The sequence below is a fragment of the Colletes latitarsis genome, chromosome 6 (genome assembly GCF_051014445.1).
Source record: "Colletes latitarsis isolate SP2378_abdomen chromosome 6, iyColLati1, whole genome shotgun sequence".
NCBI classification, from domain to species: domain Eukaryota; kingdom Metazoa; phylum Arthropoda; class Insecta; order Hymenoptera; family Colletidae; genus Colletes; species Colletes latitarsis.
In genome coordinates this window covers 16,195,293-16,772,008 of record NC_135139.1, presented here as the reverse complement: position 1 = coordinate 16,772,008, position 576,716 = coordinate 16,195,293, and the positions used below count along the sequence as shown (strand labels likewise).

At 42.0% G+C, this 576,716-nt stretch overlaps 6 protein-coding genes across 10 annotated transcripts in view; 4 read left to right on the top strand and 2 right to left on the bottom strand.

Moving 5' to 3' along the window:
- Positions 1–607, top strand: part of LOC143342636 (uncharacterized) — a 9,425-nt gene extending 8,818 nt beyond the window's left edge. For all 3 annotated transcript variants that reach the window (XM_076766743.1, XM_076766740.1, XM_076766742.1), the window contains exon 3: positions 1–607. This exon is cut by the window's left edge and continues 389 nt beyond it. The gene's annotated coding sequence lies outside the window, so the exon portion shown is untranslated.
- A 33,383-nt stretch (positions 608–33,990) lies between these two features.
- LOC143342517 (protein G12-like) lies at positions 33,991–35,065 on the top strand. The gene is made up of 2 exons (XM_076766485.1): positions 33,991–34,055; positions 34,310–35,065. The coding sequence occupies exon 2, from the start codon at positions 34,310–34,312 to the stop codon at positions 34,955–34,957; it is 648 nt and encodes a 215-aa protein (XP_076622600.1). The 5' UTR covers positions 33,991–34,055; the 3' UTR covers positions 34,958–35,065.
- A 1,143-nt stretch (positions 35,066–36,208) lies between these two features.
- On the top strand, positions 36,209–37,380 carry LOC143342523 (protein G12-like). Its single transcript, XM_076766494.1, has 2 exons — positions 36,209–36,325; positions 36,624–37,380. The coding sequence occupies exon 2, from the start codon at positions 36,624–36,626 to the stop codon at positions 37,275–37,277; it is 654 nt and encodes a 217-aa protein (XP_076622609.1). The 5' UTR covers positions 36,209–36,325; the 3' UTR covers positions 37,278–37,380.
- Positions 37,381–39,060: 1,680 nt separating this feature from the next.
- Positions 39,061–39,983, top strand: LOC143343092 (protein G12). The gene is made up of 2 exons (XM_076767644.1): positions 39,061–39,266; positions 39,488–39,983. Exons 1-2 carry the CDS (start codon positions 39,061–39,063, stop codon positions 39,981–39,983), a joined length of 702 nt encoding a protein of 233 aa, XP_076623759.1.
- Positions 39,984–42,925: 2,942 nt separating this feature from the next.
- On the bottom strand, positions 42,926–51,344 carry LOC143342843 (uncharacterized). The gene is made up of 5 exons (XM_076767129.1): positions 50,700–51,344; positions 49,105–49,149; positions 47,606–48,257; positions 44,871–44,942; positions 42,926–44,365 (listed from the first exon to the last, which is right to left on the bottom strand). Exons 1-5 carry the CDS (start codon positions 51,342–51,344, stop codon positions 43,083–43,085), a joined length of 2,697 nt encoding a protein of 898 aa, XP_076623244.1. The 3' UTR covers positions 42,926–43,082.
- Positions 51,345–119,987: 68,643 nt separating this feature from the next.
- On the bottom strand, positions 119,988–573,125 carry LOC143342599 (Krueppel-like factor 6). 3 transcript variants are annotated; one of them, XM_076766656.1, is made up of 6 exons: positions 571,836–573,125; positions 152,836–153,009; positions 152,425–152,670; positions 151,337–151,548; positions 149,270–149,496; positions 119,988–122,696 (listed from the first exon to the last, which is right to left on the bottom strand). In XM_076766656.1, exons 1-6 carry the CDS (start codon positions 571,935–571,937, stop codon positions 122,521–122,523), a joined length of 1,137 nt encoding a protein of 378 aa, XP_076622771.1. In that variant the 5' UTR covers positions 571,938–573,125; the 3' UTR covers positions 119,988–122,520. The 3 variants fall into 3 exon arrangements, with proteins under 3 accessions (XP_076622771.1, XP_076622772.1, XP_076622773.1); XM_076766657.1 differs by lacking the exon at positions 571,836–573,125 and adding an exon at positions 261,641–261,727; XM_076766658.1 differs by lacking the exon at positions 152,425–152,670.
- Between the last annotated feature and the right edge of the window lie 3,591 nt (positions 573,126–576,716).

Below are 576,716 nucleotides of genomic sequence, written 5' to 3'. Positions count from 1 at the left end.
TATAGATTTTTCTACCCTCCGAACAGAGTATTTTTATAACGTAAACACAAGTTGTCAATTTTCTGGACTATCGATGTACTTATTGCGATTAAGCACCAGAAACGTAGAAAAGATCTGAGAAATATTGGGTTGAAATCTTGATATACTAATCGAGCCCCTTATTGAAATAATTTTTCTTTTATTCAAAAGATTGGTTTTCAATTTTATACTCTTCTCTTAGTTTTTGTAAAAAATAGACTTTCTCGCGATACTTCATTAAAAATGAAAGACATAAGTTTATTCTAAGAAAATAACGTGACAGAATAGTAATTGTGATATTATGTTTCAGAAGGAGAAATATATTTCTTTCGATAGTTAACTAATAGTAATGTAACAAACAATCGAGTGCCACTGTCGTACTGTATTGTGATATTATTTTCTTGTAGAGAGTGACTTGCGCCATATAACAATCGATGTATAAATAATTGTGATTTATACGAATATTGAATGCACTGCAAGGAAATAATTATTACAACGAGCACAGTATATTATTGCCTACATATATGAAAAGTAAAGTGCGAGAATAAAGAACAATATCTCGTTTACTATAATAAAGAAGCTTATTGTATGTTGCTAGATTTGTCATCGTCTTCCTGACGCGTTAAAAAATATACGGTAAGTCGAAGGAATAATTATATAGCATAAGTAAAGTAGAGAACATCTTCCTAAATAAAATTTCTAAATATTTTATTTTATAAATTACCTGTTACAAATTAACCAAGACGATGTTCTCCACAATAAATTTCTTCCTCTACCAATTAAAGAAATTTAAATATTCTATGCAACTGCAAAAACAGGACACATAGGTGGGTATAAATTTTTATTTTTAAATTGCAATCTATTACGAGTTAAATATGTCAAGACCCTGGGAGTTGGTGAAAATAAAATGAGATATACAGGGTATTCGGGCAACTCAGCTCTTAATTCGGAAGCAGACTGTGTAAATCGAAGTGGTAACATAGTTTCTGAGAAAAAAATGTTATCATTTTACCTGAAGATTCTTTAGTATAAACACGAAACGTCGAAACTCCGGAGCCTCGAAATACTAATTCTTACAACGAGGCGCTAAAAAGACGGAGAATCTTCGTCCTGTCGCTGTCGCGGCAACATCAATACGACAAATCACCTTTGTATCGTTGGACGACAACGCGAAAGTTAAATACTTCTGTTGATTCAATATTACGTTCGCGGAAAGAGCCGATAGTGGACTTAGCCGAGCAAACGTTTGCGTGTTGACTTTTGGACGAAGTTGGCCTTCCAGCTGCCTCAAACGACTGCTTTATTTCGCTTTAAAAATCTGCTTCCGAACGCGTCGCGACGCAAAGAACGGGAGCGAATCAATTTTCAGAGAACCGATCGAACGGCTTCCTTCTGCTCCGTTGTTTTTCGCGCGTTTCTATTTCGCGGGAATGGAACACTTTCCTGTTCATAAAACGGCACGAAAATGGGATTCGTTCGACGTTTCTTTTTTTTAAATTCGCCTTCGGGCATTTTTCCATTTTCCTTTTTACCTTTTCGCGTGTTAAGGCGAATAACAGGGGATTGCCGGGTCGAGAATTGAAGCGACATTCCCAATTTATTTCTAATCTCGGTAATTATTCTTTTGCTCTGACTTATCAACTTATCTTTTGTACCAATTTATTTTCTACTTTTAGAAGAAAATTTAAAAGGATGTGATCATTAGTACAGGAGTATTCTTTTCGTGTAAATTATATTTTTAAGCGTTTCGAAGTATTTAATAAATTATTGAAAATTGAAACAATTGATTTCTTGTTGGATCGAGAGAAATTGATATAAATCAACAAAGTAAGGTTGGGAGATTTTTAAATAATTTTTCAGGAGTGTGTATTTACATAATTAAACTACTCAAGAGTATAAATAAACATTTGTCCATTATATCGATCTTGCGCTGTGGTTACTCCGGTTTAATTTAGAACGTTTCCTTTCGCAGTGACACGTTAACGATTATTGTACGTGCACTGCTTACATTATCGTGGTTACTCTTGACACAAACAGGCAAGGATTAATCGTGCCACAATCGGTCTTTGTCTACGTTGAAGGTGACTATTTAGTAATTGCTTTATAATGCCACATTCTGTCATAGTATTTGATTCAGCCACGACGCAAGCGTGCTCCTAATATTCTATGTGATATCACAGCCATTATATTTCCCAGTATATTTTCCAATATCCAGAATATTGATTGTAGTTAAGAATAATTAAACTCAAAACTGAACAAAAATCTCGATGTTTCAAAGTATCAAATAATTAATCTTGTTAAACTAATAAGGTATTTAATTATTCCTAACCATGCATAAAATGTCACTGATATGTAAATTTATTTACAGGCCAGGCAATTACTTTTAATTGGTACGCGATACAAAGTCACATACCAGTAAGATTAAAGTTAAAGAATAATTCTAGCATTTTAAAATCCCCAAATATCACGCTTAATCAGAGAGTTAATTGCGAGTACCGTCGAAACGTATTCGGAGCACACGTTTTCGATTCAACGTGCCCACGCTGTACGCGTTCCGGTTGTATTTTTGGTCCGTAACGGTGTTTCAGCAGCTGTTTCTGGCTCGTTTCAGCGCGGTGTTATAACTTTAATCATGATTAACAGTTTTATATAGCCATTGTCAAGCCTAACTCTGATAAAGTCAGCTTGATGCGGGTGTCCAAACAGTCGGCGCGCGTCCCTCAGGCCAGCGTCCAAGCAATGCGCCACCGGGGAAATTAGCTGGCAAAATAATTCATGGACCGAGCTTTTATTTGACGTCCACGCAGTGCCTGATATTACCAGAGAGAGGGAAAGAGAGAGATGGAGCCGCGTTCGTGTAAACAAATGCGCTGCAAAATTGTTGATTCGTGCTAAGTACCCTCTGGAGTCTTTATCGTTTCGCGAATACTGAAAACCGTGTCGCGAACGGGACGAGGGGGGAAACGGAAAATATTATCGGTGTAACTGCATTGTTAACGCGTTCACTGCGGTGGCATTTACGTGAACTTTCATATTTGACGGCATGAGTCGGTTACATTTCATACTGGACGATTCTATCTGGCGGTGTGAGCGAAAACAGCCTTTCCAACATACTCTGTAAATTTTGATAAAAATGGTAGAATTGCAGGAATATCCTTTTGGTACATAACGAAAACGCAAATGGGAAACTTGAATTTTACAATAAGTTTTAACAAATCAAAACGACACTATAAATGGAAGAATTAGTTTTCGATTTATGGAAGACCAACAAATTTCGATTCAGAGACAAAGTTTTATCGAAGAACAAGCAAATAATAACACACATATATGTAAAAGTTTGTTTTACTCGGATTCGTGATTATTTTTCCCAACATTCGTCAATCTATTTTGACGTTCTGTTATTTCTTGTTCCTCTTTACGTCATGTGTTTATTTATTTTACGAAATCTATTTTGAATTTATTTGCACCAGAAATTCAGTCGAAAATATTATACGGTAGGTAAATATTTTGTTCAGCTCGTAAAAGCTGAGTGATGTTTCCCTTTTGTAACCCTTTATTATTCTACTTGGTATTTTTCAATGGTTTGGTGTACGTCGTGTTTACACAAGAAACAATTGTCTCCATATTACTTTTCAAATACGAATACTATTATTTAATCTACAAAAGAATCGACGATCTCTGAGCCACTTTATTTAAAGGTTCGTATTAGAGTTTATTTAATGGTAATATTCTTAAGATACACTGTAAATTCGAAAACAGACGTGTAAATTCAATTGATCGAGAGAATGTACGAATGTAATCGCGAATTACGGTTCAGCAGCAGTTTCGATCAGCACGAAATACGTTGGAAAGTCGGTACGTTTCTCTTCGATCGAAGAAAAATACAGAATCCTTTTAAATACTAGGATTCGATGGCATAAATAAAAGCGTACCGCGGGTACTCCCCAAGAGTAAGAAAACCCTGGCAACAAATTGAAAGAAAATTGTACGAGCAAGATTCTCTTTTCAGCCATTACCCCAGCCGTGGAGGTAACTTTCTTCTTTTTCAATTTCTTACGTTATAGTACATTCGAGTACAGCCGTTTCAAATTAAAGTTTAAATTGCGTAAACTCCGGAGGAACAAGCGTCTGCTTGAAAAATAAATACCAGGGCGAAATGGGGTGGACGGTTTAAGAAAACGAGACGAGCACAGAGCAAAGGGTGGTTTGGTGCACGTGAGAGGGTTAGGTGGCTGTCAGCGGTTCCCGGTAGTTAATTACTTTGTATGAAAGGGAACTTCGGCCCTTTCGGTGCTCGACCTGATCACTTCGACTTCATCTTCGTCACCTGCAAGGGTTCACGACGCTCCGTCACGAATTTAAGTAACGGATAAATATTAGATTCTCCATTATTCAAAATTTTCATCCAGATAATAATTTTTCCCCTCTCTGGTTGTATTTTCCGCTTTTCTTCTCGTACTATTTTACACGACTGTCCGATATTTTATTTTGCAAGCATTTTCCAGCGCGTAGGTGGCAGTCCTTGTTAGCCGATGACATTTCGAATTTTGTTAATTTTTTTTACACCGCGTCGCGTTGCGACGAATAAATTGATTCGCGCTCGCGGAATATGTCAATTAAAATACCGGTTTGATCAAATTCCACGGCGGAGAGCACGTATCGGATTTTTTCTTCCGGGCTCGCTGGGGTAGTTTCCGGCTCGTGTAAAAAACCAAAGAACGAGCGTCATACGTCCTGGAAATGGCACGAAAAACAGCGGCCCGTTCTTCGGATGATTTATCGTCGAAGTTGTTCGAAGCGAAACATGAATTCTCGATTGTGCAACAATGATTCATGGCGATATAAAGCGCGCGCAATAAAATCGCGCAGAAGTTCTGGGGAAAAAAGGGAAATCGGGCCGAAAGGCAGTTCGCTGAAACTGCCGTGTCGTTACGCGGTGCTGGCGGGACTCGAGTGCAGTCGACGGCATCTCCTTTTTTATTTGCTCGAAATTTACGTAACCGCGTCGAGACTGCCATCGATTAAAACAGAAATCCGTCATCGTCGCGTTTCGACTTCGTTCGACGGACGTCACCGGCAAAAGTAAAGAAAAGGAGGGGGATGAAATAATTACACAATTTAATATTCAGCACAGAAAGTCCTTGACACATCTATATAAATAAAATCTTAATTTTATGCTTGTTACATTTTTCAATAAGTTTTAATAAATTGAAAGTATTCGATTTAGTTACTTTTTGTATCTTAATCATTATTTTGTAGAAATATAATCTATAATTATTATTATTAACATAAAAATAAGAATCTGTGGATTTGTGATTTCCCTATAATTCCTACTATTTTTGTTCAATTACAGAATAAAAGAAATGCATGAAATGTCTCATTAATAAATGTTCTTTCTGTTTAGCTTACATGGTCAATAAGTTGTTGCCACTTTCCTAATACAGGGTGGTTAAAGCAATTACACAAATGCAACAAGCAGGCCTTCCTCCGCTCAGGTTGAATCCTTTCTCGCGCTCGGTTTCTTTCCCTCCGTGGACGATTATCTCTCCAGAAATGCGAAATAAAACGGAACTGTTGCGGAAGAGAGGTGGAAAGAAGAACCAGACCACGTGAAAATGGAAAAGCTTAAAGGAGCTCGAATCCTTGTCTAAGCATTACCGTGATTACGCGTGCAACAGCCTCTCTCGTGAACTATCGCCACGTTTGCCTCTGACGTCTGCTTTGTTTCGCTCGCAAAGTTGCCCTCTCGTCGTCGCGCACACTTTTGCTAACCCTTGCTTAAACGCGCTACTAATCGTAGCTCGTCTCTCGCTCGAATTGCACCCTGCAATGGAAGGTAATGCAACGACCTTCGTCGCAATTTTTCCTACCAAGAACAAAATTGTGTTTGTCCTCAGACTTCGTATTTTGTACAAGGGTTGTTGAATAATGAAATATTAGATTATCTACAATGTTCGAGGGTAGGTATGGTGTGCCTTAATAATGATTACGAACTTATTAAGTCTATAACACACTGTTAATGGGAGGTTCTAGAGACCAAAATAAGACGAAAATTAAGAATATCAATTTCTTGACTGAGGCTTCGTTATTAAAAAATTAAATTAAAAAATTTCAAATTGTTCTGGAAAAATTATTTTCACTTGCGGGGATTAATTACAACCATTTTTGGTGAATAGACATACTGCCGAAATCTTGCGCATTTTCGAGAAAAAAATTCGATACAGACGGAACTTTAAACGTTAATAACTTTCTAACGAAGCCTCCATCAACAAATTGGTATTTTTGATTTTCGTCCTATTTTGGCCTCTAGATCTCTCATTACAATTTTTTCCAGGATTGGCGGAACACCCTGTATATTTATAGAGCGTGTCGATTGAGTTTCGAGCACCCTTTTCAAAACGGCGTTTAACTACCCTTACGGATAAATTAAAGTCACTAAACAAACGGAAAATCACCCTAACGTCGGTTTCTCTTGAGCGGAAATAATTGGGCGCAAAATTTCCCGGAATAAAAATATCTTCTGATGCCCCACTCCTCCCCTATTAAAAGCAATTACGTCCGTGTGTACACGCGAGGGTTACGAATGCAAAACGTTTCCATCCCGACCGCCTTTCCCGAGTGAAACTGGGATATACGTATATGCAATATAGCGGTACATATCCGTGGACAAACACAGAACACATTCCCGCCTCTCTGTCCTGCCCCCTCTCGCCCTTTCACCCCCGGCCTGTCGAAGCGAGAGGGTGGCAGAGATTGCAAGTAGCACCGGTCGCGGGATACATCATTCATACATAGCCAAATCTCATATCGGTTTCTGATCCTCCGGCTATGGACGGCCTTTGAAGCGTCTCTCCTTGCCGCCATCCCCCGACCAACCCCCGCACAGGCCTCTCTCTGTTTATTGTTACGTCGCATTTATGCATGAACCGGCCGCGATGCCATTGTCACGGGCACATGACGAGCCATAGAGGGACGGACAGAGGCAGAGAGCCGCCTGTCCTTTTTGGTCGGAAGTTGGTAACGGTGAAAATGGAGGCAGAGTTATTGGGCCAAAACGGAAATCGATGCTCGACTGGGCTCTCTGTCGCGTTTCGCTGTGCCGATTCTGTCTTTTACGCGTGCCATTTGACCCAGGAAACGATGTTTTCTTTTTTCGACCGTGTCTTTAACCCTTTAGTGGAGGGTTCAGACACAGGAACGCGCTACAGATAGTCTTCAAACGCTACTGTCGTCTCTGCACACTTTAGTCTCTTTTTCTAGCATGAGAAAATAGAACAATGCGACGGGAGTGGAACATTTTTAATTGCTCGGAACACAACTAAGTGTATTGATATCGCGTTTCATTATGGACTCACTCCATTCACTTTGTCTTCATAGATAATTTCGAGGATATCGCTGTGATATATTATTTAGTAGCGCGTCGATATTATCGAGAAGGTTGATCAATCGAGTTCTCGATGTTCTCGAAGGAAATTGTGCGCCGCAGACTTCGAACAGAGACTTCACACGATGGCTCCAGTTTACAACTTTGCGATGTCCGGTCCGCGTTAAGCGGTCGTAACGGGTCCAAGTTCAATTTCCAGCAGCTGCGCGAAAAGAGCAACGCGTTATTGCCGCGAAACGTCGTCGCCAATATTGCCCCGGCGAAGACTTCACGTGTAATAAGGATACTTCGCTGCGCGAATGGTCTCTGGTTACGGCTGCGAAAGGCGTTGGAGGCTTTTGTGTCACGAAATCGATCGATCAAAGAAATCGATCGTTGCATAAAAAAAACTAGACTTCAAACTTGAAAAATTTATTTTAATTCCATCACTTTCTACATTTGATTTAACGATTCTGCATTTACTAGATAATACGGTGAAAGAGAAAATTTGTCTTAGCGATCTATCGAATTTATATTTTTCAAGCTTGTTCTGAAAGACTATTTACATATGGGAGTTCAATTTGTTGAGGTAGTCATTAACAATGAATATTTATTTCCAAAGAGGTAAGACGAACCAGAGTTAGGAAGGAATGTAGAAGGAGGGAAGAGGCTTGATTCGAGGATACTGGTACCAGTAATCGCGCGGGAAACCATTGGGGGCTGTTTCTGAAGCTTATCGTGGTCGCGCAGCAAGAGCGGGAAAGCATGGAGGTCTCGAGCCATTCAATTGTCGTGATAACGTCGGGATCCGAGTCAAGACGCATCAGACTCGGCCGGAAACGACATCGTCGAAGAGCTTCCTGCCCGTTTAGTCCTCCCTCCCACTGTTGTCCACTTCGACTTCCAACTTCTTGCTCCCGACGAACTCACTGTCAAAAATAACCAGTTCGTCTCATGTATGTAACGATTCCTAAAAGAGATTACTAAAAATTGTGATGCAATTTGATTTTTCTAAATTAAAATTCTTTTCTTGATATTTTTGTTAGGAAATAATTAAAATTAGGGGACGTAACTGTTTTGGAAAATAAAATTATAAGAGTCCTCCTTTCTAGTTATTATATGAGAGCTGCTTATAGACATTCTATGGCTTATCATGATAGAACATCATTAAATAGAACATCTAAAATTCTATGAAAGAATTTCATTTTTTAAAGCTCTGGAGCACTAACTAGTGTTTAAGTCGTGAACACGATGTAGGAGTCGAGGTATTATAATTCCAATACGTGGATTACCATAAAACTTTTCAAAATCGCTATTTATTCGTTTTAGTATTCGTTCAATCGTTCGAACGAAAACCTTATCAATCCCAGACGCATCGAGCGGCGCGAATAGGTGCGTCATCGTCCCTGTTCTCTTATCGGGAGCAAACACAAGTGTCGCGGGGTCGTTGAACTTTGGCAATTGAATTTGTAAGTCGCAACCCCCGAAACACAGCCCCGTTCACGGTAACGGTCGAGATAAGTGCACGATCTTGCAATGGAGGAAACGTTATCGCCACGCCGCGTCAGTTTCATCCTCGTCCCAAAATATCACGAGAAATGTAAAGTTCCATCGTTCCGATCTTAATCAGTTATTCCACAGGGTAGACTGCAATCGTGGCCCGCGCAATTCCCATCCTGATTGTTCGTCCTTCCATATTGTTCGGGGCTTAATACAATCGGTCCGTGGTACTACGAATTCTCTACGAACCTTCGTTCCATTCTCGTCGCGCAAAATCATGGGAATATCGAAAGAGACATGCATGGCGGATAACTCTGTAAAAGCATTATTCGATAAAGGCCACGAATCATTGTGGAACGCAATTGTACCTCAAATGAATACTAACAGAAACAAGTTTTGAACGCAATAATTTCACGAAACTCTGAGGAAATTGCTTCGTCTGGGAATTAAGTCGTACTTCGTAACGTTTAAAATAGTAGAAACGAGAAAGCATGATAAGAAGAAGTATTTGTTCCTACTCTCGCGTAAACTAATTATTTGAATAAATACATTGATAGTGAGAGATTATTTACTCCCCGGAAAGTTTCATAAATAATTTTTCCCTAACAAATATATTCGTACTTTCATTCCGTCAATTATCGTTCCGATCAATGGTGGGGGAATTTGCAGATTTTGGGCCACATACGACATTTTAGATTGTAATTTAATTAATGTCCCTTCAAAATCGGAAAGGGAAGTTAAGATTAAAGAGAAGAAATCCGTTCCGTTTTCCTGTAGGAATTCTAACGGAAGATCGAGTGAAATAATAATTTTGCGCAAATCTCGTTACATCGCGTACAGTAATTATTTTCTATTTATTTGCGTCGGTGACGGGAAAATACGAATCAGTATTGACGGCAGAGACGATTCATTCGATTAACGTGGATAATTGAAGGGTGGGGGCGAGAGTTAGTTTCACTTATGAAAGAGCCCGCTGATTGATTCACGAAGGTACACAAATATGTTGCGTCGAACTAATGTCGGTGTATCGTATTGGGTACAATCTGCAAAATCGGATTACAGTTTGGTGCTACACAGCACCCGATCGACAAACTAAACTGAGTTAAGCCCGGTATTAGAAGCAAAGCCTCGTTTATTAATTCAAACTGAAGTTAACCCTCTGTGTTTCTCTTCGCGAACTCGAGGAAAACCACTGGGGTGTGACATTACAGTAGCGGGGCCACTACACGGTTAGATCAAAGTTAATCCGTGCAAACACAGCGTTCTCCATGATATCGGAAACGCGTGTACACGGAATAATTTAGCAGCATTCGATGCAATCGATTCTTTCTTATCCGCGGCAATGCCGTATCGCTCGGTCGCAGTCATGCTCCGTTACGATCGATTTTATGATTATTTTTTATTGGGTAAACATGCCCATGTATGCAACAATGTTACACCTATGTTTGTTCTGCCTATACACTTGTAATAATAGCTCCTTTAACGGATTACTTTGATGTGGCAAATGACGTCTATTTTATAGAATAAGATATAACGCTTCCTGTGTTTAAATATTTATTTTATGCATTTGTGTATCATAACTATGATTTTTAATATATGACTTATTATTTAGAAATCAGCAAAAAGTGAATTCCATTTGAAATGTAATTTTTTTAATTTTGAAACTTCTTCATAGTCAACTTAGAACCGCTATATTTATTGGGATTCTGCTTCGTATTCTGAACCGATTCTTTGTTCGTCGATCTATTGTCAGTCTATCGTTTTATCTTCATTTTTCTCGCACTCCCAGCGTACCAAAATTTTATTCAAATGATGGATGACGAATAAAAACAGCGTACTGTGATTTATACTCAACGTTTACTCGATCGAACCCATACACAGATCAGTTTTTCTGCGTTCCACGTGAAATATAGTTTCAGTTTCTAATTAAAATCGCAGCTCTTACTCAACGAATAACGAATAAAAGGTTATTCAACTTACAGTTGCCGTTTTGTTCGAAATTTTATTCGAATAAAAATTTTCCCTAAGCACGTACACGGAGAAACTTGTTTTCTTTCTCAGACTTATTGTGCATTGTAATATATTTTTTACTACAAACTGTGAACGTCGTCGTGTAAGAATAGGACCAGTGAATTTTGGAACAACCGAGCACAGTAGATTAGAATTAATTTAAACAAACGACGAGGTCGAAGAGGTCGAGTTGAGGGGTGATATCTTGTCGGCACACGGAAGTGAACAATAGAACGTAAATTGCGAAAGCTAATAGCAAGGCGAGAATTTCGACTCGGTCGTCCACTGCTTCTCACGTTCGTCCTTCCATGTCCGTGATTCCCGATCAAAACGTCCCAAACCACTGCTCGCTGGACGATTCGCGACCAATTCGTCGATCCCGACGTCCAACCTCTTCGCTGGTAGCTGCACGCTTCCGTCGCGACGCGCGCCGGGGGAATAGCTGGTAGCAATTTGAGAGGAACCTCGTTATCGAAAGTTCGTCGTCCAGGGGACCGCGAACGCCTCTGCTCGCTTCGCCAGCAGAGCAAGACGCCGGTCGCAAGGGTGCAGCCTTAACTACGTTGATTCGTTGCCATGTTTAAGGGTTGTGGTGCACGAGCGCTTCAGTTTACATTTTCCTATTAACGAGAGAACGAGACGAGAGACTTTTCAATGTAACCGTTATGTCGTGTAATAACTTTGTACAATTATGTTTGAACAGTGCACTTGAAATGAATGCATACACAAACCGACAGACAGAAAAATATTGTTAAACGGTAATTTGTAATTTGGTTTGTCTTCAAGCCAGAATCGCCTAAAAGGTATACAATTTCAAAGTTGCAATTTCGCTTGTACGGATAACGATGCGTTTCCTTAGCGTCGGTCATTTTTTCATGCCGGAGGAACGCGCGGAGGTCGTCGGAGGGGCGGCGTGCAGCGGACGAAGCGGTCCCCGGTGGAAAGAGAGTTTGCATAGCGGAAGTACCCTCGAATCGATTCATCGAAAACATCTAACCCTCCCGGAGCCCCGCTCGACGTGTCTCGTGGGAGGACCGACGAGAGGGTGGGTCGCCAGAGGGATGGGTTGCCGGGGATCCCGGACGCATCGCGAATAGAAAATACCCCGGTCTTACCAACTACCCCCACCCTTGTTCGTCCCTGTAGCCGTGACTCTCCCCCCTTGATTCGGTAGGCTGCATCGACTGCGTTCGCATCAGCCGCGGCACGCGGAAGAAAATAGGAAAAATGAAATTGCTCCGAGTACCCGCAACACTCCTCCGCCCCCTCGTCGCCCAGGCAAGCGTTGCGCTCGTGCCGCGGCGAGTATTGAATATTCAAAACTTTCCTCGCGGAAGAAACTTTCGCATCTTGCGCAACCTGGCGACGAGGAGGTTTAAGAAGGGGGTGGGTTTCGGCCCCCCCCCCGTTCTTGTGGACTTTCACGTGGTTCTGGCGCTCGACTGTGGCAGACAGATTTGATTTTATGAACGGTCCCCGGAGGAGGGGGAACGGTACGAGGAGGGATCGTCTGGAAAACGTGAATAATTGTTAGCTTCTGAATTCTTCTCGGTCGCGACTGGATACGCCGCGACGCTACGAAGAGATTCGGTTTGGGATGGGGCGAGCCTGCCGTCTGGTCCTCGCCGAGGCATTTCCCGCGAATTAACGTACCCCTTTCTGCTCTGAATCGCTCGTTTCGATGGTTAGCGAATAAATTACCGCCTCTAGTAAATGAAAAATGCCATCTCGAGCGCAGTCGACGCTCGGTAGGGAATAATTGAAACGTAGAATTTCAAATGGAAACTATACGAGGTTACATAATCCTTTAAATCCCAATCATTCCCAAATCTGTGTCCATCTCGAGCACCTTGGGGGAAGAATAATAAATGGGTGGTTCTGATATAAGCAGAGATTTCTCATTTAAAGTTAGAGAGTACTTAGTTCTTAGTTTGGACCAATGAACGACCAACGTCTGACGGTTCGCGATTTTTTCTTGCGAATAAAATATTTCATCCATGGACAGGGTCTGATTTAATATCGTTAATGCGTCCCTTTGAAATTGGAATAAATTTGCCCCCACAGTCTTACGCACGCAAACAGGTAGCGCGGGCTGGCAGAAAATTTGTCGGCGGTCACTCAGACATCAATTTCAGATTAAGACTTGGACCCTCGAGAGATCGTCCCCCCGTGGCTTCAGAAAATTTTCAATACTAATTCAATTGTCACACGCTACCCTTAGCCCCTCTCTATGCAGGCTTATTAATTAATGGAGAAAACTAGAGAGAGGAAGGCAGATCTCTGGCGCACGGAAATACGATTAAGTCTTTTTCACGCGGTCTGCAAGGGAAAGGTGTCCTCTCCTCCCTGTCCAACCCCTGCGGTATCGTCATCTAGCTTTTGATGCAATGTCGCCACCATCTTCGCCACTCGTCCGAGGTCTGAAGAGATTGATCTAATTACGGCGGCTGAAATGGAGTCAGAATACTGAAAGGAAGTGACTAGGTGGAACGTAGGTTGAAGCATAATGGCTGACCAAAGGGATGACAATGTTAATACCAGCGGTGACTTGAAACTAGGGCTAGTGGTCCTCATACTTTTCAGGTCATAGCTCAGAAGTTCCTTAAATGCACGTGTTGAATGTACAATTTTAAATACCTACTTTATTCTTTGTTGAAGTTTAATCACTGTTTTAAAGGCATGAAACATATAAAATTGTTAAAAATCCAATACACTGTATCGTTTGTTCTTTCTGAATTTAGACATTTATTTAAAACATTATAAAATAGAGAAACGAAATTGTTTGATTATTCAAAATGACAACTTTTTGTATTTTTACTATTTTTATGAAATAATATTTTTAACCCGCTTTGAAAGGTTCTCGTGCTTTACGAGAACGAGTACACGCGAACCAGAGTCCGAGTAAATCCAGAAATTGTTACATTTTAATCACGAAAGATGGCATGGGTACGTTCTCGCAGGACGGGTGATTCGATTAACACCGTGCACTTTGATCGCGAGCCTTCTCCATGGCGCATCTGCGATGCTGTTTAATGCGCAATCGACGCTCAGCTTTGAGGACGTTTCATGTGTCTCGAGTTTCAAAGTAAATCATGAATAAGATCCGTACTCTGCACCTTGCAGACGCGCCTCGACGCGCGAGCACAGTTCTCCGGTTACGATTCGCAGGCGAAAGGTCGTAAAGATTTATACGATGCGGAATTAAACTCGGATGAGTGGACAGAATTAAATTCCATGGAATCGGGGTCAATATAATGCCGGCTGTTTCCGTGGCGACATCCTGGCCCGTTATATTCAAAATATCAACTTTGGCTGCGATTCCATACCAAAGAATTAGGTCAATCCATAAGTTTGTATTTGGATTGCGTGTATCCAGTTTAATTTTAAATGTTTTACCACTGCAATTTCGATTATCACGCTTTGATCAAGTCGCTTAATTTTAATATTTCATCGAGTTCCGACCATATCGGATTTTACACGTTGACTGCCAGATCAAACCCCTCAAATCGTCCACGAAAGCGATACTTTGTATCCACAATTTATCTATCGTAGAACTTATATTTTATAGTTTCGTTAAAATTCAAGAGTCTCGTCTAGATTTATTTTCATCAGCAGAGACGTGTACCGTTTGGCTTTCATTCGACTGGGTTAATTTAAACGTGACATTCTGTGTAGTAAATAATTCCAAATCATGGAAAAAAGATGTCGAGGTGAAGTAGTGACGAAAACTTCGTAGGAAACGATACGAGGGCACCGGGCGTCGAAACAAAGTGCATCGATTCGCGGGGACGGGTTCAATAAAATCCAGCGGAACGAGTGCGCGCAGTTAATCAACTTCCGCTTCGACGAGATCGCTGGATACCGAAATACTCGTTTCGCGCGTATTTATAACAGGAGGCGGTGGCACAAAAGCCCATCGAGCGACGGAGACGCGTAGGGATTAGTTTACGCACGAACGGTCCCTTCGTCGCAGCTCCAAGGTTCCCACGGCGTTTCAACGCCCGGCGTCGCGACGCATCCGCAGGAATCCACGCGTTACGGCGCTGGAACCGTTTCCTGGTACCAAGCCGCGACCCTCCGAGGATGTTTGCTCGCATCCGTGGCTGCTTGTACCTACGGAATTCATACTTGACATCAAAGCAACGTCTGCTCGATGCATTATGTTAACGCTCACAAGCTCACGCAGCCGGGGCTTGTACACGCACGAGCCGCCTTCCTCTTCGTTCGCGTTTACCTAGGCGTACTCCAATCGGCGCGAACGGACCGACGCCGTTTCGTCTGTTGTCGCTTCGGGTATGAGCCGTAATTACTCAGCGTCGCAACGCCAACCTGAGCTTCTCTTCGTCGTCGCGCGTCTGAGCGGATCAGCAGCGAACGGATCTCCGACACCGACGGGGAACAATTCCACTGTCATCCAAAATGATTTTTAACGCGTTTCGTGTCCATCCTTTCGAGGTTGCTTCGATTCTCACGCTTCTGTTCTTGAAAAACCTTCGTTGAAAACTGTAAGGTTTCACAAACGCTGGTCTTGGTACCTGACACTAAACTTGCTTATTTAATCTCTTGACATACGATTTACTTATTTCTTAAAACGACTGGGTTTATGATCACTTCGTTGCAATTTTTTAAATTGGGAAATTAATTTAAAAATTAGCCACTCGTCGTCAGGAAAACTCAAAATTCTAATTGAAGCAGAGGAACATTGCTAAATATTTTATAAGCAGCGCAGTTATGATTTTCGAATTTAAATATGTAGAAACGTGATCCCGTTCGGGTTACTTTTAATCGTATGTAAAACGAAATAATTCCGAATTCCGAAAATACGTGCAGCACTAAATAAAGTTTGGACACATTTTCATTGGGAAAATCTGTACAGTCCATTGATAATACTTTGAAAAATTCATAAATTGTAATCGTCGTTGATCCCAGCAACGGTTTCTTTCCCGGTTTTCGTATTAACCGGGACAGCGGGAATGATAACGAAAACAACAACCGGTCCGTTGATGACGATTTAATAAAACGGCGCTGGCTCGAACGCGAGCTCTATATAGGAAACGAATTATCACGAGTAACATTTAAAGCATTACTAATACACGAAACGTTTAATCGAGCTCGCGAATTAAAATGAATCGGTCGAGAGGAAACTTTTCATCGTTTTGTGCTGCGAGAATTTTCCGAAAATCTCGATCGTTTCAAATGATTTGTAACAATCCGGATATTTCACGTAACACCGAGCGAATATTTGCGTCGCACGTGTAATAAATCAGACGGCTCACAAAACCTAAATCTAGATATTAAACTAAGTAATAATAAAACTTTGCATTTGTATAGAACTAAAAACCCCGTGAAATCTTCCTCTCACCCTACGCATCGCGTACAGAACAGTTTTGATTACATGCATAACATCAAACTAAGCTGAATTCTTCAAATGTTTTCTGATAACCAGAAATAGCTTTCAATTGTATAATGGTTTAAAACATTGGGAATTATGTTTTGAAAATAAATATTTATAATTTCTATTACCGTACCCTAATCGTTGCTTCTTGTCACATAAGGGTGGAATGTGTAGAGAATATTTTTGAAATTATGTAATCGAAGATTACACGCGTCGAGATTATTTAAAGTTCCGGAAGCGTCGATTAGAGCGCGAAGGGTGGGAGGTATTGCGCGCATAGTCAACTCGCAAATTGACTAACTCCTGACCCGACTGGTGAAATACGGTTGTCCGGATGAGCATGTAGCGGGGTTGCAACCTCCTTTCAACTCTCGAGCTCTTCGACCGTCACCCTCTCGCACCAGGTCTTCTCTGCTTTTCCGACGCGTTTCGTCTCGGCGGCAACCTTCTTGCCTGATTCACGGCAGTCGAGGCAGCTGGGCGCGAAATACGATAAACTCTCGCGAATCCCTCGCGAGTGACGACGTCGAAAAATATTTACTCCTCGAATGCCCGTCGGGCGTTCCTCTTACCTAAGCCTTTACCGAACCCCGACCCGCCCCCGCGCTCTTCTACGACGCGCCTCGGCAACGAACTCGTTTATCCGCGGGCCAAAGGTATTTACATAAATCAGCCATGCAATCTCTTTTTATATTTTGCGAAAGTATGGGCCGAATATACGAGACGGGCTGTACACGCGCCCCGTGTAACCCCTCCGAAACGCCTCGACTCTATGTGCACGCGTCCGTGGGGGTGTTTTCGGGACGGGCAGCTTTTTTGTCGGCAGTCTTGCGAGATAAGCGGGTCACTGGGAGAATGCTTTCGTTCTTTTTTTCTCCGTCTCGTCTCCTCTTCTTCCTTTTTTTTTTTTATATCGCTGGAAACTCTTGGCCCGCACAGGGGTGAATACGAGATACAAGGCCCGCGACCCACCCGTCGGCTTTATACCCTCGCGGCGTATTACGCTTTTCTACCCGAAGCTTTATCTCCCGCGTAAAATAGCCGAATGAATTCGCCGTTCAATGAATTCGGCGTTACGACGACCTGTAATAAATAGCCGTTTCCGCCCTTCGGGATTCCTGGTTCCTCCGTGGCCCTTCGCGACGTCAGCCGCCCGTGTACGCGAAATTTTTTATACCCGACCCGCGGCGAGCAGGTCTCCGTACTTCTGGCTGGTGAATTTTTCAAAGGGCGAAAGAGGCTCTGCGGTTCGGTTACGTTCACCCTCGAGGATGCCTCCTTCGTGGATGTTGATGGCTTTTATGCTTTTGTAGCGCGCGGAATGCGATTCTGCCAGGAGTTACTTTACGACTGACGCGCCGCTTTGAAAAGCAACGCTCCGCGGGCGAGGGCGGGTCAGTTACGACCCGTCCTCCATCTTCAAACAGCCCCCAAAGTTTACAAAATTTTCTACCTTCTTTACAACGGTCTCTTCAACGGTTGACGTGTAATTTATTTTCGCTATTATATTCCTCTCGAAAGTAGCTTGTGTTACCAGCATTGCAATACACAAAAATATATTTCATTACTTGAACCAAATAAATAAAGTAAATTGATTTAAACACAAAGATATACAATCGTATGTATTGGAACCCGCCTATTATATTCGTACAAAGTGAAACTAAAGGAAGTATCGTAGGCTATTAGAAATCCTCTTCTTCCAGTGTTGCGTTCATAAAAATTCAAAAAATTGTTAATTAATTCTGGTAAATGGATCGACAGCGAAGAGCAAGTGAATGGAAGGACCCGAGACGGAGCAACAAATTATATAATTAAATAAGTAAGCGATTCGACTGTCGACAGGTAAACGTAACCTGGACGCGCTATTTCCCAACGATGCCGCGTCAAAGTCGAAACTGTTCCGCGATCAGGACCAGCCACGAGGGTTTTCACGTCGAATACGTTTGCGTATCGACGCAAGGGAGCGTTGGAAGAGGGCGGAGGGCCGCGGTACTTTCGGTTAATGAAATCGAGATCGAGCGTAATAGGGTGAATTTCGAGCCGGCTTTGATGTCGGGTCTAACCAAACGTAGCGTCGCGCGACTCGACCGCCCCCCGTCCCTCCGAATCGACGCCCGATGAAATATTAATTAATCGAGCAAAGACAAACGTAGGCGCGGACAGCGTCCGATTATTTTCGGTCTGGTTGCCGTCGAACCGGGTGCTAATTAATTAAACGTAGCCCGTGAGAACGCGAATTGTTTCCTTCCACGCTTTCCTCGACGCTCGAGGAAATCGAGCGTGCGACGCCCCGCCAGCGATTAATCGCGCCCTTCGCGCGAGCTTGTATCGTTACTGCGATCCTTCCCAGGGAAACCCTTGCCTCGCCGTGTCGATAAATTCCCTTCGTCTCGAGAAACGATGATCGCGCGCCGCCTGTCCGCCTAACCCCCGACGAAGCGCTGGTCGAGGATGTTCTTAGTTCCCTTCCGTCGAATTACTTTTTATTTCGGGCGAAAGGAGACGGGACTCGAAGGCAGCAGGTGCGAATGCTGGAGGGAAACGTGTATCGCGAGGATTGAATCCGTCGCGGCGCTGGGAATTATTAATATCGTTGAAGTTTTTCGTTGCAACCCCGGAGCGAAGCTGCGGTTTTGGCCATTCAACGTAACGCGAAGCCTTTGTAAATTCTATTCCAATAACAGAACATTTGAATACAGGGAGGTTCTACGGTAATGATTCGTAAAATGAACTCAGACGTGATTCGTAAGTTGAACGTTTCTATTTCTTCCGACAGACGAGTCCTGGATCGAGAGTACATCAATGACGTCAAAATTAAAGTAAATATATTTCATTGTGGTTTCAATAACTTTTACATTTTCCCATGAGAACGCTGATTTTTCCGCCAGAGCGTTTTGTTCCAGCGCCTTGCGTTCCCCGTCGTTTCGATACATTTTCTTTTCTCCTGTTCTCCGCGCGAGAGGCAAAGGAGGTTCGAAACTAGTCGTTGGAGAAAAAGCAGCGCGAAAAGCCAGTTTTCCGGGAAGATGGCGGCAAAGCGGCCATTGACAGGGCGATTTATATCTACCGACGAGCCAGGGTGGCGTGTGCCTGCACTTTCCAGCCCCTGACCGCAATTTACATTTCAAATTGTTTCGCGAGCGCGTTTAAAATTTTTAACAATACCTCCACCCCCTCCCCACACAGCAGACTCCTGTCAACGAATTTTGCGTTAAAGTTAAAACTCCGTCCGTTCCGTTAATTACGCATGTCAACGACTGTTAATTCGTTGGATAAAATGCAACGGGTTGATTGTAAATGGATAAACAATCGCGGCCGAAACTTTGCAATGCCCGTAGAAAATTATTTCAATGAAAATTCGTGTATTAAGCAATTGTTTTGCACCTGCAACGCGTAACGACTTGATATAATTACTTTATTTGAAACGCAAGGATTTACTGTTAATAATTTGTGCACGCTGTTTTTCATAAATACCTCGACATCGTCTCTATTGTTTTTCGTTCAATGATTCGTCGGGAAAATACGATTCATGCAGAGAAACCCGTCGAATGGGTGCAATCAGATTTCGTGAGCATTGTACGCTTTTCTGATTGTTAAGTTAATTCATATTTGACACTATTTCGTATTCTTTGATTGTTGGGGCACACTGAAATTTGTCAATTTATGATCGCGTACTTTTAATGACTCCCGCTACGCTTGCTGCGGCTTTGTATGAATTTCGTTTAATACCGTTTGTTATAATCGAACTCTTATTTTTCCTATTCTTTTATTTCCTTAGTTTAGTAATCTAAGAATATGAAAGGGAGATGGAACAACAAAAAAGGCAAAACATCAGCCATAATTGCGTTAATTTATCAGCAAATCAGTATCAAATAAAATATACTGGATTTTAGAAATTCTCTATTTCTAATAGAGACGATATTAATCCTTTTCTTAGTGTTGCGTTTAAGATAACGTATTATTAACGAAACAAGAATGGTTCCATAGTATCCTTGACGCGGAAATAAGATGGAGCATTGGGCATTAACAAACGTCTCGATCGAATTCGGGAACTCGGGACGGCGGGCACCGGATCATTTCCGATTTCTGCAGCCGTTTCAGAGACGTGGCGTTTCGGAATCGTCTTAAGTGTCCGATAAGCAGCTAGTTATTATCCGAGCCGGTTTGCACATCCGGTTGCCGAACCGTTGCAGACGAGGGCCGATTGCACAAATCCGGATTATCCTCCGCCTGTGCGGATAATGTTGAAGATCGTTCTCGAGCTGATGCCGTTCAGACGAAATTTATGCATACTGCTTTGCTCGTCGTATCTTGACCGAGCCGCGGAACAATTGGTAAGACCGGAAGTCCGCCAGCAAAATACAAGAAAATGTACGAAAATGCCATTCATCGTGCTCGTCACAGAAATAATATATGTCTACATCACAATTATCGTGTAATTGTAAAAGTGATTAAATTACGACAAAAGTGATGATAACTTGTACAACTCATGACTATCAAAAACGCGTCAAATTCGTCGAAATTGGGATCACCGTTCTGAATCAGGTTTTGTTCGTTAAATTATCGAATCACAAGGCATTATGGAACGAGTGTCAGGTTGTTTTAATTCCAGCTTATTGAATATTTGGTTTAATCGGAAGATCATTTCAGCGTGAAAATAATATTGCCCATGCATCGATGACATCACGACAAACAGCTATTTAATTCAATTTATTGGGAACATTTCTGTTTTACGTTGATGCACTTTATGCGTGAGATTTTTACGCAAAAGGGATTATCGACTAACCGCTGGAGCAGCGGAATATTTATTACTGGGATCGAGGATAAAGGTCTTAAAAAGTATGTCAATCTATCGAGTAAATCATTACCGTGCTCTCCTGAATAATTGGCTAGCCAATTGGCATCAGTCTTCATTTTATTTAAATTCCTACGAAGTTTATCTAATAATAATTCATCAGAAGTGTTTAGAAAATTCAAGAATATGCTTTCCTATTGAAGAAATCTATTCTTCTTATCCGAGGAGAATCTTTCGGAGAATTATTGAAGATCTTTTGGAGAATCATGTAATCTGTTTCCTTTTCTATTACAACCTTATTATTTCCAACCTTCTACTTCTTGTGTTTCCTACGAAGATTAATATTTAAGGCGTATTTAAAAAGTAGAGCGGTTCTTGGTTTGAGAGACACTGTCACGGAGTAATCAAATGCAATTCGGACTCCGTTCCACTTATTAACTGCGGAACGTGGAATGGTTGCGACGAGGGCGGGGGGAGGTTAAAAAATGAAAAGACACGAGTCGCGAGGAACGTAACTTAGCAGAGCATTATGAGATACTAAATTCCCGGTTACTTTATCTCGGAGGTAGCTGGTCTCTTTAAAGAATGTTTACGATAACGGGACGAGGCTTTGTTTCCGCATTTCCGACATTACCTCGGAATTACTCCGCCGCCGTGGCCAGATTCTCATCTTGCCTTTGTCCTCGTTTCGCTATCTTAAAGTGTATTTAAAACAATACCGAGCAATCGGCGGATGTTTCGCTGCGAAGGCAGAACCGACGGGGAACGCTTCTGAAAGTATATCGTCCGAAATTGAATCGTAAAAACGACGACGGGGCCGGGGGAGGAGAGACGTTTTAGACCCGCGCGACAAAACCGCAGCGTGAAATGACGAGAACAATGAAAGAATGAAATCCCTCTGCGGGGTAATTAGCGTGAGAAGCATTAAGGAGACACGAGGCAATTTCGACCGGCCATTTTTCACGGTAATCTGCAGCATTTGCGCCCGAGCCGCTGGGACCGGTGTCTTCATTTCGCTTCGGTGCAACCGTGGAAACGGTGGAACGACGGGCAGCCCTTCGACGAGGAGAAAAAAGTCGTCTGGGAAATATTCGTAGGAGCTGGCTGACGAATTTCATTTCGTTAATTGGATAAAGAGACGTTGACCGAGTAATGAAAAAGGAGCAGACGTTCGAGAGTTTTGATACGTATAGCATCCAACGAGATTATTGAAATATATTGGGTGTCCTGGCAGAAACAGGCCACCTTAATCTCTAAGCTATTTCAAATAATGAAGGATCCTGAAAGGAATAATCAAGTCGTTTTCTTTAAAGATATAGTTTATTTAAAATGTACAGCTACTTCCACTCGTATTCGTACACTATAATGGTGATTCACTTAATTGATAATTTCTTCGTGCAAAATATAATAGTCTCTTAATATTCTGGAAGATGTAACACCGTGGCTCACAAACAGAAACACGATAATGTTAACCTCAACAAACGAATGTTCTCATTATTTACATATTTGATAATTCATGTTCCCGGTGAAATAGTATTTCGGTATTGATGGGTTCAGAGGTAATTGAATTTGAAAATTTGTCAGGCACGCGTACGATTGGATACGATTTATCCAACGCGTCTGATCATTATTCGTTGTTTCTACTTGCATCGTTTCCATCGCGTACAAAATACACGTTTGAAGCCTCGAACGAAAAAGTTTTATTTCATCTTTTCGATTTGTTTTTTCATGCAAAACCGCCCCCTTCTCGATGATGTCGTCGATAACTACCCCGCACATTAGAGAATTTCTTTTAAAAATCAAAACGAATTGAATGTTAGTTTACCCTGGAGATTACAGTTTAATTATACGAGTCATACAATATTTCTCCGTCGAATTCCTCGGATGTTTTTCGTCGAGTTATTTATCCCGTTCGCGCGGAACCGAACGCATCGATAAGCAAAGCGCTCATCCGACAACTACCCCGGCCCTCTGACAATTCGACAACACCCGGGCGGAACGAGCGTCGACGATTCGTCGCCGTTAGGAAAAACTTTTCGCGGATTTGTCCCCATCCCGTAAAGGCAGAGTGGCCGTCCCGTCCATGTTTCGGTACGATGATTATGTACCACGGACGTTTGGCTCTTGAAGCTCTCCGAGCAGCAGGATCCATTCCACTTTCGCGTGCACGCACAGTGGGTCTGCATTATTGCGGCTTATCCGGTATTACGCTTATGTGACGCCGGTAACATCGCAGCCTTAAGCGCGCACGGTGTATCGAACACGGAATTACCCCATGAATCCTCCTACCCCCGTGGAAACTCTGCTCACAATGCTCGAGGGTTTCCTGTGAGCCAGTCGCAGTTGCCCCGTATCCAAAGCAACCCGGCTGATAAACATTTTTTCGTCGTATACTTCGAGACTCTTCCTTGCTCGGTTAATACCCTTCGTGTATAGGGTAGCCCGCGGAACTGGGGTCGTTCGTATCCTCGAAACCGTTCGAGATATGAGAAAAAGATACCAGGCAGAGTCGAATGGTTTTAGACGTATTAAACATCCCTGCCGCCGGTAACCGTAACTCCTGAATATAAATTATATCGTGCTACTAAAGAATCAACCCCAATACTATTTACTTTTTTCCCGAAACTAAAAACTATTCTATGACTCGTGAGATTCGTAGGACAGAAAAGGAAAGGAATGAGGACTCATCAGTAAAGCTTTCTAGCAGGCCTTGCCTTAGACGTCTGAGATATTGGGAAGTCGTTCGAGGAGTGTACATACAGGGTGTTCGGCCACCCCTGGGAAAAATTTTAATGGGGGATTCTAGAGGCCAAAATAAGACGAAAATCAAGAATACCAATTTGTTGATGAAGGCTTCGTTAAACAGTTATTAACGTTTAAAGTTCCGACCGTACTGAATTTTTTTTCTCGAAAATGCGCAAGATTTCGGGGGCATGTCTATTCACCAAAAATTATTGTAATTGACCCCCGCAACCGAAAATAATTTTTTTACAACGATTTGAAATTTTTTAATTTTGTCGAAAAATTTAAGCACCCCCCTGTCGATTTTTCTTGAAAATTCGTTTTCCATTTTTAGTATTTTTGTTTGACGTCCTACAGAAAAGTTGTCTTATACTTTTCTGTAAGTACCCATGAGCTCTAATTCAGAAAAAAGTTTCATTGAAATATATTCACAATTGTAGGAGTTATGGCTATTTGAAAATTGGGCCATTTTTATGGGGTTTTACTCATTTTGCGGGATCAAGGACCAACTTTTCGAATATTTTTGCGATTTGTACATATTCTCCACCAAAATACGCGTAATTTGCTTTTTTAAACATTAAAATCGTCCAATCCATTCAGAAGTTATGACGTTTTAAAGATTCGCATGAAATTTCAGTGAAACATATCAATGGTATGGTCAGACATTATATTTTCAGTAAGGTATTTTTTTCTCGAAAATGCGTAGGATTTCGGGGGTGTGTGTAATGACCAAACATGATTGTAATTGACCCCCGCAACCGAAAATAATTTTTCCAAAACGATTTGAAATTTTTGAATTTAATTGTTAATAACTTTTTAACGAAGCCTCCATCAACAAATTGATTTTCTTGATTTTCGTCCTATTTTGGCCTCTAGAATCTCCTATTAAAATTTTTCCCAGGGGTGGCCGAACATCCTGTATAGCAACCGAGGAATCGGTCAAGCGCTTGTGAGAACGCGACCCCCTCTGGTGGCGAGCATGGGAGGCAACACCACGAGAATAATAACACTTTTATTTTATTATCCATTAATGAAACGAAAAATTTGCAACACCATTTTGAAAAGAAAATCAAGACGTGGAAGCGTGAACGTTTAACGTGTAAACAATGTTTTTCATTCATTATCAAGCTTCCCCAGATAATTTCATCGATCGTTTCGTGAGAATCACCCACCGCGCGTTCTCTCCATTGTTATTCCTATGGTTCGTCGCGATAAATTCACGTTTTAATCGCTCGCCGCCTCGCAGGGCGTACGAGAGGTCTGGTTTGCGCGCAAATTTACGCCAAGCCGAGGGTAAATAAGAAACGGAGCCGTTTAAATGGAACCGTCTATCGCGTTTTTGCATTTCGTGGGTCGGTCCCGCGTCTTTCTATTCCATTACGTAAATTACATCTCGTCGATTTGCCCGTGATTCTAACATTTGTCCCCCCTCCAGAGGACGCATCTAATTTCTTTGTTTCTCACCCCCTGCAACGCGATTATCCGTCGCGTCGGTAAATACCTTTATTTTGGTATTCAAAAGAACAGCGTTCAACGTGAAATATAATTTCATTCTATAATTTAAATTGCAATTTTTATTCAACGAAGCATGGATAAACGTTTATTTATCTTTCATTATCTATTTGACATTTTTATCTGAACGTTCCCTGTCTCTGAGTGCCATAGTACAACGCACCTAATTAATGTGTTTCATCCTCGTCTTCTTCGTACGACGATTAATTTCCGAGAGAATTATTCAGGAAATTATTCAGATAGTCGGTGGAAGCAAAAACGAATAAATCATAGAGCTGCGGCTATATTTGTGGGTGGGAGGCATCAATTACTACACGCTCTCTGCAATTACGTCCACATAAAATGGTGGAAAACGACGTGCTTTCGTCGAAGATATGCATTTTTCAGTAATAATTTAGGGAGAAGGAAGTGGGACTGCATAATCTTTTAGTACGAAAAAGAACCATTTTTCGAAAGAGCATTGTCCTTAACTCCTGTCGCGTTTCGAAGGATGTCGAACAGGATCGTCGACGGACAGGTCTGACGACGATATTCTGATATTCTGCAGATAGCCGCCATTAAGGAATTCCGATGTTCGTGGTAAGAGGCACGCACGAAATTCGTTCATTCGGTCTACGGTGTCAGGCGGGGTCAGTCGAAGACGCGCTGTCGATGAGTTCATTAGAACCGATCGCTTTGAAGGGTGATCCTGGGAAACCCCTTGGAATCTTGGAAATGTTTCACGCCTCCTATTACGTACTATTCAGCAAGCTGTGGGTAGAATTCGAAAGGGAGAGGCGGGACCAAGAAATTGAACGCGTTAATCGTTTGTGAATAATCGATCAGTGCCGGATGCTGAATCTATTCTAACGTATAGACAAATAAAGGCAATCCAAGTTTAGTGTCTGGAATTGTCATTTATAATAAGATGTTATTCCAACGTGTTTTGTACTCGAGACACAAGTGATTTACGATTTGAAAACGAACAAGTGTTCATTATTTTTGATAGTATGAATAAATATTGTACCGCAGGTTCGAATTATCTGTTTTGTTTTTGGTATAATCCGCTACCGAGTATGGTGAGTTCATTATATCGCTTTCGTCGACTGCACTCTTGTTTTCCGTGGGCGAAACGAAATTAATAACTAGCAGCTCCGACGCAACATCATTACGGTTATCGTAACTGCAGTCGTTGTAAGAAAGCTCGTCGAAATACGCGAAACAGGTGTACCTCTATATTCTCCAGTCGACACGGAATTAATAACTACAAGCTTCGATCCGATCCCATTACGGTTGTCGTAATTGAAGTTCCTGTAAGGGAGCTGAGACAATACCACCGGTTGAGTTTCGAACGACAGTGGAAGATTCGAGGATGGTTTTATGAATTAATATCAACTTCTGCGGCTCAAAATTGTGCGCCGCGTTGTTTTCTGACGTGAAAATGCGCCTGTGATCCTCGAAGATAATTTTAATGCGCTCTCACACAATAGACAGCAATGGATAAACCCTGACGTCATAGACGACCAAATCAAGGGAACAGGCAGGATGGGAAATAGCAACGATATTGTTTTAGACCAAAAACTGCTGTACATTGATGGACATGTGGTCTGCGGCATTGTCATGGCGTATCATTCGGTTCTCAGTGGTCCACAATTCGGAACGCCTGTGCCTCGTATCGGCCCGTAAGCGCTTCAGCGCGTCAATACAATAGTATTATAATGATAATAATGCCCCTGTATTGTAGCAAGCTTGAGTATATCAAGGAATTAGTACACGAGTGAAAAGAAGGGACCGATACTATGCTTATTCTAACGAAATAATTATATAAACAAAACAATATTTGATACAAAGATCGCGGTAGAATCGACTATCAGATAAAATTTATTTTCCATTCCTTGAAACAAAATCGCGACACCTACGCGTAGCAATCCTCATAGTCAAAACATAAACTGGTTGGAAGTCTAGGATGCCAAACAACAACGTTAACATCGATCGATCGAGTCGAGCAAACAACGCGTCGAAGTTCCTGGATCGACGAGCGTGCAAAGCGTAAACGCAATCACGCACCCGACGCTCGTTAATCAGGAAAAATGTACGAGTTTAATTTCATATCGCGATCGGCCTCTACCGAGCCTGCATCCTGCCGGTTAACGACATAATCTCGTTAAATAACGACGTGATCCGGCTGCGAATTCGACTCGGATCGGAGAGTCGGAGAGTACTGCTGATTACGAACTTACTACCAGCATTCTAACAACATCCGCGCCTCCACCCCGTAGATGTAATTCACCCTACCGAACGCCGCCATTTTCCCTCGTCTCCCCGTACCTTCTATGCTCCTTGAATAGCTCACAATAGCTGCGCCGCTATCAATGCAAATATGGGCGACTCGAATTCGGAGCCACGAAGTTGTAACTTTGTTATTGTAAAATTTTTAGACAAGTTTTAGAGTTCAGAGAGTACGCAAATGAAATTTTTAAAATAATATTTGCTTTATATTATTAATTGAAATCAACATATAATTGCTCGTGATCGAATAACTAACGTTTTCAGAATAAATGTTTTGACTCGATCAGTCTTTTTTGATGTTGAATTATCTTGTTTCAAGTCTCTTTGTTTTTCTTCTTAATGTTTGGGAGAGATGTTTGACGTATTAAACAATGAATGCACGAATACATAAACGTAGAAGAAATTGAGTCCCAGGCCACAAGTAACAAATGTAATTAAATAGTGAAAATTACAGCCACAAGTGTAGCTTCAAATGTAAAGCCATTTGTACGAAAATGTTGACACAGCTTATCATTGCAATCGGTGTGTCATTTCCAAGTAGACTTAAGTAATAACGGATTAGGAAATTTTTCAAGTATCTTTAGAAGTAAATAATCTGTCATTGCGATTTTAAAGAATCATCGAGTAATATATTTTCGCAGAAATGATGAAACATATTCATAGCAGCTACGTCGTGTCACAGTGCTTATCGCGCGCCTCTTTACGATTCGTGCGAATATGAACCGCCCAAATCGCGAAAGTATACTTGCCATCTTATCTCTGCGATCTTTAATTAGCTTAGTGCGTATCAACAATCGAAACGAGACGTTATCGACTAGTCGAATATTAGGCTAGAAAGAGACGAGCGACTTTTGCCGTTGCGATATCGCAGCGATTCTATGCTTTTCCTTATTTTGCAGTGAAAACAACGAAGACAGACAATAACTTTTATCGTTGCAGAGTCGCAAAGTTGTCTTCGTTGTTTTAATTGCAAAACGAGGAAAAACATAAAATCGATGCAATATCGCGAGAGCCTTAATCGACACGCCAGAAAGTCGTGATACTGCAAAGGTCGGAAACAATTAAGAGGAGGAGTTTGCCTTTCGAGAAATAACCTATCCGCGCTCAACTCCACGCATACACAGACAGGCACACGTACAATTTCGCCATGTTGTTCTCGATGCATGATGTCATTTGAATCTTAGTATACTTTGAAAGCATGAAATAACTCGAAAGAAATTCCTGTAAATCGAAGGAATTTTAAGGTGTGCAAGGTATTTAAAGTCGATATGTTCAAGAAATGAATAAAATTTGTTTTGATGTATTCAGTTACCCAAATCAAGCAAACTTGTTTTATTAAATCAAACGAAATTATTGATTCTTAAAATTGTTTGAAAAAATGCAAGAAACTCTGCTTAATTAACATTCAGGTCAAACTTAAACTTGTAGTTCGTTTAATTCAAGAGGATTTTGTATAATTTTTCTATCAACACGAATAATAATTTCAAAAGTAATATTCCGTACGAAACGATGTAAATACGGTGCGACTCCGTTTCGAGAAATAAAAAATTAGATCTTCAGAAGGAAAACGTAAAAGTCGAGAATCGCAGTGGCGATAATAAAAAGTTGCAGGGTAAAAAGGAAAGCAAAGAATTCGGAACAAAGTATCGACACTGCAAGCAGAATATGGATATCACTTTATACGGTTCCGTTTATGTTGCTAAGTACAGCACGCACGCAAGATTTATGGAACGAGAGACGATTTTGCGTGCAGCTTATCGCAACGACAGTAGTTTTTCACAATAATATCTACGAAACGTACCTTCTCTGTACCTAACCCCGTAAACGGTGCCACTCGACCGACGCACAAAAAAAAAAAGAAGGAAGCACACAGTCGCCCCTTGTTTCCACTTCGTCGACCCTTCAATCTTGGAAGAGGCAGAAAATGAAAACACGGAAACCAGGAACGAGAACGACGAGCACGAAAAGAAGGGGGCACAGAGGGAGGAGTTTCATACGAGACAAACGATACTTTTCACGGCGCGGAATAAAATGAGCCGTTGAGCGAAGCAGTCGGGACGACGATCAGGGACGCAAGAAAAAGAGACCTCTCTATCTTTTTACTATCGTTTGCGTAAAAACTATCTACGACCGATTTCCTCCAACGACCACCTTCTCCCTCCCATCCCGCTAGGTGGAATAAATCGAGCACTTAGCACTGGACTCTTAAAATCCTCGAATGACCGAATCACGAGCCATCGTGTTAAAGGCTGGGGAGGGCGAAGGCTCTTACGTTTTCCATAATTATCTTCGGATCGCGATTTTGAAAAACAATTTGCAGAATGATAGTTTCGTGTGAACAAGAAAGAACATAATAACTTGTTTGATTAGTAACTCACATTTACACAGAATCAGTTTTGTAAAATGATACTGTGCAAAATTTATTCTTATCATATATATATTTTAGCTTACTTGGAATTCGATGTAATCTTAATCTTAATCTGTCGATAAAATATATTTTATTCTTCTACACCGTGCTTCTGTTAAACACTTACAGTACCGTTCTTCCGGTTAGAGACACAATTTTCTCGCAGATATGAAATTAAGCCTTTAAGTTCTTTTGACTTCGTGTCTACAGATATCTTCCTCGTAATTTTTCGTTTTCATCGGTACAAATATTCCAGAATAAACCACAATCTTTCAGATCCATTCACAAAATTGTCAAGCAATAGTTTTACACGGACCCATCGTTTATCGATCGCCTCTAATTAGTCCACAATTCCTTTGTTTACTTTCCTGTCCATCCAAGCCACACCAAAAACTCATAACCCATCGATACAATCTTACTCTGATATTTGAATGCATTTATAGCGAAATAAGCATAATATTTTAAAAACATTTTACGTGGGAGAAACAGCATATTTTACAGATTTTCTGACTGTTGGGCTTAAATAGCCCTCCCCCTTTAGTCTTTCTCGGGTTAAACCCGGTAAGCGGATCAGCCCCGGCCGTAGCTACTTTTAAGTGTCGCCTTGTGCCCGACGATTTCACCCGCCGTCGACGACAACTTGCGACGACGACGGAACCCGGCCCGTCGGCTGCAGGCGTCGCGGGAAACGCCACGACGTCTCACGGATTAACTCATTCGAGGGTTACGAGGCCGCGATTATGTGCCACCTGCCACGATTGCGGACGCTCGAGAGCATTAGTCTGTAATTATACGCGGCTTCGCGTGAAACAGGTAGCATTATGCCGTCGTAAATGGGAGACGGAGTATGTTGTTCCCGCAGCTAATTGGAGTCCTTATTGCAGCTTAAGACGAGCGTCGGCTAACGGCCGGGCGGCGGTGAATTATTTTTACTGTGTTCCCGGCATCGAGATTCCGTTAATTAACGTCGCGAATCGCTCGTGTACGGAGGACAACATTTCTGAAAGATTAATCCTTGGTCGAGACTCGAAATAAAATTAATTTTATACGCCCTTGGTAATTTATTATACGCTCGGGCGTAAATTTAGCGCGTAATGGTACCTCGAGCTCCAGTGTCCGCAACATCGTTAAAAACGCACGAAAATTTACTATACATCTGATTTGAGCTCATTATTTAGATGTATAATGACGAAGAAGATCAAAATCGTTTGGTAGATATTTTTTATTATAACATGCTTCTATAAATTCGTATACACTTTGGTCTTTTAAGTCGCAAACATTTACTTGATTTTGTGCATCAAAGAACAGACGAGTTAAATTGAATTTGGAATGTATTGTTGTAACGTGTTACCTAAATAATTGAAATGATTTAGCATTATTATAACTTGAAGATTCGCAAGGAAACAGTATACCAAAGTAATCCACGTGTCTGTTACGACCAAAATTTAATTCGAATTTCCCAATACTAACATCAAAAGTGTTTACTTTCGCTAAGCAATTGAGTTTCATATATTACAAACTCTTTAAAAATAATAATCAAGATCTTACTGTTTTATCAAACGTATAAACAAGATACTTTACTCCATGACACGTCAATAAACATTTTTCGCAGACACGAATGTAACTAATACATCAATAATGTTGCGGAATGCTGTAGAAAAATTTAGCCTTGAGAATAAGTGCACAATATCGGATGATTACTGTATCTGTACGTACTATGTCCACTTACGTATGTAGATGATCTTATGAAACGCGAGTGGGAATGGTGGTGGAATCGAGCGTTTCGAAACCTTTTTCAAAACTTTCAATTACCAGAGATTATCAAATTTAACTATTTACATTGTGGAAGGTTTAAAATGTTCACATCAAAGTGTACTTCTAAAAATAAATAAAATTTGTGTTTCAACGAGATACATTTAATAATAATAAATAATATAGTAATAAAATATTCCTGGCCATTATTTCCGGTCCAATTAATAACGAAACTCGGGCTGTAGTATAGAATATTTTTTATATCTTTCAGTTTCAAAACTAGCCTACAATTCCTCGATTATCAAGAAACGTTTGAAAAGCCCACCAAAATACAGGGATGGTATTTCATTAGAAATTTCTTCGTAGAACGTTCTCACTCATCACACCTGTTGAGACTCGAAAGAATCGCAAAAATGTTTCAAACACTAGAGAAACAAAGTTCAATAGGATGCTCTCGAGACGTTTCGTATGCTCGTACTCCATTTTGTCACGTATCTGGGACTTATCAATAACGATACCACTTGGTTGACGCGGTACCCTTAGAAATTTTTCCGTTCGTCGCGACGGCGGTATTGTTATCTGGGGACGTGACTTCGCGGGCAGACGATAACGCGAAAAGAGTCCACTTACGGCCTTCCCGCGTTTTTCTCCTGCGGAAAACGCGCGCCAAGAAAAAAACGCTCGAGGAACGTGATCGCGTCGCGTGGTTAGTCCACCGGGCGAGCAGCGACATTTAATAATGTAGAGTAGCGGGCTAGACGCTGGGTACACACCGGGATTGGTACACACCGCTTTCGGGCGTCTTCAATATCTGAGCAGCTCAAGGACCGCATTGTCTAGGGCGGCGGCCCAACCTCGAGCTTTATGACTCTGTCCCGGTCGCTCTGCCTCTGTCTATCTTTCTCTCCAACCAGCCCCGACAACGACTACGATGACGAGCATTATGCCGCGGATAATGGTCCAACGGGTCGCCATTCACTTCGTCGGTACACGTGCAAAGAAACCGTACTTGACAAACACCCCCGGTGGATCCTGATTGAATTATGTCTCCCCTCGGCACGGGGAGAACTTCCGTCTTTCAGCGGGACGAGGAGACACGGACGCGTGGTCAGAGGGAGTTTTTCGAAAATTGCGTCGCCGAGAACGTGAGGGCCTTCGATTGAAATGTAAATACCCAGCCGACGGCGGAGAAAGATCGGCTAACTTTTTTGGTCCTTCCGGCCGGCGACTCCATTGTCCTCTGTCCCGTGCCCGCGAAGTTCCTTCGGGCCGCGAGACGGACAGCTAATTTCGCCGCGAGTCTGCCCGGCTAATTTGTTCGCGAAGAACCGCGAAAAGACCGAAGGAACGCCGGGGCGCGCGGCGTGTTCCCCTCGGCGTCGTCAACGCGCTCGGGGCACGCAGGAGGCGCCAGTCGAGAGACCGTCGACGCGAAGTCCTATTCCAATTCCAGCAAGTTAATTGGAATTGTTTGCCGCAGACACGGCGAACCCTAGCGCCGCTCCCGAGCCCTGTTTCTCCATCAGCAGCTTCCTCTTACTACGACCTGTCGCTGTCGCATGGCTCGCGAATTAATTCCGTACGCGCGTACTCTGCGGTATTTGACAAAAATTATTTCTCCTCTCGGCAGCCTTTGGTTTTTTTTATCCGTTCGCTCTGTGATCCACCAAAATATTTCCACCAATTGTAGGGATACAAAAAAATGTTGTATATGCTATTTGAATGGTTTGAAAAAATCATTGCATTGCAAAAAATATTGTTTTTCTAATCGATGTTTTTTTGCGTATAATTGTATAATTTTTTTTTATTGCATCGTATAGCTGGTGTAAAAATATGTTCAGATATGTACATTACATGACGTTGAAATGATTTTTGAGTTGAAAAAGACCTTGGACCGTAAATGTCTGGTGCGGTATCTCGAGTGATCGAATAATTGATCCTTGTTTTATAAAAATTATATATTTTAGAAATTTTCTTTTCGTATCTTGAGGTTCGATGACAAACCACAAACTGCGCAGAGTTAAATGACGAATCGATAAAATTTTCCTTTTCTACGTAATTCAATCACGATCACAGTTCAAATTCAGTAATGAATATCAATTTTCCATTCTGTGCAGTCATACGATACATAATACAAAAGTGTTGCAGGGATGATAAAATTTTATATCGATACATCTTAATAATCTTATCGTATCGATCAAATTGAAAACCGCACTATAAATGTGGAACGGAACAGTATGTCGGTATCAGTTGTCATTCAAATAACGCTGCAGAAGCCTCCGTAATTTGCAAGGTGAGTATCGCACCAACTTAAGAAGTATTCACACAGATACGTTTCGAACAGAACTTTGTTCTAACATAAATTCATTGTTTAAACCATTCTATTCCAGAATAATAACTTGAAATATAAACTGCTTGTTTAGCAAAGAATACATACAAATACTTTCAGTCAGTGAATTTATAAAGGCCAACAATTGTTTCTGTTTGATTATTATGTTCTTATTTCTATTCGTTCGCCTTATTCATTGACATTCAATTTATTTCCAGATGAAATTCGCTTTGTCGTTGTTGGTCGTTCTGGCCGTGGCCAGTCCTCTCTACGCCTTTAAATTACCGAGCTCAGGATCGGGTGCTCTCGCGAAAGAATTTCAGGACATTTTGGACCTGATACCAGACAAGAAGGTTTTACACCTCATAAGAGTATACTACACCTGGGACAAGGAATTCCAGGCGGCCATGAAGATCGTGAAGGGCGAGGAATCGAAAGAGTACATCAGAGAAGTGGAACTAAATTCCAAATTTAGCGAACTGATACTCTACATCCAGAATGCTGGCGTTGATATCTATTATTTAATGAACATTATAAACGAATCCCTCGACCTCGAGCCTGTGGTTCCTTTTTCACTATTCCGTAAGAAAACTGGTGGAATTAAAGGATTCATTAAGGATTTGGCCGATCTATTGCCACTCAAAGAGATAGAGGAATTGGTGGAAGACAAAAGAAAGAATTCCCCAGTATTTATCGATTACGTGAACGAAGTAATCTCCTCGAAATATCACAAACTCTACGACTACATGCTATCGAACGAACACAAGACAAATATGATGCAGCAAGCTGAAGAAGCTGGTATCGATGGTACCATTTTCAACGCATATTACTTCTACTTCCTTATGGGCGTTCCTTTTCTTAAGTAAAGTTCAACTGTGTGGATTTTTTGTTAAATGATAGTTATTGATATTCTCAAGTTTAATGTGCTTGTTGTATTAGTACTAAATGCAATAAACACGTAATTGAGCAGTAAATATTTTCTTCCTCTGCTTTCTCCTCAATACATCCACCCTTAACAATCAACATTCTGACAAATTTTAACGAAGATAAAATGAATTCACGTCAAAATAAAGGAATTCAGTAAATTGAAAAGTGTTATTACAATTATGAAAAATTACAAAATATGTATTACAAAAGAAATACTTATATTGTTTAGAAGTTGATATTAAATTATTAATAATAACGTATCAAATTTAAAATTATAATAGTTCCTTCGTATAATAACACTGTAGAATTGTAAATTGTACCCTATATAAAAATATTGGTTCCTCAAATGCAGATTTAACCGTTTCATTAAATTTTGTGGCGCTTCGTCGAAAAGTGTATATATGTATAGCAATCGAGGGGTCGGTCGAGCGCTTGTGAGAGCGCGGCCCCTCTAGTGGCGAGCACGGGAGGCGACGCCACAAATATGTGTCCAAAAGTTTTATAAAGACTACAAAAGTAGTTTATTAATTGACATGATTATTTCACTACATTTTAAATATATTTCCAATTTTAAATTCACATAAATCGATTGATAAAAACGAAATAGTTACGTGGAATTTTACTGATAATATATTACTCACCTGCTCACGCATGTCACAACATCTAGTTTATCAGTAAGTGAAAAAATACTTCTTTTTTTTAAGAAAGTGTACTTATTTCCGTAATATTATATTTTATATTGAACCATATTAATTTTTTGCTTCCATATTTGAGTTCAACATAAATTGCCAATCAATAATACTTATGAGTTCTGTAATGTTAAGTGTGGAATTTGCAACTAAGGGGCTCTGTAAGTCTAAAATTAAATAAAGAGTCAAAGAATATTATGACGATCGAAAGCATTTCTTTCGCCAATATATCATACTATAATGCGATATAAAAAATTAATGGGCTATGCATGGATCATATAATTCAACATTCCATACCAGCGTTAAAATTCAAACGGATGTGACACAATCGCATTTCCTGTCTTGTTAATTGCTGGAAGCGGCGATAATGGTATTTGTATTATACATATATGTTATACGCTTTATCTAGTCCTTATTACTTTATCGTTTTATTACTTCAATGTAATTATTGTGCAAAAAGGGAGTTCTTCAACAATTTACAAAAGTGTTAATTGATGCCGTGTTGTAATGTTGTATTAGCGAATTCTGATAATTTTCTGTATATAACGCGCGGTGAAATCGGAACTAGGCATCAGTATTCGTCTAGTAACGGTTCTGGAAGCTCTCAGAACTTGTAAGGTAAGGCTAACAATTTATTTACATTAGTTCGAAACTATTTCGACTAGACTATAACTAATCGATCATAAATTGTTCCATAAATGTATCGTTAACGCGTTTCATTCTCTTCGTACGTCATTAATATGTACATAAATGAATTCGCGAAACAAGTAACTCGAATTTACCTTCACAAAATGTGTTGTTGCTCTTGTCAGTCAAATAGTTGACGTAAACTATCGTTACCGAATAGTGTCAGTACTGCTAAGTGTTACACTTCCCTCGACATTCTTCTTCATTGTTTGTCATTTTCTGATTGCAGATGATGAAATTCGCTTTGCTAGTGTTGGCCGCCCTGGCTTTGGCCAGTCCCCTGTATGCTCTCAAAGTACCTAGCACAGGCTCAGGTGCTCTTGCCAGGGACTTCCAGGCTTTCGTGAACTTGGTGCCACAGCAGAAGGTCCTAAAGATCCTCAAGGCGTACGCAGCGCAAGACAAGGAATTCCAGGAATTGATGAAACTCGTGGACTCTGAGGAAACAAAACTGTTTCTCAAAGACATCGCGGCTGCTTCCGAATTCAAGGAATTGGTAGAGTACGTGCAGAACGCTGGTCTTGACATCAAGCTGATCATGAAGAAAATCCAATTGGCCCTCAACATCCAGTCTGTCGCTCCTCAAGCTGCCCACGTCAAAATTACCGGTGGAATTAGGGGTGTAGTTAAAGATATTGTGGATGTACTACCCGTGTTAAAGTTGCGGCACTTGTACGCATCTAAAAGAAAGAGCTCCCAGGTGTTTGCCAGCTTCATCAAGGAAGTAAGATCTGAGAAGTACTGGAAATACTACTCTAGCGTTCAGTCGAACGAGCACTTGTTAAACTTCATAGCAGAAGCTGTCAAGGTTGGTTTGAAGAGGGAGACTGTAGAAGTATATTATCCTTTTTACATCGGTGCCAGACTTTTCCTTAAAAAATAAATAATCATTCCACCGTTTCACTTGTAACTTTGTAATTTTTTTTCGAAACTCTATATTATATTGTAATTGTAAAAACATGTTCTAATAAATACTATCCTGAGTAGTATGCACCTGAAACGATTGTCTTCACCTATTTAATGTTGCCTCTTCTTTTTCCAAATGTGAGCACGAATTAAGACACTATCAAAATATGCAACAGCAACTTTTAAAACTGGAAGTAAACATTTAGTTTCCTTTTTTTAAATCCCAGCAATTTAATCACTATCGACACGTCTGTTTGTTGTCTTTTTCTTGTCACAGTTTGCAAATATGTATATTTGAGTACTCAGGAAGATATCTGATACGAATAGCAGAATCTTATCTAATAGCAGAATGTAATAGCTTGTGCTTCGAAATGGATCTTATCACGTAAGGGTAATTGATAAATGTAGAAATTTTCATGCAGAAGTTACATTTTACATTTTCTACCTTTGGATTGAATTTAGATAGAAGATGTAAGATATAACAGAAATGAAAATACGTCCATTTGATAAACCCCCACAAATGCAACAAATTTTTTAATAAAGTGAATAAATAATGAGTTACTTTAACGAGTTTACTTTAATTCCTGTTGAGAAACTCTGAGCACATACTATGTGTTCGCACAACAAAAAGACAAGAGAAGCGTTTTCAAAGAATATTTAATGGACAATAATACATTTTGCCAATATTTCTATATTTTTCTTATTTCAGGACTATTCGTTGCGAAATTAAATATGTTAACCATTTGTCGACAGTATCACAGTAATGAAAGCTTCGCAAACATATAGTTAATCGATTTTCGATAGTTGCAATGTATACAAACAATTTTCTTATCTATAGTGAAGTAGTGTTGCAATCAGATCGAAGAAAATCACGTCTCTCGTAATGAGTAATCGCAATCTTCCAAATGACGTCGCGTATCGCCAAGTACGTAAGTAATGTTTTTCACGCGAATGACACAATAGTATTTCTAATCTGTAACGTATGTGGTAACAAATGAAGAGTAAACCAAGGTAATAGTTTATTGATGAGTCATCAAAGTCGTACGCTACGAAAAAGTATTTCAAATGCTTAGTAACAAAAATCGAGATCTTCATTGGTCTCCGATAAAATAGCTTGTAACGCTTTATTTTCACCCACGAGACAAATTACCAAAGCGTTTTTTACAATTGTATTTGTTAAACCATGTTTTTACGCAAATTATATTTATATTAACTCTTCTGTTTTTGTTTCATGACAATTATGAACGTAGCAGAGCTTCCCCGAACACCTATCATGCAACGTTGACTTCGCGTCCGTTGTAAAACTAGAAATGTAACATGACGCCTGCGTAGTAAATTTCACATTAGCCCAGACCATCAAGCCCTCCAGATACGAGTAAATTTAAATTTCTGACGGTGACAAGTCCGCGAGCCCGTTGTGTCGCGTCGCAGAGGTTGAACCTTCACGAAGAAAAGTTCCCTCGACCGCTGTAACCTGCTCCAGGGGGCTTCGTTAAAGATGACGTAAAAGCTCACAAAGGAAATGTTTATCAACGTACGATGGCCCAGCGAATCTACTTTGCTACTTTAAGCGACATCCTTCACTCTCCTGCAACTTAAGTACGCAAACTTTCGCCGTGGTAAGTCCCTTGCCCGTTTATTACAAGTCCCTTCGCCGGCAATTCAAACTCATTATCCATTTTCCAATTAACAATTAACAGAGCACGTTGGACAAGTCGGCACGATGTTGCACTGATACCAAGGAAGGGAAAACCGAAACAATGAATTCGCAAATTATGCTCATGAGCGCGATGGCCACAGCCTCCGTGGCGTTCGTCGGGTTTCTGGTCTATCGAGTCGGATTTCGGTCCGGCGATTCCGATTTCATGGATCAACCGCCACTGAAAGACAACAGCTCCCTGGAGGAAGATCTCAGAGACATACTAGCGTTCGTCCCTTACGAAGAGGTGAAGGAGATCATCGACAGGTACAACAGTTCGTTTTGAGGCTTCTCGACTTACACACCTAAGTTCGTCGATCGCAGATTCTTGATTTGAGAAGAAGATTTGACAATTTATATTTTTTTATTTGTGTGCGTATCAAAACGAACAACATGGCTACAGTTGTACCAGTACTCCGTAATATTTAAATTAAAATGCCTCCTAAAGTAAAGGTTTTTTGGTACAACCTCACCTTGCATATTTACAGGTACATGAAGTACGACAATCAGATCGGAGACACCGTGAGTTTCATCAACGATCAGAAGAGATTCATCGTTCGAGAGCTACAGAACATGCCGCAGATGTCCCGTACGATTAATTTCTTCCGAAGAAATGGCCTAGACGTCGATCACTGGCGCGAAAACGTTCGAAGCTTCTGGAAGACGTCCCCCAGATTCATCAGGAACAACCCGAGCCTGGCCACCGGCGGTCTGGCCGTGATGATCGACAAGATCTTACGAACCATCCCGCTGGACGAGCTGCACGAGCTTCTGCGACAGAAATACAAGTATTCCGGAAGCTTTCGCAGATTCTTGCAGTTTCTCAGATCCAAGGATTTCGTTGAATTGTGTAACGAGTTCGAGGGGAATAGCGTGCTCCATCATCATTTCTTTTGGGCCGCAGAGGTTGGCCTCGAGGTCACGTTCGCGATCGATATATTTAAGGAATTCCACGAATATCTCACGCGATCCTTGGTCACGTAGGAACCCCGCTTCGTTTCCACGCCTAACGTTATAATAACTCGTAAGGAACAAATTGCAACGGATGGAAATTTTTATTCTTTTACTATTATCGAATACCCCTAGAATTATACATTACTATTTGCTACGACGGTGAAATAAAAAATTATTAAACTGTACTATACGACATTGTTTACGGTTGTTATTATCAATTAGTTTCGCGAAACTCAGCGTGTAACAATGATATCTATTCATACTTCGCGTGGCCGCTGGTTTGAGAGTGCTACGATAGACATCTGAGTGGCGCCTCCTATGTGGAAGATCTGAAATCACTGAATGTGATATTATTATATCACAAAGTATTTACGAATATTTTTACTCTACGTATCGAATTAAAATTGCTCGTAAAACTTTTAAAACTACAAATCGAACGAAATCGTGAAATTTATTTATTTCGCAGACTTATGCTTCAAGTCAAGTGTTTTCGAGTAAAGGAAAAGATACCTCTTATTAAAGTATCGATTGATAATGCGAAAACTGCGCATTTACTCGAATATCTAGACGCTACGTAGGTACAGTAGAACGTGGATTATCGCAACAAGTGGAGAGACATTTATCGAACTCAACTCGATAAATCGGTAACAGCGTTCCCTTTCGATTGTTCGAGCGGAACATTCCTATCTAAAATACAAGGATTTCTGATTACATCTTCGTGTAATTAGTATACGGATAATCGGTGTACTATGAACGTCGCTTCTATGGAAAATTCGATGGATTGATTGTGCTTTGAATACCGACCAATGAATCTCGCCCAAACGAATACCGGGTCTCTTTTGACCCATCTTTTATCCGTTACCCATTGGTATTCTAAACTGATATGTTTTGCAATAATGTTTTGCAATAATGAAGAATACAAAAGTTTTGGTGCATCGTTACTCGAAAAATCGTGATGTGTTATTGGATAGTGAATATTTGTTACGAAGAAAAATCTCCACATAGAAAACAGCATTGTTGATCTATAGCCATCTAGTGAGGAACAGGGAAGATACGGCCATAAATCATACTATGATCGACTGCTATCTGTAAGAAATTTAATTGACTTCGTTGTACGAATTTGATTGGTCAGAAAGCGTATGTTTTCTGAACTAATAGCTTTCATTGAGCCTCAGTATTTAATTGGATACAGTTATCGAAGACAATAATTGAATGTAGATAGTACGTACATGAGAAATTGGAAGGACTTCCCGGCAGAAGTAGTCTTTATGATAACGTTATCGTTTGGTTGAATGACATTTGAAGCACTAATACAAACAATGTACTAATCAAGAACTTTTTTTATTTTCAGAAAATATAATACAGAGAAGAAGAAGAACAACGACAAAAATTGCGATTAATCTAAAGTATCGGTAAAACTTGGAGTAAGAAACTCAAAAATGATACAATTCGTTACTTCCTATCCGAAGAATTCATTACGTACGTATCATATTTTACTTCACATATTCTTACTTTAATCATTAATATCATGAGCATATTAAACATACATATTTATTTATTGATAAGGTATACGAGTAGACTTTACACCTTATGAACTTTCGTGGTCCAAATTTACTGTCATACCGATCTAAAAATTGAGAGGTGATTTTAGCGCCCTCTCGAGATAGATGGAATCAAAGTTCCATCGATATATCACGAAATAATTTTATTCGTAGTACATATAAGATATTGAAGTATTAAATTCTTCTAACAGTCTCGAACTTATTATCAACGCGCCATTCTTCGAATTCCTTTCGCTTCGCGAAGGCTGATCAATTTCAACCCCTATCGACAACGGCGCTTCGTTAACGCGCCGAAAGTTTCGCCGGTGAAACGAGAAAGCAAAAGGGCACCGCGTGCACCGAATGGCCCGAAGTACTCGTAGCTGTTCGATAAATAAAAGAGGACGGCGTTCGAGCACGTGGCGCTAACTTTTAAAAGGAAAGTAAGGGGTTGTCTTAACCGACGCGTCTTCGTAGCTGCGGGGGTGAGTCTGGCCGTGCCGGCGAACCGAGGGAGAAAAAGGAAGAAGACGAGTCAGGGCGCTGTTCTAATTAAAATTGTTACAATTTAATAAGCCTCTGAACTATTGGCGCGTCGTAATGGAAAGTCATAAGAAACGCGTGGTACAAAGACGTGGGGTGGCGGAGGTGGAGACAAGACGCGGAACAAGGATCCAAGAACATCGATAAACGTAAGGCGAATGATCGAGCGAAACGGAAAATCCCAGTGAGAAATGTTCGAGAGGAGGACAAGAAAAATCGTCGAGGGTGAGTAACGAGGGATAAGGGTGACGACGATGGAAAGGTGGAGGGGGGTTGCCGGGAAGAGTAAAGGAAAGATCGTGGAAGCGAGAGACTGGAACAGGTAACGGTGCAAGTAGAGTGAGAAAACAGAAAAAAAGGAATGAAGAGTGAAGAGGAGACGAGAATCGAGAACAAAGTGGGGCAGCTTTGAGAAGCGACTGAGAAATCGTCGTTGCAATCTTTAAACTTTTCCACTCAATATGGAACGCACCCTTACTCTTGTCAGTCCACCAATCTCTACATTGTTTACTACGCTGAATTTACAGTCGAGTTTGTTTTTCCAAGGAACTTGGCAAATAATGCGAATTCTCCAGAGAAGAAACGGGACTATTGGTAAATCAGAGATAATAAATAATAGTAATCGTAAAATAAGACGTAGCCAAAATTGGGCAATAATCGACTACACTTTGATGGAAGTAATTATAACTATTAGTCAAGTAATCACCTAGTAAGTAGAAAGACTCCAAATCATTTATACATTACCAAAGGATAGATTTTGTATTTTCGTTTTAAAAAAATTTACAGCTCGTCTTGGTCTCTAAAATGACTCTGTATCGATTGAAACTAATCGAACAATTTTCATGTTCAGGGCACACCGAGATAAAGTAATCGTCAAAAGTATCGTCAACAAATGTTTATTGCGAATGTTTAATTTTACATATCACAAAAAGGACAAAATTGCTTTCATAATAAGTAAAATAAATCGCTAACAAATATTTCGAATCAGTCTAATACAGTGTTATTCGTACGAATGTCGCAGGAAAATCTTAACGGAGCCTCGTGCTTAAGGCACTTTGGGGAACTCGAAGTTGAACACTTTCTTGAAGAACACTCTGACCGGTTCGAGGTCCAAGCCAGCATCGATCGCCTTCTGTCTCATCTCCAGAAAGATCGGCGATTTGTAAATCGTAGCAACGATCTCCTTGAGATCCTCGGACCTGAGCTTCATGATCAAGTTTCTGAAAGCTGGCGAATTCTTCATCTTCACTTCGTACAGTTGCTTGAATTTGTTCAACGGCAATGCATCGATGACGTCGTCGACCATTTTCTTCACTCCACCACGGTTCACGAAAACGTTTTCGAAGAAGGCGAAGTTACCTACCTTGGGTGGCACGTAGTTCTCCATACCGAACAGCTTGTGTATCTTCTGCAGGAAGCCGAAGATGTCCAGGCCAGCGTTATGCAGGTACAATACTAGGTCCTGGTACTCCTTGAGGCCTTCGACAGTGCGCACCAACACATGGAAGTCCTCGCTGTACATGTACGTCATCGCCTTCTGTACTTCGTCGTCGTCCAGGTAGCTGAGAACTATCTTCAGAATCTTCTTTTTGTCGACGAGGGACACGAAATCGTTGATATCCTTGGACAGATCCGAGTCGTACATCGTCACGACGTTCTCAAGATGCGGGAATTCAATGCCCAGAACGGTGAAGATGATGTCCTCGACCAGGGCCACGTCGAGTCCCTTGCTGCTGATCGCTTGACGGAAGTTCAGGTAACGTTGGTTCTGGTACAACGTGTCAATGAATTTCTGATGATTGGGGGATTTCAAGTGCGCCACGAAACCACGGAAGGCCTCGGAGTTTCTCATCTTGTACACGTAGCCATGAATGAAGAGATCGTAGTTTATGTACGATTTGACGTCTTCGAAGTAACCCTTCAATCCACCGGTGATCTTATTGGTCGCCAACAGAATTGGTTGGAACGGAGGAATGCCCACTCGCTTGTTCAGTTTGTTCAGGACGTTGTTTATGTACACACCGTTGTTTTGCAGATAAGTCGTGAACACACGGAACTCAGGAATGTTTTCAACCTCTTGCAGCAGCTGGTGGAAGTCGTCCGACTCGAAATACGCCAGAAGGTCCTGGAACTCGGAGTCCAGGGCTGCGTATTCAACAGTGACGGTCATCACTTTCTTCATGGGGATCATGTCCAGGAAGTACTGGATGTCCTCGTAGAGGGGTCCCTCGCCGAAGGTTGGGAGATAGTGACAGTTGACGGTTGCGAACGCAACCAGCGCTGTCAGCGTCACCAGGCAGAATTTCATCTGAAAGGAATCTTCGTGAACTAAGATTGCAAACGAATCGACAGCCTTGGAGCTATACTTTGAGAAAACTGAGATTCAAACGTAGGACGCTGTGAATTTAAGTAAGTTTTAGAATATTGGCAGTTTTGATAAAAAATAATGTGTGTAGGTCGAAGAAAGGGAGGAAAGGTACCTTTATTAGAAAATTTACGTTTTCATCTTCAATAGCAAAAATCAATACTTAAAAAAATCTCTGACTATAAAGGTGTTGCATATTAGATCTTGAGACATCATATCAGCCAGTAAAAAAAATAAGATTTTGAGAAAAACACGTTTAAAGTAAACTGCTTTGCATATATATTTTTGATGATTTTTAATCAAGGAAAATTAAATGAACAAGTCCCTCAACGAGTTTTCAATATTTGATACCAAAACTCAAACCGGTTTCGAGAGAAATTCTTGAGGCAATGTTAAGCATGAATCAGTCAGTAAGTAATAATTAGAAGTACGAATAAAATAATTTCAAATGTTTATTTAGGAACTTACTGTGGTAGCTTGTACAAATGGTACTGCTGTCGCGCAGAATTGCTCTCGCCGGTTTTATGGACACGATATCGCCTGGAAGACGAAACAGGTGATGTTATTTATTCACCCAATACGAAGATAAGATTTGGCAAGTACACCTGTGCATAGACACTTGAACAGATTGATCAGTAGTTCATCAATGGCTATTATCAATGACCAACAACGTTTTTGAAATTTTAAGAATAAATATCGCAATATTTTTATCTTGAAAACCTTGTCATTCAAATTCTTTGATTACATGTCATTGCCAACAGATAGAATATTAGTAATTTCCAGTTTTGTCCGACTTTTTATCACGTAGGAAACGCAGTTTTGTTCATGATTAAGTTTCTCTGAGTTCGATCAATTACGATGTTGAAGTACCAAATGTTAGGAAGATGCAGTAAACGTAGGCAATAATATATCGACAATATTACAATGCATTTAGAATAATATTCAAATACAAAGCATCGACCGTCGGACTTTAATCTACTTGATACGAGCCACAGTGTCTGGTAAACATTTTCGAATCAGTTTATCAAGCATTTCAATTTTGTTGTTTCCCTCTCTATCGTTGATCGGAGAGCAATTTATTTACTCTTACGTTTGAATGTATAGAAACATCTGTACATCGTAACGTCGTGTATTTCTTACATAATCCCTATTACTATTTTAGCAAGATGAAAATATGAGAAATGCAGAGTTAAATGGAAATATAAAGTGATAAATACAATTGAACCTAACATTGGATAAAGAACTCATAATAATACATATTTACAGTTCAACACTTTTACTACAAACTTTAGGGGGCATTCAAGCATATTAGGTTTGATTTGATAAAGTACACAAATCATTCTTCAACACTGAAAATTTAATGTCAAACAGATTGGTACGATCGGAAAAATGTTGACCATCGGTTTAAAAATCATGATTTTGCGATAAACGCGTTCAAAGGTACCAATTTGTGTGATTCGGCTATCTGTTAGGATATCGAAAATATTTTATCACTTTGTTATTTTGTCGAATTTCAGAGTCACGCATTAGGTATATTTTTTTTTAATTTCATTTTAATTTCATAGCGTTATAGCTGGTAAAAGAACAAGTTCAACATACAGGGTGTTCGACTACGCCTGGAAAAAATTGTAGTGGAAGATTCTAGAGGCCAAAATAGGACGAAAATCAAGAATACCAATTTGTTGATGGAGGTTTCGTTAAAAAGTTATTAACGTTTAAAGTTTCGCCCGTACTGAATTTTTTTCTCGACCCCCTCAACCGAAAATAATTTTTTCGTAAATGATTTAAAACTTTCGAATTTAATGTTTTAATAACTTTTTAACGAAGCCTTAATCAACAAATTGATGTTCTTGATTTTCGTCTTATTTTGGACTCTAGAATCTTCCATTAAAATGTTTCCCAGAGGTGGGAAATAACATTATTTATTTATTTATTATACGGATAAAAACTCGTTAGTGTACAAGAGAAAATATAATATTTTTACAGTCGAGTTAGAGAACAGTGCTTTCAGATAAACAATATATAGTATATACTACAAAAAGAATGCGTAGAACAAAATTAATTTGATATTGAGTCTTATAATTTAATTATAAATTGTAAACCTAATTTTTGAATGTGGAAATTTTAATGTCAAAAAATGATATGACACTCTGAAGATGATTGAAGTACGAGCTTAATTTTATATTTCTCAATTTATAATTCGAATCTTATCAAATATAAGTCAATCGTTATGGAAGTAATGTAAGCCGTTTTGTAATACCTTCATAATATAAAAAATGTTTAATTTTAATCGATTGAAAAATTTTGATAAGTGCTACTTGACATGGTTTTTACTTTTGATGATCGTCGCATTACCTAATTTTTTTCAAGTGAAGTACAATCATGTTCACGTTGTTGATAGTAACAATCCAATTACGACCACTCTATGCATATATTTCATTATTTTATAATTGTCTATTATTTAATTCAATTCTACATACGATATCTTTTTTCTAAAAAGAAGGAAAAATGTAGGTTTATCTACTCGGAAAGTATAACATATTCTTTCTTACACCGTGTGTTTTTTTATTTTTGATGGTATCACCTCTTTATTAAATTTGTAACGTAATCATGGCAAACCAAAAAAACAATATTTTTTAATTCCTATATATCCGAAAAAGGCTCAGTACAAAGAATGTATAATTTTATTTTCACGAATCTACCTAATATTCTTGAATATTTCGAGTAGCCTAGCAGTACAGTGAAACAGATCGAATCATGTTGGATTTAAATCAACGCAATAGGAAAGCCGATGTATTCTCATGTCTGTGAAATGAACGATATTGATTGACGGATTTCAAAAATGCTAAAAAGAATCTATTTATTCAATTTCCATCATAAGAGTTTGAACAAGCATCAGCTGCAAAAGTATCAAGACACAAGTGAGTTTTATTCGATATCGGAGTATCAAAAGTATAACATTTGGTTCCAAATCCCTTAGAAAACTAAGGCTTCTCTATCAGATCTTGTTGTAAACGAAACCCCTCTCTCTATAAAAGATCATTCTCTATTTAAAAAACGCCACAACGTCGATCCTCCGATAACCAATAAAAATTCACTTTCATTTCTCTGATATACAGACTGCAAAATTGCACGCTTATCGCGCAGAGATTTCAATGTTACACTTTTCACAGCAATTAGTCTTCTTCGATAGTCCGTTTAAAAAGCGGCAGGGATCTTGATGCGGAAGAATCTCTCGAGGAATTCCTTGGCGTCTTCAATCCTAATGCCAGCTTTCGTAATTTTGGCCAGGAAACCGTTCCAGTTCGGATCGGCGAGGATGTCGTTGGCGATGTTCTGCATCGAGGGGTCCTGCAGGCGAGCTGCAAATTCGGCGAACAGCTTGGAATGGGCCACCTTGTACGCGAACAGATCCTTCACCTTCTGTTTGGGGTAGATAGCCTCGATTTCGTTGAGGAGGCCGCGGATTCCACCGGTGGTCCTGTAAATCATGAACACGTGGGGTGGTTCGAGGTACGGAAGGCCCAGGAATTTGTTTCCCTTGTTCACTAGCAGGTAGATGTCGAAGCCAGCCCTCTGCATGTAGTTCAGCAAGTCGATGACCTCGGGGATGCGCTCGATGTCCAGAACCAAGGTTCTGAATTCGGTGGAGTGCATGTACTCGATGAACGTCTGGAATTCGGCGTCTTCGGCGAAATACTCAAAAACGATCGACACAATATTGTTCAAGGGCAATATATCCACGAAATCCTGGAGCTCGTCGGCGAGGGCACCCGTCCCTACTCGGGGGACCTTGTACGCCTCCAGCGGGCTGGACATGGCCAGGACGGCCAAAACTGCCAAAGCGAACTTCATCTGCGAACGTGAGTGGTGCTTAGGTCGGGGAACGTGCGTTAGGGGATGACGAAACGCGACTCAAACGTAATTTTCTTGCTTTGATCTGTCTCGCGGTGAATCGAGCCAGTAATAAATATTTAATACTGGAGGAACTGTTTGGAATGCGCGTATCGGTAGTTGAATTATTTAGTCTGAGACGAATGCGTATCTTGCTAGGAAATAATTAGAAAATCGATGTATTTGGAGTGTCAGGCGATCGATATAAATTCTGTTATTTGATTATTTGAAGCGATAAGTATTTTTAATTGACTTTAGAATGCCAGTGATCGTTTCCAAAACGAATTATATTTCCACGTATTTAAAGTTTCATTCCTGGTTTGAGAATAGAAAATTAATTATTTATTCGTGAAATATATATTTCATATTATTTTCAGCTATAGAATCAGCGTTGGGCGAAATCTAATTTGCTTGCATTTGCCACGAGAACTTTTAGAAAATAATTGCGTTATAATTACGTTATTGTTACTTTCTAATTATAACATACTACCTTTGCAGAAGTAATCGTGACAAACGTAATCAGATTATACTATAATTACGTACGATGCACAAGAAATATGCAATATACAAGCAAAATATGTTCATTATAATTTCATAATTTGAATAGCATATAGAGACTCGACTACGAAAAAATGTATTGTTTTCAGAGTTATTTGATTAAATGAGATACTGTGATTATGATTGAAACAAATGGAATGGCCGTGAAATAAGATAACGTGTAATTTGAAATTTAAAATACCGATGTTTCACAAGTGCCTAGACTTGATACGTATACATATACAGGTGTATATTAGCTTTTTTGACTTACCGTGCTGTCCCTGCGATCAAACTCGACTGAATGCTTATCACTGGCCTGTCAGCTGCTTATATACAGTAGATTCTGTTTATGAGGTGTGAAAATCTCCCTCTTAGAGTTGCCTAATTACCCCACCTCATCTTGAAATTGCTCCTCTTATACGATTATCTTCGATAAGTGAAGTTGGATTACAGATTTACCTAAGTAGGAAAAGTTAACAGTTTTTGTATCATATTTTTATTTAGTCGCCAAGATTCTTTGTTAAGAAAATGTAAAGTCCACGATTATATAATTTACTGATAAACGTAATCCCCCAACGCACTTCATATGTCAATCATTTTTCATAATTTCGTTGCTAATGAACTATGGACAGTTCTTGTTTTGAGTGCTTTGAACAATTTCTGCGTTTGACCTTTTGACACAATCCTATAGCTGGATCCCATAGGTCCAGATGGTTATTATTACAGTTTTACTTACCATCAACTTGTCACTTTTTTTATCCTGGTGCGCTTCAAAGTATTTAGTCTCATTTGTTATTAGTGTATTTTTGTTATTAACTACGGCAGATGTGTCTGAGAATCGTTATTTGCATTTAATATCATTTTCCATTTACGAAACATATGTAAATAACTTTAAGTTTGTCGAGGAATGTGTAATGAGCAAAGGATTAGGAACGAATATAAAATAGATACAAAATCTATATAACTCAGAAGATTTTTATAACTGTATTACTTAACCACACGTTGTATTGATTTAATTTTAGAATGGTTGTTCCATTTATAAACGATAAATTGATCGTATCAATATAAGAAATCAACGTTTATAAAATGATATAATAAACTGATTAGATTAAATACGTGAACTTCGGTAGAACAATTCGAATTTGAATGTGTATAGCTCCCGTTTAGGTTGTCAAGAGCTTGAAATTAAGTCGAGACAACCTACGAGGCAGATGTATTGTTCAAAAGTAAGAAGTAGATCTCGGATGATTAATGTCTGGCTTTATCAGTGCCCAAAGAATTACTTGACGCTGTTCATACGAATGTCTAAAATATTTATAGCGTTATTATAATTGACATAATTGTATTTATTGATATATTGCTGTGACAGTTGCAGAGGAAGACATGAGAAAATGACCTCGTGTCATACAGAGATATTAATGAAACTACTTATTGAATATTCTCTGACGCGTAGTTCTCACTGAAATCAGTCAATTATTTTTGTCGCGTTACAAATTAATTCTGGTCTACTGTACGACGGAGCGAAATGGCGGATTCCCGAGATTAGTACATGAAACTTTCAACAACTGGATAGATCTGCCAATGAAATGTCTCCTGAAAACGATTTCGACGTCGACGATACACACCTAAAGTAGATAATTGAATTTCAAAGTAGACAACATTTAAATCTATCAGAATAAGACAATATATGAGAATCCATTCTCTTTTCAAATTAATTATTAGTGAAACTATTACAAACTATTGCAACGATGGGATCGGGGAACATCGATAAACAGATTTCAATAATTTGTGCTTTTATTAGAGAAAATAATCAATGTCACATTATGTTCAGTCATTGGTATCTTTCCGACAGTGTGTTTAAACAACGGAGAGCTTGATGCCAAGGAACTTCTCTAAGAACTCTTTGACGTCTTCCACATTAATCCCAGCCTGATGGGCCTTGGTCAGGAGATCAGTGAAGTTCGGATTGTTGACGATGTAATCGGCGATCCTCTGGGTAGCAGGTGATCTTAGGTGAGCCATGAAGTCGATAAACACCTTAGAATTGGCCATTTTGTACGTGTACAGATCCTTCACTTTCTGCTCGGGGAAGATGGCCTCGATGTCGTCTAAGAAGCCACGAATTCCACCGGTAATCTTGTAGATCCCGAACGTTTGAGGAGCCTGGAGTTTTGGAACACCGATGAACGCGTTTACTTGGTTTACCAAGTAGTAGATGTCCAAACCAGCATTTTGCATATAATTCAGCAAGTTGATTAATTCAGGAAGGCCTTCGACGCCTTTGATCAGGTTCCTGAATTCGTTCGATTGCAAGTAGCCAACCAACTCTTGGAATTCAGCGTCGTCAGAAAGATATTGCAAAACGATCGTCACCATTTTGTTCAAGGGCAATATGTCCGCGAAGTCCTGGATTTCGTCGGCCAGAGCACCCGACCCTACTCGGGGGATCCTGTACGCCTCCAACGGACTGGACACAGCCAGGACGACCAAAACTGCTAAAACGAACTTCATCTGCGAACGTGAGTGGTACTTAAGGTCGTGGAACCGGCGTTAGGGGACGGTGGACGCTATACTCGAACGTAATTTTCTCGCTTTGATCCGTCGCGACGAATCGAAACCAGTAATGAATATTTGATACTCGAGGAAAAGTTCGGGGCGCGTGTTTCGATAGTTGATTTATTCAGGACGAAGGTGAAGCTTGCAGATATCGAAGAGTTTCGGGAATCTGTTTGATTCTTTTTTGGCTACTTGGATTTTACGAGATATTTTCACGTATTTTTATATTCAAAGTAAAAGGATAGTTCCTTTGCGACGTTTCGACTTTCGTTGAAGATCGCCATCGAGAAATATACAGGGTGTTCGGCCATCCCTGGGAAAAGTTTTAATGGGAGATTCTAGAGGCCAAAATAAGACGAAAATCAAGAATATCAATTTCTTGACTAAGACTCCGTTAAAAAGTTATTAAAATATAAAATTAAAAAATTTCTAACCATTCTGGAAAAATTATTCTTGGTTGTGGGGGGCAATTACAATCATTTTTGGTGAATACACATACCCCCGAAATCCTACCTAGTTTCGAGAAAAAAATTCGTTACCGAAAATATAATGTCTGATCATGAATGAACGATTCCCCTGAAATTTCATGTGTTTCAAATCGTTCTCAAAAAATTATTTTTAGTTTTAGGGGTAAATTACAATCACTTTTGGTGAACAGACATACACCGGAAATCCTGCGCATTTTCGAGAAAAAAATTCAGAACGGGCGGAACTTTAAACGTTAATAACTTTTTAACGAAGCCTCCATCAACAAATTGGTATTCTGGATTTTCATCTTATTTTGGCCTCTAGAATCTACCATTTAAATTTTTCGTAGATTCGATTATAGTTTAGCGTGTTTAATTCAATTTTGGTAAGCTGCTCAAGCCAATACGAGGAGTAATTTTCTTAATGAGTTGTTATTAATCTATTATGGCTACTTTCTTGATATTGAAAGGGAAATATCGATTATCGTGTTACCGTATTACAGCGTACATAGTCTTATACCTTTAGAAAGATCGAAGGTTTTCACAATCACCAAGTAATATAGTTAATTTGTGTTACTTACCATCTTGCTTCTGCGAACAAACTGGATCGAATGCTGACCGCTGGTCTGCAAGTGGTTTATATACCCCTTCTTTACAGTTTATTACACGATAAGATTAATCCGGTAATTTAAATAGACAGGCATCGAATGTGACATATTTGGGTACGATATTATAAGATACTACGTACCAGATAACACAAGGAAAACATATTTGGGTACGATATTATAAGATTTTACATACCAGATAACACAAGGAAAACATTACTCTTAATATGTTTACGCAATCTGTTGTACTGAACTTGTATCATGTCCGACGAGTACACGATTCAAATATCCTGATAACATTGAGACTTGAGTCATAATTAGAAGTGATGAACTATCTATGCCCAAATGCAGTAGAATTATCATCGTAAATTCCGTACCTGGAATTTATTCTACTATTTTTTTCTTGGTATATCAGAATGATAGAAACATATTTGTGTTACGTGCTAAATAACAAAGTTTCAAAGACATGGACAGCTTCAAGTCCAATGTTACCATTAATCCCTCATTTATACAAAGTAGTATGTTTACTGCAGTTCTTCTGCTCTTCTGACAAATGGCAAAATGGAGTTACACTAGCTTTGAGAGACGGAATTGTACTGAATTGAAAACATTTGCACGTATACGAAAAGGGTTTTATTTATTTTGAATATCGAAGGGTGCTCCAAACTTTCAATCAGTAGTTACTAGCAAACAGTGTGTTTGTAAACATAGTACATGAAAAGAAAGAACCTTTGCAGAATCATTTTATATCGATTTTGAAGTACGCGTCGAGTTCCACCAATTTTTCACCGCGCAGGGCGGAATTCGCTAAGAAACCAGGAATTTTTATTTTAATATTTCCTACCAGACGAGAAGGAAGTTCCATATTTTCAGTTTCCGCGTAATGGAGTACGCTCTCTCGCGAAGGTTTAACGTAATTTCGCGCCCGTTCCACCCTTGCTTTCTCTGACATCAGCTCGCAAGGCACAGAGGGTGCAGGTGGACGACGCGGGAAACGACGGAAGCACTGAAGAGGCCAAAGGATGAACTCCATAATATAAATTCTAAATGATATTACGTCACTCGTGCCGGTCTTGTCGACGGGCGAACAAAAAGATTTATCCACTTCTGCGCCCTTTCACGTCGGCTGCATCCTCCGCGTCGTCGGGAACTGTGTTACGAGCAGACCTTTCGCTCCTTTTATTTCTGGAGACTGAAAATGCTGAACTTAAATGTTTAAAGTTGACTATACGATGATTAATGTTTCCTTCGCTCGCGCAAAAGTGGTTTTGGAACAGTAATTTTACCGGGCTCTTTTATTACACGCGCGAGGAATTCTGTTACTTTTTGTAAAAACGGTGCTTAAATTTTAATAAGCTCAGAAGTTAGAGTCTTAGAGATTTTCTTAGCATCCAGAAAAGTATTGCGAAGGAGCGTGCATCACTTAGTGAGTGATTTACTGCTTCGTTCTTGAGCCTGCAAACTCTGACTGGGCTTGTCTAGAAATTAAGACAGTTATGTTACAAAAATTTAAGTAGAATTTACATTTTCAATGGTTCCGTTTCGAATTATCGATGGATGGGTCGTGACCTATAGGTTGAGCAAGACTGTTCTAAAGGGTAATTGGTAGGAACCACGTTATCGTAATTGTTTTCCGTAGAGTCAGGAATTGCTCGATCGTTCCAGCCTCGTTCAAGTTCCAACGGCGAGACGTATCAAATTATTTTCTCCCGCTGGCCAGGCAAACTTTTGCCTGATATTATGGCAGCACGTGGTGGTAACAGCCCGTCGTACTGGGCTCATCGTTACCGGCGTAACGGCCTCGAGGATTTTCACGAGGAAACAAGGAGCAACTAGGAAAACGTGTTCCCAGTTGCGTCGCCGACCGGCCTTATGTTTTAGGATTCCAATATCTAAAGCGAACTTCTCTCATCGGAAAGGCGACGATACGACACTGTGAATCGTCGTGACGCAACGTTCGTTTGCACTGAAGATAATGATAAGAGTTTTGTTCGAGCCCCCTGTTTACCTCGATGACAATAAATTAATTGGGCCCGGTGAAGTTTATCTGTTCGTGCATCTTTCCGATAATCAAACTTGAAAGAAGTTTAATTCCAATAATAGATAACCAATAAAATCGGTTTACACCAGTTTACCCTCTGCTCCAGGTGTGATCTTTGCTCCATCGAAGTTAAATTTGTTCGTTGGAAAATATTTAATATTAATTGCGTAGTTCTTTAGGCAAAAGTAAATCGAAAACTATGAGTATGCAACAGGCTATACAAAATGTAGTAGAGAATTTGTCAATCTCTGTTATATTTTTGTTATTATACGAATACGGTTATTGAATGGTCAACGATGGTTAGCTTATGGTCATCATTGGTCCAGTATGAATCCAGAACTGGCCAAGGAATAGAACCAACCAAAATAAGTTCTCATTCATGTTATGTACACGAAATTTACCAGTTTATTTTATTTGATTATTTGGCCTTAATCAAATACACTCGGATAGACTACTACATAAAGTTAAATTATTAGGAATGTTTTCGTTTTCTACTTTTACTTTCGCATTATTTTTTGAGTTAGCTTGATATCTGCAACATTGGATGAAAGTAGCGTATAATGAAATATTGCGATGACTCGTGTACCATTTCTGTTCCCATAATATTTCATAAATTCTTCAATTTTTTTCTAGAAAATGCGCAAGATTTCGGGGGTATGTCTGTTCACCAAAAATGATTGTAATTGACCCCCGCAACCGAAAATAATTTTTTCAGAACGATTTGAAATTTTTTTTTTTCGTTGAAAAATTTAGGCACATACTCGAATTTTTTTCTCGAAAATGGATAGAATTTCGAAGGTATATGTATTCACCCAAAATGATTGTAATTGACCCCCGCAACCGAAAATAATTTTTCCAGAACGATTTGAAATTTTTCAATTTAACTTTTAACAAAGCTTCCATCAACAAATTGGTATTCTTGATTTTCGTCTTATTTTGGCCTCTAGAATCTCCCATTAAAATTTTTCCCAGGGTTGGCCGAACACCCTGTATAGTGTCGAGTGCTTGTGAGAGAACATAGCCCTCTGCCGACGTGTGCGATAAGTGTCGCCACAAATCCATCGTTGCACGTAACACCGAGCTAATAACTTCGAATTTAAAAACACATGGAACTTCGAATGCATCAAGTACATTAAAAACAATGTTAACGCGGCAGCGTTCGAAACAGAACGTCGACGAATTGCCCAATAACGAAGCTGGTAGAAAAAGTCTGTTCTACGGGGCGTAATCTGATAACAAGAATCGGTGGCTGGACTAACGCGATGGCCAATTGGAAATCCCTTCCCGTTCGATGGGCTAAAAAAGGGGGGGTTGAAAAAACGGAACGACCGAAAGAGACAAAGACTATCCCGTCCCTCGGTGTACGGCTCGGTCGGCGCAGGCGGTTGGCTTTCAGGAGAATCGAAAACGAAGAAAGGCTTCCTGGACGGTTTCGACGCGCGGGGGGAACGTCGACGGGAAAGGTGGCCGTAACAAATCCTCCGCGAGTAATCGAGGTCGTGCCTTGGCTAGGTTTTACTCTCGAACACTTAACTCTATTGCGATTGGATTCCCTGTAGGGGTCTCTCTTACGCGGGTTTCTTCGTCCTTTTTCTCCGTCCGCGACTTCGTCTCGATCGTCCGTCCCTCTCCTGCGGGCGTTCGATCCCGTTTTCGTCCTTCCATGGCCGTTTGCACGCCCACCCATATCGCGCGACGTCTCAGACTCTCGCGCATGGAAAACCTTATTGCAAGCGACGCGATAAAACACCCTGGAGACCAACGAGATCGCCTAACGCCCGATGAACTTTGACACGGCATGAATAGGTGCGCTGAAGGTGGGACTCGACGCCCACGAGCGTTTGATGGCCTGCTGATGAACGGAATAGCGTTCTAAAACAGGTCTGGCGAATCCATAGATACGTGCTCCAGGTTAATTTTATTTTTCAAAAAGCTTATCGGTGTGAAAAAGCTATGATTCGTGTGTCGTCTCATTGCTTGTTTGTTCTTTGGACAGAACGCGGATTAAGAAATCGTTCGATCATCACGGGTCCTTAAAAAATAATATCGAAATGTTTTTTGTCAATCTTTAGGTCCCTCGGGCAAGCGTATGATATAATCATCAGAGAAACGATCGTTATCTGAGGTTCTCCGTGATCGACAATAACTAATCTAGTATTGATTTATTTTCCACGTCTGAGATAAGATTCACAACAATTCCTGGAATACTACACCTCTCTCCTGCAATCATTAACCAGGGATCACTGTACTTTGCGATCTACCGTCGCGAAAGCCAGTTTCTTCGTCTTTAAAACAGTTGTTTTCGGAAAATCGCCCCAAAGGGTTAGGTTTAGGATCATCGAAGACGACGATGGAGGAGTAAGAAGCAAGATTTCCTGTTTCCTGCGAAATAGAGACCGACGCATCGGTCCGCGCGAACACGAAAGGGACGAGCAGGGGTAAACGCATCGGGGTTAGCAACCCCCGGTTGCACCGGCTCGCTTGTATTTCAATGTCGGAACATCCGGTTGGGCCGACGAGTGATGTGGTCTGCTACCCTCGTGCATCCGGCCGTCGCCCAACAGCGCGGCGTGTGCACTTGAGCCCGTTGTGTGTTTGCGCGGCTTCAACTTTCCACGACTCCTCGTTGCCCGGCTCCGACTGTCGTCGCGCGACCGTCTGACGCACAAATCCCCCATGAACCATGTCCTTTTAGCTTTGAACCGTCAGAGAAGTGGTTCAAAGAAGACACCGCAGAACGACGCTCGCCACACGCGAGTACAAGCGACGAAACGATGGTGGCTCTTCGTCGTTCTCCGTTTCGTCACCCGCTTCAATCGGGGACACAAAAATGACATAGATCGCGCAAATATGTACTCTGATCTTAATCTTAAACAAGGGCTCCCATCGTAACATAAAATACCAGTATTTATTTATTTTTAAGATTTTTCGTAACCAGGTACTAGAAACCAGTACTATTTTCTTATCTCTATTTCGGTCCTCTATCTGCATACATAAAGTGTCGCCACAACAATATTTATTTCGATATTATAAAGATACAGGTATCTCAGTATTATATCGATTTCAAGATATAGCAATTTTTGTACTTACGTAATTTTTGCAAGAAGAGCTACAGGTGTGGTTCTTATCGATTTTTACGCAATTTTTCTTTATTTAATTTTTATTTTCTGCGAAGATAAGCAGCTGCACATTACTGGAGTGGAGAAATAATTACGATTTGCGAACTAGGTCGACCAGGGCACGTGTTTATGTGAATGTTTGCGTTGTTTTCGCGTCACCGATTCCGTCGACAAAATGGGTCTCAAATGTTACGGATACGCTCTGTGCTGACGGTCGATAGGATTCTTCAAAACCCGTGTCGGATCAAAATATATTTTCTGTATATTATGTAAATATACTCTGCTGGATATTTTCTGGAAAATTCATCTCCATTTTGCAGTTGTCGAGCGAGGCTAGAATTTCAACTGGTCTGCGACGAACATTATATGATTGAATTTTGTTGAATGTTGTTCCAACCGGTGTTTGAATGTAATTCTGATTAATATAATCCATCGACTCGGTTTATAAGTAACGGAAAATATCAGTTAGAACTCCATATGGGAAACGAGGCTCAACGGTGACCGTGAAAATCGCTTTGACGTTCTGACCTGATAACGTGCGACCATGCGATACTGTAGAGTCATAATCCATGGTGTTAAGGTTAGATTATCGATGTGCCTTTGCGTCGTGTGCGTACATCCAGCCGCGGCCTCGATAACGAGCGAACTTTCGGCCCCCGGCCACTCCAGCGAAGTAATTATGCTCGTATTCCTCGTCGAGTTACATTAATTAATGTCGGCTGCGAGGCCGAGGCTGTAACTCGCGAGCCACGAGGACGCTCGAGAGGACTCTTTGCTAGCATAGTGTTTATAGCGATTACGAGGAACACAGGATACGCAGACCAAGTGAACATCGATACGTTGCGTCGTACGGTGGCTTGAAATCGCGAAAAGCTGGCAATAAATGAAAAATTAGAATACGAGAACAGCCAAGTTTCTAACAGTAAACCCCCACGAACGTTTTCCATATTTTTGATTCGCTGTTATATTTGCAGTTGGGACAGTATTGCTTTTCTGGCGACGCTTCCCTCGCTCGCCAGCAGAGGGCCACGCTCAGCCTGTGCCTTTCTCACAAGCACTCGATCGATCATCAAATATTCTTCCTGTTGCACATTCCTCATAGAGACATTTATTGTTGACCTTAGAACACTTAAAATAGTTCGTAACAAATTTCGTTTCAAAGGTAGAACACTGTTATTACGGGATAATTTAAAAATCGTTAGGTCCGTGCGAGGTCCCTGTAAAGGCACGGATTTTTGCGAATTTAACGACGACGTCTGGCGTATCTCGATGTACAGTGGTTGCAACGCTCTTTCGACAAGGCGTCCAACGCGATGGTTCCGGGGAACGGAATCCCCTGGGTCACCTACGAAATCACATTTTACCTCGATACAGCCGGTTCTACGGGAGCAATTTTCTCGAGAGCAAACAAGCCGACCTTCTAGCATGCATTAAAGTTTGAACGGGCTCGCAAGAAGCCAGCGACGCCGGGCGTCGCTTCCCCCGCGCAAGGCCGAAAAGTCCTACCGACGTCTTTGGCGACGAAATGAAATTTCAATCGATACGCGCTTTCTCTCGCCGCCACAATCGGATATGCATGCCACTGCGCGCTCCTTTTTGCGTATACTTCGCCTCCCAGCCGGCCAGTTCTCTCGCGGAGCCGAAAAGACATCGTTCGTTTGCTCCGCCGTGCCTTCGACCGTGGTTTCTTTCGCTTTTCCCTCGCTGAAAATTTTATTCGACCTCGAGCTCCCCTTTGGTCCGCGACTTTCTACGTTTCGGTTGTCGATCAGCTCTCCCGCGGAGTCGATAACGTACACGCAAAAGGGGCAAAACAGAAATGATACGACTCTTTCTCTTGCATAAACAAAAATGTTCAACGTCGAACGTTTCGACTCTATGAACTCCGAAAGTTCTTTCTTATCGAAATGATGTAAGAGGACTATACTTATAACTTAAGTACTTTTGCAAAGTAAAGCCTATTTGACCACTCCAAACGATACCTTTACGGACACAGTATTTTAGTACGACTTTAGTGGATCGAACGTTTAAGCATAATAAAGTCGACAGTCTCGACGAACTTTTAAATTACCAGCACTTACAATCCACTTCAACTTTTACAAAATTGTGAACGACGTTTCGAAGTATCGCAATTTCTGCAGAAGAAAAGAAAAAACTTCTTCGAGCTTGGGAGACCACGGAAATCGGTGATCTAGTTACTAACCGGATGAAATTATTTCTTGATTGGAATCGTTGAATAGAAATGTTAATACATTATTTTACGAGTCAAAAATAAGAAAACAAATGATTGCTTTGGAAGTTCATCGCGAACTTACTTTGCAAATATAGGAGCATCGACTTAAGAGTTAACAAGTTTTTTACGTCGAGATTGTTATTCTTTTCGATTAATCGCGTCAGGAGCGGGTCGATCCGGGTCCCGTGAAATCTTTTCGAACGCGGCTGATTAGAAATGCAGGCGACGCAGCCCGTGGCTGGCGATGAATCTGTAGGAAGCTCGGTCACGTGTTCTTCGTGAATTCGCTAAGGGTAATACGGAAGCGTCGCGTCGCTGTCTTTATAAATTACTTTTCTCCCGTGCTGTCGGCCGGTAACGACAGGTATGATGTTCTAATATATCGTGGCGCCCCTGAAACTCGTGAGAAACGAAGAGATTAGCGTTCCGGTGAGCGTACCTTCTAGCGAGAATATACGACGGAACAGGCGGAGGAAAATGGATGGTTAGACGAAGGGCTAATGCAACGTAGGAACATGATGTGAACGAAGAATGAGAAACATAAGACCGGTAAATTGGAGAAGAAAGTAAAAGGAATGTCAAAAAAGAAAGAAGAATGGAAGGAGTTTGGAAAAAGTGCAACAGCAATAATAAAGGTACCAGGAAGAATAAAGACTATGAGGGTAGTGATCAATTTGAAGAAATATAAAGAGAAAAGTAGACCTTCGATCGAGAATATACGTGTGCGATGAAACGGAGCGAGGAAAATGGATGGCGAGACGATGCCTAATGCGACATGGGTAAACGAAAATTATGGGAACGAAGAATGAGAAACAGAAGACCGATATATCGGAGAAGAAAGTAGAAGGAAAGGAAAAACGGACCTTCGATGGAGAATATACTACGTAACTGGCAGGAGAAAATGTATGGTGGGACGAAGGTCTAATGTGTCATAACAAGAAAGAAGAAAGAGTAACAGGAATAGAGACTGAGAACGAATGGACCTTTAATCGAGAATATGTGATATACCAGGCAGAAGAAAAAGGATGGTAGGACGAAGGGTTACTGTTGCATAGGAACATAAAAATAATGGGAAAGAAAATCGAAGTAGAATGGTCATTTGTTTCTAAATATAAAAATGACCCCATACTTTTTAATCAAAGAAGAAAAGCTAGTTTCCCGAGGAAATAAATGATACAGTTTTCGTGACTCCATTTCTCTAAATTCTGCGAAACTTTTGACTCGTAAGGCAGAGTAAAAGGAATTAAGACGGAAGGCTAACACAGCATAGGAACACGAGGGGATGGAAATGACAGAAAAGAAGCAGGAAGAACGCTAGGAAGGAAAGTAATAAATTGGGAGAGGAATTATGGTAAGGGATGGAGAAGGGTAGAGGGCGAACAGAGAAGTAAGGTAAATTGAGAGAGAAGGGCAAGCCTCGAGGGGAGATTCAGGATGCGAGAACAAGGGGGTAGCTTCCTAATCAGCTTACTTCCGTAGCTCACACCTTTTGTGCCCCTGGACCGGTCCCTGGATTAAAGCATTGTCGCTGCTGGTTATTATATCACGAGATACGAGTGAGCAGTGTACGAACCCGGGCAAAGTACACAACAATAACATGTGGTTCCATGCAGATAAATTGCACCGTCCGAAACAATGGTCGCGCAAAAGGACTGGCCGGAGCCTCGAGGGGTTGGCGTAAAGATACACGCGACCAGGCCGAACAAGAATTACGGTCCCGCGCTGGTGACTTCTAATCGGAGAATGGATAGCGTTGCTCGCGAGAGGAATGTTCAAATACTCTAGCGTGTAAATATAAATCATGTACTGTACGTTCGCGAGAAGTTGGCTAGCGAAGTACTGTCCCCTGTGCCACCCCCGCCAGCAAACTTCTTATGTGCTTCACTCTGATGTCGTAAATGTCTTTACATCGACACTTTTCACTTTTACAAAATATCTTTAGTAATGCTTATTATCGCTATAATATTCTTACTTTCTAAGAGACACAATTACTTTTAAAAAGAATCGTCAGTACTATGCCACTCTTGCATTATTTTTATTCTCACGTGTTTATACTAACATTAAAATCTAGTTACGCTTTATCAGAAATTCTTTTGTGAAATGTTGGCGCGCAGAAACGCTCATCGATCTCCACGCGTTCGAAAAAAGAAACAAGAAGATCGATGAATCCCTGAACCTTAGTGACATGCCCTTATGGACAGCAATTAGTGGCCTTAGCCCCTTTCGAGGATCGATTGAATTACCAATGCAGGCGAACAGATTCTAATTCCTTATCCTGTTGGAAGCAGATAATCTCTTATTTCTGTTATAATTTAGAACTCTGTATTCGCATCGAGGTCGAACATACTCTCTGACCAGAAGAAAATGTTAAGTTGTTCTGCCTGACCTTTTCATGGGCGTCGAATTCTTTAGTTTAGCTTGAACCATTTTTCTTTACTAAATACATATCGAGAAAATTTCTCCTCTTAATCCGATAAAATATTTTCTGATTGTCGCCACGTCTAATCGTCATGGTACGTATCGATTCTGTTCGTTTCACGTTTGAGTCAAATATGAATCACGGGGTGAACTGTTTACTATTCCCCGCGTACCAAGGCATAGATTTTCGAGGACGAAGTAAATTTTTCTCGCGGGGCAGTTATGCTCGGCAACCGCGAGTCCCGTCTTTCTCGATGAGAGGCAGCATGCTCGCGTATCCGAGGCTGTAAGATTTTAATCTCTCGTTTCACGCGCGAAAAGGCAGGGTAATCTTCCAGGGAAATTTACGCGGCGCGCGCGAGACGCCTTTTAAATTTGTCGGCCGCCGGTGCCGGAAGTGCCGGCACGTGATAAGTATAGACGATGACCGCGATCATCCCCCGGCGTCTTCCGGCGCGAATACGTGCCCGTTGTGCACAAAAAATCCGCAGAAAGGCGCAGCTGATCCTCGACGGGATGCACGCTGACTCGAGCAAAGTCTTTGTCATCGTGAATTCCGAGACGAACGTTAATCGGAAAACGAGGATGCATCGAACGTTTATTTTTGCTCGTTGCATCTAGCTCGTAGCAAGTTAGAATAATCGACGATGCAAAAAAACCGATAGGTTGGCTTTTCGTACGCGATTATTTATCGTACGCGAGTTCATTCTAGATAGGCGTATGATAACTGAAACATTGTACACGCTTTGAAGTGCTGTATTAATTGATAAAATTAGCTTAGTTAATCTTGAGAAGTGCAGGCTACGATCTATTGTGAAATTACGATAGAGCTAAAAGTACTCATGTCTTTTGTTAAACAGTGTCACACTCTTAAATCGGTGTTTCTTAAAGCGAAGAACACGACTTGCACCATTTTTGAAAAAGAAATTTGGAAAACTGTAGACTCTTCGATCGATATCTAAATCAATTTACGACAACGTGAATAATTTTAACAACACATCCGCCGATTAGAACGGCACTTTCCTGACAGTTTCACAGTTTGATCCGAGCCGCTGAATCCTAATGAATTTCTCGTGCAAAAGTTTCCGTTGAAATCTCGGTATGCGTGAGAATTTGCATACGTACACACTTCGGGATACGAATCTGCATAGTAATCGCATAATTACCGATAGATTATGAACAGTATTCGTTTAATCGTTCCCTATTATACCGTTCCACGACACGCGAGCCGGGAACGCGAGAAAGAAATCGATGGGACGCGTTAAGCTCGGAGCTCGAAGGCTTTTGGAGCGATCGCTGAATCGTTACGCAGACTTCGCCTACACCGCGAGAAACGTGCAAACGAGGTACTTACTTCGGATTCAAATCCGTCGGGATCGTCCAATTTAAAACTTTTCAGACACTCGAAACGTTACACAACCACGGCTCCCCCTACGACGAACGCGTCGCGAACGTTTCAAACGACATTTCAAGTCGTTCTGGCCAGCATAAATATTCGATGAAAGTCTTCTATTATTCGACACGATGAATTTTCCACCAGCTGGAATTACCATGCGAATTCCTGAACTCGCGCCGGGCGTAATTGTTCTGTTTATTCCGTTCGCCAAGTTTTTTTCGATGGCTGAATAGGCATCAATGGCGACAATGAACCATTATCGTTGACCGAAGTGGCTCGTAAGCGAACGTATCGAGCCATTCACGAAGAATCGAACTTTTAACAGTGGAGACTTCGAGAAATATACGGGATGTCATGATGCGAAATTTTTATCTAAAATAATCTGAGGAAAATTAAGTTTAATTCTTGTACTTTCGAAAATATTGAGAGCGAATTCAGGCTTGATTATTAGGCCACATCGTGTCGAGTTTTGTAGTTAAAATAAACATTGTTTTATTGAGCTAGGGGGTCAAAGTCTGAGTACAAATATGGTGATAGCTAACAAATCAACGAGATATTTTGCATCGTTTCCAGACAGTTTGTGTTTTGCGATATCGAGTTGGAGATTCGATATCATTGAAAATTTCGGTAAATAGCGGTGTTTATCGATGCATATAATTTCACCTTATCTATCATACTTCAGGTGAAAATCGAAGATATCGAAGCTACCTTATCAAAATCATCTATGATATGGATATTTAAAGAAGTTTTTGTGAAACAAAATTGTTTCATTAACTATTATGTTCGAGATGAGTAAAGGATCACACGTTTTTCTTCAGAATTTTACACCGTTTAAAAATTTAACATCAAAAGTATGACATTAGATTTACGAAAATGAACATTCATAAAAGTATTTATGTTAAGTAATACCTCCCTCGAAACTGTTCTAGTGCTTTTCTGTACTCTTACAATTACTGGAAAACCGAATTTATTAATATAGAGCGACGTGTAACTTTCACGTGAACTTTAGTCTTCAGTATAGAAGAAGAATCGATCAAAACAGATGTCCTTATCTGCTGTAAATTTCTCGATTAGACTTTGAGATACTCTGAAGTACATAATCCCGTCTGAAATCAGACAGTATCTTAAGATTCAAGAGGGGTATTCCAATTTGGAGTCGTCAATATTACGTAATTATAGACCAAGAGTTTAAAAATATTTTTCTTACATATTTAATCACTTTTCAAGGCAACACGGTTCAACTTTCATGCAACTATATGCGTTATTACCAAAGTGTACACAGACCGAATGTATAAATGGAGAGACTGCTTCTGTATAAAAAGAACTCAGGTTACGTTCAAAGTTGGTGATTTAGGAATGAAGATTACTTGGAAAGGAAACAGACTGCTAACGACTCCCGACATTCAGGCAGAAGTAAATAATAGTAGATTCAACCATGTGTTCGGCACGATAAAAATGTGATTGAAGGCCGGTGGTTTAAATGGTCGTTTAGCCGTCAGAAAACCATTACTATCGTCGAAAAATCGTAAGAAACGGTTGGAATGGGCCAAGACTCGCCAGAATTGGACTTCTGACGAATGGAGGAAAGTTCTTTCGCTGGATCGAAATTCGAGGCATTCGGGCCGAGACACTGAATGTTCGTTAATCGGTGGAAAGACGTTATTGCAGTGTCTAACGATCACGATCATACCTAAGATAATTACAACGTTACGATTTATTTGACAAATCACGGTAGACAATCGTTCTTAATTTAAAACAAAACAAAAAATGAAAATTGTGAAAATACCATCAGGATAGCAAGATCATTTAACAAGACATTAAACATCTCGGAATTATATTCTATCGTTCTTAAAAATAGCACGGAGCAATATGAAACTGCAAAAAAATAATTATTAGAATAGGAAGAATCTATCAGGAAATTATCGAACCCTCGACGAGAAGACTGTTTACATGACAGAAGTAATTTGATTACATTTTGCTCGATTTAGAATGCACCAAACGCTCAGTATTATTTCTCAGGTTGTAAGGACCACGATATCACGACACTGGGAACAATTTCGTGGGTCGAAATGGACCCAGATTCCGCTGGGCGAACGTTTTCGCGCATCGTGGCTCGAAACTTTTGACCGGCATTGTACGTGGAATCTTTTTCAGATACGAGGGAGAACGAAATGAGAAAGGAACATACATATTTCAACCGCCGACGAAGGGGAATCGGCCTCGCGAAGGTAACGTCGACCCGAGCCGTCGAGCTAGAAGTTCTCCCGATCTTTGATACGCGGCCGCGCAACTAAATCCAGCGGCTCTCGCGAGGAAACATAAATCATTGTCCTTACCGCTTCGACGGGCGCAACAGCTATTTTGTAAGCCCGACGAAGAGCAATGAGTTCGTAAATCAGTCGAAACTTTTCCCGACCGACGACTGGAGAGGGGGGAGGGGGCGTAACTTACGATCTTAACAGGACTAATTGAGACCGAGTTCAATTTTTTCTGTCCTTTTCTGTCGGACGCGAGCACGAGAAATTGGTCGCGTCGCGAGGCTTCCTCGATTAGAAATCGAAAATACAGTGTACCTCTATAATTAAACTTTTGTTTCTAGAAAATTATAAACTAATCAATTTGAAACACATTTTTAAAGTTACTTGGTTTCAAAAGGGAAATATGACTTTTTTATTTATTTTTTATCTGTTGAAAGCTTTGGTAACTATTAAAAATTACTCAGGATTTCGATTTCAGTTTATTCGTTCAGGACATCTTGTTATTCGCAAATCCAGTATAACATTCAACGCATAAGAGCAATTTCGATACATATTTTTCGCGTACCATTTTCTCGGCAGTTTTTATCTGGCGGATAAAATCGTCAAATAAAAATTATATAGAGATAGGTGATATTCCTCGAAAACGAAGCGCTGCTCTTCGTCCTTTATTTACTTCCTCGCGTATAATTCGCCTCGGAGATATTTCAGATTCGATTCCCACGAGTTTCGAAACCCATCTCGTATCATATTAAAGAATTCTCTCTTCAACGCACGTGAGCTCGCCGACTGCGCGAACGTAGCCTTAATCCGCCGCGAAACGGCCGTGATACGTTATTAATAATTATGTAATCCGTTTGGCCGTGTCGTGTCCTCGAGCGTGCAGTACCGTCGCCCGTACTCGCCGGAGATGATAACGAAAGAGATTCAGCCGGGCTCCGGGTACGCGAATCTGTAAATACCCGCGTGTCATGCAAATCAGGAGCATTCGTACACGTAGAGACAATCCCAGCGCAGGATGTACACACGTGTACGGACGCGACGCCGGTCGCCGTTATAAGCCGAAACCGGAATAAGCATGTAAAGTAGACGCCGCGAGCAGGTGACACGGCTGCGCCATCACGATGACACGCGCGGATGTTCCGGCTGGAAGGTGAAACACGCGATACGATGCCTCCCTTGATGAACCATTCCCCCTTTACTGCTCTCTCATTTTCGACCACTGACTAATTAGGTCTCCCAATAATTCCACGTAATAACTCAACTTTTATAGTCGACATTTTCTCTCGTATCACTTTTATTTTGTTTCTTCCTGACGCATTACTTATTTTTGTAGATTAGGTATAATTCCTTCCATTGTACATTAAACGTTTCGTTAACTTTTACAAGCGACAGTATTTCCTCTTGCATTACTTTCATTTTATCTTTATTTATTTTTGCACTAAAGGGTTTCCCCCGTGGGATTATGCTCGACTTCCTCGTTGAAAGTGTTTCGCTTGTCGAACGTGTTCCAACAAAATATATTACGCTTAATAGGGGTATGTAAGTTGGGTATGATATTTGCATGTGTCTACAAGGCTGTATAATCATAATCAAATTAAATAATCAAAAGCTGTCGAGTCGATTCGTTTATAACAAAATGTGATTTAGTGCTTGCATAGAGTAGTTAATACTAGTAATAGATGAAAAAATATTGATTGTGTATTTTTATATTCTATAATAATTTTGTAAACCAGTCTTAAAAGACTAAGTTTGTAGCTGAAGGCATACAGAATGTCAATGGAAATTTAGGTGAAAATATATAGGGTATAACGTGTCTGACTATTACTGTTCATTTCCACTTAATTTGATGGGTTCAAGCATTGATGTTGGTATAGTATTATTTTGACAATTTTTAGCACACTGTTCACTTTTGTTGCTTCTAAGGCAAATTTGAAGCTTCATTCGTGCTTAGAAATTAAATTACTAATTCTCATTACATTATTATTGTACAAGTTCCTAACTTATCAAAGAGGAAATACGAAGTAGACATACTATAGCGCTGTGAGCCATCAATTAGTAATTAACCTTCTCTGGTTAAATAGTAGTGAGGTTCACGAGGAAGATATAACGTTTAAAACCAACGTAAGTAGAAACAGGTAGTAATGGTCAGACGCGTGAGCCAAGCAATGGTAAACCATCGTGGGACTCAATCCTCGTTTGAAAGATATTCATGTCCATTATTTAATCATTGTGGAACGCAATTTTAATCAGAATCAGTCTTGGAAAGAGGCAACGAAACGTTTTGTTCGATTGTCCCGGGCATAGAAAATGTATCGTCGAGAGTTCCCTTATTCGTTCTAAAGTGAATCGGAAAGTTCTCGCCGAACGTCGAAACCCATCAGACAGACCTCGTGGAAAATACAACACGCTGCTACTTTCTGTCTCCAGGTGGCACAGGCAAACTTTTGAACTCGGATCATCCAATTAGGATGCAAAAGTCTCAAGTTAGACGTCTCGTAGGTTGCCTGGCCCGTGGGACAAATCTCGCCCGAGAGTCTTTTCCTCTGCTTCGCGGAGTGGCTGAGGCGAAAAGAAGTTAAGTCTTCCTATAGAGCCACGGCTGAATCGTAAATAAGACTTTTTTTCCAATACCTTTTACCTCTTCTATTTACTTTTAATTCCAAACGTTTCGAGGTACCTACGGTTATTTGCGTAATTCCCTGTTCGATCGTATTATTCGAAAAAACTTTTCGTTCCCTATCCGGACGTGCAACGGAGGCAATTCGGTTCGATCTTGTTTAACGTATACGAGACAACGCCATTGCAATACCTCTTCGCATAAACGCCAGAAGATTTGGTTATCCAAAACTTTGAGTTGCGATCAAAGCTTTTTAATAAGCATTAAAATTCTTTTTATCTTTTGTTTGTTAATCGAAATTTTTATTTCCATAATAATTTTGCCCACATGTGTCTATAACTATTTGGAGACAGAGAAAGCTCAGAGGCTCGCAGGTAGTCGAATAGACGAACAAAATTGCAAATACGTAAATGGCGGTGTGAATTCTTCGGTTACAAAAGGTTCTTATTTCCAGACTGAAATTAAAACTGAACAGAGTTTACAAGATTACAAAGTTACAAAGGTTATCAGGTATACAAGGCTACAAAGGACTATCGCCTTCGTCGTTACACTCTTTCGAAGACTGAAGGGAAACTCTCTCGTGACTTTCCACAAGAAAGTCGTTATCGTTTTCACAGGAAGATCGCGTGGAAACTCTCGCGTCTAAAGTATCCTCGAGTCTGTTCGATGTAACTTATACCAAAGCAAAATAATTTGCGAGCTTCTTCGCGAGGAACGCTTTGATTTTTGCGTAACATTACTTTGTTTTAAATACCATCGACGCCACTTTAAATAAAATGCAACTGAAGATATTTCGATATAAAAAATTCTTGAAAAAGCACGCTGAATGGAACACGTGATGTACATTTTACATGTAATATATCTGACTAAATATAAAATAAGAGGGAACAATAATACACGATTAATGCACACGAACCACGTCGTACTACTTAAAAAACTAAATAAATATTAATTTAAATAAAATTTCTGGAAGATGCACTTTGAATATAACCGTACCGTAAGTTGTGAAAAATGGGTACTCGGTCGTCCAAACAATAATTTTATATTCCGTGGTGAATTACGAGTCCGGAACGGAGTTCTGTAAAGTGGCTGTTTATTCTGAAGCCAGAATTCGCTGATTAAGCGGGCCGCGTAGCGCGAGAAACTTTGAATTTAACGCTCGCAGAAGCGACCAGAGGAGAGAAAAAGGGAAAATCCGTCTCGACCCAAATTTTCATCAATTATGAAACGACGGTCTCTACGTTCGGCCGCATCAAATCCCGTCCGAGACGCAGCTTCGACGCGGTCCAGGAACCAAGGGACCGGGCGTATTTAAAGGGCGCTGGCGGGCTCGGGCACTTTGTGTAATGTTCTTTCACGCGGAAACCCACCGTAATGAGACGCTGAAGAATTCACACCAAGGCGCTACGAAAAGCGCGCCGGTCCATGAAATGCTCTTTTCATTTTGCGCCTTGTACTCTGCGGAATTGCCACTCTGTTTTTCAATGAAGCATCCCCTTCCCCCCTCCTTGCCTTCGCACGTTTCCCTGGGATCCCTACAGCACGAGTGCACACATTTTCAAGCGCATCCGTTGCGCGTTGCGAGCCAACCAAGTAAGTAACTTCGAAGATAAACGAAGTCGAAAGAAATCTGCGCGTGACTTCCTCGCCTCGCGACTGTCTCTTGTCCCGTTGAATGATTTCCCCCACGGAATGTGGGATCTAGCCTTCGATTCTGACAATTTTTGTATTCGCGTTATGATAAAACCTTTTGCGTAACTTTAATTGCAAACTTATAATCAACGTTGAGAATTTGGAAAAGTTTAGGATTCCCTGTGCAAAACAAATATCAAATGAGAAGAATTTAATACAAATTTTTGTACGAGATAATATCAGTTGTATTAGGATGTAATTATTTAAGCAGAATTATCGTGAAAACGTCGACGTACGGAGCTAGGAGAAGGTTTGCTGAAAGAATCGAGGTACGCTCGAAACTTTTGAACGACAGTGTAACCGTCTGTTTGATTTCTCGTTGGAGTCACGAAGACGACGAGCAACGAGTTTTACGCGATGTAAAATCTCGACCGGGCTCCTTTTCTCCGTTTTTTTCGACGTTAAAGCAATAAACGGAAGTCGTCAGAGCATAATTAATGCCGAAGAGCGGGGGAGAAGTTTCGAAGGCGAGGAGGGCAAGTGGCAGAAGCGACTCCCGGTTGCATTATTAATCGGCGCGTCTCAACGAGGACGAGTGGCGGCAGCGCGAGGCTCAGACGGGACCGGGGATTAAAGAGTTGCTAATATCGCGCTAATTGTCCGCTGAAGGAGTCCTACCCGGCTCCCGGATATCGTTCGCGAAGAGCCTCCACCGATGGCAGCGCCTGGAGATAAGAAATTCATGGGAGCCCCTATCAAAAGGCATTTAGAGACGTTCTGCCTCGACGCGGACACCCCAAACACTTTACGCGTAACTCGGACAAGCATTAAAGCACGGTTAATATACTGAGAAAATGTACAAATTTAAGATATTATCGTAGAAAGAATTTCTGTTTGAGAAATTCTCTGAAAGAAATTTAAGCAAAGACCGATCGCGAATACGTGATATTTATTTAAAAAAATTAGAGTAGACAGTAGAATGGGTGAACTTATACCGGATCAGAGCATAATTTGCGAACGAAAGTGGTTCATTTCGATGACATTTTGACAGCTGGATATTATCAGGATTTTCCCCGAGCGAGACAGCAGAGTTCAGCAAAGCTGGCTTATCGAGCCTCTTTTTTTCTTCCATAGTGAAAGAAAACGTCGCTCGATACCATCGGCTTCCATTGTCCGCGCGTTTTGCAAGAAAAAAGACCAGGAAACCGAATGGTCCTTTGTTTTTGCAATTGCACCAAAACAAAAACAAGAATCGATGTCAACGTCGATCCCGCGTTCGAGGGCTGGTTTCCGCTGATTTCTTTTTCAAATAATTCAATATTATACTCGCAAAGATGCAACCTTTAATCATGACTAAATTACAACGGTTTAATAACCATTAAATTTTTACTCACCTCGGTGATCTTTTCATTAGACTTTTTCCCAAATTCACGAACAAACCAAATTATTTCCAATTCTTATTGATTTATTTTTCCGTGCTGTATTATAGTCCAATGATTGCCCGCACGATAAATTATTATTACTATTAAATTGAAAAGCGTTAACAGTTTGTTCTTTTCTAAAATCAACCAAACGCGGGAAGAACGTCTGACAAATCGTATAAGAAAATTCGAATTTACGATTCGTCATTCGCGAGAGGTTCGATGGCGCGAGAAAAAAATGCGTCGCGTACCGTTGCATGTTCCCAGCGACAACGGGGCAAAAAAAAAATATCGCCGAGATTTCACGGAGATCCCCGGCGATCGTATTCTTCAATCTCTCCTCTCGGTCGCTTTTCCCGACGATCCATCGTGAAACCCGAACGCCCGGAGAAACTGATACGACGAGAGAAAGAGAATAAGGGCTGGGGCTGGCGAGGGTTGGGGGCAAACACTGAAATAGATGTAATACTTCTGGAGCCGACAAGGTAACCGTCCGAGGACAATGTATTTTGTTCGACGTTCGACGAAATCGAATTACCGTCAGATCGAGAGAGCTCTGGCCCGCCTTCCACCTTTCTGGTTTCAATTCCTGCACGGCCCCGGCGCGCGATTGGACGAGCCACGGAGAAATTAAATTTCGGCCGTGCAAACAGAGAACGTAGGAAAGTTCGTTAAAGGGAAACGCGGCCGGCCGGGAAGAAAGACGGATCCAAACAAGCCTCGTTCTTTTTATTTCGCCCTCGGATACGATCGAGTATCCGTTTTTCCTCGATCCCCGTCTTCCCTGCGAACGCCGCGATTCCTATATCTCTTTACGTCCAACGAAGGGTGGATCGACGCACGCCCACCCCTAATTTTTCACGGTCCGATCTTATCGTATCCTCGTTAAAGGGTAGACACACTCGATGGTAGAAAGTGCTGCCTCGGGAGAAGTTAGACGTAGACGTCTGCGTTTACGTGACGTTGCTGCTACCGTTTCTGTTCCGGGGGAAATGTGAGAAAATTTGTGGCCCCCCCCTCGGGCGAAAACGTTGGTCGTAGACGAAGAAATTGTTAAATGGGTTTAATAACGAGTCTAGTAACGTTGCTTTTATCGTGCATGTCGAAAGTTTAGAGAATGAAGGAAAAGTCTTACTCGGTTTACGTGTACTGTGGTTCTACGTTTTACCGATTCTTCCGAATTTTTTCCTTGATCGGATAATTTTTAATCGAAATTTACCATCCGTCTTCAGGGAACTTAATTTCATTTTAATGATAGAATTATTTAATTTGTTTCTACTTCGAATATGTTGATACGGCCTGGAAGTGGGCAATGAAATAGATAGAAAACGTAGAACAGATATTTTTTTGTAATGCTTCAGTCCCAAGATAGTAACGCGAACGATTTAATACGATTTCTTTGACCCGTTTGACTATGCCTCGATATTACTACTTGCGTCGATATTAAAGTCGTATTTTATTGCACGTATTCCCAATGAATTGTGAAAATTTAATTTTTTATTAAACAAAACCTAGTATTAAACACATTTTCTTGCATAGAATCACCATCTTGATTTTCTGTTGTGTATTTTAAAAGTGTTGTTACTTTGTAGAATGCAAAGTTTGCAATGGTCAAGGCTGGTAAATAATTAAATCTAATTTTGTGTTCCTTACCGTTTTATTCTTGAGATCAGTAAGACGTTTCATTATATCTAATCATATTGATATATGATGATGAGAATTGCAATTGTAAATTGAATACGATTTTTCTGATCCGTCTGACTCTATCCCGATATTTCTACTTGCGTCCCAATGAATTGTGAAAATTCAATTTTTTATTAAACAAAACCTAGTATTAAACACACTTTCTTGCATAGAATCACCACCTTGATTTTCCGTTGTATATTTTATAAGTTTTGTTGCTTTGTAGAATACAAAGTTTGCAATGGTCAAGGCTGGTAAATAATTAAATCTAATTTCGTGTATGTAATCATATTGATATATATTATAAATAATGCAAATTAATAAATCTTGTAGGTGCTAACGAAACTTCGAATGGATCGACTGAAAATTAAAAACCTTGAATCGTTTCAACAAGTATCATTCTTTGTATTGGTTGCACGGGTAGGGATATTCGTTTGTTCGTTTCCTACCAAAAATTGGGGACAATATAAAATTGTGCTGACGAATCGTTTCACCGATACTCCAGCGTTCTGTTATTGGCATATGCTTTAATAGTCGATGACACAGCGAGCAAGTGCGATCGAAACTTTTTGTAAATGCAACCGGAATTTTCTTTATTCGTTTGAACCACGAAATTCTACCGTTATTTTCCCCCTCCGCGATAATACAATAGTAGAAGGGCTTTCGGGATACCGTATCGATTGCACTTAACCGTTTGTCACTGTTTGAAATTATGGTATATCGTGTGTTGCAACAATAAATTCGTGAAACGAACGTCACATTGTTCACAAATTCGAAATTTAGATTCAGTCTTTAGATTTATTTTTTATATACAAATCATAGTTCATAAACAACTAGCAATATCAAGTGCAATTTTGTGATGTGAGCTCTGAAAATAAAAAAATATTCTTTTTCCTAGAAAAATGAAAGTACCTATAATTTAAAATTTGTTCACATATTTTCTAAATTCTTGAACGTACTATCTGTGTATTGTACTTGTATTCTAATGTATTTAACACATAGACTGCGGATCAAAGCTGTACAGTTTTCCAGCAACACTAAAATATTCATTCCAGACAATTGCAAACTGCACAACTTAAAATTTCTCACAGTATTTATGTTTGTAAACTCAGTAAAATTCACGAAACCTTCCCAGATTTACTTCTTTCAACGTCTCAGCCGGAGAATTAATTTTCTAAATTTCACAGTGAACAGTCCAACCATCCACATAGCAGTCAAAACGTTAGAGGGTTTACAATAAACAGTAATAATAATATTTTAGTAAAATCTACCAGTTGCAGAAAGTTTTAAATCAGTGAGATCTCGAATTCTCTTTCTTAGTTACAGAAGAATAGGAAGACACAGCAAGGTTTCCGACGCTCGCAGCTTCCTTTCCAGGATCTCGAGGACTCGGTGTAGGACGCGCGGGCTATTTGTCATCGTCAGCGTCGCGACGCCGACGCCCCGGCAGCCGACAGTGAACACTGCTAAACCAATTAAAACTATGTTACCCCGGAGAAGCTACCGGCCCTTCGCTGTCGAAGGGTGAGAGATTGGGGGAAAGTTAGGCTCGCGCGTCTCCGTAACGTCGGCCCCGTGTAACGGAAGCGGAAACATAAACTAGACTGGCCCGCGTCGCAGTGCAGCGCGCCCGTCCGTTCGTCGTTGCCCTCGAAATTATGCCCCGCGACTCCTATAATCTATGCCTCGTAGGAAACCAACGAAACGGTGAATATGCGATCGCGTGCATTCGCATTTACAGCCGCTAATGCGCGATACTTCGATCACCATTAGCTGGCGTATGCTCGCTATAATTTCGCCCTGCGAACAGATAATTAATTTGTTAATGGCCACCTGGCCAATGACTGGTACTCTGATCCTCTTAACGATTCGACTCGAGGTTCCGTCGGTGCCTTTCATTAACCATTGCATCATTGTATTTAGTAAAACGTTCTTTAAAGCTGTGTTTCGACGGACGCTGGAATTACTATACTGATGCAATTTTTGATTTAGACTCTCTAGTTTGTGACAGGAGTTAAATAATAGATAAACGAAACTTGAATCTTAAATTTGAAGTAGTAAGTACTAAAGAAGATAATATTATGTTGGGTAATGTATTTGCACAAATTCTAATTCGACGATCAAGGGCAGTATTATAAGGATAATAAATTTATTCAGTAAATGGGAGAAAAGAGACTTTGGTGCACAAATAGTATTTTCAGTCATTGGTAGACAAGACACGAGTCAATTGATGCTTACATTGATATTAGCACTCATAATTACACGATTTATACAATTATATTGACCATATTAGATGCAGTGAAATTGATGCTTCCACGTAAATTTGTAAATGATAAAACAATAATAAGTAAATAATTATAAATTAAATAGTTAGAAATACACAAGGGCCCCAGATGAGATCCTTAGGGACCACTAGAGCGTGCTTTAAAATCATCAGAGAAAGAATTTTTGAACTCAACAACCTGGAACCTATTGACAAAGTATTATTCGTTAGATGCACCGTTAAAGTCACTGATTAATGCAACTCGCGACTCGAGTAAATACTGTCTGTCTCTCGCGTACAGAACGGCGCCAACAGTTGAGGAGTTAATCGTGGAAATTTGTCGCGAATTTAGTGGCACAATATCCTGTCACGCGGTTCTCCTACGACCACCGAGTATCGACGATGGATCGTAAAACGATGTTCGTGAGTTTATGGACTAATTTGTTTTACGATTCCGCGACTCTCCCGTAGTAAATAATTGCACGTCGCGCGCGTAACTCTCGACAACGCCGCGGCGGAATATTCCAGTAGATAACAACGCACACTGATCAGACGAGGGTTGTTAAAACTTTGTATTCCGAATTTTACAGTTTCTCTTGATACTCGGTCGCTTTTATTGCACGCCGGATCCAGTAATGGCGATAAAAATCGACGAACGTCGCACGAACCGGAAACCGCCATTTCTGTCTTCGCGTAAACTACGAGCGAACCGCTGCCCGTGGTCTGCGCGGATGTTGTACAATAGGCTCTTCGATACCGTTCTATCGCTTCTTGTCTTTCTCACTCGTCCATCACCACTAGTTGCACCTCGTGCACAGTGCTCGATGTAAACGACCAAAGTTCCTGGCACAGGCGCTGCACTTGCGTAAACTCGAAGACGCGTCCTGCGAACAACTGGTAACTCGGTTACTCGCACAAGGTAAAAGCACAGACGAGGTATCCACTGGTAAGTATAACCCTAAATCATGCGTATGTATGTCTTATTGTCCGATTAACATTTATTCTTTTATTTCCTAGTCTTGAGATACACTCCTTCAAAGTGGAACAAAATGTTAAAAAGATCGTGCATTAGATTTTAAGGGGATCCTTGTAAGAAGGCTTTAATCGTCGATTTCGTGGTGGCTTTAATGGGTCGTTGGTTATTCGCTTGTCAACAATGGTTAGGTAATGGTCATCGATGGTCAACAGTGAGGCTGACATCGCGGTCGAAGGTTCAGGAATGACCAAGTGGTAAGACCAACCGAAATAGTTCTTCTGTAGACCAGACTGTCCTTCACTGTCAACTTAGTCGTTGCGTCTCCCCACTCTTCCACCTTAGGTAGAGGAGAGTCACTGGTGACATACTCTTTCAGTATCTTCGCGACTTCCAAGCGGTTCGGGTCGAACAAATTCGGGCTCGTATCACTGGCCATTAGTGAACCGGGCTGATCACTGGTGACCAGAACTGACCACTACTGACCACTACTGACCAGTGCCGGACCGTGATGACCAACGGTAAGAATTGTTTAAAATTCCTTTCCTCACGTTTATCATTTGATTCCAATTTCGTTTTAACGAACTGCCTATCTACTATTGGCATAATAGGAATATTTTCTTACTTTACAGCTGACCATTGGTAACTACCCATTACTAGTCTGACAACAAGTAGTAAGTCCACGTTACTTATTTATATCATTTGTTAAAAGTACATAATGTGTCACGGTTAGGATTGAAGAAGAAATCATTTTATGTAATTTTACTTTTCAGATTTTTATTTTACTCTAATTCGATAATACGTATACGGCATTTGTATTGTAGGTTTACTGTTAACGTTGAAATGTCTTTTTTCAGGTGTCAAATTTTTGTTTGTTCTTTTACTAATCTATTAAATAAATTTCTGTTACAGAGCATATTCCTATGGATGTGGTAGGTTTACAGAAGTAAGAATTAAGAATTGTTACAACCTTGTTTCATATTGCTCTGTTTGTGTTTCAGGGAATCATCGTGATATCATCAGAAACATCAAAGAAGTACATATTTTAACGTATTTTGTTAGATAATTATATAGGTAGGATGTAAATTAATTTGGATTTATAGTCAGGTAGGTGTTTGGTTAGCCATTATGTTAGGCAGGTTATTTTTATTTGAAGTCAAATTCTTTTGAAAACTCTTTCAACTCTCTTCGTTGGTTGTGCATCTTTCATTAGTTGCACTTTCGTTTGTTTCTTCACAGAAGGTCTTTAGTAATGGAGGGTGGTTGGGAATCGGTTAGGGCGGGTCTCGATTCGCAGCAACCTCCACGTGGTGAGACCTGGGTAATATTATTTAGCGTTTAATTAATAATCGTATCACTCTTAGCTGGGTAATGCAATTATTAATTAAAAACTAAATAATATTAGCAAATTGGCTGCGATCCGCCTTGCATAGGTCATCATAAATATAAAGTTTCTTCACTAAATTAGTTTTGACTCTCATTGATTTATCAAAGATTCTAGAGTATTGTCACAGACGAAGTATACGAGTAGATCTTTACTCTCACAAATATATTTTAGAAACTTTAAAAAGTAAACGAGTAAAAACCCTTTAGTGTACAAGAGAAAATATAATGATCTCATTACAGATGAGGTGGAGAACAAAATGGAATTAATATTGAGACTTACAAGTTTAATTATAAATAGTACAATTTTTGAAAGAGAAAATTTTGTGGTAGATTCGTTATAAACTTTTTTATATCGTGAATAATCTTTTAGAGATTTTAATTTTTTAATTTTCGAGGCTGACGGACGTTTTAAAAAATAATAAAAATTCGATGGGATGGGGTAAAGTTGATTTTCACCAGGGTGTCGCTAAATTCTGCGATATGGACCGGCGGCGAAATGTTCGGAAATTCTAATCGTGTTTCAATTTTCCACGAAGCGCGGCAACGTGGAACGAAAGCGCTTGGTCAGTTTCATAGGCGATCAGTGAACGATTTAGAGAGGCGAGCGAACTTTACCATTCCGGGAACCGGGAAGTTCTAAGAGCACCGGGACGCCCTAGTATCGTTCGACGACCAATTTCTGCGAGAACGGTGTTCCGAGGTGTGTTTGGATATTTTGGTGGAAGCCCGCCCGGAAATTCGAATGGGAAGCATCTAAACCCGCGGTGCACGTAAATAGACATAAATTGGAGTGAAACTAATACGCTGTTCCTTGGTAATCGAATCAGAACAATTACTACTAGAATTTGTTCGCCTAACTGCTCTGAATATATATAATTTTACGACGAATATTATTTTATAGAAAAGTTTACAATATTTTGGAGCCTGTAAAATTAACACTTTGATCAAATCCCTTCAAACATCTTCTTTAAACATTTGGAAACTAGCATACCCACAATTTGTCAACTAATTTTTAATCTCGCTAAAATTCAAGAGCCTTAGATCTATTTTCCTTAACATCCAATCTTGAGAATTAATTTTTTTAGTGAAAAGTTACATCACCCATCAATGTGTTAATAGAATCTATTATTTATCAAATTCTCCCATTACACCCTTAATCGAAACGAGCGTATTTGGTATAAAAGACGAGAAACGTAATGTTTCGTGCCAAACCTCGCGCCATTCGATCTTCTTTTCGCGAATTATACGTCTTGCTCGCTCCGCGTCTTTGTCTGTCACCACCAGTTGCATCCCCGTGTACTAAAACTCGAACCCGAGGAATAGGAATTCCTCGCGTAGTTCGTCTAACATGCAAACTTATTACGACACGAGCCACGTCGACCGGATGATAAGCTTGTATTACGTAGAAGTTGTGAACGCCAGGCCATCGGGGGAAACCGAAACCGGTATATGTTTCATGGAGCAATAACCGTTTGCAGCCCATAATTACCAGATTTATTCCATTAGGCTCGTTGTCTGAAACATTAAGTTCGCCGCTCGATATTCGTAACCTCGACTAAACGGTGTCGAAGCGATTAAACCTTCGACAGTGACATTTCGTTTTAGAATATTTGAAAAGAGTATTTCCATTAATATTCGTTTTGATATCGCCGCAAACAGAGCTGCATCGATCGATGTGTATTATTCAAATAATTTGTGATTTCTTTATCTTGAATTAGTAATAAATCCGGTATTATACGATATTATCTATAGCATATTGATACAGGACTATATCGGTATAAATGCGTCCGATAACATCATTCTGGTATAACAAACATCATTCAATTTTCGTGTGGGTGACTTCATAATACTGTGAAAATACCTGTATTTATAATATTTATAACATCGATTTTGATATTAATACTATTAATCATTAATCAATTCATCGAGCTATTGCAAGTTTTACTTCTCCAAAACAAAATAAAAAGTTTCTAACTTATATTCCGCTCTGTAAAAATATAATAAGTTCCTGATTTATTTACAGTTTGTGACAAATTATTTAATGTAACTTTGTGAAACAATTAAATGGGAAATGACGGGTTAAAATAAGGTCGAAGTGCTTTCGATTTAAAAAAGCTTTCATTAAAGGTTGTTAGTGCTTCTCGATCTGCATGCTTTCCAAGAAGAGTAATCAACGTTTCTGTTTTATTAGTTGTAAGTTCGATGTGCTTTTGTATTACGCATTCGGAGGATCGCGAGCTGCGAAATTGTCTTGTTGTTTGTGGCCAGTCGTTCCGCTGTATTATAGACCACGCGATTTGATGCTCGCGGGAACCAAGAAGTGGGTTAACAACATCCGAGTGAGCGATCATAGCAGCCACATTACCCCCTGGAAATGGTTCTAGTCCAATTACACATTTTAGAGTAACGCGACTGTTCAACGCCTTTGGAATGGATTATCCGAGTCTACTTTGTGCACGTGGAGGAACGGCTCCAAACTGCTTCGGCGAGTTTTAATTTAATACGATTTTAAAGTGTTTCAAACCTCGCCCATTTGATAAGGAACATTCTAACTAAGTTCTTGGCGAAGTTCAGGCAACGATCGTCTCAAAATAAACCCTTCCTTCGTACCTTGCGTTTAAAAATATCCGCGTTAAATCTGTGACAAAACAATGTTTTTAATATTGATACAGCTTGAGTAACCCTACATATATTAAAGAATATTGTATATACACAGAATAAATCATGGACTAATTTCATCCAAAATTGTTATCGCTGATGTACACAATATTGTACTTTTGAGACCACGTTTTCGTCAGTTCGTGATTCTGAAATTCACGGTTGGTCATTAATACCGAGAAGGGGGAGACAAAATCTTCGGTTAGAATACTATTCATACGACAGTTTGTTTTAAGAAATTTATTTCTTCGAACTCGTAAATCGAACCGTTTTCGCGCCAGACAGCCCACGATAGGCATCGAGCGGCGGGAAATCGTTCTATCGCGGTTCGTTTCGAGGGCTCGTTTAGAATTAGCAGGATTTTCCCCCGTGTTCTGTGGGTCTGCATTAATATCTGCTCGCGTTCTCTGTTTACTCTCCTGTAATATCACCGCGGCCGGTCAATAAAGAACGCGCGCGCCGAAGAACGTATTTGCACACGTTTTACATTAAACGTTGCCGGTGGATTAATACGGAAATTCAAACACAATGCGTCCGGTCATGCGGTATGTCGAGAAAACAAAGATCAAATGATCGTCCGTATGGCTTTGTCGTCGTATCGATAATCGAACGGAGCGAAATTCCCCTCGCTTTCCGCGTTCGACGGAACCGGAAACCGAAGAAAAAAGATGCAGAGGACGCACGGCCAGTTTACCGTTGCCATTTTTAACGTTACGATTTCCTCCCTCAACATTATGAAATAAACTATCGTTTATTCATTACTATAGTAATGAATTTTAATGGGAGATTCTAGAGGCCAAAATAGGACGAAAATCAAGAATACCAATATGTTGATGGAGGCTTTGTTAAACACTTATTCACGTTTAAAGTTCCGTCCATACTGAATTCTTTTCTCGAAAGTGAGGAGGATTTCGGGAGTATGTCTATTGCCCAAAAATGATTGTAATCGACCCCTGCAGCTAAAAATAATTTTTACAGAACGATTTTAAATTTTTTAATTTTTTCGAAAAATTTCACATCTTCTCGAATTTTTTTTTAGAAAATGGATAGGATTTTGAGGGTATGTCTATTCACTAAAAATGATTGTAATCGACCCTTGCAGCTAAAAATAATTTTTTCAGAACGATTTGAAACACATGAAATTTCAGGGGAATCGTTCATTCATGATCAGACATTATATTTTCGGTAACGAATTTTTTTCTCGAAACTAGGTAGGATTTCGGAGGTATGTGTATTCACCAAAATTGATTGTAATTGTCCCCCACAACCAAAAATAATTTTTCCAGAATGGTTTGAAATTTTTTAATTTAATATTTTAATAACTTTTAAACGGAGTCTTAATCAAGAAATAGATAGTTTTGATTTTCGTCTTATTTCAACCTCTACAATTTCGATCTTGATTTTTTTTTATTTTGACTCGTATTAATTTTTTGTTACACTCTATTATTTGTTTATCAACGATTCAGACACGATTCTTAAAGCAGAAAAACATATTCGATGCGCGTAATCGCTTTCTAGCAGCTGTTGGTGCAGCGATATCGGGGTGTGGATGACATTAGCTTAGATCTAATAATATTCAATGGATCGGATCGTGGCTGATCCCGCTATCTCATGCTATTTGGCGAATACTGACCTCTGATTGTGCAGTTACTGCAACCAATACATTAATCGCATTATCATCATTTGTTACGATCCTCCCAGTGTTTAGTGTTCGGTGGTATCATACACTGCATTACAGCACATTGGTACATCGAGAAAGTCGTTTCCAGTCTTTACACATAAAAAAAAACCCTCAAAAGAATACTCGAAGCCTTTCCATATTTTGCTCTCGTTCAAAGCTTCCGTTGTTTCAATATTTCTCCTTTAATTGCCACATTCTAAAGAAAATTAAATTGTCACGAGACACGTAAAAATATTTAACGCGGAACAATTAGAAAGTTGCTATCGTATTTATACGGATAATTTTCGCGAGAAAAGATCGTTCTGCTCGTTCGTTACGCGCGAGTTTTTTTTACAAGAATTCCAGGAGGGACAACGTTATCCCGGCAACTTGGAACAGAAAGGAGCCGGGTAACAAATATGACACTTTTAACGTATTAATAACAGCGTAACGCCCGGAGGAAATTCCGTGTGCTCGCTCTCTATTCCCGACTACCGCGTTCCCGTCTCGCGGGAGGGAAAGAGAGGTTCGGTCTCTCGCGTATTCTTCCGCTTTTTCGTTTGCTTTTTCCCCGGGTTTCCGCTCGGGGAAACGTAGTGCGCCGCGGCGCCGGATGAAAGCAGGAGGCACGCGTCATGTGGCGGTAGAAATTCAATTTCCCGTCCGCGCCGGACGTCGATGCTTTTGGGAAAACAACTGTCAGCCACCGCGAACGAAACGAAAAGGTCCAGTGCTATTTATCGAGCTTTCACGACGGCTTTGATTCCCGCGGAACGCGGCCCCCGCGACGGATCGACGCCTGTGCCCTTCGACCTCTCGAATCTAAAGATCTCGCGCGAGAAAATACGATCTAGATAAAATATCAAGCCTCTTCGGTGAACACGTTTGATTCTTCAAAAATCTCGCAAACTTGAGATTGGAGAAATCTGTCAAACTTAATTAATACTTTATCGAAAGCAGAGATAATATATCCTCTACGGTCCAAGAATGTCTGCTTGCGTGTAGATTATTATGGTGGAATAAATAGTCACTTTCGAGAAAAAAATTCAAGTAAGTGCTGAAAGTTTTGGGTGAAAAAAAAGACTTTCGAATCGTCTTGGAAAAATTATTTTTAGTTGCAGGGGTCAATTGCAAGCATTTTTGGTCAACAGACATACCCCCGAAATCTTGCGTATTTTCGAGAAAAAAATTCAGTACGATCGGAACTTTAAACGTTAATAACTGTTTAACGAAGCCATCATCAACAAATTGGTATTCTTGATTTTCGTCTTATTTTGGTCTCTAGAATCCCCCATTAAAATTTTTCCCAGGGGTGGCCGAACACCCTGTATAGCAACCGAGGGGTTGGTCGAGCGCTTGTGAGAGCGTAATCCCTCTGGTGGCGAGCATGGGAGGCGACACCACAGCACCAATGAAATTAAAGCGACAGATGCTTGAAGAAACATGTGATGCAATGGAAATAAATGTTTATTTATTTTCTTATAAAAAGCTACGGTAAATTTTCAAAAATCCAGTCGAGTAAATTCTTCACAACTTTTATTACAAATTACAAATGGGTCATTTTGACCGCTTTGGTAGTTCTGGTGTTAACTAAAAATGTATGTTACTTCTTTTTCTTTTCCCGGGGTCTATTGGCCGATTTTGCGCGATCGTGTGACGTCGGGGAGTTAAAAATTACGGTCGTCGGGGATTATCGTCTCCTAAAGAAGGCGATACGTGCACAGCCACGACGCTGGAACGGGAAGAGGGCGAGCGTCGAATCCCCCTATCAGCCATAAAAAATTCACGGCATATTGTCGCGGGCGAAGAAGAATGCTCGATCGGTCCCCCGATGTACAAAGATTTTTGGACCGCCGTAGTCGATGATCGATCGACCCCGGCCGGTGTAGACTTAGCAGACGAAACGACACGGATGAACGAGCGTCCCGCGCGATAGAGGGTTGATGGGAATTGTGGCACGCCGTTTATTCGGTGCCGAACGAGGCGAATCGAAGTGAGGGATAACGTCGATACGTTTACGCGCTTCCGTGTTTCCGCCGCAATATCCTGAAGCCCATTGGTTCCTGATAATCCGTGAGTGCGAATTCGCCGATTTGCACGTTCCGCGTTGATTGGGTGCGTGTGTATTTTAACGGTATTATACGCACCGTTCGTGATCGAGCTGTACGGAGCCGATAATAAGTTCGCCGTCACTTTCGTCCGGGGCCCTGCCATCCCTCGTCAACGCGGCACGCCACGCTTCTTCGATACGGTTGACATTTTTCGCGATATCTCCCCCTGAACAGCCATTTACCGAATTACGCTGCAAATAGAACGATTGTAAATAGATAATTATCCGCGCAGAGATCCGGGCGAATTTTATTTCCAGATTCACCCTTCAATGGAGGGTGTTACAATCTTTCAGAGATGATAAAGTGATTAAAAATGAGTTGAAAGTGTAAATATAATTGTGGTCGAAATTACCTATACGTTATGTATTAGGTGGTTTAATAATTGCAAGAATTTCGTCGACAGATAAAGTGACACGTGCTTTCCTCTCGACGTGTGCAACAAACACGTGCGTTGCATGGGACATAAATATATCTCTGATTTTAAATAGTAGTCGCAGTGTCATTTGCAGTAAGTGCATTTTTGGGTGTCAATCGGATCGTACTTTGAGAAAATTAAGTAAAGAATAGTGTTTCAATACATATATGTATATATGATTGACACCCAAAAATGCACTTACTACAGGTGACACTGTGACCAATATTTAAAATCACAGATGAATTCTCTAATTCTTGAATTCTTCAATCAATCCTAAATGAATATTCCATTTCCAAACGACGCTAAGAATGGGCATTTTGCGACATCCTCCGTTGTTGCTAACTTCAATCAATGCTTCATTCGTATTTGGAATTCCATAGTACGTTATATAATCTATTAACGTCGCCAAGTCACATTTGCTTCGAAGAAAAGAAACTTCGAAGCGCTGTTAATCCTCGGATGGAACAGCAAACGAATCCCCAAAGACATTTCATGGAATTTGGGCGAGCATGGAGTGAAAAGATAGTCCGCTAGGGTTCTCGAAAGCCTCGTGTCTCCCGAACGATCGCGTTCCTCGTTATATATCTGCATTATTCAGGCAGAATTACAGGGAGCAGTTAAAACTTGAAAGATATCTGCACGCACGAAGTTCCCCGGGTAATCTGTTTGAACGACTCGAAGAACGCTCCCGCTCTGGCCGCGATGGTTATAACTGCCAAAACTATACCTCGTAAGTTTTAACTTCGGTAAGTGGTCGGGCATAAATTACCACTTAACCGACCGTGATTTACACGCCAAAATGAAGGCAGATTGCGTGGCTAGCGATGCAATAACGCGTCAAGCAAAATCTGTAAATAATTTTTAGTTCGCACCTTCGTGCGTTTCTACATCGGTCTTGTAACAATTCATTTCAAATTTTAAAACCGAAAACTCGTTACAGTAGTGATTCTTAAAATGAATACGTGGATTCGTAAGTTGAACATCTCTGTTCCTTTCAACTAATAAATCCTGGATCGAAAGTGTAGTGATGATTCTTGATATGAATTTATTTCGAATTTCCAAACCAGGAACTTGTTACAGTATTGATTCTTAAAATGAACCCCACACGTGATTCGTAAGTTGAATATTTCTGATCTTTCCAACTAATAAGTTCTGGATCGAAGGTGCAGTAATGATTCTTGATATGAATTTATTTCGAATTTCCAAACCAGGAACTTGTTACAGTATTGCTTCTTAAAATGAACCCCATACGTGATTCGTAAGTTGAATATTTCTGATCCTTCCAACTATTAAGTCCTGAATCGAGATTGTAGTAATGATTCTTAACATGAACCTCAGACCGTGATTCGAAAGTTGAACATTTTTATCCCTCCCAACTGAAAAATTTTAGGGTACAGTCGTGTTTTCTATAATCTGTAGATCCTACTAACCGTCGCATTTCGTTTTTGATAAATTCCTTAAAGAAGCATGTATTTCTGACGAACTCTTCTTCACAAATAGAGTGTAACGTCCATGAAACTTTTTGGTTATTACCGAAACATCCGAATTGAAACCGTATCGTTTCTGTCTCGATCGTTTCGAACCCAGTAGCAATTACAATGTCCGTCGCCCAGCGTCGTTCCAATATTCCGCGATCAATGCCCGGTGCCGACTATCGCGGAAATACACCGAACAAGATGGATCGAAGTTACGATCTGGTACAGAGAGTTAATTGCGGAATTAAGACGAGTCGATTCACCGGTTCGATCGCGTTGATGAAATTCGCAAGTTCCGCGAGTCCCGGCGAGATGAAGTGCTCTCCTACGGAATATCGATTAACGATAATTTCTGTCCGCTGGAAACTCCGCGTCGCGGTACGTGATTACCTATTGTCGGCTGGAATGGCCGGAACTCAATTTTCTAATAGAGTGTTATAAACAAATTCCGCGCGCAGAGCGGGAACAGAACGCACGGCGAACGCTCGAACTGCGCAATCTTTTATCGCGACGAGACGAATCGAGCCGATCGGTAAATACGTTTACCGGGTGGAATGATTGCAGAAACAACAAAAAACTAGAAAACAAAATACACACACAGATAGGCATAGAGAAAATACAACGAAGGGCCCCCGTTTGGCGTTGTGCACGCTCTTCAGCGTACTTCCGCTTTGTGTTTGTTTTCTTCTCGAGCCCATACTCGATCCTCTTGTCCTTTCTTTCTCGCTCGTGCCCATTTTTCGCGACGCGTTAATGAATCACGGGGGCTCGCGTGGCCCCGTAATTAATTCTTAACACGATAGTTTCGCGATTCAGTGGCTCGCGCCCTCTGTTGCGTTTTCAAGGGCAATAAAGTTCATGTACGGCGATTCGAGATAACTCGAGCGACCACGATGCGCGGGGGCGGTCGTACATAAATTCGCGACTCTCGAGATTTTACGAGCGCGGGTTCCCAAGGTCGATTGTAATCTCTCGACAGTTTACTGTCTCCTCCGACGTGCTATCCATCCCTTACGCCACCGCACCCCCGCTACACGCAGACCAGAAACGATTTCCAGACGCTTAATGGGTCCGATTGCAATCGGCTTTTACTACTTTCCCGCTACGAGTTGCTTCGACGACGACCCCCTTTTTTTCTGCTCCTGTCAAACGCTTCCCCGGGGGACGTGTCGCTAATTCTTAATTCGCGTTTATTTAATTTTTCTCGAAACTAAAAACTTTGTATAAAATCTGACACCAATTAATATGTAATTTTTGGAATTGCAGAAACCAAAACTGAGCAACAGTTCTTAATGTCAAGTTTAACTATTATGAGGCAATTATTTGTCATCAAGTCTTATATATTAAAATCAACACATTTTTACATTTACGAGGTACTCGTAAAATAAATGTATTCTTTTTCGTGGTCGTTCTTTGTCTAATTTAAACAAAATTAAATAGTATACGCACGTCAAGGGGTAAATATATCTGACATATGAAGAATGAGGAATAGGAAGCCCAGTTTTGAATTAGAAATGCGTATTTTAAATTTTCTTAAAGTTGCCCTGACACTGATGGTCGCGAGCCATCGATTTATTATTTGAATGAGATATAGGAAGCACGTTTCTGGAAAGCTGCTTATCGTTATCAGTCGCCAGTCAATGAAGTTTAACGTCCACGATCCAACGTTGTGTGCCCCCGAAGGAACCGACAGCCGGATGCGTGTCACACGACGCGGCGCTTAACGATATCAGGAAGTTTCTTCGCCAAATAATCTTGACTTGGAAGGACTTACATCGACGTCGGGGGACCGCCATCTTGCGGCCAGTAATCCGGTCTTTGCAATTCAAATGGCGCGAATGGATTTTCGACAATGTCAGGGACCGCGGTGAATCGACGAAGCTGCCGGCGCTTGGAAATTCAAGAACGCCTTCCAGTTAAACTCCTTAAACGAGTGGCACCGCGAAATATGGCGGCACGGGGATCGCTTAATGTATTCCGCGAGCGCGGTCTCGTTGAGCGGAAATTCCTCGACTGTGCCATCGAAACGCGTCACACGTGCATACGGCGAAACTCGGATCGGGGTATGCAAATAAACGACGGGCCATGTTCTACTAGAAATAGATCGCCTGGATCTATTTTTGCGCGAAGTGAACACTTTTGAACATCGATCGGAATTCGGGTTAATTAAAATCAAAGAACGCGGAATATCATGTATATTCTCGCTATTTTAATTCTCGATTGTCACTGCTAAATACAATTTTTTTTTAACGAAATGTCGATTTTACAGAGATTTATTTTTGCTAGTTTACTGTTTCATTTCGTACGTTATTATTTAATAACATAGGTATACGATTGAATCAAATTTAACAATATTTTGCAGCCTTCTTCAATATATGAATTGAATAATCCAGTTATTTAAAGCAGCGACGTTGCTCTGCTTTTAACAAGATAACACATACAGCAGCATCCGCAGAGAAATCGTGGCCATGAGTAATCTCTGAAACGTCAGATTGAGCGAAACAGGTTTCGTTAAACGGAAACAAGACAGCTCTCCCCTCGTTTTCGCTTCGAAGTTTTTCGCAACTCCCCCGTTACGCGCAATTAACGATAAGCAGTCGACAGTGTAATATTAATGATATTTCGCTAATGTCTGGCGATATCGACGCCGCACGAGGAAGAAGTCATCAGTATTCCGCGGTTGAAAATAATTAGTCTTCGTAGCGGGTTCAACGAGACGCCTCTTATCGACTCTGTTCCTTCGCGAAGCAGGAAAAATTCGGAAAACGTTAAGCGGACCGCTAAATAAACAAGATTATTGGCAGGATCGCGATACTCCCCTCTCTGGCCGTCGCTAATTATGAATTCCGCTCATTACCATCGCGGCGTATCGCGCTCTACCGTTCGAAAAAGGATGAGTCTTCGGGAAATCGTGTTTTGCTTCCAGGATGGAGCGCGACGGGGATTTCCTGGACATAATAACACGTATATAACACGATGAGTTTAAAGAAACGAGAAAGGAAACTTCACTCGAGTCGATTTTGTGAAAGTTCAAAAATGCAATTACAGTAAAATTGTTTATGTCTACGTAAAGCCATATATACAGTTCGACGAATTTTACCAGCAAACCAAAATTTTAGAAACTATACCATACTCTTGCAATTCGTCAAACTGTACCAAGTTCGTCAGAAAAATTAAAGCTAGGAAATGTACGTTAATACTTATCGTTATAACGATCGTTCCATGCATATTTCCCCTTTCCAACCTTTCCTGCTCAACAAGCAGATCCCCACGTATCAATTTTCCGTGATTGTCGCCGTTCAACTCTATCCGTTTTCAAATATCTCTGCCAGTCCTCTCTCTGCTCCACTGTTTCCACTGTCTGTCGAACGTGTTTCGCAAGCAACACATGCATCGAGCGTGTACGCGAGGTATTCAACGGCAGAGGAAGACTAGCAGGTGCAGTGTCCTGGAAAGTGGAGAGCGTAGCTGGAAGAACGGTTTTCACTGTTCGCAAGGCTGTCTGCTTGCATGGAATCGTTGTATGATGTTGCACATGTGATCTGTAGCGATGAATTTTTCCCCCTTTTTCCCCCTATCGACTAGACTTGAAAATCCGCGAACACTAATTGCAATAAGTATATCGACTGTATCTTGGAAAAAAAGTTATTCATCGATGCAGCGCTATTTTTGTGCTACAGTAGATTCACGTATATCTTTTTGATGTCGAGTAATTGTTTGCACGAATTTATCGTGATCAGGTTGGAAAGTCGACGGAGATTAACATTACAGACCGAAAAATCTTTGGACTTTCCTGCTAATATATCACATATTAAGATCTTTTGAGATTGTAGGAATGCTGATTGCGATATTTGCTGATATAGTATCGCGTATTTAAAGTGGTACTCGATGCGAAACGTTTCTGTTGAATTTCTGTTGAGTGAGTTATCGCGTCTGCTACTTTCTTTCTTTCTTAATTGTTAGATATTCAGTGGAAGAAGGCTGTGGTAAATGATCTTTATTTTGCACAACGCGTGATAGGTACATTCGCTTTTTTACGCGTTTCCAGAGAGTCACGTGTCCCATGAAATCACGTGAACAGCGGTCCTCGGTTGCCCCGCCATAATCATCCTTATTACCTTAGAGATTGATAGATGACGACATTGTCAAAAATAGCAAACTCTCAGCATTAATAATTTTACGTTTAGACATAGCTAGCCTATTATTGAAAATATGAACTATATTATTTCGTTTCTTTTTGACAGAAACCTGCGTGCCACAAAGGGTTCTATCATCGTGTCGAAATCGGTTGATGCGTCAAACGTGTGTATTAAAAATAATTAGGGCCTGCGGCGAAAGATAGCCACGAGTTAGCTAGCGTTTCGTGCTTCCGCGCGTTGCCTCGGTATTAAATATTCCAGGATAAAAATTCTCCACCAGCACGATAATCTCGAATAGTTTCGTTTCGCAGATAGCTCGGGAAATTTAACTGTTACTAGAAAGTTGAAATTTGGAGTTCGTTGACCGTGGTGTAACGAACACAGTCATCGAGTATAATGGAGGGATAATCGTCGAAAGTGAAACATTATCGTCGTTCTCCTTTTTTCGTTTTTAATGTTTCACAGTCGCGAAAGTACGTCTCGGTAGCGGCAGTTGATTATCACGGCGGCGTTGTGTCATGCAGTCGATAAAATTGTAATTACAGCGCGCTGTGTTCATTCTGCGGACGAAGTTTAATGCGATTAGAAGTTGCCCCGGATAAATGGAACGTTCGCGCGATGATTGTCTCTGCGAAAATGTTTATGTTGGACCGATAAGCCCGGCGAAACGTTAAGCACACTTTTATTGACAATACACGGCCCGGCGGGGGTTGCTGCTTTCGTTTGTTCCGTTGGCAGACAAAGTAAATTTACCGATTTATCGTTCTCCGGCATCAGCCGTTTTACTTAACCATCGTACTAAATGGTCATCGCGTACAAAGAGTTACAGTGATTTTCGTTATGTGCTCGACCAAAGTAGGAGATTTGATCGATAATAATCTACTACCGTGAAATTGGGTGGCTCGAAACATAGATTTAAGGGTCAGCGGTTCGAGGGGGAGAACGCAGAGTGACCGGGCGGAAAAATAAGAGATATTCTTTACAATTTATTTTTCAGCGGGGTAATAACTTTTTTAATCCGATTTATTAACGTGCTAAAAGTCGATTCTTCGACGGGCAACACCGAAAGAAAAATTGTTAAATGGCAGTAAATTTATTTGAAGTTAATTGTCGTCGAAATTGATCTATCGTTGTCCAATTTTTAAACTCTTACATCTAGTGTTATAATAAATAGTAATTAAAATATTTCTTTTTTTATATGGAATTGATCAGGTTTCTCTAAATATAATACAACATTTTAAACGATATAAGAGCGTTCAAGTGCACCATAGTCTTTCCCCCTGGAATTCCATAAACTCATAAATTGCAGAGTTTAAAGAAATGTCAAAAGATCGACGTTATCAAAGTACAACGAGCAACTTCTGAAACTAAATTTTGCTGAAAGTCTCGAGCTTGCGTATTTTTCTTTGAACCGCTTTCCACGCATTCTCGGCTTCACGAAGACAATCTCTGTTTCGTAAGAACCGCCGTTCAGAATATTGCGTTACCGCGGAGACATTTTAATAACCGCCGGGACATATCGCAACGAAAACGCACGAAACGAGATTAACGCAACGAACGTCATCGCAAAGACGCGATTAATATTAGCGTCGGGGGCTCGACTCGTTCAAGGAAATTGCTATACGTGGATGGAGACACGCGTGCAAAGGCATGATCCGTAGCGTCATAGTGCCTCCGCCATATTGGTATTCACCGTACGAGAAGTCGAGGACACTCTACGGCTAAACTTTTCAGGGAAAACGAACTCCCCCGGTATCGAAAGGAACGGGGGGGGGAGACTCTGGAGGCTGGGTCGTAAGAAGTGGCCCGGATACTTGCGGCGCAATGAAGTTCACTCGACGTTGCTTGTCGCTCGCATTCCTGAATGCGGGGTTAAAAACGGCGACCCATTACCGCGAAACTCGCGCGTCCCATTTAGAGGCGAACGTACGACACCGTTCGTTTATTATGTTGCGCCCAGCCGTTGGCGGAATGCTTGAAATTATCCGAAACGCTGCGTCTGAACCAACCGGGGCGAGTATATCTGCGGAAAATGCCGCGGACGACGTCGCCTCGTGATCTCTTTAACACTTTAACTTCCACGTTATTCATACATAGGTGACAGAATTTTCCACCATGGGGCTGTAAAAATTAATCTTCAAGTTGGGATGTTGAGGCAAACAAAGGATAAGAATTTTAGCGAGGTCACAAAAATAAGTAAACAAATTTTAGGTCGTGTGGTTTGAAATCAAAATTTTAATTGCGGTGATAATTTTGTTGGCCTTCCTTCAACTTTTAATAATATACTTTTGCAATGTTTGTTTCTTATTTTTTGCGCTGTCAATTGACTAATGCTACAGTTTTTCGGTAATGATTTTTTGAGAAATTGGATTCATGTTTATTCTTACTTCTATATTTTTCTGTTCGACTAATCGTGAGCAACCGAGTGCTAAGATGTAGAATAGCGTATTGTAATCATTAGAAACTGTTAGATGTATACATATTGCTAAGGCATGTCATGTAAACATTGTTTTTACGAACTGGTACAAAACTGAGTGAATCTATTCTTTTTTTACTGAAAACATTTCTGATGTTACTTTTAACTGTGATAAAGATAACTATAATGTTTCTCTTTTAATATTCTCCTATATTCTTAGCAATAAATCTATACAAAACTTATGATTATCGGTTCAGTTAAAGAACAAGATATTTAAAAATAAGGATCGTCCTCTAAAACAGAGAACAGATGGTGACCATAGTTATACCTTCAATAAAATAATAATAATTCCGGCGGTTCTCAAATTTGTTAGATCGTATTAAACAATGTCGAAGATCCAAGATGGCGTGTCGCAACCCCTTGATCGTCCTCCTAACGACTCGACTACGATCGTCCTCGGTCCAAACGGGACGTGGGGTGAAAAAAATTAGGATTTTCGTCACGTTCTCGAGCAGCCTCCCCTATCGCCTTTCGTAGCACGGCGGATCGTCCGGCATGCAGATCGCGAGGCGGGGGTGGACGCGGTACCGCGCGCAGAGGAGGCAGAATTTACGAGGGGCGAATCTGTCGGGGACACGCATAAATGCGAGAAGGATGACGGTGACGTTCAGGGGCATTAACTTTCGGCCGAAGGACGGATCGCGGCGTCGAATAACAAATTAGATAACGCCGCTGGTTAAAGGGAGCGGAAATCTTTCGCTAACGACTGCGTGTGGACCCTTCCGACGCGCAGCGATTTGCATTTACATCGATGTAGTCGCTCATAAACATAATAATGCCCGGGTCGAGGGGATACGCGGCCGCGATGGCTGCACCCACGGTACACGCCGCGAACGTTTAGATTCGCTTTTGAGAGTTCCGAGCGCGTCGGGAAGCCGGCTTGCAAATGCGCGTATAATTTATACCCGGGCCGCGTTCCTCCACATATCGCATGTATTTATACGCTCCCACGGGCGCATTTGCATAGGAGCTTAGGGCTGTCGGCCTTTTGCATATCGGAGAGTTCTAAATGCGACGCGAGCCGCGGGATACAGGTGTACCTGCTCGCCCCACTCGCATTTAGAAGCGACGCGACGCCCTGGCGTTAACGCCGCGTCCGCTCCAAAACGCCCAACGAGAACGCCCCCGGAATTTTCTCCTTTCGATTTAACCCGCCCGGCGTCAGGTGGATTTCCGGCCCGACTCCTCCGGAAAATTCCCGTCAGTGTCTTTGACTGTAATACGTATATATTTGTTTACAATTTTCTAAAATCAGAGCTTTGGTCTTGTAAAGGACAAGTCAACGATTTAAGTAGACTTGTATCTCGATCCTGGATGAGTAGTTTATTAGAAAATAGTCTCTTTAGTTTTAAAAATTTCCTTTAGAATTTCTTGCACACAATATTATTTTAGCGCCATTTAACTTCACGACAATAGATACATAAATACATTTTTGCAAAAGGCTGGAGAGATAGCATGCTCATGATCTGTGCCCCGAAAGGGATGGTTTGAATCTATACAGATTTGTCGGAGACATTAATGGAAGCCTATTATCTGTCGCAATTCGTTTGTTCCGAATGGAAACGACCGAAATTCCTGAAACATTAAACGAAAAATAAATCCAGGATACTCTTAATAAATTGAAGCGTTTCACGCTTTGAATGCAAATGTATTTCATCAAATTCTACAGCGCGTTCCGCGAATAGAATTACTGAATTGCGTTTAAATGAATACATTTTGTTCGACGGTACCATATCGCGTCGAGCTTCGTCTCCCTTCCGTTTCCCCGTCCCATCGTCGACTCTCTAATACGCAAACACAGTTACGAGGAATGTTTTGTGTCCACGTGCTCGAAAAAAGTGGGACGCTACACGACGATTCTAATTAAGAGCTCTTAAGTACTTCGCGATACAAGAAGAGCTTGAAAGGGACCCGTTGAAACGGTGTGTGCACTTGAATGATTCAGGGGTCAAACAGACGGGGAATAATGAGGACTGCCGTGTCACGGCGGGCTCGTCTTCGAACCCGACGTTCCTTGAGACACTGCGAGTCATTAATTATACCTTCAACGTTTTTTTCTTTTGGCCCGAGGAAACGTTTGCCTCGAGAAATCCTAAAATACGAGAAACAAACCGAGGGATCTCTTCGACCCACATATGTCGATAGACGACGTGTGAAATTTTAATTCTCAAAAAAAGAGAAAGTACGAGAAGTTAAAACTAAGATACGAATTATTATATTTAGGGATTGAGACAGCCCTCTACAAAGCTCCCGTTTCATTAATTCTATTAATAAAAATATGAATTTGCATAAAGATCCGCAGTCTAGTCATTACATTGAGTACTGACGAAATATATACACAGACCATAAAAATAATAAACACGGAACACGAATGGTTTGAATGAAATTACTACCAATTAACTACCAAATAACACAGTTTTCCTGTAAATTGAATTCCATCGTTCCTCGCACAAACGCGGGGTGAAATCTTTGCACATAGCCGGGGACTACAGTAATTGGGTGTAACTGCGAACGATGACTGACAACTATGTCCCTGGTTTCTATCGAACACGTTATCGTCGACAATCGTTCCAGGGCAGCCCTGGAACGTAAACACGAGACTCCCGGGTCTCGCCCGAACAGGCGAACGTAACGTTACGCGTTCTCGTCCCACGCAATTTCGCACGCCCACGCGCTCCGTGTCAATTAGGCGGCGTGGAAGTAAACAGAGACGACATCCAAGAAGGGAGGATGAAAATTGTGCGGGCTCTGACGCGCCGATGCGATTGCACTTTCGCAGGATCATCGTTCACAGCGACACGCTCCTAGGCGGAGTAGGTAGTTAGGCTCGTATTACATTTACGCGACGTGCCGCATTAATTTATTATCCTGTAGTCGCGTTAGCCATCGCTATACCGGCGCTCCTGTTACAGGCGCTAAGGTAATTATAACTCAACTCCCGACACGCGAAACTATGCAAAGCCAATCTAAGCCCCGATCCGCGTCACCCATTCCCCCCCCCCCCCCACCACCACCGCCACCTCCTCACTCCCCCGCCCCGCGCCGCCGTTACCAATTCCCTCATCCTTTCCGTAAGCATACCTTCCGCCGTGGCCTAACGTCTTGGATAACGAAGATAGGTGTCGTGATGGATCGACGCCGTCTTTCCATTAATGGGTTACAGCATACTGGAAGTTTCAAAGAATCGGAAAACATTTGTTTCCATCGATCGGGGAAAGATAAGAATTTATGGACCGAAGTCCGGGGAAAATAGTTGGTAACTGGTCCTGCGTCGATATGTGCATTTTGCCCAGGGGGAGGATTTATCCAGAAAGCTAATGGAGCTTTAAGTTTTGTTGAAATTACTCCCAAGAATTTCTGATTCATCGATCTCCTTAATTTAATTGTTTAGCATGGGGGAAGAATTGTTGTTGGAAAGTGGAGTGGGTCTATCAATTTCTTAATCTTTTCCTAGTTCTATTTAAATCTTAATATCTGCGTACTTATTATTGATGATGTACATCATTATTGTAGGAAAAGGTAAGCAAAACATTCGATGGTCGGTTAAGTACTTGCAAGAGAGCAAGACCAGCAAGATGCCTAATTTTTTCGGCGAAAAAAAAAATTTTATATCGTCCTAGAAAAATTATTTTCGGTTGCAGGGGTAAATTATAATCATTTTTGGTTAATAAACATACCCCCGAAATCCTACGCAGTTTCGAGAAAAAAAATTCCTAAATGCAGAAATTTTTGGACGAAATTAAAAAATTTCAAATCCATCTGGAAAAATTATTTTTGGTTGCGAGGGTCAATTACAATCATTTTTTATGAATAGACATACCCCAGAAATCCTACGCATATTTCAGGAAAAAATTCATTTCCGAAAATATAATGTGTGGCCAGAAATGTTTCCCGGAATTTCATACGTGTGTTTAATACATTATAATTTACAAACGGATTGAGGGACAGTTTTACCAATAATTTATATTTAAATACCTCCACTGTTTAATAAAAATCTAAATCAGATTAAATCTCCATTTATTTTCCGGATCCTAGCCTATTCCATCGTTTCTAACAATAGTTGGAGAACTTTGATCATCGCGTAGGAGTGGTACTGCGAGAGTGAATTAAACGGGAGATCAAATATTCGATTTGCTATGACAACGTATGCATATTTAAAGCGACTTGGAGGAACTCGAAGCTGGACTAGGCTCTGAAGAGCGATTCTGGTCGAGATCGTGTAAACGAGGTCTGTCCGCTGTTTATTCCGGAGCAGAGTGGCCTTCCCTATTCTGTCTTCGCCCATAGTGGTACACGAAACGTTCGGTTTGACGTCGCTTTGCGTGCACGAGCGATGTCCTGAATCAACGGTCCATAATCTTTCATGGTTCTATATCAGATTTAACAAATAACATTTATTCGCGTGTTAAAGGTTTTCTTTCGAATCGTTTTTGGATCGCGAGGCGTTCTCTGCTTTGAAAAACAGTGCTTTAAAGAACGGGGGTGGTGTGACACGGTCGGAAGACAAAGTTCGAGGGAAAAGTTGCCGCGACAGTCGCGTTAACGCGCTGGCGAACGCTTTGGATCTATCTAGAAGCGACGGTAACGACCCTCTTAAAGCACGACGTGAAAGTTCGTTTGTCTGATACTTCCGATACATTAAACTGCGGATTTGTGACTCCGTCGCGGAATTCGGATTAGCAGAATTGCATTTTACGGCTCGCCACCGGCGTGCCGGGATCCATGAATACGCGGTCGTCATCCCCCTGTGCTTCCTCTCTGATCGATCCTGCTTCCTCGCTGGAACGACGCGATCGTTTCACTCTCGAAATAAAAAATAACACCAGTTATCTGGTAAAACTATTCACGCGTTCTGTTTAGGATTATTCTTTCACGTTTCCACTGACTTCCCGTCGATGGGGTTCCGAAAGAACCATAATCCACGTCTGTTCTGGCCCTGGAATGACGTGCCTGTCAGTATGTCCACGATTACGTCTGTCCTTGTAATAATTAGCTGCGGTAGATGTGTTTCCGTCACATGCACCTAATGCACGGGTCATATCCATATATTCGCGATTGCTGCACGTAGGCATGTCGATAGAGTGATCGATACTGAGTGTTCGTGGCATTAGGAGTGTTTACAAACACGAAACGTGAAATTTATAAAAGGATACGTTAATAAATAATTTAATAGAAATTTTTGGCCACAACGATCCCAGACAATACTCATATTCTCCACACTTATTCTAATATAAATACTTTTCCCCCGGGTAATAAAAGTTTCTTTCCGTTTGCACCACGATTTTTGCGACATTCGGTGGAACTGGAAGTAAATAGACATTGCGGTTTGTTTGTCTGAGGCCTTATTCGACGAAGTTGTCGGCCAACACGACGTCGCGCGACCACCATATTGTACTAGGGCGAAATTTAATATTGCTTCTCGCATCCGTTGCGCTTTTCGTGCGGTCACGTGCTCCGCGTGTTTGTAACGCCATTGTTTCTCGTAGAGGATCCTCCCTAACGGAACGCGATTTTTCATTCGAAAATTAAAATTTATGGAAGATGATTTTTAACAATTCAAGAATTCCGCCGTAAGATTAGAAGTTGTGTGGAACCTGTCTACATTAATTTATAAATCTACTGGTGTGAAATGTGTTGAGAAAGATCCATTACGTAGTTCGATAAATATACGTGTAAGTATGCATCCCGTGTAGCGGCATGATTGGTTCGAATATATTATGCACGCGTACGTTATCGTAAACTCCGAAAGAGCTAGGAAGTACCGACATTGTAAGGGAGAAAACGATGAAACGACGCGGCCCGTGACATGCGTTTCGTTCTTCCGCAATAGCGGAGTGTTCAACGTGCCGTGGGAGCAGTTCTTTGGATTCTTTATGCGGCCCAACCGCCGAGTCTGCATTATGGACAGGCCAGGGGCGCTTCTCTGGGAATTATATTAAGGGAAAGACGGCAGATGCTACCCTTAGGGAGGTTTCGTAACGCAGCGAGACGGGAGACTTCCTGAAACGTGGAACTTTTCTCGTCTGACCACGAGGATACCGGCGAAAATTACAACAGACCATAATAATCACCTATAGTCTTCGATATTTCACAGTTTGCAATTTCAATCACTTATTATTATTATTATTAAATCAACAAAGTATACCTGTTCTTCACATTACAAGGAAAACAATGTGTCAACATAGTATACAATAATGACAAAAGAGTAAATAAAATACAGGAAAATAGTTCGTTGAATAAACAAAATTGTTAGGATTCTTCGTTTCAGTCAAAATCTAAATGGATATTTTACCAAAGCTACAGCATAACATTAATAATTTTAAGGTCCAATTTCAAGTGATTCTGCGTTACACATTTTTACATAGCCAGCTCAACGTCTATCATAGAAAATTGGCTATATTAACATTCTATATTATTACTATTTTATTTAATTAATAATACTTCATTGTAACAGACTTCTATATTACACGAAATGGAGTACTAAGCAAAGAAGTCACGTAGAAAAGTGTGTGCTCCGTGCAGCATAAAAGTTGAAACTACAGCCCTCGAACAGTTTAATATCGCTCTCAAGGATAATCTTTCTGATCCTTTCGAGGTTACCTCCGATTCTCCCAGAATCCGTTCGGTTTCTCGCAATTTCTAAATTCTGGCGCATTAAAAATCGAAGCAATCCCAAGTCTCTTCAATCCGTGAATCAACTGCGTATATCATCACGGTTTCTCGCAGCCGGGACGATCTAGCGAGATCTCGTCGGATCAGAACGGGAAGTGACGCAAGGGAAACCGGTCCCGGAGACACACACGTTGCACCGTGAGCAGGAAGCACGAACGAAACTAGCAGGAAAGAGGCAGCACTCAGCGAACGTCGGATTTCGTATCCTGGAAAGGATGGCGACAATATTTTCCAAGGCAACCAAGTATCACAATATAGTACGTGTCCCTCAGAATGTAGTACCAGCGACTGGGGGACGATTCTTCATGAAACAGATCAAAAATTGTGAAGCAAAATATTTACCAGTATCCATTTTAGTCAGAAACTACAATATAATTCCGAAATTAATTTATAAATCACGCACGAGTGGTATTGACCACGACTGGGCTGACGCGTCTGACCAATATCTGTTATTTCCACTTGCAGACATCAACGACGCACAGGGGACCGAATCCAGAAATTTAGTGACATTTGGGCAAAAAATCGACTTTCTCTTATCGCTATTTGATTAATATTGTTTGTTAAGTGTCCATCCACCTCAAAACTGAAAAAACTAATGCAATTTGACATAAACTTTAGTTAAAGCAAACAGGTAAAGTTGGACACTTTAAAGATAGCACGTGGTGGGATGTTATCTTAGCTTGATCTCAGTGATGATAATTGTTTTTAATATTACAGTGTTCATTGTTTATTGCTTTATTTTTCTTTTAAATGAAGAGTCCTATCACTGGACTCGAGAGCACAATGGGTCATAAAACATTAAAATTCTTTTCCAGACACGTAAATAATTTCCAAGATAATTTCACGAACTAAGATAATTGCAAAAATATTGCAATTACATAAATAACGGAATTAAATAAGACAGTATTCAGAAATTTAAGTAATCGTGTTTCAAACTTGGGTAATCGAGAATTGCTTTTCGTCGCGAATAGCGATGCTTGGGCCATCGGTATTTTGCGCGACACCTTGTATACGTGCAGTGTGTGTTCCAGCGAAGGGATTCGAAGCAAAAGGATGGGCGGAAGGGCAAGGGAAAGGAAACGGAGTCGATCACGTAGAGTCGTGGGGAAAAGCTCGGTTCGAGGGTGCTCGAATGGAAGGGGGGGTTTGAAGGGGTCAGGGTGGACTGAGGAGCGCGGTTTTCGGCGGACCGAGGATACCGAGGCGGGGTCACGTTCCATGGAAGTAACTTGGCCGCCAAAGCCTTCGGGGCTATCAAACTTTCGGCTTGATACATCGAGCCCCGGAAACTTCTCGCACCATATTCTCCCCCACCCCGCGGTCCCGCTATCTTCCACTCTTCCCGTGTCGGGGACTGATCAGCCCCTATTGTGATTCGTGGCCGGCACAGACACCGCAACCTCTTCCAGCGCCGAATCTATTTGCGACGGACGTTAATACGGATGATGGAACCAGCGGGTCAATCGTCTTGTCTCGTCCCTCGAAATGATCAGAGAGTGCACGACCGTGGAGAGTTTTACGCCTTTGTACAGGGTGTCACACTGTGACTCCACGTCTCTGAATCGGCGCGGTTCTACCAAAAATTCTACCCATAAAATTGTCAAATTTTTTTACGATTGCATCGTATTATTCATTAACGGGAGAAACTTTTTTAGTACACAAAGCAGTAATATAGAAGGAGAAACAAAATAAAAATTATAGGGCAATTTTAACCCTTTGCCGTACAATGACAAGTTAGACTCGACGCAAGTTCTTACTCACTTGTTATTAGATCTTATACAATATTAAAATCAACAAATTTATTCTTTTTCGTGGTCGTTCCTTGTACGAACAAATTTAATTGTATGCGTTTGTAAAATTATTTGGAATTATATCGCACGTAAAGAGGTTAAACGCATCTCAAAACCGTTAAGTTTGTAATTGTAACTATTTCTGGAAGCATAGCAAAATTTTTAGGATTATATACTGGTTGAAATTGCATGTAAAAAGAAGAACTATTTTAAAGTACATACTTATCAGGAAGAAGTGTGTTTATAACTTAACGATTCGAGTATTTAATCAAATTATACTTAATCGGTTTAGTGATTGCATTCGACATAACGTCAACGCCCCCCTTAATGTGCCCTAACGCCCCTCTAAAGTTTGTTGTCGTTTTAACACCACCCTATAAAACTCTAGTATCCCACAGGGGGAGGTGCGTCACCGCCCACGTGGGGAAACGCTCATATCATTTAAAATATCATACAAGATGGCGGAATAAATAGAAATTTTTTCATCTTCGTATAATATTGTCAATTCAGGCTTAAATTCATATGTATTAAAAGAAGCATATAAGATAGAATTAGCGAAATACGAGTACCTAACGATGTCCCGTCAGACTCCGCCGAACGAAAGTATAATTCAAGCGCCGTGCGCGTCTGACCATACACGGTGCATATTCTACTTACCAGTCTCATTGAGCTGGGGCACCTAACAGACCATTTCAGACCAAGAAACAGGTTGCTTTGCATTTTCATAAAGCACGCAATTCCGTTAAATTGTAAGATATAATTAATTCCAAGTATTGAAAAAACAAATCATAAGGTTTAAGCTTGGCAATTAATTTGTCAATAACGTGCAAACGAGTAACTGTCTACGTAAATGTACGCAAAAGTAGGAGTTTCCTAGCCTGACGTGAATTTTCCCTCGCAGGAAAATGGTCGGACCGATCCGACGTATTACTCCGGGCGATACATATCAAATGATTGGACTTTGGAATAGGACCAGGTGGAGTTCCGGCGCGTCGAAGACGAATGGACGAGTAGACGGGATCACGAAAATCTGAATGGGATGGGTGTCGGATGCCGCAAACTCGCAGACGACCGAACCCCGTCGAGCGTTCTCCGTCCCTCGGTTCTGCCAGAATGAAATCGCAGACCCTACCCTTTCGAGCGACCCCTCCAACGGGAAGTCAGTGCGCTCTCAAGTGTCTCGACGGAATTTAATTCTACCCGTGCACGGGCTCACCTAGTATGCAGTTATTTGATACCCGATATTTTCTTTTCCCGCTGCCTAGCGAGCTTCGCTGCCGTTCCTTGAATTACGAGCCGGATTTCTTTGCCGTCCCGTTGCTCGCTGGGCTCCTATTCGATCGACGAGCCGAGAAATTTGAATTCGACGCAGTAAACGGCCTTTCACTCCGACGATGCAGCTAATATTATAGGAATGTTCGTGCTTTTCATCCCTCGTATAATTCTGGAGACACCGAGACCGGGAGAACCCTCGATTTAACGGTTAAATTAGGAATTTTTTTCCCGAGTCACGAAATTATATTATTTTGTTATTTGTCCCTCTGTTCGAAGGTGAATTTTTTAGAAAGTTCCACCGTAGAGTTTTCCTCCGTCAGGACAAAATATTTCCGGTCCACCCTGCACGTCGCAATAAGGGTTACAGCCCTCGAGGGAGTCGATCCACGGACTCTATCGGCGGGAATAACCCGGGAGCAAATTCCTTATTGTCATTGAACAACTTGAAATCAACAGGGTATGTCCCAACCCGTTACTTTTATGACTTCGATGAAAACGAAGAGAAAGCTGTTAATTCCGAGCCCTGCCCTCTTGGCGCGCTGGACTGTTCGCAAGTTCAATTGAGTTCTGACTTTCGGGAGGGGGGGGGGGGGAGGCTGACGAAAAGTAGAATAATTCTTTTATATATTGTCCTTTATTATAACAATTCGCTTTGGCGACCAACTCTCACTCGAGTCCCAAACAAACACTTGATTCCACAAAGTCACGTATGTGGATGAGGCTATACTTTATAAAATTCAACAAAAGTCACATTTTAGCTTGGCTAAGTATACTGTCCTGTTAACACTAGAAATACCCACAATTATGGGGTATTTATTTGCACCAAAAAAATTAAAAGAATATAGTTTATTCTTCAGAAATCTAGTCAAGTAAATTTTTCACAATTTTCATTAGAAATTCTGAATGGGTCATTTTGGCCACTTGGGTAGTTCTAGTGTTTAAGCAATATAGAGACTCCTTTGACACAAACCCGAGCTGACTGAAGTCTCCGGAGAAGTCTACTCTGAAACGAAAGCTTGTCCAACTGTTTGTAATCGGTACGGTATAATGCATCCTTTAGAGCATCGCGTTTAAGTGGCGCAACACGGAACATCTTCCAATCGTGTTTTCCCCTTTCTTGGTCGGTCCGCGAGAAGGATGGGACGGGGAACGGAGAACGAGAGCGCTAAATTGTTAACCCAGTTACACGGCGCAAGATACGGCTGGCGAAACTAATGGACCTCTTCCCCTTCGTCCGCAATCTTGTTGTTCGACCACCCATAATCTAATAGCGCGCCCTCGTGTTTCCGCCCCTCGTTGCCAGCTTCGAGGCTCGTATTTTATCTCGAACGCCGTGTCCACTTATTCCTAACAATTGTCTGCGCTCGGACTCGTTCCTCTTCGTTCTGCGGTCGCTCCGGCGGGATGCAACGCGTGTGCTTTTTCATCCCCGGGTTCACGGTCCGAAGGGATGCGAGTTTCGGAGAGTTTAATTGCACTGTATTGTTCACAGTATCAACATGCGAGGGACAGCCATCCCCGCGCGGAATTAGTTTTGATTGAAACGCGCGTTATCTCTCAAGATTTAATGAATTTCAGTTCGCTGAAGGCGACTGTCTGACGGAGGAACCGATCGAATTTATGGAATAGGTACTTTTCGAACAAAATATTTCACCACGTATTGTTTGTAAATTGAAAGCCTTTATTATTTGTACTTATGTATAACCGTGCACTTTTAACGATTTTTAAAATTATCTTTTGGTGAGTATTAAATTGCTAGTTTGGGGGATATGATCTTTAAAACAATTTTAAATGTATCCTTTGGTCCTTCCTGTTCACGTTACTGCATTATATTATGATTTTTAACCACGATAACCAAGATCAAAAAATGATTATATCTCGGTTACAGTGTACGTTTCTAGAAATTTAACTAAATTTTCTTCGATCCACAGGGATTGGAGGAGCTCATGAAATATTAGAATGTAAGTATAGGGCTAGGGCAGCGAAATGCTGCAAGTAACTGTAAATTATTCTGTCTTAGCTGAGAACTAACCCAAAGAGACTGCATTGAAATCACCAGGTTATCCTCACATCCCGCGATAAAAGGCATCCCTGGTTTATCCCTTTACCAAGTCCACGGTCATTCGTCGTATCCTCTCGAGCGGTAGTTCTTTAGTTTCAGAGTATCCGAATTGGTCGGAGTGGCTCGGATTAAGCGAATCCGGTTCGCTAGACGCAAGCCACTCTTCCTTCCTCGAGAAAAGGAAGACGTTTAAAGGTTTTACCTCTTCGCCAAGCCGGGGCTATATTTTTCTTACGGCTCGGTGCTCCGTCCGGTTTCCACGATCCTCGAAGAGGATACTCCGCCCGAAAATTTTCGGACGTCGCCGCATTAGCCGCGATCTACCAGCCCTGTCTCGATCGTGACAGATTAATTGACCGTCGTTGTTACACGATCCACCTTCGAGAACCTCGACTCTCAACCGTAATCGTGAAAATTTCTCTTCGACGTTCTCCCAAAACTATTTCATTCTTTATTGTTATAGAGCCCATTAGGGTTAAAAAAGAAACAAAAATTAAACAGGTCAGAGTATTAACACAGAACGTTAGAATTCTACAACGATTTTTAATTGCACCAACCAAGTTTTTAGTGGTCTCAAGTTGACGAGGGATTTTAGTTAAGAATCAATAAGATCCAGAATTCTAAAATGGTTTCCTCTCTTCCAATGAAAACAAACAATTCCTTTGATCATAGTGGACCAAAATGGCGCCTTAAAAAACTGTAAAGGAGCACCTGTCCATATGTGCATGCTTAACGTATTTCATATCAAATGATTCCCTCCTCCTAAAGAGAATTTATACAATTAATTTCAAGGTATATTCAAAAATAAATGCTTCTAGGGGAAATGCAATTTTACGCCATAATGCTTGTTACTTTCTAAAGCAATTGTTTTGACTGTCAATAAGAGTGGGTGCACGTTGTCGATAGTTTTAGCGTTAATTAACGTTATGTATTTCCGTGGAAACAACTTAAATTACAATTTCACGACGCACGCGTGTTCCAAAGTAGCGTGACTCGCCTCTCGGAACTCCCCATTGCTCTTTGTCTTCTCAAACTGCCGTGTATCGTTGTCCCGGAAACACCTTTCGCCTCGAGCGAGGGGTAAACCGACTCCCCGATCCGTGGAAATTCTAGAAGCGTACCAAGACCAGCGGCTACGAATGAGAAACTTGCTCCGGAGGTCCGCGGCGCTTCCCGTTCGATAGTAGGTGTTAGGAATACTTTTCTGCGTCCCACGTAAATAAGAGGTTATTAGGACGGAAATAACCAAGTGGAGCACAATTGGTTAATTCGCGTGCGAACACGTCGACAGTGTGCAGGACCACCGCGAATCGCAGCGTCGAAGACTCGTTTCCTGTCTGCTGTCTTCTCGAAATTATTGCTTTTATTTTAACTTTGTATAGAAACGACGATATACTGACTGGAAAAGTACCTTTCGAACGATAGGGGAAATTAGACTTTAAATAAATGAATCTGAGACAATCAAATAAATATTGAACATTTGGTTACTATCGTAGTAGAATACGATCGTGTAAAGAAGAGAGAAATTATTCAAGTATCAGGTAATAATTGTTATCGTAGTATATTATTATCGTGGTTTGTTTTGAACTGGCGAGCGCCGAAACATTAGATAACCGTCGCGTGACTGTGATAAGCGGTTGCCTTATCATAGGCGCTGTAGCTCGATGCATATCGTATTTAAATACGTGTTCTTACCGCGTAAAGTGTAATAGACTGCTAAATGGATACATCCTCTTCTACCTATAGTTTGGAGCAAGAACAGCCGAGGAATCTAGAATGGAAATTGTACGAGCTGATGATCATGGAGTGGAAATGTTAATTTACGACTGTTCCGGTCATATTGTTGCGTCTGCGCACGATAATCGCGTTCTCGCACGCGATAGGTAAAGGAATTTGTACGATTACGCGAAACGAACTGTCAGGAATTTTTGCCAATTCGAAACGATAGATAGAACACTCGACTGTTGTTTCCAATGAAAACAAACAATTCTTTCGATCGTAGTAGATAAAAATGACGCTTAAGAAAGTGTAAAGATGTGCACGTTTAACGTATTTGATATCGAGAAAGTATTTTATTAAAAAAGCGAGACGAATCTTGGGTAGAATTTTCATTTCGATAACGTGAGATCGCTCAGCAGCTTCCTCGAGGCACAGGATCGCACGGAGATATAAAATTAATATTCCAGAAGCAACTTCCCGGCGAACTAATTAATTCGACTGTAATTAAATCAACGAAGGAAAGAAACGTAGCCGCGTCGGGCATACAAAGTGACGTCGTCCCTTCGTATTGATCGACGGGACCGACCGTCTCGATCGTCGAGCCCGATCGTTTGGAGCGCCATTGCCATGGAACAGGGCCAACAGGGGAGGAAGCAACGCGAAACGGAGGGGGGGAAAAAATAGAGAATAAGGAAGCGCAGGGACAGTAAAATGTCGTTTATGGGCCGATCGGATGAAAAGCGCGGGCGAACGCCCTCTTTATATTTCGCCGGGAATGGCTATGTATCTGGACACCGGGGCTGGAGAATCCCCCGTAGGGAAAAGGGCGCATTATAATTTCCCATAAAACGCTTTATGATGACAAAACGCCGTGAACGTCTTCCTGGGACGACCATCGGGGCGATGTTATAGTTTTAGAGACGATCTCGCAGTAAAACTGCGCAACCTGCACGACGTATGTACAACGCACGAAACGACTGATCATTGTCCTTTCCAACCCCCCTGTATCGAGAGTCGATACACTTATTCCTCGACTATGAATATCTCGACGACGATGTATCGAATACGAGTGCTTACTGTCGGTAACACGATTGTATTGTCTTTTATGGCCGGGGGATAAAATCATTGTTTCGAACGCGTAATTTCCCAGTGATACGACATTCGATGCAAACGTTGCTTAATATTGGATACCGAACGCCGTTTAGTAGGCTGTTGTCGCAATCGTATAAAAAGAATCACACTTTCTCGATAGTATAGATAAATAATTCAAGTTACATATAGTCAGAAATTATTAATGAAACGCAATAAAATAGAATACTATTATTGTATCATCGAGATATGGTATTGAGTTCGTGTATATTGGATCTACCATTCCTCTGTGTTTTTTATTTTTCTGTGTACACCATCTCGTTACAAGATTCAATATTTCCCTGTAATTCAATCCAGTATATACGACTCTTGCACCCAGAAAACTGAACAAATGTATTTACAATAATTCTGAGTGAAACATTAACAGTATTCTTCCTTCCTCCCGAATTATAGTTAATATATTGATTTGAAGAAAACAATAAAATTACACCTACCTGCTCCACCACGAAGATTCGTTGCTACGTATTTCCTTTAAAAACAACACGCGCAGACAATGGGAAATCGTCCAATAACGCTATTCGATTACGACCACTGGTGCTCTTTTTTCCGGAAACAACAATTACTGGTAGCGTTATCGGATCTCGTCGACCTTGGATTCGTACGATATCACGAAACCGAGATCGAAAAGCTATCGTGTGTCGTTTGACGAGCATTCGTTCGCGGCTACTCACCTGGTCGCGTAACTCCAACCGAACCGGAAGGCTGCTCGAGACGAGGGGTGTCGAAGGAAGAAGAAGACGAGACAAGTGATCGTGTCTGGATCGTTTTTTTTTTTTTTTCATTTTTTTCAACAGGAACGTACGTTTATTTTGCACTGAGCAGAAATACAAGCTATTCATGAAAGATGAGGTTACAGCGGCCGCAAGCCCCCCGCCCCTTTTTTTTCTCTCCGCACCCCGCCCATAGTCTACTCGAAGAGTCACTCTCATCCTCGATCGTCGCGCACGAGCAACCTGTTCCACGCACACTCACTGTCTCTCTTTTTCTCTCGTACCTCCACTCGCTCTCTATCTCTCTATCTCTGTCCCTCTCTTACTCTCACGTCACCTCTTTCCCCTTCTCCTCCCTCCCAAACCGTTCTCGTCGCTTTTGTTTTTTACTCTGCTCACCACCGCCCGAATGTAGAGCAAGATTATTAATCATACATGTACATATAATTACATTTTGTGCATTATCATAATTTAATATACATATAGATGATATATATATTATATCTTAGAAAATAAATATATATATTTATATATATATATATATATATGTGTATTTCAATATCGTTTACTCCGTCTTCGTGTAATTCTCCTTAAAAAATAACGATATTTAGAGTACGCTACGGTGTTAATAAGAGCCACCGGGAGAGGAAAGAAAAGAATGAAGAGGAATAAAGTGCTGCGAGGCGGTTATTCGAGCCGCTCGATTTCGCCTTCTATCTCTCTCTCTCTCTCTTTCTCACGCTCACTATCGTGCTCATTTACGCAGACACCCACGCATATACAGACAGATATTCCGCGTCCACGGAATAATACGAGGGACACGGTACACACACGCGAATCCTTTGAAAACTTTCTTTCTCTCTTTTGCATACTTCCGACTCATTCAGTTTACCTCCGTTCACTCTTACTATCCGCCCTTGCTACACTTTCTCGCTCACTTTCGCTCGTTCCTCTGTCTTTCTTGCGTTCTACTAATCATTTTCACGCGATTTTCCGAGGTGGCCAACGATCTTCGACCATCGAATGCTGGCGACGTCTTCGAATAGCCTCGTTACCGCGAGCGGGTAGGGTGTGTGTAATACTTTCGTGCTCTCGTTTGAAGATCGACAGTAAAGCCTTCGTTTCATAGGGTATTTCGATTACTTTTTTTTTTCGTTTATTTTTCTGGTAATTTTTGGAGACAGTCGGAATTCGTCAGAATCGTTTTTTTTTCTTTTTTTTTTGCGGTGTGCCAATGTTAACCCATTGACTTTTATGCAAAGCGTCCCCGCGACTCGCGGCGACAACGAAGATCGAACGGATTCCTCGTCCAGGAGTTCCGAGACTCGGTGAAAATTCGACATTAAATATTCTTCGTAGTTTTCGTCTAATTTTTTTTTGCGCCAGGAGTCACCCATCCACGTTCCACGTTCGTGCCGCGAGTCACCGGGGACACCGTTGTATGTTTCCTTCCGACCTCACCTTCAATGCAATAATAATGATAATATACATTAATTTCAATTTAATTTAATCTTAAAGTTAAAGTAAAAATTAAAATATATATTACACATATGTTCTACAATATATTACAGGAAAACTTAAAGCGACATTCTCTGTACCGTCATACTACACCTAACTTTTTTTTTTTTTTTATCACTCAGACCGTCGAGAGTTTTTAGTCATCCCTCGAGCGAATTTTGATTATATCGAATAAAGATACGCTGCGCGATAACGCTGACACTTAACACTCTCTCGTAACAAATATTACCATCATAATAAGGTAGTCACGATGCAGAATAAAGCCAATCCTTTCTACGCGTTCGCAGGATCTACGCGAAACGACGATAGTAACATTCTTATGAGAGGCAATCTCGAGACTCTCATGAAACTGCTCGATTTACCTCGACCTCCCTTCGCGACTATTCCCCGGATATCGCGGACCCGGGGAAGTCGAAAAGTTCAGCGTCCACGCCAACCATCGGTACCGCGACGAACATTCTGCAATGAAAACGAAGCGAATCGTACCCATCGAGAAGTGACTACGTTCCGCGTCTGTCACGAAAGAAGCGCCACTCGGAACGGTTGGGCCGGCTCAGACGCTAATTCGTACCTAATTAAGATCCTACTAAACGACCAATCGACACGTGTCGACATTAACAAATTGAACTACACCAGTCACGATCATGGAGACTCTCTCAATCATCGACGTTTTTCTTCGCGCGACGATGACAGAGCTGGGTGCGAAATAAAATTAATTTATAGCAATTTTACAATCGATACTAGTTGCTGCTTTTGCAGCTGGCTTTTTCGAGTTCAACCCTTTGAACAAGCTCCATGCAAAATTGGCGAAATGTCGAAACGTAGGATACGAATTATATTCGGAAGCATCATAGTGTGTTAAATCGAATAAATTCTTATCCGTTCGTCGTGAAGCATTTCAATTTATAATTTATATATGAGTTTATGTTTGATTTTCATTCGAAAATGCTATCTATTGTGGACAAGAATTTTACCCAGCTCTGCTACCAAGTGTAGAATTAAGCGACCGCTCGAAGCTACTGTGAAAATGGTCCAAGTAAAAAATTTGAATTTATCGTTTATTTTATATTGCATCGATTTACGTTATACTGATATGGACTGGAAACGAGTCTTGTATAATTACTGGCATGTATTATTCTTTGATCCATTAAATACCAGAGAATTCTGACATTTGAAACTTTCTTTGCTGGTATTAAAATTTATTTGAAAGCAGCACTCGTATCGAGCAGTCAGTTAATTTCTTTCCGTTCTCTGATCGATCGACCTGATCGTGACAAGATCGTTCAGAAAGTCGCAGCGAAGAATCGTCGGCCACGCGTCGAGGAAAGACTTCTGTGTTAAAAGTAGAGCCTACGATTCTGGACGTGTATCGAAATACATACGTAGCTATGAAAATCATCACAAAGAACACGGGAACGTGGTAGTGCCTCTCGTTTCGCGTGTATTTAAGATTCAGCATATTTCAACACATACTATTATTTTTAAACATTGACCATTTGTTGTTTGTCTGTCACTGTCATTTTCATTCGTTACATCTGTTTCTTGTCTATTTAACCATTCAAGAAATTTAATTTGATGCAACAGTCGGGATTACACAAAGTTGAATGCTCAAGATAGAAATAAAATGCAGAATTTTTTTTGGAGAACGTGTAGAAATTCTTGTAAACTAGTTTTTTTATTTAATTGATCTTTGACAAATAAATTTCGATTCAAGATATGCGCGAGTATGTCATTTTTCAACATTATATTATTAAATTAAAACATTTATGGTGTTGAAATTTAATAAGTTTAACTAAGCAATGAATAAAATTGTATTTTTTTTTATCAGAGAAGGTAGAGTAAAGAATTATTTAATTTTGTACGTGGAATTTAATTCTCTTTAAGATTTATTTAAAACAATTTTAAAAATTTTCACAAATAACAAATATATATCGGGAAAATCAAGAAACTACAACAAATAACCATCGTTGAAATGAGAATATAAAACTTAAATACGAAGTTTAAGTGAAATCCGGTCAGCCGTTTAAACGCAATCGTGTTAACCCTCTATGAACCCACGTCCACTATCTACATTTTTTAAACTTGACTTAACCTTACTATCGATGTAAAGAAATTTTACTCTTAAAGCAATAGCAGTAACTATTCTAGAATTTCTCACCTCTGGGTGAATACAGTTGAAGGTTTCGCATTTATTAAAATCTATCGATTCTCTTGGAAGCCAAATATAAGTTCGGTTATAGAGGGTTAAAAACCATACACACGTGCATACATACGTAAATACGATCGTCCAAAGAAATCATTTATCTTAATAATTGCAACGAAATCGTACCTTAATACGTGTTTCTCCGTTAAAGAAGATCCTTTGAAATTTTTAACAATCACGAAGATTGAAGGTTGAAAGTGTAACGAAAAATTACAATTGTATCATTTTGAGAACAATGAAAATAAAAGACCAACGTTGTAATGGACGCGTGAAAATAATACTGCGCGTCGAATTACGCTGAACCTTAAATTACACGCGTAACAAGGAGCAATGTAAAAACACGTGTATCCTTATATTAATATCACGTGAAATAACAACACGCGTCGAAATGCGTACAACCTTAGTGTCACGTGTACGCGCGGGTCCGTGTACACGTAAAAAGGGGGCTCTAGTTGAAAGCAAGCTCACTCAAGCACGATGAGAAATTTGTTTATTAATGAATTATTTACAAAGCGCGGCCGGCCCGGTCGCTCCGTTAGCCGAATAAGAAGCGTGCGCCGTTCGTGAACGCAAAAAATCTCTAGGCAGACAACAATTAGGATCGATGGGAATCGCGACGGGGTGCCTCGATCCGACGACGACGATCGATCGATCGGAACGATGCGGACGCGCGCGAAAATAATCCGAATAAAGAAACTCGACAGTTTTCCAATCGATTCGATCCCTTAAACGTTAAACGTTCGAAACGATTCGTTAATCTTTGCTCGACATCATTTTTAATAATTATGTTACGTATCGTTAAAGGTTATCGAAACGTTTCGAACGAACGTCAATGAAAAGATTCTTCGAAAAAGCTTTCGAGTTTCTTTATCGTACAAGCGATATTCGATTCTAACGTTAATAAAAATAAAGTGTGGAAAATATATCCTCGTCCCCGGGGGGAGCAGCGTCGCGACGACGTCCCCCGGGTCGTTCGGCGCGTTTCCCATCGATCGATCAGCGATTTCGTGCACACATATCGAATTAAAAACGTTTTCAATCGCAAAGGTACGCAGGAAGAACGTTCTCTCTCTCTTTCTCTCTCTCTCTCACGTTAACGTCGAGCTATCCTCCTACAGCATCCACATACGGTTGCTTAAATTCATCGTCGATCGATTAATTCAAATATTAATTAGCGTCCTTACAAATAATCAGCTCGGACTCCTCCTCGTTCGCGAGCCTAAAATCCTTTAGTTTAATCTTGGCTTTCATGTTTTTTTTTTTTTTATTATTCCTTTGTACAACGAACAGATACGATAAAGTAACGTTAAAAGTAAAGAACAATGCGGTAAAGTAGTTCTTACAATATTAATCATAGTATGCGTTATTCAATAATATATAAAGGTAATAATCAAGGCTCCGCGCGGAGTAAATAATTTACGTAAGAAATTCTGCGTGAATCAGCTATGTCCTGAACAAACGCCCATCGCCCGTTACAACACGCTCGTTTCCTCGTTTATCCCCGTGTTACACGCCCGTAGAAGTCTTTCTCGTTTTCGTTTTCGTTTTCGACGCCTTCGTTCCCTCCCCATAAATCCCTCGGCGTTCTTTCGCGCGAACCGTACCGATTTGACACGTCGCTTCCGCGAGATCGTGACACCTCGTTACTCACGCACCCATCCAGCACATCACACATCTCGCGGGTCTTTTAGCTTCTTTGTACATCTTTGTCCTTCGTGCGCGTGCACGCTGTCGCGGTCTTTCTCTCGCGCTGTTCGTTCGACGTTACCACGTCCACCTATCGAAAACGAACCAAAGAACCGAGAAACAGAAGAAGAGGAAGAAGAAGAAAGAAAGGAAAGGCGAGACGCTGATTGGCTCGCGAGCGTCCGTGGATGTTCGACGCAATCCTTCGATATCGATTCGAACGGTTCACGGAGGGCGTTCGAAATTTCTGGACTTGGACGAGAATATCCGGAATCAAAGACTTCTCCTACGGAAAAATAATACCTCAGCACCACGGGGGTGGAATCCTTCGAGTCGACCCTTCGTCAAACATCGAGGTCTCGAACTGAATCTTAAAGACACGGGTCACCGAAATGGACGCTTTCGCGCAGCAAGATGGATAGTAACCCTCTGAAATAAATCTAGAGCTGGCGTTCGATTATTTCTCCGAGGGTAGAATCGATCGAATCATCGGATTCTTGCAACAGAACATTTATAGGAATTTATAATCTCGTGCCAACCCCATTTTCCGATCGAATCTCGCGTGTTCACTCGCGATGATCGGTCGAGTAGGCCTGCGTACGCGCAAAGGGGCAATTAGGCGATTGATTCCGCAGCGAGAACGCGCGTTTCGTCCGCGGGAGACCATTTTCCGTTTCGTTTCCAAACGTCTCGACCTTTCGCGACCCGTTCGTCCACCGTTGGGTCTCTTTCCGCCTAACTACTAGCAGTAATCCTAACGGAGTACTCTAATATACATTTATATTTATTTATATATATTTATATATATATATATTTATATGTATAATAATAGCCGATACAAATATCACATGTGATCACCTACTAGACTCGTTACACGAGCTCGCTACTCCCGTTGTACAAAATGTCGAGTCTTCGGAGAATTTGAAATCAGCGCAAAGTGTCTCGACCATCGAAAGTCGCATTTAGTAAATTAGTCCCGATATTATTGGAAGGATGTCGTTTTACTTTTCCACCGTTCGTACGAAATGATGCTGTTTCGCTCTTTCATTTTTACAAAACGAGTCGTCGAGGGACTGGTTTTCTCTAGTAATCGTATACAGTACGGTTCTCTTCGTCTCTTAAATCCGCGAATGACCGTACGAAACTGTTACACGATCAGTTATCCGGGTCGTGCTGTTCGCCGATCCTCGCCCTAAATTTAGAAAGAAATTCTCGCTTCCGAAATGCATTCTCCCGACGGACTACCGGTTCTCGCCGATTTATACACACCGATCTACTGGATACAGGGACGTCCTCGCGAAGGGGTAGGGGATAATGGCCCGTTTTCCAAAAATTGGGCGTCGATAAATTTCGACGATCGACGAATATCGTGGAGGAACGTCACGATGGTTTGAAAGCTTGAACCACCACGAAGAAAGTGTAAATTTTGTTGATTGTTTAGGAAATAACCGTATTAATATAGCAACAGTTTTAAATCGTTTTTAAGCAGCGATATATAGTCAAGTATATACAGAGGAAGCAGAAATATTATTAAAATTTGAATACGAGGTATGAATAGGGACAGTTTGAACCATGAAAATTATTTATTATTGTTTAATCAAAAATAAGTGAGCGAACTACGGTCGAATAGTCTTGCGACTAAAAGCATTTATCAAGGTTGGTTACTGAAGCCTCCGAAGCACAAGAAATATTATAGAGTAACGATATTTGAATAAAAAACGTGGTTCGTTATATTTTTCGAGTCCTGAAGAAACACTGCTAGGAGTTACAAAAGCTCGAACCGAGCTTCCATGTTTCTGCTCGCCCTCGCATATCACAGATCATTACGCGAACATTAAACAAACTGAATGAGGTTCTTCTACATCCCTAACAATTTAAAAAAAAATTTAAACTTTCCTTCGAAAGTCGTGTATATGTGGAAGCTTCTGAAGAATCTGTCTACTCTAATACGCCATAATTGTTTTAGGGGGACCCGAATAAATATTGGCAGAAATGATTGCATTGGAAGTTATTTTTTGATCGACACGCCGATCGGTCATTTATTTCCCGCCAATCTAATACGATTTTTTTTAATTACAATTTCACACCGCCTCGTCGAGAAACCGAGAGAAACAGGCACGCAGCGTCGACAGAAGAAGAACAAGAAGCGACGTCGAGAGAAAGCAGCGACGGCTGCGCAAGCGCATTCTTCGTTTATTATAATAATATTCCACGGCGGCAGAAAAACAAGCTGCGATTACAAGACTCTCCCTCACGCTCGATCTCGTTCTCTCCGCCTTTCAAAGCACGCGCACCAGTGTTTTGTTCGTTCCGCATTGTCGTAATACAAAATACTCGGTTGAAGTTTCTCCGCTACCTTTCAGCGCGCGGGATCACACGTAATAAATCACATTATCATAATACGTTAATATTCACAATTATACAAATAGAGATGTATACACAACGAGGTACAGAATTCCAGAAAAATTATCACACGCTCGCTTTCATCCACGCGTCACCGTCCACGCTCGCGAACTCACCGCATTCGTACCGAGTCACGCGTCGTTCTGCCACACGCAAATTCGTTCGTTCACAGTCGCGCGTATTCCGTTCGTATAATGTAATTATTATATACCTAAAACACACCGTTCGTATTTTTTTTTTTTTTTTTTACGTACAAGAAGAAACGTCAATAATCGATAGTTTAATCGTGGCTAAAACATAGAGCGCTGTCGCATGCCTGTATAAAATCCCTAAAAATACTATATACCCTACCAATGAATTGTGTTGGATGACAATAGTGACTATGCGGTGACTGTTGGCTGGTTTTTTTTTTTCTCCATTTTCGAGATCGATTTCGGGCTCGCGCCGCGAGACTCCGCTCGTTTCAGCGTCGTGCGTTTCCTTTCTCGTTCGATCCTTCCCGAGTCGCGGTCCATCGTTCTCGCGGCGACCGCCACGAAGATCGAGTCACGTGCCGAAAAATCGTTCGGTTTCCATTTTGTTAGGCCTCGAGGTAGTCCGACGACGTTGACGATTCGTCGATCATCGAATCGTCGGCGTCGGTTCTCGGTGCACCTCGTGAAAAGCGAGTTTCTAACGGAATGCATTGGTTTGCCTTTCTTTTCTCTTCGATTACTCTCTCTCTCTCTCCCCAAAGTCCTGCACTCTCGGTTGGTCGCGATCGAACATTCGTTTCGTCGTTTTCCTCCATCGAGTTCCCATTCGCCGTTGTCCCCGCTTCTCATTTTCACCCGTTCTTCGTCGTTCGGTGCTCGCCTAAACGCGAGCACGCTAGTCGCGCGCGAACGGCGATCCTCGAATTTTTGCTCGAGCGTGTGGCCACGCTTTTCTCGTGTGTCCGTGTGAACGGTGCGCGCCGTGTGGTCACGGCTACGTCGAAAGACTCGCGTCGGTGTGTTATATACTGTGTGTCGCGTGTTTCGTCCCCTCCCCCACCCCCGTCGCGGTGGACGAACAAACGAATATCGATATATAATATATTCGGTTCGCGATTTACTTTTTTTATTTTGGCTCCTTTTTCTTCCGAGTGGGTTATCCGTTGTTTTCGTGTGTGTTTCTGTTCCGCGTGTTCGTGTGGTGTGTGCGTGTGTGTGTGTGTGTGCATCGTGTGAGATGAAATAGAGACACGGAGAAGGACGGACGCCTCTTAATACACTGCGCCCTCGTGGTTCTGTTTGTTCTTTGTTTTACTTAACTCGTTGCACGATTTTTATAAGTCTTTAAATGCCAAAGGTCACTTTTTAAAAATATAGGTGTCTCTCGACTTTGTTTTACTTTGTTTCTCTCTCTCTCTCTCGTTCGCTCGATCTCTTTCTTCCCACCTCTCGCCCCTCTCAATCAACTCTACTATCTCTCGCTTGCACTCTCACTCAAACTTTGCCACTTCGTCGACCGGTAGCCTATCAATTGTAACGGAAATAGAAAACGTTAGATTCAATTGCCCTATGATAACGGATAGCGAACAATATAGTAAGCACTTTCACGAAGTTTGATTTAACGGATTCTATAGGTATGAGAGAAAGCGCGATAGGGTCAACCGCTACCAGTCAAACAAAGTGTCCCACAAAATCCCTTTCGTTATTTACTTAAATCTTTTCTAACGGCGTAATTCCCGAATAAATGACGTCTCGTACTGCGTCCAATTTTCTACCCCTATTTTCGTCGCGACGCGAGGCGTCTCGTCGACGAAATCAATTTTAAGAACGGTCATATTTCTTCCAAATAATTTTTTAAATCCTTCAACGAGCATCGATTCCATCGCAAATGTAAAATAAAAAATATTTGTAATCTCTAAATCCATAAACGAAAGAATCTAGTGTATGTAGACGCTTTAAAATTAATATGAACTGTCTGAAATTGATGCAGAAAGCCTTGCAGGATCCTCGAGAGCGCCCTGAAACCGAGGACGGTCGCCTTGCGTCGCTCCAATCGTTAATTAAATTAACGTTCCCGTCTCTTGTAACCCCCGGCAATGCATTAGCAACGAATTTTCTCTTCCGTTTGCGAAGTCAGACGCTCCGGAACTCGCGCGAGCGTGGCCTAACCGGCTACTAAGCGCCGTGAGATTTTCTCCCTTAAAGCTTACCCCTTCCACCCCTGTTCCAACGACTTCCGCGTAACTAGCTCGCCCGTTTCCTCGTCAGAATGCTGTACAATTTCGCAAAATTCGACGGAGATAGTATTTAGTTCCATTATCTCTGCCCCCTCCCCCCACGTTGCCTACCATTCCGTTATTACTATTACTATTACTATTACGTTATCTCTTCGTCCCCCGTTTTGCGCGCGAAGTTATGCTGATTGCGTTTCGTTTCTTCTTTCCTGTCGTTCCTCTATTCTTCCTGGTCCTTACTCTCTCTCTCACGCATTCACACGTTCTCTCATTCTCTCTGTCTATTACATCACGCACGCATCGTCTTCCTCGCTACCACTTAAAGTCCTGTAATTTACAGTTACTATACAACATGACTGAAAATAGCTTAAACCACAATAATACAATTACAATCGTGCTGCGTCCGTGTTTTTATCCACTTCTTACGCGTCTGTCATTCGTTCGTTTACCACTTAGTTCGTTTGTTTTTCTTTTCTCTCTTCTGTATGTATACGTTTAACGTTCCTTCCGAATATTCGTAGTATCTTCCTCCTCGCCGTTCACCTCTGACCTTATTGTACGCGAGTATCATAAAACACTTATGTCCACTTATCGTACCTCGTACAACGATACAGCTTCTTCTAAAAGGTTTCCTTAGAGTTTCTCTTAGGTACTTACACTTCTATCTATGTATATCCACCTATCTATATTTATAGACTTTTTTTTCTTTTATATATAATAACTCTTTTTTTAACACCACCCCGTCCCCCTACCCCTTTTCGTTCTCCTTTTCCTCACTCTCTCTCCGTCGATCTATTTTGTCTGCCTATCTAAGGTGTCTATCTAACGGTCTAGCTATCCATCTATCTATCTAAACTTCTAACTACCATTTATTAGTTCTTAAGGTGTCCGCACTCTCGCCTTTTATTACCTGGTTGTTTAATTACACGTGCATCCTATCGCTCCTGTTTCTCCGTTTTCGTTCGCCTCCCATCGTGTTTAAAACAAATGCACTCGCGTCCCTTTCGTACGAACGTTCGTTAAATATACATATATATATAGTTTTATATATGTATATTATATATCTACAGGGTTTCGTTGGTCGCCGGGATGAAAACGCGCGAAACGCCCGTCCCGCGATCGCGTCGGACCGCTCGTTAACTCGACCCGTCTCGACCCTTTGTACCTCCTTGTTCGCGCCCTTCGATCGACTTCGTTTCACGATCGGTCGTCGCGCATTTTCCGCGAAGGTTTCGCCAACCAAGGGGATCCCTCGATCCTTTCGAGGATCGAGAGGACGACGACGGCGATTCTGTAACGAGAGAGACGATCGCGATCGAGCGACGAGCACCGTTTTCGTATCCTCGTTTCACCTCGCCTACCAGAGACAAAGAAACGAAAAAAAAAATAGAGAATAAAGTGTGGTCGGGGCGCCCTCGCGGAAACGCCGCACGACGCCTCGCAATATATGGCTATCAAAAAGACATCTGACTCTCTCTCTCTCTCACGCTCTCTTCCTCTCACTCTCACTCTTTCTCTCTCTCTCTCGTAATCCTCGTTTATCCTAAATCTTGTAAATGCTGCGTATATATATTTACTTTATTTATAATTATCCGTGAACATGGTAACAAATAATGAAACACTGACAAAAATTGCACAATATACAAACTTAGTGTTCTGCTTTCCAACCGTTTTATCTCTTCCCCGTGGATTCGTATGTGTTCGTTGAACCCCTGCACCCCAACCCCCCCCAAATCCCCTAACCCCCCCAGTTTAATCGTTTTTTGGAACACATTCTCGCGAGAAAAACAGAACACTCGCATGCACGCGCCATCCCCCCCTTCGTAATACGCACCCTCTTCGCGTGCAGACACATTGAATTTACGCGCTCGCGCGCGCGTACACATATACACACGCAGCCACACGCTCGCGCCAACGACGCGTCGACACTCTTCGTCAGTCAGGCTTACTTAGTAGGTACGGTATCGTTTTACGTTCTACGTGCGTTATCAGTTAATTTATTTGGCCACTCAACATTTAAAATTTAGTTTTTTTTTTTTTTGTTATTTATTTCCCTTATCTTCGTTTTGCTCGCCGACCTCGTAACCCTCTCAGGTAAAGATTAGTCTTCTTAAGCGGTAGAACTCGTCCGCCTCTCGATCGTCCGCTCGATTCTCGGTATTATCGTTATCATTATTACTATATTACTACTCTATTTTGTTCTCCTCTCGTTCGATGAGCGACCCCCATCGGTTCTTCGTTACTCCCGGATACGCTTTTCGCGTCGCCCCTTCTCGTCCCTCCCAATCATTCTCTCTCGTCTGACGCGTGATTCTCGAAGATCGACGATCAGCGAACAACGACGCGTCCCCGCGGTTCCGAGTCGTTCGAGATCGTCGGATCGATCGGTAATCGGAAACCAGGTTCGTAATCTGCAATCGTAAATCAGCAAAATTGTTAATCTTTCGGAGCTAATGGCGTTCGATTACCGATTCACTTCTCGATCTCCTGTACCTGTGATCGTCAATTACACTTTACCAGTCCGCTGTTTTGGGGCACGGTGCCGCGCGACGCCCGCCGTCTGGCCTCCGTTCGGCGCTCGCGATCGCGAGAGGAGGGGGGGAAATGACGCGCCCGGGAAGGGGGGGCCGAGCCTGACGCGTGGAAACGGTTCTAGAGCTTTGTGCGGAATGTTGCCCGTTTTATTTTGTCCCTTATGTATAATATATATATTGTTTCGGTGAGTAAGACGAGAATATTAAAAAATATATATATATTTCATTTATTTCTGTTGAGCCTCCGACGTGAATCTTCTCCCCCGATCCCGAGCGCGACGAACGTCGCCTAGAAAAGCAATCGTACAAAAGTACAAAGTCTGATTCCGTGTTTTCGTGTTTTTCATTCGTTTGTTTAAAAACCCATTGGACGCGCGCCGCTAACGAAAGAACCCCCCGGCAATTCCCGTCGAATTCTTCGAGCAAGAACCGGAGGATCCTTCCCGTGAAAAATATCGCTCGCGACGGGCGTCGATGGCGAAACGATCGAATCCGCGACTCGACGGGAACAAAGGGTAACTCGGCGGTGAGGGGGGCGAGGGAAGGAGGCGTGGTAGGCGCGGAGAAGCGGAGCCTCGCGATGTAATTCGCACTGTAAATTCGGGATTAGCGCGCGACACGGTAAACTTTGCTTCCGTCGAAACTGGCCGAAATCACGTATTCAATTACGGTTCGTCCTGCTTCTCCCCCCTCCTCCCCCACGTCCTTCTCCGCCTCTCCCGCGGTACCGCGTTGTTCCGGCGCCCCGCGAACAGAATTTCGATTATTACAGCAGCCCCGGGTCGAAGGATCGGAGCACGATAAGCGCCGCGAGCGCGTTTTCGAACCGCGAACGCCTTTCCTCGAAGCCTCTGTTCGTCGGGAAGAGAGAGAGAGATAGTACGTGTACACGTGTGCGTGTGTGTGTCAGAGAAGAGTGGCGGGAGAAATGAGATAGGAAATAACGTTTTTTTTTCTTTTTTGGCACCGACAGACAGCATTATTGTCCTCGCGAACCGGGACTCCTCGACTTTCGTTCGAACCGGTCGCGACGCCTTCGATCGCTCTCGATCCTCTCGATTCGCGTCGACCGGGGATTCGATCGTATCGCGAGGAGGCAGACGGCTTGCAGGACACGCGGGCACCGTATCGTTACGTCGACGACGGTTGCTCTCTTCCTATCCTCGGTGGGCGGTCGCTCGACCGCGTAGCGACGATCTTAGAATTTAATGAATTGGCAGTGATTTCGGTCCCGATCGAGACTCCATCGCGCTGGTTTCCAGCTACTCGCGTCCCGGTGGCTCCGACCGATCGATTGCTACGCCTCTGCGTCCCGGTCGTTTCGTTGACGCGCAGAGTATAGCGTCTAGCGTGCTTCCTACGCCGTTGCGTCGCGTGAAACCCGCCACGAGGGGAACGGAAAAGAGCACGCGCCAATCGACAGCGATTTACACGCGATTCTCGATGGAACGCGATCACCACCGGAAGTGGACGTTCCCCGGCGGCACCGTCGCGCTGATCGTCGATGTTTCGTTGAAATTCTCGACGCGTCGGACGTCGAACGATCGTCAGACCGACGAATCCGTGGGACCGTGCGCCCCGTCGACGTGTTCGAGTCGCGATTCGATGGATCGTCGGAGGGCGTCCGTGGAAGAAACGCGATCACGAGGACTTCGCGTCGTTGGGCGTCCTCGGGGATCGTCGGGGCAGGAAGGAGCCTCGCGCGCCGGTCCTGGACAGCTACGCGCGTGGAGGACCGCTCGCGGGAACGATCGATTACACGTGTCTCTTCATGTGGAGGGCTAGGTGATCGCTGCGAGAGAAGCATCGATCGCAGTGCCGACACTTGAACGGTTTCGCGCCGGTGTGCTTGCGATAATGGCGCGTCAGCTCGTCGGAGCGCGCGAATCGCCACTCGCAGCCCTCCCAGCTGCACTTGTACGGCTTCTCTCCTGGAACAGAACGGAAGTGGGACGTTAGAACGACGGATTCTGGTTTCTAACACTCTCGTATACTATTGGGAGGCGAGATGGTGACACCTAGGTCAAAAGGTTCTTGGTTATTATTGGGTAAATCGAGGTCGAGAACCTTAGGTGGAGCGTATGGACGATTCCTTGTGGTGTTTAGCTTGTGGGTGCCAACATCTTGTCTTTTAATAGTACTGTGCGTTCGCGAGAAATTGGCCAGATGGCACAGGAGACAGGGGAGTACCTCGCTGGCTCCACCTGTCGTCGTTGACTCGCCAAACTTTAAAATAGAGTGGGGAACCAATCAGATCCACATTCCTTTCGGCAACTTCTCGCGGAGGCACAGTACATTCAGGTTAACCTACTACGGACCCGTGTAACTTTTAGGTCACGTGCTAATGTATTGACATTTTCAAAAATTGAATAACGAAGAAGCCATTGTAAATAAATATTGCTGTGCTCGACTAAAAAAATTAACGGAGAGAGAAGAAAAGACAGTAATTCGAGAAGTTAAAAAAGATCCCTTTGCTTGTGCGTCAAAATTGGCAGCAATAGTGGCGACACAGTTTAAAAAAGCTGTTCATCCAGAATTATAGCGAAGATTATTAAGGAAACACGGTTTTAATACACGGGATCCGAGAAGAAAACCGTATATCAAAAAAAATAAAATATTAATAAGGATTAATCTTTTTGGAGTACAGTATTATCTTCTGACGAAAGCAAATATAGTGAGCCTGTATAGGTCTTTCCTTGCAGACGATCTCGCGAACGTTCACTTAGATATGCAAATGCACTGTATCAAATAATAACGAAAGGAGTAACGCGCGTATGAAAATTTCTCGACGGCGACGCGGGATCGGTAATTAACATAATAGAAGGCAGCAGGGGTAGTGCTTAACATTATCACCGTCGGCAGTCTAATAAAGTTTATGAACGCCGGGCGTCGTAACCGGCCGATATTTCGCGACACAATGCACAGGCGGTCGGTGCGCGCAGTGAAAAGGGGTTTTATTGTTCGGAACACGCGCGTCTACCCTTAAAATTACTAAAACCAAGGGGTGCATATAAAATTCTACCGCCTCCGGGACGGCGGATCGACGATAAATCGTCGCGGTTTAAAGGCGACGCAGATTCCTCGAACGACACGCGCGGCAGCGACACGTAGATGACCAGCCACGGGGGATGATCGGGGATGAAAAAGAGGACGATGGCGCGTTATTAACTCGTAAATAATCTATTCGCTAATGCGCAAAGTGACTGACGTTGATGAGACCCCGGCGGGAAAAATGCGGAGAACGGTATTGCGCGAAATGTAATTTCGTTAATGATTAACAATTATAATTGCCGTGTAATTAAACTAGTAATTAATGATTCCGTACGCGCATTACGTCTGGAGTAGAATATACTCGATATAATTAAAACGAATATTTGTAAAATAACCTTGCCCCCTGAAATTAACTATTTATTTTATTGAGCTTTTGCAAAGCATGTCTTTGAACGAAGAATTCTCTTATAATGTAAGGAATTTGATATTTTGGAAATAAATTAAGCTATGATACTTTCTATTTCTAAATAGTAGCCCCTCGTTGTTTGCCACGAGGCATTAATATTAAAATGTTTGTTAACCTAGATAACACTCTGGACTCTTAAAGACGCCAAATAAAACATATGACAGGCAAACAAAAGAAAATACAATCCAATTGTTTGGAAACATAATGAAAATGTTACAAGTTGATATATTAATGAAACACTTGAAATTTAGTATTTTAGGTTTTTACATAACCATTTCTACTGTATACACTAAAGTATTATAATTCTTTTTTTTTAGATTATTCTAAAGTGTCGCATCGTCATAATCTTTTCTTAATCGATCAAAATATTTAAATATGGACAAGTTGGTATATTTATTACGATTTTACAATTAATTACAAAAATAATCGCGATGTAATCGATTTACGGTTCAACCCTACGCGTGATTACCACCTGTGGCGCTTTGCCATCGAGTTCCACAGACCGGTAGACTTTGTGCCGCGGCAAGAGACGACGGGTAAGGGGATCGGGAATGTCGAAAGGCAGACGGTGAGTCGATACGAGGAACCTTCTATTTTTGAGGAACGACGATCCTCCGGAACACGGAGTACGGCCTGAATTGCGCCGAGGGAAACGTCAGGCTGAAGCGTCCCGAGTCCGCGATCCGATTTTCGTGTAAATAAAACGTCGCTCAAAACGAAAGTCGGAGTTTGAGGAGGTCTCGACGAGACCTCAGAATTTCCCATTAAGGCTCGAAAAAGTTCGCGGATGTAGCGACAACCGGTAACTTCGGAGAGCACGTCGAAGGAACCGAGAAACCTCGACGACGTCGAAAATCGTAGTTAAAAGGTTCGGTGACGCTTCCTCGAAGGGTTTCGTGGACGAAGAACCCGGGAAACATTTTCCTGGAAAACGAGGAACGTTCGAGCGACCGGATCGGGGTAATTGAGGGGTGGATACGCGTGTTCTTTCATAAAAACCAGACATAAAAGGAAGCCTAATGACAGCCACGAAGATACGGCGATATAAACGCGGGTATAAAACCGCGGTATAAAACGTTCGACATCTACATCGCCTAGTTCTAAAGTTGATGAATTAAAAAGAAGAAAGGGAGGACAGAGAGGATACCACGGAGCTTTCGCGCGACTTGCATTCGCGCAAAGTGGCGTTTTTATTGTCGCGCGGTTGTTTGCGGGAGGCAGGGAACGCGTCGCGAGTAATTCAGACGCGGTAATATCTCAGTTGTGTAACGTGCCGCGAACACGTCGGGCTGATTCTAAAAAAATTTGCACAACCAAACTGTTATTTTCTTCTGTTATGATCATTATTGCCATTTATATTATCGCGGGTGCGCAGTCTACTCTTTTGTACGCGCTTGTAAACGACTCTGGGGAAATGGAACGAAGAAGACCATCGTAAAACTCGTAAATTAGGAACATTACTATTCCGCAACTTTTGTTTCGACTTCTTGTTTGCAGAAAGTTCCCTTTACCCGCGATAATGATACGTTTTACTTGTAAATGTGGAAGGATATTAAAAGAACGATATCTATGATTATGTAAAACATGAGTTGTAGCACTGTTTGGTAACGTATACGATTTTTATTATTACCGATTGCAAGTGCTTGTATTAACTCTGGAATAGACGAATTCAAATATCAGTGTAGAGAAAATTCAGGATTAAAAGTAGAAAAATGAAGAAGTTATCTTGTCACCCATGCATTAACTTTTAAACATCCATGCAATCAATTTTCGATTGAAGCGTCGTCCCTCGCCAAAAGACATTCCAGAGCAACGACTGATGATCACCCAGGGTGGGTTGGGGGGAAAAATTTATTATATCCCCAGCGTCGTGCCCCCGAAGTTGTTCCGAGAAAGCTCGTCTTTTTCAGCGGGTTCCGTCCTCCATCGCGGGAGGTGACGACGACAAATCCAGCCCGGACGTGGCGACGCATAACCAAATCCAATCCCTCGTGCCATCCATCCCCTGACACCACCCACCCTCTCGTGTCACGCAGTGGCTCCTTCGACAGAGACACCCGACCTAGCGGAAGCCGCGACTTTTCCGGAAAATACGGTGCACACGTACTCGACACCTCAGCGCGTCCGCGATCAGCCCTCTCCGGGGGCGAAACACACTCGCCCCTCTCGTGTACGGACATCAGCCAGAGAAATGGCGTCACCTTCGCCCCACCAAGCTCGGGAATTGCCACCTCTCGCGGTGAAGAAGAGGAATTCTTCGAACGATAAGGATAAATCGTTGCTAGACGTGTCGAAAGAAGGTCTGAGGACTGGAATATACAAGGTATATTCTAAAACGGTGGACCCACATCCGTGGCTGATTAAGGGTACAAAAGTAATTAACAAATTTCGAATACACGTGTACCCTGATTGACTAGTTGGGTTGTAATTATTTTTTTAGTTCATCGATGTACGATTGCTTACGTTTACAGGAAGTGTTTTAATAATTTAGAATCAAGTATAAGGTTGTACATGATCTATTATAGAGTCCTATCTGTTAAACCTATCACGATTTTTGGTTCAGTTTCCACTATCTCTCTGTCCGTCTTGGAATAGTCCAGCAACACGTATTAAAAGTACATAAAATTTACTCGTGAACAATTCTCAAGCCATTCGTGTTTTATCTATAATTGAGCAACCGTTAGAAGCGGCAAGGCTTCCTCTTTAAAATGGCTTTTGGTTTCTGCCGATCCGACTTTCCGTTTTCGAGATATCGTAATTTATGTAAAGGGTAATTTTTCAATTTCTACTGTGATCTCTCGCACCGCCTTAGAAAAGACTATTAACGCGTATTAAAAATACTAAAAGTTTAGACGCGTGCAGTTTCGAAACTACTAGTGTTCTATTAATTATTGAGCCATTGTTAGAAGCGGCAAGGCCTCCCCTTTAAAATGGTTTTTGGTTTTTGTCGATCCGACTTTCCGTTTTCGAGATATCGTAATTTATGTAGAAGGTAATTTTTAAAATTTCGCTGTCTGTCGCTTCCCCGGGTTAGAAAAGGCTATTTACGCGCATTAAAAATTCTATAACTTTAATTACGTGCAGTTTCGAAATTATTAACATTTTCCTCATTATTGAACCATTGTTAGCGGCGGTAAAGCTTCCCCTTTAAAGTGGTTTTTGGTTTTTGTCGATCCGACTTTCCGTTTTCGAAATATCGTAAGTTATGTAAAAGGGTATTTTTCTTAATTTGACTATCTCTGTCTTCGTCTGACGCGTCGCGTCGTGCTTCCTTGTCGCGCGTGAGTCGAGACAGTCGCGTGACGCGGAAGCGTAGTATTTCCAAGAATTTACTACGCACTGTTTACTATCTACGCGCGCGGGGGATGAATGAACTCGCGCGAGCGCAATAAAAACGTAAACAAACTTCGGACGCTCATATCTTCGAAACTAGCCACCGCATCGACTTGAAACTAAAATCGCTATATCTCCGGAACTAATAAAGCTATCGACTCTCACAAACGCTCATTTTAAAGGGCATTTCATCCCCTATCAGATGACTATACCAGCTACTACAATTTTTGCTATCTTCTATTTTTATTTTCACATTTACTTTGACGCTACATACCCAAAGTAGTTTCAGCACTTCCTATTAATCATACGACTGATGTGCGATAAAACTGGATCATAAATTGTTTATTCAATTAAACATAAAATTAAATTTGTACACAGGGTGTTTGCATAATTACTAGCTAGCATTGTTTCGTAAATAACGACTATTCCGGAACCAACTACGGTATCGACTTTAAACAAATTCGTTCTTAAGAGCGTTTTATCCTCTTTTCGATGAAAAATAAAAAATATCAATCAGTCATATTACTATGTTTAACGAGACCTATACCTAGGATCTAGGATTTCGTAGAATAGTTTTCTTAAAATTGATACCAACGAAGATCGAAAATAAATATTTATTCCAAGCAATTTTTCGAAGTCACTTTGACGGCTGACTGAAATTTATCCGTCCTTTGCGTTTCAATTTTGATTTCTGACCGAATCGGGTCTCACGTGCTGGAAATACACCCGTTCCACCCTCTTCCAGAGCGAAGCGAACCCTCCTTTCCCGTGTAGGGACATCAACTAGAGAAATGGCGGCACGGATGAGCATCACCATCACCCTCCCCCGTCCCACCGCGCGGCCGGGAATTCCCGCCACTCGCAGCGAAGAAGAAGAATTTCTTGAACGATAAGGATAAACCGTCTTCAGCCACGCTGAAGGGAGGTCGAAGGAGGCGAATATATTACAGGAGGTTGCACGGCGGAAGGAAAAATTGTTGTTGAGTGCACGGAGTATCGAAGAAGCGCGCGCTTCCGTCGTAGAGAGAAATCGAGTTTCCACGGGACGGCGATGTGCAATGCGTTCGAAGCATGCTCATTGTCATTCCAGAAACGCGTCCCTCTTTAGGGGCGGGTTTATGCGCCGTTTTTGGACAGACACAATGGTACTTTCGACGGTTATGCGCGCATTAACGGAACTGCGCTCGTGACTCGGAGAAGCGTGCAGTTTTTGTTAAACGCTGATGTGCTCTTTCGCTCGATTCCGCGAAAGCCACGCTATATACCCCTGTTTTGTTACCTTCTGACGAAGATTCATGTTTTATTTGGAACGGAACAACGGTCGCGCTACTGGAAATTATAGACTAGAGTAATGGATAAAATGACTGTAGTAACTGGGACAAGAGCTCTTTTTCGCAGCACGAGGATAGCAGTAAAGTTAAATAGCTTCGTCAGTCTATCCCCTTGAATTAAACTACTTTCGTTGCGTTCATCTGAAAACACATGCAAATTTGCAATTAATTTAAAGAAGAATTGCCACGCACTAGCTCAGCAGCTGACTCAAATTAGTCTGTTCAACGTGTACTAAAAGAATGCTCTCAGCTTAATGAAAAATACGAAGAAAATTCGTCACAATTAATGATGTAATGCTTGCGGTCCCATAATTGGTTCACCTCGCTTAATTCGACCCACTCGTATATTTATACCCTCGGTTTCAAATATAACAAAAGACCACCCAGCGTTACGAGAAACGTACGAGAAGGAATTATACATGAAAGAATCCTCGGTGGTTCTCCGTCATCACAACTTGGTTATTCTTACTCCACAATTCCGTCGTGGGAAAAGGTACAATAGCAAATTCTGCTCAAGTAAACGTTCTACCTTCTCCTTCGACCAAAATTCTACCACTCGCTTTTTACTCGAGCAACAATCTCCACCGCGCTTCGACGGAGAAAGATCCGTAGCCAGGCTTCCAGAATCCCTACGGTTCCGCGAGAAAGCTGCGCCGAAATGCCCCTCCGCTTGAAAAATTCAGCGGCTCGTGCAGAATCGCAAAATAAATCTGCGGAGCCATTACACGTGCAATTAAATAAAGTAAAACAAAAAAGATGAAAAAAGAGAGAGGAATTCTCCGGGTCGGCGTGGCCTTTTGCCCCTCGCGATTGTACGAGGACCTGTTCAAAAACCGAATTCAATTTCGTGTAACCATGGCTACTGCGTAACGCGACGAAACGACTGCAACGAACGTGTGCACACGTTAAACGAGCTGGCCAACTTCGATGAGTGTCGAAATGACGTGGGACATTCCTCCCCCTCAACCCAGGAACGCTGGAAAATATTTTATAAGAATTATGTGCCAATTTGGGGCAGAACTTTGAGACTGATACGTACTTAAATTATGTAAAGCTACATTTTTATATCGTTCACACTCGTGTGAATAAGTCCTGTCGTGTGTGTGTGTGTGTCGTGCAGTGCTCATTTTATGGCCGCTTAATGGTCTCGCGGCGGTTCGTTACCACCTACGTAATAAAGCCATATTAAACAGAACGGCTTAAAGTGTTAACCTGCCCCTCCCCCGTCTTCCAACCCTAGCTACCCTTTTGTTGCTAAACGACGCCACCCAGGCAACCCCCTTCGCCTTTGTTTCGTAGGAATATCGGCCGCCTGTTTATCTCCTTCGTTGCCGCGATCGCGTGGGAAAGGCACGCGTGCGTGCACAGTTCGAAGAATCTAATTTAATGGATGGCACGGAAAGTTTCTGCATTTTCTATGGAACAACTCTCGCAACTTTACGCGGGTATTTACTCTGGCGTACGTGAAATAATAGACTCTGTAGAAATTATACGGTAATCACAAACACACGGATTCGAAGTGGGCGTTTACTGCGTAGGCGTATAGAATTTGGTGGCACTATCTAGCGCCAAGAATGGAGACTATTTCGCTGGAAACTTGAGCGTTCTACCGTCCAGAGCGCTGATCGTAGATTCAAGATTATTATATTATTTAATATAATAACGTAAACAGGACCGGGATAAAAATAGTAGAAATTATGATCGGGAATTAACAATCGTTAACGATAACGATCGATTATCATATTTACATTAATTTGACGCAGTGTCACGAAGCATCGAACGGGGGAAAATGGCGCGGAGTAGCTAGAAGCGGCTGGTTTCACGTAGTCCTCGAGGACGATCGTCCCTTCGGCGGAAGGAACGATTTTTCTACGTCCTTCGTTCCATCTGACGTTCCTCGAGAGGTCTGAGTGGGTTGGTATTGCGTCGATATGTCAGTCCGTCCCCGGCAATGTGTGTTCGTCGTCTTTGCATTTTATTAAGTCCGCCGGCGGCGACGATGTACAGGGTACCTTCCGTCATGTCGCCGAGGAATAGGACAACCGGAATTTATGGCCGTGGATTCCGTGCCCCGCTCACGCCTTTTACATCCGAAGACGTTCCGCGCGTGAAACGTTTCCAGGAGAAACGCGTCTAATACCAAAGGGTGTTCCGCAGATCCGCGTGACGGATCGTTTCGGGACTGAGAGATCTCGCGTGGCGGAAGATTTTCGACAACGACCCGTCGTGACCTAACGAATATTTTTTTATGCGATCCAGAAGACCAGGAGACCCTGGCTGATCGATAAAAATATTCGTTCATTTCATTTATTAACGGGATTAAATCCTTTAGTACAAAGATGTAATATGTGAGGAACTACAGATGTGGATTTTACATAGCCAAACATTATCGCTTAGTGAATTTAACAAAAATAAATTAATTTACAATATGTTGCAACGATAATTTTAGACTTTCTAATGATTAAATCTGTTTTAGCGTGTACAGAATTTGCGTTACTAATCATTCTATTTACAGAATTCTGAGATCCAAACGTTATACGGTAACTTTCAGAGTGAAATATTGCAAATATTGCGAAGTTCGGAAACCTTGGAAAAATTCTATACGCGATACCTCATAATCAAGATACGAATAACTAAGTCATCGTTGTCGAATAAAATTTGTTCAACGCTTCGTTTTCGAGAAAATCGAGTGTGCAATACAGTAGGACTTTGAGATAAGTAAATTCATTTAAACTTTAAACTTTAAACTTTAAATAGACCTTCTAAACTAATAATTGCACAAAGCTGATATAAAACTGAAGGAATATTTACACGAGATACAATTTTTAGAATTTGAGAATATTTAAATAGAAGAAATTACTTCGCGTTAGATTTCGTCATCGACAGAAAGTGTCGAAATTATTACAAATGGCTAGGAAAATTTCCACCTGGACGAAGCCATGGAGAAATCAATACGTCGTCAAAAGTAAAATTCTTGAACTACCCTAAAAATTTGTTTCCGTCGAACGTGTTCCACAGTCGCGTCGAAAAGGGAATATTTTCTCGTCGATATTTGGAAGAGGCAATATCGAATACGTCACTGACAATTTTTGTGGCGTAATTCCTCCCTATCGCGCGAACGTCAGAAACATTTGTGAAAAAATTCAATTTGGTTTTCACAAAGCGACGATTTTTTGACGTTCGACGCAAAAATCGAGAACCCGCGTTCGGGAGGGGGGAGAAAAAATTTAGGACAATCCGTTTCCGCGTTTGGAAGACATAAGTCGGCGAAAGGAACGCCGGGGGACTAGATTTTCTCGATTTTCTTTGAAGAAAACATCGCCCGGGTATAAAGCTGTAATGGTTTTTGCTTGCAAAGGAATTGCAGATTCTACAAAGCGGGAGTGGATTTTCTACAGCTCCGCACACCTTCTACACTGAGAACACTTTATTCCACACTCAAATTAACGCCGGAGAAAGATCGTTGAAATTACTCTGACACGAGACTTTAGCGTTAGATTTAACTTCTCTGCAGATCTTTCTCGAGAGAAATTTAAAGGAGGATGACTGGGGATGCACGTTAAAGGTAGAAAAGAAATTGCGTAAATGTTACATAACGCGCGAGACTGCACGGTAAACGTAACAATGAAAGAATATTTGCAAATCGTGAAAGGAAACTCTATGCTGCGTTTCAAAGCAAAGAAGCTGGGAACGTTATTGTAGAACTTTTCCGCTACTAGTATTTCCAATGAAATTACATTTCCTTTTTGTTCTGTAAGTGTAAGTAATAATATTATTCAAAGAAAATACCTATTCTGGGTTTTCGGGGCAGAGCATTTTAATATTTCAATGGTTCGTATTATATTTCTAATCGTCTGGACGTTTCAAGCTTGTTCCAAGTCCTCTGCAGAGAACAAATTGGTTCGAGATCAAGGCGACCGTGTGTATATTAATACATGAATTATTTCAACGAAACATAATCATCAAAAACAAATATCTTAGAAAAATGAAAGAAATTTTATTGGGAATGTTTGATAAAATTAGTTTGGAAAAAGAAAAATTTGGAAACATTCAAAACATCTTGAGCCACTTTTAGAACCAAGTGCAGAAACTAAGTGATTTCGTTTTCGTCCAATAACTTAGCCTGTTTTAGCAAACGTTGGCGAATAACCTAAAGGAAAATTGAAATCGAATAATAGTACCAAGGCTCGCGAACCGTGTAAATAAAACGCAGAGCTCCGTGTTTGTGCTCGTATCCGAAATTGCGAAGGGCCATCTTGTAAGTTTACGTGATAGATCGTTCGGGGCCAGTAGCGAATTTACGTTTCCCGTGAAACGAAGGGTTCTCAGGAATACGACTACGTTACCCTCGTCCAGATACGAACAGCGTTTTATATTTTTTTTTTCACCGGTCCGCTTGAGAAACGACGTTGTCAAACCCCGCCCCTAATAGCGACGGATCGGGAGAAATTTCACTGGGGAGGACGTTGCTTCGCAGCCACTTCCTAGGGGACAAATTTTCTACGGGATCGAACGCGCGACGGGTACAGTTTTCGTGCGCTAAAACGGGACAGCGCGCTATCGGAATGAAAAATGAGAAGGGATTTCCCGTAAAGAAGTATCGTCCACCCGGAAGAGGAGCGCAGCAAGTATTTGTTTCGAAAAAGGTCGCGGCACTTACCTCGGAAACGGGAATGTTTCCTGAGAAATAAAACGTCCCCGCCTTAGTAACGGGGGCGCAGTATTCGTGCCCTCCTGCCCGGAAGAAAACAACGAGGAAATATGTACGAAATTTCCGTTCGCAAATATCCAGTAAATCTTCGATACCTTGGAACGAACTATAATTTCAACGTTTTACGATCCTTTTACTTCTTCCTCACACACGTGACAGGTTGCTCTGATTTATCTTAGTTTTATCTAAATCTATGTCATAATTTAGCAGAAGGTCACATTACACTGAATTGTAGTTTAGATTTTTTAATTTCAATTATCTTTTAGTTTTTATTATATATTTTTCGAAGGTTCAGTTTCGTATATCCTATAGAGATATATAATTTACAAAATTGCATAGTATATTCCAAATTCCAACGCAATGTCTTGAATATGAAACTGAGTAAAAGAAAATTTTTGTAACCTTTACCCCTATCAAAATTCGAAAATATAATTTTGGTAGGCATGCTTTCAAGCAATATTTTAATCCATTGGAAAGAGATTTAAATTCTACGTAGAAAATGTATGGTGTGAAGAAATATATGGAGAGGATTAAATCTTCTTCAAACCCAGCGTGTCTGAGCGTACCTGGTACATTCTACTGTGAACGTCTTACGGGCAACGTGTATGCAAGGATACACGAGCAATAAAAATGGAGCAATTGTACTCAAAGCAATAAAATTGAAGGTTTAGCTGTATTATTTTCTAAGCTAATAAAATGAAGGAAACGGGTCAATTAAAAAGTCGTTTAAATAGTAGCCTCGAAAAGCGAACGTAACCTTCTTCCTGTGAGGCGTGTCTAATCGTGGCTGATAAATTCTATGGTTTGCATAATTGAACTTCATATACAGCAGTGTGCAAATAGGACTAAATAAGAGGATTCTATGTCAACAAAAAGAATTTAATTTCTTCTGAGCCTGACGAGTCTGATCACAACTGGTATAATCTACTGTTCGTAATATTGCCTGTCTTCATTTAATTTTCGTAACAGTCCTTTTCATAACAAACACCATTGATATTGCTCGAAGCATTAATCTTTAAATAATATATTAGTAATATTTTTCAAATAAATAAAACAATTTTTTCTAAGCTATTCTTCCGATCTGACGAAGAGATAGATTTCTTAATAATCGAAGCTTATATTAACGTTCGAATAAATCCAGAATATTTATATTTTGAACAGCGGGGTTGGGAACGGTCGAGTAACTGTTTTCTTTATCGACAGAAAAAGAATAGTTTCTTACGGCTCGACGAGCGGTCGAAGAAACAAAATTGAAACCGGGGGATAGAAGATCGATCGGCGCGGTTTTCTTACTTGTGTGGAATGGTAACGCGTACAGCCGGTTCTTGGCTGCTTGTTTCCGTGCTGGCGGTATCGACTACGGTTAGAGATAGCACGTACCTCGTGTTGTGAACTGCGGTTCCGCTGTCAACTGTAGCGAGAACTTTGACGACGTTTCCAATTGTTTGCGGTGGGGAAGCCCCGACACTCGGCGCGGAGCTTCTAACTTCGCCGCGATCACGTGTTTCGAACAGTGCCCCGAGGTGCGAATCAATATATATATACGTACGCTGTGCGTGTACGTAGACGCGAATCTACCTATGGTTTCTGCACACGTGTGCGCGTGTAGCGAACGGGGAGCCATTCTCTGCCGAGAGCAGCTATAATCTAAAGCCGAACAAACTTCCGTGTAAATAATACACGTCCCGGGCAAGATTATTTCGAGAATAATACACGACCCTTTGATAACAACTTTAACTATTTACTGGTAGACCGCGGTGGGAATACCGAGCGGGCGCGCCGAATAATCGAACAGTGAATTAATCAGAAGGGAAGTTATCAGGAATTGATGTGCTGCAAAAGTTCGAGTTCGAAATTTTCGCGCGCAAATTCGGTACCTTTGCGCGGGAAAGAAGTTTCTATCGCCTATTCTTAAAACACTTTTCACCTTTTGAGTGCTGAATACTCTTGGCTAAAATACTGTAGAAAATCTGCTTACTGACGCGTATCGACAGCTCTACGGTCTTGGGAGGCGGAGCTTTAAACGTTAATAACTTTTTAACGAAGCCCCAATCAACAAATTGGTATTCTTGATTTTCGTCTTATTTTGGCCTTTAAAATCTTTCATTAAAATTTTATATGCCGGATAATTGGACTATATCTACATATAAAGTGATAAAAACGAGGAATATAACCACAGATTTCTGGCCATGCGTTATATTTGCGATAAAAATTTTTTTTCTCGAAAGTGCTTAGGAATTCGGGGGTATGTCTAATGACCAAAAATGATTGTAATTGACCCCCGCAAACGAAAATAATTTTTTCAGAACGAATTGAAATTTTTTAATTTCGCCGAAAAATTTGTTCACCTTCTATTTTAATTATTCGAATAACCTTGATTTTCGTTTTATTTTGCCTTCTAGAATCTCTCACTAAAATTTTTCCCAGAGGTAGTCGAACACCCTGTATATGAGCCCATAGCACTCAAAGAGTTAATTTTCAGAATCTTCGTAAAAAAAGTATCTCGAAATCACTTGTATTAAAAAGTCGTCTTTTAAAGGCGTTTAGTACGATAGTTTGTTTTTATGTTCCAAGCTTCCGCTTTGGTATCGATAAAAATTGTTTCTCGATAGGAAGATCGCTTTAAAGCTTCGCGAAATATTCCATGGAAAAGATCGTCGACACAAGGCTCCTCGCATAATCGTCCCAGCGAAGAGTTTGCACCTTTCCGGGCATCCTTGGTCGATCTCTCAAGCATCCGTTCGTCTATTGTACCAAGTTAGGTGGTTGCAGCGGTAGCCACCGAGATTTAAGACCGAAACGCGAGGGGAGCGAAAGAAGAGGAGAAAACAGAGATCAGCCCCTGCCACGGTCGAGTGCTCTGTATCGAGGAGAACGTACGAGAGGCACAGTTCTAGTTTGTGGTCTGAACGAAAGAGTGGACGCGTTCAATCGCGCAGATGCACTCGTTTCGAATCAGGACAACGCGCAGGGGTAGCCAACGTCAGTTTCTCGCGCCATTATTTACGAATGCACCGTGGTCAGGGACTTCCAATAATAGGACATCGAGAACGCACCGACGCTACGGGGAACCTTTAATTTTATTTATTCCCCACTGGATCCGGACCAACTTTTAATTCCATCGGCGACTCTCGACGCTGATAAATTTCGAAGCGACCCGAAAAATTCGTTTCCATGTCCAGCGTGACGCAACGACTTGGCGCGATATTTGTTTCGGGTAAACACGGATCCACCGATAAATTATCAGCGTTCTCGTCTTATTTTTCGCGCGGGAACAATGCGGGTCGACTCGACGCGAAATTTGAAAGGTTTCGAATACATCTCCCGCGGTGAATGCCGGGGAGGAAACGGTTCTGTAATGTACACAACGCTCTCTTCCGAATGATGCAAACATATCGCGAACAGACACGTTGCGATAAATAATTCCACATCTACGTGTAACGCGAGCACATGTTTTATCCCCCTTGAAAAGAATTTATTCTTTTTCCCCCCTTCATTCCTTAAACCACAGTGTATTTTGTATGCCATTTAATTACCAGCGTTCGAAAGAAAAAAAGAAATGGATCATCTAATCAAAAATAAAAATTCAATGATTTGACGAATATTTTTTTTATATATATAAGAAAAGCTTTATTTATATTAACTTTACTTAGATATAAGACCATAAGGCTGAGTATACAGGGTGTTCGGCCACCCCTGGCAAAAATTTTAATGGAGGATTCTAGAGGCCAAAATAAGACGAAAATCAAGAATACCAATTTGTTGATGAAGGCTTCGTCAAACAGTTATTAACGTTCAAAGTTCCGACCGTACAGAATTTTTTTTCTCGAAAATGCGCAAGATTTCGGGGGTATGTCTATTCACCAAAAATGATTATAATTGACCCCTGCAACCGAAAATAATTTTTCCAGAACGATTTGAAATTTTTTTTTGTCGCTGAAAATTTAAACACCTACCCCCTGTCGATTTTTCTTAAAAATTCGTTTTTCATTTTTAGTAATTTTGTTTGACGCCCTACAGAAGAGTTGTCTAATACTTTTTTGTAGGAACCCATGAGCTCTACTTCAGAAAAAAGTTTCAGTGAAATATATTCACTATTGTAGGAGTTATAGCTGTTTGAATATTGGTCCATTTTTATGGGGTTTTTCTCATTTTACAGGGTCAAGGACCAACTTTTCGAATATTTTTGCGATTTGTACATATTCTCCATCAAAATACGCGTAGTTTGCTTTTTTAAACATTAAAATCGTCCAATCCGTTCAGGAGTTATGACGTTTTAAAGATTCGCATGAAATTTCAGTGAAACATATCAATGGTATGGTCAGACATTTTATATTTTCGGTAAAGAATTTTTTTCTCGAAACTGCGTAGGAATTCGGGGGTATGTCTATTGACCAAAAATGATTGTAATTGACCCCCGCAATGGAATATAATTTTTCCGGAACAATTTGAAAAAATTTTTTTCGCCGAAAAAGGTTAGCACCTACTCGAATTTTTTTCTCGAAAGTGGATAGGATTTCGAAGTTATGTCTATTGACCAAAAATGATTGTAATTGACCCCCGCAACCGAAAATAATTTTTCCAAAACGAATTGAAATGTTTGAATTTAATTGTTAATAACTTTTTAACGAAGCCTCCATCAACAAATTGGTATTCTTGATTTTCGTCTTATTTTGGCCTCTAGAATCCTCCAGAGGTGGCTGAACACCCTGTATAACGTTGAACAAGTTGTGTGGTCAAAGATAACCGTCTTATTTCACACAATTTATACTATTATAATATTATTATACTCAAAGAAAATTTCAAAGTAGATCATAACAATAAAAATATACTCAAATACATTTTTCGGACCAATGTATTATTTACTTGATCACAAAAAAATTAGAAATGCTCAAAAACCAATGCACCAGCCATTCTCTAATCTCCATTATATCGATTTGCTTGATTCGTGGAGTTTTTTTAAACCGAACGATGAAAGAATTCTTCTGTTTTGTTGTTTTAGATTATTTTGTTTAGAAAATATCGAGCCGTTTCGCGGAAGATCGCATTAATTCGCGAAGGTCTGCGATTCCAGCGGTTCGGTTGATCCAGTTCCAGGCAGCGCGTACGATACGTAATCCCATTCGCGCGCTCGATACGCGTCTGTCGGCTTTGAACGAGGCCCTCTTCCCCTTCGTTGCGCGAAGAAAAGCCGCGTCCTCGATCGCTAAGCTGTTCCGCGAAGTTGCAATTAAAACGGTTGGCAATCGACGCAACGATCGGGGACGACGGATCATTGCTTTCAACCGGATGAAAGCGAACACTCTGGCCCCCGAGTGATCTCGCGATGATTCGATTCGAGCGAACGGGGACGAGTGTTTCAGCGTGGAAATCCTCGAACGTGCTCGTCGACGCGGGTTATTTGTCCGTTCGCGCGGAGAGCCTGCACTGGAACATTATTAAAAGCTCGATACCGCCCAGAAAACGACACGGAACGTGGACGCGTTCTGCAGGAATTGTTTACGAATTTTTACGAGCAAATCAATTTTTCAGAAGTCTCTGCGTCAGAATCCGTGTCCCAAGTTATTGAAGAAAAACATCGGTTCAGCAATTATTAATCACACGGGAACAAATATAAAATACTTAATGAAAGTGTACGACTTTTAAACGGATATTTGAAAGTTTATAATAGATTTTTTTCTTTCTTTAAATTAATTTAAGGAAACACGACTTGGCAAGAAATTTAAATTAACAAAATCCACAGAAGAGTCTCTCACAGAAAATAATTTGTTTATGGAGCTCGTCGAGGATCGATGATGCGTTTGAAAGTTTATAGTAGATTTTGAAGTACATATTTACAAAGTTGTTCCTGTATCGAGGAGTATGGCGCGATCGATGGGGGGCCAATTCTCGGGATAACGAACCTGTCATTGCTTAATTTTCCAAATATATTGACATTCCATCAGCGCTGCACTAAGGGCGGACGATTGCGAAAAGTTTCCAGCGAAACGATTGGACTCCGTCGAAGGATCAAAGTCCCGTCCGCAGCCCTAGACGCGAGAACAATGGTGTTTGGAATGGAATTCCGGAACAGAAAGTCCCTGTAATTGGAAATCTCTCTCTTTTCCCCTTCTTCCGCTTCGCCTTCTTCTTCTACCTTCCTTCCTTCCTTTCAGCGTTCTCTGTGCGCGTATAGTTGCCGCGAGACTGTTGGACCAGCGGATCGATAGTTCCTCGATTCCCGCGAGGAAATCGCATAGAAGGGCTTTGCCGGGGCAAAAACGAAAAAATCACTGAAACGCGATATTGACGGCCAAAGTGGATAAACAAGGAACAAATCCTGTTTCCTCGAAAATGTTTAACACTCCCGGGACAATATTTTCGTTTCGACGATGGGGGAATATCTCGTGAGAATTTTTATATTCAACATTTACGCGACTAGTAGTTAATGCTTCGTGTATCGTGTTCCTTATTTTTACTCCTGCTTCCTGTAACCAACTTCCGCCTATTTTATATTTATTATTAATCCTGTTCTTCTCCTGTTTCACGGCAGAAAATTATAATATTTTACATAATACGAGAGCTATCAGGAAATTGAACAAGCTGAGCTCCTGATAAAAAATGGTGGAATATATGCATGGCTCATTCGTTTGATCGCGCGTGCAATCGCGTGAACGTAATCCGTGGCTCTCGTATTTAGTAATTATTCGTTCATTTATTATTTATTCGCGGCAATCTCGTCGTTTAAACAGATTTAAATTTAACTTCGGCAACGGTCGAGGAGAATTTAAACCTGACTTCAACAGGTTAATAGAAAGGACTTCTCTGCACGGGAATTTGGAATTAATTTATACGCAGCCGCGAACGTAACTCGACGCGAAAGCTTGTAATTGCTGAACAGAACGGTGTGATTCTAACAAGAACATGAAAGGAAATTAATAATGAACTGCTCAACGTGGCTGACAGACACCGGAACGAACCGAAACTGAGGGATTAACTTTCCGTTCCCGAATCCCAATTTAAAATATACTTCGAAACAACGTTTACCAACTTGTTCGATGCGCGATCTTGGTCACGTTAAATTTTCAATCGAATCCTACGAGATTGATCTCTCGAACATCGATTGTTTTTAATTTTTAACTATACCACGCAAGCTAGACGCGTCACAGTCGATCTAAAAGCTCTGTAATCTCTCCAGGCAAGATTTATTTGTAGAAAATTCAGAAATCAAATTCCGGCCCGAACTTCTCGTTCCTGTCTTCGACTCGGACAACCGTAACGCGATCAAAACCCGTGAAATCCGATTCGCCGGGTTGACAAACGCGGGAAACAGATTATGCGACGAGAAAATCGACGAGATCCACGTTCTTTCACGAGAGAGATCGGATCGATCGCGTCTCGGAATCCCTGATCGCGTCCCAAGACCCGTGGCATCGCGGTTGATCTCGTCAACAGCGAACGGGGGCCGGCGCTATTTAGAGTTAACATCTTATCGGCTCGTTAGAAGGGAATTAGCGGGGCCCAGACGATGGCTTTGACTGTTAAATCGTCTAATCGGATCACATCGATTCGCAGTTAAGACGCGCGACTCTCGTAGTCGCGAACGAACAAGGATTCGAGAGGAGCGAGCCCGGGTCAGGGTGGAACGACCTCCAACCTACGCCCCCTCGGGTTTCGTCCGTTCTACATGCCGAAAGATCCTCGAAAGGAAACTTCACCGATGGAATTCGTAACGAGCCCCCCGCGCGTTGACTCGGCCACACCGATCGCCGGAGCTGCACCGATCCGACGATTCGCCTCGTTTCGTGTCCCGCTCCGCGAAGACTCCACTTCCTTGGAAACTGCCAGTAATTAGATTCGCCGACCGAGATCAAAGTATACCGGCATTTCCATCTCTCTGGGAAAGTTCCGCCTCGAGTTTCCTCGAACGCCACCCTCCCCGTCGGGTTTCGTCCAAGTTTTTCGTCCGTGTCTCCGGAGATCCGTCGAATTTGAACAGGGTAACGAGGCAAGGAAAGAGAGAGGGGACGTCGATCGGTACCGCCATCTTTAAAACGATGTTTCCCTTCTATTCTATTTTGATATCGTGTATTGTATGCTCTCGAACAGAATATGGCGATAGGAACAGCTACGAGTGAGGAAACGTGGTCTTGGAAGACCTCGAATTCTAAGTAAAGTAGATATGCAAGTTCAAGTTCAATTTCAAGTACAATATGATTTACTAACCTGATACACTCTTTTTTACATTAATATTAATTCTTCCCCTTCCCCAGTGGATGCCTTAGCGTTGATTATTCTGTTTCTTTTTAATTTGTAGAATGGTTTTCTATCGTAAAAATGAGTGAGTAAGCGAGAAGGAATGGAAAGGTTAGGAGAGTGGGCCTCCAGTCTGTAGAGGTCGAGCACTTGTGAGAGAACATAGCCCTCTACTGGCAAAAGCAAAAAAACAGAACTATCGCCACAAACTCTGCAAACTTGCACTGTTTCATTATAATTGGAAGCAAGTGCATAACGAGTAGATAACGTGGATTAGTTAATTAATCTACTACAGAGTTCGAAACATCAATTTTATTCTCTGAATTTCAAAATCCAATTTAAGGCTGCCTTAAATTATTGAATTACACATATTACTGAAGTTGTAATTTTATTAACTCGAATTGAACTAACTATCGTGACTTAATATCCGTTTAAATCGAGTAGATCATCCTACAATATCGTTCTATCAATTACCGACAAAGGCCTTCAACGTAGATCGAACTGTCGATGAATAAATCTACGTTTCCAGGGAGTTTCTAGTTATTTTACTCTTCCTCATTGTGCTTTTAAGAAGATCGAGTATTTCGCCCGTTGTCTTTCATTTCTCTACGGGAATTAAATAAATTTCTCAAAGGATTCTAGCTACATCCAATTTTTCCTACTTTTACTGTCGATTTGCACTTGGCGCAGCCATCGATGGAAATAAATTTAGTTCGATAACGTTACGATATTTAATCTACTCGCTCGAAAGGAACACTTATAATCGAAATTACTTGAACAGATTATTTATGATCAACCGATTTCATTCCTAAATTAAACAACCTCTTCGATTCGTGTCAAGCTGGATACAAAACGGTTTATAATAGAAAATTCACAATCTCCGGTAATTGTCGATTTCTCAAAAGCGTTTGACAGCACTCGCCCATCATTTCTGATTAATTTGAAATGCTCAGTCAGAGCTATCTATTTAGTTTCCTGCATATCTAGGTGATTGTTATCGAGCTGATAGAGATGTGAGCTCTATGTCAGATTCTAAGTACTTTGAGAATGTATTCTCGGCCCTCTATTACTTTCTATCTATATTAATGACTCGTCTTCCCTTGTGTCATACTGCAAGCATTATATACCAATGGTCTACAAATCTATTTAAATTCCATATCTATTTAAAAATTTAAACGAATCTCCCTGAGCAATTAAATAAATTACAGAAATCGTATTTCAGAACTACACGAGACTTTTTGCTACTAAATTCTTCTGAAATATATAAAATAGAATTTAAACAAAATTCTAAAATAATTTCATAAGCCACTCTCGGATATATCGACAGAAAATCTATTAAATTTTCTTCTCTATGACCAATTTGTCCACCATGAACGAACGAAAAAAAGATCGAAACAGGTTCGTGGAGAGATTCCAAAGATCAACAAGGCGTCAATAACCGGTATGAGCGAAAAAAGGCGCGCGACAGACAGGTGCAAATAGTAAAGAGACGTAGAAGAGCGAAGAATTCATCGAGAATGTTGATTGCATCCGGTGAAAGTAACGAAACTCGACTGCAGGGAGGAATCTATCGGTTCGTGGACCCTGGGCATCCTATTTATGTTTAGTAGTTCCTGAAACAACGTCGTTCCCGAAGGTCGAGCGTTCGTCGCGTAATAAACGAGGCACGCGACGTAATATCGAGCCGGTTATGCAGAGAGAACGAGACTGGATTAAACCTGGTGGCCGTCGAAACGTTACACGGGCCGCGGACGAACGATTAACTAGAAAATCCCGGAAATCCGTTACACGGGAAACCAATTACGAGGAAAGTAATAGCTTTGCGGAGGCACACACACGAGACGCGTCCTTTCGGGGGCGTTTTCAGCGAAATAAACGTTCGGCGAGCCGCGATACGTGACGCAGACGTCGTCTGGCGCGGAGCCTTTCCGGCGCGGAGGGGATCCTTGTGTCAGGACGAATTCATAACAGAGTCATAATTGCGGGACGGGGCCCGCAGTATGCATAATCCCGTAGTTAGCAGTTCTGCTTAACGATCCGCGAGAAGCAATCCCGACGTACCTGCCACGCTGCAGGATGGAGGCGTCCCAGCCAACCTCTCTCTTATTGCCTACCCTCCCACCCTCCCTTCTCCATCCCTCTTCCGCTACAGCCGTATTTCTCTCATCACCCCTGCCTTTTCTTCTACACGTTCTTCTCACTTCTCTGTATTCTTTCTATCACTCTCTTTCCTTTTTTTTTGTGTTTTGGGGGGTGTGTAATTCGCGGTACAACCGAGAAACAGATCTCCGGTCGAACGAAAACAACTCGAAAATGCAAAATACGACTTTTTTCGATGATGGTACTGCTTTCGAGAACATCCAGCTTCGACGATCGGTATTTAATTTTCTACGTATTTTTCCATATACTGAAGTACTCTATTTCTTGTCTTGTTATGATAATGTGTACGTGAGGTAATGTTTCATCCCTACTTGACTATTTGCTTAGATATTCGGTAGTTAGTGAGATATTAAACAATGGAGATCATAAATTGCTGGTTCGTCAAATATTTATGGTATGTAAGTAAAACAGTGGCCAAGATAAAACTAGTTTATGTACATTATATTTAATAACATTATGATTCTAAATATACTATCCTGTATGTATAGCAAAATTGAAGAAACTGTTTATTATTTTGCTATTTATTGTTTAACTCCTTTGCATTAAAATATTTTTCGATTATTTAGCTATCAATCCCGAATAAATTCGATGTCCAACGCGCCACGTAGTTGCTTTATTACTATCATTTCACATTTTCAAGGAACGTCGTCTCCTTTTCGATTGATCCACACTTCTCTCACCCTCTTTTCTTTACAGTTCTCTATAATTCCCTCCCACCCTTCTCTGGCATTCTCCCGTTGCCTCATCCACCGTAATACCGAGACTGAAATTACACATCTGTGTGTTTTCCTATAGGCACACACGGATGCAGATGAGCACACGCGGATAGGTAAATAAACACATATATGAAGGCCTGCGCGCACGTGTACCTATTCACGTGAACAAATATATGTGAACACGTATACACGCTTAATCACCTGTATGTACAATATTACAGGAACGTGTTCGCGTGGAATCGCGTGGGTGTGCGTGCACGCAGTGACACGCGCCCGGGGTTCGACGTAATGATAGAACGGATTTCGAGATAAATTTATGAAAGACACGATGCACGGAAACGCATCGTGTAGTTAAATATTTGACAGCTCCCGTCGAGCGCGGCTCGCTCGTGTATTTTATCGTTCCGATAGATCTGCGCGGAATCGAATTCGACGCGGGGTAAACGCGATAACAATCTCCCCGTTAGAGATAACAATTTCTGCCAAGTTTTGTAAAATTTCAAACCCACCGCGCAGCTCTGGGCTCATTGAATCGACTATGACAAACTGTACCGAAGTGCCCAAATCTTTTTCATTGGCTCGAGGTATCGGTACGTGAAAGTGTCATTTTGTGTTTTTCAATTGGGGGAAAAATGATTAATGTAATAATCAAATTAAAATCGAAACATCAGAATTTAATCTCCTATGAGTATTAACAAATTTAAAATAAAAATATATATATTCGTCGAATATACAAATGGATAGTGATTCAAAATATGATTATTAAAGTTGAAAAAAAATATTCTAATGAAAATAACATTCCTTTATTGCCATGGCCAATTAAGAGATCTGAAGTCCATGAAGCATGTGTTTGGAGAAACAATAATTATCTCAAAGAGCGTTGTTAAAAACGTGGTTTGAAACAGACTAAAATAGAATTGATAAATTAACAGAAAGTATGGCAAAAGGACTTCGAGAGATCATAAACAATCGAGGTTACCAATTTATTTACCAATAAGTGACGAACAGTTTGAAATTTTGTTAAAACTTTCGACTTAGTTGCGAAAAACTACATTTCTGGCGCTTGTCAACACTTAACAAGGTGACTATACATGCCTGCCTTTCAATACAATGAATTTCAAGGAAACTTTATAGTTAAATTTTGTATTCCTATCATAAGATCTATATCGAAAGCGCATGGGGTCAGTCAGACCTGCATTTTTCGAACTCGCCAACTTGCCAGCTGGTATCAGTATAATGCTGCGCCGCCACGGAGGAGCGTTCAGCGGAATCGTTCGAACCGTGACGCGAAGAAATCCGTGGACAAAGAGATGGGCAGAACCGGAGGGGCCGGTCGAAGGGAGACGGAAAGAGGAAGAGAATCCTCGTTAATTATAGTCCCCTTGCATCGCCACGAGGAGCAGCAGGACGAAGGAGGAGCACGCTGACCGCATGGTAATAACGTGCTCGGTCAGTTCTCCGCTCAAAGTGACGCAGCTTACGGAAGTGACGACGGAGGAGCCACGGTTTCTTGCATGTAATTACCCGGGTCGCTTTCTTTCGGTGATCGGTGGCGCGTAACAAACCGGCGCAGGAAGTTTTCAGCTTTGCTTTTTGAACGTTTACCGCCTCCCGGTCGGACTGGATCCGTTTTAATTGAGTTCTCCTTTGAGACCCCGTTCGCGAAACGTTGCTACGTTCGTGACTTTCGAGAGAGTTTCCGCCACCGTGACGAAATTCCCTGTTTCTTCGAGTTCCTGGTCTAGCAATCGAAGTGCTACGAGCAGACGGTGTTTGCATCCCGGCTGTCTAGATCTATTAACTCCGAAGAAAATACGACCTCCGCGGTCTATCCCATTTCCTTCTGATGCAATTATTACAGGTGATTTTACGAGTAACGAACGATGCACCTGACGTATTATATTATTCCTCTCTCGATTCTAGCCACCATTCGTTCCTAGCTTCAAGAGTAATTTTCTTTTCGAGAAAAAGAGAAACCTTGACTTCTTAAAGGGGTAGTTTCACTCTGCAAAATATTTCTCAGCAACGACACAAAAGTCTAGCTAAGATTACATGGTCTAACGATACACCTGAGACAAGATATTCTTTTTATGATTCTAGCTACCATTCTAGCGTCCGTTCCTTGTAAAAGTAATTTTCTTTCCGTGGAAAAGAGGAACCTTGACTTCTTAAAGGGGTAGTTTCATTCTCTTGGAGTATTTCTCAGCAATAACAAAAAAATGTATCTAAGATTACGTACTCTAACGATGTACCTGACGCATCATATTATTCCTCTCTTCATTTTACCTACTATTTTAGCGTTCATAGAGTAATTTTCATTTCGCGAAAAAGAGAAACAACTTCTTGATTCTAGCTGCCATTCTAACGTTCGTTCCTTGCAAAAGCAATTTTCTTTCCGTGAAAAAGAGAAACCTTGACTTCTTAAACGGATGGTTTCACCCTCTCAAAATATTTTCCAGCACCAGAAAAACAGTGTATCTAAGATTACATGGTCTAACACGATACATCTGACGTATCATATTAATCCTATCATTCTAGCGTTCGTTCCTCCACGAGTAATTTTCTTTTCGAGAAAAAGAGAAACCTTGACTTCTCAAAGGGTTCACCTTCACAAAATATTTTTCAGCGCCAAAAAAAAAAAAGAAATTGTACTCTCGTAATTTTAACAGACCTATAATTGAGTCACAACTTGCGAACAAATTTACGCGTTCGGTTGAATCTTCGAAACTCTCCGTCTACCAACGAAGTATGCGAAACTTAACGTAAGCCAAAGCACACAGATACCAAAGAGCGATTATCCCGCGACCGATCGAAGAAAGCACACCAGGAGAGTAGTTTCGTCGCCGTTGAACATGCATCTTCCGGTTCCTGCACAGGTGGGCTCCTCGTTCGTCTGGTTCCACGCGCGGTTCGCGGTACAAGCCGAACAGACTCCCTTAATTCAGCCCCGTAATTAATTATGCATTGTTGTTTCCCGCGATAAGGGAGGCAGGGAACACGTCGGGGAATTTGTCCCGACCGCCTTCCAAGATATGCCTCCGTCGTTCCAACCGACAGACGGGCTGGTATAATCGCGTGACTAACGGTTAAGTAAATCGAGAAGAAAGGACGCTCGGTGCGAAAACGCGACGCTCGACGACAGACGCGCCCCGTTCCCGTTTATTAATGGCGACGTCGGTATTGATAATTCGCACGTGCGTTACCTTAATTGCGGAAAGAGTGATAAATGTTGATCGCGTTTGAACGGGAAGGGAGGCCGCGGCAGCGAACGTCGCGGCCATTACGCGAACCATTACGCGATCTCATGATTCATGACACGCGCGACTGGAACGCGGACCCAGCGTTCAGTTTTGGAACCGTTTAAGAGCAGCGCAAAGTTCGAATGGTTACGATTTTACTAGTTTTTTTGGAGCCGAAGAAATACATTTTTCTATCGATTATTTTGTCCCCTGCTTGTTCTAACTATTTTTTACAAGGTTGATTAGCTTTGATAGATAGGTAATATTCTGGACAACACTGTAAAATATCTCAATTAAAATTTGATTTGAAGTCAGACATAGGTTTTAGCTAGATTTTTCAAAAAATTAATTTCAGATTCATTTTTCGAATAGAATAGGTAGATTATTCGTGATATTTAAACAGGCATCTCGACTTAGTTTTGATTTTCTATTAAAATAAAATTCTTCACATTATTTGGTAACATTTTCGCGTACTATATTTCCGTGACTGATCTAGTCGAACCAAAGACGCAAGCAAAGACATCGCCAAATTTATGTCACTCAGTTTTATTTATCGATCCTTCCAATTCTAATATTACGTACGACATAAATTTTAACGAAACAGATTAAGTGACGTTTCCTTGTCGCGAAACGTTATCGGCTAAACGGGAACTGCAATTATAGGATACCTGTTAAAAGTCGCGAAGAGCCATTTGTATCGTTCGCGAACTTTGCGAGATCCGTGTAAAAAGCAGCGTTCGATAAAAACTGCGACAGATGTTTCGCTGATACGTTCGACCCTTCACTCTCGTAATATTAAATTGTTCAAGAACCTTCGTCGAATATTTAACCTTTGGTTTCACTGTCCTCGAGATATAATTATTCAATCGTCCGTATGACAATTAATTATGATCTGCCCGTAGAGTGACTAACGTCGTTTCGAAACTTCAATTTTAGTAACTTTCAAATTTAATAAACGATTTGGTCAAGAACTCCATCGAGCGTGTAGCTGATTTATTCTGAATAATGTCATGTAAGTATAATCCCATTTCGAAAGCTAATGTTGTATGAACTTTCAACGTCAAGAGTGCTTGGAAACAATGACCATGTATGAAATTAATGATATCGTATTATCTCAGGAAGCTCATTGATATCGCAATCAATCAATCGCATCAAAACGCTCTCAGAATCCTTTTAGACGGATATAAATCGAAACGTAAGGACACGATTGATCTTATATTTCCATTAAAGCTTTCCTGTGATATTGTTCGATCAAAACGAACTCCACCGTCGATTTGATCGGTAACTAAGTGAGATAGAGGGAACCATGACTGGTCACTTACCCGTGTGCGTCCTCTGATGGGCCTTCAGATGCGAGCTCTTGGTGTACACCTTCTTGCATCCCGGAAATTGGCATTTGTGTATCCTGCGCTTCGTGTCAGGCGGACTGTGCTCGTGGCTCCTCGCGTGGTGCCTGTTAGCTACGGTGCTTGCAGCTGCAGTGGCCCCTGCATGTGCGTGTTGCGTGCCTGCAACCGCGGGGTAGCCGTTCGCTGTGACGGAGATCAGTCTGCAAAAACACGGAGCTACATCGTTCGGTGTTCTCCTAGCAGTTCTCCTAATTAACCGGGGAATGCTCCGTTAGGATAAACCGGACGTCTAATTTGTTTGCGGTTTGACCGCGTAATGGGCCACCACTCTGAACGTCAATTTTCTCTTCATCGGTCAATTACGGTGCCTTAAAGATGCTCGTGAGATAGCAAAATTGTTTTCGAGCCCAACGGTGACTACACACACGACCACGGTATTCGAAATTATTATCGCCTAGATTTTTAAATCTGTCAATAGCTATTTGTTCCTTTCAGTTTTTTTATGAATCACTGCTTTTGAAATGTTTTTGGGAGGTTTTCTTGAATAATAAAACGACGAAAACAAAGTAGAAAGAGATGTTTAAGTTATTTATAAGTCGGGGCTATAGTTGGGACCCCATTTTAACTCACAGTAAAATAGAATACACTACCATGGATATTTAGACGCCAATATGTAAATACAAGTTTGGAAATCTGTCAATTCACTGTCTAAAGACTAAAAAAAATATTTGCAATAGCAACGATAGGAATTAAACATTTTCAAAATGTCCAACCGTTTCCCTAAATCGAAACATTCTTTTCCTGTGGCTTTTTAATAATTTGGGGATGAAAGGGTTAACTGAAACTCGTTCGCGTGCAGCTTAAGATGAAATGGTTGCAGCGACCTCTCAGGTATAATTGCATCGCAGTTTAAAAGACGCTATCTGAATGCTATTGACGCTATAAATATTCCGAGCATCTAAAGAAACTGAAAGAAAAAATTTTTATTCAGGTCTATTCACTCTCGTGACTTCTTTAAGAATAGAACTTTTCGTGAGAGGGACCGTATAATAAAAATTCTGGGCTTTGCAGGTCAAGAGGCAATATCTAGACAATTATATACATACGCGCTTATACAGGGTGAACCGCGAAAATTATTCACCCTATTTATTTTTGGATCAAAATTTTGTTAACATAGATAATCGTTCAAAGTGGCGACATTAGTTTTTGTAAATTTCTTTGTAGATTCCTAGGGTAACTTCCAATTCCTTTACTCTTTATTTCGATTTATTATCGATCTCATCTCACTCCACTGTGTTCCTTTTTCACATCAATTGTTTTATAGATCGATATTTTAAAACATATATACATGTTACTTTAAATAAAGAATTTCTAGAAATTCAATTGCAGTGTTTATAGTGGTAGGACGATTTAAAAAATATATCAAATATTAACTCATAATTAATTATAATATTAATTATATAGAATGTGGTCTTTATAACGTGTCCACATTATGTTGCCCCCTTTCAATTGGTCGTTTTGTTCATTATACACAATTTGCTTATATAGTGACATTATTATTCATTTCAGTTACGGGATGAATATTCTATGTACAATGACGATATATAATAAACAAATGTTTGCATCAGGTGTGCTGCTTTGATTACGTTTGGACAATAAACACTTTCGCTCCTTGTCCACTTAATTTTCTCCTAATTTTCTCATTTAATTTTATTAAATCAGGAAAATTGAAGACTTTTAATTTGCATTTAGAAACAGAGCAAAAATGGCAACATCTTTAAAACAAATTAACTTCTGTATAAAATTTTGTGACATTAAGAGATAAAAGAATCGGAAGTTTAGATTTCCTAGTACCATTTTGATTCCACGATTTACAGGCAGTGAATGTACTCGGTGTCCACTTTGACCCACACAAATTACATTAATCTTATATAAGAATTGAAATAATGAAGTGCAGATTGGGGTAAAAATGGACACCAGGCGTCCGTCGTTCGGTCGATAAGGCGAGGGTTAAAACGTCGAAATACAAAGGTTGCTTACCTTGCGACACCCTGCGCGTTGCTGGTGGTAACCCTGACGATGGCGCTCCTGCCACCCGTTCCATGAAGGTTGAGGTTGTGCACGTCGAGCATCGAACTCCCGCTCGACGAGTGACTGGAGTTGGAATGACCTTGACCCGAGCCGGGGCTCGACGGTGGCGTCAGGATCTGACCTTCGCTCTCGCAGCCGCTGTCCTCCTCCTCCTCGATTTCCTGCGCCGCAAACGTAATTCATTACGCAACGGGATTACGATAACGGGTCTCTGATTAAAGTGCAAGCAACTGGTTAAAACGATATCGGACATCGATACAACGGTGCCCGCGACCGTGCGAATCGATCAATGGCAAATGACCCCGTAAACGGATTACACGGCCTACGGTGTGTGCGCGCGGGCGCGCATGCGTTAAATTACACCATGGCCCGCGCGCAAACCAGGGAAAATTGGGAAGAATCGTTATTTGTATAACTGGCGTCCGACGGTAATTGAAATCTGACGGGTATTGTTCCCGCGATACGTCGAAACAGAACGAAAGTGAGTCGCAGCTCTGCGCAAATAGAGTCATTCTTCTCGGGTTTGCTACCTATCGCTGATTGCTATACTTCGTCCAAGTGACAATTATTAGATACTTCGACGAGCTTCCAATTTTAACAAACGAGGAGGAAGCACCGTTCGTTAACAAGCCCCAATAAAGAAAACAAACTGTTCTATGCATGCACCTAAAAAAAAAAAAAAAATAGGAAAGATCTTTAGCGACAAAAGCCGAAGAGAACCAAGCGTTCGCCCGAAACTGATACGAAAATGAATGTTTCAAGCGTTTGTTTTAAATATCCGCTCATATAAAACGAACGCCCACGATGATCTCGCTCGTCAGATTTACGTAAATTAATCGTTCGCATGCAAAAGCAACACCATGCGTCGGGGGGTGATATTGGAAAGGAGGCTGAAGCTCGACGGCGAAAATAAAAAAAACGAAACGACCGAGAGGAACAAAAAAAGACGCGGAAAAAGGTGGAGAGCGTCCGTGGCGCTGTCGCGGAGGAAGTATTGGACGATAAGTGTCAGAGATGTAAATCCGGCTTGAACGCACCTCGTGCTCCTCATCCTCTTCGAGATCCTCGCTGGGCTCTTTCTTGAGAATGAGTGCCGTGCACGAGAGGGAGGGCGAGCTGTCCCAAGACAACGCCGAACACGCCGAACTCGCCGACGACATCGACAAGGAATCGAGGTGTCGGTCCAGGAGATCCCTATCGCGGCCGTTGTGGTTGTGATCGCCGGGACTGAATTTTATGTCGTCGATACAGAGCGCTTCCCTGTCTTCCGACGTTGTCGTCATCTACGCCGGCATCAGGGACAGAGAATAAAAAGAGGGCCTTCGACACCTTTGGTCAAGACACGCGCGCTCGAGGGCGGTCGGACGTCGAAAAAGTGTTCCCGTGGGAGCACCGATCGAATCCGTCCCCTCCCCCTCCACACGGTTAGTCGAGTGACGGTTACTCACCTCCACTTTGATCGGCGACTCGAATTGTGCGTTTGCGGTGCCCGTGGAGGCCGTCCACGAGATCGGCGGCGCCCTGAAGAGGTTCCAGGGTGCCGTGTCCAACTCCGTGGGCAACTTTTTGTACGACTGCAGCTTCGGCTCGTCCTTCAGGTACCTCTCCATCTCGTAGCATGTCTGAAACAATCAAACGCGTTGCGTTAGATAGATCTTTCGTGTTGGTGTTTCTGTCTGTAGGGTATTATGGGGGTCTTCTACTGTAAACCACCAACAAATTCGCGTTTTTCTTTTTTTACATTTTCTTAAAGGATATAATCTTAGAAGTATGTGTACAAAAGTATATTATCGGATTCCTAAAATTAATGAAGGCATTGCTCGGTTGAGCTATACCTGTTTGAACGGTCTGATTCTTCTGTTTAGATGCATTTTTCTCAATATTATCGTTTCTCAATTGACTTCTATGATATTTCAAGATCTACTCGATACATTTCGTTCAAATTTGGCACGTACCTTCAGTACGTGTGTCGCTATAGACAGTACTATAATGAAGTTTAAGTCTATAGCTCTCATAATGTTGGAAAATAGAGTGATGATTCAACATTGAATGAGTTATTTGTTTAAATCCATCATTAGTGTCACTGCCTGCATAGTTAGCCGACAGCTTAAACTCCATTGCTTGTATCGAAACTTATATCGTAGCATGTATCAACGTCAATACGCCGCTTTACGCGTTTAAAAAGTTCGTAAGTAGTGTCCTGGAAGACACTGTTCGTGAAAATAGTTCAATAATAATTAAATAATATATTTCTATGGAAAGTAACACTCGTAACATTATGTGGTACTTTCGAAGCTTTGGGCAACGCATGCGCGAGCGTGAGAGCTACAGCTGCGCCTGCGCAGCGTCACGTGGTGTTGTTTTAATGGCGACGCGCGTTGCTCGTGTTATTCGTTTTCGTAACGAAATAAACGTTTGATTATCAGTGGTTAAACAAACTGTAACGTTTTTCTACGGTTCTAATCCCGATCCAGACTCGTTTAAAGGTAAGTTCCGACAATTCTAAAGCCCGAACGGTCGAAGTTCCGTTTCGAGCCAAATCGCGGACGACGCGCGACGCAAAGTCTGGCGAGGAGCGTCTCGATCTACTCGCGGAATATCGGCGGACACCTGCGGCGACGGGAACTTCTCGAGACAGCGGGGAAAATTATCTGCAGCATCCGGGAGGCCGCGTACACGCGAAAACACATCGACGCGGTCGACACAGCCACTCGCGCGAGTTACCGAACTTCCCGCCTCGGTCCCGTAGGCTGTGCCAGTTCGGTACAGTTCCTCAGAGACGCGGAGTGCAAAGTTATGCTGCCTAGCGTGCGCAAGGAATTGTGCACGAACCGTGCCACGAAATCAGATTACGTGGCCGTTTGCTGGGGTCCCCTACGAGTCCTGTCTCGGATCGTCCTTGCACCACGGTTCACCTGCGACGAATTGTAAGAAATGAATCGAACTTTTTTTTATTGATTTTGAAAGTCCAAAAAAGCAGTTCCCTTTTGGTAATTAATCTTGTTAACCATAACATCAATCTTTAAAAATTAAAAAGAATAAAAAAGTAGCAAGAATACAAGAATTTTTAAATAATAGATAATGGAAATAAAACTATAATTGATACATTATATAATTCAAACTTCACTTTACGTAGATATTTTTGCACCTAAACCCCACTACGCTATTGCAGAAGAATTGCTTGAAAAATAGACAGCGAATCTTTATGCAAATTTCTATTTTTATTAACAGAATTAATGAAATAGGAGCTTTGTTGAGGTCTCAACCCCTAAATATAATAATTCGTACGTTACTTTAAGCATTTCTCATATATTTGCTTATTAAGTGCATTACGTAGTTTTCTTAAAACTAAAATTTCCTACAATTGCATAAATATCTGCAGTCCGTTTAAAAACGATGGCGGAAGACCATCGTGCTTGAAATTATATACTTCGTTGCGAGTATGATTTAATAAATGACGGGTTTGAAATGCGGGACATTTTCTTGAACGCCGCAATACAAACGATGTCGTTTGTCTTGAACCGGGGATCTAAGCGATCGGGAAAAGAAAAAGAAAGAGAAGCAACGGCGCTCAAGATAAATGTGCTTTGTATATTAAAACGCGGTGGTTTTAATAAAAGTTCCGCTGACGCAAGCATGGCCGCCGCGTTCCCCCGCGAGACGATCCCCAAGACGAGTTCTCATTACGCTTCTGTCGCCGTCGTTATTCTCTTCGGTGCGGGATAATTTACGGTCGGTCGTTTCTTCTGGCCTTCGACAAGCTCGAGGGAAGAGGAAGAGGATCCTGAAAACGCGCTGTCGCGAGCTTTCGCACCGGTCTGTTACCTGGAGACTGGTATTAATTGCTAACGCGATCTTCTACGGTCAGTTATGGCACACAGAGTTGAAACACGAAGTTTTATTCTTCTTCGAAGCCACGAAACGACCGTAAAATCGCCCCAATCGGGCATATACTTCGACATTTTGTTCTGAGCATTCTCTACCGAGTGATTATCGTTGTTAACGAATTAATTTACGATGCAATAACTTTTCTAAATATTCAAGAAAGACATCTGCTGGTGTTGTACGAGTAGAACTATCCAGTTCTCGTAGTGAAGTGTAATGATATATTATAAATTAAGTACGAATGGGAGCCAGCATCTATAACGTTAATTTTTATAGAAAGGACGATCTATTAAAAACGTATATAAATTGATATAATGTGTAACAAAAATAAACCAATAACTATGACTGAAGTATTTGTATTCCTCGATTCATCGCCTTGGCATTTCAAGCAAAAGAAAGATGAAACGTTAAAAAAGAATTACTGAAAGCAATCAATTACCTTTGTCGCTTTGAAAATAAATTCTGGCCCGCCGTGCGCCGGTTTCGCGGATAAAACCACTCGTCCCCGGCACTGCCGTGCAATAATTTATCTTTTCTGCAAGGCCACTTTAAGGGTTGCCGATGGTGGTAACAAAGACGCGAGGAACAGCGGCGAAAGAGTATTTTATTACAGCTGCATCGACGGGCCTCAAAGATCTCCCCTTTCGCGCGATTCACTTTGACGCGGCGGAATTTTATGAACTTGTAATAACTCTGTTGCAACGAGACTCATTTAAATAGAAAAGTTGCTCGAGAGTTTGAAATATCCGATTTCCCTCAGCTTTCGATCAATGGAGGAAACACCTTGAACTTCCCGTCTGCTCCGTATAATCATTTACTCGAAATAAAACAAGTGTGCACGATCCTGATACAATAATAACGTACTGTAATTGCTATTACTACTTTCTGAAACCTGTCATTATGATTTTAAAAATAGAAAAATCCGAGTGCCACAAAATGTGATACAATTATTAACTCTGTGCTAGGATCCTCCTCGTTTAAACGTCATCAAAATTAAAATAAACGCATTGTGGTATACTGGAAGAGAAAAGAAAGATTCTCAACACTTGGTAAATAGCTAGTGATTCCAAACTATCGAGCATCAGTTGTGGGTGACGCTAAAATTATTTTTATATTTGACAACTTCTTCGTTGCATCGTCGAGGAGGATTTATAAATTCACGTCGCGACGGACAACAAACAGAAGGCCGGGTGTACAGCAATTATCCGCGCGCGACACCGTCGGTGACTATGATACCGGGGATTTCCCGATCATTGTAACGCTAATTAAACCGGAGGGACAGCACGCAGTCGCGGCGGAGCATCGTCGTTGCATTTTGATGGCCGACAGTAACAATCGTTCGATGAATCTGCATAGCCAGCCCGACGCTATAAATTGTTTCCAGCGAGCATTGACAGGTAAGCAGCGCCGGCCGCGTCGCTGTAAATATAATGAGGCCGGGCATTGTAAAATTTGACACGCGGGACCGATGAATTACAAACAGCGCGAGCCCGTAACAATTACGATCCGCGCGACGCTTGATCTCGTCGTTCGATGAAACCGCCATCGATACGAGATTCAACGTGTTCATTTCTCGAAACGATATTCGCGGTGGCCACCTGTCAGTATCATTTGCAGTCAGCCCGAATTGGACGAATTTTCTTGAGAAAGAACCGGCACAAATTTTAGATCGTAAAGCTACTTTTAAATTAGAACCAATATATTAGCGATTTTAATCACCGAGCATGGTTTTGCAATTAGCTTATAGAGAAACATCAGTATGTACAAAATTTCACTATATCACGGTTTTCAATACGAGACAAATAATTTGAATTTATTAAGTAGAATAGAAAAATAGAGCATACGTGATAAATTCGCTTTTTAGATAGCGAACCTTTCGAGGATAAACCAGAAAGGAGTTCGTCTCCCAGGCGGATAAGAATTTTTCGAGGAGCACAAAAAAAAATGGCATCCGACCGAAATTACAGGGCTCCGTCTAATATCGTCCCCTCGCTAAGAAAAATAATCGTCCTCGGACTCCTTCATTATTCACGATTAAAGTTCGTCCATGGAGCCCGCGGGAACGAGTAACGGCGTTAATATAACTTGGAAAGGAATTTTATCGCCAACTCCGGAACCATCCCACCTCCTTCGTCGACTTAACTTCTACTAATCGTCATCGACGACTTTGATCGAGGAGGCGATTAAAAATCAGTGAACCAATTTAAACAGCTCGCCATGCTCCCGGCTCTGAACGCAGGACTGAAAGGCTCGTAATCGCGAAGGAGACCAAAAATATTCGAAGAATTCGGAATTCACCGAGTAATTTCACTTTACTTAACGCAATCACTCGATTCATTTATGGAACGGACCTGAATTTTAATTGATATAGCAAGCTGCATCGTTCGTACGTTCATGCGTTCGCCAGTAGAGGGCTACGCTCACCTTTTCTCTCTCGCAAGTACTCGATGGACCTTTGCAAAGGAGGCAGTGATGCGATTACATACGCGATCACTGTTACGTAGACTCGAAGACAAGAGATTTGAGCATGTTGGATTATACAGAAAGTCGCAATAATCAAAGAGGGAGATTTTAAGAGAGACAAGAGAAGTTTCTATGAAACTTTGTGACTCTCTCCGCGGTATTTCAATTTCCTTTGTTTGTGGCGTGGTTTCTCTCCCCCGGAAACCACGCGAAGAAGGGAGAAACGGGTGGAAAAATAGGCGGGAGAGCCAGCCCGAGATTAAGCTTTACGACTTCGCGTGGTCGTCCCTTTGCCATTGGTTCCATTAAATCCGGAACCGTGTAATAATTTAGAAGTTCACGGCGAGGTCCGCTCGTCCATGGTCGGTCACAATGGTCCCGCTATCGTTTTCCATCGAAGCGAGCCCGCGAGCGTCGAGTCACGGGATCCTCCATTACGCTTTTACCGATGACCCCATAAGCCGTTGCCACCGGATTTACGAGTCGCGCGAAACCATAGTGTGCCGTGTGTATTTGTCGGACGAAAACACGCTCGTTTGATGATTCAACACCGATCGTTCCGACGTGGAAACACAGGCGATGTTATCGCCATGCATAAGGCAAACGATATTCGTTTCACGACGATAGACCCGTAGTTGTGCCATAATTTACGATGGACTCTGCGCACTAAAGGCTCTTCCACTGTGGCATATTTAAAACGACATTTCTTCGCGAATTGTATGTCCTCCGACACCCTCGTTAAATAAACGTACCAATAAAATAAAATTGTCCAATATCAGCCCCATTTTTTAAGAAAAACAACTTTAAAACTTCGAGTACTTGGCTAACGTGTCTGTCTATCGCTGACTGCTTCTACTTAAATTAATATTCGTAACCACCGATATAAGCGACGGTATGGCCTGCTCTCCATCAATTTTACTAACGTCTAACTAGTTGGAACAAGTTGAAACAGATAATACCGTACCACCATCAATGTTTGCAAACACCAAAGCAAGTAGAAGTAGTGAGTAATGGTCAGGCACATTAACCAAGGCGCATTACCTCGCACGCACACCTGACGATTATTTAACAATTTTCTCGAAAACGAAAACATAGTATCGATTAATTTTTACATTAAGAATCAGCATATTTCCTGTTGAACCATTGTTCCTCGGTTACGCTGCATAAGTCAATTGAGTTCCTTGGCCTAGATCACACCACTTAATTATTCACGTTTACACACAAGTTTAACATTTGCGCTACTCTCCACGTATAGTTTCACGTGAACTTCTCTGTTGCCTTTCAATTCCAACTTTGTTAAGTCCATATCGAATGTTCATACTGTGACTGTGATATAATTATAACAACGTTAGGAGTATTTATCGTCTGTTCGTGTAACATTTTTTCACTCAGATACTTTAAACTGATTTGATATTTATTAAGCGTCACTCTATTATCGCCATTCTGCTCTTAGATAAAAATAGATAGCTAGTGTGAACTTCATAAAGTAAAACAACCCTAGCTAGCAAGCTCTGCCTTAAATACCGGAACCGTGGTTAGATTAAGTGGTCGGTTGAGCACTTGTAAGAAAGGTACAAGCTGAGCGTGTCCCTCTAGCGGCAAACACAAGAAGTATCGCCGCAGTAGTGACCCCAGGGTCTTCAAAACAGTGCAACTCGTATTCCTGCCGCCATTTTTTCAACTTGTGCTCGTTTACAACGTTCCAACATTGTCAATCGATCATCTCGATAGAACCAATCGTACGTTTACCACGGATCGTCATTCAGAATCACGCGAAATTTGCGTCGCGTCAATATCCTGATGCGTTGTTCCGCCACGAAGTCTTAGGTCGGACGTGGCTGATCGCGGGGGAGGTAAGACAAAGACGACGTGAAAGCAGAGAGAGAAAACGGAGTAAAGATCCGTGTGTCGTTTCTCTCGCGCTCAACCCTGAAGGGGCATGTAAACAAGAGAGTGTATGTGACGCGATCCTCTCCACAGACCGGGTTGCTGCGATGTAACGAGGTGGGAGATGACACAAAGACATCCCCCGTTCATTCATAACGAGAGGAAAACTTGGCCGCGTATAGGTAAGCTCCGGAATCCGTTGCACAACGGTTCCTTCGCGCCGATCCTCCATCCGCCTCCACCGTCTCCGCCCCGGGCTCGTTTCCCGGTTATTCCGCCACTGTGCTCCCGGCTGTACGGATTCAACCCGCTCTTTGTCATCGTTTCTCTCTCGCGCCACGATTCTACCCGCGGTTCCTCGCACAATAACCATCCCCCCGGTGTGAAAGATCGGACGCGTTAATATTCGTTACCGTTTCCGCGCGGCGAACGTGCGGTGCATCTTCCCGAAAGAAAAGTGATCGATTTGCCGCTCAATGTATCGGCCCTGGAATTACTCCTATCGCGCGGAAGACTCCACAGAAGCACGACGCCAGACGCTGTAGTTGCGTTAGAGACTCTCTAGGTTATCGAATTTCTTCGCAATAGAGTCTTTTTTAAGAATTAATTCCAAGGAAATGGGTGCTAGACTTTTTCTTGTTCTTGTACTATAGAAGCATACAACATCTAGTGTATGAAGATTGGTATAGTAGTATAGCCTTTCCGTACAGCGCCAAACAAATTTATTAAAAATTAAAAACGAATTTTTAAGGAAAATTAACAGGGGGTAGGTGCCTAAATTTTTCGGCGAAATTGAAAAGCTTCAAATCATTCTGAAAAAATTATTTTCGGTTGTAGGGGTCAATTACAATCATTTTTGGTGAATACGCATACCTCCGAAATCCTACTCATTTTCGAGAAAAAAATTCATTACTGAAAATATAATGTCTGACCAGAAATGTTTACCCTGACATGTGAATGTTTAAAACATCATAACTCCTGAACGAATTGGAGGATTTTAATGTTTCAAAATGCAAACGACGCGTATTTTGGTGAAGAATATATAGAAATTCCAGAAAGATTACAATATTTTAACTCAAAATGTAACTTCGAAAATGTTTTTCCAGTGGTTGTAGACGTTTCTATCGCGATAGTTAGGTGTCCGACGACGTTTCCAACATAGACGGCATCTATGAAATCGCCGGAAAGAAAGGGGAGAGAACCACCCAGGATCAGCGATCCCAAACGACGTTCAATTTGCGAGAGATAATGGCCGGCCGATAGAATCGACCTTGCCGATAACCGTATCAGCGTAGAATCCACGTAACAAAGCGGCCAATTCGCGTCGGGATACACGCCGCCAGGCCAAACAGGAAAAAGATAAAGGAAACATAGTTAGATTAGAACGGGCAAAGAGCACCGGTAACGGCGAGCGAGACGAAGACGGGATCGCAAACGATTCGCGTTTCCCGGACTCTCTTATCGAGGGCCTCGTAGATCCAGTCGGACTTTCCTTCCAGCGCAATTCCCCTCCTCCCGATCCCCCTCGAACCAGCTCGTTTCCCGTCGGTGGTGCGCTTTCCAGAAACCGGAATCCCGCGTTACTCACCGCGCGGAGACGCTTTGACGGTAACGATTTCGGAACCCGGAGGGAACTGGGTACTAACAGTAAAATAAACCATTCTCGAGGACGCGTCCCCGATGCTCGAAACGCGGAGGGAACGTTAGAAACCGGGATGGCTGAGGGGACGAATAAAATCGGCCGCCGATGAGGGCGGAAGAGAATCTAGAGCACTGTGGGAACGCATTGTGTCGCGAAACGCGTCGAGGACGCCGGTTAGAGTTGATTTTACCGGGGCCATGTGCCGCGAAGATCTCGCGAGACGCGATACCGAGTATAGCATAACAAGTTTAATAAGAGCACTGAGTGGTGGAGCGTTGATAAGCGAGTGGCGGAGATGAGAACGGCCGATTAGACTGTTGGTGTGGTCTGAGGAATTTAGCTGGACGAGTGTCATCTTATACTGCTTCGAACAAATACGACTATGGATAGGCGACGAGGATCGGGTATCTTATTCGACTCGTCGAGGCGTAATTCTTGGCTCGAGGAGGCAGAGATTCTGAATTTGGATTATTTAGTTACTGGAAACCTCTACTGATTCTGGTTGAGTGAAATTGAGTACAGCATGGCATAAGACTGTTCAAATCGATCGAAAGGTCTATGACGACGCTTCCCACGCTTGCCGCCAGAGGGCTACACTCTTGCGTCTCTCGCAAGCGCTCCAGATATCGGTTCAACTCATATGGAGTTCATTAGAATTTGTACCTAAACCATAACTAAACCAGGACTTCTGCATCAGATCCTGCAAATTCAATGTCCTCTCTATCGAGGGGGATTCGTGGATTATCCACATCAAATTCCACACTTCAGATATACAGCAAGTCTCACTGGTCTCCTATAGTCGTCTATATCGAATCTTACAAGACATCTTCAGTGAGTTCCCCTAGTCCCTGGACATCCTTTTCGTACCTCACGGTCCACGTTGTATCATATTCCAGAATCACCAAGAAATTTCGCATCTCACAAGTTCTGGCTCGGACCTTTCTTTCCCGGCCTGTTCGCGCGATGGACGCGAAGTTCCGCAGTAATTCCGCGGTCCTGTCATTAACAGAATCCACCGGCCCGTTGGAGAGAAAATGAATGATAACCCGGGCCGGGTCTCAAGCGCAGAACCGTCAATGGTTTTCAACCCCCCCCGTGGAGGTCCAGCACAGTGGCAGGCTGCCAAGTCGTTAAAGAGATTCCCGCAACTTTAAAGGTGCCGTAAACCCGCGAATTTATCTCGTCCTTTCCTCCTACTTTCTCGACTTCGTACCAACGAGGAACTCTCCCCCTACGGTTGCATCTTCGACCGACAAAATTTCGAAGGAAGCGTCGTCGGCCTTTTTCTCCTCTTGGCACCAGTCCTCCCTCGACCCTGCCTGTGTGTCCTCTCTTCGTTCATTACACCGTCGAAGGGACGAAGGCGGGGGAGAAGTCAGGTGCATTCCACGGATATCAGGATTTCGGTCGGTGGAACTGATTAAATGGAATATATCGTGTCCCGGTTCCGTGCCGCGTATACGTACGCTACAATCGGAGGAGATACGAAACCACACGGCGACACTTTGTCGCACGGCAGACAGGATTTACGAGCTCGGTCCTTTAGGCGTTTGAATTACTATCTCGATTTCGTAAAATCGAGAGGAGCGTCGAACCACGAGACACCCCGTGCCAAGTTTCCTCTTTTACACATACATATATATCGCGCGCTCGACCGTTCCGGATTTATTGTATGGAAACTGTTGGAATCGAAGGCTTTAACGATTAACGATCGCCGGGAACCTTCTACTATTTCCAAGGAAGACCATATTTTCAACGATTTCCAGAATTCTACCGGGAGAATCGACGAGCGTTGAATTTCGATCTCCCAGCACGGGGCTCGTAATTCAACCCTAATTCTACCAGGATATGTAAGGTCTGACTGTAGGGTCTATGAGAAAATTTATGTACCAACTTTGACGCCTCGTATCTCTGAAAATTTTTCCAGTTCGATACAAACGTTTCTTGTAATTAATGATGCACTGATAGCACGTGAGTCTCTTGAAATACGTCATCGAGAGAATTATGTTCCTAGCGTATATAGGACCGTTAATAAAATGTTTAGCTGTTACGTAGAACCAGTTAACATGGTGTGCTCGTTGACATTGAATTTTTTTTACGAAATACCGACTCACCGGCGCAAATAGAGCAGCCTCGGAAGGCCAAAACAGACGTCAGCAGAGTAAACTCAGTCAATTTGCTCTCTAATCTCCTGAATCATGGCGTGCACACGGTCGACATCATAATAACTCGACGCACCGAATAAAATCCGATAAAAGCGATATACGGAGAAGCCAAAAAATTCTCACCGTAACAGGTTATTCAATTCTAAAGTTCCCATGAACATTTGCACGATCAAATTATTGTTATCGTTCTAAATAGAAAGTAATAAAACAGCTTCTCATTCGTTACTCCGACACGAATTCGATCTTCCCGCGCTCGCCACTAGAGGGCCACGTTCTTGTCTTTCTCACAAGTGCTCGCCTGATTCTTATATATTCCTAAAACAGCAAGTTCCGCCACGTATCGACTGTCAGGTAAACACGTGCATATATTTAATAATAGTAATCAGGAGACAGCTGATACACACAGTGTCGCGATTAAAAAAGTAAAATTCTTGCATGAGGTCCCAATTCGATGGCCAGGGTCCGCAGTACGATATTTCACCGGACGTCGAACCGAACCCGAAGAGCACATCAGCGTTCGATTCAGAGCCTCGGGTCCCCCTAATTCGATTATGAATACTCGACCGAACGTCGAAACCCCCATTCTCGGCGCAATCGAACAACCTTCAGAGGCGTATACGCGCGAGTAGCGTCCCGATTAGTCCTCGAACCCGAAACAACCCATCCGGAGACGCTCACCGAGGTGGTGTCCAGCGACGTCGGAGCCGACTGTCGACGCTTTTCACGCGGTCGAAAATAGAGCAGAAAGCCATCGTCCGAACGCTCGTGGCCCGAGGTCAGGGTTAACGACGCTAACAAGCCGTGGCTGAGTGACTTACGACTAATTCACCGTTCCTCCGCGCCCCACGTTCCACGCTCGACCCTCCGTCGTCCGCGAAGAGACACCCTGGAGCGGGCTCCCAGTGACGCGACGCGTCGGGACGCGGACCATCTGGTCTCGTTAGGACCAGACGTTGCAATTGTTTGTTATTGTTGTGACGTCACCTAGTTAAGAGTGCCTCGTTAGGCGGTCATTCGTAGCCCCACGATCGGAAAACGCGGGAAACCGGCCTAGGAATGCGGCAGGATCGTACCAAAGCACCACGCCGCCCCGACGAATTCCTCCGCCGATGCTTGATAGGGATAAATTGATCCGGGAAGGGCGATGATGAACGCAGCGATGCAGAAGGAGGATGAACGGTTGCGTTATGTTACGCCCGGCAGCTTTCGTTGATGTCGATCTAGGCCACTGAGTTGCGGATCTATGATTGAGACAATGAGTCCCCCAGGAAGTCAGTTTATCGTAGAATGGACTAATTTATGTTTGGGTTTTGGAGAATCAGAAAATTCCAAGGAGTACGAAGAACGATTCGGTAATTATTGAGATACGCTTTGAAGTTGCTTAATCAATTTCTTTGAATTTTAGGGAAGTTAAAAATGAAGGAAACTTATTATAATATAAGGAAATTATTCAAGTGTCCCTTTCTTAATCCTTCCACATCAATTGTATTTTCTTTTCTTCGATGGCGATACTTCCAGCACTCGCCAACAGAGGGATCAACGTTTACTTCTCTCACAAGTACTCGATCTACTCCTATATACAAAGCGAGCATTTAAATTATAATATGAAGTACATTTTATGCATGTATTATTGAAGTTGCTTTTATAAAAGAAATGATGATCAATGATATTAACGAGTAACGGAAGATCAGAGTTTTGTATTAAATTTAAAAATACGCAAAGATACGCGAAGACTTGTGAAATGATAGTGTAACAGAACCTTTAGAATTTCCAAATACAACATTTCAAATGACTATGAATTTTCTATATTTGTCGAGTACACTTACCATATCTTGGCACCTTTAGTTCGACATTATGTGCATAGCTTATCTATTTTATTGTACTTCTTTTATTGTGTTCGTTCTAGTATATGTAGGTTAGGCTTAGTGGCAGCCAAGTTGAACCTAACCTTCACCCTACTCTATACATTCTATAATTTTATATGGCATAATAACGATGATTTTACGATTATCGTATCTGTTATTATTACTGTGTCAATTAAACAATTTCATATTTTTGCGGTGGTCTCATCTGTCAAGATGTAATGTTATAAACTTCATATTTCACTGTTACAATTACTGGGGCAAGTTCATATTTTTTAAACTAAATCGATTCAAATGACATCACATTAATTCTCCACATATTAAACGATCGAATATCGAAATAAGATTCGTTCAATTCATTTCTGGGGAACAGAACATTACAGCCTCTCCTATCTGACCGATTAAAAATCGACATTATTTTCTTACCAGCCTGACGAGAGGAAAAGGGCAACGATCCATATTGAGATCATTCAATTGAAAGGCAAATTTTTTCAAAAATTTCCCAAGGACATCGTCAAGGACACTCGAGCCGAACAAACCGAATCCATCCACGGATCAAACCAATTAACTTCGACGCACGTTCGTCTTGGAGCGCGCCGGCGGAAACGTCGATCGTACAAGCGGCATCAATTCCGTCGACAGGCCGTTTTATCGTCGTATCGTCGCAAGGGGAGGGGGGTAATAGCGTTGGCTAAGCAAACAGCCGATTTTTATTAGCCTCCGTCGTCCCTTTGTGAACCGAGGGGCTTATCGTCAAGAAGGAATCCTCTTGCGTCCGTCCTTCAGCGTTCTCCGCCGATCTCCTTCTCATTGTCTCGTCTTCCCTCGTTTCCAGGGACCTTCAAAGCCCCGGCATCAGCCCCCGCGTAGATTCGGGACACGAGAGGGATCAGTGCCAAGGATCGTAGGCTTCAAATTCTCAGAAGAACCGCAAACTAACTGGCTTTCGTTGTACAGTCGAGATCAAACAGATTTTTCGTCGCCACGAGGACCCCGCGCGTATTCGTATCATGGCGGGCACGCCTCTGTGTACGTGATCACCGATTCGAACGAGGAGCCTCCTCTTCTTCCCCGATGCTCGTTCTCGAAGACGCTCTCACCGCCGTAGGTCGCAATCTTCTACGCTGCCGAGCAAATCGAGCAAAAAGCTCGTCGTCGACGTCGAAACCGTCGTACTCGCTTCTCGAGATCGCTCCCGCATTCCTCCAGATTCTTCTGCGGTAGCCCCGGAGGTTTCCTTTTGCCCCTCCGTCTAGCGGTTCGCCTATTTTCCACGCTCTTTCCTCCGGACTACGTACATCCGGGGCAAGAAAAAACTTCCACGCTTTTTTCCATAGGAAAGCTCCAGGTTAAACGGATACGGGACTTTTGACTGAACCTTTTCTTTAAATTCGAGGTCACTCACCTCCTCGCGCGTGGAATAATTTTGACAAATTTCAAATCCTTCGATGGATTATGGAAGTTAATTATACGCTCAGCGTAAAATATGGCACGTAGCTAAGACTAAAAATATCTGCTTTCAGGCTCTCTATAATTCTTTGGGGAAAATGAAGGAATTAAGCCTACGGGAAACGAACGATGGAAACGAGCGAATCGCGAGGGACGGCGAATTCATCGGCCGCCGCGTTTCCACGCGTCCGTGCGTGCGCGAATCGCCGACGCGTTCATCGAATTCGACAGGAACGGCCGGAAGCTGGACAGAGAAACGGGGTAAAACGTATCGACGATTCATTCGTCGTGAAATATGTTTCCGCTGTGTCCGTTGCTCAGTCGCTGGAGTCTTCTGTTCGCGATAAATGGATGGGACGAGCGAGCGGAGGTGTCGATACGTCACGGTCCGCAGGCTGCGTGTAATATAGAGGTATTTCGCTGAGAAGATGTTAGATATTACTACGCAAATTAAGCATGGCGAGCGCTGTGACAGCCTCCGCGTCTCGGGGACTCGTTTATTGCCGGCAGCGTCGTAAAGCAAGATTCTGGGACAACCGTAAATCTCGTTTGACCGAGCATGACCAAGAATCCTCCGACTCGTTAGTCGTTGCAGATGATAGAACTTTGAGATGATACTGCGAACGTCAACCAATTTTCTGTCGACATACGAGGTAAAAACTGCAGCTCAAAACTGCAGCAATACGGTAGAAATTATAACAGGTATCCCAGAACTTCGAGAGCAGCTTTCACCCCTAGAGTGTACAAGTCAGTAGATGCTCAAAATACAGGTCTACAATATTTTAGTGCTTTATTTATTTATTTGAAAGCAAATGTAGAAACTCCAAATTGAAAAGAAGCTTTCACCCCTAGAGTATACAAGTCAGTAGATGCTCAAAATACAGGTCTACAATATTTTAGTGCTTTAATTATTTATTTGAGAGCAAATGTAGTACAAATTGAAAAGAAGCTTTTGACAGAGTGTTCGATAATGAAATTCCCACAATTTTCTTTGCTTGAGTAAATCTAAATGGAGACAGACACCACTCTGTTCTTCATTTGTTCGCATATATACCAAGTGTCTCAGAATTCTCGTATTACAGCACACCGTCGTTACATGACAGTGTCATACGTACATTAGCATGCTCTTGTGATATTAATTCGTCGTAAGAGCAGCGGTGCATCGGATTCTATCAACATCCATTCGCGATCCCGCGACGCGACGCTGAAAATGAGCCGCGCTCCCCCGGTGGTGCGGTATAAAATGAAGGAGATAACGATCTCTGGTCCGATAGCATAACGAGCAAAGAGGCAATAAAAGTTTCGGCAATAAAGATCCGTGGCAGTAAAAATCAAGCTCGGACCCCAAACGGGTAATGGGCCGTGAAAATTTTAAAAGCTCTGACTCGGCCCTATCATAATTCCGTCGATAGCAGAAATTCCTGGCGATCTTTGGAGTCCACACACGAAGTCCATCAGCCAACTACCATCGGTTATGTGAATCCATCCCTCTGCTTTGATTCTCATAATACTTTAGAGGCTTTCAGAGCACTGTGAAAATATACATATAATTCGTGAGGACTGATGCTCGAGGGGTGAAACTACCTTTCAAACTAATTATTACGATTCAAGGTTCACACAATCTCCTTAAGAATTTTGAAAAGATAATATAGTGAATTATTTTCGTTTTTATCTTGTAATTATAACGTATGTCTATTATAATACTTTCGAAGATAATTTCATCTCTCAACACTCGAACTATATAAATGGTCAAAATGACCCACTCGTAATTTCTAATAAAAATTCTAAAAAATTTACTCGACTGGATTCTTGAAAATTTACCGTAGTTTTCTATGAGAGGATGAGTAAACATTTATTTCTATGGCATTATCTACCGTTTTAATTTCTTTGGTACAAATAAATACACCATAACTGGTAGTTCTAAAATGAATCACCGCAGTCAATAAATTTTCTGTACTTAATAATTCAAATAAAATGTTTCTTTTTCCACACTATTTTTCAACCGAGAAGATTGAATTACAAATCTTCGATCAGCTCTCTTGACATTCCATTATCGCCAGTGTATTGTTTCGACGCCCACCGATACGATCAAACATTTATTTCTAATATAACGTTTCTAATAAATTTTCTGCCTATTAGCCTTATCTGCATGCACGACCGTGATATAAATTGCGCAATAAATCGCGTGACAACTGTCGCCGGGACGAGCCGTCTATTGTGAACCTAATTGGTTCACGTGCAACGCGCCCTGATACCGACGAAAGCGAACACGTCGTCCGAAGGTAGAACAAGGAAACCCAAGACGACGAGACGTCTGGGAAGCTGCCGCGATATGATATAGGAGGTGAAACAGGAGGGAAAGGTGGCTGTGTAAATTGCGACGGTTGGTTGGACGTGGCAGGAGCATCGGCGTAGGGAGCGGAACGAGGCGAGGGGGGAAGCCCCCGCGCCGGGGCCATCTTCTTCTTTTTCCGCCAGCCGGTCTCCCTTAGGGAGTACGCCATTGAAAACGCGATTTCTTCCCCCGTACTTTCCTCCTTTTTCTCTCATTATCCTCTTCCTCGCTTCATTCTTCGTCCGCGAGAATCGGAGCATCCGCGTACGGGACTGACTTTTCGCTGGCTACGCTGACTGGGGCTCGTTCGCTCGCCCGTCGTAAATCTGCATAATGAGGCGTGTCGAAAGGCGGCTTACCTGACGAACTATAATGCCACCGACTGACGATTGGTTCTGGCTCTTTCATGCCTTGTACATTCACCGAAGATTCTTTCAATATCCTTCCCTCCCACGTTTCTCTCGTTATTTGTACAATCAACCGAGAATCCTTCTTCTTGCCAGACCGCGTGGAATCTTCATTAGCCCGCGGTCGCGAGCCGCCCCCGCACACTGAATGAAAACTTTATTACGCGAGCGTTAGAACGGAGTCGGGCTAATTTAATGATGGCTACCCCGGCCGCTGGAGGCCACGGTCGAACCGCCATCGTGACTAACTCGCAATTTTTCATAGCAAGTTTCTAGACGCGGTCTGGAACGCGATACACCGACTGTCTTTCGAAAGAAAGCGATTCTTACGCGAAATAATTTGATGGTAGGAGGTAAATAGTGATGATGCGTTTTCTATTATACAATTCCTACGCGAGAAAATAATTTTTTCAATCCCTCAAAAATAATTTTATAGATTCTAAACTACCACTTTGCGCCAGGAAAAATGTTCCTACGATTTTTTAAAAATGGTACTACGAACAGGGTTGTTCGAAAAAATTTTCGTCCCTATTAGAAATTCCACGAATTTTCTTTCCTATCACAAATAAAGTAACGAGTTTTATAAATTATAAACTCACACGAGAAAATAATTTTTCAACCCGTCAAATATAATTTTATAGATTTTGAACTACTGCTATGTGCAAGGAAAAATGGTACCACGAAAAAAATCGTTCTCCGTTGTTCGAAAAAACTCTTCGTCCCCTTCGGTTGAATGGCAAGGATCCCCCAGACGGAGGACGTCGGCGTCGGGAGCGTCGGCACCGGTAGACATTATTAAATTACATTTAGAAGCGACGAGCCGGTAGGGGTGAAAGCAACGACGGTGGAGGAGGAAAAGTGGCGGAGTAGGGACAAAGAGGGCCGGGCGCTCGCTCGCGGCTGTATATATTAATTTGCTGCCGACAATACATATTCAAGTTGGAATTCATACGCTGTCAGAGACAGCGCTCGGTCGACTGAATAGATAGACATTATGGATGTCATACGGAAGCAGGAGTGCCGTGAGAGGGACGCGCGACGTATGGGAACGTACGTTTCGCGTACGGTTCACGCTGCCGCGACCGACGGGGTGCGCGACAGGGATGGATAAACACGGCGAAAGAAAGGGGAGCGCGGCGGGGGCGGACGGGAGGCAGGAACAGGGGAGCAGAGAGACTGCCACTGCACGTTCCAGCCGTGACGTGACATCCTATTCGAGAACACGCGCCGCATGTAACGAGCGGTTCCGAAACTTCTCCGGTAACCGTCGAACGGGTGCTACCTGAGTTTTACAATTCGTCGTTTATTGCTCTACCGCGCGAAAACGTGCCGCGAAAAATGCTACACCCTGGTTGCCTTGGATTTTCATCCGTCTACCCGCGGGACGGTTGTTAGGGGGATGGTCCCGCGGCGCCAGTCATGAGCGTGGTCCGAAATCACTGATGCTGGGGGCAGGGGAATGAGGATTCAAACGTTCTAACGAACTTGGCCCTGAGAATTTAATTTTTAGACGAGGACTCCTGTATAGAGGGTGGTAACGCTGGGTCTTCTTGGACCCAGGTAACACTTATCTTTCATTCGTTCTTTACGTTTACGTTTCTGGGTATTCGTTATGTTTATATTTACTTGGTATTTTAAGAGCTGGGGTCTAATAGAATATTCCTTTAATAAAACTCAGAATATTGAGGACAAAATTGGGATCATTCTAACAAGCGGCTGAAACAAATTTTTCTACATTATTGTACGTTAAAAGTGTAAATATATGAGTACTGCAAAATGTAAGATATGGGTCTAACAAGTCCCTGGGTCATTCTTGATAAATTGAAAGTGTGGTATACGATTTGTTCTTAGAAATGTCCTCGAGAAAATGTTTGGACGTTCATCGAACATGGGTCTCACAGAGAACGATTCTAATCAGTAGAAACGGACAGTCGCGTCAGACGAATCGTACTCGATCGCGCTCGAAAGATCCGTAAGTCTGTACCAAACAAAGAATATAGATTTTTTTTAATTTATTTCCCTTCTATCAAATAATCTGTTTTATTATCTGTTTATAATTGTAATAAAAAATATGGTACTACAGTCGCCTTTTCAGATTCTTTTAATTATAGTCACGAGTTAAATTACACTGAATTGCACAGAATACTTTTAAACTTATATTTTAGAACAGTCGGGGCACGGTAAATGCACATTAAACGTATTACTCGCATATTTTGTACGCCTTTCGTGCCCACGTGCATCTTTTACTCGCACATATGCAGATTTTACGTTCATAAATGTCGCATGTTCTTTGCATATTTCACGCGCATAAACATCCGCAGTCTACTTATTAGTATACTTATACAGAATTAAGGACTCTACTTTCCTCTCTCTAAATTGTGCCGTCAGCCCCGAAAGACCAATAAATTTCTGAAACTGTGCCGTTAGATTAAAAAGGTCAAGAACCAGTGATGTAAAATTGCCACGCGGATAAACCCTCGCTTTAAACTATAACTTCTCCTTCTAAATATTAAAAGTATAATCTGAACAATATTCAAAGCTCGAAACGATCCAAAAGATCAACAAAACCAATTTTTATATACTCGTTTCTGTTTTGCATTTCTAACCCTCTTTCTCTTTCCCATCACAAAATAATACAAGACTTATTATTAATCACGAAGAGTCCACTGGAGCGAAATTTTTCGTAAAAACGATATTTCCACGAATCGTCGATGGCACCCAAGGTAATTGCGAACTCGTTACCGATCAAGAAACGCGCAACACCGTTCCAGCGATCCGTCTAATTAAGTAAACCCTGACGATAAAAGACGCCTGGTTCCAGCTACCCTCGTGACGCGAGGATCTCGAGCAGCTAGCTGACGCGAGGATTACACGAGTTCGAGTGTGAATTTCAATTTCGATTTGAATTAAGATAAGGGAGCGCAGGTTCGACTCATATTTTTTCCTCCGTAGAGGGAGCAGCTTGCAGATGCTATCAAATAACAAGGAAAATCTAATTACGGCCAGAAACAATCGCGCGGATCGTTCCTGAAAGTCCTACGACGCCTCATCGACGCCCAGCCGTGACACGTTTCCCTAATTCTCAACCTTTTGAGACGCAGAAATTTGTATTTTTTATTTTTCAAGGCAAATGCAAGCGTTCGAACGCATCAAAACTTATCATCACACGATTCAAGTTTTCCTAGAGACAGTGTCCTTTAATTCTCAACCCTTTGAGACGCAGAAATTTGTATTTTTTATTTTTCAGGGCAAATGCAAGCGTTCGAACGTATCAAAATTTTACTTGTCATTACACGATTCAAGTTTCCCTCGAGACAGTGTCCTTTGACATCAATTTCAATTACATTCTTCTTGAGTTACCATGTTAGAGACGCGCTCTCGAAACTCTAAAGTTTGAGGAAAGGAAGAAAATTGATTTTTTGCGGGTTGAGACGCGAAGAAAACCCTTTTAAAAGCCGGGACCATCGGCGCGGAAGGAAAGAAGCCGCGATGGGCCCCGGGCCAACCCGTACGTATATAGAACGAGAAGCCATCCGCGGATGTACGAGCGCGTAAATCACCGCGCGGAACCAAGGGAAAACTTCGGGTCCGCTACTATGTTCGCCGACGAAGCCGGAGGCCATAACTTTAAGCCGCTCGACTTGCTCGACGACGACGACAACGACGACGGGGCTCTGCGCATCGAGACGCGCTGTCGACTTTTCGCGGTTCCGGCGTTCCATTTACGGGAAACGCGCGTGAAACGGACAACTACTGCTACGACTCGTGCCAGAAGAATTTCGTTTCGCGAAGGAACGCCACCTTGGCAGATTTACGGCCTCCGTCCCTTGGAATCATTTCTGTCTTCGGTAGGACCGTCGACCAAGGCTGATGAAAACGCTCCAGCGAACAATTAACTCCGTTTCGACGATTTATTTTAAAGAAACTCCGGGAGATCAAGGTTCAGAAATTGAAAACAGCTCACGATACTATTCTTTTAATAAAACTCAAAAATATTGAGAACGAAATTGGGATCGTTCTAACAAGCGGCTAAAACAAATTTTTTTACATTATTGTAGGTTAAAAGTGTAAATATATGAGTACTGCAAAATGTATGATATGGGTCTAACAAGACTCTGGGTCATTTTTGATGAATCGAAAGTGTGGAATACGATTTGTTCTTATAAATGTCCTCGAGAAAATTTTTGGACGTTCGTCGAACACACGTCTCACAGAGTACGACTCTAATCAGTAGAAACAGACAGTCGCGTCAGAAAGATCCGTAAGTCTGTACCTTCACAAAAATTAAGGGAAACAAAATTTAGTTTTGCACGCATAATGTTTTGTTAATAGAATTAATGAAATGGGAGCTTTGTAAAACCAATTTTATTTCTTTACAATTCGACCAACAACGTACCATCCTACGATTCGATCGTTCTGTCTTGAACGGAGACACACGCGAAATAAATCGAAAGCCAAACGATAAATTCAGCCTCGTGGTTCCTTTCATCTTCCTGAATAATGTTACAACGTAAACATACGCAGTCTATTTATTATCTTTCTTACAAAATGAATTTAGGAATTTCGAAGTAAACATTTTGTTTTTTAATATATGAGTTCAAAGCTTCTATTCTTTGTTATATTTATCCAGATTATTTTTTACTTTCAAGTTAAAGTAAAGGGTTTTCCAATAAGAGCGGGTCGATGTTGAAATGGAATAAAATAAGCTGTGTGTGGGGTATTAACGAAATTTTGTTTTTATTTGAAAGGCCACTACAGACTGTCAACATCGACCCGCCCCTATTGGAAAACCCTTTATATTGTAAATTAATGATTAAATAATGAGGATTGACTAGTTGTATTATAGGCCTACGAGATAGTCTAATCGGCTGGTTTCAGGCCTGGCGCTCGGTTATCCACGCTCGAGCCCCTACCTCCGGGGGCTCTTGTTAAACTTGTTGAGCTATACTTGTTGGTGTAGTGACTGCACGACACCACGTGGAGAGAGACGCCTCGTGACGCAGCCGGTTCACTTTCGACCCGAGCTCGCCATTTACGGTGAAACGGGCGTGAAAGTTCCCCGCACGAGATGCCGGCGTCTATCGAGGACGATGGCACCGATTATATCGATCCCCGGCGATTATTCCACGACGGCCGTGTAACCGTAGACTTTCATCCTCGATGCACGCTCGTTCATTGTTCCGCTCGGGCCTTTTGAATCGGCGAGCGGCCACGCACGTGCGCGAACCCCGTCAGACCGTGCTACTTTCGACGATGATATAATAGCCAGCGAACATATTTTTACGCGATAAACAACAAGATCATCATTTCTTTTACGTTGTGTCGACAGCGACGATTAATAAAATGGCAATATGACAGCGCGCTTTTGCAGAACATGGCACATCCTCGAACGTGTCGAAACACTTGTCATTAAGTGTTTAATAAAAATAACAGAAAAAATATCCAAAAATTATTATTTTACAGATTCAGGCAACATTAATATTTCACTATTATAGCAAGGTGGTTTTGTTCTTTTACGTATTTTAGTGAATCAAGTGGAAAATATTCCAGCTTTGTTATTGTGAACAAAATAGGTGCATTCTTTTTTTCACTGTCAGATATAAACCGTATAATATTCTGCAAGATTAAAATTTGTTTCTGCACTTATTTTTGTAACCTTGATAAAATTCCCAAATTATATCCAAGTTTATTTCCCTCAACGTCTCAGTTTAAGAATTTATTTTTCTAGTTCCATCCTGTCACCCATCAACTCTGTTATTGTGAAAAAAGTAGGTGCATTCTTTTTTTCACTGTCAGATATAAACCGTATAATATTCTGCAAGATTAAAATTTGTTTCTGCACTTATTTTTGTAACCTCACTAAAATTCACGAATTATATCCAACTTTCAATTTGAGAATGAATTTTTCTAGTTTTATCCTATCGCCCATATGTGAATGACGTGGGATTCAAAATATTCCAAAACTGTGCTGTCGGATCGCGATTTTGTTATATGAAAAATCATAAATAAAGCTTGCTAAAATGACGTAGGAAGAATTGTTCATTGCCTTCCGGAGTATAATGGGCCCAGGTAGAATTCTACACGACGGGCACAGCCGCCGGGACACAATGGCCCAGGCTCGACTTCGCGACTCCGTCCCTTCCTGTAACAATGGATTCCTCGGCTCCACTTGAAAAGGAAAGCTACGTTTTCTTATGTTGGTCCAAGATCATATTTCTGCGGATAATAGCCGAAATCGGCCGAGACTTTGCTTTCTTTCTCGCTGAACAATCCAGACCACGAATGGAAACCTCGTCTCCGAGTTCTAAAGATCTTCGATTCCGGCAAAAAAATCGATTCTGAATTCGTTTCCTTCAAAATGGTACGCTTCACCAAAATATTTATATTTCTAACATATTCTTTTCCACTATGTACATTATTAAATAATATTCCGGTTGGGAAGCGTACATATAACTTTTCTGTGAATCAAAAGTAACAACATTGGCTCCGTTTCAATCGACTCACTAAGGGTTAAACACCCTACTGCAATTTTTTTAATTTGAAAAATTCCGTGACACGATAGAGGATAATATAATAGAGTAAAATTTTTATTTTCAAGTACTACTGGTCCAACGTAGAGGTAAAAAATATATGTTCCAAGCTTATCGTTGACGGAATTAAAATTGATTCTATTGAGGGTACATCGTTACAAAAAATTCATGAAAATACCCTGTGTTTCGAGTAACCCCTCGACCGAAACTCCATCGAGCGTGCTATAATTTGATATTACGCAAGAAACCGGTCGAGAGCGTGGGACCGGATCAACCTTGGCTCTTCCAGAAGAAATCGATCTTTGCCAGCGGTTCCGAAAACGGTCAAAGAAACGAGTGACCGTTTCCAAAGCGAGATGAAAGGCGCCCGTCGTGCACCGAAAACAGAGCGATTAATGAGAACTCGCGGACCGAGTCGGTGGCTTTTCACGAATCGCGACACTTGTTGAAACCCAACGGGGTAATTTCAATTGAAACATGGCCTGTGCAAATCTCTGACTCAGGACCGTTCGTTGCTTACGAAAAACAGGGTTAATTATGTTTCGAACGTCTGAACCAAACTCGCCAATTTGCAGTAGCGAGTATTCTTTCTAAAATTTGTTTTATTTTATCAATGAGAAAACGTTATAATCAGTATTACAAAAGCGAACAATATCGAGGTACTACTATATACGAAAACGATTGCGCAAGAACAGGCGTGAATCGAATCACTCTTACATTATTCAGAGTGTACACTGTACTAATTTATTGTAAACAGGAGCATGTACAACGCGAAACAAGATTCCAAATATCGCGTTCGCGGTTCTCAGCGAAAAAAGAAACGAGCCAGCTAACCGAGTTTAATGAATCGCCGCTGCCGCGGAGACGCACGTGATCTCCCTCCCCCTCCCATCCCTTATTTATAGTAGTATCAGCGTTACTTTTTATTTGAAACCGACCACAATGCTCGCTTCGTCCCCCTTTCTGTTCTCGCGACGCTTGGCCGCGATCCGGACACGGTCGCTCTATTTTTCCCGCGCAATTTATTCCCGTGAAAAAGTTCAACGATAAATTCAACTTTCAGCGTTTCAGTATCGCCACCCTTGTCTTCCCTCGGACGTTGCCTCGTTAACGACTCGATTAGCTCACGCGCTCGTCTATTCCCCCCTTCCTTCGTTTTGCCACCGTCCCTCCTCTTCGCCGATGCATAATTCAAGCGTTATACTGGCCGCCGTGAGGCAAAGACTGGCCGATCAATTCCTACATAGGGCAGCCACATGGTCGCCGTACTAAGGTAAACTATTTCTAACACTCAGCATTGCCTGTTAATGGTTATTTACGAGCGAATCGCGCGCGCTTATACCGTTCGAAAGTCCGACAATCGACGGAGATAGGAATCGAATCGGTTAGCTGCTATCAACTTCGATTTGTAGGGTTACCCCAGAAACATACGAACAGAGATGGTTTCACGAATTTTTTGTGACGATATTATAATCCTAATTAAAATATCTTGTCCATGAATAAAATATACAGCAGCTCATTTTCAGGAATAATGTTAAAAGTTACTCAGTTTCGAGGGTGAGACACAATTATTTTATTTAGTTTTTATTCGTCGAACGATTTCAAAGTTACTTAAATGGTGATATGGTTTTTTAAAATAGAAACCTATATTATTATTTATTTTTGTATCAAATTTTATCTCGCAAGGATATTTAATAAAATTGCGACATCCATTTGTCCAACTTTTTCACCTAACCTATCGTAGGTATTGAGAAACTGTCACAGTGACAACTCCCAAGTTCGCCGCGAGACTTTGAGTTGTTGTTTATGGGTCAGATTCTACCGTGGCTCCTAATTTATCTTCGTTCAGAACGAATTTAGGTGCCCCTCGAGACTCATTATTCAGATGCAGATCCCCGGAACGAAATTTTTCGAACCACCTAACTCCACCGCAAAGACCATATTGATATTTCTACCTCCTATAACTGCATTATTTCCCAATATAAAATCTTTCTCTGACATTTTATTGATTTATTCTATGGTAAAAAAAAACGACTTAACAATCGAGTAAAATCGAAGAGCACAATATCGTTGTAAATACCATAGAGCAGAATATATATTATTTTATTAACCGCGATTAATCTTCGAGTATCGACAATTTTACGCGTTGTAATCTAATAAAAAACGAAGTCGCGTGGCATTTGTTTGGACGCGAGCGCGGAAACTTCGGACCGTTCTGATTTATGCAGCCGGCGAAAATTAATATTACGGCGGTTTTAATGCCCCGCGATCGCGCAGCGGTCGGCGAATGAAAAATGTCGGCGATCGTTAACGAGATACCTTCGCCTTTAGCAGCGATCGCTCGTTAATTTGGATTTCTTATCGGATCGCGACTTGCTCGAATGATAATTAAAACGAATACGCGCGCAACGAACGGTCCCGCTAATGTTAGGTTTCGTCGGTGGTCGAGGTTGCTGACTTTAATTAAGAGATTTACGACACGTAAACGCAACTGTGAACTGCGACTATGACGAAGAAACGAGGCATAAAAGGACAACAAAAGACACAGGGCCAGAGCAAAAGAATGTATCGTATAACTCGGCCGTGCCACGAACATAACTTTAAAGCTGTCCTTTCGCGGAGTATATTTCTGGCGAGTTGATCGCTAATTTATACTGTATCCAGGAACATTATTCGTTTCGAAATACATTTCTTTCGATGTACTAGTTGCGTTTGGTCGAGGAATGCATTAGGCAAAGCGATACTGCTAGCCATTGGGTTCTTTGGCGTTACAAAAACCCAGAATGTTTACGTTCCTTATGTAGAAGTTGTTTATTGTGTTTACTACAAAAACACAAATAGAAATGTTATTTATATAATAGTTTCTGTACCAACTTGCTAACGAAGCCCCCAAATTTTGCACAAGTACTTCATATAAACACTTCAAAATTATATAATTGTAATTTCAGTACATGCTTCTCATTTAGGATTTTCCATCCCCTCTAAATATCCACTTTTCGCTGTTAAAATTCAAAATTTTTACTTCTGTTGTCCCAAATAGAATCTAATAATAATCAGCCCGGGTTTCCCGATTTCGGTTTCAAATATGGAAGTTTGATTAGCAACTAGTCACGGAGTCCCACTTTGGGACGAAATACCGTTCCAGTCAAAATCAGATTGGTAATTGGGGACACTTGGTACAATTTCCACGCGAGTTATCGGGGCTCGTAAACTCCCATCCGATAATCAGTTTCCGCTTCTGAAACTGTCGAACCTTGATCATAGTTTCTCACCCTAAATAAAAATGCATCGGACACACGCCGTAATTCTTCCTCGATTACCATCATCGAACGATCGAAGCAATTGGAAAAAAAGAAAACAACTAACGTCCTAACGTTACACGGCGAAGCAGCATTCCTTTTCGCTCGATGGACAAAAACTGCACGCGCTTTCTATCGTACGGGGCGAGGCACGTTCAATCTTCCGTGAAATTCTTCGATCGTTCAGAAAAAGTCGACGTCGAAAGAAGGGGAGGCTCTCAGAACGGGCTCTTTCAAAACACGATTTTTTTCTTTTTTGGCAACTCGCAAAGAGTTTCCCATGAAACCTTCGCGCGCGATCCGCGTTTTCCGGTTTTCATTCCGAACGGCTTTCAGACGCAGATGACGCGGAGGAGCGCGGAAAAGGTTCCGGCGGTCGCAAACAGGAGGAGGACGAGCGACAAGGCGGAGGAACAGAAGCAAAGGAGGGGTGGGGGGAAAAGGGAGGTGAATCGACTTTGTTGCTCGAAGGTTTACACGGCCAATCTCGCTTTGATGTCCCTCCTCCCGCAACCATCCACCCTTTCGACCCTCCGGAGCCGCGACAACCCCTTACGAGCGCCAACACACACACACACGCTGGATTACGTTTGCCGTGTGCTGCGGCGCACACGCTCGCCCACGCATATTCATACGCCGATACGAGTGTGCTGGCGCGTGTTTGCTCCAGTCTCCAACCTTCGGTTTCCGGCCCGTGGACGCGTAGTCGTGTGTAAACCGCCCTTTGTCGAACTGGCGGGGGTGATTCTTCACCGCGGTCGCGAGACGTCAGATTAAAGTGCAACGATGACGGTGATTTGGAAATTGTCGAAGTAACGTGAAAGTTTGTTGAGGATTTTATACTATTTATTCCTAGGAAAATATTTAGTTTCATTTAGGGGGTGGAAATTTTGCAGTTTCTTCTAGATTCTTCCCAGCGATCCATATATAGTAAACTCATGGTGAAATAAACGCAAATTTTCTCATAAATGATTACACGATACTTCGATCTTAAAAGTGTTAGAAATAAAATGACGGTCATCGAAGATTGCAGAACTATCTCTTTTCGTAGTTTTTCCTTGAAACACGCCATTTTGAACACGACTATGAACGCGATATATCGTAAACACATGTTGAAATAAACGTAAATTTTCTCATAAATGATTACACGATACTTTGATCTTAAGAGTGTCAGAAATAAAATGACGGCCATCGAGGATTGCAGATTCTTTTCGGTACTTCTTCCTTGAAACCCGCCATTTTGAACGGATAGAGGTCGAGGTGAGACGGTTTCGGACAAGTATTCGTTAGCTAGAGTCAAATAATACCTCCATGGAATCGCTCAAACAATAGTTGCCCAGGGAATTGTTCGAATCTGAAATTATTGCCCAGTCTCATCGGTCCGTAACTCACCCAGTGGCTCCTATCGCGGAACTACGGTCGTTCTACGGTGACTAGAGCAAAAGCGAACATGCACGGAGTATTCCAGCAGTAGGTCACCGTGGAATTTTTCGAGAAAATCTAAAATCGTGTGGTCTCGTCGGTCCGTTGGGTTCGATACGCGACCACGTCGAAAATAACTGACCTTTCGCATTTTGATCCAAGAATATACGAATAATATATTCGAGCAGCGAGAATAAGTCTTCCCAGAGATATTTTCGAAAATTCTCTTCTACCCAAACTCTTATATTAGAATTAACCAAATTTTACTAATTAAAATACGCTGATGAATCTTTCAAAGGCATCGTTTGATCGAACGTATCGACCCTCATCGTTTCGAGAAACAGCTGGCTGGCCAGAGCCCTTAATTCCGGCTTAACGCGATAGACCGACTAACAACGTACTTTCGTTGGAATAAGAAACACCTGTCCCACCGTGGCTCGAATTTTCGAAAACGTTTATATTCCCGGCGGAGACAATCGGATCCGTTCTTTCAATCGCGGTCACCGACGGAGTCCGCAAACTTCGTTAGGGGCGGACACATGGACGACGATAGACGCGACGTGTCGTCGACGAGATTTGCGACAGCCGGGATAAAGGTAATTTCTTCGGGACGGCCTTTAGTTTGCGTGCCTCGTACGGAACACCTGCGACCTATGTGCGATCTTCTCCCGGAGTCTAGACATAAAGCGGACCGCTCGTAACCTGTCTCCCTCTGCACCAGGCTTCTTTTCTTCAGAATTGGCAGCCTCGATCCTCCAGTTATTACGTGGCTTCGTGCACGACACCCTGTTCGTTCGTGCACACCCAATACAATGACAATACTATGAGACACTGGATAAAACCATACAAATCTCTGGCACAAGAAAAAATTTTACTCCAGGTGACATCCGTTGATCGTTGTTATTTATTAACAGTGTTTGAAAATTCAAAATTATATCTATTTCTATGGTTTATTAACACTGGAACTACCGTACTGGTCAAAATGATGCGTAATTTCTAATAACAATTAAATTTGCTCTATGGTTTTCTATAAGAGAATAAATACAAATTTATTTCTTCAAGTATTCACATTTCACATTTCTTCAAGTATCTATTATTGAACTTGAACTTCTCTAGCGAGTATTTCCATTATTCTTTGCATATATTTTAATTTTAAAAACGAGAAACGGTTCCTCCGGGCGACGCGTAACCAAATCGAATCGATCTCTCGATAAAGGAAAAGGGCTCGAAAAGAAGATCTCGCAAATTCGCGAAGTTTACGAGCGATCATCAAAAAGAGCGTAAAACAGCGATTCGCTATCTCCGAACTACTCAGTTCCCCGATTTTCTCCTCGTGCTCTTCTTTTCGGCCGAATTTACACGGAGAAGATCACGGAATCACCGGGATACGGTTCGAATTTACGTGACGACCATGTGGGACCGGTTCCAGCGATCGCTTCGAATAAAAAGGGACCCTTGATGACTCTCGCGGTAATTTCTTTGCAATCATATAACAATCATTTACCATACAACGACCTCGCCGATTTTAACGACCTTAATGCACGTTGAAGAAGAAACCCTGGATATCCTCGATCCGTGATTTAGGGTTGCTGACACCTAATTTCGAAATTACACGCACTTACATAAAGAAGTGATGGGCTTCCCTCACAGGCGGTGATTTTGTACGCTGTATATAATATTGATCATTACGGTACGATATTTATTTTATTTTTGGATAAATTATATTTATAATATTCGTTGAGCCCAAAATTTTGTTGGAAAACATTCATGAACTTCTCCCCTTTGAAATATTCTAAAGCTATTATATCGGTTTATACTAATATAAATAATTATCAGTAGCCTTAAACAATGTTTAGAAGTCTCAAGAAACGAAGAGTAACAGAAAGATTTCTAACCGCGGCTTGGTATTCCGGTAAATCCGACTCGAAAACTGAGAAACGATTGTTTCTTATTTTAGAAATCCCCGAACACGTTAAATGATTATTATTTTTCCACGGGAGTGCAACCAGTCGTACACGAGCAACGTGTCTCTGTTCGCCACCGTGGAATCTCCCCTTCACTTGTTGCGCCTTCCGCGACTACGAGGAAGTCGTTTCATCGAGCGGCGACGTTCCAGAAACGCGAAATAATTGCCAGCGTCAAATTGTATCGTTCTTGCTTCCCGGGATCCCCCGTCTAGATCCGCGAAACGGCACTTTAATTTTCCCGCGTCGCGATCGCCGCTATCCGGCCCCGTCATCTCGTTATTAATTTTTCCCGCGCGATCGCGTCCACGGAACGAACGACTCGCAAAAATTACGATGTCGTGACCCGAGCGCATAAAGCCCCGGAATTCACCGCCCAGATGATCAGGCAACTTTGTAATTTTTTATACGTAACGAGGCGATGTTTATGGCCGCGATGAAATTGTTTCGAGTGACCGTTAGCTGGACGTCGAGGTCAACGCGCACGTAACGCTCGGACAGTAGGTCAACGCGATGGCTTCCGAGAAAACGTGAAATCGCGGCCCAGACGCATCGGTCCGCAACTTGAAATTATCAAAATCATAAAACACACGATACATTTTGTAATCTAGCTTACTTTTGTTGTGTTATTTCGCTTTATAACTCGAAATGTAATTTTTCCCGAACGAATATCAAATAACAATTATCGTCTATTCGCTATTTACAGCTTTGACAAACGATACAAATTTCTTAAAATGGTGTAGATATTATCACAACATCAGTGATATGTTCTGTCAACAGATTTAAAAAGAGAACTCGAGTGACTCCAAGAAATTTCCAAAAAATTACGAAACCATGTCTTGATCTAATAAAAAAAAAATCACAATAGAGTCGCTCAGCCTGTTTCTACAAAATTTCTCGAGATATTTTGAGACTCTAGCCAAGTATTTACAGTTTCTAGATTTCTCTGGAAGCGAATCAAGATTGGAGAAAAATAACAACGGTTTCTGGCTCGCGATTTATACCCTTCGTCGCGAGCCTTAGATCCTTCGCCTAATGGCCGACTATCCGAGACGCGATCTCGTTGGTTTCGTTACGATTCATGTCGCGTAAGGTCCAACGCGACGCCTCCATGTACGTAGCTTCGCACACGTTCACCGCGAGCCGTGAACAGGGATCTCTTTGGCACATAAAGTTTTTTTTTATGGCCACCGTCCAGTCTTTCGTTGCGTATTTGCTGGACGGCCCTGACCGCAACTTCGCGTATCACACTGTAACGCGGCCGAAGATCGTGATCGCTCGTAAAGCCGGATAGACGTTACGTCGAGGAAAGACCAAGCAAACTGGGAAGAAAATGACGAACAAAGCGGTCGGTTTATAGGGTACGCGACAAATACCCTGCTGGAACGAAAAAAGAAATTAAACAACGTATAACATGTGTGGAACATATATTAGATTATAATCCTAACTACTTAGATGTCCTCTTTAAAATGTTTTTAGTATTCTGAATAACCCCTCCTTAGTCTCTAATTTTCACTGAATTTAATTTTTGTAAAATAATTTGAACAAATCTTGAGAGTAACTCAAAATTTCTTAAGTTTGTTCAACACAATAATTTTAATTTCTTCGTATACGAGTCTTAAAGCTGAAGAGGGCTAAAAATTGTAGCATTAAACGAATTTCAACTATCATCAAACCTCAAGTTCTTTAATCTTGATAAGTGACTAGCCAATTAATTTACGAAAAGAAATATTGTAAACCATTTTTGAACGTTCCAAACAAAGGTACGAGTTGTTATTAAAATTTCGGTGAACAACTGTGGAATTATTTGAATTCTGTTTCGAGCAGTTATTTTTTGGCACTTGACTTATTTCGAGGGACCCGCGCGGCGTTCTTCGCGTAAAAAAAAGGAGGAAATTTCCGTTCCCCGGAGAGTCGGAGGTTAAATTTGTTTGAAGTGAAATTTTCGCGATTCGTTCGCGTCCGTACGAACCAGCCCCCTTTGACTTCGACCAAAAGTGGGCAAATAAAAATCATGCCGCTGAAGTTGCACGAACGACGCGCCCGCGTTTGATGTACTTTTAATATCGACGTAATGTTCGTGGCGTGTCAAATGTTGCCGGGGAACGCAAACGGTGCATCATCGAGTTCCGTAGTGGCGCGCAGACATCAAAGGGTACGGAGAAAGAAAGATGCGAGTCGCGAGATCGTAAGTCGGTCGACGGGAAGTTAAATTCATTACCGGATGATTTCATTACCCGAGAAAATGTCTGTCTGTGTACGCAGCCGACGCGCGACGATGTAACCGGTTAATTGCGAACGTTTGTAAATCAACAATGGACGTCTTTGGGTCGTGGTACACGCTCGACCGAATCCCTAATTATCTCTGGGTCATTTCACGCAATAATCGATCATGGTTCGTGCTGAATATTGAGAATTTTGGGGGAAATGAAATGTAATTTAGTGCAAGTAAAATTAAGAAGGGTTTAAATCATTGTTTTGCTGATTTCGAATTTGTTTAAAATGTACGGGACACTAAATTTTGCAATTTTTTGGTATACTTGAGTAAAAGAGAGCTGCAATAATGAATTATTAACACAAAAACTACCACTACTGTGCTAAATATTAGGGATTTGGTGAAACTGAAATATAATCCAGTGCAAGTAGAATTAAGAATTTGATTAAAATGTACGAGACATAAAATTTTGCAATTTTTGCGTACATAAGTAAACGAGAGCAATAATGAAAATTTTTTTATCTTCAAGGTTACCAATAATACTGAATTGCTGCATTTTAATTCTCACTGAGAAAAAGCGTACGATTAAATAAGTATCGATGAGGATGACTGGCGATTATATGTTCAGTGTAATTTAACGTACGCATACAATTTGATGAGCAATTAATGATGTAGAATATTAGTAATATCAGTCCCTGCGCGAGCGATACCAAAGCCGTCGTTTAATCTACTTACTTAATTACAAAACTTCATTACCTACGCGCGGGAAATAGCGCTATCACGACTATGTAAATGGGGTTTACATGCGACTGCGTGTGTGGTCTGTATTATTAGCAGTAATTACCCTGTATGGATCAATTAACCGTGCCGATTTCTTTCCCTGGGGTACTTAAAATGTCACGAACTTTGCATTTTTCTTTTTCTCGAAGGAATGTGAAAGTCATTGAATCCTGCGCCCAACAGGAACTTCTAGGCGCGTCTCAGTCGAACGATTCCATATGCAGATTGCCTCGTAACTAACAAAGTTTTTCAGCCCGTTTAACGGGTTATTCTAAATGTAAAATGATATAGGTCTTTTCTTATACGTATACAATAGGTAATAAATTTAATGTCGTAAAATAAACCTTCGTTTACTCCAAGGGACAAGAAAATAAAGTCTGCGAGAGGACGAGGCCCAGTAAAGTACTGTTTCCAACGTAAGGGTCTATTTACAACCTTTATCAACTTACGCTAAGAATAAAACACAGCGCGCACTTAGAACGAAACGTCAAGTCTTTACAGTTTACAGTCCCTTCTTTTCCTGTTCCCTTTTGCTTTTACGTAACGTCTAAATAGATTGCTAAAATGAACGAGGGAACTTTCTACGCGCCTGTCAACATATTCCTATTCAATGTTGCAAAGAATCTTGTAAAACATCATAGTCATACCAGCTCTACATCGTTGGAAAACCATAGATGTTGAATATCTGCTTTTTCATCGATGATTAACACGTTTCAACGTGACATCAAGAGCAAGGAACATTTATCTTGCGGTGAAAATTTAAAAATATAGCTATTTCGATATTTGTTTTCACGCTGGAAAGATTGTAATTCGTTTCGTACAAAAATGTTAGAGAAATTTAGTGATCGTTTTCCGACATTAGCAATTTACTTTCGTTTCTCTGAATCGCTGATTTAGATCTCGGAGGCCAACCCAAACTCGGTCTAATCTGCGAAAGATTGCCCGAATCTGAAAATATCGCCAACGAAGCATTCGATGGTCCAAGATCTCCACGGTCAAGCAAATCTCGTTCGTCCCATAAAAGGCTTTACGATAACGCATCACGTGTCTCAGGTAGTTTGGCTGCTCGTTCGGCATCGAGCTTGACCGCAGACCGATGTTTCATGCGACGATAGGGTCGCGAATCGCAGCTGGTCGTAAAGCTCGACGTGCAGCGTGGACATACTCCGTACGACGACAAGGAAGAACGTCGCAAACGACGACAAGGAATCAGGATGGAGATGTCGTCCAATATCCATGGACGTTTACACGCGTTTACTCAATTTAATTAATCGTCGTCATTAATCTTCTACAGGATCACATCCAGTTTCAAACACAGTAATCAGGATTAGGATAGACAATATTGCAATTTTCATGGTGGAAACAACGTGGTTGTTTGAAGAATTCAAAAGATGTCTTGTAACTTCCAACTTCTTCAAACAAGTCTTTACATAGAATCAAATTTTTATATAATTTGCATTTCCTGTCCACCCATATTCCATATACAGAATACTTTGTATTTTCCACCGTGGATTGGATTCAAATTTTGCAACAAACTTTGTTTCAATTTTTTCCTGCAATAAATAACGACCAAAAAGCAAACTTTTGGGCCATCACGCGTGCTTCTTGCATTCGAATTTCTTGCACGAATAATTACATTTGAGCGAATCTTCTTCGAACATAAAAGTTTCTAAAACGAATAAAATTCTCGTGCCGCAAAGCGTTAAACGTCTCGTTGCGTAGCACGAACGACACGCGCCGAGCACGAACGTCTCTCAGGCCCGAGATTAGTCGTGATTCCAACTTCCGTGTTTATGGGGGAACTTAGGCGGACACAGAAGCCGCGAAGTGACGACGCCTCTCGTTACGTTATCTCGTTACGCAACGCGAGAGTTTCAACGTGTCTCGCGTTGGCCAGGATTATTATCAGCACGACCGCGGCGAGATTTATTAGCGTGTTTCGTCGTCGCCTCTATTTTTCCGTTCTTAGTCGCCGGGGCCGCGGGAAGACGGCGAGTTTAGTTAATGACAGTCGGCGAGCGTGTAATTACGTAATTGGATGATCAATCACTCGAAGCTTCCAATTTTTCACGCGGCCCCGAGCGCCCAACACCGGTGGAGAAATGTTAACTGCGCGGGGAACTCTCGACGAGCTTCGCGACTGCCTGAAAGGGGAAAATTCGCGGAAAGTTGCTACAAGCTTCGTTTAAAATTTTCAGGAATATCGCTACGGCACTCCGACTTCTAAGTTATGTAGGAAATTCCGAACCATGGGAGCACTAAAACGTGATCGTAGAACCGCTATTCGAAGTATTTATAAACTAACAGTTCGCCTCGAAAGTGTTGGAGACCATTTTTTGTGCAAATGGCACTAGCGGGGATCGTTCGTTGAAATAAATGACAGAAAAGTTAATCGAAAAGGTCAATCGTTCTTTATGGAAGGAAAAGTAATAATAGATCGGTGCAATTTATAGTTTTGGAGATAAACAATGGGAATAGGAAAAAAGATTGCAAAATTTAGTGTTCTATGATGACTTGAATCTACTCTAATTGTGTATGATCGATATTGTATTTTAATTTCAACTATACAGGGTGTTCGGCCACCCTTGGGAAAAATTTTAATAGAGGATTCTAGAGGCCAAAATAAGACGAAAATCAAGAATACCAATTTGTTGATGGAGGCTTCGTTAAAAAGTTATTAACAATTAAATTCAAAAATTTCAAATCGTTCTGGAAAAATTATTTTCGGTTGCAGAGGTCAATTACAGTCATTTTTGGTAAATGGACATACCCCCGAAATCTTGCGCATTTTCGAGAAAAAAATTCCGTACGGTCGGAACTTCAAACGTTAATAACTGTTTAACAAAGCCTTCATCGACAAATTGGTATTCTTGATTTTCGTCTTACTTTGACCTCTAGAATCCCCCATTAAAATTTTTCCCAGGGGTGGCCAAACACCCTGTATTTCTCGTATCGTCCAAACTAAGTAGAATGACCCTGTTCGTAATCAGACGAAAAGACAGTCCATGTGTTATATGCTGTTTTCTGAACCAGAGATGAGCGAACTTGTTTGCAATGAACACGAGAGTTTATTATAAATATTAATATTTAATTTGATCGAGCACAATTGCTATTAATTTAACAATATTACTCATTTTGTACGAGTGTAAGAATATTTTATTCTGCATATATTCCTTGAATTCTTATACGCCATAAATGCGTGAAATCTACAGTCTAGTTATAGCAGGCATAAAAGAATACTATAAAAACTCGACGTCTTATATAACAGAAAATAAATTATGACAAGTATGAAACTTTTAGTAACATTTTCGTTGCTGTGAAAAAGATATCAACTCTTTTATACCTTTCTTTCACAGAATTCCCTGAGCTTAGCTTGGAGCTGTTAAAACGCAATGCGAACACAATCTCGTAGTACAAAGGATTACGGTACAAAAAAGGGTTGCTAGATTTAGAACACTATAATAAAAATTCTTTTCTTAAATCAGTTTTTGTACTAATACAAATGAAGATTGGATTATACTTTCAATATTTCTAGAAATGGGGAATATATATAGATTGTTGACTCAATTTTTATTAGTTACTGTCGTCGATATGCAGTGTACATAATGAAAAATATAATTACTGACTAATTCCAAATTGTCAATTATTTAAATGTCATTTAAATGTGTAAACAAAACACATTTGATATTTTTTTATTAACATATGTGCCAATAATCGATCATTGTTTACTAACAAGAAAAGATAAGGCCATAGTAAGTAAGTTCGAATATTTTCTGAGATTTTGTTATGTTAAATGAACCAGTAATGGCGTCTATTAAGGTATCTCATTTTTGTAAGGGTGCAGTGTAGTAATACAAATTGAATATAAAATACCAATTGCAATTCTGTGATGTATAAACATCTATAATTTAAATTTTATTCATGCATGTATTACCTAAATGAAACTCGAATCGAGCTACGCTACGTATTATATTTGTCAATATCCACCACAAAGCCTAAAACGACATTTTTCACCTTTTTCATTTTCTCATAAAAATCACGCATTTTTCGTGACGATTCCGGGGTGAAACTACCCTTAAATCGTCTCGTGTATTACCTTGAACATACTCATGGAATCCTCCAGCGGACATTGTCTACCGTGTCGAGGATCGAATCGGAGTCGCCTAACCTGGGCTACAATCATTCGACGATAGGATGAAGTAAAAAGAGGGGGTGAGTTAGCGAAGAGGATTTCCCAGGAACAGCCGGTAGCACCGATATCGAAGAATCGGCAATCCGGGATCCCGTAACTCGCCGAAGGTGATTCGGGCAGGTCGAAACGAGGAGGAATGGAGTCGCGTATTAAAATCGGCATAAAACGTTATTATCCGCCGGCGTAATTTCGCGGTACCGATAGTAAGCCCCCGTGAGCCGGGGGCTGGCGTACTTGTCGGCGTGGAAACCAACCCCCCGGGAAGGGGTGCGGCTGGATTCCGTTCAACTTCCAGATAATGCACTTCTCCTCCGTCTCGCCCTCTGTCTTCGTCTCGGTCCCTCTCTCGCCCTGGCCTGGCATCTCTCGCCTCTCGTACCTCCGGCCATGGGGGGGAAGAATTCGATATCAAATTCTTTTAAGAACATCCCGCGGCTGAAACGCCGAGGGAAAGTAAGAAGTGAAGGAACGAATACTGGTCGGACCGATGGGGGTGGGACACAGGGTCCGAGAAGATATTGCTGCATTCCTATAGTACATAATGAGCTGTGAAATTCGGAGGAGGTCATTCTGCACGGGAATTCTCGGCGATAATGGCAGTTATCGTTCCCGGGGATTAGGATTTCTCGGTGGGTTCGTCGTCGACGGAGGAACCTCGAATTACGCCGCCTATTCTCCACGCAATATTCTTTGTCGGCGACGGGGCGATTCTTTCCAGGCAATTTTCGTCCACCCCCGCTTCCCGATACTCGCGACAATAGAGCGTTCTTCCGATCGCGGTGCCCGTTTAAAGAAGATTTAATTCCTATTGTTTCACCCTGCTTAATTCGTCGAGCCTGTTTCGAATATCCAAACTGTGCTTTGTTTACGTCTTAGAGTTGCTCGCATCTGAGTTCTTTTCTTCCTTTCTTTTTACATACCTTGGTAAGACTGTTTGAATCAGGACTTAAGTACAGTTAACCAGAAGTTTTGGACTTAGGTTCTCTCAAATTCTGTGAGAAATTAATGATGTATCACTTGTCAAACACAGTCTTATAGTCGTTTGCAACTATTTTTGTTGTGTAGTGGCTTGTTATATGGAGAAAGTAAATAAGCTTCGAACGTATATATAGGAATAGGAGGTCAGTTAAGCACTTGCGAGAGAGCGTAGCCCTCTGCTAGCGAGTGCACGAACTATCGCAACAACCGCATTTCCTAAGATCCAGAAATTGAAAGAATCGAGTTGGCTAGGAGATGTGATTTCAATACTTTCTAAAGGTTGGACCTACAGTCAATTTTGAATATTTTGTTTAAAAAATTGCATTCGTCATTTGAATCACCAATTCATAATCGCTATCAAAATCTTTGAGGCATTCAGGTGAGATTTGATTCAGAAAAAATTGTGAAACACTAGACTACATTGTTATAAAAATGAAGGTAAAATACGGAGATCATATCCCTGATTTCTTATCGTATTCAATCGGCCAAAATGATTGAAAACAACTATAATCACCTCAGACTTTTCGTCTGTTTCTTTCTTTCGAGCAATTCTGACATCGACAACCGAATGCTCAAGCAAAAAATAAATCGTTGCACTAAAAGAATCGTAATATTCTTATCTAAACGATATCGTAATTTAGTCTGTCTTTGATTCGACATGCGCCCTTCGTTCGGAACCGCGTCTTTGTGCCTCGGCTTGCCCCTTACGGAGAGAATGGTCCAGTAAAAATAGAAATATCGTCGTCCAGCGGCAATAAGAGATTTTTATAGGATCGGTAACGACGCCGCGCGACGTCTTAACGTTGATATTCCTCCACGTGTAGGAGAGACGACCTGACGGCCATTCCGGGAGAAATTCGCGTTCAATCCGCGCCGAGTTGTAAACAAACAAATAGCAGGACCGTTTACGGCCGAGTTATAAACAGCTCGATATTATGGCGACGACAGCAAAATGCTGGATCGATTGTCCGAGCGTTACGGAGGAAGTAAATTATCTAGATTGCCCTTCACAACTTGGTAATATGTTATAACCAGAATGAAGAAAAGCTATGAGGTAATAACTATTCCATTAAAACATACAAAAACAAAGTTTCGCTTCCGTGGGCAATCTGAGTGGACTTGCTTCGTAAACCAGACCCATCATGATCATTAGACTTCATAAAATCAATTTAGAGATTTTCTATCGTTCCAAACCTTTTCCAATAACTTGCAATTAAAATTTCACAATTCTACGACGCTAGAAGTAACGTTTTCTCAGGTAGATTGGCCATCCATCGCACTGTGAGCTTCGCAGAATCTCTCTCAAGAGGTTGAGTTCACCCCCCAGCGACCTTGAACCCCTCTGGCTGCTACCAACGAAATTAATCGAAGCCAAGGCCCCGGATCGTAAATCATACGCGTTTTACTCGGCCCTTCCTTAGCCGGGCGCGATCTAACACCTGGCACGTAAAGAGCTTCCCAGCTGGCGAGGCCGTAAACCGTCTTCCGGAACACAAACCGCTACCACCGGGATAGCTACTATCTCCCCGACGCTTACTGAAAATACCGTAAACCACTCCTCTGTTCCAGCGAGGCATCTTTAAGACTCCCCGTGCAGACCTCCTCTCCATTTCAAGCGAGTGCACGCGCGCGCAGACGAGGATTTGCGAGGTATCCGTGAAATGGCTGGAAAGTTTTCGCAGCTCCCAGAGACGCGACCAGAATTCACACGAGATATCGTGTTTTAATTAACCCCCTCGCCCGGTGAAACTGAAACTTGCCATCCCCATTTCTTTTCGTTCTAACGTCGAAACTTTGATTTTTCCTCGAAGCTAACCGTTTTAATAAGTCCCGTAGATCTCCGTTTGCCTGTATCAGACAGTTCGTATAACCGGATCGTTCGCGCGATAGGAGTTCACTGATTCATCCCGCTATCTATGATCGTTCGGCAGGAGTTCGGTTAACATGTTCAGCGAGGGAGTTCCAGAGTAAGCAAAATTGTCGCTGAAGTTTGGTCCAGTGTACCCTGGTGTGACATATGTACCATCGCGTCAATAGTTCTGCGAGTTCGTGGTTTTCTCCTTGATACATGTATATCGACCATGCACTGAGCGTGTTAATTGAGCAGTAACTAAAACTTTCGTGTAATGAATGGAGCACTGGTGCACGTTGACTCTCGATTACAGTTACAAGGCCGCGGTTGGTATTACACGGGACTTATAATAGGTACGAAACAGTAAAAAGAAGGTTCCTTCGGAAACTCTCGTATCTCAAATACCCTAATGGCGATAATTTCTCGAATGGGAATTATAACAAGGCCCAATACTTCAATGTTCTATTGATACAATTCATTAAATTCCATGCTCGACAACTTAATACTACAATATGAGATGGTGAGAGACCATTTCCCTCGGGACTCTGAAAGCCAGAATTAGTGGCGCAGCCATCTTGGTCTGTAAAAGACCCTTTCTACTCACATGGAATACATCAGCAAGGTGGATTCGGAAAACGTCTTCTTACCTGAAACAGAAAGAGACGCTCGAATAAACAAACAGTCGTTCCGAAATGGCAGACATGTAATAAAAATACGGTTGAAAATTGAATGGTAGCAATTTCAGGATGAAAGAACGAGTTTCCGCCCAGGACACAACACATTTCGCATTTATGCACCCCCGCTCGCCCTTCCCCCCGGTTCCACGCGTTTCACTGTTTACCAGGCTTTTCCCGTATTCGTGTTTCCATTTCGTTGCCACCCCCTCCGCTCGCAACACTTATTTTCTCCAACGGGTACCGCCTGCGTCCGTATCCACCCCTTGTCCGCCTTCGCTCCGCGCTTCGGTTTTTACGTTTATTTCACCCCGCCGCCGTCGACGTCAACAAACATCTTGATTATACCGTGAAAGCCGTTTCTACTTCGAGTCCTGACTGGGAGGTCGACTTTACTTTCCCTCCATCTCACCCCACGAAGCTTCACCCTTCGCGTTTCTTAACCCTGACCTTGTTCCCTCCCCCCTCACTTATCCGCGTATCTCTGTCCATCGTCTTCCCTTCTCTCTGTTTCTTCGCTTCCTTCTCCATCTTCTATTTTCACTCTTTGCTGCCTCTCTCTGTCACCCCCACCTTCGCTATATTTACTCCTATCGCTCCCTCTTGGCTTTCCTTCGCGCGTTCGCTTCCCTCCCCATCCCTGTAACCTCATCCTAGACTATTTCTCCTCTTTCTCGCTCCTGCTCGGCAACCACCGTCTCAACAGCCTGTTCTGATCCTCCCTTGGCAGCGTACCCGAACCTCCCACACCCCGCCACGCCGGTATTTGCATGCGAAATTAATGCCTTTCTATTTCGCCCCGAATTAAACGCAAGTTTGCATAAAGAAACGACGATTAATTCGTTTATTCGTCGGGTTAGAGAAGGAAAAAGGAGCCGTGGTGGGGGTGGGTGGACGCCTAGCGTCGACATCGGTCGCCATACCCCCGCAATCAAGACGGACGTCGCGTCCCTTTAAGTTTCTTTTCCCCTTTCTATCCTCGATCCGGCTTTCCTCGACCTTTTTCGTTCCTTATATTCCTCCGGTGGAACCAAGAGGGATGGAAAAAGGAGGATGAGGAAACTCCGGGGCACCTGGCAGTGGTTTTTGTCGCTCCTCTCCTGTCAGTCGACGACGATCAACCGACAACTTCGTAAACGACGTTACGATTCCCTTTCTTCCTCGAATCCCTCCACCCTCCCATCCCCATTTGCTTTTTTCCCCCGGAGCTTCAGTTTCTACGATTCGATTGAAGGTTCCTCGACGTTTCACGATTCGAAGATTTCAAAGCTTTTTTGTTATTTGTGTTTAATTTTTCGAGATTCTCGTAAAGTGGCAATTTCAGGCGAATAAGTATGGTTTTTAACACGCGAAAACATCCGTCGTTGCATTTAAAGAGCCGAAGACATCAGAGAACCTCGCGGATAATGGCGGCTGATTGCGGCATATTGAATTGAGGTCGAAGCGAAAGGGATTCTGAAAAGTCGCGAGGGCGAAAAATGGAGGCCAGTATAACGCGGCAGGCAGCTTCGATTGAATGAGTTCGTTAAAAAAGTACGTCGAACGGAACTGAATGACCAATCAGACCGCGCGTCGGGTCGAAGTCATCGTCCACCGACGGAATCCGTGTGCTTTCGAACGCTTGGAGAGTCCAAGTGCGATTTGCAAAGAAGCTCGTTCGATTGTTAACGATGAAAGAAAGGAAGAATAATGGTCCATAAAAATATGTCGATCTTTGTTCTCGATTTTTGACCAACCTATCCATTCGCGATTTTTCTAACTTACTTCGAATCAAAGACAATTTTATGGGTGTTCGACAGTCTTCCAAGATTTCAATTATTCTACAGAATATTATACTCAATTAATTACAACTGGTCTTCCTCCGCTTGAACGTTCAATTCTGACAATGTTCGTGAATTTTTAAACCCCATTGCCAGAATTTGAATTAAGTAAACATTGCCAATAAAATTTGGTAACCGATATATTTGAATCACTATTATTAATAAAATCGACTGTCGCTGCGAACGACATTTTAAGTGGCTGACTAATCTATTTTATGCGCTTTACAACAATAGGGAAATTATATCAAAGGTCATTTAAATGTTTCCCAATTTCGTGCTGTCCAGAGATCTCGTTATTTACAATGTTCATCGTAATTAACGGAAATCGTCGTTGAATTTGGTATCGTTAAACTATTACGGTTCGATGCAAAGCGAATGCCGCGAGGGGCAAAAGGTCGACGTTGACACCAAATTGCAGATGGCAGCGGCCCGTAGTTGACCCAAAAACGAGACGCGAGGGCGTCTAAGCGCCGCCAGCAACAATTTACCGCCACGTTTTGCCTCCTTTTGTCCCGTTCTTCGTCGTTAACACGTTCGCTGCGTCCCCATGTTTCGTGGAGTTTTACATTTCACGGCACACATCAAATACACTCTGCAGATCTTAACTCTTTTAGTCGTCTCAAAGCACGACTTACTTTCTTCATAGAGACTTATAATAATTTTATTCTCCTTTAAATATGCTTCCAGTACTTCTCCATCTAACATTTAAAATTTTTACAGTAAAGTACTATTTTCAATGCATCTGAAGATGGCAACGAATCGAATCATGTGGAAAATTAAATCTGGTTTTTTAATATTGGCAAAATCCGTAGAATTTGATAAAAAATTCGGGAGAGAAGTTTGACAATGGGTTAAATATTCACGCTGTGTGGCGTCGAAGTGTGCCACCCCCGACGTCGTGGCCAACCCTCGTCGCGACGACGGAAGGAAACGACCGCAACGAGACAAAGAATCTCGTTATGTGTTTCAATTAATCCGTATGCCTTTCGTAACCAGGAACCATTTATCTTCATTTCGTAGCGTCCGGGTCACGACGAATTTCCGGTGTAATGCCATCCCCATCCCTTCAAAGCGCGATGATAGTAATCGCGCGATTAATCCGACACTCGAATCTGAGGTAATTAAAAGCGACAAAAGATTAATTCGTGGAACCCTGTTGGGCCAAATCACTCGACGATAGACCCCAATATTAATAGAGGATGATAACTTACCGACGAACAAACAATGATTCGCGCGCGAAAAAATCCTCCGGTCATGTGCAAGTTACGCTCCAATTTAAATATTAATTTTAATGATCGCCATGGCATATATGCTCGTTATTTGCGTTCGACGTTAATTTAGGTATTTTAGATATTGATGCTATATAATCCACGAGAAAATGTTTTTGCCTTTATTATCGTTTCATAATTAAAATCCGTTCTTATTATTTAAATAATGGAGACTAATTTAAATAATGATTAATGCAATTATTACATAGATTCATCTTAAAAATCTCATCATTGATACTATCGATAGAGGAGTATTTTTTATCCGTTGCAAAACAGTTATTTTACTGGAACAAATTTGTTTTTTATTATATTTAGCTACATATTTAATCATTCAAATCTGAACGCTTTCAATCTTTTGCACTGGGTCATTCCCAGATTACACAATTATTTTTAAAATCTATAACTTAACATTTTGTTGAAGGAAGTTGTAGTTGTGAGAAAAGTTTCAAGTTTCGCAGAATATAGTGAGTTGCCGATGACCCACGGCGCTAAATCACACGAAGCGTATCTGCTGTGAAAAAGCCTCGCTCCTCGTTCTCCGCTCGTAACTCGAGTTCAAGAGACTCGAACGGCGGTGGGTTTTCAAAGCGGAGTGGCTTCGTTTTCCAGACAGAGACGGAGAAGGAAGAGGGAAGAACACAGCGAATAGGGGAGAGAAAACGGAAAATCGCGTCGTAATTCGTTGCAGCGTTTGGTTTCGCAGTCAGCGCGGGAGGTGAAAATCGCGAAGAACAAACTCCGATAAGACTCTCTCATCCCTTACGCCGGGTGGGAACGTTTTCCGATGGGACAGGCGGGAGCAACCGAGAGGGTGGGTTGCGAGTATACAACTACCATCGCCCGTAGTCCACCTTTCTCACGAACCGTTCGAAACAGTCGACGTGACCTATCTCTCCACGTAATATCGTTACTGTTACTCATCGTCCTTAGCGCACGGGTACTCGTGTGTGGAGCAGAGATGCCAGACGGAGCCCCGGGTGCACCGGGGACACCTCATTCCACTTTCTCACACTATGCCAGATCACGCGTACGTGAGCTCGTAGAGTTTCGGAGAGTCGACAAAGGCAAACTGACACATGCCCCCTCTTTCGATTTTACGAAACTGCCCGAAATAATTTCGGACCGTCTCGTGGAAATCGAGAGAGAAACGGTCACGTTTGCCTTCTCGTAACTTACATAGCAATCATATGAAAAAGTTAAATGAAACTAGCAATTTTTCGATCTATTATATTTGGCACCTCATCTACCGCTGTACGGAACGAACTATTTCTCGACAAACTTGGACATTCTGGTCATCGATAGCGGTGTAGTCCATCATTAAGTAGTATGTACTTATGAATTTTCCTACAGGCCTTCGCTGACCATTGCTGACCACTCCTCATACTTCTGACAATGTGTAACGATTACTACTGGCTACTGCTGGCCACTGGCAGCATCTCCTGTCGTCAGCTGCCCTCTACTGACCACTGCTGACCACTGTTGATACTTCTGACATGATATGATATACTTCTACATAACATAATATACATAACCACTGTTGATACTTCTGACATGATAAATCTACTGCAATAAATGATACATTCCAAATCATTTCCTTAGCTATAAGAAACCGTTTTTCCGGTTAAAACTGGATTCCCAAAGTGTCCAGAATTTCTCTAAAATTCGAACGAACTTGACCCATTTTTCTAAAATTCGAATGGCCTTGACCTTGGTCTTGACCCAATTTCGAAAGTGAGTCAAGGCCAAATCCGGATTTTTAAACTGCCCGAGAGTGAGACTCAACGTAAAGTTTACGTTGAGAATGCTTAAAAAACTCGTCAGTCCACACAACTGAATGTTGTACTCAAAAATCAGATCAGAAAACAAAAGCAACTACGCTTGACGTTCAAATTGAGAATCCCTGAGTGCAACTTGGAAATCTTCGAAGTCAATTCTTGCATTTGTCTCCCACGCGTTTGACTAATTTTTTGCTCGACGAGTCATCCAATTTTTCCGTGGCGTACCATGAATTACGTCACGCTCTGTACACTGACGCGCGCCCTTATGCAATTAATAATCACATGGCGAGCCTGTAAACCAGTCTCGTCGGCTCGCGTATCGGTCTACGGCTCGTAGCAGATTTTCCTCGACATGGACGGCACACTATTACGCAACGACGGCGCACGTGCGCTCGTAAAAATCCCTCGTTACGTTCCGGTATACAACGTAACTGCAACGATAATGGCGGTGCGTTACAAGCATGGACGCGTGCACGGTTGTCTTGAATTTTTCCTGCTCGTCATCGACACTGTTTGATCTCCTCAGGCCTCTATATCACAATCTACACGGATTCGAGAATTATTTTTTATTGTAAAATAATTTACAGGCTTGGGTCTATTTCTGTAAGGTGAGTGTATCATTTGCAAAAAAAATGTGCATTTTATGATTTCAAAAAGGATCAATGATTCTGTTGGCTTAGTTTTTGTTTGAATTTAAACCATAAGTCAAAGGGTTAAAACTGCTATATACTGAATCGAGAATCTTTTCTAATTAACATACTTATGAAGATTTTATAATAAATAAACGAGTTGCGACCTTTTCTATAATAACAACAGTTTTTTAAACATTGCACCCTACATTAAACATAATAAATTTTCGTTTACGAAGGAATAAGAATTTGTTATTGCAGACGTTCCAGTTCTACTGAAAGAGCTTTCGATAGCGAAGTATGTCTATAATTTTGTAATAACTTTTTGCAAAAATTGAGAAAAATCTAAACTTAACTGCCAACGAAGTAAATTTCCAAACTTGTACTCTTGAAAACGTATAAAGATATGTTTTCTTATTCGAGTGACTTTCTTAACTGACCGCGAGAAATAAAAATGGCTGCCTCGAGCGTTTCTATGTCTCCGTGATGCGTGGCTACGATAACCGAGAGAGTCGTTCGCTAACAGCCTGCTCGACGTTCACGCCGAACGCGTCCCTGATTCGGATTTATCCGCGGTCGACCAGGATTCATGGAACGTGTGTCAGTCCCCGTAAATTTGCCAGATAAAACTGGCGCGTCTCGAGTAAAAATCGCGCTCCTTCGACCGCAGTATTTCACCCCGTTGCTCGTTCGACTCTGTACAGAACGGAAACGCCGAATTTGTCGTTCTGTTGAAAATCGGTGTTCGCATACTTTCGACATTACATCGTACGCTTGTAACATTCCACCGATACCATAGACAGAAATGATTACAACTGTAGACTTTTGTAGGCAAGAAATTAATTATTTCGTATTCTAGAATAATCATAAATACTTATATTCTAACTGCATTCGATGAAATATTAAAAATAGAACACAAAACATTCAAAAATAAATGAGGGTCTACTATAAAGAAAGACCATTTGTGGTCTTGCTTCTATTTGCAACATAATACGAAAATTGTGCTTAAATATTAAAAATCCAGTAATGATTCTTAAAATGATCATTCCTCGAGGGTGGGCAAATTCATTATTCAAACAGTAGAGTAATTATTTTAATCTAGTCATAATTGACTGCATCTGGTGGTACACATTTATCTTATATGTACTATTATATTATTAAATTAATGAATAATTTAACGTCGTAAATAGCACATTTTTAAGAATATCTTTCCGGAGTAAAGAAGCTGTGGTCTTTTTAAGTGCCAGTTAACGAGAACTGCATTGTCCTTCACGTTTCACTGGCTCTCAGGATCCCCCAAATTGAAAAGAATAAAAACGTTCAACTTACGAATCACGTCTTGGGGTTCATTTTAAGAATCATCACTCTACACATAATTTTTCACGACTAGAAAGATGTGCTTGCTGTTTTTCTTTCCTGCAATTTACTTTCGTTCAACTTACGAGTCATGTCTGAGGCTCATTTTAAGAACCATCACTCTAAACGTAATTTTGTGCGACAAAAAAAATTTACTTGCTGTTTTTCTTTCCTGCAACTTACTTCCGTACTTCGTAATTTTGCTTGACAAAGAAGATTCCCTTTTTCCCCCCTTTCTTTAGGACCTTTGCCCCGATCATTGGCTGCATCGATTTAACAACGATTAACTCTTGCTATAAAATAGCGAAAAAGGAATGCTCGACAAATATTCGAGACTGGCCTTCCGCGTTGTCGATCATGCGGCGTTATTCGATTCAATTACATTGTCCCCGTGGAATCCGTGCATTCCTTATTACAGCCCCACAAAGAATTAGCGCGCGTGCATATTCGGTATCGACCCTCCGGCTCGTGTCCCTCGCTATAGCATCTTGGGCATCCCGTGAGCACGAAGCATGTGTGCAACGCGCGCGTTTCATGGTGCACCGTGATGCAGGTCGCGTAGGTGTGCGTTCTATACGGGCGCATAGCATGCATCGCGAGCGTTCTATAAGTAGCTCGAGCGTGCGCGCGGATTCCCCGCGACCGGAGCTTTGCATAGACGCGCGTGCAATGTTCCCGCGGCCAGACGCTCGTGCTGGCCCATAAAGTTCGAATGGAATTGGAATACAATGCCGACCGATGTCACCCGCGTCCCGTGGATCCGCGCGAACAACTTCATTAAAGTGTCCTACGAAATGCGGATAGATGCTCGTCAGGAGTTTCGAAACACTTTCGGTGGACGGACATTGGCGCAGAAACGGACAAAATTTTATCGCTCACCAGTTAATTCGCGACGTTCGTTCGATTCGAATAATTAAACTTGTCAATGCACGTTCAAATTCGTATTTCGTTTGACAAATAGATAGTATCATTTGTAAATATAAACGTGTTCTGTTAAATTAGTAATTTTTGGATACAAATGACGCGAAACTTGTTTAAATTGAAAGATAATATTGTTTCTTGTGACTCTTTGAATACGAATGAAAAAGACGTTTCAGAAAAATGATGCCAACGATCCGTGCACAAGTTTGCTGCGTTTCGTGGCAGTGTGCATGTCGAAACGCGGAACTGTCTTTAAGTTGTGCACTCTCGGGAGTTTCATTCGTATGTAAATTAGAATTAGCTCGCAAGAACCGTAGTAATCAACACGGCACGCGTTCAGCGGTACTTTAATCATCCGACTTTGACTCGCTGGTCGGGGATCTTCCTTTTATAACCACTCGATAACTGCGTTACTACATTTCCATGCCTCTCTCTGCAATTAATAGACAGAGTTTCATTTTCTGTTTGAACGACGTATCCAGGTTGAATTTCGAATACGTAATTCGTGATACTGTCAGTTTCGTCAAATAAATATGCGTGGAATAATTTTCTTTGATAGAAAACGTTGGAGGGAAAGTAGTCGAATACGAGGTGCTCTGGTATATCTGTCCATTACTCACTAATTCTACTTCTACTGAATTTTATTTTTAATTTTCTATTTGTTCCCTTCTCGATTCTATCATCAATATTCGGACTAAAAATTGTAATGTATATTTGTAAAAAATAGAATAATAACCACGAATGGCTCACAATTTTCAAATATAAATATTGCATTTGCCTCGAAGGTAACAGTTTCATATTATATTTTGAAATTTCTACTTTCTACGAGGCCTAAAATCTCCACTACTGTTTCATTGACAAATTAATTTGACGCAGTTACGAAACAGCAATATAATCGCGTTTGATTTTTCCAAATATTTGGACGTTTTGCATACTTGAATATTCCTGCAGTTCGAAATCGTCCCTCTTCCATTTCAATCATTGTTGGAAGCAATTCTAAGGTTGCTACGTCGTGCAGAATCGTCAAGCCGTTCGCCAAGTCAACAAAGCTATTAATCCGTGTCCCCGTTTCGCAACCAAAGGAATCGACCGGCGCAAAAAGTCTACCCGTAATACCCGATAGATCATCGACGAGTCACGTTAAACAGTCGATCCGCGATGGGGGGACGATCCTTCCCGGTAGTTGCGTTCCGATTCATGCAAATGTCCCCAAGAAAAATACCCACGGCCATGCACGAGACGAGATTCGCAATTTGTACGCGATCGAGCGGTCCCGAGAAGAAAAATAACCACGATGCGCCGGGTCAGGGCGATCCTGATGCCGCGATCGACCCACATTGATCATCCGCAGTATCCTTGAGCGCAAGAGTAACCGACCAGAGACGCGTGCCCCGATAGTCGTCGCCTCTACCAGCTCGATCGATGCTTTTGCAGCGCGATTTCTAGTCGCTACACGCTCTCGACGCTTTGTTACGTCTTACACGGAACAAGGAAAATTTGAGGAGGGAGGCTAAAGTAAAGAAAAGATTCGGTGTCTCAAACTTTCGAGTATTTGAGAATACTATCTGCAACTTGTAATCCTCCACTAGTCGCGTCAGGGGGAGGAAAAAACTTATCTGACTGTTTATAAGTACCTAAAATTTGAAACAAAAATTTTAAAAAGTAGTTGTTTATAGTTTCAGATATCAAATCTTCTGATATTTGTTTCTAGACTAATTTAACTTTTGGGTAATTTTCTTTTTTAGAGATATTTATGGTTTATATTTTCAGTCTTCTTCGAAAAATACCTACCTCTAAGAATTCTGCCATTTATATAATATAATAATATAGTTTCGTTTAAGGAACGCGGGCTGCAACAAAGCGTAGACACGCTAGCGTCTGGAGAATCGCGAGCAAACGAGCCTCGGATCCATTCTCACGAGCAGATCGCGGGCGATGATTCTTAATGGGTCGAGGATCAATGAAACGGGATCGAGATCGTTTAAATTCAAGAACAAAGAAATCGCTTACGCGATCTCGTCAGCTGTCTGTCGTAAAGCTTGTGCCAAGAATTCCACTCTGAACTACGCTTTTCCAAAACATGCTGATAAAAATTCACCTGTCGAAAACTACCCCTTCGAGCGAAACGCGTCGTTTAATCGGTGGCATCGAGCCGGGACGGTATTGAATTCTAAATTCACCGAGCCCATATCGTTTCGCGGGCTTAATCTCGAGGGGTGTCGCGGATACGTCTCCGCTACGTATACAGAACCGTGTACAGGGGAAGAGGGTGGATCGTCGGGGGTGGGGAAGGGATACTTGAATAAAAAGGATCTATTTTTGCATCGGCCGTCGCATTCGAGCGACGGACGCGTTTCTCTTCCTTTATGTAGCGGCGCGATACCAAATCCTTCTCTTTCTTCGTCCTTTCCCCACCCCCTCCCGGGCACCCTTTCACCAGCAACCCTCGATATTTTTTTATCCGCCGGCACTCGAGACCCGGCCCCATTCCGAAACAAATCCGACCAATTCGGACGCAACCACTCCGTATTCGGCGAAGGAGCTCGTTATCGAATCAACCATTATAGCACGATGCCCTTCTTTGGCTTTTTCTATCTACCTTCGTGCACGTGGACCCCGTGCATGTGGATATCTGTGCGTTTGTGTGCACGCTCGTCAACCCTTGCGCGGATCTGACCTGTCCAGAAGCCAGAATCGACGAAAGTCGATCCCAAAACGCTCTTATTAAATCTTATTTAAAATATATTAGGCGTACAATTCGCTTCCAAAAATAATTTAGCATTTATTTATAAAGAACCTGTGCGACTTTTGATATTGAAATATTCCCCATTGCTGTGGATGACTTTGTTCCATGCTTTGGACAATTGTTTTATGAAACCAAGTGTGGCGACGCTTCTCGTGCTCGCTAGCAGAGGGCTACGCTCAACTTGTCTCTCTCGCAAGTGCTCGATCAAGTTGCCACCTGTAGATAGGCAACCTGCGTTCAGTTACGTACGCGTGATGGTGGTTCTCACTCAGAAAACGTAAGTAGAGTTTCTCATGCTGAGTGAGAACCACTGTCACGCGCACGCAACTGTTCGCAGATTACCGTTCTACAGGCGGAACTTGAAACGTTAATAACTTTTTAACGAAGCCTCGATCAACAAACTGGTATTCTTCAGTTTCGTCTTATTTTGGTCCCTAGAATCCTCCATTAAAATTTTTCCCAGGAGTGACCGAACACCCTGTATAGATAAATTTGCAACTCGTCGTCCAACACGCAACGATCGTCCGGATAAATAATCCCGAGGCAACATCGTAACGCATGACGACGCTCGCGTGGACACTGTTGCGTGCGAGAGGCCCCTGTAGCCGCTGAAACTGTTGAAAGGCGAAGCTTAACGCGTTTCCAATCCCGCTGTTGAAATCGAACGCGTTCGCAGCGATGTCCTCGCCCATGAAGCAGCCACGCGGTAAGAATAACCGGCCTCAAAGCGAGACGGTCGGCGTCATCAACGAGCCATCGTTTAATCGACCCTTTCGAGCTGCGATTTCCGGTCGAACGACGCCACGGTCCGACAATCAGAGCGGGCAAACGTTAATTTAACGCCACGCTTTCGGGAAATCCGTTTTTGCGAATCCCGCACTTGGGTTAATTGCTAGACCAGAGGGTGTTCGGGGTAATAGTGGTGGCGGTTGGGGGTTTGAGGATGAATGGAATCGCCGTTCGAAAGTACAGGTAGGATCATGGCGTTGTTTGTGCTCGATCGTTTACCTCTTTACCTGCCCTGTTGCCCGCCTCTGCGAACAAGATCGTTTCTTCTATTCCCAAAGCCTCGCTGTTCGATGCTTTCGTTCGACGTTTGTATCGAAATGCCAAGAACCAGCATTGTTTATGGACGAGTATAAAATTATTTTATTGTTAGCCTCGTGTCATGATAATGAGTTAAAAATGAATGTTCAGTGGGAACAGAACGGGCGAGCAATTGATCGAGTCTCATTAAAACGACAATTTAAAGTTGGAAAAATATTGTGAATTTGTAAGAAGTGTCTTGAAATTTCAACGTCTATTTAAAAGTAAATTTTAAATATATTATGCATCTGTCCTATAAGAGTATTATAAATTCTCAATTTTTCTAGGAACGATATCTGTATTTTGTTTCACGATCGATGAAAGGTAAAATTGTACCCTCAGATTAAATCTGTCACTTCGATCGAATCGTTCTAGATAAAACAGAGCCAGACATTCTACAGGTATTGTTCAGTTGCAACGTTTTTCCACAATAGAACGTTTCGACATCTGCTGTATCCTTGTACGTTTAATTTGCATAACATCTAACCTTTTGATTCGTACTTTCGCTCGACACGACCTGATATGGTCCTACAATTATGGCAACGGAGAAAGTGCGTTATCTGGCGTCGCAGGGGAACGCTGGTGCACACCTGGCATAGTGAGATCCGTGCACGTAGATTAGGTGCTTCTATTGTTTCGCTATCTCGAGGCGCGACGGAAATTCTCGCGCGGAACACAGTGGACCAGAATTCATTTGCGACGAAAATAACTTACCGATGTCAGTGAAAATTATTCACATATTCTAAATACCTCCTTTAAAACCTTGCATAGGAATTATAAATATACTTGTCGTATACAGGGTGTTCGGCCACCCCTGGAAACAATTGTGGGAGATTCTAGAAGCCAAAGTTATCATTAATGTTTAAAGTTCCGCCAGTACCGAATTTTTTCCTCGAAAGTGGATAGGATTTCGGGGGTATGTGTATTCACCGAAAATGATTGTAATTGACCCCCACAACCGAAAATAATTTTTCCAGAACGATTTGAAATTTTTTTTTTCGTCGAAAAATTTAGGCACCTACCACCTGTCGATTTTTCTTAAAAATTCCTTTTTCATTTTTAGTAATTTTGTTTGACGCCCTACAGAAAAGTTGTCTAATACTTTTCTGTAGGTACCCATGAGCTCTACTTCAGAAAAAAGTTTCATTGAAATATATTCACAATTGTAGGAGTTATGGCTGTTTGAAAATTGGACCATTTTTATGGGGGTTTTCTCATTTTGCGGGGTCAAGGACCAACTTTTCGAATATTTTTACGATTTGTACATATTCTCTATCAAAATACGCGTAGTTTGCTTTTTCAAACATTAAAATCGTCCTATCCGTTCAGAAGTTATGACGTTTTAAAGATTCGCATGAAATTTCAGTGAAACATATCAATGGTATGGTCAGACATTATATTTTCGGTAAGGAATTTTTTTCTCGAAACTGAGTAGGATTTCGGGGGTATATCTATTCATCAAAAATGATTGCAATTGACCACTGCAACTAAAAATAATTTTTCCAAGACGATTCGAAAGTTTTTTTTTTCACCCAAAACTTTCAGCACTTACTCGAATTTTTTTCTGGAAAGTGGGTAAGATTTCGGGGGTGTATATAATGACCAAAAATGATTGTAATTGACCCCCGCAACCGAAAATAATTTTTCCAGAACGATTTGAAATTTTTGAATTTAATTGTTTATAACTTTTTAACGAAGCCTCCATCAACAAATTGGTATTCTTGATTTTCGTCTTATTTTGGCCTCTAGAATCCTCTATTGAAATTTTTGCCAGGGGTGGCCAAACACACTGTATATTATTCGAATAAAATTCAGCTCTTCTCTATCCAGAGATTTTTCAGCGACTAAAGACCGAGAGATCGATGCAAGGACGATCTATGGATTACACGGGCAACGACGAGATCCACGGTCTCGATATGCGCGGCGGTCTTTAACGAACTGTCGTTAAGCGTTATCGTACGATCCCAAGTACGACAAGCGATCTCTCTCTCTCTTTCTCTCCCAAGCTTTCTCTGTCACGATGAAAATTCATTTAAGCGACAGCTGCTCGATTAAATACTTGGCGATCCGTCGTCGCGTAGTATAGCTCGCTTACGCAACAGCGTCTTATCGGCCTTACTTCACGGTGTTACGCGATTAACGGTAACGACCTAAATTGCACCGGTCTGTTTATTGCTCACTGTACGCCTGGTAATCTGCGTAAGAAAGATTCTCTGATTACATCACGATGTGAAAACATGTTATCGTAGCAACTCGACGGAGTCGCTCTTGATAAGATTACACTAGCGTTGGTTACGATTGTGGAATTTAAAAAAGTCTTCCTTGACTGTTTATAAAGGGAGTAAATAACATAAAAGACGCGTTATCGTGGCTGGAATTAGACGTTACGAATGAAACCGTGCTCGTAGATTACTATCGTGTTTTCCAGAGATAGTTATTTTTATCACGACATAGATAACGAAGTAAATAACGAAACAACGTGTTAAATAGTTTTCATTGCACCTTTTTGAACATTCGATCGCTTTCAATTAATTTCGCAGAAAGATCTGTACAAATTATATACGTTGATAATGAGTTATAATTATAAGTATGTACATAGATTACTCTGAAAAAGCAATCGTCTTTTATCGCGATCTAGATAAATTCGATTCGTGGTATATACTCTTGTTTTGTGATAGAGGTGTCTGACGCAAATAGGAAAATTTTTCGATCGTAAAGTTATTTTCTCCCTCCTCGAAAAATATAAATTACAGCACATAAACTTATGTGTATGGTTTCAAATGCTCAATAAAAAGAAAACTACCCTCTGCGAAATTTCAACCGTGCTTTATGTTGAATTTCCTGTCTCGTGATGATACAAAAATCATCTCCAATAACGATGTACGTATATGCCTAAAGTTTCTTTCCTATTTTGTACAAAGAGTTCGTTGCCAAACCGATCTCTAAGATATATCTGCGCGCTTGTAATGAAGACTAAATATATTTGTGGCGTCGCCTCCCATGCTCGCCGCCAGAGGGATCGCTTTCTCACAAGCACTCGACCGATCCCTCAATTGCTATATATACAATCCTCGATCGACTTCCCAATATCCCATCCGTCTAAGGCCTGCTAGAAAGCCTTACTGATGGGTTCACTAGCAAGCCTAGACGAAAAGCTCCCCTCTCCTTTCCTTTTCTGCCCTCCTACGATTCTCACGAGTTCCTACCCGCCGCAAAGCAGCACCACATATTCATACGTTTAATTATCGAAGTTTGATTCAATTATACAACCCATAACCTTACGATTCCAGTAGTTTGCAAAGATTGAAAAGCACCAGAGTCGTGTGTTTTTTACTCCCCAATTTCGCCGAGCAATTTTCCATGCAGGATCGACCAAAAAACTTTGACGTTCCTCGAAACGCAATAAGTCGAGCCTGCAAGGAGGGTAGGCACTGCGGAACCCCGAGGTTAGCGAATCCTCGCAGAACGTTCCGGCACGTCCACGTTCCTTAAACGCGACCCCTCCGCATTCCTCCAGTACGGAAGCAGCCCCACGGACCCGAAGGCAGGAAAAACGCGGCGGCTGAATTTCCCGGGGCGCGATTCGACGGACCTTTTGTCGGGGCGGCGGAGTCAATCGGTCTCATTCAACGGATCCCCCGTTTTTGCCTCGAGGGGGTGGAAGAGACCGATGGAAGGGGGATAGACGATCGTCGAGGGAACCCAGGAGGATAGACGAAGAGCGGAAGGGTGTTGGAAGGTCGGACAGCTCTCGCAACCCCCGGCGTCAGCGTCGGCGGATGTCGAATTCGCCCTCCACCCCTTCGATTTCTCTTCCCTTCCGCGCGCGCCTCCGGCCAATTCGAAATCACATTAAATCCGTCTCAATGCGTCCAGTCAAAACTCCAATTTAAAAGTTCTCTCCTGCCCCGGGTCCCTGGCTTCTCCCCGATCGACTGGAATTAGAAATACCGAAAATAGTTCTTCGCTGATCGACCACCGACTAATTCCACCCTGCGAGCCATGCGTGTGGACGTCCGTGTAACCCGTGCACGGAGCTTACGTGCCCCGGTTCGCGGTTGTGTCCGACCGTTCGTCGGATTCTTGGGGGCTTCTGCGGTCCTAGGAAAACAGACGGGAGGAAAAAACTGCGTGACTTTCGGTTCTGAACGCGATCGATAATAAATTGTTTCTTCCTCGAGCGTAGGTGGCTGCTTTCGATGGACGCAGAGAGTGACTATGTTTTCGTAAATGCGCGAATTTTGTAAAATTGTTGGAACATCGTCTTTGATCAAATTCGTTGATCGCATACAATAATTTTCTTAAACTTGTGCCTTTATATCTAGGATAAGATGTCGCATTTAATGCATATAATCAGGTATCAACAAAAATAAGAACATTAGAAACCTGTATAAACATGTAAGGTTTCATCAAAATTGAGGGTAGATCTACGTGGATGTTTAATGTCAATATAAAAAATAAAATGCCCGATGGAAGAAGAATTTAAAGGAAGTATTTCTTCCACAGGAATAAGAGAATGGATTTTGGAATACGGACAGGAACAATCAATTGTCGCGAACGAGGAATTAATCACCGCAGAAAAAGCATCAGCTGTCGAAGAGAAATACTGTAGGAAACGAATCCCATTCTCGAGTACAAGGGAAAGAAATCTGTAGTCGCTTAATAGAACTTTGTCGGTCTGGACGGACACACAACCAGAGTTTATTGGACTATACAGACTTTAACAGAATATTATAGTTAAAAGTATTAATAAATAATCATCATTTTCATTAAAGTAGTTTTACAGCGATAAAATAATAAGTATGACAATTTTACTTTGGACACCATCGTGTCGGAGAAAATGTGGAACCCGCGGTTCTGAAAAATGCAGAGAATCGGTTTGTGACACTTTGTGAGAGGAAAATCGCGACACTTTGAAAGCGCTCGCAGTGCGTTCCCAGGCAATTCAATCAACGGGATTCCGTTTCCAACGTATTCCGACTCTTTGCATTCCTTTACAGTTTATCGCGGGTCTTTTCCGCGAGGAAGAAGAGTCTTCTCGGAAAATTGATTTCTGATTTACCAAGCACTGCGACGTATACCCGTTATTCCGACGACTGTTACGCGTCCCCGGGGCGTGTCGTTACACCGTCGTATCGACGAAGGTACAAAGACGACTGTAAAATAAAGTATGTAATCCAATGAAGCGCACAATGGCCGACGTAGCTGCGAACCGTTCCCGAGATCTGAAAGACGTAACGAATTTACTACCAAATTTACTGGCTCGCGTTCCCAGCCGTCGTCTCTCGTGGCACGAACCGAGACACCGTACCTCCCCGTCTCCGGAGACGAACAAAGGAGGACGAACGAACATGGAACACGAGCAAAGACGGTGAAAAAAGAAGGAGGAACCGGGAGGTGGAGACGGTAAAGCGGCGCAACGATAAATCAGAGAATTCTGATCCCCACGGCGAGACACTAATGCTCGGTTAATCCCAGAAAGACGGGAACCCGTGAGGAGAGTAACGGGACCGCGCATCGCCCTGGAATATAAAATATGTAAGAAGTTTTCCCTTCCAAGTAAGAAGAACCAGAGGGGGCGCGGGGAACGACTGAGATTCTTTTTTTTATCAACTAAGCCGGTCTTCACAATCTGCAGACCGTAATTGTAATAAGTAAATTGGATGACGGGCTATGCATTCAAGAGAGAAGTCAGTCGTCGATGAAACTCCTATTTATGTTGGAGGGAAAATTCTATAGGAATCAAAATTCTATATCAAAGGAGAGAATCTTTAGTTCCCGTTGCCTTAGAACAGTCTAACAACGCGCATTAAAAATAGTTAAACTTTAGACGCGTGTAATTCTGAAACCACTAGTGTTTTATTAATTATTGAGTCATTGTTAGAAGCGGCAAGGCTTCCTCTTTAAAATGGCTTTTGGTTTTTGCCGATCCGACTTTCCGTTTTCGAGATATCGTAAGTTATGTAAAAGGTAATTTTTAAAATTTCGCTGTCTCTCGCTTCCCCGGGTTAGAAAAGGCTATTTACGCGCATTAAAAATTCTATAACTTTAATTACGTGCAGTTTCGAAATTATTAGCATTATCCCCATTATTGAGCCATTGTTAGCGGCGGTAAAGCTTCCTCTTTGAAATGGTTTTTGGTTTTTGTTGATCCGACTTTCCGTTTTCGAGATATCGTAAGTTATGTAAAAGGTAATTTTTAAAATTTCGCTGTCTCTCGCTTCCCCGGGTTAGAAAAGGCTATTAACACGCATTAAAAATACTAAAACTTTAATTACGTGCAGTTTCGAAATCATTAGCAGTTTCTCCATTATTGAGCCACCGTTGGCGGCGGCAAAGCTTCCCCTTTAAAGTGGTTTTTGGTTTTTGTCGATCGGACTTTCCGTTTGCGAGATATCGTAAGTTATGTAAAAGGGTATTTTTCTTAATTTTACTATCTCTGTCTCCGTCTGACGCGTCGCGTCGTACCTCCTTGTCGCGCGTGAGTCGAGACAGTCACGTGACTAGGAAGTCGTAGTATTTCCAAGAATTTACTACGCACTGTTTACTATCTACGCGCGCGGGGGATGAATGAACTCGCGCGAGCGCATCAAAAACGTAAACAAACTTCCGACCCTTATATCTCCGAAACTAGCCACCGCATCGACTTGAAACTAAAATCGCTATATCTCCGGAACTAATAAAGCTACCGACTCTCACAAACGCTCATTTTAAAGGGCATTTCATCCTCTATCTAATGACCATATCAACTATTATTATTTATGTTGTCTTCTATGTTTATTTGAACATTTACTTTGACTCTACATATCTAAAAAGGTTTCAGCAATTCCTATTGATCATGCGACTGGTGTGCGATAAAACTGGACCATAAATTGTTTATTTAATTGAAAGTGAATTTATATTTGTATACAGAATATGTGCATAATTACTAGCTGACACTTTTTCGTAAGTAACGATTTCTTCCCGAACTAACTACGGTATCCACTTGAATAAATGCTCATTTTAAAGGATTTTTCATCATCTCTATCCCATGAATATAACTATTACAATTTATAAAAATGTTTCAGCAATTCCTATTGATTATACGACTGGTGTGCGATAAAACCGTCCACCTATTTCTACATATACTCGACTAAATATACCAGAAGCGACACGGACCAAAGAAAAAGCTGAAGAATAAAGAAACAATGCGAAATCTCACGGTAATTATTTTTCAAAATTGTATAGTCAATAAACGGTGAAATTTTTCCTGGAAAACGCAGTCGCGAGATGTTGGATGCATCGCCGCCGAACCCCCCATCGTCCTGAATATTTTTCCATCCACGGGTAAAGGAATCTCATTAATTCAGCAGGCGGGACAGCGGCCGTCAAAACTTTCCGCGACGTCAGGACGCGAGCGTAAAGTTCTCCGGATCGTCGTCCGCCTTGTCGCCTCGTCGGACGGGCCCGATAAAGGCACGCGAACGCATTCTTTCCTCTAATTTCCTTTCGTCGTAATTGAATCCTGGTTACAAGGTCCGGTAATGAGCGAGATTTCGCCGTCCTTTTATCTCCGGAGTACTCGTCGGTCGTTTCAGATCGATGTTATTGGTTCTATCGCGTCCTTCCCCGATATTTCAGTATAATTCGTTTACCCTTGTATCGGCCGGTGTAATTTGCGAGACTCTCCGCGGAAAGATGGTAGATTCGATTTCCCCGTTTAATTGGAATATTGGAGTTTTAATGGCGTTTTTAACGGCGCTGTTGCCTGCTAAGTCCTGCAAACGCTTTTTTTTCGCAAAACGGCAAAATTGGTTGTAATCCACGTTCCGCAGGTCTTTTAAAATGTTACGCATCGACACAGGGTTGTAAAATAACCTTTTCCTTCCACCCTGCTACGGCTCCTTTATGTACAATTTACTGTCCTGTTTTTGCTTAACAACTACAATCGTAAAAAGAAAAGTTAAGGCCACTGGTCCTAAATTATCTTCGAACGGTGCAACGACGCACGGCGATGTTTAATGCACGCAGAAAACTAATTCTAATGGAACATGGGAAATTAACTTCGTCGAACGAGCTTGCAAATTCCTCGGAGGATGCATAGCGTACCATCGTCGGTTGCATTAAATACAGTTACCTAAGCAGGAGATACAATCGTCGCTGGCCTGCTCGGAGATCAACGATCTCGCGGAACGACCGAGGCGTGGTTGATGGATAATGAAGACGAAGGTGCAAAGGTCTACCACGACCGGAGCCGTGCAATTAGATTATCGATGCTTCAAACGCCGATCGAGGAAAGGAATTGCCGTTTGATCCGTGAAACCCTCGCGTTCCTCGCTGACCGTTCCCTCGGAGAAATTAAGACGCAGAATCTACGAGGCGTGACCGGTGAAAGACAGCCCGACGAGACTCGCAAGAACCCCGTACGATAGCTTTACGCTTCGACGATCGTTAAAGGAATACATACTTCGAGAACGTTCTGTCAACAACTATTCCAACGCGAATTGTAAAAAGGAAATGTAATTACGGGGGACCGATTAAAATCACCGCGGATCGGATTTTAATCGTTTACGAGCTAACGGTAACGCATGCGTACAGTGACATTTTCGAGTCAATCATTCTGATATCCCACCAGTATCTATGGAAGATCAAATTGCTTCCTGGAAATCCTTGACACTTCTGTCAAGTTAATGTTAAATAACTTTAATTTAATGAATTATTATATATCTATCGAGGGAACCAATTTTTGATAATGTAGAGCTTCTAACACGTTGACTGACAGACTAAAATCCTAACATTGGTCATGAGACTGAAACTTTGATTTTAGACAATTCTAAACTACATAACTTAAAACTTGTCGTAGTAATTTATTTTCTTTAACATTTCAACTTGAGAATTAATTGTTCTAGTTCCACGGTTAAAATTTCTGTCACCCATATATGGATAGCGGGGCAGTCAATGTGTTAAAGAGTTTTTTTTTAATAGACTACGTACGTTTTATTTTATTTGTCGTCTGTTATTCTAAATAATAATGCAGTTTCTGATTCGTCTTTCGTCTCAATTTGCGATGAAACAGCAGCCCTTCGTTCAACGACCGCCAGAAGGCAGGAAGAAAATCTCAGCGTGACGAGTGGAAAAAAGAACAAACAGGAGACCGTACAGACGTAAGGTTCAAAGATCAACGATGACTCCGCTCGATACGAGATCGGCAACGCCTTATCTACCTCGGTTGCGTCCAGCTACCTGGCGAACAGGGTCTCCAGTGGACAACCGGTTATCTTTCCGAACGGTCGACTTAACTAGAAAATTTTATGGCTCATTGTAGCGAGCTACCTGACTTCCTATTCGACCGAAATAAAACGATAAAATCGATACGCGACGGCCTCGATCGTGCCTCACCTCTGTTCAGGGCGGTTATTTAAAGCCGTTATTGTCGTAACGATCGTTAATTGCGCGCGTATTTCGTACGGCGTCGCGTGCACGACCTATCGCGATCCCCGAACGAATAAATCTAACGGCGTCCCGTTGAATTATGCAGCACGAAGACGGGCCGATTTGTTGATTACGTACGGAAAAACAATGGCCGTTTGTGAGCTGCTCGCGTCGATCGCCGGACAACGAACAATGAACTCCCTGTTTTGCAAGATGACTCGACCGATTTGTAACAGGGGAGCCTTGGTCAGCCACGCTTCCGGAATTTTCGTAATTGACGGAGCGAAATTCACGCGAGAAATTATAGCGAAACGTCGATCGAGGCAGGGTGGGCTGGGGAAAAAACACATCACTTGGAATGTCTAATCATATTTAATATTTACTTAGTACGTTAGAGTATTAATCTACTAAATGAGCTAAAAGGAAATTATTTCAAGTCTACCACCAGAGAAATTTTATAATCTGTAATATAATGGAACGAATGCAGAAATATGAAAAAAATATTCGAAATTCAACTTTGAAGATGTGGAAAAAATTGAAAAATGGTTTAGTCATGTACATACATACATACATACATACATACGTCTTCACGTCAGCTCAAATAAAGTGCCTCCGCGAAATTCTCTATAACTTTTATAAGATTCAAATTTTTTTGATAAAATTTAATATATGCACCCTTGGCGATGAATACATATTTCGCGTATTTACATAACCGTCTTCGAACAGAATTTTTGAAAGTCACGATAAAGCAATGATCATTGAAATCAACTACCGGAATATAATCCTTATTAGCTTTAAAATGGTACGTCGTATATTATATAAGAACGGTTTCGAAAGGATGAAGCATTCGCATGCAGAAGTAAAGTCGGTGTATTTGCCGAGCAATGAAAATTGAATTCCCGCTCATCTCGGGAGAAATAAATCAGTTACGCTTCATTTCGTAAATAGTGTACTTCATAACCATTGATACTGTTTCGTTCTGATTCACGTGTTCGTTAAAATCGCTCGACAAGAAGTTCCATTCATTCCTCGCTTTAATCTAACTTGCTCTACGTTTCCAGAGCAACTTTATCAGATTAATTAGAGGTACGAACCCAGCATAATCGAAACTACGTCTGCGCTGGAAGGAACAAAGGTCGTAGATGGGCAGAATTTTATTCAATTATGTATAATAAATTCTCTATTCGAATGGACGTTATTCGTTCAATGTGAAACAAAGTTTGCCTATCTTTTATTCGTTATTCAAAATCTTTGTCCAGACAAAAGTGCACATCCCTGGTAAGGACATCGTCACTACTGACAGGTAAAGTATGCAGGAATCAAAGTCATTGCAAATCAGAAGCGAAAGACGGGAGAGTGAACGTTTTTGATGGAAAACAAGACAGAACAGCGTGCATTAGAGGAGGAAAGAGTACCTCGAACGAAGCATAAATGTGACAGATAATTGACGTTCTGTTTGTGTTCACGACAGTGCGTTTGATTGGCCGGACAGACCTACTTCCATATCTTCCGTACAATGATTTCTGATTACTCGTCCGGTTAATCGAATATGTTGCTGCGTCATCGTGATTTTCTAAAAGGGAAGAAAAAATAACACTCCGCGACGAAGAAAGTTCTCTGAAGCAATATCATCGAATATCCCGGAAAGAAAATTATTCACCCGGAGACTACAAACGATGTAATTTTCCGACCATCGTCCAAAAATATCAAACTCTGCGTGCTTTTCTTTGCTCCTTTTTTCTTTTGTGAAAGATCTTCTATTTTTCGAAATAAAAAATTACAACATTCTATAATTGAACCCTTTGTGGCTTCTAAAAATAAAAAAATGTACACCCATAATTTAACACTAGATTTACGGAAGCCGTCAATTTGACGGATGTCAGATTCCATATTTAAAATTGCAGAACACGTAAATATTATTTTTTAACAACTTACGTTGAATTTGATTGATGCAATAGCATGAATACATATTCTAATTAAAAGAAAAATCGTATTTTAAGGTAATCGTCAATATGAGAGGTATCAATAAATATACGTGCTATCAATGCCCGTAAATCTAGTGTTAAGTTTTATTCATATCATGTTTGTCGCCATAGGGCCCAATAGTGGACTCCGATTAAAATTTTAGAGTAAAGTGGCGGTGCATAGTAATTGTTTCTAAAATTAGTTCCAAGCATCAACCTCGAAACTTGTTTTTCGAACAACGTTTGAACAAAGTATCGCGGAGAGACACCGAACTCCGTTCTTCCCGGAGCCGGAGAAAAAAGAACGTCGGACGTTGAAGAGGGTCGAAGTTATAACCATATCCCGGAGAGAGGTCGATCTTGGTCCCTAGGAATCTTAATGGAGCTGGAGGATTACCAGCACCGCGAGGAGGGGAGTGAGGGTTCCTCTCGTCCGAGCAAACAAACGTAATTGCACGCGAACTTCCACGGACGGGGCGGACGTACAGGACACTCGGTCGGCCTCCATTACGGTGGCTATGATTTAATCGTGAAAGCGGTATAAAACTATTATCGGTGGCACAGCTGGCTAACGGGATCCAAGGATCGCGGGGTCGACTGGCTACGATCATCGTCGATGCGTGTTTTCGAGCGTGAGACCGAGACCCGCCTGTCCCAGGAATGCTGGTTCTTGTTGCACGATTTGCAGATAACGCTTCCGTCTTCTCGCGGATAACTCTGCGTTTCTGATAGTCGCGGCGATAACGGACGGCGGAAAGCATCTGCTTCTTAGGAAAATCTTCGACGCGGATTCTTTCGTCGAACGAAACAATTTATGGGATAAGCGAGATACGATGACGGGGCGAGATTAGGGAATCGGACGGTCGAGCGAAAAATAAGATTGGTCCCGAGAATGCACGACGGCAACGTCAGGCGTCGCTGCACCGTGAACTTAATATAATTATGTGGCAATAACATCGGCAAGAAATACGTCTAAATAACGGCGAACGCGCGAGATTGGACGTTAACTGATGCTATAAAACGTAACTCTAATCAACCGAGGAACGATTTATTAATACACTGACCGCGGTGGCGTTTTTCGTGGATTCGTATATTTTACGACACGGATCGGTCACGTTCCGTATTGGATATTTATATCTAGTGGTACGGGAGGGGGGGTAAAAAATAGAAGACAAACTTTACAGTTATGCCGTGCGAGTTTTGATAAAAATAGTGGAAAAATGACAGGCGATAGAGTTTTACGACGCGATAAAGGTTCGATGGAGTGTTTCGTTCCAACGAAATACGATACAGATCTTTTACGATGATTAACAATCGAGCAAACTATGCCGTGATTGCTTTTTATGATACAAATATGTAAGTATAAATGGATGTATTAGAAAGGGGTCGAAGACTTTAACTACTATCCGCGAAACTTGATTAAACGCGATAATATTTTTTCAATATTACTGAATTTCACCTCATAGAGAAGCCCTATTCAATGAAACTGCATGCATATTCATGTTTTATGGAAGATATGAATGTGCTTGCGACACTTCAATAAACGAATAGTAAATAAAACAGAAAAATCGATATTTTAATTTATTAGTGCTTCGTATGACCATCGTTTTTATTTGCTATTTGAAAAATACGATTTGGCATTGATTTATACAGAATATAATATCTAGTAAAAAATGTATGATGCCATTCAAAAAAAAAAGAAGGTGGCTTTTGGAATAAAAAAATATTTTGACAGTTTTTATATTACAATTTATAACTGTCCAGAAACAGATTAATTTTTGTTTGATACATTTTTTCTGTACACAAAATGGCTGTTTCCGTAGAATAGTAGATTAGCTTGAAAGAGATGAAGGTACAAAGGTGAAGCTCAGCATGGGATACGAGGAGTCTGAGAATTCCATGAAACTATTTCTGCATCCTTTCTCTAACGGTCAATCAAGGATAATGAACGATGATTATAAAGAGAGATTTTTGAAAATATCTACGTTCTTCCACAGTTGCAAAAACACCGATACATACTCAAGATATTGTATAATGTATAAGATAAACCTACTTTATATAAAGTAATCATCCCGACGATCTATAAAAATATGTAAATTCTAAGTTCTTTCCTGTTGGAACTATCAAGTAGAATACAGAGACTTTTTACGACTTATTAAGGAACGAACCCTATTTCTGCTCAAATCTCGTTGCTGTAAATTATAAAACATTCCGTATCATAATATTTGACAGAGCCTCGTCAACTGGCATCTGGAATCTAATATACCTCATAAAATTACCCTTGCTACCACCACAGTATAAACGAGAAGCAAAATATTACTCGATCAACAGATAACGCGACGTTTATTCGGCCCATAATTAAAATTGTAATTTTCCGTTTAAAAATGAGACAGTTATTTGAAATTGCTATCCAGAAATCTTCCCTATTCCCAAACGCGGAGCGAACCTCCGCCATTCTGCTACTCTTACTCACGAATTCCTCGGATCCGTATTTTCCAAACATTTCAATCACGCTCCTCCTATCTCTGGGAATACTCTCTCGTACGATATTAAAAGTCACGCACCGGGATCGGTTCCCCGGCGAGTAGCGAAATTCTCGAGTATCCCGATGAAAGAGATCGACCGGGATATTCAACGGAACGCCGCGGAACAAACGATATCCCCGGTTGGGATCGATAATGCCGGCGCACGAGTAATTTTTTACCGATGAAAATGAGTCGAAAGTGGTCGGTAATGCGGGGAAGGCGCGCGATGACTCGACGCAATTTCCCTCGATGGATACGCGCGATACAGCGGGCGTGCTTGTCGGAAGCACACACAGTCTGTCACGTCCGCGGCGTCGGCGTCGTCGTCGGGTCGATCGTGTGCGTACACGCGTCGGTTGGTTAGCCGCGGGTCGCTTTGTTTCGACCTCGCGTTTATGACGCTTCCAAGTAACACAGCCGATGTCTGCCGCGAGAATTACCGACACGAACGGCAGATTAATCACGCGATAGCGCCTTAACGACTCCCGAGTGACAGACTTCTGTCCCCCGGTTCTTTTTCTTCGGCGCCGTCAACCCCCTCCCGCCGATACGCCATCGACCAGCGTCGATACGCGCCCTCCGCGACTCACGACGCCTACGAACCGTTTCTCCGAACCGCCATTGCGTTGCAATTCTTCGCGCAAATTTAATACAAATATCCTGCTCTTTGCAAATGAGATTCTTTACAGTGGTGATTTGTTAAATAAACTCTACACGTGAACGTTTATATTCTCAATTTGGGAGGTCCTCCTTAGAGCCAGCGAAACGTGGAAGACACGAAAAATAAATATTCCAAAAGCGATGTTTATTTTACGAATCATTACTGGGTTTTCAATATACCGAATGGTCTTTATTAGTTTCTGATTATTACGAACAACATGTCACGGAGCGTCGTTCATTTTGAGAATCATTCCTAAGTAATCAGCTCTGCGATCTCTATGGAACCCATCATCGATTTTACCCGCTAGAAAATAGTGTTTTCTTCCGATCGGCGCCTAAAAAATGTCTAAACAGGATTTGGTTTCGTGATTATTTGCAATGGAAAATTATCGCTCGACACGTTCCCCCCCTGACCAGGATTAAAGCAGGAAACTCGCGGTGACAACCGCGCCAGAGGAACGCAGCTGCATCCTAAGGGCCGTTAATGATATTCGCAGGTGACACATCTAATTCAGTGACTGTGCACGCCGGAAGCTGGATGTGATGCCGACGCAACACGCTGTCATCGCGCACAATGAGGATAAACGAGAACAAACGGGACGCGAGGTGAGAGGGCATGTTTGCATTTTCATGTCGTTGCCAGCGGCAGGAAATACGCGAAATTACGGCGCGCTCGTGTTCCAACCATTTACTTACCGGACCGTCGGGGAATAATCAGTTTCGCGAAAGAAATCGATCCTGAGGCTGCTTCTCGATAATAAATAAACGAATTCGCGGAAGAAAACTCCCGAAGATCATTGCAGATCTTCGCAACGAACAGTTTCCAAAATTTTATTTCTTCTTTGTCTAATTTCTCGCCGCGTTCCATTTCGTTCGACGATGGCTGAAAATTCGTGCGAGACGAGCAAATGACCGTGGAGACGAAACGCGCTAGGCGAGAATTTCAGATTCGCGGGGACGAAAATAATTTAACCGCCTTAAATAGAACAGACGCGCGCGCGGCCTCTCCTCTGTCAAAATGAATACGCAGCTGAGCCACGAGCACCGTAACGATGAAGGACGCGCCACATTTCTCAAGGAAACGCTAGAGATACGCGGTCAGCGAACCGGCTTGCGGCTCCGAGCAACGGGGAAAAAAGGAAAATTGAAGGATACGAAGCATGAAAGGCGCCACGACCTCGTAGGCCCGCTGAATACGCGCGGCAACGTACGTTATGCGCGGGCTTATTTTAATTCGCTTGTTAGAGGGCCAAGAGGGATCACCGGGGGTCGCCGACGCCGCTATAAAGTCTACGTTTTAGGTGGAAAGAAGTCGCGTCCCGGTTTGCTTCCGAGCACACGGTCTGTCTTAAACAAGTGCAAACGGGAACAGTAATTAAACGATTCTTAACCCTAGAATTACTTCTGCCGAGAAGTATTCTAAGGTTAAGATTTCGACATCGTTTGGGACTGAGGACTTCAATTTTATTAGGATTCAATTTAATGAATTCCGTGTATGCAGAGTTGGGATAGAATTAAAGAAAAAACGTTTCGAGTAGGGATTGAATTTTCTTATTCAATGATAATAAAGTCTGAAATACTGAAGCTAATAGTACCTGGTTTTGCGATAAAGATAAATATCTAATTTGTCACTTAACATATTCCGGTGCAACGTTATTGTGGGATTGGAGTAAGGATGTAGAGTAAGGTTCTCGGAAGAAAAGCTCTGGAAGGAACATTAACGCCACCTACGCAACTCAGTTGAGCGTGGCCTAGAGAAAAATGGTGTCATCTTGTGTCACAGAGTTTTCACTATGAAATTAAAACAATTAATTCTAAAATTTAAATGTTAAAGGAAATAAATTTGCAGTTGACCGTTGTGTGAAATAAAAATTTTGCTCTTAAAAAGCATTTTGTGGATTTGGTTTGGCAGTCAACGCGTTAATACAATTTATAGTTCATTCTCTTTTATGATACGACCTAGTTTCTTTTGTTAATAACAAGTAATTATGACGAATACCTGGCTTAAAACATTTCTCTGGGAAGATGTGGATTCGACTTTCTTAAATTCTCGTATCTTACCTGAAACAAAAAGAAAAAATCGAGTTAGCAAAGAACAAGTTTCGTTTCGGTCAGATCAGGAGGTCATGGATTTCTCAGAAGACTGCGCCGTTTCTATATAATTAATTGTACCCACGTTAAAAATAAATACTCAGCCAAATATGAAGTAGTGTCTTTCACGAGTGCATTTATAAAGATATATTTTCCATCAGAGTTTACGAAGGAAATAAAATAATGTTACCGACAAATTCAATTTTTATTGGCACTTGCAATACAATGCACGCTGGTAATTACAATTAATTAAAGCAAACGTTAACGATGAAGGAATGCAAAATACGATCTAGAAATTCCTCCTCTTATGGTTAACGATGTGAACACGTTAAGAAGAATACATTAGAGTTTCAGTCCCGGTCGCTATAATTATTTCACGATCATGTACGATATTATTATCGAAGAACAATAAAATAATAGATAGTATTGTTAAGTGTAGCACGCCTGACGTTACGATTGGAATATCAACACCGAATAAAATAACGCTGCGCGGTATTCAGGACGATGTATCTGGATGTAGATTTTCGAGATCGCCGGAGTGGCGCGATAAGGATCGCCGATGGTCGTTCCTCGGGCCCGTTTCCATCTTGATTAGTCGTAGAAATCTTTTCCACCAGGCTTTCCTCCGCGACAGCTGGTCGAAATAATGACAGGCTGCCGCCAAGTTTCGAGGAGAGGCGTTTGCTCGCCTGTTACGCTCGGTTATCGAACAAACGCAGCTTGCCGCGTGCGTGTCGGTCATTACTATCATTACTGTCAGCGCGAGCACGGGCGAAAACGACGCGATTTAACACTTCATTTCGCCGGGCCACGAACACGAGAACCCTCGTACAAAACGTTCGCTCTTTTCTACCGACAGACCGGATAACGGAAAATACGCCAAGTAAATTAAATTACGGATTTTCGATTCGATCCGTGTCCGCGGATGGAATCGAGAAGGACATTCCTGAGGCACGATAATTAGTTCCGTATTACACGCTGTTCCCGATTCGTTTTGTCCGATAAAACTGACTGGGAACCGTTCGTGTCGTTCTTTTTTTTTCGAGACGAAAACGATGCACAGTAGCCCCTCGTTAATGGCCGCTCCTCTTTCTCTCGTTACAAGACTGGTCATTAAATGTTCATACACAGGAGAAACATATAAGAAATACACGAGGACCTGATATTGAAGCAAGTAAAATCTGATTAACCTTCGATATTATAAAGCTGAGCTATCGTACGAGAATCATGCAATTTCTGAAAGGAACTACATATGCACTTTGATTTCTGAACTCAAACTGAACTGAAGTAAAATTCCTGGTACCTCACTGTATATCACTCTGGTTAGAAACAATATTCAAATAATTTTTAAATTCACAGTTCCGAATGTCTTTACTACTGTTAGATCATCCAAATCAAAACACAGTGCTGCTTTACACTCTCGTTTCAACATGATATCGTTTCCATAAACACACATTTATTTTTCATAATCGACACGTGTCTCTTTGCTAGCTAACCTGCGCGAGAACTATCGACGATGTTTACAATTTTGCACGTTGTTAGAATTACTGATGTATCGAGGAGCAATTCTATCGAATACTGATTTTGATTTGTTTCGACCAGCGAGACACTCGCGTCGAGGGACCTTTCTATTTCAACTTTCGCATTGTTTCCTGGTAGACCACGATCAATTGACGGAGAAGACACTCGTCGAGCATAATGTATGAATTAAAATAAACTTTCCACCGCATTAACCCCGCCTCTTTTCACACCCCGCGTTTACATTTCGCCGCCCCGACTGAATAACTTCCCTCCGCAATTCTTTCCAGCGGTCTTCCGCGTCCCGTGATGCATTCACGGTTAATGCAAATGTGAAAAGGGAGCTGCTGGCTTCTCCTTTACAATACAATTTCATCTCGCGGTCGTTTCCCGTCGCGACCGAGGAATATCGATACGATATTTCCAATACGGAGTATACGGCGCTATTCGATCGTCCAAGGGCCAAAAATACTATTCCAGTTACTGTCTCGGGGTTATTAGAAACCGTTCGTGCCACAATCGGGGTAAAATTCTCAAGGGAACGCTGGGTCTCTATCGTCGACCACGATCGGTGCAAATTTCTCTCGCGACCGTTTCACTGATAGCAGAAACACAAGGAAAGTTCTACGAGACTTTATATTCCCGACACGGCCGTCAAACTGGAATTCGCGCTGGGAATCTAGTCGTTCTACCGTTTTACGGATATCGTTACTCCTTGTTCAGAAAATACTATCGTGTCCATTTTATCTTACCATCTCTCTTCTATTTCCCATGATTATTTTTAATACCGTCGCCCAGCGATAAGAAAACGTATCCAACTTTTCCTATTCCGATCGAACAATCATTTTATCACTTTATTAAGACGAGTATTTTGTAGTTTCTTGAATTGTTGAAAGAATGCTTCTAAAATTCTTAGGTTACAATTCGAGAAACTGGAATAATTATTTAACTGAACGAGACACTCATTAATAAATGAATAATCCTCTACAAAAATAAATATTTATTTTCTCGAAGTGTGCATAAATAATTACGGAAAATTTGAAAAAGCTACTGTCAATGATAGCCGAGTAAAAAATTTACAAATGTACGCCTTGTTTTAATATTCACGTGTGTTCAGAATCGAGACATTAAGATCTGGAGTAAGAGACTCGAGGCTTTCGTGGACGAGATTCGTACGGTTCGCTTTGAGGCTAGCAGGTGTAAACCGTGTTCTTTGATCCCTGGATCCCGGGTGAAACTAACCGGGACGATACCTAGAAACACCTTTCTAAAAGAACACGATTCACGTTCAGAAGTCTTGGCAGCACGTTATCAACATTGAAAGCTGGCTAGAATCGCTGGTATCGCGTTGCTCGATGTGTGTCACGGCTGTGCCTAACGCGTCTGAATGCGATGGAACGGAAACGTGAAATGAGGAAGAGAAGGTATGCGATCTGTGTTTATTGAAACTTTGCTAGAGGCTGGTGGGGGATCTTGAACGTGACTAAGTGAGGCTCGGTTCGCGATGTGTGCGAACTCGAAAGCGACTTGAAATACTTAAAAAAGATTTTTAAATGAACTGCACACCCCGAAAAGCCGTTCAAACAGACTAATACGATTCCATGTCCTACTAACACTGATTACTATCATTAATATCTGTTAAAAACGTTCAGTGTTTAATTAGAGAAGTCTTTTGTTCAGATTTTACATTTTCCTTTCTTTAATAATTTTTGTATTCGCGAATGGAAAATTGCTTTGTAATACTGGAAACAGTATGCATACATCGTCCCCTTTATGCCAGAACCATGAATGTGCAATTCGATCAATTCTGGAATTCTGGCATTGCTAAATTAGACAATAATTCACATTCATGAATCAAGCTTAGGGTATAATTGCCATCGTTATCTAACGTACATCGTGACGATTTTGGTATGAATTTAGAAATGAGAAAAGACTTTCGAAAGTTAGAAGTACGTGTGCAAAAGATGGTTTTCACATTCATTATATTGGAATAATGTGATCGACAATATATTATCGTGATTGAACACGGTATTGCTATTTGGTATTCCAAAAGATAATCTCGACCGTATCAATTTAACCCATTTCTTATGTAAATGAGACGGGAACGGCCCTGACCTATCAGAATAATTGCATAATTTTGTTAAGGAGAGCCACAGTAGACGGAGTATTTACTGTAACCCCCTTTAACAAAGCCAAAGCTTATATTCAAATCCAGTCAAAGATTTAAACTTAACCTCGAGCACTATAATCCAACTTCAAAGACTATGATTCCCCTTTGAAAATTTAGGATACTACGGATTTGTTGGTTGGCCGTCTACTTTGGCTCATTATTCTCGATTGCTACTCTACTTAGCAATGGTCTTAAAGGAGGATGCCTTAAAGATGATCGCATAGTTCATTTCAGTAGCGACTCGTTTAAAAGCTAACTATTATCCTTCACCTATGCAGTTATTGCTGAAGAGGACCTAAAACTGTGGTTGAAATCTAGAGAGTGACAGTTACAAAAGTGCAGAACAAATATAATTACAAAGCTTTCTAGTTATCAAACAAACTGGCCCACAATTTTATGATAGATAGAAAATCTGACTCGTAAAATGTATGATATATCTCATGAAATATTTCTAAAATATTGTACTCGACTACCAAATTCAAAATACAGTCCCACGCACATTATTTACCAATAAATTAAGAATATATAAAGTTGATGCACGATTAGTCTCGAGTCTAGGCTACTTAGGGATCTTTCTTTTCGTCCCATGGCGAGCTAACCGAGGCAAGGCTCGCTTATCAGTCTTCCCGTGGCGTAATCACGTCCGAACGCAGCTCGTCTAATTATTAATTAACGTTTCGCGCACAACGGCCGCCGGGGGTGGCGTCTATTAATCGCCAGGCTGCGAAGAGGGGCGATCGTTGGCGCGCTTAAAAAGCGAAAATAATTTTCCAGCGTGCTCTCCGCCCCCGGGGTCCGAGGCTTCTTTCTCCTCGCGGTGGCTCCTTTCACGAGAAATAACGAGTGGCCTGTGAAAAGCCGCGCCGTGAAAAGCAGCCTCGTCGGGCCAGGCCCGTGTACACGCACCTAACGCGATGGTAACGCGCGATCAAAGGCTTGAAAGGGGCCGCGTGTTTTCTCGAATTAGGCCGTGAATGCACGCCAGCCTACTCTGATTAGGAGCCCGTCGAAGAAAGAACGTCTTGTTGCGTCCCGCGCGCATCATCCTTGGCCCCGTAGACGTCTCTTCCTCCTCCTCCGCGTGGCAGCCTCGAAGAAAACGAATTACACCCGGAGCCTCTCGTCGGTTTATTCTTATTAACGAACTTATCCGTCCGTGTCCCCGTGCCGTCGGCTTTTCGTGAATTCTCCGAACACGACCGTGTATAAATAGCTCTCGTCCTGGTTCGTGATACGCGAAATTGCCGCGCCACGCTGATGAAGACGAAGAAGCAGAGCGTGAATCGTATCGAAAATGGAAATTCTCCCCGACGCCACCGTCGTACAATCTTGCCCGCGTGATGTACCCGACTCTGTGTGTGACTTGTCGGTCGCAAACATGGCGTCGATTGCTCTTGTAAACAACGTGTCACGGGATATCTTACGCGAATACTGCTTTTGTCCTTACTGTTGGTGTCGTCTATCAAACTTCTCGAAACTTGCTCCATCACACCCTGTTTGCCACTTCTAAAATCCTTCGTTATACAGTTACTCGTATTCGTACGCTATTAATGGCGATTTGTTTCTTTTATATGGTGATTGATTTTACCAAATGTGGTTTATTACACTGGTGTTACTTCCATTTAGGAAGTAGTATTTTTTTAATATTGTTTCTTATGAATTCTTTCGGACTTATTTTTACCAAATGTTGTTTATTATCAACTGTGTTACTTCCATTTACAGTAGTGTTTTTTAATATTGTTTTTCCTTATGAATTCATTCCGTTTATTATAATTGTTTAACATTTACAAAACCTATAGAGAGGTGTAATATAAACAGTATACAATACTGTCAACGCTAAACAAATCATCACAATACGTGTTTTTTTTCTCGAGCGGTCACAACCAGTGCAGCTGCACTTCGACGATCGGACGAGAACCAGTATTTCCAACGGGGCACGACAAACGACAAGTATTATTTTTACTTTAAACCCTTAAATATCTAAAATACGAATGGGGACTGAATATACAGACGATATAAAAATACGGAATGTTATATTAAAGTATGCCCTATATGATATTGTTATTTTTACTTATTTTCTTTGGCCCTTCCTTCTCGAAATTGATATATCAAGACGAGACATCGTGTGCATTTTAATTGATCCCTTACGAATGCTCTCGAAAACACATCGGTCCTGGAGCATCCGGCAAACGTACTTTTCGTCTTCCCTGTCCGTCGTGGCGGCAAAGGCTATCGACGGTGGATGTACAGAGAGACTGGAGAAGACACCCAGCATCTCTGAGCAATGAACAGAGGAGCCGAGGAAGAGACGAGAGAGCGCAGTAGGCCGTACACATCCTCAGACTCTGTAATCTGTCGTCATGGCGACCGGGCAAAGCCTCTCGGCGCCTTTCCTTCTGAATTATTTACGGGCACCGTCTCCACGAGGACGGTGTCACGGCTCGAGGACAGACCCCGGTTGACCTGGATTGCGATCAGAGACACCGAAAGTCACTTTTTGCTATCTTACGATTGCTACTATAACAGGGTCGCGGTGGGGGCGGAGACGGGGAGAGCGCGTTCCTTCGTCGCCTAACGGGGAGGACCCTTTTCAATTTCGCTGGCATTCGTAAGTACCCCGGGAGTTTATCGAGAATCAGCCGCGGCTGGAGTTGCGAACCAGAGCCGAGGCAGAGATCTCGCTAGCGAGAACGACGGTTGCTTTTATCCAACGCTAATGGGACCATGTCGAGCCGATGAACGATCGTCCCCGCCGATGGGGGAAATGGATTAACGTTATTTCGAAGGTAATGGATTAGAATTATCCGACGGGATCCGCGCGACACCGGATAATTTTCCGAAAAACACGGCTCTTAATTGGAAAATACCGAACCGTTCGAACGCGTGAAAAAAAATAAAAAGAATCGAAAATCTATTTCGACGGTGACTAGAAGTTACAGAATGACGGGATGGCGGGGCACGGTGGTACGCTGAGCTTCCTGGTCGGACGGCACAATAACCGGAAACGCTCGATTTCCAAGTAATGAAGAGTTACGAGCAGCGTGGTAATTTATAAGCAATATCGGTACTGATCGATGACACGGTCGTGTCGTTGTTCATCGTTACGCGGAACGATATTATTCGCCGGGGCTTATATTTGTCTCTTCGAGGCAATATTAATTTAACATCCTATTAATAATACGGACGTTAATTTACGTTATCCATTGTTGTCTCATGCCCCGAATCTATGGCGCGTGCGTGCGCGTACCCGCGCCGAACATCGCGATAAACGTTCGAAAAAGCATCTGAGATTAATGTCCTCGACGCCTCGTTCTCCCGAACGGAAAGGGGCGTATATTTTCTCCGGGGCCGTTCGTCGTGCGGCAAAACGAGCCACAGAACCGTCGCTAAACCCCGAAAGACTCGAGTGTAACATACTGCCACTTTGCACTTCGGTTACTTTTGTTTCTGTCTTTTTACCCCCCGACCGTCCTCGAGGCAACTTCCGTTCGAACGGATAGCGGCATGAAACTTCGCGATATGAATCACGATACTGCCTGGGGCTTCTTATGCCAATCCGTGATGGGGTCAAGGTAAAGTTAATTCAAAGATAATTTCTCTCAAAATGCAGGCTCTCCTCGTTAACGTTCACGTACTATTAAATTGTCGATCGTTACCTATGTTAGGCTTGCTCGTGATATGTAATTCCTTTTAATATAGCTCAACTTTAAAATAGCGAAGACTAACTTCTTAGTGACTCCCCGAGTTCTGTGTCACGCGACGAACTCTCGAAAGTATTTCCAAACTTCCGCTTAATTAACCCGAGGGCCGCGCCGCCCCTGAGGGCAACCCCGTCGTTGTCCATCAAACGAATACCATTTTTCAGCCACGGTGTTGACCCCCGGGGCTGACACGGGGAATCGCATTATCCCGGCTGACGTTTACTCGAACGGAAGAAGCTCCCGCTGTATTATTGTAATTGATTCCTCCAGGACTCGCTGGCGAAGGAGCAGGATCGAAGGTGCGGCGGAGGCGGCAGCAGGGGGGGAGGGGCGGAGTAAGTCGATTATCGAGCCTCGGTCGATAAGGCCGAGGAGAACGCCCGGCGTTCGGGCAGATTTACGTCAGCCTCGATAAACCTTCGAGATTAAAAGTGCCGAGTTCGTTCTCTCTTTTTCTCCTCCACGCCCTTTCGCGGCGCCCCTCAGCGTTCGTTGCTTCCGGTCGCGTCGTTCCTCTTCGTCGTCGCCGCGGATCCAGAGGGAAGGCTTTATTTCGAAGTCCACGGAGCACGCTCGGCCCGTGATGAAACCGTATATACCGCGGCAGATACGCATCAGCCGGCATTACGGAAACATTACGGAATGATCGATTTTTCGCGTCCTGCTCTTTCTTTTTTTTTTCTCTTTTTGCACGAGAAGCCACGCGGTCGGGAAAGAGTGTCACGCACGATCAGTCGACGGATAAGCAGCACCGCGCGATCCAGAACGAGGAAAAAGCGACTTCTTGCGGAAGAGGAGCGTCGAGTCGGCTACCCGTACGAGGGGGTAGATAAGACCGAACGTGACTCTTCCTGGAGGGGGGTGGGGACACCCTCGAAACGTACGAGATTACCTCCGCCCTGCGACCGGAGAAACGATCGAAAATGATAGGAGGTTTTCGTTGGGGGAGGACGCGTGGGCTTCTTTTATGGGCCGAGCTGACCTTTACAATCTGCAAACTATAATTGCGGTAAGTGAATTGGGTCGCTGGTTTTTGAAGAGAGAGGTCATTAATCGATGTCACTGTCTTTCGAGGGTGACGCGTGAGAAGACACCGGAAAGAATGCGGAGTCTATTGATCAGAATTTAATAAGGTTTCTTTGAAAAAAGTTGATTTTAGCAAAAGAATTCTTTAATATTCAACTTTCTTGCATTCTTCATACGTTGTTATGTAAAGTGCACTTCAATGCTGCTTGTGTTAGTTTATTTCCTCTGTTATTCAGGTATTCGTTATTTAAAAATAATAATAAAAATAATGTATTAGAATTTGATCGAATTGCAACTGTTATTACTGAAATTATCTCTAAAACTCGTCGCTAATGGCGATGTCGATGCGGTACAGAGACAATAAAATAAATAACTTCTGCTTTCTATCAAACACACGCCATTTTCCATACAAAATAAACGACACTCTACCGAAAAATGCAGAAACTTGTTATCTTTGCACCCGTCATCGAAAAAAGATTCGATAGTTTTCGACCAGTGCGGTGTTCGACTAAACGCACGCGCGTCGGGAAGTTAATTTTCCGCGGAAATTATTCGCTGGAAACGCTGTGAACACACTTTTTAATACCGTGTCTCGTTAAACGACCCGGGAAATGACGTTTCCTCGTCGGGCCACGGTCGGAAAAATAGAGACTGGGACGAAGGCACCAGGAAACCGAAGAGTAATAACGTCGAAACGTTACAACGTTGAAACGTATCGCCGGATTGCGAGGCCGTTTCTCGATATACAGAAATCGGCGTCGACGGATGGGAAGGGGGAGAGGGGGGTCTGTGTTTCCAGAGGCGCGCGGTAAACGAGAATGTTTTCAATATTTCCAGCGGCGATAAAACTCAATCGATGGAAATCAAGTACCCTCGACCGGGCCACGTCACGAGTCGCGGAAAGTATAGCGCACAGAGGATAAAAGCGTGCAATTAGAGAAATTGCAGCGCGCCGGCGGCGTGCGAGTTTATCGTGCATCAATCCGAATAATGGTATATCGATGCAATGCGTTTTTCAAGTGCTTCGATACTCGTTTCGAGCACGCGTTTCGCGTTCGAAATGTAAAAAATAACAAAATAACAAAACAAAAAAAAAAAACGGGGGAGGGAAAAAATATAGCGAAACCGGAGACGCAGGGGGAAGGGGGGAAAAATGAAAAACTTCGAAATCATATTCGGGGAAACACGTTTACCGGTTTGCCGCACGAATCGCCCCGATTGCGCGTCGATTTCGCGCGTATTTGTAAACCGCTCCAACGTTGGGAAGCGAAACTCGCGCCTTCCGGGCCGAGTCTTTGACAAATAAATGGATAAATTTACCAGTTTTCTCTCAGCGACTATTAATCTTCGAATAACTAGAAATACTACGACCGATGACAATTGTTATTATGTCCTTTCTTTATACGAGAAAATCATTGAATTGCCTGCTGGAATTATTACTTCGTTAGCATCGTTAATTTTTCTCAAATCAATTGTTTTAGTAAAAAACAATGGTTTACCTAAAAATATTAGAGCAATAGAATTATAAGATACATTTACAGGAGGTTTATTGAAAACTAATTAAAGGGCAATAATATTACACAACAGGAGAGGTTTTCTGGGGGTTTTCTCACTTTACGGGGTTAAAGAACAATTTTTCGAATACTCTTGGAATTTTTACATATTTCGGATTAAAATACGTATTGTTTGCCTTTTGAAACATTAAAATCCTTCAATCCGTTCAGGAGTTATAATATTTAAATATACGCATGAAATTTCAAGGGAACATCCCTGATCATTGTTCAGACATTAGACTTTCGGTAAGGAATTTTTTTCCCGAAAGTGCGTAGGATTTCGAGGATATGTGCAATGACCAAAAATGATTATAATTAACCTCCCTAGCTAAAAATAATTTTTTTTGAACGATTTGAAATGTTCCAATTTTTTCGAAAAATTTATTCACTTATTGAATTTTTTTCTCGAAACTGGTTAGGATTTCGAGGATATGTCTATTGACCACAAATGGTTGTAATTGATCTCTACAACCAAAAATAATTTTTTTAGAACGATTTGAAAATTTTTAATTTCCTCGAACTGCACCTACCCTCTGTAATAAAATTAAAATACCAATAAATCATGGAATAGATCTAAATGAATTGGACATTTCGTCCAATAAGTATATAAATATAAATAAAATATATCGATGCACCATTTCCTACAACAGCCGTTCAACAGATTCAATCAAGGAATCCCAGTCGAACATCGTCAATTTTACGCCACGCACGATGTAACAACACCAAGCACCAGAACAAGATTATCACCAAGTGCCGTGGATCGCCTTGTCGGGTCGAAATCGTAATTCCGCCAATAAACATCCATCATCGATACGCGGCGAAGCTCATTACGCGGCAGCGTCGATTCCATTGCCCGGGGGCCGGTTCCCCGGCGACCCGTCGAAAATCATCCGCAATGGCGGATCGCATTCCCGCGGCCAGACTTTTGCCGTTCGGTTGACCCGTGACGTTCCCCTGTGGCTATGACAGAGTCAAACGCACGCACGGTACAGGAGGGCGAGAGCCGCCCGGATAGATATTTTATTTCAGAGTCTGGCCGGCCATAAATCGCGTTAATGGGGCGATTCTTTAGGGTCGGTTCATAGCGTAGAACGGGCCGAAGCACGCGGGCCACGGGACTACGGCCGAACGAGAGAACCTAGCCGAGAGAAAGGGGAAAAAGGATCAAGAGAAAAAGGCGCTAGGTATGCACGGGCTCGACTTATGAAGTCGCAACCCCCGTTGTACCCTCGCGACGGTATGCCATAATCGCGTGGCTGTCCAATGGCGGGGGGCAAGGTGAACGCAGCCAGGACCAAGACGTCTGTATATCTCTATAACGACGTCGTTACGACGCCGTTCGTTAACGACGGCCACTGGCGCCGCGGCGCAAAAGACTATCATCATCGGCGATGACCTCGACCTCGGCCGTCGTCTATCCGTGAGCGGCGCGTGCTCGAAAAAAGAAACTTTCCACGGACTATGCAGACGTCTGGCTCTGCCTGGGACTGGAAACGGTCGTTTTTGCGGAAACGGGGAAACAGTTTTGCTTTTTACTCGATCAATCGTTATTGTAGTCGAGGAAGGTAGGGAATTACCCTTGATGGGTGAGATGCGTCGATATCTGACGAAGCAGGTGACTCGTTACGAATGTTAGAGACAATTATTGCGAATATTAGCTCGTATCAGAAAATATAATATTCGTTAGTCTGGTATTTGATAGGTAAAAGGAGTACATTCACGAAATTAATTAACGACGAAGAATTTGTGAGATCGAATTTCCTTTGTGAAGTTGGCTTCCTTTACGTTTACACGTTCCTCAGATGCTGAGGTAGTTCTCCTACCTTGTACATGTAACCTCATCTTGCTGTTATTATTACAATGTCAAAATTTAAATTTCTGAATTTACATTCTTTCCCAAACAAATTTCTGTTTAATATACTGTATGCTTTTCCTATAAAAGAATCGCAAATCACTTCGAAGGACCGAAAAATGACGTTGCGACGTCGGATGTATTAATTTCTTGACGCACCGTCTCCCCGGTCGCTGTTCGAAGCGGTCCTTCCGGGAATTGCGGACAGAAAAACAGCGGGAACTTCAAAATTACAAAGGCTCGCGAGAAATTAATGATCGCCCGGCTAAACGCGAGCCCAGCAAGAAGTCGCGCTACAGGAAAAATTTCCAACGGCCGAAACTTTTATCCGATCTTCCGCGGGCGTTCCGCACTGCGACGGGTCTTCCCAACGAGCACGTCGTCGCCCACCCTTGCGTAGACGCTGCTTCTATTTAAAGATACCATCTGAAGCGAATTACCATCGCATATCCCCGGGAGACGCGACGCTGATAGCGGAGGTGAAAGCCAGAAGACTTCATTAACCAGGCGCTCGGAACAGCGGCGTAACCGCGAGTGGAGAACGACCGCAGAAATTAGGGGGTTGTACGCTGATATCGATCGATCGAAATGCTACCGTTGATTTCTGAACCTTACTCCCCCTCTCTATCTGGTGATCTTAACATCCTCGCAGCCCCGATGTTCCGATAAACAGCTGTCTGGATTCCGCTCCTAGCGCGTGGATTTTAATTCCGCGTTGAAGCATTGAATGCTTAAAACTGGGATAAACGACGATCGAAAATGAGTAACAATATTAATGATTAAATTTGGTGGAAAGAACCTGCCCACAAATTTATTTATTTTTACTGCGTATGAACGACGTCGATAGATTAGGGAAAAGCAACAGTAAAGTACATAAACCTGTATGTATGGTTTCAAATACTTGAAACCATTCAGAATAATGAAACGAGTATTTTTCACGCTCTAATTACTGCCATATCTCTTACCTATTTCTACCAAATTAACGTCGATATTAGGTTATCATGACCGTTACCTAACATTAAAAGTTTATTTTGGTTTATCGTCTTCGAGGACACGTTCTTTCAAGGTTAATTTGAATTGCTAATATTAGTTAAAAACGATCCATATTCCTGAAAAATACGCAACATAGAGACGGAAACGTAAGACTAAAACTGTTTGTATTTCTTAAATAACAAAAATATAAAAAATCTTTTCATTTCCAATTACGAAACGAATCAATGATAATCAATATACTGGAAGCATGGTTGTTCTTCTGGAATACTTGGCCCAGACAGTAAAAGTAAATCTTAGTAACATAAAACGTCGACTTAGACAAATATCATTTTGCGAATCAATGAAGTAAGAAACTCAGGATATAATTACTTTCATCCTTTGATTATATAAAGCTTGATTGTCTATTATTTTAACTAAAATTATTCAAAGATAAAACTATACTTTATTTCTGTTTTTTTTCTTTTTTTATTATATGATACCTCTCACATCACGAAGCAATATGGCAGTTGTCGCGTCGTCGTAGAGCCACCTCCTCAGGCTTAGAAGCCCCGGTACACCGCATCCAGCGTATAGAGATCAGCGATACACTTACCGAAACAAATCTCTTACAAATAGGCGTGGACGGGATTCCCCGAGGTCCCTGGAACCACCGACAGAGAACCTCGCCTCTGGCAACAATGGCCAACGTAAGTGCGAGTCCTTCGTCGCGGCACGGTTGGCCCGCGGTCGCCAAAGCGAAACACGGCGACGCATACAAAAAGCCCGAGTACAGAGAAACCCCTTCGTTCCGCGGTGCAGCGTAGTTCCGCGGGCAAAACCACCAAATGCAATTTCATCGGGTGCATCGTCGGTCCACGGCGCGGGCTTTCAACGAGGCGTTCGACAATGCCTTTAATCAACAATAATTCTACACACGCGGAGGGTCCCGACGAGGGATTTCGTGGCCGAGGGGGCAGCGTGGGAGGACGATACTCCCACCCCCTCGGGTGAAACCCAGCAGGTAGGGTGCCTAAGGGTCGCGGGGAAAGGGGACGCCGCCGAGGCTCGCGTTACGTTTTCTCTCCGCTCCCAGCGGACCTGCATCCAGGAGCTTCCGCCAGGGGAAACCGTCCACTGGAAAATTAACACTGTCGGGATTTTCGTCCGATACGTCGCCCCCGATCCATTCGCGACGCCGAGCGTCCCCTCCGCCGCCGCCCCGGACCCGCACTTGTCCGCCATTGCAGGACGAATTTATTTCTTCCGTCAGTGATTCCTCTCCGTGGCGCGTTGCACAGGGTGCATTATACGCGCACGCGGGCGCCCCTGAAAACGGAAACAGCCGCGCCCAGTAAGCTGGAAATTATTTTCGACGGCCATATTACCATGAGAATGCGCCGTTGATTTTGACAGCACCCGGTGCAGCGACCAGGAGAAGGACCCCCGCTAAACGGGTTCGACTTTAATTGAGATTATAATTATAATCGCGATCGACGGACAAGGAGATCAACCCTTCGCGTTATTTCTTATGTACCACGTTAAATACCGTAGGAAGAAACTTAGACAAATTGTTCAAAGTTTCTCATAAAAGGTTCAAGAGAATGTAATAGAAATTGTGGTGGCTTGCTGCTGTGGGAAGAAGTGAACCAGATAGCAGAAAAGAAAGGGAAAAAAGAGAGGTCATTCGATAGTTGATCGAGCACTTGTGAGAGAGCGTAGTCCTCTAGTGGCGAGCGCAGGAACTATCGCCACAAAGTGTTTCCAATAGTAAAGAATGTTCCCCTGTTGCGTGTCGGGCTTGGTGAACTAATAAAACCTTATTCCTTGGTATCTACAGCTTTAAGAGCTAAAAAGCTAAGACTGGAATAGTAGTGTAGAACTATGAACGATAATTTGAAGACCAATCAACCCCGATTTCCCACGATAATCAAGTTTGTACATCGTACCGAGTCTGAGAATGCCCTCGGTGTGCCCAACGATTGGTCCCTCGTTGGAAGTCACACACGCAACGAAACAAATTTCCGACATTCGAATAATCGCGTATCTCTTTTATTCAGCTTCCTCCCCCTAGTCGCCTGTCCCCGTCGACTTCCATCGTTTATTTAACTTCCGGGCCGAGCCGACGCGCACCGGATGGGAAGCGACGGATCGTGAAAGATGGAGAGCGATGATTACGCCTCGTGGTCCCACGCACGCGTCGGGGTGGGCACAAAGTACGAACAACACCGACGATTTCGGCAGCTGGGGAAACAACGGGCACCCTATTGCCGCGTTTACACGCCGCTCGATCGCGAACAAAGACGCGCGCAGGAAACTGTTAGCGAAGACCTCTTCCTATTTTCAACGGGTCCTCGATGTTCGACCAACAGACATCGTGGCTCCAGGCTGAGGGCTTCCCTTTCACTTTCCTTCGCGATTCCCTGGCTTGTCCGAGTTAATTTACGGGGCGATTCGTCGGAGGATAGATCGATGGGAATTTTGTTTAAATCGATGAGTCATAAGGACGAAGATAGAACGCTGCGTTTTATCTTCTCCCACGGTATACGCGCTGTACTTACAGTAAATTAATACCGCAAGAGTTGCTTGAAGAATGTTTAGCCGGAGGGGTGACTGCACAAGTTTCCTACGCGTTTACCAGCAACGAGGCAAACAAGCGCATCGCTGCGATCGGCGTTGTTGATTTCTTGAAAGCTAAACATTTCTCTTTAATCGTTGATATTGAAAATACGACTATCGTTGGTGGCTGAAATTAAATTTCCTTTTACGTTTTTTACTCTTAGCTTTCATTTAAAATATTCTGTAAACTATATTATGCACGATATTTCTAGTTTAATAAAGAAATAGCAGCGTGTTGACATACTTTGGCTGCGAGCAGATTCCTTTTGCGGTCACATGTTTGCAAGCCCACGGGAGACTCTTCCAGCGGAAAAAGAAGCACCAGGAATATTTGCAAAGCTATTTCGCTGACTTTGACACGGAAGCCATTTTAAATTTCTTATTGTATACATTGGTACACTGTTGAATAGTAATTTTTCGAATAGTTCCAGTTCTAATTAATAATTTACCGTGTTGATTTCAAACGGAGAAAAATCTTACGCTATTCAAATTAATTACATTACACAGATTATTCTGGGAAATCAGTCTCTCGGTTGTTTCAAAGAGTACTCGAATCAAGGCAAGAATCCCAATTTGCAACGCTTGTTGTATAATGCAGCGACTTTCAACTATTGAGAACTTCGTGACCCAGTGCGGTTAATTCGCAGAGAAACACGGAGAATATCGAAGAGCTTCCAAGACGTTTTAATGCTCCGAGGTACGCGTCACATCGGATTACGCCAAGCACCGTGAAATTTTATCAAACTTCGCGCGAACGATTCCAGTTTATCAGACAACTGTCCAAAGTGCCATTGCCTTCCGGGCACGAGTGCTCTTCTACTCTAGCACGGTGTACATTAATCATAAAGACCGCCTCGACTGGTTGAAGACGCAGTGTCATGTTGTCTCGGGTGCCCCGCCGGCGATGTACCTCCTCGGAGGCAAACTCGATGAGCCAACAGACTGGCTCCGCTTAATAATTTCCGTAATCGGAACCCATTGGACCAGCTTGTGGCCCTGCAACTCGCGGACCCAGCCTCTAATAAGTTCTAAGCGACTCAACTTCTAATTCGATCAACGATCGATTCGCGTACGACGTTAAGGAGCAGTCAAAACAGTCTACGGTCACGACTCCTAAGCAAATACAAGACTCGGGACACGGTCTCATCGTGTTACTAATCCACCAAATTCGTAAACAAAACTCGAGGGTGGATTAAACTGACATCGACGTAGCCGTAGTCTTCATCTCATGGTGTGAAAGACAAAGACTGTATCTTGCTAGTCTGCAACGCAAAAGTTAGGATCCTTTTTGAATTGTTCTGCAAAGAACGTGTCAGAATCTCATCCCCGACGATGGTGTTATTGACGTATACTAATTTCCACGGCGACGTAAACCGCAGAGAGGCTAGACGACTGACCAGAACGCGGTCGAACGATTTATTCGCAAACAAATCCTCGCGGGCGTTAGGTTCTGACGAACGGATCGGTTCCCCGTGAAGGGGATGCCGTAAGTGCAGCCACTCCCGGCCGCGGAATTTAATCGGAAACGAATTCGGCACGGAGCCGCTTCCAACCACGAACAAACGGCGAAGGTAGACGCCTGGAACGCCGGGCCAGCAGCAGGGCTCGGTCGAAATCGAATGAGAGACGAGAAGAGCACGTCGAGGACGAGGTGGAGGAGCCAGACGTTGTACACAAGGGAAATAACATGCTTCGTCAACAGTGCTGCTGTAACTAATGGATATTCCGGCGGAATAGAGTGGAGAAATGGACGGTCCACCTCCGCACGAACAAACCCGCCGTCCGGAATGCACTGCTCCTCGTTATATCAACGACGTCACGGCCGCTGGAAATTTACGAATCTCGCGTCTGCGAAGACATCTCCGTCCCCCGGCCCTCCGTACCACCCGCTGCTACCGACCCCCAGGCAACACACGTCGCGAGATTGCTTCGGAGCACGTGCAAACCCTCGACAAGGAGCTGCTACTGGCGAAGACACGCCGATTGCGTTACCACGAATGCACTCGGGACCGTCGTCCCGCTCGAAATTGGCTCTCCCGTTGACAAACGGTAGGGAACATGGAGACTGGTTTATGTTGGGTGACGCCGGGGATCGTTTCGCGCTATAGGGAACCCTTGGAGGTCTTTTCTGAGGTAAGATGAAAGTGGGTGGCAAAGAAACGTCATGGACTAGATAACTGATAGTCTCTTCTTACGGGTATTCGTCATATAACATATTCCAGTTTTCTGCAACGTTATCGTAGGATAGGAGACTCGGTAGAGTAAGATTCACGAGAGGAAAGCCCTGGAAGGAATGTGAGACACAGCAGCGCCACCTACGCAACTCAGCTGAGCGTGGCATACAGATAATTTGGCGCCAATTCGGTTCATACGCCATCTTATTTCACAAACTTAATGTTAGAAAACTCATAAATATTATTTGTTAGTAATTTACGTTGAATTTAATCGATGTAATCATACAAATATATATCCTAAGTATTATACTATTTTTGTAATCTCCACATTTGATAATCTGCTTAATTGTGCTTACGAAATTCTTGGCGAGAGTTTCCCAGTACAAATGCATCAACTATTAACATCCATTTATATAGGTACTACGTTTCAATTTTTGGTTGATAACATTAATGAGCAAATGGTTTCCGACGATGCATTATTCATTTGAATAATGAACTACTAACATCCTACATATTTTAGTATGGTATAAATTTATGTTTCTCGTATGTACACTATGGACAGAAAGTTCTAAACCATGCGTACTTAATCATTTTTTAATAAATCTGTGATTATATCAATCTTGAAGTGAATTTTAATATAGTCAAATCTTTTCGTAACTTTAATTGTTTGTATCTTTACAACTATCTAGCAACTGCATCTAACATTTCATCCATGACATTAGGAATATGAATCATTTTACAAACGATTGATGAATTCGAAGTTGAATAGTTAGGGTCCTTCCCTCGTCACAATCTCATTATAAATTACAGAAACATTTTTAAACATTTAACAACGTTCGCTGCGCTAACGCGGAATCGTTTCATCGAAATGACCAAACTCAAACGCGACGCGCTTTAATCCCGCAGTATTTGGCCAAACGCAGCTCTTCGTTTGGAGTTCTGTTTGCGGAGTTCAGACCGTGGAAATTTTCGACGGTCTGCGATCCGACCAGCATCTGCATAGAACCTTCGAAGCGACACGGAGAGTCGGAGGCAACGAACGACGAGAAGAAATTCGCGAAGAAACTCGCGCACCGAGCGAGAATCGTCCAAAATCGGCCTGGAGCAAGGTACTCGTTTCTTTCTCCGTTCTCCGGCCACAGCCACGGAGTAACTAGCGCTCCATCGTTTAACTTTCCGCGAAGAAAAACACGTATCCGCTAGACCCAAGCTCGGGCCACCTCGCCTCCATCAATTATTCCCGCTGGAAACGCGGCTCTCGCGCTTCGACGGACGCGAAATTCGCTGGAGGGATATTTAAATCGTGCCTCTCATCGTCGAGCCTCTAGTTAACCGACCGTTTAATTCGTTTCTGACATCGAAGGGATTTCGTCGCGCTGGGATAACGACGCCGCGATACGCTCGCGTAATTACCGCTTCGAGGGAATATATTCAGGGATTAGTAAAGTATTTACCCCTCTATAGTTCGTCGTCTTCGACGTATAACGCGGTAAATCTTCTTATCCAATGAGCTTCTGCGCGATATTAAAGTTTGAAAGACCGAAGCTAATCTGGTATTGCGATAGACGGTTAATAAGAAGATATTTAATATTAAATATATAATTCGTCACTTGATATATTTCGGTTTCGTGCAACGTTATTGTAGGATAAGAGGTAGAGTAAGATTCTAGGGAGAAAAGCACTGGAAGGTATGTGGCGAGCAACACCAGCGCCACCTACGCAACTTAGCTGAGCGTGGCCTACAGAGAAATGGCGCCAATCGGTTGTGTCGCAGATTTTTCTTTTTAACACTCTGACTGCCACGTTATGCGGAACTAAACCAATTAATTCTCAAATTGAAATGTTAAAGTAATTTTAATGAGGTTATGAAAATAACTACTGAGCCAAATTTTTATAGAATGCCTTATTCAAACATTTCAAATTGCATAAAATTTGATCATTTTCTAGCACTTTTCTTTATCCAGGAATGGAACACAAAGGGGATCCGAAAAATTCCACGACAATGAATTCGAACGTGAGGAACGAGGCCGAATGGAATCCCGATCGCGCGACCATTTTCGTCGTTTCGAGGTAACGGCCACGGGGGCCAGACTCATTCACGCGTCGAGAGTCGTTCTCTCGAAAGCATCGTATACGAGACGGCAGAGCGCAGCCGTAGACTTTTACTTTCCAGCCCTTATGAGGTCGCTTGTTCTCATCAGCGCCGGTGAATGGCGCGCCGCCTCCTACACCGGCGTCGCCGCCGCCGCCATTGTGCGAATGCGGAATCGATGGAATCGCGTGTGTACGCGGCATTATCCACCTGCTGGCTGCAGAAGATCTGGCGCCGACCAAACCCCCTAGTCCTTATCGATATATCTTCGTAATTCGGCCGATCGATCGGCAACCCTCGAGTAGAAACCCTTTCGTTAGAGTCAAAAGCCCGACATTGGACGTCGATCTTACTATGGTACGCGAGCTACGAAAGATAACTCAACTACGTTTCTAAGAATATCGACCTTCGTACTACGGTAATGATTCTTAAAATGAACCCCAAAATAAAATTTGTAAATTGAACATTTCTATCCCAACATTTAAAAAACGATACGAGTTGGGTAGAAATATCTGTTGATGTTCATTGTAAAAATCATTAGTGTAAATACTACATCGTTTTTCCTTCTTCGTTAAAATGCAACGTTAACTTGGTAATTTATATTCAGTTAAAGATGGATGTTACAAGACTCGTGAGAATGTGAAAGTTATGGATTTTCTTATGGAAAGGTTTTTCGTTTGTGATGTTTGAGAGTAATAATTGACTCAAGGAAAAGATTGTATCGATGCATGAATTTCTGTAGGATTCAATCATCGATCGAATAATCTCGCTAGTTATTACCAAGACGATCGTAGAGCAAGAACTTACGCTATTATCGAGGGGCATCGAGAATATTTTTAGCGCCATGCTTCTTTGCCCTCAATAATGATTGACGTATGATAAACTAACAGAACCACGCACAGCCGGTGGTCTTAATGGATGTGCAACCTTTAAGATTAATTTTCTTTCAATGTTCCGCGCAGCATGCCTGCGGTTTGTATATTATAAAACGGTGAATATTTCGAAGATAATTCGTCAGAGGTGTCATCGCTTCCTCGGGATGACTTTGCATTTCAGGAGATATCAAAATAAGAAATCAAGAGAACGATAAGCAATCCATCGACTCGTGTTCAATATCGTATTTAATAACTTCAGAAATACCAATTCTTTCGCAATTAGCAGGATAGGCCAGTGGAAGGTGTCAGCTAATAAGCAGACGATCGGTATAAATTGGCCCGCGAGATGAAATTGTATCGAGGCCACCATCCCGTCGACGGGGATGGCATCGAGATGGTGTGCTTCGCGTAGAAAAAAAAAAATGTCGAATCTAGTGTGTAAACGTAAGGGACATTTGTACCTGTCAGTAATCGCATTTATCTTCGCCGGTGTCGCCGCACATGAAGGATTGCTCCCGTTCGTTCGAGAGAAAAATTTTCCGAAAACAAACACACCGGCCGCGCGAGCCAAGAATTTATCGCGAAATAATGCGTGTCTATTTGTCAAAATTAACGCGTCGATAAATCTCGACGATGGAAACTTTCATCCTTTGAATACGTTAGATTCGACAAACAACGAAAACGGGAAGAAACCTCCGAAAGGAGGAGATTTTCTCTCGATCATTCGCATACCAAGTCTGGATATGTTTCATAGTAACGTTCTGAATATGGCTGAAATGTATGCAGTAATATTTTAACGACTTTATGCAGCGAATAAACACAGGGAAAGAAAATGTACACGAAAGAAGTATATAAAGTAGGGTGAAAGGCCGAAGCTCAACGGATATGGCTGGTTTAAAATATAATCCTTTTCGTAAATTGCACGCAATAATATGGCTTAATTTAAACTTGTATAATTTCTGCATTATGGGGATGAATAACATGGAATGTTTTCGTGAAGCTCGTCCGTGCCTCTGTGAAAACATTCGAGGATAAAGTTTCTTGAAGTTTCACGTTATGATAACTTCTGAAGTAAAAATATTTATTTAGGAATACTTCATTGATTATAACTATATGAAATTTAGTAATTGTTCTCCATCAGTATCTATATGATTAACTCTCATGTCTGTTTTAAATTACATGCGTTAAAAAGAAATTCAAATTAATTTGCTCAATAATACACATACAACTTGAATTAATTTTTTAATAATTTTAAAAAACGAGCAGCTTTTCAGGCTCAGAAAAAGTGTCCGATTTGGCATGGAACGACCCACGCCGTTGCATTATAAGTCCGATATTTATTGCGTTAATCAACGAGCGACCGCGTTACGAGCTAAATGATCGCGCCACGAAAGCACCGCGGGTGTTTTTCCGGGAAGCACGGCCGTCCAGGTCCACTTCTAATCCAATTTCCAGGTTGGTTTAAGCGAACCCCTCGCTGTACACGCGATGGAATCGCGAAACTCCGGACGTTTTGAGCTTCCCCTAGCGCGTTACGCGACTCGTTCCCCCTTGTTTCTCGCGTGTAACGCGCCGCCGCTCGAAAAACTTTCTTCGCCACGGAGAACTTTTACGTGGACGCCGCGTCTCGGCTGTTCGATTCCTCTTTTTTCTTTCCGTCGATCGCCGGAGAGAGAACCAGAGGGGTGGAATCGTCGCCGAGAGCCAATTTGCCGGACAAGATTTCTTCGTTCCTGTTTCACTTCTTGCACCACGGTGGTTTTCGAACAGTGGGGTGGTTGGAGTTTAGCGCTGTTCCGTCGGGGCGAAACGTCGAGGAAAGAAGTACATTCGGTTAAATTTTTCTCCCCCCGTCTTTCCTTCGCTTCGATGGTCTCGTGCATTTTTCCTGGACGTTAATTCTTCGAACGAAATTCGACTGTTTCTGATTCCGATTCGAGTATAAATTGTGAAATAAATTAATCACACAAGCTGTTTCACTACTGGTTAATTTAATAACGAACATATTGGGGAGTAAATTTCTGCAGCTGGGAATATTGTTATTCTAAAAAGAAGAATATCGATGCTTGTATAAAACTGTCTATACGTTGATATTTTCAGGAAATAATGCAAATCTATTTTATTAATAAATACTGCAAAAATTTAATTATATTTCTTTTTGCATTATTATTGAATCGTGTTATAATGCTTTTAACCCTCCAATGGTCGTGTGAACAAGCTCGCCCGAGGGGCTTTTTGAATATTCAACCGTATGCAATGGGCTTTATAATCGTGTAATTATAACACTTATTGTGACATTGTAACAAACCTTTTAATAAAGGTACAGATGACCACAATTGCGTATTAATAATATTAATTTAATTATCAGCTGCTTGTAACATGTTGCATACATTTTTTTGGACGTCAAAAGAATATTTCATTTCCTTTGAATTAAAATATCACATATATACATCTGAAAGGACCAAACGACTGGAAAATATATAATATTATATAAAAAGGTGTTGTTTCATAAAACCTATACGAACGCCTATCATTTTTCCACGTCACTGACTACAATATCGGTTATCGAATTATCATTGTACGCGAGAAATTACCCATTTTCGAGTTTCAAACGTGTCAGGAAAAATTAATGAGAATCAAAAAATAGAAGTACAGCGAGGATTGTGCAGCGTCGTTCGCGTGCTGAACATTCGATCCGAAGCGGAAACATAAATAATTGGACCATAACGTCACTCGAAGAACGCTTTAAAAAGTTTTAAGTAGCTGCGTACACCGCAGCGCGCTACCTTCTGACTTCCGCCCCTATTAGGGGTGTTCCAACTTATGAGTGATATATAGCGTCCTAGCCGGCGGCGCGGCGCTTAAATTAAAAGTTTATCTTCCTCTGGAAATTTCACGATGTGAATTGACTTGTGACTAATCGGATGAGAAACTTGTTCGAACAATGCCCCGATGGAAGTTTCCCTAACTTCTCCGGAGGAAACAACCTTGAAATATGTTTTACACCGACGACCGAAACGGCGACAAATTTCCTCGGAATTCCGACGCGATTCGCGCGAGCGTCGTGCAACAAATTTTGACGAAAGAGAAAATATAAACATTAACGATCGCTGATAAATTGCAATTGAATCTTTCTAGCAAAGAAACTTTTAGAGTTAAAATTGTATATTTGAAGTTCATTGCCATTTATACATGGAGTGATAATTGAATTGTTTTTATATGGTATATTGTGAACCCTAAACATTACTCATTTTATGAAAGTTTGACATGAAATGATAGTGTGGATTTATAAGAATGATTGTTGAAATAGGACGATTTAAAATTCGGAATTTTTTCATAACGGTGAATCGAATTCTCAAGATTCTCAATTGGTCGAAATTAATTCCTGGGACGGAAGTATTATACCGGCAGTGTTACTATGCGAAGGTTAATCTGCCCCAGAATTAGTTCATCGTACACGGTCGCGTGGAACGTGCCATAACGATGCAAAGCGTTCGACCATCGTCGTAGTGGAACTATATGACCTATCGCAACGAGCCGTAGCTCGTCCCGTAATGGTCGTAACCCATAACCTACGATCCATACGTAAGACCTTGGTAGACCATCAACGAAAGCCTCGATAACTTCGCATGACTAAGATCCCGAGAATTCCATCGTCTTCCGACTCGACGCTAGATCCACCATTCGACGACGAAACCGTCTTATTCTGAACATCTAATTCCACTTGCGTTGCTCATTCTTACAGGGAACCGCAAACTCCAGGCATTCCGAGTAAATTCATAATAAACTTAAGTCTCTTAAGCCCACTCCAAGCAATCTCTTCATTACTGAATATTTTTTCCTAAAACATTTACGATCACACGTTTCGATCATCTTCGAGAATATATTTACAATCATAAAAAAATGAAAATACTTATTTCGGGGAAAAATATACGTTTAGTTACAGAATATTTATTTGACATGTATACGACGATATTTTAATACATTGCATCTATAATTATTGAAAATGAACATTGGGTCGAACACGCAGAAAGAGATTTCTAATTTAGCGTAACTAACGAATATTGAGAAAACGAGGACACGTATTAATCGTGAAAAACCAACAGTGTACAATTTTTTAATATTCTCAAGCTTGGTTTTCTCGTTTTAGAAAATATCGCAAACGAAACCCACGAAGTAATTTTAAGCTTTTGAAGACCCACTTAGTTATTATTAATTTACTCTGTAAGGAAGAGTATGTAAATGTTTGACTTTGTCACCCCCACAAACAATAATCAATTTCAATTTTTAAATTCATAACGGAGCACCTACGGGTTCGTGCATTCTCAAGAACGACCCTGAATACGGTTCGAATCGCGGAAAAGTTCGGCTCGCGCTCCCCTCGAGTGGCTTTGTTTTTCAAATCCCCCCACCGATATTAAACCCTCCGCGGTCGGGCACTTATTTAATTGAAAACGAAAAAAAAAAACTGCGGACGTAAACTTCTCCAATTCGACTTCGTCCCGTCGAAGCCTATTAATAAAACTCGCGACATGCATATGCATGGGCGAAGCGTGCTTCGGAAAGTTCGGTCCTCCGGTTTCCTGTTCCATATTCACGCGTCGCGGCCGCTTCGAATCTCGGCGCGCGGGAACGTCGAAAATCTCGCGAAATCGCGGCGATTCGACTTCCGGAATTCGAGGCTTCGACGACAGTTGAACGCCGCTGGAAACGGCCGCCATGATCGATCGCTCACGAATTTACATAGTCTGTTTGATAAATAATAATGGTTATTGTTTCATCGCCAATCCTCCTTTCACACGCCGCATTAACTTTGTGTGGAATTTTTGTTCCGATAGGTGAACCATGAAAAAAATTTCTTTAGCTTCTTTAAAGGCGAATGAATATTTAATAAAAAATTGAAAATTGCATGTTAAATAAAATATCGAAATGAATTATTAAATTAATTTGTCTATTTTACTCTCAAGACCAATAAGGAATGTCTTTACTTCTGATACTATTGATATATTTTAAACAAAAACACGATTAAAATGGCCAAAAGGAACAGAAACTTCTTCGACTCAATAGCGATTAACTTTATTTCCTATTTTAGAGATTGAAAATGTCGATAAATCAATCAAACTCGCCCTAAAAAAGACACTCTGAAACTAGAGTTTCAAAAATGCTTCCCTTCGTTACTTCCGGTTGCTTCCAAACGTAGTACGGTCATAGAAGGGGCATATTTCGAGCAAAGGAGAAAGATTTACACCGATACAATCATTGTTTCATTTTTTAAACGCCCAGTCAGGTTATTTATCAAGCAGACTGCGTATGATTTTCCATTTCTTACCCCCGATACGATTGGACGATCGAACCCGAATGTTTATCGACTGCCCGTTGACGTTGAAGAATCGTACGGGAGGGCGAGGAGGAGCCCGTCTCGCTGAATTCGATGGAAGAATTCTTTTCATGGCGGGCCTGACTTTTTAATCCTGCTTTCGACCGCTCGGAGATAACCGCTGGGAAAATACCTCTCTGCTCTATCTGCGCCCTCCCGGAAACGCGCGCGTCCACGGTATCGGTGAATTTATCGTCTTCGGAGGAAGAATGAGAATCCGAGAGTCGTGAGTAGCTTATCGCGACGAGACGCCCGCGAAACGCGTATACTATACGACAATCGTCATTAGTGATACCACTGCTTCAACCCTTAAAAGGGTTCACTCGCAATTCCTGGCGAAAAGTATACATTCTGGGGTTTCTTAAACTGCAAGATTAAAAAAATATTCCTTTAAAATGGTAGATCAAAAGAAAATTTCTCTTAAGAGGAGCTGTTAAAATTTGTAATTGGTTCTAAAATAACAGACAATTTTTCTGCTCTAAGGAAATATTTATAAAACCAGGCGTGTTCGCTGAGGATTTTTATTCCACTCGTTTTTGCGTTAACGCGTTAACGGAGAACTTTTATTTTTTTAATTATAGTTTAATTCGACTCTTGCTTGTGTTGAATTTCCAGAGTGGATTTTCTCGGCAATAAAATTTTATTCTTCATTTCGGACTTGTTTTTTCACGCAAAATCATCCTGTACCATTTATACTGAACCATCATGGAGTTTTCTCGTATTACTCTAAATTCTAAATAAATTTCCTGTTGGTCGTACGATTACTCTAAAAAATCACGTGTGTACACACTTAAATTTGATTCTATACGAAGCATATAATTTTCTAGTGTCGTTCTAAATAAACCATTTATTACAAAAGGTTCGAAAATCAGTGGAAGTGGCGCGTTGATAACGGAACTTCGAGGCACGAAACAGCGAAATGAAAGATTCTATCCACGCCGGTGTGGAGCGTCTTATTCCGACGCGGCGTAAACGAGGTCGATGACGTCGCATGCAGTTGCATCGACGCCTCGCGAAGAGGCTTTGTGCGGATACTGTGCATTCCCCATTAAAACTATTTACATAAGCTCTGGTAGCATAATGAGATCGAAGAGATTTCGCGTCGACTTAGCGTCTGAGTCTCTTACGGCAGTCACTCGCGATTTCGCAGTTTGGAAGTTATACCCCCGGAAGTTTAACCGCGTCGTTCAGGAATTTCGCGCGCGGCGGTATGCAACCTTACGTGACTCAATTTCTATTGTAATTGTGCAGCGATCCCGCGTACGTAACCCGTATCGAAACGAACGCGACGACGAAAGGCGACGTACAGAAACCGTAAAACGGAACGCGAGGACGCGGTGTAATCGTCGTTTAGCGAGCGTCTCCCGGTCGCGAAGGACACGGTCGAGGTCCGCCATGTTGGCAATCTCGGAATTCTGCGTCAGTGGCGTGTCTATCTTTGGACGTAACCCCCGTATAAAAAGCACGAGGTTCGGCTCGGATCTGTTAAATCTAATCCTGAATCCTCGAGAGCCCCTAAGATAGTTTCAGCTCTTCTGACCTGGAAATGAAATAAATCGCGAGTAACTTCTATATCTATCCGACAGGACCGTGGCCCGAGATCTAAAATAAAGAGACCGAGGGCCTCTAATTTATTTCCGCTGCACTAGATGAAAAACCATTCCCCTGCGAATCACCGTTGCCATTCTCTCTGCTGGCCTGATTTCGTGCTACGCGAAACCGTCTTCTCCTTCTGTCGTCACGGTCCTTCAATCGGAAACGATCACGTTTCCGTCGCGACTTCGAGCGCGGACAGTTACGGCGCGAGACATAATAATTGCGGGATTCTTTCGTCTGTTGGGCGAGAAAAAATCAATTTTTCAATATTTCGGGCTCCAAAAATATACCTTTTGAAATTTAAAGAATCGACAGAGACGTGGACGTTCGAATTTAAAAAACTAATCAACCCGAATCGAAACTTGTTTGTACAATTTTTCCTTTGAACTGGGATTTTCGAAAATGTAAAAATGTTTTAAAATAGAGGACGAAAATAGATGGAAATTGTATAAATATTAATACAGATATAATTGGACAGTCCTTAAGAGGTCTAAAACTAACCTTGTAGCATATTGTACATGAATCATTTCACTAAATTTTAGTAAGCAACAACATTTTCTCTTCTATAATTTTTATTTTGTTTTCCCCCGCGAATAAACGAATAATAACTTGCGTATGTCGCGTGGTTCTTCAAAAAAAAAAATTCTAGCCAATGTTTTTTGGACGAAGGACCCAGGAAGGGCCCTTAATTGAAGAGGAACGTCGATGGTTGAAAGACGTCGAAACGCCGGCAATAAATCAAACGTCGAATTACGCCATGCTATCGGAGTCTCTTGTCTTTAAAGTTTCAACTAAAGTAGACGATAGGGATTCAGTCGGATCCGTTGAACCTATAATCCCAGGCCCTCTCTGTCCTTAAGACGATAGCAATTCAGGATCCCTTGACCCGGAAATTTGCCAGCTCCCGCGGGACCTCCAGATCCTTCTCCACCAACGTCGACGACGACGGCGCACCACCCTTTCGGGTGATCCGGGGAACGGAGAGGCAGAAGGAACTCGCGTGGCACCGAGTACTTCGTCTTCAGAGCCGCCCCGGTTCGAGAAAAAGCGGAATCGGCCGGGAACAAAAGCGCAGGAACGGGATCGAAGGAGGTACTCTCGGCCATTTTCACGCGTGAATCGTTCTTTCTGTATGTATGGCCAGAAACACTTACATTTCGCCAGGAAATCGCAGGAATGGTGCTTTCCCGAGAATATCCCTTGGATATCCGCCCCCGTGCGGCCAACGCAGCGAGCGGAGAGGAACGTTTTTGAAAAATGAACACGGACACGGGTATCCTTTCTTCCTTCACACGTACCCGTCTCGTCCTTCTTTCAGCGATTCGCGGATTCGACGTTGAAAATTATCTCCGGAGCGAAATTGTAATTTAAGAGAACCGGAAACACACGGGGACCGTGTATGTTCTTCGAGTTGGTAGAAAACTTGTCCCTCGAGTCGCTACTAAATTATTCTCGTCGCTTTCTGGAACTTCTGACTGGCGGGAAACCGTGATCGACGATAAATAGACGAATTATTCGTCGTCTGACCGCAAAAGTTTTATATTTTATACTTTTTTTAAATAGTTTCACTGATTTTTGGATGCTTTTGTCGGGAGTATTTAATACAGAAGTTTCGTAATAATATTTCTTTTGAATGTAATTACAAAAATTCATCTTTTTGTACGGGCTACTCCAATTACTAAATTCTTCAAACGCTGTGTCTTTCAACGAGGCTAAGTCATTCCTATTTTTGTTACTGAAACAGTTGTGACAGTATCAAAATAAACACTGTTACATATACGGAGTACCACTCTAAATAATGGCAATTCTCGGCGAAACAATAAATCGAAAACGAAGAATAAATTCTTCTCCGTATCCTGCATACGGAACAAAGGAATTTCGAAACCTGCACGGATAAATACAAATGAACGTTCGTTCCCCTTCATCGAATAAAATACCAATAAATAAACATGCACATAATACCAATAAATAAATATGCACATAATACCGATAAATAAATATGCACATACGGAACAACCGAAGGTATCTCCAACAATATCGTGGCAAAGAAACTTCGATCGATGCTTTCGTCTCTCAGATCATCTCCCAGCGAAGAAGCTGCACAACATTGTCGCTAAACTCTCTATTTAATTTTATTATTGGCACAATTAAGAATGCTTGTATCTTGATATTAAATGATTTCGATTTCCGATCAAGTCCAATTAACTTTGATCCTATTTTCACAATTTATGAGTAAGAAAACTCCATGTTTCTATCCTTGTTTTTAAGATTTCTGTTGACTCTGCACTGAACCTAATAGTTACACCTGAACGATATTTCATATTTGCTTATTCTATTTTACGAGCAATTTCAAGTAAATTAGAAAGCGTATCAATATTATTTATACCTATTTTAATTTCCTCTGTTTACTTTCCTGTTTTCATCGGGTGCATGTTGTACGTTTCTATCGATCCATCATACTATTAACACGTAGACTACCAGTCTAAAATCCTAAAATTGTTTACGAAATCAAAACATTCATTTTAGGCAATTGTAAACTACACAACTTTAAAGTTGTAATAGTTACTTTTGAAACCCCATTAAAATTTATTTTCTTTAACATTTCAACTTGAGAATTCATTGTTATAGTTCTACTGTTAAAAGTTCTGTCACCCATACATGGGTAATGTGGCAGTCAAAGTGTTACTTTACGACCCATCATCGTTTTTCTACATTGAACTGCTGTTCTCATAATATAGAAAATTGTCTCGTTTATAAATGAATAAATGAAAAAGCTTTATCGTGAGAAAGGAGTCTCGGTTGGACGGTTCCACGTGGCTGGGCCGCATTTCCGCGCAAAATTCCGCGAATCGAGGGAATCCCGCCCTCGACGATGACCGAGGAGGCCCCGAACGGAAGTAGGCAGTCGGCTCGCGTGCAGTTTCAATCAGCTGTTCCCATACACGCGAGACTCAGAGCGTTCCTGCAACCCCCCCCCCCCCCCCCCCAATACATTTTTCATGACAACGAAAGCCTGTTAGCGGGAGTTTGGGTTGGGGTCGGAGGGTTTCGAGAGCGTTCCGAGCCCCGCGGAACTCTGTGGTCTCTGGATTATCCGCCACTGACAGATGAATGCCAGCGTCCGGTCGGCTTGATTGGCGTCGTCCGTGTTCCAGGCACGGGTTTTCGAAAAATATTTTATAAACGCACGGGTAATTGACGCGAGGCCAGCGATTCCGCGGATTTGCCCGGGATTCCAGTACCGGCTTATCGTCGCTTTCGCCACCTTTCGCGTTGAATTTTCACGCCCGTCGTGCCCGCCCCTCGACTACAACCCCCCATTCCGCGGGCACACGGATTCGCTAAACCGTTTCACTAATAACAGCTGCTGTTTGGACATTATTCGATAATATCTATATTATAAAGTTCGTGGTTGTGTTATTATTAACCCTTTGATTGGTCAAAGTACTCGTTGGAGATGGAATACTGTACGCTATTATTATTTAGAATTATTTTACCTTAACTTATATAGTAAAATTTATTTTTAAAATGCTGATAATTGTATTGTAGTTAGTAAGAAATCGAAAAAATTGACAAACGCATAGTCCATAGTCCACATAGTCTTACGAAAGGTGGCGAATCTTGGTTGAAACATCTAAAAATTCGATGCAATGTGATAATAACGCGATTTACTAAAATTAATATACAAGTAGAACGCGATTTAAACAAGAAAAATAATTCCAGCCAAGTTTTAGATGCAAACACCGAACCGTGCAAGGGGTTTCTCGTAGCTAAAGAAATATCAACAACGGTATAGCTGATTTCGTTGCGAGCGTATTTCCTAACGCAGATTGGTACAAAAATCGGGACGATAGCTTGGAGAGATTTCCGCCAGCTTTTCGGGATTTCCAACCATTATGCATCGACCGATCGCAGTCCACCCCTTCGACGCGTTTCGCGAAACGCGCTCCTGAAAACGATTCCATCGGATTATTATTAAATAGCCGATCCGTTCCCTCGACGATCGTTTCGGTTCCCGCGGAACGAACAGATCCCAGCGAGAAACGTTGTCCTTTTTTAAACACCGCCGTGTATTTGCCGCGGTTACGGTTTGTTTAGTTTGCAGACGCGAAAACAGTGGACCTCGCTGGATAATTTAACGACCACGGTTATCAGCAGAGTCCCACGACCTTTTAACAGAATTGTAAACCCTTCGAACGAATTATCGTGCTCGCGAACGCTGTCGCGGAATAGAACGCGCAATAAGGGTAGTTTCGCGTCGTTTGTTTCGCGCGTCAGCTTCGAGCAGTTTCGCCGCCCCTCAAACAGGGAAAAAAGCTATACGACATCGCGTTACCGAAAACGTTATAACGCGAGCTTATTGCTTCTTCGATCTACGGATTTGTCTTTCGCGGAGACCATCTTCGACCGCCGACACGAGCCTTAATGGTTGCCTACATCCGCGCTGCAGAGGCTATATGCCGTTTCTGCAGAAATGCCGCCATTACGAGCATCTGGCCACGTTCTAGCACGGCTACATCCAGCGTTGTGTCTGAGAATTGACATACGGTTAAACACAACCGTGACGTCGCCTACGAGCAGGGTGCACGATGCTACTCTGCATTATGGATCATCGAACGCACTGTTGTGTAAGGCGACGCGCCACCCGCTACCCTACATTTAAATAATTTTCCTTTCAAGCCGTCCCTTTGGCGAACTTTCTTTCACGATCTCGCGTCATTCGAGTATCCAACTTACGGTTAACTTTATGCACGAAGTTTATAAATCATGAGTAACGACGATCTTGCAACTGTCCGTGGAACTATAGATGGAACGAAACAAAGTGGTTATATAGAGGTCAGAGGACTCTTTCTACATTCTTTGTTCGAAAGACATATGCACATGTTTTAATGTAGTTTGGTTCAAATTATACAACACGAACAACTTGATCGATAATGATTCTTAAAATGAAATGTTCACTTTACGAATCACCTATGGGGACTATTTTAAGAATCGTTAATGTAATTTAGTTCCTATGGAAGAGGAAAGAATTTTGGATTCTTTAACATATGCACTTACAATATTTCAATGTCGTATGGTACGAATTACACAAGACAAATAACTCGATTGATACAGTAACGATTCTTAAATTGAAATGTTCATTTTACGAATCATTACTGTAACTCCGCTCCTATGGAAGAGAAAACAATTTTGGAGAATTATTTGGGATTCTTTAACACAGTCTATTATCCTGCAATGTAATTTTCGTCAAATTATATAATACGTTAAGTAGACTTTATCTAACAATCAACTTGTTTGACTTTTCCTTTCGTCGTATGATAAATCGAAGCGAGTACATTTTTATTTCATTTTATGCTTAAGGGTTAAATCAGTACAGATAATAATGTATCCGAAAGGGATATTCGCGAGAGAAAATCAACAATTAAACGCGTTGTCAACGAGAGTGACACGACGGACCGTGCAAGTTACACGTCCGTTCCAATCATTTTCCGAACCGTCTACCCGCGACGTCGTTGGCTCCCCCTCGTATGCAAATCCCCGTTTCCACCCTCGCAGACGATGATATCAAAACCTACCGACAGAGGACAAAAAGAAAGGTAAGAACCCGGGCGCGAGAGCTGATAGGGGGGTAGGGGCAGCGGACTCGAAACTCGTCGGCTCGCATTTCATTTCGCTCGATAACCGAAGTTATCTCTTTTCAGAATCGGGAGTGCACCCCGGGCCATCGCGGTCACCCGATCTCCCCGGAATATCGCGACTGATAGACCCCGGTGTCGTATTACCATAAATATGAAAACCCCCGGGTTGGCTCTCGCGTACGCCGCGCGTCCGGGCTCAAAACGTGGCCCGGGGCAAATTGTAACGTAGGACAGGAGTTCTCTCGCCCCGGCTTACGAGCACGTCGGGATTACGATGCAGTTTCTGCGAGTGCACGACGAGCCAGAGGGGTTGGCGACGGCCCCGAGACTCCCGGCGAACACTCGCGGCCCCAGAAAGCGGGAAAGAGAAACCGTAGCCCGGCCGCGGCGCGATTATTTACGGGCCAACTTGCAAAGTGAGAAAAATTACGTTGGCTCCGGTAGCCTCGCCGAGACAACGGTGCTTTATGCCGCGTGCCTCTCGCTGCGTATATCGCGACCGGGTACCCGATGTCGAGGATGTTTACGAGTTTTCAGCGCGTCGCGACGAGCGGAACGCGCCCTGAGATTACGCCTGGCTGCGATCAACGTCCGCAGAGGCGGACGCCGTACAGCCTCTGGGCCATCCAGTTAGCTTCCATTATAAACTTTCGACGTTCTTCGGTCCTTTGGTAACATTCAAAGGCGCGAACGAACCCCGATTTATTAACCGAGAGACCAAATTATTGGGTTGATGAAAAATTAACGAGGATTTTTTTTTGAGTTTTTGTTTATTGTTGAAAATTTTGCTTTATTTATTTTTGCTGGTTACAATTTTTATGAAAATATACGTCTGTGTTTAGGTGATAAAGATGCGTGTCGAAAATCGTACAAAAATGACTATAATAATTAAATATAATAAATGAATATAATGATTCGTAACACGAGCATCTTGGATTCAGAATTAAAATATTCAATGTTAACGCAATGTTTAATGATTTCTTGGTAAACAATGTTACTCTTTTCCAATTTTTGTCTACAAACCTGGTGGACTAAAATGAGTATAAAAGCAATTTAAACAGGATTTTCAACGACATTCTATTCGAATAAATTGCCTGGGCACGAGAGTATATATTCTTCGATGAAGGAAACTCTGTGACAGATTGGTCCTCTGTCTGTTGGGATCTTCGTGTTCCTAGGGATGCGTAGTAAGGGGGAAAACAGTTTTTATGACTTCCTGGGGTTGTTTGGCATCCTCTATTTATAATACAGGACCATAGCATTACCAGGATATTTTACAGATTGCATAATTCTTCTACCAGAAGAAATTCGTGTTTTGAAAACGTGACGAAGAGATTCTTGGCGAAAACATGCTCGAAATGTTAATTTGATTTGCGAAAGCGGTATCCCTAATGGAGTTCTCGCGTACGCAAAAACACGACCGCAACGTCGCGTCGTCATGCAATTATGCGTGCCTAATGAGAGGTAAATGAAAAGCCGTACAGCGAGGGAACGCTAATTTTCTAATATGTTAGAGCATCTCGTCCTGGCGTCACGTCGACTAAGAAGGATGCTGGAATGTGTGCATAGTAATTATTACCGCCGCGTTGCAATATTCGCGAAACGAACAAGACGCTGAAAGATTAAAAAATTTGCTCGAAGACCTATCATCATAAAATAGAAATTCTAAAATATTCAAACGGACAGATTGAAAACAGAATTGTGCTCGTTAAATCTTACAGAGAAGTTTAAGTATTTACAGGATCGCGAGTGCAGAACGTTCGGAGCGTTGAACCTTTCCGTCACGATGGAATTAGATTTTGACACGGTGTAAAATTACCCATATTTTTCGCAGCTTCCCGTTCCAAACATAGACGTTCCGGCGTCGATAATTTAATTAAACACGTGTTTCTCTCGCGATGGCTGCCTCGCCGTCGATTAAATTAAATCGATCGATAAACGCTGATTGACTCTCACGAAAAAAGAACCGAAACGATGGAGTGCGCCGTCCAAACATAAATAACACCGTTCCGGTCCGACCTTCCTTTTTACCGTATTCAGTTTTGGCCTCCGGAACGATCTCGCGCGCTAATTTTAATTTATCGTTCCCGGGAGAAAAATAGTGAAAGACCGGGGCGAGCTTCCGACCGGTTATTCGGAACATCGCTGGATCGATGTATCCGACAAATCGAAACGGTAATTCTCGTTGACCGTGCCAGGACTCTCCGTTGACAAGAAAAAGGCGAAACGCGCGTCGCTGCCGGTGCGATTAAAGCGTCGTTAGCATCGATTAGGTCCCGTAAAATTCTCCCCGTTGGCCAAAACTCGTTGCAAAAACTGTTTAGCTTCGCGATTCCGGCTTCTTTTTTATGAAAATAGTGGAAAAACCAGTGTCTCGACTCTAATTTGGTACGTACAGTACATTTCCTCGTTAAAGCGTCACGTGGCTCCCTCGATAAAGCGACGGGCAAGCTGTAGCTTTCTCCTAAGCGATTTTGCGATAAATTGTAAAGGGAAAAGTTGAATCCTCAACTCCCAATTTATAAAAAGGTGCTTTTGAAATAATAATGAAATATTATTATTTGTATTTTGAGAGTAAACTGAACAATCGTCCCATCAATATTGTTAAGAAAAACTAAATAACGACAACGTGTAATGAAATAAGAAAAGGAATGTCAATCTATTGCATCGGAAATAGGAAATCAATCCTAATTAAAATGGAATTAAACATACTCCAGTCCCGCTCTATAATTTATAAATTACGTCATTCTATTTTTGTATATCGAATTTGCTTTCAACTTCACTACACTGGCGATTCGAACTCGATAAATAGGAGGAACTTTGCGCGCCACGAGATTAATGCAAAAAGCTCTCGGGAAATTGAAATTTCTTTTTTGGTTTTTTAAATTCGAAAGCGAATATATTGCTACGAGTAAGTTTCTCCAAAAAATGTTGAACTTATGGAGCCCGAGCATTACTAACCACGGCACGAAAGCACCGTTCTCCAGGTGCACTTTTTCTGGCCCATTTCGTTTCCCCATTTCCTCCCTTCGCCCTTCATTACGCGTTCGCCGAAAACCCTCGAAAGAATTCCTCGCGGAGGTCTTTCGAGTCGGGCGAAACAATTTCCTGGGGCCGGGACAGAACGAAAATGGCTCCGCTTCCCTTTCGTACGTACACGCGAATATTAGCTTTCTAATTTCACGAAGTGAATCTTGAATAAGTTTCACGGCGGATTACGACGTTCTCGGGGACCTTCTGTCGCCAGCTGCTATTTGAATATTAGGCTCGTTATAAGAATCGTTAAATATATACCGAAAAGTAGCCAGTAAACGCTGCATTTTTTTAATCAAGCCTTAACCATTAATGAAGTAAAAATAGCAACCTATGCTGATGTGTAAAGTATGTGGCAAATGTGTAACTTCTATAACAAAATACTATTTTTATTATTATAGGTCTTTTTATCGTGTATGTGAATATGGTATACATATATAATATTTTGACATTAAAATTATTAAAATTTCTTCATTTAGAAATCAGGTTTACAATTTATAAGTCTTAATATCAATTCTACTTTGTGCTATGCGTATCTCTATATTATACAAGCTTTCGAACCTAATCTCGAAGATGTTGCACAAACACAAACAATTCCCGTGTACATTTAAGACAACTCAAATATGAAACAGATTAAATAAGTTGGAAACCTAGAAAGGGAAAACATAAGTACAGTGTCGAGTTTATAACGAGTAAAAATAGATAATAGCGAACAATTAGGATGAAAATGAACAAAATGGTACGAGAGATTGAATCTGGTAAGGTAAGAGAGACGAACGGGTGTTAAGGATCTCGCGGTTGAAGGCAACAAAGGTGGAAGATTCGTCTGTGTCTCGCGTCGAGCCAGCCAAATATTAACTATAGCATTCAAATAATTGCCCGTGATATTCCGTCCGGAGTTTCCTATATTCTACGATTATTTAAACAGGAATCCCCCCGTCTATCCGCCGACCAAACAGCAAGTAACAATCCCGTTCAACTCGTTCGAACGCAGCGCACTACAAAGTTCCAGCAACCTGCCCGCGGGTGGATTTACAGTCGCAAACAAGGAAAAAGTATACTCTTGCGTTGTTGAATGCCCCCCGAACCCCCTTAAATCCTGCGGTACGGTGGCACAGTCCGGTACGGAGTAATCCCGGATCGGAGTCGGAGGATGCGTGCGACCGGAATATGGAAAACCACGGTAAATTCAAAGGCGGCCGCCGTATATCCTGCGACCTTTAACACAATTAAGTCCGAATCCGCGCGGGCGTCGTGCTTTTAACTAAATGGACCAACGAACGGGGCAAACAGACCGGCGAAATGTCTACGTTTATGCAAAAGTAGAGAGTAATCTGCGCTCGTTTTTTCTGCGAGCCAGCGACCCCTCTGTTTGCCTAGGTACGCGCCAGCCTGCAAATGGTCACCAATCTGTTAGCGGTATCGTTGCGTAACGTTGTTGCTAAAAAAAAAACGACGACATAACGAACGCTAGTCCAGCGATTCTTATTTTCCTAGAACGCTTCTCTGCAGCGAGGCTGGCGCATTATTATGAAAGGACACTGACTAACACGGGCATTTGGCAACGTCAGTCCGCGCGAAAAAGAATCGCGAACCAAGAAGAGTCCTTGGAAGAACGTTTGGACAGAAAATTGCAACATTGTTAAAAATTTTTAACGCTCGGTGTTGCTTTGCATTGGATACGTCCAGAAAGGTAAATTTCATAAAAACCCCTGGGTGACTCTAGCGACCCTACTTTGGTCTTTATGTAAATTTGCAAAGCTCCAGTGTTCTGTTTCGTTCGGAGCAAACCTTAGTTACCCTTGGGAAACGTTTCTTTGAAATTTTTGTCGTGCGTTCCGTTTGGCGAAAAAATAATTTCAGCGGAAACAAAAATTAATGGGAAACTGGAAGTTTCTGAATTATTAAACAATCACTGAATATAACTTTCTCGAAAATATTAATGTTGCGGAAATTCTCTTCAAATGGGAGAAGTCTAGGAGATCGTACGATAAAAATTATTACTCTGTCCGTCGCGTTCCAACCGCGAATAAATCTCGTTATTCTTTCCTGTCGTCTTTATAATACACGTTCGTTAAAAATGTTCGCGTTGATATTTAGGAACTCTAAAAAAAGACAACTCGCTGGTAACCTCGTGCATCCGTCGACGTGAGCCAAAGTCAGTTTGCGTATCTTCCGCGACGTAAATGTTTAACTTCGAAGGAAAGAGGGCAAGAGATAGCTCGTGGATTCATCGTTCGCGGCTTAAATATATCCACCGAAACGGAAGGTGCTCTTAGAAATACTGTTCAACGGGTTTATCTCGTCTGCATCTCGGAATCGTTTGATATCATCGAGCGTTCGACGCGCGTCGTCGCGCGATACACGCTTATAAAACGTTCCGGCCTCCCAAACTTTGAAATACGCGATGGAGTTCCTCCGACAAGATTAACGCCCAGGAAAAGAATTACAGGCTTTGAAAAAAAGTTTTGCTCGCGGTGACTCGAGAATTTATGCGGTTTTCTAATGGGGTTCGCGAACGACGCGCAGGAAACGCCGCCATGTTTCTTCGTGGCTCCTCGAGGGACTGTGTATTTATAGCGCGGCTCAAAGGGAACATCGAAATTCAGCGCGCACGAGTGAAATACGAATCCTCCGGAAAATAGCAGAAGTCATCGTTACAGACCGGAAAAAGGATGCCTACGTGTTTTGGATGTGCACGGTCATGCGATACCTTCCATATACTTGTTTCGAAACAATGGATCCGTGCATCCGGAATATGCGAGTTGCGTTCGTAGGTCCCCTTCGTTATGGCTTTGACGAACATCAACCTACGTTCGTGGGCTATGCTGCAAAATATTTCCCCTCGATCCCGATAAATCGAAATTATACTAATTTACAATAGTAGGTAATTGTTTCGTTCAACAGCGTCGAAATGGGGCGAATATGATAAACAGAATCGTCGTTAAAAAAAGATTAAATTCGACACGAGGTCACATAAATAAATATAGAAAATTGAGAGCATATGAGTAGTGCGTAATAATTCTTAGAATCGTAAAATTAATTGGATATCTATGAGCCTCGAACGCCGTCCGCGGACGCAGGCACGAGATAATGGAGAAATGTAAATTTCGCGGTAGACGTACAAGAGAACAAGGATTAATTTCACACTTCGCAGATCGAATTCGAGTGTCACATTTTATCCGTGTCATAAGCCCCGTCGGAACTGTCTTCTTAAAATCGTAATTCTCTATATATTTTAAAAAATATCCGCCTCGAGTAACTCGGGGAATTGCAATGATCTAATTAACTCTGATTACGGTGCCAGAAATTCCTCCTATATTTCATAGAGAGGAACGGCGCCTGGAAATCTCCGTGAAACTCAAAATTACGAAGTTTGATGTCTACGATTATTACAGATTAACAAGAAACTCTTGGAGCAATTTTGAATTTTACGAAAGCAACAGTTTCGACGTTCTTCGAAGGGTATCTTAGGTTGGAACGGGGCGAGCCTTAACGGGACCCATTGTGCGAGAACGCGAGATGAATAATCGTTTTCAAACTATAAGCAAAACACTGGAGAACGCGTGCACCTCGAGGAATGCGTCGCATGTATGCGTGGCGCATGCACAGACGGAAGATAACGTTCGAATATTACGCAAGGGTTGCGACTCGCAAGGGCACAGGGTCGTGGAAAAGGCCGTTGGAGAGTTTGCGCGCTTAATTTCGGCAAATCGCACTCGAATTCCGCGGACCCGGTGGACGATTAAGCGTATTCCATTAACTCGAAACGCAATTAGAAATAAAGGAGCTCGCTAGAATACCTGTGATTCTCGTCGTCCCCTTATCCGCCGTCTTGCGTCGCCCCTCGTTGCCTACCCCGTCAGCCCTCGGGCCGGCCATTGCGGAAAATAGTGGAGGAAAATGCTCGGACCGGTGAAAATTAGCGCTTACCTGGAAAAAAACAGAGAAAAAATGGCATCGTTAAATTCTGCTTCACGCTCGTTTACACGTTGCAAGTTACGTCCATTAAAGTGAAAATAAAACATTAAAATTTAGCTTACGTGCATCCTGAAATTCCTTGAGAGACAAATGTGGCAGATTCAGAGAAAACAACGGTGGGTGTCGTTTCACCGTAACTGGATATAAATTGGTCTGACGCTACCGTTAATTGATATTGTTTACACTTCTATTTTCTTATTTGAAATGCGAGATTATCGAATTATAATTAAGAAAAATTGGAAACAATTTCTATTGTAACTAAAGGAACTCGTGATATTGAGAACTGAGAATCGTGGAATGTTTTGTAGAACGAAAAATTTCTACAAAAAGAGTATCAAATTATTTAAATCAGATATTATGTTTCAAGTGAATATAAATATTTTTCGGTGAATGGTAGGACACTTGGAACGACAATCGAATGTGAAACGACAATCTACCCTGTGAAGCCCAGGTTGTAGCTAAATTATTCGGTATTTTTTAGAATTTGTCTGTACTTTCCACTATTATAAAAGAATTCTTTGCAAATTAATAGCTCGACCAAAAGGCTTCATATTCGAATATCCAATCGTATGTGACATCTTAACCCTTAAGTGGATTATTGGGGCCACTTTGAACGCAAATTTAAACTAATAATTGTTTAATATATGTCAAAGTAATTAAAAATTTATGTTATCCTCTGTCAGTTCATTATTTGTTAAATGTTTTAAAGAAAAGTTGATTTCCATTTACGAATTTGGTAAAAATCAACATTGAATAAAATAATTCAGTTGAGACTGAGAGTCCACATAAGGGTTAAAAGCTGAAAATTAGAGTATAAAATAATAAACTTATGATACGAGACTTATCAAACTTTTTTGTCGCCCAGACATAGTAAAATTGCATAGAAATCCCCCCGAAACTGGCCAGTAAATCAGTTTCGCGTGCGAACGATAAAGACGCGAGTATTTTACGACCCTGCGACGGTGTTACGCGTTCCACGTTTAATTCGCGGCGATACATAAGTCGGGGTTTATTAGGTTCGCGCATCGAACGATTACCATCGATCGATCCCATGGTAATTATCGCACGTCGGTTCGTAAACCGGTATACGATCGACGCGAGAAAATGAACAGCTACTCGCAGCGGAACGTTCTAATTAATATCGACTGCCTAAAAAGAGGCGCACGCTCGGTCAGGCCCGGCGCAAAGGTGTTCTTTCGTGCGTCGAATAATCAACGCCGAACGAGCCGGCAGAGCCTGTCCAGTCGGGCGACTAAATCGAAAGTAACGACACGCCGAGTAATTATTATTTTGATCGTCGAGCCGTGAGCTGACGAGCCTGCCGCGCCACGCAGGAGGGGAGAAGAATAGGGGGATCGAATCTCATATCCGACAGAGTGCTTCACGGCTTTTGATCGGGCTGACTCGACGACCCGTCTTCCGGATTCTCGAACACCGTTTGTCAGTGGCTAATGATAATGGGCCTCGCGTTAAAGCGACAGGACGCTGCTTTAAACATGTTTGCCGCCGGCAATCACAATACCCGCTTAACTACTATTTCCAACAGGCTCTGCCAACGCTAATGAGACATTACCAGTGCGAAATTCAACATTTCTATTTGTTTCGTGTCCAAATCCTAATCCTTGTCATAGAATACTGGCCAGAACCACGATATGCAGATTTGTCTTATTATTTATTATTTATAGTAATAGCCAGGTTAGCGAGTATATCGTGGCGACGCTTTCCGCGCTTGCCAGCAGATGGCTACGCTCAACTCAACTCTCTCACAAGTACCCAACCTATTCCAATATATACACTCCTCGACTCTCATTGAATGTCGTGGCGTCTAATGAGTCCACTAGTTCCTACAAAAAATTCATTTCCATTTCTAACGTCTGCGAACAATTTTTGAGGGATGTTGTTGAGGGACAAGATCAGAATTCTCTGGGATTTCCCAGAGTCCATCCAGAATTCGAATCGTGGACCAAAGCGACTAAAATTACGAAGTGGAGTCTACGATTCGAGGGGGTTGATTCCCCCGTTCAACCCTTCCGCCCTCGTCCCATCGGACGGACGTTCGTCGAAGAACTCTTCGCGGCGATTTCCATGGGAATTTATTCGGGACATAGTTAAACGGAGCGGTTAACGAGAATTGAGATATTATGCGAGCGGACGGAGGATCATTAAAGGAAGGTTCGCGCGCCCTACCGTGAATTAACGCGATACACACACGCCTCCGGGAGGGGTACGCGTGTAGACAAAACAGACGGGCACAGCCTCGTCCGAGTGTCTCCGCAACCGCGCGGAATATGTGTTCGCCCGAGAGTCGACCACGGGTTGGGAGAGATAAACCTTCCCTCGGCGAACAAATGGCCGTCGCCGATGGTTAAGTCTGGCCTGAAATGCATTTTCGCCGTCCTTCTGGGCAACGGCGCGAGGATATATTGTACACGGCACGGTCCACTAAATTCAGAACAATTGGAAATAATTATAGGTCGTTACGTCGAGAGAATAATAGCGACTGTATTACGGAATTACGCGAGAAAGAGACAGATAGGGAGGTTATAGAGGGCCCCGCGCCGTTGGAAAAAAAAGAGGAGGTAGGAAGGAAGAGCCACGAATTACGTGGTCGACGGGCTTCTGGTATTCCATCTGGCAACCGTAGTCGTGTTGCGTTTAACAAGGTTGTAGCGTAGTTTCGCCGCTGATCGCCCCCGCATTATGTTCCCGCTCTACAGAATCCTACGCAGAGAAATAAGTCGTAAGCTCGCGATAGCGCCATCGACAAGAGGGAAAGAAAAGAAGCGACGTTATTGAAAATATAAAGGGTGTTCGACCAACCCAGGGAAAAATTTTAATGGGAGATTCTAGAGGCCAAAATAAAACGAAAATCAAGAATACCAATTTGTCAATGGAGGCGTCGTTAAGAAGTTATTAACGGTCCCGTTCGTACTGAATTTTTTTCATGAAAATACGTAGGATTTCGAGGGTATGTCTATTCACCAAAAATGATTGTAATTGACCCCTGTAACTAAAAATAATTTTTTCAGAACGATTTGAAATTTTTTAGTAACTTTTTAACGAAGCCTTAATCAAGAAATTGATATTCTTGATTTTCGTCTTATTTTGGCCTCTAGAATCTCCCGTTAAAGATTTTCCCAGGGGTGGCCGAACACCCTGTATCTAGTCGACTCGCAGAATTTGGCAGGAGTCCTATCTGCTCATGGCCACTTATTCGTTGGACTCATACTTGATGAAAAAAGGTGCATAAGTATGGTAGTCAGTTATGTAAGACCGAATAGTTTCGAAATCGAAACAGAGAGATGCGACAATCTTCGATAGAATTAAATTTTGTACGGAGATGTGTACATTCAGAATGGTGGGTAAGTATTGAATGCACGCTTTCTTTTTAAAAACAATAAGACGTTTGGATCCAGATTTTCGGATCGTCTTGATGCGTACGAAATCTGTAGAAATCTAATTTTAAAGTCACTGACTTCACTTTCAATCTCCCACTTATTTATCAACGCGTTTTCGCGCGCGTCGAAGGTCCACTATAATCGTATAAAAATCGTCGCAGCGACGTTCCGTCAGAGATCGAACGCGGAATTTCAGCCGCGGCGGGGCAATCGCAATTTCGTTTCTCCCAGGGCAAAAAAAAAAACGAGAAAAGAAGGGGGAACTAACCGGGTAAACTGTGCACTCGCGACAGAAACTTGTTAAAAATCTCTCGATTTCCATATTCCTTTCGGCTCGATGCTCACTGATTGCGAAGCAATTTCTACGAACGGCCGTTCTCTCCATTGGAACCCGTTCGTTCCTTCGCGGGTGCGCGACCGTCGGAACCGATCGATTCTGGAAAGGGGTTGCGATGGCGAGGGTAGGGGGGGGAGGGTATGGGCCGACATTATGCGTTTTGCATACATTAACGGGGCTTTTATTCGTCTCTCTCGTTACGCGAGACAATTCGTTGGGCGGCGGCGCGCTGAAAGCCGGGCGCTACGAATTCGGAATCGTCGATGGGAAATACGTTCACCGAATTCGTTACTGAGATTAGGTTACATCGGCCCTCCCCCGCCTCTGGTAATGCGAGCTCGGCACGGTCGCGCGCTACAGCGGCTCGCGAGAGCGCGGATAACGCGAGTTCGGTCCTAAATTAAGGCTGGACGAAATATGGTGTTGCCATACGCCGCGTGCTACACGCGTACCCGGCTCCGAGATAGTAGAATTGGCAGGAAATTGCAAATTGCCGGCTAGCTGGCCCGGCCGCGCGTCCGCCATTTAGGAAGGCACGAAATAACCTGACCTGCAAATTGAAACCGGTCGTCGCGAGTCGAAGCGGCCGACCGCCTATAACACTGCCTGTTTGAGTGCAGTTTGATTGCAAAACGCCAGTCGACCAACGAAAGGTTCGTACATGCCGGCCACCGTTGTCGGTGCACTTTAACCCTCGAGGTCGCGTGCCAAAAGATTTGCGTACTTTTAATTACGCGGATAATAGCGATACGGTTTTTTTTTACCTAGTGGATTGGTACGAGTTACTAAAGTACATCTTGGCAATTGTTTTCAAACATATTATATAAAGAATACCAACTGAGATGTTAGTGTGAAAATCAGATAAATAGAAAGGTAGGGATTATGGCAGCCATGAAGCTACAGTTTTTTGGAGGACGGTATATGAGGATAGGTAGTTCTTGTAATAATCGTTACTTTTATATGAAAAAATTACCTTTTACTTATGTGACATTGCCGAATATATGTGTAAAATTTAGAACCTGTACGATCTACTGCTTTAGAGAAAAAAATTCCCAAAAGCGAAGAAAATGACCCTCTAGACCAGAATATCTTCCTAATTTGTGTAATTAATTCGTATTATATAGGGCCACATAGCTCCCATAATAATCGTTACTTTTCCATGAAAAAATTACCCTGTACTCTTGGAACATTGCCAAATATATGTGTAAAAATTTAGAACCTGTATGATCTACTCATTTAGAGACAAAAATTCCCAAAGGCGTAGAAAATGACCCTCTAAACCAGAAATCCCACTTAATTTGTGTAATTAAGTCGTATTATATGGGGCCACATAGCTCCTATAATAATCGTTACTTTTCCATGAAAAAATTACCCTGTACTCTTGGAACATTGCCAAATATATGTGTAAAAATTTAGAACCTGTATGATCTACTCATTTAGAGACAAAAATTCCCAAAGGCGAAGAGAATGACCCTCCAGACCAGAAGACTTAATTCCTGTATCGAGTATATCGTCGAGTTTATGAGTAGTAGAGTCTCTAAGATTTCTCGTAATTCGCCTAAAAATTGTAATAGACCAGAGAAGAATGTTTGTTTATAGAAAATAATTAAATTGGCATGCTCTGCCACTCCTGTCGATGTTGATTAATTCAATTTTCAGATTGCAAGGGTTAGGGGGAATTTATTCTAAAAGGCCAAGGCAATATCTGTTAGGAGAAAATGGCCGGGCCCCGCTGCTTTACAAGAATCGCCCGGTGGATATTGAAAAACAAAATTCGTGTCGGACGGTGTAACGGCTCGGGTCCCCCGGACAAATCGTCGCAATGATACCGAGTGTCCGCGAGACAAACAAGCACGGCATTTTCCCGCCTTCCCTCTCGCGATTGTCCGCGGGGAATCGCGTTTGCTCGTTTGTCGTTTCGACCGGGGTTCGTCGGGCTTTATTTTTAAATCTCGCGAGCATGACTGCTGCGGGGCGCAACGTTCCGTTTCCCGATCCGTAATTAAAAGTCGCGTTTACCGGATCAACGCGAAAATGAACAAAAAATTACGCAGATGAGAAATATTATTAGAATAAGGTTCCTTTATTTGGACAGCGGCGACGCATAGTTAAAATTGTTACTATATACTCAGAAGTCGAATACCTCATCAAAAAGATCGATTCTTCAAACTGCAACTTACGTCAATTAATCACACCATGTATGCAAAGAAACCGAAATTACAAAACACACAAGACACGATAGAAAAAAGCAAATACTGAATGAATACTGAAATATATTCTACATTTGCTCAGCTATCGAATACGAAATTCTATTCGTCATTCGCTGAACAAGCAATTATATTGTGTATACTCTCTATTCGAAGATGAAACAATAAGCAAATGCAAATTAGTAGGACGTTCGTATCTCGAATACTTTTTGAAATACATTTAACTGATCCCTTACCACAACTAGACTGAAAAATTGAACGAAAATAGAGACCGCCGATGGATTCCTTTTCAAATTTACTCCCACGCGTGAAAATTAGCCGCGCAGACGCGCGCGTTCCATGATAACGAACGCGCTCGTCAATGCGACGCGTGGATCGCGTCTAACGAACCGACTGCTTCTCTGAATAAATATTTCAATACACGATCCCGGGATAACGTTTCCATTCGTCACGATAACATCGGACGTTTCGAAGTTTGGAAAAAATACCGTCTGTTTTCCCTTCGCTTTTTTAGCCCTGCGTATTGTCCGACGTCGAAGAACGATCGCCCTTTCGACCCGAAATAAAATTTCACCGAATACAAAAGGGAATCGTAAATCCATGGCGGATGTGTCGCAATTGTCTGCAATTTTAGTCCGAAGAAAGCATTATTTTTATCGGTGGGATCTGAATCCCATGCAAAATTAAAGTCTTTGTTCTAAAATCGCAACCGCGATCCGTTACAAGACAGGAGATAGACAACTCTGAAATATTGCCGATGAAATTAGCCCCAGTTATCGAAGAAGTACCGAGAATTCATACAGAAACTATCAGACGATTGAAACTCGGAAATAAGGTCAAATAAAGTACATCTGTACGAACTTTATCGTCGTTCTGTATTCTAAATTTACCTCGTATCTGTGTATCACGATATATTAGAAACTATTTAAGAACTACTTAAATAATTCCACGGCCCAGTAACGATATAGAATTAAATTAATTCCATTTTCATCGAAGTCGCTGGAATAATCTAAAAAGCGCCATCACATTCTGGCAATAAATTTATATCATATAAAACATGTAGAAACGAAGTTTGGAAAAGAAAATAAATTTAAAAATACTCCAACAATAATTTGACTACAATAAATAGATTCTGCGACCGAAACGTCCCCAGTGGCGCGTTGTTTGTATAACAATAAAAAAAAAAAAGAGAAACGATTAAATTTTGCCCCGAGGATTTTTTTATCGCGTTTTATGAGATCCGTATTAATATATCACGTCGTCGACGACACGCCGGCGTTCGCTCCACGGCTGGCGAGAGATCGAATATTTTTCCCCGAACATATTGCCCTGTAATTTGCTTTCCGCGGCGTAACAAAACGCTCGACGTTGACACGAACGTGAGAAGAGGCTCACAGGAGACGGGCGTGTTATGCGAGGGAATAGGAAATTTCCTGGTACAAGCGTTGCTCGCGCCACCGTCTCCACGAAATACAGTCGCCGTCGGTTGTGTGTTCGCCCTCGGGGCAGTGTCAAACCGGGGGACGTACCAGGGTGCAAACGAGCTCCCTACGGCCTCGTATCCATGCGCTGCCCGGGCGCGCGATTATTTACCTTTAATTAGAAGCTTCGACCTATTGCTTAGCACGTCGAGCCCAGGGGTATCGTGCTCCAGGTTTGAACAAGCTGCTGCCTCCGCGAACGTGCTCACGATATCCATAAATATGCAGATGTATTAATAAACATCGCCGTTCGGGATTTCAATATTCCCGTGGAACGACAGACGGTATTTCGGTGTTTAACGGTGACGATTAGACACGGCTACCGTCGTGGATCAATGCCTTCCGGAATTGCCCTGTGCCCCGACGAAGAGGCCCGCGAACTGGAGCAGCAATTTATTTGTACGCTCAATTTCACACGATGACAACAAATAACCTGGTAGTCCCTTATAAAAGTCTAAAGGGTTGAAGTTTCGAGTTATTAAAAATGTCAAACCAAGAGTAAACGATTGAAAGGCTAGGAAAAATATAATTGCTCGAATTAATGTATTGAATGATGTTAAGAATAACTAAAAATCACGACGTCAACCCCTTGTCGTACAATGACGAGTCTGACTCGTTATAAATTCTTGATGTCAAGTTTTACAATCATGAAAAGATTGGACGAATAGCAGGAAGCTGGCTACGCTAGAAAAGTCGGACAACTCGGCGTTTTCCAAGCTGGTTGCATCGAACCTTTCAAATCCAGACGCGTCGCTGGCGGTTTAAGGCGACGAGCGTCGCCCGAAAATGCGCCGATTTCCGCGCGGAGACCCGTTGCACGCTCCGCGGCGACACACAAGAACGGCTCTGCGGTTTTCCAACCGATCCCCCGCCCGCTTGTATATCTTTTGATGCTCGTTCAAGAGTAACCCGCGCCGAGCAAACCGCAAAAAGGCTCCGCGGCGACTTTTTCTGGTATCGACAACGCTAGAAATGGAGCCACCAGACCGGAGAAGTTTCCTTTAAGGTCGCCACTGACTGTTGCCCTTCCGGATGCCTTTTAGCATGACTGCTTAATATCTTCTCGACCGTGCTCGATAAGAAACTACACGTCTATTACATACAGACAAGAGTCATCTTTTTCAAAGAGATATATTTTATGTTTCTTTATTATACATATTCTATTTTTTCAGGCACCCTTGTCTGTGAACTTTGTATTTTGTTTCTAAATTTCTTCCTCTTAACGCGATGAACAGAAGGTGTATAAGATAATAAATGAAAATTAAAGAATTACGTTTTGTCCTCGTTTTTCGAGAAAATTGACTTTCACAGAGTACGCTCGCGATAGTATACGGCCTGGACGAAGAAGTAGAAACAGCGACTGATGGTCAGACGCGGCGCTAGGCATATTGTATTCTATTATACGCGAGCTCGTGAAATTTTCAAATTCTGTTATCTCGACAACGAAGTCTCGAATTAAAAAATTTTCTTCTTCATTTTCAATCTGTTTGTTTATATAGAACCACCCTCGTTCTTGTATCATTGATACTAAGATACACGTTGTAAATTAAATTATATTTTAATTCTTATTATATTGTATCTCAGATTAGATTAACAAGACCATGGTATCATCCGTAGTTTAGGAAGCCCAAAATTTTCTATTAACACCCATTTTGAAACACGTTCTCACCAGGAAGTGTTTAAAATTCGATGTTTCATTTTAATAAGATTATACTCGAGCGCTTCGGTGATTCGATTCTCACCAACAGCGTTAACATCCCCTAATGTGCTCAAACGCCCCCAGGAGGCAGTGCAGCGTTATGTAACGCTGCTCCAGTCGAAGAATACATTATCCCCGAAATTTTCTCGCAAATATTATCGCGTTAAATAATTATCCTTTGATAGGGTTTCTTCTAAATTTATCCGCAAGTTGATTTTCATAGTTCGATCGTGCAATAAAATTAGCACGACAGGCTCGAGCGTCCCTTGTGGTGGTCGTTTGATTCCCGATAAAAATGGCGGTTCTTTTCAATCGGGCGGAGCGTCGCCGCAACGAGACGCGAAGAAAAACCGTGTCCGTGTCAGCAGGTGCAAGCAGACATAAATCTCGGCCTCTGCTCCCTTCTGAAAAATAAACCTTCCGTACCTTTCTGCTCGCGTCGCGACGCTACGGCCGGTGACCCTGTTTCCGTGGCGGGTGGTAGATGAAAGTTTTCCTTTGTGCCGTAGCTTGTCACGCCGGCCATTCCGACGGGCAGAGAGAAGCCCGAGACTCCGACCTCGGGGTTAGAGGAAGAGGCGGTGGGTGGGTCGGTGGTACGCTTCTGTACACATATTCTGAATCCCGAGGGGGGGTCTGGCCGAATGCTCGCCGGAAGCCGGAGAGAATGAGGGACCGACGTTCCACGGTCTTTCTCCCGCGCGAAAAGAAAGTTTGACCCGGGGAACGCTAACGTCTCCCGACACGCCGCAAGAAGTAGAATTTATAAAGCTTGATTCACCGTGTACACGATGGCCGCCCGAATTGGCATTCAGAAAAATTAGAACAGCGCTCTTACACCTATAGACTCGTCTAAATCCTCCAAAACTGGTGTTGATTCAATTTTAACAAAAATTTCTCATATTCGTTGGAGGCATCAGCATTGAAAAGAGGATGTTTGCGAAATTTAATATTAAATAAGTTTGACAAGAAACTGGTCTAGTTGGAGTACGCGATTAAACTATTCGACTAGATGAAGAGTTGGGAAACGTTTACGTGACACTGAATTTCAATTTAAATGTAATTCGAGAACCCTGGAACGCCGCATCACTTTTTCTTCCCTTTCGCTGCAACCGAGGGCTCCACGCAGTGCTCCTCTTTGCGCTGAATTCCACAGGTTCGGCTTTAAAACGAGAACCGCTTGAAATTCTTAATGAATACTACCGGCGGCCAGTGTTTACGCGAGTTTCGTTCGAGAATGAGGCGAGAGTCAACTTTCCCCGTGTTTAGTCAACTCTTCGGCTCCGCGGCGCCGGCGGGTTCTTCTTCCGGTCTGTATACGTCGGCGCGAGAAGGGTAAAAGCGAGGAATGGAAGAGATAAACCAATAGACGCTGGCTGCGCGCCGGGACGGTCTGAGGGCTCGTTGAAACACTCCTTTTTTAATTAAACAAAACAACCGCCGGTTGCGGTTAAGCTCCTACCGCCGCTTCGGGACGATTCCAGGGAGCACGGACGATGAAACTGTGTCGGTGGGAAGGAACGGACGATGGTGAAAATGTTGGAAGTTGTTGGAAGGTTAGGGTAGTACCAGAAGGAACATGTCTCGTTCGCAATTTACCAGTAACCCTTTCAGCTACTTGTGTCAGAAATTTTAAGGAACGCGCTGAGATAACACGGAAATCAAGAATTACGAAATTGCGTTTCGGGCTCTTCCACTTTTCAGAGTGTTATATTAACTCATAACCCAGGACGATAATTCTTTTTCTGTAATTTCTTAACACTGGATTTATGGAAGTTTTAAATTTTCAGGTGTCAGACTCCATTATATATGGAGGATATTTATCAGCAATTTATGTTGAATCTGATTAATGCAACGACACGAGTGTATATTCTAATTAAAAGAAAAACTGTATTTTAATGTAACCATCAATATGACGAATTTCAGTAAATATACATATATACTCGTTTTGATTAACGAAGTATTTATTTTCTTGATCGTTATTTTTATGCACCGCTGCAGCACGATCAAGATTTCTATATTCCGATCAAAATCAACTGCCTGCTCAAGGCAACTCCGGAGCTAACTATGCCACACTATCTACTATATACCGAGTATATACGACCTCTCCTTCATTCGTGTAAACCTACTGGCAGATGTTCTTAGTTTCCCGAGAATAGAGACAAACTGGCACAGCGCAAACATAGAAGGCATAGTTCACAGTCGGAGAAATGGCCTTGAGCGGCCAATTGTTTCGACTGAAGCGAACGCATCGATGTTACCCTCGTCTCAGACCGTGGGACGTTCGGTATCGGAGAAAACGATCTATTTAAACGGATTGTCGATCGGGCATGGAACTTACGGAGAAGAGCGATTTCCCGTTGACTATGGAAACCCTCTGGTGACATATACGGTCATAAAGTTCCCCCAGGGTGCTATTCGCGACGATTGATTCGTCGCTCATTAATATCAACGTGACACGCCCAATGCGATCCGATCTCGCGAAATGGAGCATCCTCGTGAAAGAATTGCAATCGTCCCCCATGCAAACCTACCGTTAATTGTCCGTGTTTCAATTTCTTTTTCTGATATTGGCTATAAAAACCCTTCGTGATGGACCACCCCATTCGATTAAATCAACAGACACAATTCTATGTGAAAATAAATTCAAGAATTTTCACCCTTACAGCAGCAGATTTCTTAAAAATTCTTTTGCATATTCTCTCCAAAAATTGTAGTTAATTTGTATGAATTGAAACAAACGAACTAATAATTATTTTTTAAGATCGATCAATTCAACATTTACCGTGAATCGGATGGGACGCTAGGACACTTCCTGTGCTCGCCAGCAGAGGGCTGCGTTCTTAACTCTCTCACAAGTGCCCGTCCACCTATCCTATATATACACTCCTCGACTGGTCATTCAATATCCAGGCTTTTTCCTACAATAACCACAAACTATAAAAGTAGTGATACCATAATGAACATAGGATGATCAAACAATGACATTGCCATAAAAAGAGTAAAATCGTATATACACGACAGGGGGAGGAGACACAGTGTTAACACCTATACTTTGTGACTGGACTCTCTAGGTCAGAACATAATTTGATGCGTCATTTTCACAAAGTACATCTATAGAATATAACATGCTGTATAGAGGAAGCAAATACACGAGATGTCAGGAGGAAAGAACGTTTCGTCCTGGACAGCTTAGACACCATAACATTCGATGGTCGGTCGAGTACTTGCGAGAGACGTTAGGTGAACTTATCCCCCTACCGGCGAACGCGGGAAGTGTCAGTCACGTAACAAACGAGCTCGTAAAACGATGATAATTTAACGCAAATATCGCCACCGCGGCGTGAAAGGACGTTCATTTAGCTGCGAAGTAGAGGTCCAACGGGAGATTGCGTCAAAACGTCGTCGCATCTATGGCTTCTCGCGCGAGCGTAAAGAGTAAAGGCGGCAGTTCGCGAAGCGGTGCATCAAGCGTTGCGTGACGTTACGTAGTTTTAATTAACGCAGCTGCCGCGAGCCCGGATACGAAAGCTGCCTATTAACCGGGCCGTTGCAGCCGCAACGTCGTTTCCACCGACGCGACGTTGCTGCATTAACCCACGGATCCTCCAGCCGCGTCTTCTCGCGATCCTACGCGCGCGCGAAAGCGTCCGCTAGAACCGAGAGAAATTAGGCCGCAAGACCTCTTCCCACGATCCACTGGCAAAACTCACCGAAAATTCGCGACCGGCTGAAACGAGGCTTTTAATTATTCGTGGCGAGGCAATTTCACCGCGATACGACGGGACCAGCGCAACGTTACAGCGAGGTGAAAGCGTCGAACAACACCGGCGAAACCGGCTTACGAGGGGATTCCCATTGAGAACGTTAAAAAGAACGGACTTCTCATTGTATTGTACTCTTTCGAGGTATCATTGGATATACGGTACCAGACGAACGCGTTCGAACGATTTTTAATAAGACCTGATGGAGTAATGATTCTTAAAATGAACCTCAGGCGTGATTCGTAAATTGAATGTTTCTATTGTTGTGTACAAACAGCTTTTTATGCCGAAATTCAAAACATGATTCGTAAGTTGAACATTTCCATCCCTTCAAACTGAGAAGACCCCTGGTGGAGCCAGTGAAGCGTGAAAGATGAGATTTAAAAACGATTTTCTGCTGTCGAGTTTTGCCTTAAGTGTACGAAAGATGAACACGTGAACCCCGGGAGCGACATTCATTTTAAGAATCATTATTGTAACACTCTAGTATACAAATAAATGGTTAATGTAGTTACTGAACCATATAATATTATACAAAAAAAAATAAAGTGTATATCTTTATTAATTTCTAAGAAAACAGCTTGCAATCCTTTATTTGGACGACACGATCCATCTCAATGGTTCATTCTTTTAATATTAAACTTACTGTCGAGTTACCTCTGTACTTGGTACTAATTAAGTCTTCCTACCGCTTTGTAATTTATTAACGAGAAACTGCAATGAACATATCGTGATCGATAATATATAACGTGGGATTAATAACTTTAAAATATCGTGTAGACGCGTGTTGCGAGCAGGTCGGAGAGAGTTAAGAGCCAGTAACGCGGCGAGCGAGCAAGGCAAATCAAGATCGATGAACCGGGGGCGACGTTATTACGGCTACCGATATAGAGGCGAGGAAGGGACCGTGGGTGGCTAGAAATCCAGATACATTATCCGGTGCAACCGTAATAACGGCAGGCCGGACAATCGGACAGCCGGCGAAATGGAGGCAAACTCCCTTGGTGGTCCCTTATTCTTCGTGTACGCGAGAGCTCGTATACCGGGCTTACGGGGGCCGGTGGCCTTACCTTTGATCCTTCTCTTTCCACCTACGGAGCCGGGTGCACGCGCGTCGCTCGAAACCCCCCCTGACGTGGACCGATGCACCCCCCACGAGGAGTCCTGGTGGGACCACACCGCGTTCGCTCCGTTAAAACAGCGGGGCGCGTTAAAGGCGGTCCACGAACGCGGGGTCTCCTCGTTCCGCGTCTTTTGCCTGCGTTGCTCGGCTCGCGCTGAAAGCCTGAACTGGTTTCGCGTTCCGAACGCTTTTTTACTCGCGTTTGCACGGTTATACAGACTGCGAACACGGGTAAGGAAAATGACGACGATCCGTTACGGCCCGCTGTCCCATCCAGAGCTCTACTCTCGCAGCCAGAATCGAGACTTTCTAGTCCTTCGAGCACGAAATCGTACTAAACGTGACGTTTCGACCATCTTTGTTGGCCCTTTTCGAGCAGGCGAAAAATCATCTCTGGATATCCACGAATACGAGAACAAAATTTTATATAATCTGACTTTAGGTCTTTTACATATATTCAATATACTTTTATACGTTTATTCATAAACACGATCAAAATTAAATCGAATGAATTTATCTACAAATGTGAGGAGAGAGGAAAAAAGAAATTTCCAACTAGTAAAAATTATTTTCTATTCCATCCTCGTGAACGTTGACATTATTCATAGAAAGAATAATTATTAAACAGCTTTTGTTTAAGATTCACGAAGAATCCAGTTCTCGGGGTGGAGGGAAACGAGGTGACCAGTTCGACGGGGCCTCCGACAGCAATAAACAATTGATCGAGCCGTTGTAGCAGGTCGACGGTATCGTCGTCATTAAAATGCGAGCACGTGTTTGTACACGAGGGCTTCGTGCGCCACGGTGGCGGCAAAATCCTCGGAATTCCTGGCTCATTAAGCGACGCGAGGCACGACAAACAGGCGCCGCTCGCCGGAGCAGACGCGGATCGACGCCGGGGCACAGCCGCTTGCCAAATCCGCAGGATTGTTTGGCGATCGCAAACACAGGGTTGAAATATTAACGCGATCGCGAACGTGAATCGTTCGACCCTTTGGGGAAGCTTCTGCTGACTTGTCATCGATCCCGGGACCGGAACGAGGGAACGCAACGCGTTTCGCGGAAGAGAAAATGGGTCGCGCCGGCGAACGATATTGAAACAGCGACGACGACGAAGAGGAAGAGTGGGAACCGTGAGAGCTCGCGAAAAATGGCGGGACGCGTCCTCTCTTCGATGGCTACGATGAAAAACTCTATTGTTAAAACAGTGCTTTCCAAACTACTCCTTAAAGTTTCTCTAAAAAAATTTGTATCCTTATATCAGTATTCAGAATATACTTTCTATTGATTAAGTCACTGTTTTAACTTGATTACTCCTGTACCATGTTTAAGATCGATTGGTCAATATGTTTTTAATTTTCTATTTTTATATTAGCAATCAGAATTAATATTCTATACGATATGTGTATAACAGGGAAGTTACCGTGGGTCAGACGAGACCCATGCACCATTCGTTACTCGAGGATTTAATATTTTAAACTGTATTCGTACGAAACAATGTATCTTTTGTCTTCTTGAAATTTATTTGATGTAGTAATAAATCGCGTTAGTTCGCTGCCGAAGTTTTAACTCAAGTACGCTAAAGCTAAAGTCAGTCAAAATCTAGTTACGTCTATGGTAACTAAGGCAAACTTCGCCGAGTCAGCCTTAGTAATAGGACCATCAGCGAAATCTGTACAAAACGCCGATTTTAGTTTCGTGACCTACATTAATCGATTCAACTCCTCATTCCCAACAAAGAAGTACTGCAATATTTGTCACAAAAAGCTATTAATTTAAAATATATTTCAACTCAATAATTTGAAAGCTTCAATATTTACGTTGAAATTTCTTTTAAATTATTTTCCCAGCTGTATATCTATTTTTACACGAGGTTATTGTTGTAAATATATAATATAACACTACGTGATACAATAATAATAATTACGTTTGTATTCACATACTTATAGATCGAATCCAGCACTTCGGATATGCTAGCTCCAGGACATTTTCCAAAGAAGATAAAACGTCTTACCTGCAACAGACAAAATTAAATATTACTTAAGGAAAACAAAAACTCCAAGAAAATGTATTATGTCTTCCAACTCGTTACCAGAGAATAATAAATAAATAATAAGATAATTTAAATTTTTATTGGTGTCTTTCATCTTAAATATGAAGTTTATCCATCTCTACTGGACATGTATGGATTATATTGTTAATTCGTTAAGCTTCGTTCTTTCCTTTACATTCATTTTTCCGTTGCCTTTTTATCTGGTGAATAAAGTCGTCAAGTAAAATATAATGTAATTATTTTAACCACCGAAACGTTCATGGGCCCCCGGGCTTGAGAGACGCTGTGTTAGGCCAGGTTAGAATATTTCATTTTCACGACCCTGGCGAATTTCTCGTTTTGGCTCCTTTCGTCATGGCGCGCGACCGACGGGGGTTGCTCGTAAAACGTGTCGGATATAAAGAATTTCCCCGTGTCAGAATTGAAATGCCTGTTACGAACAGGGAGAAGTGTTGATGTTTAACTTTTCTGTCGGGCCTGCTGCAAAGAAAAGTGCGATTGGATACGACGTGCCTGTTATTACAGACGCAGGGACTCCAAGCACATTTCCTACATCCGAGTGGTGAAATAAAGCTGCTGTATACTGTACTCGCACTTTATGGACAAAGCACGACGTCACCTCCCACTCCTATTCTTACACTATAATGGTGATTATACTATACTAAACCTTTCCTTCTCTCTCCTCCTGCTATCTCAGGACTTGCACCAGTTTCAAAAACAGAAGTTTCATTTATACTGAAACACCACGTGAAACCAAAAATCCCATTATCCTTAGAAATCACCTTAAAATCCGGAAGTCCTACTATCTTCCAGGCTATGGGGCATTTGAAACAGGATCAAATCTGCTTTCATCTCCAAGCACCAGCGATCAAAACAAATCCATTGATATGCCCGGGGTATTCGTATCAGTTTCAAAAACAGTGGCCCAATTCATAACAAACAAAAGTTTCATCTATACTGAAACACCACGTTAAACCAAAAATCCCATTATCCTTAGAAACCACCATAAAATCCGAAAGTCTTACTATCTTCCAAGCTATGGGACATTTGAAACAGGATCAAATCTGCTTTCATCTCAAAGCACCAGCGATCAAAAGAGAAATCCATTGGTATGCCCGGGGTATTCGTACGCACCTAATTCGCCTTATCTGCATCAAAGTTGGCGAACGCGACCGGCGCTGGATAACGACTTCCGGTTACTTATTTCGATCCGATAGGGACATCGGTCGCGCAGGCTGAGCCCCGGTCGTCGACGCTCTTTCCTGGATGATTAAAGTTCCACGAGGAGCGACATTTATCCTCGTTTAACCAGTAAACCTCGCCATTTAAAGGCGTCGTGGGGTCCGCGGACTCTTGGCCGGTAGGCAGTCGCCATTAGGCAGCAATAACGCCGGCTGGCCGGCACGGAAGCGAGCTATTGAGGCCGTCGTCGGCTTAGCACGCCGCCCGCAGTTCGCCTGCAGCCGCGATTACGGCTAAGTGCATTCGCTATGCTACTATACGTGACCCCCCTCCCCGCCCTTCTACGCCAACACCGTCACCGATTGCAACCAAGCCACGTTACAACGCCGGTTGCAACGATGCACGTGCACCGAAAGCACGCCTGGACCTGGGGAGTAAATGGTCGCTGAGGTTCGAAGGCAACTGACCATGAGACCGCTGGGCCCGTTGATTTGTTCCTTGGCGTGATAAATGCCGCTTTCGGTGAATCGAGAGACCAACAATGAGAGTATCTCGTATCACGAGGCTCGTTGAGGTAATTGGAAAAGTCTAAGAGGATGATTCGTGAATGAGTCTGTTAATTGGCGTAATTTCTGGTTCCGTGGGGAGGAGAGGGGTTTGGTACACGGAACGTCAGTTTTAAATTGCCCGGTTCGAAACGCTACTTCTTGAGAAAGGAATTGGTTTAGGTTGCATTAACTGGCCCTTGGTTAGGATAATGACGGTACGGCGAGCGTACGAGAGCGTATCCTAACATGTGAGGCAGCCGGTGAACAGGGAACACGAAAACAGCGAGAAAAGTGCATGTAAACATAGGCCTTATTTGATCATGTTCCAGAGTTTAGCTATTTTTGTGCTCCCGGAGATGCAGGAATGCTGTCGTTCGCCATTGCGGGCAGTGATCGAAATAGCCATATTCGGTCCGAAAAGACTGCAATCGTCGTGTCGTACAGATTGTTAATCTTGTCGAGTGTTCGAGAAATAAAATTCCCATGTGAGAGCCGCGAAATTAGCAATTCGAAAAATCAAGACATTAGCTTCCTAAAAAAACCTATTACATAAACGTTGCACAAGGTACGCTTCGAATGAACGAGACAAGAGGATCGCTCGAATGCCAAATAAACTTGGATGCTATAAATTCTGGCATAATACGGCCGGGTCTAAATTCTCAAGTGTCACGATACGGTCAACGACGTCGGAAGGTAATCAGCGCGAACGACCGAGCGTATTTCAATAGAATCGAACCCCGAGTTTCTTCGCCTCGAGACAACACACCCCTGTCGAAAAAAGGACATCGACGCTCGCGTCCGTCCTCTTAAAAACGACGCTTTACGTTCGGTGCGTCCTCGGATCCACGGGAACGAAGGGTACCCGTGTACCGCGCGAATACGGTCAGGATCTCCCAGGAGAGTCGCGGAACAGTCGAAAACGAGGAAGGGGATAAGCGCCAAGAGACACAGGGAAGTCAACGTGTATTTCGAGCGTGTATTCCGCCACCCCCGAGGCGGGCAGGATAAGGGGAGGAGGGACTTGGTAGCCCCTCCGTGCGCCTCCCGCCTCCAACCCCCCGAGTCCGAGCCGTATAAATAGATAGGCTTGAACGAGACCGTAAAAGCTTGCGGTCTCGTTTCGAATAATTGGATTTGCCTGAAACGGGACCGGGAGACGCCGACAATTCGCTCGCGCGCACGCGTTTCCACGGCTGTGTGCGAACGTGATTCATTCTCCGGGTTGCTCGCTCTCCATTTCCGCCGGACTCGTTTTGAATTCGTCGCCTCTGTCGCCTCGATTCCGGACCGTAGAGTGACCGCGAGCTGGACGGCTCACCGAGACGACGAAGGTCTCGCAAAGGTGGCGCTAACGTTGCTTTCAGGGCTTTTCTTTAGAGAATCTTACTCTACATGCTTACTCCTAGCCAAATGTATTTCCCTCGATATGTCAACTTGAGAATTTTTCTAGTTTCATAGTGAATATTTCTTACACTCATTGTATAAGTGACGTGGCAATCAACTCGATACGTCAACTTGAGAATTTTATAGCTCCATAGTGAACATTTCTTACACCCATTGTAAAGCTGGTATGGCAGTCAAAGTGTTAAACTTTAATTCTTATTCCTAATGCATTTACTAGAAATTTCGATGCCTGTTGATACTCCTTATTATCGAGCACTTTAGTACCAAACTATCATTCTTACCTAATCGTTTCAGTCCCTCGTTATTCCGACGTCTGGGCGAGCCCGATTTTTCGTCATGAAGCGCGGTGCTACAGCCGCACAAAGGGAAACGGTAAACGCAATCGTCCACGCAGCGTCGCAATAAACGAAACGGTACGCGGCCGTAAAGACATCGTTCTTGGCAACGCGATTTCCATTCCTCCCCCGCAGAAAATGCAATTGGCGGAAATCTCGTTAAACGACTCGCCCGCCGCGCGTCAGGTTCGTCGTCCGCGTCGACGACCTCGCATAAAGAATCCCCGCGTAACGTCTATTCCCCGCATACCAGCGCAATTACACTTAACGCGGCAGAATTACGAGGCGTTCGTGCGGCACGAAAATCCGTCTGGCATTACGAGCGTAATTTCGATACCGCAGCCCGGGCTCGGAGCTCCGCGGCTCGCACGCGAACGAGCCGAATAACCGCCGCGCGCTCCTTCGTTCGGTTCTTTCGCGCGGATACGCATTTTCATGGGTAATTTATGCGAGCCCGTTGCACCCCAGCGAATTCGGTGAGTCACGGGGGCTCGTTTGCGTGCTTGCGTGTCGCGTATACGCCCCGTGGGGCGCGCGTCACGCGGAAAACTGACAGAACCCGTGAGTCGGTGCGCCCACGCACGACGCGTATTCCGGGGAGACGGTAAGGTTAGGAAGGAACTGCGATTCGTATATTGGGTCAAATGCTTCGGTAGACCCTCCTGAAGTCTACTACCGAGGGAAGGTCAATGTCGTGGCCTGAAGTTTTCAAAAAGCTACTGGGTAGACTGACCTTCCTCTCGCAGAAAAGAAATTACCATTAATGTTCGATAGTTCTTTCCTCGATATTGTTCGCGAAGCCACTTTGGAATTTGTAGAATCAATAGACGTTGAAGAGTTCGCCTCACGATCAAGTCTACCAGAGGTAAGAGTCGACAATTTTCGAAACCTCCCTCGATAGCGTTCGCGAGTCAACGAACGTTAATGAGGGATCACTGTATTTGACATTGTCTATATCTCCCTTACCTCTCATTTCGAAATTGATCTTTCTCTCTACGATTCCCTCGTTCGGTTAAAAGAACGAAACCATGGATTAGGAAGAAGTCCTCGTCGAGGAGATCTTCGAAATCGAACAACGAAAACTGGAAGACTCCTGCAGAGGCGAGATTCGTCTCGGGAGGAGAACGGGGGAAGGATCGCTCGTTTGCATAATATTTATAGATGATCGATGCTGATAAGATGGTCGTAAGAGGCACGCCGACTGACGAGGGTGAAGGCGGCTTCAATCGCGATCAAGATCAACGATAAGCAACGAGGAGGGTAGAAAAGTTCGACGCGAACGATTTTCTTCTTTTTGGTACCCGTTCGTGGAAATTCGAAGCATCGATCCTTCGTATCGAGTACTGGAAGTATCATCTGGCGAGAGGTTAAATTATCTGAAGGTTACGAAAGCAATATCACCATAAAATCGACATAAAAAAAATATTCCTCGTGTGATAAAAGCAAGCTATACAAATGGTCAAAATCACGGACGAGTCGATTATACCGTTCACCTGAAATAAATTTCCCAAGATTGCTTGCTCCCCTGCCAAGAAGCTACCCCTTCGAAACAGACAACGTTTAACAGCCTGGTAGCAAGCGTAGGGGCAAAGGGATATTAGGGCTCGTCCCTCGATGGCTTTGACCAGGCGAAATAGTTGAAGACGACTGTAATTGAAGATCACCCGGGACAGAAGACACGGAAGAGATCGTCGCGGCGTGTGACTTTCAGGAAGACGGGGGACGGACGAAGAAAAAGGGGGTGGTAAACGCGGGGACGATGCTCGAAGGGAGTAGAGCAGCCAATTTGATTACGCGATAATAATTAATTGCTCGTTACGTCGCGCTGCGCGAGGCAATTAATCACTGTCGACGGCTTTTCATTTTTCCTGTCCCCCGTCCGTTCCTCTTTCTCTCTTCATCGTTCGTTCGGCGGTGTCGCTCCCTCTCGTTCCCTTTGATTCGCTCGCAGCCGCTTTCTTCCTTTTTTTCACTCTCTTTTTTATACGTCAGGTTGGTTAGCTAGCTGCTCCGTGGTCGCACTCTATCATGCGAGGTTCATTAGGTTGGACGTGTCACGACCGCGTGGGTGACCGTGTGCCATCAAATTGCGAACACGGACCGTGTCCCATTCTGCCGCGCGAAGTACGCTTCAAGAGCGGCACCGAACGGGGGAAAGAGAGGACACAGGGAGGGTCGACGGTGAACAAAATAAATAAATAATCGTCGTTGGCCAGCCTCGCGCGACCAGGACGCTCCCCCTCGTGGCGTCTGCCGCGTGGACGCTCCGCGATACACACGGATAGAATCGATTTCACGGGGGCGAAACGTGGAAACGCGAAAATCCGTGGAACGGTCCAACCCCGCGACGCGGAGTCAAAACCCTGGAAACTTGCGCGGAAAAAAACGTACACTCGCCGGCAAAAGTCCGCAAATTATTCGAAAATTATTACAATATACTACGAGTACTCGAATTCTATAATATAATCCACTGTGAAAATCACTTAGCCTTAGAAGAATCGTGAATTTTTAAAAAAGAACAAAATCTCAACCCTGTTGAAGAAAATTATTGATTTGTATGATTTGTACAAATTATTCTAAAGGAAACGGTATTTTAAAAAATTGTTGGAGGTTTGAGAACGTTGCGGAATCTAGTAAATCATTAAAAATGTAAACATTGACTGGTCTCGACGGACGGCAGACAAAGTCGAGGTGTATTTGTTATTTTATAATGTGTAATGCAATGTTATCATCCCGGGCACATTTGGAAAGGTCCGTACAATGCGTTCAGTTTTGCTCGTCGCTGTAATTGCGGTTCGAGCTGCCTCTGGGAGCTTATTAAGCCGTAGACGCTGCGTAATGAGAGCAGGTTCTCCAAGATGGTGGCTCCCGCGTCGAACGGTGAATGGGACGCAACGCCGAGTCGAGTCTAGTCGCGGACGCGTAGATAAAAAGCAATTGGTGCGCACCTGCGGGCTTCGGGATTTTCATTAAACCGCCTCTCTTTGAAGTTGTCGAAGTAACTGGGAAATATTTCGCAACTCCGCCGGAACGAATTGCTCGGCGTTCGGTGTGGATTGCGTGCAACGGTGCGTTGACGTGGCAGACGATCCGCGAAAAAGAGCGCGATTAGCAACGCGCATTGATAGATTCGAAAAAAAAGAAAATACGAGCAAAATTGTTCGGGTCGCGTTCGGTTCTACGGATAATAGATATTGAAATTTAGGAAAACTACGACGTATGCGTGAATTTATCGCGAAGTATCGTTCTTCGCAATTTGAAGTTTCTCTTCAATTTTTTTAATGTACCTCTATGCATTCAGATGAAATATGCCTACTGGTTTTGCGTTTAAACGTCAGGATAAAAAAGAAACTAATAATAAACGTGCCTGTAAATACGAGATAGCGAACTATTTTCACTCTGAAATCTTAATGGCCTGTCAGCGTTTTCATTTATCACTGATACTATATAAATACTGAAAATTGAAAATAAAAAATGAGTAATTGCAGCGATTGCCTCGATCGACAGTGACTAATCAGTCGTAGATACATGCGTGATGTTTACAACAGTGTTTATGAAGATAACGAAGACCTATGAATCATGTTGCAATGATTAATTAAAGCGTTAATTACGGAAGTATAAATACGAGTGGAAGTCGACAGTCTTCGATTCGTCAACGTGCAGTGTATAACGTGAGATGCGTTATTATCTTGCGTGTGTGTGATTGTAACAGCGATGTAAAACACATCTGTGAGGACATGATTCATCGCCTTATCTCGGTAAACATTGCCGCATATGTTACGTATGTACGACTGGATTATCCACTGTTGTTCGAAGACGATCGTAAGAGTTACATTGACAATATTTATACAATATCGATGCTAAATAAGAACTCCCACAACCGTTGATAACGAATATATAGATTTTATTGGAAAAACTTCGTCGTGTTTTCGATAGTTTTTAAAACGACATTAGAAAGTTCCAACTTTTAAGGGTGGTTTCGATTTTTTTTATGCACAACACTCATTAATTAAAATTCACAAAATATATAATTCGTACTAAGTAAGATCACTGTTTAATAGATATACAGTTGTTATGCTTCAATTAATGGTATTTCATGTAGCATTATTTTCATCGAATAACGAATCATCAGGTTGGTCTAATATTTGATCAAGTATAATTTCTACATGGATGCATTATAGAGGTACACATGGCTGCCAAAGCTAATTGCTCAAGTATTTTGGAGCACTGCCTCGAATCAAGTTTGCACCCTCTATCAACAGTTCTGTCGTCACAGCCTATCTGCAAATGCACCATCGTGGACTCCATGCAATTTGAAATACGCCGTGTCGAAGGGCCAAATTGCATTACGAGCATCCACTTTTCAAGATGCAATTTTTTCCAATCAAACGAGACCTCGAAAAATCCATTAAACCTCGCATATTCTAAAGCCAAAAATTCTCTTTTACATGGTAATAATGATAATACTAATATTATAGAATTCTGGAGATACAGAATGTTATCAGTAGTAACAATGTTGTTCAAAACCGTTCCTTCTAAACATTTGATTTATTTAATCAGAGGTTCAATCCATGGTCTCCAATACTGCACTACTTATCGAATAACGAATTCTCAGGTTCATCTAATATTTCAAAATTACTAGCCATTTCTCTTGTTTTCGTTCAAATGTACTGTGCAAAGCTGAAAAGATGGCAAGTGGAAAGAATGTGGATACGACAGGCCATAACAGACCATTTCTCATTCATCATTGGTCAAAACGGTTGTATTTAATTAAATTTAGACCTTCTTCAATATTCGAGTGTGCCATCAAGGTGACTAGAAAAGTGACAAAGATGGAAATCGAGTGGAATGTGTAAAGTATCCACCCTGCTCCTGTGCTCTCTCTGTAATTATCATTTCACCTTTGCACAGTACACATACATTACATGCTTATAATGCATTTGTTGATCTAATATTTGGTTAAGTATAATTTCCACCTGGATGCATTACAGATGCATCCTCACACGCGGTCCCAAAATCTAATTACCCAAGTATTTTGCAGCGTTGCCTCGAATCAAGTTTGCATCCTCTATCAACAGAACCCTCTAGCAGTGTATTTCTAAACGTTCCATCGCGGAATACACGGTGTGCAATTCGAAATACGCTCTGTTAAAGCATCAGATTGCACTACAGATTTTTTACAAACAACCATAACATCGCTGGGGACCCGGAAGAGTTCGAGATATTCAGCGGCGACGTTCGTCGCGTTCGATGGGACGAGAAATCACCGCTGGCACCGCAACACCGGCGGCTAACTGCTCGAAATCAAAATGTTTGACTATAACCGTCCGAATTGGCCCAAATATAACGAACGGGGAGGTGAACATCAGATAATTATAATATCGCAACAACTGATACAGTCGACAGTGTGCTGGTCGTATGAATCTTAAAACAGCAGAGATGTTATACCTATGTTTAGGAAAGGATTCTTTGGTAACTTGGACATCAAGAAAATACAAATGTAATCTAATTTAGTTAATAAAGCTATGTAAATATTATTTTGAGTGAAATATAATTCCTATTTGGATGCATTATAAAGGCCTCGAAACTAATTGCCCAAGTATTTAGTTTGCATCCTTTGACAGTTCCTAAATGTCCCATCGTGAAATACGTTCTGTGAAAGGACTATAATAACGATTCTGAAGATGAACATTGCCTTGCGAGGGATAGAAATATTCAATTTACGAATCTTGGGTTAATTTTAAGAATCATTACTCTACTCTCGATCCAGGACTAGCTTGAAGGGGTGGAAGTCTTCAATTTACAAGATCACAGTCATAGTCAAACATTTTGCTTTCGAATCGGGAGTTCATTTTAAGAATCATTACCGTAGTTTTTGCTCTACGAAGCGTGGATCGTTTTCCGGGACGTTCGCTCGGTTTTTTCGAAATAACCATAACCCGGTGGTCCCCGGAAGAGCCCGAAATATTCAGTGGTGGCATTCGTCGCGTTCGACGGGACGAGAAATCATCGCTGGCGCCGCAATACCGGCGGCGAACTGCTCGAAATCAAAATGTTTGACGACGGTCGTTCGAATCGGTGACGTGTGTACGCAAACACACGCTCGGAGACACGGGGAACGGGGAACAGGAACGCACGCCCGCGCTTCGTCGCTATCTATATGCAACCGCGGAGAATACGGAAGGGTGCAGACACGCTCGGGGATCGAAACGCGGGGGACGAGTTTGACGGTCGGCGGCCAATCATCGGCATATGCCACGGCGTGGAGTTCATGAGTGACGTGCCAGCGCTGTCTATCCGGGCTGGAATACTCGATATCGGGGCTACAGGGTGGCACCGAGGATCGCTTAATATGCAGACTAGGATTAGGAGATGCGTATGCTTGATATACCCTCTGCTACTCGAGCCCCCTGCAACCCCCAACGACTTCCAAGTCACGCGCAGCTCCCCTCGTTCCGGTTAGCCCAGTGTGCGTTCCACTCCGAGGACGATAAAGCTCCTTACCGAATGTTGGTCAACGCTCCAGGGAGAGTTTTGCAAATAATATACATTCTACGAATACAAAAGCAAACTTGCGATCACGAAGAACAGTAACTGATCTTGTACGATTTGAAAAAAAGTGAGAAAGATGGTCGTTCTGACTCGTAAACGCTTCAAAGTATTCCTGGGTCAGATGTACGAAGCCACCTCACGTTAAACGTTACAGCACGTACATACATACGTGATTTGTATACGTTCGTTCTTGCACTGGCAGCTGTACAATATAGACTCATCTACATATCGTGCAATAGAAAATTTATAATACAGTCAAGTTACGTAGCGTGCTAATTTCATTTGCATTACTCCAGGTTCACCGTACCAAAATCGAAACTGTGATATTTCGAGGTCTAAAAATCAGAAATTAAGGACACAAAACTCAAATTTCTGAATTTGGGTGATCGAACGAGTACCAGGGACGGTGATATAAGGAAATCAAGATAAGGGCAGGGTCGGGGGAGTTTTTCCCCAGGTTCAGCCGTTCGCGCGCTCCAACAACGGGGCAACCGTACGGCCATAAATATTTTCCGATTTTCCTTTTTCAAGGACAGTTATACGATCTCCCTTTGTGTCTGTATTTACCATCGGGAGACCGGGCCAGACCGCGAAGGCCAGAGGTAAAATGTTTTATATTTCGTCGGCACCCCCAGAAGCTAGGGACGGCCAGAGCTGTGCAATCACACGGACGCGCTGGTGGGCGGACGCACACAGACGCACACGGTGGAACCGAGGCAGAAAACACCAGGAGGTACGGTCGACCACAGTGTTCGCAGAATACTAATGCTTGTCAATCCCGAGGGTACTGTTCCTATGGCATATTGCCGATCGAATGGGGCCGACGGAGGTTACTTCCTTCCAGGGGCATCGCCGCCCCCGAATCGAAGATCGTAACGAACGCTGAATCTCTTCTTTCGAGATTTCGTCTTTCAGCTACAGAAAATGGCGTACGATTATTCGTGAGTCGTCAGAGCTCCTTCAGGTTGAAATACGCTAACAAAAATTCTTATTCTATTCAATTCGATTCAATTGTCGATACTGTCAATCGGTACTAATTGTTGTTGTGCATCAATAATAATGTGTACGTGATTTAGACGTACCACGTGAAAGAACATTCATAATACAGTTCAGTTTTCTTGCGAGTATGCCAGTTTTATTTTTAACTATAATAAATCTCGTCCGTCAGTACCTGGAAGATCTATTAAACCACGCAACTAGAGATTCTTAATAGCATCTTACTAAGATTTTTGGCAGACATATTGCTCGCAAAAGAATTATTTTTGTTTACTCAATTCACTTTTATTGCAGAAACTGTATTTTGTACGTGAAATAAACTGTTAGAGAAATAGGTACGTCTGGTGGACTCGAGAATAAAATATAAATAATATGGCGATTCTTACAAGCGAGATTCTATTAATATAATAGAATGCTTTTGCAACTATAATAAACGTTTATATTACAAGGAATACTAAAGTGTGGACATTCTTTCTTTATTTTGCTCCTCCAACATAAACATTAGCACAACAAAATGAGGTGTGCAAAGAAAAAGAGAACATATACAAGTGGTCCTCCTTAATCTTCCGTAAACGCGACGATCTTTCTTCGCTACTTTCACCGAATATTCAACCCAAGACTCGTCTCAACCAAAAATCAGCCAATTACTTAAACGCGTACTCGATACACGCGAGTATCAACGTTCCAATTACCGCATTTCGGATCGACGCGTGGCCGCAGAAACGTACGGCGTTCCGGTTTCCGGCTGGACGTCATCCCCCATGAAAAATGATCGAAACCGAAAATAGAAAACGCCGTCCCTCGAAGTTTTAACGAGCAGAGGCGGGCGTTATCGGTCAGTATCGTAAGACAGCGGATATCAGGGGGCGGGAGGGGGGTAACATCAAAGAGGAAAATTGGCCCTTTGATCAGGCCTGAAAACGTTGCTGGTCTACGGTCGTTCGTTCGTACGAGTACGTAGCCGCGACACGATTTTCGAGCGTCTCGCCGGCGACTCGTAAAAGAGGTCGAGGCGAGAGAGTATCGAAGAGAGCCGGCGTGTGGCTCGAAAAACCGCAGCCTGTGAAATTCGACGCTGAGGTAATTTGAGAGCCGTGAGAGGGTTGTCGGGCCGAGGGATAAGCAGGGGCGAGGTTTGACGGTGGTTGGCGGTGGCGGTGGTGGCGGCGCGGTCGGGGGTGGAATTTCGGGGTAGACTGGTGGGTTTGCCGCTCGGGTTTCTAAGTTTATTAAGTCCTACCGCGACTCGCCTTATCTAGCTCGGGGACTCTACCGGCATCCAACGCTGGCCCCTTCTTCGTCCCTCCTTTTCCCCCGCCGCGTCCCTGCCACGTTCTTCTTTCGTTCTATGGCCCTGCACCGCCCGTAAATTCATATCTCGAATAATTTTCACCCGGACGCAGACCCGGGCGACTTGGCTAACGGCCAGGATTTCTCGTAAACTCTGCTGGCCAGCTCGTGCCCCGCTTCCCGCCTCCTCGCTCCTCGTTCTACGCTTTTGTTCTCCGTCCCCCCGTTCTTCTTATTCCTTCCCAGTTGGAACAGAGAGCCCTTATTCTTTTCCTCGCCTCTCGCCGATTTCGCCCGGATATCGCCCTCGCCGTTTTCAATCGTATTTTACTCGCAGACGGCGCTGGGACACCGTCGAGAACCCGCCGATCCTAATGCCCTACCCTTTGAGACTTTCCGTGCGGGAAAATTTCACGATCGTTCTACGCGATCTACGTGAGTTGTTCGATCAGAAATTAAACAGACGTTGACTTTAGAAATGCAATTGATTTATCAAACTTTAAATATACTCAGGTGATAGAGGTCAGAGTAAAGGTTCATTCGGGTTGCTAACAATTGCTGGAGAGTCCTGGAATAGCGTACTAAAATAGGAGAAAACGTAGTATTCGGTGGTGTTTCTGTCTTGATACTGTCGAGTTATTTAGATTCGAGAAATTAATGAAGAAACGTCTCACGGTCGATGGAAATATTTTCATACTGTAATTTCTCTTTTGGGTGAAGCGCAAAGGGTTAAATATGGTATCTGACACCCATCGAATCGACGACTTCCGTAAATCTAGTGTTCAGCAGAAAATACGTTAACGAGTGCCTCAATAACGGGGTCCTGAAACGCAGGTTGTACCTGCAAGGCAATGAAAAACGCGTTTAAAGATTGGTGGCGCGAATTAAAGCGGCACGACGCTCGAACACCGGCGGCCAGATAACAGCGGTAGTCGGTCGAATTAAAATCGTACGGGCAGCTAAGCTCCTTATCAGGCGTATTAATTCCGTGTACGCGCATATTTCAGGCCAATCTCGTAACGAGCTTCGGATCGAATGAACGAATTTAGAACGGCGTAACTGCGGAAACGCGTCCTGGGTTGCTCTGCGCCGTCGCGTCGGATAATCGTCGACTGCTCCCTCTGGTGTCCCGTCGACCAGCTGCATCTACAACACCGTCTACCTGCGTTCCACCGGCTAACGATGTTAGCCGAAGGACGCTCGTTAGCGCAACACGATTGTGCATGCAGCCACGATTGTCCTTGCCCGTTCGGGGAAAGCATTACGTCAACCTGGACATCTTCGGAGACGTCGTAGATTGTGCAACCCGTGACGCGTAATGCGTCCCAGAAAGCTGTCTCCTTACGCTCGATCGAGAGGAAACTGCCGATAAGACGCCTCCCCGCGAGTCTGTTCGATTTCGTTCGGTTTGCGATCCCCCCAGCATCCGACAGACATCGTCGTCTCGTCTTCCCCTGCTTCTTCTTCTTGTATCGCGATATTTATATCTAAATTAGAATTTTTTAAACTGAGAAAAGTGTTTCTACCAAATGATTGTCAGGAAAGGTACTCTCATTAGGCTATAATATACTTCACTTCGAGGATTGTATATATAGAAATATGTGGACGGTTGAGCACTTGTGAGAAAAAAAGTTTGAGCGTAGCCCTCTGCTGGCGAGCGCAGGAAGTGTCGCCACATAACCGTATACTGTGACTCTGAATCGAAGTGACGTCTGCGTTAAAAGAAGTCCTCTTTCAAACATTTTTGGAACTTCTTTTTATTCATAATATTGCTTCTTGCACGTAAAGTAAAATACGATATTATTGTGCAATTAATTGAATCCTCGAGAAATCCATAAAGTTACACGTTTGAAGTAAACACTTGAACATAAGTATATTTTAAGGGTACTTCCCAGGCATACTTAAACGACAATTTGAAGAAAATCGTTTAATTTGAGGCTAGGTTACTCAGTGAACGTACACGTAGAAGCTTACAGGAATACTTGAGCAAATATAACCAACATCAGGGTGGTTTGAAACGATTTATCAGCCCAAACGTATGAGAGAAGAAATCGAAAACTGTGAAAATTAAATGTATCGAGATATAAGGACTGAAAGTTTCAGTTTTTTATCGCCAAGAGAGGACGTTATCCAGAAAATTCAGTGTCAGTCCTCGACTAAGGACAACTTGCGGCTCCGTCTCGGGGGAGAATATATACCTCGGCTCTTAAAACCGTAATGAACTCTTGTCTGCTGTCGAGTAAAACGCCATCCGGAAGAGTCCGTGTACCCGGAAATTAAGGTAGTCCTCCAAACGTCGCGTATCAAAAGTTAAGTAACTCCGTGGCTGTGGTAAAGCGTGTAAGGCTCGTACGAAAGTAAAAGAGGAGAGGAGGTCCAGTCGAATTACATCTACGTCAATTTTTGATGAACGCAAAATTCTAATTATTAATCCTCGAATGAAACGTTACTCGAAAATAATACGTCTGCAAACTTATTCGCGAATGTCTTTCTTTAGTTGGATGCTTTGAGACTCCTGCAGGGTACTTTGTGTTTGCATGTATGATGAGGGTCCTTAGGGATGGTCAGTGTGCAGCTAGAAGGGCGTTGAGTTCCGTTTTAAAGAGTCGAGAGACTGTACACAGAGCGAGTGTCATATACTTCAGAGTAGAAAGTGCGATCCGAATTGTTAGAATTAAAGTTTATTAGAGCATGAAAGAGTATTATATTCTGTTTGTTTATCATTTTATTCTGAGCACTTCATTCTTCTTTATTTATTACTTAGAAAGTTTATAGTCTATATGCAAATAGTGTAACAGAACTGCTAAATCCAACTTACATGAGTTTCGATTAAATTTTCCACCCTTCCAAATTCACCCTATCTTTCATGAATAATATATTTTGTGGTATGAATTTATTTAGACTCTATCGCTAAGAAATTGTTTCTCACCGGGTTCTTAACATTATATTTGTTAATTCTTCAACTTACAATTTATTAATAACTCGCAATTTTGAACTGAAACTTTGAAACGAACATCCAAGATATTACTGCAAGCCTAATGATTACTTTTATATATTTTCACGAGACACGTTAAAATCTGTGCTAAATATATAATTATTCCGAATTACAGCGCGATTCCTTTACGATTCGTTAGCCAGGTTCGGCGTCCCTACGTTGCCCTACATTCCGCAGAATTTTAATCGGCGTTCATGTTCGCGAACGAACACTTTATCAGCGATATTACGAAATATTGCCGTTGCCTGGAGAAACAAGAGAGCAATATCAGTGAAGAATATGCAGCGAAGCATAAAAATATAGTCGGATGGGGTAACACCGGGTTACAAGGTACCAATTCCGGACGTGATCTCGCGGCTCGCGTTTAGGGGATGAAAACTTTGTAAACATGGCCCATGAAGTATGCATAGTTCGCGCGATCGAAGCACCCGGTTGCAGCCCTGCGTTCGACCTTCCGCCATGCTGATGGCGCACGCGGCCGGAAACTGATCAAAGTTTTCTCGATACGACGGGATTTGAAATTAGTTATTTATACGAAGCACCGAAAGAAAGAACGCGACGGTGGCGCGAGGAATTGTCGATGGGACGCGGTCGTTCGCAAAGGGGCTGCGGATAAATACGGATAGAACGCGACACCGCCAAGCCCCCCACACGGTTCTTTACGGAAAAATATCCGTCGACGTTAGCGACGAAACGTACGCGAGGATCTGTCGACGTAAATGGCGTAGAAAAAAGAAATGAAAATGAAAATAAACTAATCAAATGAGTTTTCAATTTTTAATTTACCCTAAAACTGGTATCATTCATGTATTGAAACTTGAAATAATTTAAAGCAGGTTAACACATTGACTGCCAGACCAAACCCCTCAAATTGTCCACGAAAACGAAACTTGGTCACAGAAATTATTTTCAAAGTCTCCTTAAAATACGAGAGTCCTATTTAGATTTATTTTCTTTAACATTCAATCTTGAGAATGAATCTTTTTAGCTCCTCAGTGAAACACAATGCCACCCATGTGTGGCAGTCAACGAGTTAAATTATTTACGAGTTTCCGTTAGTCCCGTTCGAAGATCATTTTTATCGGATGCTCGACGATAATTACGACAATGGCAACAGTCGCGGAGACATCTCGCGCGTAGAGGTTGCTTTATGACGTCAATTAGGGGAGTGGGTGGGCCGGATCGTCGGAGACAGACAGTTTTACAGGGATTTACATTCGAATGGAGACTCTCCGTCGCGGTGAACGAGCCACTCGACACGCCGCGCCGACGAACGACGAAGAACCGCGCTCTGATGCGTCGTCCGCCGCGATAACCCGTCGTCGGTGCCCGCAAATTGCTGGGATTCCGAAGTGGCAGACAACACGTCGGCGTGGAGAAAAACCCGTGGCCGCGGGAACTTTCCGAATTACGTCGTAATTAGTGCGCGGCATAATACGCCGCGGGTCACGAAATCGAGTTAAGTGTTCAAAGCGGTTCAAAACGGGCCAACGGGCGCGGGGGGAGGCGTGGCACGACGGGCGAAAAACGTGAAGAGCGTGCTGGAGAATCGTCCCGGGGTCTAAAGCCACGGAAAATTCACGGAACCGGGGGGGGGGGGGGGGGGGGGGCGTGCGCGGCGTTCGCGGTCCTACCGGGTCTCTCTCTTTCGAGGGCACTCGCTTGGATATCGAAAACAATTTCAATTTGAAAAGTTTAAATACTCCGGATGGAGTGGCGGGGGTGGAAGGGAGAGAGGAGGGGGACAGCGCGTACGCTCGAGAGCTCGAACGGAGATAGAACGGAACGAAAAGGGGCCGACAGAGAATGGAGGACAGGGAATTGCCGGCGAACGCGCGGGAGGGAAGCGGAGGCTTTGTGAAAGTGGTCGGTATTTCGAATTTCCCTTTAATTTGAAATATAAGGATCCTTCTCTCCACGGTCCTTGCAGCCCAGAAAACTCGCAACCCTCTCAAAGGCGACGCTATCTCCCCGACTCTTGCACCCTCGACTTGAAAGCCACCCGCCCCCGCACCCTCTCGTTCCCGGGCGCTCGTTTTCTTCGGTCTTTCACCTTCGTTTCTCGCCGCCGCGTCGCTCCTACGGTCGAAATTCGCGAATTAGTCTCCTTCAAGGACAACCTTACTCCGTAAACTCGCAGGCACCGCCGCTTCCGCCAGATTGCCACCACCCCCACGGTCGAGGATGTCTGCGAGAACGCGCCCCTGAAGAGATTGCAGAGCCACGGGAACATTAACGCGCATTAAGCCACGCGAGTAGAATTACGGTATTACGGTAAACGGTAATTTAGAGCACTTTTGTGTTTGGAAGCATTCTTATTCTACGGCTGCTAAGGCTGTAAGATAAATTTTGCGAGTGATTTATGATACATTTTAAGCGAATTTTTGAAAAATACTTTGTAAAGAATTATGAATAATATCTCGATACTTTTCAATGTAATTTTTAAATAATTACCGATTTGCAAATGTTTACTGTTGACTTTAAAATTAAAATTATTTAGTCGAAAACCAACAACTGCCGATCTATTTATATTTACATACGGAGTAATATAACCTTTGGCAATGTTATTGCTATATGATAATATTCGTAATAATCGTATGGCATACATTACGGTATCAGTGAACCCATGGAAAGTTTCACCTGCTGCGTCCTAGAGTTTTCAGCACACAATGTCAATTCAAAATGCATTAACCCATTAACGGTTGTTTAATTCAGCCGTTATACCGTTGCGACGATTGAGTCAGCGAAGAGAAAATAACGTTATTACATACGATTTCACAACGCTTCTGCTCATAAACTTTCTTATTTTTAAAGTCTTCTTCAATTTAACATACACTATCTAGTTGACAAAATATTTTTCAGCAGACGATAGCTTCAAAGTAAGTTCGATCATACGAAATATTAAAAAATTTTAATTTATTAGAATCCATTTAGAATATCTTAGAAAATCAACTATACTAAAATTAACAAATTTTGCATTGAATTATAAAATTTATTTGCTCGTTGAATAAAAATAGAACAGAATATTTCACAATAAAAAGTAAGAATTGAATAAACCAAATTAACTCCGGTCATCGGTCAGTGGGTTAAGCTAATGAAACCCAGATGCATGAAATTTTCTATCGAGCACACGGAAGAATATTTTGCTTCGAGAAACACGGGGCTATTGGATGGCAGCGAATTAAATTCGCGGAGGTTGTATTTATCTTCCAGTTGCTGTCGTGACTTAATTTGAACGTCTAGCCGCGCAATTCGTCGACAAAGGGTACCGCGAAATCTTCCGCAGACAACAGCAGCAATTAAGTGCAACAGCAATGCGCGCCGAGTCCAACGTTAACGACGAAACACTTTACCGTGTTCGCCGGTCGAAGCTTCAGCTAGCAACTTCGCTGCGGCCGCGTCTAGAACTTGACTCGTTGCGGTTCGCGAGAACTTATTGTCGACTCGTAACTACACACGACGATGTCGAGTCGCGAAATTCGCGTCGACGAGTTCTTCGAACCTTAACCCATCATTTATCAACTTTTTAGATACAAACATATTCAAACTTTGTTCGACCAGTGATAAATTTATGAAATTCCTCAAGTATATATAAAATTTTATGCACAATTGTATGTTGGAAACCTAAAATGGAGTTTTTATTACGGGTTGAAATGATCCTGCACTCGTCCATCGCATTCGTTTTTAACTACCCGGTTTCTGAGGATTAGATAACACAACAGTATTGTAGCAATGCTTCCAGAAATCGCCGGCAGAGGGCTACCTTTCTCGCAAGTACTCGATTGACCAGTCAATGTCCCGGCGTCTGAGAGTTACATTTATCGATGAATCCACTAACAAGCTCATTCGCTTCCTCCACGTAGCAAGCCTCCACAGTATGTAGACGATGATTATCGCAAATAAGCTTTAAAAAACGGATGATTAAAGCCGCCGGGTGAGTCAGAGTCGAAAGGAGCTATGATTATATAATTTCGTATCCTCCGATCAGACATCGTCGAATCCTTACATGGAGAGACGAGGGCCGCCAAGGGTCGGCGATGATCATCCTCGAAAGCGTGGGCGGGCGACGAGGAAAGTTGTGCTTTTAATAAAGAACCGCGCCGTTGACTACTTTTCATCCTCCTTCTCGAGAGTCGCGTGTTTACACGCGGGCGTTTCGCTCATCTCGCCCGGCGCGACAATATTAGTTTGTAATATGAAAAAGAATGGTCGTCGCCTCGTTGGAGCAGAAGCTCCCCAGTGTCGACGACGACGGTGTGTAGGGACGCGCGAGGCACGCCGTAAATTTCATTTCGCTCCCCCCGCTCGCCCCTCCGGGCAGAACGCAACCGAGCGACAACGCCCGGAACATTATTAAAAGTCAAGTGAGCATTCATTAGAGGAGTTAATCGCATAAACGATTCGATGTCTGACGGATTCCCCGTCGAAAGTTTTATTAACGCGCGAGCGACCCTTTCCTGTCGTTCGACAACGCGTGCCCGGGAATACTAATAAGCGTTTTCCGCGCGACGCGGGCGCGGAAAATGAACCGCGCGAAAGAATTGTTCGCCGCGGATCGCGACCACGACCTCCGCGTTTAATTAACTTCCAGTAACTCTGATTTCGCGCACGCCCTTCCCCGCCCTTACGAGTGCTACTTCCCTCCCCCCTCTGGCCCTAACGAAAATAATTGCCGTCCGTAATTACGGACTTTCTCTCCGCCGCGTGCCCCTCTCCTTGCTCGTCGCGGTGTCTCTTCGCTTGTATTTCAACTTTCTCTCTTTACCCCCGACGCTGACCTGTCTGTTCCATTTTTATTTATTTATTTACGTGCGGAACCCTTTGATACGATACAGTAAGCATAACTGCGGGAGGGAAACATTGACACTATTGAACAATTTAGGCTGCAACACTCGTACCAAACACGCAACAAAGATACATATACACATGCATATATACGAAAAGGCATAGAGATATTGTACAGAACACAGTAAATTAAACTGTGAAGTGATTCAAATATAAATACTTCTGGTTATCCTTCTGCTCCTTGTATCAAACAATAACAAACACAATAAGTTTGTACAATAAGTAATTATAAAAGTAAAGCAATATTGAAATTAAGAATGAGTATAGATCAAAGATGATGATAGTAATCAGTGCAATCAGTTTGTTTGCATTTCGTCCAACTTATAGCCAAACCTCTGATTCTTGTTTGGGAGTAGGATGATGTTGAGGATCGTTTGGGTAGCGAATCGTAAATACGAAGCTCATGGGATTGATGCAACATTAACGATACACACACTCTGTTACAAATTAATGTAACAGAGCCACGTTAAAAATGTATGAACAACGGAAAATACAAATGTTGCAACAATATACCATTTATGATAATAAATACCCTCTGACAATGTCAATCTACGAATTTGTGAGTTCTTTGCGAGCAGTTCGAAGCCCTGACGATGATACCTCGTTGTCGAATTAGCTCGTCGCATGGGACTCTTCAGGTCGATTACAGCTTCATGCTGATGACCTTCCCCATCTACCTACACTGTCCTCCCAGTAATATTGACACATGCGTGGTTACATTGAATCAGGAAATCTCTTGGATCCCCACGTGGGCGAACCACTTAATATTGAATGCTGGCAAAAGTAAGGCCATTATCATGGGCAGTGCCAAGATACACAGCCATACTTGACACGAACATTATTGAGTATATCGAGTTCATAGCAGACGCCATTTCCTTTCACAATAATAACTCTTAAAATGAACCCCAGACGTGATTCGTAAATTGAACTTTGGAAGGGAAACAGCCTTAAAATTGACACTTTTTGGACACCTGAAGTTCACTTTGCGAGGTGTATTTCTTCAAAATAGTTATCAAAGATTAGATTCCGAAAGTCGATCGCGGAGCAGGAGGTCCAAAAATCCAATATTCCCGGGTGCACGTTCCACGCGAAAGTAATTTCTCGTGGAAAAAAGCGAAACGAGACCCTCGCGAGAGCTAAACGATCGGCATCGCGCCGCGAGGCCTGCCGAATCAACGGAGACGACAGATATTTTAGGGATGCCTCGACACCCCGACCTACGCTCGATCCCAATTCAATGCGAGGATAATGAAATTTTTCCGCTCGGCGATCCCCGAGCATTTTCGTTCGTCTTTCACCCACCTGCTGCCCCTCGCCCCATCGACCAGACCTCGTCTATCCCTTTGTTCTCCTCCCGCGACCCATAGTCAACATACCTTAACCCCATTTATCACACCCCTTATTTCTCACACTTTTCCGGCTGTCTCTTTTTCTCTCTTTCGGTCGATCCTGTTGTTTACACGAACGCGTGCACGCGAAACAAGGGAACCTATGGGCAGTGGGGGGACGAAGCAGAGTGGAGGACTCGGACGATTTCGATGGTAGGGGGTGACGTGCTCGATGGCCACCGCACGATGGGGTATTAGAAGGACCCCGCAGGCGAGAGGACGACGACCACCGGTTTTCCCTCTCTTTTTTTAACGAGCCGGTCACGTGTTTCCGCAATTAAACCGAGAGCACCGAGCCCTTCGACAATGGCCTACAAACAGGACCGTGTACGCGCGCGGCACATCGAACCCGGGCTTCGTGCACTCGTCGCGCGCTTATGGCCGGACCGCGGCTGAGAGAATAATTAATCGCGCGTTAATTCGTCGCTGTCTGTCGAGCCAGCCGGAACAGGGTGTCTGGCCGGGTCGAAGAGAGGAGGGCGAAACGTGCTACCCGGACTGGAAAAACGCGTTCGGTACGATTGTTCCGGGAAAGTTCTTCATTCCTGCGCGAACGACGGCTGCGTCGCTTTTCCCGCGTTTTATGGCCACTGTGGCTTACAGGAAATGGAACTGCATTTTTGAAACTGTTCTCCGCTCGTGCACGTACGTGGCCATTGCTCTAGAAACGGTCAGTCGAATATTTCGGGGCTGCTTGGTCTTTCCAAAATTAAGTGAAATTTCGTCGATGCTGAAATGTACCCGACTTCCCGCTGTTTGGTTTCTTTTTTATTATTTTGACGTTTGATACGTTCACTGCCAGATCAAAATTAAATTTGATTTTAAGTAATTGTAAACTAGATCATCTAGAATTTATTTTTGTAGCTTTGCTAAAATTAAATTTGCTGAACGTCTCAATTTGAGAATTTTTCTAGTTCCATAGTGGGAAATCCTGTCACCCATATATGGCGGTCGAAGCAAAGCTATACGAGTATGCCTTGAAAAAGCAATGTGATTTTTTTAATAACTATGATCACGAATTTGCGAGCTCAGATATTATGATGTGGAAAACGTTATAAAACTTATATGGACAAGTTTGCAAATACAGTTTAAATCCGTCGCCATCGCTGCTAATGGACAATAAACAGACAACGACGGTTAACGCTGAGACAACAGCATGGTTAACATCGAAACCTCTCTGAAGTATTACGAATACAAGTTCCAAGAAGGCAGTCGAATATGAATAATAGAGTGTACAAAGGTCTAAAGACCTGCTGTAGTCTGGATAAAATCACTCAAGACCACTTCTCACAATGTAAATAATTCAAAGCAAAAATCCAACTTCCAACGTGTGTCTATAGATCCGAAGACACCGTCAAACGGTGTGATAGCCCCTCAACGATCTTGAGGATTTGCTTCCAACTATACTCAGTTTACTTGAACCTAGAGATATTGTATATTACGTACTGGACGTAAAAATCTAGTAATTCGTCGATTGCCATTTACATATATTCTCCAACTGAAATTATTATTTTTATTTGACACGTAAAGACCGACCCTATGTTTGTTATTCTTTCGTTGTTCAAAATTTTCATCTAGATACATGATCAATGTAAAGTTTCGTTCAATATCAACGTCCCTAGTATCGTAAATTTTTCGAAACAGTGAAGTTGACGAACCCTTAAGCGAGTCGCACAATTTTTCGCGGGAACTGCTATTAGTTTAAGCCCGCTAAAAGTACCAGAAGCCTATGTATATACTGTCGATTCGAGGAGTACGTTGGAAGCGTGGGACCAGTGGTTTGCGGAACAGGTGCGCGCACGGGTCCATACGATAGGATCAGTGCTTTCGGAGTCGCCATTCCGGCGCTCACGATTTCAGTCGAATGGCCTTTAATTAACCCGGCTTTAGGGGCGTAAGCTCGTTATCTTGATCTTGGGGGGTCGTCGAAGTCGCAGGGGTCCCTTTACTTACGCCCCGACCCCCGCCAATGAGCGTGCCGCGCACGTGAGTGTCTGCCTTCCTGGCGTATTTCATGTCCGCCGCTGCAACACGTATGCCCATGAATCACGCGTTATGATTCACTGGACGATTTCGACGGTCAGCTGGTAATTACACATTTCGGGAAACGAGGAACCGTTATCGGCGGACGCTGCCACGCGCGGAACGAAACGACAAGACAGTTTTACACTAGCTAACTCGATACCAAATCTTCCATTACTACGCGAGATTATTATTCTTCGATAATACTTAGCAAAGTAAAATGTTCTCGATTGTCTAAAAGTAGTATGTTGTCAGAATTCGATGCAAACTCTGAATTATATAAGGGATTTCTAACGTATTGTGCCAACAGTTCTCGCGCTCGCCAGCAGAGGGCTACGCTCAACTTTCCTGTCTCACAAGTACTCGACCGACCACCTATTCCTATACAGGGTGTTCGGCCACTCTTGGGAAAAATTTTAATCGGAGATTCCACAGGCCAAAATAAGACGAAAATCAAGAACAATTTGTTGATCAAGACTTCGTTAAAAAGTTATTAACATTTGAAGTTCCACTTGTAAAACGGCAATACATATTGCTGCATATTCTTCACTAAAATACGCATTGTTTGCCTTTCGAAACATTAAAATCCTCCAGTCCGTTCAGGAGTTATGATGTTTTAAAAATACTCATGAAATTTCAGGGGAACATATCAACGTATGATCAGACATTTTCGGTAAGGAATTTTTTTCTCGGAAGTGCGTAGGATTTCGGGGGTATGTCTATTCACCAAAAATGATTGTAATTAACCCCTGCAACTGAAAATAATTTTTTTAGAACGATTTGAAATATTTTTTTTTCGTCGAAAAATTTAGGCACCTTCTATTATAGTAATTCGGATAACCAGGTGCCAATTACATCGAATACTCATCTGTTAAAATGAAAAACTGTCACGAATTGCACAAAGAATACCAGACACATAAATATTCTCAAAAAGGAGTCGAAGAATGAACGAAGAATACCGTGACAATTCGATCGTTAAGCAAGCAAAGCTGCCGGATGCCCTAAAAAATCGTGCAAATAACGCACTCCACGGATCCTTATTCCCGCGTTATTCGAAAAAAGGGATCGTTCGTTAGCAGCGGAGGTCCCGAGAACGCTGGAAATCCCTCTGGTATGCCGGCAGGTGGTCGGTACGATCGTCGAACACCAACGTCCCTTCGTATAACGCTGAGTAAATGCACGCGGGGGATTCTCGAAAACATTAGAGGCGTCGTCCAAGGTACATAAAGAGACAATTAACTCTGGGCCAGGAAGGGGAGCCCGAGGACCACCGGAGTGCCGCGGATGAAAGATAAACTTTGCGACGAGAAGGGAGTAGATTGAGGTTCCCGCGGGACGTCGGACGTGGCGGCGTGTGGGCCGACGTCTCCTCGCAATTCTCGCGGCTGCGGCGATCGTGTATGCACGAAGGATACGGGGGGAGGGCGGATGAGCCCCCGGTGCAGCCGGCGTCGAGGCGCTCGAGGTGGAGGGTCTTGACGACCGCGGAAAACAGAGGTGGAAAAAGGGACGAGGTAAAATGAAAAGAGGAAAAGTACACGGCGGGAAAGAAACGAGAGAGGGAGCCAAGGAAATTACTCCTGTGGGATGGGCGACGGGAAGAGCCAGAGTGGATAGATGGCGCCCAGGAGGGTGGTAAGACTCCGGGGCCAGCAAGTGGTTCGAACGTCGTCCGGATGCATCGTGTACCGTCGTCGTATAACTCGTTGGGAAAGCGTGTGGACGCCTTCAGCGAGCGAAACGAACGACGACGGTCCTCTTGCTCTCGATCCGACCAATTGGCTCGTTCTCGTCATTGGACCGGAAGAACCGACCGACCGCACCGGGCATCGATCGCTGCGGAGTCTGGACGGAACGACGGATAACGAGGAACCCGTGGAGGAGGACGAGCAGAGACCGATCGTCGACACGATCGCTAAGGTAAGAGGTCCGAGTGGCTATGTACGTTTTCCTACTCGTGAAAACAGTGAAGCGAACGAGTGTACCACTCCGTGCCGCGGGAACGTTGGACGTCATCGTGTTCGCCGTTGTCGAGGGACGACGACGACGACGGTCGCGCGGAATCACCGGAGTGCAAGAAACGCTGACGCCGAGCGTCGTCCGGCGAATTCGAAATGGCTGGAGGGACAAGATCGAATAGGGCACGGCGGGCGAGACGAGGACGGGAGTAGAATCGAGGGGGGAATACCGTATCATATTCGTACGGCGTTCCCATTAGACGGTCGAACGGCAAGAAGAATTTTGAGAAAGGCGGACGTAAGGGAAACGAGGAACCCGATGCGGAACTGCCTCGGTCGGGATTAATTTCCACGAGTCGACTCTTCGGCTGGAAAGGGTTCGGGTAAGGCCACGGCGGAAGATCGAACGACGACCACCGTCGTACGACGCTCGTAGATAACGCCTACTGCCTCGTCGAGCACTTCCGGAAACGTACACGCTCTCGGAACGGGAAGCGTCGGTGACTCAACGACCGCGACCCGTGTCCGGGCTTTCCCGACACGGTCGACGAGCTACGACGCACCTAGAACGCGAATCGAATTAGACTGCATTGATATTATCGCTGATACCACCGTTGAGAAATATTAACGATTGCATCAATCGAAACTCTATTAATTATTTTTGTAGCGAAGAACGATACGTCGCATGGGAAACGGGGACAAAATGAAGCAAAAGGATATTTTTCTAAGTAACGAATATTGTTTATATGAGTTGCTATATCATCAGTTAACAGTTCAAGGTACAAGGAATCGTAAAAATTAACGAGAAAAGCTAAGTACAAACTTGTTGAATTTTATGACAACTGAATCTGTGCTATCAAGAATATTTTCAATCTGATCTACAACTGAATGTATACGTATAGAATTGTTGTTTTCAATAATTAACATTGCAATGTTATTAGCTGTTTCATTCGGATCCTTATATTCCTCTTTCTGATATAAACTCGACAAAAAATAAAAATAAGATACCACCTGATGCTTGAGCAATGCTGTCAGAAAATAAATCAGATGGCGAATGTACTGACCCTAACAGTGAATAAATATTATTTTTTGTTAAACATTCTTTTGTTATTATTTGCTGTTACACCTATCATCACACCTGTAATCAAAGTCTATAAACCTAAATTCACAAATAAAATTTAGTCGCTGTACTTTGATTTTTTCCCCATCTTTGCAACAGAGTAACGCTTGTTTTCTCGTTACTTTTTCCTTTTCCTGAGAGGAGCACACGATTCGAAGATCAAGACGGAAGCTCTTTGCAGATTCCTCGAGGACAGGCACGATGCGGGCTTTAAGCGGAGGCATCACCGTGGAAAATGAAGCTTCCTAGTGAAATTTCCTTCAGATCTTCCACCCTCCGTATCTGAAAGAGGAACGAATCGGGGAACGCAGGAGGGGGCCACGGACCAAGTGGAAGAACCGAACGTGGTGTTCCGGGGTACGCGGAGCTCGGATCGATGATATTAACCTGATTATACGGCCTTCGATCCACAATTTTCCGAATCACCAGCATCACGCGCGCCATTAGCTGTCGGCCTTTTTTTGCGACGATTATCGAACGGGAGGACGTCTTCCAATCCTGCCGGCAGACGGAACGGAGGAGACTCCCTCAGGCTCGGCCGTCCCTCTCGCGTCATCCCTTCGTTCGAACCCGCACCATCGGATCCTGGGGGAGGCCGCTAATGTGCTTCGAACACGCCGCGTGTCTCGGCATATTAAACATCTCGCGAGGCCGCAAATTCGACTGGATACACTTCCTTCCCCCAGGGGGGGATCCAATGGAAGGACGTCTGGTAGACCTTGATGGGCCACGGACTCCCGAACTAGGATGCAACGCTTCGCCCTGCTTCACGAAACATTGCCCTTATCGTTAATTACCATTACACTATGCACGTTAACACCTCGATCTTTAAGAATAAAATAACACTCACGTGTGTGTAAAGATATCGGGTTCTTTGCACCCATCTCTGATGTTTTTAGAAACTCGAACAGCCTACGTTGCAACTACAGCAGTGATTCGTAAAATGAACATTATTCCCATGTTAGCATGTATAACAGACGCGAATTTCGACATCAGATGTTTATACACAGCGATATCATCGAGTATCTGACTCGCTTTCACGTTTGTTAAGTGTCCAATTTACGAATCACGTCTGGGAGCTCATTTTAAGAATCATTAGAGTACAGTATGATCGCTCTGGTTCAATCCCTGTACAATTACTAGCATGTTTGATATCGGGTTCTTTGCACTTATCTCTGATTCGAACTCAAGTAAACTACGTTGCAACTACAGTGTTGATTCTTAAAATGAACATCGTTCCAAGGTTGGTACGTTCATTTTTCGTACGATGTGAATTTTTACACGAACAGATTTTTGTACACAGCCATATCATCGAGCATCTGAGTCGCCTTCACGTTTGTTGAGTGTTCAATTTACGAATCACGAGTTCCAAATCTTAGCGTTCCCTCTTTCGAAAGACTACTCTGCTGCTAGTGTGTATTTGATCTTTATAGATAGAGACACGTCGTTCTGTGAAAGGAGACGCAAGAACAATTCGAAGCTTTCCTCAGGAACGGCGTAATTGCGAACATTCAGAAGGAAGCGCAAAAGGGAAATGTATACGTAAAAACGCGTTCTTTCGCGGGGCGTCTCGTTACGGTGGTTCGGTCAAAAGCGATACGTCGTCCCGGCGGCGACCGCCGCCTCGTAATGAAACGCCATTATTAAATTGAAACACCGTTTGAGGCGCGTACGCCGTGGAACAATCCTCCGTTCTCATTACGCGACCGGCGCGACCTTCCCTGGCCCTTTTCCCGTGTACGTACGTGCCATTCTAGGCGCATATATTTTAATTCAACGCACCGCGAGCGGGAGATTAAATTTCGCGCCGCGGAACGGGGCGTTACGGGCGAGAAATTTCAAAAAGGGACGAAACGGCGAGCCAGCGCGCTCCTGAATTCATTTTAGGACGGTGGTTCTTAACTTTTTGAAGCTCACGGGATAGTTTAATAATGGCTCGCGTATTGATCCTGACGGGCGACGAAACTTTGCAGCTGCCTTCTCCAAAATATTTTTGGTCGCGTCAACCCCTAACCGATACAACTAGTCTTAAGATTCACATGTAGACAGGACTAGATTCTACACATGAAAACAATAAGAAAAATATGTTGGTATAATCTTTGAGGCTATTTGAAATCCATTGTATACAAAGTATCTATTAATAACGTTGGTTAAGACAGTCAATGATAAAACGTCTCCAGGCCTGTATTCAGATGCAAGAAGCTCATTTCGAACATTTGTTGCGAAGATGAAAAATACAGTGTGTTAAAAAAGAAACTCGCCACAACTCGAAAACGAGGTCGAATAAGACGTATGTTTCGTACGAATTTTTTTTATTGTTTTCATGTGTAGAATCTAGTCCTGAAGTAGGTCCCACATCCTACGTGACACCCTGTACATAGTTTACAGTCAATTCATCTTTCGAATAAACCAAAATTACATTACATCTAGACTGTTGATATAATCGTCGACCTTACAAGTCGCTAAATTTTTAGAATCGCGATAACGTAGACGGTATAGACGATCCAAGCGTCAACTTTGCAGCTATGAGCAGTGAAAGGATCTCGAACAGCTCTTCTCGACCGGTCCATAACCCTCGAACGGTCGTAACAGGTTAAGAATCGTCGTTTCGGGGGGCGGGCAAGCTCGCGCGCGCCGCGAAAGAAGACATTAGAGCAGAAGAGAGAGATAAAAGGGCCGAGCGGGTAGAGATTACCCCTGGGGTGGACCGAGATCGTTGGAATTTTATGCCGCGTCAGTGGGAAAGTCCGTCCCCTGGCAAACGAACGCCGCCCCCGCTTTCCGCCTATGCTCGCGCGAGTAACACGACCGTGCCGTAGCCGCTCGCGACCGCAAAATTGTTGGAGCTGACGCGTGATTTTCTGCGAGCGTTTCCGTACCGCCGCGCGGCTATTCGGTTTCCTGTTTTTCTCCGTAACACGTGCTCGTCTGCGGTTCACCGACGGCGAACGGGACGGGGACAGTTTCGCGGAAACGGTTACTAAAAACTGCGTCACGTACGCGGGATCGAGAAGGTATTGACTACGATTCTATACACACGGAGTTCTGCGGATAGTTTGTCCTGGTTTCCACGAGCTCGACGCAACCTTCGATACGCTGGAATCTTCTGCCTTAGAAAAGCAAAGAAAACTACGAGGATCGAGCAACGACGTTGGAACCGTAAATTATCCAGTTAATTGTCATTATTTTTTGTGACAGGATTTACCATTATGGAACTAGAAGAATTAATTCTCAAGTTGGATAGGATTTGTAAATTTTAGCAGTGTTACAAAAATAAGTACTGAAACAAATTTTAGGTTACAGACGGGTTAATGACCTTTGGGGATGAGGAAAGGTTGCTGTTTATACAAAGATAAGACAATTGAGCGATTCAACGGATTTTATGCCACGGAATGAATATTTGTCCACTGCTAGGGTCCTGTCCGTGTCGCGTACCTCGCGTCCAAGTCTGCAATGAATGGATTAATAAACCCCGTGGTTCTATGAGAGGACAAGTTACAGTGGGTTTGCAACCCTTGTTCCCTACTCGTAAAGGCACATTGGGGCGAATGCTTCCCAGAAAAGGTGACCCAAAATACCTACGGAAATTAAGAAACATAGCAGCCATCTACGCGGAGTCTACGCGCGCAGAAATCTACCACGGTTGACCAAATTAATTTAGAAAAATTAGACCTTCTACAAATTAAATTATAAGGGAGAGCATTATTCAAATTAGTACCTTTTATTTCTGGTAAACTGTAAATTACGACTGGGACTATTGGAATATTTTATATGTAGTGTACTATGAACAAAGAGAGTCAAAGGGGTGAAATGTTATTTGGAATATTTAAAAGACTCGATTCTTATTGTTTGTTTGCCGAGAAAAATATGTAGTCTGTCTTGTCTATCACAACTGATCATCTAATTGGTTGAACGATTTATATTTTTCTGTAAAAAAGAGGACAAAATTTGATATCAAATTATGCTTAGTTTCCGATGTAAATAGGAAATACATAGGAGAGAATTTTCAGTTTCCACGGTATTAAAACAGTCTAACAATGCGTATTAAAAATAATAAAACTTTACACGCGTGCAGTTCCGAAACTACTACTGTTTTATCCACAATTGAACCACTGTTGGCAGCGGCAAAGCTTCCCCTTTGAAATGGTTTTCGGTTTTTGTCGATCCGACTTTTCGTTTTCGAGATATCGTAATTTATGTAAACGGTAATTTTTTTTAATTCGACCGTCTCACTGTCCGGCTCGCGTATAGTAGCCTATTCACGCGCAATAAAAATAGTTAAACTTTAGACGCGTGTAGTTCCGAAACCACTAGTGTTTTATTAAGTATTGAACCATTGTTAGAAGCGGCAAGGCCTCCCCTTTAAAATGGTTTTTGGTTTTTGTCGATCCGACTTACCGTTTTCGAGATATCGTAAGTTATGTAAAAGGTAATTTTTAAAATTTCGCTGTCTCTCGCTTACCCGGGTTAGAAAAGGCTATTAAAGCGCATTAAAAATTCTATAACTTTAATTACGTGCAGTTTCAAAATTATTAACATTTTCCCCATTATTGAGCCATTGTTAGCGGCGGTAAAGCTTCCTCTTTGAAATGGTTTTTGGTTTTTGTCGATCCGACTTTCCGTTTTCGAGATATCGTAAGTTATGTAAAAGGGTATTTTTCTTAATTTGACTATCTCTGTCTTCGTCTGACGCGTCGCGTCGTACCTCCTTGTCGCGCGTGAGTCGAGACAGTCACGTGACTAGGAAGTCGTAGTATTTCCAAGAATTTACTACGCACTGTTTACTATCTACGCGCGCGGGGGATGAATAAACTCGCGCGAGCGCAACAAAAACGTAAACAAACTTCGGACCCTTATATCTTCGAAACTAGCCACCGCATCGACTTGAAATTAAAATCGCTATATCTCCGGAAGTAATAAAGCTATCGACTCTCACAAACGCTCATTTTAAAGGGCATTTCATCCCCTATCAGATGACTATACTAGCTACTACAATTTTTGCTATCTTCTATATTTATTTTGACATTTACTTTGACGCTACATACCTAAATAAGTTTCAACAATTCCTATTGATTATACGATTGATGCGAGATAAAACTCGATTATAAATTTTTCATTTTATTGAAAATGAATTTAAATTTCTAACAATAATAATACGTATACGTTTTAATATTTACAGCAAGAGTATTACTGTCGATGAAAATAAATAAACGCATTATTATTTAGTAAACATTCTTTTTCGCAGTGATTACGGAAATACCCGCGACTGTGATTTCTATTTCAGGGAAACGATCTCGCGATAACGTCACCGAATCCAAGTATAACCGAATTCGAACGTATTTAGCCCCGGTATCGATAAATTCTTGATGCCCCGAAAGACGCGATCGAATCGACGAACGGAATCCGACGGTCCTAAAAGTTCTCGGTGGCTTCGATTTCCCTCCCCAGAAGCTCGCAGCCGTTCGATACCGGAGGGGGCTGATAACGAGCTCGAATGTCAGGTTCCGACGCGCAAATATCGGCTTTCCATCCAATATTACTCCTTCCTTACCTCTATAAATATTTCACGTATCTCCGCGCGCTATTAATAAACCGTCGACCTTGTCAAAGACCGAGGAACTCGGCGTTCGACGTTCGATTCTCCCCCGCGTTCTTCGTCCGGTTCTTCCGCGCAAATTAACGAGACGGAGGGCTGGGGGTACGCGTCTCGAGATGCCTTTCCAATCGTCAGCATCTGCAGAATTCACGGTGCATTAACTGCGTCGGTACGCTCGACGATGGAACGTCGACGCTCACGGACGCCCCCGCGTACGACGCTGCATCAAACGAAAACGGGAAAACGATCCCCCGCGAATTATTTATACGATTTCCGCTCGAATTCAGACGGTCGGCCGAACGAAGCGCAAGAATCGGTCGACGATCGATGAAAAGGAATTGTTGTACCGTCCCTCTCTTCGCCCGATTCTATTACACGCCAATAACTCGCGCGACGACTATTCTCGATTTTCTATCGACGCGCTCTATATTCGATTTGAGGGGCCACTCTCCGATATTTCGAACCAAAAACGATAGGTCCGGTATAATATCCTTTCTTTTCTTTTCTTTTGTGAAATTGACAATGTCGAGATAAAAATCGTGCAACTCTCGATGGAAAAGAGATAGGACGACGTATCTTGGATGAGATTGAAACCGAAATGTTGCTGAGGGGAAAAATATAGACAACGTAACACGAACTATTTTTTGTTTTTAAAATTTATGCTGAATTTTAGATTTTTGTCCATTACCATGCGTGGATATATATTCATGTGAAGTGTAAAAGTTTAAATTACACTATAATAAGAAAGGTTCACGTTTTGCGACATTAAGAACTAAAATAAAAATTGAGATCTGACATTTTAAGTTTTCTAATTTTTTATATGTCACCGGAATCTTTTCTTCCGCAGCTCGTAATCTTAAAGAAAGTGCAAATTAAAAAGATTGATCTTCCGATCTGCAATTACCAGACTGCCCTCCCATTGGCCCTGTTATGCTAGGCGAGCGTTTTATCGACGTTTCCGTCACGGCGAACCGTTTCAACCGCGTCGCTTGCCCGGAAGCGGGACGCGTTATAATTTTTGGAAGCAATTACCGAGCGCGAGAACGACGGCCTTGAGCGACGGTTCTTGAGAAAATTAAAGTGCGAGTCGAGGAGTTGCCTCGCCTAATTAAGAAATCCATCCGCATCTTCGCCTTTCAAGATCGGAGCAGCCCAGCGCCGTCGTCGTTGCTGGAAACGACGGAGATAAGGCCGTAGAAAAAGGGAAAAGAGAGAAAAAGAGAGGGTAGGAGAGACATCGAGAGAGAAAAGGGGACCGAAATGGTAAGAACCGTAATTAAATCGGAGCAAAATCCCGCGGAATAATTAATTGGAGAGCTCCTAAAGTATACCGGGCGCGTCGGTGGACGCGTAACGTCGTTAGCCAAGGGCCTTTCGAGGGTCGTAAACCCCGTAGGCGGCCCTTTGGTAACCGTCCTCCCACTTCTCTCTCAAGAGGGCTCGCCTCGAGAGCAAAATGGAAGAAGAAAGGGTGCCAGTTTGCTTCTAACTTCCCGGAAAACGAAATTATTCCTGTTACGCATGTACGAGCCCTTGTGCGATGTAAATACAATGAAGCGAAGCGACGAGTGCAAAGACGTGTTTCCTCGATTCCACGAATAGTAACCTAAAACGATTCGACACGAGTAGACGATTTATATTTATAATTCGTCGTTTGAAAATCTAAAAGTAACATATATTCGATAAATATAAAATATTCAGTAAAATTGTTAAGAATTCTCAGCTATCTGGGTGTTCTTAATAATAGATTCTGCTTTAAATTCGACGAATTTCGAAGCTAATAATATAATACACTCGCAGTAATAGGGAAAGAATAGATGTTTAGTAGATAGGGACAATACAACGAAATATTATAGTCGCACGGAGCATCGTCCAATTGCCAATTTTCGAATTTGATAAAATTTTGTTTGCGGAGTATTGAGAAATATTACACTCGTAGTTTTCGGTATTAGTTTATATTGAATTTCAAGGGATGGAAACTACCCTGAATATTGCGGATGAATTTAACCTTGTAATACTACCGAAGCTCGCGTTGCAGCGTACAGAGCTTGAAAACTTGATATTAATTACGTGCGTCATACTCTATAGATTTTTACAATGTTTCTCGACAGTGAAAGTGGACATTCAACAAAATTTTGTCATACATCATCGACTTGTTTTTACAGGAAAAATCACCTACTTCCTAGCAGAACTACTGGGGGCATCCTGTATAGTCACCATGGACCATAATGGCGCCAACGATTCGATGTTATCTAGCAACAAGTCTTTTTAATGTCTTCCTGAAACTCCTTTCAGCCAGTTCGTGGATAAGTCCACGTCTGTTTTCCGGATTTTAGACAATTCACTTTCACTTTTCGTTTCCATAATTTCCAGTTTATTTATAGCAATCGGTTACTGTCTTCATGCGAGAGAGATAGAAACAAGGACCACCGCTATCAACTAGAGTAGAAAGAGTTCCCAAATTTTTAGTTGTACCAAAACTGCACGTATTCGCGACTGAATATGTCTGATAATCGTATCGTAGCGATCTCTATGGTAAAATGAAAATTGTCGTGACTTCGAACAGGAAAAGATGGCGATAGGGGAATGTTTCGTGCACGTGTAAAGGTTTGGATGGTTCCGATGGCAACCGCACGTCGGATGGCCGCTGGTAATCCTAAGCAGCGAAAACCTTTTTGCTAGGAAGCCCGCCCCTTGTTCCCCCTAATTAGCGGATGTTGGAGCCGGTCCAAGAACATCGGAGATGGACGAGGCCAGGGGACAGACGCTCGAACCGCAAACGTTTCGCATTCCAGGCAGCCGCACAAATCTCGGGGACGCGCGTGTGGCGTTCTGGCCTAGGAACAATCGCCGCGGACACCGACGCCTGCACTCCTGACGAGGGATGCTTCGAGCCAGCATGGCGGTTTCGGACCTCGATCCCCTTCGTTGCCTCTTCACGGATCGACAAACGCGTCTCCGACACTCGATTACCGCTACGCTTCTATAATCATCTCTGGACCGTTTGCGTGCCACGATTTTCCTCAAAATTAATGCTCGGGCAAATACGTAACTTCGCCGGGGGGATAGGGTTGCCCGTGAAACTTTCCTCCAAGTTCCTAATTCTAATTCTTGGCGCTAACGTCGATCAATATTGATCATTAGCCGTGAATCCACGCGGGTCTAGGCAACCGAATTATCCGTTCTACCGTGCAAGCGTCGTAAGCAAATATCGTTCGTCCTTACAATCATCACCATTTTTTAAACACTCCTTCTAGGTGTCCTACTTTTTTAATTTAATTAAATATTAACCCTTTACATAATATGTAACCATAGCTCGATTCGAGTTTCATTTTATAAGAATAGAAATTTAATTTAGAAAATATATGAATAAAATTTAAATTATTCGTATTTGTTTATTTTCAGAAGTCACGTCATTGCAGAATAATATATGACCATTTTTGACAACATTAGTTACGCGCAAAGTTTTATAAAAATCAAAGCGTAATATGTTTCGTGTTAGAATAAGAACGTATCGAATTGTAAAAGTTTTCGGTTGGTGAAAACAGCGAACACTTCAACTTGCCCGATTATTGTCGGCTTTCGTTGCTCACCCGGTAATTCGTTGAGCCAATAGACGAGCTTGTCGCAGCAACAAACTCGTAAAGTGGATAATACCCGACCATCGAACGCATCGCAGAGAAAATCCGTACCTTTTCACTGTTCCCGCAATGTTGGCCGTGCCACGTCGCCCGACGGAACGTTCCATCGTAAATACATTCCGTGGAGCGATCAGGTGGCCGGGCCAATAGCATTCCTCGCATACTTCGTCGCTCGAATAAGGGTGGAAGCGATGCATCGTACGAATCGGTGACACTCGGTTGCGGCAGAGACCACGCGGTGTACTCGTGAAAAGAGAAAGCACGATAAACGAATCTCGCAAACTCCACGTCAATTGGTTCCCAACATGCACGTAGAATATACAGAATGTATTCGTGAAACGTGGGACCCCGGTTCGACGATGGATTCGAAACACGGAGACAATGGAAAAAGTTCGTACAAACGCGTGTCCCACTTGATTTCGTTCCTGCGTTGGCCATTTTTGCGCTCTTCGAATTCTTCATTACGAATCAACCGATCCTGAGTTGATTCCATTGTTCGATAAGCTGCTTTTTGTAACAATATTTTTGATATTCCAGAAGTCCAAGTCAGAAAACATCTAGCAAATAGGATAATATCAATTTCGAAGAGATAATAACTACGGTAAAATAGCTGAAAATAGCGATTTTCTCCTTTTTAAATTTCTGTGTATAATTCTTACACAAAATATTTCTTGCCGCGGAACGTATACTTTGGAAGTTATTCCGGGCTGGACAAGTTACACAAGTCCCTCAGTATAATCTGTCAAAGGTCTCAAGACGCTTTGAATGAAATATAGGAACTCAAGAAGTCTCAAAACGTGCGCCAAGACCTTCATGCTTGATAGTTTAAATATTTTGCAAAGTCCGCGAAGATACGTCTCGGGCGTATTAAGAGCCTTCAAATTTTTAGAAGTCTCGAAGCTCCCGAAGTTCGGAAAAGATTTATGAGAAGTGAGCAGACCGAAAGTTGAAACAAAGAAACGTGCATTAAACGGGCTGAGAAAAAAAATGCTCCGGTGCCATAACGATAGCGGAAACCAGAGTCGTTCAAAGGTTTCGAAACTTTTCAAGATAGACGACGCTTTCGAGATGTTAAAATTCTGGTGACGACTTACGCGACGTGACTTTCTAGTCATCGATGACTGACGATAAATTGACTTCCAAAAAACGGAGGAAACCTTTCAAATTGTCCGCGAAATAAAACCTTGTGGCATACCCGCAATTTTACTTCCCTGTCTAGATATATTTTCTTTAACATCTAATCGTGGGACTTAATTTTTTTGGCTCCTCGGTGGAAAATCGTATATTCTATAATTTTCTCAGAATTCGATCTATTCCTTAATTCGGTTATCAGTACGTGTTCGAGTTGTAGGTTTAATTTTTCCCCGTTTCCGCATTGATAGCGTCGCGGATGAAACACGAGCTGGGTGTCGAGTGGCGGAGGAAAACACGAAGAGGTCGAGAAAGAAGCGTGGAGAACGTGCAAAAAGAAGAGACGTGGGGCCAGAAAAAGTGTCGGAAAAACAGGAAAACGGTACAAAAATTATGACACGGGAAAAGGGAAAAGAAAAGGGTCGACGACACGCGGGGAATGACGGAGGTCGCAGCGCCGAAACGCGTCGGTATTTATGACGTCGCAATGCGGCGAGTCCGCGTTTAAAATCGACCCAGTTCCCCGTAATCGCGAAAATCGACCAACTACCGCAGTTTCGACCCTCGACGATATGCGTTTCCGTCCCTTGGCGCAGATTCGACTCGCTGTTCCGCGCGGAGCTCGGGCGTTTCTGGACGACGACGCTTTCAGCCGGATACACGTCGCGAACGCGACATTTGCATGATTTCGCAGTTGCATAACGGTACGCGACGCGGATTGCTTAAGTTATTCTCTTTAGGGGACTCGACGATTCGGGGATCGCCTTACCGGCGCTATCCGGCTGGCTGAGGCTCGCCGAAAAATACCACTCGATCGCGCGAATCTTTTTAACAGCGTGCAAACGAGATTACGTCTACGCGTTAATACCCAACCAGAGACAAATTCGAATGTTCGTAATTAAAAGGGAATTGCTAATGGGAGCGTTATTATTCGTTGCAGACGCGAATTCACTCTTCGAAAGCACGATCGAGTCGTCGACTTTTAATATCGAGTACTGGGCTTGGGACACGAGGAGAAAATTATTAGAAATATTACGTGGCGTTGGTGGAATTATTAATAGTAATGTGACGTTCTTCGAAGTGGTCATTTGGTGGTATATGAATTGGAATGCAGTAATGAATCTTAAAATGAAATAACGCAATTTGAAAAATAAATATGCCAACTCAGGAGCGATGTTCGTTTTAAAAATCATTCCTAATTCTGAGTTTTGATAAATAACAATTCTCCTGTAAATCGTTACTGTTAATTCTGGGTTATGTTTGTCCCATACTAGAACCCTTTCCAATAGATAGTAGATCTCAAACATCTTCACACCTTGTCAAACCTCGTCTGCCTTATTTTCGATATAAGTACAATACTCGTTACATCAGCAATTTTATACCAAAACCATCAGAAAAATGAATCCCAATTTAAAGCAACATATTTCACAATAAAAATTTGAAACCATTCTTTGGGGCATTTTGGGAGTATCGAAAGGTTTGAAGAAGATCTTTGAATGCACTGTTCTTTTCGACCAGTGGATCGTCGAATTCGTCAAATTTGTCGTTTGGATTCGAACGTTATCGGAATGTTGACAAAACATGTCCACCCGCGTGATTTAATTAGGGCGATGCGCCAGTTCGCAAACGTTGGCGCGCGAGTCACGTCAAACGGCTCGAATGGGTCGCGAGCGAACGCAAGACAAAGTTTCCAGTTGCCAATAGCGCGCCGAAGACGAATTGTAATTTCTTAATCAACCGCGCACGAGTCACCTCGGTGAATACCAAACGCGTTGGGAACCAATCCCACGGAGTTTCTCATCGTCCGACCGAACTTTGGCAAGATTACGGCTCCACACGGACATTGTCTGGCTGTGTTACGTGGCGTACTCACGCTCGCTCGCCCTAGGGTATTTCATCCGTGCAATAAACACAGTCAGATTATGCACGCGCGCAGACGCAACGTCGCATCGAAAGATCGACGCCTTCGAGGGGGCTTTCGCCTACGACATTAATTAGAAACCCATTTTCTTGTCTTTTTTTACACCTTTAAAAGGACTGTCTCAACAGTTGTCAACTAATAAATATATTCTATCGCTATTCGATTGAAAATTGTCTCTGTTTTAACGAGTAAAAAGAATAATTAGTATTGTATTTTCACGTCAGTTGATTCTCCAACAAAAACCACGCACCGAATTTAGCGTATGCTCCAAATCACGTATAAATAAAATCTATTAAACGGATAAGCGGAATATTTGGAATATCGTGACCCAGATAATGTGGCAATAGTTCATAAATAGGCAATCATCGCTGTCACACGTAAGTGACGCCTCTCGTGAGAATCGGCGCGTCACTAATATGTGACGCGTGGTAGCGAAGATGTTAATCAATATACATAGGTTCTAAAATTATTCCTGTCAACGTTAAATGTAAAGGTTTATTTTCCTTCTATTTAAATCTAAAACTGACAGTTGGAGATCATCGACGTATTGGGCCAAAAAGCTTGCGGAATGAAAAAAACAGGGGTCAAAGGTTACTCACGGTTTCAATATGAAACTCATTATAAGATTGAATCCCGATTATGCAATTGGTCAACGAATTTTTGCCCAACAAGTAAAATAAGTTCAAAAAATATTAGATCGCCTGGCGAATTCTTAAATAAATTAATAAATGAAACATAAAGGAAAATCAGTTCATAAATGAAACAAAAATTATTATCATTCAGAAATAAACTTCAGAAGTAAATTTTTATATGGAATTTTGTTTCAAATGATTCTGCACTCGAAAAACTTCCACGTCAAAAGCTACATTTTTCAGCAGCGTCTGCATTAAAAGAGAGGTATTTCGATAAGTACCTCTTATATTCCTTGGTAATTTTTTTTTTACACGGTCTTACTTGTACGAGGAATACGCGTGTGAAGGTTCGTGCTGATAGGCTTTACAATTTTCTCGAAAAAAAATCTCGAAGGAATTCTATTTTTTTTTTTTTCGGGACTCCGGAAGGCGAAAGGCCCTCCCTTAACGCGCTCTCGTTCTTCGCGGGGAATATATCGCATCATCGCGCGCTGCTTTTCTCGAGCATACTAATTCGCGCTTCGAACGAGAGGGAAAAAGGAGGACGGGTACTCCGGTTACTCTCGCCCCGTGAAACTGGGAAATTATTCTTGTTCGGAAGCAGGCAATTGCTGTTTTGCCGCCGGTTCGGTGTTTTTCTGTCTGGAAATTTTTTTCCCCCAGAGAAACCGCAAGAATTCGACGACGATAGAGTCGGAGTAGTGCGCACTTGTTCCAGCACAGAATTATTGTTTAAACGATCATTGCGATATACAGAGCTTGGAGGAGTCCCGAACGAGGGATTAAGGGAAATTATTCGCGCGAAAATGAATCACTGTAGCACGAGATAAAATTCTGAAAAAATACGCTTTTATATCGCTTTAAGGTAGCAATTTTTTTCTGAAAAGGATGATGAACGGAATTGGAAACTTAACGAAATGGTCAAATTTGCTTGATACAATGGAGGATTTTGACAAATTACTCCACAATAATGTAACTATGCTAAAATCACCCATAATTGTAACATCTAAGAAACACATATTTCTGAAGAACCACGGATCTCTTCTACAAAATGTAAAATACCTGATTTGTGAGTCGTTAACGATCAAGACGTAGACGCGACATGAAACAATGAGGAAGAAGAAGGCAATGAAAATGTTACTTTGGGGTGTATTGATCCAACAGCCGCGAAATGAGCTACTCCGTGTAGCAACGATAAGTATACCTGGTCGATTAGCCTATAACCACTTGATCCGAAGATCACGAGTGTGTTATCTACCGTCTGGTCGCACCAAAACCAAGTTTAGACTCAGAATTGCCAACCGATGCTGCAAATCATCGGGGGAAGGCGCTTGATCCTTTACCGGACTCAGGATCCATTTTGACCCGTGGAACGGTTCATTTTAAAATTGTAAAGATCATAATTTTCACTAAATAATAATAACAGTAGGCACACAAAATATTCGAGTTCAAATTCAGGTCAAAATGGATCTAGAATTCTTCTTGGACCAAGGGTCAAACGACACCATCTTGACTTCGAGTATATTTGGTTATCAGGACCTTTTCTTTTGAATCTTTCTGACTTGAGTCTATCTTAAGTTGATTTCAAAATCGTAAGTTTTCACTAAATAATAATAGTAGGTGGAGAAAACATCGGATTCAGGTCAAAACGGATCTAGAACTTCGCTTGGACCAGGCAACACCTTCAATGCAAGTATGTTCGATTGTCAGGACGTTTTCCTTCGGGTCTTTTCCGCGAAATGGCTGAACCGTCGCGTGTCGGAAGGTCGATAAAAAATGTCAGTAGCGTCGGGAGTACTATTTCTAGCCATCACGTATCGCGCGATTATGCTCGAGTCGTTCCAGTCGCACCGGTGTGCAAACAGACGGACACTGTGGACGTACCGTTATGGGCCTTACGCGAGCTTCTATTTCGAGTAAGCGTGTCATCGTCGTCCTCGAGTGGTGAGCACGGCTCGCGCGTTTACGAGCTCTCTAGAGGCTAGAGCGAGAGTGGGACAGGGAATGGAGGTGAGCTCTCTCCATTCATGCCGGCAACGAGCGCTTCATTGGCCCAGATTAGAACATGAATAGTGCCGGTGGACACACGCCGAGCTCGCAGGTGGATTCGATTTCCGCGTGCACTCACCCTCCGGGAAACTGAGTCAAGAGGACGAGCGTGAAAGATTAAATGGGCTGAGATACGTCGGGCCGGGTCGAGGTGGATCCAACCTTCGCTGGCTGCTGATAAAAGTTTCATCAAAGGCCTCGGGGGTACGTTACCGTCTAGCCGTTTCTTTTTTCAGACTCGCTGCGCGAGGTCGACGCGGCTGGCTCGCGAAGCGCACGTACCTGGAACAAAAAGAACAAACGTGTTACTAATGCTCTATGTGTCTTTGCTATGCTACGTCTACGTTAGGCCTAGAACTCGGAATACTGCTCGCTGATTTGATGTTATACACTTTTACCAACGACTCCCTAATTGTTGATCACATGAGAACAAGTGATGCTGATAAGTATATAATGTTTTTGAAATATAGTCTTCTCTAGTATTTCATTATTTTTAGTTATTAATGTCAAGAATTTTCTGGTTAGAGAGCTGTCTTATGTGATAGAAACGATCATTTCATGAAAATAAAGATTAAGCAGTGTGAAAGTTGGCAACGAATAGTGGAAGATTTCATAGAGAGTTTAAGTTACCAATAATTAGTTATCATTCTGTTATTTCTTAAGAAATATATATACTTAGTAATAAAACAGACTGTATCTACTTAATATCCATCTCAAGTAGAAGTGTAATTTTTTCCGTCTATATGTTACGTTTTCCAACTAAAACCTGACTGCTGTAAAGAAGAAAAATCTGCGGACAGAACACTCCTCCAAGTACCAATTCTAACTTCGTCTCCTCGATTTTCTCCCAGAACTTCTCAACTATAATAAAAAGAAAGTAAAACAAAAGAGCTGTATCTGTCTCTTGCAAGTGACTCGAACCGCGGCCCTGAATTATTTCCTAAATTGACCCAACCAATCGAGGAACAATTTAATTTCGAGACTCGACGAGGGCCAAATACCTCGGAAAAATGAACGTCGGAAGTTATAAAGGAAACTATGTTTCACCTGGCAAAGTCGAGAACCTAAGTGCTCTCTGTAGTATAATGCACCGACTGTATAACGAGAAAACCGGAAAGAGCGACGGAAGTAGGCACTATTAAGTCGTCGTTTATTAACTCGCGGGAGGAAACAAATTCAAGTAGCGAGATGGCCGGAGAGACAGGAACGTCTGGACCGTCGTGAGGGAATACTGAAACTTTTCCTCGTTTTCTTATCCAGAAATGGTCGCGGCTACAAGGGCGCGAGTTCCACGCGTCCCCCCCCCCCCCCCCCAGAAGAAATCTTTCCCGAGGGACGCAGCCTGCGCCTATGGCTGAAACTTCGAAGGCAAGTTTCCCGCGAACTCCAAGTAGCAATCCTTGCCGCTGGCTACGTCTTCGCGGAATTGCAACTTGATGTCCCCTCGAAGCGTCGCGAGCATGCGTGTTACGACTTCCTGCGAGACGGTAACGTTCCTTTCTTTCTCGACTATACAGGGCCACCCACGCAACTGGATCCAGCCATTGTGTTGAAACAGTAGAAAACTTAAAAACGTTTCAACTATTATCTTTTGTGTCGATAGTGCATTGGTCATCTATTATTTTCGTAAGTGAAATCGTTTTGGAAATTTCAATGTTAACTATATTTTTTTTAATAGAATTATATATTTTTATATACGTTAATCGAAGTGCTTTTTTAATGATATACAACAAAGTATTGAGATGCTTGTCGACTCCACATGTAGTTGTCTTTACTCAACTATGCTCTTTGAAACTTGCAGTATAATTACGATTCAAAGGTGTAATAACATAAAACTATACGTGGGTGGTATGTTCTAATACCTACTATCTAATTCTATCACGTACAATTGCTGGTATTATAAATTTTGAAAGCTTATTGCATTTTGATTACTCGTACTCAAATAATATCAGTGGCAAAATATTAAAGAAAGCATTGGTTGTTTCATCATTGATAATTTGTAACAAGTATTACAAGCTCTAAAAGCGAATAATGTGAATATGATTAGCGACAGTTCCCGCACTCGCCAGCAGAGGGCTACGCTCTCAATGCTTCTCTCACAAGCACTCGATCGACCAGCTATTCCTATGTATACACTCTTCCATCGAGCATTAAATGTCCCTGCATCTACAATTCCAACTTTACCTATTTTATTACTTTTCTATAAAACCCACCGAAGGTACGAAAACGCCGTAAATAGACAAGAGTCGTTCCTTTATTTATCCCAGAGGCCTGATTCTTTAAATTTCATTCGCCGTAAGGTTCAGTTCCGTCGTGTTTTGGCCACCGATTAAAACATTCATCGAACTTCGACCGACTTTGTTTCCAAGCTTCTTATTAAATTTCTATCGCGGTCGTGGCATATGTCAGGATAGACCAGCCGCTTTATGAAGCCATAGAGTGTACAAACACGAAAATATCGAGCACCCCAGGTGGCTATTTGCACAAGCTTGGGGTGGAAAACGCAACGAACCGATCCTCGAGAGCCAGATGATCCGTCAACTTGTCCAGAATGTGGCCCAAAATTTCGTTCGGACCTTAAGTCGAATGACCGATGAGGGGATGCCGGAAAAGCTGTTTCCACGAGTAATTGGCGCGAGCGCATCTGTTACGCGCACGACACGTTATGGTAATAAGTATTTTCGATTCCGGGAGGGGCAGGTTTTTCGACCGATCTGTTGGGTTCGTTCGAACGAGAATTGAAGCCGGGTCCGGATTTGGAAATAATTGGAAAGCTTTCTGGCGTGAAACGAGGGATATCGACGCGTCTTCTCCGGCTTGAAAATCATTATGATGTACAACGATCGCTACACCTGGCGTTCCAAAATAAATTTCGGCTTAAACAACGCTTGGATAATATTTAAATTGTACTCTTTGTAATTATAGTATACTATCTTATGTATGAAAAATGGGATTTACAGTGCTAATGAGATATTATTATAAAATTTCAAAATAGTTCTCTCTCCCAGGGAAAACAACTACACTTTGTTAAGCTTCGTTCGTCACTAATAAAGTAAAATGAAAGATTTATGTTACGAAGAATAAGAAGGAATTGCAAAATAAGTTTTCTTTCAGAATATGACGAATTGCTTAATTTTATAGCAGTTTATTGATGATGTAATATTGAATTCATTTAATACGCTGCTCTTTTTATTCATAAGCGTAACTGTTATATTTATCCTCCGATTTATTCCACCATTTATTTTCAAAGCTATCAACCTTACGCAACATTTCTCGATTCATTTTAATGAAGAATAATTCTTTGAAAAACTATTTTCTAAATTACATTTGTGAAATGAAAATAATGAATCCCAGTTTTTAAATTATACCGTTAATTAAATTTGTATCCGTTTGTTGCGCAATATTTTATTCTATAACTGAAACTTTAATTCGTATACGTTTCATTTGTCTTCGATCTATTATCGAGAACGCTCATCTGGATAAGAATTTTCTTCGTCTCAGCTTGTTAGCTGTCCCCTTTTATATACCTTCGGCTGAAACTGATTTTCATTGGATGTCCACCTAAGGATTCGTACCGGAACAGAGCGCATATGAGAATCTTTCAATAAAACCACCCTCGAGGAGTCCTCGAAGAATCAAAGGACCGTCTGGATACTTGTACGTGCCCTAACCAGAACGCAATCAGCAACATCTAGACGAGGCCTAAGGAGTCCGGACAGGGACAAAGGGGTCGGACAGGGGGCCGAGGGCCGCGGAAAGAAGCAACACACGCAACGATAACGGATTGCCGTGGAAAAACTGTCCTTTCAGACGCGGACGTCGAGATCGCAATCGCGAGTGGCTTGGCCGGAAGGGCAGAAACGAGCAAGAGGAAGTCCGCAAGAAGAAAGGGGGTGAGAGAGGGGACGGGGAGCCGGTCGACAGGTTCGAAAGGTCCACGGTTATTTCCTCGAAAGAGGATTCCATCGCGGAACAGGGCTGCGGAAACAAAGAAGGAAATGTGACGGGACGTCGAAGGTGGAAGCAAAGAAGAAAAACGGCCGAGGGTGGAAACGTTGGAGGTGCGCTAGACGCCTATATCGATTACCGAGTCGGTGTCTCGAGTTTCGAACAGAGACAGCCATAGAAGGAGAGTACGCGGACCGAATCCTATTCCTTTCGGGCTGCGAGCAAATCCTTCCGCCATCATCCGAGCTTCTCCTAACGCTGGCGTCGCGGAATCCCTGATTTTCTGCCTGTTTTCGAAAAAACGCGACGACGGCTCAGCCCCCCTGTGATTCAAGGATTTGCCGGAGTCGGGAGTTCGCGCGAATATCACCGACGAATCGAAACGACCACCTCTTTTTCGCTGGAGCGGCGGAATTTGACCGCTGTTTCGAGCAACGCCTGGCGGAATCGCGATTGGACACACCCCCGCGGCTCGTTCGCTCCGTCGTTAAAAGTTAATAGGAATTTTCTTGGCTAGAGCTTCCCGACGTTCGCAGATACGAGGGACAGGAACTGCTCGTCCATTAGAGAGATTAAAGGAGATCGAGCAAACGTCAGAAGGCAATTTTCCAGAAGGTGCGTCGTATCCTACCGCGCTCAAGAGCGTCCGTTTTCTGTCGCATTTTCGACGACACGCCGACGATCCGAGGATTTTTGGAATCCGGTTATACCATCCGCGCGGCATCTTGCAAAAGTTCAGTAAAGAGCGACGAAAATATAATTTTAATCTTATTACTAGTCTGCGGATGTTTATACATTTATGGGACATTTCAACCCTCTATGGGCCGAATTTTTTTCTTAAATATAAAGTTGCAAGGCAGTTACTCTGATATTTCAGGTTGATGGTGCTATCAACCGTCATGAATATTGTTACTGATTATGTCAGAGACTAAAAAACTAAAATTATTTAGTAAAATGTCTACATATTAGCATGTCCATAGAGGGTTAATTTTCAAAAAACACATGCACTTGATATATAAAAATATAATTCTTAAAGCTGGATACGAATCATTATATTTAGGGGTTGAGACAACCTACAAAACGTGAATTTGCATAAAGATCCGCGTCGTACTGGGATTTAGGTCTTCGTAAATTGTTTATGAATTTCGAAGACAACGCACACAGGCAAGAAACGGTCTTCTGTAATTCCACAGCTCGAAGAATAAACGCAAGCGTGTTGGGTCAAGAATTTTTGGCGCATATTTATTTATTTATTCGTTCGACTCACGGTCGAGGATGAGGGTTTCGTTTGCGCTCCAGTTCCCCGGCGTTTCACCCTCGAGAATGCGCGGATAGCGTGTTGCAGAGAAGCTCGCGTTGCTTCTTTGCCGCGTTGTTTCGTCCCCTTCGTCGCGCTTCGGTCGCTAACGCGTGTTCTCTTTAACTTTGCCGAGGGGTGAACTTATTCGGGCCTGTTCGCTCGATAACCTAATACCGCGATCGCTTAACACTACCACATTTATTATGTGGCCACCTTGCCACCCTGCATCCCTAATGTCACATTTTGCGCCGGCCGTGTCGAGCAGATTAGCCAACGAACGAATTTCAGAATGTCCTGTGCCCTTGAATCGAGATTTCTGCATCTGACACAGTTTATGGAACCAATAATAACTCAATAAAAATTTCTGACGAGCATTTGCAAAATGAGCAATAAGCATAAGAAAACTGAAGATATTGTTATCTTGTTTTAATCACAGAGTTAAAGACATCTCATGTTCCGATTCGTCGTTACTCGAACAAAATTTCACCCACTTATTTTGATTTCAACGCAGTGTTTCGAACTCGAAAATATAATAACAATGATCAATCGATATATAAAAATGACAATTTTTATTGGAAGTTCTAGAACGTTTGTGGAATTTCTCGATTACCTACCATCTCGGATATCGGGCTATAATATAGTATCTAACGGCGAACACGCTGACGATAAAAAAAATGTTCACTATCGGGGCAAAGTGCGATCGACGCCATGAATCGACGTTAGCCGGAGGACCACGGCTTTTAAAAGCGGGCAGAAAAGGAGAAATGGATCCCGACCAATGAGATTAAACGGCGGACCCGCGTTAAAAAGCACCGCTAATTCGCAGGCTCTTGTACGTTCGACCTTTTTGCACGACACCGAGGCGTTAAAGCGATTATGGTCGCGGTAATTCCACGAATTAATTCCCTGGGTCCGCTCGCGCGACCCTCTCGACGATTTCTGCCTAAGCTACGCCTCCCCCTTACTCCCGCCGATCCTGCGAATCGAACTCGTTGCGTCACAAAAATCGACAATCGAATCGACGAACTGATACTTCGCGGTTAATTCGCGTCGACTTCCGACGTCGAAACACGGCTTCGTGGGAGAAATCAACAACCAAGATACCCGAACCTGACGATCGTGGGTTTGAAAATCCGATATCAATTAACCGGATTTAATTAAACTCGAACGCTGGTTTCCGTGGCGTTCCTGCGTTCAAAGTCACGGAAGACATGACACGGGTGTATCGTCGAACAGTTCTTCTGTCCCGACAGCACAGAGATTCTACGCGGTGGTGAAAGTCCCAAAAAGCATGATAAATAATTGTCGTGGCAGAATTACATCGTTTTTTTTATTTATTATAAAAATGATGCTTGTCGTTGGGTTTTTAATTCGCAGAAAAGTAACCCCTCTGAAAGAATGAAGGCTATTTCAAAAATTTTTTTATTTCTATAACATTATTTCTAGGTACATTTTTAATATAATTTTGTTGTATATTTATATCATAAAGAACTAATTTATATGGTCATAAACGGTATATAATACTGGACACTTTCATAAGGGTAGATCCAGGACAAAATGCAATCGTTTATCGACTATGGAGTAACAAAATTGTATTAATTTTTCATATTTATATTATTTACTAGAAAATATAAACTCTTTTTTATAAACAAAGAAATCATAGATGCCAGAAATTGGACAACTGGAAATGGGGTGATTCTTTGTACGAGAACAAATCCAAAATGTATCCTGCGATAAAATTGTTTTGTACATATTTCCTTTATCTCAGGAAAAATTTTGAAAATCTATCGAGAAGTGCACTTGACTAACTGTATCTCGAAATATCAGATTTAATTATGGATTGTATTTTAATATGATAGGGCTAAGATCGTCGATAAGGCTAAGACCGTGCCCTTCTAAAATTAGTTTCATTAGAGAACCGATCCAAAATGCCGCCATGTTGCTGCACACTAGAACTATGCCGGAAACTTATAATCAGTCAAGTATATGTACACCATTATCCATTTATTAGTGGAGCGCATATACACCATTATCTCGATAACCGACGATGGTACCAAAAATTGTATTCGATATTTTCGGTTTCTTTTTGCTCGAAGAATCATCTCCTAATTTTTAGAAACTTTGAAACCAGCATTTAGAAAAGCCAAACCTACAGAATCCAAACTTCGATGGATCACTAGTAAAATATAACAGTATATAATTTTCGAACCCCCGCAATCGAATCAAAATGTGGTTTTATTTGCATATTTTAAAACAGTAGGACAGTCATGTCCGATTTAGTTGTTTCCTCTGGCCAGTGCCGATATATTTAAGCAGCTTAAGTATCGCAAGGTTCATTAGAGGGAGTCGGTGAGACGTGAAAGGCCGCCGGCGCAATACATTTTCGAAATTAAAAAGTTATTCTCGCGCGCGCGTGCACCGCGGCGTGTCAACGACGTATTAATTAACGGCGAAAGTCGCCACGGTTAACGCAACTTTTAATTGCTTTCACCAAACTACACGGCGCGGAAACTTTAACGCCTTTAAGTCCACGTTACAATGCTTCGTCAAGAACTTCCTTCACCCCCGCCTCCTCTCTTCGCCCGTCGTCTCTTCGGAATCAATGCATTGCAAGTCGGGCAAAGTCGACGACGAAACGTGTCATTTGCATCGTCCGTCGATATTTTATTTATTTTCTAATTATACGGGTCGATTCACGGGTGTACAGAGCGTCTTGGTATTTGTCGCGTAACCAGAAAGGAGGTGATTCTATTAGAATAAAATGTTGAGTATTTGTAAATAACAAGAAATAGTGAATCATATTTTTGTCCATCATTGCGTCGCTTAATTCAGTCGCTTATCTAAAATATTTAGAAAGAAATAGCCTAGTCTTCATTACTGTGTGGCGACAGTTCCTACACTTGCCTGTAGAGGGCTACGCTCATCCTTTCTCTCTCACAAGTGCTCGACCGACCATTACTAGGTTCGAGACGAAACGCTCTCCACTGTTTTCCTTCACTTTCCTCCTGCCATCTTCGATCACTTCTTCCTACAATAGCAAGCCTCCACAGTATTTCTTGTTAACTGTATTTCAAAGTGGTAGCATCTATTTAATAAAAATTGTGTAACTCCAATCCTATGTGACAAGTGAGCCTGATAAATCTATACTGTTCCCGAAATATATTGAAAACACAATTTTAACAAAACTTTCACTGGAACGTTTCGCCGATCGAAGTATATAAAGTAGAAATACTTGAATCGAGTGCATGGGCCAACAAGAGGAATATTAAAAATGACTCAGATCGCAAGGAGTTGTCATTACCAAAAATAACATGAATGAACAACCCCTGTTTCCAGATTGTTGTCCGCATTCGATGTGTTGATTTGACCCATTATACGAAAAGATTACGATCGTGTTCCGCCCAGTGGAATTATCACGGCGATGCCCGATCATGGTCCCTGCACGTTCGGGGTATGTTTGTACCGCCTTTAATCGCGCACCCTCCCTTGTGCTCACGGGCACTTAAGTACCCCGGCTTAATGGAGTGGAATTAAGGCGAAGGAATAACTCATTCGTACGCATAACGTCGATAGGGGCCAGCAGCTCCCAGTACCCCCTCCCCGACCTTTAATAACTTTATTTCGATGGGGCGCGGGGGGTTACGACGAGCCCTCCGACCACACGAAATCCCGCCCGAACGCACCCCGAATTCTCGACGAGCGGTTAAGTGGATCGGTCTTAATTCTTCCGCGCCGGATCCCGGGCACACTTTCGCCGACAAAAGTGTTCCCACCCCTCCGGTGCTTTCTTTCCTGCGCTTTTAACCCCTTCGGGGCGAAACCCCCCGGTCGCGGTTTCTTTTCGTTCTTTCGCCCTCTCGTCGGGGAGGATAACAAACGGCACTTCTTCCTTTTCGATTCTGCAACGACGGGACGGGATCGTCGATGGCTTTCGCTCGAATATATGCTGCTGGTTAAATGCGACGGAAAACGAGGGCGATATATTTTTCTTCTTTTGCCCGGGGGAGGATGAAACCACGCGATCGCTGACGCGACCCGCCGTAGTTGGGCTGAATTTTTATTAGACGGGGCAATCCGAATGAAAGAAACGAAAGTTATTCTTTACCCTTCTTTGCTCTTATTAGCAGCGTGGTACGACATACGTGTATTTTTTGGTTTTATCGAGCAATCGACAGGATTTATGTAACTCTAAACGACGTTTCGATCGTTAAGTATAGTCGAACGTAGGCCTCTGCTGGCGAGCATGGGAAATATCGCCACAAGATGGACGATCTTCATACACCTCAGAAGTTTAAATGCTATTTTTGCTTCTTAAACGTAAAATCCTTGTTTAAACTCATCGATAAAATTGATCACACAATCGAAGTAGGATTACACTATCCAGTTATTATTCATTATGCTATAACTATGTAATACTGTATTGCACGAGTCGCCGCAAAGATTGCCACGTTATAGTTGTAATCTGAGATTTACTCTAACGACGTTACTTACATAACATGTGCAATTACCATAATATTCTATCTTTTTTATTTTAGATCTTGCAACGACTTCCTTGCAAATATTATATAAAAGTATTTGTTAGTTGTGCATACAGGTTACACAATTTCAAATCTTTACGTTCCTACTTTAATTCGCGTATTTGTTATTTTTGCTTCCATCAAAGTTTATTCAGAGAACAGGAAAGTATCATCGAATGTTTACGTCGACCGAACGAGGGGCCAATTATTTCGCGCAGACCCGTTTAAAAAAAACTGGCCTCGTCAATTTTTCCAGATGATCGTTGCACTCATCGGGGCTGGAACCGCGGGCATAAACTACCCCCGCGGAAGAGAAAGGTTCGTCCGGATTTCCAATTAAACTTTGCCAATTGCCGCGCTAATTATCCGCCCTCTGGTCATTTTCCAGATTAAGTAAGCCCCGGCGAGAACGGCAGCCGTGGGACAACTCGTTATTATTCCAACTTTCTGCTCGTAACGGATTGATTAATCGCCGGCCAAGTTTTCGTTACGCCCCAACGAATTCGTCAGGGCGCGCGTTTCGCTCGAGTTACGAAAGTAACACTCGCGAGACAGAGGTGTTATTAATCTGGCGCTAGGTTAAAATTCACGGTAACTCGCCGCCAAAGTAGCCCCGTGGACTCGAAATTCATCAGCCCGGCTGCGGAACGCGAAGCGGAAGAATTCGAATCACGATTCTAAAGAGAATTAAACGGCGTCTGAACAAGCGACGCCAAGAAAATCTCCGGCAGGAAGAGTGCCAGAATTGTAAAGACTATACCGGGACAACCCGGGTTGTTCAGGCTCCAACAGGTAGATTCAGCACCGTCGACGATGCTCTCTGCAATGCAGTAAGGAAATTCGCACCTCGTCACTCTTATTTCTTCCATTCCGTCAAGACTTCCGTCTGTGACGGCGTTCGCGCGTCGCGCTTCCATTATGACGGGCTGCTACGACGCCTGGAAACTGTTCCTGCTTTCTTTCAGCGCCATTCCCGTGAAACTGAATCCTCGAACTACCAGCATATAGAATTAGTCTCGCGCGAACAAAGATTTCCTTTACGAAACGCGATATTGCGAAATATGCTTCAAACTGTCAGTGAACTAAGCTAAATGTTGCCTTCCTGTTCTTCAAATTCCAACAGGAATGGCGTATTCTACGAGTCGAATGCACGCTTAAAATAATAATTTTACTTTACGTTTGTTTCCTAAATGTTTATGATGATATACTTTTGTTGGCATTTTTTTCTGTAGGATTGAAATTCGTTGTCTCTGAATAATAGGATACTAGGTATTTTAGCGAAAGAAAGAATTATCGTAAAGAGGCAGTTGTCGTTAAGTCACTCAATCCTCTCACTTAACAATTCACTGCATCTCCACTTGGAAGAGAGGTTGTCCCAGTTTCCAGAAATATCCCGCATTAACCCCTGTCTGACACGAACACACATGACACGATTGTCGTTAGCAGTTCATCTACTCTAGCCGTTGAAACGACGGTTTATTCGACGGTACTTTACCCTGGAAAATACAGTTTACACTATTAACACCGAGTGGACCGTAATAACTTCAACAGTTGTTTCTGGTCGCTTTAAACGATCAGCGTGCAATAGGGCTCTTCCTGAAAGCTTTATTCTGTTCGAGCACTTCCATCATTATCTCGTTATTTATTGCGAGTCATAATGTTTCCCGAAATTAGTCGAAGCTCTAACTATCGTTTCCATACGACCTGGATTTTAGAAACATCGCTACCTAGATTTATTTATCACACTTTTTAATTTTCCTGTCTCACTGAAAACACAAGGAAAAGATCACACATCGTGTACGGATCGTTTTGTAAACATTATGCAGAGAAATTCAGCTGAATATAAATTAATGTCCTTTCAAGGAGGAAAAAGTGTTTACGGAAATACACGTTTTAGGAGCCGGAGATAGAGAAACCGTATAACTCACTGATCTTACCCAAGACCTAATCTAACTTGACCGCAGCCACTTCCCTCCGTGTCTTCCGTCGTTAGGCCTCGTCTATCATCCATCGAACGTCCCTGGAACACCTTTAGTACCGCTTCGAACGTCTCTGGAACGTCTATCATAACACTTCAAACGTCTATCGAACGTCTATAGTATCACGTAGAGGTTCGAAGTGGTTCGGTGGACGTTCGGTAGATGTCTGATACATGATTGACGGGGCCTAACTGCGCCACTGCGTACAGGGAGGGGCGTTGTGGTGAGGTTGAGCTAGTTTAAGTTAGATCTTGGACAACGTTAGTGAGATGAAATCAGAGTAGCCCATTTACTCCACGTGTTTGTGGAAATATCGTTTCGTGTGAATAGAATGTATCTATTTTGACTCCTATTTTTAAGAGTCATGGGCTTCTGAATGCCAGCAGACCACGATTTGAAAGACTGTGACGAAAGTTCCCGCGATTGACGACAGAGGTCTACGCTAAACTTCTCTCTCTCACAAGTGCTCGATCGACCAGCTTTTTCCCCTGCTATCTAGCTTATTATTTTCTACAATATAAAGAAAAAAGATACATAAAAAGACTCACAACAAAGACCTAAGAAGTTCGTAAGGCTCAGATAGTGCATCCCTGACATAGAATAAAATAAAGACAACCGTGCTCGCGTATAAAAAAAGGCAACACAGTGCTGGAAAAGTTTAATTGCCCAGTAGCGATGATACCGTTCGCTTTCGTGCCCATAAAGAGAATTTTAATTCGATCCAGACGTATCCAGTATTGGTATTCGTCGGTCGAACAGGTTTCTCCGTAGGAATCAAGGACGATACCGCATTACGGCACAACCCGGCGTCGTGTGAGGCTTCCACCCTCCCGAGGAGTAAGACAACGACCGATAAAAATGGGATGTGGAAAGCCCCGTGGAAGAGAAAGGAGTCGAAGGGGACAGAGAGCTGAACAGAGAGGAAGAGGACAAGCAACGAGCACGGATCGTAGCACACACCGTCGAGATCCGCTACGAAGGTGGAGCGCCTCCCACGAGGGAAGCGGGACCAGTCGCGAAAGAGGAATAAAGATGCAGAGGGAAAACCGGTTTCATTCAACCGCCATTTAAAAATTCTGGAACCGCGGCTCTTTGAAAAATAATCAACGGACGAACGGCGCGGGTTGCGTAACTCTTAGAAAGCGGTCTCTGCCGTGTCTCGGGGCTGCGGAGGAGGAGAACGAAGAAGGAGTCGAAGAAAAAGACGAACGCCCATCCCGTTGGACGAACAAAGAAGGCAAGATAGGGAACGTTGCAACGATACACACACCGTAGATGGAACATCGCGAGACTCGGCGCTCGCGCGGGTCTGCTGGGAACAAGCAGAATTTCCTCCGCCTTTGAATACGCGCACACGGCCCCCGCACGCGTATCGGCCGTCTCTCCACGGACATTCCGGTTCCGGTTTTGCCTTTGATAACGAATATCGATTATCGATGGAGAGCGCCGCGTCTTCCATTCGGCTACGACTCCAGACATCGGAATCACTTTTTCTCCCCGGGCCCTGGTCCTTTTCTTCTCTCAAAAGAGCACGCCTTTTCGCCCGCGCCAGCCGCGGTTTATCATCGATGTTTCCGTGCTTTTCCCTTTGTACGCCACCCCGTAGCCCGCGTCGTTCGCGATCGCGACTCCGCAGACAGCGATCCGACGACGTTGCGCGAAATACTTCAAGGTTCGTTATTCGGGATAATTTCGATTAAATTCCGGGGGTGGGGGAATCCATTGACAGCAAAAAACCGCTTGTCGTATCGTAGATTCGTCGTAAATTACACCTTCTTTGGTTATGGGTGATGATTCATAAATTGAACACTTCTATACGTGTGTATAAACATCCGCTGGTGTCGAAATTCCTCTCTACCGTACGATAAATGATCACGCCAACACTACACCGATGTTCATTTTACGAATCATTACTGTATGTCGACAGAATTCATCATCACAATAAAAAAAACTCAAGAAGAATGATTTTGACGATTCTCTCGATGAAAAGAAATACAATTCACCCTACTACTCGCGTTTTTCACGACGTTATTTATACTTGTTAGCAACGTAGCGAGTCGAGGCGAAACGCAGCGTCCTATTTGCGAATCGTAGAACCGCCAGTCGGCTCGAAGTCGATACCGCGGCTCGTTTAAAACTCCGGAACGGAAAGGTCGTCGAGCATTTTTTACCCTGCGGTTCAATAATTCTCGATCCGTCGACGCATAAATAATGAACGCCGGCTAGTGCCGGGGCGCGTAAATCAAATCGACGACAGCCGTTTCATTTCGAGGTCGATTTGTCTCCCGCACTCGGCCGGCTCGATCTTCCAGCGAAATACCGGGGCCTCCGACGGCAGAAGCACGTGTTCGTGAAATATTGCCGCGCGTTACTTCGAATGCCACGGCTGTCCGCGGCGCGGGCCGACCCGCGACCCGCGCGGACCCTGCGGGAGAAACGCGCGAGGAATTTTTAGGCGCGAACCCGATCGCGGGACGGGTCCCCACGAAACGTGACTATCGACGCCCCTGGGAACCCCCGTATTTTTAACGCCAAGGAATTTTCAATAAGGGACTTTCGGCGGATCCAGCATTCCACAAAGGGGAGACGAGAAAGTCTATTTCTTTAAACAGTCTCGTCTTATTTTCTACCCACTTTGCGGTCTGAATTCGATGCATTTGCGATGTATGCTTATGTGAAAATAAATATATAAAGATACAAAAGTGTTTAGCATCGATGGAACTTTGAATATTGAGTGGTTCACCAAGTCGATGTACACTACATTTGACCTTTAGTCTTACATCCGATGGATTATATTTACCGAAATTAAAAAACAAAAATTAAAATATTCTGTTGGGAATTTATTGCAGTTTTAAAGTAGCAAGTATGATAAATATTTGAAGCTAATAAATGAAATTACTAAAAATAGCACAACGTAGTCTGCGATCGTTTGACAATCCCCGAATGGTGGGTGGCTCACTTATAAAGAAATTTGTTTAAAGTCGAGAAAAGAACGACCCAAAAATGCTATCTAAATCAAAAGAATCAAAGGTAGAAAGTTTCTGGCCCCGAAAGATTACAGTATGGGCTCCCGCCGAGCAATTGCGATTAATTAAGCGAGCAATCGATCAGGAACGGCGGGGCAAAAGTGCCGGTTGATGGTTGCGAATTAAAAAGCAACCAAGGTCAAGCCGTCGCCGCATAAGAAGAGGCTCCTCCTCCTCGACGAGCCATAACGAGACAGTCGGACGTTATGTCGACCGTTAATTAAGTTAACGACCCGTTAAAGTGGCCCGCGGAAACGAGAACCACGCTCACCCACCCACGTGCTGCATTCCCGCCGGTGTGAAGGAGACTTTACGACGGATCACGGACGGAGACGGTCGAGGCAATCACCGACAAAGATGGACAAAGCGTCCCGCCAACGGGTGAAAAAGAGAGGAAACGACGTCCCACGGGCTCGCGTTACCGCGGATGAGTATCTCAGACTGGACGTGGCTATTTATAGGTCTCGATTAGGTCTGATCGGCTGGAGAATCCACGCGGGACCCGGGTCCCCTCTTCCTTCAGGGCTCTTAGGAAGCTCCGAAGTATTCAGAAAAGAAAACTGTTTATGGAACATCTCCTCCAGGGTAATCTGACGTAATAACAATCGTAAATATCTGGCTGAATATTTATCTTTCGAAGGGAGTACGGTTAGTCTTGGTCAGGAAAGTTTTTCTACGTCGTTGGAACCATGCTGGAGATACGAGGTCGTCAGGACATTAGTAATCGAAAATTGCCTTGTACGGCGGAGTCCTGAGTTGGGATTCTAGGGCAACCGTGTATTAGATTTGCCAGAGTCTTGCCAGGGGCCATTAATCGCGTTTTTGTTATAGGATAAATTTCTAGGGGTCCTAGGGCGGTTATTGGAAGTGTTACGTAATATAGAGACACACGAATCGTATGATATATTGTCAAACGAACTCTAGAACATTCAATTAGGTTTATGAAGTTACCTTGTCTGTTGATTATATTCTAAACATTGACACGAAGAATTTTGAAGCTCGAAGATTGGTCCATTCTGGATATTTGAAGGGACTTGTACAAAAAATTGAAACCTGTAACTGTCGACGAAGGTAGCAAAAATACAGCTTGCTTGGGGGAGGATAATAAATGAGGATGATCAACAACTCGTAGAAATAGAAATATTTCATCCTTTGAATCGTACATCACCTCCCTCATACCAGAGAATAATTTATTTGGTTAATTACTCTCATTCTAATTAAATAGAACTAAACGAACGCAACTCCGCAGTTGGTACGCTGCTCCACGTCGTGCAAATAGAAGACTGATAGGAATTAAGCCAACTTACATAAGCTTCAGGATAGACAAGGAATGACCAATCAACATAAATCCATAAATCAATTCTAAAAGAGCAATAACTCAAATAGCATGCTGCTACCTTTGCAACTTCAACGAACTTTGCTCGGTGCTCCCCACACATCGTATTGAATTTTGCAAGTTATTGCAAACCTAATTGATTGATAAGGCCATTCGAGTAGGCGATCCCCTAATTACTTCCAGTCAGCGTATGTTCCCATCAATCCCGGGGCTTTCTAAACAAAGAGAAGTCATTCGACCGCTCGATACATCCTACTCAACAAACTCCTCGGCCCGTAGGTGTAGGAATTCATTCGCGAGGCGTCCAACGCAGCTATTTTCCCTCGAGTCGCGCAATTGGCAAAAATAATCCTCGATCGAGCGCCTGTTACGCCATACGCGTACACATAATTATTGTGATTAGTCGATGATTTCGCAGAAACAACAATAAGACCGTTACAATATTTTTTTATAAAAAGAAAACTAACTTGTAGATATAAAAAATGTAGATTGATATAGAAGAAAATACCGTTTATATAGGTGTTATTATGCATTCACGTCTTTTTATAAATAAATATATGCTTCTGCATTTTTCCATGAAAATTACTGTCTCCTTTTCAACGTTGTACACATTTGTTCCTGATATAATTATAATAATACGTATTTACTGTATGAAACGTGCATTGAACAAACCAGAATTGCAAAAGTGTAGTATTAAAAATAAATATACACTCGGTGCAAAGGCGACGTATAGCTGCACGCTGTTATTAACCTAGCCTTGACGGTGTAATGACTGAGAAATGGCCTTTTAAATAATTTCGACCGTAGTAAAATAATTGTACGCCTGCGATCCGCGCATGGAAATAAAGTTTGAAATGGCTCGTGAGTCAAAATGGGTTTGACATGCCTCAAAGTATGTCAAAGAAACATTCGCGAGAACAATTAAAATTTCGATATAACTTTTAACTACCTATTAATATTATTTCTGTTACCTTCTAAAGCGTGTTTCGTATATCACGACAATTTCGTTATTCATCTTCGAACACGGATTCTATCTAAAATTTCTAAAACTCTCACGCGTATCGATCCCGCTTCTGGTTCGATAAAAAAATCCCCGGTCGATCGGCGCAAGCATAAATTGCTTCAGTGTCCAGACTTCGCGGGCGGCCCATGCACGTCGAAGCGTATCGAGGATTGCGTAACTCTGGTTTCTCGATCGACAACGGGACGCGTCGATTCGCGACAGCGTCGTTCGACGACCGCCGTAAACCGCGACACAAAGATCCAGGCGGAGAGACAGAGAGAGAGAGTGAACAGGGAGAAATCAACGAGAGGGTATAAAAGGCACCTAGGAGCAACGAGGACGGCCGAAAGGAGAGTCTCGTGAATGGGAAGACAAGCGACGAGAAGAATCGCGCGCGAAAAGAGAAACAACGGAGTAGTAAGCGGCCGTGGGAAGAGGGATGGAGGGCGGCAGAGGGGGCGTTATAACGGGAGTTTTACGACAGAACGGTTTAATTGTCCGTGCTTCGTGGTCGGCGGCCATTCTACGTCGAGTACTCCGGGAGTGCTCTGTGTGTGCCAAGGCACAATTCGTACTTTCTCTCTCTTGGCTGTCCCTCCGCCTCCCCTTTCGCCTCTTCCCGCCCACGGTACCCATCGAACAACGGCACGAAACGCGAAACCGTTTCATTATCAGGCACGGTCGGGCTCGCTTTTGTGGCGTAGACTGCCGGAGACCGAGTCACGCCGAGAACCGGCGCAACCCGGAGAGAGAGAGAGGAGAGAGAGACTCGGAGGAATAGGAGACACGGACAAACAGACGGACGTAGAAAGGAGAAAAGGAACGAAGGGCACGGACGATGGAGGCGACGAAGGGAGGACGCGAAACAACGGAGAAAACGAATCCAGATGGTCCGGGGATGAATCCATTATGCTGTGCCAGGATGGCTGATAACGCGCGTTGCTATATCTCGTAGCCGGAGCAAACAGTTATCGTTTCGTAATTGATAGCTACAACGAGCGCTGGATTTGCCCTTCCTGCCTCTCTGGTTGTACAATCGCGCTACCCGGACCAATATACAGACCGTAAGTGGCGGCGAACGAATTACGAGCAGCGACCACTTTGTTACCGGACAAGTACCGTCGCTCTCGGACGCGACTACTCGATTTTCCCTCGGATCGCTGGAACCCTCGTCACCCCCCCGTGTCTTCCATCGCGATCTGGCCCTCGAAATTCCGCGCGATGGCTCGCGGTGGCGGCATTGTTTCGCGAAGGAGACGTCCCGGGTTTCAAATATTTTGAATTTTAACGCAGTTTCAACCCTCAATGCAGACTATTCCACCATGTAATTTACAGAAACATCGATAGATTACAGTTTTGTAGAAAGGAGTATACGCTACTTGAAATAAAAATTAATCTCGAGTACGTTACAATAGTGATTCGTAAAATGAACCATACGTGATTCGTAAGTTGAACGTCTCTATCCCCTCCAACTAATAATTTCTATATCGAGAGTACAGTGACGAGAGTACCATGATTCTTAAAATGAACCCCCATATGTGATTCGTAAATTGAACATTTCTATCCCTCCCAACCGAGCGTGGAGAGACGACTTTAAAAGCAAGAGTGAGCGGCCATTATTTTTTCTCTGGAGCACGCGTGAACCTTTCCCCTTTAACATACTTCGAGTTCATTGGAATCGTCGAGGTCGTTAACATTGGCAATAATTACGCCGTTACGGCTTTCTTTTCCTCTTTCTAGGGCGTAAGTTTAAGTTTGCTTGCGTAATACGCATCGGGTGCTGGTGACTATAAAAGTGTTTGCCTAACATAAGCGTTTACAAGTACACTCTCAGAGGAACATTTGTTTTTCGAGGCCTTAAATTTATATTTCGCGTTTGGTTGTTTAACCCGAGGGCATCTTGCGTGCGTCGCTTCGCAGTTTCGCCAACGGAGCTATCGAAAAGAGTAATTTTCGATCGGTCAGCGCGCTAGCGTTACTTTCGGACGAAACGGTCGCGATAAATAGCTCGCGATCCGCCGCTGGAAAGTGCGGCGATCGTTCCGCAGCGTAAACAGAATGTATCGAGCGACGGGCGGCCCGTTCCCAGCACTCATTCACTCGGTGGAGTACAGGAGAGACACGCGTGTTGCGCACACGTACTCGTCGACGTCTAACCTTGGACGGGAGGCTTTCCATCGCGCAGTAGGACACGCATTCCTTCGTATGCTTGGCTGGTATGCCGAGGTGAGCAACGGCATGCAACGGCATCCAATATTCGCCGATAGGTCGCGGTTACGACCCCGTGAATTCCGGTTGCCGCATACCGCGTCCCGAGCTGTCGCGCCAGCCGGTTTTAAGAGTGCCACGCGAGCTCCGCATCGGCTGCGAGATCCCAGCTGATAGCGTTTAGGAAGAATGTTCACCGATCATCCCCTCCCCGTAACGCACTACCCAACATTCGGCGTGAAAATCGTCGACATTTCGAATCCATGTATAGTTCGGACAAACGAGAGTGAAGCCTGAGGGTCGCCACGCTTGACAACGACAGTACGAACAGAGAAACATTAATCACTCGTTACAACTGTGAAACACCTTTTGTAGTTTATATCTTCCAACTATTCCATCAAACATAACCATTCTTAGAGTTCACTTTCGCTGAACCGTACTATATATGGGTTCAAAGAAAGGCATGAATGATCTCGCTATTACGTTAAACTCAACGTCTAGAACAAAAAATATCTATGGGTACTTTCAAGCCCATGTATAGTTCGAACAAACGAGAGTGAAGCCTGGGAATCGCCGCGCTTGACAACGATAGCACAAACAGAGAAACTTTAATCACTCGTTGTGATTGTGAAACACCTACTGTAATTAATATCTTCCAAGTATTCCATCTAACTCAGTCATTCACAGAGTTCACTCTCGCTGAACCATACTATACATGGATTTAAAGAAACGTATTAATGAACTAGCTATTAGAATAGATCCAACGTCCAGAACGAAAACCATTTAAGCGTCCTTTTAAATCCATGTATAGTTCGGCCAAGCGAGAACGAAGCCTGGCATTAAATAAAATAGTAACTATTTTATTTAATTTCTCTATTTCAATATACGAGATAGCCTCATGTTGATCAGAATGTACTTTTGGCATTAATAATATAATATGTGTAACAATTTGGTCATTGTTTGAGTTTACACATGCACATTTGAGACCTCACTCTCGCCTGGCCAAACAATACAAGCTGTAAATTGTCTGTAACTACTGTTTGTACCAAACACACTCCCACCACAGTATTGGAATAAACTATTCTCCACCTTTATTCTTCGTCGACTATTTAATCTAGTCCAGCACCGTCTACAATTTCTCTTCAATTTAACAATTTAGTGAATAATTATTATCACGTAGTAGGAAATGAATAATTCATCTCCACGCATAGACGAAGAGAATATATACAAGCTGTAAGTACATAGTTGGAAACGCTAGAAATGAGAACTTTTTTATCATGAACTCGACACAAGTCGGTAACTATTATTCAACTCACACACTTTCTTTATTCGTCCAAAGTCTCAAGGAATTCCAGTATGCTACTTTAATACTACACTGATATTATTTCAACTCGAAGAAACAAAATTGCGAATTACAGTTTCATAGAATAAACAAAGTAGTTTACATAAATATTTTTCTTATAGTACAGCTTTTCTAAATAAATGATTATTTCGTTATTTCCAAGACTTCCAGCACACGACATTTTTTGGGATCGTTGGAAACCCAAGTGTATACTTTAAAAGAGTCGCGTGATAGTCTGAGGCTCAGAGGGAACATGGTATCGCGAGTAAGTAGAATGTGGACGGTAGCAAGTAACTTATGCTCGACCGTGGACGTAACGAAGGCTGATTACAACGTCTGACCCAATACGACTCGCAACTCCTTCCATTTGTGGCCTTTCTTTCTCCCAGCAGTATTCGAGTCCGAGTTTCTAATTTAATTTAAGAGGCCCTTTCCGGAAGAATATCGCGAACGGATCTTGTGCAAATGGTCCGGAGAGGACGATGATTATTATGTTCGTCTGGAAACGCCCTTTCGGTGTTGCAAGGATCTCGCATGCATACACATTTATGCGCATATTCATATCTAAAGCTTTTACTGCTGGCGGTCTTGAGACCCGGGGCTCCGGAGCACACGTGGGGCAGACCGCGAGACTAAAAACGCGGCGCACGCGAACTTAAGGCCGCGACGATACGGCTCCATTAGGCTGCGGAGGATAAAGCTTGGTCTCGTGAATCCCCTAACGTGGTCATAAATAGTAGTCCCACCTCCGAGCTCTTTAAAGTCGCTTTCGAGTGGGACGTGAACTTTCGAGCCACGTCCCGAAGATCTGCGTCTTCTTTCTGCAACCATTGTTCCCTTCCAACATATTTTTTAGAACCTCGGGGAAATATTTTACAAGATAAAACGATCATTTCGACGGCTCGCAACGCGCATGGGTTCGTGAAATAAAACAGATTTAAAGATGCAACGATATTCTAAAATTCTCGAGACATTTTTATACCTTTATTAGCGAGCATTTGAGACTCTAAACTAAGACACGTTACTTATGAAAATTATTGTAACACGTAATTTAAAGCACGATGGACAAAAGTCGCAAATTGACACGTAGTTTCATTAATTGTCAGGAACGTTTATCTCTTGGATTAATATTTGTTGCTAAATTCCTATTACTGATCAGCTGAATATTCATATTAATTACTATTATATTTATGAAGTAATTATAGCCAGCATACAATTTAATTTTAGTCCATTATTAATTGCCCATTTCACAACTGCAAATATTTATGTGCTATTTGGTAATTCAGTTTACTGCTACACAAATGGGACTGCAAAATTCTAGAGTATCCCGTAATCAAATGTCCCATGTAGTGATTAGCACTGATTTTTCAATCGTGGATACTTCATTGAATACTGAGAAAAAAGATACGGGTACGTATCATTACTATTCAAGAGCAATCAAATTTAATAACCTACGATATACCACATAGCAGAGTTCAGTTTCCAGGAGAAATTAAAGTACACAGAGTTATTTAACCATTAATTGGCATGAACTATTTTGCTATTTAATTTACTTAAGCAATCGCTTAAATGATTCTCGTAATAGATTCTATACTGGTATCTGCACAGTAACATACTAAATACGGCAAGTACGCTATAAATAAACAATTTACACTTAAACGAAAACACCTAACTCCGTTCCTGGCTCTTTTTAAATAGACTCGATCGGAAATGTATTTCTTTTTAGACGTTTCCAATTAAATTAAATCTCTTTTCATTTCCTTCGCCGCCTGAGTCGAGGACTTCTGAAAATAGTGGCTTTAATGTACCGTACGCTTTTATTTTACAGCTAGAGTTTTCGCTATCGATTAATTGATCGTTGCTTTGCCGAAACTCTTCGGTACACAACTATAAAGCTATTTCACGGTGAAGCTATCTTGCGGGGAAATGGAAGAAAATTCCCAACGAAAATATAAATCGGTTAATGTCTCTGTTTTCCTCGTTTCGAGCTCGAATCTTTAACCATTTATAGTACAATAATTTCAATCGCCTTGAAATGTACAGAAACTCTGTGCATGAAATTACTCTTCATGTTTATTCCATTAAACATTTATTCAGATAAGATGTTATTCGTTCAAACACGAAATATAATGTAAACGTGTAATCCAGATTGTAATTTTTATTTAACAAAATTTAGATCCCAGTTTTTCTAATAAGTCTTTGTTTTATCATTTACTGCATCATTGATAAAATTTTCTCTGTATACAATTCGTATAAATTTATTTGATCCTTCTTTATATATTTTGTTTAGAATTATTATTAAGGTGGCAGAAAGTACCAACTCTTAAGAGTCGAAACAGACACTTAAAAAATTTATTTCTCATTTCAATCTAATTATTCTTGCCCCGGTTTGAGATAACATTTTGTATCTCCAGTATATTACGTCACAACGTATACCCAATATTTTACACGCGAGTATTACAAAGGAACAGTCGATCGTTAAGGGTTGATTTTTAAGTTGCACGCTCCTCGCCAACATTCTGTACGCACCAATGATCGATACCGACTACCAAGCTCGAATGAACGTTTTCTAGGTGGTTATTCTTGCCGCAAAGAGTTAAGACGAGCAGCTGCGCGTGTTGCGACATCGAAAATTCTATTGTGTCCCGTTGTCTGCCGCGAGCCAGTGTTAACGAGCTAATATTGAGGAGGCCCAAGCATCGAGCGAGCAATCCGTCACGATGCCGCTCGTACGTCGCCGTCTCGCATTAGCCCTGATGGATTTTCTGCGCGTTAGTCTGCATTATTATTCATTACGCTCGTCGACGGAGTCGTCTGACGTTCGACCATCGATTATCCTATCCTTCGATGCCTGGAGGACGCGCGTCGCGAAACTTCCTTCGTCTCCATCGCGCTAAAACGGTATTGACTGTCGCCAGGGCGGTTAGCCTCGAAGCGTTAAAAATACGCAACCGCTTCAATCGTCCTGCGAACTCTAACTTACCGAACGAATAATGGCAATTATCGTTCACGGTTATTGCGGACAATGAAACGCACCGATCACGTGAATTTAGTAACGAGATCGACCGTGGGCGACGTGATCGTTACCCAACCATACGGTTATCCAACGATTACGGTTCGCTTGGCGCTCTTAAATGATCAGCGATGCACGATACAGCATCTTTTCTCGAGAAAACGACAGTGGAAACTTAAATTTTTGGGGGGTTGGTCAAGTGTCAGGCTCTAGGAAAAATATTACACTTTCATTCGAGGCGTTTCTTAATATCTTTTATAGTTTAAGAGCTATTCGAGCATTAGTGAAGCAAGGTGGCTCTGTGGCGACGCTTTCCGCGCTCGCCACCAGGGGGCTACGCTCCTGTCTTTCTCGCAAGCACTCGACCGATCATTGAGTATCTCTTTCAAGCTGTCAAAACTAGCAGTAACGATGTACCAAATATAAGGTGACTGACACTTCTAAATGTTTTCTCTTTGAAATCGTCTAACATCTATAATACGACAGTTGTACGGTACAGATTAGAAGAGTCGCGACACGAAAAAGAGAGATCCCAGGCTCGGATATGAGTAAGAATGAGCGAAGATTCTCTTTCTACGATGAGAAACGCCCTGTATACTCGACGTTTTTCCAAGCAGCGGCCCGTGAACTTTCGCCAGACCGAGAAACGCCTATTGAAATGCACGGGCACCAGCCGGAGTGGAAGTCACTTTCGGCAGCCCCGAAATAACAGTCCAGCGAACAACGTGCCGAGAATCTGTCGCTTCCTGAAACGGTCGGTCGGCGAGATGCGAATTCGTAATTGGCACAGAGACGATTTCACCGGGGTACTACGACCAGTCCCGCTGTAAACACGACCTCGTAAAACGAACGGTCGCAGTCAGACCTAAGTATCCCCGACGACTACGTACGCGTTGTACATTCCCGATTTCTGTCTGCAAAGTACCTGCGTGATCGATGCGACGAACGCATACTTCCGAGAAGACTCCTTTAACGGGAGGAATTTTACGAGAAACGACCATAGTGTCTTGTTTCAACGAGGAACGTTTAATGGTCGCTACCATATGCGTCTCGTGTGTACGACAACGATGCCTGATATGTATTTAATCTATTTTATAGCTGTATAAGCAAATGAAGCATATTACGTGGAATATCATGTTGAAAATGTTCCGTGTATCTATTTATATACGTTGCTCTAAATAAAATTATTACAAATGTAGTGTCTATGTTTTCTCACAAGAACTCGACCGATCATTCAATGTCTCGTTTACTTTTTTCTACAACAGCAAGTCACCACAAATGGAACAGCAATATTGAAAAATAAACAGTATTCAACGCCCTATTATTTATGCCGACGAGTAAAAATAAATAAAATTCAGATTGTAAATATTTATAAACATTCAGAATGCTTCCAATTTTCAAAAATGGCACCAGAAAAAGATTCATGAAGAACAAATGGATAATATACTCACAATTTTAAAAATTGTCGTTTTTGATACGGTTCGCGTGCAAGTATAGGTCCTCATCCGCTCGATAAATAAACAAGCGAATAAAACAAATGTTTCTTCCTTCTCTCCGAAAAAAATTAGAGTCTGCGAGAAATAACGAATGAAATCCGCGTACCGTCGGGGGGGAAAGCTCGATGAAAACGAGCGAGATAAAAAAGATGTAAAAAAAAAAGGAAACAGAATGAAGTCAAACGAAGCAGAAATATATTTGGAAAAACATCGCGGCGCCGTCGGCCTCCGAGAGATTGGATGACTGGAAACAAACAAGAAAAACGGGTACCGGGGGTGGGTCATTAATGCCGCCACCAGTTGCAACCGTTCGAGTGTGTCCCACGTACGATCGTTGCCGCGGAGGAACACGGACGCGTGGCCCTATAAAAAAGAGGGCGCGTAGTCGGTCGATGAATATGCATGAGCGTCAAATGATAAAATCGTACGTATTTTCGTGGCGTACTTTTTCCACGAAAGGGCGTAGGAGGGGCCGAGAGAGGCACGAAAAATAAAGCGCGACGGCCCGCGGAACGAACGAGCCATTAGTGTCGATACACGATGTCTAAAAACCGCATCGGCGCATCGCGGCCGCGAAATCGACATTTTTATGCGTTTTTTTTTTTTTTGTCCAACGCCCCGGCCGTTACCGGCGCGAAAGGGACGCCTGTTAACCGGGGGGGAATTCAGCGAGCCGCCGGAAACCAAGTAACGACAATAGCTGTCGCGATTTGCGACGTTCCAGCGCGACTATCGCTGCCCTTAAATTTGGGAACCACGGGCGAAGTGGGTGTGCTTGCTCGCCCCGAACAATTTCGCGGGTATTTTTAACGCCTGTGCGTTCGAGAATCTTAAAAACGGAGAAAAAGGTCTGGAAGGGAGAAAATTCGAGCGCGAGAACTATACGAGTCACCTAAACTGGAATATGCCCAGAGTGTTGGGAAAGGGAGCCGAGAGTTTATGGGGGCGTACAGTACTCGACGAGAGATGTAAAAAATAGTTAATCAACCTGGGTTCTAAAATCAAAACTGGCGATGGTAAAATGAAAAAGTTGTTTTTATATTTGTGGGCAATTTTTTTATGTATTCTACTTTTATTTTAACAGTTTGGGGTATGGTGGTAGCGTATGTGTTCGCAATATTTTAATGTCAATAATTTTCTGCGATACTCTCAGGCAATATATTTTACACCGTACGTTTAGAAACAGTCCAAAACTGCTTTAGGAAAAATAAAAAACCCGAGTTCGTAAGGATTAATTAAAATATTTCTTTATTATTGTCGTACGAATACGAATGAGGTCAAACCGGGGATGACAAATGAAACTATGAAAACAAATAACTTTTGATCGGTTATTTGCTCGATGAGAAGTAATATTTAGATTACGAAATAAAATTATATTTCACTTTGAACAAATCGAAGTTTATACCAACAATTGTTCGAATGATATCTAAACCCCACCCTCGTACATATTAATATATTTATGGAAAAACTGTTACAAATATTGCACAAAGTAACACGCAAGGAGACTAAATAATTCTACCAGATATTCCCACAAATATTTTCAACAAAAGTTTCCCCAAATCGGCTCTTTCGGTTTTCAAGATGGTCTCCGGTTAAACCGATCCAATCGACCCCGCGTTCAACACTTTGTTTTCCGAATCGTTAACGAACACGGGATCCAGGGTCGTTCGCGACAAATTCCCGGGGCTTAATTTGTTAAAACGATACGAACGCCCGTTTATATCGGGTGGACGTCGCCCTCGTACATCAAAGCCCCAGTGCACCCCCTGCCAAGTAATAAACGTCTTTCGCGGGCTCACGGTATTTCCTCGTTCGGGATTCGTTATCAATTGGCTCGGATACCGTTCGCGACGAAATACGGCCGGCGCTATTCCTCTTCCGGGTCCGCGCGTCCATTTCCTCGCGCGCCGCGTAATCCGTAGCAACTGCATCCGTCGTGCACGTGCAGTCGCCGGCAGGCACATGCACGCGCCACGAAACTGACCTACACGAGCAGCTGTTGCACGCACCCATGCCCCCGACCAGACTTTTCAGTCGCAACCCCTTTTCCAACTTCGCCCCCTCCCTCCATCGCCCTCCAACGTCGTCGTCGCTCTTCTTCACTACTCCTACTCTACCAGACTTAAGGAGATATTCCCTATTTTTCGTCATAAAAGAAGTAACTCTCTCCCTTTTATTTTAGACATTTCGAAATTTTAGAAGGTTTTTTGTTTTTGTATTTTTAAGGCACTCCAAATTCTAATGTATCTCCTGTTAAAGCGAAAGTGTCCATTGTTGACGTCGTTGGTGCGATTTCACAGATCAACAGTGACTTCATTTTGACTCCAAACTCTCCAAATTTGACAGTCAGACGAACGTGATGTGACTGCAGTTGTTGACCAGGATTTCTCCGTGTCCACTCTCGGCCATACGATCCGAAATTATTGAATTTGATCTCATCAGACCGTATCGCCTTGCTCCAATCATGTCCTCTCAAATTTTCATACATTCCAATATGAAATTGTAATTTGAGTCTCCTACTCCATAATGTAAGTTAGAACCTCTTCATCTTCGTACGGCCACGATCTTAATTTTATTTATTTTAATAGACTTAGAAATACAACAAAATACTTGAATGTTTATACACGATGAAGTTAACAAATGTGAACAGTAACTTAAGATGAATATCAATTAGAAAACCGCAATGTTTGTCTTCTGTACAAATTGATTTAGCTTTTAAAAACACGTGATTAATTACTATATGAGCCAAAAAATTAAACGAAACAACCAACTTACGTGGTGGAAAAATATCTAACTTCTCGCTAACTTCAGTCCCTTTTCGAACCTTCAGACAACCAGGAAGTTTTAAACGTTGCAACAGTAATTTCGCGATCTCTCAAATCGAGCGAGACGAGACCCCCAAAAAAGGAAAGAAGGCGAAGAACATTGAATTCACGCGTTTCTCTTTTGGCGCCGTTTACCTCCGATAGCGTCGTGTTCCCCCCACCGGGAACATCGCGATACTTTCCCCCCACTCTGTACTCCCCTCCGTCGATTTCCTCCTCGCTCCTCGCTCCCAGCCCCCTCTCCTCTTTCTTTCTCATTCATTTCACGTTCTTGCGTACTCCAGCGGGCGGCTCGTTAAAAAAATCAAAAGAGAGAAAATAATTATGAGTACACGAATCCACCCTCGTAACGCTCGCTAGTCAAAGCTCACGTGACCCGGGGCTTTCGACCCACCCTACCCCATTGGTCCACTTTCACGGTAGGTCTCGACACGATTTCGTGCCCGTCATGCGTAACGAAAGAAGCGGAGAGAGGGAGAAACGCCAAGGGAAAGAGACGACGGGGGTTGGAACGCCAGTGAGAACCACGGGGGTAGAAGCAAGAAAGGGGGGTGAAAGCGCGGCTGCGAGAGGAACGGAGAGAGAAAGAGAGAGCGAGAGGGAGCAAAAACGCGCCGTTCCGAGAAAGGAGAGAAGCTGCCGGCAAGGCGGGATCGATACGCGCAGCGTTCGAGCTTTCCGTTGCGCAGTACTTAGATCCCTTTTCTGGAAATTAATCGATACGCGAAACATACGAAATGCCTTTAGCGTCGGCTCGTTCCTCGCGGAGGATCTTCGACGCGGCCACGCACACGCTGCCGGAAACCAACGGATCGATCACCTGTTACGGACATGTCAGAATTTCCAGGAGAAAGCAAACTCTTCGAGGGCTTCGTCTCCTTGGACCCTCGCAAGAGAAGAACACGAAATTGTAAAAATAAACTGGGGACAGAATGGAAAAGGCCCGAGGGAATACGTCTTTGCGATCGATTTGGATTGAGATGGTGTTTTAGGAATTAGCATTGAGGGCTAGTACAATGATCCCTCGTTAATGTTTGCTGGCTCGCGAAATTGTCAATTTTTACCCCTATTAGACTTGATCGAAAACACAAGAAACACTCAGAGTGAGTAAAGCAGACTCTTCAACGTTTATCAGTTCTACAAATTCAAAAATCGTTCAAAAATTAAAGTATAAATGTAGATTTTTTTTATAAATTAATACACGAGTTTCTAATCGTCAGCTGTGAAATTTAGCGGGTTTCTGGATGGAATGGGAAGCGTCTCGCGGTCTCTTGTAAACGCGACGCGCATTTATCGCGTCACCCGCTACAATCGCGGGTCGTCGACGTCGATTGAACGTGGCCGAGGCGTTGGCAGGAGGACGTCGGTACGAACACAGCCTCGTCGTCACAGCTGCCGACGGCGTTGTCTCATTGACTGCTTGTACTCTCGTTCTATGAATAGATCGCGCGGTCGAAGCATCTTCGCGACGACTCCTCGCCCCGGCGATCCATTAAGCGTGCTCGTCTCTAGCCTCAGCCACGTCCAAGATTCTTGCCAAAGAGCAGCGCAGGATCGGGGGCTTTTGACCCCTTTCGAAGACGCGATTCGTTGCGTAACACTTGGCACGATCAAGCGTTATATCGAACCAGCTATGCGGCTGATGCCCGAAGGACAAAACGCCGCGACGCGACGCGTCGCTCAGCGATTCGGACAATTCGCGTGTTGCGTAACCGCTCTAAGAACACGCTCGATGAAAGGAAGACTGTGGAGGCTGAATTGGGAAAATTTTATCCGCGAATAAACGAGTGAAAATTTTTTAATTCGTCTATTATGTTTCATTCGCGAATCAAAAGACACTATTTTATAGTATTTTTCAATTCTTAGTATACCAAGATGCGGTCTATTAACATTAAATCTACCACGACCGGTCAAATGACCGTTTTTAAAATTTCGTTTAGAATTTCTAAATTTTTTTTTATAGTGTATTGTACAATGAATTTTACAATATTCATTTATATTCTTATTGTTTGGTTTCTGAGAAAAATATGTAGTCTGTCTTGCCTACCACGACCGGTCATCTAATTTATATTTTTCTGTAAAAAAACAAGACAAAATTTGGTATCAAATTATGCTTAGTTTCCGATATAAATAGGAAATATGCATGTAGAAAAGATGAAAGGAGAGAATATTCAGTTTCCGCTGTCTTAAAACAGTCGAACAACGCGTATTAAAAATAATAAAACTTTACTCGCGTGCAGTTCCGAAACTACTACCGTTTTATTCATAATTGAGCCACTGTTGGCAGCGGCAAAGCTTCCCCTTTGAAATGGTTTTTGGTTTTTGTCGATCCGACTTTTCGTTTTCGAGATATCGTAATTTATGTAAGCGGTAATTTTTTTTAATTCGACCGTCTCACTGTCCGGCTCGCGTATAGTAGCCTATTCACGCGCATTAAAAATAGTTAAACTTTAGACGCGTGTAGTTCCGAAACCATTAGTGTTTTATTAATTATTGAACCATTGTTAGATGCGGCAAGGCCTCCCCTTTAAAATGGTTTTTGGTTTTTGTCGATCCGACTTTCCGTTTTCGAGATATCGTAATTTATGTAAAAGGTAATTTTTTAAATTTCGCTGCCTCTCGCTTCCCCGGGTTAGAAAAGGCTATTAACGCGCATTAAAAATACTAAAACTTTAATTACGTGCAGTTTCGAAATTATTAGCAATTTCTCCATTATTGGGCCATTGTTAGCGGCGGTAAAGCTTCCTCTTTGAAATGGTTTTTGGTTTTTGTCGATCCGACTTTCCGTTTTCGAGATATCGCAATTTATGTAAAAGGACATTTTTCTTAATTTGACTATCACTGTCTTCGTCTGACGCGTCGCGTCGTACCTCCTTGTCGCACGTGAGTCGCGACCGAGTGACCTAGTTTCGGCGTAGTATTTCCAAGAATTTACTACGCACTGTTTACTATCTACGCGCGCGAAATCAATGAACTCGCGCGAGCGCAACAAAAACGTAAACAAACTTCGGAGCCTTATATTTCCGGAACTAGCCACCGCATCGACTTGAAACTAAAATCACTATATCTCCGGAACTAATTGAGCTATCGGCTCTCACGAACGCTCATTTTAAAGGGCATTTCATCCCCTGTCCGATGGCCATATCAGCTATTATTATTTATGTTGTCTTCTATGTTTATTTTAACATTTACTTTGACTCTATGCACCCAAAGAAGCTTCAGCAATTCCCGTTAATTATACGTCTGGTGTGCGATGAAACTAGATTATAAATCGTTTATTTAAGTGAAAATTAAATTAAAAAAAAATAGAAGTATGTTGTCTCGCAAAAGAGAAAAAGAAAGTATGAGTCATGGTATGAGAGGGTATACATGAAGTGTTGGTAGGTTTAGTGTTAATATTACCATTCTGTACTTATGTTGTATGAGTAACACGATCACTAAAACTGTAAATGTTGCAATTAATATACTTATGAAAATATTGTAGCGTACAAATTTTTATTGTCGTTATTTAAAATAGCATTTGGTGTGAAGTATCGTAACATATTTATCTCTGTTAATTTCCAACATTTTTCAACGGAAAAAATGCGACCTTGCACGACTACAATAAATGAGACTACAGATACAGAATTTTTAAATTTGACTAGAAAAAATGTAAAAATCGCGTTGGACGAGACAACGCAGAAAAATGGAGCATTTTTATTTGATTTCTGCACTATTTTAGTCAAACTTTGAAACGCTGTATCTCTGATCCTACGTATCGTAGAGTGTTCCGCATGGTCTCATTTTTTTCGTTAAAATACATTTAAAAAAAGAGAAAAAAATGTTACATAGCTTAATACAGCACAAAAACTGAACAAATTCGCTAGCTCTTTTTACGTTCCCTCTGAATCTGCTTTTACATAATCAAATAAATTAAACTGATATCTGAACACTGCCACACTGAACACTTGTCGATCCAATAAAATATTTGCTTCCAATTACTGCATCTTAGAACAGATTTCTTGGCCTGTGACGTAACAGAACAAGATAGTTCCATATTGTGCTCGCGTTTTTCAAACTTTCGGCGCGCGAAATCTTCGACCGCGAGTCTAACTATCCGTGAAAGTTTGGAAAGTCCTGACGGTTTCTCTTGCTTTTGGCCAGAGGCCATTAGCGTGGAGACGGCCAACGACATCCAGAGGGTTAACGAACAAATGAAAATGCACGCGGCGTGCTCGACTGCATTTTATAAAATCGATACGCGCGACTCGGCAGCTTTCGATGGCCTGCAACCGGAAACGTTTCCGATGTAAATACGTTCCCATCGTTGCGAAATTCCCCGCAGGTATACCCGATCTTGTTTCAATTGAAAATTATTAACGCGGTATCGATTTATAATCGAGATGCCAGCACCAGGTGTTTAACGATGCCAAAGTTCCCAAGACGATCTATATACGTTGCCCGTGACGTACGTTGTTCTCCATACCGTATCCCGTAATTTGTTCAATTAGTTCGGTTCAATCGATTCCAAAGTATTACATCAATTACTTTCACACATGCTACGGGCAAACAAAATGAAAATGACAACCTTAAAAGCACTTTATATTCGTTCAGTTTTCAAATTACAAAATTGATACCATCGATCGCTCTTAGTTTGTTCGCGCTTATATCGAACAAAGTAATTCGTCCATGAAGAGGTGAACGTGCTCGGCCCCCACGGAACAAGACGTTATTATTTTACCCTAAAAATACCGTCCGAAAATAGCTGGGCTATCCATAAAGAGATCGTTTACTAATAGAGGCGGGGCGATTGAAAGCCAAGAAGAAATTAAACGAGATCGAGGAAAGTAAACAGAAGGAAATTGGAATGTCTGGCGGGAAACGTTTCATCGTTGATATGATATCCTGGCAGAGGGAACAATTATCATTCGTACAACGGAACTGCACGGCTGATGAATCCCGTTACGGTACATCAACGTGTAGCGCGTCGAGGAATCATGATTTCGCTGCTTTTCTGCCCACATCCGCCCTTCCCCTGCTCGACAGCTCTATTGTTGCATTATCTTCGGGCACTGACCACGTCGAGATTAAAGTTTTAAAGTTCCGCGGAGAAGCCCGAGGAAGAAGCTAGAAAAACTGACGAGAACGCGCGCTGCATGCAGCCCGATGCAGACGTCGTACAAAGGCGCGAACACCGAGGGGCACGAGACGGTCCGTGGGCTTTCGTTTCTATATATTTTTCATTCCGTATTTTCGATTCGATTTAAATCCGGTTGGCCTCGCGTCGCTCGCCAGAATCGATTTTCCAAGCGCCGCGAAAAGGAACGAAAGCTTCTCGTTCTCTTCCCGCGGAATTAATAATACCTCGTCGAAACAGATTTCGCATCGTTGGGGAATATTACTCGGCTTTTAACGTGCAAATGTTTAAACGGATCCAACGCGAATGTAATATTCGACGCGCTTTGCGCGAGCCGTAATTAAAATAATCTTTCCGATTGCGTGAAATAATTACGTTCGGCGGTTCACGCGAAGAGAGATCATCGATGCAGTTTTATGCATTATCAGCGCGATGCATTAATGCTAAGAGATATTTAATTTTCCGTGAAACGAGCACCTAGACGATTCGAGAAATGCGTCGCGCTATGGCGGTAAATCGAAGATTTTAATCGATTTTGAATATAGGCGTAACAAACTATTCGTTGTTAAAACAAAATGATCTAAAGAGAAATGTATGAAATTTGTATCTATTTATTTTATGTCGATTTATTTATCTTAGGTAAAAATAATCGCAGTAGGATGATTTCCATTAAAGAGAAAAATGTACGTAAATTATAAAGTAATCTGGATTTTTTTTGAGTAATTTTTTCAACGATTTTGGATAGGTTTTCAGTCAATATGAAATTTTAGTCGTATTTAAGTGTTGCTGATATACATGTATAGTAGCTAGTTCAGTTACGTCGCACTTCCTACTACACGGTAGTTATCTACGAATGCATTATTCACCGTGCCCGTATCACTAATGAATAAAGACGACTGGACGTGTTCTTTTATTGCGCTTAAATTGTGTTACGTTGTAATTTCACTTCCTCTCCCGGTACCGTACCCTCATTACGCTCGTTTCTTCCTAGATTTAACTTCATTCTTCGTCGCGTTTAATGATACGTACTCCGTAACATCCCACTACATATTCTTCACACCGTAAAAACAGCAAGTTTCTGGACATAAATGTATATACTATCCCAGTGACGTGTTTTTATGGTAAAACAATTGAAATTTTATGAAAACTAAAATGTTGGATATAACTTGTTATTTCCTAATTCTATCAGAACGAAATTTTGTATGCCAAGTTTGAACGACTGTAAGTAAATTTACGTATTAAAAAGTAATATTTTTGGCGGATAAATTTACTACGTTCGTTGGTCTGTCGGAATTGTTTGTTTAGAACGATATTGTTGGCTTTACGTATCGATACAAAATAAAATTATATTACAATACCTTATCCGAAGCTTATAACGTTCACACTATGGAGCTTGGTATATTTATGATACGCACTGTACTTGTGATTCTAACCTGATATTACTAGTACGCCAACTTCCGCCTGCAACGGGAACTCGTAAGCCTTCAATATCAAATTGCTCATAAAACGCCCCAAAGCTTTCTCAGAAAGATAACAAACTCTCTTGAACGTCGAGTCACCCTCCCCGGGCCGAGTGAACGCATCAATCGCAAAGATCGATAAATCATGACCGTTAGACGATGAGAGAACAACGGAAGGAGGGTTCTACGCCATTGGCTCAAGGGCTATTCCACTCTGGCTACGAAAAATTCAAGCATCTTTCGAACATTATAAAATAAACTCAAACTAGTTTGAAACTTCACGCCATCGTTAATACATTCCTTAAGAATTAAAAATAAGAATTCTGTAATATTCCTTCTGAATAATGAAACATTAAAATAGTCTAATTTATTTGAGTATTGATTACACTCTGATCCAAAGAGAAACGCTATCTTAAGTTAGTTAATAATTCCATTTTGTGGCGACAGTTCCCGCACTCGTCAACAGAGGGCTACGCTCGCTCACAAGCACTCGCTCATTTCTTCCTACAACTAAATCACCACTTTGCGATTTTTCCCCGATTCTGTGCAAAAGTATAGAATAAAACTGCATTAATTACGGTAACAATAAAAATCAATAACATATTGAAAGCTAAACCAAAACCACCGTTACTTTTACTTAACTCGCGAGAGAAATTTTCCCCAAACAATGATTTCACTCTTCTCATCGATCTTACAAGTTCGTTAAAATCTGGGTGGATGGGTCAGAAAGTGAACCACAATGTCTCGAGCGGTCCAGCATTCGTCTCCATCGAGCCGTATCGGAGTCGCGAAATTCGAAATTCGCGGGAAGCATGGACCCGTCGAGGGATTCCGGAGCACGACGGGGACCTCGAGCTGGGGTGGTCCGAGTCCTAAATATTTGGAGCGATACTGAGCGGCGTAATTGGATCAATTTCGACGGGGAATTATTTCGAATGCACGTTTATATCGTGGTATCCGATCGTTCGTACGTGTCTTAATACGACACGTCCGATAAAGTAATACCCGGGTCGCGAAGGGGTTGCTGGAGGGTAGCCCGGTATTCGCAGTATCCGTACCGGAGCTTCTCGGCTCCCTGGGGATCCTCCACGAGCGAGGCGGTGTTTCCATAGTTGCGGCGCGAGCTCGCGAATCCAGGCTTCCGAGGAGACGAACGACGATGACGATGACAACGGGGAACCGGAAATACAACACGGCGACAAACAGTCGGTCGCCTACGTTTCGTTCTTAACCTCAGAATTCCTAACCTTTGTCACGGTTCGACCCTCGTTTGGGTGAATCTTATTCTAAGAATCGAGAACAATGGTTTCACGATTTAATTGTTCATCGATGAAACACCTGACTCCAGAGTTTTCACTCTCGGAACATAATCTTTTATTTCGTCCATGGACTCATCAGTAAAACCTTGCAAAAGATAGTTCAACCAATTTTGAATTTTGAGTATTTAAGAAAAAAATTTTTTAACAGTTTACGACGTATATGAGAGTTTAGACCTTGAGTTTTATAGCAAGTTCATTGAAATCTGGGTGGGCCAGTCCCCCCCAGCGAGAGACCACGCTTTGGATATCATGCTGGGTCTTGTGTTCGCGATAATTTCTTTCGACGACACGTTGTACTTTTAGCTTGCTTACACTTACGTCGAAAGGAATGCACACGACAAAAGAAACTTTATACAATGCCTGATGGTCGAAGTGTACCTCTTAGTTTTCCAACGTCAGCTCTGTTGTCAGTCCTGCGATCGTGATAGAGCATCTGAGCGTAATACGAGATTCATGATAAATAGAGAGGCAACGACAGAGACGTTGCAACGTTTACAGTTTCCGTTTCTACGAAATCAATGTGTCATATTTCCATGGAACATAAGTCGTTCGTGTAAGACAGTCCAAACATATTTTATCTTATTGTAGTTGTTTTTATATCTTTTTAATCGCATACACCTTGAGTCACTTGCAATACTATATACATGTACAGGAGTACTTACATGTTTTCCAATAATGGAGAATAATACAATTAAAAAATCAAGATTAACCGATAAATATCTTCTTTAATTTCAAAGTTAATATTCGTTCAAGATTTTGTAACAAATTTTGAATATTTGTTGCACACAGACCAATACCAAATATCTTCAAAATACTAGAATAAATAACATATTTAAAAGGAAATTATTTTTAATTTTCTCATGCTGTGTTATTAATAAAATCCTGTTCTTTATTTTCGTATATTAATTTCTCTCCGATTTTGCACATGTTTGTTCTTGGTACGTAATTACTGTATATTCTACATGGAAATGTGAATCGAAAATGTAGAATAAAATTTACTCATAATATTTCGTTTTCAAGATAATTAAAATTGAAAATTTATCGAATACACGATCAAATACGATTTCCTTGGTGTGTCTGTCCATTACTCACTAATTCTACTTGTGCTGACGTTCACGTTTTATTTTACTACCCGATGAATTTTTAAAATCAATTTTTTTAAAGATACAATAATTATTTAATAGTATATAAATATTCGTAATTTCTGAGATACTCTTAATAATATGCTTTTTATAATAAACAAATATTTTTGCTATTGTCAATGTCCAGAATTCCTCAAGAAAAAGACGAGAAAAATTGAACACAAAAATATTGTAATTATATTAACTATGCCTGTTAGAGTTATAAGTTACACATTATAGACTATTTACATTACCGAATAGTAGGTTAGTTACATATGGACGGGAAAGCTTTCATCGATTATTGATTCCAGGATAAATTACAATTGTTGTGACTCGAATTACGCGCATGATATCATGAAGGCGTCAAACCCTCGAAAATTCATTACGGATTAACAATATAATTAGGGATTTCTGGAATTGGTATACATATCGTTCGCTTTAACCCGAACAAGCATCCGTAGGTTGGTTTGTAAAAGTTCCAAGATAAATTTAGAACAGAATATTACGTTTCAATACACTGCAGAATATCCATTTCTGTTACGAACTAATCCATCAGGAAAAAATTGAAGTTAAGAATAGAAAGAACTGTGTAAAAATTACAATAAACCATCGAATAAAGATATATTCAGATTACATCGTGTCTTTAAATATATTAATTAAACTGTTGAAAACATAATTTTAGAGTACAAGTTGTAAGATTAAATGTACGTAGTTGATCATCTGGCAAACACTCCATTAAAACTAAAACTTTAACCTCGTTATCTGTCTCTTCTGCTTCCCTGATGAATAATGATAGTAATTAATCTTTAATATTAAACCAGGGTCATTTGTGTCCGAACAACTTCGAGCGATTTACTTTCCTCGTAAACCAGCAGATAGCACACCTTAATATATTATAAAAAAAAAATGTTTTGTCGAACTATTCACGATAATTTTAATTTAGAATTTTTTCAGGGTTTCTTGTGAACTATTACTGCAAGAATTAAGATTAAAATTCCTTACAAAAATATCTAGATTAATACAGAAGACATGCTCATACCGTGACACCAGTAATACATATTTTAAGAAATCGAACACAACAAATAAAGCTTCCTTTATTTTTAAACATTCGATCATTCGGCTCTAATGTTCCGCGTTATCGTTTAAAGTGGTGAGGGTTCGAAGGTGAAGTAACATCGTAACGAAGATGGAAGGGCTATCCTAATGAGCCAGAAATCTCGTTTTCCGTACTGTCAACTACTCCTGATTAATGTCGATGGCGACATTTCCGACCGAAACGTGTCCTCGCCGATCCAGAAATCGTTATCTGCTCGGACGTTTCCCCGTTCTCCAGCCAGCTTCCTCTTCACGGGCACAAGGGAAGGAGCTTCGACAAATCGCGCAGCCAGTAGGAGGACTAATTACACCTACCACGGAAGGACGATTTGCTAACGAGTTTCCGGCTGGTGCTCGCGACCGATTCGCGCTGAAATTAAACCGACTGCGTCGGCGATGTACGGTCAATTCTTATCCACGGTAAACGTCGCCGGTCTGAGTTAATCTCTTTCATTAAGGTCGGCCATCGAGTCGTCTGCTCTGGAATTTTCAACAACAACCACGAAAATCCAACCTTTTCGTTTGGAAACGTGCAAACACATAAATGTAAAAGTAATTTGGATTTCTACAGTTTTCAGCAATTTTTCAAGAACAAATTATACAAGAGTCTCTCGCATGGGAATCCGTGGACCATCCAGTTCAAAATAAACATATTATATCGTGAAATAAAACAAATACTTCGTGTAGTATGGTGTATTTAATCTAGACCCTCGAAATATCAATGCTTTATGAATTTCTGGCAAAGAAACAACGTTTAAGTTAAAAAATATATAACTATTTAAATTTAACAGTTTTAAATTATATTAAAATATTGGAATATTCTACTCTAAGGGTACTAGGGGAAAAAATTCCCCTTTAATTAGAGATCCGCGAGCAGGAGAAGAGAAACCCTGAAGTTATTGTACTCCGATATTAAGATTACTTGATTACGCACACTTCCTTTGCTACGTCCAATTAAAATTATTACGTGTTATTATTAGGCTTTGTGTAAAATTGGTTTTCATTAATTATTGAAGTAAATAAATTATCGTTAGCATTTTGTGCCGTATCATTATTCGGTGAATAACAATACTAATTTCCATCGCTTCACTCCCTTTCAGTATGTAATCTGTTGAAAATAATTTAATAACACCTTTATTACGCAAACGGGGAAATGATATTGCATGATTATGCACGGCAGCGCGTAAAAGTCGAGGTTCAGCAGATGGTGTTATTAAGCGTAACCTTAAGAAGAAGTAACTACTAATTATGTAATTAGAGGAGAAGGGGCGTTCGTAAAAAGTGTTTATGGGCACAGTGGAAAGTTTAAGCGAAAAATAGGTTAATAGCGCGAGAGGGAAAAATTGCAACGACGGATGCGTACGAAAAGAATATCTGAAATTTAGATTCGCGACGCGGAGGAGCAGATTTCGTACGAAACGCGTAAAGATGAGTACGAGAGATACGACGTGCAAAATTATAGCACCCAAGGTTGCGTAGATAAGATATCATCTTGCAAATTAGCAAGATGAGACGGATCTATATCTGTCTCCCGTTTAATTAGCAAAATTTCGCAAAGACGAGAACCGACGAGATCGCGACTTCCTCCTCTTCAATTGCAGGCCCGTTTATTGTACATAAAGTAATAACAATTCCAGAATGGAACGGCAACCGACGACAATGAACCGCACAATGACAATGATAATAACGAACGGGAAATACGATGTGGAAAATACGATAATAATACTCAATTATCCTTCGCGAATTTTGAGCAAAATCGTGTACTTCCTTCGACGGCAAAAACGAATTGCAAAACGACGCGCTGGAATTTTGTGCACTTGTGAGCGTTACGTAATGAACACGCGATGTTCTTCTTCCTCTTCGGGCTCTCCTTCTTGGGACAATAAAATTCTTCTCGAGTAATTAGTCCCGGTAATCGCCGGTTACGCGGTTACAGCGCGTATCGCAACACGTGGAATCAAGTAGGTAAAAAAAAGTTGTGTATATTGAATTACAACCATTTTTGAGCTCTGACAATCCTTAATCGCAACTTTGAAAAATTTAATTGAAACTGTTTAAAAAATCATACAACATTTACTAGAATTATAAATGCAGTTTTTCAATTTTTCAAGAAGCACTATACTTTGGAAAATTATAGGTTTCTATTTAAAAAATAGGTGCAACTATATTATTCTTAATCACAACTTTGAAAAATGTAACTGTTTCAAAGATCCTATGACATTTACTATAATTATAAATGGAGTTCAATTTTTATAAAGAAGCATTATACTTTAGAAAACTGTAGGGTTCTATTTATAAAATAGGGTGCAGCTGGTATTCAGTATTGACAATTGCATTCCGAAGTAGACGACCATAACAAATTATAACTTGGGACAAAATTAAATATAGCAGATGTTCATAAAGAAACGAAATTTTTGCGCTATTTTCGTATTTCTAGTCCATCGTGGATTGCACATGTTACGGTATACTTTGTAGATTGCAACGACATAGATAATTTTCGAACTTCCTTGTTCGGGGCTAATTCGAGGCCGCGCTGCTCGTGGAACTCCTCAGTCGTAACACGAAACTATAAATTACCGGATGAACAAGCCAAGGAACGTCGACCCCGTCCCGTCCAGCTGGCATTCGTGCCGTTTCACCGGACACTCGTCAACCCATTGGTAATGAAAGGCTGCCCAAAGGGCTAGCAGGGAGCAAAAGGTGGCGTGGGCAGATACGACGCGAAAAGCCAAACGAGAAATCAAAACGTTGTTGCATCGAAAGATTTATGACGCGATCAACGCGCCCGGAACAGATTTCGACCGAACAACGCACTGGATGGCTCGAAAGACGGGTGAAAAAACTCTCGAAAACATTCTACGCTCGAAAAATAAAAATAAAATTCGAACAAACTCATCGTTTCATAGACACATTTTTATATATTTTAAAAAGCAATGTTCTAAGATAATTGTGGTGGGTATGTTAAATTAAAATGCAAACGTAGTCTCTCTATTGTTAAAAAAAATTGCATTCTTTCTTTGTATGTTGCAATTTGTTCGATTTTCGAATTCTTCGGTTAAATACATGTATTTGTAGACGATAAAAATCATTTTGATCATTTTCTTCAGGATGAGGATGAATTGAACCATGGATTTAAGTTTCTAAACTTTTCTAAGCCCAACTTGGATAGCCACTGATTTAAGATATCGCGTGATTTCGCGATAAATGCTCGAAGTGGCCGGCATTGGAAGCAAGACAAGTTGATACACCGGACTGTTGCATGCGCTCGACACTTCCGGCTGGTTTCCAACTGAATTGCACACATTGATTACGTTACCTGTTATTGACGATTTATGTTACACGAGGAAGGTCAGATAAGATTATTGTTACGGTTACTTGGCATCCGTTCTAACAGTTCTTTCGACTAGTTCGAGATTGCTCGGCGTAATTTGCACTGCAACTTAAAGTGGGTGTACATCCGAAACGAGAAACAAGCCAGAGGTAGATAAAACACTCCCCTAAATGTGATTGTCGAATAAAAGATAAACGACTTAATCCCGTTATTCGTTAAATAAAAACAAAAATTATACGGTAAAACATTTTGCAACAAACAGACACAAATCTAACTGTTCTATGGAATAACCGTTTGACAAACTTATTTAGTATTCGAATAAAATTTTTCCTATTTCTCATGGACAATAAGTCAGTAAATTTTATACACTTCTACGGTTGTTAAATTCCGATGATAAATTCAAAATTTTCTTTCGAGGCTCCTTGGCTCGTGAGACACCCTTTCGATCGACTTCCATCTTGAAAAGCAGTGCCGTACAAAGTTAAATATTTCCATCCTCGCGGAATAAACGTCGCTGGTCCGGTGTATATTTTAATCTGGCGCGTTTAATCCGGATCACGTTCCAGCGCGAGCCAAACGAACGCCATGGAACGAAACGCGCGAACAATACTCTGTACGACGATGAAAAGAATGCTTTTCGTCTCTCGTTTGGTCGCTCCTTCGGAACAGATAAATTCCGCTGCGCGTTTCCACGACGCTACGAAAGGAAGAATAAAAATGCGCGAGAGAAACAATCGTATCCCGGTGCTTCGACGTTTCCTCGTGAGAAAATCGGCGAACCTGGCCGATAGGCCGGTCTTTATTCGCCAATTATGGTCCATAATCCGAAGAATCGGTGCTCCTCGTACTTCCAACGGGGGCCTGCGTGCCCCGAGGAATTGCAAAACTGGATCAAGAAATCGATTTAAACTTTTAACGCGAGACATTTTTCATATTTCGTTTCAACAGGTCCAGGTGCAATTTAATTATCTCCACTTGTGTCCGGTTTATGTGTATTTTATATTTCTAGTAATGGAAATGCACATTATTTATACTCAATAATTTTAAAATACGTTTCAATCGAATCATAATATTATCAGAAAATAGATGTACTATCATACTGTTCTTCGAAGCCTCATAGAACCGTTATTTTAATAAAATACTGTACACAGTATCTTATTTTTGCATCACCAATATCCTGCACAATAATTTAAACAGAGGAAAAAACAAATATTTGTAACCAATACAATTTTTGGAGTTATTCTTAAACTAGTTTTCTACAAATATCGCTAATGGATTTTAATTTGAAAATAAAACGGAAATAAGTTTACGGACGAATCTAAAATTTGTATTCGTCATTTGGAAATAAAATAGAAAGAGTTATAATACAACGGTGAAGAGCTATCTTTTGCACGAATAGAGGAAATGGCTGACGTTTGATATCGAATTGGTGTACTTTCCGATATTAATGGCAGGATAATCTATCCTTATGGCTGCAACTTTTATCAACGCTTTCGATTAATACTCTTCTTCTTTATTTTAACAAGCGAAAATCTAGTTAAGAGGATAGTAGATGCATCAACGTTAAAGACACGTGAAATTAGAAATATTTTTGACAAGAATTTGTTAACTTTTGCATAACCAAGTGAAATATTACTGGACTAATAGAGGAATTAGGAACAGTTCGAAATCCTGGGAAAAATATGCAGCCCATACCTTATTTTAATTAAATATTCTTGCAAAAAATGTTAAATTTGCAAGGTCTCCTATTACTCGTGTGGTTTCTCATATAAATCCAAGTAAAAAATATAGAATACAGTATTTTCGTAGGGCTTCTTTTTTGAGATAATATTTGAATACTTGTCTGCCTATTATCGACTACTTCTACTTGTACCGGTCTCCATCTTGCACTACTGCAAGCGTGCTCCATAAATTTTCAAACTCATTTTTCTCAGTATCCAAGCTTCATACGAAAAAATTTTATTTTCTCTTTTCCACTTATTTTTTCATGATAAATCGCTTCCCGGTTATACAGTCAATATATATTATATATAGTCAAATTTACAAAAAATTAATTTCTTTTACCAAGAACAGTTGATATTATTCCATGTTATCTTTTCCCGATTCCCTGTGCATTTATATCGATCGCTAACATTTGCATTGTCTAAGTAGAGTTGATGAGTTTTACTTCTGAGTCATTTCCTTTCTGTATTATCTGGGAACGAAACAAAATTTCGCGTTCCATTGCGTGCGTGTCGTTCGAATCGGATTACCGTTATAACCACAAAATTCGCTAGTTTCCTGTCCGTTAAACGGTTGTAGTCAAAATTTCAGTCGGAAACGCGCGCGCGTGTGTATTCGTCTGAACGTGCGCGCGGCGCGTAGGAGATGTATTGTTATTATACTGCTGCATTCTCGTGGCGGAATACAGCAGAGCTAAGAGGAACAGACCCACCACGAAATTGCTTTCTGCCGTTTGATCATAATCCAATCGTTCCACCACGGACTAAGCCACCTAATGGGACGCGGAACCCCGGCATCTCGGGCGGAAAATTTATGAACGCCTGTTTCTCCGCGCAAAGAGGCCGCCCGCGGAGGAATGCACCGCGAGTGCTCCGTGTTCCGCGACTGTTAAATTAATGCAGTTTGTGCCCTTTAAATGGCATAACGCGCACGCACCAACGCTAATGCCCGCGGTGATTGAAAGAGTATCGAATTGGCCTCAGCGCAGATCGTTCCAAGATATCGCCAGCGAAAAAGGGTAGCTCCGTTACCCTATTTTCCCCATATTAGTTTAGAACGCGTCGAATTTTCTCGCTTTCGATAGCCAAATACATGAGAAATTACTTTTACCTATTTTCCCTGGAAATTTCGTGGCATCCGTAACCACGATCCTCTAATAAATCATTCCTAAAATATAAAACAAAATAGAGGCCAACAGGGTGTTCAGCCACCGCTGGGAAAAATTTTAATGGGAGATTCTAGAAACCAAAATAAGGCGAAAATCAAGGATACTAATTTGTTGATTGAGGCTTCGTTAAAAAGTTATAGAAACATTTCCGGCCACACAGAATATTTTCGGTAAAGAATTTTTTTCTCGAAAGTACGTAGGATTTTGAGGGTATGTGTATTCACCAAACATGATTGTAATTAACCCCCGCAGCCAAAAATAATTTTTTTAGAATCATTTGAAACTTTTCAATTTCACCGAAAAATGTCAGCACCTATTCGAATTTTTTTATTGAAAACGCGTAGGATTTCGGGGGTATGTTTATTCACCAAAAATGGTTGTAATTGCCCCTTACAGCCGAAAATAATTTTTTTAGAATGATATGAAATTCTTTAATTTAATCTTTTAATAATTTTTCAACGAAGCCTCAATCAAAATATTGATATCCTTGATTTTCGTCTTATTTTGGCCTCTAGAATCTCCCATTAAAATTTTTCCCAGGGATGGCTGAACATCCTGTATAAATGTGGAATGTTGTCGCCGGTCTGTTTAATTTCTTTTGCCTAGAAATTTGGTGGCATTGGTAACCATCATTCCTAAAATATAAAGCAAAGTAGAGGCCAGCATATATAAATACCACGCGTCCATAAATACAGAACGTTGTAACCGGTCTTGTTGTATAAATATTTCCCGTCTAATATATTTGATAAGAAGGAAAAACCGTGTTATTATTCTGTTTGTAAACGCACACACGATCGAAGAAAAATCCGCTTGTAAAGTTCGAAACGCGATATCAACGATAAGATAACGCGATATCGCGTGAAATTTATTGCTGTTTGGTCTGGGTTAGGTCAGAAACTGCAAGAAAGGATCGAAACAGCTTATTCGGAAGCAATAAATTCTCGTTGAAAATTTCTATAATCACAATGGGGGGTACGGGCGAATTAGAAAGTCGCAGATTTTGCGTTTCACGTTAATAACGAAACAGAAACGAACCAACGTCCAACGTCCAACTTTCTGAAACGTTCAGTACTCGTTCAAAGGCAGCTTCCAATCACCTTAAAGACAGACTTCAAAGACGAAGTTATCGGGAGGACGTTTTAAAAGTCTCGCTTATCTAATTGCTCCTGTTAACGTTTATCACTTTGATACGCTCGCTTTTTATGGACGGGCTCGTTATCTGCGCGAAACGACGCGCAACAGCCGAGCTCTCTCGCGCTCCGTTGATCCTAAAATAGGCAAAGAAGTCGGCACCAAGGCTCCCTAGCAAAAATGGTCGTCAAGTTGCGCAACGTCTGCGATGCTCCCTCCACCTAGTTTCTGCCTGTTCCAGCACCGTTTTCATTTACCTCGTCGTCGTTGATTCCGGGGGATCTCGTTTCGAGTCGCATTGTGGGCCAAAACGCGGAAAACCTAGCCAAATTCTAATTTTACGAGACAAAGACCATGGATCGGACGATAGAATTAAATAAATGTTGCTCATACTTTCAAGTGACATTAATAGATCGAAAAGAAATTAAAATCTTTACTATTTTAAATACTAAAAAATTACCTTTGTCATCAGGTACCTCAAAGTTCGCTTTATTTAAAAAACTGATTTTTTTTTATCGACGAAGAAGGTATCGATTGAATTCTCAAGAACTCTCTTACGAATTTTTGAAAACATTTTTAGTGATTTTATAATGTTTCCGACGTTTGGCCAGCTTTTCCGCGCTTTTGGCTCACTGTGCGTCGCGGATGAGACGCTGACATCATTCACGCGATCGTAAAACCGCCGTAAAATCGGTCGTTCTGCTGCACTGGGCTAGGTCTACCGAAAATATCGATCTCGCTTGGGGTGGCAGGTAAATTTATCGGCGACCGTGTTTACGATCATGCAGGATTCGATGGGAACGCGCGAGAAAAGTAGGAGACTGATGGTAGCCGAAATGATGGGAAGAGTTCCCTGAACATTTGCTTTTCCATTTTTAGAATATCTGTGTAAAATTGTTAAGCGAGATTGGTAGCTTTAAACAGCCGGGAATTTGAGATAAAGATTCGATTCCATTAGAGGTACAGTAGAACCTCGATTATTGACGAGTGGAAGGGCTCGTCTCTTAGCAACGAGTAGTGTTGGAGTAGGGAAGTAACTGATAACAGTGACCAGATACGAGTAAAATTCTTATTTAAATCAGAATAATTGTTTATCCATTACTTCTTAAATAAAAACAAAATTTGTAATCATAGACTATTTCACGATGAATAAATGAAAATGTAATTGTTTGATCGAACGAACGACACAAATAACTTACTATATTATTAGTTACCTATTATTCGAGTGAAATTTTGAAATTTTCCATGAATCTAAATTATTGCAGCAATGTTTAACCTTCTTTTTCCACAACAATCGATTCCTCTGTTCACTGAACAACTGAAACGAGTTGTATCCTATCGAGAGCCAACAGCGAATCGAGTTTACTGTCACGTTTGAAACGTAATTTTCTCTGAAAGCTCTTAGAGCATTAACGATTCGTAATTGCGTGTCAATATTTAAAATAGTCTGAAACGTACACCTGTAACTTAAAACAGGAAGCAAGACGTAAATATCGCGATCTATCGACTAATTACAAAAATATAAAACTTCCCATGGAAATCCATTCGCCCATTTAGACGGAATGACGTATTAAATCGTTCGGTCGACATTTTCAAGCAAGTTAGAAAACAGAAATCGTAATGTCGCGAGTCCCACGAGGTGGTTAAGCCGTGGATACGATATCGAGCAGCATACCGAGATTTTATCGCGACCTCTCTTAGCATATAGATCGAAGCAATATGGCGAAGAAGTGCCAACAGCCGTAGACGTTGCTCGTCTACTGCAGTAGCTCGAGCAGAGCAATCCTAAACGTGACAGAATACTTTTTCCGCGAACCTGTCTCATAAAACTTTCCAGAAACGAACTGCGCCCGAAGATCGACTTTAGATTGCCGAAGTATCGCAACGAGGGGGGAAAATATCGTTTCGACGGAAACTTTGACGCCGTGGAAACGCGCGGACCTCGTCGTCGAGGACGCGGAGGTTATATCGGCTCGTGAAACGAAACTGTTACCATATACGAACTAAAAGGATCGCTTCTGAATCAAGAAGACACTCGAAATTTTTGGAATCTGATTTTAAAATTCTTCCCTTGTATGCAAAGACACTTCTGTTTTGTGAAATGAACGTCGATGTCAAGAACGATGTAGATCTTCCACGGTCAACGCTTGGTGCACGCTATTGTCGGTGACGTAACGCAACCAGTCTTGGGCCATAGTTGAATCCGTTTGCCTACTCCTTTCGACTTTCTCTACCGACGAGTAAACACGACGGTTTGGACTGTCGTGCCAGCTGGTTCGCGCGAGGAATTTGCATTTTTATTGGAGCCTCGCGTCCCACGGAAAGACGAACGGATATCGCTCCATTGCTCGTGATCTCGACTATACCCACCAATCTTTCCGTTTCTCGACGTGCAACCCGACGATTGGCTCGATCGTTTCGCGATCACAACTTAGGCGGACTAATAGAACCTCGATTATTGCCCCGAAAGTCTCGTTCGTTGCACGGGATCGACAAATGGAGGCTCAAAGTCAAAGAAGCAACACATGGACCATAAATAGTAAAGATACACTGTACGAGGCTAATTTGCATTGCAATCCCGATTTCTTGCAATAATCGACGTTGTTGTTCCATACAAGAATTTGATCGAGTAAAATACATATATGAAAGCACGTATGTACACTTGGTCGAACGCTATGGCAGTAGAACAGAACTGGGGAAAATTTGATATAAAATATAAAACATTGAAATATCTGCATAAGTAAATACTTTTTGAAAATACTATTTCATTAAATGTTTAGTCCAGATTTCTTGCAATAATCAAGGTTGTATTAGAGTTTGATAGAAGACATATATAGAGGCACACCTCGATCGGTTTTGAATTCGACAGAGGTGATATTTCACAGTTTCTTACTGGTTAAAGGTCACGTTCCAAGTTGTCCATAGATTGCCCAGTAAGAAGGACCTAATAGAATACAAACGGCCATTCTAGAGATGCTCAAGTGGATCCCTCAAACCCGTTCCGTTTTGACTCGGATAACGATGAGAATTATTCCAAGTTCGATAACCACCTCCTAGAGACGGTGCCAGAGGGTAGATCACGTTCACAGCCCGTGGATCAAGAAGTTACGGGTGTTATAGTCCAGATATACCCACAACGCTACAGTCCTAAACGACTTTCAATGACTCCATTGTCGAGAGATCACGGAATCAACGGTTACAAAAATTCTACACGCTTTCGAACCTCGAACCAGCGAAGTGAAATTAATTTTTATTAAATAGGAAACACATTTAACTACTGTGGCCAATTAACATAAACTTCTCGTTGACGTAAGTGAGTCGTAAGGTATCGGCCGCCAATGATGTTATCGAATCTCCTTCAAGGACTGCTTATAAAAGACGATGTGTATGCAACTCGAATGCGACCGTCTGTCTCGCGGCCTTGGACCAACGAGGATCGTTTTAGAGGAACTTCTGAACACCGTTGGGGACACCCAAGGATCCTGAACGAGTTCTAGCCTCTCGCGATCCCCTACCGGTATTCTATTTCTGAGGCTGTTTTGTACCGTCGCCATTCCTCTGGAGTAGCTTTATCGCTGTTTGCGTCCAATCGAATAAATTATACTCTGTTTTCAGAAATTTCTCGAATGCCCATAGCGAGACCAAACTCGTCGAATACTTTACGAAGCCAAAATTTGGTTTTATGACGATCGCGAGGCACACGATACACGATACAGATTTATTTTCTTTGATATATCTTGGGATTTAATTTTGTTTAAAGGACGGAATTTAATTACACTTTTTGACTCCTAATACCGTTGCAGGGAAGAACGTTTTCTCGTGGGTCATCCTGGACCCAGTCAGTATTTTTATTTAGCGACCGATCGCGAGAGCAACGACAGCTGCTTTTAATATTAGTTCAACCCACGTCGCAGTATCGCTAATTCATCAACCGGAAGCTTTGCTAATAACAACAACAGTCCGCAGAGGAGCCGTTCGTTCGCTCTTCATCGTGCACGACGCGTAACAAGTGTGGTAACGAGTCACCTGTATCGCGTGCACTTGAAAAGTCCGTGGTTGGTGCGATGTCGGCGCGTGTGCGAACGACGAACGGACAATTAGGCCGTGAAATGTCCCCCTTTTTTCGCGCGCTTCTTCCCGATAAAAGCCAGCAATTAATGCCCGCTCGACGCGCCATCGATTTTTCGTTCGGTGGACGCCGGCGGTTCGTCAGGAGTCTCTCTCTCGTTTTACTCTTAGATCACTTGTTCGTGATCCTTTTATTCAACGTTTACAAACGTTATAACATATTTTACATGCTTGATCAATTTCAAAATTAGGGTATAACCGAGTTTGAAACGATTGAAACAGATTCTATAATAGAATAATTGCTAGACATTGAAATATCTACATTTTTGAAAAACCAAAACTTCTAAATTTTTTACTGCCTTCAAATTAGCATGATTTTTCCACTTGAGGTCATTTAAAAGCCACTGTGTCAGAAGTAATTGAATTTGTCAATGTGCAAAAAATGGCGATGATCTTCAATACTCAAAAGAAAAACCAAAAATAACGAAGATACTTCAATAGCTCAAACATCGTCTAGCATTCAAGTTTGCAATTTAAACTGTGAATCTCGACAAGGGGAATGAAAAAATCGAACAGAACTGAGTTCTATCGTTGCATTTGGATATGAGTGCAAAGAAAGATGAAAAAGATGACAACGCGACAGTTATGGAACAAACTGCTACGACACTTAGACACGATTCTTTATATATCGATTGAAGTTCTATTGAGTTCTATTGTTGTTCAAGGACGTGTAAAAGTGGTTTACCTAGTATGGACACCGTTCATTAGGATTGATGGTATGACTAAAATTGTTAGATAAATAAATTTACGTCACGGTTCCATTTATCAAATTTTCAGGTCAGGACTTTATTTCGACCCAGTGGGTTTGTACTTGCTCTTGAGATTTCTCGCGATACACAGTGACTCACGAACGCACGCACGCTCGCCACGTCAACCTAATTAACGATTATGTCTCGACCGATCGATCGGTTCACGTGGGAGCGCGAGCCTGCTCCCTCCCCTGTCTCTTTCCGTCGTTTCTGGGCTTATTTATTGCTAGAAAAACATTCGCGTGTGTAAATAGAAGGGGAATCTCACCCCACGTTTCTAATCGTACACCCAATTTTCTATTTTGGGCAATGACGTTCGGCCCACGAGCGACATTTTACGAATTTTCGAAACTTTCGCAAATCTTTCCAGACGCGTTTAAAACTAGTCAAAATGTATCATAATTTCTAATGAAAATTGTAAAAAATATCCGTGGTTTTCTATTAGGGAACATTATACATTTCTTCAAGAATCTATCATTGTAATTTCCGTAGTATAAATAAGTACACCATAATTGTCAGTAGTTCTAGTGTTAAGCATCGCTAAAAGCAATGTATCGAAGCAGAATCAAGGACGTTGCTCTCAAAAAGTGTTCGACTCGTCAAGGAATAGCCTTATATTTGGCTGAATTATTCAAATGCGTTATCTATATTGCATACCAACATTATTAGTGTATTATACTACGATCAAACTCGATTAGTCGCTCAAGACCACTTCACCGATTGCGAGCCACGTCAATCACTACTTCTATTTTTACGTTATGACGGCTTGCTTCTACTCAGGGACGAACGAATAATGAAAAATAGGGTTTGTAAGGCTGGTCATTCAGCAACCACGAACGACCAAATCGATTTCATTCCGAATCGTAGTACCAACTTTTCGCAGTACACGAATTTCGCTGCATCGAAAGGAGCATGAGGGCGCCGCCTTGAAAATTCCAAACTGCAACTATCCTCGAAATTGTCCGCATTCATAGTCGCAACTGTTGACCAACTTTCGCCCCGTTTTGTGACGAGACCTTGCCCGCAGTCGCCGACAGAAACCGTGACTCTTCGTGCGAGTAAAATGTTCGCGGAACTATGTAACTTCTGGCAGAGCGTACACTAACAACGAATATTATAACGTCCGGGGAATTAGAAATGCTAATGAAAAGAAAAAAATACACTTCGGTAAGTCGAAAGTTTTACTTTCGCGGAAAGTTTCCTTGAAAAGCTCGACTGAATCACGGAGCGGTCGTGACTTTTTCCGAAGTGTGGGGAAATTTTTTGCTTTATTTCTCTTTTCTCGAACAGACTCGAATCTCGGAGATAAAACTACCATCCGAAGTTTCAACCCTCTGATGCGAGAAAACGTTTTGGATAAATGTTTTATAACTCAACGTATAAATTATTGCAGAGGGTCAGTTGCTGTAGGCTCTTTGCTACTGATAAATAATTGTCGAAAGGTTAGATTTCTTTCGCATAAATACCTTGTGATGATTCTTTGGAAGTTAGTAGCAGATTCAAGTTCTCGTGACTCACCTGAAATAAAATGAAAAAATCGAGTTAGTGACAGTGAATAACAATTTTTTGCTCCAGTCACATGTCAGTTCACAAGTTTTTAAGAAGTACAAAATTATGAGAAAATACTTATCTAAATGAAAATTAACATTTGTTTAGGTACACATACGTAGGACAGGTTTACACATCAATACTTTTTAATATCGTGAATATTTTATAACTGTTTCATAAATAATGTGTTTGTATTTGTATAATACGGTTTTTCTTTTTCTGTCGAGAGCTCGTGAAAGTCAACGAGCTCAAGGATCAAAGTTTACGAAAGACTGAACGATATATAATTGACAAAATCTCAATAATACAGAACACCTCGAAAAATTGTTCCCTATTACAGCTTTAGGGGGCATTTTCCCCTCCCATAAACTGGAGTGGCCATAGTCGAAATAGAGACACGTGCCCCTTAATTTCGCCTGCTCCACAAACACATAAAGTTTCATTAAAATCGAAATGGACCCCACGCGGGTGTTCCATAGTCACTAATGTTCATTAGTCACTAATTACTTCTGTCAATAGAAATACAACGTTCGATCCCGAAGCAGTTGCTTAACGAAACGGAACACGTCCGAAAGGGAACACACAACGTCGTGTCTGTCTCGTTTCGAGCGTAACTCCGACACCACAATGGTGATTGAGCGTAACTGGTATTCATTTTTCCTGACGCGATCGGGAAAAATAGTCGGTGAACCTGGTACAACAGCATATTGGACACTGGAATGTAGTAGCAATATGTTGTCACAAGTAGCTCGTAATCGACCGACTCAGAAAATGGTTTGTTAAAGTGGTTTCGACGTGGGCGTGTTTAACCTGGACAAAGAGTAGCTCGAAGGGGTGATTCGACGAGGTCAAAAAATCGCTTTATCAAACGCAACGGGTGGAAAAATCTACGTGCGACTGTGGCACGAGTATGCTTCGAAACTATTTACGTGGTCGTGTTAGCGATGTTAAACATAGCAATTCGAATCTATAGACATTTTTTACGTACGAGCAAAGACGTAGAAACGACTATAACTCACGATACAGTGTGCTTTGAAAGCCATTTAATATTGGAAATAACTTCTTAAAGAAACAGGATGGATCGTTATTTTCCATCCGTATTTGTAGAACTTGTGTCAATTTCAAATTACTTAGTTAATTAAAAAAATTTTAAATCCCAACATGGACCTGATAGGTATCGTTTTGAATGATCTAAATTTTACCTTACCAGAGCTGCGTTGGTTTGAGTTGGTTGCACATCATCGGATCGACGACATATCTTGTGGTTGAACTATTATACGCTATTATATTATACACTAAGTTAACCAAATGGTTGTACCGTAGCTGGTGAAGCGTAAGACTCGACTAACGAAGGAATACTGAGTTGTTACCACGGTTCAGAGTCGCGATGATTTCGAAGGTGACGCGAGGGTAACGTCGACCGAATGTCAACACAGAGGATCCAGGTAGTCGACCAGGCAGAGTACAAGTTTTTTTTTTCGCTTAACTTTCAGCAGCTACCTGGATTCGCGTCGCGACGGGGCCATGTTTACAATATGTAAATAGAAAAGACCTTCGAAAACTGCGAAATACGAAGTTTGAACGCGAGCCTGGAAAATAAAATAATGAGTCGACAATTTTTCAAACTAAACAAGAATTAATTTACGAAACAGCAATGCGTATAATTTTTCTTTGCTCTCGAGTCTACACAAAACGAATGAAGCGAACAATTCTCGGTAAATCAACTACGTACGCGCGTAATTAGTTATGTCTAACAATTACTTGGTTTATTTGACAATGCTTGGGGTTTTTACTGTGCCACGGTACATATCATTTTAATGTTCCTGACGTTAAAGACCACAAATTATTTCGACTGTTTACACGGGGCTTTCGTAACTCTCGCGTACAAATTACATATTTGCATAAACTTTTCGAGTTTTTATGCTGAGCGTTGCTTTTCCTCCACAATTATACGCGGGACCGTCAAATAAAGGACATGGAACTATTTTGTTAGATTTATTTATTTATTGTACGTTCGTAAGTGTCCCTTTTTTTGTTTTAACAGATCGTGTACAGGTTAAACACTTTGACTGCCACGTCATCCATATATGGGTTACAGAACTTTCAACCGTAGAACTAAAACAATTAATTCTGAAGTTGAAATGTCAAAGAAAATAAATTTCAATAGGCTTTGTAAATTTTAGCGAAGTTACGAAAGTAAGTACTGTGACAAGTTTTAAGTTATATAGTTTACAATTGCCTGAAATCAAAGTTTTGGTCTCGTAAACAATTTTAGGATTTCAGATTGGCAGTCAACGTGTTAAGCAAACCTTCGAATAAGGGTGCAGTTGCGGAAGGAAAATTAGTGAAATGTAAAAATTTGAGAAAATTGATTTACAAAGTAAAATTTTAAATAATAGGGCACAAGAAACAGGGAAGTAATATCTTACTTTTGTCGCGACACTTAAAACTCAAAGTATGAGGACATTGATCACACAGTGGCAATCAAGGGTTTGTCTCTAAAAAGAGCAAATAATCCGCAACTATACAATTTAAATGGTTTCCACGATCGATACATTTTCATTTACATCGACGCAAACATTTTTTCAAAGCAGTTCATAATGGGAGAACGATCGGAGTTAGGTGAAGGCGTACGATCGAACGGGCTCGATCGTCGAAATACAAAGTTGGTTGGCACGCGGTCAAAGAATGCGAATGATCCCACGAAACGAACTGGCCGCGTTGATCTCCTTTCAGCGCGGCCGCGCTTAATTGAATTTCGCTTGTCCAATCAGACATTCAAATTCGTGAATCGGTCGCGCCGAACTTCCGTTGGCTCTTTTCATTCGCCGGTTTGATTTTAATTGAATGCCAGCAGTCGCGCGAAATATCGCCCCCGTCGAACGACGACGACGACGACGACGACGACCGCGACGTTCCGACCATCGATTTTTTCCCTTGGTTTCATTTCGGAAAGTGGCGTCCAGAAGGCCCCTAGGAGGTGTGCGTGGGCGGGAGCGTTTCCCACGCACACCAGGGCACCGTCAACGAGAAAATAGTTGGCCCGTTGTCGCTAATTCACTTTTCAGTTAAAAGACTCGAGTTAAATGAGAACAGGACGCGGCCGCCGCGAACTTCGTCCGCGTTCGGTGGACGTTTAATTAAAATCCTGTTCATTAGAAATTACCATATCCCGCGGTGCGATTATTGGAAAAGTAACTTTCAGGTCCGGTTGGAAGTTCCGCGGCCGGTCGGAGCCGCATCGACCCGATCGATCGCGATAAAAACGCGGAACGATGCCCGGGCCGCGTTCCGTTTCCGATCCGATTATCGCGAAACGATCGGAATAATCGGACGACATCCCCGACGACGCGGGGAGGAAAAAGGAGAGAGAGAGACGGAAGAACGAACGACGAACGCGCGTGCAAATTGCGCGATAGAATCTCGAAGATCGACGCGAAATAAAATCGTCCGCGGCACGGGCAAACTCGCGTAGAATTCGAGGGAGGAAGTGAAACTTCGTAAAGCTTTCCCGCCCTGGCGGCCCGCCCCCATAATCCCGCGATCTCGCTTGACGTGAACCATGGGAATCTTCCGATGAGGCTAATTTCCCCAAGGAAATTCCCGGGGATTGGGAAAATCAGTGGCCCAATCGATTCGGCGCACTCCGCTGGAGAGAAATTATTCATTCTCGATAAAGAGCGTAGTCGTTTGACGGGACGGCACCTGTGGAATCGTTCGCACCAGCGGGCTTCTTGTCTTCGATGTCGCGATTCCTTTTGTCTATGGATGGTCTCGTCGTTTTGGGAAACGATTGACTGACAATAACGAGTGCCATCTTGGAAATTGGAACGGAATGCGCTAACGATGTACGAATACGGTTCTTTCGAACGCTCGATGCGACTCTTGTACGGTTTATTCAGTTTATGATAGCTATGTATCGGTTGAAATATATGTCTAAAAGAATTATTATTGTGTGGGGTTATCGAATGTGAGTTGTATTTCGACTGCACTCCAATCTTGATTGAAGATCTACAGTTATGATTCTTAAAATAAACGTCTATAGGAATTAATATGATGTGATATTACAGAATATAAGTTGCATTTTGATTACACTCGAATCTTGACTGAAGAAAAATGTGCTCGTTCACAACAAATAACGATCTACAGTAATGATTCTTAAAATGAACGTCTATAGGAATTAATATGCACTGGGATTACTGAATACAAATTGTATTTTGATTACACTTCAATCTTGACCGAAGAAAAATATGCTTTTGAAATGTCCAATTTACGAATCACGTATGTTCATTTTAAGAATCATTACTGTAGTTAAAAATACCCCCAAAAATGTACAATTCCTACACTCGCGTGAACCAACGAATGAACGAACTTATCGTTTTCGAAGAATAAGCAGGAGGAGAATAAAATTTCGAAGGAGGATTCTCCCGCGACGAACCAATCTGCGAAACTCTAAATTGCCGACAATGTTCTTCTTACAAAGTAACGGTTTTGGCCGACCTCCACGGCATAAGAACACTCATAAACTGCAGCTTGTTTGTCTGAACGCTTATAAAAGAGAATTAAAAGGACCTCTCTTCTTGGGAGCTTGCTCGGAAATAAGAATTCCAACGGCATTTACAAAGAGGGCAGTTTGCGTTTGAGCGAGGCCGCGAGTGTACCTTTGAAATGAAAAATCGTCGGGATCTCCGCGTCCTGTGTTCGTCCACCTCTACCCCCTTGCCGTTTTCAAGAGACACTCGGCGGTGAACCTGGAATCTCTTTCTTTCTCCCCGCGAACGCGGACCATCGACTCCGTTTATCCATTACTCGCCACGCAAGGACGATTTAGAGCAGCGGTTCTTCGAAACATTTCGGAGTGGTATCCTTCCCCGAAACAAAAGGAAAATTTCTCTATCCAAGGTAAGCGATACGATGATTAATGTATCGATAGAAAGAGGCATTCAACCCTCTGCAACCCCCCGTGACTCTCGAATCACGTACATTATACTAGTATACAAAGAGGTAGAATTAAATTTGCAATCTCAGAATTTTCGAACGAAACTTTTATTTTTTATTAAGTTAAGACTAAAATAGGTCGTCCAACATCACGAGAGCATACCAAAAGTCTGACAGAAGCTTGAATTATATAGAGAAAAATTGCAGATTTTAATTAGTGCTACTCAAAAGTCTGCGATAACATATATTTATATTGAGTGAGACAAAAATATAAAATAGGGTGCTATTAAGAACGAAACTTTGCTAATACGTTCCCTATTACCTCTGGATTAAAATAGAATACGTATTCAATGAGTACAAAATTCAATCAACGAAAATCAATAAAAAGTAATTAAATGGGCAATTTTCTTTCCCCTTCAGGTTGACGTCTTCCGAAAAGTTTGAAAACCACTGGCTTAGGCGGTCGTTAGATGATCGATCGGATGAGCGACAACGCGACGGCTGTCGTTCGCGACCTTTCGTCCGTAATTGCGTTCATTAACGCTCGTTCTCCGTCCGATAATGAGCTCAAACGGACGCAACAAACCGTGGAAACGCGGTCACCATTAATTGGCCGCGGTTCAGTGTAACCTCGACCATTCGGTAGCGTGTGTGTTCGTCATCTTCCAAGAATGTTAATCGCGATTTGCCATTGAATCGATCCGATCGTCATGTCGAAGCTCTTCTTCGTCGAACGAAATCAGAAAAACAATATTTGGCCAATTCGATAGATACAAATTCGACAGAGGATCTTTTATTTACCAAATAATAAATCCTGGTCAATATTGACTAGAAATATGAATGTCTACTGTTTTACTGAAGTCACCATATCTCTGAAAACCTGTAACATTGAAATCTCCAGTACAGAAGGAATCGAACCGAAAAATGCTGGAAACTTCATCGACAGTTACACAAACATCCACAACGAACTCTCGTTTCTGAGACTACTTCAGCATTGAATACTTAAATTTCTGTTTAAGGGGCAGGAAGAAATTCCAGAAGAAATATGAAATCGTAAAAGTTCCGCAACTATTCCGCTTACATCGAACCTTTCTTCGTGCTTCCCGCTCAGCGGAAACTTTCAAAGAAGTTTCAAAAAGGAGCAACAACGGGGAATTTTTCCGTGATCCCGACTCGTTCGTTCTCCATTTCCAATTACCGCTGTTCTGCGAAAAAATGGCGTTCTTAAAAAATCACGAGAACGACGCCCGAGGAGTTTAATGATTCACATACGGTGCAATAAGTAACGCCGGCCCCTTCGATCGGGGAGCGAGTCTATCCGCGTTAGATTTGATTGAAATCCACTTTAAATGTTACGGCAATAAAAGGGCGTCGGTTCCACGGTCGATGGTAATGGCGAACTCGCGATTGAAATTTTTATCGTTCCCTTTCCCTTTCGATTGGTCTTGTTTTCCCTTCCCGTTCGACGTCGATCGATACTTTTCGTGGTTTCTTCTCGTCCCGAAATTCACGCCGACAGACGTAGTTAAGATTTATACGGTCCGACCTATTATAATAGCGAATTTGCATGACAAAGTGTCTTCCAAGCCGATCCCCCCCTGGTTTAAGTGGATTGAGCGGGTAGAGCCAAGCGTCGTTTGAGTCTCGCTCGAGAACTCCATTTACCATTTTTATCCCATCGCGGGATCCTTGAAAACAAACGCAATTGCAAGAGCATAAGAGCGTAAGAACATTACCGATGCGACGGCTGGAGGACGTTAATTAGCCCAATAGTAATCGATACTTTCCGCGCGACCTTGTTGCGATGGAAGAGCCAAAGGAAAATGGAAAATCGAGTTCGGTCCACGGTTCTTTCTAGAGCAGAAACGAGTGATTTTTCTTTAATAACAAAAATTTAAATATCTTTGTATTAGCTTGAACGCTGACTAACTTCGTAGAGAATATAGAGTTCACCTAGGACATGAATTTTAATATAATATTTACTCTAAAATTTCTTCGTAATATTAGTAGAGTTTCCAGTATTTGAAAAAGTACCGAGTGTGTCGAAAAGTAAAAAAAGTTTGGAGAACACTAGTGTAATTGGTCATGCTCCAATTGGGCCACTGACTGAATAAACATTAGCTTCGGATACGTACTTCATTTGAATTATTTGTATTACTTTATTTTACAATATTCAAATAAAAATATTTATTTCTCTCTTACTACTTCTAATAAGAGATCGTTGTATCCTCACTCTAAAAAGAATCTAAATTATGCAAGATAGTTAATAGGTACGTAATGAGTGCTAACAGATTATTAATTCTAATAGATTAGGAGAGAACTTATATTTTTAGTTTACGGAAAGGAACACAGATTTAAAGAATGTAATCCATAATGTGCTACGTTTAAATAGGGATTCCGGGGAAGAATCCCCGCGTTTCTCTGATTAAAATTGAATCGTTTCTCACCCCTCGCCAGCAACAGTCGGCAACAGCTGGCAGACGCTGACGACGGCCATATTGTTGAGGTCTAGGAGCCCCCTAGTCTACAGCACAGATTTAGGAGATAGTTCAAGTACCCCGTGCATTAACTCAAAGCATTCGTACCCTTACTTAGTTTTAAGAGGACCTGTTTAGTCTTATTGAAGTGTTCCAAGAACAGAGTGCATTCATGGGAGGAAGATCATTAGGGTGAGAGCCTCAACCAGAACAACGTGGAAGAAAAGAAACTCATGATATTTTAATTCTACAATACATATCTCTTAGAGAGATAAGAAAAAAAACACGAAAGAATTGCAATTTATTATGAGCATAATCCGGGGTACAATTTTGTCTACTTTTTTTCCAAAGTTCTATACAATTTTGGACACGAAGCACAAGAACTGAAATACATTAAATTCACGGTTTCTAATTATTGCATCCTCTGGGGGCAAGAAACAATTTCGTACTCGATCGGGGAACGTTTAGAAGAATCGATGGTGAATCGGGAACACGACACCGCCATATTCCTCTCACAAAGAGCCCGTTACGGTTGGATCAGAGGGCATAAATCGCGTTTAAAATGTGCATCGATATGCAAGGACGTCACCGACAGGCAGTAGGTCACGCGAAGCGCAACTTTTTTCATTTCCCCGTAGCGATAGCCTAATTTTGAGGCCGCGGGGGTCGTCAAAGGTCTAATTATTCGATGGAACTCTCGCTTAAAGCCGTGTGAACGGCGATGCAATGGAAACGGAGCCGGCCTAGTTGGACAATTTCGCTTCGCGGATCCAATCGAGTCCTCTCTTTCTCTCCTAAGACTAGATTGCCAGACCCAAGAGACGACGAGCGTCTTTTCGGTGCTCGATCGAACCGAAATTTGAATTGCAAATCCCGTGGAATTGCAAAACCTGTAAAGGGTGGCCGAGAGGAGAACGCAACAGGCTCGGTAGGCGCGTTGCATCTGCGCCTCCCGGTGCACTTTTCGATGCATGTTGCGTGTACACACGGAGCGTACTACGCCACGGGCTGCCAGCAACACGCGACGAGAGATTTGCAACATTGTCCGTTACAGTCAGACAACGTCTCTTGCCAGCTCGAGCATGTAATCGACCGGGCTGAGTGTCCCCTTGTGCACGCGCCCGTGTCCACGTGTGCACGGACCAAGAGGACTGCCGCTTTGTCTCTTGTACACCACCTCTCTGCATTACGTACTCGTGAAAAATGCGTTCCACGTATGATACACTTTGCGGCAAGTGGGCCACCGCGACGCTCTGTAATTTTCTCCCGACGCCGCGGAGCCGACGCTGAAATATCGCCGGGGGACGACGAAAAATTGTGATTTTTCGAGGACCCGCTGGCCCAAATAGCGTCCTGGAAGCTCCGTTCCCTGCTTGTGCATCGCATGGTGGAAATTTGTAACGTCAAACCGGGTTGAAAAATACCGCCACGGTCTGGAAAACTGCATCTCCCGTGGATAAAGTTCCATTTCTCAATTGTAATATTATGCAAGAATTTTTTGTATAAAATGAGACTAAATTTCGAGTAATTCTGTGGTCGAAAATGGGTCTCCAATGGCGAAATTTTATCATGAAAACGTGAAGATAGAAAGTAGGAGGTAACGAGGCCATGGAAACTTCTGATTTGTTTACAGATCAAACGTGAGTCTAAGAAATAGGATGCAAAAAGAGCAGCTGGAAAAACTTGTATTAACTTTCAATGTTTCACTGTGTTCTACATCTATCGAACCAAAACCATCGATATCAGAATCTGTAGCTCTGGAAGCAATAAATGAATTTAATTTTCTCGATGTAAAATAACCGCGATATGTTTCGAACGTGTAGATCATTAAATTTTAACGTGAAAGATAAAGTTTGATTCATTTTTAGAGCCTTAAGCAAGAAATGATTGGCGTGCAATTGCAAGTTTCATGCAAAGGAAATCGATTCAACAATGAACTTTGCCACAGAAGCTTAGAGATGTTAATAGGATGAAGAATATGTTACGAAGAAGAATGGTTTTCGGATTCAAAGTCGAGTCATTCGTTCCCATAATTGTTCTACCTATCAAAGTTGTCAAAGGAACAGACGTTTCCACCAAGTTTAATATCCGAATAGTTTGACGTTAATAGATCTTTCGCACTAAAACGTAAATCAGTGTTTCCCGAAGTAGAAGGTGCATTAGAATTCAAAGAGACTGAGAAGAGAATTTTTATTTTATTTCAAACATACACGTGATGTAGAAATATTCGGTAAACTAAAATTTACTTTATTTATATTATTTATTCAAACTTTTCAAGCCAGGTCAGCTCATTTTTTTTTTTAAATAGCATCGCTGTAAGTTAAATTTTGTTTGCTGAAATGAATTTGAAAACTCGTTTCGGTACATCGAAGCTACATGGGTTGAATTATTTTATAATTTCACGGTACGGAAGAGGCGATACGAGGTGAGGTCAATAAAAATTCATCTGCTTTCTGTCCACCGAGCTCAAGTGTCACGCATCGACGGGACCAGAGGCCTGCACCGCATCACTCATTTCGTGGCTGACTGCTTCTGCTGAAGATCACCGTCGAAAACTCGTGAGATCCTCGAACGTGGAAACACTCTCGAGAGGTTCAAAGGTCGACGTTAAAAATATTACCGTTAACTGGCAGCTCGTAACATTTCTGACCGCTGTATACAATGGCATAATGCACTGACCTGTCCTGTGGAAGCACAAATAATGACGAACTACCAAACAACGTAAACAACTTTTAAAAATCTATGGAAAACTAATTTTCTTCCAAACATTATACTAGATTGTAAATTCTCAAAGTTCAAGACGAAATCACTAAATTTTCTCGTTGCAATTATAGTTTGCAAATCTCGAAGGCACCAGATCCAAGCTGTATCGCGTAACAAGAAACCTCGAGGATGACAAAACGCGACGGTTCAAGTTTTCCGCTTTGAAAGTCGCGTCCAGGCGATTGGCGGAATTAATCCGTATCACGAGCACAAAATTTCATTCTTTTCGTTGAACAACCGTTTACCGGGCCGATGAACGGCATAACAGAGAATAAATGGCTTTTGTTAAAACAATTCGGGTCCACGATTCGCATCCGTCATGGAGAATTAACACCAATCGACAGTGTCCAGCGCAATATTCGAACGTTGACGTTTACGATGAATCGTCGAATTTTTCGTTTCACTCGACTTTGTGAAAAAGATTTAAATACTTAAATCTAATTTCTATAACAAACATCATTTTAAATTTGCACGAATGATCGTTTCTATTTCGATCGTGTCACGATTTCCCGGACCGTCCTGTGCAACCTGCCATCGATCGAGGGTTCGATGAACTCCCAGCGTGGCACTCTTAATTCGACCGCGTCTGCGAACGAACAGCCCCCGAAATAGAAAAGGCAGAATTCGACGGTGGACTAATTCCGTACGGTCGCGGTAAATTGTCGAGGAAAAAGGAAAGCCCATCGGTGGAAACTCGATACGAAGGGATTCCCTCGCGAAGGCGTCGTGACGCGGTCTCAGGGCCGGCGATTCGATATTTTCCAGGCGTCCGGGTCGCGGGTTATCGCGCGGAGAAAAGATCCCGGAGCAAAACCCTACAACGTCGCCTTGTTCTCCCTTCTCGGGCGCGAACGAAACAATACCGGTAGTGTTCAATGCGAAAGTTTCACGATTCTCACTTCTCCTTCCCGTTCGACCCTTCACTGAACCCTCTTTCACTCAAGCGACTCCGCTAACGAAGACCAGAAACTCCTGGAACTAACCTTATTTGTATGGTAAACGCGTGTGAGCCGGTCGGACACGTAATGAATGCGTGCGTCTGTATGAGAAATGAATGAAGTCATTCTCGCGCAGACAGGCAGCCGCGAGCGCGAATTTGCGAACCCGATCCACGAGCAAAACAGGGTACAGGGGACAGTACAAGCACGATCATCGATTAAACATTTTTAAAACACATCGATTCGACGAGTTTCAAATTCCATACTCAAAGTTACAGAACGCGTAAATATTATTGGCAGGCAACTTACGTTCGAATTAAATCGTTTTAATGACTTGAATATACTCCTAATTAAAAGAAATACACCATTTTAATGCAACTATCAACGTGATAATATTCGTCTTCCAAAGATGTTTGTCTTCTCGCTCGAATAAGTCTGAATTTATTTATTTTCTTGTTGATACCATTTTACCACTCATATTTTTAATGCATTTAAACAAAAAAGAATATTTCAGTCGTATACAGGGTGTTCGGCCACCACTGGGGAAAATTTTAATGGGAGATTCTAGAGGTCAAAATAAGACGAAAATCAAGAATACTAATTTGTTGATGGAAGCTTCGTTAAAAAGTTATTAACGTTTAAAGTTCCGCCAATACTGAATTTTTTTCTAGAAAGTGAGTAGGATTTTGAGGGTATGTCTGATGACCAAAAATGATTGCATTGACCCCCGCAACTGAAAATAATTTTTCCAGAACGTTTTGAAATTTTTTTTTTTCGCCGAAAAATTTAGGCACCTACCCCTGTCGATTTTTCTTAAAAATTCAAAAAATTGTGTGAAGGACCAACTTTTCGAGTATTTTTGCGATTTGTACATATTCTACACTAAAATACGCGTAGTTTGCTTTTTTAAACATTAAAATCGCCCAATCCGTTCAGAAGTTATGACGTTTTAAAGATATGCATGAAATTTCAGCGAAGCATTTCTGGCCTCACATTAGATCTTCGGTAAAGAATTTTTTTCTCGAAAATGCGTAGGATTTGGGGGGTATGTATAATGACCAAAAATGATTGTATTTTACCCCTGTAACTAAATATAATTTTTTTAATATGATTTGAAATTTTTTAATTTCGTCTAAAAATTTCAGTACCTACTCGAATTTTTTTCTCAAAAGTGGTAGGATTTCAGGGGTATAAGTATTCACCAAAAATGATTGTAATTCAGGCCTGCAACCAAAAATAATTTTTTCAGAATAATTTGAAATTTTTTAAGTACTTTTTAACAAAGCCTCCATCAACAAATTAGTATTCTTGATTTTCGTCTTATTTTAGCCTCGAGAATCTCCCATTAAAATTTTTTCCAGGCGTGGCCGAACACCCTGTATATAACAGAATCTATAAAATGAACCTTTCTTGAGAAATCAATTTCATATAAAAATAGTAGAATATTTATTAAGTTCTTTTAAACGACGATCAGTGACTGGGCGAAGAAAATTAAATGACGATGATTTCAAATAATTTAATTTGCACAGTCTACCTTGTACGTAGTCGGGAACCTTGAGGTGTGAAGGAGACTTTGCAGGATGCATAGAAAAATGTTGCGGCGAGATATGTGGCACGGCGCCTCGATTAGAAAGTGTACGACCAGACAATGAAAACGGCAATAACGCATAAACCCGTTTTCGAGCGTCTAACGATTTACCGATAACATCGTTAACCCCTTAACGTATCTCGTCCGAAGTCTGTTGTACGCGTTCCTTTATTTTCTTTCGCGCATTCGTACGGATCAGCCATGGGATAATTCTGCTCCACTTTCGCATACGCGGTCTTATATCTCATTGTTCCGATGCATAATTTCAGTCCGTGATTTCGAACACCTGGTGGCATAATGTTTGATATTTCGCGTGGAAAGGTAAACGTAAGAGAGCGCGCAGTTTGCGCGATATAGGAGGTAACCCAGGCATGCGTTTTGTTATGTAAACAGCGTATGCGACTATCGTGCAGTTTGGATAGAAATTTTGAGCGCGCGATTAATGACAGAACGCAGATCACGGACGACGTGAATAAATCGTTTCGTATTTACGCGGCGCGCTACCGTTAAAAATTAGGTTGCTCGCGATGGAATGATTAACGTTGCGACCGGTGGAATTTTGCGAGAAAGCACGCAATTATTTACGACACGCAACCCTCGCGACGTATGAAAATATCAATGGAAATTGGACCGCTGCCATTTCTCTTTCATTCTACGCGTGTCTCGAACAGATCGAAATTTGTTACGTGCCAAATTATTCAAATTCACCGTAACACCGTTGGCGAATATCGGATTGCCTAAACTTTGCGAGTCGCAGACGTTGACGTAATTAAGAAACGCTCGATCTTTCGTTACGCGATAATAAATGTGGTACAAACTTATTTTTATACTATTATCAGTGCGAAGTTATAAATTTATTTTAAACAACTTAATTTGTATAACTGTACTGAGGCTAGAAATTTACGTATGGGCTGATCTAATTTCAAGTAGATTTTATATTTGTTAATCTTTTAACGTAATTTAAATTAGGAATACGAGACACAGTACGAGAGTGAGTATACGATTTGAAAACGTCTGGTTTCCAATACCATTGCAGTGACAGACAATCTTCCACTTCTCGAATCGCAGTTCTCGTGTACCCACATAATCGTCGACATTATTAAACCGATACTCGACCAACTACGCCTTTCATCCAATTTTCCGGAAACGACGTCGTTAGGAACGTCGCTGGCCAATCCCAACGACTACGACGATCCTGTAAAACACGTCGATGCAAAATGTCCCTGGTCAGCGATACCCTGGCGATATCTGCGTAGCGAAAGGACGCCCACGGGAACGTAATCGACACTTTTAATGAACAGATTACGACGAACAATAGCAATTTGCGGCCGATTATGCACGGCCGCGTGCAAGTTCCGCGACGACCCATTTACTCTCTCGAAGCGAACTTCGTGGTGCATACGTGCAATCAGAAATGGATGAAATTCTTACTTAAAGTAAGATCTCGAATAACGAATAAAAGACAAACAACATTTTATTCGTTACTGGTTCAATAAAAATTAAAATGTAACCTTCAACGTATAAAATCGAGTCGTTCGTGGCTGAACAAATTATTCAGTTATTCCTCGTGGAAAAATGTGTTGAAAAAAAATGAAATTTTATCAAATTGGACTCTGTTAATTTAATATCGATTTTTAAGATTCATCGGATACACATGCAGTGAGCTTGGACGTCAAGTAGAATTAGCAAGCATGAACAGACACGTCAACCAAATCGTATTAAAACGTACGAAACGAAGCTTTGACGAGTGGAAATTCTGCAACTGTTATGCTACGAGTCTTTAATAAGTGTAAAAAGTCTCTATGAATATTAACATCGTCAGAGAATGTTGAAGAAAAGTGGTCGAATTCGATTAAAATCACTTTTAAACTAATTTGTTTTTGCATTTTATTTGATTACTAAATTATCAGTTGCTCGAAATAGTGGTGAAATTTAGTGTACAACCTAATAAAAATTTCACCGTTCAGACGAATAATCAACGCAAATATATGTGCTATTTTCCCCTCGTCGCTTTTAATTTTAATAAATTTTTCTCGTCCCCGCTGGCGATTCTATTAACGATCATTTGGATAATTAACGACATTTCGACGCCGAAATCGATGATGAAATCGAGCCGGTGACCCGTGGAAGATGCTGACGATCGCGATGGCGACGATAGCGATGACGATAACGATCTCGGTGACGTGGGGACAATGATCGAGAAGCTCGCATCGCCGATAAAATTGGACGACAATGAGCGAGCGGAATGCAAATCGAGTTTGCCCTTTTGAATTCTCATTCATGGGGAGCTAATGACCTCGCAGGTCGTGCATGTTTAGATAAGAGAGTCGCTGTGTCGTTTACGTGTACGTACATACGCGGGTATCGATGTATCGTAACACCAGATAAAAATTATCTTACGAATGTCGGTTTAAAAAATAGTAGATTATCCAGTGTTTACAATAAACCAATTTGTCACAAACAAGCGGTGTTAGTGTATTTCTGAAGCTCTTATCTTCGAACCGAACTCACAGAGACGCTTGTGACACGTCGGACGAGACACTTTCAAGTACAAGGTCGTAGATTTATGTCCATCATTTTCAAAAAGCTTAAAACATACTTTAGACTTCGTTTAGAAAGTAATCAGTGACATGAAGAATACCCAAGTACTCTGCAATATTTTATTTCAATAATAGATGGGACTTTTTATCCACTTATAAAATATTTAGTTTCATAATTAAAATTTGTAGAATGTGTAACGTTTCTTTTATTTGTTAATCAATAGTTGAGATTAGAATTCTACTCGTCTCTGATATAGCACTGGTTTTTCCCATCTAGAGTATACATCTATGGCGACGCTTCTCACACTCGCCAGCAGGGGGCTACGCTTTCTCACAAGTGCTCGATCGACCACCCATTCCTATACATACGCTCGTCAACCATTGAATATTCCAGCATCTAAGGCAGAGCCTGCTAGGATGAAAACAATTCAGGTGTTTGGACACCTTGCAAACTATACATTCGAGTCGAAATTTGAATTGATGTAAACTGTACATTCAAAGTCGAGAAGCTCTGTGATATTATATGTGGCTTTAAAAAAATATCTTTAAAGAGAGGTATAACTTTCAAAATTATAACGTCAAATTTCAAGCGTTTGAGAACACAAGGGCCATTTTCCTAGATCGTTGAGCGATAGATGGATCTAGAAACGCAATTTCCCTCGATGAAACAAAGCACCAGGGTGAATGAAACGCGCGTTAGCGTCGGGATATCGCCGACGGCGGTCGACGAAAAAAATCCGTAGGCCGCGAAAAAAAGGAGGAAGCCTGAACGAGCCGATGTCCCGTTGTGCACGCTGCATAATGACTCGATTGTAAACCCACGGGCGCGCGTTGCATCATTCATGCGAGTCGAGGGCGAGAACGCCATATTTGGTTTCGTCTCATCAGAAGAGCCTCTCTCCACGGGGACGGCTATTTGTTCATTAATCTTATATCGCAACTTCTGGCGCATGAATTACCAATGCACTTGGATCCCTTATCTCGTGTGCACGCGCGATCGTCGATCCGGCTTGACGAAAAAGCGAAACGACTTGGCGAAAAGCTGCGTGAAATATTGCTTGGTCGGAAGACGCGTCGGCGTTTGGCGGATGAAACGTCGAAAAATTGCAAATATTTGTTCGACGCTGTTGCATTATGTCCAAAGGCAATCGGATATCAAAATCATAAAAATAGTTTTGTTTGTGTAATGCAATTTATAAATCTTGTTGTGAAGTGAAAAATATATACCTGGTATATTTCTATCAATTTCTGAGATTTTATTTATATTTTTAGAAAAGTTCCAAGCATCTCAGTTTTATTTATATAGAATTTATTTTTAAGAATTGTATGTTGCATAAAAGCATCCAAAAATATTATACAAGTGTTCTTTCTATTCGTGTTGTATTTTTAGAAATAAAATGCAACAGAATTTTCTGTGTGACTTTGTATGTGATTTGTATATAGCGTGTAGTGTAATTTATTTATCTAATCCGATTCGAAATCTATGAAGACCGAAAGAGAAATCCATACTCGCGCGATCTGAGGGAATCGACGATCAAGGATCTTCCGCGTACGATTTTTCCGAATATCGATGGACGCTATTACAGATTCTCGTTCGTTGGTTCTCTGTATCGTTTCGACCGAATTTGCTTTCGGACGATGCGCATAGCGGGTGACCTACTTCCCCCCATACCGGAAGGAAAACACGTGAATATGACATTTATTAAAAATTCAACCGAGTGGCCACTTGGCACGCTTAGGAAAAGTCAACCCAACGGGGGGGAATCTCGGTGCAAACGCCGCATGACGGAATCGTGGCCAAAAATATTCATTATAAGGTGAATAGCGCGCCATGCTGCTCGAGTTTCTTTAACTTGGAAGCGTACTCCGAAATCTGGAACGTTTTCTATAACGTGATCAATGTTCCAGAACGTAGTCAACCAATCTTTAAAATTTATCGACGAGTCGTTCCAGCGAAATCTATACGATTTCTACGAGGTATTCCTTGGAAGAAAAGTTTAGAAGATGATTTCAAAAAAGAGCAAACGTGCAATGTTTCGTTAGAATTCGCGACTTCTGATCGCTGGTGACCTGCATTTCTAATTTACAATCCTTTTTTAATTGTAGGAAAATAATTTATACAAGTTAAATCACAGAGGAAATAGTAAATTAGTATATTTGGTTCTAGGGTTAAAATCTTAAGTTTTTAAATTTAAAGTTTAGACTCCTGACACTTGTAAAATTGTGAATGCTACAACTACGTCACTGAATTATTATAACATGAAGAAACTTCAAGGACGTAAGAAACTGGCCAACGCGCTAACATCAAAGGAAATTGGAAATAGAACGACTCGTTTGTCTTTTGTTTCAGACAAAAGTAGATTGTTCCAACGATTATGTACGAGGTCGAGTACGAACTATAAATGAGTCTCGTTCTTATTGGATCGGTTACTTCGATAATTGTTCCTGAAACAGTTCCTGTAACTGTCGAGGTTCTATAGCATAACTCACCTGTAAATAACCGATTCGCTACACCCAGCAGCGTGTTAAGTTCAGTCGAGAATATTTCTGAATCGATCGCATTGTAAGGCATATCCGACCGATCCTACGTTAGCGGAAAACAGGAAATTACCGTCAGTTACGTTCACGCAGCTATACAGTTCGTACCTCTAATAGTTACGCCCCAACGACCGTTTGAAAATCCTCACGGTAAATACCACCTTAGAGGAATCAGCTTTTATGTGTCCCATTCAACTGTTTAATCTATTCCTTTTCGATCCTCATACTCCTATAATGATCCAATCGTAGCGTTTAAATCCTCATGCACCTTCTCGTCCCACTATCGAATTTTAAACTTCCCTTTACTACGCACCTGGCATTTGAATTTTCCATTACTTTTAATTTCACTAAAATTTACAAATCACAGATGGGACTTAAATAACGCAAGGATTCCTTTGGATCTGGTGGCAACGCTTCCCGTGCTCGCCGTCAGAGGGCTACGCTCTTGTTTCTCTCGCAAGTACCCACTAGCAGACTCAACGACCACCACAGATATGTTCGAGTACAGTCTCAATAATATTCTCACAGCTCTCTCGACTGTGTTCAGATAGAATATAGACAGAGAGCTTGTAATAAATACAATATGGCGTCTCCGAGGAACTCTCTCGCGTCGTCTAATAGAATTCAGCGTGGCACCGCGAGCGACGCAATAAAACGCGGGTAAAGCAAGACGAGCGGCTCGATTACGTCCGTATAACGCGAAACCGGTCTTCCGTAAACCTAGAACAAGCCGTTTCGACGCGGATCCGCGGCTCCATTCCCCGGTTCCGTGTGTCTCGTAGCCGCGATCTCTCTCGCGTCGGGACTCGCGAAAATTCGCGAACCTCAGACACGTCGAGAGAACGACAGAGAGAGAGAGAGAGAGAGAGAGAGAGAGAGAGAGAGAGAGAGAGAGAGAAACATGCAGTCGTCGACGCCCGTAAACCGGCGCTAAAATAAATCAACGCTCGCACAGGTTGCGCGGCACACTTCGCCGTGTAGCGGACCGACTTTCTTCGTGACAATGGGAAGTGTGCCGAGGGACAAGGGCCCTTCACAATGGCGTAACGCGAAACGGTACGCGCCTGGCAGCTAAGTGCATCATGCTTTGACGAAGGCGTACCCGGCGAGCAGCGTTTCTCAAAGAGATTGTTGAGATCTCTCTCCGTCTTCCGTCATATTTCTCTAACCTGTCGTCTTCGGTATTCCAACATCGATTGTCGGACTCCGACAGACGCCATATTGGATTCCCAGGTTGACTTTGGTACCCGCGAGGAGCGTTCTGCCCTTTGAAAAACGATCGCGAGCGGTGGTTTGAGAGACGCTGAGGCCGGGTGTATATATCACCGAGAAGAACCGGAGCCCGGTGGTGGTGTTACCGAGGGAAGCTGGTCGGGCCGCTGGAGGAGGGCTCGGAGGGGTGAATCAGGGGGGCCACTTCTCTATAGAAGCTCTTTTTTTCGCTTCTTTCATGCCGGCAGCACAAGTGGAGTCAATGACTGCCGCGGGCCCATTCATGAAATTTATCGAGGTAATCGGCCGGTTACGCTCGCTACGAGAGGCCACGGGAACATCGTGGATGCTTGCACGCGGCACGCGTCGCGCCCTTCGAATGCACGACGAACAGTCGCGAACAGAATCCACGATTCCCGCGATAGCACCGAGTATAGTCGTCTGAGGTGCGTTGTACAACCATTGGGAATATTAAAGTCGTTTCCATTGGTATAGAAGTTTGCTCTCAGTAGCATCTTCGACGTTCACACAATCATTAGTGACATGACTTCTCAGTGAGAAGCTAAAGAAATTAATTCTCCAGATTGAAATTATTGGAATTGTAGGAAGAAACTTTAGACATGTACAGTCGTCACTGGAGATGATTTTTGTAAGATCATGAGACGGTTAGGAAATTCAACAGAAATAAATCTAGATAGGATTCTTGAATTTTAATGAAACTGTAAAAATAAGTTCTATATCAAATCGTGGGTATACTAGTTTCCAATTGACTAAAATCAATTTCAGGTGTTTGGTCTGATAGTCAAAGTGTTAAAGATAGCAAGGGCGAACTCATCAAATGGTTCACCTATTTTTGCAGAGTTCACCCTTATGGGAAATATTTAAAACTCATTTGCATTTAATCATTCCTTTCTTGAGTTTTAGTGTCCTCGACGTTTTGTTTGTACTGTGAGTACGCGAGAAGTTGGCCAGTGAAAGGAATGTGGGTCTGATTGGTGCCTAAATCCCCACTCTAGTTCGCTATTGGTCGGAAGGATAAAAGTGGGGATGGGTGGAGCAAGCGAAGTATGTACTCCCCTGTCCCCTGTGTTGTCCCACTAGCCAACTTCTCGCGGAAGAATAGTACATTTTTGACGATCCAATTTTGTAGACTGAATTCCTTCGACAGTCGACAAAGTGGCATAGAATCAATAATTATATTGTGATAACTAAAATATTCCAGATACTGGGGTCAACTTGACTCCATGAAAATTAAGTTCCTTTTAAATAGAGAGATTTCTAGTATGATACATCGCAATATAAACAATTTTGAATTTTAGAAGTAAAGAAGATGTGTGATATGCTTCGAATGGGACACTTCTTGCACGTTTCTAGCAACGGAGAGTAGCATCGGTATTCTCACAGATATAATCATAAACAAAAGTGGCGTATTTAAAGCCATTAAAGGTGGAAATGCGGATTAAAAATCCCATACCTGTTGCCATTAGCTCTCGAATATCGCATTAAATGCAATGTTATTACTTCGGAGTTTCAGGGAAATTGCCGTTTAACGCGTTAAAAATAATCGGGTAGCTTTAAAATTCAGCGTCGAACACGCCCGACAAATGCGTATGAATAGAGTCTAGTTTGGAGTCCTAAAAACTTAATGAAAATTACAAATTTTTAAATAAAAATTATCATACATACGAACTTCGAAAATTCGTCGCGTTTTAGGGTGGTAGAAACATACTTTACTTGACAAACTTTAAATCTTCCAATATCATCTCGATGGAAAAATGTTTCCAAGCAAAACTTAGAAATAAATTCCCAAAATTTAAAAACGTATCTCCTTGAAAAGTAAGTATACAGTTTGAGATCAGAATTCTAAACGGAGAAACCCCTGAAATTCCTTGGTAAATCGATGTCTAATGGTCTCTAAGCTCGAAACAATGCGATCCAATAATTTCGTGGTGTCGGTGTTGTCGTGTCGATCGAAAATTAAATTCGCCGCGTTTCTGCGACAAGGAATCGACGATGTCTGGACGATCCAGCGGAAAATCGGTCGCCGCCGTCGTGTTTCTCTTGTTCGAACGAACGCGGTGCAACCGCGAACACGCAACGCGATTGCAGGAGGTGGACGCGGGGGCGGGCGGAGCGCGTCAACAAATATAAGCGAGTCGACCGATTGCGTTCTCATGCGAAAAGCATACGCGACGCGCAGCGTGCAGGTACGCCGGCGTGCGCGCTGTTGCATTTGTAAAGGCCGGTGCACCATAGAACTGCCGACGCGGACGTCAACAAACAAGCACGACGGCCACACTGTCGGGAGTTCAATGCGCCTCGGCGAGTTTGACGGAAGCGTGGATGGGAGGGAGGCGGGTGGTCGGTAGAAAGGGGCGAAACAGGGACAAAGAAGGGTGAACGGGGGTAAGCGCATAGAATGATGCGACGAACATGAAACCTCGATAAAGGGGGAAAATACCTTTCAGGCCAGGGATTCTGCTTAACTGTTTTTAATTGGAAGCAAATACTGAAGTATTCTGGAGGCTTTTAGACTGTTTAGAATGTGGACTGAATTCAGGAAACGATTTTGTTGCAATTCAGATTAATCGTGACGTCTTTTAGTCGTAAATATAAACTCGATGTAATCTGTCGCGTGATCTTTAAATAGTACTCAGATTCAGCTGAGATGTAAACAGACAGCGAAAAGTGTATAACCTAAAGCGTATTAAATATATTACTTTATTATAATTAAAAATACAACAGATTTCGCAGCTTACGAGCACCTCACGGAATTTTTAAAATGGCCATAGAAAATTGAATTTTGTAGACATTACTACTAAAACTTTGCAGTTTCGTTTGCATTTCTTAGATTACGTTTCGATGCCCAGGAAACTTTTAACGTTATTGAGATCACGATGTAGCATAGAAATCAGTCGTTAAACATGCCATTTCCTACGAAGAAGAAATACTGAGGAAATAGTAGAATTTTAAAGGAAATTCGACTTTATGCAGACTTGTACGTTGCATCAAAAATAAAAGCAAAAATTGCATCGATTTTAGTACGAGAATTTTCACAGGCGCTATTCTCTCAATTTCTACCACGACTAATTTATATCCCACAAAATTGGATAACCTAAAAATACATCGAAATTCGAGCAGACACCAGAAGTTCTTCAGATAACATTGAAACACTCCTTTCGCTTAAATTATTCAAACAGAAAATATTTTCTACCGGTGGTATCCAGGGTACTACCGAAAGGAGACTTTGAATAACCAACTCTGTACCGACCTCGACTTTGCATTCGGCTTCTAAAAATTCCGAGAGGCACGTTGCAAGCTACGCATCCCTCTCGAAGGTCTGGCTACGTAGCAGGAATTCACAAACCGAACTTTCCACGCGCTTACCGTGAAAAAATTTCAAGGAACCGCGCGGTCACGTATTCGCCAAGGACGCCTCGCAACTTGGCTGCACCGGCCGGAAACAAACCTTTGAGCTTTCTTCTGTAGGGTTCCCGCGGTTTTGAAAAGTTCCGCGGTGTTTGGACGTATCTCGAGGCTCGTCTGCGTGAAAAGATATCGGCAACCTGACCTTGCAACCGCTCTACACTTTTCGCTGTCTTATTGAACCCCGGAACAAAGGACTTTCCAACAAGAAAGCAACGTCTGATCTACCTTCTCGATAGCGAAACTCTTGCTGCAAGTTGCAATTGAGCACACGAATCTAACAACAGATTTAAAACTGGGGTAAATTTCTAAATTGAACCAAACTACTTACTCTCTCTGAGAAAAGATTCTCATTCTCTGAGCTAGAAAAGTATTAGTTATTTTCAAACAGATAAACGTAGACAACATTCTAAAAACGTATAATGCGGTTTAGATGCACTACAAGCTACACGTTTAAAAATTTTGCAGTTTCAGAAAATGTTCCGGAAAATTTTCGGGCGAAATTAAAAAAATTTTTAATCGTTCTAGAAAAATTATTTTCGGTTGCAGGGGTCAATTACAATCATTTTTGGTGAATAGACACACCCCCGAAATCCCATGCACTTTCGAGAAAAAAAATTCTTTACCGAAAATACAATGTCTGACCAGAGACAGGAATGATTCCCCTGATATTTCATGTGTATGTTTAAAACGTCATAACTTCTCAGTGGATTGAAGGATTTTAATGTTTCAAAATGCAAACAATGAGTATTAATGAGACTCTAGAGCCCCAGAAAAATGGGGCAAAAAAATACATTGAACGCAAGGTCTACTCGTATACATATTTCGTCTGCGGTGAGAACTACTATCGCGTATACGCAGCTGTTCACAGGCGGAACTTTAAACGTTAATAACTTTTTAACGAAGCTTCAATCAACAAACTGGCATCTTTGATTGTCGTCTTATTTTGGCCTCCAGCATCTCTCATTAAAATTTTTCCCAGGGGTGGCTGAACACTCTGTACAATTCAATTAAAAGACAGTGAAGCCTTAGAAAATAATTACCATATCATTCAACCGTTTCTTATATTTTTCTCTTATCGAATTCGAGATACAAGGCACGCGGAAGTTGATTTAAAAAATAGGAGAAAATGGAGTCCCATCGAGGAAGTTTGACAAAATTCAGGCCAGCAGCTTAGCTTTGCCTACGAGCGTCGCAATAAAGGAGAGAACCCGTCTGCGAGCGTTTCGCATACGCGTGTTCTAGCAGCCTTTGTCACTCGATACCTCCACCTCCGAGCTGTTGGGTGTCTCGGTCGTTTTCCCGTGCCGTCTCTCGCCTAACACCTCCGCCGTTACTTTCCCGTTTCATCTGCATCGCGAGCGGGAGTCGTGTTATATACGATTACGCGGAGGAGGACGTCGAGTCAAACGACGCCGGACGGAAAATCGATAGGGAACGATATCTCGGGCTGCCTTGTCGAGCAGTATCGGTGCTCTCCTGCATAGTCTGACCGTTTTAGTGCAAGTTCGAAACGTTCCCGTAAATTCAACAGACAGCTTAGAAATCGACCATTTCAGTGAACTATCTACGCTGCTCGCGAGAAGATAAACCGAAAGAAATTTACTCAGATCGGAAATAGAGGCTAGACTGTTTAACATCCACAGGAATAACGAACAAATTCAGGCTCAGGAGTCGTCTAAAAATTTTATAGAAGATCGTCGATGAATAATTTTTAGAATTTCCCTTTGAGGATAGCTCTGTATTAAGGGAAGATAGAAACAAAAAATCCTAGAAAATTTTTATGATATAATGGTACCTTTTTCGTGACAGTCTGATTTGTTTACATTCATTTAGTGACTCATTTTAAATCATATTTATTGCTATTGAAGTCGGAAGTTTTCCTCGACTACGTTTTAACGCGCATTCGATCAATATTCCGATGGAAAACAGCACCGCATAAAACGACAATTCCCCAACGCTGATCGTTTCTTTTTCATCTCCGTCCGCCGCACTGCAACTATACAAGCTCAATTACGCTCCCAACATTCAACAGTTTGCCTACCCCGGTCTTGCTTACGTTCCATTCATAGTCAGCGTTCGATAAACCGAGCGTACAAGAAAGTTTGCCCCCTTTCGGTCTCTATTAATTTGTAGAAATGTAGCGAAGTGGCATCTTATGGCGATCGTTGCTTTGGCAGCCAGCAACTTTGATTCGCACGCACGCGTACGAACGTCGTAAAATTTCCCGTGCAACTCTTTACGACTCTCTATCGAGTAAATATAAACTTCTGGAACCACGCGAACGATGTTCCGTGCACCGAAACGTCTTTCATCCGCGATAGATTATTTATAGATGCCCACAAATGACTGCTGGCTTGATTCCGTGGTTATATTTAATATTTCTCCGTGTTCAGCGATTAGAGATGGTCCAATTTATAGAAATATTCGATTTTTTTTTTAAATATCTATCCTGAATCGAAATGATTATAAATGAAATCGTCTTACTGACCAATGAATATAATAATGTTGACATCTTTACAGCACAGTAATATCTTGCGTTCAAAATTTAGATAGTGTATTATATAATATGTAAATCACATTATTTAAATTTGAAGAAAACCGAGAATAAATATAATCTATTTAAAATTCATAGGAGATTCTCGATTGAAAAATTGATTTACAAATCTGAAACTCGTTTCGAAAATATTATTTTTTAGAGGGTCGAACGTTCCCAGTATGCATCGCGTCGTACGAGAGCCTCGGTGAAATTTTTGCAATACCGAGATGCTAGACGCAGCGCAACACTTTGTCCGGATTAACGTTGATTACAGTGTTCATAGCGTAGCGTGAAATATAATAATAAGCGAGCGTCGCTTCGAACGACGAGACACGTGTACCGTGCGATGCTCCAGAGTACAGAGAGCGTAACTAGATTTATGATCATTAAAATACACGAGCCGTTTAAGAGGCTGTTTCGCCCATTACCATCGTAATGAGAGTAATAACAGTGATGATCGCGAACGATGACTCCTTGGACGCGTTGTTCCCGTGTCATTTTCGAGAAAACCTTCGTAAAGTTTCGCCTCTACATCTACATGTTCTGAATTTAGCCATGAAATTAAGTCCACAGTGTCTGGTGAAAATAGATCAACGACAGGTTATAAGCAAGACCTAGGAAGTCTAGGAGTCCGGTCGTCGGAGACATTACATTTGAAGAGAAATCATTTAGGACTCGAATAAGTTAATTACAGCAATTTGTTAACAGATATCGAGATTTAAAACAAGATTAAAACTTCTTGAATTGGTCGATATTTATGAAAACTAGGTGCATATCGTGTATGTTCAATAAGTAGTATCCTTTTTGAGACGAAAGAAATATCGCTGGAACTACGAAAAAAATACTAAAGCATGAAATATGCTGTGAAAGTCGTTTCTACACGATACAATCCTATTTACCATTATCTGATTGATGATAGATACGATATTCTATACGAAAGGAAGCTTAAACTACCGATTTCACTGCGGCGATATTTCTCACACTCGCTGACAGAGGGCTACGCTCAACCTTTCTTTCTCACAAGTACTCGAGCGATCACTTATCCCATATGCACTCCTCGACAAACTGACTCCACTGACACATCCAGGACGAAACATTTCAGTAAAAGAATTAAAAAAAAAGAGAAAAGTACTCTGGTATATTCGCTAAAATCAAAGAAATGCCTTTAGATGTCTCCATACTAGATTCTTTTAATATTACATGAAAATTATTACGCTTACCCGATCTTCTATGATTCGAAAAGGATAATAAATCCTTGGAGATATGGTGGAAAAAAGTTTGTGATCAGGTTATAGGCTCCCCAGCTGGGAAAACTCGAAGCATTTCTACGTATAACTGGCAATCAGTGTATCTGTTTTTCTTGCGGCCGGTCGATCGGTCTAGTTTCCCACGCGATCTTTCGCGCGTGATTGTTTATATAATTGATTCGGCCTACTGAGGAATTAGTCGCGGAAATAGAGTCGCCCTGAAACTCCGTCGCTTCAGAGTTAATCAATGAGCGCTTTCTCGGCGTTCCCTCCCTCCTCCGTCGCTCTCAGCCGCTGTCACCACTGCCTTGGGCTATCTTTGTAATCGACGATGACGACTGCAATGCACGTCATCCAAGGCAAGTGGCAACATTGTAACGTCGAATCGGATTGTAACAGGAATATGCGGGTCGCGCGCTGATGCCGCTGGATAACCGTGTCATCGATTAAATCCTATAAATACGACTCCCACCGTTCAACAGACTATTGAAACATCAATTCAACGCAGGAGTGGCTTTTCCCGATCGCGGGGACAGTCGAACGTCCTTTACAAGCTCCGCGTACCGCGTCTTCTTCAGAGGGTGGACGAGGAACCATGCACAAGGAACGAGCAACGACTCACGATAATTTTCACAGAACGTGCTCTTACATTGCTTTACGTTTCTGAGCGTTGCTCTCAAAGGGTCCGGGGAACTCGGCGAACAGAGCGCGACGAGAATCTCTGTGTGTTCTCGTGCGTGGAAAAAATTCAAAGGTTCGAGCGGGAAAGCTTGACCTTCTTCCGCGTAATAACCCTTTGAATCGCGAATTTTTTTATTCGACCGATTTTTTTTGTAAATCAATACCATGGAAGCTTTGAGGGATCGCTGATTACAAATCCGGCGTTAGTAACGATAAAAAATGCATTTATTGCGCTGTCGCAGAAAAGTATAAACGCAGATTTTATTGGATAATAAGGATTTCGTAAGAACGAGATCTCGTTCGTAGAAAGAATTTTGAAACAGGAATATCTTGCAGGATCGAGTCGTTCGAATAGTTCTACATCAACGCACGAGACCACCGCCATAAACAGAATTTATCGCGATCAGGTAACCCGTATGATTCGACTATCTCGGCTCGAATGGATAATTTAGTTCGTCGATAGGGTGGTGTAACGAAGCTGTAACGTCAAGCACGTGGTGCTAGTTTCTAGTTTAGAGTCTTGGTACGGGTCTGCTAAAATGCTCATCTTCGCAAAATAAAAAATAAAGAAAATTTACGATGTTTCAATAAATGATTTTATAAATTTTCCCTTACGATAAAAAGAAAAAATTCAGTCAAACCGTTTGGCTTATAGTAACGAGATGAAATATACGTGCACATTCTTTCTCTGAAAATTTGTTTGATACTCGATAGACTTCGTCGGTTCTCTAATATCAATTCTACCAGATCGAATTCTTTCCGTGCCAATTAAAAAGCAGCGCAGTTGAAAAATTTCACCAATCTAACCAATCTATCATCAGATAATTGTAATATCAGGTCGCATAGTTCGGTGATTAGGAGAGGTCCAATTATTTTTTAAATAAACCCGATTGGAAAACTGTTTTTGTCCCCTTCATAATGAATAAAAATGAATTTAACATTAATCGAAGTATTTTCCAGGCCCCCGAGAATGTAAGACGGATAAACATTTCCGAAAACTGCAACGATCCAACGAGAGATACGCGAGTAAACAAAAGATAAGCCAGCGGCCTGGTCGATTTAAGCAATTTAGGTAAGATCCAGAATCGCACGAAAAATAAGATAACAAAGACAAGCACGTGCCATCTGCCGCGGAGTCAGCGACAACGTGGCTGCCATCTGCTTTTGCAGATGTCTCATCTATTTGCCCTAGCGTCCGAAAAAATATTTGGCTTCCTGGCATTATCCCACGAAGGATCTCCTTTCGATCTATTATAGATAACCGCCGCCCCAAATGAAACAACACACAGGGTCGTCTAAATAAATCTCGTCCACAGACAGCCACAACCCTGAGACGAACATCTTTCACCTGGCAATGCGAAAAATTCATTAACAAAAGGGAGGAGAGAGATTGTAGCACGATAGCTCAAGTTGAAAACGCAATAGGAGTGGTGGGGATGAGTTCGTCGCAACTGTCCGTACCGCAAATCCACGCAATAACCGAGGCAATACTGTATCGCGTTCGAAACGTCCCGTAAAAAGTCAATCATCGATTTATTTTACATTATTGGCGGATTCTGATCGAACGTTGACCCTCCAAATCCTGAAGACACGTAATCGGTGACCCGCGGGAAAAGCGACGACATTCAAAGCGGCGATAATTTTACACGGGCCAGAAGATATCGATCTGTGGCCTTTAACCTTCCGGGCGTAGCGTGCACAGCGATTAAACTATTTCAGGGCGAGGTCGGTTTATTTTGCGCGTCGGCCGTCTATGGGGTAATAACGCGAATCTACAATTACCATCGCGAGTGCTTGTATCGCCGCCGACAGAGAGACGATACGCGTATAAAAGCGCTCGAGGCTTAAGCGCCGATACGATTATAATATTCAATCGGTTGTCGCGATAGTGGCCGGCACGCATAAAGCGCGTGGGGGTTGGTTCGCCGCAGACAGATAACACTTGCACCGGTGAACCGGCGAACGTTTTATCAGCGCGTGGTTGGCTGCGCTGCGAACCAAAGTGTTCCCCACCGCCGCACATCGATCAAAAATTACCAAAAAGTTCGCCAAAATAATACCCTTGCTATTTATAATTTACCACGCCACGGTATTCCGTGTTCTCCAAAGGAGACGGCGTTTCCCTTAAGGGGGTGCATTCGATTAACAAAATTTGATTCAATTTGAATAGTCATTTAATGTGTGACTGATGAATATTCGAAATTTTTATTTAGATAAGAATTCTTTTCATACCTACTGCAAACCTATTATAGGCTTTTGATGTCATTTTTGTACGTGTTCTTGATTAAAATATACGACATATGGTTTCTTCGACAGATTAAATATTGTTGTTTGTTAGGAGGGGTTCAATGTAAATGTTTAAGTCTATCTTCCTAGAAATGAATTGTTCAGCTACTTTCTATTTAATTACATTCAACCCCTTTGTACCACTTCGTTGCTTGATATTATGTTTCTTTTAACACAAACCTTTGCTTTGTTGATCTTATTGCGAGAATTTCTGTCGATGGAAATTGCACACGTTCCAAACACTGTGGCATGTTTCCTCGGGCATATTCCTTGCAAATAATGAAGTCCATACGAAATCAAAAGAAATATCTTTTTATATAATCTTCTATCATATTTGTGATCACAAGGACAGTCTAAAACATTTTCTGTTCATCGAGTCAAATCACGCTTCAAATAATTTTGTAATATAAATAAACAGTACGTCGACGATCTTTCGAGAGTATATTAAAATCTATATCCCGTCCAATAAAACGGTAAGAGTTTCCGTTTACTCCGGGCGTTATTGTCGTGGAAATCGAAAACCGAGGGCTGGCAGGTCGCGCGAAACGAAGAGAAACGAGACGAATGGAGGCTAGAAACAGACGTGCTCGGTACAGACGGCGAAACAGGACAAGGGGGGTGGTTAGAAAGAGGCGGGAGGGTGCGTAGATGGAAGAAGGGGTGTAAAGTTTCTGCGGAGAACTCGAGTCTCGCTAGCGTAGCTTGCCAATAGCGACGCGGCACGGAATTTCGAGGCGCGTTAAGGAGGGCGTTAAGATATTAAATCCGAGGGCTTCGTCGGCTTCGGGTTCCCAACTAATTATGGAGTTGAGTGCAACCTTAAACCCGCGACCCACCGCCTCCCCGCACATTTTCCGCCCGTCGTGAGACCAGCCAGCAATTGATTTAAGACTTCACTCGCAGCTGTGCGGATGCAAAATTGGACGGGAAATTCCCCCGTACCTTCGTTTAGCTCGCGACGCCCGCGAATTCGTCCGACAGCCTGGTTTCCGGTACCGGACGAAAAAGAGGAATTTTCGAGGAGACTTCGACTGCGTTCTCCTGGGGAAAAGTTTCTGCCTCCTTGGGCCAACCACCAATCGCGACTCTTACCTGAAAGCAGAAAAGAGGAAATCGGTTAGAATATGCGTTGAAATATATATTAAATTTTTGTGAACGATTGTATGGGTACAGTTTGTCGATGAGTGCAATTTTTTAGGTAAAATAGGAACGTGGATTGTTCAGCTACATTCTGCAGATTACGGTAAAAATAGTAGAAAAATTGTTTGATAAAATATTTCTACAATTCTACGGTGAAATTAAAAAGAGAAATAAATAACGTAATTACAGAATATTTTCAAGAGTATTTCAAACGTAAACTTTTTCCTCTTTAAATTCAATAAATGAGTGGAAATAAAACAACGAAGGAACAAATAAAGCGTGAAAATATTAGCGATTAAAAGACCAACGTAATTGCTGTAAAGCTTTTAACGCGGAATAAAAAATGTGTAAAATAGTTTCGAGGGAATACCATCTCGAGTGATAGTCGGATGGAACATCCTGTACAGACGACTTCAATTAACGTTTTTGCAGGCGGAAATGATCTACCAATGAATCAGTGCTCACTGAACCGGTATGATTTGCAATTTACCGACGGTATTTGACAATCCTTAATTTACGATCATTTAGACGTCCTCGCGGAAAACATTAATATCATTATATTAAACGTCGAAACCGTTTCTGGGAATTCTAGCCAACGGGCGTCGATTATTCCGAACCGTGTTGCACGTAATGCACACGTGCACGAATGCATTAATCTCCCGCAGTCGCACGTTCGCGTCGACAATCTTTTCACGCGGCGACAAATAATACCGCGCATCGATATCGCGTGGTTAAAAAACGAAATCCGTGAAATTTGTGTAAACTCGATACTTCGTAGCACGGTTGAAAAGTTACAAAAGATAAAACAAGGAAATATTACAGTAAAACGTTATGAAGTGTCGGGACTTTTTTTAAATTCTAAAATTACTCGACAAGTTGCCATTCGTAGATACTGGTTGTTCTTGAGATAACTGTTATTCAAAGAATAAAAAAACGAAGGAGACGTTGAAATCATCGATTAGAATGTAGGTCTCGCAATCAGTGCTACATTTGGAACACCGACGGCGAAAATTATAAAGTCGGTACTCCATTTCCAATGAAAATTCTCACCTTTCAAAATGAAAATAACCACTTAAATAATTCATGCAAATATCTTAATTTCTAAATATCATCGAAGCATCGCGGACGCGTGCTCGTTGCTACAGTCGTACTGGAACTAATTAAAACCACAAAGAAGAAGAAACACGAAAGTAAACGAATCGATGAAGAAGCAACATCCAAGCATTGGACGATAGGTAGAAATTAAAATATGCGACTCGTTAACGAATAGTTCGTTCGAACGTTCCAACCAGCTCATTAGATATTCATCGTGACAGTCTTTTAGAAACTCATTATTTAAATCGATCTGGAACAGACGCGATTAATTCCTCGAAAGAAAGAGATAAACGACGCTATCAACCAGGCAATAGCTTAGGCCTGTATAATTAGAGAAATTATACCACGCCACTTGTTAATAGATCAGATAAACGTTCCAAATTCCTCGACAGGTGTTCGCGGAGATACATTGGATGCTTTCGAGTTGACTTCCGCTCCGATGCTCCAATTATCCGGCGCCTAACGATCCGAACGGTTACGCAACCGCGTCGCCGTCGTTTCTGGAGGCGCGTCGGATCTGCGAATGGCGTAGGTCAGTGAAAAGCGGTCTTCGACCGAATCGACGTCCTCCTCTTCGACGTTTCAAAGGGCAGAAAGGAAAGGGGAACACGAGCCCAGCCGCAATTTCTGGGAACATCCCCGAAGGAATAATAGGATTCGAGTCGTTACAAAAGCCCTTTCACTTCTTGACCTGTACAAAGAAAATATCCTAATAGAGACGAATTTCAAAAAAATTCTCTGTTACCCGAAGACGAGTTTTATGGATCACGTTTCGACGATTGGGGGGGGGGGGGGATACACGTTTGAATGGTTAAATGGATTTTCATTCCTAGTTCTGATTAAATTTTGAACAGAAACAGATATACATATGAAATATACTCGTACTCGAATTTTCAATGAAAAAGATTTTTCAAAAATGGAAATTGGTCTGTATGTACGATTTCACGAATTCTATCTACACAAATATCTTAATACTTTCTCAAATCTTATGGCTTCTGTAAGTAACATTTTCTGGCATTATTTGAAATAATCGAGATATTCGAGTACTGTACTCCAGTCTAAATCTGTACAAGATTTTTAGCTGGCCTCTGCGTGTAAGGATCCCAAGATTGGAATTTCAGAACGCTAGCTGAAGAGCTGCCCCGGAGTTCGACTCCCAAGAACCGTAAATTACAAGCCCGATGCGCTGTATTTTTTATCGGTTACGCGTCCCTTCGGCCAATGACGGACCGGTTACGTCGACGCTATAAATATTAATCCTATAATTGGCCTACAAAGTGATTTACTCGCCTCGTAAAAGCACACCGTTGTTATTTATATCGTCGCATGCAGCGCGCGGTAACGGAATCTGTTCGCGTGGGCAACGCGTGGCCAGGAAAACACAGAGCCGATTATCCTCCCGGCCAACCAGCGATCGATTCTGCGAAACGACCAACGACACGGATCAACTTCGTTCTCCGGAAACGTCGTTCGAAGTCGCAGTTAAACGAGTAGTTCAAAAAATTCTTCGAAAAAGCCCGAGCCCGAGAAATATCGTTCTTCGATCCCCGAGAAGTCTACGTATACTACGAAAGAATCTACAATGGAAATTGAGGCTGAAGACATTTAAAAAATAATAAATTATACAATTACTACAAAATATCTCCATTTAAAAAGGTAACCAAACTAGGCAGAGGGAAGGATTGTCTCTGTAATTCTCGCAATACAATTTTCAAGGCGATACGGGTATTCGTGCACTCGTAATTCATTGTTTTCTTCCATAACGAAAGATACTCTACATTCCTTTTGACTTAGTCTCGCACAAAGAACAGCCTCGTTTGCACCGCGATTACCGAGACACCGTCTGCATATTTTCCACGGCGCGGTTCGACAAAGGCGACATTGTGGTGGCCATTATTATCGTTAAAAATCGTTTCTGGAGGCCTCGACCACCGCTGGTAACGCTCGTCGCGAGCGTCAATTTAATCCCCCAGCCGTTTACACGGCGCGCATACCGAAAGATTTCTTTGAGAGGTCGCAAAAAAAGCTTCCAATTACCGGTCGCGCGTATGTCGTGCCGCGGCATAGAATTGGCTCGTTCCGCAACGCGTCGCGATACGCGGTTTTTTGCGACGTTTCCAGCCGTGTCAGGTATTCCATAACCCAGTTCCGCGGCGGTTTCTCGAGTCGCAGCCTGTTTTCTTTCCGCCACTCCAACAACCGTCGATCTTAATCCGGTCGACGTCGGCTCGCGTGCACCTAAGTAGCTGCGCCGAGATCCCTGCACGCTCTTCCACCGGCGTGCACACGCGTTTCACGTTTGCGTGCACGCGTACGGATTGCACGCGGCCGTTCTTACCGCAACGAAATCGATACGCGGTCAACCGTCTTTTCCTGGAATGTACCCGCGAACGAAGAAGCGTCGAGACGCTCGATCCAAGACTCTCGATGCTTATCGGCTGGCATCGATCGAGATTTCAATCTGGACGCGGGAGCTAGCTACAGCGCTCCCTCTCTTCTTGCAAGAAAATCGGAACGGCCAAATGTCGTGTGGAGAGGTCGAGACGTTCTGCTGCCACGAGCCAAAAAGGAGCCACCGTTTTATCGAGATTTCTAGTTTTGTGCTTCGAGACAACTGAAATTATCTTTTACAGGTTTCTTGTTGCAATATAATGGACAACATTTTAATTATTTAAGTTTTAAGTTATGATATACAGAGTGTGTTGTACTGATTTCTGTTAATATACGCTCTTTGAGATAAAAATGTGCAAATTTATTAAATCCCATTTCATCGAATCACAGATATCTTTATTTTGTACTGATATTACGTAGGTAGTGTTGATAAATAACACTATAAAATGACTAGCTGGAAAAGCAATACAAGCAAGAACGTACGAATTTATAAATTTTCTTATAAATATATTCTAAACTAAATAGATAAATTCAAGATTGGATGTTAAAGAAAATAAATCTAGATGCGTCACCTCCCATACTCGCCACCAGAGGGATCGCGCTCTCACAAGCGCTCGATTGACCCCTCTGGTAGCGAGCATGGGAGGTGACGCTACAATAGGGATTTTGGATTTTAACCCTGTAAAAATAAGTTCAATGACAAATTGTGGGTACGCTAGTTCCCAATTGTCTATAAACAACGTTTCTTTTCATGGACAATTTGAGGGGTTTAGTCTGACAGTCAACCTGTTAACGAAGAAACTGACCCTGACTCATCCTTTCCTTTTAAGCATATCACATATCACACTGCAAGTGTAGAACAATAATAATAGATAGGATCCATTAACTTCAACTAAGTGACTCTTTAAGTAACCTGTTCGAGAGAGGTTAACAAGGTTGTAAAACAGTCGAAACTACCAAAATCCCAGGGAAAGATTGGGTCCGTAAGTTTAAAGACTTAAGAGTACTTTAGAGTTAGTAGAAATTCCAGTTAGAGAAATATCTTTACACGCGAACTTTCCCAGCTGATATCGAAGAAATATAAGTTATATAAACCAGGATAATTAATTACTTGACACCACTTTCTTTGGGAATTTATGACTTTGAAATATAGTTATTTCCGGAACCAGGAAACTCGTGGAAAAGCAGTCTGTCGATAGACTGGCTAGAGTACCGGAAGGTGAAAATCCGTCTCCCGATTAGGGAAGCTTTAGACATCACGTCAGCGACTTTTACGACTCGAAACTTGATCGCCGCTCTAACGGCTTCTGAGCCATAAACCGGCTGATGGACGAGTCGGAATATGAGGTATTTCAATATTACCGTTTAATATTTATTAATCGATCATCCGCGCGTCTCCGGAATATTGCAGCCTGAGTGGCAGGTGTTCGCAAAAATAAACTGTCAAACTTTATACGTGTGTCGCACCTGTGGGGAGCAATTTTTAATACGAAGTTTAGAGGAAGAAATTTTATAAAAAAATTTATAAATTCGTACGTCCTTGCTTGTATTACGTTAGTTTACAATTTATAGACTATTTCAACACTGTTTCGTGTTAAATTCATTTCGAGATAGAATCATATTTTATTTATCTTCGTACACTTCGATTGGAAAAGAGATATTCTATGAAGAAATTTTGTACATTATCTTCAATTGGAAAATAAATATTTTGTAATATTAAATCTAAAATTTTGTAGAATATCTCGTCGTACAAAACGAAGGTTGGTTGTTATTTATGGTCAGACAAATTTTTCCCAGGGTCGTGATCGCGAACGCGTCGCTACGCGGTTTCCTTCAAAAGGTAACGATCGTTGTTTGTTCGTCGATTACTGGCCACGACGTGACATAATGCGAGTTATCGGTCAACGGATGCTCGCGCAAGCCGCGCTGTCGAATCAATGGCGCGCCAAGCGAGAAATATTTATGACCGTGGTTACAAAGTCCTCGCTAGCCACCGATAGCCAATAATCTACATTTTTGTTTCCGACTATGATGAATGCTAATGCTGGCGCGTGCTTTCACGATGAATCATGAACGTGGAGGGGAAAACGTCACTAAGTTCTACGCGTTTCTTCGACGCGATGCGATTTATTTCTCGCGCGATTAATCGGGAGACCCAATTCCGTTCTTTTCGTCCCTGAGCAAGATTCCACTACTTGACAAACGAAATTCTTGTTCGATTAAATAGAATTAATCTTTGCATTTTGAAGTGACTACAAAGATGTTCCACTTTTCCTGATTTACATAGAATAATTGATTAATTTGCTTAAAGAACGATCGTAACAAAGCAGTACAATGTTCGATTCTTTCGACAATGGACTCGCGTTTTTATAAAACAACGAAGAATTGTGTTGCTCCTACTTTTTTACTTAACCATAAATTAACGTTGACTTATAATGTACATAAATAAGTAAACAGAAAAAAAGTAGACGGTATAAGGCAATACAGGTCGAATTATCAAGTAAATGATTCACAGTCGGAATGATGATTATTCACGAGCCTTCGTAAATTATAATTAGCCTATCAAGCGAGAAAGCTGATTCGTCGTGACGCATACAACGACTGAGAAAACGCGTAACACAGTGGGTTCCAAACTTGTTTGTGTTAAAAGTAATACAAAATGTCCAGAACTATAATTTTATCAGATTCGACATACAAAATTAAAGCAAATATATTTTCAAACCTCTTATTTCGTAGAGCTGTGTGTCAAAGTGGGGACTACTTTTTCTAAAAAGCTGCAATTTCCATTTTCGTGAGCAACAAAACTCACTAATCTAAACACAGAAGAGTATGTTTAAACTATCCAGATCTTTCGACGCTCAAAATTTTCTTTCGTTTTTCGACCTGAGATTATTAGATATTCCCCCAGGGATTGCATCCCCAATTTTTGAAAGCTGTGCCGTAAAGCTGCCTTTTTCTATTGGTTCCCGGCGAACATCTGTCCAAAGTCGCGCGCGTTTCGCTCGAAGGGACCGTCGAAACGATCGTCCTCGACTACTTTTACGATCGTTTACGTAATCCTCGTGCAGCGTGCGTGCAACCCCGATGCAGCTTAGGCGTTTCACGCCGGACGATGCGTGACTGGTGAACACGTTGCGTCCACACGCCCACGCACCTCTAATTGCGAGATAGAAATAAGCAGGTTCGCGACGCGACTTTCGCCGGAGCGGATGCTCGCTAAAATTGCTCGTCTCGCTATCATGGCCGCCATTACTGGCTCTCGTATACCGTTACTGCTTTTTTAAACTCATCGGTGCAACAATTGGAACAGTAACAACACGTCTTCATTACTACGTACAGATACGTAAGTAATCTTATCCTGTTCTATTTCAATAGTGCATACATTCATTCTTATATGACTCGTAAAATGAGCCACAGACGTGATTCGTAAATTGAACGTTTCTATAGCTGTGTATAAACACCTGCTGGAGTTGAATTTCGCCTCAAATCATTATCACTGTAACATGTATGTATAAATCGGATAATTTAATTTTAGAGTTACGAGGAAAGGTCGTGACGAAGTGTGATGATGATTTTTACGAACTTTTTCGCAATGATAGAGCTTGGAAAACTGACGGTAATAATACTTTGCTTTTGAAGGATAGTTAACAGTTTATGAGATATTTTATATCAAAGTTACGGTGTTCCTTTTCACTTCCGCGGTACGGCTTGATTAACATAAAACGAGCCTAGCTAAATAAGGTTGGACTCGCAGCGTGGTATTCTTTATGTCACAGGTTTGAATCCAGCTGGAGACATTTTTCAAACATATAATCTTTTCATTTTCCGTGGTAAAAAAAGGACCTTATAAATCATATTGCAGAATAGAAGGGGGAAACCGTAACTTTAACATAAAATATCTCGTAAACTATTAACCGTCTGCCCTCAAAACCGGGTACTACGAGCTTCAATTTTTCAACTTCTATCATCGTGCAAAGGCTCGTCAAAAATTAGGTCTTAAAATAGGCTATTGAGTGTAAGCCTTTATGAAAGACCAGTTTATAATCCCCTTAAAAACAGAGAACATAGAAAAAATAGAAAAGAAAACATAAAAGTCTCTTAAAGTCTCCTAAAGCCTAAAGTATCAGATTTAAAACTTTGTTGACCAACGGAACACGGTTTCGCAAGCCTGTTTAGAAACAACGGTACGAACCGATAACCATTTTCGTTTGACATTCCATTTAATGGTTTGGTAGTTTTGACGGTCCGACGCTGCATAAACACGCGCTAGACACAATACGGGCTGTTTTATGAATTGAAAGGGAAATTGATAAGCGTTTACGACCGCTTGAATTTTATGGATTTCCGAACGAGTACGTGAACCGGCGAATGCGCGCGACCAGGCTTAATAAAACCCCACTTTTCCGGGATATTTAAGAGGAATAGGTAACAATATTGCAAGTGGGCGTGTAAAAATAAAATAGGCATCTCTGTTTCTTGAGACATAAATCTTGCAAAGAAACCATATCTTGTGGTTCGAGAAAGCAAACATAAATGAGGGCTGTTCACACAGTTGGGTATTTAAAGGGAACAAAATACTGGCTTTCGATAAACAGGTAATCCATTGTTTAGGAAACTATTTCCTTTTCGGAATTGAGACACACATTATTAGGATGTTTCCAGTACCTTCTTCAGACAAAAGGTAGTAAATTACTTATTTTTTCAATGAATATTCATTCCTAACAAATCAAATAAAATAGTTTCCAGAACTCCAAACTCTCACTTCCTCTCAAATGAACAGAGCCATTAGTGAATTTTCTTAATAAAAATTAATAATACTTCAATGCATTTAAATGTTTTTTTTTCAAATAAAGATTCCATGAATATACCACTGCTTTCACACATTAAGAAAAAGGTCTGAATTACCTTAGCTGAACAATTGTAATAACGAAATACTAAATTAGGTAAAAGATGGTGGATTGCTAATTTCTACACTTTTCTGACGACTCGAATAGAATAATCCAACTCCGAATTCTCAGTCCCTCTCAAACGAACAGCCATTTTTCGAATTTTCTTAATAAAAATTCCATGAATATATCATTGTTGTCATACATTAAGAAAAAGGTCTGAATTATCTTGACTGAACAATTTTCATAATGAAATACTAAATTAGGTAAAAGATGGTGGATTGCTAATTTGTGCACCTTGCTAGCGACTCGAATAAAATAGTTGTACTCCGAATTCTCGGTTCCTCTCGAACGGACAGGGACCATTTATCCGTTTCCTTCCATTCGGGCCGGTTCTGCACGGTCTCGGAGCGCACAGGATGCGAGCGAAAGACGGCACAAAGGGAAAATTAACGACGCTTCAACGCCACGATTGGATTACGTATCGCCTCCCGTCTGTGTTCATCAAGCAGTCGCGGACGTGGATTCGAAGAAGCGCGAAGGAATTCGAGGCTCGCGACGCGCCCGCCGATGCACGGAGCATCCACTTTTCCCCGGTTGCATCGACGCGCACACGCCGGTTAGGTATTTACACGGTACGGTGAATGGCGACTTGACGCGTTCCGGCGACGTTCGCACACCCACGCACCCGGCACGCAACGCGTCGTCTGTCTCTTTCTCGCTCTCCGTGATCGCGAACAAGCCTCGATCCGTGGGACACGAAAGAGAGCGTTTCGCTGCGGCCACGCTCACGTTATACGGGATGTTACAATGAGCGTGACGTCATTTCCGGAATATCCAGCACCGACTGGCGAGGAGGAAGCTAGGTCGGTAGGTTGGTAGGTAGCCAGATGGATCAACCACGGGTTTACCGTGCCTACTACGCTGATATACCGAGTGCTCCGCGAATTTTGCTACGTTTGAAAATTTCTTGATACAAAAGAACTTCTTTAAAAAATATTAATTCAAAAGTGGCGAGGGGATAACATTTAATTCGACCCTTTATTTTGAAACGTGAGTTACGAGCTAGCTGGTAGTGAGAAATTATAGTTTTCGAAAGTGGGTCTTGGCCTGTTTAAAGTTTGGGAAACTGATAAAAACTGTTCTTTAATTAGTTCGTCGGATTTTTATGGTGACGTGTGTTAACGAGTTATTTTTATTAGAAATCTATTTTTATTCTGTGAAAGTTTCATAGTGAACTTTGACTAGGGATTAAAAATAATGCCAAGGTTTTTACTGTTACATGGATAAACAAAAGGAGGGAGACACTTTATATGTACATTGGACAACAATTTTACGGAAATATATTCTGCATTTATTTTGGGAATAAAAAATTCAGAATGAAATATTCCACTGAAATCGAGAAAAATTTATTGCTAATAAAATAATGATCAAAATCTTTAATATTGCAAATGATTTCCATCATCCACAAAATAGTATCAAAGTCAGAATTAGGTAATTAATTTCATATTAAAAAAGATCTTTATTTTCAATCGTATTATGACTTTGCATCAAAATGCACGTAATCGTCTTTATTCAGCTCTAATTACTCGTACATAAATGCGTAGGATCTAAAAATTTCACGGTCTACAGGTGAAACAAATAGCATAGTGGCAGTAACTCACCAGTAGCTTCGAGCGTTCAGGTGAGTTTAATCCAATTATAGCCAAGTATTCTTAAAATTAAATCTAATCTTAGTGGTTTTTGAAATTGTCTTATGGCAGTAACCACGTTACATCATACGCTATTGCTGCGGCTGCAGTGGATGCAAACGTTAATAGCAAATATAAATAACTACTTCCTGCTAGGCAGAGACACTTAAGCCCGATACCATCGACATTAAAATTTTACATTCCTTCAGTTAGCCATTTGCTGAAAGCAAAGATGCTGTCAACACACTCTATGCAATGAAAATAAATATCTAAAATTTCCCTGTACAAGTTTCACGACCCCCCCCCCCCCCCCCCCAGGTTAAGAACCACAGTATCTAAGTTGAAATCGCCTAGAAGCGTCGCAATTGCCGAGTTAAAATTTTATTTGTAAAGGCAACGTTTCGGATGTAAGAAATGGAATAGTAAATACCGTACTTTGGTAACCGAACAAGCTCGCCACCCTGTACATGGCGGGCATTCCGGCGTGGTCGTATCCGAGCGGCATCTAACTCGCAGACGGTTGGCTTTTCTCGCTTACCGGAAATGACGAAATGGCGTTACTTTCCGCGTTTCCGTCGACGTAACGCAAATACGAATCCCATCGACACCGTGCCCATTTCCGTGGATTAGGAGGAGACGTCGGCGACGGCCGTATGTATCAAGGGGGTTCGAGGATCCGAAGGGGGATGATGCTCGGCTCGGCCGAGCAAATGCCACTTCATACGTTGCTGGAATGGGTCGAAGCCGGTGCCAGCGGGATTAAAGCACCGATCGGAGCACGATTCGCGCAGGAATTACTGCCTCGAGAACCAGGGGAGAGGAAGACAAACTGGGGAAATTGCTCTCCGCGTCCCGGCGCATACTCAAAACACTTCGTTCGCCGCGAGACGCCAGCCGCTTCGAAGCGTTTCCAACTTTTCGCGTCGTCCCGCCGCGTCTACCGTGAAAATATTCGAGAACACAAATTGAGAACTTACGTCGGCCAATACTCGAAATATTCCCTCCTTTTGTTCGAGAAAAATACGCGATATACAGTGATGATTCGTAAAATAAACCTAAGTGATTCGTAAGTTGAACGTTTCTATCACTCCCAGAGGGATATCCCTTAGAGCCAGTGAAGCATGAATTTCGTGGTGTCGAATTTCATTCTCATTGTACGAAAAATGAACGTGCGTTCATTTTAAGAATCATTGCTGTATTAACTTGTTACGATACATTTTTCATATATTATCTCCACGCATATCTTAAGGCTTATGTGTATTATGGGTATTATTATCAAAATAATAAAAACAATAACTTATAAAAATATATTTTCGAAAAAACAAGATAACTAGATTCCTGAATCACGTTGTAGATACTCTTCGCTAATTAAAAGAATCTCAAAGTAGATTTCCATAAAGAGTTTCGCTATTTCTTTTTTAATATCACTTTACCACAATTAATTTAAGTTCGACTTTGGAAATGAAAGTTTCAGTCTTGTAACATTAACAGAATCCCTAAAACGAGTCTTTCTTTCAAAAACAGAGCAACAATGTATCCACCAAATCCTTTCGGAAGAACGTCAGCCACAACTAGGTTAATTAAATAAACAGAAGAAACCTGGGGTTATTCTTTTTCCTGATGTCGGGCATTTCTAACCACAGGGAGGAGGATTGCTCTAATGCCAATTTAACTTGGACGTCATCCAGTCACCGACATTCATCATGAAAATTTACAACTTGCATATTCAAAACTACGCGATACTTTGAAAAATGTGCAACTGCGATTATTTTTATATAAAATCGTCAGATCGCCAACCGAACTAGGACAGCTTTCAAGCTGAACTCGAAGAGGATTTCGATGCTATCCATGCACCGGTGTAACGAGCGATTCGTCCGTATCGATGGATCTGTGTTTTTAATATTCCGACCGTCCACAGCCGGCCAAATTGTAGATCGCGCGCGGATTTTTGCGAACGGTGCGTGTTTTCGACAGCGTTTAAACAAACTCGCGAGCCACCGGTTCGCGTGTTTATCCGGCAGTGTTTCTCTTTACAGAGTCTGATTGATCGAATGGAGATTGGAAATTTGGAATTGCGACTATCCGCGTATCGTTGGCTCATCTATTACAAGGTTGGGTAACTTTTTTGTGAAATAAAAACTTCGAATAACAAATAAAGGCCACCGACTGTTCGTTATTCGCTTAATATATACACAATTCGTGTCTTCGTTTGTATAAACGCTGCAAACGACACTATTAGTCGAAACAGAGTTTCTTCTAATAATTGACAATAAAAAGCATTATTATTTTACGTAAAAATGTTTTAAATCAAGTTTGGAAACTTTTGTAACCAATCAAAATTTAATTGTCACGGTACGAGTTACAAAACGAAAAACAGAATGGATCTAAGTTCGAATAAAAATGATCAACGACGTATGTAATTCTGCAGGAAGTGGTGAAGGATATGCTGAAGTCTGAATTACACCATATCATCAATAATCACCTAGTTGGGATCGCGTGCACGTTGCTAATTTGATCCAACGCACTGCCAGAAACCATGAAACCAAACGTTCTATTTAATGTTTTCGGTGACTCGGATCGCCACCGTTTTCAGAACGCCGGAATTAATAATAAAACATTATAGAATCGTATATAAATATGTATAAATATGAAACGGAAGCGAACGGAGATATAATTACTTATATAGCAATTAAACAGGTTCACGTTATGATGTAGTCTCAGTATATCTTGCGCTGAGACTTAATTACTTATTAGATCTACACCGACTGTATCAGGATTTTTTAATAGAGATTTCCAGGGGGCCATTGGGATCAGTCTTATTAATTTCTAGTTGCTCTCTAATTTAATTTTTAAATTAAAAAAACAATCTCTGGAATTCCATTCATCGAAATTAAAATTGCAAGTAAAAATACGACGTTCGAGTTATGTTAGAGAGCAGATTTATCTTCCCCTTGTTATCAGTTACTAGAGTCGCTTGATCTTGTAGACAGCAATAATTCTGTTCTGTAATCTAAACCCTATTAATCATTTGCGGTCATAGTCTGTGCTATGTTCGATAAACCACCGTTGGGCATATCGCAGATTTCCATGGAAGATACCGCGACGTTAAAAATAATAAAGAGACAATATTGCAATAAAATGCAATAGAAAACATAGTCTTTTATAAGATTGTACATTCATTTAATTATATCAAAATAATTCCGACCGCTACAATCCCCATTGTTGGAGCACCGGCCGACCACAAAGAGGTCAGAAAATTTTCAAAGTCCTTTGAAAGTTTACATCAACGTTGTTAGCGATGCATTGTGTCCTTAGAGGGAAATTTTAAACTAAATAAATGAAACTTGTTAACGTAACAAGCTATTTATTATTTAACGTGTTAGACCGCATCCTTGTTGTCTTCTTCGGAACGAAAGACTTATAATAATTTATAAGAAACAATATACAGATTATTGTTCAGAGATACCATCGAATGAAGGAGTATTTATGTCATGGAGAGTCTAGACATTTTAACGTAACGCGTAAAATAGATTTATTTAACGTATAGAACGTGCTGTAAATAAGAATTATAGGGATAAATGTTTCAATGGATTAAACATTAAGTAATAATGGAAATAAGAGTAATAACAGTTTAATCGCACTGCTATTAAGCTTGAACTATAGTGACAAACAGATGTTACAGGTAAATGTAACTTATCTGAATATCAGAAACATTAACGTTTTAGAAAGTAGGGGAAGAGAATTAATGAAAAATTAGTTTTATCTAGACCCAAAAAGACCCACCATCCGCCATGCAAGTGTTAACTATCATCCAGGTGAAACAAAAGCTTCATATTCAATCCTTTCCAGACAATGTATAAATTTGGTGAATATTCTCTTTAGTTGCAAGTACGGAATTTTCGATCAAATAATTAATTTCGACGTGGTGTTAAAAGAAATGTTGATTTTGTTACAGTTTTTCGAGATTTTTTCTTCAAAGTTTTATAATAAATAATTACTTTTAAAAATCCGTAGGCCCAACTGAAGCTACTGTCTTACAGTTTAAGAAAATTCACAAATTGCAGTGAAAAATTACACGTTCGCCCGTTTGTAACAAATTTTTAGAGGCCTCTAACATTGGTTCCTATTATGGCTATAATAATTAATATTTTTATACGAAATTTTTACAAGAACTAGTTTAAGAAATGTACTTTCGAAAACATTAAACATTTATCAGAAAAAGTTTCACAGTTACGCTCAAAAAATTCTTGAAAATTGCCTTTATTTTGTGGTTTCCCTCCTTAAACAAGATAGTTGTCCCGAAAGGAACAGCTCAGTCGAGAAATAAAATTTGCCTGACCGGGAGTAACGGCGGAACAATTCTCGCTGCGTTCCTTTCCTCTCGACGGAGAAGTAGAATCGGCCTCGATGGTTCGAGCAGCAACGGTGGTTGGTAAATAGCCAAGGATATCGACCGCCTTCGACGTATGGCCCGATAAGTGCGTCGTAAAAGTGGTTAACGAGGATCGGCCACGAGCGATCGCCGATCCATCGTTAATTACTAACGGCACCACGGGAACGACGAGGGACCGGTGTTCACGCGAGCGTCGAAAGAGTCCTCGCAAGCGAGCCCTGCTTCCGGTCAATAAATCACACCCGGCGGATTAGCCTCGCTAATAGCGCCGCTGCGTAACGAGGTTCGCCAAGTTAATAAAGCGAGTGCCGGCTCGCTTTTCGACGTGGGAAACCGGTCCCGGTGACAACTTCGTTCGCCTCGCCACGGCGTCGACGGTGACCGCTATTATTTAGCGTCGCGTGTCACCGGGCCGTGGTACAGTTTCGGTGATAAAAATAACGTTTATTCGTTGAAAAAAGTTCGTGACACCGGCGGCTCCCGCGAAACGCGGTCGCGCCATTCCCTGTAAAATTAACGTCGACGTATTCGCCCTGGTCTCCCCTCCTCCCCGGCGAAATGGACGAAATTTGTCCCTGGCCCGGGTTACGTCGGCAGAAATCGTCGCGTTTAAAATCGCCTTTCAACCTTTGCATCGGATAATTATTTTAACGCCTCCTCTCGTCGACGATTAAAACTCCAGTCTTGTTTTGCGACCCAAATAACGGGGTATTATTGAATAATTTTTATGACCGACTGATAACGATAGTCCGTCGTTCTTTTCTCTGGGATATTTACTATTTTTTTTGGAAAATATTATCTACCCCTTTTTTGAATATAAATTAGGTATCTATGAAAGACGCAAAGTAAGAAGTTTCGTGTATGAAATTGACGTTCGAAAGTTTGTAACTTTCTAAAGGGGAGCATCGATTTTTAATGAAGTTTAATTTTATAAAATTTAAGAATATGTGTCTTGTCGTTCGAAGTCTCTTCGAATATTTTGCGCTCAAATCGACGTTGGAAGATCTAGGAAAAGTGGGTAACGAACGCATAAATATGTCGGTCGGGGCTGATTACAAGAGACGATCCCGCGACGATAATTAAGGGTCATCGCCGCCGTTGTCATTAGTGTAATTGGAAGCTGATCGGTATAGTGATTAACGACGGTGACGTGCGCGTCGCAGACACTTCAGAATTCTTTGAGAAGCACGCGGGCTTTCGTTGAGCGTTGTTCTCGGGTCGAGGAATGCAAAGAATCGCGTAAAAATAAAGGTTTAGTCGTATCGAATATGTACAGCAATATTAGCAGACTCAACTTTGAGAAAATGTTATCAAATATCAAATTACGGATCCGGAGTCGTATTATTCAGCTAGATTGTGACACGGACAAAAAATTAAATAGCGTGACCAGCAAGACTTTTACAATAAAATTGGTCCCACTTTCGTAGCTAATGAATCACCGAATCCAGGATCGTAAAACACCAACTACATTTTATAGCTCTGCGTAAAGGCAAAGTGCTCCATTTCGCAAACATTTCCTACGTGTATGAAACAAAAAAAAACGCATTTACCTTTAGATAATGAAGCATTCGTTGATCACATCTTAAAACACGAATCTTATGGAAAAATATACGACTCGAAGCAATCAACTTTAAGCAGTGTGTATGATAGTTTATAAAATCGATTTAGAGACACTTTCGTCAATCTTTTGCAACAAAAATTAAAAGATTCCGCGACGATCGCCAGAAATGACTTTTGTCCGAGTAGATAATCTCTACCTTAATGTAACGAAGTGTTCGTTAATCACATTTTAAAACACGAATCTTATGAACAAATATACGACTCGAAACAACCGACTTTGAGCAGTTTCTATGATAGTTTATAAAATCGATTTAGAGATACTTTCGTCAATCTTTTACAACGAAAATTGAAAGATACCGCGACGGTTGCCAAAAATGACTTTTGTAGGGTTGGATTGGCGATTTGTCGCACGGTGGATCGGCAAGGTAACTGGAAAATTCCAGCAGTCGAAACGATTACCAGAACCGATACCCGCCGCGGTCGATCCACGCTAACACGACAGAGAGAGACGGTGAGTTCGGTTCCGGGGCGAAGCCCGTTTTTCCCGTGCCATCATCCAGCTCGCCCACTCGGTTTCCCCTTTTATGGCGCATAACCGTGGCCATTTTCAGCGGACCGTCGAGTAATTCAATTTATAATTGAGCGAAAACCGCCGGTAGTGGTGCCATCGCGTCTAGCCAGCAGTCTGTTGGCCCGACTCCGTACGGGTCATTAGTACGTCGGCATATCGACCGCCGTTTCTACGGCCCCTTCTACCATCGGCCGACAGACCGTCCGCCGCCCTACCCCGGCCAGTCATTAGGAAATACTTCCACAGTCCATCCATTCACTGCTCTAGTCTCTTTTCGACCTTGCTCCTGCACCGGGTCGAGAGAACCTCTCCAACGAGGATACTCTACGAGCAGCTGGATCGAACGTTACGTCGATCGACAATTCCCCCATCTTCCCGAGCCGTGAATACATTCTAACGTCTTACAAATACCGATTTTAATAATTTGTCTTATCCACCATACATAATCGTTTCATTACCACGATTGGGAATGAGATATCTCAAATTTATGAGGATTAAGTTTGTAAGTTTGCAATTTAAACGTTTTTGCATTTTTTTTTGTTGTAAAACAAAGCTTTCCTATACCATTTAATAACTGGAGACGAGAAATGAATTTTATGTAACAATCTGGGGGACTTTGTAGTGGGTAAATTATTAAATATCTAAATTTAAAACTACGAAAGAAAATGTTTGTCTCAGTTATAAAACCCTCATGATTTCCACAATCCCCTCTTCCATACACTATAACCTCCTTCCATAATCATTTACATAAATAAGCATATATTTCATATTCCACATAACCCATTTAATAAAAAAAAAACATACATTAACGAAGTAATTTTCCCAATTTACGTTAAAACTCGAACAACAAAACCTAGCAACAACGCTGTCCAAACGAATATTCTATAAGGTCTGTTCCCAAACTTTTGGTCTCCAGCGTATATTCTCCACGCAACAAAATTTATTGCTTCCGCGATGCAGTTTCAGCGAAACTAGCCCACGCAAAAAGGAAAAAAAGTCACGATCGCGGGGTGGCCGCTGATATTCCCGTTCGACGGTCGCCGCGGAATTTCCATAGATTCCAGGCCACTTCTGATTTAATTAAAGTCCCCACATTTCCATTGTACACTCGGAGCGTTTCTTTCGAGCCGTTCTTCTTCTTACGCCTCTCTCCCCGCGTCTCATCTTCCGCGGATTACGCTCGCCAGAGTGGAATGGCATTAAAGCCGCGGCGCGGTGGGTTCCCGCGGGAACTTGAAAGTATGGATCGCGTCAGTGCGCGTGCGCGAGCTTGTTTTATCGAGCTGCGCGCGCAACACGGCGTAGAACGGAAAAAGAAGCGTCGACGGGGCGCGCGGAGGGCCGAAGCGACGCCGGGGGAAAATAATTCGCGGAAACACGCGTAGGGGACGGATGGATCGCGGTCGCGCGGCCTCGATGGGGCTCGATTCGAGGGGGAGGCTTTTTATTTCGAGATCGCAGCCCCGGGAATCGATGAAACCTACCCTGTGTCGGTGCATCGCTCGGGTTCTTCAACCGGGAGGAAAATGCGTGCACTTTTGTTTAGCTATTTATTAACGGTACGAGGCTCGTTGCAGTTTGTTTTAATCCTAGATTCGTATACGAAGATATTCATCGTACAAGATGGGTAAAAGTTGTATAAACAAATGTGTATTTACATACGATAATTCTAGATGGATTGCGTTGTTTAGCGACGAAGAAAAAGAAAGTTATCGGTAGAGTTGTTCGCGATCAATGTTGTCTTGAAATTATTTCAGTTTTAACGTTTCAATTAGTTTTATCAGTAATTCGAGGATCTCTTTAGTAACAGAAATGTATACTTTCTAGTACGAGACTTCGTTTTTTGAGAAATTGGAGCTTGGAAATGTGAGATTGAATACGATTTGGCTGGCGCGTCTGTCGATTACTCGCTGTTTCTACTTCTACCGACATCGAAGTCAAACTCTATCGAACATGATTTGGCTGGTGCGTCTGTCTATTATTCACTGTTTCTACTTCCACCGATACCCAAGTCGAGTCCTATCCTACCCGACATATTTTCAAACTCGATTTTCTTGAGGACGATGCATCGTACGAAGAGCAAAGAAGTATATTTACAAAACTTGACAGTTTCTAAACTAAATTACTATACAAAAACCAATATTTAATGTTCCTTGTAGATCACGATTATATACATAACGTTTGAAATAAAGTACATTTATAGAGCGATGCTAATTTTCCGCCAAGCAACGGTTCAAATTATTTAATTAGATTATTGGTTTTGCACTCCGTACGTCAACAAGTTGAAGATCGGCTGTTCAGATAGGACGCTGAGAACAATATTACACGTAATTCTGACCCAGTCCTAGTAAATGTGAATTAGACTTCGTCGTAGGAAGCGACAGAGAATGTTTGGGGATTTGCAACGTGAAGTCTGTTACATGGTCTGAAACATGGGTTTAGGAAATGAAACTTCAACTGTCCTGCTCCGGTAGTCTAAACGCAGGTGACGTAAGTTAATTTTGAGAGAATCTCTTCGGTCTTAAGAGACACGGATCCGCGTGTATCCGGACACACCAGCAGCAGCGTTCGTTCGGAGAGATGTCTATTTACAAACGAGCGACAGAATACTTGGAAAAATCTGCGAGCTGCGGTCTCTGCGTATTGTGCCCGGTGACGCAACTTTTATCGTTTCATTTGCGTGTCCCGTAACCTTAGAACACCGATAGTAACTAAGACCTTGATTACGCGGCTCTATTTACGAGCATGACGGTCCCGTCGGCCCTCGGAAACCGCGTAATTACGATTTTCATCTTTGCCTCGCTTCTCTACAATTTCCATTCGTAATTCGATGAATACCTAACGACTCCATTAACAACATCGCCGCTCCGTGACCGTAACAGAGGTTTAAAATCGAGAGAATGCGTAACAACCCGATTTTTCTCACCTGCCTGAACCCTCGCAGATAGATGAAACACAGAAGGAAGATAAGAAGTTAGGGTTGTTGGACGATAGGATTGATAAGCAATCTTGATCAACCCCTTCAAATTTGAAACTTTCACGCTGCGTCTGGCCGGGTTTCAAGAGTTACTGACTATTTATAAAACAATTTAAAATGCGTTCGTTCATTTATTATACAAAGAATGCTACTATTCTATATTCTCACCCCTTATCTTTTTATAAAACTCTGACTTTACATTTGAATGTTGTTCAATGTTGTTGACATTTTCAAATTATTTACCCACTATAAAGCCTGCAGATTGTTGTATAAAATTCATTTTTCATGTCCAGTTATTAAAGTTTCAGGTTTCAGAGAAAAATTAAACAATGTTTAGATCGCAACGAGTTTCGTTTTTCCTATTAATTTGCAAACTTAATCTTCGTCAATTTAAGAATATCGAATGGCACGAATTAACCCTTACGCGGACTAGATAATGTTGATTTTTACCAAATTGGTAAATGGAAATGAACTTTCCCTTAAAGCATTTAAAAAGTAATGAACTAATTAAGGATTACATAAATATTCAAATAATTACATCGGCATGTAATAATCTCCTTACCCGAAATTTAAAGTTTTTGATTGCAAGAGGAGGGTCAGTACGAGTCGTGATCTCAGTATGTTGAACCCGCGAGACAATCCACGCTAACGAAGTGAACTCGTAGCATCGACCGATCGGGTCCGAATCCGGGGAGAAAGGGACGAGGGAGCAGCTACCGGTGGAAGTTAATCAAAAGTGCAGCGTCTCGGGGGTAGCCTTCTGTTGTCCAAATAAAAGAACGGCGTTCGAAACCGAAGGATACGGGACGGTACGATCGGGGGCGGAGGAGAACCTGAAAACTTTCCTTCCTCCGATGATACGCGTCACGGTTCCCGGTTCGTGCTCATCCCCCCGGCCTCGCGGCGCAATGAATCAAAGCCGAACGAGCATTATCGTGAGCGTATTGTCCGCGCAATAGAATTCAAACCGGCTGCTCTCCTTTCTCTCCCGGCTAAGGACGAACTTGGTGCACGCCGTTGGAAACCCCTGTGTGTCCCTGTCCTTCTCCGTTTCTCGTCGATCCTGCACACGCCGGGCGGTCACCCTTTCTTCCTCTGTCCGTCTTGCTCGCTCGTCGTGGCGTTTCCATGGAGACCAGGACCAAAAGCTCCAGGATAGAGCCGCGCGCGGCGGCAACGAAGGAACCGGCAACGACGAAACGAACGCGGAAAGTGCGGGAAGAACAGAGTCGAGGAAGGGAGACGCTGCGCGCGAAGGGCACCGACGACGACACGCGGCGGGAAGAGAGAGACGGGACGCGGTGGCAGGGAAACTTTGTAGACACGACGTTTCCTGTAGACGAGAACGACGAAACCGACGGCGGTGGTTCCCCGGGCCACCGAGGGTAACGCTCGCCGAAGTTCCGAGGGGGCCGAGACCAACCCGACGGCGACGCGTACGTGCGCCACCGAGACTGCTAAATCATGTAAACACCGTGTAAATCCACGACGTGGGGCTGCTCCAGGGTTGCAGCTGAGAGAAACCCCGACACGGACATCGCAAGGCGACCTACGTTGCTGGGGATAGGGAAACGCTGGGACTTCGATCCTATGCGCGTCTCGTCCTGTCGTTCGTTTGCCAGCGGACTGTCCGTGTCACGAACCGACGCAACTGTCGCGTGTTTACGGCGTCGATCAACAGAGATTCGACGCTCGTGTGTGTTTGTGCCTGGACTCGACGACGTTCCGGGCCTGTCCCGCGCGTGTAACCGTGTCAGGAGAACGTCCGAATGTGGACGGATTTATCGATGATAAACTGCCCTGCGAGGAGACGCCATTTTATTTTCGTTATTGGACCATAACTGTACGCTTCGAATCGAGTTAAAATTACTACCCCTCGGAAGGAGACGTATAATGTATGGGTATTTGTTAGTAGATACATAACTTTATATATTCTTGGCATAGACAATTATTTTTTCGTATACTGTATACGAATGAATATGTGCTATGGCGGCTTGTTGTTATGGGATGTAGTGGACTCTAGCAGGTCTTGCCTCAGATGCTGCGACATTCAATGGTGGGTCGAGGAGTGTATATATAGGAACGGAAGGGTCGGTCGAACACTTGCGAGAGAGACGAGAGCGTGACCCTCTGGTGGCGAGTATGGGAGGTGTCGCTACAGTGCTATGCTTCTTACTATGTGTCAGTAGAGACGATGTAAGATGTATGGAGTTTAAAGAATGATGTCTAACATGCGAAATGTGAACCAGACGTGGGCAAATTCCATTTGAAATAATTTATTTTAGACCTTTATTTTCAGTACCTTTATTTGAAAATAAGAATAATGTCGAAGTATTTAAAATAAAGCAATTTCAAATTGGTCAAAAGAAATAATCCTGACATAATATTTCAAATAGTGTTATTTCAGAAGTGCCCAGGTCTGATGTGGACTATGTCTCGTGTTCTTAATCTTGGTAACACTAGCACTATTATGGTGTACTTATTTATGCCAGAGGAATTAAAACGATAGATGCTTGAAAAAATGTTTAATGCAATCGAAATAAATTTTAAAAATACTATCTATACACTAGAGAGTTTGTTCTCCCATTAACTAAATAAATTTTATTATTCCCTATAACTGGAGTCTACAATTGGTTATTCTTTTTTCAAAACTAAACCCATCACGACCAGTAAAACGACCGTTTTTAAAGTTCCGTTTAGAATTTCTTCCGCTATTAAGGATACAAAGTGATTTCTCATGGAAATATAGATTGAAAATGTGAAATAAAGTTTTTCCGTACAAAGCTTCGTTTCCGAGAAAATCGAGTTTGACAATCGCGTACGCCCGAGATTAAATACAATTTGGTCGGCGCGTCTGACCACGACTCGCAGTTCTACTTCAACTGGTGTCCAAGTCGTACTGTATCGAGCACGATTTGGCTGGTGCGTCTGACCACGATCCACTGTTCCTACTTCTACCGACTCGTTAAACTTGCACACGTACCCAATAAATTTTCATATTTAATTTCCTCGAAAACGAAGCCTCATATGAAAATAATTTATTCTTCCTTTCTGTCTTATAAGCTTATAAACTTCTTGTTAGTCACAAATAAAATTCACCACTCTACAAACCACTGAGAAGACAAGCAAATTACTTCTACGAAAAAAGTTCTGTGATTTATTTCTTGATAAATAAAAGATACTCGAGTAAAATAGTAAATATTGGAAAGAGTGACTGAGCTGTAAAATTATCGAAACGTTTCCCCAGATAAGAATTCAGTCCAAGTTTATAAATTCCCAATCAACAGAGCGTAATGTAAAGTACACTGCCATAATGTTTCACGCGGCGTGAATGCGGGGAGCAAGTTTATCGAGAACGCGGTAGCACCGGACCGTTTGGAGCACGGATCTATTACACTATTTTAACGGGAAGATGATCGAGAGTTGGGCGGGCGCAATAGCTTTCTCTCAAGTTACCATCGATACACGCGCCACAGCCAACTTTATAGAAGGGAACTTCGCTATCGCGCCGATCTATCGGCTCTCTATAAATTGTTTCGATCGGGCCGTTCGTCTTCCCGGCGACAAATTCGTACGTTTCCCAGCGACGTATAAATCATTCGAATCGCGCTAAATCGCCGATCTTACCGCGGTTATTTACCACTTCGACGAGGGACGGGGGTAGGGAAAAAAAGGAACCCGTCGAATCGATTCGAGCGAGACGCAATTTCGAAGAAGCAAGTTTCCCGATCGATCAGAACTGTCCGGAAACGGGTAACAGGAGTTTCGCCAGAGCTCGAACGCGTTCATAGAGCGAACAAAAGTCACGATTGCGTTTAAAGGATATTCAGAGCCGGTGATAGAGTTAGCGGCCCCTCAGCCTTCCATTCAGGCGCTCCGTCCAACTCAAATTACAAATTAAAAATATATGAAACCTGCTCTTTTCAGCTTAAAGTAATATTGAAGTAATTTTTCGTTGCTACTTTATTTACTCTCATGGTTAGGGTATACCTTTTTAGTACGAAGTTTTTAATTTTCCCTTTTTCTTGCTGTTGAACTAGAATTGTTGACCTCTCTTAAAAACAATTTCTTCTTTCTCAACTTCTGCTAATACGTGATGGAAGGTTGTTCGTCTTCGAAAGTGAGATCGGAAACTCAAAAGAAAATGAAGAAAAACTTGCAAGGACATTTTCTTAAATATGCAGACTGGAAAGGCAAAAGCCAAGTTTCTCATAACGAAATATAAAGTGGAAATGAACAAATCGTAGCAATTCTTCTTTATTGACTTTAATAAAGTTTTCTGAATAGTCCAATCACAAAATTGTTCTTCGAGTTTCCACATTATATTAAATTTATCCCGACTCTGACAAAGGAGTCAGCGCGGGAACTCGAAAGTAACGTTGAAACATACGAAATAATTCCACGTGAATTCGTGCTGATAATTATATGTATACTCTCGAAACATGAAAAGTCACGAGTAGGAGGGCTGAACGCAAAACCACGCGGTTCTTCGTCGCGTCACGAGTCACTGTTTACGCGTGGATAATTCGACTTAAGTTCATTAAGCGGCCGCGCGTACGACCACGAACGAGGGAAAAAATACCGCGGACAAGCAACGCCGGATGGAACGAATGTAATAAGCCGCGTAAATGAATCTTTTCATCCCCCATCCCGCCCCCTCTCGACGCGCCGCCACGCTCGTGCCTGTTGCGCCCAGGCGTAATTTTCGATTTTAATGTATCATCGCCGCGAATTCGCGCGCGGCTAAATTATACATTCGCGATGAAAAGGAAGAGCGATATCAAGTGCCCCCGACAATAGCCCGCGGTTACTGAAACACTCCCAGCCACTTGAAAATCGGAACAAATTCAACTCGTTGGCAGGTTTCGTTTTTCAACGACCGAAGGAAACGCAAACTATTTAAAATTCAAAATTTACGGAAGGCTAGACGCCCTGTCAATGATAGAAAATATAAAAATTATAGGCTCAAATTGCAAATAAAAAAAAATGTGTTCTATTATTTAAAATGATTGGATCAGTTTTTAATTAATAATGTCCATATAAAATGCTACAAATTTAATTTTCTCGAATATCAAAAGGTAACAAAATTCAAAATTAAAATAGTAATTATATCGTGTTCGAAACGACAGTTTGACGAGGTTTAAAATAATTTGCATTATTTTGTTGCAACTAGTTAAAGTGTTTAAGATTGTTCAAGAGTCTGTGGGCACTTCGATGCAACACGTTCCAACGAATCGCCCTACCATTTTTATCCTCCTCAGCCATCCGTTGCGTCTCAGCCCTAATGTAGTCTCGTCCATCCCCTATCAATTCTCTCCCTCCTGTCCCATGTATTTCACCTCCCACTATCAAAACCGAAATCTCGTAGATCGACTGCCATTTGTCGCGACGCAATCACGGGACCTTCGATTTCCTTGGCACTGGCCAACGCTCTGAAGTGCTTCGGGGACGATGATTTTCGAAAATCGTGTAGCACTCTATGCGATTTTCGGTACGTTTCGCCACGACGCTTTCGTGAAATATCTGCGGAGATTGAATCGGTATATAATAACTCGGAGACGACTGGTGCACGAAAAAAATAGTTGCACATTACTCGCAAGAAATAATAAATATTTAACGTATGTCTACGTGTCTACAAAATATTGGTATATTAAAATTTTTGCTAAGAGCACACGGGACTATGTGGCTTTAAATGTAAATTTACATATTTTAGCGAAGAGCTATCAATTTTAATTTTATTTTTGAGGAATCGTTCTCACGAGCTCGTTGCCGTTCGTCGTTCCGAAAAGTGCCAAACAACGAAATTCAGCACGAACAGCCACGAAGATAGCGTTGCATCGTCAAACATTTTTCACGTTCCAGTCAGTGTCTTATTACAGGCGTTTCGAGTGTCGTGGATCAATGAATATCGAAACGATAAAGCATCAACACTTTAACCGCACAAGCGCGCGCTCCAGGTCGCACATATTTCTGTATTAAAATGTATAAATTCAGCGCGGAGCGTCGAAGCTGCCTGTTAAAATGTCATCGTTTTCAGGCGTGTTTCATGGATTTTTCCAGGCCCTTATAATGGCCTGCGCGTTACTTGGCGGCTTCGGGAGGGTCATGAATATAAGGCACGAGCATCTATAACGGGCGGATCTTAGCGGCGCGTTCCTCCGCGTTGCTAGGAGTCTGGACATAATTACGCGTAGCGGTGCAAGTTACGCTTAAGTGTGTAATATAATCCGCCTGCATTAACGGTACAATGTTATTACACGTGTTAAATTTGATCACCGGCTATAAGGTTCGCGTACCTCGAGGCGCGTCTTAACAATGGTCGACCACGCAACACACGATCCTTTTCGCTCCCTATTCGCCGTTTTGCACGGAATCGATATCGATTTTCATCCCCCTTACGGTCGTGTACAACGAGTACGTTCGATCGTGTAATCCCGTTAGATCCTCGGTTAAACGGCCACCGATTCGACTATACAACGCTCGCGCGCTGTTTAATAAATAAACAAGGGTGGGTGAACGCAGGGTAACTCCGCGATAAAACGTCGGAGTTCAGAGCAGTTTGCGACGCTTTAACAAGGTAGCGCGTTTGGAATGTGTTCTGAGGATAAAATTAATTGTATTTGGTATACTTTCTTACTTCGATGTTTTTCGTAGGGATTTATTAATATTTAATGAAACATTTTGCAGTACCCATGTCAAGAAAACGTCGAATTTTTGTGGTTCGAAATATGTGACTGCGCGAATTTCTTCCCGATCATAATACGTGTCCCTTTCAGCCATACATCTTCATTCTTAACAATATTTCCGCATCCTCGAAAGGAATACGAATTCTTAGGCACACCCTTTCAGATTCCTTAGCCTATATACGTTGGACGAGTGTGTGTACGTAGTATACGTGAAAGGTAAAAATGTAACTATAGAATCTGCAGAAATATCGTTGCAACAACCTTATATCCGAATCTCGTTTATTAGATATAATCAGATATAAATTCCTTTCATATATTACGACGATCAGCGGTACTGTAAACCGACAGAAATTGTAGAGAATCGTCGAATTAAATTCCTATGTACACTCACGTCCATAAGCTCCTGGACACTTAACGTAGAATATTCAAAATTTTCGTTTTATGAGCGTATCAGCCTCGTTTGAAAACGATCCTTCAAATTAATGGTAGAATTCTATCCAGAATTTTTTTTAGTATTTTTATCATTAATACTATTTCAACTTTTTTGTAATATTACCCACGAGTTTCACTTTTTCCTGCAATTTTAATACATTACGTACCATTCAACCATTCAGCAAGTTCTGACCATTCAATGAAGTTTTTGATCCAAACGTATCACTCTACCGTTTGTCAAAATTTTCTGTCTCATTCATGGACGCTGCTGCTACCAATTCATCGTTAAGTACCTTCAAAAACGCCGCAGCAACTCGTATCTATGATAATTATATAAAAACTCTAATACTGAACCGTACCATTACACTGCTCCGACGTAAAACGTTTAAATCGCCACATTGGCTGCCCTTTCATTGGTACAGCGCTCCTTTCCCTATTCGAATCCTCGTTACTTCTTATAGAATATCTGTCATCCTATCGAACCATGGAAATTAATACTAACCGTAACAATTTAGCATAACAAGAAAAATATCATAGCAGAATCGTGTAGGTCTAATTACAGGAATGAAATTCATAATATAATATACATTATAAGAAAATATTGTACATATAATAAGTATTTATAGTTTCTTTAATGGTTTTTGCATCTGTTTCATTTGTCGTTTTTATATTATGCTCGTAATTTGAATAAAAACAATATTATTATCGTAGACTTAAGGAGGTATTCTAGAGCTTCATTTTTTTTTATCTTTTCAGGGATTTTTTTATAAAAAATGTAAAGGATCTTAATTTCGACATTTTGCATATATATTTATTTATGTTTCACGAATATTCGCAATTTTTTTAAAGTGGAAATAATCAAAATTGACTGAATTCTATGTCATTGAACAAAGGAGCCCTTAAAAAAAAGTGTCCTCTTCAATGACTGATTGATAAATAACGAAGAAACTAAGAAACATATATTTTTAAACCAAAGAAATGATACTTTCTTTAGACCAGAATACACCCTCAAACAGTGGAACGGAAGAAAAATAAGAAACGTTCGCGCGTGGAGAGTCTCGGGTTGGCAAAACATCGTCGAGCAAACGATTGGCCAAAAGTGTCCGGTGGAAGAGGACCCGTCGGGGCTGGAAACCCCCGAACGGACAGGAGGGGGATAAAACGCCGGAGGACAACTTATCCGTCAGCGGGCGTAAGTGGCCGAAAAAGCGGAAATTGGAGTAGAAATCGGTCGACGTCGGTGTTGTAGACGGTCTCGCCACGGAATTTCCAGGGACGAAAATCAAACTAAATCCCTGGCTGGGGACGGGTCGAGGGAGGTTGGACCCCTCCATGATTTATGTCCGCGGGGGTGCTGATACAATGGGAGAATAATGAAGTTGAGCTACCGTCGCTGCCGCTGTGTCCGACCGGTCCCGACGGCTTAGGTTGGCAAATTAGACAGAGAATATGGGGCGTGAGTCTGTCCAGGCGCGGGGGTGGCTGTCGGGGCAGGAAGGGAGCGGCGGGGCTCCGGTCTCTCTCGCTGAGGGCACAGAAACAAGGGGCTTCCGCGTCGCGATTACACCAAAGGGATCCATATTGTGAATGTCCGAGTGACTGACTGGACCGTTCCCCACCTATCTCCATGCTTTTCTCGCCCTGTATTCTCTGCATCGGGGTTTCCCGGGCGCCCCTCTACGCCCGCCATTGGCGTATCTGCGCGGCTGCAGCGCGACCAAGGGGGCGGAGGCGGGATGGATATGCATTTTCGACGCGCGACGAACATTAAAAGCTCGTTGCTGAATGGAATCCAGTCTCTCTAACGACGGTAAATTAAATGCGTCCCTTAATTAAATTACTCTTACGTTTGTATATCGGTACATCGTTGTAGGAGCCCTCCAAACGCAATACGCTAATTCCACACGCACGCTGCAGCCTGGCTTGTGGATGTCACTTCGGGGATACAAACGCGACGAAAAAAAGCTCGTGCAAACACGTAATTTTATCTTGTTAGTGAAACGATACAGCAGTGATTTCTACTGTTAGGTGTTATGAAAACACAGCAGGTGGGACATCCATTCTGTTCTGTGCTATGAGCTGTTTAATTCTGTGTAAAATATCACAGCTTTGTTAAATGTAAAAATTGAAACAAAATGAAGAAATCATATTGCTAGATAACGGTAAATCTTGCACTGGTGAAATGTTAATACAGACGATACGGCGGTGATTTTTACTGTTAGGTGTTAATATAGAAAATATAAAAACAAATCACATCCATTCTATTCTGTGCTATGAGTAGTTAAATTCTGAGTAAAATGTCACAGCTTCAGAAATTAAAATTAAAACAAAATGAAGAAATCATATTACTAGATAACGCCAAATATTGCACTGATGAAATGTTACACATTTTGTAGCACTAACAGATTTCCAGGTGTTTAAAAACTCAAAAATTCCATAAATAATCGCTTTGTTGATGGGGAATTTACCCTTGATTCTCCCCTCGGAGCCGGTGGCTCGTTTCGTTTCAGCCGGAACCAATTTCAGCCGCTTCCTTTCCATTCGTTCCGGCGCGTCAACAATGATGCACCTGTCAAACGCAGCAGGTCCTTGCCAACACCTGCTGGATCGGTTCGACGGGCTTCTAAGAACGCCGTCGCGCCGGTGCCATTTAATCCCCTCGCGGAGGGGCGACGATTCGACCCCGTGTTTACATCGCAACGAGAACGGACCACTAATTGCATCGTAACACGGCCGAACTGCAGTAAAACGTACGAGGCAATCTGATATTGTTTATTACGCCGTTTGTCATAATTAGGGGCCACCGGTGAAGCGGAAGCGCGTAATTAAACTGCCGTGACGATAAGCGCGAAATACTTACGAATTAATTGCGAGATAAGCGTGAACACGGTGCCGACACACGCTTTCTCGCAGGCTGGATTCGCGTCTTTTTGCGTACAATGTAAGCGCCCGTAATGGAGGCTTTGCATCGATCTCGTTGTCCCACTGGTAAGTTTTATGGCAGAAGCAAACTAGTTTGGCCGTCCAAGGTCACCAGGAAAGAGTTAATTCGAAAAAGAGGCGGAAAATGTGAATTTTATGTATTCGAAATGTAAAACGTATGTATTTTATGAATCCATGTAGTAATATTAATTTGTATAAATAAATATATAATAATATTATTATTTCATTTGACAGAAGCGCATACGCTTTGCATACGTTCGTTGAATGTTTTCCCATATTCGCGTGCGCCACGATGCGTAAAATCTGCGGTTTTATATTCGCGATGTACATAAATTGAAATAACATAGAGATATCAAGAATGTAAAAAAGAATGGGGATTTGAAGGTTGACCTTGAGCAGCTAAAATCTTTTTCCACAACTTAACTCCGCCCGAAGACGGAGTCTGCTAGGTAGCCTTAATGAGAAATCCACTAGCAGACCCACGAAGAAACAACGCTTCCCCCATCTTCTTCCCTTTATCCTTCCTCCATCCTCACAGCCACCAAAGTGGCGAGCCTGATGAAGAAGAAACATGCAGCTGCTGCCAAAAACCTCGCCCGAACTTCTTGAGGGTCTGATATCTGCTCTCGTAATGGCGAGCGTCGTACGTGCTTCGTTATTTTGTTAGACATCTGCCTTTATAAATATACGTGCACGAGCAAGCTTATGGTAGCTCTTAGAATCTCGAAACATTAATAGTAATTTAGGGACGGAGTTTTCTAGCGAATATTGGTTTCATATAAAAAAATATTTTTATTTCGAGTCAAAGATTGCAAAGTCGAGGACGAAGAAAACGTATGTATTAAATTTGTACTAACTTCTCCATACTTTGAGTAGGGGGAATCTCCAGTTCCACTGTACCAAAAAGACACTGATATCGATAATTTACAATTCGAGGCGAAATGTTTGTGAATTTATCGCGAGGCAAACGCAAATCTGGAGCTTCGCGGAGGATCGAAACGCACAACCTGTCGTCGTTCGCAACTTTTTGCATAAAATCCAAACTCGGTAATGAACCTCACCCCCAGGCCACCCCCCTGACTCGTTCCTACCCCCAGTGTAGTCTTAATCGGCGTATTACAAAGGGTATCCGTCGAGCGGATAAGGTTATCAAAGCGAAGCCCGGAGAAAGTGCGCAACGTCGCGAAAGAAGGGAAACTTACAACGACGCGACGAGAAGGCAACGAGCCACGGCAGGGCTGCCTTGTTAAAAACTCCCTCTTAACGAGTGCGATGTAAAAGCAGCGTCTCGACGTGGAATAGGATGCTTGACATTGTTTATCGAGGGATAGCAACTCCGCGTTGTCGTGGAGGTTAAGCTCTTCCACGGGAGGAACGGAAACAGCGCGGTTGAAAGCTCTCCTAAACTCGGCATCGAAGGCACCATCGATCGATCGATTGCACGCGTTCTTTTACGACGGGGACGCGTGTCGAAGTTTATCAGAGTCCGATATAAATCGGTCGAATCGCTCTCAAAACGTTCTGCATTTTAGTATCCGCGAGGAAATTCCGTGAAAAAAACTGTCGAACTTTTATCAAATATTACAAATTTTTTCCCCGATTTTCCAACTCGTATAAATAACGTGCAAATGTTTAAAGAAATATGTAACTATTACAAATAAAATTTTTAAACAGTTTTAAATTATAGTAAAAGAATATAATTTCAATCTAAGGCTGCTAAAAATTTTCCCTCTGTTAAGGGGGTGTGTTTGAATGTTCCTCCCATGGCTGGAAGCTTCTGGTTCTTCGTGGATCGTTGCATACAATTTTCAAACGCGCTGATAAAGCTCCGACTTCCGCGCGATTATCGAAGAAAGGGAAGAGGAACCATCGTTCGAACGCACGTAAAATATCGCGAACAAGGAAGGTGGACCTAATACACTCCGACGTCGAAACAAACTGGAAGCAAGGCAGGAGGAGCGTGCAAACAAGGGTTGCTCGACGGGAAGCTCACTTCGGGAATTACGACTTTACGAGCGTTTCAATTTCTCGGCTTACGTTCCGCCCCCGTCGGGGCCTCATCCGATTAAGCGACTTTACGATCTCGTGGTATCTTAGAGGAAGACGGACAGGGTAGTTCGGTTTCCTTGGATGTCGGCCTCTGCCGTGGGTTGGCGTTCACCCCTCCGGTAAATCTGACTAACGTGTTACGGGATGGCGAGCGGAAATACGATCGAGACTGTTACGTCGCTTGTAAACGGGTCAAACCGGCCAGGGACCTTCGAGTCGATTCACCGTGAACCTACTAGGAACACGAGGATTGCCCAAAACGAGATCAAACCTTTATTTTCATACATAAACTACCATGTATGGCTTGTCGATAGAAATTAATTTCAACAGGAGTCATCGATGTACATATGACATATACAGGGTGTTCGTCCACCCCTGGGAAAAATTTTAATGTATAATGCACCAGAAAATTACTTGATTTAAAAGATCATGAATTGTCAATTCAAAAAGAATTCTATGTTTCAGTTTTAACGTGTTCATTAAAAAATTTTTGTAAACTTGTCCTATTTATTTCTGTGACTTAAAATTCATGAGTCCTATGTAGATTTATTTTCTTCAAAATCTCGCCTGAAGAATTAATTTTGTTAACGTCTCAACGAAAAGTCCTGTCTTATGGCTGGACGAGACTGCAGTCAAAGTGTTAATTAATAATAATTAATAGTAACGTGACAAGTGTCAAATTAATCCTTCGAGTTCCAGCTTCCTGAAGTTCGATTTCCCATTGGACGGATCTGGGTATTCCCGTTCGCGATAAAAAGTACCCGAAAATTCAGCCGAAACGAGAAGATTCAATTTATTCCGACTTATTCGATTACGCAGCTTTATGGACCTTAAGAGCGATGCCAGCACGAGGGTTTATAGCCACCTTTACGAGTAGAAACGAGTGCGTGTTTCGGCCGAAAGCCATCCGATATTCCGGCTGCTTTCACGCGAGACCGGGAACTCTTTTTCCGCGGAATTACACGCGTCCGACCAGCCGGGTATCTCATTGCGCGTTATCTGCCGCTTCTTGAACGACTGACGTGTAATTTACCTCTGCTTGAGGCGTTGCATGGTTTTTTCGTGAGCCAATAAAACGAATAGGGATACAGGATTTTTCATAGTGCAGGGATGTGAATTGGATCACGAGATGGGGGATCTCGAACGTCCTTAATCTATACTCTACGCAACTTAGGTTTCAAATTATAGTAAAACGTCGCTTGTTGCACGAAAGCCTGGTCTACAAACGCGTATTGAAAATACAAAAACTTTTGGAGCTACTAGCGTTTCATTAATAATTGAGCCACTATTGGAAGCGGCAAAGCCTCCCCTTTAAAATGGCTTTTGGTTTTTGTCGATCCGGCTTTCCGTTTTCGAGATATTGTAATTTAAATAAAGGAGTAATTTTTAAAATTCCACTCTTCGTCATAGAAAAGACTGTTAAAGCGTATTAAAAATATTAAAACTTTAGACACGTGCAGTTCTGAAACTATTGGTGTTTTATTAATAATTGAGCCATCGTTAGAAGCGGCAAGGCCTCCCCTTTAAAATGGCTTTTGGTTTTTCTCGATCCGACTTTCCGTTTCGGAGGTATCATCGTGTAAAGACAATCGTAATTTTTAAAATTCCGTTACGTCTGACTCTCCGCCTTATGAAAGCCTATTAACGCGTATTAAAAATACTAAAAACTTTAGATGCGTGCAGTTCCGAAACTATTAGTGTTTTATTAATTATTGAGGCATTGTTAGAAGCGGCAAAGCCTCCTCTTTAAGATGGTTTTTGGTTTTTGATGATCCGACTTTCCGTTTTCGAGATATCGTAATTTATGTGAAAGGTAATTTTTAAAATTTCGCTGTCTCGCGCTTCCCCGTGCTAGGAAAGGCTATTAACGCGCATTAAAAATACTAGAACTTTAATTACGTGCAGTTTCGAAATTATTAGCATTTTCTCCATTATTGAACCATTGTTAGCGGCGGTAAAGCTTCCCCTTTAAGATGGTTTTTGGTTTTTGTCGATCGGACTTTCCGTTTTCGAGATATCGTAAGTTATGTAAAAGGGTATTTTTCTTAATTTGACTATCTCTGTCTCCGTCTGACGCGTCGCGTCGTACCTCCTTGTCGCGCGTAAGTCGAGACAGTCACGTGACTAGGAAGTAGTAGTATTTCCAAGAATTTACTACGCACTGTTTACTATCTACGCGCGCGGGGGATGAATGCACTCGCGCGAGCGCAACAAAAACGTAAACAAACTTCGGACCCTTATATCTTCGAAACTAGCCACCGCATCGACTTCAAACTAAAATCGCTATATCTTCGGAACTAATAAAGCTATTGACTCTCACAAACGCTCATTTTAAAGGGCATTTCATCCTCTATCCAATGACCATTTCAGCTATTATTATTTATGTTGTCTTCTATGTTTATTTTAACATTTACTTTGACGTTACATACCCAAAGAAGTTTCAACAATTCTTATGAATTATTATAGGCGTAATTCGATAGTAAGAAACTGATTTTATTATGAATTGTATAATTTTTATAGTATATCTGTTGCAAGTCCGAGATCTTAATTTTAACGCAAGAAAAATGCCAATATTTTTAGATTATGAGTACTAGCATTAGTATTATTGGTACAAGTGTTACATATATTATTATGTTAGACTAGATTAATTCATAAACCATATCGCTATAATCACTTAACGCTGTGCAGTAACTGTATACAAAGGATGACAAGATATAGTCGCCCACCGTGAACCAAACACTAGTTATAATTTCGATGTCTATGTATACAACCAGTCGCGTAAATTTACATCCACAGTATAAATTGCAATATTATGGACAATACGAGAGTTTCGATAATCCTATGGATATTAAATTGTAGATTTGTTTGTGTTGCTGAGTGTTCGTAGCGTTCTGTCCCAACCGAACTCTGCCACAGCGAAGGGTTAAATTTATACTATTGCTGTCAGTATCTACACTCCTACTGCTGTATATTGATATTACTTTATGTCCCGGAGAGATATTCTCCCAAATCAATAAATCCATCTAAAATCTTTTGTATAACTCTTGAGTTATTCGAAACAATATCTATAAATATATATGTACCATGCAGTGCTCCCCAACAAATAGAAATTTTAAGATTACCCAGAATAGAATTAAACTATTAACTGGAATAAATACATACTTATCGTGTCAAAAACTTTATATCTTAAAAAATCTCAGACAAAATCTAAAATATCTTCTACAATATTCAGTTCTCAATGACCCAAGGAATTAATATGTGTATAACTAAACCAGATCGTTCCATTTGTTCTTTTAAAGTATACCAAAGTGTTTAAAAACAAATCGTGTAATAAAATGACAGATATAGCCGTGTTCAATGACTAAAATCACAGAGTATTTTATAATTGCTTTCTTTCTTCCTCGGAGACTGGACCCCCCAGGGGCTCGCTCGCAGTTTGAGAAACCTGTACAGGCGTAAGATCGATATTCGGTGTATCAGGGATCCCAGGGTAAAGACGAAAGTTCCCGTACGACCATCGTCGTGACTTCCACTCGGCAAGAAGAGAAAAAGGTGCAAAGCGCAGAGAATATCGAACCGGAAGCGTTCGATTAACGTCTCCAGACGTTTCGGGCTATAGCGCGCGCGGGACTGCGGGCTATTTATCGAGGTGCAAAAATCGAAGCTGTCTCGGTTTCCGCTCGCGAATCCCCCGGCCGGGCTGTAAAACCATTACGGGACCCATTAGAGACCCCCGAAGCTCTTTCCATCGAATCGTAGAAAAGTTTCGCGGTAACCCAGGTAATTAACGAGGCTGTGGAACTCGTTCATCCCCGGGGCCGATATCAGGTCGAGACGCGAAACGATGCCCGTCGAGATTCGCATCTAAATCGATTTTCGTCCGTAACGGAGTCCGATAATCATTACGTTAATTAGCCCCCCGGTGTCGTCGCGGTGCCTTCCGGGGCAATTACATGTATCAAGGTCACCGATTCCGCTGAAAAATTGCGAGACCTGCTACCGAATGCATCTGGAACGAGCTGTTGAATATGGAGCAGCTCGTCAATTTGGAAATAAATGTTTTTCACGGGACACGTAGAGATCCGACTCGCCAGCGATTAATTGACTTGCCCCCGACGAAAATCTCGGCAGCTCATCAGGACCCGGAAGAACTTTTACCCGATGTTTCGTACAGATTTCAGTCGGGCTTCGTTGGACAAAAAATTGATTTTTTTTATTATTTAAAGTAAGAATTTTAAGAAGTATTGGTTTGAAACTTTATTTTAAATTGTACCTTTAGAAAATTGCTATGGTTGGTACACTCCTGTTTTATTAAACAAAATTAATTTTTTTTTATTTATTTATCATGCGAGTAAAAATCTATGGAATGATATTTTCACAGATGAGGTGGAGAACAGTGCTTACAGATAACTAAATATTGTAAAGTATTGCAAGTATTATACACAGACACTATGTGAGACAAATTAAATTTCTTCTGTATAGATGTGGTAGTTTGGTCCATGACAAATGATCCCAAAGTTTCAAGATATTACAATTCTTGGTATTCATCAGATCTAAAAAGGGCAAGTCGAATACATGTCTGCAGGAGTCTCTAGATTATTGTTATTAACTGTGCGTAATCTGTGCAAAAAACTACCAGGCAAAGATCTATGCCAGTAGGAACACACAAGTATGGCACTTAAAACGTTAAACTAGAGAGCAGATATCGACGTCTCAGAAGTCATTGACTCTCGGCTACCACTTACTACAGCCGACTGGCCTTGAAAGCTTTAATGTTTCCGCTCTTTAGTATAACTCGAGGGTAGCTTTTAGTAGTAACTCGAAGGTAAGCTGAATGTCCCTCGATTGAAAGGGATTATAAATTTAACAGAGAATTCTACAAAGCCAACTACTGAATGTATTAATTTTAATAAAATAAAACAAAAAAAAAATTGATTTCTTTTCACATCATTGCAAAGTTGCACTACTCCCATAAAAATTATGACAAAATTTATTCAGATTAATACACATATAGTGTATTACATGTAACAGTAAACAAAGGTGTTAAAAAAAAAGAATCTACGTTTAAACTGGACTGAGGCTCATCTGTAAAGATTACAATACACATCCAGAACTCTAAAAAAATAACTAATAAAAGCTGAATAATTTTCCAACGAATTATTTGCGGGACAAAAACGGAACTCTGAATCATTCGATTAAATTATATTTCGAATAAATCGCTACACGTTCTTGCTGGTCATCAATTATTCGAATAAGATTCTCCGTTTCGGGAGATAATCGAGGCAAATGACTGGGCACCCGATCAAAATTTTACATCGAACAATTGCAAAGAGTTACGGAGGTTGTCATCTTCGTTTCAACTCGACCGCCGTTTCCCTCGTCCATTAACCGATTTCGGTAACCCATAACTCAAGGTACTACTTAAAGGTTACCGGAGTCGAAAGTACCCATCCAGCACCCTTAAGGAAGGCGAAGAACCAACGGAACCCGTACTTTGCAGAAAAAGTTGTCTAGAAATTCTAAAGGCGGGCCCGGTATCTCGACGGACAATGTTAGGCGGGACATTTTGAGTGACCCCCCGATTACTCGGACGCGTTCCCGGATGGTCCGGAGGAGCTACTTAAATTTCCCCCCAGATACCATTTACCGAGTTTTACTGCGGCCAAGGAGGCCAACTAAAAGTTCGAGAGCGCCCGGGATCGCGGAACGGTAATCCTTTGGATAACGCCCGATAAGTCCTGCGGTCCCGTGAACCGGATAGTTACGTTCAGGCGAAATCTGCCGTAACGCCGTTTCAACATTATGGTCCCCGGCGCCGTTTTATTGATTTCTAATGGTCCAAGATTTCTATTTAGCGGCACGCGAAACGTCGTCGATTTCGTTTAACCGGGTCCGTCGATCGGGCAAACCAATCGCGGGGATTATTTTGAGAATGCCACGGAAATATTGATTATCGACTCGACGAGCACTGCGCGAGATCCGATAAAATCCGCGAGCACAAAAGAATTCTACCGGCCATTGTGGAAAGGAAGAAATTGAACGAGCAAATGGGGCAATTGATAATTAATAGTTCGTGGAACCCGAGGATGTCCTTCGAATTGATACTTGACGCTTCAGCAACCTGAAGGACAGGTAAACGAAATTTACAAATCTATCTTTTAGCAGAAAGAACGAAGATAAAAACTCGTAACTAGCGTTAGAAATGATGTGTTTGTTTTCTTTAATATCGGCGAATAAAGCTCGAAATACAATAGTATTTTATGTATTAAGCGATTTTTAAATTGTGGCTGAGCAAATATTTGGAACAATTAGGTATGTGATGATTGTGATGCATATTTCAATAAAAGATTAACGAAGAAACGGATGAAAAGGTATCTGAGAGGATTTCTAAATATTTTTGAACGGTGGTCGCCAAAAAATGGCGGAACGTGGGTGCATCAGCTGGCGTCTTTCGATCCAGAGATTCGTGCTAAGCTTCGAAAGGAAAATCTGCTTACGCTGAATAATAAATTAGCCGTGGGCTTCGCTCCGCCTCGAAGCCGCACCTTCAAAATATTCGCCGTGAAAGCGACGCGAGGGCTCTAACGAACCTGGATACGGGGTTAATAATAAATCAGGAAAGTCCGAGCAGCCGGTACACGGTGTGTTTACGTCGCAGAAGAAATTCCAAAATACATATTTCCTTGCCGGACTCTCTGTACGCCACAGCGATCGCCGAAGACAATGGCACGTTGCAATTCTATTGTTTAGGGCTGCATGAAAATCGCCGATACACCGAGTGTAACGTGCGCAACCCACTCGACTAGGGATACGGGGAACAATGTAAAAAGTTCGTGTAAACGTGTACCTCGTGTCATCTTTTTTCCGAGTTATAACCACCTTTCCGTATCACGATTTTTTTAAATACTTTATAAGAACGAACTTTAATATTTGTAAAATTCTCCAGAAAACATACAATATTTGTACCTTTCATATTATAAATGTGGTAAACCGTCATGGCGGCCAAGACGTAAACAAGATTTGATCCGATTTGGCCATTTAAAATGCACGTTACGTGGATATAAAAATGTTTATATGAATTATCGTTGTTTGTCTGCCCTGGATCCGTTGGCGAATTTATCCGGGCCAGGAATATTGGCAGATAAAGTATCCCGATGAAAGCAGTTTGCCCGCTTTGAAGGCGTCGAATCTCGTAAAATAAATACCTTTCGTTACCGAGCCGGTCGAGATAATTTATTATTATACGCTGCTGTGGAAGGGGATTAAACAGAAGCGGAAGACATTAAGAAAGCGCTTCAACAAAGTAACGTTTAACCCTTTGTCGACGAGCACGAGAAGGGGGGGCAGCTATTAATTTTTCGCGAGAACGCGCAGTTTTATCGAGGAACCGGTGATTAATAATCCCAACGCGAGCGTCTCGGCGAAACCGAAGGAGATACGAGCCACGGCAGAATTCAAATTATACGATCCACGGGGTCGTGTTCTCAGACTATCGAGATTCTCGTCTCGAAACGATAAGAATGTCGCGAATGTTCGCCGATCGAACGCGAGTGCTTCCAGCGGCACGCGTAATTACGCGGAAGACGATTGGCTCGCGCAATCATTCCTAGATCTATAGGATACTCATGGTCACTCGGAGATCGACGCAGGTATGTATCACCTACCAATCAGAAGCACTTAGTATTTCAACACTAAACTCAGGAACAATAATTAAACCACACGTTTGAAAAATGATCTGCTGTTGTCGAATCCAACCGATGTTCATCTTAAGAATCATTATTGTAGCATAATTAACCAATATTAAATGAAACTTTCACCTAATCAAATATAACGTAGAAAATTCCTCTTGGAGGGTAAAACAATAACAGCAAAGTATAATATGAATTTTAGAAAGTTTATTCGAATATCAATCAACGCACTGGATATGAAAAATAATAAATGTCGTTGAAAAAGCGAATCATTATGGTTGAAAAAAGTTATGGTGCTTCGGAAAGAATTTTTGTTGTTATATTTCATTTTGGAGATACTCGAGTAAGAGAAGCAACTTTAATTATTCTTTATTATCGCTAAATCGTGACGAGGTCATTTTTACGTAAGTCTGAGGACTTTACGAGAGTGATTAGATCTGACGATAGACGGCTGGATGTCGCGAGACGGTGATTTAGAACCAGATGAGCAAGCTATGCGGAGCTGCTCGGTTTCTCTCGATTAAACACGAGGTATCGAGCATTGGTTGGCTCCCTGTTGCTCGCTTTTCGCCGGTTCGCCTTTCCTTTCCACTCGGCCCGCCATTTTTGGCTCGTCAGATCGGTCGACGCGCGTTCACCCAACATGATACGGTACATCGACGCAGAGAAAAACGAGTTTCCCTTGATTAACGGCCGATACGTGTCTTTCTACGCGAACTTTCGAAAATGCGAGCGAAAAGACCGCTAGGCGACGTCCAGTGACGCACGATTTACTACGAAACTACAAACTTCCCGAAAGAAATTTCTATCCGCGTTACGCGTACTCGAATTTCCACGAAAACTGGGACTCTTGAATATTTCTACTTAAGGGAAATTTTTGGAAAAATCGATTCTTTTCTACTACAGTGGGAAACCCCCTTAATTCGACGAACGTAATCGACGCTCGGAAGCTGTCTCGGGATGAATGAAACGGAAAATTCCCATTTTTGGGAATGCATCGGTGCGATATTTCGTGGAAATAGGACACGGGATGTTTCGAATGGATTGGGAGGCTGCTCGAAATTGGGAGTATTTGAAATGTTCGATGATCTGGAATGAATTGTCTGACGAGCTCTGAATGCGTGGAATACTCGCAGATATTGACAATTTTTAAGTAGCGATCGTACAGGGAGATTCATATAAGTTTACTGATAGGATTACTTAGGAAATTCGGGAACATATAAGCAAAATAAAATTAATATCGACACCTATAATCAAGATATACTCTTCAATTGAAAGAAAATTTTTAACATTCGGAACCTTCGCAAGAGATTTCAATGCTCGTCGCTGTGATAAGCGATGTCTCGTAGCACAGAAACCAAAACCTTTTATGTAACTCATTTTATTCTGTTCAAATTAAATCGATGACTTTAAAAAGTGTAAATTTTTGGAGTTTTGTGCGATATAGATCTCTATTTTCAAATTATATGTTTTGACCTATTTAAAAAAATCTCTCCAAGAAGGCAATGCTGATTATAAATAATTAGTAATGTTTATTCAATCGTTCAGTTTGAATTCTTATTTCGTCCCTTGTGAAATACTTCATTTTATAATTGAAATTTGTATTTAATAAGTGAGAAGCAAACAGGTGTTTATCTCATATTAAATTATTCTGGGGGGACATTATTTGTCTATTTTAAGCCCACATTTAATAACATATATACAAACTCAACATTGCGATATAACTTATCAATGTCGTTACTAATGTTAACCTGTCACCGAGTCTAGGATTATTAGAGCTGAAGAAGACAAATTGTTTGGCACGTGAACCAACATTATTACTTATTCACATGCTACATACAGGGTGCCCGGTAACTGACTCCTGACTGCACTTCGGTTATTCGACGCGAGAATATAAATAAAAAATATTAAATAAAACTCAAGTATGCATTTATTTTTCAGATAACTGATCCCTGAAACTTCAGCTGATACGTGCGACGTGAATGTGTCTGTCCATTACTAGCTACTTCTACTTGCATTGTGTGTTTCTAAACATCGATGTTGGCACGTTATTATTATAATACCATATCATAATCGATGCCTCAAAATACCCACATACATAGTAATAATAAATAATTAGCATTCTAAGATCAATTTTCTGGAAAACAAAGTATCGTTCTAAACTGAGTGTCCTGTACACATCTGCACTGCTCAAAAATAAAACTCTCTGCACACATTTCTCTCTATTTTTTTCTTATTGAATGAATCCTATTCGATAATTACTCACAGGTTTCCGCGTTCGTGACCGCTATCAACGCGTGCATCCATGTTCGTCCCCATTTTTCCGATTCGCTTGCGTCGAGAGCCAGGCATTGATCAAGCAGATCGACGCAACGCAGTATCGCCGTATTTGTACATTCTTAATCAACTCTTACCTAAAACAAAAAGGAAACGAGGGTTAATGGCGTTAATAGAGAGAGATCGTGCAATCACGCGCAGAGATCGCCGTAATACGCCTCGTAAGCGTATTCGACGATCCGACGAATGTCTGGACGGATTGAAACGTTACGACGTAATTTGTCGGGGCCACCGGGAGCTCCGAGGGTGCTCGTTCAGGTGGATCACGGTACTCTCGCGGTTATCGTAAAATTAATTAACCATTCGCAAGTACGTAAGCTTGCTCGTAACGGTTGCATTAATAAAACGTCATCGGCTCGTTGCAATTATCGTTTCGGATATATCTTCTTTTACGACAGATCTCTATTATGTGCGTGTATAAAACGATTTCCATCGACGATCCGTGTGTACACACGGATCCCCTGTCTCGCAGTGGTCACGCGAGTCGCGACTATCAAGCCGTGTTTTTTCAACGAGAGTCGTTTCTACGAGTCGACGGATTAACGATCGTCAACCTGCACGCGTTCGCCGTTCGTGCTAGGCACGGTAGAACCTCCATTATCCGCTGCAATGGAGAAAAATGCTGCTTCTACCAGAGAATTTTCGAACAATTCTCTGAATCATAAACATTCACAACGTGGAAATTCAGCAAATTATTTTTCAATCTCTTCTGAATCAAGCTTCTTTATATGTTTCGTTTTCTACCATAATGAGAATTTCTAATGGCACGAATGTTTCAAACATGCTTGTAGAAAACATTTTTAATTTCTTTCTCAATATATGAATTACTTTGGGTTATTGGGGTTTCACAGAGAAAATTTCTACTGAGCAAAATAATGACAATAATATAAATTTAATATTTTTCATGAAAATTTTTTTGCACAGAACGCAACGTCTTTTGTTTTGAAAAGACATCGGAGATAATATTATTCCTTTATCGACAAGTTATTCCCTTTTCCACATACTCAGCAACAGTCATCTATAACCGTGATGAAGAATTGCATTTGTATTTGTAATCATTAATCAGACGTTTTTGGGTGACTTTTCCATTAATGTTGCTTTGATTCCTCTGTCGAATTCAGAGTGGTCATTGAACTTTCAACGCGATTCAGTGGAAAGCCATTTGTTCGACACCGTGGTACGCAAACGTATCTTTAGAAGCTTCCACTGCACTCTCACCAAGATAAACCCGGAAGGAACATCGAATTCAGATATCTCGCGAAATTCGTGGAACTTCCTGTTGAAACAGGCGTCGCGATTACGTGTCGATTCTCGGAAAACGACGCGTCATCGGGTCCCGATAGCAGCCTCCGGCGGCTATGCATGCCAGGTGATCGATCCGTCCAGTGAATTTCGCAATGGAGATAATGAATACGTGTCGTGCGTCGCGATCGATCAAGGAGATCGATACACCGCGATACGCCTGGTTTATGTTGGGGCTTGACGGTCGACCTGCAGAACGGTCAACCAATTGACAAGCGCCGCAGCGATCGATGGGGCCCGAAAAGAGATCGAGACGCGACAACGATCTATGATTTTAAGGAGCTATAAAACGATTACTGTTACTCTGAAACGAGGAGGACGCCGAAAAATGGCGAGAAACTCTTCTTCGATGAAACAATATTAACACTTCGGCTGTCACGTTCATATATGAATAATGGTTAATTCTCAAGTTGAGATACAAAAAATAAGTACTCAAACAAATTTTGAATTATGTAATTTACAATGATTTAAAATCAAAATTTTAGTCTTGCAGAATATTATATGATCTACCAGCGAGCATGTTAAAATATATTTCCACGAAACTGTAACAAAGTTTATTGAAATTCCGTGATTAGTTTAACCACGCCACGACCTTCTAACGCAAACAAAGATACCAAAAAATGAACCGAGTCACCTTCGCGTAAAACCTTGAAACACTCGCGTGAGAGCTTCGATCTTTACCTGCACGCGGGTACCCCACAATTCCTATAATTTTTCAAAATTGTAGTCTAACGATTTCGAAACATATCCCTAGCGCCTAAAACTTCAAACAAACGCGAAGAAGAGAGAATGAGTGATTCTTTCGAACGTCTAGACTCCCTTAGCTCGAGGTAAGGGAGCAGACCGATGGACTGGCCGGTTGCTACGGCGAGGAGCTTTTCTTCTCGAATTGAACGGCCTATTAGCGGGCTAACTACTTGATTGCGCTTGAGTACCGCTTAATGCTTGACCTATAAACTGCTCCACCTTTGCACCTCCGCCGCGACATTGTTCGCGATCGAGGGCCCGGCGAAATGGGGGGACAAATGATTCTAAACACCCAACGGCTGCGAAAAACGAGCCCACGGCGGTGGCTGTGAAGGAGATCGATGCACGAGGGGGAATTCGAATGCACTCGAATCGGGCACTCGTGGATCTCGAGAAAGGCCCTCGAACCGCGCCGAACTTTTCGCCGCAATGCGACGAGCGGTAAGCACCGTACGTGCGAGCGAGCGTAACTTTCGCGCCACCAAAGCGACGTTGAGAGAAAAAAAAAAGAAGCGCGAGCTTAAAGCCAGACGGATGACAAGGAGGATTCGTAACGGTCCCGAATTTCGCGTCACGGAGACAATTTGATCTCCTGCTCCCCTCTAAGCGCGATCGTCCTCCGCTCTTCCAGACTGCGCTCCAAATATGGCCACGATGTTTCGCCATCGCGGACGACGTTCAGTGCTCCCTAAAGCCGCTCTCCACAGGATCGTGATCACCCAGAATAAGAAGGGGCGCTTGTTAGGGGGCACCGTGTCGTAAATACGCGAACAGGTGCCCCTAATGTTTCTTTTTTATTAATTCAAGTGTGTTTGTAATCTGGATTTAATTGATTGTGAGCAAATGTGAGTAGAGGCTTTTTAGAGGAGAACAACCCTTCATATATTAGGAAGTTTAGCTATCTGAATCTATTTCTTAGTTTGTCTCTGGTCATGAATTTGAACAAGATTACTAAAATAAGTACCAAAACAAATTTTAAATTACGTAGTTTACAATTAAAAAAAAATTTTAGTCTTGCAGAATAAAACTGTTCTGAGTAGGATAAAATCAATGATAACAATGTTAAAACGAATTATTGAGTGTTATGTAGAGTGAAACCCACGAACGTAGTGTCCAAGATAAAGTTCGAAGAACCAGTATTTTTCTAGCAGACTGGACGAGTAAGTCCTCGAAATAAATGGATGTGACAGGGGTCCAGCCCAGACCATGCGACACGTATATTTATTGTATATCGTATTATGCATACGTGTTGTTCTCCGTGTTCCTTTTCCTTGTAAACGTGGAATATTGGCTCTCACCGCCCAAACGTATGCCGACCTCTGCTCTAAGCGATAGTGTCTGCGTTCGGTCTCGTCTTTACCACTACTCCCCCACGTTCAATTTACTCCTGGGATATTACTATTCTCGTCAAGCTGTACAGTAAAAAAATCTTTATACGATCGTCGTACGCAACCGGACAGGTTCATATAACGTGCACTGTGCAGAGATGGTAAGTAGCCAAGTACCTACAAACTTTTCGACACAGGAACGAGGGGGTGAGTTGCTCTAAAAATCTCCATCTTTAAATTCTTAAGCCATCGACAATTTTGGTGACTGGAAATGTATAATAATTACACTGCAAATTCATTTTATTGATAGAATTAATGAAATGGGATCTTTGTAGAAGGTTGCCTCAACCCCTAAATATAGTAACTTGTATCTTACTGTATTTCTTATATTTTTGCATATTAAGTACATTCTGGAGTTTTGTGAGAATTAAAATTTCCCATAAATGCATGAACATCCACAGTCTAATAATAATAGACTATAAAATTCATCTTAATTTATATAACGTCGAAAATTAAATTCAATGAATGCAGATTTTTCGTCCATTTTGTCTATTCAAAATCAGAGATTGGATGAAACTATCAAATCATTCTATTCAAATCGAGTGATCATATATCGGTGTCGCCTTTCATTTTTCGTCGGGCCCGAGCAGGACCTCCCCCAATGGTGAGGATAGGAACGATCTTCTATGGAGTGAAACCAAACGATCGTACAACGAATCTTTACCCTGCGAACACATCAACCGCCAAAGCATCGTACGCGACCAACTCCGGGCCTTATTACGGAGGAGTCGCGACTAATTATTTCGTCCACGCGATTGCATTAAGTAACGGCGTTCCTCGTTACGTTTGATCCATCGACCGACGTGTAATTAATCGCATGGCCGTGTCGGAATATCGCGAGAGAGCCATGCGGTCACACGCCGCCACTTCGCAGCCATATGCAGAACGCGGTCGAAAGAGCTGGGTCCTTTTGATGTCGACCCTCCGATGTCATTAACATTACTCCCCTCCCCCCTCCCGGCCGCGTTACTCTTTTACGCAAAGGAAGACAGATACAGAGAAGTTTAAGAACGGACCTGTACGTTCCGCGCCCGGAACCGGTTTACCCAGCCTCTCTTTTTGCTCCGTCGTATCTCGACGTTTGTTGTTCTTCCCGATCTTCCTGCACCCTTCTTTGGCCGCCGTACCGTTCGCAGCGGGGAAATTGAGACGTCTGGAGGCCGACGTCCATCCTCGTTCTCTCTCGCGCGTCGCGTATTCTGAATAACGTCCTCGATCTAATTCGATTGGCGAAAAAAGAACCGTTCCGGAGTGATCCGGGGGGCGAGAAATCGAACCGGAGAATTGGACGTCGTATTTATCGATTAGGGCCTTCCTCCCCCACAAATACGACGCGAGGGAAACTCGATGAAGAAAAATGTCGGGGAGAATCGAAATAGAAAGTTCGTAGCTACCGATGTGGGTTAAATATAATATGTAAAATATAGTTTTCCGAATTAAGAATACACGCGTTTGTGAATTTCCAAGCTAGAAATTCCGACCTCAGGATTACTTAACTTGTTTACAGAGCACGTGTGTGGATTCAGCACGTGTAAATAGCAAAAAAAGACCGCATAAATATGCGTATGCGACTCGTTTAACCCTGTTTCCAAGTTGCAGTTATTCTAGTGTGCCAATAACTGCCGTGAGAAATTGCGCTCGTTTAGCCGATTTCCGCGGTACGCCGCTTCCGGTTGTCCCGACGGTTGTCACCTTGGAAAACAGAGTGAATTGGATTCCACGGGAATCTGTCAGAGAAGCTCGGCTTCTAACGTTGTTTGGATGGTCTTTCGGATGGAATTTCAGAGAAAAGAACTAGATTACGGAAACGGTAAACTCGCCAGATAACGATACGAAACGTTCGATACGTCCCTGCAATCCTTCTTAGATAGGAGATACCTTATCGATGAAAGTCGACGACGGCATTTCTCTCTGGAAAAAACGATTTATTCTCATCGGCGCAATAGCGAGCGGGATTACTCGATTGCTCGGATATCGTTCGCTTTATAAAACCGTAATCGCCTTCTGGCTTGGCCGTAAGATTGGAAAATTTTCACTCGAACGATACGTGGCGTGCAATGACGTCGAAAACACTGCAAGGAATTATAGTTCAGAGTGGAACACGATCAACAACAGGAACAAATTTATCTACTATCGCTAGTCGTTGATATAAATTTATTGTTGTGCGAAAGAAATACTTAAACTTTAACCATTTTCAGTATTGGTACATTTCCTTCTTCGTTGCATAGATTTTTGTTTAATTTTCCCCATAGAAAAAGTGTGTTACTGAAAATAGTAATACAAAACTTTTATCGAAAACTGGCGATAGTAGATTAAAACTCTGATTTAAACTATCGTTTCCTCAGGAGTTTTCATCGTTAAAACTTCGTTCATTAATATCTTGGAACAGTAGAACCACGATTACTGCGGGAAATCGGAAAATTCAGACAATAATCGAAGTAATCAACCTAATCAGTAACAGCCCCCCACAGTCTTACCCCCGCTATTACGTTCGATCTTTGTGCAATAATCGAGGTACTACTGTAAATGTAAGCTATAGGCCATATATTATACTCTTTTTTCTTAGAATTCGATTTTCTCTCGAATGAGATGGAAAGATGCATTTCCATTTAAAAAATAGACAGTTGTAAGGAAACGATTCAAAAGGACCTTCGAAAATATACTTTTGTTGTGCAAAGATGCTTAGGGGTAAATATTTAGGGGTGAAAAACGTTATTTAGTATTTTGTTGCGAGGGGAGGGTAAGTTTCGGTTCGGTCGACGCTGGTATCCACAGATTTTCTCTGTGTTTTCTCTGTCTACGGAACGATAACGCTAATTAAATACGAGTCGCACTGACAACAGGACAAGCCCGCCCGTCTAACGAGGCTGGTAATTACGCAACGGCTTCATCTTCGCAAAACCATCGCAAAAACCGCCCCGTCGTCGTTGCGGAACATTATTCCGGATTTAATCGTCGCCCCGAAAGATCCTGCTGAAGAATATCTATGCACTCCACGGACAAACATGCACGATCCGAGCAATTTTAGTAAACGACAATAACAGTTATAATTATGTTAGATTGCAACGAGTGGTTTAATACTAGCGGCCAAGTGTGAGTGCAGCTAATTCTGTCACTGGTCCAGTTATCGTTAAATTTTATCTTATTTTTTATTAACTCTACTAGACTTTGTATAGACCTCTTCATATGTCAGTCAATCATTCTAGATCCTTATTATTTAAAAAATTCTACTTTGATTTTCTGCTTTCAAAATACAAATTTGTGGAGACACTGTTAAGTATAAAGACATCAAATATAGATACATATGAAGAAAGTTGCCTATACAAATTAGGTTTATCATGAAGAAATATAGAAGCAGTATACTAGTAAATTATACACCACAACATACTTGATTAAAGGTTTCCAATTTTAAATAAATAAATTTACTTTCTGCTCATAAATCGAAGGACCAAAAATGTGGATGTACAGAGGTGTAATTAACCCACAATTCCTCTCATCATCTTTCCAGCTCTGTACAGTACCAAACAGCGCGTTAAGGTTAGTCTCGATGCGCACCTCCCTTGCGCATGTAAATGTAAACTCAACGATGGCGGCGATGGAGACTCAAGTCGAATTAAGACCGAATATCGTTGTTTCGTAACTGACGTATCACGACGATTTCGTATCGTGTCCCAGCGATAACGTGGCTTTCAATCGTCGACGGAATAGTCAGCCAGAAATATTCGGGACAGGAATTCAAGAGGCGTTCACGAAGCGACGTCAAAAGCGTATTACAAAAGGACACGCTGCGCCGCGAGATCGTGCTGGCGTTCGAAGCACAGCGGAGGGAAAGCAGATAGCGGGGAAAAGTAGCTCCTTGAAGTAATGTCAACTTTTATATAACGGCCATTGTCAGGTGGCAGTCGAGTTCAGTGGAAGTGCGTTACGATTCCCGGAGCACTCGAGCCTCGTCGCCAGAAGTAAAATCGCGTCGCGTTACGAGGCACGCACACGCGCGTTACTCGCATACCACCGACAAATACTTCTCATTGAACGCGCAGTATCGCGAATCGCGATATACAGGGTGACCATCACGAAACCATCGACGAAATTTTTCTTGTAAATTCGTTGCTTGCTCCACCCATCTCCACTTTCACATCGTCATTTTGAACAATGGTCCAGCCACCAATCAGACCAGCATTCCTTTCATTAGCCACCTTCTCGCGAATGCACAGTACACGTATATTTTAAGTATTCCCATTTATACTCTACAACTCATACATTTAACCATTATTTCTAATTTAAAATAAGTGGTTGAGTGGTACCGTTTGAAACGAAGTTTTCTCGAAAAGCAAAATAAAATGTTCTCTTTCAAGGCGGGTAACGCGTATCACGTTCGAAAAGGGCGCTCTCCATATACTAATGATAATCGCTCGAAAGCAACGAAACCGTAATGCGCCATAGCGAGCCGGATCGAGGGAAATTGGATCCTATCGTGATCGATCGGTCGAGGGGGCAGCGCGGGCCGACAACAAATCGATCGCTCGTCCGCGAGTTCTTTCCTTACAACACGGTAATCCTAGCGTGTCGAACGGCATTTGAATTCTCCCCTGTTCACCGAAGCCGAAAATCCAATGCGCACATGGCGAATTTGGGGAAGCGCCGGCCGAAACGCCATTAACGGCGAGAACGCATTTTGATATATACAGCGGGAATTACCGTCGGGATCAGATGGGTGGAAATTTGATCAGCGTTAATCCGAAGTAATTAGCTTGCCGCGACGTGGCGTTGTTTATTGGATAAGAAAGAAACCCCCTGCAAAACCGGTTACCCCTACGACGTATCGTGTTAAGTGGGTCAACGACGCGTATGGCATCTGCGTGGAAACGGAAAACGCACAAACTAAGCGTGTCCACTGAAATCTGACAACTTCATCCATCGAATGGGAGAGCTTTATTCCAGCCATAGGATGCTCGGGGTACAATAACGTTCATAAGTATCTATCGGAAAGCTTCAATCATTTTTCGAGTAAAAGATAATAATTTTCATTCAATATAAAGTGTAACATTTTTTATGTCAATTAAAAAAAAAATACTTTTCTGTGTATCCAAAATAATTGAAGACGATCTGGAGTTTCGAGTAGACCTAATATTTGCTCGCCTTTGATATGGCAGAAGTATTTACATAGCCAAAATTGTTACCTTGTTTGTGATTTCGATTTAGATGTATAGTTTACGAGATGTCTAGGCCAAATCACATTTTTAGAATTTTTGTCTGCTCGTTCTGAATCAACTCAAATACAGAATATAGTGGAAGTATGCGATCGAGTATGATTTGGCTGACGCGTCTGTTGAATATCCATTTTCTGAATACCATGAATAACACTAGAACTACCAAAAATGACTCGTAATTTTTAATAAAAACCATAGCTCACTATAAGAGAATGAATAAATATTCCATAATTGTCAGTAGCTCTAGCGTTAATAAAAATTACCTACGTGATTCCTAAAATAGCTCAAGCACCCTCTGCGTCAAATTCGGCCACATTCCACCCGTGGTCGAACACTTTGCTAATTACAATAAAAGAAAGTGACGCTGACGAACAACCCCTCCCACCAGGAGTCCGTCGTCAAATTTGCTAATCGCAATTACAGTTAGCAAAACCCTGCGAGTGCCGTCCTCGTCGTTAAGTAAAAGAGTTTCTATTTTCACGGTGCATAGTTTAAAACAACCCCTCGTTTCGAGGCGAAGGCCAGCGGGCGTCGGTCCCTCAAATCACGGGTCTAGCGGCGCGCTGGCCGCGGGGTGGGCGAGAAACGGGCGCAGCCGGGCTCGAATTCCCGGCTAAAAGCGAGAACGCATCCGGGGCATTAGCGAGGTGTCTATTTTCATTTAAGGTAGGAGCCGGCTAGGGGTCAGATGGCGATAATTTGGTCGGTAATAGTCGCGGCTCGTACGCGCAGTCTGCAGGCTGCGTTCGGGGCTAACAGACCGACCACGGTCGACGAGGACGCCGGCGAGGGCGTAAGAGGGCACAGGGGTTGTCGGAGCCAGGAACCAGGGCGGTCCGGGTGGACGAGGGGAGGGAGGGCGATTCGCCGCGGGGGAAATGAAAATAAATGATAGCGACGCCCGTAATTAATTTAACGCGCGAGAACGGACTGCGAGGCGACTCGAGCGGGCTGCTTTATACGCGACGCGCGTATAAACATGCCTGGCTCGTGTGCGTGCTCGGCTACCTACGACGCAGCCGGATTACGCGTACCTCGTTTGCTGCACAGGGTGTCCTGGAAAAATATTTCCTTCTGCCTCGACGAAGAACCGAGCTGCCTCGGGTCCAGAAACAGCGTCGCGAATCATCGACGAAAAGGAACGCCGAGTTTGCGAAATGTTTTCGCAAACCCTGCTTCCGCTTCCTGGAGGTCCAACCTCGCGATAATCGATACCGTTTCCCCCGGCCCCCGAAGAGTTACGAGTTTGTTTTCTTCGCGCCGGTCCGTGTTTATTGTTCAACCTACTTTCCCGAATTCTGTTTAGCGTTATTACAATTAGGAACGAACTTCCGAGCGCCGCTCGTCTTCGTCGACGATACCCACGTCCTACGCGAACTCCGCCAGAAAGATACTGGGAGCTGAAGTTACGATCGGGCGCGTAAACCTTGAAGAGACGTTGTTGTTTGTAATGAAATTTTAATCCCAATTTGTTACGGTTCGGTGGAAACTATTAAAAGATTATGAGCCCACGTTGCGTTACTCTGGGACAATCACCCGTGTTGAGATTTGGAATAAGTCCCTTGCAATTTTATTGTAATGAATACAAGTTGATGAACGAGTTGCATATTTGGAGATTGGGACACTTGAGACCTTCGAAACTCTACGTTCACTGAATGTAATGTCGCGACAGTATCCGCGCTCGTCGCCAGAGGGCTACGCTCGACCTTTCTCTCTCGCAAGTACTCGAGCGACTACCTATTATAACATTAAAAAAGTATATTACCCCGATTGCTGTAAAAGTTTTGAAGCGATTGGCATCTAGATGCAGTCTAATAAAATGGAGTCAAATGTTGAGCTTTGAACTTTAAATTTGACTAACCGTGGCCTAGCATTAGGTAATTTAGAGGGCAACATCCTCACCCCGTGCATCGTTGGGCTGAAATTTATTCGTCACGAAGGAAAAGTAGTTACCCCAACGATCTAATAGCGATATCCGAGCTTTAGTGACTGCGTAAATCCCCGATACCCGAACCAACGAATACGAGCAAATCTCATTAACAATTCGCGGGTGGCGAGCGCGGGCGTACGTCGAACGCAGCCGAATATAAAGCCTTCGGTAATATCTAAACGACAAATAGCCCCGAAATCTCATTAATAAATCGCTCGCGTGTATGGTGGGACAGCCGGGCGTTTATCGAATATACGATTCGTACTCGGTAAACCACGACAATCCCATTCGCGATGTTATTGCGTGCACGCGTTTTGCCATACCGATGCCGCTTGGAGCAACATTATCTCATGCTGTACACTGATTCTTCCCCTTAAGTTTGTTACCCTGCAGTTTCGTATCTTTGGGTTCCTCCATCAGCTGCACACCACATACGACTAACAAGGAGAGGTTTTGAGGCTTAACGCTGATTGATCGGGTTTGGCTCGGTGATAGAGCTTGAAAAATTGAAACTAATAATACCCGGGGTTTGTAGGCAGATGGCTTACAATTGTTTAGATATCGTCGATCTTAGGAATGACGAAGTATGACTGTGTTTGTTGGAATCTTTTTTCTAATTTACTTTTCAAACATACACTTAAATATAATGTTCTATTTTTGAATTTAATGAATTTAATATCTACTTCGACTTACTCCACTCACTCAGTTTGAAGACGATTGAAATAAATTTAAATTTAATTTTCTCCCATTCCCATTAAAGTCGAATAAAGAACTCCTTTCAATGAACTCAGGAATGCAACACCCAGGACGAGGATATTCGACGCAGCGACGAAGAATCTGAATGAAAAATCGACGATTATAGCTCGTATTTCTATTTTTTACTTTTAATAAATTTTCCACGAGGAGTCAAATATTCTTAAATTCTTCGCAAGATGTCCCCTGTATTGGATATCTCTGCTCGAGCGTGATTTCAAATCTATCCTCCCGTGAACTGTCCTAAACTTCTCGAGCGTTATTACACCCAAGAAATGAAAAAGTCGATCAACCCCCCAGATAAATTCCGAGTACGCGCGGAGAGTTACACGACTTCATAAGCCATCGTTGGCGTCCACACACTGTCGCCACCGATACGAACGTACGGTATTCCCGTACGTTCATCGTACACTTTATTGTGAGCGATGTTATTGGAGGCCGTAATGGCGCGGGGCCATGTTTCCCTGGGCAAACAAGCTCAAACGAGACACATAGTCGCGCGTGTACGCTACCGCGTATTACTGCGCGCGCGTATTTGCATAGGAACGGGCGATGGAGGAGCCTTTATGCCCGTGGCTGTTTCCTCGGACGCGAAAAACTAGCAAGGGGAAGCAAGAAAGGGAGCAGGCCTAATCAAATGGAGCTCTCGAGCGTCTTTCCTCGATCCACTGACACGCCGCTGTTCCTCTTGCATCGCTGCGTTCGCGACGAACACATTACTGTCTCGCTTCTTGCAACCAAATGGGGATCGCCGTATTGCGTGTAGCGTGGTCTGCGCAGAACTTTGTTCTCGAAACTCGTCGAGTTTAAACGGACCGTTTAAAAGGGAGTTTAATTACAAGTTTGCGGGATGGAACTATTCTTCGAAGACCCCTCTAATTTTTAAACTACTTCTTAGTGGTTTTCGATGGAACATAATATCATGTAAAAGAAATAATGATAACATCGTTGTCACAAAACTTTAAAAAAGACAATGTAGGGATATTCCATGACAATTAGATCAACATATTATGAAATTTAGGATCCTATATGGGAGTGTGCATACTTTTATCTAGCACCTTTATTCTTCTACCAAGAAAAACTCGACAATAAACGTGAAAATTCATTTCGAAATCAAAACAAATAGAGAAACAAAACCTCAAGCAAAATTAATATAATACATAAATTTACAAAAAGGAGAGAAAGGTTACAATTCGAAAATAAGTACAAAACGAATGCAGCCAACTTTTTGTTGCAATATTTTTCTCCTTTTTATAAATCTACATAAAGTATCCCACAGTCACTGCCAATGAACGACATAGCTAATAATAACATGGAGGCACGTAGCTATGAAATTTCTTAGAAGGGCGAAAAAAATATTTCTTTCAATTCTCGACGTGTATGGACCCTATTATGGAACGTGACGCGCGAGTCTCTCTTCTGGTAATCAGCCAGGTCTTCGAACGCGTATCGGAAAACGTTGGCAGTTGGTTGAAACGTCCTCTTCATCCAGGCAAAGAGAGGCTAATTTTTTTAATCGACTCCGTGGAAGAAGAAACTGACGATCGCGTTGCCGCGCTCGTCGTCTTGACGCTCTGGGAAATTTCCTTCCGGACATTTGCGCGAGAGCTCGAGATTGCTATTATTAGAAGCGCCTATTGGGTAACGATTGACGCTGTCAACGAGCGTCGCAATTGCGTCAACGTCAGCTTCAACGTCAGCCAACGAGATTGAGATTCGACATATTTCAGAGTAAAACTTTGCTAAGAACCGAGAAGAATCCGGTTCTTCGTTTTCTGATTCGACGCTGAAACGTCGAAACGAGTCGAAGTAACGATTTTCGACGCGTGGAGAAGTTTGTACGATCGTTAGATGGCTTTGAGAAATGTTTCTAACATATGTGTGTAACATATGCACACGACAAATTTTTACCAGCTTCGTTCTTCGAAGAATCGATAATAAAACCTCGATGGAACGAATATAGAATCGAAAAATTACAATTATAGAACCGACGTAAAATCGATACAAGAACCGATATCGTGAAATCGATTCGTTATAATGGCTATTCCGAATAACGCTTCTTTCGAACCGTTTCTCTTGAAACAGTTCTTACCAAACCCGATACTGTAATTATTTTCAGTCCCCGATTCGAAGACTACAGTTCTACTAATTGCAATTACTTAGTCGCGATTGTAATTACGCAGTTATTACACAATTATACAATTATAATTACCATTTGTTAATTACGGATGTAACTGCAGATGGCACGTTTCTAATCTTAATCATTATTAGTAATTAAAATACATTTTGCCCAACGTTTCCGAGCAAAAGAGAAATTGCTGGAGTCTACGAAGCTGCAACACCCATTCGGGTGATTTAAAGATGTTAGAAATGAAACACAGACATCGTCGTAGCTGTTCGTGCTTCCGCTCGTTTGCTTGAAACAAAACGCTGAAAGGCGAACGTGACGCACGGCCATATTTATATAGATGGAACGACGAAGACCCTTTAACCCAATGACTGTTTTCTGGAGCGTGTAAACCTCGTGAAAAAGAAGGTAAAAAAAGGGCAAGAATTTTGCCCTAAAGGCCAATTTGCACTCTGCTACCATGTCGCCGATTCCAGATAATATTTAACAATAGTTAACAATATTTTAATGACTGCTTTTCTGTCCTGCAAACCCTAACCGTCACATTATAAGCAAATATGTATAGCATTGAGAAGAATACAATAGCTTCCATGAAATAAGCAAAAGGAGTCGTTTATTTAAAATAAGACGTAGGTATCGTTTAAAGTTGAGAAGGATCTGGGGGGTATTATTACAGAAACCTCGCGCCATTCATCCATTCATGCTTGTACAGACCGCATCATTTGAACCAAATGTATCCTTCAGGGACATTTTCTCAGATGATAATGGTACATTGAAAACAAATTCTTTTGTTCTTTAACACGTTGACTGACGGACCAAAACCGCATGATTTTCTAGAAGACCAAAATTTTGATTTTAAGCAACCGTATAACCTAAAATTTGTGTTAGTACTAACAGGAAATTCGTGAATTCTATTTAAATTTATTTTACTCCAGAATTAATTTGTACATACATGGATGACGTGGCAGTTAAAAAGTTAAGAATAAAAGTCTGTGACACAATATTGGCGACCAACCAACCAAATGGCGCCATTTCTTTATAAGTCACGCTCAGCTGAGTTGCGCAGGTGGCGCTAGTGTTTCTCGCCGCATTCTTTACAGGGCTTTTCTTTTGAGAATCTTACTCTACCAGCCTTCTATCTCAGAATAACATCATTCATTCTTTTGTAAAATACTTGACATCCTTTTTGTATATAATAAACCGTAATAAAAATGAGAAATAATGAAAGATACAATCAGGACTCAAAAGCAAATAGGTCGAGCCTAGTATTTAACAAACCTGATTCACATCAACGAAATACAGTAACTCAACATTCGTATCTCCCCTTGTGCTCAACGTCCACCTAAGAATTTTACTCTCGAGAGTTGGTATCGACAAAAAGAACTTTTTCCCAGGACCAAGAGAAAAAGACTTAATGTGAGAAATTGCCACGTTGCAAAGAAAAGGAAAAAGTGGAAAGAATAATGTGTTCTATCTTCTTTATGAAGAAGAGTTCTCACATTACAGTATGAGACGGAAATATTTTATTCCATACTCCGTTATTTGAATTTTGTAGAAAGATGGTCGTCCATCGATAGGCTCGCGAACGTGCGTTTCGAACACGATCGGAGCGTATCATTCTATGAAACTGCTCTTTTGAATCTCGTTTTCTTCCGAATTTCGTGTCGACCTAAAAGAGGCAACACCCTCTCGCGAGCACAGCCCGGTCGCTTTGAATTCCCACGAAGCTGTCCGTCGAAGCCAAAAGCAGACCCTTTGAAGCCCCTGTAATTACCGTCCGACTTCCTGGCGAACGCGGGCACGAGGGAAATAGACGGACGAAGCAGAAAAGAGTAAACTACGTCGGAGCGGGTCTTAATGACTGGTACGTTTTGTGCGTGCATCGAGACACGGGAGGCTCGAGACCGAATCACGCGACTTCCACGGAAACGAAACCAACCCCCTATGGCTGCCGCGCGCGGCACTCGGCGAACTTTTATAATAATACAGGACCATTCTGGGTAAATCGTGTAATGGATGCGTTCTTTTCTCCGCGGACGTGTAATGTTTTATCAAGGTAAACGGGGGAAATTGAAATTACAATCGCGTGCTGGCCGTGACACGACGCCAACCGCTTGTGTTTCTCCAACTGTGGAATGTTTTATTGCGATTCTTATGCGCGAGAATTAGTACGTGTCACAGGAAGAACGACGGACGCTTAGCGACGGAATTTTATTTTAATAATATACGGTCACTAAAATCAACACATTTATCGCGAAATATTTGATATGACAGTTCGAATTTTTATTTTAGGAGTAATTCATAGGAAGTTTATTTCAACAACAGTGGGTAATTTTTCAACATTGTTCTTTGAAGATAACGACTTTTGTACCATAATTAGTTAAAATAAACGTCATTTCAGAATGTATGATGCAGTATCCCCGAAACTTTACTTTCCCCCAGATCCCTTACATAAAGGAAAACTTTTGGCGCATCCCCCCGAGTAAAATTAAATTACTGTTTTGCTCCGTGCTGCTATGCGGTTCAAAACGATGAAACTCTTGTGTAGAAAACTTTATTACACATTTTCTATTTCTATTTTCCGACCTCCAAGTATTGTAATCGCCAAACATTCCCGGGGAAAAACTTTCATTTACCTTTTTCGGTAAAACGCGTTTCAAGATTTCCTTAAAATTGTTCGTGAAAGCGAACAAAATTTAATTACATGATTAAATGTTTCACAACATAAAAATTGTACGTCTGGAATAATACTGGTTTTACTCTTGACGTTTATTCGAATTAAATTTAAAATAAAAACTATGAGAAAGAGTGGCATGGCGATTAAATCTCCTATTGCGATAGCTAAAGAATAATACTAAAAACATTACATCTATCGGGTTGGGCAGAGCCTGTGAGGCGCATCGAAGTTTCTAACGCTTCATGAATCAAGCACGGGGAAGAAAAACCTCGCAGAAAATGGCGTTTGAGAAAAGGCCAAATTACAGTGCCGCGTTTCTCGGACGTTTCGTATAAGTCGACGCGAATCCTACCTGGCTCAAAAGACCGACAAGATTTAAGACGCAAAAGCCCGCGAGTTCTCGAGCGGTCATAGCGAATCGCTTTAAAACTTTTCCCTCGGCTTCTTGGATATATTGCGTGCCGGACTCGAAGCCATGAATCACGCAAAAGGCTCCATTTCCTTTCGATCGGATACCGCCACTACATCCCCCAAGGGCGATAAGGTACCGAGGTGAGGTCGACTGCGGAGGGTCAAAGGCCCTTGTCGTCGTATAGTACACATCAGCCTCCTATCGCGACATCGGCGGACTGCATCAGCCTCTCCCTGTCTCTCGCTTTGTTTGTCTGTTTAGCGTCACCCGACTCCCACGTGCAGTTTTGCGTGCTCGACGCCTCGTCCACGGCGAAAACATGCCGGTGTTGAAATGAGGAGAGGCCTCGGGTACAAAGTACGTACTTTGTGAATCGCATTTGTGAAACTAGAACTGGCAATAAAACTCTGTCAGAGATAAAGAGGACACCGGGCTGATCGAGCCGCGATCCCGCGATAAAACTACGGGGATCTCTTTTTGCAAAAAAAAATGCACGCGAAAGGGGGACACGCGTTTCGGTGGCCTCGAGAGGATCTTGGGAAAACACATTTCGATTACGCCGCGTTGAGAAAATAAAAATCAGCTTACGAACATATGGACTGACACGATACTTTAACACGTGCAACTGAGTTTAATTAATTCAAAATTGTTATACTGAAACCAGATGTTGCCGTAGGGGATTACTGCTAAATAAATGTAAAATTAACTTCGTTAAGACAGAGAGATTTTCTTTTTCTACCGGAGGGTGGATCTGCCATTACACGGGCTGTTTCGTAATGGTAAAAATGATACACGGATCCGGAGTTACTTCGCGATCGCCATATCGCGCGACTCCCGGATGAAGAATCTCGTCGTTAAAGTCATCCTCGAAACGACAAATGCTGATCCTCGTTTACGATCGTCGCGCGCGCTTTCCCCGGGACAGGATTTAAACGTTACAGCGCGCAAACGAGCCCGAACCAATAAAAACTCTGCCGTGCCGGCGTTAACTAAAATCGTCCAAAACCGGGATACACTTATTTTCATCGCGCGAAATTTGCATACGCGCGCCCGACAATGCGATTTTATAAATCGACGGACATCCGTATGATCCGGCTTATACGAATATGCGCATTATTCGGGTAACACGGATATTGGGCGACTGGTCGCGGGATACTCGTATTATTCGGATCCCGTGGATTTACCTACGACTCGGACATTACAAATATGGAATATTACAAACACCGCCGATAGGACGGCGACGCCTGAAAACTCGCAAATCGAATAATAATACAAATAATTGGGTGACATTAGCCGCGTAAATTCTGGTGTTTCGTATAATCCCGCCCATATTCGAACGGATCGAAATACGCATTTTTGAATCGACGTCGCCCTAACGAAACTTTTTAATTCGAGCAAACCAGATTAAAAATATTGCTATTTGAAATTGAGGATAATGTGGTAATTCTTCTGGAAAATTCCGTTTGTAATTTTATGTTAATCTCGTTTTTGTATATTTGGAACTTTTATGGAAAATTAATGGTGCAGAGAATCTTCGAAAGCGTAAATTTTATAAGCACGTTGCGATAATAATTAATTTTGATAATTTTACATTTGCGTGTGATGTTCACTGTGCTTCCATGGCATCTAATCTCTAAATATGATTTGTCCCTGTTCGATAGAAGAGTACAATACAAAATAAATTTTAATCTGTCCGATTTTGTGAATAAAATTTAACCAGCTCCGATCGAAGATCACGATGATCGAGCGTTCCAAGTAAATTCTCGGAGCAACAGCTTGCAAACCAGAGAACCGCGCAGCGATCTCACGGTCCATCGACGCGAAATTTCGAAACGGTGTCTCGCACGGTTCGCGGCGACGGAACCCGCGCGCGCGTAGCGGTTTTCTCAAGACTGTAGAGTTAGCGGGAAAATGCGGTTTGCGTTTCTGTTACGTCGCTCGGCTAGGGCCAGTAGACAGCCAGCGACCGCTCGACGCGATCAATAACACGTGTGTACGCACCGACACACACCGGCCGCTACGCACTTTTACATTGAACGCCGGTGTGCTGGCAGCACCCCTAACCGATCCACGACCACCGTCGCCACCACCACCGCGAACCCAGGCCACCCTCTTGCCTCTCCGCGGCCGCTTTTCGTTCTCATTCTACGCCTCTTCCTCTTTCGCCGTCAGACACGAAGCAATCCACCGCGTTACGCTCTTCTCTACGCTCTTACGCGCCAATACACGCACGCGCACGCACCCACACGCACAGCAGAGAGTCGCACGGAAACCGTATACACCCACCTGGTCGCCGATATATAAACGCGGAAACGTCCGGAGGGAATGGAAACGTGTAATTGTGTAAATGGTACAATGGCCGACCGTCCCACCCCCTCCCACCGTTAGAGAGATCGTACCGTGGAAACAAGATTCTGATTAACGCCCAAATTTTATCGCCCGTTGCCGCCTGCTCGCGCGTATCCTTCCTTTCCACTGTTTTTTTTTTTTCAACGTTCTATAATTTTTCACGCGTTGCCCCGCGTTAGACCCCCCGAGGGACGAACGAACTTTCAAAATGGCCACTTTCGGCACTCGTAGCGAAAGAATAATTTCTATGTAATGTACGTCTCGTGCATCCTGGGGCGGACGTATCAAACCCAGTTTTGTCTGGGGGCCAATTTACACCGTGTCGCAGGTGCGGATGTGTACGATTATTTTACCGCCATTTGTCGGTCACAACGACGCCGATCGTTGCGTCGTTGTGTCGCAATTTGCGCGAGATTGATAGGAAATGGCCTAAAGTGTTCGAAGCTTATTTTAACGACGTTGCTAAGAGAGGACACGCGTGAAATTGTTTCTTTGGTGTCTATATTGTGCGTTCGGACAATCCAAAACTGTGTAACCTAACATTTATGGCAATACTTATTTTTGTGACTTCAACATTCATGGATTCTATGCGAATATATTTTCTTTGACGCTTTGAGTTGAGAATTAATTCTGTTAGGTGTTTCCAGCGATCCCTCGTTAATGTTCGCTGGCTCGTGAACGTTATGTAGTTCTTTTCTAACAAATTGCATGAGTTTTCTATGGTACTTCAACTTTAAAATAAAATAAACACCAGGAATCATCAGTCTATTCTTTTGCATCTTTATTTGTAAACAAAATTCACACGTTTTCGAGAAAGTTTGGTTAAATTTATGCCTGAACATTTAATGACCAGGCTTGCAACGTTCGATATGAACAATATCGAGGGGAAAAGTAGCGAACATTAACGAGGAACCACTGTATACGTATAACGAGGCAATCAATTTGGCGCCTAGCGTTCGAGTATTTGAAATTCGAGGCGAACGCGATTTCGATACCGTCTTTTCTGCGGTGCAATAGAATGGGGAATCCTGGGGAGGATCGTGTTCCGTCGCGTGCACCATCGCATCCCAGCGCGTTCTCTGGGGGGATGAACTCGCGTCGATGAGATTCTTCTTCGCGCTAGAGATCACGGTGTGGACGTCCCGCGGACAAACGGACCACCGACACGCGAGAAAGGCGCTTTAATTTCACGTGGGAATCCATTTGAAGCGATTGAACGGGAGAGGAAGAGTAACGGAACAAAAAAAAAAATGCAAACAAAAATGACAACTATTCGAATCGTGGAATCGCAAACGTTTTATCGCGCGATCGCGACGCTGGGATTTAAATTTACCCGATTTCAGGCAATCCAATTTGGCTAATGAAACGCTTCGAGCGACGCTGTTTGTCGCTGTACGCGCTCACACACGTCGGGTCTCTTTTCCGTTCCCCGCCGCCGCTCGCGCCCTTTCTCCCGCCCCCCCTCCTCGCTCCGTAATATACAGACCGAACAGGCGGGGTAATTAAGTTGTAATTGATAAGCGTGTTATTTGGACGATATGGGCCTCCCGCGGAAAAAGAAAATTACGTTGATTCAGGGCGAACCGCTGAAATAGCCGCCGTCTCGCATTGCAACGAGCCTGACAATGAAACGCGCGCAACCGACTGCTGTTTCACGCGACCAATCCGCATGCTGATTATTCACACGAACGTGCATGGCGTGGACGGGAAACAGTTCAAAAATTTCCAACGACTCGCCCTAAAGTCGCGGCGTATTTTATTTACGATTTACTAATAAAAATGTTAAGCTTCCTCGCGAACTACCCCTTTGAATGAATTTTTTTAATAAATCTTGATCCGTCATTCGACCATAAAATGTTCCCAACTCTGATGCTGATAATATGTTACTATATTTAATTTTAAAATCAAAGAATAAATAATTCACGTTTTATTTTACATATTAATATTAAATACACTTCATCTATCTCCCCTTATAATTATTATTAAAATACCAAAAAGTATCGTTACGTATTTCAGTCAATTTTTAGTTGTAGCCACTCGTCTTTTAAATTTATGGATTCGCCATTGCACTACATACACATGCGTCCTCGAGAAAAATCGTTATAAGACGCTCAACCTCGATATCGAAAGCATTCTGATTTCCCAGAAAGACTGCAGCAGAAGTCTCTTCGATACGTGGTATTCAAAGTCGAACAACTCATGCGTTACCACGACCATATTTATGAATCTATCATGGCGATATATCAATACTCGCGGGCTTAGAAGAACTGCGTATCCCGATCTGATCTTCTTATGTAAAGCATCGAACGGCAAGATCATTTGTTCCGAGTTGCTCGAAGAAACGAAAACGCCTTCAAGAATAGACGCTATCTTTCATTGAAATCGATGCTGTACGGTATAATGTTCGCTCCTATTAACATAATCTGCAAACTGGCTAATCGACGAACTAGCAACTTCTAGGTTCTCACATATTCAATGAGCACGTTTAGATATAGCATCAGCATTAATTGAAATACGTTCAGATATGTGAATCGTACAACCGGACGCGGGTAAAATTTTTATCTACTCGACAATTTCGAATAATGAATAGAAGATGTAAAAAATTCATCCTGCATTCGACGCTCTATTTAGGTAACTTTTTTATCTAGAAAATATTCATCTTTTCTAAAAATAACAAACATTTTTTTCTTTAGAATGCAATATTTAAATCTAAGCTTTTGTTGTATAGTTAACAATCTTAATGTAATTTATTTAAATTCCTTTTTAGTTAACTTTATACTCAGCGGGAACAACGATCGAATAAATTGTGCTGTTACAATTTTTGTGTCACAGAATTAATTCCATATAGCTAGAGTAAATAAACAGCAACAAGGGAATGCATGGAAAACAATCATAATCGGTGGACGTGACGCAATAGTAAATACCAAAAAAACAACGCTAACAAGCAGCAGGTATGCGCGCACCCGCCGACAAATGCACTCGCCAGTGTGCAAGTTGCAACGGAAGTGCAGTCGTAAACTGCGTATAGGCGCAGGCCGCAATAGCTCGTAGAAAGCAACTACGTATGTATGTGTTATGGCAAGAGAAACAACGAGTCACGTTAAAATTTACGCCTGCCTCGACCGTTCGCGTGAATTAATGTACTCCTTTATAGCGAAGAAGTATAAAGCCACTTCTGAAAATTTCTTATTCAACGATTCTTTAGGGTATTATGGATTACGTCTTATTAATTTCGAAAAATACAAGAAATCTTAGGGTATGCAATCGTTTCGTTGCAAGGTGTGTACGATCGACGATGTACAAATATCTCTCGTACCTAGAATATCGATCGCGAATGCGCGGTGCATGGCGTTGAAATTAATCGTCAAGAACGATCGTTCGACGCGTCGAAAATAGCGCGTCGCGAGCACAAGCACGAAAGAGCGAGGAAAATGTCGATACGTCGGTGCAGAAAACAGCAAGGTGAATGACACGCCGACAATCGCTACGGCAGCTACAATAACGGTTCGATCAGCAAAACCTCCGCGTTCCGAGGTAATCTCGCCCACATTCCGAGCGTTCCCGTGGCCATACTGCCGCGCTTCTCGACCAAGGCGTATAATAAATATACAGAGTCTCTCAAAACGACGGTGCATGCAAATTCCTCGCGCAAAAAGAAGCTGAAAAGTCTCTTGTCATTTTCCAATACGAAGCTTCGTTTTCAAGATACGAGCATTCGAAGTTCGTGTATGACTCCGTGCGTGGAACGCGACTGGCGTACGCCAAAATCACATCGGTAAACTTTGACTACTTGCATCTCGAGAACCAGGCATCGGATTGCGGAATAGTAAAGGAATTTTCGATTTCCTTTTGCACGAAGAATCTCTGTGCTTTGGTCTTGTCTCGATATTTTAAAACATGTTGCATATATGCTATATTTATATATTGAATGTTTTCCTTATTGGGGAAAGAAAGTACAGACAGGCTTAGAAAAATTAACAATGAGTATTAAAATGTTTGCATCTCAAATTGCCTCAGATTGCAATATACCAAAGGATGAATTTTTATGTTTCGGTTAGGTCCGTCGTTTTGAAGCATTCTGTACAAATATCACCGCGAATCCGGGGAACTATAAAATTCTCTAACGATTCGGAACCCAAACGACTTCCTACTTCGCGAAATGTCCCTTGCGGTGTATTGCCCGCGCGTGTGGTGATACCGATCCCTCCTCGAGCGACCAGGAAACGTCCGCGGATTTATGCAACGTCGAATTAGCGCCAGGCGAATCGCGTAAAAGTATCGCTGTTTCTGCGGCGTAAACCGAGACACCGGGATACCCGTTCGTCCGCAAAAAGCGCGAGTTTGCGATTTACGAGCGGTCGAAGGAAAACTGCGGCAATGAGAATTGCTGCGCGGAGAAAGAACAAACGAAAGGCGACCAAGGACAGAGACAGAATTCTATCGTTCCAGCCGCTTGCTTGCTTTCTTTGCCATTTCATTTCCTGGAAACGAGTAATTGCCTTTATTGGGGGGGTTGTTTGTTGTGGATATATGTGGCCTTCGACTGAAAACTGATTTTAAATTTCTTAATAAAAATCCAAAATTCTGATTTTCGTTCTGGGGAGAGATATTTCGACAAAATTAAAAAATTTCAAATCGTTCTGGAAAAATTATTTTCGGTTGCGGGAGTCAATTACAATCATTTTTGGTGAATAGACATACCCCCAAAATCCTACGCATTTTCGAGAAAAAAAATTCTTTACCGAAAATACAATGTCTGACCAGAAGAGATGATTCCCCTGAAATTTCATGCGTATGTTTAAAACGTCATAACTCCTGAACGGATTGGAGGATTTCAATGTTTAAAAATGCAAACAACGCATGTTTTGGCGAAGAATATTAAAAAGTTCTACAAACGTTCGAAAAGTTGTGCCTTGACTCCAAAAAGTGAAAAGAACTCTATAAAAATGGTCCAATTTTGAAACGACCATAACTCCTACAATAGTGAACGTATCTCGTTGAAATTTAGCTGTGAAGTAGAGCTCATGGATACCAACGGAAAAGTATTAGACAACTTTTCCGTAGAGCGTTAAACAAATTTATGAAAAATCAAAACCGAATTTTATAGCGAACATTAGTAAGGGACTACTGTATTGTACTTTCCTCGATTTTTTCTAATGTATATAGTACTCATACCTATGTATTATGCATTCTGTACCAGAGAGTCCTTCTGATAATACTGATAATAATTTTTTTCGTACCATGATTAATTAAAGAAATAAATGTCGGGTACAATAGTGACACGTTCGATGTTTCTTCGTAATTTCGCTGGTAACGGTAGCGTCGATTAAACGAACGAGCCTCGCGCCATGAAATTCAAGTGCACGTCATGTTCGAAACCCGCGATATTTTAAATCTACCCGGCACCACGAACCCCGTACCACGATCGGGTAGAATCTCATTTCAACGGGGGCCAGACGAATCGCCGTTGAACACGCGAGTCTACCCCGTTCTACCCTCCGCACGCACACGCGAGCAGACGACATCCGGCTAATACATAATAAGGTAACACACTATAGTTCCCGTAGAAGGTGGGGAATGGTTGAAAACTTGGCCCACGCGGCCGCGGTAAATAACGGTATGGAGCGTGCGCGTAAAATTCACCGCGAGTCCGCGGCAATGTATTCAAAAGGCATCGGGTGCCGATATTATGCTAATATAATAGTCTTCTCACCCTGTGTGCCAGTCCTCTGCAGCGACAGTCTCGTCGAGAGAGAGAGAGCCAACGAGAGAGAAAGGCGCGGCGGAGGCTGGCGAAGGGAGCAAAAGGGACGAAGAAGAGGCGGAAGGGAGTCGGCTAAGATAATAATATGCGTGTACGTGAATGTACCAGACGCGTGTGCACGTACACGATGGAATTCACGCACCTGCTCCACCCCCTCCCCACACACGTCCCCGAGTTTTCAGGTCTCGCCCTTTGGGACGTAATTTGTGAGGTTTACAGGCACGAAGGGGTCGAAGGACACGCCGTAAAAGGGATTTCCAAGAGGCAGGGAGACGCGCTGCCGCCGTCGTCCAACCGAATCCGTCGACGTGCTCTCGCCGAGGGATTCCCGGGCTCGATCCTTCGATACTCGATACTTTCGGCTAAATAGATTGGCCTGTGTCGCCCCCGCGAGTCGATACCACTCGACCCTGCGAAATCCACCGCGCCAGGTCGACCGGGGTAATATTATTTTCGTCCCGCGGTAAACCCGAAAGAAAAAGCAACGGAGCCGATCTATCGTCGTTTTCGCGACGCTCTTTTTTCGCAAATATTGATCGATCGACCGCGGAGGCCGATTCGATCGCGTGTTTGCACCCGGACCGATGGCGTATCGTTTCCTCGTTGACTCACAGTTTTCGTCCGCGCGCTTTGTCAACGTTGTAATCGGCGAGCAATCGCGGGCTCGTTCGTCGATTATCGACCCGGCTCTCGATACTCGAACTGCAACGCGATATTTCGTACGTCGTGCGATGCATAGATGCCTCGAAACGAGAACCGCTTCGGAAACAGTGTGCCTTCGACACGATTCAAGATGGGGGAAGATTTCTCACAGGATAAATTATACAATTTTCTATTGAAGAGACATGGTTGAAATGTTGTCTTCGATGGCGAGGCCCATTAAATGGCTATCTATTTTCACTAATAAGTTCGATCTACTCTTAGTTTTTATTGGGATCACATGAATATTGTTCGTATGGTGCGTACAGCTCAAAGTTGTCCTTGAAATTAGTTACGGTGGAGTAGATTGATTGAATTATAATAATAATAGATACAATTTATTTCTTTTTGTTGAACAGTGGGTAAGAGTTCTGGATTGTTCGTACTAGCGAGCGTCAGATTCCAGTTTCTACTTAAACGTTTTGTATTTGTTGCGCGAGATTTTTGGGTGAAATAAAAATTTCTTGCCCGTCTCGGTGCCAAATAGGGGGACCGCGTTTTATTGCCCCGACGATCGACAATATCCCCGAAACAGCGCCGCGAACAAACAAGGTCTATCGGCCGACAAACTCGACGAGTTGGACAAGTTCGGTGATCGTCGCGGCGATGAATCACGCTCCCAGCACGAAAAATAAAGGGGAAAACGTGGAAACGCGGGCACCAAGGGAAGGGTCTTGAGCGCGACTTTACGCCAGCGACGGCGTAATAGGAGGCTGCGGTCGATAAGACCGAAAAGACGGACGGGTGGATGGTCGGATGAGCGAGCCGACGAGCAAGTGAATTGCTCCGCGAGGAGGGGGATGGTAGATCTGGTTACTCCACTCTCTGTTATCCGTTTGAGGCAGTTACCCCCGCTTTCAGCTCCGTTAAAGACACATAACCACGCTGGAAGAGGGGAGGGAAAAAACGAGGGAGGAGAGAAAAGAATCGAGCCGGAGGGAAAAACAACGCGATCCGTCGAGACCGACGCTATCTAAACTTCGTTCTCCCAGTAATTAATCGCGTAACGCTGTTTAATCGGGGGCACCGATTCACGCGCGACTCACATCTTACGAACGTTCCCCAAAATTATGAATATTCTTTTAACCAAAGGTTTTCATCCTCCAATTCTATGATGGATGTATTTCTTTATCGTAGGTTTTGTTACAAATTTGTGATGATAGTAACACGTAGTACTTTAAAATTTGTCTCTCGTGTATGCAAGATACTGATACAGACGATTTCGTCAACATCGAACACTGGGGGTGCAACATTTAATTTTGCAAGCTCCGACGCGCGCTTCTGGAAGTTGCGAATTAATTTCGTGAAGCTATTAGAGATACAGGTTCGAAACACAACGAGCATCAACAGTGAAATATTCTCCTGTTTGTTAAAATGAAAAATAGGAAAAAAGTGTTACTGCACGCTACGAGTCAGACTCGTTATTCTAGCCCAAGGGGGTAATGATGTAAAGGATGGCGTGTACGTATGCTGAGTGAGTGCACGTGAACACGTCGAACGTTACATCGTTACACGTGTATTATTATTTAATGAACGATTTGTTCCAGTACTTCGATTTTAAGTTCTCGATCCTTTAAACTCCCCTGCGTTTGATATACTTTCTCAGACTGTAGATGTATTAACGGGGATGAATTTTGGAACATTTCGTAATAGCCATTGTATCTTATAGAGATTTTTTGTGGAATATATACAAAATATTAGAAATTTATTTCTTCAAAATAAGAATAAAAATTATTTTGAAAAATCTAACGTACAATAAAGAGATCCCAATGCGTAAATTTGAGATTTCTTCGATGGCTTCGGAGCGCTTCAATCCGTTTCTTTGGTAGCGAGTTACGATACCGCGTCGAATGAATTTTGCAGCGGCACAACGCGTGCCCCCACCGCTTAAAATATTAATTTGCGCAGCTAAGCCACGTAAGACGTTCATCGAACGCGTTCCCGTCGGTTCAGCGGAAATTTCTAAGCCCTCAAACTGTTTATCGCGGTTAATCCGATACCGCAATCTGCAACTTTGAATCGGTCGAAAATTGCAGCTATCAATTTGTGGGGTGATTCGGTCGACATTAGGTAATTGCACCAGGATTCTATAGTACGTCGATAGTAATCGCTATTCGAGGAAAAAAGTGTACAAGTGACTATTATTAACGATGTTGCTTCCAACAAAATAATGTAGCAACAGGTCTTGTCGTCGACTATTAATTACAAACACCGGTAGAGGAAGTATAATAAAATAGCAATAAATTAACAACGTCTCGATTTCTGCTAACTAAATATCCATATTAAATTTAAAAGTTTCTGCACTGAGGGTCAGAGGTTTTCATGAAATTATAATAGAAGGAAGAAATTCATAGTGCAGAAAGTGATGGATTTGATGTCGAATAATCCCTCGATCGCCGTCAGACCGTAATTAGGGGAACACGTGTGCTACGAAAAGAAATTATATTTAGAATTATGTATGTCAGTAGACGAAAGAAAGAATTGTGGGAGGATCTTTTCTTGCGTTCCCACATGTGCGTGAATTAACTGAAAATTACCAGATACGATGATAATTTTCACATGTGTGGGAACACAAGATATGATTCTTCAACGGTCCTTTCTTTCATCCACTGACATACATAATTCTAAACGTAATTTCTTCTCGTAGTATACTTGTTTCCTTAACCGAGATCTGACGAGGACAGGCTCGAAACAAAGTCGCTAAATAAAAAGAAGCCATTATGTTAATTTGGTTCTATTGTTACTTTACTTTCTTGACACTTTCAATCAAGATACTCGTTTCTGTCGCCATTTAAACGTTTATTCTTGAACCTAAAGAGGTCTACTTTCTTAGCGCTTTCCCCAAGTGGCTATTACTGGAATAAAAAGTGTCAATTACCGCAACTTTCATTTTTTAAATGTGTCGTCCATTGAGATAATGTTTAGGTTTCAGAAATAAATTATCTAATATAATTTTATTTTATTTTTATATGCTCCTAACCACGCAGGGAAATAAAGAAGAAAGCCTAGTTTAGTATCAAGATGCGTGCACGATAAATACTGTTTTGTACATTAACTATCGTAACTGTATTCGATCCAAGACATTTGTCGAACAAGAGTGGCCCTTGTTCTTTCAGAACAAAGCGTATGTGAAACGTTTTTGCTAATTAAAAGGGCCCAATTCCTAGAATTAGCCGTACCGGCTGTCGAGACTGACTCGCCAGGGTGAAGTTTCACGATTGTATTGTTCCACGAGTCAAGAGGTACAACAGTGCATCGAAAATACTGCTTGCACTCGAGTGGTACCTCGCGAACGTCTTGACTGCGAAACAATACACAGGTTTTTCCCAGCAGGAACGAGCTGCTCCACCGTTTTGGTCCGTAGTTTTGTGAGAGACGGAACAATGGTAATTCATTGGTGATGATTATGCTGCAAGTAATGAAGTAAGATTAACAGCATACATCCCCTCAGAATTTTTTTATAGAAATTTTCGGCCAACAGTATTATTCGTTTGGAAAAAAGATAAGTTAACTGATACTTTTTTAAATAAAATTATTAATACACAGTATTCTTGTGTATTTCGAACGCAAAACCTGTCCACCGATCGTACTATAGCACGAAAAGAAATGTAATTTAAATAAAACTATGAAATTAGGCTTGAATCATGGCAAGTACCGTATTTGTCGAAATTCAGACGACTGAGAATGAAGGACTAACGCGCTCACTGTCTGGTCCCCCTGCTGCGTATCGAATAGCGTGGCGCTATGAACTCTATGTGGATCATGGACAGTGATTACTTGCGTACACTATGAAACTACATAATTTAATTAAACACGAAGCATCGATCGATTACAAATAGATCGACAGCCAATTTAGACATTAGAGTATGAAACCTCGAAGCCTTAATGTCGTTCAGATTGAACACACGTTCGCCAGACGTAATCATGCGCGGAGCCCCGTAAAAGACAGGAAATTCCCTAAACGTCCCAGACAAAGCATCGAGTTTAAAGACTGCCCTCGCAATATCGAATAATACTGCGATTAAAACCCGCGAAGGCAGTCTCATTAAGATCATTCCAGACACGCGCCGCATGGACTCTCGCTTAATAAGCGAACCACCTTTATCGCCATTGTTTCGCTAGACGCCATAAAACCCGTGTGATTCGAAACGTCGGCGAAACTTCGTCGCCTGGGAACGTAAGGGTTAGCTGTCGTCCGACCGGAACTTTTGCTTCAACATCGAGATCAGTTTCCTCGCAGACCGAGAGATCGAGAAAAAGGCACGTTCGTTAACGTTGTTACTGGTACCATTCTCGCCTAACTCTCGCTTGTGGCAGTTAAAATCATCGCTCATCGACCTACGAATTGTTTAATCAACAGCAAAGAATTCATTGTCTTGAATTTTGGAGACACTTTCCGACACTTCTTTTTGCTTTTTTTATTTTTGGATGGGATAACGTCTGGAATGTAAAGCAAATGTGATAGGATGTAATTATTCAATGGTCTCAAACACGAATTTTGAAGTACAGTGTTGGTCCCTCTAAGTAGAGAGTACTGTCAAAGTTTGTTTACTCTACAAATCCCAAAATCGTTCAAAAATCGAAGTATATATATATAGATCTTTTTTATAAATTCCACGATTCTTGTATCGTAGCTCAACTTTAAAATAGCAAAGACTGATTTGTTAATAAGCTTACGCCTTATAGTATATTCTTCAGCGATCATCAGTCCAGTTTATTTTAGTACGTTCAGCATCCGGTTCTAACGTGCTCCTTTTTCCCTATATTTAGACTTAATTTACACGTTCACATCATCGATGCAGTTCCGAACAATATCGAGGGAAAGCGAACATTAGAGAGAGTCTAGTAAGACGACACGAAGATCCATGAAATTGTTGAATTATTGTTTATAAAACCAATTACCAAACACTTTATATTATATTATTTTTTGGTAGGCCAGTCTTTATATCAAACAATACTTTTCACGTGTATTTTTATGTTCGAATTTTTGAATTAAAAAAAAGAATGGACACTTTTATGGATCACAGTGGCGAAACGGGACAAAAATTTGTAAAATCGTTTGAATTTTCAGCTCGTCGGTGGTCCGACTGGTCGAGCGAGGCTTTTGCTACGCGCGTGCATTTTCCGCGTGCGTTCCTCTCCACGGATCGTCGCGTATCGCGTGCGTGCGCGGAATGCTCTTAGAATGCACGCGGCCCGAGAGAGTTTGGGGAGGCATATCGTCGATGCAACGTTGCACGCGTGGTGAAATTCAATGCCAAAGTACGTATGCCCACGTGTGACTGCACGATAATGATATTCGACGGGTTTATTCCCCAGCCGGAGCGTAATTCTCTCCTCTGCACGCATACACAGGCTCTAGCAACGACCGCATCGTATTTTTAAAAGAATCGCATTGTGATCGACGCCGAGATCACCTTGGGCGATGCGATCGAGGAAAAAAGCGGAGGATCGAGCGTTCGTTCAACGCAAACTTTGTCACGCAAATAGCATCGCAAAAAATTTGTGCAGATTCGTGGTGTTCAATTTTCTAGATCAAATTTGTTTTACTTCAATTCACTTGAATGATAGATAAATTTGTGTTTTTGCAAATGGAAAATCCAATGAAATTTACTATCTGTTGTAACGTTTAATAATAAAGACTGCGGATGTTTTAATTCTTAAAAAATTACAAAATGCACTTGTTATGTAAAAATGTAAAAAATACTTAAAGTAAGATTGAGACAACCCTCTACAAAGCTTTCATTTCATTAATTCTATTAATAAAAATATGAATTTGCATAAAGATTCGAAAATTTAATTTTCATTTTCTTTTTTAACGTCTTTACTGCTGACCAAAGATTTAAATTTGTATTATGAAGAATAATTGAATCCTTTTTTTAAATCCATTATGTAATACGATATTTTTTTCTGTCGCCATCACGCAAGTCGCAGTTTAAGAAACGCTGGAGGGGGACGAGAATTCGTGCTCCTTTATTGAAATTCTTGATGGAGTTAGGAAATCACCGATGTCGATTGAAAGTATTCGCTTTGTCGCACGGCATAAACGCGCGCAATAATCGAGCTCCTCTCCATCGACAGAGTCAATTAAAAACATTTTATTATTGCCGGCGTCGTGTCGTCAACCTGAAATTCAATATCACTCGATTTTTCCATCAGCTCTGAAAATTGCATCGTATAATCGTTTCGTGGCACCATATAGCCAGCAAATCTCGTTCGTCAATTTACGAACGAAATTTAAACGTTTCACCGTTTATACAAGGCGTTAAGAAGTTACGAACAGACGTTCGAGACGATTGACTCGACGAAATAGGCGAAAGTATTTCATAGATACTTAAAGCGTTCGTTGTTATCTATTATCGAGACTATTAAAGGTAGTGGAAAACTTTTCCTATCTAAACGACCATAGCTAATTCCAAAATTTCTCGTACTAGCTGTTTGATTAAATTGTTTTTGTTGGGACTAAAAATTATGTCTAATTTACTTACTTGTGGAACGACTCTCGTGTATTAGTCGATGTTTGGTTAGTTCCCATTGAAGAGGGTAAAATGTGTATTGTAGGAGTTTCTTACCTGCAACAGAGAGAATTAGGTATCAGAATGAGGTGTTATATAAATTATTATGAAGATTATTGTAAGTAACTTTATTCTCAAATAATTGATCTAGAATCTTTTGGATCTATTTAAACCGTGTCATATATGTCTTCTTGTAGCTTTCAATCTAAGGTGAATATTCAAACATCTTGTTTCTCACGACAGATCATGTACAAGATAATGATTCTACACGTAAAATCTGAAGATTAAATGCAACCACTCCAAACTCAAACATTACAAAAATGTTTTCAATAAGACAGACATATAAATAAACACTCCAAGATCAAATATAAATGATTATCAAATAATGTACGATAAAATAGACATTTCAGAATTTTTTTATCGACCAATAACGCGTACACATGAAACACAGTATATTAAAAACTGAACTCTTAAATCACTCGACGTGATAAAATAAAAATATTCTTCCCCTGTTAACCAGCTAAAATTCAGGAAGGTTTGCAACATTGACTCCAATTCCCCGCCCCGTGGCTGCGTTTTACGTCCCCGGTGGCCATCAGGGGTGGCGTTTGTGCCAGCTCGCGGGGGTTGCACGCGTGGTCATTACCTATTCATAAGCCAGGATTTAAGGTTAGGTCGCGCACCCGCCGCTAAGTGCATTAATATCCATTTTAAGCAGGGACCGATGCACGGAGGGTTCGTCAGAGCCCACCCCCTCGTCGCCCTTCGCGTGCGTACATTTACTCGCGTCGTCAAGGTGTTCCCGGACAGGGAGGGAGGAGGTGGCAATGAACGAAGGCAAAAGTGACGCTGCGCTTTTCAAGCGAAATCGACATTCGCGCCGTCGAGGTTTTCATATTCACGGCGCCGTCGATGAGGACGCCTTTAAAAAGGTGCTTTATAACTGTCGTATCGTAGGCACTTTTATTATCGAAAGGCGGCGCAATAAACCCGAAGACGCTCGATTTCTTCGACGCCTCGCGAGGAAACTCCGCGCGTCCCGTTTAATTGACCATTCCGGCGGACGATTCCGAGCGACTCGTATGCAAATTTGATGGAGTAATTAGGTAACTTTCGGGACCCCGGAGAGTCTAGCATGCTCCGTCGTTTCGAATATTTATTGGCCTCCGCGTTATGGCCGGCTGGTTCCGAGATTGCGAAGCGCGCGAAGAAAAGCTCGTTTTTACTGCCGTCCGTTCGATGCGAATAACGATGCAAGACGATTCGAAAATTACGAGGGCGATACATAGTCTTTTCTTTTTATTCAACGACCGCGTTCCCTGTAACGGGCAAGTCTAACTCTACCCTCGTGTCGACACGCTCGTATTTGTAACTTAACTAGGGGGCTGTCAGACTCTCGACTTTTTATTTTAATTTATTTCTTTGGTATCAAATCTACGATAACGGTTGCAACCCTCCAGTCGAATACTTTCCATTGTGGAGAATTTATGTTCTCGAAATTGTGAATGTTTAGAAACATTTGGGTTTGAGTGTTCAGTACTATTGCAGGATTTATTTGTACACATCGTCCCCCATATTTTGCACCCGGTCTAGTCCAAACTGTCCCGAATCCGGGGTACCTCTGTTAGTTTAATTTCTCGTGGGGACACAAATATATATCTAAGATTAGAGGAGCCACGTGGCCACGATGACAGATTTCGAATGTTGTTAAAGAAAACATTTACAGTCGCCACATAATTTCCCATGCAACTTAAAACTCTTACAAACAATAGTAACAACTTTCAGACGTATGTATAATAATGTTTTCAGTCATGGAAATTTTGTTATAACATCATTGTATTTATCTGCTAAACGTCTCTAAAAAAAGATTACATCAAGCCATTGTGAAGCAAACGAAAGATCCCGTCTGCGAAGGGTTAAGTTCCTATTATTATTTGCCGTATAATTTCCGGTTCCGTGCGCGAGATCAGTGGAATCTACAACTCTCCGCGACAAAGAGACCCGTCGCGGCGAATGTTTACCGACGAAGACGTTCCGAAATTTGCACGAATTTCCCCGGCGACGTCGCAATCACGATCCCGTTTCCCAATGTCTCCCGACAATACAAAACCCGACCCGTTACCGATCGCACAAAGGCATCGAAGCATTCCCCGACGAAGGGTCGCGCGAGGGGGGTTTAGGGCGGGAACGGAGACAATCGGAGCCAAGAAAACGTAAGAAGATTCCGGAGTCGAAAGAGCAGACTCCTGTAGCTCGCGCGAAAGGTGAGGTTGAAAGCGCCCCTCCGCGCTTCCTGCCTCGTTCCCGGGCACTCTTTCTCTATCTCTCTCCGCTTTCCACGATCTATGGCCGGCTTAACTCCGGCACGCTCGTATTTTACAGAATACACACAGTCGACGGTGAGCGTGCGTGCACGTGCACGCGCCGAGGACACCAACACGACAGCGTAACCGGGGAACACCCCCCGCTGGAAATGTCTCCGAACGCTTCGGGTCCTTCCCTCCCACGCCAGCCCCCACTCGGTGCTCCAGACCGCCATCCCCCCCGAAACCTTGGCACCCCGTATAAGCTAAAAACGACCTGGTCGCTTAAGGTTTCGTTTAATCTTCCCTTATCCCACGTCCTGCCAGGTACCCGTACGATCGCACAAGATCTCGCCTCGATCCTTTTTTCCTCCTCGCCGATGGAACCGGGGGTGTGGGGGTGGGGGGATCCCTGCGACGTTTAGGACGATCCCTCTTCCAGCCGCCTGCCCCGGCACCCTGGATTTAATATTGATGAAGGGTCTACCCCGGCAGAGAATGCTTCTGCGAACCCTGTTTCTCGATACTTTCGAGACGCTGGGCGAAAGTAATTAACCCTCGCTTAGTCGCGCGAGTCAGACTAATACATATTAGGCGGGGGATGTAGTTGTTTATAATATTTCTGCCTTTTTATTACTGGGAATATCATTGGAACGATCTCTTTATTAGGATACAGCCGGGGAAAATAAATCTGTGGGCGACAGTTCTCGCGCTCGCCAGCAGAGGGCCACCTCTCTCGCAAGTACTCGATTGAACGTTCAATTTTCTAGTTGTTTTATCGTGCATTTTCCTCGTGACTGTTCCCTAACTAGCTTTGTGTGAAATGTGTATTACAAAACTAAATACATTTACTTATTGAAAATGGTATAAAATGTCTTCTTGATACTAAAGGCTAGCTCAAAACACTTTAGAACAATCTCTAACGTAGGATTCAGAAGAAATTTTCCATGGATTCTCAAATATTTCTCTGGCAATACCCTGCGTCCATTTGAATGCAAATTGAATATTCCATCCAATGAACCCCTGAACGTCCCAAATTCTCCCAAACAAAGAACCCCCCGTGTGTTTCGTATTGGAAAGCAATGTGATCCTAGTCAAATTATTTTCTTTTGAAATATGTATTTTGTATAATTTTAAACAAATGTTTGCTCTAAATTAAAGGGCAAAGAAATGTGGAGCTTCAAAGTCATAGAATCTGAATGTCTGCTAAACCTCTTCCACACATAAGAGTACAATGAGTTATTCAGGATCTAACAAGAGGAACACAAAGGTACGGAGTACATTAACATACAAAATTTGAAACTTAAATATTTTGACATAATCCTACAAGATTCTGCAACACTAGACCCATAATAAAAAAATACGACGCGTCGTATGACTTCAGAGTTCCATATTTCTTTCCCGTGACACCGGAGACGGTTGTTAAAAATTACAGAAACTACGTAACTAAGGTCCTTCAGGCGGAAGTATCGCGTGGTATCGAGAACGAGACTGCAAGATGTGATTTTACGCAGCTGCGAGTCTTAGCGTCCTACAATGCAACGTATTGAATTACAAGCTGTCAGGAGCAGAGTACATTTGTACCGTCATGCTTGCTCGTCGTCTTCCTCGTTTTTCACGGCAATTTCATTATCACTGCTCCCGGATCCGGAGTCATTCGATCAACCGTGCAGCCTACCATCTCACCAGTTTCTCTGGCCCCCGCGCAAATAAATCTAAAGCCCGCAGAGGGTGACACGACACACCGTCGTGTTCCTCTCGTCTGTTCCCGGCGAGATAGAAGTCGGTCGATCAGTCATTGCGACAGCCCTCCTGCAACGACTCCAGACAAATCGAGAGGGAGCGAGAGAAGAGAGAAAAGCCCCGGTGGCTTCGTTTCGACCCGCGGTACGCCCGGTTTGCTCTTACCCGAAGCGCGGTGCAATAAATAAATTGCAGAACTGGTGTCCAATTTGTCACACCTACGCGGTACTTTCAAATTTCCGGGACGCACGACACGCCCCGGTCCCCCGTGCGCGTTTAATTATTTAATTACATTTGCGGCGACGCCGTTATTTATGTTTTCCTGTTGCTAGAAAGGAGAAGGGCTCTGCTCACGGGACTCGCGGCGTAAGGCGGTTTCAGCGGACCCCTGTTAATTAATATTTCGATACTCGCGCACGGTGGCGAGCTAAAGTTTATATACACGCGACGCTAATTAATTGTTAAGAAGGAAGAAGTTACTGGTAATACGAATTGTTTGATTATTTCATTATTTTACACTACGCGTTTCTTTATAACGAATAACTTTAGAATTCTGTGTTTCTCGGTGATTTTACGTGTCCACTTCAAAGCAATTATAAAGTAATAATTGTTTAATATATGTCCATGTAATTATTTGAAAATTTATGCAATCCTCCATTGGGTCATTATTTTTTAAATGTTTTGAGGGAAAGTAAAAATCAACAGTAAGTAAAATAATTCAGTTGTGATTGAGAGTCCACTTAAGGGTTGAGCTGACGAAATTTTTTCTGAGATGAAAGTAAACTTCAATTACGTCTGTTTGTAGTGAAGCAAACACCTGTATCGTATAGCTATAAATGGAAATGATGTGTTATTTCGTTCTGTAATTTTAATCAGTCGACGTTATGGTGTTTGTAGGTAACTCCTGATGGAAGTTTAACGAAGAAGGAAGTACATGCGCAACAGTGGGACAGAATTTTTCGTGACGTTGGCTCGTATATCATTTTCTTGTTCAAACAGTGTTATATATTTGTGTCACATACGCATTTTATTGCACGTTCCAAGACGAATTTAACGAGCAAAGTCTCTTCTGGTTCATAGTTTACGAGACAATGCCATCGAGCCACCTGTTCCTGCATCGTAAGTTAATAGCGACGGCTATACTTGGAATTTACTGCCAGTGTGCAAGGCAAGATCTAATAATAACTGTGTGTCTGTTATTTAACTAGTTGAAAAGTACTGTGTACGTAATAATAATACACGGGTCGGGCTTTTTAAACTAGAGAACTATTTTCTGTTCTAGATAAGCTGAGATGTTATAACGACACACTGGATGGATTACGATACAGCTATGAGAGGAATAAAAATCAAGATCGACTGCTGTTTCTTACGAGCCATCCAATCAACGAGGAAACAAATGACGCCAATCTTGCAACGAAACAATAATTATATAAACAAGGTGATCAGTATTGTGGTACTAACAGGTGGCTCGTCCACTTCCGTCTCGTTTACTTATTATTTTTAATATTCTTCTCGAATTTAATTTTACGTCAAACTATTTTTAGTAAAAAACAATAGTTCACATAGTGTTTGTATTCTCTATTATATATGTTGAAATTTTATATCAAAATAAAACACTTGCAAGTATTTAGAAAATCGTCTACATTTACCTGACCAATACTGTATTTTTTATTATTCAAAAATTCCATCAACTGAACGTGTCTCCCTACAATTTTATATAATTTTGGTTTTACTGTACTTCGACAAATGAATATACATATGTCAATCATTCCTTATCGATACTACTTGACGGTTAGATTTAAATGTGTTTTTTCTTTAAATTAAATTTCAACAGAAATTAAAATAAATAATATTTACGAGTTCTTTAACTTTAAGTATGGAGTCTAAAACTCGTTACCTGATTAATTTCGTATTTTTCGCTCAAGTGATGCAATATACTCACTGTACATCTACCGTGAAACCTTTATTTCGAACTATTGTCGTTTTAACAAATATTAACTCGCAAAGAATAATACCAGCCCGTCGAATCCACGGACCATGTGCTCGGTCGTTATCTTTTCCTCTTACTTAAATCCGCTTCCCGTGGCCAAAGGAAACTCCTTTCCAACCCCGTTCCACCCCCCGCCCTCTCGTCGGCCTCTGCCCTTTTCAGCCCCTTGGTTCTTTCGTTGCTCGCGCTCGTTTCCTGAGGGACTGGTTATAAACGCTCCCGCAGAACCGGCGCCCGATATCCTCGTCGCAGGACTTTCCCAGCGCGGGCTTTCGGGGAAGGTCTTCGCAACGGAGAAACCATCGAGCGAAAAGGGACGCTCACGGTGGACACACAACGTGCCCGTCGGCCAGACGACCGGCGAGCAACCTTTGTATCGGGGGCAGCGACTGTGAATCCGGTAGCAGTCGCTGTACACAGTGTTCTTCCTGTTCGTAACGCGAAAACACGCCTCGCGACTTTGTTCCCGTGAACGGTTGCCCGACGATCCGAGGGGATGTGCGAAAAATTCAAATACCCCCCTCCAAAAATGCGAGAAACTCCCTTCGAACAACTTTCGACTACACCCAAGTTTTCCACGGAGTTTCAGATTGTTGTACAAGGATGAATTTTAATCATGCTTCGCTGCTTCTAGCATGCGAATTGCACGGATTAACAAACTTGCCGATTCTACGGGGGGATGCACGACACGATAAATCGATCCTTCTTGTCTTTCGGCGCGTGGAAGTTCCTAATGGTAACCATTTGCTTTTTCAGGCGCAGAAAAGACTAATAGTGGAGTTTCACTAGTTTTAATAATACTTAGATACGCGTCTGGTCTTTACGATGGTGGAATAGCAAGCGAACGAGAGTCGTTACGGTTTTACAGAGGTGTCGTTTTTCTGGAACATTTCAGATTACAGTGGTTACGGTAATTACGTGGAAGCAATAAAGAGATGATAATGATCCTCCTTATCGAAGATCTTCTTATCGTTACTTTACATTTAACGCCATTAAACAATACTTTGGGAGATGTATTCAAACGATTAAACATTTTATTACGCGCTTCCATAGACTGTTAAACTCTCAAGTTACGTATCGGTTATCAACTCACACAATTAGTTTCGAATTCAACTTTTACGTAAATACATAAGTATTGTAACGGACAAGAGATCGAAAAGGTGCAGCTTACAGCTTTGGAAATGAATATCGCGAGGGATATTTTTTCTCTTGGAGAAACGCGGGACAGGGGATTATCCGGGAGGACGAAACCGCGTATCGAGGAGAAAGGAAGAAAGAAATCGATCGGAATGAGAAAAACGACGGAGGCAGTTGCGAAGCACAAGAACGGAACCGCGATGGCGTGGTCAGCCAAAGGCAAAACAAGAGCCACGAGCTTTATTGACTGGAACCGATGAAAAACGAGGAGAGATCGGCCACCGTCATCGTTCCGCCGCCCCGCTCCGAAACTCCAACTTCCTGGGGCTTCGGAGTAAAACTTCTCTCCTCGCGTCTGGTATCGATGCGATAAGTAAACACGAACGATAGATACGCGACATCGTCCGACGCTGGTACATATGTGCGAGTCGTGCACGCTTTTCCGCGGATGCGAGGGTGCAACGCCCCCCTGCGGGACGGGAAAATATATCCCCGGGTTCGTTACTTCCTACGAATGTTTCTTTTCGTGATCCAACTCCTCCAGCGTCTCGAGTCTAACCGAACCTAAATATTCTTCGTATTTCGTGCGATGGAAAATTGGTGTCTTCAAGCCCCAATATTATTCATTTGATAACTAACGCTTGCATTTTGAATCACTGATAGTAATTACAGAGATACGTGAAAGCGTTTCTTAAATGCAGATCACAAAAAAGGTACGAATTTATATGAGGAAAAATTAATGTGTAAATTTTAGTTTCTTGTCTTGTGGGGAACGATTTAGATCGTTTGTGGCTACAGTGAGCAGTAAAGAGTTGATCACCAGTGACTAACCTTACTTTGGAAAACATTGATTTGGGAATCTTATTAGTATTGCTCAAATTAATACCCTTTTAAAATCGAATAACTCGTAATGGACGTCTGAATGCTTTTTAACTTGACTTTGACTACCAAATCTCGATGCAAGTAAATTCGATCGAAAAAGGGAACATTAAACGTCGCTTTCCTTTCCACGATCGATGTCGTTCCCTGTTTCCTCTTCTCAAAACTTACACGATTGTGCTTCTCGTATCGCGCAACTTATCTCGCCCGGCTCTGTGTTCTCCCAGCCTCGTTGCATAACGCGGTTTACATACCGCAATTTAAATATTCCCCTTCGGTGCGTCCCGTTGTTCGTACTTTCCGCGAAACGCTAAACGGCGCTGCTACGAAGAAATAATAAAACCGCGTACAATATACAGTCGCGTGTTGCGTTTTTTAACACGTTGCGCACGACAGAAATTACGCGACAAAAATGGTACGCTCCAAAAAGGAAAATGAAAAGCAAAGACAGCTTAGCGACGCTGGAATCGTTCACGCGTTTGCTTCAAATGGTTTGGATCCAACCCCTCGTTGAAACCAAGCTTCCTCAAACGTTATTTTCCTTGCAAGAGATAAAATCGAGATAAATAAATGCTGCTCCTTTCGATTAAATTGCAAGGTATGCCACTTGTTGCGAGAAAATTAAATACGGAAGATAAATGCTTTCGTTGCTCTGTTTTGTTTTATTAATTATTTTTAGAACTATTCGAAGCAAATTTGTAATTGAAGAAAAGTGTTTTCTGATGGGTATTTACAACGGGTACACGATTTATCGTATTAGCAGGTTCTGTGGAAGTTTGTGCAAGTAATTACGGTCCCTAAACCAAACAAACATCCAAACAATGTAACTTCCTACGGACCTAACACCCTACTTCCAATAATGGTTAAGTTATTTGAGAAACTTCTTCTAAAGAAACTATTGAGAGTATCGAAACTTCCGATCGAAAGCAAAATTATTTAAAATCCGGTTTGAACTCGTGGAATTCATAGAGATTTAAATTACTGCACCTCTATATCACCGGGGAAATCCGTGATAAATTTTTCAATAGCTATCTAAACTTTAACATTCTGCTCGAGACTCTTACGAGCAACCATAGCACAATAAGAATACGATCTACAGATGCACGCAAGTAGATGAGAATGACATCGACGGATGACTGCTCCCTCCGAGTCGCGGCTCATCGTCCAATCTACTTAATGCAATTATAGTTTGCAGATTGTTAAGACCAGCTGGTTCGATAAGAAATAAAAAGGGAATGGTCCAGCCGGGGAGAGCGACTCGGGCGGACAGGAACCGGTCACATTTTATTCGAGAAGAGGCCGGTAGTCCTGGTGCAATTTCAAAGATTGCATCGCGGGCGGACGATGACGACTGGCAGTGACATTGCTCGCGATCGACTTCCGGTTTCGCTGGAAACCGCAGTGCGAAAGATTAACGACGTATCGTGTCCGCCGTCATGCCCAACGAGCATCGAACGTTGGACAGTCCTGTCGATTCCTTTGGGACTCCGACGATGAAACGGAGGGAAGGAGCAACGATCGATCACGTTCCTTCGCGAGAGACGGAACCGTTCGTCGGTGGAACGAACAGTCGCGGATGTATCCTTACGCGATACGAACAGAGTGAAGTTTAATTTTGGAGAGACAATCTCTGGTGAAAAGAAAAATTTTGAAGTCGAGATATCGAATATTCCAATACGAGTTCATCCATTTCAGACACTTCTCAAATTTGTAATTTAAAACGATAGACTGAACAGAGGTGGAAATTTAAAAAATAGATTGAACGTTATAGTGTCTTTGTTAAGAATAGTTTGAAGTTTTGTGTGTGCAATTACTCTACGAATTCCGCAGCGACAATTGCAATCGCGTCGATACCAGCGATTTTATTTGCTTTTCTGCGATTCCAACTTCAACGTTTCCGTCCCGTCTTCATCTTCCGAACGTCACTTCCGATAACGAAGATGAAACAAACGTTTTCCCGGTCGATGGAAGCTCGCGATATTAGCTGTCAGTGCTCGTTCCGCGTAAACGGAACCGTTCAAAAAATAATACCGCCACTGCTGTATGTACAATGTAATTCCTCATCGAACGATATCGACCGAGTAATCAATATCCGCGAGGAATTTCATCCTACGGCTGAGTTTATTAGGAACGCTAACGAACGACGCTGTTCGAGGCTACGAAAATCCAATCTATCGATTTGTATCGTCCGTGATTTCTTTTTTGCTTCAAATTAACGAAACACTTCGTTTGTACTATTCCGATTGCGATTTCCAGAAACGTAGGTGGCAAATATTTGTTAGCGTACACTCTCAGTATAGAAGTCACCTTCTAATTATGCTCGAATGTACCACTATTTTAGTTTTAAATGCTTAGTTATTATATTCTGAAATAATTGCTTCACACTAACTGGAAAAATTTATTTAACATTAAACTTTAAACACGTGCAGTTCTGGAACTACTGGTGTTTTATTAATAATTGAGCCACTGTTGGAAGCGGCAAAGCCTCCCCTTTAAAATGGCTTTTGGTTTTTGTCGATCCGACTTTCCGTTTTCGAGATATCGTAATTTATGTTAAAGGTAATTTTTCTAATTCGACTATCTCTGTCTTCGTCTGACGCGTCGGACCTCCTTCTCGCATGTTGACCCACTAACTGAGTGACCGAGTGACGTTACGTTTACTATTAACTACGATCACGTGCGGTCAATGACCTCGCGACGTAAACAAACGCTTCGGACCCTTATATCTCCGAAACTAGCCACCGCATCGACTTGAAACTAAAATCACTATATCTCTGGAACTAATAAAGCTATCGACTCTCACAAACGCTCGTTTTAAAGGGTATTTCATCCTCTATCCAATGACTATACCAGCTATTATAATTTATTCTGTCTTCCATATTTATTTTGATATTTACTTTGACGCTATATACCTAAACAAATTTCAACTAATTTACTGTAAAATTACTGAATATTTTCGTACAAATTTAAAAAATGCATGCTTTAAGAAATAATTTACGACACAAAAGAGGTATATCTTACGAATAAACTTTAAAATACAACTTTCTATACACACAATGCAAAAATTCGAAGTACCTTGCCTCGTAAAAGATAAAAAGAAAGACCGGTATATTAGTAGGAATGGTTATACACAAAACGTCAGTACGTTTAACGTTAAACGAAATACGCGAAGAGGGTATTCGTGCAGCCCGGTTATTGACGCAAAGGATTAACAAGGCAGAGATTTATTTTTGCGCCTCGACGAAACGAATCCAGCAATTCCGGCGATTCGCGAGAAAAATAGCCAAGAGGCAACGAGGTTTCGAAAAGAGCCGCGTTATTGAATCCTCGGCGAACGGCACAAGGGAAGTGGAGCAATTTCTCGACGCGTACGCGCGACACCTCGAGCACACGAGCGTCGGGGAACCGGTGCTTTCCAGCGTCGCGCGACGAATCAGTGCTCATCAAGGCCCAGCGTGCTTCCGCAGCCACCCCTGACGAACCGGAGGCGCACGATTCAAAAGGAGTGACACGACGCGAGGTTGTGGAGGGTGCGGTAATCGAGAGAGCCGCGTGTCGGAGAAGGGACGCTTTGAGGGCGGAATGTTTTCATTTTAAGGTCCTCCAGCGTCCTTCAGAGCCTTTCCACTGGAAGACCCCCTACTACCGTTTCTTTTCTCTGTTCCCTCACCCCCTCGAGGATCCGGCCGGCGAACACCGGCAGCAGCACGCCGACGACGTCGACGACGCCGGCCGCCGCCTCGGGTTTTTAACCCATTCTCTCGCGCATTTGCAGCTTTTCCACCGCCCCTTTGATGCGACTGCTTGGGGTTGCCCGGTAGTTTCTTTGTATATAGCCGTGCAACGTAGACCGACCAACCCCGACCTCGACTCCCCGCCCACTCTCTTCCGCTCTTCCGGTCCGCCTTCCAACCTCTTTGTTTACACAGTGCCTCCTGGATGCTTGGATAACGTTCAGGAGCACCCTTTCGGCCCGATCTCCCTCATACCCTCCCCCCGTCACGGTTTTCTACCCTGTCTGTCTCTCCTCGTCGTTAATCACTCTGCCGCGAACGAATTGTCGATTCCCTTTCCGCGATCTCGTCCATGAAAGAAGAAGGATCGACGCGGGCCAAGGTGGAACGCGACGACCCTGGCTCGAGGGTGCGGACCAGTCGAGGGAATAACGCTTCAAAGCGCCAAGAAATCGCGCGTTTCGATGCGTACTCGATTCCTTCTCCATTGTCCTCGACGGGAATTCGCTGAAGGGCCGCCCTCCGAGGAATCGTACTCGTTAACTTTCCGTTAAACGATCGCTACACGAATGCACGAGTAGCCCTTTGTGAAAGAGCACCCTCTTTACGCGAAATAAGATCGCAGATTTTTAGGAATGTCGAAGTGGAATATAAGAGACGCGTCGATAGACGATTGAAACACGTTTGCTTCGAATCGATGTCACAATTCGCAATGGCGCGTTGTGTGTTGACTGACTTTTATGATATTGACTTCTTCGTATGGGTGAGAATTTCTTTGAAGATCCTATTTGTGGAGTGCACGATATGAAAGTGTTTCGCTGGACACGTAGATTCGTGGGTCGAGTGAATCATTATGTGTCGATTCAGACTTTAAATATTGATCAGAGTGTGGCGGCTCGCTGTATGGAGGAAGTGAGTAAGCGAAATAGCGTGAGCGTTTCGTTCTGGACCTGCTTGCGGGACTCATCAGTAAGAAAACTCTAGCAGGCCCTGTCTTAACTCGTTGACTGTCACAAGTTTGATTTCAGACAATTATAAGCTACGTAACTAAAAACTAAACTTGGCTCTTATTTTTGTAACTTTGCTAAAATTTATGAATCCTGTTCAAATTTATTTCCTTTAACCTGAGAATTAATTCCGTTTTAGTTCCGTAGTGAAATAGACGTGGCAATCAGAGTGTTAAACGCTGGTACATTTCATCTTCGATCAAAGAGTGTATATATAGAAATAGGTGATCGATCGAGCACTCGTGAGAGAGTGTAGCCCTCTGCTGGCGAGTTTGGAAGCGTAGCCACAAGACTTCTATTGAATCGAAGTTATTTTTCCAACGTGTTCCTATTCGCTTTGGAAACGTTCGAATATTTTTACATTGTCTGAAAGCGTAAGGTTTGTTCTTTTTCCCCCGACTAAAATTTTTATAAATGCTTACAATTAAAATTTTTCTCATTCCTGGTATCACGCAGAAATGGAAGCGTTCTTTTTCGACGTCGATAAAGATTGCAACGGGCGGCCACGATTCCGTAAGTTTTTCTCCGCGAAGGAAACGGGTCAATTACGTGCTCGCGCGCATTATCGGCCAAGTCGTAAAGTCGGGTATCGTCTTTCGGGGAAACCCCAGGACAAATACAGATATCGTGGAAGCATTAGTCGCGTCGAGGCGAAGCTCCGATTCCCCGGAAACCGTTCGTCGAGCCATCCGTCAGCGACGCGGACTCTTATCGGGTAGAAAAATAACCGTGAAATAGGCGAGCCGTGCAACGAAAGAAGCAACAATAAGACCAACTTTTTGCTGTACTTAAATCTTCTTACGTTCGCGCCGGGACCCGCTCGATCGTCGAAATTGCGTCGCTGGGAAACGGAGGCGTAAGGGATTTCGATTTCCTGGTTTCTAGCGAGTGGTTTTTTCTCTTTGTCTCTCCTCTCTCTCTCTCGAGACTGCTTTTCAGCCGAAACGTCATCGGAATGAAAAGAAAGCTTATGTAAATTACGATCGTCGCGAGTCGGTAACGAAAACGCCGTTCCTGTTCGCGTTTCTGCGAGTGTCGGAACGAAACGTAGAAGGAAAACAAGGGTCCTGGGCAGGGGGGAAAAAGGGGCTGGAGGGAGGGTCGGCTGGAAAAAGGAAACCGAGGGTGGAATTGCTTCTTCGTCGGTCCTCTGCGACGCGTATTGTTTTCTTTTCGACGTCCATTTACTTTCTGCGCCTGTTTTTCGCGTTTCGGCTTATCTGCACTGCGAGCACACACGAACCCCTCGTCCTCTGTCGTATTTTCGTCGTTCGTCCAGAATTAGATACACGTATTAATGAGATTTAGGGTCGAGTATATTTTTAATCGAAATAATTAATGTACGATAAATTGCGAGGATAGTTTTAGATTTACTGATTGTTCGATTATATCTGTTTTTGCGAGTGGTTAGCATGAATACAATTTTGAGATCCATATGTTGTATACAAAATAAAATACAGAATAAAATAATATGAGGAAAGTATTATTTTCAAATAATTTTTTTAATTCTTTCAAACGAATTAAATTAACTTTCATTTTGACCACGATAAACTATCGAACTTAAAATCCAAAGCACGTCGACTTATTTAAGAAATTATTGAATTTGAATAAAATTGAAAAAAATTAATTTGAACAACAAGTAAAAGATTATTTCATTCGAGAGACTAATAAATTATGCAACTGTTGAGATAAACCAGTGAACGTTAACCCGTTTAACGCTCGTTGGAACCCGAGGCATAGAAAATGCATTGCCCTCAATATAAATTATAACTGTTAAAGCGATTAGTGGCAGGTGAAACTGATGCAGCTGCTTCGAGCCACTTACGCTCCATATTAGACTTTCATATCTGTTGCCACGGATTTTTAGAAAATTACGGAGATATTTTCTTAATATAAACTTTCGATGAATTATGTACAATTAAGTCATGAGTCTCAATATCAATTCTATTTTGTTCCATGCATATTTCCACATTAAATAAATAAATTGAATAACTTTGTAAATAAATTGCAGTCAACACTGAGTTAATTTCTGTTAATTTTCCAAGTCGTCGACGATTCGCGAAAGAAAACGAAGTAAGTTTCGACTCGCGTAGACTTTCGACTTAAAAAGTTGTAACTGTAGTTCCAAACGTGCCGTCTCCCGCCGTTAGATGTTCTCCGGCTAGAGAAAGCCAGGTAGCGCGGGACAGCGAGATCAAATCCAAAGTCCCAAATGATCGCAGATCAAAAGCAAACTTTTATATCCCCCACACGGTGTAAAAATAGTTCCCCGAGCTCTGAAACGACTTAACGGAACTCCGCGAAAGATCATAGAAAGTGACTTTTGCGGCGAACGTGTTAAAAACCGCACGATCCTCGAGAGTACCGTCTCGAAGACGGTTTCTACGCTTCGCGCAATCTGAGACCCACCGCGCCTCGACCAGCAATAAACCGAAGCAAAACAGATTTTCCAACTTGCTGGTCTATAAACTCAAACCGAACGCAAGAAACTGTTCCGTAAGAACCGCTACCCGTTCTTTGGACCAGTTTCACCGCGGTTGGGAGGTCGAACTACGAAGAACCAGAAGCTCGGTAGGCTGTTTTTAAAGCCGTTCTTGAAGAGAACGGTGAAATTTCGCGAACGACTGCTGTTGAGTTCGGAAACGTCGCTGCCCGACTAGGACGGGGCTTCCGTTTCGAGGGAATCCATAAAACTGACGCAGAATGTCGGTTTATAGAACCGGGACGCGGGCTGGGCCCTCCAAAAAATTCCAGAATCCCAATTCTGGTAAGACGACCGTCGTTTTTGCATGCAAAGAGGGCTAACGTAAAACCTTCGCGACGTAGTTCGCTCGTAAAAAAATTGTTACCCCTCGCTTGGACCCTCCCTCGTCGGTTTTGACGGAACATAAATGAAAATATCAAGCGTTAAATCGATTTTTCATGAAAACATGAACACGAATTATTATTTACGATATTGGAACCGACGGAATTAGAATACGCGTCCGTTTTATGGTCTACTTCTTTTAGTAAATATAAATTGTTATCGAGGAGGGTGCATGCAAATATTGCTGATGTTTATTTGAAGTAATAGCTTGATCGAGTGTGAAGTCAACGTGGAATTAGTTAAAATTTAAGTCACTTAAGTCACTGTAAGCTCTAAGATAATTATGTAAATTTCTTTCCAAAAAATAAAACCATTTGCACTCCACTGGTACCCCACAACGACACATATGTATAATATAAGCTACTCAATTCGAGTCTTATTCATGACAACATACAATGAATTAATATTGAATTAATGAATCAAATTTTTAGAAGCGATACTACAAAATTATCTTCGAGTTGCTAGTCCCCTGTATCAAATAAAAATTTCAGTGTGGCAAAAATTAGGTGGTAAATAATATTATTGATCAAATTGAGAAAACAAACAAATATGTATAGCATAAACAAGCAACCAGGCCTTTATTATCTCATTACGGCTCTTGTGACCCAATTAATCATATTACGTATTTGTAAATTGCCACGATAATTATGTAGATTTTATTTCTGGACCATTATCGCCGTTCGTATTTAAATTACGCTGCAGCGATAAACTCCAAAGTGTATGATTAACTAAATTAGAAATGTACGACTTCGAAAATTTTCTGATTTTATTTTACATAGTTCTCTTATTTCTGAGGGGCCAATTTCCAGTTGATGTTATCGATAATAATAATTTTCTATCGAAAAATAACGAAATGGTATGGGAGCTCCAGCAAGACGACGAATTCGACAACAGTTTTACGAGCGGCGCCCCGCGCTTTTATCAGAAATAAACGTTTGACTACCGTTGTCGGTACAAGCAATCGAAACGCTCACCAATCTTTACGGCATGGCAAATAAAATTGTGTGAAAAGTATAGCTGGGTTACTTCTAGCACGACAATTGTACTGGCGTTCCTGAACTACGCATACGTTTCGTGGATTATATTTCGTGAGACTCAAACATTCTGACATATCAGAGTGCGCATCAAGACGTGCATAAATCTTCACGATAATGCGGGGAAGGGGGGTGGGGGCGGTGCGAGAGCTGCTTCTGTATTTTATCAGCCCTTCACCATTTGAGAATGGAAATAAAAGCAACTGGAGACGAGACCAACCATAAAAAGAAATACAGCGTACAACATACGTGTTTCAAAATTTCGTTATTTTTCTAGAGAATCGCATTTTATCCCGTTGCATACAGAAATAAAATTCTTACAATTGAAACTATCCAATACACATTTATTCACGTAATTCACGTTAATTTACGTAAGTTTGTATTCGTTTAACATAGAATCTAATTTTAATTTTTTTAATATCTTCTATTTAATCTAATCTAATCTTCTATTTACGTTAGAATTCTATTCGTCTTCGATAACGAATATAGGATAATTTCGTTGGCATTTAATTATTCGCAGAGGTCAGTAATTTGCGTGGATGATTGTTATCTTTCGCGATTTTCCAGCTAATAATTTTCTCCCTCGACGTCTGATAACCACTGTTCTACTTTTTCAAGCGGCAATCTCCTTCGTCTTGCAAAATCGACGCTGGAGCACCCAGGGCCGCTTATCACGCAGATAAACATTCGCGCCGTTGGCGATGTTATCTCTCGCGAACGCCGTGCCTTAGTTCGCGCGAAACAAACTCCGCGATACCGTACCGTTCCACCCACGCAGAATTTCAGAATACAGGCAGCTCTCGATCCGCTAACATTCGCCATAACGAACGATTCATTAAACGTTTCTTCGAGCCAACAATAGGTAAACGATAGCGGGCAGCTAATAAAACACGTAACGAATGAAACTGGTGAACTGGGCAATAAAATAAACCTAGACCTTAATACTATCAATGCAAAAGAACTTCTCAATCTTGAGAAATTTACCCCATTGAGTACAAAATTATTTTTTTTAATACTGTGTTCAGCAGGTAAAATTATTTTATACTTGCCAATGTTTTCATATAAAAGGAGAAATTATAATTTCTTCAAATTAATATCAGTCATCATTGGAGAAAGATAGATTTCCCACCCAAGAAGGGTGCAAGACAGCCACCCTTTGTTACATTTAAAATGTTTCATAGCTCGAGAGAAAACATAAAAAGGGAAAGGAATATTGCAGACAAAATGTACCAAATTCATATATCATTATTTGTACGAATAACAGTACATTTGTAATTATACAAATAAGTTATAAGTCAGCCAAAATAAGCAAATTTTATTATCAAATAAAATACGCGTTATGCGTTTAGACTTTATCTAAGAAAAGAAATCGTATTCGCGATTGTCATATCGGATTTTGAAGTTGTGGGGGAAAAAAACGCTTGGCCAGTTATTCGAAATTTCCGGACGGCCGTTCGAGTTCGTATCGACAGGAGATATTTCTGCTCGGTGGCGCGCAAACCGTGCACGCGAGACCCGCGTGTTTTCCTATCAAGACTCCGTTTTCGCTTTTCCACCCCAACGTCGACGCGAACTCGTTCCGAGGAAAACACAGGAGACGCAAACTCGGCCAGAATTTCCCTTCCGCGCGCTGACTTCGGCTTATGGAAAGTGGAATCCCACGGAAGTGGCCGTTTATTACGAGTGGAGCGTGTACATATTGATAGAATTTTCGCGAAACGATCGTACAATCTCATCTCGGGAACCGAGCCTTTCCTTAAACAGTCTCTGGGAAATGGCAAGTATCCGAAACAGATTCAATTTGTGCTCCAACCTCTAACGCGAACGATAAAACTACGACATAACTGTTGCGTGAATTGAATGAAATTGATCCGACGTTTCATCGTTCAGATAATCGCAAAATGAAAAAGAACGACGATATTACTTAAAATTGAAGTTCCAAAATAAATTCTAATTAACGAACGAAAATTAAAATTTGCATTCGTCGTTCGTGGACTACAATTTGCCCGGTCTCCGCGTACGGGCGCGCTCGTTATAAAAGCGAACAATCGTACGAGAGTACGCGTGCATTAAAATGATCGTGACTTTCTACTCGTTACGCGGTCTCACTGGGATCCATGTTCGTCGTAACGAAGTACGATTGTATTTCCACCGTTACCGAGAAAATATCTCTCTCTATATTCTCCTAGGAAAATCCTAAAGCTTCGAGAACCGCGGCTTCCGCTCGGATCGGGGGCTCCGACTGTATCTCCCTGGACAAACAGACGGTTGCGTCACGATCGCGTCTCGCATTCCTTCTATCGGAACCTCGTGTACACCGTTCCGTATATTTGCTAGAGCCCCGTAGACCAGGCGACCAACGAACGGAGAAAAGAAAGGAGGACGAGCACGTGCAGCCCACGACCTGGCGTGACCGATAAGTAGCGCTCGTCGTCCTCTGGTTACCCGTAAAACTCGCAGCCCGAGGCGAGCCACCGACGACCAACCGCCCTTCCAAGCCCAAATGACCAGTCAGCTCCCCCGTTTTACCTGGCATGAATAACGTACCGGGCGACGTGTATCGAATGTCCGATTTCGAACATGATTCGACGCTTCGTAATCATGAACGGGTGGGATTTACCGTACGCCAACGACGAGATGCGAATATTTATGTATTTATTCGATTGGATCAGCACAATACCGAAAGACGAGTCAGGAACGATCAGAAAGGATGCTCAATTATCTGTACGAAGGTCATTGCTAAAATTAGGGTCGAAAGTCGAATCTTTTTAGGATGGTTTTTGTGACTCGAATCGTGGCTAAATGATAGCTTCAACGAGCAATTTTTAATTGTTTTACAGAAATTAAAATCTATCTCGAAAAGAAGTGTCACCCTGAGTGACTCGAACCCTGATTAAATGATAGCTTGAACGAGTAAATTTTAATTCTTTTACAGAAATTAAAATCTATCTCGACAAGAAGTGTAACCCTCGGTAACTCGAACGCTGGCTAAATGATAGTTTGAACGAGTAAATTTTAATTCTTTTACAGAAATTAAAATCTATCTCGAGAAGAACTGTAAAAATTGTAATCGATTCCAAAGGTTGTCATTTAGTTTTAGTTGTACAGTAAGGATAAAAATTTGTCCGCGTCTGGGGTTATTGGTAAGCTAGACTTACTGACGAATACGGTAGGAACAAAATGACCTGTCCGCTCGAGCCTACTTTCTCAAGTGCTAATCGTGCCAAACACAACTTCTGTTACGTCTTTGGCCAAGATATAGACAGTCTTAAGTCTAGCTGTGCAAAAATAATCTATATTTAGCATGGCTGAGCGGTGTGTTATTCGTTTCTGATATTAAAATAGCACCCTTAATGGGGGACACAATTCCAATGGGTCAATAAAAGAGAACAAAGGTATTACTTTGATATCTATCATAAATCTTTCGAATCCAAACTGTGAATTATAATTACAATGCATCATCCTATTTGATTACATGATGCAATAAAGAAAAGTGTGTTTTTGTATGATTTTACCTACCATAATTAAAAGCAGGATGCTTACAGTGATCTTCGAAAAAAGAGTTTCAGAGAAAATTAAACAAATAATAGACTGTATTCCAAAAAGAAAGATCGAAGAGAGAACAAATATAAAATCAAGAAGAGTCCCCGAGCACCCCGATGTTCCATAATTGGAAAACGTCGAAGTCTAATTGTTTCAGGTCTAATAGCCTTCTGAAAGTGGTGTCGTTAGGGTAGAGACAATGTTGTGTAGACCCAGCCTGGGGTGCTCTAAACGTCGCAACGCAAAACTACAATGGATGTCTTTTGAAAAAGAAGGGTTGCGTTCATGGGGGAGTCGATCGGTAGACTTTGTTGGTAAGAACCTCCCAAGAGAAAACATCCTTACGCATGATATCCACTGAAGAATTTTGCTCTCGAGAGTCAGGGGTTTTTACATACGGACACGCGTCAGTCGACCTAGCAGCAGTTAGTTACAAGCGACGAGGCAACTTTCAGCACGGAGTCTTCTCCGCGTGTCTACGTGAAAGAACCGTTGACTCTTGAGAGAAAGAGAGAGAGGGAGATTCTACAGTGGACACCAGGCATTACAGCCACTGCACGCTAGGGTCAAGTGGGTCTTCCCAAGACCAGTTTCTTTTATGACCAGGATAACGAAGAGAAGACTAGTTATTCCGAGTCCAATAACCCCCTGGTAGTGGTGGAGCCAGAGGGTAGGAACAGTATTCGTGATCTACGGATCAGGAGGTTATAAGCATAAACTTTGATACTCCGAGCGTTACTAAAACAGCACTACTCCACTTGATGTCTTTTGGAAAAGAAAGCTATTTTCAAGTTAACTTGTACAACGGTCAATACTAGGTGCTACTATTCAGTTTCCAATATGGTAATTTAGTCTAACGTAAACAATTCATAGCTCACTCAGCTGTCAATAATACTTGGACTCGTTATGGTCGTGGGCTTTTTAATATGTAAATAGAGATCTTTTACGGTAGAAAATTTTTGTTTTAACGTATTTTCCTTTCTAATTTATACATCCATCTTTTACAGCAAAAAAACTACTGTAAGTGCCGTCTGATAGCCCCTTTAAATTACGAAGATCGAAATAGATGGTAATCTGTGGGGGCAGGGTTCCGTAAATATGGAAGATGAAGTAGGTGGCATTAGCTCTTGTAAACAAATAGAAAAAACAAACCACTTTTAGTGCGTGCATTATTTGATAAAACTATCCTCGTACACCTTGCATACAATTTTACTCCTTTTTAAAATATATAACGCATCCAATCTTCGTACCCTTTTAATAAAATATAAAAATAGTCGCGTTTCAAAATAGTTTGGACAACCAATACTCCCGATCGGAACTATATTTTATTCCTTGGTCAAATAAAATTCTTCGAATAGCCTAGTCGAGTCATTTAGTTGATAATTCGAACGAGTTCTCGCGGAATATTTTAGAAAATCCATGACAGAGTTCGTCAAAAAACGAGAACGTCTTTGCCCGGTAGCGGCGCGTCACGATCCATCGGTCGTCTTTGCTCTTGTTCGCTTTCCAAAGGTAAAAGTCGCGACGCTGAATATTTTCCGCGGCGGCCACGGTTATTACGCGAGAAAGTAACTCGCGTTTCATTTCTTTCTTCGATCGACGGGGATTTCTAGAGAGCCCCCCATACATAATACCGCCGCTTCGTACTCGACGAGCCACGAAGAACCAGTCTCGCGGTTCCCCTGTTCGTTTTCCATTCAGAATCCGCGGGTAACTTTCGGATCTGCCCACGGATTCGTTTCGTTTCGCCGTCCGGAGGTATTCCAGGATCGATAAACGAAACAAGAACGTCGGAATTGAATTTTACAGACCGAGTCGTTCGACCGTTCGAACCCGAGTCTGGCGTCTATCGTCCATGGACGCTGGGAACGCGGTCGATGAGCGTGGAAGATCAAAGATGGCGTCCACCGTGACCATTCTTGCGCGTCTACACAAATTCGATCCTCTCCAACTACTCTGCTCGATAACGGCACCGATCATTGACCCCTTAACAGGCAAATATTATTTTTATGCGCTAGCAAATTTGGGATATTTATGTAATCGCCAAGATCAATACTGTAAAAAAATACGGAGGATTCTTGAATCTGTCAGAAAAAATAATATTTTGCGTTATTAACACTGGAACTACCAAAGCAGTCAAAATGATCCCTTCGTAATTTCCGATAAGAGAATGAATAAACACTTATTTCCATTGCATTATGCATTTCTTTGCGTATCTGACGTTCTAATTTCTTTGGTACAAGTACACTATAACTGTCGGTAGTTTTAGCGTTCAGTACAGAAGAAAAATTAAATTAACCGATCAGCTGTAGCGACCTCTTTTCAGAGCGCGCACTTGTTTGCTTTACTTCGTTTTGACCTCCAAAAATTCTAAACATGTTGAAATTTACGAATATATTTTAGTTTTAGCTAAAATTACAATTCAAATAGCAAATGGTAACTAATTTTACGCATGACGGATGTAGTCGTCAAACACAAATGACTGGTTAAGTGTTAAAATTGCCAAACCAATTTGAATGTACAGTTTTTGTACATTTTTTGGATTTCTATGATAATTTATAGTATCAGCAAATTCAATAGGAAACGAACCAATATATTAACGAATTTGAGAATCTAGACGACAGTACCAATTTTGTGGAATAATTTCAAGCATGCAGCCATACGTTTAGAGGTGGAAGGAAAGGGTTGACCGGGTGTTTCAGCCTGTCGCGCGAATGGCGTACGTCTGTCCCGCGCCTTCTTCGTCGCTCGTTCTGGGCGCTCGAATTTTCCTCGGTCCGTAAGTAAGATCTCTTGAAGTGTTATTTTCGCCAGCCTCGGGTCGGTCCCTTTGCCAACGTCGGTATTTTTACGAGTAGAGTGGCTGGTGTCCCGAAGCTGGTCGCGTGCGTGTGTAAGACACGTAGGTGTTCGCGTCTCGCAGCAGCCCTTCTAGACGCGTACGTGCACACCGGGTTCCAGAAACGTTTCTGTACGCGTCCCGTTCGCCGGGACCCTTTACCAGTCGCCCTGAATTACGGTAGCCCCGTAAACGTTTATATGTGCACGCGCGGAAAACTTTCAGCAGCGAGACACTCGCGGCAAAACGAGACGAAACTGGCCGTTTCGACGCGCGTTATGGCGTCCCCGCTACTCTTGGAACGAAATAGCATTAAAGCGTATATATTGGATATAAATATATGTAAAATATATCTGCTCCTAAATCGAGCAATTTTTTCGAATCTGGATTTGAAGAATTTTTGACGAAATTAGTTTTGGAGCTGGGTTTTCTGTATTATCGTGGAGGAAAATTTCGATCGAAATATTTTCACTACTCTTAGAACGAAATAGCATTAAAGCATATATATTGGATACAAATATATGTAAAATACATTCCATCTGCTCCCAAATCGAGTAATTTTTTCGAATCTGGATTTGTAGAATTTTTAACGAAACTAGTTTTGAAGCTGGGGTTTCTGTATCATCGTGGAGGAAAATTTCGATCGAAATATTTTCAAGAGGAATACAAAAATGGGAGGTCTTGTCGGTGCAAGGTGTCGAAGAACCATGCAAGGTTCTTGGATCTTGAACAACTATTTTTGTTAAATTTACTATGGAGGCTTCAGGTGCCGTAGCGTTGGAGGAACAACACGTGTCCGGATATGCTTGTTGTTTTTCGCTCGAGGCTCCCGTAGCTTTTGAATTACAACTTTACTGTTAGTAACGCGTGACGATAATGTTAAGAAAAACTTTGACGAAGGAGACGTGTAGTTGCTGTTGGTTACTTTGAAATTTGCACGATGGGTACACGAAAAATATTACAAGCATTACAAGCGATTGTTTGCATCGAATTTTTAAATTGTTACGAAAGAATTCGCAAATAGCGTCTTCTTTTTCAACTTGTCGATGAGGATACATCTTTAAAGGCGAGCACGTGTGCTTTTACCCTTGGCGGAGATCTTTGGAGTCTCACCGACGCCGGAAGCTTGCGTTGCACGCTCCGCTCGTTTCACCAATTCTGACAGATTCGACTCAAAGATCTTCACCGCAATATTCCGGTAGCTGAATGGCAAAGGATTTGTGGCACGTAGTGTTCCGTCCACGCAACAGAATTCTATTCGATTCGATTCGGTTCCGTTTCTCGATAACTTCTTATTTCTCACAGATCGAAGCATTCCACTGTTCTTTAAAAAAGTGGTAATAAATGGTAATAAATTCATCCATAAGACAAATAAAACAAAATTTAATGAATTTAAAATAACGATAAATTTGTTAAAGCATGACCACTCGAAGAATCTGTCAGCAAGTTTCAATACTCAGGAACATTTTTATATTTTTCATTCTTTCACGACTAAGTTTTAGATCGCCAACAAATATGTAAAATAAATTCCGATTAAAGAAGTAGTATACTTCTATCGTAAAAGAATAATAAAAAGAATACGCGTTTTGAAGTACAGAATAGCCTCTTAATTACCCCAAAAAGGTTGAGCTAAATATACGACGAGCTCTCTTTTAAAAAAAAATCCTTAAATAATCCCCCATTTTCCGGTCCGAGGCACGATGAAAGAAGCGCCCTTGAGAACAGCGTAAGATATTCCCGTTCCACGAATGTCCCTAAGCATTCTAAAAATATCCAAGTCGCGAAGAATTACCAAACTCTTGACGAGCTCGCGGGGGAACCCAAAAATTCCTTTTAACGGCCGGGCGGAGAACGCATATTTCCGAGGGAAACATAAACGCTGTCGTCGGCCGTCGAGGAGGCCACGAACGCATTCGCCAATTGCGCTCTGTCCACCGAACGCCACCAGCAATTCGGTCCTCGTTATAATGGCACCCGTGCTCCGTCGTCGCGGTCCATTTGTACGGCCGTAAAAAATCGAGCACGCTTCGAGACGGTGTACCGAATTACACATAAATTTCTCTTTAATGCGTCGGATGCGCATTAAAGTGGCGAACGACGCGTGGAGTAGCATTTTTTGGCACGACGAGAACGACCCGTACAGAACGGCGAGAGGCTGGCGTGCACGTGGCTTGACGCACGACTCCGGATCGCGATCAGTTCCCTCGACCGTGGCGAAACTCGGACGAAAAACGCGTACGTAGTATATAGATCCTAACCCAGTGCCTTTTTACAATCGCGAAATTACTCCGCGAATTCGTCGTTGGACGCGTTTCGTGCCGCGAATGCTCGATAATCCGATTCATCGGTCCGTTTGCTCGCACGCCACTTATCGTAAACGTCAATCGTTATGTTTTCGGTGCCGTGGCCACGGGTATCGGCCGGCGAATCTTTCGATAAAATGTTTCGCTATTCCTTGCGCGCCACTTATCTCTACACGCGCCTCGCACTTCGGAACATCGTAGTCGCATTATCGCTCCCGAGGATCGACGATAAAACACTTTCGAACCACCGCCTCGTTCCGTTACTCGCCATTACTCGACACGGTGCATTGTACGTACTATATTTTATATAGCGGTATAAACTAGATTTTAGACTGGGTGCACTATGCTTTTCGAAAACGTTTTTCCTTGGCCCGTGCACCACTAAGCGAAATGGTTTACGGTCGTTCGGGTTGGGCGATCTGTAGCTTCACGCACTCGCCACCAGAGGGCTACGATCGACTTGTCTCCCTCGCAAGTACTCGATCTATTTCTATATATACACTCCACTGTGTGACTATTCAATGTGCTGAATAAGAGGTTTCTGTAACTATTTCATCTAACAATGAGACATTAAAACACTCGAGAATAGACTTTCGCCTGTACAGTCACAGAACAAAATAATAATATCGCGGTATGATAAAAACGCAATTCTCAACAAGTACTCTGCAGGAATACAGGGCAAAATCCATACAAGAAGAAAAAAAACATTGAATGTCCCCGGTGTCTAAGGCAAGGCTTACTCATTTCTTCAACAAGTTGCTGATCAGAGATCTATTATAAAATCTTCATGAAGCATTCTCTACCTTATGACATACTGACTTGGTATAATTTTCTCAACCGATGTTGAATGACGAAGAGGGGGTTGTAACGCCACATGAGTTTTCTCAGCACGTTCGTAATCGTCGAATCAAAGACAAGAGAATCCAGCGACCAGAGAAAATCATCGCCATTCCCTAGGAGCCATCGGAAAGAACAGTTCAGGCTTTCTGAAAACGCCATGAACGGGGGAATCATCGCGAAAAGCTGCGTCACGCGCGACAGACGAGAAGAAAGGAATTGGATATTCGCAATAGGGACGGCCGGGCACGATTACTCAGACGTGCTCCTCGGCATCGGATCGAGGAGAACTCAGAAAGGGGGGGGGGGGGGTTCAGGTGGCGGAGGTGTACGATGCTCTTTTCTCGATGCAGCTTTTCACCCCGTTCCAACGTCGTGCTCGACGGCCACGTAGTAGTCTTTTATTCTCCCAGGGCGACGTACACCGTCGGTCCCGTCCTCTCGACCGTCTCGCGAGTGAATAATTCGTTTTGTTCGCGCGAAGGTGTTAATATCAGCACTCCGCCGTCTCCGGGTTTCCTTCGACCCCCTTTTCTGAATCATCCGGAGACGAGACGGTTCCTTCGACGAGACGACAAAGAGCCCCAGAAGTACCGGGAGGATTGTTTATCAACTTCCCTTTTTCTTCATCGATCCCAGCGACGAGGGGGTCGCCAGGGAAAACCGACGAAAAGAGGACGAAGGAAAGGGAGAAACAGCGGCAGCTTTCTGTCACCGGCTCGTCCCGCTGACGCAAGATAAAATTAACCTTCGTCGCGTTTTATACAGTCCGCCCTCTCTTGCGAAAAGACGAGAGAAGCGGAAGAAAGAAACGGGGAAGAGCCTCCCCCGCGCCACCCCCAACCCCGAGGTTGGCAGAGCATCGTCTGCTCTACTATGCCGGGGTTCCCTCGGCGTCTCCGGTGCCGTCTCTTCCTCGCAGGGTTCGAGCTTGTCTCATTCTTACACGCAAACTCCATTAGGAGACCCCTGAACTCGCGGGGAATATCGTATTATGACACCGAAGGGCTCCGGGGAAGGAAAGAAGCGCGCAGCCGGACGAGCCCGACGATCTCGCGCTGAGAACTACTCGAGGACGAATAAGAGAGAGAGGAAAAACCGTGAAAACACACGAAACACCCTGTCAGTCCGACTTCCTTTCCCTTCGCTATCATTTACTTAAGGACCGACACCACCCTTCGAGCCCGAAAATAAGAATGATTTCTTGGGGATTTTCTTAGAACGAAATCAGACTTCTAATGAAATCTCCGCGCCTTAAAAATGCATCTTTTCAAAAACGCTGGTGTCGAATGTTCGCCTCCACCGTAAGAGACGTTCATTTTACGAATCATCGACCACCTTTACAGCGATCCTGGAATATTTTGCGATTCACGGAGGGGAAAGAACGACCGCGGTTCGATACGAGTAGATCTAAGGTATCGTCGCGCACGGTATCTCGAAAGGAGTTATAATCGCTGGTAAGATGTGTACTTATCGTGGCGTCGATAAATACCCCTGGAACGATGCCGATAACATTTACTAACGCGAGGCGCGCCGCGATATCTCGCCGGAAATGTCTTAGTATTTTATTGATAATACGTTTTTATCGTATTCGTGGACTCGTAAATGGTGAAACGCGCGGACTGGGAGGCACGAGCGTATCCGTGTTTCGCCATTATAGCCCCGAAGGCTCTTTCAGAAACGCGTCTGTAGAAACTCCCAGCGACGCCGTAACATCTCGATGTATTCTTTTTATCGTGTCCGTCTCGAGTAGGTGCGTCTTTCGCGGTGATGTGCACCGACAACACGCACACCTGCGACCGAGCTCGAACAAAGGTAGATTCTCCCCGCTGTATTTCGCGTACCCCCGTTGAAAAGGATCGAAATCCATTTAGGGGAGCAAGGAAGAATACCAGTCGCGAAAAAAATTAACACTAGGTTTACGGAACGTGTCGATTCGAGGCATTCAGATTCTAAACTTCACGTTACAGAACTCATAAATATTATTTAGTAGCAATTTATGTTGAATGTATACCCTAATTAAAAGAAAAACTGTAAATCTAGTGTTAAGAATGCTTTAATTGATACCTGGATTCTTTTTTTAATATAGCGAATTAGCGTAGAATGATCGGTCGTTGTTGGCCGAAGGGTTGAACAATTTACGTAGTAATTTCTTTGATAAAATGAAAAGCTGTATCACTTTGATTTAAAATTTTGCTGTAGAATTTACCGTGTACCTCGGTAGTTCTCTGGATTCTGCAGAATACTATTTTAGTGGAATAGTTTTGGTGCAGTTAGGGTTATTTGTGCAATGGGCTTGTCGGTGAACTCTGGCCAGAGGCATTGCCCGGAAACTTACCTATATCAACCGAAATGTTCTACCCAAACTAAATGAGCCCTTCAATTAACAGTTGGCGCTAATCCAAAATTACGAAAAATTAGTTTTCATTATGAAAATAATAAGCATCGAGAATACACGTTTTATCTAACGATTTACAAATAGACATTATGCAATCTGTTTACATTCGCCAAGATATGATTACACGTAGCCACGTTGTAATTGCACGATAATTAAATAGCCATTATACGCTTTGAAGACTAGAGATTATGATTATACCGCTATTAGACGATAGCTACCATGTATTTACCGATTGCTCGTAATCGTGTCGCGACAAATGTAATCGGATTACATTTCGCCCCTGGTCCACGACGACGGAGGCTTGTTTTCGCGCAATTTTTCTCGAATGACCACACGATTTCCCCCACTCCTTACTCGGTTGGATAACACGGTTAAAAAATTCTACGACGAGGCAAGCCCCGGGGTCCAAGCGGCATAAACTTCTCGTAATTCTTCCTCGTCAGCGTGGCGTCGCAAGAAGAAGGGAAACGGACAGGCTCCGCGAGACGCGTGGCACCGTAAATTCAGTTCCGTTCCCTCCTCTTTTCTCTACCAGACCGTCACCCTACCTCCAGCCCCGGCAGAGAGAAGGCAAAGAGAATTTCACGAATCGAAGCACGACGAGTGCACCTTCTTCCTCGAAGGTACAACGGCAACGTAGACGACGACGACGACGACGACGACAACGACTACGCTGAAGAAAATCGATAGTCCGCCTCAGCCTCTCTTTGAGAGTTTCTTGCGATCGCTCGTCGAACTCTCACCTCCAACCACCGCCGCCACCCACACCTTCGCCCGTCGACGGCTCTCAACTTATCCCTGAGCCAACTTCGATACCTTCAGACTCGATCCATAACGGTTTTTGCCCCGAAGCCTCCGACGAGGCAAAATAGTTCGAAAGCCCGGGTCATCCATCAAACCGACACGATTCTCGACGAGCCTTCCCTGCGAGATTCCTCATCCTCTATTTAGTCCTGCGAGCTATAACGGTCTCGAGTGTCGGGGCTTCGGTTGCACGCGGCGCGCATATCGGATAAAATCTGTACGCGGGTTACCGCAGTTTTATGACCAGCCACGACGAGAACCCCGTCGCGTTGAAACTTTTATCAATTTCGAGGAGACGACATCGCCTACCCCACTTCGTCGCGCCGTGACGCGTTTGCCAATATCAGACGCGTCTCTGGCCGAGCGTGCTCTTTAATTGCGATCATGAGCCCCCGAACCACTCCCCAATCGTCAAATAAAACTATACCCTTTTTCTCGCTTGGCAATGTAAAACAGCTTCGACAAAATCATCTGCAAATTTTGAAATTCCTAAAATAAGATTCCTGTACTCTTGTTCGAGGGGTTCATCAAGATCCTGATATCTAAAATTGTTCGTATTGCCTCTTTGGAAAATATACGTAATGTGTACACAGTGTCTGTTGAGAATTTTCGAAAATTTATAAACCACGAAAATACCGTATATTTTTCCAGGGTTCAATTATTTTTAGTTACTACAAACAGATATTATCTTTCTTGCGATTTGATAGGATTTTTATTTTAGTCGATTGTAATTTAATTCGAATAACCGAGCAGCCATACAATTCGTATGGATATTGATATTGATAATGAACGAAAATAAAAATTTAACTCAAATCCAACTGATATCATACAACGATAATTTGGTAACAATTTTGGACGAAAAAGGTTATTTTTATAATTCTAAATATTTAATAAAGTCATTCTTTGAAATCAGTGTTCCTACGACGCATATTAATTAGCATCTTTATCGTATAGATACTGATATTGATAGAGAAAGAAAATAAAAATTTAATTCAAATTCAATTGATATCATGCAATAAAGGTTATTTTTATAATTCTAAAAATGTAATAGTCACATCAGATTTTCCAAAATCAGTGTACCTACGATGAAGATTAATTTGTTTATCCGTACGTGTGGAGAACCTACTAGCATATCTTTATTCCCGAAATTCTGGACAGCGAAGTTCGAATGAAATTGCAGGGTTACACGCTAATTGTATGGTTTACTGGTAACGCAGAAGATATTTTGCGAGCGTTCCAGCGTAATGGATTCAGGGGCAAGAGGTATATACCGGCCTGATGGAATATCCGGATACATTAGAGGTCGAGATCCGCCAATGTACTAAAAGTAGAACGAATATCTACCCCGCGAACCACCGTTACAGTCGACCCACCCCTACGGAACGTTACCCAACCTCGCAGGCGTAACTAACATTTCGCTTTCCCCGTAGCCGATAACTGGTTCACCGTCGATTTACGAGGTTTCGTTCGTTCTCAGAAGAACAAAGAGGGAAGACAGCGAACCGGGGGTTGCGGGATGGAAGCAGAATGTTTTATCTCTCACACTCCTTCGTTTTCCGCTCGTTACTCTTCAGCAACGAAAGATCGTGTCCAACGATCCACGAATCCAAAGGATAAATAGTACCCAGTGATGGAAGCGCGGTGGATGCAACTTCGGTGCCGTGAAATTTTGTAATGAAAGGGACGTTGATCGTGTTTTCTGATTCTTCTTTACCACGCTACCGTGGAAATGGTGGAAAACATTCCCCCGAACAACGACGAATTCTATTTTTATTCGCATTCGCTTCGAAGCGTTTCATAAACCGGCACGGTACAGGGAAAATTATTTGCTTCCTCGGGATAATCGAGGAACTGCTCTCTTCTCTCTGAGATATTGCGGTTTGAGGCAAATACAGTAAGAATTCGTTAATTACGACCCCGAGAATTCAGTAAAATCGTGGTATACCACGCCTGGCAGATTCTGGGTTCATTTTGATTCGTGTAAACTGTTTATTTCTAATTTTCACGAAATAATAAATGAACTTACGAACAGAAACGATAATAATAAATAAAGAATTTACTAGTAAACAATAAAATTCTTTGCTTTGAATATTTCAAACGTCTCATTTAACATCTGAAGGTTGTAATTATAAGTTTTATTCAGAATTGAAAGTAATGGGACTGGTATACTCGACAATTGGCCCACAAATCAAAATTTTTGCAGACAAACGAGACAAGTGGATAGAACAAGTGGAGACTTCGACGCCGCAAAAATAGCAAGGATCGACAATAAACAGGAAAAACTGGGGCAAAAGGAGTTTTTCGAGAAAGAGGATGACATTCTTTATGACTCCGGAATAGCTTAGTAGTCGCAACTATAAAATATCCCTTCCTAAATACATAAAATCCATAAATAAAACATTTTTGTTACGAAGTAAGGTTTTGCTACCCATCCATTTACTCAACCTTCCTTAATCCGTGTTATTCCGTACTTTCGAAGCCATTCGTTTATCATTGCTAAACATAAAAATACATCTTAAATTATAAATCGACCATAGCGTGTTTAAATCTAGACGAGCCAGCCGTGACATTATTCCCCTTTTTAAGCTGCCCTAACTCAGATCTTAACACCGACAGAGTATCACAGAGAATGAGAATGAGCAAAAGAGCAAACCTCCCGGCCATCCGTTAAGCCTAGAACTGCAAAGAAAATGTCCGTCATCTACTTTTCTTTTTTTAGCGCTCGTAAGAACTTGTGCTCTCAAGAAGTCTCGCGTTCTGAACGAGCCCAGGTGCTTAAACGAGTCTGTCGTGTGTGAATACGTTTGTTGAAACGCTGTGCCTCGGGCGGGATCCCCTAGTTCCCTAGTCCTTTCGAATACGCAATATGCTACGGCGTAAAAGTGGCAGTCGTTCCTGCGATACGTAATCGGAAGTGGCCTTGGGCGGCCAAACGGAGCTTGATTCCCCGTGTAACGTATTACCGGGGAATATGTAATTAAAGGCCCCGCGATATTCAAGTTCTCGAGTGGCAGCCACTCCAAACAATACTGAACGCGCGCCGCATGCAACCGAATAACAACAAGCAGAGCGAAACTTGCCGGGCGATCCTAACGGAGCACTTATCACGACGCGATGCAGTTATCGAAGTTAACCGACGGGACAAGTTGATTGCAGAATGCATAATACGGTGTAATATCCATCCGTGCACGGCTCACGCAACCACCGACAGACCGTCTGGCTCGGCACGGTGTGTTGCTTTCGAACGATGACATACGTAGTTACCTGCATAAGTTCTCGGCCAAACCATTAACTCTCCGACTGTGGACCGTTTCGCAGGGACACGGCTGCCTGACCCTGGGGTCGTTTGTGACCCACGCTACTATTACGCTGCGTAATTGGTCCGTATTTTAAGATATTATTATAATAATGCATCACCGGACGAATAGTAGCGAAAGATATAGTGATGATTCGTAAATTGAACATTTTCCAAATGGGGGGATTCTCTTTGCTGTCTAAGAAGTTTGAAAGACGACATTTAAGATACTAGAACATTGATTCATTTGGTATATTAAAGAAGTGTAGGCTTAATGATACTTTCGAACAATTGCTAATAATTATTAGTTTATTCGTAATGCAACTATTCTATAAAGAAGATTAAATATGTTGGGAGAACAATTGTTGCTCAAAAGCTAAGGTTGGAATTTTATTCGTGACGTGACTCGTATTTCTATTTGAGAGGGCTACCAATTTTTTATTCGTTTATTTTATTTTATATATATACACACATTTAAGCATAATCTAAGTTTTGTAACAAGAGTCCTAGAATGAAATACTAATGTAAATATACATATGTATAATAATAAAATGTAAAACGACGACTATATGGTGACATACGAGTGCAAAGGGTTAAAGCTATGGTTCATTTTACGAATCATTGAGATATCTCAAGTTCTAACGAACCGATTAGTAAAACATTTATAACGAATCTTCAGTACACGTATTCCTATCATCTGAATTACGATTTTACAAATTCTGATGCTCTTTACTATTTTTTCTAGCAAGCTAAATACATAAAAAGAACACAATAGATTCTTTTGATTCTAAACTGTTGCTAAAGGTCTATTTTTTAATATTTTAACACCGAATAATATGTTTCTTGACTTTTCCAAGGAGCGATGCTCATTTAACGAATAATTACATTATGAGAGATCGCGCCACAACAGGGATATTATTCGAGGATTTAAACGTTCGCCGCTAATGATTTCTTCCTATTTTGACATACGATATTTAAACTATTATTTTAATAAGAATTTCGTCCACTCTAGGACTGTATCATTTGGTTCGCGCGTCGCTATTTCCATAGATCCCCAGGGATACCGTGGCGGCGTTTTCGCGGTTGTAAGACACATCGTTGCACAGAGGGGGCCCGGGGCCGCCTACGCGCGGGGATTTTAATTCGTCGCTAACGAGCCGCGTTCCCCGCAATCGAGCGGCAAAACCGCCCCGTCGACGGGGTTCTTAAATGGTCTCGTAGCGCGGCGGCGCCTCCACTTTCCTAACTCACGAGAGGCTCGTTCAAAGAACTGAATCGCGCGCGACGTTCATCCAACGAATCGCGCCGCGCGAAAATAAAGCTCGCGAAAGGAGGGAAAAATCGCTCGTCCCCCCGGGTCTCGACCCGCTCCTTCTTCCGTTGCACTTGTCGTCGCGAGCAGTCCGTAAAAACGGGTCGCACGAAACGGGAGCATCCATCCGCGACGCCCCGCGCCCTGACATCAATTACCGAGTTTGTGCCGCGAACTTGTTTTCCCACACTCCGCTACTTCCTGATACTTAACTTTCCAATTAACGCACCTGCTCGAATCAGCCGAGCGAGGATCGCCGGGCGGCAAGAACTTCTGTTTACGTGAGTGTATGCACGCCTCCCCGTGCATCCAGTCGCCCGAAAAAGGGGTTGGCCAAGAGAGAACCGGACCAACTATCGCGATTTATTGCTCAATTTGTCGAGGAAGCCTCCCCCTTTCCGTTCTCGATGGCCCGTGAAATGACCAACGTAATTATTTCCCAGGGCCTTTGTCTTAGAACAATCCGCGTTTTGCTCGACATCGATCATGACCACTCTATTAGACAATATTGGGCAATTTTAGTTGTTTTGTTTGCTATTACTTTAAAGTGATATCAATTTGTTAGTGAAAGGTTAGCACACGTAACGATCGAAGCTAATTCATTAACGTCGATTCGAAAATTATCAGGGGAACTAGATACACCAAAATCTATCGTGCATCGTTATCACTGCGAGCTTGGGAAAGCGAATAGGCGCTGTCGGAAGGTTCCGCATGGATTGGCTCCAGAAATGGCTAAACGCCGAGTCTGTAAAAAGCTGTCCGCCACACCTCGCAATTATCGTTTTCTCGTACGGGACTTTATTTGCTGCGAAAGGTGAGTTTAATATCTTAATTATCTAATCAATCGCGTGACAGGGAAGAACGCTTTCCGAATAAAAAATTTGCTTTGCAAGAATTTTTGTCCAAGAAATGGCAAACCTTTCAAACGATGAAATATTAATTTGTTGCATCCATAGCATTCTAATTGCAAGAGGTATATAATTGTTTGCACAACGATTTTTAATGCTTGGAATTACTTTTTATCGCACGATAATTTAACGAATTATTTTCTGGGACCCCAATATCAGCAGTCGAAGCGTGTTCTTAGGCCGCCAGAACCGGCCTGTTGGTAGAAAACGGTAAACACAATCCCATATTTACCTGTTCGCTCGTTTAACGCTGTGCCCACAGAGATTCTAATGCGCTTCAACGACCGCGACCGGCTGGCCGCCAGCAGTTCGCCTCGTTTATCGGCCTTTTAGAAAGGACGATGCTCGAAAGTGGTCATTTTTGGTACTCGTTGGGGAAGAAAGGTTTTTATGTAACACTACGATCCAGGGAATCGAGAAAGGGCAGTTATTTAATTGGCATATCGTGGAAATGTTGCAATGAACGCGCTCGAAGATGGGAATACCGCAGCCAGAACGACTTATCTAACTAATGTGTGTTGTCTTCTTCTTCAGACGATGACCTCTTTACGAAGTAATTATCTGAGAAATTGTTTAGAAAGTTCGTGGAAGATCTATTAAACTGGAGAAATCATAAAACTGTTACCATAGGGGAGTAACAAGTACTGCACCAGGGATTCCCAATCGTGGAATTGTTTTATTTTCTTAACAAACGTATGATCACGCCATTTTTTAATTGTATTCGATAAAGATTGCGAAGTTGGAAGTATTCTGTGAAGCTTGTCAAGTTGCAAAAATTTTTTAAATGCGAAGTTTCGTTTCCCTGTTTTTAAAAATGCAGGTGCCTGGATCGTGCAACCTGACAGTCCTCGGTACGTTCGAGTTTTGACATACAGAATTTTAATGACATCAATTTTTCATATATAAAACTTCAAAACAAGGACAAACGCATAGACGCGGAATCTTCAACCGTGTATTTTTGAATTTATGAAAAGTGCAAAACCGTAAAAGGGAATCTCTTCTAATATGCTCAGTACCAGTAGGGAAAGTTAAAAGTTGAGAAACACTGCACTGAACCGCTCGCTACGAGCATAAACTGCGTACAACGATGAAAAATAATTGCTTTATCTACTTCGTCGAGAAGTAATATTATTACGTGATTTGTGGATTTGGGTTCAACGTTAACTAGAAATGTCTAAAACGTCTACACGCGCGTACAGCGTGCAAATTCGTGCACCGTGATGAACAAATTGCTACATTCCTCGTATAACACAGTAAATTACGTATGTACAACACGGTAGACGCAGCTCTACGTATAGCAACAAAGGTGAATTCCCAGTTGAGTAAACCACTTTGATACCAAGCTAGGTTAGGTCTGGGTTAATGATGTGCATTTCTACACGATGGCGTTGTAATATTGCTCCAGTTCCGTTGCTTTTGCAAAGAATTAGTCACAATTCCCATCGCATGCCAATTAAACAACTACTGTCTCTTTATATATTTACTTCGTCTCGATTTACCGAATGTAGGATCAAGGAACTCTTATATTTACTTACACTTAGAACGAATCTGGTATTTTCGAAATTCTTGGATATTTTCCAAGAAGGAAGGTGACCACATCAATGTCTTACCTGCAACACAGAAAATTAAACGTTAAAGTCTAATATAAAATATGTAATTAGAATGTTTTGATAATTCAGAGACTACACCATTGTTTTGACACTTCTAGTACTTTTTCTACGAACATCTGGTATCATCTAGACCTCGACAAGACAACGCGATGTAGCTAATCCACTATCAATGTGCCCATAAGCGGTCAACGCACACATCGCGCTGATCGACCGCCTATGGGCGCCAACAGCATACTCTGGTCGATTTCATCGAGGCTTATAAGCGCCAACGGCAGCTTAAGGCTTATAAGAAGCATAGATGCATGTTATATAGAGAGATTCTAGTGATCAGACTTGCCTATAGTTCTGTTCTAAGCCACAGAAAAAAGTTTCCGTGGTTTAATGACCTCTATAATTCCACGATAAGATTACTTCCAAGTGCATCGCCGAGTTGTTATAAGCTGCAATTTTTTGTGCTAATCCTTAGATAATTTTAAGTATAAAAAGTACCAGTTAAGGTCATTATGAACTCAATACTTTAGAAGATATTTCATTTTTTTCGGAATATCACTGAGAACTTTTTTACCGATCTGTATTTCTTTCCTAACATGTTTCCTGATATTTTTCATCGTATTACTTAATTACACTTAATTTTATCTGCCGAGTAAAGAATATCCTATCTTTTTAATATGATTGGTGGGAAACCAAATGATTAATCTTCAACCTATATTGAAAAATTAAAATAAGTGTACTTTTTATTGTCGCAGATCTGTTCCTGATAAATTTCCGTATAACGTGGGACTTTTGCACTCCATAGGTGTCCAGAATTCCCATACATAATTTCAATCGATATTAGTACAATTTTCTCGTTGACAATTTTAATCGCAGAGTTGTCTTCCACTGCAGTTACAAATCGACTATCTCCTCTCGCTGCGTGCTCTCTACAGACTAGTCAGCGTTCGATCAGGAAAAGACACGAAGCTCCGGCTAATTGCGTACCCGAAGGATCCAGAATTCTCAGACTTTTTGCAACCGGCGATTTCTCCAGCGAAAACGGATCGACTTTCGCGCAAACTTCGAGCCATCATCCTTCGTCGCCGCTGTCTCTTCCGTCGATCCGCCGGAAACCAGAGAAAAACGAAGCAACGTGCCAGCTCCGTAAAACGCTGGTGTTGCTGGCGCGTGGAACGCGCGACTCTCGAGCACGCTACCGGGGACACGGTGTACGCGGTTAACCTGCATCGAAGATAGGCCCTAACGAGCTGTAGTTCGCTACGTAATGGAGGTTACGTCTCGCTGATAATTTCCGATAAGTGCTCGGCCGCGTTAACTGGAGCAACCGCCGGAGGGCTCCTTGCCTCTCCACGATCTACAGAGTATCAGGCGTACTAACAACACCTACACCACGTACACGGGCCCGGTTGTCCCTCTTCTCGTTACTCCTCCGCCCGTGTACGTGTCTATATCCAGCGCGGTGATTAACCGAGCCACATTGGCAGCCCTAAAGAAGATGAAAGCCGTGCACGAGCGAGCAATCGGGTTATTGCTGTCGGTGAAATTCCGTTTTAAAGGGCTCGGGGATCTTACCAGTCGATCAACTCCCGCCGTCGAAATTCGTCCGCTCGATTCCGATTCTGTGACCTACGACACCTCGCGGGGGGCATTAGACTCGTGTACAATTATTTGGAATTTTTTGAAATTTTTTTTTCGATGAACAAAGTGTTTTGTTAAAACTCGATTGAAACTGACGATGAACTTAAATTCATTACTATTAGGATTTAGTGCGATGAGCTGTGTTGCTTTGAGTCATAACAGCGTACCTCAAGTGATTGTTTCTTTATGTTTTATGTCTAGATCAACTGGATTTTTCTTTCGTTTTTTATATAACATTCACATCCTTCGCGATTAAGGTACGTTTATTTCAGTAGGAAAATATGTAAATGATAGACCCAGTTGTTCTGGGATATATAAATACAAAATTTGGCAAAATAGTAAGGTGATCCACCGGAAATTTGTATTGCCTAATAATAATAAATGAAACTTAAATAAGAAGGATTTCGTTAATTTTAACCACCTCCTGTATCGATAACTCCCCAACACCAATAAATGTATCCATCACCATATCAAATTTAATAATTTTCCTGTACAACCAGTCCACAAGCAAAAAAATCATGAAACTTTAATTTAAAATGGCTCCTGATGGAACAATAAGTGTATTTTTGTTATCTCGCGTTTCTTTTAATTAATTATGGCGACGAAGATAATTAAAAAACGAGTCCACCGGAGCTTTCGATACGTTTGTCGTAATTTCGCCGCAACGCGAGAATCGATGAACGATTCCTCGATTTCGCAGTCGATCGGACGGATTAACGAGCTACGTGGCTCGCGCTGGTTTATAAATAAGCGGCGCTTTTGTTGCGCTCGTCGGTCGTCGCGCGTAATGGGCGATCATATGGGCCGCGTCGCGAGCATACACCGCCTTAATAACGGTAAGTAATGCCACATGCGGAAAAGACAGGGACGAATGTAGCGTGGAACGAGTGACCAATGGTTTGTCCCAGCCATCCACTTTGTCAACCGCGTCGTACAGGAGGCGACGCGACGCGCACGTGGCTCTGGGCCGTCATTTTGCACGAAAACCCGAAGAAACAATGCGCCAGGAGCTTCGGGGTTGATGAAGAGCCTCCGATCGAGAGACGCTTTGGTACTTTCTGCCACGACTCCGAGTTACTCGATGCCAATTTTCAGTACATTTATATAAATACTTTCACCTACAAGTGCTAAATCTTATGGCAAGCTTTGATCGATATAATTAATTCTTCCATCTGAGAATATAAAACTTACAAAGGTGTGTTCGATTTATAGAATATTCATTAAGGGACCACAATTTTATTCTACATTTTTATACAGCAGATCAAATAAATCAAGCATAAACAGGGGTATAACTCATTTATAGTGTAATGACTAAAAATGATTGTAATTGACCCCTGCAACTAAAAATAATTTTTTTAGAATGATTTGAAATTTTTTATTTCATTGAAAAATTTCAGCATCTACTCGAATTTTTTTCTCTAAAGTGCGTAGGATTTCGGGGGTATGTTTATTCACCAAAAATGATTGTAATTGACTAAACAGTGTCGAAGTTTCCTGTTGCTTTTGAAATTAATAAATCGACTAATGAACATATTATTTTATTTGGGGTAAACGAATAAAAAATTAAATCTCCGTACGGATGAAATATCCTGACATTTGAAAATAAAAAAATTTCAAGAAGTTTGCATCTGGAGCGAGACAATAGCGCATAAAAATACCATATAATTAACCTTTGCAGCAAGTGCTTACACAGGTATGAATCAATCCGGTCCGTAGCTGGGAGGACAAGGACGTAAACAATTTATGTAACGCGGGAACACGTTTCGATATAAACGCGTGTATTCGTTATCGTCCCGATTACGTCGATGAAACGCGACGCGCAAACGATTTGCGTGAAAATCGGAAGTTGAATTAAGAGAACGAGAGATTGAGAGAAAAACGAAGCTGGAGACCGGTGGAAGGAAGACGTTGCAAAGTTGAGGAAAACTTTGTTGAATCGAGACGGCTCGTTTCCCCCGGCAGTAATTGTCCCGATCCATTTCCAACGGCGCGGTAACGCTCAGGAGCTTGCTCGTTGCACGGCACCAGCATCGATTATTCCCAATTATAATAACAAATGCAAATCAGGAGTAACGACTCGGCAGTCCGGTAATAAAGTTTCCACCCGGAAGCTCGTTCGTCCGCGCTTTTGTCGCCCGCGCACGCGACCATCGTTCTTGTCTCCAACGATTACACGCGAGTCCCTTAAACTGGAGGCGCACAGGTGTAAAAAATTACACGCTTCGAAGAGGAGAAAAAAAATTAAGGAATAATATGTGCACGAATGTGGAATCTTAAAGAAACCCGTCACCGAGCTGTATTTGTATGCAAAACTGTCGAACTTCGTGACCTATGTTAAATCAGGCTATTAAAAGGATTTCAATCTGATTTTGCCTTGTTAAGTATAACTGAAAATCACGGTGATAAGGTAGTATGCAATCTACGTTAATATGTACGCAGGTAAACAGACGCGTGGCATCTATTGTCTTGAGACAAACGTATCTACTGTGTATGTATGTATATAAATAGTGAGGAATATTCTATAAAAATTGGTATCATTTTCTAAATTCCTTCGTTTGGTATATTGAATATCATTGAAGAATTAGCCATTTTCAGTAAATCCGCTTTTTAGATATCGAGGAAATGGGTACAAATTACCATTGGAGGAACATTTTCTGAAAAACGACGATAATTCGTTCGTTAATTGATTTACCGGTTTTAAATAAAAGTGACCCCCGAAGAATGTTGCTCGAAAGAAGGATCGGAAACGATAGAAACAGGCATACAATTATCCTCGCGATCGGGATTACGCAACCGGACCCCGCGAACGCAATTACACGCGACTCGTAATTGCAACGAGCGGAGTAGAGAAAAAGAAAACAAAAGAGTCGAAGAAATATTATGCAAAACTGGCTCGGCCTAATTTCCGCCACTCCGAGGCCCGACGACTGATCGAGCCAGCCGGTAATTACGCTTAATTACGAGGCACAATTTCACGAGTCCGGCAGACTCCAGTCGCCCTCCCGAAAAATAATTGCACCCCCTCGCGCTTGGAATTTTTACGCCGACATTACGGAGGACGAGAGCGTTCTTTTTTCCTCTCCGACATCGCGAACGAGGACCACTTTCGCCACACAGCTCGTCCCGATGCGTTTGGACGCTGTGCAGCCGGGTCAGAGCGGGACACGTCGACGGGGGAGGAGATGCAGAGAATCGAGATGGAAGGGAATGACAGCGAGGGGGAGAAAGATAGAGGGAGAGAAACGTAAAGATCGAAGTGAAATCAACGAAGACAGAGACACGCACACACATACATAGAGAGCAAAGAGGAAATTTCGAGATGTGGGGGAGCCGGGAACGAGCGGGACGATTACCGCGAGTAATCGCGATAATCGTCACGGGACCTGCAGCTAGAGTCACGGCATCGACCTGAGCCCGCCGATGGCCGAACCAAGCAGAACTGAATATTCATTAGCGATGATAATGCCACACGATCCTCCGTCGTGCACCCTCTCTCTCTCCTCGATCCTCTCGCGTTCATGCGGCCTCCGCAGTGGCGATCCTGCCAGCCAGTCTCGTTCCCCCATGCTATCGTTCGATTCACCCTGTCACTGTTATTTCTTTTCTGCCTCCTCTTCTTCCTTCGAGCGCCCTTTTTCCTCCCACCAGCGTCGCTATTCATTACCGTTAATACTGACTCCCTTCCAGGTTTTATCCTACGACTCCATTCCCTTCGTACCCCCCACCCCTACGTTCTCCATATCCATTTATTTCTACGAATTCTTGCCAATTTCTATGCGAGCGTTTCCTGGAATTCGGCCGTGATCGCCGTTATTCCTACTCCGAGGGAGGGACGTCGATTATTATTCCGGAAGCTATACTGGGTCATCCGGAAAATTCTTTGCATTTTTTTATACATCACAATCATAAATTCTTGATATCATCTTTTATAATCGTGAGTAGACTGCGGATCTTTATGCAAATTCATATTTTTAAATTAATGAAATGGGGAGCTTTGTTGAGATAATTCGTATCTTACTTTAAGTATTTCTTACATTTTTGCATATTAACCCCTTGACGTACGATTTAATGTAATCTTTCAAACGTATACTATTCAATTTTATTTAATGTTCGTACAAGAAATGGCCGCGAAAAAGAATAGATTTGTTAAAAATGTGTTTAATATATAAGATTTGATGACCAGTGAGTAGCCTCATGATGGTGAAGCTTGACATCAAGAATTGTAACGAGTCAAGGGGTTAAAAACATTCTGTAGTTTTTTGAGAATTAAAATTTCCCAAAAATGCATAAACATCCCCAGTCTAGATATACACTATCAATGGTTGGATAACAAGTTTTCCAGGACAATAAATTGATAAAAAAAGAAAACTTTAAACTATGTAATTTCCAGTAGACCTAAAATCAGTCTTGCAGAAAGCTTCAGAGATTCACAACGCGTACATATGGTACTCAATGTGTTGGTAAGAAGGAATTAGATGCCTCTGGAGTATACCATATAATAATTTTTAGAGTTCCATTAAAAAAACTCGATATAACGTCTCGGTCAAATACTCGCTGAGGGAAGCGAACGAACGAAACTCGATAGCGCCGATACTCCTGGGTGAAGAGTTCGTCGCGGTCCAACGACGTCGGGGGATCGCGATAAGCTAAGCTGAAGCGACCGACCAGCTCGAAGTTAGCCGCGGGAACGCACCGCGATCAAATAAATTCGCGGGGCAGGAAGAATGACTCGAGATCGAGGACTCGCGAGCAATTGTCTTCTGGGACACGGAGTCACGCATGGGATGCTTTGTTCGATTCCTGCTCGCGATATACCTCGACCCTTTTATGATTAATTAATGTCGTGAGAGACGATTCGCCCCCCCCCCCCGTTCCCTTACGATTTAATTTGCGATTGTGCGTGCCACGTTCACGCACCGAAACCAACTAATCGGTAATCAGTCCTCGGCGATCTGTTAAAAAGCAACGATGGTACCATTGATGTTTCAAAAATTAATTCCTTTGAAAGATATTAAATATTAAGCAATGGAAAGAAATTAGTTTTACTACGAGTGTGATGGATTTTTATTGGAGCCACAATCTGACTATAAGACAAATTATCTAGCTGATGTATCGAGGGCTGAATTTCTTAGACTGTTTCGAGTTGTAAGATTCAAGAAACTGCAGGATGCATTTAATTTAAAAATACAAGAAATACTTAAAGCAAGATTATTATATTATTTGCATTTACAAAGCAAATAATTTGCATAAACATCCTCAGTCTATTTATAGGTCCGTAAAATTATTTTCTTCTTCCCCAAAGAATGTAAATTACAAATTTCTCGCCATTGCGAAGCACGTAAACCTGTATGTATGGATTGAAATGCTTAATAAAAAAAAAATTTGTGCTATATACACAATTGATTCACCGTGATCTCACGAATAAAAATCGATGCAGGGTTAGAAGAGTACGCCAAGCTATTATTCCGCCGCCAAACGCAGGCGTACCCGGAAAGTATTAAAAGTCAATTTTTCCAGAAACCAAGAGTTTCGTAAGAGGAAATGTTATTCCACGCTTTCGTTTCCTTTCCGGTCATACCATCGGTTACGTATCCAATCCGCAATGTTATCGTGCTACACAAATATTAGTCAGCTCTCGTTCGTCCTCGTCCAGTGGCGAATCATCGTCGCTGTAACACAGGTTCCCGGAATCGCGAGAAACTAATGTGCACCAGGATGAGTCACCACGACCCGCCGACTTATCATCGACGATTAATCACGACGATAAAGAAAAAAAAAAGAAAAAGAAAAGAGAAACCCGGGGAGAAACGTTCGCCGGGTATCGTTTATCCCCGAGCGCGTCGTCGAGAAACGAAAAATAATTTCAACGCTCGGAGCCGCGACCGTAAGAATAATTTAGGGCGCATTTTGTGCCGTCGTTTCGCGGGGAAAGACGAGAGTCGCTGGAACAAAAGGAACGGGGCGCGAGTTTCGCGGCGGAAACCAAAACGACACCGGTGCGCGCTCGGAAATTTACAGCTAGGGCGAAAGGGAGGGGGAAAAAGGGGGCGAACCCCGAGCTATTGCACGCGTGGAAAAAGAACCGCGAGCTATGCATGTGTGCACGCATTCGTCTTTCCGCGCGACGAACCGGCCCAAGGGCTCGCGCGACCTAAATACGTACTATCCGCGCCGGCTACAACCCCGCTTCTTCGGAGAAACGTTACGCTTCTCGAGCGAAAGGGACCCTCGAAAAAGCAGGACCATAAATCTACGTTTCCCTTGCAACGAAATCTTTTGGTCTTCGCAATATGCAAATCGTTACTGCGACGAGTAAATTGGACCATGGAAGGGGGAGCGAGGATTGAATGGGACAACGAGATCTTCACTGGTTGAAGAACCTTAGAAAAATATATAATCTTTCTAAATTAAATCTCAAGAGAGATTTTTGAGATTGAATATTGCAAATAATGTACGAATACGTTGAGATTGCAGCTTTATAAAACGAAGTAAAATAATCAAATGGCATGTTAAAGATAGCAAAGTTGATCTTACGTTATTTGGAGACTGTTGTTGTAGCTAACTCAGGACCATAAATCTACATTTTCCTTGCAACGAAAACTTTTGCTCTTCGCAATATGCAAATCGTTACTGCGACGAGTAAATTAGACCATGGAAGGGAGAACGAGGGTGGAAAGGGACAACGGGATTCTCAGGAGTTGAGGAATCTTAAAAAAATATTTAATCTTTCTAAATTAAATCTCAGAGGAGATTTTTGAGACCTATTATAAGATAATATTGCAAATACTGAGATTGCAGCTTTATAAAACGAATGAAAACAACAGAAAGCGGAGCAAAATAATCAAATGACATGTTAAAGATGTGAAAGTTGATTTTACGTTATTTGGAGACTATGTTGTAGTTGTCTCGAAAGTATCTTATTAGAAGGTGGGGTTGTCTGAGGAGTAAATTCTTGAGTTTATATAGTAGCCCCACGTGCCAAAGCTTGTCAAAGGCTTGACTGATGTCGAGGAATGTCACTGAACAGTGCTTCCTCTGTTCCAATGTCGTTGCAATTTACTTTATAATTCGGTGGATTTCCTGGATAATTGAATGGTGACTCGAACCGATCGTCAGATATTTTTTAAAAAACATAATTCCTCTATTGCCTCTTCTTCTAAAAGTTAAAAGTACTAAAAGTAAAATTAGTTTTGGGTTATAAAATTTTTCCTATCATCAAATAGTAACCCAATGCTTTACGTGATATGAGATTTTCGTAACAAATAACCATATTTCTATAAATTTATATATATTTCATCGTGACAGTATCAATTCATATTTGTATGTCGATGAGAGCAACAATCTCTGAGTTATTATCCTCGAATCGATTCTACATGTCACGCGATTTCAATAACGCTAACACGCTTTTAATTTAATTTTGTGCACGTTTGTTTGCACGTATGTATTTGATCTTTATGTGACTTCCCTTTACAGATTCCGAATTTCATCTCAGTAGAAGAAGCAACCTTAACGGGTATCGTCGTTTGACACCGAACGTTCATTTTCCTGTATCATATTCACAGGTATTCGCAGCCAGCGCGAACGGTTTGAATACATCAATGAATACTCTCAGCAAATAGGTCTGCTTTTTCCACGTTCAATCTAGGCCAGCCTTCGCGCTTTTTGCGTGACAGTTGTGGTCCGTTGAATTTTTTTGCAGCTTCCCACATGGAACGATAATTCTTAGACGCCGAAGCATTCGCCGAATGTTGAATTTCTGGTTTCTTGCAACGAATTTCATACGTCGCGGTATAATCGATTAAAGTGGCGTTTGTTAATTAGGTTTCGCGATAGTTTCCTACTTTGTTCTTGCGTTCTGTTTGTCTGCAACGAGTCCACGTACGCGCTTAGGAATGTTGTTAATGTTCTACGACACGAACAGCGACCGTCAAATCGTTTGCGTCATCGAGTGCAAGAAAAATTTGTGCTTCTTACGAAAGAATGTTGAATCTAATTTCTAATGCAAAGCGTTAACGAGTAAAGGATGAACTGTTGTTTATCTATTGTTCTTCCATCGAAAGTATTATGCGGATAGGAATTTTGCCCATCTCTGCTCTCTGAGTCGAAGAAGTTGGCTGTTAGCCACGATCGAGATTTCCTTAATGACGTTGGAACGCGTGTCGATCGAAATCCGACCGAAGACACGACCGCGTACACGCGTGATTCATGAACCTATCGAACGTTATTCAACCGTTTGATTACCGGACAATGATGAATCGATTATCCGAATTACGGCGAAAGAGATATCGCCGACGGTGAAAGTACGCGTCAGGAAATTGGCTGATTATGTAAATTTCGCGATAACCAGCTGCACCGTGTCGCGATGGTTCCAGCTTTCCAGAGATTACGTTATCGTAGTCGGCATTATTAAGATAATGACACGTAATAAGGTCATACGCAATTAAATGGCCGATTTTTATTGACGCTTTCATTTAAATCTCTGAGATTTGATAAGTGAATAAATATTTTTCACGATTGTACCGGGATTATCAACATGAAAACAGTTAACTAAGAAATAGTGTTATACTTAACGTAATATATCTTCCAAATCGATGAGTTAACGTGGAAATTTCCAGAAAAATGATAACGAATCGAAGATATGGTAAGCAATTTCACTGGAAAGATTGCGTAAGAGTGGAAATAACTTTCCAGATGTTTACCACTCGGGATGATCGACAGAATCGCAGTTTCATACTAAGAAACAAGCCATCCGATAGAGCGACAGACCGAGTGTCTTATTATGCAAAGAGACGCGTCGACGATGTCCCGGAGTCGTAGCTTCTAAAAGTAAATTCTCCTAAAGCTACCCAGAATTGTGGCTTTATTTGCCGAACAACCCTCGTAACCCAATTCAAGAGGCAATACGTCGACGTTGTTCCCGAATCCCGTGTATCGCGATCGAGTATATCGACATTTGCATTTGCAGTTCGAATACTTTTACCCGACTGTCGTTCCCCGCAACGATTGGGGGGGAGAAGTAGGTTCGACAACCGATCGCCCTTTAAACATCGATTTATCTCGATTCCCTCCATCTCGGTCAAGGCGTCTACTACAACTTCGTTCAGCGTTTTGTCGAGCAGCTCGTACGACTCTCTCCTCATCGATGATGTCACCCCGGTTAATGCGGAACGTCGGCCAACCCGACGCAAATGAGAATATGTTAAGACGTGCACTGACATTTCAATGGTATGCACGCTCGAAGGTTAAGTAATTCATTTCTGGAATTGTAGCGATTCCTCTCGTGTATTCAAACGATCGCGGACCTGTTTTTATCTCAAACGGAATAAACGAACGCACGAACCTTTCATTTTTCTTGGCTTGTTGATTCACTAAAGGGGAATTACGTCGACGACAGAGAATAGGTAAAGTAAATAGATAGAAATAAATGTTGCCTATATTATTGAAAACGAAACACTTAAGTTTAATCTAGATGACTGCATGATCTTGATTAATTTATTGAACTATAAATATGCAGACACGATCCATTACGAGTAGGAATCATCCAATTAGTTGATTAGGTCATACGAATATTTAAGCCGATCATATCATACTTTGGAACGAATATAAATTACTTGGTTAAGCTTTCGATTCTTTTTTCGAAGTTGTTTTCTTTTAAGTCACCATATATTTTGGAGTACAAAAAGTACTTCCATTGAAGATTAAGATTCTCTGAATTACAGAAAGTCTCTTCAGAACCCTCCCAAAGCTATCCAGTGGAAATTCTATCCACAGAGTACATATCCTCCCCTAAATTATGGCAAATAAAACAAGTCACAATCTACCCTCGAACATCTTTCTGGACCCACCCTTTCGAGCTAGCGTCGCGATTCGTGGGTCAAATTAGCCCCAGAGACGCGGTGCTAACTCTCGAGTGCAACGCTGGCAGTAAATGAAACATCGTTCCAGACAAACAGGCCGTAGCGAACGGGAGGGTTGTGTCTTGGAGCACGTGGATGTAAATCGCCATTACGCTCGAACGATGCAGCGGCAGCAGGCAGGCGGGAGGGCCTTCATGCAAATCTTATCGAACGTAAAAGCCCCCGGAACAGCGCAGAGATGGCAAGAAGATTGGACCAGGCCGGGGAAGAGAGCGGTGTCATTCCTTATCTGCAGCCTTGGCCGCATAAATGCGTCGTAACGGGCTACGTTCAAATGCCAGCCCCGTTGGCTGAGGATGCGCCAACCGACGGCATCATAGACTGCACGCCAGGGTGGTCCTTACGTCTTGACCTTCGCATTTTTTCGTATTAAAATAATAATACGAGCTTAAAGTCTCAGACCCTCAAAAACTTTTCTTAGCCAGAGGCTTACCGAAATAAACGACGTCAGTAACGCAAAAACACATACTAGAATCCAGTTGTATATAATTCCAAATCTATTTTTATCGTTGCAATTTAAATATTTGATTTTATTAACCACGAAGAGTAAACCGTGAAACAAATTTTTTAAATATATATAATCGTTCGTTAAATCTCCCTTTATCCATTATTAGTATCACGTTTCTTCCCCCAAGAATTGCTTACACGGTTCTCCTAGGACCATTTAAATAAAAGTATTTTTTTAAAAAAGGGGGTAAGATAATTGAAACAACCTTGCTTAACACTTTGCCAGATCAAAACTGTGATTTTATTCAAATTCATTTTCTTTAACATTTTAGCTTAAGATTTAATTGTTTTAGTTCCAATGTAAAAAGTCTTGTCACCCATATATGGGTGACGTGGCAGTCAAAGAGTTAAGCGTCCACGTTAAAAATACTTCCTTAAAATTTTTCTTAAAAAAATAAACGAGCCTATGACGACCACTGGGAATATCTTACGTGTACATTAATGGAATTATGGTGACTGAAATTTTTCTAATTATTATTTTATATATTGGAACTATTTTAGAAGTTGAGGACTTATAACTGAGGACTGCCATACTTCGAAAGATGCAATATCTGCAACGATCTACCCCCTCTGGTTGGCGATAACCGAAGTGTCCATATCGTGGACGAAAAGAGAGCCAACGGAGACCAGAACAAGCCGATGCATTGTTTCGTAAACATAATTTGCAGTATCTCCAGCGTGGACTGCGGTACATTTTTCGGGGCAGTTTGCGTCGGCTTTATTTGAACGGTTTTAATATGCATGTCTGGGGCCCGGCTAACTAGCCTCACGCGCAATCCCACCGTCCCCGTGTCTCTTTCCTTTCTCTCTTTTATGGTTACTGTGCTCTGGATCCGTATTTTCCCCCCGTTACGAGGATCCATCCGAAATGAGGTGGCTCTCGACATTTTTTTTTATATCGTGTACCCGTGTTATAAAGAGAACGGTCCTCTAAGAACGCCCTCGCGCGAATTTTCGCGAAAAACTAATTGCAAACGTACCGCGAGCAAGTAAAATACAGGAAAATGACGTGCAAATGAACGAGGCGATATTAATTAATCTTTGATTTGTTGGTAAATATACACTCGCGTCGAACCGACATCGTTCAATCGTGTGCAAACAATACTGAATATGTCGTGCATGACTTTCACTACTATTATGCAAATACCGCTTCGAAATGTGCTTCGAATTCAAATTGCTCCGGAATTTTATAGAATCGAAAGATGAACGGCACCATCGAGACCAGACGTATACGGTAAACATCGCAAAAGTAATTGGTAACTCGGAAGCAGGGCAAAATAGAACCGTGTACAAACTCCGTTTATTGTTTTTTGCCCTGAAACCATTCCCGAGATGGAACTCACATGTTATGATACGTTCTACATATGTTTGTTGGTATACTCAAATATTTGCCAGCACTGTTGTTGTTTCGGGTCTTGTAAATCGTATTCTGATTCGAATATGGAGAGAATCGCGACGCTGTATTTCTTTTCGGCCACTTTGACGTTCCATTGTTACGCAATTCAGACTTAAATTAAAATTTATTGTTCCGCAGTGACGCTGGGCATTCCTCGCAAATCGCCGGACAAACAAACACGATAAAATCTTAATTTCGACAAAAATTAACTAATTCCCTAATCTCGATACAATGTTCCCATCAGATAAAAATACGAAATACTTTTTTCAAAAAGCTCGCAAAAATCTATTACATAATAAATTTTTCATACCAACATTCTCGTAAGTCTCTGCAACCTTTGCACATTGCCATGTCTTTGTCTTTGAAGGATGAATTGCAGCAGGAAGCGTCTCGACGCGTCAAGATCCAAAGGAGTCGCGCTTAAATTAACTCAGCGTCCACGGACAACGGGATAAAAGCGCGCGCGCGCAGGAACAATGCTGTGGCCAGGCCGGAAGTAGTAAAATTTGAAATTCAGCGCGAGGATGGCACGTAAATCGCGCGGAAGCGGGACACCGAGCGCGACGAACGAGTACCGCGTCGCAGCTTCCTCGTTCTGGACCAGGTAGTCGGTTTTCCTACGAAAATTACCGCGACCGGCGTATTTACGATCGCGCGGGAGGTCGTCTGCTACGGCTCAGACCGCACAGAAAATGGAGCAGCGGACGCAAGGATGCGTGACCGGTCGGCAGACGTTGCGCGCGGCCAACCCCCGTCCCCGAAATTCGCGCATGGAAAAATATTCGGAAACAGCAATTAAAAGTTTCGGGCTTATCTCGAATCGAACGCTGGATTCGAGGATACTGCAATTAAACGGTCGAGTGCGGCGCGGAAAGAATTGTAAAAACGACGGGGAGGGAAGAAGGTGGGTCCTGCTCGTTATCCCCAACGCTAATGGAATTTTTATTGCGTTACGTCATTCGTTGATAAGGCAAGCAACTTTCGCGTCCGCACTCACGGCGACGAGAAAAACAACGAGAGACGAGGAACAACATGAGAAACGATGCGTGTGGGAGTAATGCGTCGCGTGTACTTATCAGTTGTCGGATGACTTTGGAAATTCTGACGGAGGGGAAGAATGATTTATATATATTGTAAAAAAAAACGAATAAAATTTGGTATCAAATTGTGGTTAGCTGTCAATGTAAATAGGAAATATATAGCAGAGATGAAAGGAGAGAATCTTTAGTTTCGACTGTCTTAGAAAAGGCTAGCTATTCGTATTAAAAATACTAAAACTTTAGACGCGTGTACTTCCGAAACTAGTAATGTTTTATCCATAATTGAGCCATTGTAGGAAGCGGCAAAGCTTCCTCTTTGAAATGGCTTTTGGTTTTTGTCGATCCGACTTTCCGTTTTCGAGATATCGTAATTTATGTAAAGGGTAATTTTTCAATTTCCACTGTGATCTCTCGCACCGCCTTAGAAAAGGCACTTAACGCGTATTAAAAATACTAAAACTTTGGACGCGTGCAGTTCCGAAACCACTAGTGTTTTATTAATAACTAAGCCACTGATGGCAGCGGTAAAGCTTTCCCTTTAAAGTGGTTTTTGGTTTTTGTCGATCCGACTTTCCGTTTTCGAGATATCGTAAGTTATGTAAAAGGGTATTTTTCTTAATTTGACTATCTCTGTCTCCGTCTGACGCGTCGCGCTGGACCTCTCTGTTTCGTACGTGACTCGTGACTTCGTGACCTAGTGGCGGCGTAGTATTTCCAAGAATTTACTACGCACTGCTTACTATCTACGCGCGCGGGGGATGAATGAACTCGCGCGAGCGCATCAAAAACGTAAACAAACTTCAAACCCTTATATCTCTGAAACTAGCCACCGCATCGACTTGAAACTAAAATCGCTATATCTCCGGAACTAATAAAGCTATCGATTCTCACAAACGCTCATTTTAAAGGGCATTTCATCCTCTACCTAATGATCATGTCACCTACTATAATTTTTGCTATCTTCTATGTTTATTTTGTCATTTACTTTGACACTACATACCTAAAGATGTTCCAGCAATTCCTATTGATTATACGACTGATGTGCGATAAAACTGGATTATAAATTGTTTATTTAGTTGAAAATTAATTTAAATTTGTATACAGGATGTTCCCGTAATTTCTAGCCAGCATTTTTCCGTAAATAATTGTTTTCTTCAGAATTAACTACGGTATCGACTTGAAACAAAATTCCTTATTTAGAAAGAGTAACACTAGTCGCATCTGACATATACACTGAAACCATTTAAGTTTTAAGAACTTAATTCGAGAACATATTATATTTAAAGACATTTATTTAAAAACCGAAATAAATATTCTATATCATTGAGAAATTTAAACGCATGAATATTGCAATAGGCAACGGGTCTAAAAAAACCCAACGACCGCCTAACTAATTCAAGAGTAACCGCGCAGCGAGTGGTAACCGTCAATCACACGCAACCCTAACGCAAACTGGAGCGACAAAACAGCTTGAAATCGAAATTCGTAGCGGCGGGGACCAGGCTTCCGCGTCTGGTCCCGGAATGATCAATACCTTGAACTTGAGTTGGCAGAAACGGGGGACAGAAAGCGGAGATGATCGTGCTTTTCGGAAGCGCCCCTCGGTCGCGTGACGTACGAGCACGTATTCGTAGGATCCAGCATGCGGCATTAACGATGATGTAGCATCCCTGGATGTAATATCGTGTTGCGCATAACCCGATACACGCTCCGACGCACGATCCCGATATTACATATTTTTTTCTCCTTCTTTTTTTTCAGGAAATAAATTCGACGCGACGCTGCTCTCCCGCGTAAAACGTAAATATACTCGGCGAATATTCGAGCCCTTTCGAAATATATTATCTTCCGTCGTCCCTGCGCGAACACGACGACGACGACAACGACGACGACGACGACGACGACGACTGCAAACATTCCGAGACTTTTCATCTCGCGATAGTAAACCCCTCGCGCGCAACGCAGGCGGGGAGGAAAGAACGACGCGAACCGGTGAACGATGAACCGTGGAAAAAATACAAATAAAGAGCGGCGCTGAACGCTCGCGGAATATCGTGCGACGAGCGGAAGGAAACACGGCGAGGGAGCAGGGATGTTATCGCAAAAATAGAGAGACTTTTCGGTGGCTTCTTAGCGAGGGTGGAAGTACACGCTGGCGCGAGTTCAGCCCGAGGAGGAAGGGAACGGATGCAACGGAGGCGAGCAGGAGAGATCGTCGAAGGGTAGGAGGGGGCACGAGAGAATTCATTAAGGTATGAATAATGCGTCTGCGATGCCAAGGCTGCTGCCGAGAGCACCACCGTGCATACCATGGCCTGCCCACGGCACGGGTGGAAGAGCATGGCTAAAATTAAAGCGGATTCACCCCCTCCGCGGACGCGGCCTCTAGGCGAAAACGTTCTTCGCCACTCTCACGCTCGCCACGTGCTTTTCTTCCAAGGGAGAGAAACGAACCAACCGAAACAAAATAGATGGAACGCGTGGAAAGGACTGGCCGGCGAAAATGTCTAACGGCGAGGAAGAATCACCAACGCAACCAAACTTGCACGAAAGAATCGAAAGTTAGCGATCGAGAACGACTACCCCTTATTCGCATGCTATAGTTGGTAACTGTGAAACTTTGGGATACCTTTATTCGACTTTATCGTTGAGACGCAAAATTCACAGATGCAAATAGTAAGTGCAAAATACTTGTTTGGTTCCAATGTTCAGCACATTTGAATCTAAATAGTTTGGCCCATCAATGAGTAAATATATCGAAATAGTTGAAGTTAGAGTAATATTAATATTTTAGAAATTCATATATTTCTAACATTTCTATCAATTTTGTATCCATTAATAAATTCATACATTACTTATTAAAATTTAAAGAACTTCGTAATTGAATTAAATATACTTCTGAATATAGAAATTAATAAATCTCTATATAAATTCGTAAACTCGTTTCTTCATTCATAAGCTTATAAATATTCAGTGAAATGTTAAATTTATCAAAAACTTGTAATAAATTGATACAAAATTTGTGAATTTGTAAATCGTTTATGACTGAATAAATAATTCAGTTCATAAATTTCTTAAAAATTTCAGTATTTATTAAATACTATATTTAATAGTATCATATTAAACATAATGTTCTATGACAGAACATAATGTGTGAGGTTCGTCTAAGCATTTAAGATATATATTCGACACGCCCAATTTTGTTCTGCATCCAGTTCGAATTCTATAAATTTTATAGACCGTTTATATTGTCATTCGAATTACAAACCAGCGAGCCAAGAATGTGCATTTCGTTATGGCGGTAGATCCCAAGAAACGAAGCACGTGACAAAGCGTGAATTTATTTTTCGAGTTAACGGCAAGTGGTTAGGGATTAATACTAAGATCTTAGAATATGTCTCGTGTCACCGTGACATAGATTTAGCAGCAGTGCTTTTGGACAACGTCACATTAAGATTCTCGTAGACTCTAAATCAGCGATTCTTAACCTTTTTAAACTCACCACACGCATCGGAAGATTCCTAATCCTCTCTAGCCTGTGGCATAATTCTGAGAAAAGAACCAGAGGACTTGATCGCAAATAATTATAGCGTTTCTATTATTCCATTCTGGCCGTCTTGAAATTAATACAATACAGTATATTCTCAATCAACACGAATACCTATTTTTCCTGTAACGATTCGTGCATGCAAGGAGGACCGTGGAAATCCCATTAATCCACTTCTCCTCAACGTTTGCATCATCACGGTGACTAAATTGCTCGTATCGACAAGAGAACGCAATTTTCTCTCACATCGATCAAGATTGCATCCTCGGCGGTGTTGAATGGCAGAAAAAAAGAACAAAATACGATGCAGTTCAATCTTCTATCTACAGTCACGATATCGAGAAAGGTATAGACAACTAGCAGCTATAAAAATTCCTGGTACATCGTCCGGACGTTGCGTGCGAAGCTTGTTCCCCGCTGTTTACTCTCGATCCCCGGAAACCGCGGAGCGAGCGTCTTTTTAAATAAATTCCAATAACGCTCGCGAGTCTCGGGCAGAGAGATACGCCACGGCGTTTCTCCATATACGCGATCCCACCGAGCCAGTTCCCCAACAGCGGAAGAAGAAACGACTCCGCCGCAAGACTAAGTATGGACGCACCGGGGTTTCACTATTTCCACGAAATTGCTCAATCGATCGACGAGCGTTGCACGGAACCCGCTTGGTACCCGTGGATCGATGCGTCGATCCGTGCGGAACTCTCCAGCCGCGCTCCGATGTCCCATCAGCTGCTGCGGCCGCCTCTGCGCCTCCCCTAACTGACTCGCGACAACATTGTTGCGATTAACATCGTTACACGCTCGCACAGTGCATTTTTGCGCCTCGTCGAGGGAAGTTGAATTTCCATCCAACGCGACGCAGTGATCCAGATCGTTGATCCTGTCGGCGTCCGACCACCGTGCGCGGCTAAAATACGCGAATGGTTGCGCAACGCGGCTCATTCGACCTACGAACGCCGGTAATTGGCAGCTGAGAATTTCTGCACGCCGGTTCTTAACCTTTTCTTTCCACGGATTTCCCCCCTTAGAAGGCTGACGAAGTTCATGGATCTCTTTCCTAACGTTTTAAGATTCTTTAATGTTCGTCAAGCCTCGTTAAATTTGTTAGAAAAATTATAATAGATACGACTCGATGAACTCGATTTGGCGATATTCTATGGATATTATAATATTGTATATTTGGAGATTGAAATGCTCGAAACTCCTGCACTCGCCAGCAGAGGGCTACGCTCAACCCGTACTTCTCTCACAAGTACTCGACTGAGTTCACTGACACTAGAACCAAGGAATAACACTTATTGTATTTACTTACTCATTAAATAAATCTGACGTGTCAGAAATGGTCTCTCTGCCAAGGGAAAAGGTAAAATGTTAACCGCAGCAAAGCGTCTTACCTGAAACATACAGAATTAAACATTAGAATATAATGTAAAGTCTATAAATTGTTAATGGAACTGATCTGACGGGTTGGAAACAAGTAAGCATTTCTAATACTTTTGTATTGTTATTTCTATGAATATCAGATAACATCGACACATGATGTGCTCGTAGACGTCCGATGTTATGTGTGGTACAAGGCCTATAACGTACGATGGGCAATTCTATCGAGCGCTTATAAACGCCAACACAACAGCTTAAGCCTTAAGAAGTACAGATGCATATTACATAGACAGATTCTAGTAACTAGACTGAACTATAGCTCCAAGTAAGAATGGCGATAAGAAAAATCGTACAGCAAATGTTTCTATGGTTTAACAACTTCTATTGCCCTATGAAACGATTTTTCCCAATCGTTGTTGTGAAATACAATTTTTTAACGTAAAATAATAGTTCATTCTGCGGTATAAAAGGTATAAGGTAAGAACTTAATTCTTTAGATAACATTTTACTTTTTTTTTAATTTAAATAAGTGTACTCGGAAATGAGTCGTATAATAGGATAATAGAGGTTATGAAATCATACAAAATTTTCCTCTATGATAGTTACTAAAATCATCTTGTATACATATTAGTGTTCAAAGAGATTCTTCTTATACTATGATCTATCGGTGATCTAAAATCCCTCGAAAACGATTCTATCCGTATTGTCTTCTACTCATCTGCGGTAGAATGAACAGAATCTATTAAAACGAGTGTATTACTAACAAGAGAGGGGCCAGATTGGTTTCAATCTACGCTTGCAGGATGGTAGATTACATGTCCCGGCTGTTGCGTGAGTAATACTCCGTTACTCGATAACTTTAGAGATATAAGTAAAGTTATATACATTGCACTATGAATTTCAATAATTATCAGTCTTCTACATCGATGTGATAGTTTTATATTACATTCTATAATCGTTTCACTTGCATGAAATAAATAATTGAAATATTAAACGCTACATCTCCGAAATGATCGACCGATGGCGTCTAATATTTTGCACACAGCAACCAGGACACGTAATCCACCATCCTGCGAAAATAGATTAAACTCTCTGGCGAACAACCGTGGTCCTTCCTTCGTCAGAGATGCTCCTCTCAGCCGCGAATAATAATCGTCGTCGTAAAGATATCATAAAATCGTGATTTCGCCGGCAGCTTTCGACGAACACGTGCTCTTCAAGGATCGTCGGGATTTAATTCGCGCCGAATAAAGTTTGCGTCGAACGAATTTTACGGCCAGAGCGCGTCGAAGACCAGCTTTGGACGCGCAAGGATGTATCTCTCGACCCGAATCTTTTTTAACGATCACACACATCTGGTCGATGAAAGCGGACAGAACGGGACACTGTTTACCGTGACGGAGATACTAATGACGTTAGAGGAGACACGGCGGTGTAAATTCATTAGCAGCTGGCGTCGCATCCCGTTCTTCGTGGATTAAAGCGAACCGAGTGGGACAGCAGTCGATCTGCTCGTTGCGATCGAAACTTTCGCGATACTTCCAACGCATCTACTGTACGCTATGTGCTTATACAAGTCGAGATAACTACGATTTTTTAGTTGTCCATGTTGAGTAAAATTAGGGGACACGAAAGATTACTATCAAGGGAAACGTTTAAAATAAAAAATAATTGTGTATCATTTTATTATTTAGTTTTAGATATTTGTTAGACGACGATTTTGATAAAACGATTATCTTTTTGTAGATGTTTGAATATTTACGCTCCTCAGCGTCAATTAAATTTAAAAAAAATTTAATACAAATAAGTACACAAACAAACGAATGCAATGTAATTTTGTAATCACCTCCAAAACATTGGTCCAGCCCAAGAACTGTCATATTTTGTTAAGTCAGAAAGTATTATACATTAAAAAATGTTTCAGGCGAAAAGTGTACCCTTTTTGGAGGTGTCTAAATCACTAACTCTTAAATGTATGTTCCAATATCGTAGAAAAATCATTCAAAAAATCCATCTTACGTGTTTTTATTAAGGAAACAAAAAATAAAATGCTATATCCATGTACAGTAGTTGCTTGCAAATCAAATGTCCTGTAGTTGTGCAGTTACGATAAAGGAATACTGTCAAGCATTCGATGGCAAACAGAGTAGAAATTAGTAGTCGTTGGAATACTTCCTGAAATACATTCTGTTCATCCCCTGACACCGGTTGAGGGCTAAAAAAGAAACCCCGCGGAACGATCGGAGTGTTCCACGTGGTGGCCATCGTCGAGGCGTATTTTCCCAAGCACGGGGTCGCTGCCTGTTCCCCGACAAATGTAAAAAAAAACCCTTGCGTCACGAGAGCCGGAAAATCGCGCGGCTCGACGGTATCTCGAAATACCTAGATCCAGATCCTCGGGGGCGTCTGTACCACGGGTTGTCTCGTGTATAGGTGTAAGCGTGCGCCGGGCTTTTCGAGTATCCGGCGTGGATGCTTGCCAGATGTCTGGCAAAGCTGGGTGTTTCGGATGTATACGCGGAGCTAGCCAGAGGTCCAACAGCTCGGAAGCCGATGACTGAGCGACAGCTGGTATTAGCCGGCCCGACGAGTGAGACAGGCATCGAAGGTAAGCGTCGCGAAAGAAAGTAGCAAGGAACCCGTCTGGGGTATAATTTTACCCAAAATCTGAGCGAAATACGAACTCGAAGAGGATCGAGAGACACGAGGAACTCGTGACAGCGTCATAAATCGTCGAAAAATCTCTACGCGGAGGTCCCGATCGTCTCAAAGAAACGTCAACCCCGTGAAACGTAAAATCTTTTAATCATGAAGTCCACGGAGTCAGTGTGCCACCAGTCGACGGACATAAAAGACGACACTATTCCTGGCGACAGTGATTAATTAGCTTCAGGGAAGTTGGTGAATACTTTCCTGTGTATTCTATTTCCGATGATTCTGCTGTGTTAGTCATTGAGCATGCTTTTTTGGAAACGTGACAAAGTATGGTCGAAAGAAATTGCACCCACTTGTGTTGCGTGAACTGGTCTTGCATTGGGGAATACAAAGAGGACATTTTTAATTTTTCTTTCTTACACAAGACGTTTGTATGTGTAATAGTCAGTTTAGGAATAAATCGATTTCACTCTAATAATACGTCTACACGTTTTATGTAACACATTCCTTGAATTATTCTAGACTACAAAGGACTATTTACGTACACTGAACGATCACACACTATCAACACCTTTAGCTAGGTATTTTACATGCACAACAAATAACTTTGCTATAAATACATTGATGATCATCGTTTAACAAGAGTTGGAATATATTTTCCATAAATCTACACCGTGCAAAAGTATTAAATTGCTTTTTAAATCCTTCCATACAGTATCACTGAGGTCATCGAATTATTTTTATCGCAGAATTCTAGCCGCCATCGTGCGATGCCGCGAACAGAGTTACGATTTCGAGAAAAGTCGTATCGCGGTCGATTCGAAAATTATGTAAACACTCGACAAAGTCGCGGGGAACGGATTTATGGCGGACGATCGCGAAAGTTCGGACGGACAAAGAGCGCGAATGGAGTGCGATGAATTTTTTTTCGAACACGAAAGCAACTTCGACAACGAGTGGGTAACCCAGTTACGAGAAGGGCGCGCTCGCGTCTCCTCGTCGCGATTCTTACGCTTCCTACTGGCATTAATTAGCTAATTGACCGAGGCGTACGGTTAATTAAGCTTCGAGCGACTGCACCTCCGAGAATAATAGAAGGCGCAGCCGTGCGTAGGAGGCGTCTACGAAAAACGCGAAAAAGGACGAGGCGGAAGAGAGGCCGAAGCCAGTCGCGAGGGACGTCGCGCGCCGTTCCAGAAGACGTTCCATAGACGTTACCCGCTGCAAAGTGGCAGGTAAGAAGACGAGAAACGGAGATGGGAATGCAAAGGAGGGGGGATTGGGGCGAAGACAAGAGGCAAAGTAGTCTCCTCTTTGACGAGAGGGGGAAAAAAGGGGGGTTGAAACTGTAGCGACGGTAGAAACGATACAGGTGGAGGAGGAGAGACGAGGAAAAAGACGAGGAGAGACCTTCCTTCTGAAGGAGTCGTCGACTTACTCGAGATATTAATTTCTCGTTAAAACTCGCTCGTCGGGGCTTTCGCGCAAAGGCGGGCCACCGCGCCTCGAAATGGCACTGAACCAGGCGGCGCGGAAGGAAAAGGAAAAAACCGACTGGTTTCGCGTCTCCGTGGCAAAGACCGTGTGGAGGAGTCGAGCCGACGATCCTCTTTCCGCGCCCGGGCCGAGCAATTACGCGAACGAGAGACACCCTGCCGCCCGAGAGCACTTTATCATCGGGCATCGTGTAATCCGGCGCTCGACGATCCACCGACTGGCTGGATCATTTGCTCCTCGCCGTTGTTCCTCGACGACGGTGCCCCAGCAGCTGGCCATTCCGCGCGAATCTCGCGCGAATATCGGTTCGTTTGCATACAACGCGGCTGCTTCCTGCCCCGGCCAACAACGCCGCGACCGCTCGTAATTGTTTCGTCGAGAACGATTTATCTAGCGCTCGATCGCGGATCTCCTTCGAACGACGTGCCACTCGTAAAAGGTATTATATACGGCGCTAATAAAAACCGACGGAGGATCCGATTGCAGGAAGAACCGGCGAATATTAAATTTCCTCTATCGCGCTACGAGGTCGGGGCGCAATTTTATGCAAATAATGGATGACGAATAAGGACACGGTACGGTAATTCTGATTTCTATGGATCTATCGGGTTTACGGATAAACGGTTTTGAATGGCTCGTCGCTGTTTACGATAACGATAATAAATTTATCCGGTAGACGGGAGAAAAATACCTTCAGTGTACATATGGTAGTTTTAAACATTGATGATGTGTGTTAATAATGTGTGTTGCTCATAATTACACGATTTGTACGGTTATACTGGCCATATTGGACGCGGTGAAATTCTTGTTGAAGGAGATTTAATATGAAACAGAGCGAAAATTTCAAGGCACATAATGCTGCCATGTAACACTTTATATGCAAATATAATATCATGCATTATACGTCTCCTTTCGAGGGGTAACGAATGTAACTCGATTTGAATAATGACTTGGACCGAATGCGTTCAACGTTGTTCGAAATATTTATCTAGATAAGAGTTTCGTTCGACTTTGCACTTCTTCCGCGGGTGGGTCGCGAGAACGGGGATTTTTTCGGAGGCGAATTTTTTTACCAATCTCGAAATCGCTCGAGAGCACCCTCCTCGAGCGGCGCGCGAGGGCCCTCTCGCTCGCGTGAATTACGACAGGACCGCGTGGAGCGGAGCGACGCGGACCGTATTATTTCACTTTGGTGACAAATTTCACCGTGGAAAGGAGAAAGGGCGCGGCCAAGGGCGGTAGAGAGAACAAGGGACGCGACAGGGCCAGAGAACGAGACGAGGAAGTTGGGTACACTCTTGTACAAAATCATATTACGCATCGAAATATTCGTATTTAATTGTATAAACCTTATCTTTCCAATAGCTCGATCCCTTACATTAAAACTCGTTTATGCTGTATACATAATTTCTATATTGATCTACGTATGATCCCGAATCATACATCAAGTCTCTTCGATTTATTTTTTCGTAGTTGAATAATTTCTAGTAGTAAGTATGTAATGACCAGACTGTAAATGTTTATGAATTTATGGGAAATTTTAATTCTCAAAAAATTACAGAATGGTAGGATACAAATTATTATATTTAGGGGTTGAGACAATTCTCTACAAAGCTCCCATTTCATTAATTCTTTTAATCAAAATTTGCATAAAGATCCGTGGTCTAGTAATGACTGAAACATTAAGATTTCTACGTACGTAAATAAAAACCTTAAACTTCGCTCTAATAGTCATGCAAATAATTACCACCCCACAAGAATTTCAAGGAATGAAAATATTTGAAACACGCTATACCATTTTAACCAAACAAATTCCACTGCTATTTACATTTTCGTTCCGTAATGTGGAGTAAATAGGAACGGATGCGATTGAAAGAGAAAGTGGGAAACGAAAGCAACAAATGGGAAAGTAAGACGATAGTAAAAATGTAAAGATACAAAAGATTGTAAACCGCGAGAAAGCAACGACTCTCGTATCGTTTCATCGAGATGTTTCAGTAAATCGCTAGCACGTTTCTAAAGAAACACGGTATAAAGCGTTTAAAGCGTACGGATAATTGTATTAGTTTTCCAAACAGCAACGGGAGCGTTAAATGCGCGATCGTTTTGTCTAAGAGTGTAGAAAAGGGTGAAAATAGGACGCGAAAAAAAGAACGAACCGTGGAAGGACACGGAGAACGCGGCGGCGCGTCCGTGCAGCCGGCGGAAGTACGGAAAACGACTGGCCCCTTTTTCCTCCATCCGGTTTGAATTACTATCATCCCGACGAGCATTGTCTATTGTGGCGGAGAATTATTTTATTATCGCTCGGTCGGCCGGCTTCGAATGCTCCCGGAAGAGGCACGGGGATGAGGGAGCCGGCTGGAGAGGGGGAGCGGCGGTGGCGGCGGCGGAGGCGGCGGGGGTGGTGCAGACGCGGAGGAACGACCGTGCAGCCTCCACGGTTCCGCGATTTATTGATCTCGCGAAAGAAAACGAGAGGACCGTCGAAAAACGCAGCCGCGACCAACGCCGGGGAAAATGGAAAAATATCGGACGGAAGTAATGCCGCCGCCTCGCGCCACTCGCGTAATTACCGCCCCCGTTTTTACGATCCTCGTTGCGATTTGCGGGGGTGTATCGATGCACGGAGTCGCGCAGCGTCCAACGAGCACGCCGAACCGGGCATTAAAAGTGGCAACGGGCTCGCCGATACTACAGTATTTCCTCGTTTTAAGATTGGAAATCGCGACCGACGGTTATCTTGAATCGAACTTTTACTTTTTTATGTAACTGTATACCTTTTTACGAAAGGTATGCAAGCGATTGAGCTGAAAAATGTTTGATTTAAAAGCTATTTTGATTTTAACGTTCTCTGTTTTCGATTGTTTATTCGATATACATTGATGAATATGTATGTAATGTGTTATATTTTTACGAGAGCAATATTAATCGTTTAACGAATTTTTCCGATAAAAACAACAGTATGCAACAACTCAACAGGATTATTTATAATTACAATTTATTCGAATTATGTCTGAAAAGTGTTGAACTCCAAATTTAGTCTTGTTTGGATTCAGTTCCATCAGAAAAATCGCACCAAATTATTGATTATACTTTTGTGAACGTACAATAAGCAATATAAAAATGTTTGAAAACTATGCTGTCTGCAGTAGTATTTTGAAACTCGATCTTCGATTCCGTGCTAAAATTTGATCTCGAGACGAAGAATTATTATATTTTTAAAACAATTTCGACGAACGTAATTTAAATGCGAGAACAAGTAACCATCGATCAGAGGGGTAAGCGAAATATACGGTATGTAAATGCTTAGATCAACTTGCTAGGATATTAGAAGTTATAAATACGTGAATAAGCTCATTTTACCGTCTTCGCTAACTCTACTTTGTTGCAACTCGCTCAAAATTCCTGGAGAAGCTTCAGACAGCATAGGGAACTAATCTGAGCCCCTTCCTACCAGTCGAAAGTCAAGGTGCTATGAATAGATTTTGCGAAGCTGTAGAATTGCAAAAGAAATGAGCCGACAGATATTTTGAATACTGAGCTTCGGGGCAGCACGCTAAATTCATATTTCTATTCTTGACGATTCAGTGTTTTAAAAACCTAAAAGTCAGATTAGCAAGTTATGGATCAATGTCGAAGAAATACACTGCACAATTAATTTTATAATAAACCAGTTCGTAAACGTAGAACGTTAGTTTAGATTTTTAAAAGGCTAACTTCCTTTCTCATGCTTGTCACGCTAAGAAATTTTAAAGCGAAACATTAAAACATTATTATTTATGGTATAAAACAATTATACGGTATAAGTACTTTGTTGCGGTAGCTGAACTAATCAAGTTAATGATATACTTCAAAGTTTAACATCCTGCATAAATTAGATATGAATGAAGTTGATGGCTCACAAAAAACTCTACAAAATTATCGTTGGATTTTGCAGATACAATAATGCGATAATTGGATTACGGGAGACGTAACGAGGTAATGCAAGTATGCTCCTAAACAGCCCAGGTGGAACATAGAGTTTAATTAATTTCAAAAAATGCGCGCATTTCCTCAAGCCATTTATTATTCTAAATAAAAACGAATGTTTTAAGTTAAGCTCGATAAATATTAAATTTTAATCGCGGTCGAGACATAAGAAGAAAATGTGGCGATTGTAATTTATTTATGTTTGTCAAATTTCTGAAAAGGATCTACAGTAAATTCTATGCACTCTAGATAGTTGAAAAAAGTACGACTTGATTGATATACAGTAGAACAAACAAATATTCTTGTATTTTCACATAGACTGGCACGTCACCCACATAAGGAACTAGAAAAATTAATTCTCAAGATTAGATACTAAAGAAAATAAATCTAGATAGGACTCTTGTATTTTAACGAGGCTGTAAAACTACGTTCTATGCCAAACTATGGATATACTAGTTTCCAATTGTCTAAAAACAAAGTTTCGTTTTGAGGGTTTAGTCTGGTAATCAACGCGTTCAAATAAAAATTAACAAAGACTCAAGAGCGCTGACGAGGGAAATTTTTATAAAATCGACTCAGCAACGTGCTAATGCAACATATCCCCTAATCGTCGTATAAGTTCGTAACATTCGACTATTCTTCTCCCTCCGAAAACTTGTCCACCTCCTTTTGGCCTGCAGGAGCGTGCGGTACGCGCGTAAATTAAAGACGACACGCGCCGTCCTAATTGCTCCGAATCGCAGCAGCGACTCGATCATAATTTACAATTTATAATGACGCGTCGATTACGATATCACGGCTAAGCACATTCAACGGTCCCAGGACGGTGTCGACGGTCTGGAAGAGCGACGAAGAGCAGCGTAGCACGCGATCAGTCGGCGCGACAGCGAATTACCCGATAATAGGCCTGACCTAACGAGCCTATGGCGACCTTTTCGAATTAATTAATGCCGCGGACCGACGCGTGGACGGCGAATATCCACAGGGATTGCAACTTGTTAGATCAGTCGAACGGAAAATACCGGCGTCCTGTCGTTCGCATGTTTCGCGTCCCGTCGACGGAGTTAGGCCAGCCTCGCATGCTGCAGGGTGAAGCTATTGTTAGGGATAAATTTAAGGGGTCACACGGGCTGTAACTAAACGTGATCACAATTTTTTAAACGCTGTATTTTTATATCGAATATTTGAAACCATACATGATGATTTATGTGCTTTACAATAGCGAGAAGATATCGCTACGATAATGATTCCATCTTTCGTATAGTGGAGGCGAAATCTAATACCAGTTCGCTTCACTGGCTCCAATGGGGATCCCCCAAGTGGGATAGAAGTGTCCAACATACGAATCACTCGTTCATTTTAAGAATAATTTCTGTATAACGAAAATCGTAAATTTGTAATCTATTTGAAAATAATTTTCTAAGGCTTTATGTTGGGTTTGTAAATAGGCAGATCGATGCTTGTCGTGCATGTAAAGTTGCAAGTACGCGTCCGTGCGGCGATTTCTGGCCCATCGATGCAACGACGAGGAGATATCGACGCGTTACAACGAAAACATTCGGCCACGGCTGTCGATATCGATATCGTACTTGTATCGAATTTCGTAAGGGACCAACGATACAACCGAGTGCACGCACGCTCTTCGTGTTTCAAGCCCGACGTCGCGCGCGCGCCGATTCGAACATCGAATGCCTTCCCTCTCGCGTTACAGCTGTTTTGTCTTTCGACGATGCGTTTCGAGGCTGATCCGATTTTCCCTGCAAATGAGCATCGACGAAACCACGCAGCGACGTCGTGTCAGGTTTCGACGCTGGCCAACTCAGACCACGAACATTTACGAATTTTTTCAACCTTTCACGCGACCAACAAGGTGAAAATTGCGCTGAATAGAAACCAGCAAATAAATATTTATTAGCATCAATCCATAGCTTAACGCGTTCACTGTCAGATCTAAACCGTATAATATCGTGGAAGACTAAAATTTGGATTTTAGACTGTTCTAAACTACTACCTAAAATTTGCTTATCCACAAATCCTATTCAAATTTATTTCCCTCCACATCTCAACTTGAGAATTAATTTTTGTTTCAAGTCAGTGGTGAGTCTCGCGAGCCAGCGAACATTAACGAGGAACTTTTAATTAACGGGTTAGCGACCTTGATTACAAGGTACGTTCGTCAATTTTTCGTCGTTTCTTTCGAAGCAACATCGCAATAAATTCCTTTTTATTTTCCAACCTAATCCCCAGTCCAGTTACGATCGCGACGTCCCCCGAAACGCGATAAATTTTCCCGCCAGAATCGCGGGGCCAAAATGCACAGTGGTGATGCGCGTCGGGAAATCCTTACGTCAGTGAAAACGCGCACGTGTACTCTCTCTCTGGCTGTTCGTAGTACTCGCGGAGCCGTAGTACGCACGGCACACCGGGACGCGATCAATATCTGTTTTCCAACTTCTCGTTTCGATTCCAGCCGCCTCTATCCGTCTCCGCAGCCGCCCGCCGCCGCCATCGCACACGTACACGCGGACTTTGCAACTCGACCGGTATCTCGTAACGACGCAACTTCTGATGGGAAAAATCGATTCGATTCCGCGAAACGACGCCCGCCCTCGATAAAGTGGATACACGCCGTGGAACAGCGCGTAACTGGTCGAGCGTCGAAAGTAACGAGGGCGATCGAGAAGCGCGGAACGTTCGATCCGGGTAATTCTGTTTCCCATATTCGACGAAACGGGAAGACGCTCTTGGAAATCGTACCCATAGTCGACGATGGGATTCACGCGATCCGGAATAACGCGTAACGCTCGGTTTCGCGTATCGCGCCGGTTGTAAATAACGCTGCAAGCAGATCCCGATATTCGATCGACGACCGTACCACCGACTCGACACCTACCGTTCGGTGCCCGGGACACGGGAAATCTAGGTAGAAACGACTCACCGGAAACCTTACGAACGTGGGCTAAATTCCGATTACGACTGGAAACCAGTCTGGACCCAGATATTCAATGTTAACGTAAAGATGACTCGGATGCGGTAATGGAACAACTCTCTCGGCTGTGACGAATCTCACGAAATCATAACAACTTTCCTAGCTGTGTACGCGAAGTTCTTGCAGAAAAATGTCGCTTTAACTGATTAAACCGCCAAGCACGAAACTTACTGTGAGAAAACAGAAATGCAACTGTGGAGTAACGTGGCTTGTGCCTTGGAACCTTGTGGCGATGCTTTCCACGCTCACCGCCGGGGGGCTACGCTCAACCTGTACCTTCTCACAAGTACTCGACCAATCACTTCTATATACGCTCCTCGACTGTCCATTAGTAGGCCTAGGAAGGATCTATGAATCCCTGAACATTGTTTCTATCTCCATGATTTTATGATTACCGAGAGTTTATTGGATTCCTGAATTAACTAGCCCTTTCCTTCGTTAACAGAGTCATGAAAGGAATAAGAAAGACACACCTCGTCTGTTCCAAGTATAATATTTGCAACAATGTTTTCTCTTCGATCTTTCAAGCTGATAGAGTCCATTTCTATGTCAAAATGTGCTAACAGGGTTGAATGATGGTGGCTCCTGATAAACGACCTATTTGTATGCCAAACTGTGCTACCAAGGGTTGAACGATGGTGGCTAAAAGAGCGTCAAAAGGTAAAACGAGGACAAACGCTCGCAATTCTTGTTTTGCGTATCGTCAAAGTTGTAAATAACGCTACAAAGTAGATCCGATATCGACGACGCGATCCTGACTCAACACCAACCATCCGTACCGTGGACACGGGGGAATGTAGCTGGCTTGAGACGATAAATTTCGTTCTTTTTTCCAAACGAGCCGAACGTAAATAATTATTCGACGCTCTCGACAACGTCTGACATGCATCGTGTATCAACGGTGTGCCTACGCAATGGCGGCGTGTATGAAGGAAACTAACTATGCGTGAAACACGTAGTTTACGGTTTTAAGATCGTAGCACACCTGAGAACCCTTAAGGTGTGAAAAGTCTCATTTTTAAGACAACAATTACACGTAGTGTAAACTATATTATCAATGTAAAATTCAATAGGATTGTAGTTTAATATAAGTACTTTTGACTGGTAGGCTATACAGTTTCTAAACCTTCACACGCACCATGAAAATAAATTTCCCAAAGCTATTGACATATACAGGCGACATGGAGATTTTAAGAATACTGTAAAACTAACTTCTATGACAAATTGTGACAAAGTTTCGTTTCCGTGGACAATTTGAGGGGTTTGATGTGGTAAACAACGCGTTAAGCGAGATGTTCGTGGCATGTCAGCACACTCAGAGGCCCGAACTTCCTCTGACACGAGAAGAAGGACGATTACTCATCGAAGTATCGGCCAATTTGGCCAAACGCTTATGAAATATTAATGGGAATCGGAGAAACATAATGTATTCTCCGAGACGAGTCACCGACGTTGCATCTAAACGGGAACAAGCTTGTCGGTCGAATGGTCCACACACGCTCGCCAGACTTGTCTCGCGGGTACGTGTAGGCTCTCGCGATACTGTCCATCATTCCGTGTGACAAGAGAAATCATTCCTACGCGCGCAATCGCGCAGCGAAACTGGTTACGCAGGATCGTTCCAGGACATCGCGTTCGACTGACTCGAGCTGCTACAAGATCGCTCTAATAATGCTAGGGACAAATACATTATTTGTACCGGTCAACCATGCGCTAGCCTGTGGTTCTCAAAACATCGACGAGTGTCTCGATAGTTCTCGAGGAAACTACATTATCGCAAAAACGAAAGCAAGAAATAGCTATTCGATATCAAGCTTGTAACATCAACAAAAATCCTGCCACTCGAGCCAATTTGTACGCAAATTAATATTGAAAAATGTGCTATCAAAGAAATTTGATTGTCATTGATTCGTATCAATGATTTTTACAAAGAATTTATCGATGCACGTCCACGACGCTATCTTGTTATCCTTATCTTGGCATTGTATATTATTGAAAAGAGACATTTCTACGAACGTTTTATTTTTTCTATTAACGTAATCCATCGTTCTTCGAATGATTTCGAAGAAAAGAATTACACATTATCGTTCGTATTACACGCGTTTGCGGTGTCTCCGTAAGTGTTAACTTATCACTTACGTGGATCGCGTGCCCGTCATATACGTTTTCTTAATGATAACGACCAAGGTGAGGCGGCGCGTAGTACAAATATCGACGCGAAAAGCACGAGTGTGTCTTCGACGGAATAAAAAAAAAGAAAATCTGGTACGTAATCGTGGTCGTCTCGAGAGAAGCGCTCGGGCGTCATTGTTTATTAGCGAGATTTATCGAGCCCGCTACGCCCCGTAATAACATGGCGCGCTGATTTATTCAGATTTCATTCATGAAATTACGCTTCCACGGAGCGCGTGTGCACGGCCTCACGCATCAAGCGTGCACGCGTGCAGCTTCCTCGACGTGGACCGACACAAACGCGCTGCTGCACGCACCCGGGAAGGAGGCACCGATCGTCCCGAGCTCAATAACTTTCAAACGCAGGACAGCTTTCCAATCTAGCTCATTAACATCAATGATGCTCCGTTACAACACAGCCGTGCCGGCTCGAGACCGCCCAGTGGCTCTCATGCGACGGAGAAACGTGTACTGGTTAAGATAAACTACATAAAATAACGGTATTCTTCGAATATACATTCGTAACCCTTCTACGTAGCAATCGAAATAAGACAATACCAGATATGCATACAGTGATTCGTCCCTAACGTTCGCGACGCGACAGATATCGAGGAATTGTCTCTGATCAGCTTCTTAATGGTTCAGAAATCAAAGTACATATCATGTAGTATTTTTTATAAAATTGCGTGATTCTCGAATGGAAGCTCAAATTTAAAACAGCAAGGCTGATTTGTTTGCAACGTTGTGCTTTTTAACGTATTCATCAGGGATACTCATTTCTTCTGCTTTATTTTTAAACACCATTCTTGACGTTTACGAGGTGTTAATCTTATGTATGAACATTTAATGACCAGTCTTCTTGAATTAACGGAGATGATTTCGCGAACAGTATCGAGGGAGGAGGTAACGAACCTTAGCAAGGAACTACTGTATTCACCTACACTTATCAATCATTTTGCTGGATTCCCTATTTCATTACAATTCTTAAGATTTGTTTTAAACAAAGACCTAAAACCAGTACTATTTTCTTCTATAACCCAAACCCATGTGCTTCTAAATGGAAAATTGTCATAAATAATAATACAGATTACATCATAATTGATTCAATATAATTCTGTACTTTCTTAATAAATAATAGCCGGTATCATTATTAACTTATATATTCCAATATAATATAAAAGGTAATCATGAATAATGAGTTAATCATGTTTGACCATTGCATTAGCTTTGATTACTTTTGTTAATCATTAATCATCGATTCGATTTCGCGGTAGTCACAGTCGTTAATCATTAATCACATCACATTTTGTCCAGCGCGGTGACGTGGCCGTGGAAATTCGAGTACTGAACGCGAAATTAATCGGATGGAATCGATTTCTTTTTATTCGTCCACCTTTCCGCGCAAACAAACCTCGTTCGCAAGTGCGCCACTCCGAAGCGACGAACGTTTCTCGCGACTCGTTTGTCCCCAGCGTTCCCAGCGGCTTAAGGTTAATGGATTAAGTAGTCTGAATTTAACGCGATCGGAAAACAAATTTATTAGCGATTATTTCGCGACGACGCTTACTGTGTACTTCGTGCGCTCACCAGCGGCGACACTGACAAAGCGACTCTATCAACGACCTCGGACTGTTTTTACTGTAACTTTGGAGTTAAATGGAGGACCAGGGAATATTTAATTCATATTCGGTGCTTAACATTAACGTTTTAGATAATGTAAAAGAGTAATCGATACTTCTGGACCCAATAAAGTGGAAGTCCTCCTAAAAGTTTAATTTCAGGTCGTGATCTACTCAGGAAGTAATTCTTCGTCTGTACTTCGACTTAAATAAAAAGTTTCCTCGTTAAAAAATCTCAATATCAATTCTATTTTCTTCTATACGTACTTCTATATTATATACTCTATATTGTTTATCTATGAGCACTGTTCTCTACCTCAATTGTACAAATATCATATTTTCTCTTGTACAATAATGGATTTTCGCCCGTATAATAAATAAATAAATAAAAATGTTTTGTTTGTTTTGTAGTTCCTCACTATATAATATAAATATTCTTTATGGATTATAAATAGTATGCAGTATTAATTTTCAATATTCTATCTGATTACTAATTTTTATCGAAATTGTTACAGTAATATTTTGAGCGATTTCCTTCCGAGAGATCAACAATAGCGAGAAGGGAACGTTCCCGCATATATTTGGACAAGTTTGAAATATATTACTCGGGTATGCTTTTTCTTCCGAACGATTTCCTCGCTGCCAACATCTAAAAAAGCAACGGCGAACGGTATATTGCTCCCAGATGGTCTGAAAAAATTTCAAACTTCTTCGCGCCCTTCAGACTTCGGGACGCGGCAAAAATCTTCGCGTGGGCAGACAGAACTACATCACCACTGCAAAGTATTTCACTCGTACAGTGTTTCTTGCTGTCTCTAAATGCGTATCAAGGGTTTTTAAAACGCTAAGATCAGCAGACAAATATGATTTGTTCCCTAATCCTTCTTCGAAAGATATCGAGTAAATAATGAGAAATTATATTCTCCGTTGTCTTGTTTAAAAAGAAAGAAAATGACATTAAAAGATATTTTACGAATACAAAAATGTTTAAAAATGCACAATTTAAAATACTGAGATGAATTATATGGAGATTGTTTCACTCGTAAATAACACAAAATTAAATTCGTTCCATTATTTTACAATGTATATTTTCTAAAAATATTCCTGTGTTTTTAAAATTAAATTTCTTTGCGTCTGTAGATGATATATGTGTAGATAAATTAAAAAATTTAATTTGCACGGGTCGTTAAAATAAGAGACCATTTCTTCTACCCCGCATATTTATGAGCGATGCTATACGAATTTCGATAGACAGACTTACAGCGAATATTCCCACGAGACGAAAATGATTAAATCTGCTGTACACGTTTGTGACGATAATACATGTATATGTAACGCGTACGTACAGCACATTATCGATTAACAGTTAACATGGCAACATCACGTTCGCTGCGCAGACTTATTAACCCTTTGAGGTTCTACGTCGTGTTGGTCTCTCGTCATTGTATTTCGTTTCAATCGGATTATATAACAGCTTGCAGAAGCCTCGAATACACTCATGGTCTCGCTTATGTTTCTCTGCGATCTTCCGTTCCTATATGTAAGCGAACACTTTGTCTCTTCTTTTGTATACAGGGTGTTCGGCCACCCCTGGGAAAAATTTTAATAGAGGATTCTAGAGGCTAAAATAAGAGGCTTCGTTAAAAAGTTATTAACAATTAAATTCAAAAATTTCAAATCGTTCTGGAAAAATTATTTTCAGTTGCGGGGGTCAATTACAATCATTTTTGGTGAATACACATACTTCCGAAATCCTACCCACTTTCGAGAAAAAAATTCGAGGTGTGAAATTTTTCAACGGAAAAAAAAAATTTCAAATCGTCTGGAAAAATTATTTTCGGTTGCGGGGGTCAATTACAATCATTTTTGGTGAACAGACATACCCCCGAAATCTTGCGCATTTTTGAGAAAAAATTCAGTACGGTCGGAACTTTAAACGTTAATAACTGTTTAACGAAGCCTTCATCAACAAATTGGTATTCTTGATTTTCGTCTTATTTTGGCCTTTAGAATCCCCCATTAAAATTTTTCCCAGGGTTGGCCGAACACCCTGTATATAGGATGAACTATCCCGAATAGCTCTTAACTCAACCGCTGAATGTGAAATTTTTTCATACAAAAGTTGCATCGTCTCTTTTTTATATAAAAGTACGTATGAATCTGTTTATCTTTAATTTACATTTAAACTTAAGATTGTATACCAAATGTATTATCAGCAGAAACAAAAATTAATTCCAGACAAAATTTCAAGTAGTATTGGTCATTTTAGTCAGACTTTGTAAATTCTACAACTAATAATTTTTGTAAGCAAACGCTAATAGTTACTGTCTATATTTTTTTTTTAATAACGATACCACACTATTCAATTATAACTAATTGTTCAACCGCGTACGTAGCGGTCATACAAAAGCCACGAATTTAAGTCCCGAATATTTCGAAAGTATGAAAATGTATGATTACAGGACACATTAAACTTCATTACGAGCATAGTTCCACATTGTGCAGATTACTGTGAAGAACGAATCAGACTCGTCATTGTACGAAATAGGGTTAACTACCGTAAGTCGAGGACTTGCACTACCGGGAAAAGTTCGTTGAACCGAACTAATTGTATGCAAATCGAAAAATGTAAAATATCTATCCCTTTAAGAAAGGCAGTGTTTGTTATTTCGTTCGATCTATAATTTGAATTTGTTTTGTCCAACCAATTATTGCCCAACCTTGCCACACGTAATGCGAGTTTCTTTCGAAGACACACAAAAAACTGATGTAACTGTTCAAACATCGGATTACTCGAGCCCTCTGACTCAAATGTCAATAGATTTTTCGATTCGTTTCCCGAAAGTATTTGAACAGTCACAAGCAATCCCGAGTCAACACTTCGAAATGCATACCCAGTTCTCGTTTTCATGTTCTCGGATGTTATTGGCCGACGAGCAGAAGCTTTTTCTTTTACCCTCCATGAGTTTGATACATTGTATCATACAGGGAACATTAAAACTATTTTTCAATAGAAAATAATTCGTTTCTCAAGCCAAACGATACAAGGAAGAAGAAGAAAGTGATATGTTTTCTTCTCTTTTGCACGCTTACTTTGATTCTGAATAAACTCTAAACTGAATAACACAAAATATTATTTGTCATAATATTCCACAATTTCCAGAAATATTACTTTTTGCACGATTACTCTTAATGGCTATGCAAGTAATTTCTTGGTCGTCGATGAGTCTTTTAAACTTTAAAGCCCCCAGCGTGCTAATCAAAAGATTAGAGCGCGTTTAGAAAACGAAGAACAGGCGTATCGTGGCAATATTTTAAACGACCCGTCGCGTTAACTACGCAGCTGTTACAATAAATATTGTGCACCGCTTCGAAACGAAACCGGTAAAAATAATTCGAAACTCGTGTATCTGGGCTCCATCTGGATCGGAGTTTTTCGGTTTCAGGTGATCGGACGATCCATCCGCGTGGATGGTGTTACACGAGCAGCAAATTCACGTGGAATGCGTGCACGGCGTTGTAACGACGATTCACGGCGCGACGAGCAACCTTAATGTATTTACAGAGCTGAAACCCATTAACGCGTATCTGCCAGTTGTTAACGGCGCGGCTGCCTGGCTGGCTGAACGAGGAGCCGACTTATCGTTTCGCTTCCGGCCGTGAGAACGCCGTTACGTTCCCTGTACAGCTTAAGATGCCTAACGATCGAACCATCCACCTATATCTCGTGTTTGTCGCGGGATTTCCACGTCCATCCGCTCACCAACCGATGGACGACCAAATTTCCCGATTAAGATCGATGCAAATGTTCCACAGGACCTATCAACGAACGTACAACCGTGGTGGAAACTGGAGAGCATCTCAGAAAACTCTGCGCAAAGTAGAAGATGCAGAAGCGAGGGATATTTTAACCCTAAATAGAGTGCATCTTAAGTTTTCTTAAAAGCTTCCTTAGTCTTCTGAAAATCTTAGAAATTTTAATTAACGTGATGAATTTCCATCTAAAACCTTATTGATAGTGTACTACAGTGGTCCTTCGTTAACGTTCACCACCAATACCTATAAGAGTTAGAAGAGGAATGCAAAATAAATTATATACTTTTTAAGATAGCAACGTAAGTTGAGAAATACCAATGAAAGAATGATTTATTATTTTAAATTTGACCCACATGAAAATCATATAATTAAAAAAAAGAAAAACTACATACTTTGGGGAATTACTGTATTTGGGTTGAGAAACACTGATTTTATAATATCTGTTAAAGATTGTAACGGAACTCGTACTGGAATCCGATCCAATTCGCGAAGATGGTACAACTAATGTAAGAGCAACATTTGCGAATAATGAAGCTTAACGAAACGAGTTGGTAATTTGCTGGATACGTAGATTACGTTCGAAAACGTTTTTTATCCACGGATCATTATCTTTGGCGTACGAGTTGCAATTGATATCTAATTGCGTGGAATGGAGTTAGGGGATTACGCAAAAAACTTAAAATAGCATCCGCGGAAACAAGACTCTGATATCGCAGCGTACGTGTAAACACTGTCGAATTACCGAAGAGCGTGTTTTAAGAGTTACGATGCCGAAGCATGCAAGATGTTATTTTTACGCGATACCAAGAGGCAACGTTCCCTGGTCGCATTAAGAAAATATTCTGACCGATTTAAATGGTCTACGGGCGGTAGATGATTATCCAACGTCTGAATCATCCAGTGGAAATTAAACGGCCGCGGATCGATCGAACACGAAATACCGGAATGCTTATCGAGGAATCGTAAAAATTCGAGGTAAACGTACTAGTTGCGTAGACGAGTCTATCAATCATACCGGTTACACGTACCATTGGCCATCAATCATATCGTACAGTATCGCGTGTGTTCCGTACCGGTGGTCGTCTTCTATTTATACATTTTCGCTCGATTCTGTGCGCGTCGAAGTCACCGGCGTAACCGACGGAATCCATTCACGACGGTAAATTTATCGTGAAATCGTGTCGTCGCGAATTACAAGCGCGAGGATCCGGTCGAGCCGACATCGGGGGTAAAAAAAAAAAAAAATGAGAGTCTCAAATTATAGAATGAGCCGCCTTTCGAGCTTATTAAGAGGATCCATTTATTCCGGTCGAATCGACGTTCCGGGGGCTAAAATTAGCGTCGAAGCGCGCCAGAGCCGCGGCGAAGTTTCGTTTCCAATCGGTAAAAAGGTCTGTCGAAATGCAGGTATTTCAATCCCGTGGCAGGGGAGTTCGTCTACCATTTGTCGCGTGGACCAGATATCCAATTAGCGATCGGCCACGTTTCGGTCGTTAATGCTCCGAAAAAATTACGATCCTCCAATTGAAACTCGTCCTTGAATCGAAAAGAACCCTAACTAATCATCGAGCAGACTACAAGACCTCCGAATTTTTCCTCTCGCGAGGACGAAATTACTCTTTCGGGGAGACTTCCAGTTATCACGAGGATGCAGGAGGGAGCTGTTGCTAACAGAGATACACGAAATTCTTATCTAAATATTGAGTTTCAAGATAGACGTTATTTATTCGTTATTTGTTACGTAAAAATAAAAATTGCAATTATAAAAAATAAATATGTACTCCTTGATATATAACAATTTTTAATAATTTTATTCTGCTCTATTTCGTAAGTAGGAGTACTATGTTCTGGTAAAAATCTAGCAAATGTAAATATGTATTATGTATATAATCCTCTAATCACAATTTCTAGTCCTAAAATGTTCTATTTAACGAATATTTTAAGGAAGAAAATTCTACACGTGTAAATAAGGTAACACTTAATTACAGCAAATGGTTCGTAACTCAAAAAGAAACTAAACGATTACATGATACAAAATTTTCTTCGTCGATTGATAAAAGTAAAAATATCCCAAGTAAAGCATTTCGTAAATACTGTAATTCTGTAATAGGAGAAAAGCCTGAACAACATTTACAAAACATAAATTTAAATAAGCAGACTAAAAGTGTACCAATTTCATTCAGATTCTTTTTCTGCTCGTTTGTATGGCTGCAGCAGAGCTGGAAGTTTGCGTTTTCATCGCAGAGCATAACTTATCCATGCTTCTTTCAGATTATTTGCCTGATCTTATTTCAAATACTTGCCTGGACTCGAAAACTGATAAAGAGATAAAAGATTCGAAGATCAAAGAAACTTTCACGTTTCAGAATCTCCTCGATCCCTTTTACTTCGGCGAATTTATTTTTGAATCAAAAAGAGTCATATTTTCATCGATTGAAGATGAATCTACATCTAAGCGACTTGCCTACTTAGCTAAATATTACAAACTTTTATTAAAATTTATCTTTTACTTCATATTCTATATATCAATATTATACAATTTTCTTTAGAAGACAACAATTTGAATTACAAAGGATTAAACCACGTTAGAAATAATATCACCTCTTGCACGCTTTCCAAATATAATTCGAGGAGGAAAGTCTGAGAAAATAAAGAATGGAAAAAATTAATACTACGAAACAGTCCTCCTTCCATTAGAGAAATTGGACCAGAAAAATTTTGGTTCAGAACCTTTCGAGGAAGATATTGCACTCCAAAAGTTTCCTTTTTTAAATAAAAACAGACTAAACGTGCCTCATCGTGAGTTCTCTACAATAAAATAAATGAAAAAAAAAGCAAGTTTTTAATTAACAGAATAGCAATATATAATTGTCTTGCTTTCCATTAAAATTTCGCCCGCGTTATACCTATTTGGGGAATTGCGTGCATTTTTGCGGTCTTTGATGTTGCTACAGTTTATTTTGGTGCATTTGTGGAAGTTGCTTTGGCAGCGTTGCGCAGGTTACGAGCGTGCGCGGCCATTTTCAATTTTTGCGCGCGGTATTGCAAACGACGTGTTTAGAAACGCGGCCTAAAGGCGCCACGCTAAAGTTAGACGAGTCGCTGTTCTCCTGAGCGCTAAGAATAACTTCCACCGTGTCGTGCTGTAAACAAACAAAGACCATCTGACATGTTCCGAGGTTGAACATTGCCACGGCGCGATCGTGAGCGCAACGGTTTTGGGCGATTACGTTAAAGCCGTAACAATTGTACGTTTTCGTTCGACGAACGTTGTTCTTTTTCTCGGGAAAGTTTTCCCGCAATGCGCACAACAGATTGGACGGGAATGGAGTGCAATTTCGAGTGACGTTATGGTTCGCGAAATTTCCTATCCCGTAATCTACCGGCTGCATGTAAATGGTAAATATTGAATTTGTAACGTTTCCTTTCCCATGGGAAAGAGAAGTCGACCTTTGTCCGTGACTCCGACAAAGTGCCCCTTAGAAAACACCATCTGTTACATTCCCCGAGACCAAGAATTAACGTGGGGTAACTCGGTAAACAAGAAATTGTACACCATCCCCGAAATTAAACAATTCTTTATGTTTCTGCCTTTCGACCATCGGCCATGACCATTGCAAGTGTTTCGAAAAATATAGGTAATTGAAGCTTCTTGGTGTATACTTTTTTTCAAGCTGAAGTGTCGAGCGAACGTCAAGATCGCTAAATTCTTTTTAACCAGTAATTGGCACACCTGGGTTCCGAGGTCCCAGGAGAAATTATTTTTCTCTACGAAGAAGTGGGTTATTGTACTGAGCTGGCCTATTTGGTACTCTTCTATCTTTTAGTTGGCTACGAGCCTGTGATGTTTGCATAGTTCATTTAGCTTTCGTGTGACAAGTGTTTCGTGTCTCATTGACCTAGGTGCATGGTTCGAATAACCTTTTAAATATTGTTACTTCTGTCCTTCTTTCGTTGTCACTAAGTCCTTGCTATTTATGTAGCCACTTCTTTTCTTTCTCAGAGTAAGTTAAATACGATTTGAATGAGTTCAATAAATGTACGCTCAAAAATAAATCGAAGACGTCCATCATAATTTTTTCGTTCAAAGCTTTCATTATCGAGGAAATTAAGTTTCAAAACTTCTTGTACGAGCATTTCGTTAAAACCAAGTTTAATGAATCTCGCTATACGAGAGCCATTTCTAAAAATAAAACTTTGTAGGTTATATATTTCCATTGTGTTATAAATGTACACTTGTATGAACGTAAAACTTATTGAAAATCGAATTTTTCGAAAAAGAATCTCTGCAGGAAAATATTTTATTCTGCATTTCCGAACATTGAATTCCAATTGCAAATATTTGACCTGTTTTTCAATAATAATAATGTATTCTCGACGATTCGACTAATCTGCAACATAATGCTGCCTTGTGCTATATAAACTAACCAAAGGCGAGATAATGAGAAACTTCGAATCGCATTAATCGGGACCGAGAAACTAAGTCATAGAAACGATGTCATCTTAAAATATCAGCGCCGTGCAAACGCGAACGTTTGTCAGAAAAATAATTATAAAGAATCGTGTCAACGCGATGCCGGTTTACGTGCCTAAGCAGCGCGTTAAAATTCATCGTATTTCCTCGCGTAATTCGCGACGAGCAGCTAACCAAGTAACAGCGTTATTCTAATAACGTTTACTTACAACACAAAACACGATTCTTCCTATTTAGGACGCGTGTCATAATCCTTTCCACTGTGGAATCACAGCATTTGCACGTTGCAGAGATCGAATAAGGGAAACCTTCGAAAATGGTAACGCGAGAGTCCAACGTTTCCAAAATCAATTACACCAACCTCGATTCGTTTTACGAGCCGCCGGGCGGTAATTGCTCGACCGAGTCTAGGAATTTTATCGCGTCGTGCGAGTTGACGCAGAACTTTCCTGAAATTCCCGCGCATCGATTACGAATCATTTTTATCGGGACCGTTCTCGTGTCTGCGTTTCTATTTCAAGCTTTTATAACGTCCAGCCGTTTTCACGAATTCGACGGCGAAAAAAACGCTCGAAAAATAGCTGGAAAACGATAAAAGTCGTGGACACAGCTTGTCACGCACTATTGTTGTCTACCGTTCGACGCGTAAGTGGACAGTGAAACGGGAACAATGTAACATTAGAATGCTCGGTGGTGATTGTTATCGTGCACAGTGTAGCTTTCGTACCGGAAGGGAACTTTTCGAGGAAGCTTTTTGTGGAAACCACGCCACCGAATCATTTTAAACTCGTTAATAATGCGACTGTGCACGAATGTCGACCAGTGAAATACGAAAGAAATACAACCTCGATTATTGCACGAAAATGAGACTCGGCAGTTGAAAATCGTCGTTCAAGCTTAATGTGAGAATAGTCCATAGTTCGTATTTCATTTATTTATACGATTATGAAATAGTAAACTATTACTATCGCATGTAAGTGACGCAAGTGTCACGAGAGAATTGGCACGTCAAAATATATTACGTGCATACATACGTTAGCTTGTACGCGAATTTAACGACGCAGTCGATATTTTACAATTTTCTTTTTCCAGGAAGAGCCAATTATATTTTACTTCTATTCTCGGAACAAGCCTTTGGTTTTGAGTATTCGGAAATCCAAGTTCTAGAAATCATAAATAGAAATAGAAATATCAAAGTACCACCGTTTAACATTTATCAACGAATAAAGAAATTGCTTCCAGCTATTAAAATTCCCACTATCGGTTATTAACAATCAGTGATCATCCCTTTCGTTTGTGAATGCAACGCAAGGAACGAGGTTTTCGTGCAATAATCGAAGTTGAACCGTAGCAACGTTTCGGCGAAAGAACGTACAGAAAGTAATCGAAATCGCTTTAATTGCCTTGCTATCTTATCTAATCAAAGTCAGTTCCTGACTTTAATTCTCGAAAACGGTAACTTACGCTGCATCAACGACCACGTTACGTGGGAATCGCGAATCAAGCTATCAAATAATATAAGAAAAGTTACATGGAATCACGGGGACAAACACGATTCGCTATTGGTGGTTTTTTATCGCGTACCACCACGCGTGATCGACGTAATTTACATTCGATAATGCGTCGTCGTTTCGGTAAAGGTTACACGCTGTCCCAAGTAAACCGTAATCAGTTCGAAAGAACGAATTTTTTCGTTTTTGTCCGAACGTCACGCTGATATTGCACGTTCGAGCGCGAGAGCTTTGATAAATTTTAATAGGATTATATATTTCTTTTCGGCCGCAAAAATACGTGCGTGCACGTCGGGGACGGGAAAACGACCACAAAATTTGTCTGACCGATCAAACCGTCGGACCGAATGACGGATAAAGGGGCGAGGGGAGGAAGACCAATTTGTTTTTATCGGTCCTTTGTTTCTCTCTTCGGTTTGGCGCCACAGTCCTCTCTGCAGCCTCTGTCGTTTTGCTCCCAGGCAGTTCGATACAAGCGACGATTCACGCAAAGCGCGTTAATTCGAGCGTGACTATCTACGCAAATTTCCCTCTGCCGATTCCGCCTTCGACAAAATGGTCAACTGTTAACGCGAAACGGACTCCCGTTTCCCTCCTGCTCGTCTGCTTCGCATCACCGCTATGAACATAATGCAGAGCGAAAGAGGCGACCGGATCTTTAACGCTTTGCTGCATAATTTTCTTTGGAGAGTACGCGAAAAACTAACGATGTTATTGAAGAACTTTCCCACTTATTATTTAGAAAGTATTTTCTCGATTTTAATAGACAAATTTCTTGTAAAAAATCGTTCAAATTACAAGAAGAAAATAAGGGATAAATCCATTAAAAGAGATATTCAATTGCACGAAAAATCATATCACGAATCGAATATCTGGTCCCGAATAAGTTTCGGACCGCAAATAGAGTTTCGTGTTCTGAATCGAAAAATGTACTGAACTTTCAAGAATCGCACGACTCGACCCGTATTTTTTGCTACCCGCAGACTCCTAGTTAATGTGTACCAAGTTCCATTCAATTCGGAGTGCACTTTTGTCATGCATATTCGGTTATACCCCTTTTGCGAATCATTGAGTCTTTTAAATCTCTGGATACTGGCCTACAAACCAGGGCTTGATTAATCTTACGATTTTGGAACGATATTACGATATTACTTCAGTTTTGAATATTTTTTTACATCCTCCATTCGGTTCTTTATAACTAGACTGTCGATGTTTATGCCTTTATGAGAAATTTGAATTCTCAAAAAACTACAGAATGCACTTAATATGCGAATTATTATTAGGGGTTGAGACAACCCTCTAATTTGCACAAAGATTCGCAGAAACTTCAACACTAACACGGCGGATGGTGGGTCTTTTTGGACCCAGATAACACTTACTTTTCATTAATTCTGTTCCTCTATTCTCTAAAACGTTAATGCTTCTGATATTCGTTGTGTATTCTAAAACTGTTCATATTTCATTAGTATTTCAAGAGTTCTAATAAAATATGAATTCTTTTAAAAATACTAAAAAATATTTAGGATAAAATGTGGGTAAAACAAATGTTTTACGATATTATAGAGTAAAAGTCTAAATATATATCTATTATAAAATGTGAGATGTGGGTTTAACCCAGCGATCGTCGTTTGAAACAGTTATCCTCGGAACGGTTTCACGAGCCCTGGCCAAGGAAGGGTCACGAGTTCGAAGCGTGCGCCTACCCCAACGCCAAGGACATCGAGAGTTACGCAAAGACACGCGTCCCGATCAGAAACACGAGGCGTAGGTTTCCGAGGCGCGGCCAACGTCCTTCCACCCGGTCTGGCCTACCACACGCACCGTCTACCGACCGGTTTCATCGCTCGTGTCGCCTTTTTCTGTCGGCTTTCCCAAGCGTTTCTCTCGTCTCTTTCTCCGCGCGATGTGTCTGCTCTCTGCAAACGAACGCGTATGTACTTGTCCCGTATACGGTGCGCGGCGGTTCCCTTCCCGCATTTCCGGTTTCCAAGCGCTTTAACTGCCGACCTCCGCGACCCGGATCGCGAGATTAAACGCGAACAAATCTCTCCAGTTCCTCCTCGTTCCGCCCCTCGGTTGGTCCGGATATCGTGCAACGCATCTACTTCGTTGCACAAGCTGTAATAAGTTGTACGGATAGAGTTCGATTAACCTCCCCGGTGACCCACGATAAAATTCACCCGTACAACCTGGCTGAATTGATAAATGCTCCGCGTAAGGTCAACTTCTCCTCGCAAGCGATTCGACCTGCACGGGGCTCTTTCCGCTACGTACCGTCAACCCTTACCTAACTCTGGGTCCATTTTGATCCGTGGAAACTGCTTATTTTTGGAATTGTCAAGCTTTGAGATTTTCCACGTAACAATAGTAATATGAACGAGTTAAAATAAACGGTAACAATAAATATCTTGCGTCGAGAAATTTTTACCGGAAGTGGTACCAAGTGTAGGTGAAGCTACCAAGATGTAGTTGATATTAAAACTGTTTTTTTTTTAAATTTGCGAATTTTTTTGTTTGATATAAACTCTTATTCGGTGGAACATTTCTGTACAAACTTAATATTTTAAAACACCATTTTGAGAAAGGGGTTCATAAACTTCGTCTACAGAAAAAGAAGGTTACGTTAACCACTGTAATGTAGACTAATCTAAAATTTAATAACAGTGTTTCGATAAACGCGCGTTTAGTATTTAACAAGATACAGAGCTTAACGATGCAAAATTCTAAATAGAACCATTTGCATAGGAGTTTCTGGACAGACGGGCGGCCCAGTCTGTGTATAAAATGTGTTCAACTTTGTTCGAAACGAGCCCGGTGGGCCGACAAGAGACACGCGAGCGCGTCGACTGAGAGCGACAGGATTCATTCTGGCACGCGCGAGAAACATAAAATGCGACATGCCATCGTAGTGAGCGCACCGACGAAACTCAGAAATAAACCGTGTTCCCGGTCGTGTCTTCGTTCGAAACGAAACCGCCACGGTTCCCCTGAAACAAAACGGGAACCAGGGATAAACGCGATTGTACGGTAACAACCGCGAGAACATCCTGCGTTCGAGGTTTTCACGAGACGCATCGATATTTCCCATGCGTGGCAGCTAAGGTCAAAAAGATTTTGCGCGACCCTATGGGAAAGTTCATCTACGACGAAACCCGGAAAACGTCGAATCACGCGAATCGAATAGTCATCGAAAAAACTGTGCATACGTTATATTATTTTAACGCTGGATCCACGAAAAGGATCAAAATTACGTATTTTGTCATTTATTGTAACCATTTTTCAAAGCATATAAACGATTACTTCTGTAAAATAAAATTTTCTGATACAGTTATCTTTGTTTACGAGATAATGATATTTGAAAATTTCTCGTATACGCTTACGATTGAGTACGATTTGGCTGGCGCGTCCGTTCATTACTCACTGTTTCTACTTATACTGATGTCTGACTAGAACTCTGTTGCACGCGATCCCATATATTTTCTAACTCGATTTTCTTGGAAACTGATGAAACGTATTTGACAATAGGAGAGATCTCAGAGTAATACATTAATAGATACAGAGCAAGTGTTGTCAGTTTGACTGTCGAAACAGGAAGGAGAACGATAACAATTTGGAACACGACGAAACGCAGATGAAAATTCTTACAATTTTCTTAAATTAGTGTCTATGATCTATGTGTAATTCTGTTATGTGCCTACTAACGAAAAATGTCGACTAACTATTTTTACAAGTCGAAATGAAATTTTCAACGGACATCCAAATGCAAAAATATGGACACTTACAAAACATGTAACTATCGCAACCAACATCCATCGCACGTATTGAATTTTAAAAATGACATTGTCGAACAGAGTTCGGTAAAATATTATTTCAATAATAAATAACTAATAAAACCAACATGTAGCAATCTATCCCATCGAACGGTTAAATTTTTATCCGTTCGTTTGGAAATGTTTTGTTTTACGATTGAAACTTTGATTTAGCGGATAACAGGGAAACGCTAGTATATCCTTTATTCGTTGTTCAAAATTTGCAATCTAGATAAGAATTTTTTGCCCGGGTATCGAGCTACATCCATTCCGAAACTTCAAAAAATATTACATCTACCGTGAAATACGAGTAACGCTACCTATTATTTAAAACCGTGAAGATATTACGGTGTGAGCTTCTTTCCTGTAAAACACCCCCTATATCATCGGTTACGTTTCCATACAATAAGCAATGTATCTTCGGTGATAAGATTGGTAAGCCGGGAAACTTCGAAAAGCAATTCGATCGACGAATGTTCGCGTAAGTTGGAGGGGGTGGCAGGGAGGCAGAAATTACGACAGTTTGGCAAGCGACATACGACGTCGAAGAAAACGCAGCAGATCGCTAAGCTAGAAAAGGAGGTTGTGCCATCGAAGGTTAACAATGCCACGTTCCGTAGCCACGGCTACAATGGCATCTTTCGCATCACTCACATTGCGAGCCATTGTACCGGGAGACCATTGTTTCTCGTCCCATTGCGCGCATCGGTGGCCCAGAGGCGGCAGCGAGGGAGGGACGAGCCGTGGAGGTGGAAATTGCGGGGGTGGGGTTCGGAATACGAACGGGACAGAGTCGCGTACCGGCGGCCCGTGTTCGAGACAAAAGAGTTACGTCAGGCCCATTCACCCAAAACGCCTTTGTGCGTCCGGATATTCTTATTCCAATGCCAACAAGAGAAACGGAACAGAGGAGACATCAGCAGAGGAGGATCGGTATAAACCGGCACTCGGTCAAGTCACCGAGTCGTGTGCCGTTTAAAGCTCTTTTCTCCGACAGTCTTAGAATATACAAGGTGGGGTCCTGACACTCCGGGACCCCCTTCGACAGTAGATTAGGGATACAAACGATGAAAATAGTTTCTATACACGTATACTCCAGTTGACCTTCTCTATGAGTCCTACTCACTTTCGTACCCCAACAATGTTCAACGCTTCGTTTTTTAGGCTTTTCAACCCTCCCTTGGCAATTTTTTTGATTCCCTGGCTAATTGTACAATTCGTTATGAGTATTATATTTTCGAAAAAAAGGAAAGACTCCGATGCAGCGTAAATATAAATTTTAACAATTTAATTAATTATTTAGGTACGTCGAAGAGGGTTAAATATATAACCGAGAACATTCTTCTGTTTGTTATAACGTATATTTCAATTATTATCTTAAATGAAATTGATATATCGAATAAGGTAATTACATATACTTTATTTACCTGAGTTTCTCTAACATTTGTGCTCTAAAATTTCTGTCCGCGGGTTGATTGTGTTTTCGGTCGTCTATTTATAATACTCAATTATAAGGGAATAAAGGTGTTTGTCATGCCTACAATATGCGCAAGTTGATCCAAGCTAATTAACGTAGAATAATATTGAAAATAACTTCTCCAATTGAAATTTTAATAATGTTTAATAATTATTGAAAGTTCCACTAGATTAATAAGTAGACGAAATATTTAATTAGATTTCAATTCCTGGAGCCGTTTAAAAGCATTTATTTATTCAACAGTAAATTAGACGAAGTATCTGGAATATTTGAAAGATTAAGGCAAGATCTATTAAAGGGTGACTTATATTTGAGCCAAAGATAACCATTTCGATCACTGTCTATGAAGACGAGCAACTGCACATTACTGAAGTATAAAAATGACTATGACTCGAAAAGGAGATCAAATGGAGCCCATGTTTATGTGAAGTTTCTCCATTATTTTTATGCTTCGAATGAATAACTGAAGTAGGTTCCATATGTTAGGATACACGCAGTATATCGCTCAACTGCGCACGACGATTCGCAAATCCCGGTACAAGCGGAAAATATATTCGAAAAACTCTACTGTTTACCGAACGAAACCGCCTCCACGTATCGTTTCACTCTGCCCGAGGATTTCACCCGTTTTTAACGGGAGAAAAAAGCGTTCGGAGGTTTTTGAATTTTGTTTTTCAACGATAACCGCAAAATAAATACAAACTACCGTTTCCCCATTGCTGTGATTCGGTGACATCGGCAGATCTGATCGTTCGTCTCTTTTATGGGAATGTGAATTATTATTATTATTATTACTATTATTATGAAGGGGGTTGTTTCAATACACAAAAAGAAATAATACATGAAAAATATTAAAGTATAACAGAATTTCCCATATTCGTATATTAACTCTTTGAGAGTGAGCATTTTGGAAACGTAAAAAAATAAAGTGTGACTAGTATGTAAATGTTTATTTAATTTAATGAATTGTTATTTCGAGTTGAATTGCAATCGTCAAAGAAATATGGCGATGAATCAATCGAGATACCACGGTACAAATTTCATTTTAGATTGTGAAAACAGCGTTATTTACTTCGTATGGAAAAATTTAAGGTGACTTAACGCATGAAAATCACGTGGCATAACATTTATCTATGTTTAAGGATTTTAAATTATCGTTACACGGAACGTTGAAACCTGATAAGATCTGATAATAAACCTAGTGAGTTAGATTCCACTGTTATTTTATTAAATATTTTTAAATCGTTAGCAAATAATACTTGCTTCTGGTGAACGTCTTAAAAATATCGTTACTAAATATTATTCGTGATAAGGGGTCTAAATAAAAATTTGATTATGAAGAGTATTTACTAAAGAATTAAAAAAATTAATTATCAGTACGAGATGTTAAAGAAAATATCAATATAAAAATTGTATGATTGACTTCGTCAAATACCTTTCAAAAATAAGTATCAATAATATTGGCATAATACTCTTGATCTATAGGGTCAGATAAATACAATGTAAGATTTGAAGCTACCGTCTACCCGTAACAATGGCGTGATGTTTATCGTATATCACATTCCATAGAGAACAAAACAATTTACGAGTACTCGTACTTACGAATTCCTTACTCGTAATATTTAAAACGGAAATTGGTCGTAAAACGGCTTCGTCTTATGATTTTGTAATGCTTTTAAAAAAATTCCAGAAGTCCTCCATTCGATTAATTCGAAATATCGTTTACAATGTTCTTCAAATAACTGTTTACATCATAAATCATAAATCGCTAAATGGAAAGTAAATACGTAATTAATTGATATTTTTATTCGCTTAACTTAGAGTATACTGGATATTTTATCTGCTACTGTTGAATAATGGATGCTAGTAGGAATTACACGAGATGAGTCACCGAAACTCGATGATCGACAGCTCATCGGAAACTATTCGTCGTACGAGGAAACGTTTTTAATAATCGTTACGTGTTTCGATCGTAGCTTTTTTTAGCAGGATAGGGTAGGTAACAGTCAGTCACTTCATTGGAATGTCCTGTAATTCACTTAAATGTTCGAAAAAACGTCGAAGTAAAACTAGTAGATGAATGCAACTGATCGATGCTGATTTATTTACGAATATCCAAACAATAATTTATTTTATATTCCACACAAAAATACTTGACATTCAGATAAAACATTTTATCTGAGACAATTGAACAGTTAAAACTATAATAATTTTATGTTTAAAGTGACTTTCTTGGTATTGCGTATCAATACAAAATAAAACTTGACTACAATCTTTTACAGGATGTTCAAGACACTCAAGCTTTAACACGAATTGCACTTCAACTAAACATAATCTCCGCGTTTTAAAAAATTCATCGATCGTCGTATCATACATCTCCCTTTAGAAATAACGGATGTTATGAATTCTGCTTGTGCAATTTTGTACAAACGATTTACGATTAATTAAAACTTATGTAGAGTCGAGAAAGCACATGTAGATACGAACACGAAAATAACTACCATAATTCAATTGCTTGTTTTAATGCTGAATTTGAGGACACCTCTAACCATGCTTAAACTGCTCTACAATACTTGCCTTAAACCTGTTACTATTTTATTACCTATTGTATGGCTAGCATTATTACTGATCGTAAATTTTATTTAACCGTAGACCAATAACGCTGGATAATCTATTCTACGACATACTAGAATATCAAAAGTAAAAACACCAGTTTATTGCGCTTCGAAGTCTATTAAAAGCGCTTGATAAAATATGCAGCCATCATTACTGTTTACAATACTGACTACTCGATCGAATCCAGTATTACAATACTCACGATTATTATAGATTTATTATACGTTTGTATACTGCAGGTAATGAAGGGTCGTTTTACATTGACTGTTAGGTTGTCCAGTAAATTCGCTATTTTTTTATTTCAACATTTTGGTCTACTAACTGCGGCAATTTTCAAATTGATATCATCATCTTAACGCTATTTAGTCAAGACCCAAGTACTGCTATTCGATGCTGTTCGAGCATAGTAAAATATTTTGTATAGGCGTTACTGAACAGAATGAAAAGTAGACTGGATGCTATTATTGAGTGGAGTCGATGAACAATTCTACCATTTTTCGAATATGTTTATATACGATTGTTCTGATTTATCTAAAAATTATTTTGCTAACGAATTACCATTTAAAAGAGACAACGACACATAATTCCTCAAGGCTCGTAGAGACATATCAAAGAAATTTCTACCATTGTTCCTTGCGTACGATGTAGCGCAAAATGATCTGGACGAAACTAAGAATTGTTTAAATGAAAAACAAAGACTCGAGCACTGCCTAAGACACGAACAACGATGTTTGCATCGGATCGCTCGGATCCCCGAAGAAACGGTGAAAACGGCGTCGCGGTTACAGCGAATTTTCAATCTCGATCGAGTACCCGGGCGTTCAGGTGGTCGGTTATTTATGTGCTCGTCTATAAAATTCGAAGCTCGCGACGGGGGAAGAAATACACGTCCGGGTGAAAGTCGTGCAAAAGAAACTCTCACGAAATTCTCGATAGATAAGCGAGCGCGAACCCGCGACGAGAAACGGAAAAGGAGAGCGAGATTGTCGGGCAAATACACGCGACAACCGCGGGGATTGTGAAACGTCCGTGTGCCGATACACACGCCATAAAATATCGCGGCGGGCCGAGTGTGTCGTAATACGCGACGTGAAGTGGAAGCGCCAACTCGTGTATAAGGAGAAAACAAAAATATTCACCGATGCTGCTGCGACTGTCACGAGCGTATAATTCATGCGCGCGAAGTTTCGCATCGCGGTGTCGCGCGTCGCGGCGTTCTTGCCGTCGGGGATCATCGAAGCTTTTACGCGAGTTTCGCTCGTGGTCGTAAAACGCGGAGAGCCGGAGCACAACATCGTTATAAGGGCGGTGATTTTGCGTACAAATCGGTAAACAAGCCCCCCGGAACACGTGCGAAAATTTCAAGCTCCGCAGCGATAGCAAATTCGAAGCTATTAGGATTATGGATATAAACAACTTCGATAGAACTCTCACTGTTCGATCATTGTTATTTTACATGGAAGTATATTCTCTTTCTGAAGGGACTGACTAGATATGCAAATTCGTCTAAACCCCTAACTATCGTATTCCTATATCTTGGTTCTTATGCAAACATTCAATCTTTCTTTAAACTCTGAGAGTTCGGCCACCCCTGGGAAAAATTTGAATGGGAGATTCTAGAGGCCAAAATAAGACGAAAATCAAGGATACTAATTTGTTGATTGAGGCTTCGTTAAAAAGTTATAGAAACATTTCCGGCTGTACAGTATATTTTCGGTAAAGAATTTTTTTCTTGAAAGTATATAGAATTTCGGGGCTATGTCTATTCACCAAAAATGACTGTAATTGACCCCCACAACCGAAAATAATTTTTCCGTGAATGATTTGCAATTTTTTGATAACTTTTTAACGAAGCCTCGATCAACAAATTGATATTCTTGATTTTCGTCTTATTTTGGTCTCTAGAATCTCCCATTAAAATTTTCCCCAGGGCTGGCCGAGCACCATGTATACACATCACATTATACATTAAGTATAGTATACATTAACGTAATACGAAGGGAAAATTGAAAGTTTCTGAGACTGTCAATATTCTCTACACAATTATTACAGGAGTAACAAAATACTTATTTATCAATCGTTCGTTACTCGAATTTGGCCCATCTTCGGTTCTTAGAGCGAGATAAATCGACGGAAATCGCGCGACCGAAAGTATTCAGTTTGAAAACGGTAAAAAATTCAATGGAGAATACCGACGAACAAAATCACTCCGTTCTCCGGGCAAGAATGAAATTTTCGTTCGAAACGATATCGTATCGCGCGGTAATCGTGCGAGAAAAAACACAGCCGCAAAAATATTTATACGCGCGATGGACACGAGCCGCGAGCCATTCAATTATTTCGTCGCGCTCAATTATTTGCGAAAAAAAAGTTATTTTCGCGTTCGATGACTGGCAAGAAACGGAGTAGGGGACACCGGGAGCCGATCCAACGCGCGGGAAAACTGTACATTACGTGTTCCTGGATCCGCTTAGCGTATCAAGAATGCATAATTAATCGTGTCTCGATACGTGGGGCGTATTTCAGTAATTGCATCAGGTGTTGGATGAAAGGAAACTTCAGCAAGGTCGCCCGGCGTTTTACACTCGTTATTTTCATCGTCGGCTCTTTTTCCGACTAGTTACCGTCCCGTCGCAATAATTATTGTAATTATCCATATTAATGGACTGTCTTCTAAGAATCGCTGTGTTTGTACGACTCGAACATCGCAAACAGATCGACGGCGTGTCCTAATTTGCACGTCGCTTCTTACTGAAATAACACCATCCATCGTTTCGAAGTAACGCATATGCCAGGGAATAAATCGTAATTAATGCACTAACTGTATCTTCAAATGCAAGCACACATTTTGATCGTACAACAAAACAAAGCAGAATGTAATGAATGAAAAGATAGAAAATGTAAATGAGTATGCCTGGGGAGTACAAATATTGCATTTTACGTTCAAAGAATTATTAATATTTTATCGATGCGAGTCGTTGCCACAGGTCTATGTGCTCGTAGCGATCGTAAACTTTTGTACACATAATTAAGTTTTATTTTAATTTAGATATATACGTAATACTTTGTACCGAAGAAGACAGAAACGTGTTCGTGGTTAATGTATTATCTATTTTATTATTAAAAAAAGAAACGAACGCATTTTGATATTCGTACAAGAGTAAACCTTTTTACTAATGTGACACATTTAAATACTCGCGAGTCCGATCAATTCGTCACGAAGTTCCGATTGGTTTTGTATGCAAAACGTAGACGTGTGCCCCGAAACGCTGTGAATACGAATTTTTACGCACGCCTGTCGCGTGCATAATCGGACGAAATTCCTCGTCCGCTGTTCGCGCCGAAAATCGACCGAGTTACATCGGTTTTGATGGCACGGCGCATCAAACGCTCGTTTCCTCGCCAATGACGATAATTGCTGGCGAAACGGGATCGTGTAAAGTTCAGAATACAAGAATATACAACAGAGCACCTGTCGAATCGCATTATCGGTCACGCGACCAACGCTGTCGCGTTGCGATGCGACCCGACCATCTGTTCGCCTATCGAATGACGCTGTCGATGTACATCATCGTGTAACTTACGAAATGGTAACCAGACTGTTCGCGAAAATAGTACTTTTTATCTACCACTATCTTTGCTTGCACAAAACGAAAATAAACCATTTACGTTCAAAATATATTGGCGTTTTGTTTTATATTATGCTGTTCCAAAAAATATTGCGTTTCAGACACTCGACTTATTATTTTACTAGAACAATGAATGGTTTGGTTTTTCGTGCCATTTTTCTATACAAAATATTAAATCTTGTCTCTAATATAATTAATTATTCTCAAACTTATCTTGCGAATAACATTAATAATGCCCCCAGTCGTGACTCATTTGTTGGAATATTTAAAGAATTTCACGTATTTGACAATAGTTAACGATGCAGAGCTATTCAAGATAAGATATTTCTCTACCTTCTATCACTTTCGAGTTGACTTTCACTTATACTTGAACAAAAAATACTGAGAAACACCTTTAGTTAAATTAAAATAATCTTAAATGTACTGTACGGGGATTAAACAAAAATAAAACAGAGAACGACAAAATTTTAATTGAGAAATTAGATGAACTTGTTTTAGAATAACAGATTAGACTAATGAAAACACTGTATCGCAACGTTTACGGGATTTAACAATTCACAGTTTTAATTCGTTCAACGCGAAACACGATTTGAATGCATAATTCAGATTGTAATTTTTATCGAGCAAACAACAGATCGGAATTTATTTATCTTTTTTCCATTGTCTGTTTCGTTTATTTTTAGATCGCAACAAAATTAATCTTTCATCTCTTTTGCAACATTATTGGAAACTAAAATATGTAATTAAGACTATAATTCACCCAGTCCATAGTCCCTACTTTGGATCACCTATTCCGAAGAATGGTGCACTTTTCGAGCAAGAGGTGATTCAACGGTGATGACGACATTAAACGCGAATGTATGGAATTTTTCGCATCCAAAGAACCAGTATGGTATTGCGGAGGAATGCAGATGGTTTCAGAATAATGATCACGTATCGTCATGTTCGAAGTTATCACTTTTCGTGTAGTTATCGCTTAGTAAATTAAAGTTTTGAAACGCGCAATATTTTTTGGAACACGATAATAAAATTTAAATAATAATATGGTCTCACCATTGTTATTTAAAAATATTTTAGCCATTACAAAAACGCAAATACGAACGATTGGAATATCAAGATATTGAACTGAGTCAAAAGTATTATAAGATTCGGATCTTCATTTACCAATAAAACTGACAAGATAACCATACATTACATTTTTTATTTCTGATACTTGTTTCATTTCCATAATTTTGCTATATCACGATCAATCAATCTCTAAACGCGAAATCATTCAACGTTGGACGTCGGAGAACTTTCGTTCGAAATATACGCTACTTCCGTGAATTTTATAAGGACATAAATCACGGTTAAAGTATCGACGGAGCAAATTAATGCAATTAGAAAGATCGTAATTGACAACAAGCGTGGATTCGAACGATCTTGAAACAAGACTACGTAGCCTGGCCAGGCTCTAACGCGATGTATTTCTTGACCGATAATAAAAACAGTCGATCGTGCGGGTAATTAACGGGAAAGAGGAGAAAGCGAGCAAAGTGCCAGGCGGTTTTCCACTGTAAACCCTTCGAGACGTTCAATTAGGCACAGCGCCAAACTAAACCCGACCCAACAATGTTGCGCAGGTCAAATGTCGAGTGCCAAGCGACAAACCGAGATTTCTTCGCCATAAATTTCGCTCGCAGGCTGACGATCAGATACGCCGTCGGTAATTAAACGAACGATAATTGAAACGCATTACGTAAGCGATCGATAAAATCTGACGATACAGAAGACACGATTGAAAGAAACTATCGTGGCACTTTCTCGACGTTCTTAAGTACCTTTGTAATTAGCTTTCCGGCCTCGATGTTCCAATACATCGATTTCCATGAAAATTTTAATATTTCCAAGGCCTGACTAACTTATGAATATTTATAGATACAATGATGCTGCCAACGACAATATTATAATTCCGTATCAACGTAAAATGGACAAAAAAAATAAGTGCTATAATGATAGAGAAAAGATCTTGAACGCATCAGAAGAACAGTTTTATCAAAGAGTATTTAAAAAACATTCCTACAACGGCCAGATGAAAGCCACTTGTAAGTGTTGTTAATAGAAACATAAACTATTAAATTTTGCTAAGAAATACATATCGAAACCTGTCGACTTTTAGCAGATAGGTATTTCGAATTCTCAATTGCGTACATCAGCAATTCCTGTTGTCAGAGAATGTTTATTTTTGAAAGCAAAGTGAATTCTTTGCCACTGAGAAACTAAAATATGTTGATACTGTATCAAACTCAAACGAAAAGAAATAGTCACAGTTCAGTTTATTGTACAATGTACTTTAAATATTCTTCTTAGAAACAAGAGTATTTTTTATTAACCCTGTTATATAGCAAACGATAGTGTATTAATTATTTATTCTCTTATATTTACCTGATATACGATAATTTTAATGTTTCCGCTCGTATTCGTACTCTCTTTATGAGTCCGTAGATAGTAATAAAATGGTACATACATGTAAAGTAAATTAAAACTAATAAAATAGTTTCTGGAGATCTCTTACTTTTAACTTTGTTTACACGTATGAAACTGACTTATGACTTTTAAAAAGAACTCGAATATAAGCCGAGACGTTTAAGTCATATAATATCGGATGAATAAAACAGCACTGAATGGCCGAGTTGAGGAACATTTAAGCGACAAAGTGTACGTTAATTCAGTTTCTGTGTACTTGCATTATCCATATCTAAACGATGTTAACGATAAGTCGAAACTTATCGACGAGGTATCAATATTTTATCAGGAATTATTAGTAACAGTTTTACCGATATATTGCCATTAAGACGAAGCCACTTTTTAAGAGCTTCGTAAGAAACTACAAAGTTTCCTGTTAATTCGAAAAAGGAACGTAATATTAAAGAATACTTTAAAATAAGTGCTTTAGGAATAAATGCAATTTTGTTGGGTCTTGACTAGGAGGAAACTATTTCTAACGAAGCAGTTCGAAAATTACTAGGAAATATACTTGTGTAATAGTCACGTTATCAGAATAAAATCTAACTGTAGTTAATAGAAGGAAGAAAATAGGTCAGTATTCGCTGAAGAAGTTATTCCTGAGTTTTCAGAATTATGGTATACTGTTATATTTTGGGCTGAAAGCAAATTTAACATGTGCAAATTCCATGGTTATTTATAAGATCGGAGGAAATTATAAGACGAATCGAACTCCAAAAATAATACACATATATTAGCGTCAAAATGTAACTACAACATACGTTAACTGATGCATTATTTACATTACTATCGTTCTAACAATAATATATTTCTAATTATTATATAACTATAATAATATATTTCTTAAGCGTTTTTAAAGTGTATTAAAAATGGAGTACAAAATTAGTTATCTAAAATGTCATTTTACACATAATAGGAAAAATCAAAATATCTATTCTACATTTTCAAATTACTTTTTCTAGTGGAATCGAGTATGTTAGACTATTCGGTATATTCTTATTGTTTTCACTGCTTCAAGATTACTTTCACGAAGCGCTTCGAAATAATGAAACTGCTTATGTTCGTAAGGTATACGTTCCGTGCGTGAAGGTTTAATTAAAGAGAAGACAAACTGCTAATTTCACGGAGTCCTCGCGATCGCGATAATAAACCGTTAGCCTGACGCTACGCGGGCGCACGGTGCAACCTGTGACGTCACTCGTGCCATTTTAACGAAGCGTGGAAACTGTTGTACTCCGGCTGAGATATTGAATGGGGAACAAGTACGTCCCTCCTGCCTTCCCCGGCCACTGGAAGGTCATTGCACACTCGTAAACAAACAGGACGCGCCGTCTACAATACGCTCGGCCGCGTCACTGAACGTACACACCGATCTAATACCTTGGCTCAAGGTCGTCCCGTCGTAATAGTTCGTTGAACGTCGATAATCGATTCGAACGGAGCACGAAAAATCCGAACAAACATCGCGATCCATAATAGCAAACAACATTCATCGAATATCTGGACAAAGCTATCCTCTAAACGTGTTCGACGAAATTCTCACGATAATTTACTGCCTCTTTGGCAGAGACCAGGCACGAATACTTTCGTTTGTACGCGCCAGTGAACTCGACGGTGTACCCGACACGGATTACTACGTTGACCGTTAGAGATTCAAATATGGCGGTCGAGGTTACGGAGTAGCGCCTATCCGCGTTCGAAATTCACGGTCGCCGTTCGAACTTCTCCGGGTAAGCACGCCCGTAACACGAGACGCGAAGCTTCTCTCTTTCCGACTTAACATTCCATCGCGTCCCCGAACGAAAGAGGAGAAAACAGCGTCTGCCCGCTACGCGGCACGGAACACACCACGATAGAAAGTAAATGCATCGTGTTCTTTACCTGTTGCCAATGATCCTCGAGCGACGGCTGGGCCGAAAAGTATCCGGTGTCGTGTATGTCTTGCAACTCCCTAAATATGTTCCCACTCGGCAGGATATCCATGTTTACGGCGGTGATCCGTTCGTAACTGATCGATCTCGACACAAAATAAAGGAACGACGTCGAACCAAATAAACCAACCAGAACGAGGAACAAACCAAAATAAAAACTGTACCGGCGATGGTACTTTCGTATACGTAGATTTAAATGGTAACGCAGCGCCGGTCACTAACTGCACGCCGATACGCGGCTCGCGACTCTAACGCACGCACGTACACGCAGCAGGTAGTGGCACGCACACGTGCTTATCATCGAAGAAGCACCGACGGCCACGACGTCACCGTGGCAGGATGACCGAGAGGAGACCGGCAGCGGAGCGAGAAGGGAACGACTCACGGGTAACTCTGTACGCGGAGGAACGAGAGAGGGACCCGGCTAACCGCTTCCTTTTTCCGCGCGCGCACAAACACCACTCAACCGTTGGTTCGAACCGTGAGAGTAATCTCTCTTTCTCGCTCGTAGCAGCGCTACCGGCGTTTTACTGTTGCCTATCGCCCCGGCGCTAGTACAATCGTTGAAAAAGCACGCGGGCACTGCACCGACGACACGGCACGGCACGGTAAACGGAAAAACTCACTGGAACGCCGTTGCTTGTGCGACTCGACGCTCTGTCTGTTCTTGATAGCGTCGCGTACACGAGACACGCGCGACAGCATCCATCATACGTGGTACGGTGACGATCGAGAAAACCCTTCGTAACCACGAATACGAAACGTCAAAACGCCGGCACGAGTCGGGAACCGTTATCTGTTCGATTCATTCGGCTACGCGCATTCCACCCTTTTGATCTTCCTCTCCGTTTCGCTCGCACCGTATTCTTCGATCTCTCCGTACCTCTTCGCTCAGTTTGCTTCTTCGACGTCGAGCCGAAACAGCGGCCTGACGCGTATCACTGTAGCGATCTGCCCGAATGCTTCCACTAACCCCCTCGTGACAACCGTTCGCTCACGACGATAACTCGTGTATGTACATTCACTTGGTTAGGACACACGCGGCTCGGCAGTCACCCACCGGCTTTTTTCCCGCGACACTTCCATACACGGTGTCGCGTCACCGTTTAAATCGCGCAGGTCACCACGATCGGGTTAGATACACGTCGCAGACGACGAACGGCGAAGGAACACCGACGAGATACTTAACACTCCGCAGGGAGCGACGATATCCCTAACCGTTAATGCGTACAAACTCTTCCGCGCGAGCGCCGAAGAGTGACTGACGTTCCCTTGCCATAACTGTACGCGAGAGGACCCGACCGCGGCCGACGAGTACCGAGCCCGCGTTCGCTGCCGGCGACGCGATATCGCGCCCGGCGGCCGCTTCGCGTCGTGGCAGCACCGCTCGGTGGCGTCGCGACGCCGTTTCCCCTACAATTTTTTCCAAATCGTACGCCAACGATCCTACCCTCGCGCGGTGTTCGTTTTTTCAAATTCTTACACGAAATACGAGCAATTTCGCGATGGGACATTTTACAAACCTGTAAATTAGTAATTACAATTTTGCCGCCCTGAGATTATGATTAAATATATATATTTGATTAGCTAAATGAAGCTTGATAGATTTCAATTTAGTAATTGTTTTACCCCCTAAAGTTACAGTTGCTCATATTGTTGAGAATAACAGAAAAATTCACTCTATACTTGGATAAGTTTGCAATCGCTTAAAATATTTAAATGATGTATGTTATGAGGATTTTGATTGTCCAATATTGGAATTATTTGGTGTTTATACGCCGACATGAAAAATAAATATCCAGCACATAAGTTGCTACAACATCGTAGCAAATAACTGGTATAAAAATGCAGCTATTAAATATAAGACACTAGTGGGACTGTGAATTGGTAAGTTATTGATATTTAAAATTTTTATCGGTGTAAAACACCCAGGCGTCCGTACTGGAGGGTTAATAAAGTTTACGTTATAGCGTTTCACAGATCACTTCAGGATAGAAGATGTACCTTGCACCAGTATTTATCTGCACATTTAAAAAATCTGTGAAACAGAATTTAGAGTACTATTTAAGTTGTAATGCGTTTCGTCCTCTTTTAAGAAATTCCTTGAAATAAAACTTTAATTAATCCCGAAGAGTACTATCAGCGTGACCTACCAAAACTTCGAAATAGATAAACCGCTTGTGTTTTATGCTTTCGTTGCTAAGTTACCGTAAGTTTAAGAATCATCATTTACGACGTTCGTCCTGTATACAAATGCAAAGTAACCACTTTATAATCAAACTTAATAGCTTCGCTAAATATAGAGGTATGCTTCGTAAAAACAGGGTCAAGAACCACATTAATATACACGGACAATTCTTATTATTTCTCTGTCTTGTGGCCATAAAATCATGCACGGGCGTTATAAAACACTCTGTACGGTTCGGTTCGCCAAAAGCGTTCAAAGTTCCATTCGCGTACGCTTGTATTCGTAAACATTCTATGCCGGGATCGCTTTAGAAATCTCGTTTACCATAACTTCTCGCGCGTCGTGTTTCATCCGCTCTTACGCGCGACGTCGAACAAAGAATTATTTGCAAATGAATAATCGGCCTGTGAGTCAACGCGTGTTCCAACTCCGGAGAGCAAGGAGATGAACGCCTTGTGTCGCCGTACGTGATTCATGGATTCTGTGCGTTCGTTAAATGCTGTTTCGTAGACGCTGGTACAGCGCTCGGGAATGCCAGATTAGATACGTAAGCGGCATTTATGGCGAGTGGAATTAGAAGACCGGCTTCACTTATCAAGACTGTACCTCGTTTCCGTTCGAGCTATCGTTGCTCGAGCTATCGCTGCGATGCGCGAGGGAAGTTGACCGCCGTATTCAAAATATAACTCATTTTTTTATTAACTGCCGCGTTAATAACGAAGTCATTTCATCTCGACAACACGAAACGCGATATTAACTCCTGCAGAGAGTTCTATTTTTTTCAACAAGTGCAATATTTATCTATTTACTTATCTGTGTGCGAAGTGTATGGAACATATTGTTTGATGGGAAAGTCCGTTTTTGACCATGTTGAGATAAATAGTTTTAATTTTGAACTGCAAGTATTTGATGATGACGAGATCCACGATGAACAATTCGAGAAATAATATGGATTCGAATGGATTTAAAGTAGGTGAATAAAGTTACAGTGTCATATTGTGGGCACTGAACTATTTTCTTCCGTACGTTTCCGATAAATATCTTCTACGCCGGTACTCTATCTTGTTGATAATACTTTAAATTACATAATATTAATGATGGAATATCGAACAGGAGAGGCAATATAAACTCTAAGAAATGCTGATCGCTGTGTACCGTGTTAAAGGGGGAAAAATATGAGCTGATAAGGCACGTATTGAGAATTTCACACCATACACTGATGTGTCGTTATAAATTTTTGTGAAACGAAGTGTTCAAATGTGCATGCTGAACAATTAAACCAAGCAATGAAAAATACAAGGAAACGTACAAGAAAATAATTACGATGTAATGAGGAAATCTTTAAGTCGTTACTTGCTGTACTATTGAAAAGAAAAGAAAATATCTCATAAAATATTGCATTTTTCTTTTATCTACTGGACGTAGAATGATCCAAGAAATCGATTTATGTAAAAATATTAGATAGTTCTATTTAAAAAAAAAGTTCAATTACTCTCTGAAAGCGCATTGAAGCACTTAGGAAGAAGATCGTATCATAAGATAATAGAGGTCGCTAATCACTTAAATTTACTTAAAACAGAGCTATAGCTCGGCCTAGTTTCTATAATTATCTTATACAGTGCATAGTACGAAATGTTTTCAACTTATAAGAATATTGTATTTTTCATAAACATTTGAATTAACTATTTGGTTAATAAAATTACATACTTTCAACAAATATGTTACTTTATTACCCCTTCTTATGAAACTCTAAACCTTTCTATTGGGGCCTGAATATACAGAAAAATTACATATTCAGAAGCCAAATATTTCGCTTGCAAAAATATGTATAGCTTCTCCAAGAATAATTTGTTATTTCAGACGTTTCGACGTTGTAGAAACATTGTAAAAGAAATATGACAATAAATACACCTATTGATGCAATAAAATATCTGCGTTTGATTATTGCCTTTGATTTCTTGCCTCGTGGTACCGGTCAATTTCGAAGATGACTCCGTAACGCGAATAAATATTACACGAAACCTGCAGGACCCACAAGTTAGTTCGTTCGATGTACACTTTTATTCGATGCAGAAAGACTCTAGCGCCGGATGCATTTGCAGCAAGTTCGGACGTTAACGTGGCGAGGGAAATGTCGGAAGGCTAAGTGGAAGCAAAGTGCTTTCGGAGTGCATCAATATCGGTCGATTGCGAGAAGTAAGTAATCGTCTTGACTTTCAAATGTTGCTAATATGCTACTGACGAATTCCTGACCTCCGGTAACCTCTCAACGTTGACTCCGTTTTCCCGGGTACGTTCGATTCTCAGTGGGTTAAGACGCCCCGGCACCATAAATATGGCGGTTGTTGTTGGATCCAAGCCCAACCCTCGAAAGCTTTCTTGTACCGAGATGCACATAGGATCGTCGATTTTCGCCGTTAGCCAGGCGAGCAGACCGACAGAACGTTTGTTAGTCTGGAAAATAGTTGCTCAGCGAATACGTCCGTATAAAACGAGCACTTCACCGTTTCGCCCTCGTTAATCCATTCTTCTCCCCGGTTGTTCCTCCTATTTTCGTGCGTCTGTATGGAGCATACGCGACAGAATTCATCGCGATACGAGGCGCGATTGCGTGTTGATGAATTCAACGGTTTTCGTTCGACG

Bases quoted from the DNA above. Each gene is read 5' to 3' on its own strand.
- LOC143342599 (XM_076766656.1), bottom strand. From the start codon at position 571,937: ATGGATATCCTGCCGAGTGGGAACATATTTAGGGAGTTGCAAGACATA. The intron at 151,549-152,424 runs GTGCGTTCAAGC...TTTGCGGCGCAG, and splicing joins AAGAGGATGAGGAGCACGAG to GAAATCGAGGAGGAGGAGGA. The intron at 122,697-149,269 runs GTAAGTGACCAG...GTTCTGTTCCAG, and splicing joins CCATCAGAGGACGCACACGG to GAGAGAAGCCGTACAAGTGC.
- LOC143342843 (XM_076767129.1), bottom strand. From the start codon at position 51,344: ATGAAGTTCGTTTTAGCAGTTTTGGTCGTCCTGGCTGTGTCCAGTCCG. The intron at 49,150-50,699 runs GTTGTTTAAACA...AGCAGCTGACAG, and splicing joins TCCTTGGCATCAAGCTCTCC to GCCAGTGATAAGCATTCAGT. The intron at 48,258-49,104 runs GTAAGTCAAAAA...TCACGTTCGCAG, and splicing joins TTGATCGCAGGGACAGCACG to ATGAAGTTCGCTTTGGCAGT.
- LOC143342517 (XM_076766485.1), top strand. From the start codon at position 34,310: ATGAAATTCGCTTTGTCGTTGTTGGTCGTTCTGGCCGTGGCCAGTCCT.
- LOC143343092 (XM_076767644.1), top strand. From the start codon at position 39,061: ATGAATTCGCAAATTATGCTCATGAGCGCGATGGCCACAGCCTCCGTG. The intron at 39,267-39,487 runs GTACAACAGTTC...GCATATTTACAG, and splicing joins GTGAAGGAGATCATCGACAG to GTACATGAAGTACGACAATC.
- LOC143342523 (XM_076766494.1), top strand. From the start codon at position 36,624: ATGATGAAATTCGCTTTGCTAGTGTTGGCCGCCCTGGCTTTGGCCAGT.